The sequence below is a fragment of the Cotesia typhae genome, unplaced genomic scaffold (assembly GCF_013202065.1).
Source record: "Cotesia typhae breed Kobodo isofemale line unplaced genomic scaffold, CoteBio_Ctyphae contig_4, whole genome shotgun sequence".
Classification (NCBI taxonomy): Eukaryota; Metazoa; Arthropoda; class Insecta; order Hymenoptera; family Braconidae; genus Cotesia; species Cotesia typhae.
In genome coordinates this window covers 3,242,539-3,802,052 of record NW_027423748.1, presented here as the reverse complement: position 1 = coordinate 3,802,052, position 559,514 = coordinate 3,242,539, and the positions used below count along the sequence as shown (strand labels likewise).

General features: G+C 30.3%; 12 protein-coding genes and 5 long non-coding RNA genes across 27 annotated transcripts; 7 read left to right on the top strand and 10 right to left on the bottom strand.

The window, feature by feature from the left end:
• Nucleotides 1–14,293: 14,293 nt before the first annotated feature.
• Nucleotides 14,294–19,021, top strand: Alien (COP9 signalosome complex subunit 2 alien). The gene is made up of 8 exons (XM_074242195.1): nucleotides 14,294–14,452; nucleotides 14,655–14,849; nucleotides 15,875–16,000; nucleotides 16,084–16,426; nucleotides 16,517–16,655; nucleotides 18,300–18,516; nucleotides 18,608–18,748; nucleotides 18,830–19,021. The coding sequence occupies exons 1-8, from the start codon at nucleotides 14,399–14,401 to the stop codon at nucleotides 18,947–18,949; spliced, it is 1,335 nt and encodes a 444-aa protein (XP_074098296.1). The 5' UTR covers nucleotides 14,294–14,398; the 3' UTR covers nucleotides 18,950–19,021.
• A 17,147-nt stretch (nucleotides 19,022–36,168) lies between these two features.
• LOC141526991 (uncharacterized) lies at nucleotides 36,169–38,896 on the bottom strand. Its single transcript, XR_012479115.1, has 2 exons — nucleotides 38,785–38,896; nucleotides 36,169–38,069 (listed from the first exon to the last, which is right to left on the bottom strand). It is a non-coding gene; the product is annotated as an uncharacterized LOC141526991 (long non-coding RNA).
• A 40,956-nt stretch (nucleotides 38,897–79,852) lies between these two features.
• On the bottom strand, nucleotides 79,853–374,836 carry LOC141527017 (lachesin). 9 transcript variants are annotated; one of them, XM_074242235.1, is made up of 11 exons: nucleotides 374,806–374,836; nucleotides 374,360–374,676; nucleotides 353,441–353,544; nucleotides 150,300–150,406; nucleotides 140,747–140,954; nucleotides 139,301–139,462; nucleotides 127,666–127,794; nucleotides 123,363–123,647; nucleotides 122,369–122,431; nucleotides 107,459–107,611; nucleotides 79,853–81,003 (listed from the first exon to the last, which is right to left on the bottom strand). In XM_074242235.1, the coding sequence occupies exons 3-11, from the start codon at nucleotides 353,511–353,513 to the stop codon at nucleotides 80,894–80,896; spliced, it is 1,290 nt and encodes a 429-aa protein (XP_074098336.1). In that variant the 5' UTR covers nucleotides 353,514–353,544; nucleotides 374,360–374,676; nucleotides 374,806–374,836; the 3' UTR covers nucleotides 79,853–80,893. The 9 variants fall into 9 exon arrangements, 8 of the variants coding, with proteins under 8 accessions (XP_074098336.1, XP_074098335.1, XP_074098339.1 ...); XM_074242234.1 differs by having other exon boundaries at nucleotides 374,360–374,806; XM_074242238.1 differs by lacking the exons at nucleotides 353,441–353,544; nucleotides 374,360–374,676; nucleotides 374,806–374,836 and adding exons at nucleotides 281,551–281,704; nucleotides 281,843–281,869.
• Nucleotides 110,204–111,766, top strand: LOC141527162 (uncharacterized). The gene is made up of 3 exons (XM_074242486.1): nucleotides 110,204–110,216; nucleotides 110,313–111,276; nucleotides 111,648–111,766. The coding sequence occupies exon 2, from the start codon at nucleotides 110,529–110,531 to the stop codon at nucleotides 110,931–110,933; it is 405 nt and encodes a 134-aa protein (XP_074098587.1). The 5' UTR covers nucleotides 110,204–110,216; nucleotides 110,313–110,528; the 3' UTR covers nucleotides 110,934–111,276; nucleotides 111,648–111,766.
• Nucleotides 163,563–166,467, bottom strand: LOC141527332 (uncharacterized). Its single transcript, XM_074242753.1, has 3 exons — nucleotides 166,425–166,467; nucleotides 164,041–165,978; nucleotides 163,563–163,977 (listed from the first exon to the last, which is right to left on the bottom strand). Exons 1-3 carry the CDS (start codon nucleotides 166,465–166,467, stop codon nucleotides 163,595–163,597), a joined length of 2,364 nt encoding a protein of 787 aa, XP_074098854.1. The 3' UTR covers nucleotides 163,563–163,594.
• Nucleotides 166,522–169,417, top strand: LOC141527330 (uncharacterized). The gene is made up of 6 exons (XM_074242752.1): nucleotides 166,522–167,252; nucleotides 167,493–167,692; nucleotides 168,225–168,357; nucleotides 168,573–168,946; nucleotides 169,333–169,344; nucleotides 169,394–169,417. Exons 1-6 carry the CDS (start codon nucleotides 167,099–167,101, stop codon nucleotides 169,415–169,417), a joined length of 897 nt encoding a protein of 298 aa, XP_074098853.1. The 5' UTR covers nucleotides 166,522–167,098.
• Nucleotides 309,136–311,260, bottom strand: LOC141527299 (uncharacterized). Its single transcript, XM_074242707.1, has 3 exons — nucleotides 309,692–311,260; nucleotides 309,222–309,504; nucleotides 309,136–309,151 (listed from the first exon to the last, which is right to left on the bottom strand). Exons 1-2 carry the CDS (start codon nucleotides 310,326–310,328, stop codon nucleotides 309,239–309,241), a joined length of 903 nt encoding a protein of 300 aa, XP_074098808.1. The 5' UTR covers nucleotides 310,329–311,260; the 3' UTR covers nucleotides 309,136–309,151; nucleotides 309,222–309,238.
• A 23,079-nt stretch (nucleotides 374,837–397,915) lies between the features above and the next one.
• LOC141527786 (uncharacterized) lies at nucleotides 397,916–398,749 on the bottom strand. Its single transcript, XR_012479252.1, has 3 exons — nucleotides 398,455–398,749; nucleotides 398,170–398,292; nucleotides 397,916–398,046 (listed from the first exon to the last, which is right to left on the bottom strand). It is a non-coding gene; the product is annotated as an uncharacterized LOC141527786 (long non-coding RNA).
• An 11,802-nt stretch (nucleotides 398,750–410,551) lies between these two features.
• Nucleotides 410,552–410,989, bottom strand: LOC141527613 (uncharacterized). Its single transcript, XM_074243181.1, has one exon. It carries the CDS (start codon nucleotides 410,987–410,989, stop codon nucleotides 410,552–410,554), a length of 438 nt encoding a protein of 145 aa, XP_074099282.1.
• A 12,777-nt stretch (nucleotides 410,990–423,766) lies between these two features.
• On the bottom strand, nucleotides 423,767–425,629 carry LOC141527165 (uncharacterized). The gene is made up of 3 exons (XM_074242490.1): nucleotides 425,336–425,629; nucleotides 424,615–424,978; nucleotides 423,767–424,097 (listed from the first exon to the last, which is right to left on the bottom strand). Exons 1-3 carry the CDS (start codon nucleotides 425,542–425,544, stop codon nucleotides 423,933–423,935), a joined length of 738 nt encoding a protein of 245 aa, XP_074098591.1. The 5' UTR covers nucleotides 425,545–425,629; the 3' UTR covers nucleotides 423,767–423,932.
• A 27,827-nt stretch (nucleotides 425,630–453,456) lies between these two features.
• Nucleotides 453,457–455,293, top strand: LOC141527612 (uncharacterized). Its single transcript, XM_074243179.1, has 4 exons — nucleotides 453,457–453,541; nucleotides 453,615–453,860; nucleotides 454,036–454,847; nucleotides 455,237–455,293. The coding sequence occupies exons 1-4, from the start codon at nucleotides 453,457–453,459 to the stop codon at nucleotides 455,291–455,293; spliced, it is 1,200 nt and encodes a 399-aa protein (XP_074099280.1).
• A 9,220-nt stretch (nucleotides 455,294–464,513) lies between these two features.
• On the top strand, nucleotides 464,514–519,628 carry LOC141526995 (uncharacterized). Its single transcript, XM_074242208.1, has 12 exons — nucleotides 464,514–465,322; nucleotides 496,097–496,361; nucleotides 498,344–498,498; nucleotides 506,946–507,185; nucleotides 507,597–507,718; nucleotides 509,732–509,898; nucleotides 510,118–510,273; nucleotides 510,413–510,480; nucleotides 510,595–510,687; nucleotides 510,791–510,952; nucleotides 512,802–513,014; nucleotides 518,691–519,628. The coding sequence occupies exons 1-12, from the start codon at nucleotides 465,265–465,267 to the stop codon at nucleotides 518,915–518,917; spliced, it is 1,926 nt and encodes a 641-aa protein (XP_074098309.1). The 5' UTR covers nucleotides 464,514–465,264; the 3' UTR covers nucleotides 518,918–519,628.
• On the bottom strand, nucleotides 502,746–507,603 carry LOC141526998 (uncharacterized). The gene is made up of 3 exons (XR_012479119.1): nucleotides 507,349–507,603; nucleotides 503,711–503,834; nucleotides 502,746–503,376 (listed from the first exon to the last, which is right to left on the bottom strand). It is a non-coding gene; the product is annotated as an uncharacterized LOC141526998 (long non-coding RNA).
• On the bottom strand, nucleotides 507,706–510,106 carry LOC141526997 (uncharacterized). The gene is made up of 3 exons (XR_012479118.1): nucleotides 509,923–510,106; nucleotides 509,696–509,851; nucleotides 507,706–507,840 (listed from the first exon to the last, which is right to left on the bottom strand). It is a non-coding gene; the product is annotated as an uncharacterized LOC141526997 (long non-coding RNA).
• A 139-nt stretch (nucleotides 519,629–519,767) lies between the features above and the next one.
• Nucleotides 519,768–532,631, bottom strand: Setx (probable helicase senataxin). Of its 3 annotated transcripts, none has more exons than XM_074242323.1 (8): nucleotides 532,494–532,631; nucleotides 528,690–528,759; nucleotides 528,195–528,308; nucleotides 527,315–527,470; nucleotides 526,419–526,557; nucleotides 521,220–526,338; nucleotides 520,933–521,143; nucleotides 519,768–520,106 (listed from the first exon to the last, which is right to left on the bottom strand). In XM_074242323.1, the coding sequence occupies exons 2-8, from the start codon at nucleotides 528,753–528,755 to the stop codon at nucleotides 519,981–519,983; spliced, it is 5,931 nt and encodes a 1,976-aa protein (XP_074098424.1). In that variant the 5' UTR covers nucleotides 528,756–528,759; nucleotides 532,494–532,631; the 3' UTR covers nucleotides 519,768–519,980. The 3 variants fall into 3 exon arrangements, with proteins under 3 accessions (XP_074098424.1, XP_074098426.1, XP_074098425.1); XM_074242325.1 differs by having other exon boundaries at nucleotides 526,434–526,557; XM_074242324.1 differs by lacking the exon at nucleotides 532,494–532,631 and having other exon boundaries at nucleotides 528,690–528,847.
• Nucleotides 530,314–537,258, top strand: LOC141527067 (uncharacterized). The gene is made up of 5 exons (XR_012479132.1): nucleotides 530,314–530,888; nucleotides 532,525–532,882; nucleotides 532,952–533,243; nucleotides 533,352–533,438; nucleotides 537,095–537,258. It is a non-coding gene; the product is annotated as an uncharacterized LOC141527067 (long non-coding RNA).
• A 15,267-nt stretch (nucleotides 537,259–552,525) lies between these two features.
• On the top strand, nucleotides 552,526–553,563 carry LOC141527611 (uncharacterized). The gene has a single exon (XM_074243178.1). The coding sequence runs from the start codon at nucleotides 552,526–552,528 to the stop codon at nucleotides 553,561–553,563; it is 1,038 nt and encodes a 345-aa protein (XP_074099279.1).
• The last annotated feature ends 5,951 nt before the right edge of the window (nucleotides 553,564–559,514 follow it).

Here is a 559,514-nt window from a genome sequence, read left to right as displayed (position 1 = left end):
GTAAGAATCTGTTGTAGCCATTTTCCAAAGAGCTATCATCAATTGATGATGGGAAAAATCGTAGGGCATCCAGGAACGTGCCGAACTAAATCTTCTCGTATTAATTCATGTAGATAATTAAATGTATTTCTTGAAAGTCTAAAAAGTCTAAAAAACAACAAAGACTTACATAAGATAAATTTTCATAATCTACAATGTGATAGGTATGCGATAGAAAATCATTTACCTGAAATGACTTTTGAATTCATCATCTGAGTAACGATGAATTACGTTATCGTAATCAATAATACGTGGTCGAAGTTTTCTTTTTTCAACATCATATTTTTGTAAAATTGTAGACCATTCTTCATCTGAACTGGATGAACTACTACTTTCTGGAGCATTATCGCGACGGATCACCAAATATCCAACTGTTGCCGCCAAAGACATTTTAATAATATTTGAATTAAAGTTAATTAAATACACCACTAATTATCAATTTTTTCAATATAATTCAATGTAATCAATAATTATTTAAGTTTATTTTTAAGGCTCACAGATTAAAACTTAACCTCTTAAATCTTTTGCTTTCTTTTCTCTAACTCGCCATTTGTATTATTTACCTCCCCGCTCAAAACGCACCATAGTCCATTCCACTTGAGTTTACGACAGTAACGCTCGCAGGTAGGTGGAACGGGAAAAACTGTGGTCGTGAGCAGTGCAGCCAGATCGTGCGATTTTTTTACCCCCTCTTTAGCGTCGCGCGCGCCAGGCACACAAGTAAGTGATGCCTGTCTGTGAGTCGGAAAACCGAGCGGAGCCGAGGGAGTCCGAGAAAGGTGAACGAATCGAGGGGAATAAGCCTCCTGCCACACGAAACAGAGGAATAACTCACACAACAGTAGCTCCCTGTTGGTGTGAAATTCTCAGAATCCGATTTCAGCCGAACATACAGCGGGAAAAATTATACTTTAATTTTTATTAAAATAAATAAATAATGCTTTTTTGTTAAAAATATGTAGGTTTAATTTTTTTTCTATATAAAAAATAAATTTTTTTTATCAATAAAAATTAAAATACAGAATTTTTTTTCATAAAAAAATCATTGTTACTTTTTTACGCTGTTATTAATAATAATTTATTATTAAGTAATAATAATAATAATAATAATAATAATAATAATAATAATAATAAACTGTTATTATTTTTATAAATAATAATAACAATGGTTATTTATAATAATTATTACTAATAATTTTGGTTACTGGGAATTCCCAAACGCAGTTTTTATCTTAGTTTTCACTTTTCATCGGCAAGACCTGCGGTGGCTGCGTGGCGTAAGTGTAAGCTTACGTCAACAGAACTTTTGAGATCGAGTCCTCGCCCAACCAAATTTTTTTTTTTTTAATATTTTTTTTTATGTTGCTACAAACAATAATAATAATAATAATAATAATAATAATAATAATAATAATAATGATAATAACAATAGTTATTTATAATAATTATTGCTAATAATTTTGGTTACTGGGAATTCTCAAACGCAGTTTTGATAATAACCAAAATTATTAGTAATAATTATTATAAATAACCATTGTTATTATTATTTATAAAAATAATAACAGTTTATTATTATTATTATTATTATTATTATTATTATTATTATTACTTAATAATAAATTATTATTAATAACAGCGTAAAAAAGTAACAATGATTTTTTTATGAAAAAAAATTCTGTATTTTAATTTTTATTGATAAAAAAAATTTATTTTTTATATAGAAAAAAAATTAAACCTACATATTTTTAACAAAAAAGCATTATTTATTTATTTTAATAAAAATTAAAGTATAATTTTTCCCGCTGTATGTTCGGCTGAAATCGGATTCTGAGAATTTCACACCAACAGGGAGCTACTGTTGTGTGAGTTATTCCTCTGTTTCGTGTGGCAGGAGGCTTATTCCCCTCGATTCGTTCACCTTTCTCGGACTCCCTCGGCTCCGCTCGGTTTTCCGACTCACAGACAGGCATCACTTACTTGTGTGCCTGGCGCGCGCGACGCTAAAGAGGGGGTAAAAAAATCGCACGATCTGGCTGCACTGGTCGTGAGCGTGATCGTTGTGAGCGCTTAGTGGAACGCACCCTTAATTTTATGACCATATCACACCGGAAGGAAGTTAGCGTAGAATATTTTTTTTTTTAATTTTGTTATATGCCAATTAATTGCTCCTTGAATGCTCTTTCAGAATCCGTAATTGCTCCATGTATATTATTATTAGTTAATTAATAATTAATTTTTTAAAAAATTGCCGAGTCGAAAAATTAAAATCCTTATAAATCAAAAAATAAGCCACTTTTAATACATATATATATTTTTTTTAATTGCTCTCGATTTGCTCTATTGATTAGAGAAAAGAGTTATCTAATTTTTGCAATATTTATAATAATTAATTATAATAAACTATTTGTACGTGTTCATTGCTGTCCTATGACGTCATCAATTGTCGCCGGAACTTGCGGAGGGCATATTTACATGTATTAGCGCTGTCGCGAAATTACTCTCGCCTTAATGTTTACGTTTTGTTAATAACCTGAGGTTATTTTCACTCGAGTGAGGTTCAACTACAGTTTTAGTGCCTTTTAGTGCTAAAATTGGGATTATCGCCCTCAAGTAAAGATTGTAAAAAAGTTTGATCCAACGTCATTATACATCATCTATTTAGATATATTTAGTAGTGGACTTATACAGCTCACTCGTGGATCATCACTCAAGAAACAAGTGTCAAATTATGGATAGAAATTTTTCGTGAAATCATTACATTTTATGGCTGCTTGTACTGACCTTACTTAATAATCAATAAAGTAATTCTAATCATAGTAGTGAAAGTCAGCTATCATTAGTGATAGTTAATGTACTGCCTGATTTTGGTCATGGGATTGAAATTGTGTTGGGTATCAGAGAAAACCACGTCGAGTAGCATGAAGAGCAAAAGTAAATGCTTCTTCGCTGCTTCTCAGTATGATTTTACTGCTCAGATTTAGAGTATTATAAAATTTGGCAAGTCTCTGTCTAAAAGTATTTTGATTACTAATTAACTACTTTAAACTTTTTTTTATTTGCAGTTATTATCACCCGAATACTAGGGTTTAATTAAAACAAAACTTTTAATTTAGATTAATTGAAAATCAATAAATTCCAAGATGTCAGTAGCATAGTAAAATCGTTGGAAAATTTGTTTTCTATTAATTGTTAAGAACAAAGGTAAATAGTTAAAGTGATTGGTAAGACATTTATATTTTATCTATTAAAAAGACTCGAATATTTACTGCTATAGACATTTTTGTTTTTTATAATAAGCTTTTAGTATATTTTATTTACAACTCACTTTTATTATATCTGTTTTAGTTCATTGTGAAATTTGATTAAGTTTATTATAATCATCTGTTGTGCCTCATTCACCTGTATTGAATATCTGTGAACAGTAGCCGGTAGCTTCATTTGTTGACTTCGAGGAGCTGTAAATATATTGTGTGTTTATAATATAAATAATAAAAAAACATTTGAGAATATTGTCAAGTAACTCAGGAATATCTTTGAGCACGCTAATGAAAATCTAAAAAAATGATTGGGCTATCAGTGTGACATAGAAGATTGGTCTGTTGTCAGCACAGAAAAAGAAGCAATTGCCAGGAAACATGTAATCGGGTTTTTAAAACCTGTGAAGAAAACAATACTATCATCAATAATCAAAAGACTATTTTTGTTATCTACAATTCTCAAATTATTGTTTAGGTAAAAGTATTTTTATCTTAAATTTTATAAGAAAAATTGATACTCTTTATTTTGTTTCAGGATATCAGGGAGTAAAGATAAGGGTAAAAATCAAGAGATATGTAACTTTATATGTACTTTTATTGTTATCATAGAATTAAAATTTTATTTTTATAACAAAAATAGGTTTTACATATAAGAAGGAAGAAAGTGTAAATTTAATTTAGTACCGTTGTTGAGCAATAGTCGTTATTTAATTCACGTGTAAGTTTTTAGATTTTTACACTCGTACATAAAATAATAAAAAAGCTTTAACTTCTCGTTTTTTTGGTGCAAACTTTTTCGAGTTTTCCTCCAAGTCATTAATTTGTGTCCAAACATTATTGATAGATCGAATATATGCAATATAGTGAGCTGTACATTCTGGATCATCAGGTATAAGGTACTCGATGACACCGGCCAACAGAAATGACATTTCAAAAACCGTCAAACGAACTGGTATTTCCTCCAGATAATATCCTGTTCGTTGTTTGAGACCGTGTTCAGAAAAATATACTGACGGTTCATAAAAATGTTCAACGTTGAGACACAAATATGAAGTAACATTAATTATTTTCTTTGCAGATGCTATTTTACACGAGTCACAGGGATATAGATGTTTTTTTCTTACTTCTTGAGTGATACACTCTTCCAAGGATTGAAGACCGTTTTTCCAAACTAATGCAGCGCCTACATTTAACACTGGTGCTTTGACAAACTCGAAGTAATTACATTTTTTGTTGGTACAATATGTTTGTTCAGTGTTACAATCAGATTCACTCATAATCCATGAGAAAGTTCTTGATACATCGTCACAACAGTTTATTGAATAATTTTTTTCTGGATACTTCTTACTATGAAATAAATAACTGAGTCGTTTTATTAAATGATGCATCGGCACCAAATTCAGTATAATGTAGTAAACAAGAAAAGAAAGAATTGGGTTTAATTTGATTATCCACAAAAGTTTTAAAATGAATGAAATTTAAGTAAGTGAACGATAAAACCTCCATCAAGCTATCAAAAGGACACGTGTTAAGCAATCTTAATTTTCTCCCATTGATTGGGTATGCACGAATATACTGTCCGTTGCGAATAATTTTCTTTTTCCTCAATTTTTGTTTTTCCGTTTTTTATTTAGTACTTTAGCATGCAATACGTCTACTTCTGGGAAAGGTGTTACATATTTGCCGCGTTTAGACTTAGGACTTGATTGATTTTTACTATATTTTTCTTTTTTTTGTTATTTTACTACATTTCAATCGAAAACTGGGTGGTTTTGAATCTAATGTTATAGAATAATGCTCATCAGATTTTCTTTTTAAAGAAAAGATAGTGTCATTTAATGATTGAGTCAATGAATATTTAGGATCAGGAACGTCTGACATTTTTTCATCAACAATCTTACTTTCACTTTTTATTGGGGTTGAGACAAATATTGGTTCAGGTAATTCTTTGATCAAACTTGAATTAAGATCTGCGTCTGAGTCAATAATTGGGTAAAGCGTTTCGAAATTATCATTGTAAACTGAATTTAAGTCCTCGAATCTTTGAAGTGAGTCGGATAAATGATTATCAAAAATTAAACCATCATTTGAGTTTGTATTTATATCTTCTGCTACTTGAATTGGTTCATCAGGTAAAATATCATCACTGAAAGTTAAATTTAAATTGTTATCCTGTTTTGCAAGTGACGTGTCGCTTTCTTCAGAGCTTAAAGTAGTAGACTGTACTTGATTTTCCAATTTTCCTGTAATTTAAAAATTTTGTCAATAGTTATTTTAGTTTGTTTTTATCTTTATGCTTTTTAAGTTCTTTTTCTTCCATTTTTAACTGCTCAAGTTCTGCTCTCCTTCTTTAATTCTTGAAAAGATTGATCTTAAGTGTTTAACCAGAAATTTATCCAGTCGGACTAATTGATAATCTACTAATAGATTGCTTTTAGCGAAACTGAAGTAATTTTCAGATCGTGCTGATACAGGAACCTCATTCTCACAATTGTAAAGACATCTCAAAACGTTTGACCACGATGGAAATTTTCTAAATATTATTTTTAAACTTGGTAAAATCCCAGGACAATAGTAGCTGTTAATATCATTATAATTTATAGATGTATCGGAAGAATCATCTGGACAAGTTTCAGTAATTAAGAGCTCTAGGAAGTCATCAAGTTCATCCGTTTCATCTGAGCGGATTGCAATATCATCTTCTTTTATACCTTCTTCAAGACAAGATAAATGATGTTCACAAGACTTTTTTTCTTCACAAACACTGACTTTTTTCAAATTTTTGTAATCTATACTTTCATCAAATTCAAAAGTTTTTATTTTATCTAATAACCATTTAATCTCATTAGAACCCTTGTGGAAATAATTCTCTGAAAAAACTCTTGAAAAGTCTTTATAACTCTGAATAAGACTTTTCGAAAGTCTTCACATCCGTAACTAAGTAAAGGAAAGACTTAATAAGTCTTCAAAACTCTGCAATACTCTTCAAAAGTCAAATTTTCCCTGCAATTTCGGAATTTCTCAAAGAGTTATTAAGACTTGATAAGACTTGTTCAGTTTTACAGGAAAAGAAGAAAATATTTCTTTTCAAAAAAATTGCTTATCAGAATTAAATAAAACTATAAAAGAATTAATGCATGTTTTAAAAAAATTTTTTTTAAACAATATTTTCATCACGAAAATACTTTGATGGGCATCGAATCACTCATAGTTGAGCAAGTCAAAACATCAACAGCAAATGAAGTGCACTTGATGTTGGAAACAGATACTACTCAAAGAGTAAATCCAATCGGTATTTAATTTGGACTATCAAATATTAAAGTCAACTTTCTAGGTAGGAAAGAATTTTCTATCCACACGCTATCTGCTGGAATTAATTGATACCTAACATATTTTAGTTTACGAATTTACAGTTAGAATCTTTGAGTGTTCTTAGTTTCTAATAGGTGGCATGTGGTTAGAAAATTCTTTCCTACCTAGAAAGTTGACTTTAATATTTGATAGTCCAAATTAAATACCGATTGGATTTACTCTTTGAGTAATATCTGTTTCCAACAGCAAGTGCACTTCATTTGCTGTTGATGTTTTGACTTGCTCAACTATGAGTGATTCGATGCCCATCAAAGTATTTTCGTGATGAAAATATTATTTAAAAAAATTTTTTTAAAACATTCATTAATTCTTTTTATAGTTTTATTTAATTCTGATAAGTAATTTTTTTGAAAAGAAATATTTTCTTCTTTTCCTGTAAAACTGAACAAGTCTTATCAAGTCTTAATAACTCTTTGAGAAATTCCGAAATTGCAGGGAAAATTTGACTTTTGAAGAATATTGCAGAGTTTTGAAGACTTATTAAGTCTTTCCTTCACTTAGGGATGTGAAGAATTTCGAAAAGTCTTATTCAGAGTTATAAAGACTTGTCAAGAGTTTTTTCAGAGAATTATTTCCACAAGGGAACAGTTATGATTGTTTTGAGATACCTTTAAAACGGCTCTCATTAATTTTTCCAGTACACGAAAATTTTCGATAGTTGTCATCAGGCCAAAAACACGTAAGTAGAAATCTTTCACCGCAGCATTAACATTAACGAAGCAACATAAGCGTGAAATCCAGTGGATAAAATGGGAGATGTCAATCCGCAGGTAAGGTTGGACTAAATTTTTAGACTTATTAGTTAAGAAGCGATAGCACATCAATAAATATTGATTGTAAGTTAAATTATTCGAAGCCAAGCAAATAGCACTTTGAAGTGGTTTTGACATATCCGTTACGATCTCCAGTGGAATCTGAGCACCATTTGAAAACCAGTCTCGCAGCCAAAGACTGATGATTGAAGTATCATGACGTTCCGAGAGCATTTGACAGACCGGGACAATTAATTTCCCAATGTACGTCACGACTTGATATAAAAAAATTGGACCATTAGAATAATTATCTTTTCGAGGAATTCTTCGAACTATGCTTCCCGTAGCATCAATGGAAACACAAGGATTGAAGGTCAGTAAATCGTTATAAACTTCTATTTGTTCAGGTGTCCAATAAAATAAAAAAGAACTTGTCTTTTCCAGATTGATGAAGCGCTGGTTTGAAATCTACAGTTTCTCTTAACCTGTCCAGAGATTCCCATAATGTACCGTGAGTTCCGAGATCTTCATTGATTGCTTCTTGCCTGATTTTATTACAAACGACGAGACTTGGGATTATAGGTGGTATTTGTTGACCATACTCATGAAATTTTTCTATTAGCTTCGATCTAAAGTTTTCTGTTTTTGTACATTTTAATTGTTATTTATATTTTTCACGTAAAGGCCCAGAAATATATCTTTTTTTATTATGAGCTATTTCTTTTGCGTCCAAGGTTATTATATTTAGTGTAATATTATCATTTTTACCAAAATTAAATGTTCCTTCGCCGTAAATGGCAGCCCGACACTTTTTAACGGTACAAAATCCATCTATTTTAATAGTAAAATTATTATTATCAGTATTGTCCTGGTAGATATTATGAGTTGTTAAATTAAATGCGCATGGTAATTTTTGACTTACATATATTAACTCACAAACAATATGTGTCCAACCTTTTTGAAAAGACCAATATTTTTTTTTGTTTTTATCAGTTTTTTCACTGGGCTTTATTGATATCCATTGAGTTTCAGAAAACGTAATTTTAAAATTGAGAATTTTATCTTTGCACAAGTGATTATCATTCTGTGGATGGAGAGTGAAATCTTCGGATCGAAGCTCTGGCATTTCTTTGGAATCTCTTTCTTCATCAAGATTATCCTCTTCAATAGAGTTTTTATTTTTGCTATAAAGTTTCACCTCGATCCCGTTTATAACTTTCGAAAATACCATTTCTATCCTGACGAACATAGAAATATAAGTTGGTCGGGTTCATTCGATATGTCCCAGTATCATATACCCAATGAGAACAAATCTCCACACACATGATCTGTTTTTGACTTTAATTTATCTTGACTATTACATAATTCAAAATTTTTAATCACGTCAAAAATTTCAAAATGAGAGACAGCAGCTCGAGACGTCATTTTCATAAACTATATATTAATAATCAATTAATTATTAATTAATAATATCATGTTTAATAATCATTCATCAAATTGCACCAGTATAATTGTTTTTCTTTATAGATACTCCTTTATGTAATAACAGTTAATTTTTTAATGAACATTAAACAATCATTATTATTTAAAGAATTATTTGTTGATAATTAAAGAACTATTAACTAAGAATAATATAATTCACAGCAACACTTTAATACAGAGCAAATTCTTATTTTATTTATTTATTTTTTTTTTCAAATAAAGTTATTCTTGACTGTTAATTGTTTGATTATTATTATTTAAATAATTCTTTTTTAATAATTAATGCACTACTAAGTATTAATAAAATCATATTCAACAGTAACACATTAAAATTAAACAGCGGTGGTTTTTTTAAAGGTACGCTATGTTTGATTGTCAATTGTTTAATTATGATTATTTAAAGAAAACGAAAAACGGCACAGCGCGAATTTTAAAAAAATTAAAAATGTAGTCAATCCTTATTTATACTTTTTTTATCAGGTATTTTTAAATTTTATTAGAATTATAAATTACAAAAATACATATAATTATTATATAAATGTATAATGAAAACATCAAAATAAAAAATATTTACATCAACTAATAAAATAGCTTAATGGAGAAAATGTCTACTTTTAAGGTTTAATTTTTACCAAAAGTTATTCCTAACTTTTACAACACATTTATTATAAAAATTTGGAAACTTTATTTACAAATTTTTTATTATATATTGTTTAGTATAATTTATTATGCTTATCTGTCAACTGTAAAAAATAGTACAGGTTGCAGGTTATTCTATTATAATAAACTTTATTAAAAAATTAATGTACAAAAAGTACTAAATTCAATTTTAATATAAATACAACAAAAAATAGATTGTACAACTATTGATAGTACTTTAAACTTGGTTAGTTGATCATAATATTATTATTTTATTTTTGTTAATTCCATTTATTTTACTTATCCAAGCGCTTACATTCTAAAAGCTTTTAGAGCATCAGTTCTTAAATTAATATAAGAATTTTCACTGTTTATCTATTTGTCTTTTATTTTTATTCAATGTAACTTAGTCATTTAGAATAAAAAAACGCCCATTTAATTTATAACTAATAGTATGATAAAAACAAAAAAGGTACCATAGCTAACATCGATGCAAAAGAAAAGGATGCAACTCAAAGTGATACGAGATGCATTGAGCGTATGATCATAAACTTAAACTACAGCAAAAGTTTATATGAGGTAATAAATAAACCGAATAAACGATCAATTTTCTTATTTGCCTTGGCAGAGGTATCCAAAAAGCTGATCTCATAGTTCCTGACAATTACTTTTCTTTTTCCTGAGTTGACAACAGATCAGTCTTCTATATCACACCTACAGCCTAATATTATTTTTGATCTGACAGATGACTAACAAATACAAATAAATTTAATCCCGCACGCCTCTGAGGTAGAGATAGTTGCTTCAAGTTGATGTTATTTTAGACAAATATTTTCATCTACTGCTACCGGCTACTGTTCATAGATGTTCAATACAGGTAATTAAGGCACAACAGATGATGATAAACTTAATCAAATTTCACAATTAACTAAAACAAATATAATAAAAACAAATTGTAAAATAAATATACTAAATGCGTATTATAAATAATATAAGTATTAAAAAAAGTAAATACATATCCAAGTCTTTTTAAGAAAGAAAAAATATAAACTTTCTTACCAATTACTTTATCTTTTAGCCTTTGTTCCTAAAAATTGCTTTTTGGTATGTCATATTCGAAATATCAATGGGAATAAATTAATTGTTGAATACAATTAAGCGCTGTTGATTTTCAGTTATAATCTATTAATCTAAATTAAAAGTTTTGTTTTAATTAAACCCTAGTATTCGGGTGATAATAACTGCAAATAAAAAAAAAGTTTAAAGTAGTTAATTAGTAATCAAAATACTTTTAGACAGAGACTTGCCAAATTTTATAATACTCTAAATCTGAGCAGTAAAATCATACTGAGAAGCAGCGAAGAAGCATTTACTTTTGCTCTTCATGCTACTCGACGTGGTTTTCTCTGATACCCAACACAATTTCAATCCCATGACCAAAATCAGGCAGTACATTAACTATCACTAATGATAGCTGACTTTCACTACTATGATTAGAATTACTTTATTGATTATTAAGTAAGGTCAGTACAAGCAGCCATAAAATGTAATGATTTCACGAAAAATTTCTATCCATAATTTGACACTTGTTTCTTGAGTGATGATCCACGAGTGAGCTGTATAAGTCCACTACTAAATATATCTAAATAGATGATGTATAATGACGTTGGATCAAACTTTTTTACAATCTTTACTTGGAGGGCGATAATCCCAATTTTAGCACTAAAAGGCACTAAAACTGTAGTTGAACCTCACTCGAGTGAAAATAACCTCAGGTTATTAACAAAACGTAAACATTAAGGCGAGAGTAATTTCGCGACAGCGCTAATACATGTAAATATGCCCTCCGCAAGTTCCGGCGACAATTGATGACGTCATAGGACAGCAATGAACACGTACAAATAGTTTATTATAATTAATTATTATAAATATTGCAAAAATTAGATAACTCTTTTCTCTAATCAATAGAGCAAATCGAGAGCAATTAAAAAAAATATATATATGTATTAAAAGTGGCTTATTTTTTGATTTATAAGGATTTTAATTTTTCGACTCGGCAATTTTTTAAAAAATTAATTATTAATTAACTAATAATAATATACATGGAGCAATTACGGATTCTGAAAGAGCATTCAAGGAGCAATTAATTGGCATATAACAAAATTAAAAAAAAAAATATTCTACGCTTACTTCCTTCCGGTCCACATCACATACCTAACAATATTTATATATTATTTAGAAAAATTCAGTTATTTAAAATAATTGCAAGTTGTATATAATATCAAAAAATAATTTCTAAATAAGAATCTATAATTTAGGAATTAATTAAAGAAAAATTGTATTTAAGTAAATTAAAGAATTTATTAATTTTTTTTTCTTTTTTTAAGAATAGACTTAATGTAAGTAATACATGTGAATAAATTCAAATAGCAGGCATCAGAAAATTGTTTACATTATCTGTACTGGTCCATGCATGCTCATTATTAAATTTTTTAGTTATTTGACTAGCACACTGTAAAAAGTTATTAATATCTAATGTTCCATTGTCAAATAAATCCCACAAATATTCTATCATTTCATTTTTTTGAGTAATTTTGTTACTCTCGGGACGTCTTATTTCCAAGTTCTGCTCTAATGAAGTCTTCTCGATTTTTGCCAACTCCTGGAGTGTTGCAATACGTTCTGAAAATATGTTTAATAATTATTAATAAAATAATAATAATAATAAATAATAAATTAATAAAATAATATTGATTATAAATAATAATAATTATATCAATTATCAAATTATTGTATCAATTGTTGATTAACAGTGTATCAATAAGTCCTTTTTTTGTTAAAATAACTTTTTAATATTCAAGATTTTATAATTTTTAAATACAAAATAATAATAATTCAGTGATAATAATTCAATTCATTTTATAAAAGTTTGCAATTTTTTATTAATGTTTTTTTATGACGTCATCACGTAAATCTATTGTCCGCAAACTGACTTTACCGACAATCATTTTTTTTACAAAACAAAAATTTTAGTTTTTATGAGTTTTTATAAGTTTTCCAGTTATTGCGAGACGGAAAAAAGATTTTTCTATCAATGACGATTCGGATTTTGTCTTTTCAATTTAATAATTTTCTGATAAAAAGAATTTATTAAAGTTGTTAATATTATTTTCGGAAAGTGTCCAATCGAGAGTTAAGTTTTCTAGTTATTGCGAAACGGAAAAAAGATTTTTCTATCAATGACGATTCGGATTTTGTCTTTTCGGTTTAATAATTTTCTGATAAACAAAATTTATTATAATTGTCAATATTTTTTTCGGAATGTGTCCAATCGAATTTTGCTTCTTCGTATCATTTCCAGTCGAAAAATAATTTTTCGATAGATGAAAGCACGGTTTGTGTCTTTTCGGATATATTAATTTTCGGTAAGTTTCGCTTATAACAAACTAAGGGTAGCCGATACATTTTTTAATTGATAACTACTCACCAGATGTCGTATTTAGTTTTGAACGTTCCAATTCCGTCCAAGCTACACAAGCAACAATTGAATTTAAATTAAAAGTGTAAATATAAAAATTTTATTTTCTTTTTTATAAATTTTTAGAAGTTAATTATAATAATAAGTTTCTCTTGTTAAATTAGAACTAAGAAATATTTAAAAAAAAATTGCACTTAAAAAGTTTTTCAATTTTTTTACAAGTGAAATTTTCTTTTAATTTTTTTTTTTAATAATTTTTCAATAAAAAAAAATAAAAAAATTTTTAGATGCTAGCTAACTTAACTTTTATAGATCAATTAATTCATTCATTACAAGCTAAAATTTTTCTGTTATTTTAATCATACTGAAGCTAGCTAACAGCTGTCAATTTTTAAATTCTTATAACAAATCAATTACAATAATAACAATGCTTCTAGAAACTTTTACTAACAATTTTTTTTAATTTTCATATTTGGAATTTTTTTATTAAATTTTTTTCAATATTTTCATACTACATTTAATTATGATACTTAAGTTAGCCGACGTTTTTAATTATTTAATTTTTTTAATAATTAAATTAAAACAAAAAAATATTTTTAAAAAATTTCACTTGTTTTTGAAGTTTTTTACAAGTGACATATTAAAAAAATTTTTTTATAATAATTTTTCGATAAAAAAGAATTCTAAAAATTTTTAAATATCGGCTTACTTAATTTCCATCATTTAATTTAGCTGTCACTTGAAAATTTTTTAATTTTTTTTAAAAAAACAAATTTTTTGTAAAAATGATTTATAAAAAATTGCATTTTTAATTTATGAAAATTCTTACAAGTCCATTTTTTTTAATAATTTTTTTTTGCCATAATTTATTTATTAAAGAAAATTAAAAAAATTTTGAAGTGACAGTTAAATTTAATGAAAATCGATTTAGTAGATAATAATTCATTTAAAAAATTTTTTTAACAAATAAGATATGGCAAAAAAAAATAAGAACAAAAAATTTTTCAGAACAAATTTTTTCGATAAAGAAAATAAAAAAATTATCAAGTAATAGCTAACTTTAATGTTACATGAATTTAATGTCATTACTTTCATTGCTATAAAATTGTAAAAAAAAAATTTCTAATGTCTGTCAACTTCTGTGTTATTTACATTCAAATCTTTTCGCGCCAATGACAGCCATATTGGTGTCGACTGCGGTTGCGGGATTTGAAGAGGATTGGCGGAACGAAAATGAAACAACGGAATTCGATACAGATAAAGTAGCGTTGGGCTAAAAGTTTATTATTATATATACTGCTACCGCAAGTTTACATTGCTGTTATTTCGATAGTAAATATTAATTTTTTTTATTGATAATTATTATTTAGATAGGTAGAATGTCTGATGTTGAAGATGATTTTATGTGTGAGGAGGAAGAAGATTATGGTCTCGTAAGTATTTTACAATCTTTATTAAATTATTTTACCGGTAATTTTACGTTTTCCGTACTTTTAGGTTATCATCTGTATAAAAATAGACGTTTTATTTTTATAAAACAGCTAAAAATTTATTTGTATCAATTATTAATGAATTAATTCATTTTTATTTAAATACACTATGATTATTTTTCTCTAAAAATAATTTTTTTTGCAGGAATATTCTGAGGATTCAAATTCGGAACCCGATGTTGATTTAGAGAATCAATATTATAATAGTAAATCTCTAAAAGAAGATGATCCAAAAGCAGCATTACAAAGTTTTCAAAAAGTTCTGGACCTCGAAGCTGGTGATAAAGGGGAATGGGGTTTTAAAGCTCTTAAACAAATGATCAAAATTAATTTCAAACTCGTAAGCATTTTTTTTCTGTAATGACGCTGAAATCAGCAGACATCTAACAATTCTTTAAATTTTTATAACAAATCAAATATTATAAAAAAAATATTTAAAAAAATTTACACTTGTAATTTTTTTTTAATTTTAACATGTGGAATTTTTTTGCTAAATTCTTTACATGATGATTTAATTTTTATAAAAATCTTGTAGGAAGTTATGGATAGGATTAATAATAAATAAAGTCAAAAGACAAGATTATTATTCACATAGAGTGATTCAAATAGAATCTTTATTTCATAAAAGGAATCATATTGAGAGAAGTGTCGTTACTTGACAGAGTTTAGTCGCAAATTAACTATAATGTTAAAAACTATTTTATTGTGAGGTCTAAACCTCTGTATTGTCCTTAGATACACATGTTTTTCTTCTAAACTAAGACCGTAATATTTGGTTGTACTGTATAGCGTAAAATAAGGAGTCATTTGTACAGCTTAAGTACCTAAGGTCATAAAATCAAGCCTATACAGGCTTTCTTATTCTAGCTGCACAAATGTGCTTTAAATGTGTTTTTCACATTTAGAAACTAATAAAATAAAATACGTTATTTTTCTAAAATAAATATTTTTAAAAACAAAATATCTAAAATATAAAACTAAAAGTTTGTAACTTGGATTTATTTTTGTTCAGAGAATCCAACAAATTTAAAAAAAATTGTTGGATGTCTACTAAATTATAAAAATTAAGTTAGCAGACATCTAAAAATTTTTACAATTTTTTTTTTATTGAAAAAATTAAAAAAAATATTTTATTTTAAAAATTATGAGCGGAATTTTAATAACAATATTTTTAGCTCTAATTTAATAATTGAAAAAAAAAAAAAAAAAAAAAAAAATTAAAATTGACGGCTAACTTTATTATTATTACGAAATTCAGTTGTTACTAAAATCATTATTAGTAATCAATTGTTTAAATTAAAATTCGAAATCAATTTTTTTTCTCCTATGTTATCATAATCACTAACTAATTATTTAATTATTTAGAATAATTACAAGGAAATGATGACGAGGTACAAGCAGTTATTAACGTACATCAAGAGTGCAGTAACGCGAAATCACTCGGAAAAATCTATCAATTCAATCTTAGATTACATCAGCACATCTAAAAATGTAAGAAATCTATTGATTAAATAATCAATTAATTACATTCAAAATAATAAAAAAATTTGAATTAAAAATTTCTATTTCTTCAGATGGAACTGTTACAAGATTTTTATGAAACAACTCTTGATGCTCTAAAAGACGCCAAGAACGATCGACTGTGGTTTAAGACAAACACAAAATTAGGAAAACTCTACTTCGATCGTTCAGACTTCAATAAACTGGCTAAAATTTTGAAACAATTGCATCACAGCTGCCAAACCGACGACGGAGAGGATGATCTGAAAAAAGGGACTCAGCTCTTAGAAATTTATGCCCTGGAGATTCAAATGTACACTGCGCAAAAGAACAATAAAAAATTGAAGACTTTGTACGAACAGAGTCTGCATATCAAAAGTGCTATCCCTCATCCACTTATTATGGGAGTTATCAGAGGTAATTTTTAATATCCTGTCTAGCAGGTGATTGGTGTCTTAATTTAGTAATAAATGTCATGAATTTTACATTTATTTTTTTTATTTTTAGAATGTGGTGGTAAAATGCATCTCAGGGAAGGCGAATTCGAGAGAGCACACACTGATTTCTTTGAAGCTTTTAAAAATTACGATGAATCTGGATCTCCGAGACGTACAACGTGTCTTAAATATCTTGTTCTTGCTAATATGTAAGTTTTTTTTTAAATTGAGAATTTATCATTTTAAACTTTACGGTATCAAACTTAAGGTAGTTGTCATGGCACAATATTGTCAAAAAATTAAAGATTATACGCGCCGCAAAAGTATATGAGCTTGAAGCTGAGCAATCCATAATTTTGACGCAAGACTGTATCCGTAGAGAGGCAACCCATACAATTGTTTCTGTTTGACTCCGTAGATATATACTTTTTCATAAATTGTTGAACTTTAATCCGTTATTTATAAATAATTAGACGGTCAAAAATTTATTTTTTTTAAATTCACAGGAAATACATTGAAAGAATGTCAGTTTTACGAAAGTTTCTGACAGTTAGTTTTTAGTAGATTTCATAGAAAAGTAACTATTGCATTGGTCCTCATGACGGAACTTTCGAAAAATTTTGCTATATTTCGACTCGGGTCATTGAGCTGATTCAGAAAATATATATATATGGTTCAAAAGTTTACTTATGTATATCGCGACCCATATGCCAAAAGGGCACATATTAATTTATATGCCTTTTTGGCTTTGCAGTGTAAGAGATATAGAGAGTATAAGATGACTCTATATAAATCAAATTTTCTATACTTAAATGCTATAAACAATAAGGCTAATTAACAATTAGAAAGAGAAAGAGATGTGTAGTAAAAAAGAAAAAACAAAAGTATATATATTTTTAAAGCTATATAAATAAGGTGTTACACTTAAGTTTGCATTGCCACTAGACCCGAACTTTAAATTACGCAAATTAGACAATCTAGAATTACAGACAACACATAATTATTTCTAGTCGGTGACCAAATAACTGACGTAAACGATAAGCAATCATCAAAAATTACTCCAAGATCCTCACAAGATGAAACATAAATAAGAGATAAACTATTAAGATAGTGCCTACGGATATTTCAAGAAACTTATAGAATTTTTTTTATTGAAAGATAAATATATTATTAATTCACCCCTAAAATGTCAGATCAATTCACCGCACCGTTTTTGAGTAATTAATTTTCGAAATTGCATCTTTTCCACGTAGAAGTATAGAGAGATGGTAGGGTTAGCATAGAAGATACTGCCATTAAGCTAGGTTGTTTAAAAAGTTTTTTTTTTTTCTCGAATACAATCCTACTATTTTTTTTTAATTATTCATTATGAAATCTACTTCCATTTCGGTTGCCGAATGGCTTTTTTTTATTGCTAAGAAACTGGTATAGAACTGCAGAGAGCGTGATGCAATCAATGTTAAATATCCAATTTTTAATTGAATTAATCTCGAGTTGTAGGTGGTCAACCGACTTAAAATTTTAATGGTAATTGTATCATAACGTCCTTAATAAGTATACAAAAATTTAGAATTTTCTGACGGTATACCTTAATCATGACAACTACCTTAAGGAATGTTGATTATTTATTCCACTGGTTTGAGATATTTTTCTTTATTCATTGTTTTATAAACAGTTTTATTAATTTAGTAGTAGGATAAAAAAGTAAAGGTACTACTGTGGTTAAGAATTTAGAAATTAACTTTGAAAATATTTTTCTCAAATTTTTTTTGAAGATATTGATAAATTTTTTTTCAAAGTTTATTATTATTATTTTATTTAACAATTATTTATAAAAAATTTAACAATTACAGGTTAATGAAATCAGCAATAAACCCATTTGATTCACAAGAAGCCAAGCCCTACAAAAACGATCCTGAAATTTTAGCAATGACTAATTTAGTATCAAGTTATCAGAATAATGATATTGGTCAGTTTGAAGATATTCTCAAGCAAAATAGAAACAATATCATGGATGATCCATTTATTAGAGAACATATTGAAGATTTATTACGTAATATTAGAACTCAGGTAATTGTCAATAAATTTTCTCAACCATTAATTATTGTAATAACATCAATTTATCAACACAATAAATTTATGTATTTATGTTATTCAACAGGTCCTTATTAAACTAATCAAGCCTTACACAAGAATTCACATCCCGTTCATTAGCAAAGAATTGAATATTGATGCATCTGAAGTTGAAAGTTTGCTTGTTTCTTGTATTCTCGACAGCAGCATCCGAGGCCGTATCGATCAGGTATTTGAAACTATAATTAACTTATTATAACAATAGTAACACTGTGAATAGAATAATTGATTATAAAATATGTCTATTTAGGTGAACCAAGTGCTTGAATTGGACAAAAAGTCACTTTGTGCAGCTCGTTATAATGCTCTTGACAAGTGGACAAGTCAATTACACTCATTGCATCTCGCGATCGCTAACAAGATGTCATAAATAATTTTTCCATTATTAATAACTATTATTATTACTAATTATTAATTCTAAATAAATATTAATAAAAGCCACTGTTATTAGTATAATTTATAAAACTCGCGTTTTTTAAAGTGGAGTATGTTGATAAGAATAAATTCGAGTGTTATATTTTATACGTAAGAAAAAAAACTCATATACCTCGTTCTTGATTTAAAAAAAAAAGAAAAATATATAATAATAATAATAATAATAATAATAATAATGTTATTATTATTATGTCCAGTGCTGGCGAGAGGTGCATATATCCAGCGTCACAATGCTGCCCTGAGAGTACTGTACTACTATCTTCGTCATTGCTACGGTATTGACGTGACACCAGTGCTGCCTTATCTGCCAGGAGATATTTCCCAGGTTGCTGAGAATAACAGTTGCAAAATTTATTAGAACATGTCATTTGCAACAACCCGGCGGATAGATCACAACAAACCTGATATTGTGCTCTTCGACAAGGCTACTCGTGACATTTATGTCATTGAGTTCTCGGCCCCGGCTGAATATAACATCTCAGCCAAAGAAGAGCACAAAAGACAAATATATCAGGATCTCCTGTTTGAAATTGGCAAACTTTACCCAGGTCACCGTGTCAAGCTTGTCGTCCTGATTGTTGGCGTCCTTGGAGGGATGAAACAGTCTTTTGTATCCTCACTTGCCAAAGTTCCAGCTTGTTCATCAAAAGCTGAGTTCTTGGCAGTTAGGATGCAGAAGGCTGTTATACTTGGTTCTCTCCGTCTCTTAAGGGAAATGACTTTGGCCTGCTGTGATCACTAACCGCCTTGTTGTGCGGAGTGGTCCAGCAGTAACGGATGGCGCTCAGGCTGGGCCCTCGGAGAATCGGACTCCGGGGGTAACCCCCCTGAACATTTAATAACATAATAATAATAATAAGAACTTCGGTGGCGTCATAACACACTGAACAAGAGTACTCTTCTTGTCATCAAAGAAGAGTCTCTTAATAAATTGCGGGCTCTAGTGACTGCCAAAAAGTCACTAGAGAAAAGGCTGAAGCGGTTGGTCGACAACTCGTTTCGATCCAGCCCTTCACGGTTTCTGACACCAAAGACCGATGTTACCGGGAATTATCCAACACCTGAGCAGGTGGAAGCTTTTTGGACTGAGCTGTATGGAGATCAACCAAACGTGAACGTCAATACTCCAGCTCTGCACGACTTCAAAGCATTCTGTCGGGAACACCGTAGACAGAATGCTGATGAAGCAAGCCCTACAGTCAGTATGGATGAAGTTCGTTCAGCTCAATGGCAGCAAAAATTGGGCTGCCCCGGGACCAGATGGCATTAATGTCTTCTGGTGGAAGAAGTTTACTTCTACTCAACTTCATCTGGCCCGCATATTTACATCGTACATCAGAGCTTACGAACCGATTCCAGACTGGCTCGTGGAAGGGCGAACCGTACTGATACCTAAAAAAGGTGACTTGTCTGACCCAAAGAATTACAGGCCTATCACCTGCTTGAATGCGGTTTATAAAATTTTTACAAAAATTTTAAACAACCGTATCTTGCAGGAGATAGAACCTGTATGGCAACAGATATATGAACAGCGTGGCAGCAAAAGAGGCCTGTCAGGTTGCAAGGAGAACCTGATAGTGGATCGTTGCGTCTTACAAGATGCAATCTACTATCAACGCAATCTGTCAATGGCCTGGATTGACTATCGCAAGGCATTTGACTCAACTCCTCATGAGTTGATTTTATATCTCCTCAAGTGCCTGGGGGTCAATCCGGAAATAGTGGAATGCATTCGGCGTACAATGCAGCTCTGGCGAACGCGTTTTCACATTGGAAGTGGAAACGCATTACACGTAACCGAAGTTGTAGAGTATAAACGGGGGGTCTTCCAAGGCGATTCCTTGAGCCTTCTGCTGTTTTGCATTTCACTGCTGCCTATATCTGTTGCACTCCGTAAAACTCATGGGTACTCTGTGGGGCCTCCGGGTGATCGAAATTATTCGATCACCCATCTGCTTTACATGGATGATCTGAAGCTCTATAGTGCTGATAAAGATCATCTACAAGCGGCCCTCAACATCGTAGCAGAGTACACATGAGATGTCGGAATGTCTTTTGGGTTGGATAAAAGTGCGGTCGTACATCTGGCGAGGGATAAGTGCTCTGATACGGGGGATGATGTCGAGTTAGTCGATGGGAGCGTCTTAAGACAATTAGACGCCGGAGAGTTGTATAGATACCTAGGAATGGAAGAGCACCGTATGCATGCGGTCTCTGAAGTCCGAGCAACTCTCCAGAGCGAGTATGTTAGGAGACTCCGGAAAATTTGGTCCTCCGAACTTTCCGGCAAAAATAAAGTCTCAGCTACTAATATGCTCGCTGTCCCAGTCTTACTATACTCTTTCGGTGTCCTGAAATGGGCCCGAAAGGATTTACGAGATCTTGACATTAAAACCCGTAAGATCATTAATATGAATCGGAGCATGCACCCCAATTCATCTGTCGCCAGATTATACCTCTCTCGGTCCATCGGTGGGAGAGGTTTGCAGAGTTTGGAGCGGCTTCACGACCATTTGGTCCTGGGTTTAACACACGAAGTTGTCAATTTCACTGCAGACGAGGATGACTTTCTTATGCAAATTGTACATAAACATGAAAATGCGCATAAGGGGTCATTCTTGTATAAGGCAGCAATATATGCGGCAAGAACCCTTGGTCTTGGAGAAATAAACGCTCTTATGGAACTCCGAAAGGAGGAATTTAAGAGCGTCATCAGGAACGCCGAGGAAAAACTACTCCTTGGCGAACTGATGGACAAGTCCATGCACAGCGTGTTCTTTAAACACGTGCGTGATCATGGCTTATCCACTCCGGGGATAACTCCCCTGAGCATTTAATAACAAAATAATAATAATAATAATAATAATAATAATAATAATAAGGCCTAAAGATCAATAACACAAAGTCTTTGTAATTTTAATTACCGTCTCACCGAGTAATTATATTAAATTTAAGCGGGTTAAGGATATTTTATTAGCGGAAAAACAACTGTAGGTTTGGTAAAATGTGTTCCAATTAATTTTAATAATAATAATAATAATAATAATAATAATAATAATAATAATAATAACAATAAAATAACGGGATCTTTACACAAAAACCTTAAATTACAGCGGTTCTATTCATAAATATTTCTGTTGTTTAATTTAATCGATAATTAAAGTTGAAAAACATTTTATTAACTAACTGTATGCATTACGTGCACTTACTGCAACCATACATGTATGTATGTATGTATGTATATCTATATATTTATATTTGAGAATACATAGATATAGTCAATAGATTTGAATGCTGAGGTGTTTCCGGTTGTTCTAAGAACCACCACGGCGGATGAAGTTATTCTATGTGTCTCAGAGACTCTGGCATTGTTATTCTGATTGCGTATACGCCTATGTAAATGTTGGCTCACCTACAGCGAATAAGATAGCTCACGAGATTCACCTTCCAGGATCCACCATCTACCATCCACCAGCCAGCATCTTATTCAACCTCTTGCTCATAAACTACTACATCGCTCTACCCCTATTACACTTACACATATACTTTACAAATTTACTGCGAACAATCTCTGTTTCTGTAGATAAACTTATAAGAATAGGTGCGAATTAAATACATTTTATTTTATTTCAGTACTTTACATTTATTAAAATAACATTTACTATTTTATTTTATTTTTAAAATTCATAAGATTTTAGTTGATAATAAATAATAAAATTTTACCTCAATTATAATAAAGAAATTTGGGGATCGGGATTTTTTTGTTTTATAAAGTATACGTTAATTTAAGGATGACAATAAAGTTAGCCGACATCGAAAAATTTTTAGAATTTTTTTTGTTGAAAAAGTTATTTAAAAAAATTAATTGAAAAAATTTCACCTGTAGAAAGTTTTAAAAACTATATGTGCAATTTTTTAAAAATATTTTTTTATTGCTAATTCAATCAATAAAAAAAATATAAATTTTTCACTGTCGGCTTATTTGAGTTTAATTTATCTAAAACAAAAAAACCAAACTGCGTTGTAATCTGCATGTATGTGGTTATTGTTGCACGCAGAGGATTTGGAAAATTTAGATTTAAAAAAAATTGGCGACATTAAAAATTTTTTTGTTTTTTTTTTCTCATTTTTTTGGATTCAAACAGCTCTAAAAAATCTTAAAAATCAAAATTTTCAAAATCCCCTACGTGCAACTATAACTACTGAATAGATGAATACGGAAAAAAAAATTGCAAATCGATTCATCTTTATGCAAATTACAGATGAGACCAGTTCGAAGAAGTAGCTTCGAGAAAAATGATTATAACTCGAAAAATATTCGGAATTTTCATATAAAACTCTAGATACATCGCTTTACAGATGCCATAGGGGAGTATAATAAAAATTCTATTATTTTTTTTAAGTCCAAACAAAATTTTTAGTTTAAAGAAAAAAATTTTTTTACATTTCTGCACGTTTCATACAAAAATGCGTTGATTCCCGAAAAAAAAATTTTTTTTTTACACGGCCTTATGGCTCCCAGGACCCACCTCGGATGCCATAAGGGCGTAAAAAAAAATTTTTTTTTGAAAACCGACGTATTTTTTCATGAAATGTACAAAAATGGAAAAAAATTTTTTTTCCTATATAAAAATTTTTTTTGGACTTAAAAAAAAACAGAATTTTTATTATACCCCCTAATGGCATCCGAGGCGGGGTCCCGGGAGCCATAAAGGCGTGAAAAAATTTTTTTTATCATTTCTGCACGTTTTGGACGAAACTACGTCGATTCTCGAAAAAAAAAATTTTTATACGCCCTTATGGTTTTTCTCCAGGACCTTTTGACGGTATACACCCTTATGACATCTGGAACGCAACATATTTTTGAATGTATAAACTTTAAATAAAAAAAAAAAAAAAAAATTTTTTTTTTTTAAATTTCACAGTGGCTACTCCCCTTTAAGATTCTTATTTAATATTTTAGTTTAATTAATCATTTTACTAATTAGAGAATTTAATTTTATATTAAAAAACTAACAAAGATAGTGATTTGAATGACCTTTTTGTAGTTATTGAATGACATAACACTACGCGAAATTAAATCTTGTAAAAAGAGTTATTTATAAATTTTCTTTTGAAGTTTTATCAAAAAATCATGATATTTGATTAATAAAAATGAAATTTTCTTAATTACTAAGTCTTTGGTTCGTTTTGTTAAAATGTATGAAAGAGATACTTAAACGTAAAATGAAATTACTTTGCATTCATATCCGTATTCATGGGTATAAAATAAAACACGCATACAATAGTATATTTTTAGTGAATAGTATACAAAATAGCTTGTTGAGAAAAAGCTGTTCAAGGGGGCTAGTATATTTACGTAGTTGCTTTAATTTACAAATGGAGAACAATTGTTCTAAACATTTGTCTCAAGCTCAAAACTCGTGTATTACTCTCGCTCTTAAACTCATACCCCTACTAGCTCGAGTATATTCAACCTTCTCTGTCAGCCATACTTTCCGGTCTCGACTGCTCTTTCTATTCTCTTTCTCTTCTATATTGTGTTAGTCTACTACTGTGCTACTACAACTCATTCACAGACTCCCGGACTGAAATGGGCTATCAGACTAATTGCAAAATACGTAGCAATAGACATTTACACCTTAGGGTGAGTAATATATAACTCGTGACTTCTCATCACGTACCATCTTTATCCTCCGCCACTTCTCTTTTATCCCTTATATATATAATATATATATATATATATATATATATATATATATATATATATATATATATATATATATATATATATAGAAGGGAAGAAATATATTTGACGTAGGTACTTTTATTAAAATTTAATCATTTCTTTTTTCTTCTTTTCGATGTTGAAATAAAAAGTTTATTTATGAGCCATATTTATCACTTTAGCTCTGAAATGACTTTTAAATTTATCTCCAAATACTAAAAGCTTTTCAAATAAGAAATTTTTAAACTCAAAGTTTTAAAGATAAAAAAAAATGTTTGGTAAATCCAAAAGTGCGCAACTCATAATGCTCACTCGTTCGATAAATAAAAAAAAACAAATAGTTAATGTTCTGAAAAAAAAAAAAAAAAAATTTTTTTTTAAATTTTATTTTAAATATTACTTTACTTTTTTTTTTTTATTTTTCATTTAAATATTGCACAGTAAAAAATTTTTCGTCGATCAAAAAAATTCTCTAAGTTTCTTGAAATATGCTTTTCGCGGAGGTACTACCTTAATCTTAAATTCTCCTAGAGTGAAACCCCCTTCTCCTCATAGTATGGACTATATATTGAAACGGCAATTTTTACTGTTTGAAACTGTAATTTTTTAAGATTGAAGAGTCGTTATTTACTATAATGACAGCTACTAATTACTTATTTTCGATATTAAATTATAAATTGTGGCGTGTACACTTTCTACATTTAGTTCTGTAATATTTATATTTTTGCCGACCCGATGTCCGCTGTACTGTTTGAAACTATAAAAATTAACCAGAATCTGAGTGAATTTTACAGTTTACTTTTTTCCGTGTGTGTAATTTTTTTCATTATTTTAGTTTTTCATTAATAATGATTAAAAATAACTGAGTAAAATGACCATTTGCAATACCAATCTTCGCAATGGAATTTTCTTTCAACTATTTTGATATTTTATCTGGATTGATGAGCTCAAATTTATTTTTATCAGTGACAGAATTAATCTTCATTAAATTATCTATCAAATGGTGCACAAATTAATAAGACTACATGGATAATCAATCGTGCAATTAATTAAATAGTTACGAAACTGAGGCAAAACAAATTTTTCTATCGTCAAGCACTCTCTTATGCTTCGCATCATAAATCGTGCAATTTTTATAAAAATTTATAAATAAATCGAATTTAAAAAGATATTTTTTCTCAGATTAAGCAAACAAAAACAACTGTCCAATTTAATCAGCTAATTGATAGCGAGTGTCAGCAACTAAATTTCCGAAATGTAAACAATATTTCATCCATTGTTCCCTTGTTTCGTCAAGTAAAAGTACCTGGAATCCTTGTTGTGATCCATTAGCAGAGAATAGAAGTAAAACATGTCTGTCACTTTTTAACGGCAACATCATTCATCATAGATGCGAGTGAGCTGGATATGGAGTAAAACGTCAGCTGGACCATCTATCTTGCAGAGCTTAGTGCTGGACATAAAATGTACAGGGTGCAAAGAATCTCACTTGTCTTACAGCCGTTCAATTGACTTGAATTATCAGACTCACCTGTAAAAATAGTGGTATAATACAAACATTATAACGTACAATATAACTACATCTATGATATATATTATACTTCTTTCGGTTATTAATCGTATATTGTTTATTATTGATTGCTCCTAGCTCCTTGCTGCTGGACGGTTTGTTTTGCTGGTGTACATTTTTATGAGACTCTTTAGTATAACTTGCAAAGCTATTTCTTTATCAAGAGAGACTGGTAATCCTTGGCATTGCTGTTATATTCCCACACAAATATTCCAAGCGAGCAGTTGTCCAGACAGTTGTGTATTATCCCGGTTGATAAAGTATACGTTGTCAACGAGAAAAAAGATCTTTGAAAATTGTAATAACAGTATTTCTTACTTCACTCTTTATTTTTATTTATTATTAGATGGAGATTTTTGTATACTGCTTATGTTATAATCGTTTTCATTTTCACATACTTCGCTATTTTTATTTTTTATCAACTTAGTAGTTCTTATTTCTTACAATTCATTAATCATTATCATAATTTTTTTATAAAAGTGAAGTATATTTTTAAGATACTGAAGTTAACTGTCATAAAAACCTTTTTTTATAATTTTATAGTAAATAAATTATTATGAAAAAAAATTCATATGTAAAAATTTTATCGAAAAAAGTTAGAATTGAAGATCGCAGATGAGTGTATAAACTCCTATAATATGATTGTTTTTGTTATATAATAGACTTTTTGGATAATGAGAATCAGAAATTTCATCAGTAGATGTTTATGTAAGTGATTGTTGTTTTATATTTCTTTCAATGTTATTTTAAAAAGCAAGGTAATTGATTAGAGCCTACACAGAAAGAAAGTCTTGAGTCAAGCGTAAATTCTTTTAAATCAAGAAAATCTTAAGGAAGACTGAAAATTTCTTGAACGAAGTTAAATTTTTTTAAGCCAAGAAAATTTCTTCTTGCTCTAAAGTAACTTCGGTCTTTCTTATAATTTTCTTGGTTCAAGAAATTTTTTTTTTCTGTGTACTGCTTGCGATTAATAATGTTGAAGGTAGCTGACATATAATGATTTATAGGATTTTTTTCAACAAATAATTGTAAAAAATTCTACTCGTAGATGTGTCTAAAAGTTATTGTTGTAGTTTTTTCGAAGTATATAATCGGTCTGATCAATTTGTGTTTAACACTAAATCATAGGATTCGAAAAACTATATGGAAAAAATTGCTGCCAATCGCGTGAAAATCGGTTTATTCATTCAACAGTAATTGCAGTTTGAAAATTTTAAGAATATAAGCAGCATTGAGCGAGGTTATTAGCTGGATGGGTGACTGCAGGTGTTGTAGCCGTAAAATTATGTATAAAATTTTTTTTGTATTTTAATTGGTTACAGAGAATTGCGTACGACTATATCAAGTGCTACACCCATAAAAATAACCAAATCATTAATTAGAAGTAACAATATATAATTAAATATTGTTATATATAATTAAATATAGTTATATATAATTATATATGATTATATATAATTAGACCTGGCCAATTTTTTAATCCAATCATATATAGATGATTATGCATGATTAGATAAAAACTTTTTTCATCGAATAGTGTTTTATTAAACTTCTATTAGGCTTTTAAGCTCCAAGAGCAAAAACGTCATAAGTGCAATTTTAAGCGCTTAGGTATATAGAATTAGCGGGAAGTTGCCGGGATGACCTTTAAGGTCAACCGTTTTCCTAATTTTTTCTTCATATTAATTTCATTGCTAAAAAATTCTAAAAAAAATTCCTAATGTCTTTCAACTTTAGTGTCATCATAGAAAATCGAAAAATTTAGTTGCGGAGAATTTTTATTATGTTGTTCTCTACTGTAGATTTACAAATCATTTTTTTTTTTAATTATCTATTTTAATAAGTTTATTACGAAAGAAAAAATATTTACAAGAATAGATTAATAGTTTTTATTTTTTATTTTTGCGTGTAATTGACGTAATTTTATATTTATAATTTAAAAGTTCAAATCACTAGTAATCATATATTTCAGGTTAAAAAATTTTAAGCCTTACTTACCATGAGGTGTGCAATAAAACTTTCTCAAACAAATAAACACTGAAATAACGAAGTGGATTTAATTGAAATGAAAATTAAACATTGATTGTACGTTAAAAATTTATCTGATGGTATCTGTGGATACCAAGACAACTGTTTGTCATTGAGTTAGCTCGGGAATCGAGTTTCTCTTCTCTGTGTCAATATACAGGGTCCATGCTCCTCTTTGCTCTGATATAATCCACGAGTGATTAACATCAACGCGGATATACATTGCCGGGAATTAATCGGGAGCATCGGGAGTTTAATTCACAGTTCACAGTGCTACGAACAACAATATTACGCGCAGCGGGAACATACAGAGATTAATCAAAAATTTTAATTCAAACACGTACATAATATAACATAGCATAATATAATAATTTATGTATAAGTAAAATAATTATCCGGGAAATTCAAGTTAAATATTTGTCATTATTTAAAATTTACAAACAAAGTGTTTGAATTAGTAGAAGCGAAAGGCCGTATGAACCTGATGAAAACTGGTATGTCGATCTTAGTACAGTTGAGAAGTAGAGGAAGAGAATATATGTACTATGTAGCAACATACCAGTATAGTAGATGGAGTAAGACTCAATTACGGCAGCGTTAGCTTTTGAGTAAATATCAGTCTCAATCCCCTGGACACACGGGCTTTAGGATTTCAATCGACTCTCTCAGCAGCAGTAGATGCACGATATCTCAATCGAAGCAAAGCTCAAGCTCAAGCTCATTCTACGCCAATTCTCTTCTACGTAGTTATCCATTTCTATTTCTATATATATGTCTATCTCCACTTCCGGCAGCCTGTGGTACTAGTTTCCCTCGTGGTGAACGACTAGACTGACTTGGAACTTAAACTGTCGAAGAGAGACAGCCGAAGATACATTTGGGCGGTAGCTTATACTTTTGGCTAAGATATCTCTCAGGCTTTGCTCTTCCTCATGGGCTCCTCGATTCTCGATTCTCGATTCAATCCACCCGAATGCGAATGTGATTCTATTCCGTTTGCTCAATTTCACCTTGTATGGATTCCCAACGAATTATTATTATCAAATTACATGCTGGATTATCGCGCGATTGCAACCTCGTTTCAATTAGTCCACTTTGATTGCCCAGGATGTCTTACTCATCTGCTACTAATTATCCTTCTAATTCATCAGATCTCTTTTTGGAATTTGTAGATAATAATTAATCTCTTAAAAATCTGAAAAACGGTTGACCCTGTTGGCTATCTTTCAAACTTTCTGCTATTTTTTTCCAAAAATTCTCCAATTAGTTGATTTTTTTCTTTTTACACAAAAAATGTACGTAGGATTTTTAATTAGTTAAAAAACTTGAAAGCTATTTAAAAAAAAATGTTTTTCTTGGTTTTTGTTTATTTAATATTTTTGAAATGGCTCGACTAATTGATTTTTAAATTTTCATCAGATCTAAGTTTCAGAAAAACCCTTTTAATCGTAGTGTCACGTGTTTCAATCTGTTGATTTATTCTAAAGATAATTTATATTTTTGAAAATGATTAAATTTTACAGCAGAAAGTCAAAAATATCACATAAATTATATAGAAAATAAAACTTACTTGAATCAAGTAAATAATTTTTAAGAATTTCATCTTCTTGACTTGAGTAAAAAAATTCTTAAACTAAGAAATTTCTTTTGACTTAAATAAATTTTATTTGATTCAAAAAATTTCCATATTGATTCAAGTCAATGACACGAAAAAAAGTAAATTGTAATTAGTTATCGTCGATTTATAATAAGTAATGATCAACTGCTAAAAATTACCATTTCAAACAGTAAAATCGTGATTTTAATCACTATGTAATATTTATCGTTTAAATGCTACAATTGATTCTTTACATGGAAGAAAATACTATTTCAAACAGTAATATTCGCTATGTGAATGTCGAAAATGTTAAAGTATAATAATTAAGAATTTTGATTTTGATATTTATCATTTCGTACCTAAAAAATGATCTCATGATAAATAAAAAGTATAAAATAAAGTTGTTAAATTTCTAATACAACCAACGTCAATATTTACAAAGTAAAATGGTAAATTTTAAACGCAATGCTAAAAATGAAACTATAATTATTGACTTGCTTGAACTGGTAAAATGTATATTTTAAAAGTAGAATTTTTACTCCCTTCTTTAGACTCCCTTCTTCTCATAGTATGTGCTATATATTAAAATGGCAATTTTTACTGTTTGAAACTAAGATGTATAAATGTAAATACTTAGACCTATGGCATAACTATTGCTTATTTAGGTTTTTCAATAAAAATTTTTTACCTAAGAAAAATAAAACAATAACTTGTTATGTAAAATTATATAAATTTATAATAACAAACAATATTTGATACAATTAAGTAAAAATCGCGAGGAATTGTAAAAGTATTATACCTTTAATTACAATAGTACTTACAATCATGAAATTGCAAGAACTGATGTACAAATTTAAATATGTCAATATTAAATATTTTTAAATATAAAAAAATATATACTGTTTGAAACTGTAATTTTTTAAGATGAGAGAGTCGTTATTTACTTTAGTGACAGCTACTTATCACTTATTTTCGACATTGAATTATAAATTGTGGCTTTTACACTTTCTACATTAAGTTCTGTAATATTTATATTTTTGCCACCTCGATGTTCGCTGTACTGTTTGAAACTATTTTTCCGTGCACTCTTCAAAATTATTTTCTTGGTTCAAGAATTTTTGTTTTGATTGAAGTTAGAATTTTTTCTTCAGTGTATAAATAAAACATAAATTTTGATGGTTTTACCTTCTATTTAAAAATATTCCATTAAATGAAAATTAAGCTTTTCGAATAGTAAAATAGTTTAAAACTAAGTAGAGTAAAAAAAATGTTGAGATGTTTATGATAATTAATGAGAGAAAAAATATAATGATGTAAATGTGACTAAGCGGGCATTTACAGATGAGTTGATTATGTTAAGTGGCCAGTTAAGCCGTTGAATAAGTAGTTGCTGACCGGTTTATACAAAGTCCATGAGAGTTTGAGAGTTCGCACGCGGGCATTTAGCCAGGAGATGAGTCAGTTTCATTGGCATATATATATACCAAGGGATGGACTGTGATGCGATGCGATGTATAGCAGTAAAGAGAAGAGCAGTACATAACAGAGACCCACTGGAACAAGCGAGAGAAAAGTACCAAGTCCAGAGGGTAGAGACTAGAGATGGATCTAATGGTGTGGCTAGGAGTCACTAACATGATGCAACAACGGGGTCACTTGGCTGAGGGATAATAGTGTAGTTCATAGTAAAGCGGAGTTGCATCAAAGGGAATTTCCCATCTTGTGATACGATTGATAGCACACTACTGTGTACTCTCTGTATTCTGTAGCTACCGGAATGGCTAATAGTCTACTGTTGGCGCAATTAAAGTATCATTGCGTTACTAAGCACGGGTGAGTTGTCGCAAACCTGGCTTTTGATTATTCTCTAACGATCAAACCTCCCATTGTCTATCTATACGTGCTGGATAATAGGGTGAGATATTCTCGTTCGATACTTACAATCCTGACTAATAGTAATTTCGTTGAACTATTTTCATTGATAGACTGAAAAATTGTAATCCGATTGTCAATTGTTTGATGTAATTTCAATTTAAATATTCTTATAATTAGAGATGAGAGGGTGTAAGATCTTGATATAAACGCTAAAAAACTTTATTATTTACCTGAGTCGAAATCTCCATTATTATTCCAACGTCTCAAACGCGATTCCAACGTTTCCACACAGAAAAAAAGGTTCACTTGAGCCAAGAAAATATTTTTTTTCCTGATTATTTTCTTGAGCGAAAAAAAAATTTCACTTATTCCAACAAATTAATTCTTTTGCTTTAAGAAATACGTATCTTGATCCAAAAAAATTTATTTAAGTCAAAAAAATCTTCTTGTTTTGAGAAAATTCAGCCTCTTGCTTCAAAAAATTTTATTCTTGATAGAAGTAAATTTTCTTGCCTTGAGAAAATTTCTCTCTTGCTCTAAAAAATTAAATATCTTGATAGTAAATTTTGATTAATATTTTTATTGACTAACATGTCAAATGGGAAGATCAAATAATATTGAATCATTTTTTTTCATTTAATATGTATAATTGCACGCTAAAATAATATAAAATGGGTATCAAATATTCAAAAGAAAAATTTTCTCAAGGTGAGAAAATTTTTTTCTCAACTGAAGTAGGTGGCGCTGCTTACCTAAAGTGTCTAAAAATCTAGATCAAATATCAAAATTTATTGTATCAAATATTTATGATATTTGAATTAAGAAAAAATTTCAAGAAAAATTTTACTTTGACCAACACAACTTCGGTCTTCCTTCAGACACCCGAAAATTTTCTTGAGCCAGGAATTTTGTTCTCCAGTCCAGAAATTTTTCTTTCTGTCCAACGTCTCAAACGTGATTCCAACGTTTCAAACGTTAATTTAAAGTTTTGTACTTTACAAATAAATAAAAATATGTCTAGACATGAAAGACAAAAAATTTACATAATGTATTGTGATCATTTCACGCCAAATCGACCACCTTTGAACCCGATCTCTTCCAAGTTTTTTCAAAGTGGGATTCCTTCATTTAATATTTTTAACTTCCCGTAAAGAAAATTGAAAATTTCCAAAAATGGAAAAGTTATTGGTTCCACCCTGTTTTTCGAAAATTGAGTTATCTTCAAATCTTTACGTTTTGAGGTCCTAAGAAGCTAATTTGACTTTTCCAAAGTGTTGTATTTTATTTAAAATTGTTGATTGTATGAGTGTAATTTTTTAATAAAGAGATTAAATTATAAATTAATCCATGATACAGTTTCCAATAATTAATTATTATATGTGATTTCAAGTTCGTTTTATTTTTTTATAAAAAAAAAAAATAATATTGCGTCAAACAAGTGGAGATATACCGCGCCAATAACGTTAGCAGTCAGAATAGGTTCCTAGAACCTCAAATCGTATAGATATGATGATAACTCAATTTTCGAAAAATAGGGTGGAACCAATAACTTGTCGATTTTTGGAAATTTCCCATATTCTTAGCGGGAAGTTAAAAATATTAAATGAAGGAATCCCACTTTGAAAAAATTTGGTTTGGTGTGGAATGATAACTATTCATTATATAAATTTTTTGTCTTTCATGACTAGATATATTTTTATATTTTTTTATTTGCAAAGTTCAAAGCATTGAATTAACGCTTGTAACGTTGGAAACGCTGAAACCACGTTTGGGACGTTGGAATAACGTTGGAGATTTCGACTTGGGTAACGACGTTTCGTGCTCTTTATTTGCACTTCCTCAGGCTATCATATCACAAATCTTAGCATCGTCAACTTAATATTGCATCTCTTGTCATATCTCATACTGTGTCGATCACGATAATTGGTCAAACTTTAATTAATTAAAATTGGCAAAAAATCCGCTAACAACAGAAATAAATAATTATGTTGACAACTCAAACAGTCTGATGTCCGTCAATTTAGTCACTGCCCATCTTAGTCTGTTGTTAGCTGATTTTTTGCCAATTTTAATTAATTAAAGTTTTATCAATTATCGTGATCGACAGTATGAGATGTGACAAGAGATGTACTAGATTAAGTTAACGATGCTAAGATGTGTATTATTATAGCCTGAGGAAGTGTAAATAAAGTGCAGGAAATCTCGCTAAATAATAAAGTTTTTTAGCGTTTATATCAAGATTCTACATCCTCTCATCTCTAATTATATGATTACAAGGATCTAAAAGCATTGAGATGGTTAATTATTTTTATGAGATGAAAATTTTTGTGAGAATGATGAGGATAATTTGTTTTATTTGAATCAAATGATCTTTGATTTAATCAAACTTGTTTTTATTTTTAGTCAATCGGTATGAATTCGAAAATCGTTATTATGAAAAAAAAAAAAAAATTTATTTTATACCTAAAAAAATTTATTGATTGCAATTTTCAGTTTCATAACAATCGGTTGAGTATTTAAAAGGTATTTGGCTTTTATTAAAACAAAGAGACGGGCTAAGTGGTCTTATGAATATTTTATTCGTGAATCTCTAAAAATGCTACTCAAGGCGAAAAAAAATATCCTCAAATGAAATAACTTTTTTGAGCTAATAAATTATCTGTTTCTTCTTTAAATAAACTTTTTTATTGCTACATTTTAATAATGTTTCCTTACTCAGCAGTTATTTTTTGGTAAAATCATCCTAAATTTTTTTATTTGTACAACACATTTTTTTTTCTCAGTCGATTTTCACTTTACAATCACGAAAACTTTTATATTCATAAAAATATCCAGCTCAATCAAAAATTTTTTAACGCATAATCATTGTTTAAACACATTATTTTTAAAATATAATTATAAAGTGATAATTTTTATCATTAACAAATATAAAACTAATTATTTTATATTATATCCAAATTAAAATGATTATATTGATCTCAACAAAAAATGGATTCAGTATAGGATAGAAATACCGACTTTGGCCACCTTAGTGTCATTTTTGAGCACTTTGAATTTTAGTTTATGTGTAAAAAATTTAAACGTTAAAATAATGTTTCCATAAAATTTTAAAATTCTGATTTTCATACGAACTGAATTTATTATGCTACTACGTGTATAAATTATTGATAAAATAATTTGGGCATCGAATAGTCAAAATGTGAGTATGCTAAACCGATAGGCAGTGTAAATAGCCGTTTTTTGTTTACATTCAACAGAAAATATCTTTGAATCGTAATTAGTATTTGAATTTATTTATAGCTTTCTTTTAATTACAAATATTTCTTAACTAAGCTTTCTTACCTAAGAGCACCTTAGATATTTTCTAAGGTAATAAATTTTTTAACCATTTAAATGATTATTTTTTTTTATTTCTTTAAATACATATCATCTGATACATTTATTATCTAAGAAAATAATTGTCTTTCAGACAGTATATAACGAAGTATGCTGCGATAACTATCAGTTGTTTTGTATTGTCTTACTAATTACATCGGGGATTTTGAGACCATCCGTTCATTCGCTCACTAGACCCGAAATGAACAACTTAAATAAGAAAAAAACCAGGCACATAAATCGTAAAACCACTTTGACATATTTCAAATTTATAATTTAAGTCTCAATCAATATTCATTTCAGCATTAAAACTATTTTCGCTTCCAAACTACTAATTAAAATTTAATCGGATTAAATTGATTGGACAATAATAATAATAATATACATAAAATATAGATTATTATAGTTACGTGTACACGTGTTATTATTCCCGGACAAAATATTCTCCTAAAAAATATTCCTGTGAGAAAATATCTCATTGATAGAATATTTTTCAACATAATGTTGGATCATTATTGTTATCATGATAATAACGTTAAGGTTGATATCTTATTGAACTTTGCTGCTCTGTGTATAAAGAATAATTTGTGCCTCAGAACTCCTGCTAACGGGATTATTAAAGGGTGATATTACTTGTCCCAGATTCTTGCAACCAATTCCAATTTTTTCCTCAAGGTTACATAGGATGTGAACTTTTGACATTATGGGTCTCAATCAGAGTTACAGCTGCAGCACCACTGTACTCGCATCTTTAATAGTATCTTTTAGTGAATTCATGTTAGTATTGTAACAGTTTTACCTGCTCAGGTTGGCCCCTAATCAATTTTATAAATAAATAAACAAAACTAACAACGATAATATAATTATCAGGGCGCCACCAGGATTTTTAATCACGGTTCCTGGAACCGGTCCAGAGCTGAGAAATTTTAATCTTAGGGTAGAGAGAGTGGAGGAAGGTGCTGTTGAATAATAAATAATTAATTAACAAGATCGATCGATATTTATTAACAATAAAAGAAAACTTAACAGTGTTTGACTTAAAATTAGTTAACAAAATTCATTCACTCACACACTAACCACACTTAACAATATCCTTATTCTCGACGAGCCCCTCCCGGCGTCTACACGTGACGGGCCCCTCCCGGCGTCTATCCATTTAACTAAACCTATAATCACCCGCACAGAGACGAATCATATACCGGGGTCGTTGACTCGGCTCACAGGAGTAACAGCCCAGTGACGAAACGTAGACCTAGATACTCTGCAACTCACACATAACCCACACTTGTCTCACACTAACACTACTGGCTTGATTCTATTTGATACTTTACTTTATAAATTTTATTTTAATAAAATTGACTGTAATTAATTTTAATTAAATATTCTAAATTAATTATTCAATCATTAGTAATTTAATAAAACGATAATTTTCAATTAACAATCAATTTCTAACTAACTATGACAATTCTCAAATTCCAATTGTTAATTTTAATTCTATTAAAATATTAGATGGATTAAAATTCCTCAGTAACTCATAGTCATAGTCTTAACAATATAACAATAATTATTTAAAACAAAAGGTCTTAATACCCTAAATTAACTTTTGATAATTAAATCAATCACAATATAACTTTTACAATCACGTTCAAAATTATTAACATAAGTTAATTAGCTAATTCTGACTAAATTTTTACTGTGACAATTTTGACTCAATGACTGATTTCTTGGACTTGATGTCCACGTCGATAATTATCAAATTGGAATAAAAATTAATTTAATTAATTCACGGACTTAATCCCCAAAATTACTAAATTTATATTTATAAAATAATTTTACAATATAAAATAATTTCGATAATTTTCCAATATATATTATTTTCAATAATTAATTCTTCATAAAATATTATTAATAATTTTCTATTAGTTTTATCAATTATAAAAATAATCGACACAAGTCGAAATATTCAAATTTTATTTACTAGAACATTCGCTAGCTAAGTTTTGCTTGACCTTGGGTATTGGAATTTATTGCGACAGAAAAATGTATTGACGCTCGACCAAAATTCCACGAACAAAAATTTGTCGATTTTTTCCAATGACAAAAATTAAACAATTTTACTAAGTTAATTGTTATAAAAATTACAACAATAAATTTAACGAATTCTTCGGATGTTAATTAATTAATTGATAATTTTTAGTTGTTAAGATTTTCCCGCAAGGTCGATTGAGAGATTTTCGGGTATAAGCCCCCATGAAAATCACTAAATCCAAAACTAGCAAATGTTCAACTGTTAATTATTAATAAATTAATCGTCGATTAAACGATCCAATAGTAATTAATTAGGAGAAGTAACTGGGTATTAGGTAAACCGCGGTCCACTTCTTTCCCACAGAGTAATAATTGATACCTTGACGAACAAAATGATGATCTAACTCACTCGTTGAGGATGAAGTCCTAGTTGTAGTTGGCTTCCTTCGTCTCGTCACTACTCTCGGGAACGGTCCTTTTTGATTTCCGTGGCACTCAGTCTGGCGGTCACACTACTTCTCCCTTTTCCACTGCACGGCTCACCTATTTTAACCCAAACTCACCCCCTCCTATTCTCCCTTTAGGCCCGAAGATCGAGACGCGCCAGTGCTATGTCGAATAATTATCGATATCCGGTGACTCATCGATTTAGGGTAATTTTACCCTGTTACAGTATAATTTCATTTCATTTTAGTATAATCCATGAATTGTAATTGATATTATCCGCACTTATACCTATTGCATCTTGTGACTACTTTCACTAGCGTTATATCCCTCACATCAATAGTGTAATCTTATTTTTTAATATGCTCATTGTATAATCTTATTCAGAGACTCTATTACTGGCCATTTTGCTATTGGGTTACATAAAAGGATATAAATAAATAAATAAATGATCGGATGATTTCCTTTTTTTTTAAGGAAAGTAAGGTACCCGCGGGTAATAAGGCCTAAGTTATAGAAATACTATTAAAAAAAAACCGCTTCCGCTAAAGACTTCTCTAGTAGAAGCATCTAGCATAGAAATGTCGCTACAAGTTTATAGAGTTCCGATACAACGTTCCTTGTCTTCTATATTTCATCATCCGTCATATGCTAAAGTAGCGCAGAAGAATTCCTCAAAAACGATTTGAGTAAATGGTAAACATTTTTTATAATTTTATATTTAATAATTTAAAATCATTGTTCTAATTTTTATCAACACCTTAAAAAGTATTGTTGCTCAATTTAAGTGATGATTGATCTCTAATACCAATTTTATCAAGTATAGTATAACTATTTTCAGTATGTAAAACCTGCAGACTTTATTACCCTATTGTAGTAAAATAAGGCCTATTCGCAAAGATTTTGAAAAAATTTAATTTTGTGTTTGTTAATGGTGAAAATTACCATTACTCCATTATATTTTATGGCTAATGTATTAATTTAAAAATTAATGATACATTGCAATAATTAAATTCAATATTTTCGATTTTTTTCAAAATCTCCCTTAGGCCTTATTACCCACTGGTACCTTATATTACACAATAAATTAAATTAAATTAAATTATTAGTGATATTTTTTACTACCAAAAATTTTCAAAAATTTGTTATGCAGGAATTTTTTATTCAAGTTAAAAATGATTTATTAATTAAAAAATAATATTAAATTATTGTGATATTTTTTCACGAGGATATTAACGTACGTCACTAATTATTATGCAGAAGTGACTAAATTTATTATAAGCTTTCTATTGCAATATATAAATAACATTATAGATATTGATGTTTCACAGATATTTAAAGATCAAAGTCAAATATATATTTCTATGCCCTCTGATACTGTACTAGAGATTCGTTATTAAATGTTTATAAGCTCAAGCAACTGGAATTATGCAGAAGCTCAATTACCAGCTTATTGTCGGTCTGGCTGACGCTACAGTCGAGAGCGTGAGATATGCCAGATGCTACTCGAAATTACTCTTGGGAAAATAAATAATTTTTTTTTTTTATAAAGAAAAATTCTTCGCTTAGTTCATTAGAAATTTTTTTTTTTTTTCACAAGTACGGTAATTCGTAGTGATCAAAGTTTAGAAAATGTTTATTTAGTATAAACTAAAAATTCTGTAATTGAACATTTGAATAACAAAATTAATAATGATAAAATTAATTATAAAATCTATTTTAGTCAAATTTGAAATTAAATCTCAAGTGAATAAAATCAAGGACCCGAGCATGGAACCTCGAATCGCACAATCTCATATAAAACCTAGACTATAAACTATTCAAGATAAGAAAACTATGCATTGTCTTTCAGCAGCTCAATCATCCAGACTCCTTTCCGAGCGAGGCATTCCAAAATTTACATTGATAATGCATTTTCTCTCGCCCTCTATCTTCCAATCTATTGATTAGTTCCTCTTATCTCAGAGTCTGAAATCCTTGACTCTGACCTCACTCTAGTAATATCCTCCTTAAAATTGAACTATCAACGGTAATAAATGTAATTATTCAAATTTAATCACTAACTAAAAGCGTATATTCAAAAGTCTGTATTTATAAAATTAATATAAAATTTTATTGAGTAACCTTTGATCGAATAATTTACACAGTCGATTCACTTCTCGGTGTGCTCTATAAATAAATAAACTATAGTTTAAATAAAGAACACGGGTTAAGAAAAAATGAAATTAAATAGTAGATAGTAATTTTCAATAAATTAAAAAAAAGTTTGGAAAATTCAAAAGCGTAACGCTTCACACGTTCATTCTATAGAAAAATACAGAAATAGTATTTTACACATCTAGGGCAGTAAAATAAGAAATGTCTCAGATCACATGTAATTGTTGTCCGAGGTGAAGCCGAGGTCAATAAACATGTGATCTGAGGCTTTCTTATTTACTGCCCGTGGTGTGTATACTATTTTTCTCCTCGACGGAGGCGGAAAGCGGCATTTTCGTTTAGCGCAGCGGGAGCAAAATTGACGCTTTCCGCCCGGAGGTGAGAAAAATTAGCATATTACACCCCTTGGGAAGGAAAATAAGAAAAGCCTCAGATCACATGTAATTGTTGGCCGACGCGAAGCCGAGATCAACAAACATGTGATCTGAGGTTTTCTTTTTTACTTCTTAAGGGCTGTATACTATTTTTTTGTCCGACGAAGGCGGAAAGTGGCAACTTTGTTTAGCGTAGCGTAGCGGGACAGCCTCACAAACCTTAAGCTCATATCGAAATATCGTCGCTGTCAGAAAGCTGCTACTTCACGGCCTTATGACACAAATATTTATTTCTACTTTCTACAGTTATATCGACAGTCAATATCGAATGTGTTTCTCTACATAATTCCTATTGCTACTACAGCGCTGTTTAAATAAGTATTAAGATAGAAAAAGAAAATAGTATGAAATTTTATAAACTTTTGTTAATATCTTTCGTATATTTTTGGCGTATATTTTAATTTCTTGGAATATATTTTTCTAAAACATGACGACGAGAAGCACGAGGACTAACTGACAGCCGTACTAATATCTTTTCAACTACAATATTTGTTAATATACTAAACAAAAATAAATAAAAAAATACGCTGACGTTATAATTGAATATTTCTAGTTTTCAAAAAATACTTTTTTTTTGTTGATTTAGTATCTAAATTGGGAGATATCAACAATTTTATATTGCAAAATCGTGCCCTAGCGGCATGTCGAGAGTAAAGCACTTCCACACGTTCACACGTGAGGCGTGCAATTCAATTTTCCGTAAAATGTGTAAGGTGCTTGGGTATCGATTGTTGTAAATATTTTACTGGTAGATATTTGTTAAAGTAAAGTTATTAAGAAAATATCTTCAAAAGTTTCGTGCATTTTTCTTAAAGCCGACCCCCTCTTAGAGGTCTTTAAGAATAAAATTTTTGAGTACTTGTTTAACTTGGACGTCTGAAGTGTACTCTAAAATAGCGTAAAGTAGAGGGCATACCTTTTTTTTTTTCCTTTTCTTCTATTTATCTTTTCTTTTTTGTTACTATTGCAAACTTTTCAGTTTTCAATTTTACCTAAACAATGTTTTACCTGTAATTTATAAGTCAGTGTAGTATTATTGTTCACTCTTAATCTACCTTGTAAATAAGCTACTACATGTTTAACTCAATTAATTATGTATAAACATAAATATATATTTATTATGTAAAGACTGCCATTCAGCCAATAGGCCTTGGCATAAATAAAAATTATTCTAATCGAATCATGATTATAAAGCTATTGCAGTTTTACGTATTTCTTCTAAATATATAATTATGAAATGAAATATATAATTAAAAAATTTATTATGTAACAGAGTATTTTTTTCAAAATTCTTCTTCATTTAGGAGAATATTTGTATGGTTATCGATTCTTGATATGTGTGCAAGTTTTCAAATTAATAAGATTTCTTAGTCAGTAAGAATAATCGAAAGATTTCGTTACATAGATAGAAAGATACAGCCTAAGCTAATAAAAGCGTGTTAAAAAATGTAAAAAGCTCTTTATTATTGGAAAAAAAATACATTTAATGGTAATGTGTGAGAGCAAAGATAAATGAGTAAAAGCTAGTTATGAAGAAAGATATATCGGTGAGAAATAAAAAGTCCCGATGGAGTAGTAACGACAAACGTTTGAAGAATATCGAGATCTCACATCAAAATTTCTGGTATTATAACTCTGTATACATGTACTAGTATATGTAATAGTTACTGTTATAAGATATTATGTGCTTGAGTACATACATAGATATAGGTAGTGGTAGAGGTGTAGGTGTATATTTGTACTGCGAGTTAACAGGCCAGTGATAGGCAAAGATCTACGTAGTGGTGTTGAAGGTGCGTAACACACACAAGGACCATCAATAAATGTTGGCAAACCGTGGAATACGATGATTATAGACACGTATTGGCGCATTGGTCCCCCGGGTTTTACACGCCTGTGTAACCGGTATAGGAGTATAAATGTAATCCAGAGTGATACGTGAGTACCATTTTAACCACCATACACTTCCTTATTTTCCCCTTTATATATTATCCTGGCTTCTTATTCTGTCTGACACTAAAGATAAAATTCATCAATAAAATTCTTTTTTTAATTATACGTATTATTGCTTTTTTTTCGATTTGTTTTCAATACAGGCTTGAATGTATTCAAGAAATTTTCAATTGAAAAAATCGCTGAAATTCTTCACTGAAAAAAACTATTTGATTTGAAAGAAAAATTTTTGATACGAGAAAATTATTTTGAAAAGAAATTGTTATCTTGATTAAAAAAATTTTTGTATTGAAAATAATTTTTTTGAGTTGCGAAATTTTACGTCTTCGATCAAGAATCAAGAGTGCATTGAAAAAAAAAACCTGAAAAACGGTTGGCTGGAAGGCTATCTCTGGAACTTTCCGCTTTTTTCGATCTTGACACGTTTGAAAAACTCTTAAATCAAGTAGTATTTACTTCAGCCAAGAAAATTTTCCTAAAAACTTTAAAACGTATTTGAGAATTATTTTCGGTGATGTAAAAAATAAAAGGGATTTAAAGATTGTTGATATTATTGAATTAAATAAGTAATTTTTTTAATCAAAACCCCGACACAGAAAAAAAAAATTTCTTGAACCGAGAAAATTATAAGGAAGACCGAAATTATTTTGGAGCAAGAAAAAATTTTCTTGGCTTAAAAAAATTCAACTTCGTTCAAGAAATTTTAATTTCATTCAAGAAATTTTAATTTCATTCAAGAAATTTTCAATCTTCCTTAAGATTTTCTTGATTTAAGAAAATTCATGCTTGACTCAAGACTTCCTTTCTTTCTGTGTACTCAGAACATAATTCTGGAATAAAAAATTGTTTTTTGTTTTAATAAATTTCATAAAACTATATTACAAATAACTATCATAGAAAAAAGTAATTTAATTCGAATATGTAAGAGATCCGTTGAAAATTTCCGAGATAAAATGAATGATTTCATTCAAAATTGATCTTGAATGAAAGTTTAAAAAATCGCTCACTTGATTTCTGTTTCTGAATTCTAACGTCTTTTTAGTTTCAAAGTTCGAAAAAAGTTAGGTGAACTTCTAGAATCAGAAATACTTTTACAGTTGACGTACATCTGTCTTTATCGAAGAAAGCCTACAGCATTTAAACTATCAACTTGTGTAGTTAAAGTGTACGATAGTGTTAAAGCCGAGAAAAGACTTATTCTTTTTCATTTATTGACATTTTTTATTATAATTTAAATCAAACATCACTAAATATATCGCGTTACAGATGCCATAAGGGCGTATAAAAATTAAACGGGGACCCACCTTGAATACCATAAGGGCGTATAAAAAAAATTTTTTTGGGGAACCTACGTATTTTTATATAAAACGTGCAGAAATGCAAAAAAAATTTTTTCTTCAAACTAACAATTTTTTTGGACTTAGAAAAAAAAAACAGAATTTTTATTATACGCCCTTATGGCATCTGGAACGCGATATATTATACTTCTCGAACAGAAACATGCAGATTATGTGAATTATTTCATAATAAAAATTATATTTTACTATCCATGATTAATAGCTGATCCAATTAAAAAAAAAAAGAGAGCTCTGTATGGGGATGAACACAATCACCTGAAGTTTTTCGATATTGTAAAAATATGAGGTCATATTTGGCTTGATGGGCTAGTCAAATAGGATAAAAGTCAGAGGAAAGTACATGCCCAGCGTACACAAAAATTTAGTAAAATTAAAGCTCGTCTTCTTATTTTCTTGTAAAGTATAGTCCATTTAAAAAGTATCGCATGTGTTTAATTTTTAAACTCTTGAGTTGTAGCATTAACTTAGCAGCAGACTGCCGGCGAAGGTTTCTTTGCTACATGTTACATGTAACATGAAAACATACTTGTACGTTGCGCTGCTTAATATTGCATCGTACTTGGATAGAAGAAGTAAAGGCAGTATACACGCCACACGCTCGATGCAACAACATATTTACATGGTAGCTCTACCTAAAATCATGTACCACGAGCTTCACTCCGACTATTTCATTTGCTCCATAACTACCGCGATATTTTTGGCCTCTCAACTTCATGTTTGGCTCCAATGTACTAGTTTTTTTTATTTAGTATTGTGTTAAATAAATTTATTGAGAATAGTACTCTGATAGAAAACTTTGTCTACTGTTGATGAATTCATTTATTTAGAAACAATTTATTCATTTATTAAATATAAATTTTGTTTTTTAACTTTTAATTAATATTTTCTTGGGAAGAAAAGAAATTTATCAAGAGTTAATTGAACGTTAAAAAGTATTTCGCTTTACTGCTTTAAAAAAAGTGTATCGCTAATTATAAAGCCATTTTAGCTCTACAGAAACAAAACGGCGTATAAAAAAAAATTTTGTTTTTTAATGACTTTAAGATTGTAGGGAATTTAAAGAATTACTAAAATTAAAAATACACTTTTTTTTTTTATTTAGTTTATGCCCTTTTGACTTATAGAAAAAAAATTCTCAAAACCAAAATTATGTTTATTAACAAAACATTAATTTTTATTGTTTAACTTTTTGCTGACGAAAAACTTTGGAACTTCTAATAGCTGCAAAAATTGAAAATAAAAAAAAAGAAATCTACGATATTAAATACTAATCAAAATAAATTGACTATCGGTGAAAATGATATGAAACCATGAAAAGGCACAACTCCAGGTCAAGACTTTTCCAACGATACCAAATTTAACCATAAAAATGCATTTTATCACATAAATACACTGGCTACAAAATTTGTCTTATTAATAATATAGATTAGTTAGCTTATTTAATGTGAAGAAATCCTTGTAAAAAAAAAAAAAAAAAAACATAGTTATTTATTTAAAGTATATAATAAAATCGTTTTATTTTCATTTTCATTTGAACAAAAAGGTTTTTTTGTCTATGAGGTAATATAATATAATATAATATAATTTATTTTTAAAAAATAAAGCAGCAGTCTAGTACGTAGCTCGTAGTTGCGGGGTTGGAATTGAGATAGGATCTTTACGGTTTTTCGAGCAGGAAATATACGACGTTAAGTTAAAGAGGATGAGTAGCGGTAGCAATTCACTGTAGTGTGAGGAAGAACAAGTTGGAGTGATGTTGATGGTGGTGTAGGAAGGATTCCCGGTATAGAGATAGATAAATAAGAGAAAAAGAGATGGGAGGCATGAAAGAGAGGCCTCAGTGGCAACCCTGGATCTTGGGAGCCATACTTATTGAATATTAAACGGGGCACAGAACACCCTCGGGTACAAATCAAGTAGGGGTGAGAAGTATAGCGGCCATAGAGAGAAAGAGAAAGTTTCTGTTGCTCTTTCTGCCCGCTTTCGCACCAACTGCCGCGAGAAGAGGCTCTCAAATGACAAAGCCAACCGTATGAGGGTGATAATCAGTTCGAGGATATTTTCATCAAGGATTACTTCTCTAATTTATATTATATCCGTACGGCTATATTACATTTATTCTATTTTAGTTCTGCAATAAGTCTTGATGAAATTTAATCTCCTTTCTAAATTTAATTATTTAGTGCTTTTGGATAAATAAATTAGAATTATTCAACGATAAAAATTTTTTTTTTCATTTAAAAACAAAGTGTAGAGAAATCAGCCATTGACAAACCAAACATTGGCTGGGCAACATATAATAATTTGATTTAAAAGAATTTAATAATTTAATTTTATATTCAGTACGCAATTATCAATTTTTAATTAGACTTTTAATAATAAATTTGTGCATGCACATTAATGTAAACGATTTGTAAGTATACGATAATTATTTAATATAATTATAAAAAAAAAAAATGGGAAAAAAATAATATTAAAAACAATTTTATTTATATTTATATATGAAAAATATATCAAAAATGCATGTGGCTACTCAAATGAAAGCTTTTGATGAGTGTAACATCGGAATGAGGTTATATTTAAAAAAAATTCAATATTTAAGAAAGTAAAGTGCAATTTAACAAAAGTCATTATTTAATATAGCAAAATTTTATTTATTTATATTTCACAAGTCACATAGTGACTGAATGATCGCTAGTGTTTATTATGGATTTTATAAATAACAATATTATATAGTTTGTAAGTTAAAACTATGAAAGAGCAAAACACTCGTATTAGCTCATAAGCTCTTCCAAAAAATTTACAAATAATGTATTTATGTTCATTTTATCTAAACTGGTTAATATTTAGAGCCTTTAGCTTATACGTGTAGGATACACCTTTATTCAGAGTATTTATGTTTTCGCATGTTATCAAAGATCTGAAAGTTTTATGGAACCAAAAATTTTTTGCAAAAGAAAACTGCAATGACTCTTATTATTATTATTATTATTATTATTATTATTATTATTATTATTATTTGTTATTAATTGCTCAGGGGGGTTTTCCCCGGAGTCCGACTCTCCGAGGGCCCAGCCTGAGCGCCATCCATTACTGCTGCACCACTCCGCACAACAAGGCGGTTAGTGAGTGCAGCAGGCCAAATTCATTTGCCTAAGTAGACGCAGGGATCCCAAAATGACAGCCTTTTACATCCGCACTGCTAGAGACACGGCTGCTGAACTGCAAGCCGGTATCTTCGCAAGTGAAGACACAAAAGACTGTTTCATCCCTCCAAGGACGCCGACAACCAAAACGACGAGCTTGACACGGTAACCTGGGTAGAGTTTGCCAATTTCAAACAGAAGATCCTGATATATCTGGTGTTTGTGCTCTTCTTTGGCCGAGATATTGTATTCGGCTGGGGCCAAAAACTCAATGACATAAATGTCACGAGTAGCCTTGTCGAAGAGCACAATATCAGGTTTGTTGTGGTCAATCCGCCGGGTTGTTGCGAATGGTATGTTCCAATAAATTTTGCAACTGTCATTCTCAACAACCTGGGGAATATCTCCTGGCAAATAAGGCAGCACTGGTGTCACGTCAATACCGTAGCAATGAAGATAGTAGTACAGTACTCTCAGGGCGGCATTGTGACGCTGGATATATGCACCTCTCGCCAGCACAGGACATGCCGACAAAAGGTGCATAAGCGTCTCCGGATGTTGTCTACACCTCCTACAGGAAGTGTCCGGAAGCTGCACCTGGAGTACCTTGCTACGGTACTCAAGAGTGTTAATGACACCATCTTGGCAGGCCAATATGAACCCTTCAGTCTCGGACATCAGGCCAGCTGACTTTAAGAAGGAAAACGTTTATTATTATTATTATTATTATTATTATTATTATTATTATTATTATTATTATTATTATTATTATTATTATTATTATTATTATTATTATTATTATTATTATTATTATTATTATTATTATTATTATTATTATTATTATTATTATTATTATTATTATTATTATTTGTTATTAATTGCTCAGGGGGGTTTTCCCCGGAGTCCGATTCTCCGAGGGCCCAGCCTGAGCGCCATCCATTACTGCTGCACCACTCCACACAACAAGGCGGTTAGTGAGTGCAGCAGGCCAAATTCATTTGCCTAAGTAGACGCAGGGATCCCAAAATGACAGCCTTTTGCATCCGCACTGCTAGAGACACGGCTGCTGAACTGCAAGCCGGTATCTTCGCAAGTGAAGACACAAAAGACTGTTTCATCATTTATTATTATTATTATTATTATTATTATTATTATTATTATTATTATTATTATTATTATTATTATTATTATTATTATTATTATTATTATTATTATTATTATTATTATTATTATTATTATTATTATTATTATTATTATTATTATTATTCCTATTACTTAAATGACAATAGGAAATATTATTTTTATTCTAGTTTGATTATTAAATTCTTAGTTGATGTCAATCACGCAGTAGTGTGTGTCGGGTATGAGAAAACAATCTCGTAAACGAGATAGCGGTTGAATCACCAGCTTTATACATACTCAATACCAGTATATAGTGTTAACTGTGTAGGAGTGGGATAAATTCTCTTGTATGCTCGGATAGTAAATGGGACGATAGCGACACCCGATAAGCTTGTCGTGGAAGAGCGTCGCGTTTGCTTCTTCTCTTACATACTGATATCTATATCTATATCTATACATGTTCACTATCGTTATACACTGACAAAGCTCTCTAAACTGCTAGTCATAGTCCAGTATCGGCGTACTCTGTGAGTTAGGTAGCCAGAGACAGGAATAGAGAGTTAGACGAGCAGGGCAGGCTTACTATTCACAATGTGTGAACATCAGTTGAGGTCTATGTGCATCTATACATTCATCGTTATATACTAGACATGTGCTTTTCGATGAGGTTGCCCGATCACCGTCAATGCCGCTGTAGAAGTGTCACCAGGGAGATCAAACCAACGGGACAAGTCCTCGTCGTGTATTGCCGCCGATTTCCTCTCACAGATATCGCTCTCATCTATTTTAATGGACGTCAATTTTAATTAATTACTTTTTTATAAATATTGATCACTAGCAACCTGCAGTCATTTTGTGACTACCGAGAATTATGAATTATTTATAAAATAATGTTGGTTTGTTTTTAAAAATATTATGGCGGTGAAAAAATCAATCTATATATATTTAGGAGCTGTTCTATAGATAGATTGACATCACGATATCTCGGGAACCATCGGACCTAGAAACTTGAAATTTGGTAAGAATATTACTTTTGCCATGTAGAGATCAGCTAAGAACGGATTTTAAGAAATTCCACCCCCAAAGGGGTTCGCGGGGGCGTTAACAATGAAAAATTTTCATTTTAAAACTATAGCTACTATCGACTCCAAATTTAGTAGGATTCTTCTGCAAGAGATGTAGAAATAAGCTATGAACGAACTTTACGATATCTCACCCCACAGGGGTTGCGGGGGGGGGGGTATTAACAATGAAAATTTTTAGTTTTCAGGCTATCGACTTCAAATTTGGTAGGAATCTTCTTTAAGTGATGTAAAAATAATTTATGAACAAATTTTACTATAGCTCACGCCACAGGGAGTTGCAGGGGTGGGTGTTAACAATGAAAATTTGTAATTTCTGAGGTGTAGCTCTCATATGCTCCAAATTTGGTAAGAATCTGCTATATGTGAGGTAGAAATCATCTAAGAGCGGATTTTATGACGAACCACCCCAATGAGGATCGTGAGGGTGGGTTAACAATAAAAAATCATAATTTCTAAAATATAGCTTCTAAAAGCTGTAAATTTGGTAGGAATCTTTTATTTTTCACGAGGAGATCATCTCGAAACAGATTTCAAAAAATTCTACTTCCGATAGGCGTTGCGGGGGTAAGTGTGTTAAAATCTAAAATTTTAATTTCCAAACTGTAACTTTTAGAGTCTCGAAATTTAGTTGGAATCTTCGTGTCAAATTCAGCTGAGAATGGATTTTCTCAAATTTTAACCCCAAAAGAGATTGCGGGGGCGTTAACAATGAAAATCTCTCATTTTAAAATAATAGTTTCTATGGACTCGAAGTTTTGTTGGAAGCTTTTATTTATAATGTAGAAATCATCTCGAATAGGATCTTACGAAATTCTTCCCCAACATAGGAGTGCGGGAATGATAATTGTCAACAAATTCATATTCTTCAAATACAGTTCCTACAGCTATAAAATTTGATAGAATCTTAAGAGAAACGGGAAATTACAGGGATTGCTTTCGAGGTCAACTGATTTAAATATTTTTTTTTTTTATGTCAATTATTATTCATTTTTTGAAGATAGCCACGGGGATGTTATAGAGATTGCATATTGAAAGTTACGATAAATATTAGCTAGAATAATCACACGAATAAAAGGTACAGGCCAATCGGATGGAATTTAGAATCTGTGCAAGTCAAAACAATACTCCAATTAAATTTCAAGTCTAGATCTAAAAATACAATCTTATTCAATTCTAAATACAATTCTAATTGCCCAGCGGAGCGGGCGGGTAACAGCTAGTTATTTATAATTTTATGGAAGAAGTGATGAGACGAATTTATAGAACCAACACACTGTTTATGATCCACCAAAAACTAGACATAAAAAATTGACCATCACCATAAAATATATTAAATCTTAAAAAAGCTTAAATGCAAGTTAAGACCTTTCTGACAGTATCAGATTTAAATATAAAAATCTGCCCTTCACAAAATTTTCCTTATTTTCTTAAAATTATTTAGATGGTAAATTGACTATCGCCAAAAAATATTAAGCCATAAAAAAACATAAGTTCTGATTGGGATCTTTTTGGTGCAACCATAAATTTCACTTTTTACAGAAAGAAAAAATTCTTGACTCAAGAGTAAATTTTTTTGTCTCAAGCAAATATTAAGGTGGACTAAAAATTTCTTGAATAAAGTCAAATTTTCTTGAACCAAGAAAATTTTTTTTTCTTCCAAGATAACTTAGGTCTTCCTCAATATTTTCGTGGCGCCAGAAATTCTTTTTTTTTTTTTTTCTGTGTAGAAACCTAATTTCATATATAATAAAAATATGCTCGTTACAATAGTTATTTTCGATACGTATGCGCAAAGATAGATATTTTGGTAAGCTTGAAGTGACGTCATGAGGCTGAGATTATGGGCGCATTCCCAACAAAACCGAGTACGTCATCGGTCGAGCGGAGCGAGACCGGATATAACGTACGAGGTTTTGTTAAGAATGCATCGATCACCTCAGCCGAGTGTCATCACTTCAAGTTTATTACTAAAATATCTACCTTTGTGGATTTGTGTCGAACAAAATTTTTTGTAATATCAACCGCGAAACTTGGATTTGAGAGAATGCAAACAAAATTTACCAAAGTTTAAAGCAATATTTTTAAGCGGATATCAAAATTTTGTCAATAAAAATAAAACTGTCACACGTAAATAAATGATGAACTAAAATAAAAGTGAAAATTGTTTACAAGAATCGGCTTATCGCCAAGTTTTTTTTTTTTTTTTTTTATTTATACTGTCTCTGGCGGACGATTGTAGAAGTAAATGAAACTAAATATCCTATAGTAATTTTCAGCATCCGTCCGGGAATGTAGAGAGAGATGTCACTTATCGATCGTCTCTTGATGAAAATAGTACTAATAATTCGATTCTGTTAAGAGTTATTAATAAATATCAGGAAAATATTCAATTATTTATGTGCCTAAAATCATAGAATTATTGGCAGCGTCGGAGCGAACACAGAGGTACGAAATAGATAAGAACAATGAGTAAGGATTACGTGGTATATTGACCAATCTTAAGTAATTTATCTCAACATTAATATCCTATATACAAGGTTTAAGGTACCGGTATGCTGTAACTCGTAGTGGTCATTGATATTGGATCTATATCCATTAAAAATATTAATGGTATATTGAATAAAATAAATTGCCTGAGATATCGATAAGAATGTTTGTGAGTTAGTGGAAGTACGGGAGGTAAGTTTGGTTGATCGACGTAAGACCACAGAGTTACTAGTTGCATCGTGGCTTCGATTAATCAACGACGTTCGACCGCGCGGTTACTTTTTCCACTTGTTTCTGTACTGAGTATATACACTCAATGCCTTTCCGTACTCTTATACGACTACTGTGCAGCTATTCGCCGGTGAAGAATTCTCTATCGCTCTTAATATACGTACACTTCACTTTATGTTTTTCTCCGTAGTGGTTCTACGCTGCGGTAACCACTTTGGAAATCGATATCCCTACGATACACGTAAGAACCGCTACGAGTAATAAGGGATACCGGATAAATAAAAAATTTGTTATTTTTAAAAAGATACAATGAATTATGTCCTGTCAAGTATGTCTACTAAAATTCAACATACACTTTATCGAAGTTCATAATGATTTTAAAATATTTCTTCGGATTTTAGTATTGATATCATTTTATTAACTTTTATTTTTAATGAATACTGTACTGATTTTTTTTATGTAATCGGAGCTTAGAATAGTATTATGCAACGGATGATAAAACAAGTTATTCACACTGTCTTACAGTCCCCGTAAGCTATGGAAAAATCAGTGATCTTGCGTCATTAGTTTTGTATCTTCTCGAACCAGCATTCGAAGTATTGATTCAGCGAAATTCAATGTTTTGAATCAGTTTTCTCGTTTTTGTGATATTTTTAGCGACTGTTAATTATTTCTGTATTTAATATTTAAAATTTCAATGAAAACTGTCTTCTTCAGAGAAAGAACAACGACTTAATTAAAAAAAACTATTCTCTTTAAAATTTTACTGCTTTTATAAATATTCAGCTTGAGTTAATTTAAAAAATTCACTCGTAGAAGAAGAAATTGAAACAACGAGGCTAAAAAAAAGATTTTATTCAAGGATTTTTCAAATTTAACGAAGAACAACTATTTCAAACAAGATAACTAGAGGTGTGCGAATAGTTTTCGAATCGAATATTGCTTTAAAAATTAAAAGGACAAATAAATGAAATAAATTTTTCGATTTAATTTGAGAAATTGCAAAATTATTTAAAAATCGCGCCTTAAGAAATAAAATACACGGAGAAAAAAAATTCTTGACTGGACTGTAAATTTTCTCGGCTCAAGAAAATATTAAGGAAGATTGAAAATTTCTTGAATGAAGTCAAAGATTCTTGATGAGCCAAAAAAAGTTCTTCTTGCTCCAATAAATAATTTTTGTCATCCTTGAAATTTTCTTGGCGCAAGAAGTTTTGTTTTCTGTTTAGCAGTTAAATTTCTATCAAATCTTCCCAAAAGTTTTGATCATTATAATAAATAAGGTAAACAAAAGTTATTAATTTTTTAAACAGATAACTTAATATTAATTTAAGCCATCTTTATTTTAATTTAAAAATAAAAAAAAAAATCTGTATATTAATTTTTTCTTTGTCGAATTAGCACTTCAGAATTATGTACAACATCCGAGAAAGTGAGATACTTCCGGTTAAAATTCATTCAACTTTTATGAAGTATAAAGGCACCTTATTTCGTAGACAGATATATAATTCTCGTATTTATCTCGAGTAAGAATTTTATCGTTATTTTTCATACTTCAAATAATTGATATCGAACAGGAGATATCTGACCTGGAAATCAAATTCGCTTCAGGTTATTTTCTTATTCAACTTTACATTATCTTCATTTTTATTTCTTTCTATCCGCATCAACTATAAATTTCCATTCGATAATTCAATAGACGCCAGATGAACAGAAGATCTCCAATCGAGCGGCTCATTAGCTGTTGTTAAATTTCCACTTATAGTCTTTAAAGTTTTAATATTCTATTCATCACTATTAATCAATAATAAAAGTTACAAATATGAATGTTGAATATATTACATAAATATTGCGAAGCTTGATAACGTGTATTGTAACATTGTTTAAATATATTGCAAAACAATGTAGCGAATGAAACATCAGTATAATGTACAATATAATCTCTAGAATTCCACGTTAATTAATCATCCGAAATTTTTGACAGGTAGACAATATGATATCGGAAAATTCGAGAAAATTGGAGTGTATGAATATTTAATATTTTTTTTTTTTTATTTTCACAATAAAACAGTTTTTATTAAAATTTTTTTTATTTATTGCATAAGTCGGTCAGAGAAAAAATTTTTTACTCGAACATTTTTACATGCTAGGAAACTTATGGTTATGATTACTATCGTTTATTAACTTTGATGTTATTGACTATAATCGGAAATCTTACACGGAAGAATAACTGTTACCATTCCCGAATAATAATAATCATTATTATCTGGGATAGTAAGTTCTTAAATAAAAGATAATATTTTTGCTTTATTAAATAATGATTTTTGTAATATTCCATTGTACTTTCTTAACTTTTGACGTTTTTAAAAATATATTCCAACCCTAGCGGATTCGTGGTGACGGTCAAACTATGGTCAAACGACGGTGAATTCACGGTAAATTCACTTTACCGATGAAAGAAAGTCTATTGATGGTCGAACAACCGTCGTTCGACGGTGAAAAATAAGTCAAGTTGCGAATTATTCTAACGGTGATTGCATGGTTCATAAAGTAAACATTGTCCAAAATTTTCTTCATTTTTTTTTTATTCGATAGCCATGACTTCCCGATCCTTTGATTGTCTTCAGACATAAGTACAACAGTGAATGACGTAAAAATTCGGTGAATAAAGAGTATTTCGTCGGTGAATCCACGATAATCTGTGGGTGAATTTAAGGTCAAATGGCGGTAAAGAAGATAGTGACGGTAAAGTAGAAATTTTATAAACGGCTGAGTGAATATAAGTTTGATTTGTAATTATAAAAAAATTCCATAAAATAATATATAAGGCAAATAAAACACAAATAAATAGTTAAAAAAAATAATTTGAAAAAAGATTCAGTCACTACAATTTTTTACATTATCCAAAAAAACACTTTTTATAAATTTTTGTAAAATTTCAAAATTTTTTTTTTTCATGAAATCTTAAATTTAACATAAACTCATGAAATTAAAGAAAGATTTCTTTATAGTTAATAAAATTTAATGCATTCATTTTGGGTGACAAATTCGGAGAATGAGTTATTGTTTAGAGTTCGTGAAATAGAAATAATTATCAAAACAACATCAAGTATCCGTAAAATAGATCGTGATTCAAAGACATTTTTGATTCAAGTTTGGTATAGCATTACAGGAAAATCTCCTGACGTTCGATCAGATGATCCGAGTTCGATTCCCGGTCTGGGCGATGTGATTTTACACTGATTTTTTTTTTTTTTTCAATATTATCATATACGCGAACATTTTACGAGCTTAATACTGATTATTTTGGGTGAATTAACTTATTTAGTTACATCGGATTCCTATAATGAGACGGTGAATCGACCGTAATGAGCTAGTTTTATGCTAGTTCTATACGGGTGAATTAATGGTCAAATGTCGGTAAAATCACCGTGAGTTCACCCGTAGAAAAAGGTATTTCTCGGATCTTCAGTCGATAAGTCAACAGTCAAAATTATTCACAATGATACCTGATAAAGACCGTCAAATCACTTCATATAGACTAATGTTTGACTGCTGTTTAACCGTGAATTGGCCATATTATAACCGTGGCGTTGAAACCGCTAGGGAAGTGACTTAATTTTTGAGATTACGTAATAACCTAAGAGTTTACCACATAAATTACTGTCTAAACATAGATTACACAAATTTAAATGCTAACCGTTGAGAAATTGCTAATAGATTTTGAGTTTATCGCGTTGGAACCGAAAATCGACAATTTTCTGGGTAAAGGCACCGATCGTCAGGGATTCCAAGCGACTTAATTTTTTAGATTACATAATAACCTAAGAGTTACTCAAATGAAAGCTCTTGATGAGTGTAACGTCAGGGTGAGCTTATTTCTGGAAAAATGTCAATAGTTCACAAGATACAAGGTCATTTCTTAATTATGTATCTAGAGATAGAGCATTTTCGAATGCAGTCTAAGTACTTATCATAATGGATTGACTATCAGTGAGAATGATATGAAACCTTGAAAAGGCTCAAATTCAAGTCAATGCTTTTCCAGCAATACAAAATTTAATTATAAAAACCCATTTTATCATGTAAATATACTGACCACAAAATTCTGCTTATTCTCTTAATAATATAGATAACAAATTAATAAACATATTAAAAATTTGATAATTTAAAATTGGAAGTAATTAGTATGTAAATAATTACAAATATCTAAATATAATCGAGAGTTTATAATATTTCCAATCCAAGATGATAATAAATGTCATCTACTGATGTTAATTTTTATCACCTTCATTTTCTATCCGCAATGATAACTTTTACTACATTGTATTAGAACGATTGATACGGAAGACCATAACCATTAGAATTTTGATGATACTGGATCAATATTCTGGATTACACCTTCATTTAGTAATAATCACTACTTTAAATTTCTCAACGTGTAGGATTCAAATCACTTGAGAGTACATTTTTGTTAATCAATAATCAATACTAGGATATAAACGGGAGAAGGTATCTAAATTAATAAATTAATACACAGTTAAATTTGATTTTAGGTAGTAATATCGCGTTAAATATTCATAGGTAATGTTTCAGTGGCTATAATTAAATTCCAAACGATATCAATTCGGCATCAACCCCTGCGTGATCATTGGGTTTTTTTTTTAATTATTTGCCGTCGATGGATATGAGCGCATGGCAAATTAATTACGTGTAATACTTGTTATTGCTCTGAATCTCTATTTATGTCCTCGCCATTATTATTAAAATACTTCGATGTTAATTAGTATAAATTGTCTAAAAATGTCAAAATCAATTCAATATCTAGTACATGTATAATATTTTCATCTAGGTGACTCAAATTATATATGTACGAACTACTATTATCCGAATATTTCAAAGAATATTTTTTTAAAATCTATGGAGTTAGACAATTTGCTAATTAGGACGTCAATTTGTGATTTGAACTTTCTAAGACTTACTTATCGATTAATTGAGTTATTGTCATTAACGGTCTCAATATTATTAATATTTTTTAGTGATAGTTGGACATGAGTTTAAATCTATAATTTAAGATGTTACAAAACTACTGTCAATTATAACTTATAGTAATGCTTGACTTTGTAATTAAAATTAAAATTTTTGTTGATAAAAAGTAATTTCATTATTAGAGAATAGATTAAAAAAATTAAAGTTTTGGAAACCATTTATTTTTTAATTAAAGCTCATATATTGATCTCATTTATATTTTTAACTTACCGCTAACAAAATTGAGAAATTATTGGGCTTACCCCATTTTGCAAAAATTGAATTTTCATCTTTTGAACGACTAAATCGATTGGAACGTACCAAATGGCGTTCCAAGAAGTTCTCTCGAACTTTCCTGCGAATTTGAACCGATTCGAACCATTGCATTTCGAGAAATCTTAAAAAACTAAGAAAAAAAATTTTTGGATATGGTTTTTTTAGAATAACTTTTAAACGGCTTCAATGATAAATTTCAAAAACTCATCAGCTCTTAAACTTATAAAACTACGTCGATCGCTGTCAGCCCGGTCAAAATCGGTTTATTCGTTCGTGAGTTATCGTCGTCGAAAGAAAACCTAAAAAAGTGTTTTTTCGTAATTACTTCGAAATTTTTAGTTCGATTAATTCAACATTAAGGGTTTTTTATACGGCTTTAAAAACTGCGTCAAATGCCGCCAACCGCGTAAAAATCTGTTTATTCATTCTAATTATTACGGTTTGAATATTAAAAAAAATTGTGTTTTATTAAAGTTTTATCAGACTTTTGATCTCGGAGAGCTCAAAATGACACGGACATTATATGTTGAGTATATAATCAGCGGGAAGTTGCAGGGATGGCCTTTAGGGTCAACCATTTTCCTAATTTTTTTAAGTAGTATAGCGATGAAGTAACTACTAGTAATAGCTTAACTGCAATTGTGACTTCAATTAACCAAAATAACTTGTGCAGACGTATAAATGTAATTACAACATTAATGAAACATCGGTGTCTGTCAAAGTAAATTAATGGGGATAACTACTCAATCAAATGCATATCAATTGTCAGCAATCTCAGTAAATCTAGCTTACAGTCTAATCATTACGAGTATTATACATATGTTATCCATGCATATGCATATACTTATACATTTACTTGTCCGTGTTTAGCTGAACCCCAGGCTTACGAAGACTTAGCGACATGTGACATTACGATCTGATTAATTGTTTCACGATTAAATTCTGTTTACCCCGCAGAGATCCTTTCTCTTTCCACTGCACTCACTATATGCAATTACTACAGTTACTGTTACTGTATTATATTGCCGCAGCAGCAGCAGTGGCGACACTAAAATCTATTGGTAAATTGTCAACGCTTTCAAGTTTACTTCCTCTCATTGTTATGTGTTCTATTGTATTTGTATCATATTCAATTTAATATTCAATATATATATATATTCATACATTTATATATTAAATCGATAAATTAATTTAATTTCACCGTGAATTGATTAGCTTTTCAATTGAATAATCTCTTCAATATCTCTTCCACAGTGCAGTTACGTTCAACATTTATGTATGTTACGAATATAAATACAAATATATAAATTCCTCGTTAATAGAGCTGTTCACAATATTGAATATTGAATTGTCAAAAATTTAACATATTGATTGTTAAATAATTATCTCTGCAGATATATTTCATTTACATACAAAAAATTTCAACAAGTAAAATTCGTATAAATGTACATAATAATCAAAAGGGTATGTATATTTACGTCATATCGTATCCTAGTGTAAATATTGACCTTTGTTACGTGGATAATCCATCCTCAATGTTTACCCCTTCGAAATTGTATGATTGAATTAAACAAATAACTAACATGAAATTGCTTTGGCTCGATAGTTTTTTGTTATTATTACCTTTTTTTTTTTTTTTCTCATTGCTTGTATTAATTATTGTAAAAACTCTATATTATAAATTTCGAGTTTCAATTTGATACCATTTGACAAACAGTGGTATCAAATATCTGAAATGTTAATGTTTTGAGCACTGTAATGCCAATTAATTAAAATCCTTTCAATTTGCAGAACAAAATTACGTGTAAGAAAGTAGTAGAAATAGTTTATTGAAATTACATGATTTATTGACTAAATTAATGATTTATTCATTAAAAAATTTAATGTCAAGTTATTATTTATTTGTATCTACAGAGAAAGAACAATAAAATACTGGTTAATTGTATACTTTACTTTAAGATAAAAAAATTTGCAACTTGTTGCTAAAAAAATTGAACTGAAGAAATACTTAAATTATGTCTTCATGTCTTGAATAATTTCATTCATTGTGATGTTGGTTTAGAAATTTGAGTTGTAATTTTTTTATTGAAATTTTTATCCTAATATTTTTAAGTTCAAAGAGTCTATAGACTATAGAGTTCAGACACCAGAAAAAAAATGGTGGAGTTATCGGTGGGTATAATCCAAGATTCTACTGAATATAATTCAAATTATACAGGATATTATCTCGGATTATATACAGTGTAATCTTACGTAGTATAATCAGAGTTGATACTGGGTGTATTGGGAGATTACAATGAGTATAATCCAGATATCACTCAGTATAATCTGGATTATACTGTACTAACTAATATCTGAATTTTTTTCCCCACAGATATCACTGAGTATAATATGCGATGATATCCAGTGTCATATTGTTCTTTCCGTATATACAGTAAAAAATTTTCCGCCATCGCGTCAAAAAAACTCTGTGTAATACACAGTGTGTATGCACAAATATATGTAGTCGTTATGTTTTGTTACACATGTGTGGATACAGAATGACGCAAAATTTTTACTGTGTAATTAAGATATTAAGATCAGTACCCATATACGCTCATATTTCATATTTTCACAAATATGTTTATAAGATATATAAAAATTTCATGTGAGTACTTTAATGAAAGATCTTAATGAGTGTAAAATCGAAATGAGCTTATATCTTTAAAAATGTCAATAATTATAATTATTTAATTGTATCTCTTAAACTAATGATATTTCTAAAGATACACGGAAAGAAATTTTTTGTAAAACTTACCGTTATAATCACCGTAATCGTGGGACATTCGGCAATTCCTGATTTAATGACAATTCTTTCAATAATTATTCACAAATACAATGTAAAAAATACAGAAAAGTACCAATAATTTTTACTATAGAATACGGATAATAATTAATTAGATTAAAAATTATTTTTATTCATTTAATCTTAAAAATTACAGTAAAGTCACAAGATTTTACTGAAACTACTATAAATTTTACCGGAGTTTCCGATAAAAAAAATCTAAGTAACGGTACTATCCACTGAATTTGAGGCGGTGCTGCAATCGCTCTGGACTTCTCAGTTGTCTACAAAACTTCACATGTTAGTGATCAGTTGACGCTGAATCACAGTTAATTCTAACAAACTTTTATACTATTTTTACTGCAATAATATCTCATGCAATTAGTTAATTATTAATTGTAAAGACGTACTTTAATGATATTTGTAATTATTTATTAATATTTGCTATAATTTTCTATGCATATAGATTCTAAAGTGAAATAACCTAAAAAAATATATAAAATTGACAAATTCAGTTAAAAACATTTAATGTTGTTAAATTAAAATCCACTTTTCTTAAACGTAAATCGTATAAAATTTGGAATAATAATATTCCATTGATAACAATACGTCCAATAATAATTTTATTCCATCTGTGTGGCAAGCTGCATTGAAAATTAAAAAATTTTTTTCCCACCTCCGGGCGGAAAGCGTCAATTTTCCTCCCGCTGCGTTAAACGAAAATGCCGCTTTCCGCCTCCGTCGAGGAGAAAAATAGGATACACACCACGGGCAGTAAATAAGAAAGCCTCAGATCACATATTTATTGACCTCGGCTTCGCCTTGGACAACAATTTTATGTGATCTGAAACATTTCTTATTTTACTACCCTAGATGTGTAATATACTATTTTTTATAGGAGACTCCGGTAAATTTTACTCATACAACTGTAAAAAGTATGTCTGTTACTAGTAAATGGTAAAGCATCGCCTAAGCGTCTCACGATTACAATATGGTCCGGTAATTTTTCTCGTTAATTCACGAGTAACGTCGAAGTACCGTTTGTGGCCACTTTATTTTCAAATTATTGTATAGTTATTTTTATAAGCGCAAGACTTTATGAATTCAATTCGTATAAATGTACTAATTCATAAATTCTATAAAAATTCTTCTCGAATAGTTAAATTTTTTACAAATTCACTAAAATATCAAGTGGCCAAAAATGGTCTTAATATAGCCAAAACCAGGACTTTTACCCTAAATTTTAAAGAAAATTTCTTTCTGTGTATAAGCTCATTCCCACATTATACTCATCAAGACCTTTCATTTAAATTAAGTTTACCATACATTTCACAAATATCATACATATAAAATATATAAAAAATATATGTGAATACTCAAATGAAAGGTTCTGATGAGTTTAATATCGAGATGAGCTTATATCTTTAAAGATCTCGCCAGTTGACAAGATACAATGTAATTTCTTAAATAATCTCTTTGTGTAGTTTAAATCAGTTAGATAAGTTTTAAATTATAAACGACTTTTCAAAAATCTTATTATTATTTGAATGTTAAAATCTTAATGATTAAAGCGAATAAAAATTCTATCCACATCGAAAAGATGTATATAAAAATATGCATTGACATATACCCTCATATATATTTCAACTCTCAATGTACATATAACTTATACTATCTTATGAATTTTTATCACTTGATTCGAATTTTTACGATTTTATTTATTTTTTATTTTTTTTTTTATCTCAACCTCAATACTTTATGCCTTTATGTCTATATACATATAATATATTCTGAACATCTTGAGAGTTAATAGAAGTTCAATTTATTGTATATCTCAACATAAACATAAGCATATCTGAATGTTATAAGTTATAATTTTTAGTATAAATTTATTGGCGCATTACATTTTTTATTTACATCTTTTGATCTCGGTTGCTTTTACTACTAGTTGTTTATTTTTGAGAGAGTTTATTATTATATTTATTTATATACCCATACTTTTTTGTAACTTACCATAAAGCGGAGTAGGTTACCTTGGACATTAATAACGTATCATTTGATCCGCAAAGGTTCGTTTGCAAGCGGTGTGCGCTAGTGTAAGACCAACTACCGCATCAGTTTGTAGTATTAGTATAGTTGATAGTATACTACTTTGTTAGTATAGACCGACTGAAGAAGTAGTCGAGCAAGCATTATCTGTAGTTGTAGTATTTGCAAGTAGACGAAAGTCAAATAGATATAAATAACCTTATGGTCCTCCCGAGGGAAACATATGGAAGCTTTTCCAAGGGTTACCCGTGGATATGTTTGCGGGAGTGTCGTATAAAAAAAGCTCTTGGGAGATGAGTCGAACACGCAAGCTTATGAATATCTCATTGGTTTTTGATAGATAGATACAAGATGGATGAATGGACAAATACATAAATAGATCTGACCTCTGAACCCCGGTCCTTAAATTGATTTTTCTAAATCAATAATCAGGTCGCCTTTTAACTTAAACTCAAAAGATGAATATAAAACATACTAGACTTGATATATTTGACAAATTTATAATTCTGTTATGTACGTCTTCGTTTTATTTGTTTTATATAAAGTTGCTTTAAATATTTTATTTTTTGTTCCACGTGACGACGTAAATCTCTATCGCGTCAAATTACCAATTCCTTTGAACTGGTCCTCGAGAACTGCCGAGTGATATAGGAGCTACATTATCATTTATATGAAATCCTTCTCTATGAAACCCTATGCATAGTCATTATTCAATACTTTGTTATTTTTTGTTTCGGTTTCTATTTTAAAGATTTATTGCAAGAGTTTTTTTTTGGTTAAATTTTTATCATGGAATTTTTTAGGGTATTGAATTTTAAATAGGCGAGTTTGTTATTTATGGGTCAGTAGGTGAACTTTTGGGTTAATTATTCAGTTGAACGAAAAGGGCAATCAAAAATAAAAATAAAAAAAGTGATTGATTTATGCAGTGTGAGAGGTTGAGTTCGATTTTGAATTTTGAAAACAACTCGTCTGACCCGATGGTCAGTTTTAATTGATGGTAATACATGAATGTTTATGGTAAAGATAATTTCATGATGTTTAAATTGATTATAGATGCTTATATTGAAATTTGAAGGAAGTTGATCAATTTATAACTGACCTTATAGTTCAAGATACAGAAGCGAGACATCAAACACGAAATAAAGGTCAGTTGTCTTTTATTGTTATTTTTTTTTTTATAAATCGATGGATATAGTAGGTCATGTTGTCGAGACATTGGATAATATTTGATTTCTGGTTTTGTCAATTGATTTCTGAGTCGCGAATGGTTGTATTTTTAATACTTACAAGCTATTTCTGTTTGTATTCAATATTCGGATGTAAAAGTTGTCATTTTCTAAGAATTGAAGTTCTTTAAAGAAATTTATTCTTAAACAAAATTTAGAGGCTTTTGTAATATTTTACCCAGAAAAAAATTGTAGGAGAAATTTGTAAAAATTCGGATGTTAATTACTTTTATCGGCATTTTTACAATGTAACATTGTAGACCAATTTTAAAATGTAAAATTACAATTTTTCCCGTGTATATTAAATTTTTTCAATGGATATTTTGATATTTTAACAAAATTTAGCTTCAAGAAATTACAAGCACTAAAAAGGCTAAAAAAAAGCGATTGTTCAATAATTCTTTCTGAAGAGGCTTCTTAATTGATTGATGCACAAAAAAAAAATTAACTTAAATCAAGTAAATAATTTTAAAGAACTTCATCTTCTTGACTTGAGTAGAAAAATCCTTAAACTATGGAATTTTTCTTGGTCTAAGTAAATTTTACTTGATTCAAAAATTTTTTGTCTTGACTGAAGTTGATTTTTTTTTTCTTCAGTATATTAAGTACTGATTTTTGTAGCTTCTATAGACGATTTTTGGAAGGTCCTCTATAAAAATTTTCTTGCGATGAGCACAAATTCTTGGGTTTAAATAATCAGAATTCAAAAAACTCTGTTAAACATTATAGACATTGTTGTTTTGCAGAATTTGACTATTTGATGTATTTACAGCACTGACATATTAAATGGTTCATGAAAAAAATTATTTAATTTTTTGCATGAATATTCAAATATTATCAGAAAATTGCCATTATAATTTAATTAACCTACTATTGATCTCATTATGGAAATTTAATTGACTTTAACAGAATTTATGACAGAGTTAAAAAGCGAATTGATGTGAATCGATAAGAAAAAGAACACCAGCTAAATTTACGGATAATTAATAAAGAAGGCATTTAAAAATACCGTGTTTAAATTTTTATAGCTCATAATGACAACAAAATGTACATTTTAAGTAAAAATAATGAAATTCAAGAGAACGATATCGATATAGTAGTTATTATTTTTAACGGTCATAATTAGTCGGTTATTGAAGTTTTTATGAGAGGAAATATTAAAATTCTAGTTATGATTAAAAACTAGATAGTGGGAGACCCTTGTCTGTCATTAAAAACCACTTTTTTTTATTATTTTCATTATGTATTCTTTATGTTGTAGCGTGTTTCGTAATGTAGAAATGATCTTTAGTAACTTAAATTTATCACGAAACGCAGATTAATTTCTATACTCAGAAAAAAATGAATAAATAATAAAACGAGTAGAATAGTTTTTTATATTATTCTATAAAAATAGAGTTAAAATTATTCAAATGCTGATAGAGAGAAGTCCCGCGGGAACTTACTTATTTCATTCAACTACTGTCTAGTCAAAGAGTCAGACTCAAACGTAGTAGAGTTTCTCCGCTGAAGGGAAGCCCGTATATATTTTTATTTCCTGTAATTTTTTTTTTTATAAAAAAGTAAGTATTATTGCTCTGCGGTGCAGTTTAAATAACAATTTAATTGTTTGAAGCGCTACAACTCAGGAACGGCTGATTAAATGGGAAAGTTCTTTAATAGAAAAAATATTCAGAAATGAAAAAGACTTTAGAAAAGTCATCAGCGTTTTCTTAATAAAATAAATCTTTTCGAAGATATCGTGAGAAACGACTCACACTCACGTTAACTATGGACGGAGGAACAAAGGGGAGGTATAGAAATGGAATAAAATTTTAAACTCGGTGTTGATTGATAATTAATAACTAAACTTGATTCATGCGTTAAGAAAATACGTAAGTAAGTATGCAAAAAATTAATAAAAATCATTGCTGAATTTCAATATTTAAAAGTTCATTACTGCATAGAAAAAAAAAACATTTCTTGAACCAAGAAAATTGTAAAGAAGACCGAAATTATTTTGGAGCTAGAAAAAATTTTCTTGGCTTAAAAAAATTTAACTTCGTTCAAGAAATTTTAACTTTATTCAAGAAATTTTCAGTCTTCTTTAAGATTTTCTTTATTTAAGAAAATTTACGTTTGACTCAAGACTTTTTTTCTTTCTCTCTCTGTGTGTGTGTGTGTGTGTGTGTGTGTGTGTGTGTGTGTGTGTGTGTGTGTGTGTGTGTGTGTGTGTGTGTGTGTGTGTGTGTGTGTGTGTGTGTGTGTGTGTGTGTGTGTGTGTGTGTGTGTGTGTGTGTGTGTGTGTGTGTGTGTGTGTGTGTGTGTGTGTGTGTGTGTGTGTGTGTGTGTGTGTGTGTGTGTGTGTGTGTGTGTGTGTGTGTGTGTGTGTGTGTGTGTGTGTGTGTGTGTGTGTGTGTGTGTGTCTATTAAAGATTAAGAAAAAATACTCATAAATGTTTTCAAATACAGCTTAAAGAAGAAATTGAAATCGATAGACAACCTATTTGGCTCATGTGTATGAAAGAATAGCTTTTAGAAGTGAAATTTTCTTAAAAATATCCTACATTTCGATATTTTACGGGATCCGGTGGTCTAGTGGCCTAAAATTTAAGCTATTTTAAAAAATTTTATTTCTATATGAAGGTAATAACACTTATGACTAATGCTTTCAAATTTTTTTACACTTATTCTATTATATATCAACTACACAAAAATGAAAATTAAGACAAAAAAATTTTTTTTTAAATTAGAAAAATGGCGCTGAAGTTTCCCTCTCCAAAAAATGTGAGTGTGATTGACATCTCCCTCTGATCTGAAATAAAAAAAAATAACGAATTTTAAATTAGTGTCAGTATCGTTATCGCAGGAACTAGAATAAAAAAAAAAAAAAAAAAAAATATTTCATAAAATGGCGCGTAGTTAAAATGTTAAAAAGTATTGTCTGAAAACGAGTTTCAGATTCGCTTATTTTTTTTTGAAAGAGGAACTTCAGCGCCTTTTTTCTAGTTAAAAAAAATTTTTTTTTGTCTCAATTTTCATTTTTGTGTAGTTGATAACTAATAGAAATAAGTGTAATAAATAATAGAATAAGTGTAAAAAAATTTGAAAGCTTTAGTCATTACCTTCATATAATTTGGGATTTGAGAATATTCATGAGTTTTCCTTCTTAATGAATTTATGACTACAAGATATCCTCTTCTAAAAAGTTGATGGCCGGATGTCGTATCGTTTTACGTCACTTCTGTGACTATTTTATTCGGTTGTTGATTTGTCGACTGAGATAGTGGCGGGATTTTTAAAAGAATGAAGGCGAGCGAAGCGAGCGTGTTAAGTCTAGTAAAAGTAAATTTGTTCTTACAGCGTTCTTAGGACCGTAGCGTGTACAAAAACAAATTACAATAAATTCAATGATAAAAAATTGTTTTATAGAAATGTTTTTTTTTTTTTTTTTTTTTTTTTTTATAAATTAAATAAGTAACAGAATGATCACAAACTACAATAATTCCTAAAGTTTATATTTTCTTTAAAGAGTTTATCTTCTATAAATAAATAAATGTTGATTCCATTTTTAAATGTCTTGAATGTTAAAAAGACACATTCTGTTCTGAGTTTGTGTCAGAACTCTTGCTGTGATTATTGGTGACTAAAATAATTGTCATTTGCATTCAAAATGGAATGATGTTCTGTTAGAATTCAAAAGTTATTTTTGTACAACATTAATTAATTACGATTGAGACGAATATAATAGAAATCAAAATGTCATTATAAATGCAATAGTCTGGTGTATTCAAATCAAATCTATTCACGTAAATGTAGAGTATCCAAAAACGCTAATAATCGGATAGTAATCGAGTTTCATGCATACAATTAACCGCGAGTAAAATTGAACTATTTAATCATTGTTATGTCGGACTCAACGTCCGACATTTTTATTTTATAACAAATAGAATTTAATTATTCATAAATAATTTTATGTTCTTACAACTAATTACATACATTTATTTTATTTTTAAAATTTTGTTATCTTCAAATTTATCAATAGCATTTTCAAAAGAAACTTATTTGAAAAATTTAGTTTAGTTGGGCCTGACCATACTAAGGGATTTGAGCCTGAACAAATACCCTAATGGAATTTTAAACTTTGTCGAGATCCGAAATAGAAGTTTTCGATAACAAAATAAATGTATATACAAACAATAGTTTAAATAAAATAAAAGTAAATAATGATAAAAGAAAAAAATAAAAAGGAATGTTATGATAATTCTAGTATCAACAAAAAAAAAATATATGTTGATAATTTAAGGAACAAAATTTAATAACTATAATTTAAGTTTAAACAAAAAAAAATAAATAAATGTTTTCTTTTATTTTCGAATAAAATAACGACTTAAATAAAAAGAAAAATTTAGATCTAAGAAACTAATGATAATTTGTAATCTATGCACAAATTAATTTTTATCTAACTAATTTAATGTAAAATAGTACACATGTATGTCTTTGTCTATGCATAAATGCGCTTACGTATACACAAACACATAGATGTATAATAGAGCATAAGAGTAAAGGAGAAGCGATATTGTACTCTGACCCAAGTAGAGGGGACTCATGCAACATTATAGAAAAATCTAAGAGAGAGGGCAAGGGCTCAAGGAAATAGAAAAATAATTGGACATTATTTCTCCCATCTAGTAAAAATAAGTAACGCCCTAAAATTCGACACCTTTACGATTTTTCAACAAAAATATCTCTCGTTGTCCTGACGTCCTAGTGTTAACATCGAAAAAGTTTTTATAAGTTTCAATGAAACCACGCGTCAGATTAAAAAAAAAAAAAACAATTGTTAGTAAAGTAAATTTCAATTATGTAAAGAAACGGCAAGTTTCATTACATAAGTGTTCATTTAAGTAAGTTCTTAATTGAGATTTTTATGTTTGTTTTAATAATTCAAATCTTTGTATGATAATTTTATAATATATTTATTAAATTGAATTCATTTTCTTATATTATAAACATCAACCCCTTCCCATAAAGCTTCAGATCCTTATCTATTAGCCTAACGGCTAAGATAAAAATAATTAAATTTTAGTTGCGTTTTCGACGTAACACATTCATTCGAAGGAATAATAAAAGGTTGATTTCAGATATAATACCTTTGATTTAGTTACGTATCAAACTAATCAGTACCTCGATAAAACATTCATCTTTAGAATAATTGATCCTCAAAATTAGTTGAATCAGTGTAGAGCAGTAAGTAATTTAAATTATTTTTGAAGTTATGATTGGTTATTAAATATTACCACATTTTCACATAGTGAGAATAAGTTTATAATAATATCTTAATCAATATTTTATAATTTTATAATTATATAAACTAGCCGAGTCGACAGACGTTGTCTTGCACACACGTTTTAAGTTTCGAAATTTAAAGCTTATTTGAATAAGCTGTTACTATTTGGACCATTTTGATGAAAATTATTATTAAAACGTTATTACAATGGAATAGTTTAATTAGCACGCGATTGATTTCACTACATTAACAAAAAAATTTCTCGAATCTGATTGCAGTGCCTGTTATCGGGTCAGACCAAAATTAAAATAGAATACTTTAGAATATCCGATTTTGCGATTGCAGTGCTATCTGTCAGATCTAATGTAAAACATTCCAAAATCAACAACAATTTATAAGTAAAAAATGAGTTAAATAAACATTTTTCCTTGGACTTAGTTAAATGTGAATCTAAATCATTCTTAGATCCACCTAGACATACAAAAAATGTCATTAAAATTGGTCCAGTGGTTTAGAAGAAGTTCAGTGACAAACACACGCACAGAAGAAACATATATCAAGATAATGACACTTCTGCACTGAAATTGATATGAAAACGACATTAATTTTGAATTGATCCGGTCAACGCTTGCTCTCAATGACTACAGTTAGGCATATGAAGATTTTTCGTTATTAAGCTTAACTAAAATTTGAATTTTTTTAGATTTATGATTATCTTTTTTTAAATAAAAAGCTGTTCTTTCCAAAATCAAGTGCGCACATTTCAAAGTTATATAAACATCGAGCAGATTTTATGATGGATAGAGTTATCGAGCTACTTTAATAGTGTATTGGAAAAATATTAATTTTTTAGACTTTTAGGATGATCTTTAGAGTTCGACCACTATCTACTACGTTCAAAGAAATGTTTTTTATAAATTACCATTAAATTTACTGTAATCATGAGATGGAATGCACGGCTTCATCAATCTGCCGGTAATTGAAATAATTTTTAATTTGGTTTCAACAAATTTTTTCGTAGTCTATCGTAAATTTTATTAGGTTTTTCATAAATTTTATCTAGTCTATCATCAGATAAATGAATTTTTTTTATAATTTTTACATCAAAAATAGTACTAAATTAATGGCCGCATTATTTTCTACGATTACAGTGAATTTAAAGGTATAATTAAAAAAAAATTTTCTATTCGTGCAGTACTACGGCTACTTTTTCCTATTTATTTCCTAATGCAGTTTTGTCATTTGTTAATATAACTCCATCTATTTGTTAAAATTTAAGAGTTTGTATCATAAATCCGTATATGGATATCTAATAGTTACTATAATAATCGTCAATATACTATAATTCGATTCACTTATTTGAAGTTTTTCAAATAATTATGAATTATTATAGTAAAAAAAATAAGAAGCGGTATGACGGCCGAGTGGGCTAAGACTCTAGTCCGCTCGTACATCATATCGTAAGGCGTGGGTTCGAGCTCCGATGGTTGTTAGAATACCTTCAATAACATCCGCCAGGGGTCGCTCCGGTGGCCAAACTGTACTGGCATGGGTTTCCTCTGTGGTTTCCCCATGCCACTATTCCAAGAGCCTAGGAAGAGTTGAGGAATAGGGCGAATGCAGTACAGAAAGCACAGGTCGGTCGCACAGCCGCAAATTAAAAAAGGAAGTGTCGGGTAGGACTTGCTGAGGTCCAATATGATAAAGAACAAGTAAAGTATAAAAGCTAGGAGAAAGAGGGAGATCAACTTTGTAATATTAATTTCATTTCCAATTAATATAATACTAGAAATTTAAATAGCGCGTCTAACCATTTTAACCATTAAGGAAGTTCGAGTATAACTAATGAGTCAAAGTAATGTTAAAATTTTTTTTAAATTTTAGTCCTCCCAATATTCGTCAAAATTTTTTATTTTAATTTAAAATAATTTGAACAATTTAATAATTGATGATTTTTACTTATTTAAAAAAGTAAAGTAATAAAATGACTTTCGTATTTATTACTTGCCGGATTAAATAAACCGATTTGGCAATAGCGCGTTTGATTATACCTATTACAGAGATGTGCATGAGTGTGTAAGTTAAACATTTCTCTCTCTGTAACTATATTTCTATCTTTTTCTTTTTTCTCCTCTGTTAACGTGATGTTGTCAAATCTTTATTCAAATAAATAGCTGACGATACACAAGTTACAAACATAAAATTTAACTTTAATAAAGATTTCAAAAATCATATCGGTAATGTATTATTATTAAATTGTTTTTATATTTTGTAATAATACAAATTTCTTGTGTATAGTTTTTTATCCGTTAAAGTTGGGAGGTTAATATTGAAAAAAATAATTAAAGTCTCGACAAAAGTTTCTCCGCCATAAGATCTAGTGTATAAGGAGATAAAATATGTGATTTTTAAAATTTAATATCTAAGTAACTAAACCGTGAATCTTTGTAAAATTTTTGGATTATATAAATGACGTATTTATTTATACGTATACTTAATTTCAAAGCTCAAAGTTGGAATTTATTTTTTACATTAGATTCGCTTGAACCTCCTTAATGAATCGTGGCCCGTTTTTTGCGAGTTTCGATTCATGACTAACTTCAAGACTTTCATGTATTTTAATTTAGAGAATTGAATTATTCGTAAATTTAATAACCTACATTATAGATAAATTCCAAATTTTACAACCAGTAAAATATTAATTACTAGTATATGAATAACAGTGGTGAGCAGTATTTTTTTATAAATTATATTAAATTTAATTGCTTGTTTTTTAGAAAATTTACTAACAATTTTTATCTAATTATCAATTTTTCTAAATGATTAATAATATTTTTCTCTGCATAATTAAATAAAATAGTAATAATAGTATATTACACACCTAGGGAAGTAAAGTAAGATATGTCTCAGATCACATGTATTTGTTGGCCGAGACGAAGCCGAGTGTATACTATTTTTTTGTCCGACGAAGGCGGAAAGCGGCAACTTTGTTTAGCGCAGCGGGACGAATGTTGCCATTTTCCGCCCGGAGGGCAAAAAAAAATATTGTTAAAAAACCTACGATTGAATAATATTTTTCAGCTTGATATTAAACTATCCAGATATAATATTTGATATACTACAATATAGCGAAATAACAAACATTATAACATATATCAAGGTTAATAATTTGGTGAATATTACACATCTGATAAATGTTTACCGAGTAAACATAATATATGTTCCGTCGTACACTTATGTTTTAATATAACATTTTAAATTAATTTAAATAATTTATATTTTGTCATAGCCGAAAATTGCTGCGCTTTTTGAAAAATAATATATTTTAGTTTTTAAAATCTAGAATTTAATTCCGTAGTTGTTGTTAAATACTTTTACTTATGTTACCTAGAAAAAGGTTCATTTATTCGTTCAATTTTATTTATGAGTAAAATTTCCCAGCCTATGTACTGCAATAGCAATCTAGGTAATTTGTTACTTTTTTTATATTTCAGTTTTTTCTTAGCTCTAGAGTAGAAAATGAATTTTTAATAGTAATTTTTTGGGATATTTCTTAAATAGTTTTTTAAGCTGCTTATAGTCATAAACTTAATATTTGGGTTATATTACTCTGGGTTTATTTTACTTTTGGGAAATTTTCTATTTTTTAATCTTTTTATTGCTCACTAAGTTTAGAAATATTTTGTAAACCTATCGCCCATCCAGGTAAAATCTTAGTACCCGCATTCCCTGTCCTGCTTATTTTTCCAAACTGCATAGCTTGCAATTATCCCGCCTCCAAATTATTTCCTGGTCGACTATTTGTCACCAAATATTCCTATTCCTAATTTTTCCTGCTTGTAATTGTAACGCCTAGTTCTTACTCTACTCTTAACAATTTTTGTATTTTCTCTAAGTTAGTTATTCTCAAATACTTGTAGCACACAGTCGCATTTTTTGTTTGTACTTTAAATAAATTAAAGTTAAATTTAAACCTCATTGGTTTTTACTTAATGCAACATCTATCATTAGTCTAGAATTTTATAAATTGTGAACTAAACGTTTTATTCACAATTTATTTGAGTAACTCATTTATTTGGTATAAAATATAAATTTTAATTTTATACGTAACTCTTTATGTACTTGCGGTAAACCAATCGCGAGTCAAAACAATATAAAGTAATTTCGAATCAAAATTCCCAATATCATAGATAAAAAATATTAACAACAACTAAAATTATTTTCAAAGTTCAATATTAACAACAATAACTTACCTGCCGTAGAAACAACAAAATAAACATCTCGACACAGATATGGATGCAACAAATCAAGAGTTTAATAGCGTAGCCCATTAAAATATCTCCTCGGCAATTGATTAGTTCAATAAATTACGCAATAGCACGTGCACTAACAAAATGAATTCGCGGTATAATTAATTACTCATAACTCCCGTTTCATTCACCGAGGCTTGACAATTATCGTACTTCTAAAAACTTTAACAACATAGCTATCGGCAACATTCGGAAATATAATTGTTTCACAATAAATATTCGTTTAAAAGTCAATAAATTAATCAAGTCTTTTTTTTTTAATCAGTACTTTATTCAAGTGGAAATCAATGCTTCATTTTTAAAATTTTTAAAATTCTTTTTTTACAAACTCAATCAATAAAATTTATTTATATAATATACTTATATTTAAATATTAATATTATTATTATTATTATTATTATTATTATTATTATTATTATTATTATTATTCATATTAATGATTAGAATCACAATCATAATGACATAATAATAAAAATGCGATATAAAGCTTGTCTACTGGGTCATGGCAAACATTAAAAGCTTTTTGTTTTAATTGCCTCACAGTGAATAAATAGACATCGAATTAAAAAAGCTTTTTCATTATGATTTATGATGCGATATCATTTTTTTTTTATTTTTTACTGCTGTTGTTCTTACGCTTTATAGTATTTTAGCAGTTTCGTACGGATAGTTACAATACACAATTGTAAAGTCTGCTGAGTTTACTATAATTTTTCGTACGAGATAGTTACAATCGTTTTAATAACATCTGTTCACTGAAAAATTTCGTAATGAGTCGGTAAAAAGCGTCTTAAGTACATCTTTATACAAGTTAATATTTAAACTCAATCCAATGCACAGCAAAAAAATTTTCGTCATTTTATAAAGTCTAAAAATTATAGTGTGAAATATTTAACATTTTAGTGTGTTGATTTAACACGTAAAAATCGTTTTTGTTGTTCGATCGATTTGTTTTTTAACACACAAAAATGTTATTCGATACTTAAGTAACACTTTTTCATTGTTACATTAACACAAAGCTAAGTTTTGTAAAAATTCTTTAACACAAATTTTTGCGTTGAATTTGACGAAAAATTTTTTACTGTGTGGTTCAAACATTCCAATAAAAATTGATGAATTTTCTTGGTTTTTTCCGTGAAAAATTTTCAATATGTTTTCGCTTTTTTTTAATTTTTAATTTATAAAAGAAAAATTTAAAAAAATAAAATATCTTCTAAAGCTTGAAAAAAAATGTATAATAGCTTATCTAAATCATAATATTAAAATGCGCTTTCTGCCGACATATTATGACATATTTTTTGAACACATGTTACAAAAAATACTTATAATATTATAAATAATAACAAAATGAAAACAACAATGTACATCGAGTCTTTTCATATATATATATATAATATATTTATCTGATGCTTTTTGAGAGAATACTTATTATTAAAGATACTATCAATATGTCTATATTTATGATGAAATTAAATGGTATTATTAATATTTGATTGCACATTTGTATTTTTCCATACAAGGAATCAGCGTATTCATGATGTTATTTTTCATATTGATTTGGCACTTGTCTCATCAATAGTCATTTTTATTTAAATATTTCCTATTAATTATTTACAGTATAACTAACGTCACTTAAATATTGATTTCCATCTTTCACAACGATTTAATTCATTCTAACCACTGGCTCGTTATATCAATAGCAAGCTAATTTTAACAGTTATATTCAATAACGTATAGTTCTTTTTTTTTTATGATAATTTTTTACACGTAAATCAAACAAAGTTTATACATTGAGCTATTTACATTTTTTTTATATCAATATCAATTAGTTAATTATCGTTTTATTCGAATGTTCACGCACAAAGTATAAAATTCGCGTGTATATATGTTTTATTTTTTATCACTGTTCGGACAATTATTTTCAACGTTAATTAATTTGTTAATAAACTTTTCAAGCGTCGATAAATTTATAATTGTCCGATGAAAATAAAATTTTTTTATTTGGTGAGCAATCGATTCCCAATTTCATTATATTTTAATTTTTTATTGAGTCATTTTTGACGTTTGATTGCGTTTTAAGCACCAAAGGAAAATTTTATTGTTATTTAATTTTTAAATCTTGTGATTTTTTTTAACTCTTATAGTAACATTTGATATAATGATTAATTACATTAAAAGTAAGCAATAATACTTTCAACATTTTTTATCTTATTCAATTATGGTACTGATAATTATCTAATGTAATAATAAATTTACCTTTATGTAAATAATAGAAAATCAAAATTCCGAGGCAATTATAATAGTCCCATGAAAATTAAACTGGGACATGACGGCTTTTATCAAATTATGGCTTGCCGACTAGGTGTTATTTTTTTAGATTTTATTTTTATTAACAAATTTTACCATTACATTTCTTCGTTACAATATTTTCATTTCTTAGTGCGGTTAAAATTTAAATAAATTGAACTATTAACAATAATTAAGAAATTTAAGTAATTTGAAAATTTTTATAACGATCCCAATTTTAAAATGGGAAATTTAAAAATTTCTGTTTATCTTTTATCTCTTGAAAATTTCAAAAATTTTTTATCACTCGAAAATTTTACATTGCCTAAAATTTTAAACAATGTAGAAAAATAAAAAAAAAAAAAAATTGTTAAAGTAGACTAAAAGTGTGAAAAAATACAAATTTTCTAAAGCAGTAAAGCATTTGAAAAAAAAAAGAAAAAAAAAAATTTAGTTCTTTTTTGTAATTTTCTTAAATAAAAAATAATTATTCTAGATCCAAAAATAAATTAATTATACAAAAACAAAACAATAATTTATTTCTAATCTTATTACTGACCGTCATCCCGATCTTAAAAGTTAAACGCGTTCCGATCGATATGTAAAAGGATACCGTTTGTAGTCGGAATTTTCAATAATGACCATGATACTTGTTTTTACTTCCCACTCATGCACTGTTACAAATAGATAACAACGAAAGTTTATTTGAGTTAGTATAGCCTCTAACTTGGGGATTTTTTTTTTATAAAAAGCAATTGAGTGTGTCCCTTTGTTTTTCACCTCCATTCATCTCGTTATTGATTTACTTATATTTCCTATGCGGATTGTAGGCCACGTGATGTTCCGTTTTGTTATTCACATTCATAACTCGCGTGATACATTATTTACATATGCGTTATGTGTATGTATACCCATATTTTTATTTTTATTCCGTAACCCTCTATTTTATTCGTTTTTTGGCTTTGTTTGTCTTCCTTCGTCCTAGTTTATTGTATTATATAAATATTGAATAAAATTAAAATGAAAATGACAATGAAAACGAGAATCTGAATCAGAATGAGAATTGAAATGACAATAATAATCGTCGCTGATGTATTTAATGCTAGATGATACAAACAGAGGATTCAAACAATCAACTTTCATTTTATATTATATAAATATTACAATACAATACAATTAATTCAATTTTTATTCGTTATCAATTTAGGTCTTTCATTTTCACTTAGGCTTTAATGTATCGTTTTAATTACGTTTTTTTCATTTCATTTTTCGTTACACCATATTTATACATTTATATTACGATAAATTATTTTTCAGTTTATGAAATTACCGTAACTAATTAATTGATTGTACAACGTGATATCATATTCGTTTAAACATAATTAAATTATGTTATTTAATTTACTTATTGAAGTAACTTTAAACTTTATTACATTGCACTAATTAAAAATATAATTCAATTATTTTGATTAAAGTTTAATAAATTTTTTACTAGTACATTTATAATAATTAATTACAGTGAAAAGTATGTGAAAATTTTTTGAGCAAAAAAGTAAATACAAAAGGGATTTTTTATTAATTTATTCCCGTTGGCGAGATCTTTACGATTTGATAACTCATATAATTATAATTGTGCATTGCATATTTATATGCTTTTGAATATTTCTGTTAATTAAAATTCTGCCCTCGGTATACGAAGTATTTTTTGTTTAATCGTTAAAGAGAATTAAATCAGTGATTTTGCTGTGTAAAGAATACTTGGATAAAATAGAGAGTAATGGGAAAATATATGGTTTTAATTTAAATACGGAAAATTTTCACCTTAAACAGATTTAAATTAATCTTCTTTATGGAATTTAATGCTTTTAAAATAATTATAATTTAGTTTGTTAATTTTTAATGTAATTAAAAATTTACTTGCCAAAAATAATTTTGTAATTTTTATTGAGAAATTAAAAATATTTAATATTCCAAGAAATTTAAAAATATAAAAAAAGGATTGATCAAATTTTTATTTTTTTTTCTTATTGTTTAAAAAATGTTCCTAAATAATTCGCATAAGAATTTATCTATAATTTTTTTCTTATTAAAAATAGACCTTAAAACTTGCGAGTAATTTTTTATAAATAGACTGTATAATAATAATCTAAAAAAAACATTCCCACAATTACTAAACGAAGATATTTTTCGCAGTTCTCTATTTTACCAGATGCTATAAGAATAAATTTCACTAGAACAAAAACGAATTAATTCGAAAACACGAATTAAAAAAAAAATAAAACAATTACAATCCGATTTGTATAGAAGGCAATAACCTGAAAAAAATCGTAATAATAATAATAATAATAATAATAATAATACACTGACAATAAAAAATATCAGACATAGTAAAATTGAAATGGCTTGTGATCGCATAAACACATCGGGTAAATTAGTGAAATTCACATACCGTGGTTGTTCCACCGTGCGAAGTTTAGCTGCTACCCGATTTTATGCTTATTAATCGTAATGCGTGTCATGAGTGTAGGGTACGATATATACATGTATATTGTATGTCTATATTCATACTAATATAGTATAGTTGTGTAGCTCGATACGCTTTAAATGCGCGTTTTCGTCGTCGTTGGTGGCGTTAGCCACGATATATAACAGCGTCACTGAGCAGTATCTCTGTTACGCTTGGCTAAACATGGACTGTGGTCGCTCACGCATCGCTTAACATAATCCCCCATCCGAGTATACCAGTGCTACATAGATTACGCAATGATACCTCCAAACGTCAAGTTATTAGTACAATGTACATCATTTAATCTCACTTCATTTTGTCTCTTATTGCCCAATAAACAAAGTCAATAAACTCATTTATCATACGCAACATATACCATTCAAACGCACGCTGAGCAAAATTAAGATAAAAATTTTACTGTTTATTCTTTTGAAGCTGTCCATCGAAATTTAACTACCCAGTTGAGCTTCCAATGCAGTGTTTGCTAGCGTTTAGACTTTTTGCACTTAAATCCTCTTCCAGTCAGTTTTTAAAACTTAATAGTCTCGGCTTCGACTTATCCGCTTTAACTTCAAGTTGAGTAGTGATTTGTTCAGATTTTAGCTTGTAGAATTAAAACAAATTCACTAAGCTTCAGCTTAATAAATGTAACTTAAATCAAGATTAGTTTGTTATAAATTTCTATTTTTTTTTTTTTTTTCAAAATCTCAATTGTTTTATTTAATCTAAACGTTAAGGTGTATACCATAAATAATTCGAGGATTTATAATCCATTAAGTTAATCGATGAATAATATAGCCACATCAAAGTAGACTAAAGATTTCCATTTTTAAAAATTATATTAAAAATAGTTCTGACAAACCTGTCTCAAAAAAACACTATATTTTGTTGAAAAAAATATTCTAAAAATAATGTTTAGGATATCAAAAGAATAACCCTGTTGAATTAGTAGCTCTTAATTTTAATATTAATGGATACCTTATTGCGATTTTCTACTTTTCTATTTTCTATTTGTTAAGGAAGTATGAGTACCAAGGCAACTTTTGATAAAAGACTTGATTTTTTTTTTAATATGAAGTTTAAATATATCTAAACAAATTCTGAAAATTTGAAGGAGATTGCCCGATCATTGAAATAAGTAATTAACTTTAAAGTTGAGCAATTTAACATTGGTCTTATGGGGTAACCTCCAAACATTGATACATTTCTGTATTTTTCTCGTAAAATTGTCAGTGAATATTTTTAAAAAACTTATGGATGAAAGTAAATATATTAGTGATAAATTTAATTCAAAAAAATTTACACTTGCCCGACTAATTGAAGTGTATTAATTAAAAGAAAAATAAATGTCGCCATTAGCCAATGTTAAATGTATATCTATATCCGAACAAAAACAGTTTCACTGTAAAAAAATCGTGCCAAGTCCACGTTCATAAGACTATTAAGAAAAAAAAATTTTATTTCTTTACAAAAAGATATAAAATAAAAAATTAAAAAATCCAAGTAACCGATATGGTTGTATATGATTTTCGAAAATTAAAAAAAAATTTTTGTAAATTTAAAAATTAAAAGAAACAATTTTGGAACGTATTTAGTGTGCGTAGTTACGAAATATTTCACTTTTTATGAAATTCCTAAATTGTATCTACTAGGACACTTAAAAAAAAATTGAAGTACACAATAACGCACACCAAGTGCATCGTTATATTATTTAGTCTCTGGCCGTCCGCTTTTTACATAAGAAAAAAGTTAAAATCTAAAAATCTGGGTCGCTATAGTTTGTGCTGATTATTTTTAATAATTTTAAATAGAAATTATAAAGATAATTGATAATAATCAAGTAATACGCGTAATAAAAAGCATGAACTACTATTATAAAATATCATATAAAAAAAAAATCAAATTAAATTTGAAAAAAAACTTGTAACCTCAAAAAACGATTCTGCTTACGGTATATACACACTCGGTAGTCTGGCTTGAGAACGGAACTTGGCGCCAGATTCTACCGAATCTGTTGATATTGAGAAAAATCATATGGTTACTGCTCTCTCCTTACCGCGCTAGAGTCGATTCGATACTTATCTCCACCCCGCCTAGCACTCGTACTTCCTAATATTTGACTAAAATGTCATTTATATGTTAGTTGAATAGAATTTGGAATGCAGTACTTACAGGTATTTCTTAATATTAAAATTAACAGTTGTTATTTATACAAAATTTTATTTGGATATCCTAAATAATATTTCAAGGGTAATTTTTGCAAAAGTTGCTGATTTTTTTGATACAGTTAACTTTATATTAAAAAAATTATCTTGAGAAGAGGAAAATTTTTGATCTAAGAAAATTACTTTTCTGAAAACTGATTAAGAGTATCTTATTATATCCATTGTTATAAGAAATGCACAATAATTTTCTTTTCCTTTTATATTATTGGTTCAAAAACAACTTTATTTAACATATTAAAAAGAATTTTTTATTTTTTACTTGAACTCATTTTACACAGACTTGAGCCTTATTTTCAACAAGAATGGAATTTTGAACAGAATATTTTACTTAACAAGGAGGGTTTACACTTTTTTCTCTCTCACGCTCTATTGGTCAAACGAAAGTATCTCTGTCATACTTATACAACAAATGGAATCTTAAAAATCATTTTATACATAAATAAATGAAAATTTTCAAAAAAAGCGCTTCGCTCTTCTATAGATAATTTAATTATCTATCGAAGAGCGAAGCGTTTTTTTTTTTTAAATTATATCTTATACATGAACAAAGCATGTTTGAAAATTAACTATCAACCGTTATTGAAGTTATTTTTCTCTTCCAGTTTACTTAGTAAAAATAATTTTTTAAAATTTAATCACAAATCAGTTCAATGTGTATACAATTTATTGGAACCTCAACTGTCTTTTTAAACTCCGATTGACAGCACAAAAAAAAGGATTTTTCTTTTTCATATTTTTCGATTCACCAGTCGCACATTTAATTCCTTACAACCATAATTAATGATTATAAAAAGCGTCATCGTGACTTTAATTCAACCACTTATCGTCGGACATATTAAACTTGATTAAATATCTAGAGTAATGGAAGTAGTGAGTGATTCAGTGTCACATGTCATGATCATGAAATAAATTCTGTCAGTCGAGATCAAGGGTGTGTCGGTGGATTTCTCGTATGTAGAGTTGCTTAAATTTACGAATACGTGACACGAGATGAATATTTACCGGCTTTAAATTTACAATTAATAATTACAATTTAACTCTGATTAGATCCACGTAATAATTAGTTGATAAAAATAAGTATAAAAAATAGCGGATGAAGGAGTCGAGGAAGAGTAAGTCCACTTGTTACCATGTAAAATTTCTCCGTGTTAACGGATTAAGATAAAAATTGTGTTGAAGAGAAGCGGACTCAGTTAAGTTGGAATCACAGAGGCTACGGAGTAGACAGAGATGAGGCTTAGACAGATGATTAATGAGGCTTAATTAACATTTTGGGGCACATAAGGCGGCATGTACGGTCCGGTCAGGATGTACTGGACTGCTACGACCATCAGCTGGGGTGCGCTCCATCGGATGATGTAAGCACTTCCTGTAACAAATATACATCAGTGTGTTACTTTATGTCTTTTTGCTATCACAGATAATTCTGGCTTATTTTTATCTCATATTGTGTAGTGTGTTTTATTTTTTGTTAATCGATGGGTGGATCGGGAAGCAGCAAGAAAATAAAACCCCGAAGTGAAAAAGCGAGGATATTATCGGCTGTCGGGTTTTTCTGGCGAGCAGGGAAGTTACGTGCACTGAGTCCCATGAGTGCCGGGGAAGTATATCTGAAGCATCTTGAAACGAGAGTAGTTTTAACCCCTAGAGTCGATGATCGTGGCTATCGCTTTTATACTGTATCTAGTCTTAATGGCATCGTCAAGGGCGTAGTCTTTAATGTTCCTTATTTTAGTGTGGATTAGATTAGATAGTTCATTTTACTTCAATTATCAACACTAATTTTTTTGCTTTATTAACATCTATTAGTGGCGATAAACTTGTTAATTATTACTGAAAATTGATCTTATATTTTTTGTGTTGTTGCTTGTCCTATTTTTGTGATGGAAATGAATTGGTTTTTTTTAGAAATTAACTGAGCATTTGAGAAAAAAAGTTATAATTGAAACAAAATTATTATTTAATAATATTTTCTAATTCTAGACGTTTCTAGAAAGTTTTATAATGAAATTTTAATGAAATAATTTTATGATTCTATCTATATATGTGAATTATTTATATCAAATTAATTTTTTAAGCAAACAATTTTTTCGTTTTTCGGTCAAATTTATTAAAATTGAGTTAGAAAATTTTCTGACTAAAAAACAATACTGAGGAATGAATGTTTTAAAAGTAAAAATTGGAAACTTTTTCAAAATTAAAATCTAAAAACTGGAGTTGTTAATATTAAGTAAAAAGAATTAGTTGATTAAAAAAATTGATTCAAGTGTTACGTTCACGGAAATTTTAAATTTATTTTTAATTTATTAAATTATTATTTTAATCAATTAATTATTATCCGAGGTATTTCGTAACGGAAATACCTCGAGATAAGAGATTTCTGGAACGTCAACGCAGCCCAGTAGACTAAACAGTCTACGTTGTGGGATTTGGACTACGTTGATGTTCACATAGGGTAACCTGAGATGCAACGTTGCTAAAATATCATTATAAAAACCCATTGTAAAAATCATTACATTCATTCTGTCTTCAGACTTCTTCTGGAACAGTCAGTCCGAAGACTTAGCAGAGGAGCAATCTCTGCTGGTCCGAGGCTGAGCCTGCTAATTCCTTACTAATAAATATTTGTTAATTGTTAATCAATTACAATGGATATTTATTAAAACCTCAACCCAGGGTTGAGAGCGCTTATCAGCGTTCCACCCTAGTTCCTTTACCTAGAGCGCTAGCCAGCGTTCAGGCACTCTACCCATAATTTACCTGTAGGCAGGTAAATTAAAAAGTAAATATTAAACAATATTTTATAAATTAAAAATTTATTATAAAAAGTTCTTCGTGGATAAATCAATGACATGACCCACCTGGAGTCTATCGACTTCCTGATGAGGTAAAAATCTGGACTTAAATTATTTAAATAAATTTTAATTAATTACCCAAAATTTGGGAACGTAACACAAGAGAAAATATTTTGATCCAAGAAAATTATTTTTCAGAATTTTATTTATTTTATTTATTTTAAAAGTCGTTCTTACAAATTGTAACAATAATGATTGTTACGAGTGCACTCGAAAAAAATATTTTTAAATAGTTTTATGTAACCAATTTTCTTAAATTTGTTTCAAACCGGTACTTAAATCAAATATAACATAAATTTAGTTAGATTTTTGTAAGTTTTTTTACTGTTAGATAGTATTATCAATCTATATTACGAATTTAAAGTTATTTATTACCTTAAGAGGTCAAAAGTTACAAGTATAAAAATTTAAGCCAATTATAAAAAAAAATTACAGTTAGAAAAATAGTATATTAATAAAAAAATTGAAATTATATCAAGAAAATCCCTTCATTTAAAAATTTTTTGTTCGATTCAAGACAGTAAAATTCTTCAAAATGATTTTCTTCCATCAATACATTTTTTTTATCATCATTGTATAAATTTACCAAGTGCAAGAAACCGATAGTTGAAATTTCAATCACCACAAAAAAAAAACTAGTTTAAAATAAAAATCCCGATTGTTAATTAAAACCAGTGATAGAATATTTTTAATAAATGATATAATATACATAAAATAAAAACTAGATGTCATGCATAATATATGATAGAAAGTGAGGCGTTGATAAGAGGTCGGGAACGATCTTCTTCCGCGTTGCCAGCAGAAAATTATTCAACTATGGTAAAATGTAAATTGGCTAAAGTGCAAAGGACGAGAAGGAAAGAGAGAGAGAAAGGGAAAAAAGACGAAGGTGAATGAAGAGAAAGAGCGGTAGACGTGAGAGATGCTAAGTCAAGCTTGCTTGTCAACGTCATACTATCATCGCGAATACTTTCAAGTGCTAAGGAAAGTAAAAGGAGTAAAAGAGCCGAGAGGGATACTCGTCAAATAATTCCGCCGTGAAGTTTAAAAAAACGATGAAAAGAAATTCGTATTTATATATTTATATCACAAGGTATAAATATAAATAAAGATACATTTTCTTTTTTATGTTTTATTTTATGACGAGCTCAAGATTAAAAAGTGAAGCAAACGTAAAAATAAGTAACCACTTAAATCGGCTGGCTGATTTCGAATAGATTTTGTAAATTTTTTACGAGTGGCTTCCACCTTCCACATCACGTGCATAATATGTGTGCGACAATTTTTGTAATAATTCACGGTTGAGTCTCATCATTTTACCGATATTAATCCACGACATATTAGATCAGCATCGCCGACTTGCGAAACTGCCGCTGCAACTCCTCTATTTTAGTTGTCATATCATATTTATCTCTCCCTCCCTTCCTCTCTCCCTTTTTAACCCTCTTGCTGAGAAGGGTGAGCTTGAGTGTAACATCAGCCCTTCTACAGTCAACCTACCGGAAATATCTCCGATGCTCTTCGTACTATACCGGCTCGCTGCTCAACTGGTGAAATCTCTACTACGCTGCCGCGATGATTAACGACACGTGTACCTTGTTGAGAGAGAGTAGAGTTGTATACGTATGAATATAAGTATAGATATAGGTAACTATATCTATAATATAACTAAACGGAGAATTTTTATTTTTGTGGTTCCCGACTAAACCGCGAACAAATAGAGAGAAAGGGAGCCGGTTAGACTGAGAAAGAAAATCCGCGAACGCGGGTATAGTTGAGAAAACATATCTACATAAATATACACGTGGAAATAAATTTTAGCGGCGTGTCATCCGCATGTTCTCCTGGATTAAATGGAAACCATTGTAGCATATGCGCAGTCACGATACCAAATGCAACATATGCTAGCTCATATTTTTAATTATTTTTTAGTTATATAACTTTATGTACAGTTTTAGTTTTGGAGGTTTTTAAATATTTTTTCTCAACGATAATGATATTGATCTGGGAGTTTAGAAATATTTATCAGCATAGCCAAGCTAGCACTAGCAAAATCCATTTTGAAAGGATATTAATGATTGCTCGGAATATAAACAAGAAACAAAATTCTAATCAGAACAACTAATAAACAACAAATTTAGTATCATAAAATAATTTTGTTGTTTGAATAATGAGTCAATGTATGACGGACGAGTCCGCGCTATTTTGATAGATCTATATTTATCTGTTTATTATAAAAGTTTGAAATCGGTAATAATTCAAATTTCTATAAAGTTGGCATTGACGCATCCACCGTTGATAATCAGTATCTTGATAATTATTTAAGTAACAAAATTTATTCGTGGTGTTAAATTTGTTGCTCTACACAGTAAAAAATTTTACGTCATTGCGTCAAAAAATTTAGTGTTAAAAATGTTTGTGTTAAATATTTTACACTTCTTTGTGTAAATTTAACATTTATTATGTTAAATTAACATAAAAAAGTGTTAAATATTTAACATAAAAATTTTCAATACAAAATTTTTTGACGCATTGACGCAAAATTTTTTACTATATAATTAGAATTTTGTTACTGGATTAAATTCTAAGCAATCATTATTAACATCGATTAATAATTTTGGATTGTGTCAATGCTAACCCTACAGACGTAAAATTAAGAGGTGTAGTCAGATATTATATTGAGATTTTCACTAGCCAGCGCAGTAAGTAGTATAACAGTTTGTTACATCATTGGAATAATAGTCGTTGCTACATATTGTATATTTTATATTGATATCTAATAGTCAGATATATCTTCTATTTGGAAAATTCTTTACGTTTAGTAAAATGAAAATCGAAATGCTGTAATATTTATTATCTAACTTTTTGTTGGTACTATTCGCTGGGTGCGTAAGGCATAGTGGGAGACACAAAACGGATGTCAGCGCCCGCTGCGGACAATACAGAACTAAGGGTGGCTTTTTATTACTAAAGGCTATGAAAATAACACGTGTATCAGTTTAATTAAATGAATAAAATAAAATTGGTCATCAAAGTTGTTGTGTAGTTGATTGCAAAAATACTAGTAGAAATAGCAATTGTAAATTTTATAAGTTTCCGGTTGCCAATTGGAAATTAAATCAGCGAAAAAAATGGATAGCTGCTGCTCAACATTTCTCACATGTTCAGCCAGGACTAAATTTTTATCCTTTCTTTAAGTTTCTGGTTAAAAAATAATATTATGGGTAATAAATTAAAAAAAAAATTTTTTAATACGTTCGTCAACATATAATTATGTTAAATAGAGCTATTCGTTATTCTTTATCTAATTTCGGATTATTATATATTTAATATTAATACTGCACTGAAAAAAAAAATTCTTGACTGGAGTGTAAATTTTCTTGGCTCAAGAAAATCTTAAGGAAGATTGAAAATTTCTTGAATGAAGTCTCTTGAAACAAGATAAATTTCTTGAGCCAAGAAAATTTTTTCTTGCTCCAAAATAACTTTTGTTTTGCTTAAAATTTTCTTGGCGCAAGAAATTTGTTTTTTGTGTGTGATTTTTCATTCAATATTAATTTAACAATAAACATCTTGACAGATTTTAACACTGTTTAACCTAATTCACTTGAGACTTGTTTTAGTTATTGTGTTTATTTTCCTTACTGTTTTCAGCTGACCCGAGAAAAAATTTTTAATTTAATCTACACTCTGTGTAATATGCCACATTTTCCATGAAAAAAAATTTTTTTTCAAGTTTATTTAATTTTTTAAATAACTATTCGGCATCGAATGCATGTAAATTTTCTTAAAAGAGCCACCGTAAGTTGTATCGTTAGGTGGCGCTGGGGTCACGCACCCAGCGAATATACAAGATACCCCGTCAGTAACAAGACCTAGTTAAGAAATATTTGTAATGATAAGAAACTGTTCATAAGTTTTGATATTATTCATTATTTAAAGACATTTTCTATGGAATATTAACAGAAAATGGTAATTTTCAGGATAAACAAAACTACAATAAATTAAGAGATGAACGTCAACAATATTTCAACTTAATCAACCATCACAATACGGGAAAAAAATTATAGGAAAAATTAAAATGGTCTCATCATAACCCCGGACCAGACATTCACTACGGTTACTTCGATAATTTTATATTTCAAAATTTAAGATGTTACAGTTTAAACTTCCAAATATAAAGAGAAATTCAATCAAGTGATTTAAAATTTCACAGATAACCTCCAGTTGAACCGTTGCTTAGAAATATATCAAACGTTAATTAACATTTTATCTAGTTTCCATAAATAATAGCGATATTATCTCGTGATGCACGAAAGGTTACCCATGAATACGCACATCTGCGCGAACTTTTGCCAAAAGGTCTTTGTGTTGTATAAGTACCAAACATTAACTGGTGTGGTACTTGCCTTATTGCAATTTACTGTGCTAAAACGTAACTAGCGTAGATACACAGATATACAATGTATGTATAAATAGAATGGAGGGTGTTAGTCGGGTTCAGATAGAATAGGCAAAATGAAAATGAGCAGCCACTGGTAAGTATTACTGTGCTGTGGAGCAAAGTTCAGAGCTTTCCGCACAGCTACAAGTCGGAAGCTTTAATATAATATCCCCGTCGTCGTTCTCATGCATTTTGTTCAACCACTCTCCTCGGCCATTAGACTACGGAAATTGATCCTGGGATCTTGTTTTTAATTTTTGACCATTTTATTCTAACAAGTTTCGTTCTTTGCGCACAACTTTTAAGAAATAAAAATACAACCCGTAAAAAAATTTTTGTTGTGACCATTCATGGTCTGATCTGGTCATATATATATATATATATATATATATATATATATATATATATATATATATACATATTAAACTATGAGAATAAAAGAATAATTTTTTGTGACGTTTCAATTGCACATCTCAGAAGCGAAGCGTTGAGGTGGTGTTTCACTCTCGACATGTCAAAAAAAAGCAGTTTTTCCTAAACTGAAATTGATTTTTTTCACTCAAATCGCACTTATAGGATAATATAAGGTGAATAATAATATTAAAAATAATCTTTCCTAGCCGTTCGTGTGTCTGTGTTTTTGGATCCGTGTATGTGGCAAGAAAATTGGTCGAAAAAATTATCGTACTGGAATAATTTTTTTTTTTTTTTCATCTAAAGTAATACACTGCAGACTTTCTCAATTAATATGAGCGTTCAATTCAGTGTCATTTAATTATTATTTATGAAAAACTAAGATACGACTGTGTATTTGTATATTTACTAGAATTTAATTTGCGCGCGACTGAATATAAAGTTTACACATACTTTTATGCTTATGATGTATTCAACCAATCACATCACGAATAAATTGGTTTCACATATATTTCATCTCTATTGTAATATTAGGATACATACACTTTATTATTGTATTTTTTTTCCTCACTTTAGATTTATGGTGCCACTAAACCATAGCAGAGTTTTCTGTTTTTCATTATTTTATTTTAATCAATTTTATTGTGGAAAATGAGATTATGAAGGGTTCACTTTTGGATTTCTCAAACTTTTTTATTGTGAAAATAATATTAATTGGTACACGCTGGAATCGAACCCGGTCCTTCCCCTCTAGTAAGCGAGTACCGAGCCGACAAGTTATTGCCCGCCTTTTCGGGAACTTATAAATATAAATATACGTAAAATAAAAAAGCAAAAACAGTGTGACGTGTATAAATCATTAAATAGAAAATAGAGAATTTATCTCTACTCGGTATACAGAGAATTTGAAAGTGAAGATTAGACTTTGGATACTTGAGAGAGTTTCTTGACTGGAACCATAATATACGTTGAAGATACTTGGTATCTCAAGTATCTCTCGTATTTTCCTACGGTACTTAATGTCGATGTCTCTGTATGTGTGATCTAGGACAGTTTTCTACAAGTTAGAATACCACGTGATCACTGGACAGCCACGATGAATTGCTTTACTCTAGAGTTTGGACAGCGCTCCATTGAATTCAACGTAGAGTCGTCGAGGTATGTCAAATATGTCTAATAAAACGATCTATTATTCTAAATTGAAAACCTTGTTACTTTCCATTGAATAAATATATTTCATGCTGTTTATTGATGTTTTGTCTTCACTTCTAGAACTTTCTTCAACTACTCGACAAATCAATTGTACGCCAACGTAAATATTATTTCATCTATTAAAGGGGAATAACAAGTTTACTTAATCACAATGAAACAAAATTAATTAAACTATTGTAACTTTAGTAACTGATTAATATTTCTGTGACGTTAGTTTCATCTTTACTATTGTTGGACTTTGTACCAAAGGTTATTTTCTTTTATGACTAATGATACTTGAAATTTCTAGATTTTTTAACTATCAATAAATTTTACAATTAGTAGAATAAGTATTACTATTGATTGAATAAATATTACAATAAAATGTTATTGTTTCAGTAAACTTTTTGATTCAAATAAAAATTTTTTTTCCAAATTTTATTTTTAATTTTTTATTCTTAAAAAATTTTCTAAAATCAAAAAGTTAACTTAGATTTTTGTAATTTATAAGAAATCGAAAAAATAATTTGAAAAAATTTTTTTTTTACATTGTTCAATTTTTATTAAACTAAAAATGTTTGTGATTACAAAAAAAAACTTCTTGAAGTTTATAAATAAAATTTTGGTGAGTTTATGAATTTGTATAATTTTAAATACATCCACAAAGACTACAAAACAAATGTAAATATTCAGTAAAAAATTAATTTTTCTTCTCATGAAAATTGATTGACGATAAAAACGAAATCTAAAAAATAAATTAAAATTACGGACAAAACAAACTGTTGAGCAATCTTACAAGTTTTTTATTTTTATTTCAGTCTCACTAAAAATATAATCCACTTATACATACATGTTAATTCACGAGTTTGTCCATTTATCATGATTATAATATATCTATTTTAATTTAATACAATATAATGTAGTATGTAATTTGTTCAACTGTTGTTCAGTAGTATGGTTGGCGAACATAGAATCAAGAAAGGAAGAATTTTAATTTTAAAACTCAAGGTAATTGCATACGCAACGAAGCACTAGCCATTTGGCGAAAGTGCTTATACATTTACTAACCTTTTCACCTAGTATTTTTTTACTCACAATGAAAAAGACACCGTTAATTTTATAAATTCAAGATACAACATTATTTCTTGATAATTTTAAAAACATTTTCCTCATTATGACCTCCTATTTTACATTACTTTTTTTCAATTACTTTTTCACAACGCCTCATATTTATTTAGCTCCACGCCATTATCTGCAGTTTCGTCGTAAATTTATTTGCTAAAACAATTATAATCATAAAAAATTCGGCTCTTAATATTTAAAGTGAAATGAAAAAACACAATAGAGCCCGGGGTAATTTTGAATTTCCAGAGAGCTCGTCACGCACTCGCGATGACAGGATTTGAGGTCAAAGCTTGAAAGCACGAAAAGAGATTGGTAAAGGAATGACAGGTCAAGTAGCCAAAGCCGGTCCATTGCCGGTGTATGGAGAAAAAAGTAGATTTGAGAAAATAAAGAAAAAGAGAGAAATAAAAAAAATGAAATGGCATAAAAAGTTTAAAGAAGTTGGGAGAAGAGAAAAGAAAGTTGAGGCAGGTATTGCCAGAAGCCAGGATGCAGAAAAGAAGATTGGAGGCCAGGTTAAAAGTTTTCTTTAAGAAAAAAGGGTAAGGATGTATACAGTTATAGAGTTACATATCCTTCAGCTACATCGGATACGTGCTGGTATATTTCCTCCAAGCTATCTTCTATCCCTTTACTTTGGCTCCCTCTATCTATCAGAAGATATAGTTAGTTTTCTAGATCTAGCTCCCACTATTCAAGCTATCGGGTTTATCTTATCCGAGCTAACGTAGGGTGGACCTTCGGCTTATCGTTCAGAGAGCTAACTTTAAGTTAAAGGATGGTGTACTGTTCGGCGAAGATCATTGCATACTTTATTCAAATGCTTTTAATTTTTTGTTTTTCATTTTTTTTTTTTTTTTTTTTTTTTTTATTGTACATGTAACGCAGAATAAACTGTTTAATCAATGTGTATTTAAAGAGCAATCACGTAATTTATGGAGCAAAAAATTAAAAGTTTTTTACTTGGGAATAATGGATTTTATCACGTATGATTTACATACATTAATCAAAAATTACGGGTGCTTTTTCTGTCGAGTCAAGTGATTGGAAAAAAAGGATGACCGATAAATCTTTGAAATGTTTCCGATAAATAATTTTTATTTTTTTTTTTGCCTGGGAAATTTGTTTCAGTCATGGAGGTAGAGTATTTAAACGTAGAAAATTCAATAATTTATTATTAAAATTTTGAGTCAAAATAACTTTATAAAATAAATGAAAGTTTGATGTAAATTTTTGTGAAATTTATAAGAACTATGGTTAATATACTATTGTTAAAGTTAGATTTTAATGGAAAAAATTTGGTCTCTAAAATGATGAACTGAATCATTTTTTGTTAATATTCAAAAGGAAAATGTTCTTAAAAATGTTGAATACATGGATGTAGTTTCCTTCCAATTATAAATATTTCTCAACTAACCCTTATACTAAATCATAATTTGCAGTTTATTAACCTCCTGATAAAGGATTCATCCATTTTAATGGAAAATTTTTCTCCAACATACACCAGGACCAGGAAATTACAATTAAATTAAATAAATATTAAAATTTTGATCTATTTTTTTTTGTTTAACGGCCAAAAATAAGAATCACGCGAGGTCGACATGTACATTTTAATGAATATTAAATTTCCACATATAAAATAAATTTTTAACCCAAATTATTTTATAAAAAAAGAAAAATCTCTTGGAGCGTGTAAAAATTTAATTAATTAAAGAGAGTAAATAAAAAAATAATTTAATTAAATAAAGAAAAGTATATATTGATACTCCAGTAGTAAAAAAAGAGTTAGTACTAACAAGTAGATACGGCTGCAATGTTTGGAAATAATTAGTAAATATGGTCGGTGAGACTGCTAGATGAGAGTCGGTAGCTCCAAGTGGAAAGGGTTTATAATAGTACCTACAACCGTGTTACTGCAGCCTGAGTACTATTCTATATCTCAACTCTACTTCCTGTATAATAGTACGAAATACCAAGTAGTTACGTACACACAACACCGCTATATATCGTAATATAAGCGGTTATACATGTATGTGTTGGGTGTTGGGTTATAGTTACACGGAACTGGTCAGTTGTTAATAGTAAAAGTTTCCGTCTGGGCCAGACAGACTTGTAACAAGCTACTCGATGGGTTATGGTTAACGAGCTTATAGAAAATAATGGGATTTACACACAAGTTACTTTAAATAGAGATCAATATTAAATTTAACAAGAAATATTTAGTAGGCAAAAACCATATATATTTATGAATATTGCATTAACTTGTAATATATCATACTGCTCTTTAGGCGCGTTGCGCGACGATTAAATATTTATACTGATTAATATCGTTATTAATACAATTAGTTCATGCAATAGAAATGCAACACAGATACTATCCTCGAAATTAATAATTATCGATTCGAATGATTTTTATTTTTTAGTACAGAGTGAATTATTATTAATGTATTTATTGATTTTTAATTACTATAATCTATTTGATATTGAATTATTCCAATTTGTGATAGAATTAAAGGAATTTATATTTTCACATTTGTTGAGTATTAAATTAATAAGTTGGAATAAAATGAAGCTGACTTAGAAGAAAAATCCTTGATTTATGAAAATTTTTTTTGTTTAAAAAATTTATAAAATTTTAATTGAATAGAATTTATAATTTGCAATATTGAAAAAAAAAATTTTATTCAATCATTAAAACTTGAAAATTTTGCATGATTTTATAAAATTTTAAAAAGCTTTTAAACTAATTTTTTTCCTCGGTTCATTTTATCGAAAAAAAGTAATAATTTTTTTTTTTTAACTATTCGTTAATTTAATATTCTCATGATATATCTCTTATAATATTAAAATCTAATTTTACAAAACGCAAACTTTTATGAAGAAAGAAAAATCTTCATTGTTTCATAAATTATGTTATTAATTATTAAGTAATCTAAGTTTTAATTCTTGATCGTTCTTCAAGTTAATCTCTTATATTACGATAAAAAATTTCCATTACAAATAATTAATCGCTCTACGACTTAACTGAAGGATCAACCAATTTTTTTTAATATCACAGATATCTCTAACAAATTTATTTCACGAATTTTTATTTATTTATTAATTTTTGATACAAAATAAATTTATAAGACAACTCTTCATAAAATATTTATTGCTCTTTAGTAGATAACAAATTTATTAAATTGTAAATTTAATAATAAAAAAATTCCCTTGGTAAAAGTAATTTTAAAAAATATTGTTAGGATGCGATGAAAGAACATTCATCATATATTTTTTTTATTAATCGCAATAAAGTTTAAGGGAACATTCATCATATATTTTTTTTATTAATCGCAATAAAGTTTAAGGGAGTATAACTGAAATGGAAAGAAATAATAAAAAGAAGTGAAATAATGTTTCATAGCATAAATATGTCAATCATTTTTCATGTAAAAAAAGTAATATGTTTTGCCGGCGGGAATAGCAATCGCAAAGTTCAAATACACTAGTCGATTTTAGTTGAATTTTCACCTCAAAGAACAATGTTTTGTATTCAGTCATGTTGTTAGTCTGCTCTACACGGTCTATTACAAGCAACGGTTACCTATTGAGCGTAAAAAAAAAGAGCAGAGCCAGTAAGGTAAGTGGCTGAGTTCGAGCTCGAGTCGGGTGAAAAGGGAACCAAGTAAGTGTGCAGACCAACGCGACTTACAACGATGCAAGCCACCTAACTCAGTCTCCTTAACCACACTATACTGTTATTTCTTTTTCTTCTAGAGAAAAAAAGAGGTGTGTGTATGTGTGTGTGTGTGTGTGTGTGTGTGTGTGTGTGTGTGTGTGTGTGTGTGTGTGTGTGTGTGATTCGTGAGCCGAGCTTGTCGGTTGAGTAGAACGCGTGAATAAATAAAAGTTCGGCAACGCCTATATTCCTATCCTACAGAAAAGAGCTTTAGCGAGCACACTCGCTAGATTATCCGGTTTAGCTCTTTTCGATCTGCACCATCCAAACTTTACCATTTAAGTATATATCTATGCTTAAATATCACATGTATTTTTAGAAATATCAACTAATCTACACGGCGTTACACATTATTTTTTTATTTGGTGGATATAAGGCTAAATCTTAGCTAAAAAATAATAAATCGGAAAAAATGTCGTTTTGTTGAATTTATTCAAATTTCTGCTCAGTAGTTGATTTTAATGGTAAGAATACTTAAAATTTGATGGGGCGCATTTTCATATTTTTTTAACTTTGATAAAAAAATTCAGAAAAAAAAGAAAAACAAAAAGATGAATAAAAAAAATAATCGCTTTTGAACTTGCGTTATACTTCAAAATAATTTTTTCATTTTTTCTGAATCTAGTTTGAAAACTTTTCTACTTGATTCAAGACAAATTTTTTCAACTTTTTTGGTTACATTTTTTTTGTCTTAAGATGTTGATTTTTATGTCAATATGCGCAGAATAGATTTTTTATAACAATAGTTTTGGTATAGAATTTTATAGATGAAAAAAAATCTTTAAATTTCATGAATTACGTTTTTTAACTGCCTCACAAATAAAAATATTCTATCAAATATACATAAAAATAAAAAAAAATTTTTAAAAACAGCTCATAAATTGCAGTACAAAGTAAAATTTATAGTAACTATTTGCCACTAGCAAAAAATTGGTAAAATTACGTTTTTTAAATTAAATTTTTCTAAACTCTAAGAAATTAATTTAAAAACTGTAAAAATCAGTACTTAGGATTTTATTTCATAAAAATGTTATTTTTTGCTTGAACTTTCTTTTATTACAACAGAAACTGTAATTTTTTTGATGGCTTTTTTGTTGACACGTAGCAGAATTTTCGAAAAAAGCTGATACAATATTTGAATTTATCCCAATTCAGTCAGTAATGTAACACAAAATCCATCAATTTCTGTCTCTACGTCCTAAATTAAGACCTCTCTGTCTTTATTCCTCGGTCGTCATTACCGTCATGAAAACGGTCTGAAAAAAAAAAAAAAAAAACTCATAACATGATAGCAATATCGAAAGATTCAATCAACTCGTATCACGACTTTCGACCCCCATGTAAAAGCAAATTCATTGTCTCTAGCAACTCGCCTTGTTAAATTGATCAGATACCGTTTCGCGTGAGTTAACTTGACACCTTTGTCCCTTTTCTATTTACCTTTTTTGGTGATTATTTACGATGTGATTCCGATGATAGTAGTCACTTCCAGGACAAAGAAAGGTGAATAAACTACAGGTGATTGGGGATGATAGCCTGAATTGGATTGATGAGCTCACAGGTGTCAAGCTTGATATAGACACGTCGTTTAGAGTACGTGGTCTGGAAGTTGGATTTGCAGACACGCTTTGGGTGATATCCAAAGCATGAGAAGGAGGTTAGAGATAGTTATAACCGTAGATAGCTAAGGAATACAGAAAGGGATCGTAATGTGCAGCAGTATATGTTGCAGAGTGGGCTGTAAGAGGTGGAGGTAAGAGGTAAGAGCACCGTGGGTTCGAGTTAATATTAACATCAGTATCTAACGTATAGACTGCAGAATAAAGGGTACATGCAGACTACCTGGTTAGGAGAGTGAATGCGCGAGCGTGTTGTTCCTTCGTAATTTCCTACTAAACGTACGACGGGATGAGCATACATATTTCAGCTACCAAGGAGATGCCTTAACATATGAGAAGTTGTAGTAGTTGTTATTGTGTTAGGAGTTAAGGTATAAAGGTTACGAGTAATGTACGTAATTTAGTGTATGGACGAGGTGCCTTGAGCGTTATGATTATATGTATAATTATCGAAACATTTACAAAATTTACTGAGATGCTTTATGTTCTAGTCTTTTGAACTTTAAAAGTCATATAGCAATTTGTTAATTATTAGTATGATTATTTGGGTAATTATGCGAAAGATTCCAAGGTTAAACAACCTCTTTGAACAATTTAATACACGGAAAAAAAATTTACATCTATCAAGAAAATTATTTTGAAGAGCTTCATTGTTTTGATTTCAAAAGAGAATTCTTAAGTTACGAAATTAAGTCAAATTTTCTTGATTTAAGAATTTTTCATCTTGACTCAATAGTCCACTGACTTTACTCTTAACTGTTGTGGGGACTAATTTGTTAGTGGAATTTTATTGTTCCATTTTATGCAAAAAAATTCGTAGATTACGAAAATAATAATTAGAAAGCTGAACTCCCCCGGGTTTTTTAAATAAATAAAAAAATAACATTCGGGTCGCTGAGACAGGGTATATTTTCTTCAAATATCTTATTTATATTAATGTAAAGCCCTATTAATATTATAACCGAATTAAAGGGCGAAAAATTTTGAAGATGGATTTTAATTGATAGCTGTTGTAACTTTGGTAGTCGATAAAAAATTAGGGGTAGTTTCCAGAGTGGATGATTTTTCCTTAATTTGATTTCTCCAAACTGAAATTCACGACGAGAATTTTTTTCATGTTATTAATTAAAAAAAACTCCACTAAAAAATTTCTAAATTTTTTTTTTAAATAAAAAAAATTTTTTTTCTTTCAGTTACAAAATTTATATTTAAAAATAAAAAAAAAATTAATATTTCCTTTTTCCTCAGTTTGATACAAAAAATTAATTTTAATAATTAGAAAAAATTACATAGATATTTTTTTTTTCAATTTTAGTAAGTAGAGTTTTTAGATAAATTCTCTTTTTTTGTTTGAATATTAACATTTTGTTCTCTCGGTGAATGGTTTTTATAATTAATCATTCATAAATTAAATTTATGTTTGAATGGAATATTAACAATTATTATTCCTACTTTCGTCATAATTATTAAATTCATTGGGTAGAATTTACATTAATATATTTTTTATACCTTTTGCATTTGAGTGCAAGTAATAATGAATGTTAACCTGAATTTCAATTCTTAATATTCCTAAATTCGAATTTTTAATTGTGGTTAATTTTTCTCATACATTACTAAAATAATTTAATGAATGATGTTCTTTAAAAATGTATTCATCCGTTGAATGGGGCTTAAATGAATAAAATACCACTTGAAAAGATGAATAATCTTACAATAAATTATTGATATTTTTAAGTAAAATTGCGCTCACAAAGTACGCATTAGAATATTCGATTGAGCTAAATTATTAAAAAATTTGTATTTTTTAATTTTTTTTTTTTTTTGCAAAAAACTGAAAAAAGTATTTTTACCCAACATTTCTTTATTAAAAATTTTTTTGTCTTAAATGGTCTTTTTTTTTAATTTTATGTCAGCGCGGATTCATTTATTAATCAAAGCATTGTAATTAAAGCATTGTATCTAAAAAAATTAAAAAAAATATCTCTTTTTCCAGCAAGTGGAGTAGAAACTTGCCTCAAGCTTGTTTGACAACATTATGATTAGAAAATCAAATTGATTTATAGTTTAAAAATAATAATTATAATGTAATATTATTATTATTATTAATAATATACTTGTTTTAGTTTGAACAGTAACCAAGACATGATATCATGTTTAAAACTTTTATAATACAACTTTTCTTCGATCAAGAATCTGGTACGCATTCTCCTATAAATTTCCCTGGTGAATTTCGCCTCTCAGCTAATAGATTTTTATCTGCTTATGAATAAGAAATTCTTCTACCGCAATATCTATTTTATTAAAAAATAAAGATGCAAAAATATCTTATCCTCATGGTTATGATAATCATCATTATTATTTTTATTCATTTTTCCACAAAAAACCTCAACTCATTGGACAACGAATAGCAGTATTAAAGTAACAGTGATAGTGAAAAGTGAGTCCGGTCTGAGCCTTACCTTTTTATTTATTTTCATTTCCTTTTTATATATATATATATATATATATATATATATATATATATATATATATATATATATATATATATATATATTGAGACATAAATTTTTCTTTTTAATGATAAATTCATTTATCAACCCACTAAAACCTCGCGGGTAAGAATTTTAATCGGTTGAACCTCTAAATCAGCTAAAGTCACGTAAGTACTACATACACGTCTAATTTTGCCGCTCCGATTCGGAACACATCTCTGCTTTTATCTGCCCTCGGGCGTTTTTTGTTCCAGTTATATTTGCAAGCGCATTTTGCAATCTTCCAGGATTGCAAAAAATTTCTGGAATTCATCTTACAAAAGCGATCATATAAAATTTTTTAATCTACGCTGTATGCATTTGAAGGTTATACTTCGGGACGGCTATCCAGTCCATTGTGTTGAGTGACTTCAGCAAAGTGACACAAATTGAAACTGCTACCTCATCGTCATTTTTAGCCAACAGTCTACAGCATAAATCAACAGGTGTCGCCTCTTGTGAAAACATACTTTTGTTTACATTTGTATCGCTTGACGTTTATGGAAAAGATATGGAATATTTATTCTCCGTTAGGGTGATATTGCTTATTTGTTATGGATTGTTTTAGATGTAAAAAACCAGTTGCCAAGTTTATTAAGTGCAAAACCTGCAAGCAACCGTATCACCCTAGCTGTGCTAGATTAGTAGTGGTGTCAAAATCAGCAAATTGTTGTGCTACATCGTTTGCTGCTCCTCTGTCTGCTGGTTATTCTGTACTGACCACTCAGAATCAGTTTTCCTTCAGACCATCTAGTCTTTCCAACCTAAAGCACAAGGACTCTTTTCATTCTACTCACTCTAGCTACAAATCTGCTAATTCATCGCCAAAAACACCGCCTGTTATTTTAGGTGACGATTCTGTATTCTTATCACCAACCGCAACAAATTCTGCCAAGATGTCTGATCTATCTAATGAAGCTGGTGGAAGTTCAACGGAAGGAAATTTAAGTGACAAAAAACCTGATGAAGCTAAATCGAACTGGGCAAATTTCAGTGTAGATGAAAAATTGAATCTCCTCCTTGATATGTCGTTCAAAAATAGTACAAGTATTCAAAATGTCGCAAACAGTCTCGATAATCACAGTCGCGAAATCAAAAGTTTAGCTGCTAAGATGGAGCTGAATACCAACAAAATTAAATCTTTATCCGATAATCTCGATATTGCCAATAAATCACTTGCTGACATATCCAAAATCCAGGTATCAACACAACAAGATATAAGTGAGATAAATAATAAATTAAGGGCTAATTCGATTAAATGCAATGAAAATTCAGTGTCTATTGGCTTATTAAAGGCTAAGGTTGATAGCATGGCTGGTGTCTCATCTCACAACCAGATAGTAAATCAGCATATATCTTCGGAGTTATTGTTATCTGGTGTTCCTGATAGTATTGTTGTCGAGAAGTCACCAGAGCAGATAGTTCATCAAGTCTTTGATAAACATGGAGTCGCAAATCTTACCTCAGACATTTTGAACATTCGTGAGTTTAATACCAAAAAGAAACAAGGTGTCTCTAATCAAAAGCAAACCTCGCGTTCATTCGTTTTGCATTTAAAGTCATCGGATATTTGTCAGCATATTATTAACAGAAAACGTCGCTCACCGAAGCTTGAAATTGAAAACATTTTCGAGTCTAGTTGCAATGCTGCTTCAGGGAAACAAATCTATATCAATGAATTTCTTGATGGTCATGTTTATCGACTATTACAAACTGCAAAAGCAAAAGCCAAGGAATGCAAGTACAAATATGTTTGGGTATATAAGGGAAAAATTTTTGCAAAAAGGACGATGATTCATCTAAGTTTTTAATTTGCTCTGAAGCAGATTTAGACAAATTTGAATAGCAATTACCATGTCAAAGTAATGTCACTATGTCATCAATAAATATTCTGAGCTTAAATATAAATAGTTTCTCTGCCCATACAGCCCAATTTGAAGCTCTAGTTACCGAGCTAAAGCCACACATAATTACAGTTGTTGAAACCTGGCTTACTCCTGATAGTCATATTGCTCTAAAGGATTATGTAATTTTGCGTCGTGACCGTGGATTGATAAACTTAAATGGGCATTACATCAGAGGTGGAGGCGTTGCATGCCTAATACATAATTCTCTAAAATCGAAATTATTATTATCATCTGAAACTGATGACATCAATCATCCTGAATACATGTTAATTGATGTTCTATCATCATCTGGATGTCGCATACTTCTTTCAGCTATTTACAGAAGACCACAGGGTTTATTATTAGATAGCTTCATTACACATTTTGCCAAATTTTATCCATCATATAAAAATATTATCATCATGGGTGACTTGAATTGCAATCTTATGAAAACTGATCGTTCATCAAATCACCTCAAATCTTTCATTGCAGACTCGGGACTTTATTGCATACCATATGGATCTACATTTCATTCTTCTGGAGTTGACTCGTGGCTGGATGTCATTATGTTGATAGTAGTGATAAATTAGAAAGCTATTCTAAGTCTCAAATGCCTTTCATAGGTGGTCATAATTATTTATGCTGCAAATATAAATTTGAAGTGGCACCAAAATATGATAAAACAGTCAAGTTCAGAGATTTCAAACACTGTGATCATGAAGCTCTTACGAATGATTTAAATCGAAATTTGAATTTTGCTAATGCTAACCTCGATGGTTTGGATCCAAACTGCTTAGTTGGACATTTCATCAACGCAATTACATCAGTCTTAGATAGCTTTGCTCCTTTTGTCGTCAGGAAATTGAGTCGTCCAAGCAGTCCGTGGTTAACTAATGAGTTAAGGCACAAATTTAGGCAACGTGATAATCTATATAAAAAAGCACGACGAACTGGAGATCGAATCCTTCTTGCTCAGTACAAGATAAAACGTAAGGAATTGAAATTCGAACTGGCCTCTGCTCGAGATGCTTATTTCAAACAAGTTCTCGATGTCACCAGCAGTAATACAAACTTATGGCCAACCCTTAAGCGTTTGGGTATTGTTAAATCTAAAAGCTCTTCACCTTTGGACAGCTTTAATGCTGACTCTTTAAATAATTTCTATGCCAATATCTTAAAGAAACATCCTTCCTGTTCTCGTGAGTTCGTAATGGACTTATCATCAGTTACCGAGAGAAAAGTAAATAGCATATTTAATTGGTCCAAAATTGATATTGTAGATGTCACAAAGAATTTACAAATTACTGTTCAGAAGTCCAAAGGCAAAAGCCCTGATGGATTGGATCTCAAATGGCTGAAAGATCATCTACCACAGATCTCGATTTTTCTCATGAACATCTACAATAGGTCTATTGACACGTGCGTCTTTCCTGATGCCTGGAAGCTGGTCTATATTGTTCCTCTAAATAAAATAAGTGCACCAAAGTCTATGTCAGACACTAGACCTATAGCCAATGTATCCCATCTTGCCAAAGTATTTGAACGTATATTGGCAAATCAGCTTACGAATTATCTTGAATCGAATAATATCATTGATGAACATCAATCTGGTTTTCGGAAGCATCATAGTACTCAAGCAGCCCTGCTCCGCTTGACTGATGATGTTCGCAAAGCTATTGACAGAGACGAATTAACCTACTTCATTTTATTTGATTTCTCAAAAGCTTTTGACTATGTTAAACCAGAAGTGCTATTTGTGACAATGTATCAAATAGGTTTCTCGACTGAGGTTATTCTTTGGTTCCTATCGTATCTTACTGGCCGATCACAAGCAGTTCTAAACTATGATTGTTCTATATCTGATGTCATAAATACTACTTCAGGTGTTCCTCAAGGATCTATTTTGGGCCCCATTCTCTTCCTCATCATGATTAATGGAGTGACGAAACGGCTGAAATTTTGTCAATATGGCCTCTTTGCTGACGACAAATCTGCATACTATCATTTTGATTTTTCCCAACTAAACGATGCAGCACATAAAATCAATACTGATGCTCAAGCAGTGGCCGATTGGGCAAAGGAAGTGGGTCTAGAACTCAACCTTGGGAAAACTAAAGTGATGATTCTAGGACGTAGTAGGAAATTGAAGCTACTTAAGGGTTGTGATCTTCCTGAAATAATTGTAGATGGAAACGTTATCCCATATGTTAGTTCAACTAAACATTTGGGTGTTTATTTATCAGCAGATCTTTCCTGGGATCTTCATGTTTCACAAATCTCTCGAAAGGTCTATGGTACTCTAAATAACCTAAAATATAGGAAGAATATATTATCTACCTCAACCCGGAAATTGCTGGTCGCTGCAATGGTTATTCCAATTATTGACTACTGCTCTTTGGTCTTGATCGATACATCCAAAAGGTTAGATTACAAGTTACAACGCTTGATAAATAACGGCATAAGATTTATTTTCAACCTGAAACGTGATGAGCATATAACACCTCACAGACGCTCGTTACAGTGGCTCACAGTCAAATCGAAGCGTTACTACTTCTTGGCTTGTTTTCTGTACAAACTTTTTAACTCTGGTGAACCTAAATTCCTCAGAAGCATGTTTGTCGAAGAGTCACCAGATATTAGACGTTCCGAGAGAGTGGCTGCCAGACAGAACAATATCACTTTTAAAATTCCTAATTTCTCAACTACCTCCTACGAACATTCATTCTTGGTCTCATCGATACGCCTCTGGAGAGAATTGCCACCTGACGTCATCAATGCACTTAGCATAGACACTTTCAAGACAAAAGCATATAAATTCTTCCATGATCTTGAGCTTAAGGAGAACTTGATTCCCGGCTTCATCGGAGATGATTCAAATCGTTAAAATTTGGAGTGCTTTAGCTTTAGATTTAAATCGAAACCTAGTCTGTAAACGATTTTCAAACTTCTTGCCTACTCTTCAGCTAAACTGGAATTTCAGAAAATTTTTCTGCTTATTTGATGATATTTCCTAAATTTTTTCTTAAATTTTCTCTTTTTTTTTTTGACTGTTTTCATTTCTCATCATTTTTCATTATCCTGTTAGCGAAATCTAAATACTGTTGTAATATTTATTCAGATATGTTTGTATTCTTACATGTACTTTATATTCTTATATTTTTGTATTTTTGTCATTCGGCTATTGCCTTGGCATTCAAATTAAATAAATAAATAAATAAATAAATAAATATTAATTTTGGACCACCAGCTCTCGGAAATCCGCTTCCTTACAGACAACGTAAATCGTGTTTTTAGTAAATAGAGAGTGTAGAAATTGATTAGGAAGATACGAAGTCTCACGTGTTGCCAGTAATAATTCTTTCTTTACTTACAATACGCAGCGATGATTAGAATATTTGGGATGATTGTCACAGCAATCCTTGAACAATAAATCTCTGAAGGTTTCCGTCCTTCAAAGGCCTCAAGGTGATTATGATTGATGTACGATGAACAACTTATTAACTTATTTACACACAACTTAATTTTACCAATTAAACACGTGTATTCGGTGACGATAAATTATAACTTTATTATCATCTATTTTATCAACAATAATGAATAAATGATATGATTAAACAATATAAACTTAGTATTAATACAATAGAATTATAAAATAGGATGTATGAATGTAATAGATTGATAGGATGATTTGGTAGCGTGTAGCTAGTTGGGGGTTGGATCGAAGTCTGATCTATAATTTTCGGACTGGACGCGTCGTGGGCGTTCATCCCCACTATTTCCCGGGCCTCCTATCGTCAGGAAAAATCAATTAAAATTAACCCAGTGTCGGTAACGAAGGTTTTCGGGCGGCTAATTGAAGGCTGATAAGAACTGGACAATTTGTAGTGTCTCAATATATATATATATATATATATATATATATATATATATATATATATATATATATATATATATATATATAAGGGTGTGCCAAAATGTAACTTTCTTGATGGACCTTTTAAAATTGGAATTTTCAGTTCCGCTTTTGAAATCAGCTGTGTTTAGGCCTTTCCTAAGATATTTTGGGGTAAGACGATAAATTTGATTTTCATAGAATTTTTAACTGGAGCTTAGTTAGGGCACTTCCGCTAAAAATTCAAATTTTCGCCGGAAGTGCCCAATTAAACCTCCTGCTAAAAAATTTCTATGAAAATAAAATATATCGTCTTACCCCAAAATATCTTAGGAAAGGCCTAAACACAGCTGATTTCGAAAGCGGAACTGAAAATTCCAATTTTAAAAGGTCCATCAAGGAAGTTACATTTTGGCACACCCTAATATATATATATATATATATATATATTTTTTTTTTTTTTGTCTGTAGACGAACATGAATAAAGTATGACTAAAGTACGTTAGAGCACGTATCGCTTTTCCTAGGTAGACATACACTCACAAAAGAATACACTACTCCCTCACCGGTAGCTTTTTGTTAAAATTCTTTTTTTTTTCTATTTTCGCTCGTTTTATTTTAGAACGTCCATACGACTTTTCAGAGCCATCCTATCACTATTTTATTGGATAATATATTCTGAGAGAAAGCACTGGAGAAACTACTACTACTACTACTACTACTACTACTACTACTACTACTTCTACCGCTACCTCTGACGGAGCCGTAGTTGTAGTACTGCTACTGCTACTTACACTGCCGGGTAGAAGCTTTACGGACAAGTAAAAATGAAAAAATAAAAAGTAATGTAGTATGTAATAGTAGTGGATACAAAAGTATATTGTGTTCTCGTTGACATTTAGATGGTGCACTTTTAATGTATGAAATATATGTGCGTGTTCTAGCGCTGGAAAATTGGATAACTTGTGTATTAATGTATTTTAAACCTATACCGGAGGATCTGGAAAATCTATTCCATTTAGGAACAAATGTCTATGTGGTTAGGTCCGTCACGCTATCGCCGGTTTGCTCATCGTCTCCATCATTTACCATGCAAACCGTTTCAAATCAACGGTGGCCATTCTCTAGAATATGGAAATTCAAATCCTGTGTCATGTGCGTTAGAATACGTTTTGTCTGCTCATCTGTGCTACATGTATCTGCATAATACATTTGTTAAAATGGTTTATTTTAAACGGGCGCAATCGTTTTCAGTAACTCGATTGCAGAACTAACTTTGTCGAATGTTTCATCTTTGACGAGAATTGGTACTCAGCTTAATTTTCAAGGACTTTTACAGAATTGAATTTTTTTTTTCGTCATACTACTCGCTCAATAAGTTCACTTTTCGAACACTGGGTTGCGCCCACAAAGGTACTTATTTCTAGAAACTCTACTTCACCGAATTTTTTTTCCATCCTAAGCCACAAAGTTTACTTACCCGTGTAAAAAAAAATTGTCCCAAAAATGTCCCAAGCTTGGGACATCCAAACGTGACACAATTTGGGACATTTTTGGGACATCTTAGAAATAAACAGAAATTTTAAAATAGTGCATTTAAGTAATTTTTCGTCAATTTTACGTATTTTTTTGAAAATTTTCAGAATGATTCTTCAATTGTACTACAATTTTAAACGTTTATTAAATGATTTAATAAAAAAAATTTATTTTTGCACAGCTGTAAATTTGTCTAGGAATTGATGGATAAAACATTTATTGACTATTTTTGGGACAATTTAAGGACAATTTTGGGACAATTTTGGGACATTTCAAAAATATTTTTAGAACTTTTTAAAAATATTTTTAAGACAATTTTGAACGTTTTTTAAATGATTTTAAAAAAGACAATTTATTTTTGCACGGTTATAGATTTATCGTAAGATAAATTCAAAATTGAATTTATTCATTTCATTGGAACATTGATCCATTCAATAACGTTAAAAATTGTTCTCAAAATATTTCTAAAATGTCCAAAAATCGTCCCAAAATTGTCCTAAAAATTTTGATCCATTAATCTTACGATAAATCTATAACCGTGCAAAAATAAATTGTCTTTTTTAAAATCATTTAAAAAACGTTCAAAATTGTCTTAAAAATATTTTTAAAAAGTTCTAAAAATATTTTTGAAATGTCCCAAAATTGTCCTTAAATTGTCCCAAAAATAGTCAATAAATGTTTTATCCATCAATTCCTAGACAAATTTACAGCTGTGCAAAAATAAATTTTTTTTATTAAATCATTTAATAAACGTTTAAAATTGTAGTACAATTGAAGAATCATTCTGAAAATTTTCAAAAAAATACGTAAAATTGACGAAAAATTACTTAAATGCACTATTTTAAAATTTCTGTTTATTTCTAAGATGTCCCAAAAATGTCCCAAATTGTGTCACGTTTGGATGTCCCAAGCTTGGGACATTTTTGGGACAATTTTTTTTTTACACGGGTAATAAGTAAAATTTCCCTTCGTTTTCTGTAATTTTCTGGATAAAACCGGACGGAATTGAAAAGGACTGTGAAGAAAACAATTATATTCTAGCTTACTGACCGAAGATTTTGAGTCGATAATCAATTTCGATACTATATGTAAACACATAATTAATAGGTTTGTATCACTCTAAAATTGAACATTCTAAGCTATAATGAGAAAAACTATTGTCGTCATTCAGTCGCTCAATGGCGATTTCGAAAATGTCCATTTTACGATATTTGATGTAAAATATGTGACTCGAATTAACGAAAACACGTGTAAATTCGTGCCATAAATCTTAAGCTTATTTAGCGACATCGATGTTTTTGGAAAATCGTCTATTTGCAGCCTAAGACGTAAATAACTGTTACTAATGATTATGAAATAAAACTAATTAAAAATTTTTTCTAACAAAAAATTGTATGATTATTTTCGTAAATCCATCGTAAGATCGAATAATTAAAAAAAAATTTTTTTTTTTTAAATTTATATTTAGATTTTTCATGTTAGGAAACAGTAACTGTATAATTAAATAATTATGAAAAACTTTGATTTAAGTCATGTTTTTGCTATTAATTGCTTAAAATTTTTTATTTTTATTAACGAAAACAAATTTTGAAAAAAAATTGTAAACCATTCATCATCTGTAGAAATTTTTGCACAAAAAAATACGTTCACAATCGGTTTCTTGTTCTACTTCCTTCGGCATAATAAGAGAATTACTGTTTGTCTAAAAAAATTTCTCCTAAAAATGAATGTAATTTCATTCCCGGTCTCTCTAAAAAAATGAAAATCACTAGCATCATAAAATACTCTCAAAAACACACACAAAAAACCAGCCGCCGAGTAATGAAAAGCAAATAATAAAGCTCCCTAATTAAAAACCTGTTTTTTCTTACAAGTCCACCGCGTAAATAAACTCATTTTCATAAAATTACATTACTAATTAATATTTTCATTACCACAGCAGTAACAGTTGAAAAAATAAATTCCTCAATTTCAAGGAACATATATTTGTGCGCGTCATAAAAAATGAAATTCAATTTTCTACGCCTTGGAAAAACTAGTATTAAATAAATGACGTCATTATCAAACCGCAATCTCGGGCTTTGATTTCCTCGATACTTGCTATACGCTAAGAATATTACAGCTTAGTAATAGTAATAATAGAAACAAAAAAAAGTGATAATAACAATAAGAGCAGTATATAGATACTATTTACATGTGCCGATGAGGTTAAAATGTATATAAATGCCTTGATAAGTAACACAAAGGACGCGTGAAACGATGTGACTATAGGAATCAAGTCTCTTCCTACAAAAGAAGACAATAAAAGTGAGACTTGCCTATGTGTGACACATACACATTACAAAAATTTTATACTTATATACTTATATACAAAGTTGGGTACATAAATGTCGTAGTGAGCTTGTGCTTTTGCGAAATAATATAACGGAAATGCGACAGTGCATGGTGCAGAATAGTGTATCGCAATCACCTTTTGTTGCCCTTTTCATTTAAAAAGCTTGTGAAGGATCGTGGAGGTGCAAAGAGGACCGGGTTTATTCAATTTATAAAATAAATTAACAATTTAATAAAATATTGAAGCAGATGAGGATAAGGCATGTGATGATTCCTCACCTTTGCTGGCTCCATGAAGCTTCCTTTCCCTTGTTTCGGCCTCCTTTTGGCTCGTAGGTGGTCGCTCCGTCCTTTTCGGATTGTAAGGATTGTACACGGCTGGCCATATTGTTGTAAGTCTTCTAGGTGGCGTTGGTGTGCTCTGTTGCTTGCCTGAAAATAAACATCAGGACACCTCATCTACCACGTTCCAGCGTACCAAGTTGCGTCCTTGCGTGCATTTTTTATTTATTTGTTTATTATTATTGTATATTTTCTAATTATAAATTTGTATATATGAGTATTTATATATTACGTTTGTAATTGAATTAAACTATTGTGCTTGTGGATTTTCATGCACTGTTGCTATTCCACACCATACAAAGTCGTTAACATTTAATTATTTTAATTTTTACAGTTATCAATTATTGTTATCTCAATTTACAATATTATAAATTGATAATGATAATGGTTATAGTAATAATAATTATTAATTTAATTAATTACCAATGATTATTTGTTATTATCATTATTGTGTAAATATGTAAACATTGATCATGCAAAAAAAAATTTAGTAATAATATTAATGCACTGTTTTGTAAATAGTGATAATAACACCAATTGCGAATTACTCATTAAATATACGGAGGTGAAATGATTTTGTGGTCAGTGAATGGAAATTGGGTATTGTGAATTGGGTTGTATATTGTTAATTTTGTCATACATAGCATCGATTTATGTTGCAGTTACAAATACACAAAAGACTATTGAGTGCCGTAGGTAGGAAATTTTTTACAAACTTATAATACAGTAGAAAATATTTATAAATTCATTTTGGCTGTTGGTCGTTCAGTAAAAGATCTTTTATTAAATTTCCGTTTAATTTATTATCTACTCGCTCTTTTTTTATGATCACAGAAAAATTATATTGATTCAAGAAAATTATTTTAAAGAGAACGTAATCTTATTTCAAGAATTTCTGATCTTGAAATTCGTTTTTTTTTTAATTCAATAAATTCTATTTAAAAATTTTTGATCAAAATGAAAAAATTACGAAAACTGACAATAATTTATTTTTCTTTTAAGAATTTTATACTTCTAGTTTAAAAACAAGATTCCTCATTCAAAATACGAAAAAAATCTTTAAAAAACAATTGTTTTACTTAAACCCATTCTAAACTGTATTTGAGACTTATTTTTCACGATATAGAAAATAAAAATCCAAAAATGGGAATTAACCTTATTAACTCAAGAAAATATTCAGAAGAATAAAAATTCCCTGGGTTGAAATAAAATTTAATTGAGGCAAGAATATTTTTTGTGCGCGTATCTTTAATCCTCTCAAAAAATTGTTAGGTAAAGTATCGGTTATCTTGTTTGAAAATACTGAAGTATTTTATTGAATTTATAAAATTAATTTAATCAAGAACTTTTTCGCTTTATCCTAAAGCTATATTCTCCTGATTCTCTTCGCAAATTTCTTAAATTATTTTAAACTGAATATCTCGAAACTAGATTGAAATTTTGAACAGAAAATTTTTCTCAAATCAAGTAATTTTTTTTCGGTGTATCAGAACGGCCATACGAGCGAAAAATCAAAAATAAAATTTTCATCAAGAATTAAGGGGGATAGCCACTGTAAAATTTCGGAAAAAAAATTTTTTTTTTTTTTTCATTAAACTGAAGTTTATATATTCAAAATTATGTATTTCAAATTTTATAGAAAAATTCCGAATAGTTTTCGAGTTATAGTCATTTTTATAAGAGCGCGTCGATTGACCGTTTTACGCGCGGCGCTTCGACGAAAACGTCGCCTGCTCGCTCCGTCTTTGATTCGTACGGGTTGGCGATTGTTTTCCCTCACGATTGTCAACCGTTACAATTATTTGACTTTTAACGTATATTTTTTCTTATTGTTGAGATACTGTACCTCATAGTTTAGTTGTTTTGTATGAATACACACTCGTTCTTTAATTTATTGAGTTTCTTAGTGTACTCGTTATTGTTTACTTACTTATTTTTTTTAAATCTTCTGATCTTTTTTTTTGTTTATTTAACAAAAAAATTTGTTAAATAATGGATCGTAAACAAAGTAAAGTTATTAAAAACGAAAGAAAACTGCCAAACGACAGGAAAAAATTTAATCGACCGCTCAACAGATATGAAACTGAAAAAAATACTGGCTCTCAACGACGTGATAGTGCTTCCAAGAGGAAATTATCACAAAAATCTGATTGTACAATTGATTCGAGTATTAGCTACAAAATTATAAATTTTTTTTCGATATTTAATTTACTAAGTGGCTGTGTATCGTGTAAAAAGTGTGGTGGTGATGTAAACTTTACTGAGACAAGTATTCGAGGATTAGGTTTTAAACTAGTTGTGAATTGCAAAAATGTGATCCAGTTTTGATAAATTCATGTCCACTCATCAAGAATGCGTATGAAATTAATCGCCGTTTCATCTTTGCAATGCGGATAATTGGTATTGGGTTATCTGGACCTGAAAGATTTTGTGCTTCATGGATTTACCACGACCAATGTTCCATAGCTTTTACGATCGTCTGGTCACACAAATCAGAAATGCAGCTAGAAACTGTTGTGATTTAGTGTTGAAAAAAGCTGCTAAAGAAGAAATCCAAGAAACCTGCAAGCATTTAAAATCCAATGACATTCCTGGAATTTCTGTCTCCGGTGACGGTAGTTGGAAGAAAAGAGGGTTTAAATCTTCATTTGGTATATCTTCTCTAATTGGTTACTTCACTGGCAAAATCGTAGATGTAAGTATGAAATCCAGTTATTGTAAGATGTGTGCGCTAATGAGCTCAAAAAAGGAACAGCTGAATACGATCAATTTATGCAAGACCATGCTCTAGACTGTCCAATAAACCATGAAAATTCTTCTGGACAAATGGAGGTAGATGGAATAAAAGAGATGTTTATGCGATCAGAGTTATTACATAACGTTAAGTATGTAAACTATATAGGTGATGGTGACACTAAAACGTATAAAAATATTTGTGATGCTAAACCGTATGGGGACATGGTGAAGATAAAAAAAAAAGGAATGTATTAATCACGTGCAAAAACGAATGGGCAGTCGACTAAGGGCTTTGAAGAAGCAACGAACTAACAAGAAGACAAAAACAGGAAAAGAAGAAAATACACAGAAAAGTTTAGGTGGGAAAGGTCGATTAACGGACAAAGCAATTAATGAATTTACAAAGTATTATGGTTTAGCAATCAGACGTCATTCTAATGATGTTGATGAGATGTATAATGCTATTTGGCAAACATTTTATCACAAGTTTTCATCACCCGAAGATCCGCAGCATTTTCTTTGTCCTGAAGGTGCAAATTCGTGGTGTCAATTTCAAAAAGCTGTGGCAACAAATACTTTGGACTCATTAGTTGAAAAACCACCACTTCCTGCAGATATTGCGGAAGCTTTAATACCGATTTATGAAGATCTATCGAATCCAGAGTTATTGGAATGATGTGTCGGTGGGTTTACACAAAATAATAATGAAAGCTTCAATGCATTAGTGTGGCAGCTCGCCCCAAAAACAAATTCTTCTTGTTCCCTTATTGTTGAAATAGCTTTATATATTTCAACAATTACATTCAATGATGGGGCTCTAGCAACTCTGAAGATATTAGAGAATCTCGATGTTAAAGTAGGACCAACACTCTACTCATACTGCGCTGAGCGCGACGCTACTCGGGTTAAAGCTGCTGAAAGCCGCATGGAAACGGCCAGTAAAAAAATAAAAAAGTCAAGGTCAATACTAAAGATAAGGAGGAAGAACCCTCATATGGCCCAGGACTTGATAGTTTGATGTGAGTATGAATATTTTGTGAAAGACTAGATTTTAAAGTTGCGAGAATCTTCTTAAAACTTTACTCGCGTTTTTCTCAAAACGACTTTTTCAAACTTTCCGGTACTGTAACTTTCGTAAATATGAACCGATTCTCAATTTTTTTTTTTCCCGTATTCGTCTACTTAGTGGCTATCGTCGCACGTAGGGGATTTTGAAAATTTTAATTTTTAAGATTTTTAAGGCTGTTTGAGTCCAAAAAATGAGGAAAAAAGACGAAAAAATTTTCAATATGGCGCCATTTTTTCTCAAATCAAAATTTTCAAAATCCCCTACGTGCGACGATAGCGACATTCCTATAGATTAAAATGCCGTTTGGTTTTTTTGTTTCAGATAATCCGTTTTTGAGTTACAGTACCGGCAATGGAGGGGGAAATTTTTTTGGTGCTCTACAAAAATGTTTATAACTTTGTGATAACAAAATATTTTTGAATAAAAATTTAGGAGAATTATCCTCAACATATACTTTATAAAACAAAAAAAACCCGATCCCCAAATTCCTTTATTATCCTAGTAAAAAAAATTCCCGAAAATTGCCTATTTTTTCCAGCGTCACAGTGGCTATCCCCCTTAAAACCATAAAAATGATTCTTCCTTTTTCTTGAACATTCAGCAGTATGAAAACACGTAATCGGGAAAGCGTTTGAATTTAAAATGCATACTTTGTGCATAATGCCCGAGTAAAAATATTATAAAAGAGGGGCTCGGGGTGGAAGTCCCGAGGGACGCATGGCCTGTTTACACGCTAGATTGAAAGTTTCAAAGGCGATAATTCTGTATTCACAACCGGGCTATACAGTGTAGTTTCGCGTCATGTTCAGCACTACATTTACGTCTATTACGTTCATGTTTATTAGGGTGGGTCAAAAAAATCGAATAATTTATTTTTGACTTTATACTCTGAAAAATAGGTTCGTAGACACCTAAAAAGAATTCTCTCCAAGTATAAGCTCTTAATTATAACGGGAAGGTCCTCCGCTTTGCGGGTTTCTATTTTTTTCGAATAATCAGATAAAAAAATTTATATCTCGCTTCCAACTGCTTGGAAAAATATTCCGTGGCATAGATTTTGTGAGAAATTGAATGCTTTACAAAAAGGTCTCTTATGACTTTTCAAAAACTCAACCGATTAAAAGATATTCATAGTTGAAGTTTGGCTATTTTAAGGAAAATATTCGTTTTTATTATGAATTTTATAAGTCGATGAAAAAAATTATTTCGGATTGCGGAACTCATGATTTTGTAGGAAATTTACTGCTCTACAAAAATGGTCTCTTATGATTTTTTGATTAAGTGAAGCCGTTACGAGATATTCATCGTCAAACATTAACGAATATCAATATTTCCAGTTTTTGATCAATAATTCGATAAATTTTAATTTAAACTATGAGTTTCAGGAAAATTTACATAAATTTGAGTTTCGATCGATAAAGAAATGTTATAAACAATTTTTTTAATATTGTTTTCAGTCTTGAGCTTGTTTGATTGCATTAAAACAAGAAATTAGAGCATTTTTTCGACATATAGCCAATGATTAGTTTAATTTGAAGTGAATGACATATTTCTTTGTCAAATTTAATATGAAAAGTATTGAATCAAGTGAGAAACAACCAGTATTTAACTTTTTTATAGATAAATTTTTTATTGAATTATCAATTGCAATATAATTGTCTATATTTTTAACATAACAGTACGCTATTACTATAAATAATTTCTTTTATTACAATTTGGGAATGTTTTTGATGTTCTTTGACAACTTGCAATAAGTACTGGAATTGTTCTTCATTTTTGTCAAGCATTGATTATATTCACTGACTAATGCAACAGCTCGCTCTGCTGAATCATTGACAACTTTTAGTTGTTGAAAGTATTCTTTATTTTCGAGATAACTCTCATTAGTAGGCCATAATTCAACATCGACATCAAGAAAGTCATACGGTAGATCGAAGATTTTGAAAAGATTTAATGACTTTTTAGACACAAAGTCACTCAGAGTTCTCTGCGCCAATGAATTCAAATCTTTTTAGCAATTACAAATCTTTTAGCTTTAGAATCTGTACCTTCACGAGTATTAACAGCTTCAACAATACTTTTTTACTTCTAATGGAACGCCATCGTCAAACAGTGATAAAATGGCAAGTTCATCGCTCAAATACCATAAGTGCGAAATCATTTTTTCACACGTAGCTGAAGAAATCAAAGGATTGATATGTTTGTACTCCAATAAATTTTTCATAAACTGCAAGTCATGATAAGCAGCAGTTGTTGCAGAAGTTGATGAAAACCAAGCTTTTAAATACAATGTGACTATAAAAATACAGAAATGACGAAGACCATGCAATTCTTTCTGAGAGAGTTTGAATTCATCTCTGAATAGATACATTTTCAAACTATAAATGGCCTTAGCCATCCATCTAGCATGATGAACAGCACCAGGACGTTTGAAAGAAATCTTTTCTTGAGGCATTTCTCCAAGGAAAATCAATGATAATTCCAATAATTCTTTATCTAACTTATTATAACATTTCTTTATCGATCGAAACTCAAATTTATGTAAATTTTCCTGAAACTCATAGTTTAAATTAAAATTTATCGAATTATTGATCAAAAACTGGAAATATTGATATTCGTTAATGTTTGACGATGAATATCTCGTAACGGCTTCACTTAATCAAAAAATCATAAGAGACCATTTTTGTAGAGCAGTAAATTTCCTACAAAATCATGAGTTCCGCAATCCGAAATAATTTTTTTTCATCGACTTATAAAATTCATTATAAAAACGAATATTTTCCTTAAAATAGCCAAAGTTCAACTATGAATATCTTTTAATCGGTTGAGTTTTTGAAAAAGTCATAAGAGACCTTTTTTGTAAAGCATTCAATTTCTCACAAAATCTATGCCACGGAATATTTTTCCAAGCAGTTGGAAGCGAGATATAAATTTTTTTATCTGATTATTCGAAAAAAATAGAAACCCGCAAAGCGGAGGACCTTCCCGTTATAATTAAGAGCTTATACTTGGAGAGAATTCTTTTTAGGTGTCTACGAACCTATTTTTCAGAGTATAAAATCAAAAATAAATTATTCGATTTTTTTGACCCACCCTAATGTTTATATCTATCTCTCTCTCTCCCTCTTTTGTTTGTTTTTGTTTGTGCACAATAACATTATTATTATTATTTTTTTCCCCGACTACTCTCGATGTGTGTCGCGATGTGAAAACTCTGACATTAACAGCGCATCCCGTTCTAAATAATTTTCTTTAATACTACAATTCCCTTTCATTCTTTCTGTTTCTGTTATTTATTTTTAAACTTTTCAAACATTAATGTTAGAGTTAGTGCGTGCCCGTAGGCACCTACTCAACTTGTTTCAACGCCAGCAAAAAATATTAGCCCTTGACTAAAATTTTATCCCATCATTCTCCGTTCTGTTCCTTTTATTATTTTTTAACAATGCGATTAATGCTTTTAAAAGTTTTTAGTTTAATCAACTTATTTCGTCCTTTCTCTAAAGGATTCAAAAAAGAAACTTAATTAATAAATTTATGATAATGGAAAAAGTTTCTCGAATTAAGAAGACTATAGAACTTCGGGCTAGTTTGTATAAATATTTTTTTTTCTTTCAATTGAGATTGTGTTTATGGTTTCCGCTGTCATTTTTCTTTTTAGTCTAAATTTTTTAAACTGAAAATTTATGTTTTTTCTTATATTTAAGTCTCTAAAATTTTTTATATATGTTATATTGTAATATATAACTAATTAACTAGACTTCTAATAAAGATGAAATTTTTTATAATGTATAAAGAATACTCCAATTAAAATTCTAGGCAATTTTAAGAAATTTTAAATTACAATATTTAAATACTGACAAAATATCAATGAATAATTTTAAAAAGATTTTTAAGATTAAATAAAGCAACATTATTGACATTGTTTTTTTTTCTTCAAGAATTTAATCTTTAAAAATTTTTAGGAAGGTCGTAGAATTACTATTCAGAATTTAATTTGATATATATTCTATAAATTGGAGTTTTTATTTTATTTTACAAAAAATATCGTTCAGATTTCAATAGTAATTAAAAAAAAAAAAAATGACGGAAAATAACGTATTAAATGTGTTCAATAATTTAAAAAATTTGATTTTTATAAATAGTGAAAAATTATGAAACATAATTTCTATGTAAATCTATTACATAAATTAAACGAGACTTTTTAATCCGCATTTGACACTTGCAGTATTGACAATTCCACCGTTATAATCTTCGTGACTATCTAAACTTGTTATTTATCGTTAATGTAATTAGCCAAATGATTTATCGAAAAAATGAATTTAAATTGTGTCTAACTATATAAAGTATTTAGGCTTTGTAAAATTTTGTTTCCAGTTTAAAAAATAAATTCTACAAAGTAAGCATAATTTCAAGAAACTAAAATAAAATTCTTTTGATTTAATATTAATTAATCTTAAAAATTTCTTTTAACATTCCTGGCAAAAAAATTTATATTAAAAAAAAAATCCCGGTTTTTTTAATCACCAATAAATAAAGTAATAGAAACAATTTGCACTTAAAATTTGAACAATTATCTTATATTTTAAAAAGAAGTAATATTTATAAATTGTTGACAAATTAAGCTAGTTTAAAAAAAATTAAACACCACATGGTAATATCGAATTCCTCTCTCTGGGTGATAAAGAATCACAAAATAGATCAAGTAAACTTGTATCAAAGCTTTTAGAAAAGAATGTGTGTACGGGCAGTGGTCTGATTGATGTAAAGTCTGTCGACGATCCTTTAAATAAAACGAGGCGTAAAAATAGCGTCGTCGATAATCGAGAGTTGGAGGTCCAGTCTCGTCTCCGGGAAAATAACGAGCGGGACTTTTAAAAATAGAGAAAGCACGAAGCAGGACAGTTATCTAGGGGAAGAGTAATGGTCCGTAACCAACGCGACAATTACCTTCCCTCTGCTCTACTCCGGGCTATCACGATAGCGGAGGCGTTCGACGATTGGTCGTTGTCTATCTGTTATCTATCTATAGTATTCACTCTAACGACAGTTAACATCAGCTTCAATATATCTATATGTCTATATGTCTATACATATACACGGCAGAGATCAGAGAGCAGGTATAATTCCCAGTAGAGAAATGGCCTCGACCTCGCTGAAATTTACAAGCCAGGGTTTTAAATATCCTAGTGCAGCTACAACCAGCCGCCGGTATACGGTCTCCGTTCCTTTAGTAGACAATAAGAGTGGCGTGTCTTTTAAAACCCGGGTTCGAGCCTGGCTGGCTGTTTGCTGGTGGCTGCTGGAAACTTACTAAAAAGTTTTCGAATAAAAGTTTAAATACACCCGCAAACTTTGTTTCAGTTGCAGTAGCAGCAGCACCTCCACCAACAGAATCGCTATCGCTATTGCTATCACTATCTGCGCCCGAGCCGGCATCTCTGAGGAGTCGGCTGATAGGTACACAGCGACTGGTACCACTCCAAACAATATGGCCGTCGGGAGAGCTGTCTCTATGCTAAGAGTATGTGAATATATTACGTGCCTCGGTACTCGCCCCATGTGCAATCACACTTAGCCCGTATTTCAAGTTGCCCTTCCTTACTCTGCCTCTACTTTAGTTGCCTCTCCTTCCTGCGCTTCCCTTATAGCCAACGCGGTTCTTTGTCTTTGTCCGCATCCAGGTCCACGTCTCTGTCTCCCAAGTCTGGCTTTTGTCTCCATGGGATTTGTTTACAGGTTACTGTGTCTTCTTTTTTCTTTCCAAGCCCTTCAGGAGTTCAGCGTTAAGCTTGGAAACACTTGCAAGGATAAGTCACACCGGTCTAGTGTGTGGCTTGATAACTTGTTTTTGTTCTTTTGGCTTAACGCCGCCTTTGATTTATTGCTCGCTTTTCTTTATTTTAGTTTTAAGGTGGACTTGTTTGGTTGAAACAATTTTTTTTTATCATTTTTAAATTAGAAATTGTTGGGTTGTAATTTTTATTCACCCTCCTGCGCTTACTTGGGTGGTTGGTTTTCTGGAGAACGAGCCATAATCTCAAACGTGTCGCTTAAATTGGAGGCGATTCAAGGAAAATAATTTTGGTTGTCTTTAAAATGAATTTCTTGAATCAGAGCAATTTTTTTTTTATTACCAAAGAAAAAACTACTTGATTAAAAAAAATACTATACGTTTCGTTTAACATTTTTAATTTTAATTGAAGCACTTTCAGATTTTCAAACTAGATAACCTATATTTCACCCAAAAATTTCCTTCGAAAAATCTATATTAACCGAAAATTAATATAGGTGATAACATTGATTCAAGATACGACCAACTTCTTTCAAAAATGCTAAAAATTCTCTAATTTTAAATATTTTATAACATTAAAAATACGACTGAAACACATTTCAAATTTGATTTTGGAAAAATGTTTTATTTATAAAAATCTTTTCATCAATGTTATTGAATATAAAGTAAACTAATTTCTAAATGTGCACACAAAAATTAGTAAACTTTATAAATCGATTTTAAACTTACGAGGAAATATCGTAATATTACTATGCATATATTATAAATTTGTTTTGTAGACTCGATATTAAATTTTAACAAATATTTGTAAACTAAAATCTTGCTGAATTTTCATTATGATGTAATATTCAACTTCTGGAGAACAAATTAAAAACAATCTAATTTTAAACAAACACGAACCAAAAATGAACTTGACTCAAGTTAAAAAAAATTTCTTGATCTGACGAATTTTTCTTGATTTAAGTAAATTGTACTTTATTCAAGACAATAAAACTCTTAAAAATGATTTTTTTAATTCAAAAATGTTTTTCTTTAATTAAGACTTTTCTTCCGTACACTTTTGTTTATTTTCGTGAGTATACAAATTATCCATATTATTGCAATAAAATCCGTTTTAATTAATTTGAAACTCAGTTAGACAGGCGACAAGTTATTATATATATCGTTATTTTGGCCGCGCACCCCAACCATTTGCGTAACTATTTCTCTGGCCGGGATGTCGGCTATCATTTCCCTGATAATTAATTAAAGCCGTAGGATCGATGAATAATCCGCGGGGAGAGCCACTCATTATGAAACACTGTATTCCCATCGGGATAATTCGACCCTGGATCATATGCTACAGATCCAACGTCTACATTTGGATTTATTTCGCAGCCCTACCTTCTATATTTTGTGTAACAAATTTCCAACTGGGAATGGAAATCTAAAATCTAAAATCCAACGCAAAAACACTCGATCATCGTTCTCTATTTTTTATTTTCCAACTTTTAAATATTTAATGGACGTAGCTAAAATAACTCGACCAACTATCTCGTTATTTAAACGACGCGTGCAATCGAAATTGCCCGAACCACTCAATCGGCACTTACTCGATTTGAATTTTTTGTGTAGATATCTTTTTTTTTTGTTACCTTGTATCAGTTTATTTTTTTTTCGTCAGTTATGTATCACGTTAATTTTTTCCAGCACGAACTAATAGTATATTATGATGAAATTTTATCGCAATGGACGTAACGCGTGCGGCTGTAAATTTATTGGCAAAGTATATGCGAAATGTCAGAGGGAAGGCAGAATGGAAAATGTGAGCGGAGGAACAAAGAACGAAAAAGAGGAAGAGAAATAAACTAAACTAAATAAAACAAAACGAAAGCAAATGAATGGAGAAAATAAAGAATAAGAGCATTTATTACAGTCTTCTCTTACTCGTTGTGGCAAACGTTATCGCTAGTTCGTTCTCTCGTTCGTTTATTTCTTTCAGTTATACGGCCTGCTTTTTTTTCTTGCTCTTATTCTTATTACTGTAACTATTGTTATTACTATTATCATTATCATCTAGTGATTATTATTATTATTATTAGCGTAGTTATTCTTATTATTATCATCAAAGTCTTCACATTCGCGAATTCAACTCGCGTCTTACCAGGCTGGATTTTTCTTTTGGCAGAAGAGCAGTAGGTGAATGAAGAAGAGAGCTAACAGGTCTACTGTTCTATACGACTTCACTCTCATTGGTCTTGCCCGGGTAAATTGGACTTTCTGCGATTCGTTTGTAAGATAACAATAATGGAGCACCGCGAACTCATTCTGCTGGGGTGCCCTTTTTTTTTTTACTATTTCTAAGGCTCTTTTTCTTTTCACACTCATTGCTGAACTCTAGAGTATCTTGCGGAACCAGCAACAGCACACACTTCCCTTACCCCTAGCCCATAGTAATTCAATTTTAAAATCCTGTTAATTAGGTCACCATTGTAATGAGATCTGTGCAGAAGGTGGTGATGAATTGAGGAAAATAACTGTATTTATTAGCATAGTTGTTGAATTAAAATAACATTTTTCGTAGTTTATCTTTTCATTTATTTTTTTTTGTCACACTTTTTTTACTCATTAACAGTAACTGCCCTGTTAAATAGTCACGTTTTGTTTGTATTTTGTATTTGTTTCATTTTTTATGCAGTTTATATAAAAGTCTCGTGACACCTTGACTTGTGTGTTTTTAAAATTTTTTTTTATTTGTGGTACTTTGTTTAATAATTGTTATCGAAATAAAAAATCACATTCCGGAATTTTTGTAAAAATTCATGAATGTATTTTTATGAATACTTATTGAAAGTTAATGAATTTTTATTTTTAGCTGACCGATTTTTTGTGCATTGACAAAAAATTTAAGTTGATTATCGGAGAAACTTTAGAACCAAAAAAATCATTTTGAAGAGTCTTCAATCATGATAAAAAATTTTTGAATCAATTAAAATTTACTTAGATCGAGAATTATATTTTAGTTAAAGAATTTTTTTATTTGATTCAGAAAAATGAAATTCTTCCAACAAATTTTATGTTATTTAAAATTTTTTTTTCTTGAATCGAGTTTATTTTTTTTTTACATCGTATTTTGTTAATTGAATTTAAACTATTATAAATTATTTTTATGTATGTAGTTGATTCGTGTGAATGTTGAAAATCAAAATGTTCTTAATAAATTTTTTTTTGAATTTCTAATGATTATTCGATGGAATGATTTTTAATTTTAAATAAATTCCAATAATTTAAGCATAAAAATAATTATTACTGGAGTATAAAGTATAAGTTATGATTTTTCTCAAGTATATATTGAGAAAGCGAACGATAAAGGATACTCAATTGATATATATTTAATAATACGAGACGGTGATTTTAAAGGAGTTGAATACAGAAATAAAGTTGAATCTATCTTGGTGTATACGCAAGTGAATTGATTTTTCCGTATACGTAAATACTGGGTAAAATATTTCTGGGTAAATATCTTTCTTCTATACTTTATATAAAACCGTGTCGCAAAGGAATGCTCTAATATTATGGAAGGAATTTAACTTAATGTGAAAATACATTTTTATGAAAAAAAATAAAAAAATCATAATAACAATCGGTTAAATTCCAATGAATTTATGTAAATATTTTATTAAACTTTATTTTTGTTAAAATTCGGAACCCGAGGCAGTTCTTGTTGTCATAAAACCCGATTGAGTTTTCATGAGTTTTGTTTGATTCTTTTGAATTTAAAGCTCTGACGATCGAGAGCGAGTGAGGAAGAGGATGAACAAAAAGATAGGCTGAGAAAGAGAGTGAGAATCGGATTTATTGGCCTTGCGAATCGAGACTTTAATATAAACCTCCATTTGTGCTATTGAATTTCTCATTATAGCACTCGATTTACCATCGACTTTTTTCGGTTGAATTAAAATTTTTACTGTTGCTTTTGGTACGCTATATAATTTCGATCCAACTATTATGTATATCAGTGTATTATTTTAAATATATTATTGAAATTGTAATAATTACTATAATTTTTTTTATACTAAAGTGATAACAAAATAGTATTTTTTTTCTCATGAGATAAATTGTTGTAATCGATAAAAAGTTTTTCAAAAAATGAATAACTTGATTTTAATTCTGAAAAGTCACACTCTAAAAGATATTGATTGATTAGTGATTAAGATGTACTTCATTTTTCATTCAATAGTTTATTTATTTAATTAATTATTTCAAGTGTAAATTACGTTGAAGAAAGGTTTTTTAACTTTTTGGTTTATAGAAAATTGTAGATTTTTGTTTTAAGTTTTAGCAAAATTTTGAACTATTACAAGACGACTTTTGATAAAAAAAAACCTAAACTTCATTTCTTTTCAATTTTTTTTTATATTTTACTATTTTAAATTTTAAAATGAATGATTTCTTTTTATACAAAAATATTTGCTTTTTAGCAATCAATTATAATTAAAAATTTTAATTTTTGTCATTTTACGAAAGCAAAGATTTGTTAAAAGTTTAGAACTCAACTAATTTTTGTTATAGAAGCTGTTAAATTACTTTAATTTCATGAGTTTGTTAAAATTCAACTTACAAATTTTAATACTAAATTTTAAACTAAACGAAAAAAAAAATACTTTTAAAAATGAACTGAAATTCTTGAAATTTTTATTTTAATTCAAAATTTTTGCTCCGTATTAATTTTTCGATAAAAAAAAAATGGTCTACTATCTTAGAATCACTCTAGTATATACATGTGACTGTGTATGTGTAGAAGTGAAATTGTTAAAACAGTGGCTTAGTATAGGCGTTAATAATTGAGCATATTAAGATTGGTTTCGGTTGTAGAAGCGTAGTTCTCAGCGGAGACCAGAAGAACCAGAGGTAAGCTACCGTTGGGTGGATATACACAAGATGAAGGAGCTAAAGGAGTGGCAAGGAGCAAGGAGGAGATGGCAAAACCACGGGGACCTGACCCAACTATCCTCTCTCAAGTTATTCTAGCTCTTCAATAATGAAACCGTGTTTATACTGGACTCCACAAATATATAAGGATTACTCCCTCGCTGATAAAACTTGTCTCCACGAAACACTTGTTAACTTTATTTTAAAACCATTTTTTATTAATAACTCTCTACTAAGTTCTGCCATTAATTTCATGATTATGATAATAATAATCATGAATTTTTTCGTTTTATGTTATTAGTCATTAATTTATTTATCAGTTTTTTTCTACACTCACCCTCTTTGTTTGCGCTACTTTTAATCTCCGTAGCTGTCGGCGGTGCCGATGGTTGGACCATTTCTATAATACAAAAAATTTACTTATTTAGTTACAAATTTATTAATATAATAATTAGTAATAATACAAAAGTTTCGTAAGTTCAAATGTGCATGCCTTAAAAGGATAGAGTAGAATAATTATCTACAGTACACTACAAAAATAAATTAAAAAAATAATTTCAATGATAAATTAACTACAAAAAATTAATTTCAATCTCAAATTAGTTTTAAAGTTCGTTTAAATTTTACCGCGTATAATATATATATATTTTTTTTTTCATATAAATTGAACGCCCTCTTCAGTTTCAATAGGTGAACGATAAAAAAAGAACCGGTTAAAGACTGTATTACCGACGGTAACCTAGCTACACAATTGAGTATAGTATCAGTTGTCTTCAAACTATATTTCCAAATAAATTTTTTTATATGGCTTATTATATACGACAGAAAATTTTTTCTATCAGTAAAAAAAAAAAATTAATTACAATCAAACAAGTCAATATTAAGATGCAGTTTACATTCCACATTTTATCATAAGACTGACGAAAATATTGAAAAATAAATTAAGTTAAAAAATTTATTTTTTCAAAAGTTATTGATTTTATCTTTCCATTATTAAGCTTTGAAAAATTTACTCTATAAGCCATTAAAACTACTTTTTTAATGAAAAAATAGAAATTAGCCGATTTAAATAAAATTGGTAAATTCAGCGATGATTTATCTTTCCAACAGTGTGATTTTTGTATGATTTATAAGTCCGTTATTATTGTCAGGTACGTTTTAATGTGAAAAAACGTTGAGATCTTGAGATTTTTGGGCAACTGTAAAACATACCTTCGCGTTTGCGCTTAAGACATGCAGAATTGAATGTAGGGTTTGAATTTGTTCTTTGTTAGAAATTGAAATCACCAAAGCTTAAGATTAGTGAAATAGAAATAAAGAAGCAATTATACCGTATAGTCTAATAGATCCTTCAGTCTCGCCAAGTGAATTTTTGCTGATACATCTGTAGTTACCAAAATCACTGAGCTGTAGATTTCGTATGGTCAGCTGCATATTAGTTCTGTAGCTACTCTCCAGTATCGTGCTGGTATACTTTTCATTGCTTAATACCATAGAGTTGTTGAAGTTCCAGTAGCTTATCGCTCGTGGATGTGCTTCAATGTTGCACTCAAGGGTTACGTTCTTTCCAGCTGGTGCTCCCATCAGCTGATTTGGCACGAATATCGTCGGTGAAACTGCAGTAAATACATACATACATTTCCCTTTACGTACAGGGATGATACAGATAAACCCCCCCGAGTTTGTACATTCAAATGAGACCAACAACATTTTATAAAGTACTTTTCAACTTCCGTTAAAACTTGCTCAATTTAGTTACTTTGTCTACTTTCATTTTTTACTAATACTAATATTAAATAATATCAAGTTTTTAGTTGATATTTTTCCGATATTGATTCTTTAGTTTTATCTAATAAACATTAAATTACCATTTTATTATATTAATTTCGCTTTCTACTCTCTTAAAACAAATCAGTGAAATTCTACTTTACTTTTTCATTATTTTATGAGAGTATGATACTTTTATTTACTTATCTTGAATTAAGGAAAGTGACCACCTTGTAAATTAAAAAAAACTAATTGTTTTAGTTGCGTTTTCTCGACCCTTGAATTTTTAAAAATCACCCCCAATAATTTTTCAAAAAATTCAACTTCTAACATACTGAAATTTTTTATAAAAATTAAAATTTTCAAACAAAAATTTTCTTTCATCAACAATAATGAAAATAATTTATTTTTTTTTAATAAAAATTTTTTAAAATTGTAATAAAAAAAAATTATCAATCATTTCTCCTAAGCATTTAAAATAAGTGAAGTGAATTAAAATGAAAATTTTATTTGTGTATAAATGTAGTTAACCGATTGGCTAGGATACTCACAAATATATATACTATACATGGAAGGGGTGAATAGAAGCAGTATTGCTTTGAGTAAACTTTCTCTCTCATGTGTCTAACGACACAGGGGACTGTGAATCCTTAGTAATTTAAACGACAGATAAGCTGAGTCTTGCTAGATTAGATGATACGCATGTACTCTGGTGGGTATCAGTGTATACGAAGGATATACCTGTATAAATGTATGATGTATGATGCAAAGTCCCGCTTTGCTACTCTTTGAAATGACAAGCTGATGTTGTTATGCATAACTAACTACGAAAATTTCTCAAGCTACTACTCCTATCCTTTAATGTCAACTATTTAATTTACCGAGGCTCTGAATTTTCCCGGGACAATCTTCATTTTTACTTCCCATGTAAAATGAAAAATTCCGGCAATTATTTTCTTTTACTAGTATAAAAACCGAATGATCTCTATTGCTTTTAGATAAACAGTCGCTATTTTTCTGCCCCCGTAGTTTTTATTACAAATTTATATAACGGGGTATTATTTTAAATAATATTATTTTAGCTGCTTTTGTGTTAAAAAAGTAAAAAAAAAAAAACCAATATCGTTTTCGTAGATTCTGTTATTTTTACACAAAAATTGAAGTCCAAGGTTTTGGTTAGGTAATTTTTGCAAAAATTTGAATCTTTGTTGTGAAATTAGTGACATAGTTAGGTGGTCAAGTTAACACGTGTGTGTGGCGGGCTTTATACTAAGCGAAAAATCAAGCTGCGGGAATGATGTAGAGTGAATTCACTGGATACGTCAGTAGTATAGTGGAGAAGTATGCGTTAATTAGGGGTCAGTATGGGAATCCGTGGATTTGCGGAAAGCGCTCGGGGTTGGAGGACATGCCATCGGTTCCGGTATACATAGAAGCTGAGTGAAATAGCCACGGTGAGCATGCCTCGCATAATCCTCGAGTGCCACACCGTTAAGCTTTTACTGACGTTTTTGACTCTTAAACAATTGATGGGTGATTGTTCATCATCCTTGACTCATACTCATGCTCCTAGTCATTGTTTGAATCATGACCGCGATAATAACAAACGCTCTTCAATTAATTATTTTCTAATAAAAATGATTTCATTTTAACTTTCGTTTCTAGTTATAAAAAAATTAGTTAGTTAGTTTTGTTTTTCGTTAAGAATTTTTGGTTAAAAAAAAGTTTCTTCATTCAAAACACAAAAAAGAAAAAAATAACAAAAAAAAGATTTTTTTACAAATTCTAAATATTTATAATGACAGTGATATTTTGATAATTGATAAGTTTTGATGATTATAGCGGCCTACCTATTAGATAAATTTTATTTAAATAACTTCACAGAAAAAAATAAATTGTAAAATATGTTCTCATTCTGGTTACTTTTTATTGTTTCAAATAGTACACCAGACTCCAGGGTTGCATTTGAACTTTTTTGACATTTACATAGTGGTTATTACTAATGTCATTTTTTTTACATAATTGTAGAATAGTAGCATCCAAACAATGCATTTTATGTTTGAAATAGTATTTATTATATTTTTATATTTTAATACAATATAAATTATCTTGTTTAAAAATAAATAGTACTTGTTTGACTTTGTAAAATTCTTGAATGAAAAACTTTTACTCTTCATCCTCTTTGTTTTATTTTATTTATTGCGAGTAAATTTTTTGAATAAATTTTGAATAAATAGTTTTTTTTTTTTTTTCCAGTGTAAAAAAATAAAATTACATGCATCTTTCTCCCAAATTTTAAAAAATTTCTAGACATATTAATGCTTAAAATTTTTAACTATCCCCATTATTACTCCACATAAACGCTCCGAGATATCGATCTGAATTTTTCATGCGCATTTTCCTGTTTCCACTGATACCTATCTAAAAAAATCGGCCCTAGGGTATCATTACCGCACTCATCTAGCTGTACACTTTCTATTATCAAATATAATTTCTAGTATAGTAAACTATAGATTTCGTGCAAAAGTTTGACAGAAATTGTTCATTAAAAATGTGAAAAAAGTTAAAATAAAAGTGAGGTTCAGCGAAGTGGTCGCGGATGTACCGTTATATAGTGGAGAATATATTTTTAATATCAGAAAATTGAGCGATAAAACACATGGTATTTAAAATTTAAAAAAGAAATTAACCTAGATAATGCAACAACACAAGGGTATAAAAGTGTAATTTTGAGGACGGAAATGGAGGACACCGGATAATTTTAAAAAGTTTTAAGAGCATTTTTTAATGCAGATAGTGTGGGAGATTAGGGTATTATCTGTGTGTGTTTACTGGATATACTAGAGGCGGAATGTGTACTCTAGTGTGGACAAATAGAGTAATCGGAAAGTAGCAAACATATAGATAGGTGCATACGTGCATACATGTAAATTTGCCGAGGGATGTCTGGTACTGTTACCTCATTGTCTAGCACATACTGTACATATACAATAAACATATGAGAATATACCTGCCGGTACCCTAGCTATTTTGACCGCGTCGTCGTGAGAACTGCAGTGTTTTCCCACTCGTCTGAATAAAATATGTAGTTGGGACTTGTAAATATTCAAGAGACACTGTCGTGCCTATCTACGAGTTGTACTACTCGTATCGTTGTGCTGCTCGCGGTGGACTATTTATAGGAAAGAATGAAAAAGGGTGGACGTGTAAGGATGTGTTGGGGTGAGGGTGAGGGCATGTGTTATATCCCGTAGTGATGTGGTAAACGAAATAAAATAAACGAGGAAGATAACAAAAGAATGTTGTAAGTGAGACACGTACCGTTGTGGGGTATAGGTATGCAGGACCGGTCTGACACGAACGAATGAAACGCATAAAATGGAAAAATGACCAAGACCATTCGGCTCCTCTTTCTTGTCTTTGTATTTCCCGAGGGACGAGTCCTGGCTGATTCCTGGGATACGAAAATGGCGACGCAGGACCTCAGGAAACCGAATTAAATTTAAACAACGCATATTACAGTTCTTTGGTCTGAGGGCTTAGTTTTTTTAGTCACAGCTTGAAATTAATATTATATGTTGTTTACAAAAGCTTATTAAGGTTTTCATTACTTCTAATAAATTTTTAGTTTAAAAACGAAAACAAAATTTGTTCAAAGTTTTGGTTAATAATTCGATGATTTAAAACAATTTTTTAACATTTCGCTCTTTCTTTGAGAGTTAAAATTTGTTGATGTTTAAAAAGCAAATTTAAGATGATTTGCTTGAAAACAAAAAACAATAAATAAATAAATGCTCAAAGAGTTGTTGAATTTATTTGATTAGCCATAAATATTATCTTTATTGTAAATTGTTTAAAAATACTTACATTCAACATCAACGATTATTCTTTTACTGACTGTCGGTGGGACGCCATTTGTTGCAATGCAATAATATGCTCCCATTTCTGTTCGAGTTATTTTAGTTAAATTTAATTGATCTCCTGCATATTTTTCGACTGAAACAAAAATACATTGATTATTTAATTTATTGAAAATTCAAGTATTTTTAAGAAAAAAAATCAACGTCAGACTTTCGACCAGTAAAAGCATTTACGGTAAGATTGTAAATAATAAAATGATACTAAAATCAGCCGACATCTGACACTTATCTTACTTTTTTTCTTGGATTAGCCAGGAAATATCTTTGAACATTGTATTTTTTTTTCTTACTCTTTTTTTTTTACAATTTCCACCTTTTAAATAAAAAAAAAATTTTCTCAAAATCTGTCGGTCCAAATCGATTCAAATTCACAGGAAATCCAAGTTTGAGGGCACTTTTTAGAACGCAGTTTATAACATACAAACACAGATAAATAGTGACAACATTGCGGAGGTCATCTAGGAAGCTTCTTGTGGCCTTAAAATGTCGAGATCTGATGAAAATTCAATTTTTGCATAACGGAGTGAAAGAATTAACTTCCCGATTTCGGAAAATATTCGATTTTCTTAGCGGTAAGTTAAAAATTTACTATAATTTTTTTATTTTTTCTAGCAATTTGTAAATCAATTATCATATTGTATTAAACTCAAACTAGTTCAGTAGGTGATAAAATTAAAAATCAATGTGAGATAAGCTTCTTACGGGAGTTAAAAAAAGGATTTTTATTTTAGAACTTAAGGTAGAACTGTCGATATTGCAAGAGTCAAATGTCAAATTTTCGTTTAATTTATGATGTAGATTTACCTAAGCAACGTTGCACTGGAGAAAGAGTGACAAAGATAATTTTAGAAAGTTTCGTTATTAATTATTATTACATGCTCTAAATCTGTACGTTCAATTATGCAAGTACTTCAATATGTTGTTTTCTTTCAGTGTTTAAGGTTTTATTGAAATTTGAAGAGTACTTTTCGTTAAATAAAACAAAAGCTGTGATTTTCTATGGTTTAATGGTCAACGTGAAAACTTTAATGATCAATATCTTTTTACTGGTTTTCTATAAAAATTCAATGTGATTATTATGTTTTAAACTAAAGTCTCTTGTAATGAGATGATTGAGCGACCGTGCGCCTCCTGTTGGTGATTTTGAACACCAAATTTAGTCGAAAAATTATATATCGACCTATACGATCATAGTAAGTCACATGAAGTGAGATTCGTATTGAATCATCCACATAAAAAATTACATAACGTCATAACAGAAAATTTTTTCACAGCAGTGAATTTTTTAAAATATTTCACAAGTGAACCTCCATACATTTTGAATTATTTTTTAAGCTGTTATAATTGTAGGGGAATTAAAAAACACTAATAAAAAATAATCAGCTCCGTCATGAAAGTATATATATTTGATTAAACAAAAATAAAGAGGAAAACGACATTGTATAACGGTTATTATCATGAAAATGATAACAATTAAAGTACTTCAATAAAGTTAGCAGTAAAGTTTTATTGTTATTCAGTGATAGTACAGTTATATAACCGTAGGTAAGTCCCGAGATGTAGATGTAGAAGTGGAGAAGTAGGTCTAAATGATAACCCCAGGCTATTTCTCTTGACTTTTGTCTTTCTCATGATCACAACGCGATCGTCCCTTTGGGTACTGAACATTAAGAGCTCAAGTTTCGGCGAATAAATCCCACTCGTGCCTCGTTTCATCAACTTCACTTAACAATTTACGGGATAACTTCTGTAGCCGCGAGAAACTGGCGACTCTATAAAGTGATTTACGCTTTAAAAAGACAAAGGAAGTCACGAACAAGAAAAATAAAGTCGCGGGACCCGGAATCCCGATCTAAGTGTCTACTCAAGTCAAAACCCGTGAGAGATATTGTCATAATTGAAAACTTTTGCACTTACAACTTATTAACGCTGTTTCATGATACTCTGACAGTTCGTTGCGTTGTTATTTACGAAGTAATTGTGGAGAATTTTTATTTTCAATTATTACGCTGAAATATTAATTTCATTGGTCATTGAACTTTATTATTAATTTAAAAACTCAGTCAACAATAATTAATCGAAATTTTGATTAAAACTCTTATCATCAAATTTTTATTTTAATTTACCCGACAGTAAACAATCAAAAGAAATATTTGAGTGCTAAAAATTGAAATTTGTTATTCAGTCATTGAATGCCCGGTAAATAAATAAAGTATCTATTATACACTGAAATTGACATTAAAAAATTTTTTAGCAAGTGAATTTTGCTACGATCAAAATAAACTTTTTTTTTTTTATTGATTATAAAAAATGTCATTAATTATATAGATGTTCAAAATTTATTCTGCTACAGAATTCATTTTTTTAAATATTTAAAACGTGCAAACATAAAATATTTACAGAACTATAAAGTAAAAAAATTGATTTTTGATAATTTCAGTATCATATTTTATAACACTTCATTTGAAATAGTATCGCTTCAAATACACTAAAAAATAACTGTATCAATTCTGTAAGTTATGTATTACATTCTGTAATTTAATATAATCTACTCGAAGTTTACATTTTTTGGACTCACTTTCCAATATTATTACAAAGAACATTTTCTATTTGATTATTTTCAAGTATTTTATTGTTCAAGTAAATCGTTTTTCCTGCATAGTGATTGGCATTTTATTTTTTTTTTTATTTAAAATATAATAACAATCGCTATAAGTATTTTTTCATTAATTTGAAAGGTTCAAGCACTAGAATCCATGTATATGGGGACCCTTGATATCATGTGTATCGTGTGTGTTTATTCACAAAATTGATACGTATTGTAACGGTCGGACTATTCTGCGCTTGAACTACTTCAAACGTTCCGCATTTTTATAATTGTATACTGATCGTCATCTAGTTTTCCAACCTTGATCAAGTCAAAGTGAGTTCACAAACATCAAAAACAAAATAAAAAAAATTATATATCAAAAATGTTACTTATTTTTTTACTAAATAGTAAGATTGAATTTTTGAAAAATTGAACAACCTATTAAAAGAAAAAATTAAGTGGCATTTAGAAAAATATATAAAATAGACTCATAAAAATTTTTTTGTTATATCCTGATAGTAGCAATATCGTATCGTGCAGAGCAGAAAACTTTTTTTTCAGTGTAGCAAATATTTTGGAATAACTAATCGATTACTTAGAAAAAGTAAAATTGTTTGTTACTACAAGTTCTGTGATCTCATATTTTGTTATTTCAATAAAATCATATTTATAAATGATTTTGTTGCTTCAACAAATCGATTTGTTAATTCAACTGAACTGTTTTATTGATATAATATATACATTATTTATTATAACCTATGTGTTGTTATTATAACAGATAAATTCCATTTGGAATTATTATAACACTAGGAATAGTAATCTAATTAACGCACTAAATACTCGAACAAAATCTGCTGAAAAAACTATAACTTATTTAGGATATAATTAGGACAATGATTTACCAAAAGAAATACAGAGTCAGATAACAATACTGGCTTTTAAAAGACGAATGTTGATATTTGACATAAAATTTTCCCAGTGATAAGAGCGTTAATTAAAAACAATCGAATTAATAACTCAAAAACAGAATAAAGAATAAATTACCTTTATTAATACACCGATAATACGGTGTATAAACATAATTATATAGTAATTATTTTGTACAGGATGTTATCGTGCTTCAATAATGATTTTCAATGACGTAAGGATCAGGTTGACTATAAGCGGATAACAAGTAATTGCAAACTACGATCGGCAGCTCCATTCCGCTTCCGTTATCGAATTATCGTCCATTAGAGTTTCGCGCCATTGCTAATTGGTGGAGTTTCTCTTGCGTGGCTAGATGCCGATGGTCACATGTACCATTATATACATACACGCCTATAAATATACAGTGATAGATATACTGATACATTCAACATACAAACAAACGAATTCCGTTGACAGGTGGCTCTAATTTGAGATTCAGCAATCGCTCTGATGTTTTCCCTTCCTCTACTCGCGTCATTCCGACATTCGTTTTCGCTCCCGTTGCTCACCCATGCGAGTCAATTAACGCCTAATTTTTTAATCGAACCTCCATAACTAATATAAATCCCAGCAGCCGTTTTTTTTTCGAATAAATAAAACAATTATTTTGTTTTTAATTTAATAAAAAAAATCTCCTCACTAAATCAGTTAATTAAAAGAATTTAATAATTATAAAATCCCTTGAACTCTGAACTTTACCGACGTACGCATATTTTTCTTTGTTAACTTGCCGGCTTCTGTGATCGAATTGCCAATTATTAACTAGTGTGTACTCGTACTTATATGAGCATGAGTAAATTGAGTGAGCAAATTTTATGTGAAGTACATCAAGTTCCGTGCTTCGCGGAAATTCTCTTCTATCACAAGGTTGCCTTAGAGTATCAAACTATTATTAATTCTAGAGGTATATTGATATAGCATGTATCGATGAGGATTCCCGACATCTCCGAAGGTACATGCCAAAATTGTAGTGCTTAACTTTTAACAAGCACTGTTTGTCAAGTTTTGGTTTGCCATAACTATACGATACGGCGCTGAAACCCTTCATACACCTTATCCATTCTCTGAAGACAGGAGTGTTACCCAAGTAGAGCTTGTTAGAAGACATCACATCCTTGATATCATTACAGCAGTCTTCTTACGCTCAAACGCATCATGTTAATGTTCAATGTTGACGTATGACACTACAGTTAAGTATTAATATCGCCGTTATAACCTTGAGACAGATTGATCTCATAGTTTTCGAACCACTTAAATTGGCTTAATAATTTCTTCAGCACCTTTTTGGTTGTCAATTTTTTTTTGTCAATAACATGAAGATTTTTTTTTCAATATTTAATAACATATCTCGATATATAGTACAAATTATAGCAATTGAATTGATAGATTAAAATTTTCAGATGAAATAATTAATAACCTAGATGTTACTTTCTCAAAAGTCAATTATCTTGCAAACAGAACAGCTTTTGAAAATTCCCATTTTTTAATCCAATTAATTTTTCTATCTTTGTACATGATTATTGTGGAGAACCCTTTTAAAAATCTCGGCTCAATATTGTTTTTGTTCAATTGTAATTAGAATATTTGAGCTCGCAATTTCAGCGAATTTTTTGCTAGTTTATAAGACAGATTGTTTATTTTTTCTAAATATCAATTTAATTAACAAGTAACCTTTCAACAATGTAAATGAAAAGTGTAGTATTGATTGTGTGCTAAGATATCTCAAAATTTATGTTGATATTACATTTGTAAATTTGATTTTATTTCATGATAATTTATTTTAATTTTTTAATATTTATATGAATTTTCTATATTTTTGTTTAAGGTAAATCAGCTTAAAATTTCCATAAGTTCTGCACAAAAAATTTTTTTATACATAAATTTGTAGAATGTATTTATTAGAGAAACAATTATAAAATTTGATGCTTTGTTATTTATGAAATTTTTCTCTTCGCTGTATTGAACTGTAAGGTCTAATTTAGCGTAATTTTTTTTTTAAATTGACCTTAAGCAACTTTTGTCACAATCAAAAATAATATAGAGGTTTTTAATAAAATATCATTATATATAAACCTTTCATTTGGAAAAATAAACGCATGCAAAAACATTCATATTTCTTAGAAGTTTTATGAAAAAAAATTTTTTACGATTATAATTTTATAAAATAACTTTCAACGAGGTCTATAACTTACAAATTTTAATCACTGATAAATAATCAAGTATAATCCAATAAGCATCAATTAAATAAGAAAGTACTGCAAAAGGAATTATCTTTTATCTTTAAGAGAATATCATTAATTAGTAAAAAGAGAGAATGATGAGAATTTAATTTTTGTAAAGAGCTTAAAATGATTGTAATATTCATAAAAGAATTATACTAAATACCAAAAGTAAGGCAAGCTAAAATAAAATAAACGAGCAAATTTTAAAATTCTGCATTCCCGTGCTTATTCTCTTTTAATTAAATGAGATAATTTTCTCATTGGGAAGAAAAATAAAAAAAATGTTGACTTCTAAATAAGGAATAGCAAGCGAAATGAGTTGTTGGTTGATTTTGAGTTTTAGTAGCTTTCTTTAAAAGTTAACATTCACAGTCGCAGTTCAGTGCTCTGTCTCTTTACACCTTTAATCTGTAAGATGCCGAGAATAAGGAAGCCTTGAGAGAGCTGGGGCTGGAACAGAGTACAGAGTAAAGGAAAATGAACATCCAAAGAGGATGTACTGAAATAAAGTGAACTACAGAGCACTCATCCGTGGTATTTGGATAAATTTTTTTTTTTACGCATGAGTTATGAGTGATGTTCCCTTTGCTTTCGAAAATTCAATTATTTTTTAAAAATTAATCTAACGAAAAATATATACATTTTATTTAGTTATTTTATATTCGATTAGAGGCAGTAAATTTTTTTTTTTTAAAAGAGATATTATCTTTCATACATTATGTGACGAGGTTATACAATTTAAAGTAATAAAAGTGGTAAAAAAAATGAACTTTTTACTTTACTCGTTGACGAGTTTGTTAGAGGAAGATTAATTAATTAACTAGTAAGAATCACCTATTATTTTTAACTGAAAAGCTAATTATTTATTTAACTTCAAAGCAGACATTCAAACGAAGATAATGAGGCACGCTATGATTATTTAATGGCCATCACTATGAGTAATGAATTTGTGAAAATTTAATTGCCTAATTTAATGAATAAAGTTCATTTCAGAATGTTGCTCTGCAGAGCGACGTTCTGTTTCTTCTATTTTTTTTTGCTAATTATTTAAATAGTTTGTTATTTATTTACGCTGAGGATTCGGGGCGAAAAAATCATAAAGATACTTTTCGTGTAGAGAATTAAATTTTAGGTTTATTACTTTATTTAAATCCTGTGGAAGTACTTGTTTTCATTTAAAAGGATTCATCTTCTATATTATATTGCGTACATAAAATCAAAAGGAATACAATTTTCTCAACAGAGCTATTTTCAATTTATTTAATTATCACAAATCGGACTTCGTACTATGATTGATTCGTGTACAGTGATCATAGTTTAAAAACATTTAGTATGAATCGACAGTATTAGAAAATAGTATATTATATACCTAGGGCAGTAAAGTGAGAAATGTCTCAGATCACATGTAATTGTTAGCTGAAGCGAAACCGAGGTCAATAAACATGCGATCGGGAGCTTTCTTATTTACTGCACGGAAAAAAGAAAACTCGAAAACTTACAGTATAAAATGTAAAATCGGTCCCGTCGTAATCAAAACTAGAAAAATTACAGTTTTAAATAACGTTTTTCTGAATTCAATTTTATAATCTAATATTCAGAGCTTTTAATGTAAATATTACATTCTACAATGTAATTCTTCGAAAATCTGTAATAATTCCATTTGCAATTGTAATTTTTCCAGTTTTCACCACGAAGCGCCAGGTTGCATCATATACTTTAATTTTTCGAGATTTTCTTTTTTCCGTGTGCCCAAGGTGTGTAAATAAATATATAAATATACTATATAGCACATTCTGTTACGTATTTTATATTAATTAAATTTTTATATTCCTAAAAAACTTGAGCTTATTATTAAAAAAATTAACCAACACACAGAAGATTATTTTAATGTAATTTACGATTTTTAAGTAATTTTATTGTGTTTATAACGAAAGATACAACGTAATGACAAAAATAAAAAAATTTGACAAATATTTTATAATTTAAAAAAAAATTTGAAAGTTGATAAATTTTAAATAGAAAAATAGTTTTCTTTGATAGATGGGAAAAAATATATGTTTTTTCGCTCTTAAACGTTATTTGACCTCGATAACAATGGGAACACTACCGCAGGAGGTTTATTGCAATAGCGATTGAGCTTAAGCAATTAAATTTTCATTTCGGAATTTGAAATAGAAGTTTGAAACACTTTATTTTTAGTTTTATTACATAATTTTTTTTTATTTTCGAGTATGTACTGCATTTTTTGCAGATTATTCACATCGGAGATGTCCTTACTAAGAAATAAGGTCAATGACTGGAGCATTTTCATAAAAAAAACACTTTTTTCTGTATCTCGTATCATGAAGTAGAGCTTTTTGTAAAATATAATTAATTTATGTAATGTCATGCAACGCAATTGAATTAAAATGAATAATATTAAATTGTAATAAACACAATGAGACATATTAGACGTTGGTGGTCATACAAGTTCGATAACGTCATTTGCACCTGGATTAAGGCAAATGACATGTTGCCATGCATGCACGAGAGTGTGATGTCCTGTTCATCCGGTTCAGTGGCACGCGGTTCGGGATGACGAAGCCTAAGCGTTTCCGCTGGTAGCACATGTAACCACGAGTATAATTCATATGGATGTATAATACCGTAGATTATGTCGCGTTGTACGACCTGAGTAGTTTAAGTTTTAATCCGCTGTTAGCCAGCTAGTATATAATATATAATACGCAGCGTTTCTATGTACTGCTGCTCTGCGTTCTCGCTACTTTCCACAGCCTCCATCCTTCTTCTTGACATACATATGCATATATACTTACATACATATATCACTATCACCACCCTCACCCTCTAACCCTCTTTGAGTAGTAGCAAGCACCAGTACGTAAACCACCATCCCGACTCACTGGTTTCTCCATGTGCCATGTGAGAAATGTCACAAGAGCGTATAATGTACGCTTTCATTCCAAATGGAGTGGCTCCAGCCTCAAGTAGTCATGCCACGTACGCCTAACTCTATCTTTTTTTTATTCGCCTTTTTTGTGCAAACGTTCGCGAGACTGCTCTCCAGACTAATTACATATTTAAAATCATCTAGAAATAATTTTTTAACTTATAATTTCAAGATTTTTATGTTTTAACCTAATTTATGTTATTTATTTTGTTATTTTTTTTTCTTTACTAACTAAGCCTCTTTTTTTCCTTTTACTTCAACTCAAAGTTAAGTTAATTAATATTTTTTTTAATCTATACGTTCTTATTGAATAATAATTACATCTTATACCTTGTCAATAAGTTTGTCATTGTTATGTCCGAAATAATAATAAGTAAATTTTATATAGCGTAGTTCCGAGAGATAAAGAGGCTCGAACACAACACGTTGATTTTTCCTCACAGAAATCTGCAAGGACTTTATATTTTTGTGAATTCGCGAACACAACCCGAATGGGCTCTTGTGTTGTCGACAGAAAAAATGATGTAAATTTGAAGGGAATTGGGCACTTACACTAATAAAATTAAAACAATCAATAATTCGGGTTTTCACTGTTATATTGTACTTAATAAACAATTTTACTTAGTTCTAGTTTAACAAAATAAAGAGTTCGGAACCGAAGTAGCGACTCCGGCAAACAATCACTATGTTCACCGTTAAAATATAAACTATGAATTTTGATAAGGAACCGTATCACTCAATAAAACGGGGCTTTTGATGCAAACTCAAAATGCACTCTGACGTGTAAGGAGAAAATACAATTTAGAAAATCAAAAAGGGGTAATTAGGAGAAAAATTATGCTTAAAGCCGATACGTGTAGAGGTATCGGACCCACTCGGGTTCAACAAGAATAACTGCTTCTTGCTTCAATAATAATTTGAACTAAACGCCGGTCCGCTGTTTCTCAGGGTTTTTAAAGACTTGGTAAATCGCGACTCCGGAAGGGAGTCTGATTTTCTGATTGGTCAGAAAAGTAAATTTTAGTAAGACGTGGCGGCGTCTAAACCGCGTAGCGTCTATAATGAGTGAAGCGGTTCCAAATTTTGCAAGCACTGCACTTTGCAGCGCGAAAAAGGAGACCCTAGCTTATATCATGCAACGCTAGATATAACATCATCCAGAAAAAAAAAATTCTTGCCTCGAAAATGAATTTTTTTAGCTCAAGAAAATATCAATTTAAGGTAAGCGGCATGGCGACCGAGTGGGTTGAGACATTAGTCCGTTCGTATATCATATCGTGAGGCGAAGGTGCGAACCCCGATAGTTGTTAGAATAGTTCCAACACCAACCGCCGGGGTCGCTTTAGTAGCCGAACTGTACTGGCATAGGTTTTCTCTGTGGTTTTCCCATGTCACTATTCCAATAGCCTATAGGTAGAAGTGAGGAATAGGGCGAATGCAGTGCAGAAAGCACCAGTTGGCCCACGGTCTCAGTGATAATAAAGTTTAAAGAATATATTGGAAAGTTGAAGCAAGAATATGTTGAAAAGTTGAAAGAATATGTTGAATGAACGATTGATAAATAAAAAGTGGAGATAGAAGAAGAGCGGGGATATGCTGAGACAATCAGCCTTGTAAAAACCAAAAACTATATACAAGTAAAACTCATAATAATAATAATAATAATAATAATAATAATATCAATATAAGGAAGACTCAAAATTTTTTTAACAAAGTCAAATTTTCTTGAGCCAAGTAAATTTCTTCTTCCTCTAAAATAACTTTGGTTTTCTTTAAAATTTTCTTGGTACAAGAAATTCTTTTTTTTTTATACATGTTTCTATTCAATAAATGAAAAAGTGAATTTTTCCATAAAACAATTTAGAAAATTGTATCATTATCAAAAATAACATGAAAAAATTTTTCAGTTTCTTTATGTTTAAAATAAAACAGTCATATAAATTATGCTCCTTATAAAATGTTCATTTGATGATAAAATATTTATTAATAAAAAAGAAAAATTAACTAATTTAATAAAGTAAAAAATGTAAAAAGTGAGTTTTAATAAATATTAAATTTTCAGAGTCAAACTACAAAATAAAGAGTAATTAAAGTTAGTACTCAAGAGCAACGTTGTATCGTGCATATTTCATCGCTGACTCGACGTGTAAGCGCATAATTTTCCGTCCGTCTCATTGGCGAAAATTCTTACCGTGAATATATAGTTATATAATCTCAATAGTGATAATACCAAAAATAAATATAAACAAATAAATAATAATAGTTATAAAATGTACAGCGAGAACTAAAGGATTAATTTGTACAATATTTAATAGCTCCCGAACGAAGAAGAATACGGAAGAAGCGAAGAATAATGAGGGTAAAATAATTTAAGTAGATGTCTAGTTGTGAGTTTGTGTATGTTTGATTCATAAATGTGCTCAAAGTTAACTCTTTTTGGTGTAGAACATAGGATAGTGGACAATCCGAGTGAGTTGGGTTTCATAATGGATATGATAGCTTTGCAAATCCTAGCGTAATCCGTTCTTTACGCTTCGCTACCTCTCGGTAATATGTACACTCGAAAATTCTAATTATACTATTACTGTATTTACCGCATGCAGGTAACACATCCACTCATATATATTCTCAAAAATATACACACATATATTTATACGCTCGTAAACAATCCACTTTATAATAATAATAATATAGTAATTACAATTTATAATTAATAGTAATAATTGATGAAACTAATGATAAATATTAAACACTCATTATCGTGATCAAAAATTTATAAAGCAACGCAAAGGTTTGAATAATTGATCTACATTTCATTATGTTGTAATTATTACAGAACATAATTACTGACCTTTCGATCGCCGATCGATGAGAATAGATTGACCGTCCTCACGTCGCCACATCATTGTTGGTTCTGGATAGCCCTCGGCTTTGCATGTCAGTGTTATATTTTGATGCTCTTTCACTGCTACTGTACTTTCCGATGACATTGAGTCGACGATATTCGGTGGCACTAGATATTGAATAAATTATTATTGACATAAACTTCAATTCATAATAATTGATTTATCACTTTTATTTTTTTCAATAAATCATCGATTTCAATGGAATTTGATAATAACGTTTTAATGTATCAAATTATGCTTCAATTTAATTCCTCTTAATCAAATATTTAAAATGAAATACATTCACTTTCAATACCATATTTACTCATCAATTTTTTAATTAATATTTATCAGAATTGAGTATAGCATTCTATAAACAAAAGTTACTATTCATTAAATTTCCGACGAAATCAATAAAAGTTTATTTGTTTATTTATTAGCTCAGAATTTTAGTTGTAATTAGTTTTATTATTTCATTAAAGTTGAATAAATCAGTAAAATAAATTTTGTCATCGAGTTCTAAACTTCTAAAATTTGAATTTTCGGGTTTATTGAACCGTAATTTAATTTTCCACTAAATTTTGTCATGTAACAGTTATTGTGTCGCGGTTATTTTGTTCACGGATGACGAAACATAACACCGTGCATAATGACCATGTTATTTGGTGACCACCGTTATATACTATGTGAACTTTTGAAAATTAATTTTTATAATTTTAACTTTTAAATTATCCTTTTTAAAGTACTCTAAATGTTTTGAAATTTTAATCCAAATATAAAGCGGTCTTTACGCTTTTTGATATAAAATATGCAAGAGAGCTCACTATGTGTAATTTACTATAATAGTTTATTAATATAGTTTACTATGAATAGTGTGTTATGATTATTATAGTGAATTGAATGATTATGTAAGCCCAAATCATCAGATTTTATTTTTTTGGTTATAAAATATAAAAAAGTTATTTTATTCCATGGATTTAGTAGTACTAACCACAATTATGTGAAAATTTTAATTTTGTATGCAGTGACCAAAAAAAAATGTTTATTAGAGCTTTGAATTTGTCAGGGTAAAAAAATTCAGCTTTCAAAAAAGCTATTCGGCAACCGAAGTAGAAGTAGATTTCATAATGAATAAAAAAAAATAATAGGATTGTATACAAGAAAAAATTTTTTTTTCATAATTGGAAGAGCGGAATAGGACTTTACTTTAAGACTACACGTATGATATGGTACTCAGATTGAAGCTTATTTAGAGATTTCAGATGCAATTTACAGAAATTCAATTCAAAAAAGCAAGCAGAATCAACAAAAAAAAAGTTGAAAATGTTTATTTTTTACCTAGTTATGGCCCAAAATGGGGTTGACCCTACTTGTAAATAATTACCATGGTTATAATTTACGTATAAACTTACCAACGACTTGAAGGTACCCAACTTGACTGATCATCGGGACAGTATTAACTTGACACATGTAATAGCCCCGGTCATTTTGCTGAACATTTTGTATGCGCAAAAACCACGTTTTCTGTTTGTCATAAGAGACCGAAAATCTCGGAATCTTGACAACGACGTGGGTGTGAATAGTAAGAAGCATTTGTCGACCTACGTGCAGCCACGCCACCTTAAACAATGCAATCATAATTATAAGTTATAAGTTTATAACTGATAACAGAATTATAAAGTCGGACATTGGGTACAAAGTTTTCTGTGGCTGTAGCTTGGAAGTAGAAAGTCTAATGAAGCTAATAAGAATTGTAAATTAGTGGAGTAATTGTAAAAAATGATATATTAATGATGCATAATATCAAATCGATATTTTTTATCAGACTCGGCAGACAAGTTTTTGGGTGATTAATTAATGTTTTAAAGTTAGTGAACTTCTAGCCGAGGTGTCGCGTAATTTACCCTTGAGTCGAATGCTATTATATGTATGCCGGTATTTTACTCTATGCTAGTTTAAACTTTGTTTAGCAAGTTATAATCGAGCTTATTCAACGACAAAGCTCATCCTTGAAAATTTATACAATATATGTGGCTTATTCGCTTGAGACATCTATCATAAGGGATATATTCACTTATGATTTAATTATATTACCTGTCATTTAAATTTAGTAACATTCTATTTAGTAGCATTCTATATGATGAATATAATATATTATTAATTATTTACAATTTCTATAGCTTACTAGTTTTCAAGTTTGGATGAGATTACATTGATCTAATATAATAAAATAAATCGTTTTGACTGATGGTGATAATGAAAATTTTTTATTTACAGTACTTGACCGACATATTACTTGATAGAATTAATTGGTATGAAAACCAATTTACTACATAAAGGTTATTGTTGTATTATTTAAAGAGACGTACAATACCTTACAAACTATTTAATTGAATATATATTTGTTATTAAATTACTTTATAATGATCATTTGGGTCAGAAAATACTATTTGAACGAAACAGACGTTAGCCACCAAAAAAATTTTTTTTTGTCATTTTTTTCATTCAAATTTACTGACGAGTCGATGCAAAATTGAGAAAATTAATTTTTCATTTTTGTGAAGATGATGCTACGATAATGGATAAAAATCGTATTCCTTTAGTTTTTTCAAAATTTTGAATGCTCGGGGCGAAAAAACTACTGAATGGATCGATCTGAAATTTTACAGGGTTTTCAGGGATACATTGAGGTGTAAAAATTCCTGAAATGTCTAGCTTTCCCGTCGATATTTATTGAGATACAGTCGATTAACCAAAATAAGGGAAAAAGGCACTTTTTCCAACCGGTATCATACATCGATAAATTTTTTTTTTGAATTTTTTCATACGATTTTATTGGAAATTTCTTCCAGTTTCCAAAACTGTCCTTTTTTTATCGTTCGATTTTTGGTTGCAGAGATATTGATGGTTAAAGACAAGCGTCTTTTCTTGTTCGATCTCGGATATCTCTGCAACAAATGGTCGTATCAAGTTAAATAAAAAATGAAATTGAAGCTGAATAAACAGGCTATCTATTCCATAAGGTCGCTTTGTCTGAAAAAAATTTTTCCGAGCCCGTAGAGCAAAAAAAAAATAAAAAATTTGGAAAATTTTTTTTTTGCTCTATTTTTTCGGATCATATTAAAACCGTAATTACTAAAAAATGTTGACCTCTAGATCTGGAAACTAGAGACTTGGAGTTTCAAAATACATTTTTTTCGGCGATACGATCATTTTTCGCTGAAATACAGCCCGTCGAAAATTGAAGACCTGAAGAAAATTGATCGTTAAAAATAACATTTTAGTTTGTAATCATTATAACAATTTAAAAAAAAAATAAACTTATACATTTTTCGTCCGGTTTTCAAAATTCAATAAATATTTTTCAAAAGTACATGATTTAAAATTCAACATTCTTGAGCCCCGCGTTGTTAATTAAATTCAAATTTAATTTCAATTAAAAAAAAATCACCATGTAATTTCCATCAAAATGTTAATTTCTATCAGAAAGTTAGTGAATTAATAAACAACATTATAAAATAATTTTTAAAACACGAAGTGACCGCATCAATTGATGCTTACTGATCTATAAAAAAGTTCATACAGCCAGAGAAAGTTGACACATCGATTTAAAACGAATGAAAAGTTGATTGCCAAAAATTCCTCGCATATAAAAAAATAGTTGAAATAAAGTGGATGTGAAGCATGATTGACTCATGCGTTTCCACAAAATTCGGAAGTTGTTCTAGTGAGAATATTCCTTGCTCGATTGAAATATTTGGCAGCTATTCAAAGGCCAAATTCTCTATACTTTACCTCCAAGCTTGTTTGCCATTGTGTAAAAGAGATTGTTACATATAGCTTTTATTCCTGGTTTTATCATCGTCGTCATTGTTATTTTTATTGCACAAAATGAACTAGAAAAATTTTATATTGTTACATCAAGAGGAAATAAATTAATTTTTATTTAATAGAGAATTCCATTTACAATTATATAACATCACACAGTAATTCAAATTCATCCGCATGAAATATTCGATTCCACTGTTCTAACAGCATCAATTACTCAGTTTCATTTACTAATTAAGTAATTAACGAGGTACCGGAGCATAACAATAAAATTTTCCTTTAAGCTACTCGTTGTGCAAACATAACCATTAAATTTAGCAAACACTCGATAGAATAATTTTCACATTTGAAAACTTTTTCCTTGCGTACTATTATTATTGTCATTGTTATTATGATTTTTTTCACAAACTTGTTCATTTATCTACTACAATATTTTACTTTTAAATTGCATGATGTAATCTCAAATTTTTTATTAATTTTAACAGGAACAGTTCAATCAATTTGGTTTTTTTTTTATAATAAAAATAAAAAACAATAATTATCTACATAATTGAGGGAACAATAAAAATGTTGTTTTTGGTGTATTTATATGATGAAATGGACTTTTTTTCAGTAAACCTTCAGAGTAAATACCTCTGAACAGAACTTTAGAGTACTCACGGGGTCAAACTGACCCCACTTGACTTGCGAAGAATTATACACAGAAAGAAAAATTTTTTGACTGGAGAGCAAAATTCTTGGCTCAAAAAATTTTCGGATGCCTAAAGGAAGACCGAAGTTGTGTTGGCAGAAGTAAAAATTTTTCTCGAAATTCTATTCTTGGTGGATGTAATTTTTTCTTAATTCAAATAATTTTAAATACTTGATACAATAAATTTTTATATTTGATCAAGATTTTTAGATACTTTAGAAAAGCAGTGGTACCTATTTCAGCTGAGAAAAAAATTTTCTCACTTTGAGAAAATTTTTCTCTTAAATATCTGATACTCAATATATATTATTTTAGCGGGCAATTATACACATTAAATGAAAAAAAAAAAAAAAATGATTCAATATTATTTGATCTCCCCACTAGACATGTTAATCAATAAAAATATTAATAAAAATTTATTTCTATCGAGATATTTAATTTTTTGGAGCAAGAGAGAAATTTTCTCAAGACAAGAAAATTTATTTCTATCAAGAACTAAATTTTTTTAAGCAAGAAGCTGAATTTTCTCAAAATAAGAAGATTTTCTTGGCTTAAATAAATTTTCTTGGATCAAGATACGTATTTTTTTAAGCAAGAGAATTAATTTTGATTGAATAAGTGAAATTTCTTGTTTCAAAAAAAAATTTTCTTTTCGCTCAAGAAAATAATTATGAAGAGAAATATTCCCTTGAATCGTGAACCTTTTTTTCTGTGTATGCATTTTATCGAAATTCAGCTTATTACATTTTTGGTCGGTAAAACAATGCTCTTTTGAATACAATTATTGATATTCTGAATTAAATAGTTTGTAATGTTGAAAAAATTAATTAAAAACCAACCTATTTTCGAGAAATTTTTAGGATAAAAAAAATTCGGGGGTCAAAATGATTCCAAGTGTATTCCAAGGGTTATCATTTGAAAAGTTTTAATTCTAATATGTACCTTTCTAAAATTTTAGATATATAGTTAATTTATTATGATCAGTTTTCGAACCAGTTATAAATAGATTCAACTTTGGAGCTAAATAAAATTTCATCATTTATGTATTTTGTTTTGTACTTGTGAATATCGTTTCGTTAAATATCCTAAAAATAAAAATTCATGAGAATTTAAAGTAAGTCAATAATTGAAACTCGAAAAAAACTGTGTATTGTGATTAAAAATACCGAAAACCCAGTAAGCCAACTATTTATTATTAATGATTGAAAACTTTTATAGTTGCAGCATACGTTAAGAACAAAATATAAATTAAAGCATAAATTATTCATGATTCAGGATTAATTTCAAATTCAATGTATCAATATTTATACGATGTCAGTGTAGCGATCATAATCATGATTAGGAAGACCTTAATCTGCAAAGCACATCCAGACTTACTTAATTTTCGTTTGATAGAAAAGAGAGGATACATATAAAGCTAACTTTCCATTAGATTTCCCAGCTAATTGAGTTCTGTACAGAGTTAGTTTAAATTAGTATGGTTTCTTTAGAATGCCTCAACCCCGTTTTTGACGTATGATAGAGTATGGGTTTCTTTGTGTCGTAATTGAAACCCCAAACTGCTCACGAAATCCTTGACAAAATTTTATTTAATTGCAAACAATTAATTGACTTCATTTTTTAAATTAAATTTTTATGGTTTTACTTTAATAATATCCACATAATTGAATTACTCGCTCTGGAAGGAAATTCACTTCGAAGTGAAGTTAATTTTTATTATTAATAGAATCCATTTTGCCAAGTGATCGATTTTTTTTGTTGAATAAAAATAAAAAAATAGTCGTTACTCGTTTAGAAATGATGAAATGCGTTCTTAGAGATTTTTAAAATTAATTTAACTTTTTTGAATTGCAATCAACATTTGAATTTTTCTTAAGTTGATCGCAAAAAATATTTTTGGAAATTTGAATTGAAATTTTTTTGCATACCGAAAAAAAAAATTTGTCACATCAAACTTGTTTCAGCTAAATGAAAATATATCTTGTACGCGGAAAAAAGTAAACTGTAATGGTAAATTTTAAACGCAGCGCTAAAAATGAAACTAAGATTATTGACTCGATTGGACTGCTAAAATACATATTTTTAAACTAGAATTTTTACTGTTTCAAATGTTAAATTCTCCCAAAATGAGACCCTCTTCTCCTCACCTGAGTTACTCTTCTCCTCATAGTATGGACTATATATTGAAACGGCAATTTTTACTGTTTGAAACTGTAATTTTTTAAGATGAGAACGTAGTTATTTACTGTAGTGACACCTACTTGTCACTTATTTTCGACATTAAATTAAATTTTCTATATTAAGTTCTGTAACATTTATATTTTTGCCACCCCGATGTCCGCTTTACTGTTTGAAACTATAAAAATTAATCGAAATCCGAGTGAATATTACAGTTTACTTTTTTCAGTATATTTATCAGAGTCACGAAATTTAAAATAAATAATTTATTAAATTTTTCAAAACTTCACAACGATAATAATTTGTTATTAAATTTGCATTTTACTGACATTATGTAAATGCTAAATAAATAAAAAATTTATTGACAATGTGGTAATGAGTTAGTCGATATTATAAAAAAGTGACGATAATTTAAGCGTCTTAGAGTATATATCCAAGTTGAGCAACTTTTTATATGAATAATGGATAGATGTGACTCTTGTGTCCTATAATGATGGTAAACTTTTAAGTTAAACGTCTATTTAGTATTTTATAAAAGTGCATACTGCATAAATAGAAAAAAAATATGTGTAAAATAAAAACCACTAATTTTAATACTTAGTCGAAGAACATTTCGCAATTTCTGATCTAATTACAATTATTTTAATAATTATTTCCAATACAATGTAAAGAACATAAAAGAGTACCATTAATTTTTACTGAATAGTTAACCTGTAAAAAATAAGAAACGTGAAAAATCACTAAGATGAATAATAATTTTTCACTACTTTAATATTAAAAACTAATATTAGTACCAGTATTATCTACCGAATTTCAAACAGCGCTTTCATCGCTCTAAACTTATCTGCTGTGTAAAAAATTACACATGTCAGAGATCAGATTTTGCTGAATTACAGTTAATTATATTACATTTTTATGCAATCATAATTCTAATAAAATTTAGAATAATAGCTTAATATTAAGATAATAGCTTAACTGGAAGAGTTTTTGGCTCTTATCTAAAAAGTTTTGGGTTTGATTCCTGATCCAGGTTGCCCAAATTATTTTCTCGATTATTAAAAATTCTCACTGTGTAGGACTTTCTTTCCTTTCTATTCCTTTACTCATATTTTCCCGAAAATTGCCATTAAAAATGGCTATTGAAAAATAATAACAACAATACTTAATTACGTCACTTTATGTAATTGGTGTTTGCTGAAAAATAATTGAATTGCTTTAAAATTTTAATTGCTTTTTTCTAACATGAAAATAAAAATTTTATTCCTTATTAGAAATTTAAAACTCAGAAATTCGATTGTTTAAAATCAAAAATGTGTTTTAACTTCGAAGGCCGATATTTTGATGTCTAATTATGTTATTAAACTGTACTAAGACTTGAAAATCGGAACTGAATCGCCAACAGATTGTAAATTTTGACAAAATGAATTTTTTATTATCATCGAAAGAGAATGGTGAGTCTTAATCCTAATAGTCAAATTTTCACAGTGTTTAATAAAATTTGATGCAATTAGTTAAATATTATTTGAAAAAATGTGCTATAATGATGTTTTCTAATTTAAAGGAAATTTTTTTGTGTGTATTTAATAGTTAAATATTAGTATGGACGTCATTTTTTAAATCGTGAACAACAAAAATGAAGAGACAAAGCAGAGAATGATATAATAGACACTAGGGATTTTTTTACAGTCGGAATTCCACTGAATTGTTCTCATGTCGTTGGTTTGCACTATTGAACAAAACTGGTACGCATTATCCATTCGATACGTCTGTGTCGCCTTCATCCAATATCAACATATAGGTATATACATACATTCATATGTATATAGATGCTACGGAATAGGATAGAAACGATAGGAACGAACAACATCAGCGTGGGTGATGCCGGTGATGCGTTTCCAATAGTCCATTGCACAATGCCGAGCAAGGGATTCTCTCCACGAGTAGAGTAGAGGTAACGACCTCCGCGATCGACATAACTCGACCATGTGGAAGAACGGATTATATTATTCTTTTCTCAAGGGTGGCTGAGGTAAAAAGATAAAGAAAATTCGCTTTCACCTTAAAATTATCTCAAGTTTTTTAATGATACCTTTACCTAATATTCTATATCAGCGTTTTTATATCATTCCAACCTCAGAATCTTTTTTCTTTATCTTTGATTTTGTTAAAAGCCAATGAAGGTATTAATTGAAGGTAAGCATTTCGCGTTTTATTTTCATTCTTTTTTTAACTGTTAGTTATGGCAATCAATGATTATCAAGAATTAGGAGTTTTACTGAGAGACGAATTATCTTGAAATAAGAAGAAATTTTCTTGGCTTAAAAAAATTTAACTTCGTTCAAGAAATTTTAATTTAATTCACGAAATTTTCAATCTTTTTTAAGATTTTCTTCATTTAAGAAAATTTATGCTTGACTCAAGACTTTCTTTCTTTCTAAGTGTAATAATATACCCACGATAAGTTCGTCATTATAAATGGTATTGCTTAAAAATGAAAATAAAAAAATGAAATATTAGCAATATACAACTCAAGCGTGACTATGAACAGGTTAGACCTTGTCTTATAATTACTTACCTAGTAATTGAAATAATTATATGGGATTTTTTTTTCGGATTATATCCAGTGTAATCTTACGCAGTATAACCAGAAATTATAGGGTAAAATCGGAGATTACACTGAGTATAATCCAAAAATCATTTAGTATAATCTAGATTATGTTAGCTATTATCTGAAATTTTTTTCCACCACAAATAGCACTGAGTATAATACAGAAGGATATCCAGTGTCATTTTGTTCTTTTCGTGTACTCGAATAAAATGTTTCTAGGTTTATCGATTAAAAAGCTGAAATAAACGCAATACTATAAAGTTTGGAAAATCCAATAGTGTACCTCTCATAGTAATGCTCATTTAACCCTCAGAGTACATACCTCCGAATAAAACTTTAGAGTACATACGAGGTCAAACTGACCCCACTTGACTTTCGAAGAATTGTATCTTAGAAACTATGCATTTTATTGGAATTCAGGTCATTACATTTTTGGTAGATAAAACAATGCTCTTTTGAATACAATCATGATTATTCTGAATTAAATATTTTTTAATGTTGAAAAAATTAATTAAAAACAAATCTATTTTTGAGAAATGTTTTAGGATAAAAATAATTCTGGGGCCAAAATGATCCCGAGTGTACTCCGAGGGTTAATTTGTAAGAAAAAGAATAAATTGGTTTATTTTTTATTAAAATTAAGCAGAGAAAAGAAAAAAAACTGGCCCATAATAAACATCACTTACGTCTCATTGTCTAATAAGTGAAATATGAATACAATGAAGACATTTAAAGTTCAGAAAATTTTTCGACTTTGACTAATTGAAAATACAGCTTCGCGTTATGAGGTTGTTAAAAAATTAAAAATTTGTTGTTTTCTCCCAGATTTTCATTAATTTTAAATTTTCATATACTGATGAGCATATTAAGAACAAAAATGTATACAACAATTTGTAGCTTGGAGAAAACAATTGTTTGTAAATTTATTTATATTCAATTTTTTTCTAGCTCGACATAGCGGAAAATTGCTGGGACTACCTACAGAGCTAAGCATTTTCCAGTTTTTTTATTAAAAAAAAAAACTGATTAATTAAAAAGCTAAATGTAACATTTAATGAATAGACATGAATAATTTTATTTATCGTCTACCTTTTGCTAAATTTTGCATCAAATATATGTATCAGTTTCCAAAGCGGTGGATCATCTCGACTTTAATAGAAAAATTTTCAATTTACATCTGGATTTATTTTAAAATGAAACCGAGAGTTATTATACAAAGTTACATATTGATTCAGAGCTTATCTTCATGATCCGCCGGTTTTTGTGATATTTTCATGGACACCTTTGACATTCACAACCAGAAAAATTATTTTTATGAATACTTTTTTGCTTTAAAAATGATCAGCCGATTTTTGTGACTCAAATCAGCAGACATTAAAAAATTTTTAGATTTATTTAAAAAATAAATTATTACTGAAAAAATGTCTCATCGAAATAGCATCAAAAATTTTTTAAATTTTATTTACAATAATTCTTTTGTTAAATAATATTCTAAAAAGAGTCACATTTATCTGCTAATTTCAGTAGCATTAATTTGAGCATTTAACTCCGTTAAATCCGTAATTGTGATTATAACAACAAACAAACAACCATCGACTTATGATCACTCTTAATAATATAATCCTTGTGATAGATGCTAATGTTAATTGTATGTACTAACCTTGAAAGTCCCGAGATTGTTGATAACACAAGGTAAACTGGCGTCCCTCCCGACAGCAACAGTCACATTTGGAATGGGCTCAGCAAACATGGGACCCTCTGACAGTGCTGGAAAATAAAGAGAGAAACAGAGGGTGTAAGTAAATACACACACAGGACATGTACACAGTAAATTGTATATCGTACATCGTACATCGTATATTGTATATTGTTATGTATACAGTGTATGGTATATTGTTGTCTCTGATGCGTCGTTAGTAGAAACACCCAGGATATACACACAAACTCAGCTAGGATATCGCGGTACATCCATTTCCCTGTCAATTTCACCAGAGAATAAAGAGCCCGGCTCTATACTCTTGTTCTCCCCGTAAGCTTTACCTACCCGGCTGAGCCATCACTACACACCATCGCCGTACTATCTTATAACCGAAATTGGCTACATAACACACCTACACATACTTCTTACACATGTCTGACTATATAATATAAACACACATATATTATACCTACTCGTATATCCATGCATGTATTGCTAGAGTAACAGAGTAACGTTGTCTGGCTAAGATTGAAGCAAGTCTTTGGAGACTTTACCTAAATACAATATGAAATTTCTTTCCCCGTTATTTTCAAATTTATTTTGTTTTTTTACATAAACTCTCGTCTACTCAAACTTTACTTTGTTTTTCTTCTCAAAGAATAAATTGCCTGAGATATAAATTTAAACAAAATGTATAACTGCGTCTTTATGGGAAAAAGAGTTAAATAAACCGAGAAAATTTTAAGCATGTCAGCCATTTATTAAATAGTGGATAATAAACTATATATTATATTCAATTTAATTGTTTTTATTAATTTTAATTAATAAAGATTAAACAATGTTAAAAATTGATAATAAACTACTTTTCAAAACTTTGAAGATATGTCTGCTAAAAAGTTTACTGGAAAAAAATTACTTAATTCAAAGAAAAAATCATTTTCAAAATTTCACGCTTGCTTTGAGCTATTTAGTTGGAGTTAATTCAAGAAATTGAACTATTGAATCGAAAAAAAAATAAAGAAAAAAAGTTATTTGTTCTACATTATTTTCAAACAATAGTCCACAGAAATTAGACAATTTTCATCGATGAACTTGTCTATCTAACAGGTGGTAAAAAAAAAATTCTAGAGATATTTTTGAGTGTAGAGTAGGATATGAGGCTGTAAATAGAACCGAAAATCACTATAGAATTGTTTATAATGTATAGGCTGTAACAGGGAAAACTGAACTTCCCATGGTCGTTATCGACCACTTTATTGACGCCACGATAAATGAGGGTTTTCCCTTACCGTTCGATTTTTGACAAGTAGTTCAGACTTGTCACCGGGCGTGCAAATCGAAAGTCCCCACTGCTGTCCCCAAAAAACGAAGCGGGGTTGACAATAGGAAAGTTCGAGAACTCGGAGTCGAGGGTTATAAAAGAGCCGATAAAAGAAACGTCGAGGCTTTTTTGAGCCAGCCCTTGGAACAAGTAACACCTTTTGAGCCAGGCTTTTGAGCCAGTGACGCTTTGAGACAGTGAGGCTTTTGGCAAAACAGTGAGTCAGTGTAGTGCTGTGTAATAAATTCTGTCATCAAGATTTGGGACCATCAAGAAGGAAGGCAATGTACGATCCGGAATTGGGAACCCTTTACTTGGAGTCAGATAGTTCATTGAAGACGAGAGAGAGACCAATCAGCCGCTGATTTCGCCAGTTTCCACCAGGACATCACTCAACGTTGGAGAGTTGTAAAAGTTAAGTCAGGTATCATTATTACAATTATTTCAGGCCAAGCTTGAATTTGTAAATTGAGAGGCCAAATTAACTGTAATAAAATTTTGTCAATTAATGATCGCTATTGTCTCAGATGTCACTTTTAATTTAGTAGATTCTTTTATAAGTAAATTATTCATCAACGTCATTTATTAGTTATTACAAGTCCTTTAGTTATGGGAAATTGTTTAAGTAAAATTATCTTGGTAAAAATTGAAATAGTAGAAGCATTTGTGTAATTTAGATAGTCAAGGTCATTTTGGAATATATGTAAGTTGAATATTTAATGAGGCTTGTTAAAATTGTAGAATTTGAAATTTGAAATGTTGTAAAATTAATTCTAGGCCGTTGGGCTGAATTTGATTAATTTAGTAAATCTATGAATTTAGAAAATTAGTAATTCGGAGAAAATTCAGTAATTAGAGAAAGTGTATTGAGTTAGCGTCCGGTGGACGATTTTTGTATGGAATTCAGTGAGTTATTTAGAAACGTTGTATAGACGCCCGAGTCGGGGGCGCAGTCGGGAATAGGTTTTAACTGGTATTCCGTCAGGTTGACGAGGAAATTGAGATAGTAAGGTATTCCGTCGGAGTGACGAGGTTAAGAAAATTAGTTATTTAGTGATAAGGATAATTGGCAAGGGCCAGCGTAGGTGAGAGGTTCTCACAATTAAGTTAGTTTATAAGAAAATTGTTAAGTTTGTAATTTGATTGAATAAATCAATTTAATTTGTTATAAAATTTTTTCAGTTTTATTTACAGCCTTTCTCGGACTTCTCACGACCCTGTCTTTCCCCTCTCATGCTTCCCCGGTTTCTGGGACACCGTGTCTAAAATCCCAGTGGCGCCCTTTCTAAAGAGGAAAGGGGTGGCTAACTGGACCTGGGCAAAACCCCCTGGTTACAAGGCAATATTAAAAATAATAACCGAAATGACACTAAACTCAGTAGACACCTGACAATTTTAATAACAAATCTATTATTACGAAAAAAATATTCCAAAATATACATACTTATAACTTTTAATCACTTTTGCATATAGAATTATTTTGATAAATTTTTTTGTTTTATTTAATAATTATAAAAATTTTTAAAATTGTTTGATGTCTGTCAAATTCAGTATCATAAACAAAACAATTTTTTTTCTGAGAAACTGATGGTTTGACGTTTTCAGTATCAGCGGGTTAAATGTAGAGCTTCAAAAAGCTATAATTCTTTATTTTTATCCCCATCTGACCAATAGTTTATAAATTATTGTAAACTGGGATAATAGCTTAACTGGAAGAATTTTTGATTCTTGTCTAGAAAGTTTTGGGTTCGATTCCTGATCCAGGCTGCCCGAATTATTTTCTCAATTATTAAAAATTCTCACTGTGTAGGACTTCCCTTCCTTTTTATTTCTTTGCCCATATTTTCCCGGAAATTGCCATTAAAAATGGCTATTGAAACATAATAACAACAATACTTAATTACGTCATTTTACGTATTTGGTGTTAGCTGAAAAATAATTGAATTGCTTTAAAATTTTTACTGCTTTTTTCTAACATGAAAATAAAAATTTTGTTCCTTAGTAGAAATTTAAAACTCAAAAATTCGATTGTTTAAAATAAAAAATGTGTTTTAAGTCCGAAGGCCGATATTTTGATGTCTAATTATGTTATTAAACTGTATTAAGGCTTGAAAATCGGAACTGAATCGCCAACAGATTGTAAATTTTGACAAAATGAATTTTTTATTATCATCGAAAGAGAATGGTGAGTCTTAATCCTAATAGTCAAATTTTCACAGTGTAACCGATGTTCGATGATCACAAATGTCCAATCATAAAAGGTTAAATTTAATGGAAATCAAAAACCAATCAACTGTGTCTGAACGGTGCGCTATCGATAACTAAATTTGATGTACAGATATACGGAAGAGTGAAGAGTGAAGAGTGAGTTTCACGTTGGAGTCAGTACTTGTCATGAAACTACTCCCAGTACTTGGCCGAGTTGAGTATAAGTTTCTAAAAGGCATTCGAGAGTGAAAGAGAAGGGCAGTTGGCTGGTTATTCAATCGGAAGAATCTCTGAGAACTTACTGATTCCAGTTGAAGTAATTTCAGCTGTTATCCTTTATCTTTTATTGATCTTTCCACTTGTTTATATTTTATAGCTATTTTATTTCATTTTTCGCTCCTATATTTTATTTATTTTTCACTCAAATTACCTTATAATAACAATATAAATGGTGAAACAAGATTACTGGAATTCGAAAGAGAACAAAAACAACTTGGATCAAGTCATTCGTAAAAAAAATATTGCTGGTTTCGTTTTATTCAATGGACTTTTGTGTACTTTCGATTCAATATTTCACTTTGTTTGAAAGTAACCGTATACTCTTTATTTCCGGATGTCCTTAGAGACATTCGTAGGATGCATTTTGCCACAATCGAGATTTATTGGCCAGTGGAAATGATTCGAGAAAAATAGCATAAGGATTCTTTTACTGTCTATGAGATTTTTTTTTTTTTTTTGGTTTCTTTGTAAAGCATGTCTCTCTATTACTCTTCAATTTGCTTTATGAAGTTTCGTTTCTCGAATTCAAAGAAGATTTTATTACAAGAACTTCGAGGGAAGTTAATTGTAAAGCTGATCATAGATGCCCTATCACATGTGTTATTTTTCAAAGGTATTTTTGTGTGTTGTGGCTCGATCTCTTGAAATTCTTTACCAAACTTAGAAATTTAAATACCATGTTAAAGTTTATTTTTTTCTTTATTTACGAAAAATATATAATATATATGGATATAATAAGCTCGAAATTTTTGCATCATTTTTTTAAAGAAGTTACGAACTTATTGTTCACATTCTTGATATCATTTCAAAGATAACTGATTATAATTTCTGTCAATATGATTAGTTAATTTATTATTGGTTTTATTTTTACTAAACAATTAATTAAAAAAATTTTATATATAAATATTAATCGTCGATGTATTTTAATCTGAACACAAAATACTCATCATGTGGCAATACTTTGAATTTATAAAAAAAAAAAGTGTGGATCTATGTACATTATTGTTATTATTAGACTAATTCACATGGATCCTGCTAGTATGCAAGAAATTGAAAAAGTTTTGTCAAAAATTACTAAAAAAATTTTATTTCTAATAAAACTGTAGCACTGCCTGTTGACAATACATTAAAAAACGTTGAAAGGCTTTAGAAGGTGCCATCTATGTGTGGTATAAATTATTTTTCATATAACTTGCATTGAAAATGCGAGTTTCATGCCTGTTGAGCCAACCGAAACTAGACAATCCGAACAAAAACAGTTCCACTGTAAAAAATTACGCCAAGTACACGTTCACAACTCTTGATTTACAAAAATGCCAAGGAGAAATTATCATTTTACAAAAAAATGTAAAATAAAAAAAAACAGACCAAGTAGCCGTTATGATCTTTCATAATTGAAAAAATTTTGTGATAAATTTAACAAATAAAAACAATTTTTTAGACGTACTTGGCGTGCGTCATTGAGTACCCAAAATTTTTTCAGATGAATCGTGATAATGTGATAATACCCCTCAGGTAACTCATTGATGTCAAATATCAGTAGTTCAATAATCACCTTATCTCCTGTTCTTTCCCTCTTCACAGCATTACTGCATGTCTGATAGAAGTTTGATTAAACATCGTTTTTAATGTACAACTTTTAATAACTTTCCAATGAATGAACTGATTTTCAAGTGGCTGGCAGCATTCAATGCCGTTTTTTAAGCCCCGTAAAGAATTTTTAAGTTCGCATTGATCGAACGTTAAAATTTAGGAGTACTTCCGAAAAAACACTTTTTCGGTTTTCTTTCGTTCACGATATCTTTTGAACGAATTAACCGATTTTGACTGGTCAAGCGGCAATTGACGTGATTTTTCAAGATCAAGAGCTGATTAGTTTTTGGAGATAATCGACTGAGCCGTTTAAAAGTTATTCCAAAAAAGCAACTTGAAAACAAAAATTTTTCTCAAATTTTTTCACGGTTTTTTTGAGATATCTTGAAATCCATCTATCGGAATCGGTCAAAATTGTATTCAAAATCCAAGTTCGTTCATGTTTTTTCAAATGGGCCAACCACGATGAAATCGGTAAAGTCGTTCATAAGTCATGAGAGGTTTACACACACACACACACACACACACACACACACACACACACACACACACACACACACACACACACACACACACACACACACACACACACACACACACACACACACACACACACACACACACACACACACACACACACACACACACACACACACACACACACACACACACACACACACACACACACACACACACACACACACACACACACACACACACACACAGACACCCTCGTGGGGATACTCATGTAAGTTTTTGTGACCTTCAAAAAATTTTCAATTTTCTTAGCGAGAAGTTAAAAATATACTGGTGGCAAGAAAAATGATTACTGAATTAATTATAAAAACTGCTTAATAAATTAATGATCAAATTTCGTGATAAAATCCTGTTTTTTTTTAAATTTATAGTAGAAATAAATCTTACTTTAAAATAGGGCTCCGGTGTTACTTGAACATTTATTAATGCTATATTTTCTAATGAAGTCAATTTAATTAACAGTTCATTCAATTAATAAACTTATTCATTTTTTCTCGATCTGAACGAAATGCTCGGAAGCTATTTAGTTGTACAAATATCAATCTTATCCGTGAAATAATGAAAGCATGAATTTCAATTGTTATCGATTCATATGGTTGCATCAAAATGATCATCAGTAGGGTTAATGACTTGGTGAGGAAGGGCTGAAAGAATTGTCCGTAAAATCGCTTTTCATATCAGTTCTCTGGCTCAGTTGTCATAAATGAAGAAATTTTGGGTACTCAATGACGCACGCCAAGTACGTCTAAAAAATTGTTTTTATTTGTTAAATTTATCACAAAATTTTTTCAATTATGAAAGATCATAACGGCTACTTGGTCTGTTTTTTTATTTTACATCTTTTTGTAAAATGATAATTTCTCCTTGGCATTTTTGTAAATCAAGAGTTGTGAACGTGTACTTGGCGTAATTTTTTACAGTGGAACTGTTTTTGTTCGGATTTTACATCTTTTTGTGAAAATTTCTCCTTTTGACGTGATGAGCACTCGATTTTCGAAACACGAAGTAAAACCAATGACTTCACGATTTTTGAAAATCTTCGATTTTCTTAACGGATAGTTAAAAAAATCATCAAAGTAAATTTAAGATTTTTGTAGAAATTATATTTACATTGAAATTTTTTCTTAATTACAATTTCCGCCATTTAGAAATACAGAAATTACATATTTCATAAAAAAACGTTGCATTTGTTCTTTCGTTTTTTACATTCTCATAGAGTATTTAAAATTTGTCCCTTGTAGAGACTGAAAAAAATGGATTTATCAACCATATACATAGGCAGGCTTAGTAGAGGGTTCTATTCATAATTTACTAACAAATAGTTGTTACATACATAATATCTCGCATTTTTTGTTACAATCACATCTTTTACGCTCTTATTCTCGTTGTACTTCACGGTAAAGAGAGAATGATAATAATTACATCAAAGGAAAAAAAACAGAAGTCGAGAAAAAAATTACTTACTGATCATCATATTATTCACCATGTAATAAGTCACCGTACAATATTTTGTAAGCTTTTCGTGCTTGGTATATATAATCTATACTCGATATCATTAATGGTAGCCAGTAATTGTTGCGCATGATAATTTCCATCGTTTGTTAACTGCGGCAATTTTTCATAATTCATTGTCTTAATCATATTATTATTCAAATTAACACTCGAGGAATCAATAGCCTTATCAGCAAACGAAACAAAATAATGTGATTTAAAATTGATAGTAAATTTTGATTTGTACCTGGAAACACTTAAATGATTTACTGTACGTAATTTTAGTCGACTTATAACGATACAAGTCATACAAATAGTGTATGTACATCGGTATTAACAAATAATAATTATTATTTTAGTATAGCATCCTTCCCCTTCAAGGAATAAGGTTATAAATATAATAATAAAATTTTGATTGAAATTTTGAAAATTGAATTTTCGCGCGCTATTTGGAATAAAAATGAATAATTTTCTTAATAACTAATAATTTAGCATCCTTTCCTAAACAGGAAGAATTATAATTGCTATTATTATTATTGCAATGATAATAATAAAATTTCATATGAATTTTTAACTTTAAAATTTCCCGCGTTTTTTGAAATTATAACTACAATAATTTATATTAGTCGTCGCGATGTGTTAACTCAAAATTCCTTCGACTGAGGACCGGATGTTAGATTAATTAAATAAATAATAATCTTCATAACAATAATAATAATAATAATAATAATATCTCTATAACAATAATTATGATAAAGACAGAAATATACAAGTTATGAAAAAAATAAAATAATAAAAAGTTTCCTAAAATAAAGTTGTGTTAATTATTTTATAATTACCTGAAAAGAAATAGTCAATGAATTTAAATTCAAATTAACCGCTTAATTTTTCAGACATGCCAGGTGCATCTAGAAGCAATACAGTTTACAGCCGGGCATGTATTAGGATTATGTATGAGTACAAAAAATTTGAATTAATTTTAATGTAATATTTAAGATGAATTCAAATTCGCGCCTTACTGGCACATAGTGACACCTGCTGGATACATTTAGGAGTATCCCAGTCCACAGCTGAAAAAGTAATGAAAACAATTCACACTATATATTTACATCAAATGTCTACAACAAATATTCATTATTATAATTAAGTTAAACAATGATAACAATAATATTGATTATAATAATTAAAATCAAACGTTAAAATAGAATAAAATTACAATTTTAAATAGACTAGATTTGAATTAACCGCCTATTTTATCAAACTTTCAATGGAAATGGAACAACTCTGATACTATACAGTAGTATACTATTCTCACAAAATGTAATGTACCAACTTAAAAATAAAAAATCTGGAGCAGAGTAACTATCCGGAGAGGATCTCAGGCGTTAAATGGAAACGGACTAACTCTAATACTCGGTGGTATACTATACGCAGAAAATTGAAAAGTACCAACGTCGAAATAAAAAATTCAACCGAAATTAGTAAAATCTTTCGTAGTATCGAAAAACGGGGGAGCGAAAATTTTATAAATTAAGATAACGCTAAAAAATGAAAAAAATTATATAATTATTGCTGTTTTATAAAAAGAACTAATAATTAAACTATTTAAAGCGCGTGACAAGTGTTGACATGTATATAGTAATAAAATAAATCAAGTTGAAAATAAAGTGAGGTTATGTTGACATCTGACTCGAGAATAAAGGCACTGTAGCCTCGAGCCTACACGTTCACACACATTTCATGTGTGTTGTTGAACGTGTACTTGGCTTGAGGCACGACAGTGCCTCCGGATTTCAGACCAATGCGACTGTTGTCGGGCGAGAACCAATCATTTCTTTCCGGCGGGCAGAAAATGATGATTTTCTGCCTGCGAGATGAAGTTGCAGCTTTATTTTCAATCCTATCAAAGTATTTTTTGTTTATTTGATACCTTTATAGCTGTCATTCTAACCGTTAAGGGGGATAGCCACTGTGACGCTGGAAAAAATAGGCAATTTTCGGGAATTTTTTTTACTAGGATAATAAAGGAATTTGGGGATCGGGTTTTTTTTGTTTTATAAAGTATATGTTGAGGATAATTCTCCTAAATTTTTATTCAAAAATATTTTGTTATCACAAAGTTATAAACATTTTTGTAGAGCACCAAAAAAATTTCCCCCTCCATTGCCGGTACTGTAACTCAAAAACGGATTATCTGAAACAAAAAAACCAAACGGCATTTTAATCTATAGGAATGTCGCTATCGTCGCACGTAGGGGATTTTGAAAATTTTGATTTGAGAAAAAATGGCGCCATATTGAAAATTTTTTCGTCTTTTTTCCTCATTTTTTGGACTCAAACAGCCTTAAAAATCTTAAAAATTAAAATTTTCAAAATCTCCTACGTGCGACGATAGCCACTAAGTAGACGAATACGGGGAAACAAAAAAATTGAGAATCGGTTCATATTTACGAAAGTTACAGTACCGGAAAGTTTGAAAAAAGTCGTTTTGAGAAAAACGCGAGTAAAGTTTTAAGAAGATTCTCGCAACTTTAAAATCTAGTCTTTCACAAAATATTCATACTCACATCAAACTATCAAGTCCTGGGCCATATGAGGGTTCTTCCTCCTTATCTTTAGTATTGACCTTGACTTTTTTATTTTTTTACTGGCCGTTTCCATGCGGCTTTCAGCAGCTTTAACCCGAGTAGCGTCACGCTCAGCGCAGTATGAGTAGAGTGTTGGTCCTACTTTAACATCGAGATTCTCTAATATCTTCAGAGTTGCTAGAGCCCCATCATTGAATGTAATTGTTGAAATATATAAAGCTATTTCAACAATAAGGGAACAAGAAGAATTTGTTTTTGGGGCGAGCTGCCACACTAATGCATTGAAGCTTTCATTATTATTTTGTGTAAACCCACCGACACATCGTTCCAATAACTCTGGATTCGATAGATCTTCATAAATCGGTATTAAAGCTTCCGCAATATCTGCAGGAAGTGGTGGTTTTTCAACTAATGAGTCCAAAGTATTTGTTGCCACAGCTTTTTGAAATTGACACCACGAATTTGCACCTTCAGGACAAAGAAAATGCTGCGGATCTTCGGGTGATGAAAACTTGTGATAAAATGTTTGCCAAATAGCATTATACATCTCATCAACATCATTAGAATGACGTCTGATTGCTAAACCATAATACTTTGTAAATTCATTAATTGCTTTGTCCGTTAATCGACCTTTCCCACCTAAACTTTTCTGTGTATTTTCTTCTTTTCCTGTTTTTGTCTTCTTGTTAGTTCGTTGCTTCTTCAAAGCCCTTAGTCGACTGCCCATTCGTTTTTGCACGTGATTAATACATTCCTTTTTTTTATCTTCACCATGTCCCCATACGGTTTAGCATCACAAATATTTTTATACGTTTTAGTGTCACCATCACCTATATAGTTTACATACTTAACGTTATGTAATAACTCTGATCGCATAAACATCTCTTTTATTCCATCTACCTCCATTTGTCCAGAAGAATTTTCATGGTTTATTGGACAGTCTAGAGCATGGTCTTGCATAAATTGATCGTATTCAGCTGTTCCTTTTTTGAGCTCATTAGCGCACACATCTTACAATAACTGGATTTCATACTTACATCTACGATTTTGCCAGTGAAGTAACCAATTAGAGAAGATATACCAAATGAAGATTTAAACCCTCTTTTCTTCCAACTACCGTCACCGGAGACAGAAATTCCAGGAATGTCATTGGATTTTAAATGCTTGCAGGTTTCTTGGATTTCTTCTTTAGCAGCTTTTTTCAACACTAAATCACAACAGTTTCTAGCTGCATTTCTGATTTGTGTGACCAGACGATCGTAAAAGCTATGGAACATTGGTCGTGGTAAATCCATGAAGCACAAAATCTTTCAGGTCCAGATAACCCAATACCAATTATCCGCATTGCAAAGATGAAACGGCGATTAATTTCATACGCATTCTTGATGAGTGGACATGAATTTATCAAAACTGGATCACATTTTTTGCAATTCACAACTAGTTTAAAACCTAATCCTCGAATACTTGTCTCAGTAAAGTTTACATCACCACCACACTTTTTACACGATACACAGCCACTTAGTAAATTAAATATCGAAAAAAAATTTATAATTTTGTAGCTAATACTCGAATCAATTGTACAATCAGATTTTTGTGATAATTTCCTCTTGGAAGCACTATCACGTCGTTGAGAGCCAGTATTTTTTCAGTTTCATATCTGTTGAGCGGTCGATTAAATTTTTTTCTGTCGTTTGGCAGTTTTCTTTCGTTTTTAATAACTTTACTTTGTTTACGATCCATTATTTAACAAATTTTTTTGTTAAATAAACAAAAAAAAAAGATCAGAAGATTTAAAAAAATAAGTAAGTAAGTAAACAATAACGAGTACACTAAGAAACTCAATAAATTAAAGAACGAGTGTGTATTCATACAAAACAACTAAACTATGAGGTACAGTATCTCAACAATAAGAAAAAATATACGTTAAAAGTCAAATAATTGTAACGGTTGACAATCGTGAGGGAAAACAATCGCCAACCCGTACGAATCAAAGACGGAGCGAGCAGGCGACGTTTTCGTCGAAGCGCCGCGCGTAAAACGGTCAATCGACGCGCTCTTATAAAAATGACTATAACTCGAAAACTATTCGGAATTTTTCTATAAAATTTGAAATACATAATTTTGAATATATAAACTTCAGTTTAATGAAAAAAAAAAAAAAATTTTTTTTCCGAAATTTTACAGTGGCTATCCCCCTTAACTGTACTGACATATTATAATTCTGTTACTAAGTATAAATAAGAATGACAAAAGAAAACTATTCGTTTTACGAATAATCCCGATGAAAAACGTTTGGATCCAATCATATATGAGTGGATCTCGATATATCTGTTTATATCTAAATACATCCAAATTTTTGATCTCGCTAGATATAAGCATATATTATCATATCTACTGAGATCCAACTATAAATGGGCAGATATGAAGATTTATATCCAAGCAGATATAATCAGATCTAAACCTATATAAGTATATCTACTCAGATCTAACTATACATGAGCACATATAAAGATTTATATCCAAACAGATATAATCAGATCTAAACATATATAAGTATATCTACTCAGATCCAGCTATACATAAGCACATATGAAGATTTATATCCAAGCAGATATAATCAGATCTAAACATATATAAGTATATCTACTCAGATCTACCTATACGTGAGCTCATATAAAGATTTATATTTAAGCAGATATAATGAGATCTAAGCATATATAAGTATATCTACTGAGATCCAACTATAAATAGGCAGATATAAAGATTTATATCCAAGCAGATATACTCAGATTTAAACATATATAAGTATCCTGAATCGTTGAACTGCCGACGTTTTCTTGGGAATAAGACGTAAAATAGAGGGTTTTTGTATAAATATACGTGAATATCCAATTAACGTTAGAAATGGACAATAACCATGCAAGAAAATGCAAATTATAATATATTATCTAAAATATATACTATCACATATTTAATAAATTTATTTTCAGGTAGTGGATCGAAGTTTACGACTATTATTTTTTTGTGGTACGCAACTTTTTGGGAAAAGTTGTTGTCTTAAAATATTGAGATTAACAATTATATGTAACTAATCGAGTTTAACTAATTTAACATGCAGGTGAAAAGGTAAAATAATAAATACACAATTATGTATCACGTAAATGTTTTTGCATTAAATGAAATATTTTATTATTTGGATATAAATTATTGATTCATCTATTAAAAACAAAAATGATGAGTCACCAAACTTGTTTCCACAAATTTGGTCTTTTGCAAATATAGTCACCTACTTTAATAACCTGAGAGATTGATTCTAAATCTGATAATTTGATAAGTTGATAATCGTTTATTTGTTTAACAGGAATTATATGTTTTACTTTGGCCTTTGTTTTAAAATGGAAGAAAATTTTTTCATGTTCAACTTTCAAAGTTTGTAAAATTATATAAAATTCATTTTGTATTTCAAAAAAATATCTTATTAGCCCATATAATATACAGTTATTCATCTTTATTTTTACATTGGAGTTATTTATTTTAGTTTCCTTGTAAAAATTAGACGTATAAATGTCACAGTTAATTTTAGCACGCGTATAAAAATTTGTAGATTTTAGATCTATCCCATCTGAAATCAATAATGATTTTTCTAATTCATTTAATTGAAGTAATTGTGTTTTCACACATTTACCTAGAAGCTCATAGTTTGTTGATGAATTTGTTTCAAGTATGTCGTTGTTTTGCGACGCTACACGATTTTTTAGAATACAAATACCTTGTGCAATGGTTACATTGTTAACTATTTCCTGGCTCATATTTTTATTGCCATGTACACTGCTGGCTATGTAGCCATTATAATTCTCAAAACAAAAAGCTGATGTAGATTGCAAAGGTCCCCAACGTCTAACACATAAAACGAGATGTTTCAGTTGATGCATATTATACGTAAGTTCTCGGTCACTGAAAAGAATCGGTACCTCGTTGATAAATATTTCGAGTAAACTCTCTCCTTCTTGAAGATCATCTTCTGTAATTTCATTTTGCAGTAAATTAAATAGAGCAATAATAAGAGTTAGTAGATGTTGTAGATAACGTTGTGGTAGATAATCTCTAAGAGCTGGAAGCGCATAAAATAATATCAAATTATAATATTCAGATGCTTTGAAGTATGTAATTTGCGCTAGTGATCTAGGCAATCGATTGAAGTATGCCGGTGGACGAATATTTGTTATGAAATCATTTATTTCTGACATTGAGTTCTTGATGCTCCAAGGGCCCGATTTATTTGTATAAATATTAAAAAGCTGTTTTACAACTCCAAGTAAAACCGAGTGCATATACTCTGGTACCAGACATGTACCTAAGTTAAGTAGAGGTAAAGTACAGAGTATAGATTCCCCAACTACCCCTCGTACATGGGTCTTTCGTAAGTGTGGAACTTGCTGTTGAAATGCTCTTAACTGTTCAACTTGTTTTATCATTCTTTCACCATCTCGTAATCTGGCATTGCTATCAGCTGGGTATATGCGAACACGTTTTTTTTTCGTTGCTAATCGTTTAGACTTGACTGTTCGCACTTCGCAAATATTACAACCATAATGACCGTTGAAGTTTAGAACTTTTTGAAGACTTGCTCTCGCTGGAGCATCAGCAATAAATAATGGAGCAACGATTTTCGAAGTCATACGTTCCTTAGTTTCTGGATCGATCCAATCAATACCACTCTCAAATGCATTTTGAATCTTCAAGCTCAGAGGTTTTAAAAAAATATTCATAGGTGGCTTCAAGTCCTTATCAAGCCAAAGACCTAAATTTATAATGTGCGATTCTCTTAAATAGTAAGGAAGCTCTACGATAGTGCATAATAGTGGCCAGCAATGACTTTTTGAACTCTTAACCAACGAAAGCCCATCAGTATTTAAAACTAATGTCAAGTCATATTCACCTCTATTCAGTCGAGAGTTTACTCTGATGTACTCAGAACCATCAACAATGTCACTAATTACACTATTTGTTCGTAAAGTTGGCTTATTTAATTTTTTTCTCAATTGACGATATTCAAATAAATATTGAATTTGACTAATAATGTCAAATTCAAAAAAAAAAGCATTTCTATCTACATTAGCATTACATGATAAACATTTCAATATTCTAGAATCACTTCCAATATAGCTTATACATATTTTACAATAGTAATGCTTGAAAGTTCTACATGGAGTTGCAATCTTATGTACATATTGAAACAATTTATAAACTGATTTAGGCATTTTGTTATCTTGTGGCAGAATATTAAGCTGCATTTTTAAAGTTTCGGCCAAAGCTGATTTGCTAATATTATGTTTAATATAATAATCGAGCAAATCAAAAACACATTGGTCTACAGAGATTGAGCTATTTTCATGTAGCATCAATAAACTTGCTCTCTCAGTGTTGAGATTTGAAATTTCGTTGTCATTAATTTGTGAGATAGTTTCATGATCATTATCACTGTAAATATTATCATCATCGTCGTGGTCAGATAAATAATTATCTAGCTCAGTGTCGCTAGCAGACTGATTATTATTGGAATTGCTACTCGAATTTTCGTGGTCTTCAGAAGAACTTCCGCTATCACTTGAAATATCATTTTCTGAAAAATATCCGCTCCAAGACAGTTTTCATAATTATCATAAATATTTAAATTTTGTGAAACAGCTGAATTATTTGAGTGAATAAGGAGCTACTTTTCATCTGTTCTAGCTTTCTTCTCGTTAATCCTATACAAAGTCCGTAGAGGTATCTAAAAACAAAACGATAAGAATAAATTTATTTTGTGTAAAAAATAAAATAATATACATCAAGATTCAAGATGTATTCATCATTTTAATTTGAGTAAAAATTTTATCTAGTCGATAAAAATATCGTGTTGAAAACGTAAATACTCCAAAGGTTAATTTAAAGTTATTACAAAAATAAATATCAAGGATACTTAGAAATAGTGTCTATTATGTTTCTGTTACATTAAATAAAATAAATTAGTTAAATCTTGTATATATACATACCGGATGTGATGCATTTAAATTATAAAGTTTATACTTTTTCTTGGAGGTGACGATCTATTATCATCTGAGGACGACATAGTTTGCTACTATACAATTATTGTATTTTATTATTTTCCGTTAAATTGGAAAAATAATTGAATTTTCACTTGAAATCAAAATTATCTTATGTATAATTCTCAACTTAAGATTCAAACTTAACACGAGGTCAATCACGACCTGTATTTACACTCAAATATCTATCAGTGCAGTTTATCACAAAATTCAATTATTTCATCTATTTGATTATTATAGCATTTTTACTATTATAAATCACAATAATGACTTTTTAATAAATTTTGAGTTGTTAAAAGAAAATGAAAAATTTACTCCAACATCATGAACTTACAATCCAGTACGGAAAAGATGGCGTCTGTGTTATTGAATAATAGACTATACATACAGTATATTCGCGTGTTACGAAAATACCCGATCTCCACAAACCGAACCTTTCTGAAACTCATACTTGCGTGTATAGTGTATTGCCTATTTTGCATAAGCACTATAGTTCATTTCTAAAATGGCGTTTAATTAAATCAGTTATTGTTTAATATTGCGTTTTATTGTTCATTGAATTTCCAAGTTGATTACATTTTTGGTTTGAAATAAATAATTGCAGTTATTAAAAATTCAAAATTTAGAACATTGGTGGTTATAAATTAAACCTCTAAAATGTTTATTATTTCGTGCGATGATGACAATTCGTATTGTCTAGTGCATGATAAAGATGTCATTCAAGACGATGAAGTATCAGCCGGAGAGGATGATACTATTATGTTTTACTACAAAAAAAAAGTTTGCTATGGTAAAATCGTTTTTTATTCAGGTAAGAATTTTTTTTATTAGGATTTTATCAAAAAAATATTACAAATGTACAATGTACAATGTACTTGAAGATCCAAACGTTGCGACAACTATTTTTTTCAAACCTGCATTATTTTAAAAATTTTCTGCGACAACATCCGGATCTTCAGGTTTATCTTTGTTCACGTCTGTATCAAGTAACCTTATAAAATTTAGTTTAAATTTATGACTAATATACTTTTGTTGTTTTTTATAACTGTAGGAAATGACGATGAGATAGATGCTAAATGGGTAGAACTCACAAAGCCTAGAAATAGAAAACTTGACAAACTCAAATTTGATAAAAAAGCAGAACTGTCCGATGAAAAATGTCGTCAAGGTCGAAAAAGAAATTCATCAAAAGTGTCAGCTAAGGAAGATGATAAACGCTCTCATAAGTTGGAAACCCCAGTAAAAAAAGTAGTAAGCATGCAAATATTTTACAATTTGTTTAATATGTTGAGAATTTAAATTATAAAAGCAAAAATAGGCTTCAGATAAATTTTTTATTTGTGTTCAAAAAATAGTTGTTAAAGACTTGAAAATTTTGTCAATATTTTTGGATATATGTCAAATCTATAATCTGTTATACGCTTAAATTTATTTTATAAACATATATGACTGAATTTAGAAAATATTTATGAGCTTTCAGACTAAAAAGACCAAGTCATTAAAATGTAATGAGTTAAAAATAAGAAAATGCACACATAAAAGATTAAAAAATTTGCATGAACTTTTTTTTTTTAATATTTCTCCTTAATTATTTATTCTTTTATAATTCTGTATTATTACATGTTTTTCTCATTCACTCTCATGAATATATGTTTATATTTTCCTCTTTATTAAAATCAAAAATCGTCAGACTTTCTCTTTTTTATGTCACATCATTAGCATTTATTTTTTTTTTGCATGCTACTATGTAATGATTAATTATATTATTTATTTCTCTTATTAGAAGGAGCCACGTAAAAAAACCGAGCCCAAAAATCTGGAAGCTAACCAAAGTTCTTCACAAGAAAACAGTCTTACTCAAGACGACTATAAGAGAATGTATTTAGATCTGCAAAAAAAAATGGATGATGAAAGAAGTAAGTCGCAATAAAAATTTATGTACTTTGGACATCACATTTTTTTTCTAGTTTATTTTTTCGGCTACTTTTTTTTTTGAATGTAGTTTAAAAATTGCTCGACTGTTATATACAAAATCTATTCATAATCTTTTAAAAATGATTGTCAAATTTATGATTAACTTCAAATAGTTATAATGAATTGTTATTATTACATAAATTTTTATTTTTATTAGAATCTTCTAATGTGAAAAATAAAAGTCCTGGGTTAGCGATAACTTCCAAAAGAAAAAATAAATCTTCATCTTCGGAGACCGAGTCTTTTAATTCATCTACTGAAGATCCATTCATGGACACTTCTAAATCTGATGATACCGGCGGTGAGAGTACTTTAGGCGAGAATGACAAAACTGAAACTGAAGCTGAAAATAATTCTTTAGCTGATGAACTTGGAGAAAAAGAAAAGTCAGCTGGTGAAAAAGAAATTGGTGCTTCAGCTATTGAAGATAATTTGGGCAATAAGAGTAAAAATAAAACTGATATTGAAGCAACGCAACCAGAATATTATGATGAGAATATTCAACTTTTAGGCCCTAATCATGGAGAAAAAGTATGTTAAACGTTAATATAAATTTTTGAAACTTATTCTTTCCAGACATTTATTGAGTTTGTTATACTTTTTGAGAAATTCAATTACTTCAATTATTCTTGTATTTACGATTTTCAAAAATTTAGCCATGCATGGTATATATTTTTTTGATCAAACTCCAAAATTTTCTAAATTTGATTTATTACTTCAATATTAAAATTCAAAATAATTTCTCTTTGCGCTAATAGTTTTCTGACTGAAATGATATTACGTATTAGATTAATTAACTCATAAAATTTAATTTCAATTTAACTTTTATTGTTGATTTCTTATTTGGCGTTCGATTGACATATTAAGATTTAGTATAGTCTCTACTTTGCATTATCATTGATATATTTTTGTTGTAGATGATTGAATTTGTGCCAAATATCTTTTGCATAAAAAAAAAAAAATTAGATATTGGTCAAGACAGTGGGGAAGCGACGGTCTTAGCACGTTGTTTGATGGAAGGGATTTTTAAACAAGAAGAGCTATTACGTTGTACATTCAGTGGTCAAGCTGCTCGCGCACAAGGCCCTGAGAAAAACAAGAAAAAGTAGAACCGCTTCACCATGCAGCTAAAACGGCTATAATAAGTAAGCTCTAATAAGTGCAATGAAACTTTGATTTAATTCCGCAGGTTGATGAATTGTTTAATTAAATAAATAGTAATAGTGATTAAGGTAGTTGTCGTGGTACAATATTGTCAAAAATTTAGAGATTATACGCGCCGCAAAAGTATATGAATTTGTAAGCTAAGTAATCCATGATTTTTACACAAGACTGTACCCGCGGAGACGTAAACTATACAGTATTCATATATAGAGATATACTCTATGTATACTTTTTCATAAATTTTTGAACTTTAATCCGTTGTATATAAATAATTAGACGGTCAAAAATTAAAAAAATTTTTTTAACTCACAACAAATACATTAAAAGACTGTCAGTTTTTTGAAAGTTTCTGACAATTAGTTTTTTTTTTTTATAACTAAAAACTGGTACAGAACTGCAGAGAGCGTATGCAGTCAATGTTAAATATCCAATTTTTAATTGAATTTATCTCGGGTTATAAGCGGTCAATCGACTTCAAATTTTAAGGGTAATTGTATCACCATGTCCTTAATAAGTATACAAAAATTTAGAATTTTCTGACGCTATGCCTTAACCACGACAACTACCTTAATCAAGTTTATTCTATTCTAGAGTATGCATTAAACTATTCAAAGGAGCATGGCTGGAAAAAAAAAATTAAAAATGGCGAGTCAACACCTTATAATGAAAGTGAAATCAAGAGATCAATGACCCAGCGCATTGGCGAAATTAAACGAGAACATGCGAAAAATCTTCAGATAAAACCACCCACTGCACCGTAAATTATGATTTACCCTTTCTGACACACGTTAATTTGATAACTAAAATATTAATGTTTTATCGATTATTTAGTTTTTTAAACGTTTTCTTTTTTTCTTACTGCTAATTTTGACTTACGTTATTCAAACCATATAAGCTGAATATTTCAATAAAGATAAGCGGAATATCATAATAAAGAAATAAAATAAATAAGTGTCATCAATGGTTTTAAAATATTCATTTATCTTTTATACGTAAATATCAATTACTTAATAAGAGTTATATATGTTCGTTAAAAGTATTTAGAGTTGATAACAATAAAATGTGAGTAAATATCAATTACTTAATAAGAATTATATATGTTCGTTAAAAGTATTTAGAGTTGATAACAATAAAATGTGAGTAGATTTATAATTAAAATGGTTTAAAGTTTAATATACTTATTATACTTGTATTCATTTTCATGTTGTGAAATTTTTTAAAATGTAATTTGAGGTAAATTATTTTGAAGATCGACGTTCACAAAGATCTGCTTGGATATGCTTGGATATTTTAGGATATAGTGAGATCTACTTGAATCTATCTCGATATTTTAAGATCAGTTTAGATATACCTAGACACTCTTGGATATAGTAAGATCTATTTGGATCTCTTTGTATATTGTCAGATCTGTTTGGATCCGTTTGGATCGCGCCAAAATTTGGATCCGAGCATATCTGACTGTTTAGATCCAATTATATATGCTTGGATCCAAACGTTTTTTATCGGGATGTTTAATAAAAAATAAACCAGTACATTTTTGAATTGCAGTTTTTAATTTTCTTAATAAGTTTTATAATAAAATAGAATTTTCGCTATTCGTCTGATGTCAGGTTGGCTCCTGACATTGAAACTAGCATTTTTAATACAACTTATATGAAAAATATAAAGTGTGTCGCGGGATGAAACACGATTTCAGACCGAGTGATTCCAGCCTTCGCTTCGTTCGGGTAGGCAACTTCATTCTGGTCTGAAATCGTTTTGTTTCATCCCTAGTCATACAATACAATACACTGTACTATCTAACGTACTCGTAAATCATGTAATTGGGGATTTCGGCTTTGAGAAGGTTGGTGCAATAAGCAAAGCGTGTGTGTACACACACGAGTGCCGCAAACTTAATTCACTTAATTTATAAGTAAATGTTATTAACATAATATTACACCTAATATTGTAATGAAAAACGAATGATTACATTGTAATATAGAAATGAGTAAATGTTAATATTTATTAATAGAAAACATTTTATTTTCAACAGTAGTAGGAATATCAGCCTTATTTTCACATTACAATATGAGATTAATTTTAACGTTTGAATTGCCCAAAAAGTTCTCAATTATATCCCAATTGGGTAAACCCAACCAAAATTTTTTCATCTTCATGTTAGATTTACACGACAGGTACCCGATCATATCCCAATAGGAATAACCCAATAGAACTTGCTATGACTCATGAATGCCCAGTTGGGTCCCGACATAAACATGGGGACAATTTCTAGTCGGTTTATTAATAAAATAAATTGATTAAATAATGTAGTTATGTCAAACCTCAGAAAATAAAACATTTTTGTAGAGAATCGACATTATCTTTTTTCCTAGACTACGATAATTTAAATCTCATAGTAATTATCTCAACGACTGTTCTGAGGGTGTTTGTGTATTATATCTTCGCATGCAAAAGCAACCAATATATTACGAAACGATTCCACCTGGAATAACAGAACATGCATGTTTCCGCACACCAAACGGAGATACACTGGCTACAATATAGTCAACAGCACCAGAACCCAGCGTGTTATTGTGTTAGATAACTCCCAGTTGGACCAGATTACGGTTATTAATCTACACGTGAAAACAAATTGTCATAAATGAAGAAACTTTGTAAATATATTTCATAGCCAAACTTTGACAAGCTAAATAACCATCTAACCATCAGTTATTTCTCAACATTAATACCCTTCACTCTTTACTTCTTTTATGGCTTTCTATCAATATCAATAACCTACCTCCGTCAAAAATAATATATTCAACTATTTTTCAAGTATTTAATGCAGGAAGCAATGAAATATAAATTTCAAATTTAATTTAATTATCTACTTTCTAATTTTACCAAACGAAATGCCAAGAATTGGGTTATTATAAATGCCAATAAAAAAATTAATTAAAACTATTTTATATTCTATGAAAATTAGAATAATCAAAAAAAAAATGTCAATACTAATTTGATAGTCTAAAGGAATTTAATAATTGAATCTCAAATATCTCAATACTATCATCGAATGTTGTAATTTAATTGTTAATTAAAGTGACTCGAAGTAGATTAGATGCATAAGTAATAGACAGACAACTGGCTTTATCAATTTATAAGTGTTTCCGTTTCTGTCACTTCAAATCAAGCCGTCCCAGTTATTGATAGATACCACTTAATAATATATTGTTATAAATGCCAGTGACACTTTCCATTTGTCGGAAATATCTGAATCAAATTTAACATCTTAATTAGACGGTAATTGAACATTTTGAGTTTATTTTGTTTCCAATTAAGCTAAATGAAAATTCAGTAACGTAAGTTAACCGAGAGAATGACAAAAAAGAACGTTAACCTTTTCTTCGGTAAGATAGCACGTAATCAGGAATTTATGTAACTATAAAACTATATAACACGTAGGAAAATTATCTGGATATTATCCCTACTTGGAAGTAAAGGAGATATCCAATGCAACAGGTAAGACTCTTGCTTCGAATAGATTTCAATTACGCGGGATTTCTCTGTTTTATTTTGTTAATTAAATTTTTAATTAATTAACAAAATAATAATAATTATTTTTATCTTATTAAAAGTATTAGTAAGTGAACTTAATTGGTTACTTTTGGCTACGCGCCCAAAACTTGTTAGACTTAGGTGATAAATTCGAGCGAAAAACATGCATAGAGACAAGAGACATATATAAAAGACTTAGGCATATGTTCTGTGTTGGAACTTGGCGGTTCTTCAAAAGATTATTTTCTAGCCAAAAATTAAATTATTTCCGGCGAATTCAATACCATAGAACGTTCGAGAAATTTATTGCACACTTTAATTTCAATTAGGTTGTATATAAATTTGGTAAGCATATTCATGGTTATATCAACACAGAATGTGAAGGATTTTTTTGGAAATCACTGAGTTTAATTTATTGATAATCATTTAAAAAATTATTTAGTTTACAAAAGTAAAACCCATTTATCTTTTTATCTATTAATTTTATTATTTTATTAATATAGTAAATAATTACTAAGAAAAATTTGTGATAGTTTGCCGTAAGATGATTTTGACCATTAGACTTTTTATCAATTAAAGTTTTGATAGAAATACTTGAACTTTAAAAGACGACAGTTGGTCAAATACTTGAAGAAGTTGATCGAGCTACTCGAGGAACTATGTCAAATATTTAAAAAGTGCTGTATCAAGTTATTAAATTCAGTAAATCTTGACAAAGTTTTTTTTTTAAATGTAAATTAAAGTTTTATCGATAAAAAAAACACTAACAATTTATCTTTTCCAGCTATAAAAAAAAAAAAAAAAAAAAAAAAACACACATTTTTACTGTCACTATAAAAACGATGAGCGAGACATATTTATTTTAGAAAAAATCAATCAGCTGTAGGTTGGGCGAGTTGTGAGTAAAATATGAACTTGATGGATGTGATGCATATGAGAGATGGAAAAAAAATAATCGGTTATAAATTTTTCAATCACGTCGGGTTTTTTCATAATATTTCATGTATAAATTTTTTTCGAAACATTGAAAAATATAAAACACATCAAATCCTCTTATAATTTTTGAATGAATCGTTGCTAGAGAAAATCAGTGTGTAATATATTAAACTAGTCAAAATAATCAAGCTTAAAATCAATTGCCACTGTACAGAAAAAAAAATTGTTTTGAATCAAGTGAAAAATTCTTGAACCAAGAAAATAATTTTGAAAAGTTTTATTGTCTTGAACTAAGACGAAAAATTTAATAAAACCAAGAAAATTTTCTTAGTTTAAGAATTTTTCTACTCAAACCAAGAAGATGAAGTTTTTCAAAATTACTTAATTCAAGTAAATTTTTTTTTCTGTTTCATTAATTATTAATTATTGCTTAATTTTACTCGTAAAAATTTTTAGCGAACACGTAGCACATTACATTTCAATGTTCTAGACTAGATGTAGAGTCACAAACGTGAAACATCTGTCAATCGATCGAATGTATGAACGACTCTTGGTAAATTTTTTGTCTCGACAGACCAGCGCGCTCTAGGGAGAGACAAACTGAACGATATGATTTCATTATATATGTTTTATGGCGCTATCGAGTCACTATAAATGTGTTTATTCTGTCACACCGTACAAACACATTTATTATGATAATGGTACTGTTCATGGAATATTACGACAATAAAATAATGTTCTTTGCTAATATGTTACTTTTATTACTTTGAGTATTACTGAGTTCTCGTTGTATTATATTAATATTTTTATCGGTGACAAAAATAACTTTTCCAAGAAAAATGTTCATGTTGTTTCGAAGAATAAAGTAATAATTGGATTTATATTTGTTGAATTATCCATGAAACGATCAGAAGCTTTCTTTACAATATCATAAAAAATACAAACATCAATTTTGTTACACAGTTTTTATTGCACTTTTATCAATAGATACTTGAAAATTTTTTTATTTTAGTCACATTAACAAATAAAATGATTGGAAAAAATTATTTTTAAAAAATTGTATTCATAGTTTTTATGCGATTTCCACATGTTGAATTTTTTTGTGAATAATTTTGTGTTAAATAACTATCAAATGTCTTAATTTTATTATCATCAATTTTTTTCATGAGAATGTTACATGTTCCGTTATCATTTATGCAAACTCTGGTTTCTTAAAAAAAAATTTGGAGCTTTGAAATAAAACCGAATATTGATTGGAAAATTAAAATATTCCACGGTGACCTGACTTTTTTAATATTGAATTTATGAAACGACCTTATAATCGAGTTACAAATCTTATTCACGTCAGAAAAGAGAATTTCTAAATTGTTATGGTGATATACATATCTAATTCCGACGACAATGACAAACGACTTGAAGGTCGAGAAGTTTAGAATTGATTTTATTTTTCTATTGTCTACTCATAGTATACTATCAAATTTTGAACTGGGGTTTATAGACTTGATTTATCTCCGAAGTTGAAAATTACTTCAGGAGAAAGTTTTAACTTCAGAACAATATTCGTTGTTTGTAAATTCTAATTTTTATCAAGATATAAACTTTTATGTGGTTGAAAAATCCGATCATCTTATGAATGTATTATTGGAATTAAAAAAAATAAACATTAGCTGACCCGGGTGAATAGTGTGCACAATATCGTGATCAAATAACGAATGTTCATAGGTTATTGTGGAAGATACACTGAACTTTTTACTATTTCTAAAAAAAAAAAAAAAAAAAAAAAAGTTTTTTCCGAATTACTTCGAAATTACTCGTTCGATCAATGTAAACTTGAATGTTTGTTATGAGGCTTTAAAAACTGCGTCGAATGCCTCCAACCGCGTGAAAATCAGTTCATTCATTCAAAAGTTATTGAGGTTTAAAAATTCAAAAAATAGTGTTTTATTGAACTTCTACCAAACTTTTGAGCTTGTAGAGCTCAAAAACGTAGTAAGTGCAATTTTTAGCGCTTAATAGTTTTTAGAGTCAACCGATTTTCTAATTTTTTTTAAATAATTCTTTGAACAAACTAAAAAGGTTTTTTTTGCATATTTTTTCAAAGCTTGTATCAAACAAACACAAAAATAAAACCATCAAACGAAATTCATTCTTCAACATCAACGATTTGATTCACAGCAAATGTTGACCAACTCCAAAAAAGCTATTCATTCATTTTCAATGGATAAAATTTCTGTAAATATTGATTTATTTTGTTTAAGCTAAATATCACATCCGAAGGAATAAAATCATAATTTTAATATTGAAATAAAATTCAACGAAACAGAAGTTAAACAATGTATGACAAAAAAATTCATTGAGTTTATCAGTAGATAAAAAAAGCCCGAGTTTTTTCCATACCATGCCAATAATTTTTCGGGGAGCGCAAGCAGATAGTCATAGATATACTAAATATATTTACATGCATATACATTTAAAAAAAACTGTGGGTTGAGTATTTTCTATTGCCGTATGGTTTGAGAGGCGAACGATGAGAAAGAGAAAGTATTATATAGCCACGGAGAAATATATCCGACAGATAAAAATGTCTCTTAAAGAGTTTATACAGGAGAGGCAGGAAAAGATTTCAATAAAACCTACCCAGGAGCTTTTTTATTTTTTTCCTCTCCTTTTAAACTTTCCTTACTCACTCACTTACTTACTCACTCAGTGAGTTTTTCCTTCGAGTCCTTTTTCACCACAATCCAATTGTGGATTGTAAAAGCCTGGAGTATTAAACGGGTCAGTGAATTCCAATGTCTGAAACGTTTACGTGCGTAACGATTGTCATTTTAAATATTTAACAAACATTTATTGTTTACTCATCGCCTGTTTTACATATAGTTTATCGCTTACGATTCAAAGCAAACATAGTTATGTGTAAATAACGTAACATCAGTAAAAGTTTAAATGAAACCCTGGGACAAGTTTATAAACCGATTAGTGTTTTATTTGGATAGGTATATGTGCGTAAAGTATATATTATGTTTGCTAAGTAGATAGTCATATATTCTCATTCAATTACTATACAAACTCAATGTGTGCTTAATAAAACAAATACCCAACATGGTATTGACTCAATGGATGTTATTAGAAGCTCTTGTGTTTTAAAAAACAAACTATAATAAATGTCGAAGTTTTATCTTTAGATGCAAAATTATGTAATACAATAACGCAATACGCAATGTAAATATTAACGTAACCAGTGAAAAAATTTTCTTATCTGATTAATGGAATATTAAAGAAGTTCGAGCATAACTAATGAATCAATGTTCGTCAAAATTCTTTATTTTAATTTAAAATAATTTGAACAATTTAATAATTGATGATTTTTACTTATTTAACAAAGTAAAGTAATAAAATGACTTTCTTATTTATTACTTACCGAATTCAATAAACAGATTTAGCAATAGCGCGTTTGATTATACCTATTACAGTGATGTGCATGAGTGTGTGAGTTAAATATTTCTCTCCTTGTAACTATATTTCTATCCTTTTCTTTTTTCTCAGCTGTTGACGCGACGTTGTCGAATCTTTATTCGAATAAATAGCTGACGATAAACAAGTTACAAACATAAAATTTAACTTTAAATATTTCAAAAATTATATCGGTAATGTATTATTATTAAATTGTTTTTATATTTTGCAATAATCCAAGTTTCTTGTGTATAGTTTTTTATCCGTTAAAGTTGGGAGGTTAATATTGAAAAAAATAATTAAAGTCTGAACAAAAGTTTGTCCGCCACAAAAGCCCGTGTAAAAGGAGATAAAATGTGTGATTTTTAAAATTTAATATCTAAGTAACTAAACGGTGAATCTTTTTAAAATTTTAGGATTAGATAAATGCTGTATTTATTTATACGTATACTTAATTTCGAAGCTCAAAGTTGGAATTTATTTTTTATATTAGATTCGCTCGAACCTCCTTAATTAAGGCAATTTAAACATGAAAATCTAACTTTTTTATAAGTTGTGAATCGAGAAATATTATATAGAAAATAAATTTTTTCAATTTGAAATTGCATAAATTATTCAAAAAAAAAAAAATTTAGTTCTGACCGGATATAATTTTACACGGAAAATATTTTTTGTCACTTAGGGTAATTTTTCAATGTGACCAGTTTTTCTCATTTGTCGGTAACTAAAATAATTTTTTAAGTTATTTTACCAAATTTTTTCGTAGTACATAAATTAAAAATTTATTAAAATCAATACTCAAAAATAAATTCAAATGAATTAGTTGATTTATTTTTACGAATGTATGATGACAATTAAATAATTATCAAGATAATTCTATAAATAAAAATCCCGCATTGTAGAGATCTCAATCACATCCTTCACCAGTAATATAAATGGCTAAATAATTAAATTAAATGCAAATTTAATTGTCTAGAAATGACAAGGGAAATAATTTAGAGGATAAACCAAATATGGAACTTATATAAAGACAGTAGGTAACGATTATTAGAGATAATTATCCACAAATTAATACGGTATTCATATACAATAATAAGCTACATGATGTCTACCAATCATATATCCTTCATGTATCCATGATATAATCGATCGCACGAAAATGAGCCATAATTTATATATACTCGCTTACACGATTAAATATTAATAACGTTCACTTGAGAGACTAATATAATCATATACCTAATATACTAAGTATGTAGAAGCTCGTCAAGTGCCTCATAAGCCAATATCCTCTTGTTCTAGTTTAACTCATTATTAAAACACATACTTAGACATCTATACCACATATACTATAATACACATATAAATAAATACTCAAAATAATGTTCAATACCATTCGTCATCAAATGTTGATTGATGCAAGAGTAGAATGAGAGTTGAAGTAGCAATTTGATTAATTCTTGAAAAATCACATTCATTATCATGATCAGATCGTTAAATAAAGCTGAAGTTATTTAAGCAGCTGGTAAAACTAATAACTTGATACAGTTCTTTGTCTGATGTCTGGTGTTACGCGACTTTCGAAAAACGGGGTAAAACCAATAACTTCCCAATTTTTGAAAATTTTCAATTTTCTTAGCGGGAAGTTAAAAATCCTTTTACCATTAGCTAGGCTGCACTTTCGGTGGGTACTTTGTTGATGCGTCAATAAATATAACAATAATAAGGTCCGTATGTAGATACAGAGCTGGGTTAGCACTTTGGCCTGGGATTTATAGGGCGTTAAACTAACGCGCAGCTGAATAACCTCTTCGGCTATCGGTCGTTCCAGACTGCCAGTTACTCTCTGTGGTCATAGTGTATGGTTCAATGTAAACCCAACGATCCAAGCCAATTTGATTCCCTTTCCAATGGGATATAGTTTACAACACGTCCAGTCAACGGTACATACCAGTCAATATCGATATCATTTGCTGAATGACTTTCATTAGCTTAATAATTCATTTTGATAATTTATTAGCTATGTGGCTGAAGAACCTGGTGCTGATGCTGGTGTTACTGCTGATATTGGTGATGGTGAGCCCGAGAAATTGGTATTAGTATTAGTATTTAGCACGGGAATAGACGTGCCCCGAATAATGATGAGATGAATAGCCCAGCTACATCCAAAACTAGAGCCAAAACTACACCCAGTTGACCGGGTTCGCTGAGTATTTATGTCTCTAATGTTGTAGCTGGACAAGTAACAGGCCCGATCTGCTCTAGTCTGCCCTGGTGTAGTGTTGCGGTGCTCACCAGGATGATCCACGTCTACGTAGGGACGATATACACCCTGGAGATCCTTCCGAGAGGAATGTTTCAGACTCCATTACTTGAATTGGATTGGGAATATCAACAACTCCCATGGCATAACCCGGCACCCTCGTATTTTCAAAAAACATCATCATCATCTTTATTACTTTGCCCAAGATTATCTTTGCATTCAGATGCTCACTTGCTCTTGAGTTTATGCTTTCGTACGTTCTTTAGATTAATTTTGCACACCCCAAAGTAAGGCGTCGAGTGTAGTGTCATACTATTGTTTTAGCAAAATGGCCAGAGGAGAAAATGATAATAGAATATTTATAAGATTTATTTTTTTATCTTGAATCTTTATATTAGAAAAACAATTCATTTATTTTTTTATCAGCAGTGTGTACTTTAAAATGTCTTATCCCATAATAAAATTGAGATGAAATGTATGTGAAAAAATCTATTCGTGATGTGATTGGTTGACAATAAATATTCTCATTCTGATTGATTAAAAGTGAATATAATATACATAAACGACATATAAATATATCATGATAATAATTATGAGGCGCGCGCTTGCGCGCGCAAATTAAATTCTAGTCTTAATATAAAATTGAGATGAAATGTATATGGCATAAATTTATTCGTGATGTGATTGGTTGAATATATCATAAGCATGAAAATATATGCAAACTCTATATTCAGGCGCGCGTTTGCGCGCGCAAATTTAAATTCTCGTTAACTAAAAATTGAGTTAGTTGTTAATTAAAATAAATGTCAGACATTAACACTTCAAATTGTATACTCGAAAAAGGACTCAATTTAGCGATCATGCGTTCTCTTTCGGATAATTTTAATACTATATTTGATCAAAAAAATTATGTATGAATTTTTTAAATTATCTTTGAGATTTTCCTGCTTTTCAGTATTACCCAATAAAATATTTGTTCTAATCATTAATGCCATAGTGAATAGACAAGAGTGTTACCAAAATATTTAAGGAATAGAATAGATTGGAGAGAAAATGTTGGTTTAGCTTAGGGTTTAGTAAAGTGGGTTTACTTTCTGTTAAAGCATCACTGTAGACTTTGGATATAAGAGTGAGTATGAAACGTGTAGCTGGAATAATGGTTGAATTGAATCAGTGATACCGCAAGCAAGGTGCTGGGTAGAGAGTTATGGGAGCAGCCAGTAGTGTAACTGGTCTTTCTGGAGTTGTTCGAGCAGGTATAGAATCGATTGCGGAAGCATCTGCTGCCGATAGACTCCTACGAGTTTCTGTCCACTCGATGCTCCAGTGGGCATACGTCATCCTCGTTTCTCGAATCGCCAAGACTTAGAGTGGAGTCTATTCACGGTAACTTCCGACAGCTGCATCCAATGCTCCGGCATCGACGACCTAGACAGCAAGGATGAAAACGACGTCCACACTAGATGATGCTCCATGGATATTTTGAACTGGACTCGACTGGACTGGACGATGGACGGTAGCTGGTGATAGCGGACACTCGGTTATATCTGTACACTCAACTCAACTGAGAGCACTGATTCTGCGGATACAAACCCGCTGGCGTATAACACCTCAGTGCACTTCACTTAACCTTATCCTATTAATCCTTTTAGACTTTTAGATTCACGTCTCTCGATCAAGTGCAGGATCATCCGACTGTACTGCGGATCTCCCAGATTCAACGTTTCTAGGCTTAAAGCGTGCCAGGTGTCTTGAATCCCCAATTTTTCACCGAGATCCCATACTTTTTATTTTATCCTTTTTTGCACACCTTTTTATAACACCAGTGCTTTTAATAGTGTTTACTTACGATACTCTAATTGCTTGAATTATTTATACGAATTCAAATAAACCTATTACCTTTAAATATAGTCATTTAAATTTTAAATAATCTTTTTCAACACCTCTGAATATTTTTTAACTCACTTCGGTTTTTAAGGATATTATATCAATAAAAAACTTTATCCACTTGCATTGAAAAAAAACAACTTGATTCACGAAACTTTTTTTCAAGTAGCGTTGCTAATATTGTCGTTAGTTAATCATTTTTCAGAAAATTTAGTAATAGTTTTTCTCTGATTAACAATTTTTCAAAAAAACAAAAAAGAATAATTTTTTTTAATTTCTTTATTTTAAAAAAGCAATTTATTGGTTCAATTTACCTCATTTTCTGATAGATACGTAGTATCTTATCCTAATAATTTTATGCTAGGACAAAATATGATAAATTGTTATAAAAAATGATTGTTAGCATAAAAATAAGAAATCTTATGTTAAGATAATGAAACATACGTTATAATAAGTAATTTATAGGCTATATCGACAAAATAATCCATACACAGTAAAAAATTTTGCAATAAATGTTAAATTTACACACAAAAGTGTTAAATATTTAACACAAAAATTTTTAACACCGTTTTTTGACCCAAAATTTTTTACTTTGTATTTATTATAGCAGAAGACAAGTTGTTTTAGAAGAACAGCTTAGTTCAATTAACCGATCGTTTTGTTAAAGCAACTAAATTGTTTTATCGGGATGATAAATATTTTAGTTTAACGATAAATATTTTGTTGCAGTAACATAAATTAGTTAGTTGGTATAACAAATGTTATTGAAATCGCTAAATTAGCTTGCTCAAATTACTAATAGTAATAACAAAAAATAAATTTTTACAATCGCATGTTTTATTATTTCAACAAAATTATTTTTGAGTGCAAGCCAATTCTTGGAATTGATTCTAACTGAAAATATCTAATCACGAATAAAAAATTTGAACAGAATAGTTTATTTCTTATTTTGTTTTCTCAGTGTAGCATAAAGCTTCATACAAAAATAAGTAACACATTTTTAACACATTTACTGTCCCAGATTCTTGCAACAAATTCCAATATCTTTTCCACAAGTTCATACAAGGTCTGCTCTACCGTTTTACCTTCCGAACGCAAAAAATAATATTATGCTATCTTCACCATTACATAGGATCTTAAAATATATGTAGTTACATTTCTGTTAATTTAGAGACTCTTGACTTCATGAGTTTCAATCGGAGTCATAACTGCAGCACCAATGAAATCGCAGCTCTTTTAATATCTCTTAGATAACAATCTGTCAATCTGTCAAGTCAAATTAATAAATTAATAATCAAGTTAATATTTGAGCATATTAATGTAAATCTTACTTGTATATTATCTCTCACATCTTTAGTTAAACTTTTTTAGTTGTACATCTTCAGATATATATCTTCAGTCAATTCTTATTATAATTATAATTAATTTAACATGTTGTTAGATTCTTTGTAATATTTGTAAATACTCGAATATTTTCTTAATATCTTATTATGTTTGTTTCATAACTTCTTTTATATAAGCTACCAGTACAGCGCACTTAGTTTTAAGTTATACTATGTAATTATATGTATCAACTTATTTAGAGACCTTGTTATTGACCTTGGCTGTTGGGTTTTATTAATGGAAATAAATAAACACATATATTTTAGAAACAAAAATTCTGAATCTACTAATTAAAATTGATCATATCTATAAAATTGTAGTCGTTCTCAAATTGAAAAAAAAAAATTTTTTTTGTATTAAAAAATCATCGAAAACATAAATAAATTTTTTTTTCATCAATCCGAATATTTATGAAACAAAAATAATACCATATTTTATTTACCTTCTGCACTTTTCCTCCGAAAAAGCAGAATCACAAATTTACTCATTAAAATCGAACAAATCAAACAAAATAACATGAAAAGTCTTCAGCTAATATTGACAATTACTGATCAATAAAATGTTTTATTAACCGTATTCGTACTCAAATTTTATTTAAACCTTTCCAGTAATTTTTCCAGTAAAATCCACTCACATTTTCCGCAAAAAAACATATAAATCAAACAGATCATAGATACAGTGGCGTTATTTTCACGTAGATTAAATAACCCGAGATTAATTTTCATTGATTTAATTTAAAATAAAGTAAATGCGATGCATAATAGGAATGTGATGCGAGAGAAAATAAATTGAAATACGAGTGATGGTGATAAATATAATATGTTATATATTATATACAGTAAATATATGTACAAAGCAAAATGAAATAAAGACGATTCATTTGAGTATAAATGTTCATTAAAAGTTATCTGTTGATTCGTGCAAATTTATTGAATTCACCAGTACAGGGAGCCGATAATAGCGAGCAAAATCTACAACGGTCTAAACTCTCCCCGATCAAGAGAAAGAGAAAGAGAGATAAAGATAGAGATAGAGTCAATCGGATGCGAATGGTGAAAATAGTGGACCTCTCTGTTGTATGGAACACGATGATCGAGGATTCCTAAACTGTTTCTTTATAAAGCGAACAAGTAATTTGTTGATTAAATAATACTTTATCCGAACGCTACTGTGGATAACTCGCAACTTTTGTATATTAATCAATTCTTGATTGAATTGAACCAATTTCCGAGTTATTTTTATATTTTATAAGTTATTTTTTATTTTATTATTTCTGTTCCTATTTAATTCAATATATTTCTGACTAAATTAAAACTTTCTTTTGCTATCGTTGGTAAAAACTTTTAGTACTTGATAAAGTGTATCGAATAATATTATTCACACGTAAGGAAAGATGAAAGTTATTTATATTAGTTATTTTTTTCCGTGGGATGCTGCAGTGCATGTTTGTCATTTTGTCGCTTTACAACTTAGTGACGAGCTGAATCGCAAAGAAAAAAATAATACGGGAATAAAATAAAGTAAATAACAAATAAAACAAAAAGTTTATGTGTCCTATACACAGTAAAAGTAGGTACGTGTGAATGGATAAATAAATAAAAGAAGGAGTCGATAAGCAACCGAAGAACTCGAAGAGACACGTCAGCTGGCTCACAATATATCTTCTTTTCTTTTGACACATTTTTTCCCATTTCACTAGACATTCTTTCAACGAATGTCAGCCTTGAAGAATGATATTTATTTATATTTTATTTATGCATAGAACAGACGAGCTTTGATCTTTCAATGAATTCATTTAAACAATTGTCAGGATGTAAATAAAGAGAATTGTTTAGATGGACTGACGTTAAATGGATGCGAACGTTTTGACATTTATAAAGGCTCTGATGCTCACTACTCCTTTGTACCTTTTAGACAGGCATGATTTTTTTTATTTAAACTAATAATTTATTGAAAATTCAAGTCTGTATGTTGTTAATGTACAATTTTTTCTCAACAATAGTATATTATATTGAAAAAAAAAGTTTCAGTCCTATTGGTGTACACTTTTTTAAAGAATTGATATTACGAATATGATAAAAAAAAGTTTAAGTATTATCGCAATACACTGTTTAAGTGTGTGACATATATTTTCCGTATGATACTATTGCAAGTTCAGTGAGTATAGTAAAAAAAGTTCCCGCGTAAGACCCAGCGCGTATTTCGGTTCTTCTTTCCCCGTGTATATATTATACTTTTAACCTATACATACTTTCTTAAAGTGTTAAAAAGATTATTTGCATAATCCCGGCCACATTGTATGATCAAAAATTCTGATAAATCATTTATAATTGTACATCAATATTAATAATTGTATATCAATATTAATGGGTGTGTTTGGCCGAAGTAAGTTCTTACTAAACTTAGTAAGCCAGTAAGCATAAAAAAATTAAAATCTTACAAGCTGACTATAGCGCTTTTCGGCCAAGACAGACTTACTGGCTTAACATAACACAAAACACCGGTTTGCGTTATATTCCGTACATAACCTCATATACTGAATATAATTGACAGTACAAAATTTAGCAATATAATTTAATTCAAGTAAATATTTACAAATGGATAATTTTATGAGAAATATTTTATTGGAAGAAATGTTAAACGACCTAGTGGATAATATCGATAATTTAGTGAATCAAGGTCTGTTCTTGTCCGTTTTGTTTACATCAACAATAAGCAATATGGCGTCGTATATTAAGCTATGCTTACTGCGTTAGCACTTATTTTGTGTCCCGGCCGAAAATTTTGTAAGTATAGTTTGTGACTTACTACATTTAGTAAGTACTTACTTCCGCCAAACACGCCCAATATATTTGATTCAATATTGATTCAAAAAATTCAAATATACCTTGTAGGGCGTGCCAAAATTCAATTTTCATGAAGAACCTTTTAAAATTAGAATTTTAAGTTCGGCAAGAGCTGTGTTTGGGCATTTCCTAATATATTTTGGGGTGAGACGATTTATTTGACTTTCTTAGAATTTTTTAACAGGAGTTTAGTTTGGGCATTTCCGCTGAAATTTAAAATTTTGGCCGGAAGTCCCTAACTAAATCTCTTGTTAAAAATTTGTTTTTGTTACTAAAGTGATTTGAAAAAAATAATTGAGCTATTTCAGTAACAACATTTGTTACGCCAGTTAACTCGTTAACGATACTGCAACAAAACATTTTTTGTTCAACCAACAAAAATATTTGCTATTCTAACTAAACAATTGTGACTTAAACAAACGGACCTGTTAATTCAGTTAAACTATTGTGTTGAACAATGTAAAGGGCTCTGTTGCAATGAAAAACTGTTTTGTTAATATTATATTTAAATTATTTTTCAATATATTTGTTTTGTTATCATAACATATGATTTGTTGTCCCTATGCTAACATAAAAATTTGTGGCCGAAACTTATCATATATTGTCCTAAAAATTTTTTTTAGTCCCCTACAAAATTATAGAGGTAAATATTAATCCACTCAAGTTATTGAGTTTATTTAAAGCTTCAAATAAATTGATAAGTAAAGAACAGAAAGAAAATAAACAAAATACACTAGCAGAATAAAAATGAGCTTCAGGATTTTTTCAAGGGTTATTTTATTCAAGTATAAAGAAGTAGAATGAAGTAGAGAGACAAGCTTTTTTCTGATGAATTTGAAGTAAAAAGTATTTATGGCAAAGACATATATAACATACTGGGAGATCCGAAATCAAAACTGTAGCTATCGCTAGTATATTTTTTTCATGTGTTCATTTGTGTTCGTCAATACAAGTGGGACTGTGTATGTGCATGCGCGTGTATGGATAAATATATATAGGTAACAGCGTGAATTCAACGCCGTAGAGCGCCAAATTGAATTCCACTCTGGTCTGCGTCTGGAAAACTAATGTTGACGCGATCGAAGCTTTGTGTTGCGATTTCCGAAGCTTTCTACTCACGCTTGAGTTATAGGCCGTTATAACAACACACCCCCACACTGAGATCACGTCAATCCGTCATATTATTTCAACCAAACCAAATATTTATTTATTTTTTTCCTTTTTCTGTCATTCTGGTATATAAACACCGTTAAAGTTGGTATTCCGTTGTTAATGCCAATAAAAATAACAATATGCGCGGTTGAAAATGTTAAAATTTTTTTCTATTTCAGAAAATTTTTCAATTATTATTGAAGGTTTGATATGCTTTTAAATCTTTCCTTACAAATATTGATTATTATAATTAATAATAATAATAATTATAAAGATGATAATAATAATAAGAAAAAAATCTATAATGATTGACTTGAGATCCTTTTTAAGGCTATTAAATTTCAAATACGTTCAATTGAGGAACTGAGGTATTATATATTTATGTCTTCTTTCATTTATTGTAAGATACCCTACTAAATATATTACCCTGATGAAGCACATGAAAATTTGTAAGTTAAATTTTTCGTTAAGTTCATTTAAATTAATTTTTTCAATTCAGAGTCTATGTTAACATTATATAAAGTTTGTCTTAAAATAACAAGAAGGGTGTTACTTTGTAATTGAATTTTAACACAGATTATGTGTGGATCTGGACATTATACTGTGATCGCGATAGTGTTTCCTTATTACATGGCACATTCGTTCGAATTGTACATATCGTTATTTCACGATAAATTAATTTCATATTGCACGCCTTATAAGCGAAGCGGATCAGGTTGAGCTCTATACTCGCCTTACAAAAATCAAGCGATTTTTTTAATTAAAATTGTCTCTATTTATTTTCTATCGCAGTTGTAGAACAATATTTACACATAAATGTCATGGAAAAACTCTAGTTTCAACATTTATGACATTTTTAAAAGACATATTGCTTTTTAAATAAATAAAAATAAATGTTTAAAAAAATTATTCCGTGGACGTCCGGCTGTCAAATGTATGTATGAAAACTGGCGTGATCACGATAACTGCCGAAAAACTTATCTGGACTGATCAAATCCATTTTATTTTTTATACGCTTCAGTATGATTTAAATCTAAGCCCTTTTGAAAATCACGGTTGAATTCAATGTAGTTTATTTATAATTAGCAATAAATTAAAAATCCACTAATATAATTTGTAGATCTATATCTATGTAAGGTTCGTTAACAATACATGCATGTGCAGTACCTTTCTCTACTGGGTGGACAATAGCACGGACGATATAAAAGTATTTGTACTTTATTTTAAATAATTTGATTATGAAAAATGAGATTATGAGGCGTGTACTTTTGGTTTTTTTGAACTTTTTGTAAATATTCTGTCTTATGAATTGTCACTATTAATATTGTTATGTTGTTAATACAATTTGAAATAATCAATAAATATTTTTTTATCAATTTTGTCAGATAAACATTCACGAGTAACTTAACAACTTGGTTATTCAGGATTCGAAGTTTCATAAAAATAATGAAATCGTTTTGTATTCATCATGATATTACGTATACATGATCCTCTGGATAGCTACTATCACAATATCTCTTTTTCCATATATTATAAATGACTCATTGAATATCAGAGCATTTTTTTTTTAAATTCTTATTTGCTTAGAAAATATTTATGAAACTGCAATACCAGAGATTATGGATGATGATATGGGTTGATCTGATCAAAATGGCTATAAAAAGCTATACATTCTATTTCATCCTATATACACATTCTTAAATCAAGTAGAATTTATTTAAATTGATCGAAGAATTTTTTTACTTAGATCAAAATTACGAAGCTCTTCAAATAATTTTCTTGATTCAAGAATTTTTTTCTTTCATCAAGTTAATTTTTTTTAACTTCCCGCTAAGAAAAATAGAAAACATTTTTTTTTTTTTTTTTCAATATAGTTCACGTAATGAATGACACTAACACATACATTTATATCATTATAATCAACTTCTCAAAAGGGTTTCAATAAATTTCGTTTTTTTTTTGCTTGTAAAAAAATCTTTTCATTAGTGCGTTAAAATTTACCAGTACTTAAAGAAGAACGACCCTAAAGTATATCATGTTAGAGTCTGTCTAAAAGTGTGTGAAATTTTTTATTGAAGCTGACAAAAAAATTCAATAACAATAATAACAACAATAGCACCGAAGATACAAACTAAACGAAAGTGAAAATCGTGGGGACCGCAAATGGTGGAAAAAAACGGATGGTTATTGGAGATATATTCGGTTAGATAGGTTTACCCAAGAGAAAGCAGAAAAAGCATGGGACAATCAGAAGAGTAATCTGTGATGATAAAAAGCAAAAAATAAAAAGAAAAAAAAATTTAAGGTGTCGAAGACGTAAAAGGCTTGAATCTGGGTGGCGAAAGATAATAGCGCGTAATAGGATATTTCAAGTGGCTCGATGGTTTCTTTTATCGGGCCGGGCATTTAAATGCAAAGTATTATTCAAATAGCACTCTGATGTTCACTTTCTTGGTTTATTTTATTTTTCTCTAGCACTGGATCTAGCGCAGCAGCATCGCGGCTCTCAGTTCTAGTATGCCTTCGTCTCGAGGGACAAGAGGCTTCATTTCCTGATATTCAAATGCGCTGAAACATCATCTCGCTTCGACGCTCGCTGTCTTTGTCTCTGCAATAGCTAGTAACAGATATCTGCGGTTTAATCCTAGATATCGGTAACACATACTCTCCTCTCTGCAACACCACAATCCTCATTGTCGTAGTTGTCTTTATAAAATGCAAATTGACCTAACGTGTCAGTTATGACGACTCTATAGGATGAGCGACTTTTATTACGATGAATAATATTAATATTGATACCTTTTATTTATTGGGTGGATGGAAAAACCGAGAGATATTGAATTTTTTATTAGTTATTGATTATCTTGTTTTGAATTCAAGTCTCTTATTTCAGATAAAATCTATTCACAGCATTCAGAGTTTATGCTTTAAGTTTTTTGTGTCTACAATTGATTTTTCAAATTCAAAATCAAGTAAAATATTTTATAATTAATTTGAAAATTAATAATTAAAAAAATTGAAAATTATTAATTTTGGACAGATTTTTTTAAAGTTCAAAAATCAACTAATTGGTAAATTTTTGGGCGTTTTGAGGTCGAAAATAGTAAACAGTTGAAAGAATGGTCTGCAGCGTCAACCACTTTTCAAATTTTATCTTGTATAAATTTTGAACATGATATGTTATTATGTATATGACGTAGTACATAATAATAAAAAATTACATATGAATATTAATGTAAATACTTTCATACGAGTAGACACGTTTCTTTTAAAAAAACTTCATACGAACATATGTGCCCTGTGGTTATACATAATTCCTTCTTCACGGATGCTTCACTTCACTAATGGCTCTAGAAATTACATCAGACCGAATAAATATTCCACCATTTAGTAAATTAAAATTTTGAGTGTTATGAATGTCATTTCTTGTTAATTCTTGCTTGAAGAAATTTTTGTTTAAAATTTAATTCAATGTTTTTTGTTTTACATATACTATTACGTTTAATTTTATTATGTTTTATTTTATTATGTTTTATTTTATAATTTTTTAAAAAAATATTTAATTGTTAATTTTTTAGGTGAGACCGTATTAAAAAACCTTTGATATTCACATAAAAATTTGTTTTTTTGAAAAAGTTAATATTTTGAATCAAATACTCAATAAAGATTCCATCAAATAATTTTTAAAATTTTACTTTCATTTATATATTTTCTAATTTTATTGTAAAAAGTTTAACGTATAAAAAATTTTAAAAATATCGATAAAATATTGAGCGAATTTTATCAGAGACTGCACTAAATTTTTATACCTGATTCTACTTAAAAATTCATAAAGCGAGTTAATAATTTATCAATTTACGGGGTCATATTGAGCAAGTAAACTAAAAAATTTATAAACTCTAAAAAAGAATATAAAGAGGAAAATGATGCCGCGTTTCAAACCTTTAATGATTCATAAGTTCTGAATAATAGCGATAAATAATAACAGCGATAAAAAATAAATTTTTATCTCAACCTGATAATATTAAAGCTGCTTCAATTTCAATAAATACTACATAAATTTTATCGAAATTTTTCAATAGAATTATTGATTCGACGCTCGTTATTTAATAACGTGTCACTATTTGCAATGAATATCGTCAAAAATATATGAGAGAATTCGTTGAATTTATTTAACGAGTTGGTTGTAATGTCATTATAACTTATGAACGCTGTTCGTTATATTACTGCTCAAAAACAAAAATACCACTCGAATTAGTGAAAATGGCATTAAGCATGGCTAGTTTATTTAAAGTTTTTAAGGATCAAGAGAAAAAGAGCATCAACTTGTCGACACGCGCGACTGAAACTCGTCAATGCGCGAAGCACGTCTCTTGATAAAAAGCTTTAGTTTCAATAGTAACACTAAATCATCACTTTTTGCATAAAAAAACTTTTAACTCTCAGGGTATTTGTACACATACGCACATACAATCACGAGTACGGGGATTTTATTGTGTTTTAGAAAAGAGATAAGTAAAGAAACGCATTATTGAAACATAAAAACTCTTTTTGATCGTTTGGAAAAATTGTAATTCTCTCTTTTATAAAATACGTGAAAATAAAAAACTGATAACATTTTATGTTAATTATGAGTTATGATACTTAAGGATCACAAATACTTGAAGAAAAATTTTGACTTTTTGGAAAGCGAATTAATAATTTTTTAGACACAAACTTTTCATAAATGTGTAAAATATTATTATGTAAGCATACACGGAGAGAACAAGATGACACTGGATATCATCCCAGATTATACTGGGGAAAAAAAAATTTCAAATAGTAACTAGTATATTCCAGATTACAATGAGTACAGTCCAGATTACAATGAATATAATCCAGATTACAATGAGTATAATCCAGATATCACCCACTATAATCTGGATTATACTAGCTACTATCTGAAAATTTTTTCACCACAGATGTCATTGAGTATAATTTGGGATTATATCTAGTGTCATCTTGTTCTTTCCGTGTAGAGATAACAAATTAATCTCATTATATTATAAATTCATTCCGTCTTTAACTATCTTAATAAAATCATTTTTCTTGGTGGAGTATCCTTGAAATTGTAAGTATTTATTTGAGTGTTAACTGAATAGTTGGTACTTTAAAAATTTATCGAAAGCAAAGAATAACTTGAAAAAAATATGGGTATAGAACCTCCTTGATTACATGTAAGAAACTCTACCTCTCAAGCTACCGGATTCCTGTACTACATACATACGTCTCGTTTTTACATTCTTAAAAAAATCTACGGCCGTATAAAATAAATAATTGAAAAAAATACGAATTGTTAACTTTTAAAACCAAATTTAAGTTTTTCTTGGTTAAAAGTATCCCGTTAAACTGAAACGAAAAAATTTGTAATAAAATTTTATCAAATATGAAAAATAATCGATAATTCTTGTTGGAAGAATTTATTCTTTTGAAATTACTTTGAGTTACATATACGAATATACAATAATTTTTTAACAGTAAATTTTATAATTAAAAGCTTTTTTTTTTTTTTTGATGAAGTAGATATTATGTAAACGAGATACTAGACAATATGTGAGTACTTGGAAACTGAAATATAAAACCTGAGATATACTCGAAAATATAATCGTAATTGTGTTAAAAACCTGGATGAAAGTTTATAATTATTGAATGTGAGTATTCAGTCCAAAGCATGTAAAAAGCTCGAAACATGGATCATTAAAACAAGTTACATGAATACTTACGGCTACTAGTCCTTAATTAATTCCATTGAAAAATATACAGAATGGAAACAATATTTATAATATCATTATATTCATTTCCATATTTGAGTTACAATTTTCAATCTTCTTTTTGATAATTGATTAAATTTTTTGAGTTATAATATGTTACATACTTGAGAAGTTTACTGTGATAAAATTTTCAAATTAACAGTGACTATGCTTGGGACAGCCTTACCTAAAACAGAAAAAAATATTCCATGTTCATACAACAACAATTAATAATTATGACAGTAATGAAGTTGAGTATTTTAAGTGATAGAAATTTCATTGAAAAAGAAGAAAGATCTCAGTAATTTGAGAAGTACTTCATTACTTTCACGACTAAAAAGTGTTTAATAATTTTAAAAACTATAAATGGATAAGAAAAATTAGCAGCGATAAATCGAGAAGAGTAAGTGAGTAGTGACAGGTCTGCGTCGACTAAGTAGAAGCATAGTGTCGTCATGCCGTGAAAAAATGTCAGCAAAAAATAAAAAAGGTCTTGAATGAGAGTGAAGAGGATAAAAATAATACGGGAGATAAAAAGGGCGAAAAGAGCGCAATGAAAAAGCACCAAGGATGGCAAGGTTGGATTAAAAATGGGGAGTCTGTTTAAAAATGCAAATTAAGACGTTTTATTCCGCTGATATCTGCTGCGTGAGACGGTTTATATTGCCTCGTCCCGTGGCGCCTCTAATAAAAACATGAATATTTGAGAAAGTAACTTTCGCAAAAGATCGCCAGAAAAAGTTTCACGGCTCAGACCAAAAATTTTTTCCCTACTTCTACTTTCTTTCCTTATACTGAAGATTTGTTACCAATGCCGACTTTTTTGTCCTCTACTTCATCATTTTTTTTTCTTTGCTGATCAATTAACAGAATTGACAATTTTCACAAGTAATGAAACAAAGTGGAGGACTATTTGCGAGAAACACGTCGGTAAGAGGAATTTTCTTTTATTTTAAATACTTGCTGTCGATTTATAAACAATGTGAAAAATTGTAGGGATTTAAAAATAGGAAAAAAGCACGATCACTGTGCTTTCAAATTACTCGTAAACAAAAGAGGAATTTTCAGAATTTGAAAGTACTGCAATATGGAAAAATTGCACAAATTTTTTCCCACTTTTGGGAGTAAAAACCAATCTTTGAAACCTTTCATAAAAATGAGACAAAATTGAAAGTGAAATAGTTAAAAATAAAAAGCTACTTTTTTTTTTCATATTATATCAATGATATAATATCATACAAAACAATAAGTGTTTTTTTTTGTCAGAATACCAAGTATTGGGATAATCAAAATACTGGTATATTATTCATAGCGATTGATGACTAACTAGCAACCATGCAGTCACTATGTGACTACCGTGACTTGTGAACTATAAATAAATAAAATTTTGCTTTGTTAAATAATGACTTTTGTTAAATTGCACTGTACTTTTTTTTAACTATTTACGTTTTTAAAGATACGTAAGTTCATCCCGATGCTAAACTCATCAACAGCTTTCATTTGAGTACCCACATGCATTTTGATATATTTTTCATATATTCATTTATATAAATATATAAAATATATGAAAAATTGATGTGGGGACTCAAATGAAAGGTCTCGATGAGTGTAACTTCGGGATGAGCTTATATCTTTAAAAATGCCAATAGCTCATAACATACAAGGTCTTTTTTTAATTATGTATCTAAAGGTAGAGTATTTTCGATTGCAGCCTAAATATATAAATACTTATCATTATAAATTGACTAATGGTGAGAATGATATGAAACCATAAAAAGACACAACTCCAGGCCAAGACTTTTCCAACGACACCAAATTTAACCATAAAAATCCATTTTATCATATAAATACACTGGTCAAAAAATTTTGCTTATTCTCTTAATACTGTAGATTATGTTATTTTTTTTTTATCAATTTTAACCCGATTAAAAAATGATAATAATGTCAAAAAGTAAAGGTATGCCTATGTCATTTCAAGTTTGTTACGGTGATTGTACTAAATCTTGATATTGTTATAATCAGTATACATAAATTTCTGAGCAGGGTACCATGTATTATCTATAGAGAAATACCACCTTTATAAAAAATATGTATATGATAACATATAAGCAAAAAAATATGAATTATTATTATCGAAAATGGACTAGGACTGACAAGTTAACAACTTGAACTAGTTATTTACTTCCAGAAGTTTTTTTGGAAAATTTCAAAGTTTTTTTCACATTTGAACGGATTTATTCAATTTATAGGCTAAAACATTTAGAAAAAATATAAAATATATATAAGTGGCGTGTAAATTTTTTATATATTTTTTTCATGGAGGCAAGTTTTTTTTTATCAGAACAGAGAAATATTGTCAGTGAAAAAATTCTGTTTTTTCAGTGCAGTTGTTATCAAATGAGGCTTGTATATTAATAATTTGATAGGTACTATTTTCCAGTTTACATGAAATTCGTAACTGACACATAAATATGAGCGGAGGTAAATTTTATTTTTTGCCATAATTAATAACTTGGATACCGCCTAATTATGTTTTAATTAACACGTATATCTATGCATATAAATTTTCTATGAATTTGATAAAGCACTGTAATTTCGGTCGTCTCAAGTTGCACTCTCGAGATATCAGTCCAGCCAACTGGCAAAGTGCTACTATACTCTTACATTACTATACAGCTGGTTGGCGTACTGGTAAAGGTAGTATACCCACTTCTGCTTCTACCACTAGTCCACTACTACTAGTACACCTTCCACTTATACCTATATATATGCTTGTACTTTTCATTCCCCATGTTGGTAGTGGTATTGCCGCTGAAAGTGGAGGTGGAGGTGGAAGTGGAGGATAAGGGAACCGAGGAAAGCGTGAATGAGTTTGAGATGATAAATCGGGTGTACGAACTACCGCCAACGAGTACCATGAATAAAAGAACAAAGCGGAAGAATTTATTTATATCTGTATCTAGGTACACTGAAAATATAAAACATTAAGTATAATCATAATAATGATAAGGATAATAGTAGAAAAAAAAAGTTTGAAAGAAAAATTAAAAAAGTATCTGAGAAACAAAAAGTAACAAAACTATTGGATTAAAAATATTTAAAAATGCAAATTGAAACTCTTTTATAATTCTGAGATTTACTGAGACGGAGAATTATCTTTTATTTTGTGATGCCTTCAGTTTTCATTGGCACGTTGCATTGAGACGAAAAATAATAGAATGCATATTCATTTTTTCCTAGCTCAAATGTATACAGTGTTTTTAAAAAGTTTTTGGTAATTAAAACTTTAGATAATCAACAAGGAAAAAATTCAATGTCTTGGATATTTAATTTGCATAAATTTTTTTAATTAATCTGTCAATTTGTCGTGGTCTTAATAATAAATAAAATGATTCAAAGTTTTGTAAAAATTAATCTAAATTAATCTTAAACTTTTTTATAATGTTAATTATAGTGCTTAAGAAATGTTTTTAAAAAAGGAAAAAAGAAAGTGGACCCTTCGATTGAACTTTTCACTTACTGAATTTGAACTATAGTTTATTGGTTATCTAATAAATGACTAATCAATGACAATAATAATAAAAAGTTATTGCCATAAAATTCTTGAAAACATTTATAAACCTCAAATATTGTTTTAATTATACAATCTCTCTGATAGACTTTATAAGTTTGGTAACTCGTTACTATTTCACCAGCAATTTCAAAAGTTTATTTTCAGCCTAATAAAGTTCAAACTTTTTAATGGATTTAGTAATTCATATTTTAAACATTTTATTATTTAAAAATAATTCGATAGAGGTCATTCGGTATAATTCGGGCTTTGTAGTAGTTACCTCTTAAATTTATGCACCGACGGAGAATTTAATATTCTTAGGGAGTTCCGAGCGCGTGCCGCAGTCGAGTTTTATTTTACCGAAAAAAAGTCACCCGTGGGAGCCCTTTTTGAGGTATCACAAAAAAGAATTCTTAACGAGAGATGTAAGTCGAAATTAAATTAACTAGAAATCGGGTTACTTTGAAAAAGATAGGACAGAAAAAAAATTTAGATCTCATCATATATAGTAACACTAACATTAATATTTTTTTTTTCTATCATTTGCAAAAATTTTAATTGGGTTGGACTTTTCTAATATTATCGGTATAGCTGTAAAATTTTTTAACATAATTAGATCTAAAATTTTTCCTAAGTTAGACCATATAAATCACTTATTTGATATGACAACATATTTTTCTATAATAAAGGGGATATGGTAATATATGCCCATATATAATTTTTCGACAAAATTTAGTTTTGAAAGTCTCCGATAGATGGTGCGTGATCGTTGAGTTGTCTTGTTACAAGAGAGTTAATTTTGACCTATAAACTTCAAAATTCAAGAAATTGTTTTTGTTTTCTTTAGTAGCTTCTTTAACATTGGTTTTTAATTTAATCACCTACTAAACCAATTTTTGTTTGATAAAAAGTGTTAATTTATAAATATTTAGATCATAAAAAATTATAGTAAATTATTTTTCTATCCCTCTATATAGTCTGATATGGCCACATTGTCTAATATGATCAGTCTGTATCAGAAAATTTTTCTCTCGAGCAGATTAAATTTTTTCTACCCCTAGTACAAAGAAAGAATCAATTTAATAGTCTACGTAAAATGAGACATTAATTTTTCACAGTTTTCTCATTTAAATTCAGCCTCGCCGAAATAATCGTCCATTAAATCTTAAATGGCTTCCTTCATATTTTCGTAACTTTGAATAACTATTGCAATAGTTATTATCCTATTAGCCAATAAAAATATTACCTAAAAAAAAATTAGGAAAATGGTTGACACTAAAGGCCATCCCTGCAACTTCCCGCTAATTTCATACCTAAGCGCTTGAAATTGCACTTATGACGTTTTTGAGCTCTTCAAACTTCGGAATTGGATGAAAACTCTTCTCAAAAAACGGAATAAAGCGAATAACTTCTCGATTTTTGAAAATTTTCAATTTCCTTAGCGGGAAGATGAAAAAGTGATGACAATAATAGCAATGATAAGATATATGAAGGTAAATCTGGAAAACAATAATAAGCCGAGTGATTAAGCTTCGGTGATGCAATTGAAGCACGGTAATTTTTCGCAGCCTGTGCCAGAATTATTCTCAGCTGAATATGTTTTCAGATAGTAGACTATTACATATAATACGGTGAGGAGATATATAGAGATACTTTCGGCATCTTGACTCCGATTTCGATATCAAGTAAAGATCGCACTCTTTTTTTTTTTTTTTTTCTAGATATGAATTCGGAAGAGTGGATCGGAAGATGTGATCGGTAAGAAGATCACGCGCGGAACATAATCGTACCGAGGATGATTTTTTGTCTTCTCTTTGGAGAAAGAAGAGTTCTATCCCTTGTTGGGAATGGGTCACGAGGCATCTCTTATCTGTAATTTATACTTTCAATTTAGTCGCCGGCCGAGCTGTTTCCCAAACTATCGACTGTATAAGAGGCACAAGCAATTGCTACTTGAACTTCTTATTCTTATACTTAAATCTATATATTTTTCATTTCCTTTTCTCTTCTCTCACCCTTATCCTTGCTCTTCTTACTGATATTTTTTGTTACTTTCAAACGAGCCAGCCTGCTTTCATTTCAAATTCCAAATGTCCATTCTTCGACTGACCATTTCCATTTTATATATTTTATTTTTCATTGAATCAATATTCAAACGCAGTAAAATGAAAGACATAAAAATGATAAAAAATATTACGACCCTCATTTTTCACTGATTTGTATGTTAAATATATAAATTTTATCAATTCACTTCTCTTTTATTCGCTACATAAATTTTGACGCTCTTTTTATAAAATATCAAATTTTATTCCATTATTTTCCATACTTTGAACGGTAAATTTATATGCATTACTCTCATTTTAAAAATATCTCGTTCACGTGGAGCTATCACTTTAAAAAGACTAAATATACTCTGTACTAAAGTAAGCCCTGGAATGCGGAATAAAAAGTTAATAGAGTTTAAAATCGATTTACTTTTATAACTAACCGGGTATAATGAAACGGGCCTCGGTTTCACTGATGCTGATTCAACTGCTCGTGATTGTGAATGTATGTAAATATAATAATCCGATTCGATACAATCGATCGAGTCAATTTTTTCAAAATTAACTTCATTTTATTACTGAGTTGAATCTTTTTGAGCTGTGATGAGTCAATTTAACGAAATAATTTAAAAATCAATAAAAAGAATTTTTTTTTCATTATTGCATATTTGAAAAGTTACATTAAATTTTGGAATTTTTCTATTGAAGAATTTATCTTGACAGATATTTCAGAAGCATTATTCATCAAAAAAATATTTATAAAAAGTTACTGTCAAATTTACAGGTATGAATATGTAGTATCGACGTTCTCATTAGCGAATAGTTTGATTTGTATTTCTATTACAGGGATGGCCTTTAGGGTCAACTGTTTTCCTAATTTTTTAATAGAAAATTTTTATCTTCAAATTGATAGATTTTTGTAATGTAAAAATTATATTAAAAAAAATTAACTTGTTTCAAAAAATCGATTTTTTTAAAAATGTTTTATTAAATTCTACAACATCTCTAGAATATTGTCCTAAAGTTTCATATCGATCCGAATAATAGTTTCAGGGAGACAGTTTTAAAAAGTTGCTCGCTCAAGGCGCTGTTGTATTGAAACTCAAAACTTTAAACGCGTTTTTCTCAAAACTATGTTTTCAAAAGTGGTACCCACGATTCCCCCAGAACTACTCAACCGATCTTGATGAAATTTTAGACCGGTCATCGAGATATATTTTACAAGGTCTTGAACGGAAGATTTTTTTTTTCAATTACTATTTAAAAAAAAAAATTCCGCGAAATTTTAGCCAAATTTTCAATTTCTTTTTGTAAAAACCTCTGCCGAAAATCGAATTATCATTTTTTTCTTGCGTTCAAGACCTAGTTTGAAGTCTTAACTAGAGCACATATTTTTTTTTTTTTCACTTCAAATGATCCTGCTAGGAGTTCTACTGATCACGGGGACGCATCTTTTTTCCGAGGGCTCACCGGAAATGACATCACATTAGCAGAGTTTTTAACATTTTTTTTTTTCAAGATTTCAGTAATTCTTTATTAAATATGTATCTTCAAGATAGTAATAAGCTTAAATAAAATATTTCATTTTTTTTATTAAAAAAAAATTGTTGAAAATAGACCATTTTTTCCCGGAGGAAACCCATGCAACCCCTTAAGTAAAATTTGCTAGATTCAAGAATTTTTCTCTGAAATAATGTCAATTTTTTTTTTCAAGTGCACATTTTAAAAATTTAAAGTTGACATCTATCTTTTGACAGGAATAAAACTGTAAGATTTCTCTGTCACTTTGATAGGGATTTGTTCCGCTCGGAAAACAGCTAGTTTGATTATATACCCATTTTTTATGTCAAAAACTACTAACTCTAAAACATTTTTATTTAGAATTCTATCTAAAATTAATCGAAATCATGCCGTGAACGATAAACAAAACGCTATAATTGAATCGATGATAACTTTGTCTAATTACTTACCAATGAAAGTAGACTAATAATAATTGGACAATTATCGAAATGACATAGAACATGACGATGTTTAATTAATTGACACACACACACACACACACACACACACACACACACACACACACACACACACACATATATATATATATATATATATATATATATATATATATATATATATATATGTGTGTATCTATAGATATTTGTATCGATGTATTTTAGTAACAGTTGATATTAATATTATGAGCATAGTTTTGGTAAAGATCGTTAGTGCGAATGCCCGTTGAGAGTCAGTAATAATAGTTTGCAGTTAATTACTTTGATAGTTATACGTGGAGCACATGCTTTGGGTTTCATTGGAATTTAATGAAAATTGCCAAAGGTACCCACCGAGAGCACCTAACTTTGCTGCTGTTGACAAAGTCAAACACATTGTTACATCATTATATTCTCATTAGCGCGCCTTAATTACTTATAACACCCTTAATCCTTATGATTAAACAAATTTGCGTGTACTTTCATAAATAAATAAATTAATGCGAATAAGTAATGCTCAGCTTTAATTAGTATCGAGTAATTACAATATTAATTACAATTAATAAATCAAATACGGGACTTGAATATTTCGAATGACAAAGAGAATTGGATTATAAAATATAAAAGCAGATGAAAGCAGAGATTAATATTAAATGGGATTGAGATAACGGGTGAGATTATTCTACCGAAAGAAAATCCATGAGTGAATCGAATAGAATGACTTTTAGGAGATTAAAGTTTTGTAATAGATTTATGTTCAACTATAATCATCATCTTATCTCGGTGATGGTCGTACAGAGAACGAGGCTTTTCTCACCCGTCATTTCCTACCATTCAATCTCATCAAAGTTACGCTGAAGTACACTCTAATTATAAAATAAATTAATTAGTACGATAATTAATTTATAGGGTAAACTTTTGGTGTTTGATTGTTATTTTTTTATCTCAAAGTTTTTCTATAGATTTTTTTTTCCGCTAATTTTTCAAATTTAAAAGTTTAATTAATATTTAAGTGATTAATGTTCTCAGCGGAGTGACAGTAATTGGTTGTGAGTATTAAGTGTAACGAGAATAATATTTAACAAAAAAATAATTGAAAAAAAAAAAAAAAAAACGAGGTAAAAAAAGTTTTAGCTCGATAGCTAACGAGAGCCAACGTATTATTGAGTTAAACTTGGCTATAACTATTAGATCGATAAATTGACTGAGTATAATTGAAGCATGCCATTTTACAACGTTTTTGTGAAAATATTTTTTTAACCTTATTTATTTTGCGATTAAAATTTTATTTCTGACACGGTCATCGGTGTTTTCTCTTAATTATGCTTTTTTTGCTGCGTAAAGTTTATATTTTTTTGGGCTTAAATATTTGTGAAAGTTTGTTTATGTTTGAAGTTGAGTTTTAATTTTAATGTTAGCGTTCGACCCTTAATTTACTAAAGTTAATAAATTTTTTTATTATAACTTTTAATTAACGATGAAATAACAGAGAAAGAAATTTTTAGCATGGAATTTCGTGGCAAATTAAATTTTCATAATTTTCATTACGCAGACATTTGAATGAACCTTGATTGATGTAAAAAGTTGATGATTTTTTCAATTTCTCTACAACTTTATTAAGAATATTTTTTTAAACTTAAAAAATAAAAAAAAAAAAAAATACGATAAAAATAGTCAGATTTAGTAATAAAAATTTTTTTCGAATTGTAAATTTTTCAGTGAATATTTCAGAAAATAATTTTTTCAAAAATATTTATTACTGTACTGTATATTTTAATCTAATATATATAACGTTAAATTTTAATATTTACCGAAAAAATAAAATTTTCATCAAACAAGGCCCTTATTTATGATTGTCAAAAAATCTCTAAACATGATACTCAACTATTAGTATTATAAATAATAAAATGGTTAGTCACAAAACTAAAAAATTTCATGAAAGCTAATATCAAAAGCTCTTGAAAAATTTCAGGTGAACTAAAAATATGAAATTAAAAAATAATAAAACAGAAAAAAGTTTCACGACTTAGAAGAAGAAAAATAAATAAGATAAATAGTCGGAAGAAAATGTAGGTAATTTATTTATTCACTAAAAATATTAAACGATGCAGAAAGATTTTACAATACAATTTATCTCAGATCTTATTCAAGAGCGCGTTATCTAACATTTCAAGCATTGGATTTAGTGGCTTTATTCTCACTACATAAATTTTCATTTGAATGACAGACAGTGGCATGTGAAAACTTCTATCTGTCAGTGAATATATCAAGCTTATACACTAAATAAATACGGGGCGTATATTAAATTTATACAACAGAAAACCTAGCAAAGTTGAAGGTAAAAATTTAGCATTAAACAAAAACTGAACTCAACCCATCTCACTCGGTATCAGCTCGGTATCAATAGAAACATTGATTTCGACCCAGAAATTATGCTCGAGAACAATAACAGAGTGCATTGTTAAAACGTGTAACATTGATTGTGATGTCTGATGTCAATCGATTATTAATGCTTTAGAAATGCATTGAAAGCGCCAGTGTCTCTTTATTTTATCTTGGTTGATAATTTTACGAGGTACGAGGAGCATAGATACTATCCCGTCCCATTTCCTATCTCAGCCCACCGGCTAACGTATACTGTCTCGGGCTTAAAGAGGCGTCTCGTACTCGGAAGTTCACCGTCGGGGTAACGATGTTGCGGCGTTTCCGGTTAGAACGAAGCTTTGTTCGACGCGCCGGAAACGGATACCGCTCATCAGGGACCATCAGCTTCTCTAACAATGCATTCCCATCTTCAACTTTTTCCTTTTCACTCTTTGTACCGTCGTCCACTCACTTCGTTCGCAGACAACAAAACACTATAATAAAAAATAGAAAAGAAAATGTAACAACTGCACGTTCGTAATAATCGGTATCGTCATTCTCAAGCTATTAATTACAGTCTAGCACTTAATTATTTCGTTCTTTGTCCTCTTTAGTCATCGGGAATCCAGAGCTTTGACAAATTTTTACTTTTGTTTGTGCGTAGACAACACTGAGATTAAAACATTTTATTAAAAATAAAAAATGTACATGTAATACTAGTATTTTTTTTAACTTATAAAGTTTTATTCTTTTTTTTATTGAATGGAAGACATTCCTTAATGAGACTGATATTAGATAAAAATTTTTATTTTGAGATATTGAGTTAAACTACATATTTATCAAAAATTTAAACCCATCGATCGTTCAGAAAGTTACCAAATATCAAAAATAAAATTTTTAACATTAAATGAAAAAGCAGTATATTTTTTGTTAATAAAATTGTGTGACAATAAAGTATCGATTAGTTATTAATTATTTTGTTAAATATAATTGAAACATAGTGATTAATTTTTTAACATTATAAAAACACAACATACAGAAGAAGACTGTCATTTTAACCGAAAAAATAATTCCGATAGCCTCTGGACCGAACCTAGATATTTTACTTACGTACCAAGTATTGTCTCAGTTAAGCTACTCGAGACATAACCCGTAATAATTATTTATTTATCCAAGCGTTACGTGCCATTTTACAAAGATAGATTGATAGAATAAAATGTAGATGATGAGAAAAAAAATTTTTGCCAAATTAATTAATCAATTTTAAAGTGAATTTAAATTAACTACTAATTTGTATTTATTGAAATAATACAATAAATTTTTTTATAAATATTTGAATCAGAAAAAAAAAATTGTAAAATTATTTCGGATAAATTTTTTCATAAGCTATTCCTCAAGAAAAGATTTAATAAAATAACATCAATTTTTGGAATTAGATTGAAATCGTTTTATTTTTGAAATTGAGCCGTCGGAATGCCTTACTCTGGTAACTTTTAGCCTCGTTCTTCTCAATAATCACGTCACTATTAAATTGGATCTTTCACGGTGAATTTATTCATGCAGATGGAGTGTGAGAACGCGAAAGAAAAAAATATAAGAGAAATAAAACACCTTAGGGAAAATTGCAACTAAATTTTTTGTCAAGTGAGAACACGCTGAGTAACGAAAGCGAGCACAGATTGTCTATTACCGGGTCCTGTTCAGAGTTCGGAGTTTTGAGGATGCGGGATGCTAGGATAGAGCCTAAGGTTTTGGATTGGATGCGAACAATGGCAGTAGAGACCAGATAGGAGCAAATTTGAGCATGCAATCCTCAAGAAAATAAGTTTTTAAGCTCCCAGGCTGGCAGATTGTTTTCGGTGTTAGTACAGAGGTCTGGAATCTAGAGGGTAAAATTTAATTAAAATTTAATTCGTGGAGGCTTCGACTCTAATCCGTCGGCGGGAGTATAGTCAAGCATTCGTGTGTGATCATCCTTCATTCTCGACTTTCATTTGCTCAGTGGAATAGTAGACTAGTCGGTCAGACGAATTCAAACTCTAACTCGGATTTAGATAGAATGAGGTGATAGAGACGGAGGAGGAGAATAAGAGTAAAGATGCTGATTCTGATGCTGATGGCAAAGAGTCCGTCGATCGAGTCGGGATTACTGCTAAAAGCGTACAAATCCTCGTTGGAACGTCATCAGTCGGTGCTCTTAGCTCCTGGCTCCTGGTCTAAGGATTCTGCAGGAAGAAGGAAATAGAGTTTCGAGGTAGACTGCCCATACAAACCGTTAACGTTCACCCTAAAGGCAGGATCCGGGTATTGGGTCTACTGAGATGTATACTGAAGGAATTCCCGGATGGTTTTTTACTTCTTTTGCTACTCGTCATATGCAGTTTAGATGATGTTTTAGTTTTACTTTGTTGTTGCGGAATATAGAACGCTGCAGGTAATCGAGATTATTTATTGGATATAATAAAGAATGTTCATTAGACTATAGATTAATAAAAAAAATTAATAAAGAAAATCAAAGATTTTAAAAAATCGGGAAGTTATTAAATTTGGACCGATTCAAACCGGTAGATTTTAAGAAATCTCAAAATTCCTAGTTTGATCAATTCAAACTTAAAGATTCTTAATGAGGCTTTAAAAACTGCGTCGAATGCCGCCAATCGAGGGAAAATCGGTTGATTCATTCAAAAATTATTGCGGTTCGAAAATTAAAAAAATTGTGTTTTATCAAACTTTTATCAGACTTTTGAGCTCGAAGAACTGAAAAGCACAGAAAAGCTATCTCTTTGAGCTTGAAGAGTTCAAAATAACACACAAATTGTATTTTTGAGCTCGAAGATGTTATAAGTGCAATTTTAAGCGTCCAGGTAAGTAATTAGTGGGAAGTTGCAGGGATGGCCTTCAGGGTCAATTATTTTACTAATTTTTTTTCAATGTCACAGAGTCTTTTAGTTAGTTCGAAAAATTAATTTAGCTAAATTAAAAAAGTGGTTTGTTGAAAGAAAAAAAATTTTTTTATTATAACAACAAAATCAGCTGGTAATGGTCAAAATCAGCTACAAAAAAATTTAGTTTCAACAACAAACAGATGTTGCTATAAAAACCAAATTATTATTATTTAGACAGAAGATTGATTTAGCGGTGTCACAAGCTGGTTTGTTATTTCAACTTGGCTCACTTTGCTGAAGTAACTGATCAATGTATTGTAACCGTGGGGTTTTCCCAGGTCCAGTTAGCTACCCCTTTCCTCTTTAGAAAGGGCGCCACTGGGATTTTAGACACGGTGTCCCAGAAACCGGAGGAGCATGAGAAGGAAAGGACAGGGTCGTGAGAAGTCCGAGAAAGGCTGTAAATAAGACTGAGAAAATTATTAGAAAATATAAATGATTTATTCAATCAATCTACAAACTTAACAATTTCCTTAAAACTAACTTAATTGTGAGAACCTCTCACCTACGTTAAATGGCCCTTGCCAATTTTTCCTATAACTAATTAACCAATTTCTTCAACCTCGTCACTCCGACGGAATATCCCAATATCTTAATTTCCTCCTCAACCTGACGGAATACCATACAATACCAACTAATTACCTCGTCAACCTGACGGAATACCAATTAACATAATTTACCTCGTCAACCTGACGGAATACCAGTTAAAACTTATTCCCGACTGCGCCCCCGACTCGGGCGTCTACGCAGCGGTTTCCTAACTTAATCCGTTGTACCCCCGACTCGGGCGTCTATACAACGTTTCTAAATACTCACTAAATTCCATACAAAAATCGTCCACCGGACGCTAACTTAATACACACTTTCTCTAATTACTCAAATTTCTTCGAATTACTAATTAACTAAATTCCTTGAGTTTTACGCTTAACATTTCTTTAATACAAAATACCAAATTCACTAATTTAATTCATTACCAAAATTTCTCAACTAAATTCTTTAACAATTTTCTCAAAAATTAATTCACTAAATTTACTAAATTAATTAAATTCAGCCCAACGGCCTAGAATTAATTTTACAAAATTTCAAATTTCAAATTCTACAAGTTTAACAAGCCTCATTAAATATTCAAACTGCATATATTCCAAAGTGACCTTGACTATCTAAATTACACAATTGCTTCTACTATTTCAACTTAATCAAATAATTTTAACTAAATAATTTCCCATAACTAAAAGGCTTGTAACAACTAATTAATTGACATTTATGAATAATTTACTTATAAAAGAATCTACTAAATTAAAAGTGACATCTGAGACAATAGCGATCATTAATTGACAAATTTTATTACAGTTAATTCGGCCTCTCAATTTTCAAATTCAAGCTTGGCCTGAAATAATTGTAATAATAATACCTGACTTAACTTTTACAACTCTCCAAACGTTGAGTGATGTCCTGGTGGAAACTGGCGAAATCAGCGGCTGGTTGGTCTCTCTCTCGTCTTCAATGAACTATCTGACTCCAAGTAAAGGGTTCCCAATTCCGGATCGTACATTGACTTCCTTCTTGATGGTCCTAAATCTTGATTACAGAATTTACTACACAGCACTACACTGACTCACTGTTTTGCCAAAAGCCTCACTGTCTCAAAGCATCACTGGCTCAAAAGCCTGGCTCAAAAGATGTTACTTGTTCCAAGGGCTGGCTCAAAAAAGCGTTACTTGTTCCAGGGCCTGGCTCAAAAAGCCTTGATGTTTCTTTTGTCGGATCTTTTATAACCCTTGACTCCGAGTTCTCGAACTTTCCTATTGTCAACCCCGCTTCGTTTTTTGGGGACAGCAGTGGGGACTTTCGATTTGCACGCCCGGTGACAAGTCTGAACTACTTGTCAAAATCGAACGGTAAGGGAAAACCCTCATTTATCGAGGCGTCAATAAAGTGGTCGATAACGACCATGAGAAGTTCAGTTTTCCCTGTCACAGTATATTGACCATTAGTAAACTCATTTCTTACTACAACACAGTTTTCTTTAATCCTGTCTTTTGTTATTTTTATGAATCTAATATTTAAAAAAAAAAAAAAAAAAAAACTTTGTTCTAAAAATTCAAACTTCAATTGATTCAAAAATTTTACTATTATGTAACACTACGTTTTGCATTCCAGCATTTAACTATAAATAGTAATTATTGGTGTTATTGACATGACTTAAAAATTTGTATTGAATACTAACTTAAAAAAAAACTGCGACAAATAAAATCAACTTCGATCGAAACGGGTGAGAAGTAATACGCGTACAAAGAATGTCAGTAAAATAGAATTTCTCTAGATAAATAAACGTGATTTTTTTGAAGATGTGGCATCAGAAAAATTGACATAGCTGCTTTGAATAAGATTGTTTTTCATTCAAGTTCTTTTCGTCTGTAGATGTAAAAGCAAAATAAAAAATTTGTTTGAGACACGCGAAGAAAATGGAAAAGAAGTTGGTGACACCAAGGTGTACCTTATCTGCTCGCTTCCTTCTTTCTCATTAAATTTTTTTTCTCACCTTTCTTCCATAAGGACGCACGTCCACATAAAAGTACACCTTTTCCGTGACTCACTCATTCGCCGAAGCACTTCAGCCGATCTAGAGAACGCTCGTTCACTCATACCATAACTGTAGTTATAGTTATAGTGTACCTCCATCTTAAATTTTTTTTCTCCCCATCGCTATATTCATTTTCCGCGTTCTCCATTTTACGCGACGCTCTCTTTTTACTTGGCTTGGCTTCTTTCGCATTTCGCAACCCACGATAGGGAAAATGGAAAATATTTCCAAGCTCCGCCGAGAATGCTTTATGGAACTTAATCAATATGGGATGAATCTTCTCGCACACCGAGCGACCTGTACCAAGGGTACCAGTCGAGTCCAAGTGCCCGAGTAACAGATAAATATCAAATGTATAAAAGACCGAAAATGGTTTTTTTAATTTCGTGAATGTCGGAAAAAAATCCAGTGAAAATTTTCGAAAAAATTAATATTTTTTTTTTTTTTAATTTTTAAAACCTTCATTGAAAGAACAAGATGACACTGTATATCATCCTAGATTATACTGAATGAAAAAAAAATTTAGATAGTAGCTGGTATTATCCAGATTATAATGAGTATAATCCAGATATCACGCAGTATAATCTGAATTTTTCTACTTACTATCTGAAATTTTTTTCACCACAGATATCACTGAGTATAATCTAGGATGATATCCAGTGTCATCTTGTTCTTTCCGTGTACTAAACCAATTTTTGATTGATGAAACATGTTAATTGACGAACAAATTTCTAGAAAAAATTATAATTTTTCTTCTAATTCCAGACACAGCCATATGTTATCAGATAAACCCATATCAGAAAATGTTTTCACGGGCAATGAGAATAAATGTTTTGTTATTAAAAATGGCCGTCTTGGATCCGATGGATAAAAATAGTTAGATACGTAAACAACTCGAACGGTAGGTATCTATAATATAAAAAAATATGTGAAGGTAAAAATTTTACGATTGTATGATACTTTTATTTTTTTATTTTTCTGGAATAGGAGTCTTTATGTCGCATGGAGCTATCCTCGAATAATATTCGGACGGCAGAATGACACATCACGGATTCGATCAAATTTCACGGCCCGGATATTACTGGATGCGAATGGACTCATCCTTGGAAATATGTTATAAATGAATTTTCTTCAATAGAAATATGAGATTGTAAAACTGTTTTTATTCTGAATTCTTTTTTCTCATTTCTATCCTTTCAACAAAGCTAAATTACGTCATTTTCGGGTTTTAATTTAGATAACTGATTGGTGTACTCCAGTGAAATATATATCTGGTTACTTTGAATGAATTTCTGTAATACTACTCCTCGTCTTTAGTAATACTAGGGGTAAAAATCATGTGAACGTTTTAAATTAATTGGGAAAAAAAAAAAAAAAAAAAAAACAATTATTCCGTAAAATGAATATTTTTGCTATTAAACTTCGCCCGCCTTCGGTGTTAAAAATAAGAAAATTTTCTTTTCTATTTAATGTTGTTTGATAATCGACCAAATTCATTTTTTTCTGTTTAAAAAAATATTAATGACTTCAGATTTATATTTTATCAAAAAACAATAAATTTGGGTTTTATCACAGACAATATTGTATAAAAAAAATTTGATTTGTACGGAGCTGTCAAAATATTTTTAGTGAGACAGTATGGACGGATGAAAATATGAAAAAACCATGTGTATGAATTTATAAATTACTATTTCGTCTAATGCATTGAAAACTGAAATATTGGTGTTAAATATCGTTTGGTTTTTTACTTTTCGTTATTTATTTTTTCTTAAGGAAGCTATAAATATTTATTGCTGTAATAACTGTGATAATGTCTAATGGAAGGAAAAAAGTAATGATTATTATCTCGTAGAAACAATCTACAAAGAGAGATTTTTATTTCCCGTACTTTAAAATGAGATTAAGGAATAATGATAGAGGAATTTTTAAAAGGTTCCAACTCGTGACTAGCACGATAACTAAAAAACTCTTTTTCAACTTCACAAGCCGAGATTTAAATCTCGTTATTTTAACTATTAATTTAATAAATTTGTTTATTTTTTCTTCTTTGTATTTAAATTCTTAGTGAGTAAAGTATCGGAATCTTGATTAAATAAAATATGTTGCGCATTTAAATAGTAATTTTTCAGTGAAAACAATTCCTTAGAGTTATAAGAATAAGAAATAATGTTATATTATTTAATTAACAGAAAAATTCATGGTTTAAAATCAGAGCTAAATAAATAATATATAGATAAGATTTATGTTTTAACAATGAGTGAGTTCCCTATTCCGGATGTTATCCTTCAGTTGTTTTTCTTTGGAGCTTCCTCCCTCTTAAATAATATCCGGAAAGTTATTTATCTTTTTCTCTACATCGTCTATACATAGCCGTATAAATTCTAATAAAAAAATATCTATCACGAACATGAACACGTAACTCCTATAAAATAAAACTGCATGTTGGTTTTTGCTAAAATTTTTAATTCTTAAGTCATTTTTTTAAATGAAATTTTTTTTCTACCTAATCAAAAAATAAGTTTTTTTGTTCAAGATACCCACGGGTTATTAAGTTTAGTAAAGATAACTATGTAATCTGGTGTGGGATGGGAAAAAAAACAGCTTAATTTTGTAGTTGTCTCACACGGAAAAAAGTAAACTGTAAAATTCATTCGGATTCCGGTTAATTTTTATAGTTTCAAACAGTAAAGCGGGCATCGGGGTGGTACTCTATATATAAACAGTCCTTTGACTTATTTTTTTGAATTTTATTAATTGCAAATTAACGACTCTAAGTTATCTAGCCATTCGCATTTGGTGACCTACAATTGTTTCAAAGAATTAAAAAAAAAAATTTGACTCAATCAATGGTTTTTTTTTGCAAGTTACCATGTTTTCAGGGCTTCATACATGACGAGCAGGAAAATTTTTTTCAACTATTTTTTTCGTTTTGTTGCACTTAATAAATTTTTAAAAAATATGGAATTAATTTCCATTAACTTATCTTGACAATAGTGTGCAAAATATCTTAATTCCGTAAATTAATAAGTATATAATAATGAAAATAGTTGCCAAAATGAGGCAAAAAAAATTTTTCGATCGTAAAGCACTCTCTGATGCTTCGCATCATGAGTCGTGCAATAACTCGAAATTTATTAAAATCACAGAAAATTTCATTCATTTAAAATTGTAGAACTCGTAAGAATCGTTTTTACGGAAAAGTATTTCTACAAGAACTAATGAAGATCTATCAAATTGGGATAAGAGATTTTTAAGTATTAAATTTGGAAGTATCACAACCATCTAAAGTTCTAGAAAATGATATATTACTTGTTGAAAAAAACTCGTTAATTAATATCGACTGTTTTTAAAGAAATTACAATGAAAATGTTATACATCGATATTACGATCGTAACTACTGACATTGTAGAAAATACTGAAGTTTGTTTAGTTAACATTGTTACCCTTACATCGGACTACTTACTAAAGTGCAACAACCACTTTCAATAGCAAACTAATCTGATTAACTTCCTTCTAAGTAATGAACTCAAAGTCGCAAATATTTCGTGTTTACAATAGACTCCGAAGAAATTTTATCAATAGCTTGTTGTAATTGCCTTGCATTTGTGTACTTTCTGTTGTGTGTACTCATATACTATAACGATACTGCCACTCTAATACGTCGTATTCCACATTTAGAAAATTTTACAGTAGTCGGTAAAAAAAATTTATTTTTAACATTGATTAAATGGGACTCAATGAATGAAAATATTTATTTAAATATAGTTATTAAACTATTTGATTTTAAAATTTTTAATATGACTTGCATAATATTAATGTGATTCTATTCTTAGTTGTCTTCTAATTTTTAAACTAAAATTATGGCGAGTAGAATAAAGTTTCGGTTTTTTGATAGAAAATTTTATCGAAAAATCAAAATATTTATTTATTAAATTAGTTTTAATAAACAATTTTTACATATAACAATTCAAGAGAAAAATAATTGTCGTCAAAATTAATCAAAAAATTAATAAATCAAATTAATTTAAAAATATTTTAACAGACGAAAAATGAATTAGATGAGTATGAAGAAATATTTTTTTTTTTTTAATACATAGATAAATCATAAGCTTCAAAAAATCCCGTTACGACGCACATTTTGACCGAGTCTAGATGCTAAAAGCTTACATTATAGTCTATGGGCCTGTTGGCTAACAATATAATTAGCTTATTGAATATAACAACAGATGAAATAAAATAAAATAAAAAGAGGAAAAAAATATCAAAAGTTGAGAACCATTAGAGCTTGACGGCAGTTTATTACAACAGAGAGACGATACAGGAGGAAGGTAAAAGCGCCGCCTGGCACAGGCCACTTGGACGGCAAACAGTTGGGGTTGGCACGACAACTTCCCCTCGACACACAGTCGTCCCTCTTTCCTCGTCTTTTATTTTTCCCTTACAACTATTTTTTACAAAATGCCTCATCCCCGTTTCCTTTACTCTTTGCTCGTTTATTACTACACGAAATACCGTCGAGTTTCCCGTCCGATCATTCCCGGCAACATATTTTTATCACTCTCTTATTCTCACTATATTCTTATTTGTCGATGGTTCATGAATTTTTCATCAATCTAATCCACTACATCATCTGATAAATAAATGAATAAATATCTTATAACTATTTTATATGCTATGATACATTACTATACCATGTGCTTTCATCCACAATCTCAAAGAAATTATGACCCGTGAAGAATTTTATGATGTGCTTAGATAAGACGAATTTTCATATCTGCTCTTGTATGGCCTGATATGACCACGTATAGCCATATATATGAGAAAAAAAATAGTTCATTATAATTTTTTATCTTTCTTAAAAATTTATAAGTCAATTAACATATTTTATTTATAAAAAATTGGCTTAGTAATTGATAAAACCAAAAACCAAGGTTAGATATACTCGCCTGAAGAAACTTAAAAAATTATTTTTATCTTACAATTGAAGACTTCAAATTTAACTCTCTGGTAAGGGGACGATTTGGCGATCATAGGCTATTTGTAAGAGATTTGTAAAACTATCTTTGGTCGAAAAATTTTATATGGCCATATCGGGCCTAATATGGTCAGGTATGGGCATAAAAAATTTGATATGTCAGTGTAGTATGACCCTACATAACGTTACTAATGAAATAATGGAAAATAAAATTTGTTTTGGTCTCTTTTAGCTTAAAAATTTTGTTTTTTTTTTTTTTTTTTTCAGAATAAACATACAATTATATCAAAACAATTTTACATTTATTTGTCAACTTTTTGCTTTAGAAATTAAATAATTTATACTTATAGGTATAAAATTGAAAGATTTTCGAAATTATTGATTTCAGTCGAACTTGTAAAATAAGAAGCTTTCATCAAAGCTCGAAATTTTGACATCATCAAATTTTATTTCAGAAATTTTGCAGTTTCCTAAGCCAGAAAGTTCAAAGCTTTCAATGTCGTAAGCGGGAAGTTAGAATAAGTTTTTTGTAAGCTGAGTCTCAAAAATATTTTGGATTTTACGTTTCATTGTCGTCAAGGTATCATCAGTATTAAACTGGTCGGCAAAGGCAACAAATTTTTGAAAAACTGTTATAGCGTTAAGAGCCGCGCATATTGTTGTTGGTTAAAACTGCTCTTGATGGTCTTGCTGGTCTTCGCTTTCTTCGTCAGTGTTACGATTGTGACTTTCAGCTTCTGCAAGAATCTCTTCCTCAGTAGCTAAGGAATTTTGATAAAATTTCGTCATTTTAAGCGACATGTCGCTGTATCCGATGTCGTCATAAGCGGTATGTGTACTTATTAGTTTATATAGATTCGGCCGGGACCTTGCTATTTGGTTGTTATAACCGATCTGTCGTTATATTCGGTTTTAATTGTACATACTTTTGGTTTTAAAAATTATTTTTTGAAACTAAAAGGGCGTATCTACATGGAAAAAAGAAAAATGGAAAAATTACATACATAATGTAAACGTGGCCCGTTGTAAATAAAACTGGAAAAATTACAGTTTCAGATTGTAATTATTACAGATTTTATAAGAATTCCATTGTAGAATGTAACATTTACATTTTAATGTAATAATCACAATCTGAAACTATAATTTTTCCAGTTTTCTTTACGACGGGCCACGTTTGCATTATATAATGTAATTTTTCCATTTTTCTTTTTTCCGTGATAAAAAACAATTATATTTTTCATTGTTACAATAAATTTTTATATTCCTCAAGTCGGATTTTACAAAGTCTGTATATGAATCTATCAGAAAATGTTTTTACGAGAAGTTACAAGTAAAAATTACATAAGAGTAATTTAAAAAAAAAAAATAATAAATATTGTATGGCTGCCAAAACATTTCTCGGAGAATTTCCAGTGAAATTAAGCCTTGTTACCGTGTGGCACTACAATAGGGTCGCATATTCGTCGTTTGCCCTTTTAGCATCAGCATCAGAATCAGCATCAGCTTGGAATCCTAGGCTTCGCTCTGCTAAATACACTATTTTGCCACAGCTCCCTTCACGTTATAGTATTTTATCCTACGTGAATTAGATACAGTCTCACGGGCTTGCATCCAAGCTAAGTGCTAGACACAGCATACAGTACCTTAGCTAGCATATAGCTTATATCAGAACGAGTAGGAGTACGAGTCGTAGTATTAGTACTAGTAGAACAAAATGGGAAACTTCTGTGGGGAATTAGCGTAAGTTCACAATCGTATTCCCTCGGGGACTTGACGGAGAGCCAAGCCGAAGCATATTGCGCTATATCTATGTACAGTTATTCATATAAATATATATGAACAAGTATGTTTGTGTATGTGTATGTAGAGGATAATAGTAATGGTGAGGAATACCGAGAAGGATGGGAAGATTCTCGAGACTTGTAGCTATTACGTCTAGTCACGTGGCATTACAAGCTGCTCGGTTTCCTGGGAATATTTCACTAATGCTTTGATATCGCTTTCTACCTATCATTTGTATTAGATTACATTTAATTATTGCAATCATCAATTTCAATGAATACCACGTAACTTTATTTTATTAATCATATCCGCATGAGTGATGAAAATATAAGTCTTACATTGATATTGAAACTTTTATTATTTCGATTCAGCATAAACTAAAAATATGTTATATAGAATAAGCCTTTAACCAGACCTACAGGTGAAATTTCACTTCTAAAGTACACACATTTTATATTATTTATCTATGTATTATATATAAGGTACCGGCAGGTAATAAAAGGCCTAGCTAAGGGAAATTTTGAAAAAAATCGAAAATGTTGCATTCAATCATTGCAATGCATTATTAATTTTTAAATTAATACATCAGCCATAAAATATCATGGAGTAATAGTCATCTTCACCATAAACAATCACAAAATTTAATTTTTTTAAAAACCTTGCGAATAGGCTTTATTTTATTACGGTAGGGTAATAAGGCCTGTGGGTTATACATACTGGAAATAGTTATACAGTGGAATCTCGAAAACTCTAACCTCGATAAGTCGAAATCCCAAGTAACTCGAAAAAAACTTGCATTCTCTTGCGGTGAATTCTTAAATACGCGATATCTCGAATTATTTAGATTCTGTAACTCGAACTAAGTCTCGTTTCCCTTCCAGTATTGATGCAAGATAATTGCACTCTATAACTCGAATTTCAATGTAAGACTCTATAAGTCGAAGTGAGTGAAATATAAAGACGTTTTTCCCGGAACTGTCCAGACCTACGACAATTAAATCCAAATTCCTACAGGAATGTTCGATGTTTCTAATCTATTGTTAGTAATGTATATTTTCTTTCTAAGTTGTTGACGATTGATCAGTTCGTATCTAGCTTTTGACATCATGAGTACTAAACGCAAATTAACAACTTCAAGTCTACAAGAGAAGTTTGATGTTATTACCGCCGTAAAAACTGGCATGAAGAAAAAAGACGTAGCAGTTCAATTCGGAATACCTGCCAGCACATTATCAACTATAATAAGAAATGAAGCTGAAATTTTGTTAAGGTACGAGACAAGCGGAAATTTATCATACAAAAGGAGGCGATTAGCTGAATCATATATTGAAAGATGTAGTGACATTGAGGAACATGTCTTCGATGCACTATTTAAGCTTGAAAAAATTATTGATAAAAACTCAGCTAATTCTTTGAGTCAGAAAAAAATAACAGATTTCATTTAATATTATTAATCTTACTAACTTATATTTTTTTTTTAATAAACATGCTTTTTATAATAAGAATTAAATCTTTTCTTAATTTTTATTCTACTTGCTAATTATATCTCTTTAAGACGAAATTTTAACGAGTAAATTCTTCTTAACTCGAATATCTTGTTAGGTCGAAAACTCAATACTTCGAAGTTTTTATCACTTCCCTTGAAGTTCGGTTATCGAGATTCTACTGTACTATACTTGATAAAATTGGTACTAGAGATCAATCATCACTTAAATTGAGCAGCAATACTTTTAAGATGTTGATAAGAATTAGAACAATGATTTTAAATTATTAAATATAAAATTATAAAAAATGTTTACCATTTACTCAAATCGTTTTTTAGGAATTCTTCTGCGCTACTTCAGCATATGACGTATGATGAAATATAGAAGACAGGGAACGTTGTATTGAGACTCTATAAACTTGTTGTGACATTCGGTTATTTTAAATAGCATTTCTATCATTTAGGCCTTATTATTCTCGGGTACCTTATGTGTGTATTGCATGCCTCATAAGCGAAGCATTGAGGTAGTGCTCTACTCTCAACATTTCAAAAAAAAAACAGTTTTCTCGAAACTGAAATTGATTTTTTTTTATTTATATCGAACTTACAGGTTAATACAAGTATACTAACATCAAGACCAATAATTTTTCAGGCACATATAATATATTTCAATAACAATTATTTTGTTTAACATAGTAAATTATAACATTAAAAATAATCTTTTCTGGACGTCCGTGTGTCTGTGTTTATAGATTAGTGTAAGTGGCAGGGAAATTGGTCGAAAAAATTATCGTACCGGGATAATTTTTTATTTATTATCTAAAGTAACACACGAAGGACTTTCTCAATTAATCTAAGCGTTGAATTCACCGTCATTAAATTATTATTTATAAAAAACTAATATATGATTATGGATTTTTTTTGTATATCTATCTAGTATTTTTTTTCCTCACCCGAGAGTTATGGCGCCACTAAACCATTGCAGAAAAAAAGATTATGAGGCGTGCATTTTTGGATTTTCAAAACTTTACTTTTGTATACTCTCGTAATAATAAATAAATAAATAAAATTTTTTAAATTTTCGTTATAATCTGTATCAAACTTGTTATCGATGACTTTATTCATTGCATTTTTTTGATTGTATAAGAAATATTGAAATATCTTTCTTTTCGATTATATAAAAAAAAGTACAAGAAATTCGATTGATTTTTTAAAATAAATTTTTGTTTGAAAATTAAAAAATTTTTATGAGAAATTTATTAGAAAATCACATTTATTTCAAAATATGAATTTGAGGATAAAATTTATCATGAGACAAAATATTTTTTGCACGAATAATGAACAAAATATTTAAATCAACGCAAAAAAAATGTTAAATATTCAACATAAAAATTTTTTAACACAATAACAGAATATTTATCTCTGTGCAGTACCGTTAAACTTCCACCAGTCAGGTAATCGAGTACAAAAACTCACTTTTAAAAATTTCCAACCAATTTTCTCCCTAATTTTCCCTCAAATTAACTGTTTAAAAAGTCGTTCTCCCTTTTCTCTGAATCCCTTTGTGACTGCTGATTTAATTTTACCATAAATTTGGTGTTCATTAACTGTTATTCAATAAAAAAAAAAAAAAAAAAAAACTAATTTTTTCGTTCCACCAGAGGAATTTAATCGTGCAAGCACTTTCACCACAAAATAATCGATACTAAAATTAAAACACCAAATAACCACAAGATTCTTCTTCGTGAAATGACTAACTCATCCGGCGTTGAATATTCAATTTCAACTCCATAAAAAATCAGTCATCGCCACAATATGTTTAATCAAATATATATAATTAATACCGTTTGCCAATAAGCTTAATAAATTTCATATTTCTGGTTAATATTCATTAACATTAACTTTTACATTTTTATTTTTATTTCAGTTAACGTTTTACTTCTTTACCCAAGACGCTTCAACGTTTAATTGTTTCCATCCAAGAAACGGACATCAAAACAAAGTTGTAATGAAATCGTAAATAAATTTACGATCGTCAAGAGAAAAACGTATCATAAAAAAGAAAGTAAATTTTATATCTTAATCCCATAACAAAAATATAAAAATCCCGCAGCGTTATTTTTTTTTTTTTATTTACGTGTTAGATATTTATGTCCGCCTTCAACTCACCTCATACGCACCTCTTTTTAGTACAACACGTCTCTAACATATTTAATAAGTTAATGACATTAGCTTCTTTTTACGATCTTGGTATCACGCGGGCGCCATCAAGTTAAAAATTTAGTTAGTTAGGAAGCAACTATTAATTAATACCTCCTTGCAATATTTTTTTATTAGCTCATAAACGTAATAGAGCGACTTTTATAATGTTGAGTTAAGTGATTGCACTTGGGAGCTGCTTCCGTCGAAAGTTTAAATTGTAAAAAACTTTTTTTTTTTTGTTATATTTTATTATTTTCAACAAGTTTATGTTCATTTTTAAATCAATAAATAATGCTTAAAATGAAGTTTTTTTCGTAAAATTGCTGTTATAATGTGATGGAAGTTACCTCAGTACCTTGGTAAAACTTCACGAAAGATTAGAGTAAAAGTTTGGAATATCGTAAACAGATTCAACAAAAAAGTTTAAAAATTTGAAAATTTCTTACAAGTTGAACTTTGACCTTAAATAATTTTTAAAGGTAAAATTTGTTAATTATTATGTATGATAATATTGCTGGGGGTACAAATTAAAAGTTTAGATTAAATCTTGACCCTAATATTTTGTTGTTTACGTTAAATTAATCAAGAGTTACGAATTTTTTTAATGTACCGTTTCGATGCATTTCCGAAAGAATTAATTAAAAAATTATAACTCATAAAATTTTAATGATTCATAGCTAAAAATTTACAGGTTCTTTCAGTGTAAAATATAAAAAGAAAAAATAAAAAAATATAAAAAAAATATGATTTTTAACTTTAGATAATTTTATGTCGATTGCGACCCACATATCTGGTGGTTCAGCTGCAATATACTGGATGGCGCAAAAATCGTGGGTCTTTCACAAATTTCCTTTTTTCATCCCTCTTTCAATCGTTTTTGTCACTCGTACAATGTTTCCCAGCATAGCTAGGTAGACTAAGAACCGTACAATTGTTTTAATTAACCATTTATAGTCATAACTCTACATATTTATACCTCAAGACTGCTAGATGATTTCATGGACATAAACTTGTTGAAAATAACAACATATATATAGAGCATTTAGTCTTCAATGTAGTCAACTTCCGTTCCGTACAGTGTTTTCAATTCAATCTCATCTCTTACGTCTTCTTCCGTTAAACGAGCTCGTGCCTCACCATGTTTTCATCCAGATAGCAGTTGATTCTAAAAACGAAACTTTTAATCAAATTAAGTGTTATGTTCAATAGAAACTTTCCTTCGTAAACTGTTGACGTTGTGTAATGCACGTTAACGTTAATTCACGTATACTTGGATACAAAGTCACTCCGGAACTTTTCCGTCTGAGTGTGTATATGTGTGTGTGTATTTAAACATAAAAAGTACACTGTAATATGAGTGCTGCGCATTTCTATATATTTATATGTATGTAATACATACAGCACAGTAGCACAGTAATAAAAAAAAAAAGAGCATGTTATTTTTATTTTCTTCTTTTTCGGTCAATTCTTCTGTTCTAACAATGTCTTCAAAGGTTTTATTATTTTTTATGTGTAATGAATTTTTTTGTTGAGCTTTTTGTATCAGACTAAAAGTCTTTGAAATGAAATATATTTCAGTAATGAAATATTTTTTAATATTTTATGACATAATCTGGAGAGACATTACAACTTCCAGGACTACGTTTTTTTTATTTTATTTAATGGAATGAGTATATTTATGATCGATAATTTCCTCGGATGCTGGGGTTTGTGGAAAAAATTTTAGGTTGAGTAGGAAGAGTTCGTTGAATTGTGGAAAACTGAGCGGAAATTTAAACATCATTTAAAACTTATTCTTATTTTCCTTTATTTCATTTCCAGAGTTAAGAAGAACAGAAGACTTTTTACGGCTGTGTGCTATTCTTTTTCTCATTTTTGTGAAGTCAAAGAAGTTACTGATGTAGTTTAGCTTTTGTTCTATTGATTTTTTGACAGGTAATGTTGAAACTAAAAACAATTAGAGGTTTTCAATGTAAAGTTTTCGTGAAAAATGTTTCATGATCTACATATCAGAATAAAACAATAATTTCCCGTAAAACAGTTTACAACATGGCATGATATGCGCATATATAATTTTTTTATAAGACTATATATGTTTTGATATGTCCTAAAAAAGCCTAATATGAAAATTATTTAGATCAAGACAAATCTTACTATACAGTTGGTAAATATTTTAATTGAGATTGTTCATTTAAGAACTGCTCCAATTTGATTTTCTATTTGCACTTATCAAGAGAAACTGTACTATCTTCTTTGCGCTTGCACGGTAAATGAAAACTTACAAATCTAATTGCTGATTATCAAATGAAAATTAACAAAAGTGCCATTCGACAGCCGAAATGAAAGTAGATTTCCTACTTAAATAAAAATCACAACACTAACAATACAAAATACTTTAATAACATTTATGAAATCCCTTCTCCCTAAGTTAAAACGAATGCAATAGTAAAATTTCATTAAATATCTTCAGATGAATAGGTTATTTTCAGTTTAAGGGAATAAAATGATATGAATATTAAAGCTCGTTTAATGGGCTTTAAAATGAAATTTACAAAAATTTAATAAGTTATTTCATTGAAAAGTTATCCACGAAAGAAACTGCCAACATTTGAATTTTTACGATTTTTTTTTTTTAATTGTTTAAAGTCGCATAAACTACTAAGGTCGTGAACGACTACGGTAGGGGGTAAACTTTTGAGGTTGGAACTCGTTTTATTTTTTGGGCTGAGCAGAATAATACACTTAAATATTGAAAATATTCATTGGTGTACGCCGGACTCGAACCCGATCCAATGCTTTGGTAAGCAACGGCCAGATCTGATAGGCTACTGCACGCCTTTTTACGATTTTAAAAATTTTGAAACCCTGTAAGTTCTGAACTACTTGGCCGAATAAGCTCATCTTTGAACTTAACCTTGTTATTCGCTTAAAAATTAAGTATGTTGAGTTTGGAGATCTATTATGAATTAGAGACGATATCGTCGTAACAAGCCGCGTTATATCGTATATATAAATATTTTTATTTCTATAGAAGAAATTTATGAAACAACAATGTCAGGGAACGTCTATTAATGACCTAAGAAGTATTCGTTTCTATCGAGATGAAATGTAACATAAAAACTTAATTTTCTTGTAGAAGACTATTCAGTGGCTATGCGTCCTTTGTTGGAGGTTTTTAAAACTACCTTTGGTCAAAAAATTATATATGGATATATATGACCATATCATAAAATTTTTTCAGGAGTTTTTAAAAAATGAACTTTTAACTTGAGTCATTTGAGTATGAAATGAGTGCTCCAGGCACATTTGGATTAATATTATCAACCATTTAAATCTTATACGTATTAAATGAAATTCTTTCATGCATTAAAAAATTGGATATGATATAATAAGTCATTGTATTTAAATACATAAATAAAAATATAATAAACAAAAAATTGTTCACTTTTGTCGTTAATATTTACGTCTGTGTACATAGAGATAAACGCAGTAGCTTTGTATTGGTGAGCATTCATGCATTTCTGATGAATGCATCGGACTGAACTGAACTGACGATTTGCGTATAATACGTAAGCCGACTGGCCCTTTTAATAACACAATCCTTTGAATTTATATTGGACAATACGGCAAAGCTTTCTATGCTCATTAATTACAGTATTTTTATTTTGCTTTTGAGCTCTGATTATTTTCAATGCCCGGTTATTATTATTTAATTATTAATAAACTGAGATGCTGATCATTGTGAAATTAAAATTAATTAATTCTAGCTCGCGTAGCTCTGTAATAGATTTAAGAACTTTTAAATGGATTTTAAGTTCTCTGCGGGCTGAATAAAACCCGTAGTTTTGTTCTATTCGGCATGCAGTGAACAGAGAAGCAAGTGAACATCGTAGTTGCAAGGCATTTTCAATTTATGGCTTGATACTTTAGTAAATTTATAGAGCTTCGAGATTCCCCACGATGTGGGAGACATTTCACCCACTGAATACAGAGATTCATTTTGATGAGTCTCGCTTTAAACTCGCTGTGCTGTACTTACACTACTACTCTTACAAAATTCATGTAATCAAGTAGGTATATAATCTTTTAAGATTTTAATTCCTCGACAGATTTACTCAGACACTCCAATTTCAAATATTTAATTATAATTTAAACTTTTGGTTTTACCACCAAGATTCGTTTATTTTAGAAAAATTTTTGTAATTGAAAGAAAAAAAAAAACATTTTTTCTTAAAATTTCATTTTTTGGAGGAAAGTTAAAAAATTACTCTAAAGAACAAAATTCATAAGGTACACTGAAAAAAATTTTTTTTCAAAAAGTACCATAAAAATCACAGTAGTCGTGGGACATTCTGCAACTTATGATGTAATTATAAATCTTTTGATAATTATTCTCAAATATAATGTAAAAAAATTTAGAAAAGTACCATTCATCATTACCTTGGTATGCTCTTAATTTAAAAATAAACGTGAAAAATAAATCTATATATATATCTATATATATATATATATATAGGAGACTTTCTATAGATATAGTCACTCATCACGATATCTCTGGAACTATAAGACCTAGAGACTTGAAATTTGGCAGGAATATTCCTTTCGCCGAGTAGAGGTTAGCTAAGAACGGATTTTACGAAATTCCACCCATAAGGGGGTTGCGGGGGCGTTAACAATGAAAAATTACCATTCTTATAAAATAGTATGCAATTAGTGAGATATTATTTGTAAGAAGGTACTTTAATGACAATCGTATCTTTTTGTTACTATTAATTATTATTCAATATGTGTTTTAAATTAAATGAATCTAATTATTTGAATTTAATTAAAACAAATTAATTAAACATTTTATCTAATAAAAATAAAATCTAATTTTTTTAAAATATAAACCCTATGAAATTTATTATATTAACTAGAAATTTAAACAGCGCGCCACGCGCACGCCTTAATTTCGACTAATAAGGAATCAGGTCCCATTTTTTGCGAGTTTCGACTATTGACTAACTTCACACTCTCATGTAATTTTATTGTAAGGATATTCGATTAATAACAATATTTTTAATAATAATACTTATTTCATATGTGCGGTAAGCTGCATTCAAATTTTTTTTTACTTTACTGAAGACTCAGCTAAATTTGACTTGCATAAACTTTACAAAAAGTATACTAATCGAAGCTTAGTCAGTGCAGACGAATCACTTTGTTAATTAGTTTTAATATATGAATTCCAAGTTTTAAGCTTATCATAATCATTATTTTGTAGTGTAAAATAAATTGACCGATCATTAATAAAAAACTTTTTAAAGACAATTCTATTGCTCTCTAATAAATAAATTTTTTTTTTTTAAATTTCATTGATTAAATAAATTTGTTCTGTGAATATTTCATTTTATTTTATTGAAAAAGAAAAAAAATTCTAGTGATATTCCATTGAAGAAAAATTAAAAGTCAATTAGCTGAAATAAATCATGAATAATTGTTATTGATAGGAGAAAATAAAAATAAATAGAGGTAAAAAGAAATAAATGCAAATTCAGACTGTTGATCAGTGGGAAGTAAGCGAGACATATTTCCGCTCCATCCAACGTAGAGAAAGAGTTGAGGGAGTACTCGTGGCTCGACTCGGGAAATTTGGTTCAATGGCCGTTTGTTTCTCTACAACAATTTTTCTCTATCATGTAGTTTCTCGCCGCCCCCAGGGAATAATTCAACTGTGACTTTTACGCGTCCCGTTGTTGCTTCATGTCACGGACGATACCGTCCGGTTATAAACTACCACTCAACGAACGTACAATAGAACTATAACCCAAGTAATAAAATAAAAATAAGACCGATTTCTACTCAAGAAAGAGAAAGATATAGAAAGTGAGTAGCGTTTGAGTGCCCATATTTTTTTAATCGCTCTTTTATTCCGATAGGTAGCTATTAGTTTTTAATTTTTCATCTTAATTTCTATAACCGTGAAAATAATTGCTTGCAATACAGGCTAATTATTTCTTTTGGTATTTTTTCACTTTATAATTAAATACTTTCAAATGCAACTGCCTAATTAATACATCTTTCTGTTATTAAGTGAAGAATAAGAGAATTTCAGATATACCTATCTGGCTTGATATATCCTGATATGATTTGAAATGCCCATATATAATCTAATATGGTCTATTGTGTTCATAAGTTTTTGATATTCTGATATGAAAATTGGCCATACATAGACAAATCAGGTCATATCAGCACTTATATAGCTTAATATGTCTTGATATGACTATATATCTAATTTTTCGATCCAAAATAGCTTCGAAAATCTCTGATAAATGGCACATGGTGGGCTTAGTCAGCTCCTTATAGAAGAGTTAAGTTTTTCAAATAAAAATCATTTTTTTCAATCTCCTAAGGAGCTTCTTTAAGATTTGTTTTTAGTTTAATCAACTACTAAAAGAATTTTTGTTTAATGTGACAAATTATTGATGGACAAATTTTTATAAAAAATAGAAAATTATGATAAATAACTTTTTTATTCTCATGTATAGCCTACATGGCTACATCAGAAAATTGTTTCACCGATTATCTATAATTGGACTATCATAATTTTTTTCCATGGCAAAATGAATTTATATATTATTTATCTTAATGTAAATATAAAATTTCAAAGAATAAAGATTGAGATTTCTTTATATCAATTTGAAAAATGCAATAAAATGTGACGTGGCACTTTGTAAGTGTAAAGACAAGAGTTTAAGCCAAACTAGTTGGTTCCAACACCTCCAAGACGCTGACTCGACTTTATCTTCTCTTTAGCAGTATATATACGCCTGCTGCCGCGGCATTTGATGGTTTTACCCCTTAAACCGCTAGGGAACTAAGTAGAGAAGATTGTCATAGTTCTGGATAAAATTGCGTATCCCACAGCTGCTTGAGGTATAGAAATAAAGGATAATAAAAATAATAATAATGATAACATGATATTATGCTTAATCAAAAAGTTAATGGCGTTCTACCTAAATATTTTAGCCGAAAGAATTTAGCAAATATCGAAATACAAAGTTCAAATATTTGTGTTGAGAGTTATGTCGAGTGATTCAAAATTATTCTCCGTGAAATTCAATCCGGTGAAAATGATAAACAACAGTAAAAAAAAAAGAACAAAGTGGGATAAAATACAATGAATTAAACTTTCGAGGTATGGCGAGTGCTCAACATTCTCTCGCATACTCACAGAGATTGTTGTATTGTTTCGGTAGTGTGTACACAATTGTTTGTGACAATCATGTAAACATGTATTTCAATCAAGTAGTTTTAGTAAGTAGAGAAGAATTGCATTTGATTTCCGACAAACGATTGTATTGAGCAGATAAAAAGTTTTGATAATAGTAAAAAAAAAAAATCTATAAATAAAGAACTACGTATTGAATGTAAGTCACTGAAAAATACGGGCTTTGGTGGAGATTTTCACGCCAATTCTTGTCCTCTATGCAATCTACTTCATGCAGACAAAGCGAATGCAATCAGACACAAAATTTAATTTCTATTGTCATTTATTTCTTGAAAGATTTTTAAATCTTCAAGCTAAAAGGAAAATTTGTCTCCTTACTTTAAATTATTATTATTATTTGGTGACTTAATATCACAAGAATTTATCTTTTATGTTTTTATCGTAATTGTTAAATTTTTTATTCCACTTTAAAAGAATGTAAAACAGCAGAGTAATATAATTTTGTCTACGTACCACTGTCCTCGCTGCAGAATTAATTTTGAAATTTCTTAAAAGTAATGAAAAACTTCAACTACGAGGGAGTTATAAAAACTAAACTCATCCTAGTTTAGAATTGCTGGATTCAACTTGCACCAAAAAACTCAATCAAGCAAAAAAGTTTATACTAATAATATTAAGAAATCGCTTCCCAAATTTCAAAAAGGCGAATTACGCTGAGAGAAAAAAGTTCTCTTATAACAAATGGGTACTATTGTGACAAGAAATTAATGTGTTGAAAATTTTCAACAATATTATCTCTAAGCTGCAAGAATCAAAATTTTTCTCACATGCAGTAACTTTCTTTTTTTATCATACGAATATATTAATACGAGTGTGAATATTGTAAACATGGAATATTATTAAAATTAAAAAGTAAATGATTGTGTCAAAAAAATTAAATTTAACAAGCAAAATTCTAAAATTTTTTTGTTTAATTTTTTAGATTTTTCTCAAAGATTATAAACTTTTTCATTCATTTAAAATATATTTAATAATTATTTGTCTAAAATTACACACTTATCATCGATGACACAGTTTTTACATATTTTTATATTTATAATACATTGAATGAATATTTCACGGATATCAATTCAATTTAATTAAAATAATATATAAACACAAAATATGTTCTGAAATAAAAACATTGAAACCTTTGAAAGAATCATATTTAAGGTTATATGTATACACAAAAGTGACAGCATCGAGTAACCATAGTGCATAATAGTATATTACACGATTAGGGCAGAAAGTTTGAGATTTCTGCACTGCGAGCCATTATGCCCGAGGCGTAGCAGAAAGAAATATAGCCAAGTTGTACTATAGCATCAATCGTAAATGATCAGCGTAAACAAAACATAGTTAGTAACAAATGACTGATGTCAGTCGCGTTAACGAAAGCATTTTTTGCTCCCGGCGTTATAGAGGGCGAATGTGCAGCTTTATCAATGCACGAATCTTTAACTTTCTACCTTGAAATAGGTGCAAAAGATGCGTACTTTCGACCGAGGTATAAAGAAAAAACTCTTTCGTCGCGCTACTATTTTCTTTCAGCCCGCTGTTATAGATGGCGCACGAGTAATCCCAGCGCGGCAAAAAGTTGGACTTTCTGGCGTGAAATAGCAGCCCAAACTACGTACTTTCCCTGTGAAAATTAATTTGACACCTAAAACTTGTTTTAGTTAAATAAAAATTTATTATAGTATAAGAACTCCGTACTTTGATATTTTCCGGATTAAAATCCAAATTCACTCCGAACGCAGAGGGGTGAATTACTTCACTCCGGTACTCCGAGTGATGGAAGTAAATGCAAAGTACAATTCACTTCCAATTTTTTACAGTATTCATTTTTGATAGATCAACTTTTTGAATATCTAAAAATATTTTTCCTAACTATAGCGACTGTACAATATTTTTGGGTTGGATCATAGCGTGTGGTACGCGGAGATAAGCCTGGTGAGTAATCTACAAAATTCAAAAATATTCGGTCAATACGTATGCATTAAAACATGTATGACGACCGGCGAAAAATAGATAACGAGCATGTCGAGCGTTAAAGCCCGCATTCACCGGAAAATCTGATAAAATTGAGTCTGTTTCAATTTTATTAAATTAAATTCATTTATCTGAAATTGTAATTAAAAATAACTCTCCTGTTAATATGGGGTTGTGTTAAATCAATATTTTCAGGAATTAAAAAATTCCAAGTTTTCATTATCGTTTTTTTTTTTTTTTTTTTTTAAATAACTTGACAGGAATCTTCTGGAATTTTTTTCATTTAATTAAGATCAATATTATTTTATTAAATTTTAAACAATTAATGATCAACAGCAAATTTTTTCACCATTATTTAAAATAAATTCGGGTGATTTTGTTAAAAAAAAAAAGTATAATGTACAAAAAAATATTTAGCCTGAAGTAATAAATATTTTTGACATAAACTTTGATATCGGCGCCTCAGGGAAAATAACAAATATCGATGATCGTAAAAAAATTTAATTTCAAGCGAAACTATTGTTCTCATAGAATGAAATAACTGAAGGCTGTTATTATTATTAAAAAAAAAAAAACAATCAATCAATAATATATAAAAGGAAGTAAAAATAATTTTATTCTTCAGAAAACAATTTTCATTTAGCATTTTCTTCTAGCAAAAAAAAAAAAAAAAAAAAAAATAGGAAATTAATGTAAGAAGTAAAATTTATATTATTCATAAAAACTAACTTGAGTGTCTGCGTTTTCATTTTGACATTTCCTTCTCTTAAAGAGAAGAAAAAATATATATAAGTAGAAAAATAAGCGGAAACAAGTCTCAGCAAAGTAAACGAGAACATTTTATTGTATTACTAATTCTCTATTTTTATTTGTGTTTTTTTAAACTTATTTTGGTGCCGGACAACCCTACGGAATTATAATAACTAATATATAATACATAACGTGAATCTTCGATACTCACAGAAGTTATTTTATTCTGTGGAACGTGTACGTCAAGAAATAACTTTTTCACGAATTGTTGTACTTTTATGCAAGAAGATATTACTGCTTCAGTGCAGTAATATATAAATAAAAATGCACCAACTGAATTTTAAATAGAAATTATAATATGTTTTATAAAGTAAACATAAAAAATTTCAAAGCGAATGATTTTATTACTTTTGTTCAGGTCTGTTTTCATAAACATAAATCTTTTGAATTACGTAAGAAGGCTATTAAGGGTCAGTTCTTCAATTAATTATAAAAATTAAATTATCATTGTGAATATATCTACATACTTTATATATAAAATCCATTAATTTAATCCAAAATCATTAATTAAAGTGGCTGAGATATTTTTACTTAACAATTATTGATGATATGCAGTTTCTGATATGCTATGATGTGGCCTAATATGGTCGACTTTCATACTAGGCCAAATATTGACATACGACAAATCAAAAATTACGTATGGACATATCAGACCACATCAAAACATTTCTTGACAGTTGTTAAAAAAATGGGTTATTGTAGTTAAATTTAGCGCCATAACAAAAATCTTGACCTGAATTATGGAGTTTTTATTGTTTCATACACATTTTTGGTGATAGTCAATTTTTTGTGTCAAGTTTTCAGAAAAGTTTTGAATAGTTTTTTGGTTACATCAAATTATTGATGATCTTATCATAGAGATAACATTTTAAAAATGTATTTTGACAGTTTTTTAATTATTTATATTTTAAATAAAAATATTAAGAAAAAATTTTTTTTATTATAACTCGTGATTCTTGGTAGCTATTCAATTTAGATTTCTATTGCAGTAAAAATTAATACCTAGAACAATTTATATACAGTTCACCTAAAAACAACCACATACTTTTCACTGACGATATTTCAGTTTAACAAAAAGGTGAACGATTTTTGTTAATTTTAGGGTAATTCTCAACTATACATCGTACTTATGAGTGCCAAAATGTTAATACTTTGAGTCCTGCACAACTTTTGTACATAATCCTCTAATTTTTTTTGGCAATCATCTGACGGCCAGAAACCATCTGGCAACACTATCGATTTCTAAAGTTTAGAAAACTACTAAGCAAAATAAATAACAAGCTAAATTGTACGGTATCTTGCAAAGTTCATGGAATTGGCGTCCAACACGTTTCTCGTGTTGAAGATATCAAAATAGTTTTATTTCATAAATTGCTTTGCTTCTTGTTCAAATAGTGGAATAAAAATTTCTAATCATATTTTTTTCTAAAGTTGATCGATTTTGCACTAGAATTTTTTTTAACTTCCCCTTTTCGTTCAATCGATTCAAGCTTAAAGATTCTTTATGAAGCTTGAAAAACTTCATCGAATGCCGACAACTACGTAAAAATCGGTTAATTCATTTAAAAGTTATTGCAGTTTGAAAATTCAAAAAATATTGTATTATCAAACTCCCATCAAGCTTTATAGAACAACTATTTCTGTGAGCTCGGAGTGCTCAAAATACCTCAGAAAATCTATTTTTGAGCTTGAAAAACATGAAAAGTGCTATTTTAAGCTCCTACGTATGGAATTAGTGGGAGCTTGAATGGATGGCTTTCAGAGTCAACCGTTTTCCTAATTTTTTTTTTTAACTGAAGTTATTACTTTTCAATAGTAAAAAAAATTGAGTAACAAAATACCAGCAAAATTTTCAAGTGTGATAAAAAAAACAGTTAGGTATTCACTTTTAGTTTATTTTGTTTTTTAATTAAAAAATGACGGTACAATAGCAGTATATTTTGGAGTACTTTGAAATAACTGGGTTTCATTCTTGCCAGCAAGTTAATTCTAGTTTCTATTTCCCTTGGGCAATAGCGCGCCAATTTGCACAATTATTGACAAGCGAGTTGTGGTCGTATAAGTAAAAAGAGTAATTGAATTATAAATTTACTATTCAATACTAACTTAAAACAAAAAAAATTAGGAAAACGGTTGACCCTAAAGGTCATCCCTGCAATTCCCTGCTAATTCTATACTTAAGCGCTCAAAATTACACTTATTACGATTTTGAGCTCTTCGAGCTCAAAAATATAATTATCGTGTCAATATGAACTCTCCGAATTCGAATAATTTCCCAATTTTTAAAAATTTGCAATTTTCTTAGCGGGAAGTTAAAAAAAAAAATAAATTTTATTTTACCCTTTTATTCGTCGTTTTTTTCTTTTTGTCTGTTATTCCGCGCAATTTAACAATTTTGTCTAGTTTTAATATTTAATCATTCAGAAAAAGTTTTTATCAAGAATGAAGAAAAAACAATAAAAAGTCAATTACCTGTGAACAAATAAAATATATGTTAAGATAAAGCCAAGAATAAAATGTTGCAGGTTGTACGCAATTCACTTGAGGATTTTCACATCGGGCTCAAGAGCATTCGACGATAACGGAGGCTAAAATTGGTTGAGTCGAAGAACAAAATCCATGCCCCAGCACGCTTCGATAATACTGAATTGATTAAACTTCCTGGAGTTTCAAATAGTTAACTGACGTCATCTTTTCAATCATAAACTTATCGAATTACTTTAATAGTGAGTAAACAACTAACATTTCATTGTAATCTTTATTTTTTTTTATTTTTGTTCAGATATACTCAATTGAAATCCATTTTAATTTAAATTTTTATTAAAGGTATCTTATACCTGTAGGTGTTTTATTACAGAGTTATTCTATTTGTGAATTAGATAAACGGGTGTAGGGACGTGTAGAGAGGGCTGATTGGAAGGAAAATTAAATCGTCGGAATGAAGGTGTCACTTGGAAACGAGAATAGAGATTCGTTGATTGCATTCTGAATTCACTGGACTTCCACATCTAGTTTAGTACCTACCTCTCTCTTTCTCTCTCACACTCGCTCTCTCACTTTTTTTCTATATTTTATATCTATAAGTAACACATTCATTTAATTACGACTGGTAATGTTGAGTGACTTATTTAACCACCAAAATTTCTCAAATTTTTTTTTCTGACTACTAAATTTTTGATTAGTGAAAATATTTTCGATTGTAAACAAAAAATTGTGCGTAGTTAAGTTTTTTGGATTAGTTGTAAATTTTATTCTTCAATTAAATTTAGATAATATGCGTACATGCACAATTTAGATTAAGTTTTAAATAAATAAATATTAAATAAGTTTTGATTGAGAAAAAAATTTTTTAATAACAAACATTTTTTCTTTATCTTCGAACTGAATATCTCGAAGCAAGAATAAATTTTTTTACTTCCAATTTTGAATCGTTTGAATCTAAAACATTGATACAAAATATATATCTTCGTATGAGTAAATAAACAAATTTACATAAGCCAGTCATTGTGCAAAAACGCGTGCAAGAAATAAAATTTTTTTAAAAAAATGTGTGCTTCCTGAGTAACATACTTTGAAATATTATTAAATAAATATTAATGTTTGTTATTTTAACTAAGTGCAACTTATCTTGTAAAACTATTATTTTTAGTGGATGTCAAGATGTAATCCCCTTCGATAAGTTTAGAGCGAACAAATTAATAAAAATGAATAAAATATTTTACAAAAATATTTTTTTAAGGTCCAAATCTATTGACGATTCATATAAAATATTCATCCGAATTTGTAGATTTTCCATTGATTAAATATAGTAATAATATTATTGAATGTAAATGACCTTTTTTAGAGAACAATGAAAGTGAAGTTTTATTCAATTTGTATATGAAATTGCATAGAACTGAGTCCATTAGGAATAAAAAAATTTAATTAAAAACTAGGAAAAATAAAAAAATTGTTAGTCTGAAATTTCCGGAAGGTCTGTATTTTTGTCTCAATAGAAAAAAAAACTATAAGAGTAATGTTTTTGCAACTTTAGTTTAAATTGAAAGTTATAGTTAAGCGAAGCTTTTCAATCAGTCACCGCGTAGAATACGAGTGGAACCAAACGGTAACACATATCCGATTGAATTAACATTGAATGTAACCGAACTCAATTTAGGTGGTAGTTACGTTAGCTAGTTGGATGGACCGTTAAATAAACTGGAAGTTTACTTTATGGTCTTTTCATTTTCAGCATAAACTTTGCTCCCGGTTTAATACATATAAATTTATGTCTCACAAATGTATAAACCGTTGGAACTAGTAAATAAAAACATAAATAAATTTATGAATTGAAAGTTACCTAAAACTAAATTTTTATTATTTTTCATTCTCAGTAATTACCAATTACTTTAACTGTCAATAAAATAGTGTTAATAGATATTCTGAATTGAGTATCTTAGTTCTGAAATTGTTGTTTTAACATTGTTTGGTTGTGAAATTGGAATTAAAAAAAGTTTGAAAAATCCAAAAGTGCACGCCTCATAATCTAATTTTCCATAATAAAATTGATTAGAATAAAATACAAAAAATACTTTTAAATTTTTCGCGCCACTGTCCTCCGGGAAAAGGAAGGTACTGCGCATGTGTTGTAAACGAACCTTACTTACATAAATATAGATACACAACTGATTAGTGGATTTTTAGCTTATTGCTAATTATAAATAAACTACATTGAATAAGATCGTGACTTTCGAAAGGACTTAGTTTTAGATACTACTGAAGCGTATAAAAAAAAAATAGATTTGGTCATTTAAGTTTTTCGGCAGTTATCGTGGCCACGCTAGTTTCCATACATACATCAGACACACGGACGTCCACGAAATAATTTTTTTTTATTTATTTAAAAAGCAAAATGTCATAATTGTTGCAACTAGTGTTTTTCCATGACATTTATGTGTACATATTGTTCTACAAGTGCGATAGAAAATAGAGACAATTTTAGTTCAAGAAATCGCTTGATTTTTGTAAGGCGAGTGTAGAGCACAACCTCACCCGCTTCGCTTATAAGGCGTGCAATATTGAAATAAATAATAAATTCAACATAATAGCAAATTACTTATCAAAGTGCACAAATATGATCTAGTAAAAATGATATTGTAATATGCTCCTATAAATTTTGTAAGAAACCTAATTAATGTAAACTAATTTTGTGTTTTACAGTATATTTTATAAAATTAATTCGGAGTTTGATAATTAAAAAAATTACCCACATGATTATTTTTTCTCAATACTTCTGGATTTCTGGTCTAGTGGTAGCGATACCAGAGCCAAAATGAATTAAACCTTTTAGGTTCAGTTTGGACGTACTGAATAATCAAATGTTTACTTTTTTTTTTTAAGTGAAACTTCTTTATAGACGTATGGGAGAAATTTTATAGCAATGTAAAAAAAAATCGTCACGTTTTTCGGTTACGCGCCATATTGCTTTCTTTATTAAAGTTTAGTATAGTGACATACAGAATATAATATAATATATGATAATAATAACAACAATATATTAGTTTTGAAGTTTGGTTTAAAATAAGAATAACAATATATTAATTTGAAAGTTATAAAATAAAAAGACTTATTCAAATTTAAGTGAATTTACAAGAAAAGTGAGAGTGATGACATATTTCGTTTTATAAATTCAACACGTAAGTATGATTTTAATATTTATTTGAGGTTAACCTTACTTTTTGATTGTAAGTATCAGTAAATGTATATAAATCGTAAATGTTAGCCATGTATTTCATATTTTAGCTACCATAAGACATTAATTACAAAAATATTTAATAATGACAACAATAGTAATAATGATGCGATCATAATTGATGAACTGCAACAAGAGCAATGATATTATAACAAGAAAAATGATAAAATAAATTGCTCATTAATTGTATGCATGTTCATAATAATCCGAACAAAAACAGTTTCACTATTAAAAATTGCGCCAAGTCCACGTTCATAAAACTCATCTTAATAACATCGGCACTTTGCAAAAAAAATAAGACTCGTTACAATAATTATCATTCTATACAAAAAAAAAGTTAAATACAAAAAAATACCAAGAAACCGTCATAATGTTGAAAAAATTGAAAAAAATTTGTTGAAAATTTAAAAATGAAGAAAAAATATTTTTATCGTACTTGGCGCGCGTCATTGAGTACCCCAAATTTTTTCAGGATACATGAACATCCTTTTAATGTTTCAACATTTATAAGTAAGTCAACCTATAAAATGCATAAATGTAATTAATGAAATATTATTTTATGATACGTTTAACAAAAGTTAGGTAAAATCAACATGGCATAGGTATTTGAAATTTTTAAATTTTCTGTACATCGTTTATGATTTCAATAAAACGCCCTCTCCTGTTCGGTTATGCAATTTGTTTACAAGTGAATACGCCTGCATACGTTGACTCTGTAGTGGAATCACTGTGAAAATTGAGTTGACTAAAAAATAAAACATATGGCCGACTAAATTGAGAAAATGCGGTGTGATTGCCAATCAAAATGTGTTAATTACAATTAAACGAAGCACGATCAAGTTTCTTAATGAAAGCTTAATGACGGAACTGAAAAAAATTGAATTAAAAAATTTTGTGTTATTTCAGATATCTTCACCAGACTACCATATTGACTGTTATTTTCACTAAAAATCTGAAAAAAATTTTCGAAACGGATTTTTCACTGAAACTGATATTAATCCACAGTAAGCAGTGTCTTTCATTCGTTGAGTATACTTCACTGATGTGAATCTATAAACATAACAATGTATGAAATCATATATTATATAATTAGAGCTGATAAGATATAATATATATATATATATATAATTATACATATTTACATCACATAAATTCAAGCGAAATCGTTTTTCTCGGGTTGAAATTCGTTCGAAAAAATTTGGGGTACTCAATGACGCGCGCCAAGTACGATAAAAAAATTTTTTCTTAATTTTTAAATTTTCAACAAATTTTTTTCAATTTTTTCAACATTATGACGGTTTCTTGGTATTTTTTTGTATTTAACTTTTTTTTTGTATAGAATGACAATTATTGTAACGAGTCTTATTTTTTTTGCAAAGTGCAGATGTTATTAAGATGAGTTTTATGAACGTGGACTTGGCGCAATTTTTAACAGTGAAGCTGTTTTTGTTCGGATTTCATATCTTTTTGTTAAGTGTAATTTTTTGCTCGCCTCTTTATACATTCTTAATTTTAAAATTGAACTTTTCCCGCACAAAATTAGAAATATGTAAATAAAGTAATTAATGCAGGTAAAGCTATTATCATATAAAAGGTTATTTGTTCGTTAATTTTGAAAATCAAATCCTAACAAAAAAATTAAAATTCTGTTTCTCTCATAGTAGCTAGTAGCATTAAAAAACTTAACGTGACTGACCCGTGTAAACTCTTCGGTTTCAATCAATTAACTAGCTTATCAATGGGGATTTAAAATTTTTTATGTATATAGAGTTAAAGTTTAACATTTTTTTGAATTAACAAAGTTCTTAATCTAGATTTAATGCTCTATTACACATTAATTTAAGAATAACAATAATTATTTTGGTAATGATAAACAATGATAATGATACTTTTAACATCAATTTATCATTACCGATATAATAAATTTCATTTTTATAATGATTATCATTGTTATTGTTACAATGACATTATTGTTAATAAAGGGGACAATGCATCATACGCATAATTGTAATACCTATGGCTTAAAAATTACAATTATTTGAAATCCGCTCGATTGAATAACAATGCCTCCTACAGGCAACGACTACAAAGTCATAGAATGTGTACACTATCCAATGAGAATTGCCTAAATCTTGAACTGCTGGCCTGAAGGAAGAAAGTAAAACTCAAACAATCTTTAGCCTGTTGTGTATTTAGTCTAGTTAATAAATGAAATTCAATAGAAAGAATAGGTTTGAAAAACATCCACATATGAAGTTGTTTGATAGTTTGTTCTAGAAATTTTGTATTTATAAAGTATTTTAACATTCTTAATTTCAAAATTAAATGTTTCCCGCGCAAAATTGAAAATTCATAAATGAATAAATTAATGCAGGCAAAGCTATTCTAATATGATAGGTTGTTTATTCGTTAATTTTGATAATCAAATCCTAATAAAAAAATTGAAATTCTGTTTCTCTCATAGTAGCTAGTAGCATTAAAAAACTTAACGTGACTGATCCGCGTAAACTCCGTGGTTAAAAGCGATTAACTATCTTATTAATAGGGATTTTACATTTTTATTTATATACAGTAAAAATTTTAACATTTTTTTAATTAAAAAGTTGTTGATTTGGATTTAATACTCTAATACACATTAATTTAATAATAACAATAATTCATTCAGTAATAATAATGATAATGATATTTTTAACCTCAATTTGGTATTACCGATATAATTAATTTCAGTCTCATAATTTTTATTATTAGTGTTATTGTTATTATGACATTGTTGTAAGTAAATGACACAATACACCATGCGCATAATTGTAAGACTTTTCACCTAAAGATTGCAATTATTTGAAATCCACTTGATTGGATAACAATGCAACCTATCGGCAACGACCACAAAATCATAGAATGGTACACTATCCAATGGGAATAACCTCTGATTATGATTGTTCATGTACAAAAAACCTTTGTTCCAACTTCAAATTGTTTATTTCTTGTTTAATTAACATTTTTAATAAGCTGAATATTAGGGTGATTCAAAAAAAAAGAATATTTTTTTTTTCGTTTGGTACTCTGAAAAATAGGTTCCTAGACACCTCTAAGAAAGCCTCTCCAAGCATGAGTTCTTAATTGTAAGGGGAAGGTCCTCCTTCTTACAGTTTTCTATTTTTTCTTATTATCAGATAGAAAAATTTATATCTCGCTTCCAACTACTTGAAAAAATATCTTGTTCCTTAGATTTTGTAGGAAATTGAATGCTCTACAAAAAGGTCTCTTACGATTTTTTCGTAAACCCAACCGTTTAAAAGATATTAACGGTTAAAGTTTGATTATTTTTGGGAAAATTTTTTATTTCTTATGAATTTTATAACTCAATGAAAAAAATCATTATGAATGATGAAACTCATAGTTTTGTAGGAAATTTACTGCTCTATAAAAATGGTCTCTTATGATTTTTCGATCAAGTTGAGCGTTTACGAGATATTCATCGTCAAACATCAATGCATATCAATTTTTCTAGTTTTTGATCAATAATTCGAAAAATTTCAATTTATTCTGTGAGTTTCAAGGAAATTTAGACAAATTTGAGTTTTTATTATAAAAGCAACTCCTATAGATGTTTTCTGTTCAAAAATTCATTTGAAAGTTTTTATTCTAATAATATTTTTTTTAATTTTATCTTTAATAATTTAAAATCTTAATCGCGTTGTCATTTATTATTATGAAATTTGTTCAGTGCGTATTTTTAAATTGTTTTTCACAAAATATACATAAAATTTTCGTTCGAGGGGATTTTTGTTTTGAATTCCATTTCTTCTTCTGTTTGTCTTCTGAAACTAACGCCATCTATGTTTTTACTCTCAACTATCTTCAGTATCTACCCATTTAATACCGTATTTTCAGTGTTCCTAAAACTGATCATCTTGAATACGTAATAAAATAATTCATTTTAAATAAGTCTTATAATCATCACATAAATTTATTTATCATCAATTAACCTACAATGAATAAAGAAATACGTTTTATCGGAATACCTCTACAAAGAATTTCGGAACGTAAGTTACCAAAAGTGAAAGAGGTTATGCGTGTGTTTTTCTACCAACTTAAAATTTTAAAGTATTCAATCAAACAAAGTGCTAAAAATTCAGTTGACCAAGTTATTGAACTGTGGAGAAAAAATCAGATTCCAACTAGTGGAGCTCCTAATGCAGTCAAAAATTTCTTCGCTATCACAGTCAATGGTTAAAATTACAAAAAAATTTCGATAAAAAGAATTCAGCGCAAAACCAAAAGGAAATGAAATTTCAAACTGATCTTGAACAATTATTCGACATTGTGAGCGAAAAATCCTTAAAAGTGCTTGATGATAATATTAGAAAGTTGTATTTGGATCAAAAATTCGATACCCATAAAGAGATTCTTTCTAATGATGTACCTGTATCAAACTTAACCACAACTATAATGGGAATAGATGAGAGTAGTAAGTATCTGAGATATTTAATTATTATAAAGTCAGGTAGTAGTGTAACTTTTCATAGATGACTAGATGACATTTGACTAGACAATTTTTGAGTCCTTTCTTAATTATTTGTCATCAAAATGAATAAATTCTATACATTTTCTTCGTTTAATTTATAAAACAGATCTTATTCCAGACTTAGATCAACCGTCTACCAGTCATGCGATTGTTCCAAGTGAAAAATCAGAGTCGTTCTCTACGTATACATTAAGTGGAGTTAAAAATTTTGGATCTGATTCAGAGTATGAACCTCCAATTCCGACAAAACGAGCAAAACTTGATGTCTTAACTCCTGAAGTCATTTTTGGACTCGACCGAGCTAATGTCAGCAGTAGAAATGCGATGTTTATTATTGCTCCGGTTTTACTAGCAGTAGGTATTAAAATTGAAGATACAACGCTCAGTTATAGTTCAATTCAACGAGCTCGTATGCTTCAAAGAGAAGACATTGCTAAAGGACTTAATGACAACTTTAAGACACACGATAAATACGTTGTGCATTGGGACGGAAAAATGCTGAATGACCTTGTTGGATCAAAATCTGTGGAACGGCTACCAGTTATTTTAACTGCATTTGGTACCGAACAATTACTTGGGGTTCCAAAATGAATTCTGGGACGGCAGACAATCAAACATCAGCCATTTTATCGACATTGAGTGAATGGGGTATTACTAATTATGTTAAGGCGATGTGTTTTGACACGACGGCAGTTAATACAGGTAACTTATCAATGATAATTTAATCTAAAAAATATTTAATTATTAACGTTCTAGTTTAATTTTTATTGCTTACTGAATTTCACTTTTGAAATTATTGAGAATTATTTACTCATTTGGATTTTAAATATAATCTACAATTTGTTGAAAATATTAAATTTAACGATAGTTATCTATTTTCTTTATACAGGAATTCATAACGGTACATGTAAGGCAATTGAAAAGACTTTGGGAAGAGAGTTAATCTGGTTACCATGTCGTCACCACATTTTTGAGATCATATTGAGAAGTGCATTTGAAGTATATTGGCCTGTGTCATCTGGGCCAAACGTACCAATGTTCGGAAGATTTAAAAAATCATGGGATGAAATAAATAAAACTAATTATAAATCTGGAATTGAAGATACTGTTGTTGCTGATATCATTTTGGATAAAAAAATGAAATATCTAGTTTAATTGCACAATCCTTACAGGTATGATTTAACTGCGATTTTAAGAAAAAAATTTTCTTGTTTCTGACAAATTTTTAATTGTTTTTGATAGTTACTACAACCCCGAGATGACTATAAAGAATTGTTGGAATTGTCGTTGATTTTCCTTGGAGAAATGCCTCAAGAAGAAATTTTTTCAAACGTCCTGGTGCAATTCATCATGCTAGGTGGATGGCGAAGGCAATTTACAGTTTAAAAATGTTTCTATTCAGAAATGAATTTAAACTTTCTAATAAAGAATTGGACGGTCTTCGGCAAATTTGTATATTTATAGTTACACTGTATTTAAAAGCTTGGTTTTCATCAACTTCTGCAACAACTGCTGCTAATCATGACTTGCAGTTTTTGAAAAATTTATTCGAGTACAAAAATATCAATTCATTGATTTCTTCAGCAACTTGTGAAAAAATGATTTTGCATTTATGGTATTTAAGTGATGAACTTGCCATTTTATCATTATTTGACGATACCGTTTCATTGGAAGTAAAAAAATATTGTTGGAGCTGTTAATACTCGTAACGGTACAGATTCTAAAGCTAAAAATTTATAATTGATAAAAACGATTTGAATTCATTAACGCAAAAAGTCTGAGTGACTTTGTTTCTAAAAAGTCTTTAAATCTCTTTAAAATCTTTGATTTACCATATGACTTCCTTGATAAAGATATTGAATCGTGGCCTACTAATGACAGTTACATTGAAAATAAAGAATACTTTAACCAATTGAAAGTTGTTAATGATTCAGCAGAACGAGATGTTGCATTAGTTAGTGAGTATAATCAATGCTTGACAAAAATGAAGAGCAATTCCAATACTTATTGCAAATTATCAAAGAACATCGAAAAAACTACCCAAACTGCAATAGAGGAAATTATTTACAGTAAAAGTGTACCGTTATGTTGAAAATATTGAAAATTATATGGCAGTTGATAATTAAATAAATAAATTCTTCGATAAAAAAGTGAAACACATGTGAAACACACTAAATTGAATTATATATTTAAAAAATGCACTAATTTTTTGTTTTAATGTAATCAAACATGTCCAAGACTAAAAAAACTAATTAAAAAAATAGTTCATAACATATTTCTATTCATAGAAACTCAAATTTGTCTAAATTTCCTTGAAACTCACAGAATAAATTGAAATTTTTCGAATTATTGATCAAAAACTAGAAAAATTGATATGCATTGATGTTTGACGATGAATATCTCGTAAACGCTCAACTTGATCGAAATTATAAGAGACCATTTTTATAGAGCAGTAAATTTCCTACAAAACTATGAGTTTCATCATTCATAATGATTTTTTTCATTGAGTTATAAAATTCATAAGAAATAAAAAATTTTCCCAAAAATAATCAAACTTTAACCGTTAATATCTTTTAAACGGTTGGGTTTACGAAAAAATCGTAAGAGACCTTTTTGTAGAGCATTCAATTTCCTACAAAATCTAAGGAACAAGATATTTTTTCAAGTAGTTGGAAGCGAGATATAAATTTTTCTATCTGATAATAAGAAAAAATAGAAAACTGTAAGAAGGAGGACCTTCCCGTTACAATTAAGAACTCATGCTTGGAGAGGCTTTCTTAGAGGTGTCTAGGAACCTATTTTTCAGAGTACCAAACGAAAAAAAAAATATTCTTTTTTTTTGAATCACCCTACTGAATATTTGTATTCTAAATATTTGCACTGCGCATGCGTCAACTTTACATTTAGACTTTCAGCGCGGACTTTTGAAAATTATATTGACCAGCACAGTGATTAGAGTAAGTGTATTTTTCTTGTAATTTCAATTATAGAGGTCACAGGACAAAAGGGCAACGTGTAGTTTTTAATAATTTTATAATAAGTTTTATTTTAATAAAGTAATGAAATTTTTTGTTAATTGTTATGGATTTCTTTTTTTTTTTTTTTTTTAATAGTTCGTAGTATTCATGAAAATAGAATTGATGAAAATAAAAAAAAAAAAAAAAAATGTACATGCATTGATTAACAATTCTCTCGATATTTTTAAAAATTTAGAATGAAATGAATATTTATTAGTTATTTATTTATTTACTTAATGACATTGATATTGGCTGACGTCTAACAATTTTTTTAATTATTTGAATTAATTAAATAGTAATTCCTAAAAAATTACACTCGTAAATTTTTTAATTTTTACACATGAGATGTGCTTGTCACTATAATTTTCAAAAGACCGCGCTAAAAGTCTATATACGTAAAGTTGACGCATGCGCAGTGCAAATATTTAGAATGCATACATACAGCTAATTAAAAATGATAATTAAACAACAAATAAAAAATGTGAATTAGGAACAAATGTTAAATATACATGAACAATCAAAAATAGAGGCTTGATGACCCAAATTGCTACCAAAATATTAAAAAATGCGACAGGGGGGCTAACTTAAAGGTACATTATTAATAAATGCTTTTTAAAATAAATAAATGGAGAACGATCAAATGTTGAGAGTGAATAATAAAGAACAAACAAAAAGCTGAAAACGTGATAGAAAAAAAAATCAAAAATTAAAAGAAAAAAATTTGGGGTTCTAACTTCAGTGAGCTATCCCGTTGAATCTACAGTTTATGTAGAAATAATTCCAGTGCACTCTGGTGATTGTAGATGCAAGCTGTGAATTAACTTTTTCAGTGTAGTTGCGTATCTATAGTAAGATTACTACACATTTTTATTTTATCTAGTCTGTGGCGGTGACTTTTCTCCATGAAAAAAAGTTAGGATCGAAATTTCTGGGCTTACTATAGTTTGTGCTGATAAAATTTAATAATTTTAAGTGAATTAAATGTTATAATTGATTATAATTAATTAATATCAGTAAAATAGAGTATGACTTACTTTTATGATATATCATTTTGGAAAAAGGAGTACCATATAATTAAATAAAATTTTGCAACCTCGAAATACCATTCTGCTTACAGTAAACTCAGTCGGTAGTCTGGCGCTCCGTTTACAACGGAATTTTTGAACGGAACTTGGCGCCAGATTCTACCGAATCTGTGGATAAAATAGCTTTAATTTAATACAGAAAAAATTTTTTTTCTTAAAGCTTAAGCCTTATCTAGAGTCAAACTATTTGAGGACTTATTTCTGTTGTACAAAAATTTACTGCAAAGGCTTGTTGTACCATCTCGTCTAAAGAAATTAATGGATTCGGAACTGCTAGAGTTTAACTTCAAGGACCATCTGATGCATACAGCTTCAATTTATTTTGGGTTTGATTTTCAGAACATTTCTCAACAACTAGCGCCCAGGGACTTATTGGATGTTAAAGAAAGGTGTAAAAATTTCCTTTGTTGTTTGGCTGAGCAAATCCAAAAATAGCTTCCGGAAAATTTGTCAATTTTAAAAATAATTGCTGATTTACATCCGAAAGTCGCTACATCTCAGGTTAAACCTGATATCAAACCGATATTGAATTATGTACAGCGAATTCATCTTTACGGTATAAAAAATGATGTCGAGTCTGAGTGGCACCAATTAAGTAATAAGCAGTGGGTAAATACTTCTAATTCGGCAGATTTTTATTATGAAGTATATAATGATTTAGATGCAGCTGGCTGTAAACGTTTTGAAAATGTCTCGAAATTCGGACTAGCATTCGTTACAGTACCGATTTCAAATGCAAGTGTTGAACGTGCCTTCTTGATCTATAATATTATAAAGAATAAGTTGCGTAATAAACTTTCTATTGAGATGTTACAAAGCATGCTAATGGTTCGATTCACGCTGCAACGGAATGGAGGGTCTTGCACAACTTTTCAACCATCTACGAAAATGTTAAAGTTATTCAATGTAAACATGTATGACTTTAAAAATACAGAAACTGATGATAATGAAATAATTGAATTATTAGATAATTTATGAATAAAAAATATTAAAAAATATTTCTGAATGATATTTATTATTTTTAATTTAATTATTTAAATGATTTAATTTGGTATTCGATTATTAATTTATTATTTATAAATGATTATATAATTAATTTCATAATATTTAATTAATAACATTTATTTATAATAATGTATTTTTTAGGGGTATTTCGCCGTAATTGTAGGGAATTTAATGGGTTTTTGGTTGGAGCTTTAGGGAGAAAACATTTTGAGAGTTGGGAACACTGCAGCTGACTATTACATAGAAACTAAACTCAAACAACGTGAGCTCTTGTAGATATTGACTCTAGTTAATAAATAATACTTAATTTAAAAAAATTCATATGTAAAGTTGATAGATAGTAAATTCTAGAGATTTTATTTTAAAAAAAAAATTTCAACATTTTATGTGATTGAAAAAATTTTCAATTCAAATTATGTACTTTTGCCGCAGAAAATTAGTGCACAAACAACTGTAACAATAAAATCACGTTAAACTTTTATTTCTCGTAGAGTAACTAATAAGCATTAATAAAATTCCATCAAGTATATCTTTTGGTTTAGATTGATAGACAAATTATCAATCATAATATTTATATTTTATAAAATCGTAAAATAAATTTCCATGGTTTTTGTAATATTGATGATTGTTACTATTTCTTTTATTTTCGATTTCGAACTTTCTAACTACAGTTTGTGTTAGAGTAACATTGACGAGCCCTAGTGAGCATCGACGCAAGCTCATAACTTTTTTTTTTAACTGTAGTCTCCCATCTAGTAGAGAGTTACCATATATTCTCGAATTATTTAGTCTGTGGCATGTCACTTTCTCCATAAGAAAAAAGTCAAAATCTAACAATCTGGGTCGCTATAGTTTGTGCTAGAGAATTTAATTAATTTTAAATAGAATTTATTATTTTCAATGACCATTATCAATTAATATTGATAATATAACATATAATGTATAATTATAGAATAATATTGGAGAAAAAAAAGTTCTGTAGAATTAATAAAATTTTACAACCTAAAAATATCGTTCTGCTTACGGTAAACACATTCGGTAGTTTGGCGCTCCGTTTTCAACGGAATTTTTGAACGGAACTTGGCGCCAGATTCTACCGAATCTGTAGATAAAATAGCTTTAATTTAATACAGAAAAAATTTTTTTTCTTAAAGCTTAAGCCTTATCTACTCCATTTTCGTGAAGTAACAAATAGTAGAAGAATGACATGTCGTAAAGAAGTTTCATTTCTTATCTGTGTAAAATAATTATTATTGAATATTTAAAGTTGCTTTTAGTAATTTGATACTACAACTTACTTAGCAGAGGTCCGGAACTTTGAAATGATATTTGTCGATTATTAACAATGTTATTAGTGAAGTATCACTTCAATGTCGGTCATTACTGATTTTTTTAATCTTATCACTTATCGGAATTAATATTTGTAAAATTTCAGAAATTAAGACCTTAGTATTTAAATAATTTTAAAAATTAATTGGAATAATAGAAATAATAATTTGCAAAGAAGAAACAAATAAGCCGAATTTATGTCGTCATCACATAAGAAATCAATTTATATATATATTCAAGACTGAGGATAAAGAATGACAAAATAAAGTCTACAATGTCGTATGAGGCAACAGGTTAAACTCCAATAGAATTACCAATGAAAGTTTGTTGCAGCCACGCAATTGCTTTGTGAATCGCCTCGATAATTCTCAAGACAGATCAGATCGGATTCTCGCGTGTTGTATATTGACATTGTTATACAAACTAACTCTCGTGTATATATGCAATATAGATGCAATTTATATATATACTATATAGATTCCAAAGAAAGTTGAGTCAAGTGTGCTGTGCAATTGGCTGAGAAACAATCTTGAATACAAAATTGAGGAAACCAAGGAAAAGCTCACGGAAGTATTGTATAAAGTTGCTTCATCGCTGCCAGGCTCATTGCCTGCAAAAAGACTCCTGCTATTATATTTACATATGTATATAGATATACGGATCATTCCACTAGAATCGCTTAACTTTGCCCAACTTTACATGTTCCTGCTACCACCAGACATTTTTGATTCTTATGATTGTAAACGTTTTAGTTTTTTGTTTAATAATTAATACATACTTGTGAATTTTTTTTTTGGAGCTAAACTTTTTATGTGAAAATTTTTGCAATTTTGAGCAGTCTTACCTGAAACAAAAATATAAAAGGCTTGTATAAATATTGATGAATTAAAATTAAATGTATAAATGTACACAGTAAAAAATTTTACGTCATTGCGTCAAAAAATTTTGTGTTTAAAATTTTTGTGCTAAATATTTAACATTGGCTGTGTTAAATTAACATAAAAAAAGTGTTAAATATTTAACATAAAAATTTTTAACACAAAATTTTTTACTGTGTAATCTGAGAATTAAAGTATCTAAGTATACGATAAATATTATATTTTTTTTAATTTATATTTTTAAAGTTTATTTTTGAACAGTCCGCCGTATATAAAAATCACTGATGCTTGTGAATATATGTCTAAAATCCTTGTCTTGACTTTGAAAACCTTTAATCTTTTTTTAGTATCAGGATTCTTGATCCCCCTACAAAATTTCCCCAAAATAAATATTTTGTCCGGGGAAATTTATTTTGGGGATATTTTGTCTGGGGATCAAGAATCATGGAACCTTTTTTTTTATATTAACTTTCTTATACTGTACATAGAAATCGTTGTTCCAAATTTAACTCACATTTTTTAAATCGAATTAGTAGATTTCCACTATTTAGTAGTGAATACTAGATAGATATTTTTGAAAATATTCCACATTGAAATGCAAATAACTCATGGAAATTAAATGATAAAAAAAAAAATCCAGTAACATTTTTTTGATAAAGTTGGTAGTTTTTCTGAAAAATTAAAAAAATCTTAAAATTTATTAGGAATTTTTTTAATTTATTAGAAACTTTAATCTTAAATAACCTTTGAAGAAGTGGATTTATCAAAAACTTGTAAGATCCTTTTTTGTAGAACCATAAATTTCCTCCAAAAACATTCTCACGCTATTCAAAACTCTAAAATAGAAACAAGAAAAAAATTTTTGAATAAAAAAAATTTTTTTGTGTCGTTTAAATGGACAAGGAAAAATTTCGATTTAAGACCTCTAAATATCAATGTTAAGAGCTCAAATTTTGATAAAATTTTTATTTTTCCATCCTTTATCAAAATTTCAAGACCTTTTGAAAAAAAAATGTCAATTTTTGTGGCGCACTCTACTATTTATTATTTCGATGTGCAATGTATATCACTGACAAATCTCAGTATTTTGCGAATCAAATAATTTGTATAGAGATATATTTATAGTGTGGTGAAAGTGCAGAGACCGTCACATATGTAACGTATGCGGTGAGTTCCTTGGTGTTAGGATACTCACGAATTAATCTCTGTAAGAGTTAATACTAGCCGAGGGTATTTATATCTGTAAGTGTAATTTGTAATTGTAGTGGTGTATGTTGAATAGCTGCTTTTGTATTTAACTGAACAGTAAAACAAACTTTTGGTCGGCATAGCGCTATAACATTGAGGGTAACATCGTGCACTGTAGGGAGTGGAGGGAGGTAAGTTGAAGCTGAGTTGGAATCGGAGTTGGAGTGATAGTAAAGGTGAGGGTTAGGAGTAAGTAAGAGAAGGAACCCGGTTAGCTAGTGCAGGGAGCAGCAAGTTGGTGAAACGTTTCGCGGATTAGCGAACGACTGTACCGCAGTTTCAGTGAAGGAGGTCAACGTCGGGCTCGGCCAACCGCAGCGATAGTCTCACCAAAAGCTTCTCACATAATGCTCATCCACCCGCTGTAACTTGTACCGAGTTATAAGTATTAAAACCTACAGCACAAGTATACTCCCGCTTTTTAACTTACTACAAAAGTTGGATGTTTTTATCTTTTGAGGAAATTTAAATTATATACCGGCTTAAATGTATTTCGGGGTAAATGTTGAGTTAGAATTCCATAGAGTTGCACTGGAATAACGTTATTTCGAGTTTAAGTTTTTGTTTACTCGAGTTATTTTTTACGTATATTGTACAAGTTTTTATTTGAATTTTTAAATTAACATGCGTTAAAAATTCAAATTTGTTATTTATTTGAGTGTTTATTATCAGACACATTTATTTTTATCAAGAATAACATTATTTTCATTCACAACTATACAATTTTGATGATCACCGTTTATTTATTCTCTCTTCTGAATAATAAAACACTTTATTCATCATCAATTATAAGCTTATTATAATTACAAATAAATTACTTCTACTAATTACTCTGACTAATAAAATTATTTACAATTTCAATTCAATTTAATTCTTATCTACCATAAATTTTAGCTGTAATTTTATTATGAATCTTTTTCGCGTAAAATTAAAACTGTTTGATAATATGATGGCAAAGATTAATGTCGATAATTATGATGATAATAATATACAAAAAAAAAAAAAATTATTGTATTTCTGGAAATTTGAAGTCTTTGTAGACTAATAATACTTTATTTTTATCAATTTTTTTCTTTTCTATTTTTAAATTACAGTAGAATTTAAGCTCATAACTAAATTACTTGTACTCAGTTGCGATGTATGATCACAGGCGATGTAATCCCATGGTCTTATAAATTAATAAATAAATGAATAAATAAGTAAATAAATAAAATTAAGGGACAATAATCAATTATAAAAAAACCAACTCGATTATTACACCACACAATTTTTTAGGGAATTATTTTTAATTGTAATGTAGCTCTAATCGAAAGTTTATATGCCCATATATATTCATACATAATTTGAAATCTGTCCTGGTATGGCTTGATAAGAAAATTCTCAATTTAAAATCGTTTCACTTAAATTTCAAAACATACTTCTAAAATTTTTTTAGTCAAAAGTTTTTCTTATTATTGTAGTTCATATGAATTCCGCATTCAAAAATTTTCATACTGCGCTGCATTATAAAAAGTAAAAAATTTTAATTATTCTCTTCAAATAATTAATACGATAAAAGTTTTCACTTTTATTTTTTAACAAGCTAAAAAAATTCTCACAAATGATATTTATACCATAATGATATCCTTCACCGGGACACTCGGACCAGGTCTTCGTCAGCGCTCACCAAGTTGTCTTCCGGTCGAGTCCACACATTTAACCGCATTCTCAAACTCGGAAACTTCTGGACGGGTGAGTTGGCTAGAAGCCATTGCTCTTATTTTTTTTCTCTTTCGGCTTTTTCACCCATTCTTGTGTTACTTTTTGCCTTTATTTCATCCCCATCCGCGTTTTCGCGTTATTGAAACGACTGGCTATCACGTCGTATAAGACACTTCCGGTGAAGAAGTTCCAAGTAGAGTCGAGTTGGGTGTCCCGGGCCGAAAGTTTATCGTTTTTACTTAAATTCTTTCGGTGAATTCCCAACAAAGCCACTGTGTATGCTCTTTGAGGAATTATTTAATAGATAACAAACAAAAAGACGCACTTTACTCTAAATATTTAAGATCTCGAAATAATATTGCACAGTATCATGTATAACAAAGTTTACTTGTACACCACACACCGAAGTTATATAAAGTCAAAAGTTATCCATATATTCCAGAGTTTAGTCTCTCAATTTCTTTTTCTTTTTTTTTTCCAACGAACAAGACGTCAGGGTGGCAAAATGTGAGATGAAGTTTCAACTTATAAATTATTTCCGTACAAGAGCCCGATAAATTTTCCGGTCTTAACTATGAGAAGTTTTAACTAAAAAGGGATTAAAAATAATAAAAAAATACAAGAATGTAGTTGGCACTCTGTTATAAAAAATAAAAATAAGCACCTGTTTTCCTAGTAGATACGTGCCTGGTGCTGGTGGCATTAAGGGGCACACCTAGTGTAACGGCCTAAAAAAAACGTGATTTTTGGGAATTTTTATTAAAAAAAATACTTTATCAATTATTTTAAAATTTTAAGAATATATTTATACATGTTTTAAGAATACATAATGAAATTTTTGTAGAAAAAAATTAAATATTTTTTAAGTTATCGTCAATCTCTAACGGCGCGAAAAAAAAGGTCCTTCACTGCTGCAGTGATTCCGGCCTTCTCCGTGGATGAAATCTAAAAAAATATCTCGTTAAACTAGATAATATTGTCTGTACAATGACCTACGATAAAAAAAAAAATCAAAAATTGACAATATGGCGGCGTTTTAAAAAAATAGTCGAATTTTACCTAAAATTTTGGTCGTTTGTGGCCTGCGAAAATTCGATTTTTGATCAGATCAAAAAATCGATAGGTCATTGTACGGAGAACTATATATAGAACATGTAAAAAAATTCGATAGTGATCGGATCATTTGTTTTTGAGTAATCACTGCAGCAAATTCGGAAAATGCTGTTTCGAGAAAAACGCGTTTAAAGATAAAATGATCGTTTCCACTGTTATAAGTGGTTTAAAATCATATTTACAGCTAATCTGCTATTCCAGGGCCATATAATACACCTTCCTCTTCTTCGAAAAGGGCTTGTTCAGCTGAAGAAGCTTTTCTTCGAGATGATCGACCTTCTTTTGAAGAAGCCCTTTGGCGATAATCAGCGATTCGTATTCTCGTGTCGTCCTTAAGAGCCGCAAAATCTCTTGCTGCAGGTCCAACTATCACTCCCATTACATTGAATATCTTCAAAATTGACGAATAACCGTCATTAAATATTGCAGTTGCAAAATTATTTGACAATTCAATAGTTTTGAAGCCATTATGAAGATGCTTGGGTGAAAAGTGCCAAAGTAAACCGTTGTAGCTTTCATTGTTGTTTTGAGTATTGTTACCTTTACATCTATCAAGCAATTCATATCGAGATAAGTCTTCATAAATAGGTTTTATAGCTTCTTGTACTTCTGGATCCAGTGGGAGGTAATCGTGTTTAAATGTACTAGTGATTCCTTCAGCTTCCGCGCGGCGATAAGCGCACCAACTTTCAGCGCCTTCTGGACAATTTTTATGATTTGGGTTTTTGTCAGTTGAACAGAAATGATAAAATGTTGCCCAGATTGCTTTATACATTTCATCTACATTATCTTGATTCCTCATAATTGCTAAACCATAATATTTTTGGAGTTTATTTATAAAATTTACAGTTAACTTTTGTGATGTTTTACTTTTTCCTCCTAATTTCTTATTAATGTTCTTTACACTTCGGCAACGTGTTCCCATTATTTTTTCACATGTAGATAGCATTCCAATTTAGCAACAGGAATATCATAAGGATTCAAATCTATAAGTCCTTTGTGGGTAGCGCTATCACCATCACCAATATAGCGGGTATATTTTACACCATATTTACTAATGGAACGACCAAACATGTCTTTTACACTATCCACTTCCATTTTTGAGGCAGATCCTTTATGATTGGCATCACATTCTTCATCGTGTAATGATAGCCATTCCTCATAATCTTCAGGTTCGCTATCTTTTTTTTTCTTCCAAAAACACAACTCTGACAATATGTAGATTTTACGCATGAATCAAGAATTTTCTTGCTGTATTTTCCTGCCAGCGTAACTACTCCAAAACGGGAAGTATGGCCACGTTTTTTCCAGGTACCATCGCCGCTAACAGTCAAATTTGTCTCCGAATTTTCTTTCTTTAATGTAAGCTCTTTTTCTTCATTTATAGCTTGCTGCATACTGAGCTTACAAACAGTTTCAGCTGCAATCTGTAAATTCGTAAAACATCCCGCAAAAGTTTGGTCGTAAAATTTGCATGCTAAATCCATTAATCCACAGAAAAGATTTATCCCATTTATTCCGATGCCCAATAGACGCATCACAGCAACAATACGCTTATTTATTTCAAATGCGTTATTAATCATTGGTCCAGAATTAATATACGAATTGCCACATTCACAAATAATAGCAATTTTGAACCCTAGGCCTCTTGAACTTGCTTGATTGAAAGTAACTTTTTTTTGACAGGTTTTACACACCACTAAATTACTAATTGCACTAAAAACTGATAAAAATTGCAAAATACAATATCCATGAGATGGGTCAATCACAACATTATTGTCATTATTTTGTAATAACTTTTCTGCGGACGTACTGGTATTCGCAGTAGATTGCTCAAATGTAAATCTATTTCCGGTAAACTTGCGTTTTTTCGCAATTGATCGATGCTTAGGAACATTGTGAGTTCCTTTTTATTTGAATATGAAGATTGATCACTCATTTTCAAGAAAATAGCACGTGTAAAATTATGATGCGCTCGATACAACGATCACAATGAGACTAAATGTGTCTGGCTCCGAAAATAATTTACGTGGCAGTAAACGAAAAATTTCTAGAAATTTGTAGAAATTATTATAATGATATATTTTTGTATACCTGAGAGCCAACAATAGAAACTGGAATCGTGTTATAGGGGCTGGAAGAGACAGTAGACTCTGAACAATACTTCAGGTACGTCTCGCAGCTAATGACACTCTAGCTGCCGAGCGACTGCTCTTTAAAATGTTATAACTCAAAAACTATTTGATATATCGATTTGAAATTTTAATATGTTATTTTTAAAGGTGTAATCTACCGAAATATGAAAAAAAAAAATCGACTTTTTCGAAATTTCACACTAGGTGTGCCCCTTAAAAAGTTACTTTAAAATGCCATGCATAGAGAAGCCGATTCTCATAGAAAATTCGTTGTACATATATATTAAATATATATTGTAAAGAGCACCAGGCCGTTTTCGCATGTATCTCGCGCCTTTTCCGGACGACGACGGATAACAACGATGTCGTTTTCAACCTCACGTGCGACCCGATATTACGAGGCGGTCTCATACGTGAGATCCTCACCATATATGCATGGATGCATGGGTGCATGTATGTATGTATGTATGGAGATGGGATGCTGGACCGTGAACGAGAAATACCGTTATATCAAACTATAGGTTATATCACAACTTCTCATCATTCGTTTTCCGTCTATTCTACTACTACTACTACTACTACTACTACTACTACTACTACTACTACTACTACTACTACTACTACTACTACTACTACTACTACTATATTGTCATACAATTTTTTCGAAAAACACCCAGACACGTAAGGTCATAGTCGTCTGATCTATAGTTCCTTTTTTTGGTGATATGTTCAATTCACATCGACAAACTTGACATGTTACCGGAAAATCCGCTGGCAATTGTTCGATTTATATATAATAATATTTTAGAATCGTTGAGAATGTTTTTGAGTTGAGATGTTAAATTTTGAGACATTTATTTTTACCCATATTTTTAATGAAAATTAATTGAGCCAATATTTGATAATTTTAAGAATTTTTGTCACAAATAAATTTTGGAAAAAAGTATGAAAAAAAAATTGACACGTAGAAATTTTTAAAAATTACAAATGCAATTTTTTAAAAATGATTTTTTTGTTAAAAAAAAATGTTTTTAAATGGCGTGACTGCTAACTTTAATGTCATATGTTTTGATCTTGGAAGAATTACAGTTTGGATATTGTAGTATTTACAACATGAAATGATTAATTATTTTCTACGAGGTTGAATAAAATTAGAGAATGAAAAAGCATTTCTTGTCAAAACCTTTACATTTTTTTTTAAATCCGTGAAAAAAATTTCTAATTTAGTTTTAATAAATGATTTTTAATTTAATTGTCAATTCTGTAAAGCTGAAATGTAAAGTAAATCTCCCTAAAATTTTCTTATCGACGATTAATTCTTTATCAACATTTAATTCTCGACATACTATGTCTTTAACATATTTAACAGAAAATATAACGTGAATCTCTAAAATTTGACTCTACTATGAACATCGATAATTTCATAAAACTTATTTCAGATAATTCACTAGTAAAACTACTGTTGATGTAGTCAGCCTGAGAAAAGCTTTTTAAATGTAAACAGAGGAGAAATGTTCCAATAAATATTTAATTTCTTCAGAACTTTAAAAAAATTAACCATAAATAATTGTTGTTAAGCTGACAGTTGTTTAGAAAATATAAGCTGATAATTATATTACATTAAAAAAAATTTTACTTAAGAATTTATTGAAACAAAATATGAAAGCACGAGTTTCTATTTTACTATTTGAGATTTCATGTCTGGCATTAATCCATTATTTACAGAATAAGATAAACGTAAATAGAATTGATAATATAAAAAACGTATCAATTATTAAGAAAATCGATGGATCAATGAGCAAAAGTTCGCCATTTGCTGATTTTCCAATGTCCCGAGCACGTACATCGTACTTGAATTGTGTACAGTGTATAAGTATCTGTATGGGAGGGGATTGAAGGATTGGGAAGAGCGGGGACAGAGGAAAAGAGAAAAGATAATAATATATATATATATATATATATATATATATATATATATATATATATATATATATATATATATATATATATATATATATATATATATATATATATATATATATATATAGAAGGATGAGGGACAGAGAAGGTGGGTGCCAGTTCATTTCGACGGGATACACTAGTAGCGTGTGCGGCAAAGCACGAGTCGCCGGAAACTAGCTCACCGAGCACCGCAAACACTAGGATCAATTTAAACCCGGATCTTTGTAATCAAGGCGCCCAGACGTACTTTGAAACGTTTCAAAGCCCACGAATAAAACGAGGAAAATGTTCCTGTTGAAACGTGCACGTAAAAGAGTGCGCATGACTATAATATTTCCGATAGACTAACTAATTACATAATGTTATTTAAATAGCTTTTTATTTAATTATAATAATCACTTTTACTATAATGTGTTTTAATATGTATTGAATATTTCATTTTTGCATGAAATAATTCAAGCAAATTAAGTAAGATTTATAGAAAAATTTTTCATTTCATTTCAGTAATGTTATTTAAATTTTTCTATTCAGCTTTGATGAATTTTTAATCTTTAATTTGCATTCATTTTACTTCCATCCAAAACGTTTTATTAATTTTCGTTTAATGGAATTAGCTTTTTAATATCTGTGTACATTAAATGAGATACTTTTTCTGCTGAAACTGATAACTTTAATACTTCCGTGAGAAAAAAAATTTTAGTAAATTATCTGCAAAGAATATGTCATATTAATATTTTATAATAAGAAACATTATTAAATTAATATTTTGAAATATATAAGAAATAAATTAATATCTTAAGTTCATTAGGTTGCTCCGTTACAATATTATAGCGAACTGGCTTTATTGATAAAATTTAAAAATAAAATTTATTATTAAAAGACCTTTGGCAAATTAAATTTCATTTAAAAAGTGTCTTATAAGTTCTTCATGCTTGTAATATTTAATTCAAAATTTAAGCTCAAAAATTTTACAAGTAATATTTGTATTAACTTTTCGTTAAAAATCGGGAGTATATAAATTTTTTTTATGGAGAATTTTTTTTTTTAGAAAATTTTTTTGAAAAAAAAATTTTTTTTTTATTGAAAACATAAATAAAAATCGAAAAATTGCTCATAATGATCTTTTTTGCAAAAAGAATTTGAAGCTTCGGGACACTATGAAAAAAAATCGCGCTTTGAATTTTTCAGGGATTTTAGGGGACACTTGGAAATTGAAAAATTACAGACGACATCCTTCGTTCATCCATTTTATCCGAAGTTATACCAAGTTATCCTAATATCCTTAATTATGCGAATTTTTGGCGTTTTTTCAGGAATTATAAGATAACTCAATTTGATTGCGATTAATTAAATCTTTTACAATTTATGAAAATTATAAAATCATGAAAACTATCAATACACAGTTTTAAAAGCTTGAAAAAAATTTTGAATTATTTTAGTAATCTTTAAATGATTCAAAAATATTTCAATGAATAAATCATAATTGCATATTATTACCTTATTTCATCCCGCGATTGCTTATGAGCAGGACCAAAGAGTTGGTTTTTTAAGGTTAGCGGTAAATTTTAAGATTGATAATATTACCACAGAAATATGTTCAGATCGTACACAATTTCAGATATGACTTGGTATACTAGACTGAAGTTGCTGACTGAAAGCGGAACACGGAATCGGACTGTAAATATTTGAAATTGAGTTCTCAAAAGTATGAGATTAAGTGCGCCAGTGACAAAATAAAATATTTGTGTAATATTAAATTACCGTTGCTGTCAACAAGCGTGTTTTGCTCAACTAATTATCCCATCGGCAAAAAATGTTCAATAAAAATTTAAAGACAAAATTCGATACAATATTGAAGACAAAATTCAAGACAAATTCAAAGACCAAATTCAATATAAATTTTAAGACAAAATTCAATACAAAATAAAAGACAAAACTCAATAAAAATTTTAAGACAAATTTCAAGACAAAATTCAATAAAAATTTTAAGACAAAATTAAGAAAAATTTTAAGACAAATTTCGAAACAAATTTAAAACAAAATTAAAAACAACTTTCAAGACAAAGTTCCGCATTCAGTCAGCAACTTCTGTCTAGTATACCCAGTCATCTGAAATTGTATACGATCTGAACATATTTCTGTGGTAATATTATCAATCTTAAAATTTACCGCTAACCTTAAAACACCAACTCTTTGGCCTTGCTTATGAGTAAGTTATTGCTCAGCAAACTAAAAAATAACAAATAATAATGCCAAGAAACATTTTTAATGAGATCAAGTTATAATGAAGTAAAAAAGTTTTAGGAAAGTAAAAAGGTAAAAAATAAAGGTACAATAGTGTTGAGTGGAGGGCTTGAACTAAAACAGTTAGAAGGTGAAACTCTCATGTACTTGAATGCTTGTAAACTTTTCAACGACGTACTTTTACTACTTACTAACGGGCTGAGAGTGTTACCAGGTGGGCAACGGCCACACTGATAAATCCTCAAAGTATTTCAGTGTACTTTTCTGGGTATAATCGTGTCCAATTTCAACTCTTATTACTCTCAATACTACTTACAAGTATGTCCGTACGAACTTTCCTTATTATACAATCCGCCATTGAAAAAATCCATACAATTTTATGATTCAATTTATTTAAAAAAAAATAAAAAAAAAACAAATTATTCCAATTCCGGTAAAGTATTGTTTCGATCAAGAATTGACTTAAAACTAAACTTTTCAAAATACATTATAACGAGACTAGTTATTATACGTTTGAATGAATGTATCCAGATTTACTAGTGACTCGCGCTTTACGATTGAGTGTTCAACTGGAATAAAGTAAGAGCAGAAAGAAAAAAGAATAATAAGAGTGGAAAATCCTGGAACAGATTCACCAGTAAAACGAGCTAATTGAACAGATGACACAAGGCATCGAGTGCTGAAAATTTATGTTCAATATGTCCTTACGAAGATTTAAGAGCAAAAAGGCAGAATAAGAAGAATTGAATGTATGGAGGATAGAGAGAAAGATATTTCAATTCCCGAAGGAGTAAGTGAGTAGAAAAGTTATTGGATTAAAGCCATCGAACATAGGCATCCTTCCAATCATGTATACACACTAACTCATCCGGTTCCTGTTAGTTATATCTCAAACAATAAAATCGTATAACGGATTCTTATTACTTATGATTTATGATATTGATAAATGTTTTGCTTAATAAATGAGATGGTTTGGTATTAATAGATACTTGAAATTTTCTTATATGTTTGTAATGGTCCATAAAATTAATTTTTATTTTTTTAATAATTGAAATAATATGGGAAATTAAGATATGATATTTTGAGTTTTATTAATAATTCATGTCCAAATAAATTTCCTTTAAAAGATAAATTTTTGGAAAATTTTCCATATAGTGTATCTAGCAAAATTAAAAAATTATTTTTTTGAAAATTTTCTAATTATTTGATAAAAAATCTGGTAATGTCTGCAGAATAGAATAACCTTTTTTTAGAATTTTTAAACTGTTGTTTAAAATCTAAGATCTCTGATTCGTTATAAAAGTATCGTATGATAGAATTTGTACATACATTCATACTTAATAAAAATTCGATTTTCAAAAATCAAGCTGAAATTAATTCTTTTCTATTTTTTAACCCTAGACTTGAAAGTATTTAGGATAAATTTTATCTATAAAATATTCTTAAGTATTTATTAAAATTCTAAAGCAGGATCAAAATTTCTACAGGCGTGCTAATTTCTATTTACAAATCAATTTCAAATTTGGATTGATCTCAAAACTAATTCATATTTGTGTCAAAATATGAATTTCAATCTTAAATTCATTTTGAATTAGAATTTTTTTTTGCACGGGTCGCTATAGTGCGAGCAAGAAACTAAAAAAGAAGTGACCAGTCTAGGGTTAAAATGATTAATTTTTAAAACGAGAAGTTAAAAATGAAACCATTTAAGTAGTTCGATCTGATTAAAAAAAAATATTTATAAATTCTCACTATACTTTTAAAAATAAAATTATTTTCCTCATAAAAAGTCTCAATCTAATTTCGATTGTATTAATTTTCATAGAGATTTAAATAAACTATACCAAAAAGTTTCCAGACATTCTCTAAATATTTGAGTAAAACATCGTCTATTCAAAACTTTAAAATTTAATCAACCTATTCATTACTTTAAGAAAGTTTGATTGTTTATTAAACTCAGTCAATAAATACTTTCTTATTGTTAGCAAAAAGTAAGAATTTGAAAAGTAAAAAGGTAATTTGTCTCAGTCTCAAGTATACAATATATTGTATATATTTATGGGTGGGAGTGTATATAGACGTATGAATATACAACAGTCGATGGTTGTCAATAGAAAGCACATTTCCTACGACAAACGAGCGGTAAGTTTTGTTGAAGTTCGCGCGAGCAATCACGATAAGCAATCGCCCGGTATGCCAGACGTTATCGTTCCTCTATGGCTTCTTTCTCTCACATCATCCACCAACACTACACCGGTACAGTATACATTCTCATAGCCGAACTTGCACTCTTAACCTCTTTCCTCGTATTTCTTTTTCCACTCCACCCCCCCGATTTTTTCCTTCATTTTTTCTCTCGTGTCTTTTTTTATTCTTAAAGTTGAGCTGATGGAAAAGCAAGAAATTCTTTCATGGCTTCTCGATCCTTATTTATGCTCGGCGTGAAATGCTGGGAATGAATATTGGCTGTAGGTTTCCCTTCTCGCTCTCGTATTTGCGAAAGCTAGGCTTGCGATAAATCTATCTCACTATTCTCCTTCACTCGCTCATTGTATTAGTCGCGTTGCGTTACCTTTCTTCCTCTCTTTCTCTCTTACTCAGCTACTCTTTTCCGGGGCTGGTTCACCTCCTCTCAGCTTATCTCTCTCTCTGGAATACCTACTCGCGGCTTTTGCTCAGCAGCATCGAATCTCGTGATTTATCGCCGACATGTTTATAATGCTACTCTTCGTGGTAGATACGCCATTCGAATAAAGTGTTTCCATGTGAATCCAACAATCGATTCTGAGAATAGACCCTTTGCAAACGTCTTATCTTATTAGTTCCTTCATACATTTCACTTAATTCCTTCAATAATATCTCATTATTTTTAATCACTCTATTTTATAGAGTATCAATTTTAGAGGAGCTATAAATGATAAGGAATTAAATTTCGAATATATTTTTAAGATTTAAATTTAAATTTATATTTTAGATTTGAATTTAAATAAAATTTTGATTAGTTATGAACTTCATCTAAAATCAAACTTTAAAATTAATATAACTTTATAATATATTGTACGCCTCATAAACGAAGCGAATAAGGTAGTGCTCTACTCTCGCCTTACTAAAATCAAGTGATTTTTTTAATTAAAATTGTTTCTATTTATTTTCTACCGCACTTATAGAATAATATTTACACACATATGTCACGGAAGAACACTAGTTTCAAGACTTATGACATTTTGCTTTTTAAATAAACAAAAAGAATGTTTAAAAAAATTATTCCGTGGACGTCCGGCTGTCAAATGTACGTATGGAAACCGGCGTGGTCACGATAACTGCCGAAAAACTTAACTGATCAAGTCCATTTTTTTCTATACTCTTCAGTATGATCCAAAACTAAGTCCGTTCGAAGATCACGGTCTAATTCAATGTAAATTAATTATAATTAGCAATAAACTGAAATTCACTTATCGTAGGTGTATCTATATCTATGTAAATAAAGTTCGTTTTGTAACGCGCCTCGATAATATAGATAAATATATTATTAGTTATTGAAAATAGAATAAAAAGGATTTAGAAAATAATACGAGAAAGAGAGAGAGAGAGAGAGAGAGAGAGAGAGAGAGAGAGAGAGAGAGAGAGAGATTTGATTTGATTTGATTGATGATTTATTCATGCCAAGGCACAAGCCAAATGGCAATTTTAAATACAATATGATTTACAAATACAATAATAATAGCAAAATTATATAAGTACATAAACTAGAATAAAAATCTAGTATAAAAATTTATATTAATTTTATCTGATTCAACTAACAAACTCAATAAATTATTCAAATAATAACAGCTGATAAAAGTACAAAGTTGGAGAATTTAACACTTCGAATCTAACAGTAATTTTCAGAGAACTTATCACTTTATAATAACATAATTAATAATCCAAATTCAACAAATGGTTAAAAATTTTATTTTTGAACACTTCAAGACTAGATGAGTTGACAATCTCTTCAGGTAGTTCTTCCCACAATCGTATTACACTCACTTGGAATGACCGCTCCATGAAGGTCGTAGCAAAATGCGGAAATGCGTAAAGAGAGTGTTCTTTGGCTGCTAACCTATCTAAACGTCTGACTTCGATCTCCTCAACAAAAGAATCTCGCAGGTACTTGGGTTTACCAACTTGAAGTAGCTTAAAGAAGTAACAACTCATGAAGTACATTCTACGATATTTCACAGTGAGCCATCCCAATTCTCGTTGATAAGGTGTTATATGCTCATCTTTTCTAAGATTAAAAATGAATCTAATTGAGCAATTTATTGCACATTGAAGTTTCAAGTCATTTTCAGATGTTGAGTCTACTAATACGATGGAACAATAATCAACAAGTGGTAAGATGGTTGATGATACTAACAATTTCCTGATGTCAGTTGAGAAAATGTTCTTCCGAACCTTGAGAGAATGCAAGGCTGAATTAATTTTGCTAATCACTAGCTTGACATGATGATTCCAACTTAGGTTCCTACTGATGTGTAATCCCAAGCACTTGGTAGTATCAACATATGGAATTATGACACCATCTATAATAATAGGTGGCAGATCAAAATTACTCAGTTGTTTCAGCTTGCTATTTGAACCCAAGATCATTGCTTTGGTCTTGGACAAGTTTATCTCCAAGCCATGCTTCCTTGCCCAATCCGCAACTGATTGTGCATCAATGTTGACCTGTCTGACTGCCTCTTGTAGTTGATACATAAAGAAGTGTAGATAAATATATTTGTCATCAGCAAACAGACCATGGTTACAATACACTAGCCATCTGACAACAGAATTCATGACAATTAAAAACAGGATTGGACCAAGCACAGAACCTTGAGGAACACCAGATGAAGTTCTAAGGAGCTGAATTGGAGTCCCAAGATTATTCAGTATTGACTGAGAGCGATTTGATAAGTAGGAGAAAAACCAGATAATTGTTTTCATTGAAAAACCAAGCTCAAATAACGCAATCAGTATGATCTTGGGGTCAACATAGTCAAAAGCCTTACTCAAATCAAATAAGACTATTATGGTAAGTTTATTCTTGTCCATCGCCTGCCTAATATCATCAGTGAGCCTCAGTAATGCTGATTGTGTGCTGTGATGTTTCCTAAATCCAGATTGAAAGGGTCGAGTAACTCATTATCCTCCAGATAGGTTATCACTTGATTTGCAATGATTCTTTCAAACACTTTGGCCAGATGGGATAAATTTGCAACAGGTCGGGTATCTGATGGGGATCTAGGCGGTGAAGTTTTATTCAAAGGTATAATAAAAATAACTTTCCAAATGTCAGGGAATATTCCAGTATCAAGAGATCTATTAAATAATGCAGTAAGAAACAGTGAAATTTGTGGAAGGTGATCCCGTAACCATCTTAAATCTAATCCATCAGGACTTTTTCCTTTAGACTTTGAAAGAGTAATATGCAGTGCCTTAGTAACATCTACAATGTCAATCATGGTCCACTTGAATAAACACTATAGAGAGAGAGAGAGAGAGAGAGAGAGAGAGAGAGAGAGAGAGAGAGAGAGAGAGAGAGAGAGAGAGAGGTGTCGCCTAGACCGTTCGCCTGAAGAGTATTGTTTCTAAATTGATATAAGCGATTTTCTGAGCAGTTTTTGCCAGATTAGCTTGGGCTTCCGAGCGAGTGGTACACTCGCAGAGAAGTTGCGAGTGCTGTGTTTTAATACAGAAGGGGGGTAAACCTAGTATTTTGTACAACACAGCACTCGCAAGAGATGTACAAAATACTAGGTTTACCCCCCTTCTGTATTAAATCTGTCCTCACAGTGGATCTTTTTGCGCCAGGTTGATCTGAGGTACTTAGGTCACTGAATAACCTCTGTTGCACGGCAAGAGGTGAGGCTGTGGTACACGGTCTGTCGTTTTCGAACGAATAGTGGGATATTAGCTAGGAGGTTGGCGACACCTGGACTTGGAGGTACTCCTCGTCGGAACACCTAGGGGAAGGTATGGCTGGGCATCGAGGTACTCGACACAATCCCGGTAACTTTATATTTGGATAACCGAGCCTCTCTTAGTTGATAGAGGGAATTGGGAAGAGATTAGTTAGATCCGCGGACGCGACGTGAAGTCCCCAGTAGGCTGCAAGTAGGTTACGGCTTGTCAAGAGTAATTGTATATGTGTAAAGTAGATTTTGGGGTAAAAGTGAAGATAATCTGTATGTATATTGATTATTGTTTATTGTATAGTTATATCTTAGTTTGCAATAGCGAATTTGAGTTGAATATTATCTTTTATGTTTTTACGTGATTTGATGAATAAATTAACCTTATATGTGGAATTTGTGTTATTATTTGGTTAATATTAGTTAGTTGTAAGTTTATCTGTGTTGCGTGATCCCCATCCAGACCCTGGACACGACTAGCTAGAGCACGGGAAAGTCGTGTTCATCACGACGAGGCATTAAAACCTTCCGCAACGTCACAGTTTAAAAGTATTTGTATTTTATATTAATCAATTTTTTTATGGAAAATCAGATTATGAGACATGCACGTTTGGATTTTTGAAACTTTTTGACATTGAATCATCATAATTTTTTTTTAAATTAAAGCAAAAAAATTAAGTCAAAATTCATGAATTTATTTTATACGTCAAAAGTCTATTTCAGATTGTGTAAAAAATTTTTATCACTATTTTTAATGCTTTAATAGTCAAACTAAACTTGTTATTAGCATTTTTCTGTGTTCGTTTAATATTTCACTTACGTACATTCAATATCTCAGTTAGATTCTAATACAAAATCATCTATTTTTACCTTTTTTCTTTTACATTATTATAAGAAAATTATACCAATTTGACGACAAATTTATCAAAAAGTTACATTTGTTAAGATTTTAATTTCATACAAAATTCATAATTAAGTCAAAAAAATTTAATTCTCTAAAACTGTTTATACAAAATATCCTTCTAAACACTAATAAAAAAAAATTCTTGTTTCCTAATCAAAAATTTTATTTTCAATCCATGATACTTTTCTGAAATGAGGGTAACTTTGTATTTTCTAGTTGAAATGAATAATCAAGCCTGCCAAACCTCAAAAATAAAAATTTTTACCCAGATAAATGCTCTAACATATTGCGTTCTTTTAATAAAATTCTTCATATTCTATAAAAAAAATTTACAATCATATATTTTTTTGTTACATATAAAAAGATAGGCTATTAATTAAATCGAAACTAAAAAAAACCCTTGAACAAATAAAATGTAAGAAATAGAATCGTATTATTTATTTTTAATTCACTATTGGATATGAGTAATAAGAATTTGATTTACGGTAACAGATGAAACCGAGCTCACAACGGATGATGGAAATGTGGGAATTGTACCGTGGTGTATTCCCAGAATCTAAAATGTATATATCTACATCTGTATCTGTATCTGTATCTATGTATACATCTATAGGGATACAAACCAGGTGAGCCATGGTTCACATGGGAAATGAATGTTCCGTCGCGGTCGGAACATGCCCAAAACACAGCTATACGCGGGTGAACTAAACTGTCGAGCTTGGAGAAAGATACGTGGGCAATTCAACATTTGGTACTCTCTGAAATTCTCTCCAACTCATAACATAACCTATCCACTTTCATTCTATTCTATTCACTCGGCCAATAAATTTAATTCTCTGTTTTTACAACGCGTCCACCACTGCAGACTATGATTGATATATATCTACACCGACAATCGTAATAACAATAACAATAACAATGACGTATTACTTTACCGCAGATAAAGTATTTCTGTGTAACGGTTAAGGAATAAAAATAATAAAATGAACAAAAAAAAAATACAAAACATTTGGAGATCCGGAGATCAGAGACTGAATCTCTGAGGGATTATAAACTCTTGATACTGAGCGTGCAGACTGGACTCCTTTATAACTGGGATTTACTTTTACCAGAGAGCAGAGGAGAGAGGAGAGAAAAATCCACTAGCAAAGAAAAACTACGAGATAAAGGTCTCTCTGCAACGTACTACAACCACTAGCGTCATTTCTCCCCACTTAAAAACCCACTCTATCCCCTGGACTCCTGGTTAAACAACCAGTCTATTGGACAAGAGAAAAATAACTCAATGAACGGCAAGTAGTCGCTCCGAACTCTAGTCAGACACTCTTTATCCACTTACTCTATAATCTTAGTGCTAACGATATTGTAAGTGATTAAGCATATCATTTCTTGCTTCTGCTGGTTATTTTTTTTACCGTCTAAGCACTTGCGAAGTGTCGTTATAGCAAAGTATCTCGTCATTTTTATTCAAATTTATCTTTAGATTTGTTGCGAAAAAAAAAAATTTCTTCTGGTAATGCGCTCAAATTTAAAGCCTGTAAGCTCTGGGTTGTTGTAAAATATTTTGTACAAGCCAGCGGGGGTTAATATCACAAAGTGGATTTAGCGGGGTCTTCTTGAACCACCTGCGATTTCTACACTGTATTTTTTAAACTAGTCTTGTGTTACGAGGACTTTCTTGTGGATTTAGAACACAAAGTAGTGTAAATGTTGCTATAAACGTTGAGACATCTATTATAGTGACTAGAAAATGATAAATATTTACGACTTGATACTTGATTTAACGCAGTAAACATGTTTGGTTAAATTAAAATTTACGAAAATTTTTATAAACATTATTTTTATTACAAAACTTAAAAATTGAAAATTGTGCTGTATTTAATACTGTTTTTATGAGAAATTCATGCTTTTAAATACCTAAATCTCGGATATTTTACGAACACCGACAATTTGTATTTACAAAAAAAAAAAAAAAAACCCTTCACATCACTAAATCAGTTTATTTGCAGCATGTTTTCCGACTATTTTAAATAATTCCGTAGATTAATACTATGAATAAAACTGTGAGCGCATGGGTATTAATAATGAATTTCCTCTGTCCCTAGTCCCCACAGAGCAAAATGAAAGCATAGTAGAATAACATTGACGAGCAGATCTCTGTAAAGCTCCAAGTAAACTTCTCCCGCGGGCAAAACGTGTCCCAGGAGCTGTCACACCAGTCGTATGTGCCCCTGTGTACCAATAATTACATTAAATATACAACGTACAGAAACCTATGAGTATGTGTATGTGATTGTGCGTGTGGTGGAAGGTCATCCGATGAGGACGCCGAGAAATCGCTCGAGAGAAGAGTGTCACTAAAACGGTCAGAGTGTTGTCGGCGATGTAACACCGATGTGACAGATCAGAGATATTGATTCTGCTTTTCGGGCCTGACAGCCTGAAATTTTCCAACTTTCGACGAGAATAAACTGGTAGAAGGATTTGTTAGTATTTAATGAGCTTTATTAACTTTTGATGAACAATATTTTAACGTTAAATGATTCAATAAATGTGTATGAACAGTTAATGAATCATTAAATGCGATTTATTAACAGTTAATAAATATTTCATCGTACAAAATGTGATTTTTATGTGTGGTCTTATCAGAAAATTTGATATGTTCATATATGTCTTAATATTCTCATACATGTCCTTATGTGGTCATATATGCTCACCTGTAATTTTTGATCATAGAGTTAAAAATCTCTGGTAGAGAGAGCATTAAAAAATATTTATTTTTAATTTTTTTATAACCCTATAGCTTTAACAGATAATTAAATTTTATCAGATCATGTACATAAGGTACCGGCGGGTAATAAGGCCTAGCTAAGAGAGATTTTGAAACAAATGGAAAATATTGCATTTAATTATTGCAATGTATCATAATTTTTTAGTTAATACATTAGCCATAAAATATAATAGAGTAATGGTAATTTTCACCATAAACAAACACAAAATTAAATTTTTTCAAAAACTTTGCGAAAAGGCCATATTTTACTACGGTAGGGTAATAAGGCCTGTGGGTTATACAATAAATTACAAAACTGTTTTGTCGTAAAAATTATTAGTGTATGGTATCTTTATTATGAAAGTTTAAACAAGACATATTCATACGAAAATAATTCAAAGTTAAAAAATAATTATTTACATTTAATAAATGAATGAATTTTTTCAAACCATTGAATTTGTTAATAGTTCAGTCAATAAATATTTTGATCAGACTACTACTGCTTCATTATATTTTTAGAACTGAAGCCTTAACATACATTTATAAATTGGAACATTTTTTTTTTTTTTAGTAGAAAAATATTTTATTATTTTTAGATTCAGCGAAGTTTGCAACGAAATTAATTACAAGTTTTTATACTGAGACCGTGAGCATTTCAATATGTTACTCGTATCCATGCATACATATCCATTACATAACTTTCAAATAATTTGAGCATCGAATTATTTTTTCATATTTCCGACAACTTTATAAAATATAATTAATTTTTCGAACTCTTTTTCATTGTGCAGATAAAAAAATCACATTGATTAAAAAATGGTTCCCATAATTTTCTTTAATACGAAAACACTCAATGTTGTCTCATTTCGCTTGAGGTTTTATATCCCACCGGGACGATATATCCTCAAACATGCATGCATAAAATTTTCTAGCAGTGAAATTTAAAAGCTATATTGCAGTTTATTAAAATTTTTTTTGTAACTCCAGTCTGAGAGGCAAAATAAGACCGGATAAAGAAGTGATATGAAACTTTTTTCATGTATATACAAGACGAATGCTTTCTTGTCTTAAGAATAATACAGCTATTCGAGATTACATAACAGCAAAAGCTTGCATCTTTGATAAAGGAGCAGATATATATACCGCGTCTGTTGTAAAAAAAAAAAAAAAAAAACAAGGAATCCTTCATGTCATTTTCATGACTATAAGGATGTACTTGTTTCTGAGGAGTGCACTTAGAAATAAAGAAAGCATTTTGAATTTTTCTTTTCGAGATAAAATATCAATCCAATTATACTTTATAAGCCATTCATTCATTTATTATTCATACAAGACGCTATATTGTTTATGTTCACGTAAGAATGTCTTTTACGGAAATCAACAACTTTTCGAAATTTCGCGAATATGTGCTTTATATATCACTAAATACTTCTTGGAATAATTTTACATACTACACTGTTAAAAATATTTGTAAAATTACAATCATTTTACAAAACAAAGGTTGAGTAAAATTACAAATTGATGTTTACTAAACAAATTGCCGATTGATGTTTAGTATATAACAAAAACTGTTTCGTAATTTTTTGAAATTCAGTTGAAATAAATAGTGGAGTAAATTTACAAAACTGTCTATTATAATTACTATATTGTGGTGCGTAAAAACTTCTAACACATTTTTAGTAAAAATACTATAGAAATTTTTAACACACGGAAAAAAAACTTGTTACTGAAGCCATCTATCAGATACCTACTCCTAGATTCTTACTGTAGCAATGTGTATTTTTACAAGAGCACTACTGTAGGGTTACTGGAGCGATCTGTCAGTTGGCTAGAATCGCTAACCAACATTTTTCTTACAGCGTCCTCTTACCAGACGATTTAAATATTTAATATTTTATATTTAATAACAAAAAATTTTATTATTCTTTCGATTCAATCATTTATTAATTATTATTGAAAAATTATACGAATAAATAAAAAAGAATAAGTAATTAAAAATTATAAAATAGATTACATATTAAGTTAACAAGTTTTCGATAATGCTTATTTATTTTTCATGGACCATTTAAAAAAAAATTGTCACAAGGATTTAAGAATTTTTAAAGTTTTATATATTTTTTGGTGATGGTTAATTTTTTAAGGAATTTCTTGGAGGAGTTTTAAATAATTGTTTGGATCTATAAATTTGCTCCACCACAATTTTTCATTAAATTATTCGGATTTGATCCTATCATTGCACTAATTATTTTCAACTTTGATAGGTACTAGATGGTAGATATCTACCATAAGTAGAATATAAGAAAATCTACAAAAAAGCTCAGACTTATATCAGAGTAGCCGACATGTCATCGGAAGGTTCTGGGTTCGAATCCCAGTCCGAGCTACTTGAAATTTTTTTCTCGCATATTCTATACACTCACATTAAGAAAGTTCCTCTCCTTAATCCTTTCTCAAACCTTTTCCACCAAAATATCCTGTTACGTGAATGTTGGAACGCTTCACGTAATAATTATCCGTAACTCCTATTCTTTCCCGCTTCACAGCATTATTTTCGAATTTGAAAGAAGTCTTTTTATTAGAGTCTAAGAAAATTTTATTAATATTCAATAAATTTTCATTTGGAATTAGCCCAATAAACGTTTTATTAAATAGTAATAAAATTTCATTACTATTAAGTAAAATTGTTTCTCAGTGACCCACCTCTAAAATTTAACTTCTTTGAAATTTCAAAGACTTTGTTCATGTTAAATATTATTTTAATATTAATAAATGATTTTGAAATTATAATCTCTCTTACGCAGAATTATTCGAGCTTTAATTTGAAAACAAAAAAAATGTTCTTGGCCTTTATTGGATACTTGAAATTAAATTGTACTCGTTTTTTTTTTACCCTCATTGTTGTTAAAAGAATACGGTTTAAATGTTGGCTTATCTGGGCTTTAATGACAATAATTAAAGGATATTAAAAAAAATTCCTAATTTTTGGGCAATTTTTAATAAACTCTGCAACTTGGAGGAAAATAGTCGAACAAAAAATTGTAATTTTAAGTGTGTCGTTTTCAGACTTGGACTTAAAAATTTCTATGCCTGACCAGTAATCAGTTATTACAAATGTTCAATAATAGTGTAAAACTTATGCATAATATACAAGTTTATATACGAATAAGAAATTTACGAAAAATAGAGAAAATTTCGTAGCAAAAAAACAAAATTAATTCTTGTACATCGACAACTAGTATCTCATAAAAAATTTAATTTTCTAAACATAAACTTTGTTTAGTGAGAACTCTGAACTCTGTAAACGTTTTGTATTGTAACTACATATATTAATAAAACTTTAATCATTATTACCGACCTAAAACAAAGTACACGACACAGACGTATTTTAACGAAGCATAACTGTACCATAATGTCCATAAATCGGTTATTAAATTAGGGATGTAAATTAATGTAAATTCTCGGATATTAAAGCTACTACGATGAAGGTCTTCGACACAAAGCTTCATTGTTTTCATTAAAACTCGGTACTATTTAATAACCCTATGCCAAGATAAATAGCCAAGACACCATTGTTCTTTATCTGTTTTTTCTTTTCCCCCTCCTTGTCTCTTCTCGCCGAAAGAGACAGTATTAAAGTGCATTATCTTGTTAACAGGAAATTCATTTTTTAAATAATGACGAAAAAAAAGTTTGAGAACACAAAAGAATTTTAGCTTATAGAAAAAAAGTAACATCTGGGTAGTTTTATGAATTTAGTTGAACGTCATTAACTTATTTTAAAGATTTTATTTATGGGGAACGATTAGTGTCCTGTCATTAAAGATAACTTATTTTTTAACGTGATATTAAATTGCTTTGGGTTAATTAGAGTATTCCCGGGCTGTTGTGTCAGCAGCTCAGAGTTACCAAGTCACGTTCGATGTACCATCCTGGTTGTTATATTTATGCTAATCCGCATGATAAAGTCCTGTATACCTAAGGTAATATTTAAATACGCTGTTTTATATGAGATTTATGTGAGTTTAGTTACTGCACGCATACTCTCATTTTAAATGGACAACTCATATTCTTCTCATTCTGACGAACTTGTGATGAGCACGAACGTTCACCCTCAATTAAAAGTGTCATAAACTTTTTGTTCAATCGTTCATTTGCAACTTCTTTTTTAAAATACTTTATCTTTGTATTATACTTTCTTTGTCCTCTTCGTAAAACTATGGAACGGCAAGATCTTTTTCTGTTACTATTCTGATATAGAGATCTTTGTCAGAGGAAATTTGATTTTTTCCATTTTGTTCTAAAGTGTACAGAGTTTACATCCAATTCTATATAGTTTGATTTTCACAGCTAAATATGGAAATTTCAGCCACATAATTCACATGTTGCTGGATGAGAAGAATTTTGCCGAGTTTTGACTACTACATATTCGTGGATTTTTGTTTTTTTTTTGGAATATATTAAAATTAATATTGAAAAACTTTTTTTTTTTCTTTTATAAATTTGAGTTTCATAATTTGTTAATTTTTTTCTCTCGTTTTGAATATTTTTCGGACCATTATTGTGATATAAAGCCAATTTCTTTATTGCCAAATCAAACAAAAAATCGATTTGAAGATGTCTTGGTTTAAAAACATTTTTTTTTTAATCTAAAAAAATAAATAGAAATTGAGAGAGTACCACCACACTGGTGATAAAAAATGCCAGTTTTTTATAGAGAAAAAAAAATTCAAAGTTCAACGTCAATTTTTTAAAAAATTATAGTTTAGTAAGAACAAAAGCCATTTTTTTTTTAATTGGAAATTTTTTTTTAGTTGAATGCTTCATATTTGAAAAAAAATTTTTCATTAAAATACAAATTTTTGGAAAAAAAAAAAAAAAAATTAAAAAATTATTATGACTTACTTTTCTTATTCTCATGCATAACTTTATCAGTCTTCACATATTTATATATTACCAGATCGAACCATATCAATCTCATGTAAAAATTGGCTGTATCAAGAAAATTTTATTATGAAAAATCGAAGAAGCGAATACCAAAAAATTGGGAATGATAGAAGTATATGTTGGATTTTACCCAACGAATTGGACAAAACGTATTGCTCGGGTTCGATCCCTCGACTCGGCCTTTATCCAAGTAGAGCCGCCGAGGATGATATATTCCGGGAAAATATATAAAAAAATTGGTGGTCCAGTCATATCGGTCTCACTTTAAGTCTATAGCAGTTTACTATTTTGATCGTAAACGTTTGGGACAGTTGGGTAGTTGCAGATATTATATAGTATATGTAGTGAGAAGCATAATGGGGGTAAAAACGAAGAGAAGCAAGAGCAACAAACGAAACGAGAGATAAAGAAAAACTCACTCTAACGTCACAATAAAATATCGGATTCCAAGAGTGCTTGACACTTTTAGGATCTGTACGGACTTGGAATTTTATCGCCGATAAAAAGGTCCGTCGGTGGAGACTTTATCATTTTTATACCTTAATCTCACGGTGATAGAGGGAGAGAGGCCACGTGCAGTGTGCGGTGTACAGTCGGAAAAAGAGAACTAACTGAGAGACGCGATAGTGGACAGGAGCAGGGAGCAGGGGATAGGGGTTTTTAAAAGAGCAAGTCCGATAACGCTGACCAGTCCGGATATACTGCTATTGGGAATCTTCGATAAACTCCACGGTGAAAAGTATTCAATTTATTTTTTTGCGGGCGGATATTTTCTTTTTCTATACGTGGAGCAACTTTTAAAATTTATGATACACAATAAAAATATTTGGCTGTCTGTAATTATTTATTATTTTTTTTTGTTGGCAAATATTTATTTAATGGTAGTGGATTGATTTGAAATAGTCTCCTGTATTATATTATAAAATAAATTCATTTGAGTAACTATTAATGACAGGGATAAATATCAAAAACAGTTAATAATTGAAATCATTTTTAAAAAGAAGTAATAAATGACAGGGAGTTGCATAAAGAGTAAAAAGTTATCGATTCATGGGGGAATAAAAATTGACTCAATATGTCGAGACATTACAAATGACCCATTGCAAGATATTTTACGATTTGCTTTTAAAATGTACATCCATCACAAATAAAATGGCATCTACAAATGGCACTCGTAAAACTAGGTGTGATAACTGTTTGATGTAAGATAAAAAAAAAAAACTAACTCCCGCCATCGACCATAAGATAAATAGATAACTCGCCGGATAATATTTAACTCCCTCGTTTCTTTTCCTTCAATATATAGATCCATCCCTTACTTTTGCTTTATGCATGTACATAATATACCTTTAATGCTCTTTATTTGATGTAATGTGTTATTTCGATCGCTGTTGTCGATATTATTATTGTAATTGTTATTAATTAGGTTCATATTCACATACACTCTGAAAGAAACCTGCCTTTATGAATAATTTTCATTAGAAATGAATTTTAAAATATAAACACATTAAAAAAAATGCATGAACAACAAATAAAATAACCAACTATTGAACGACTTTTGTCTATATTTAATATATCTTAATTTTAAATTGAACTATTTTGAAAATATGTGATAAATACATGCATTCATTATACAATATAAAATCGCGATCACCTTTGTAATAAAAACGTTTAATCATTTAGAAATTTTTTATGAGTTGAGTTTTTTATTATCGATAGAATCATTAACTTATTTATAATCATAACTTATTTATAATAAAAAACTGAAACGATTTTTTAAAATTATATATTCATTTATTATTCATGAATACTTATTATGATAAATAATAACAAAATTTTTATCTACTTTTTATTTTGCATTCTTGGAATATACTTTAAAAATTTTATTAACTTGTTCCTAAAAATTTTCCTGTCAGTAAATTAAGTATTATCCGTGAAAATTTATTATTTCTCAAAATTTAAATTATATAAAACAATTTTTATCAAAATTATTCGACGTTTTTGTTTATGGTACAATTCATAATTATTTGATAACTATAAATGATATTTCATAAAAATCATATTTTCATATTAAAAAAAAAAAGAATATTTTAAGATTACACGTAAAATTTTAGTTCAAAAAGTGATTCGAAAAACTCTGGTTCAGCTTAATCTTCAAATGCTCTTTTATTATAATTTCAGCCTGTACCTGATGATTCTTTTCGCTTCTGTGAATGCAATAAAACTCGAGTATGTGTAGGTATGGGAATAAAAACACGGAAAAGTAAAAAAAAAAAAAAAAAGAGAGAAGAATTTCTATTGAGACAATGAAAATCGATAAATTCCTTCATTAAAATCTTCTCACTAAGTCCTTCAACATTCATACATCCTGTAGGACTACTTCTATAAATTGGAGGATTAATCAGCAGTAAGATAAAAATTCACAAGAGAGAAAAAAATTAAAAAATTCATTCTCATACTCTTAGTCACTTATACTTCCTTCCAAGTATTTTAAATAAGCCATTAAAAAAACATTTTGATTCTATCTTCAGTGTTCACATTTTCAAATGATTACCGATTAATTCAATAGTTTCAGTTATATTAATAAAACATTCAAAATTTTCTTGTAAATTCGGAACTTATTGTACGCCTCATAAGCGAAGAGGATTACTACTCTCATGTTATAAAAATCAAGTGATTTTTTTAACTAAAATTGTCTCTATTTATTTTTTATCGCGCTTGTAGAATAATATTTACACATAAATGTCATGGAAAAACACTAGTTTCAACACTTATGACATTTTGCTTTTTAAATAAATAAAAAAATGTTTAAAAAAATTATTCCGTTGACGTCCGTGTGTCCGATGTACGTATGGAAACTGGCGGGGTCAGGACAACTGCTGATAAACTTAACTGACCAAGTCCATTTTTTTATACGCTTCAGTATTATCCAAAACTAAGTCCTCTCGAAGATCACGGTCTAATTCAATGCAGTTTAATTACAATTAGCAATAAACTAAAATTCACTAATCGTTTGTGTATCTACATCTATAAATAAGGTTAATTCACAACACATGCGTAGTACCTTTCTTTTTTGGGAGAACAATAGCGCGAAAGGTTTAAAAGTATTTGTATTTTACATCAATTAATTTTATTATAGAAAATGAGATTATGGGGCGTGCACTTTTGGATTTTCCAAACTTTTTTTTCGTCTTTATTCGAATTTTTTTTTTATTGAATTCAAGTATGCATTAAGGTGAAACATATTGAAACGGAATGCGACTCTTGAAAAAGCCCACTCGTTCTCTTTGGTCACCCCTAAATTTATTTAGGGCGCCACTGGATTTTTAGACACAGTATCCAGAAACTGGACCAGAGCATGGAGTAAGTTCTACAGGGTCGTGAGAGATTGCTGGGAAGAAAACAGAAATCATCAAAGAAATTCATTTTTCAAGAAATTTTATTTAACCCACCCATTACAATGATATTCCCCTTACAATTAATTAACACTTAATCTGTAACCGGGAGGTTTTGCCCAGGTCCAGTTAGCTACCCCTTTCCTCTTTAGAAAGGGCGCCACTGGGATTTTAGACACGGTGTCCCAGAAACCGGGGAAGCATGAGAGGCAAAAGACAGGGTTGTGAGAAGTCCGAGAAAGGCTGTAAATAAAACTGAGAAAAAATTATTTATAACAATTAAAGTGATTTATTCAATCAATCTACAAACTTAACAATTTCCTTATAACTAACTTAATTGTGAGAACCTCTCACCTACGTTGGCCCTTGCCAATTATTCTTACAACTTAAACTTAATCGTGAGAACCTCTCACCTACGTTGGCCCTTGCCAATTTATTCAAACCTCGTCACTCCGACGGAATACCTTAAAATCTAAATTTTCCCTCGTCAACCTGACGGAATACCATAAAATACCAATTAATTACCGCGTCAACCTGACGGAATACCATAAAATACCTATTAATTACCGCGTCAACCTGACGGAATACCAATTAACATTATTTACCTCGTCAACCTGACGGAATACCGATTAAAACCTATTCCCGACTGCGCCCCCGACTCGGGCGTCTACGCAGCGGTTTCCTAACTTAATCCGTTGTACCCCCGACTCGGGCGTCTATACGTTTCTAAATACTCACTAAATTCCATACAGAAATCGTCCATCGGACGCTAACTTAATACCCACTTTATCCGAATTACTAATTCTCTAAATTCCTGAAATTTTACGCTTAACATTTCTTTAATACAAAATACCAAATTCACTAATTTAATTCATTACCAAAATTTCTCAGCTAAATTCATTAACAATTTTCTCAATAGATTAATTCATTAAATTTACTAAATTAATTAAATTCAGCCCAACGGCCTAGAATAAATTTTACAAAATTTCAAATTTCAAATTCTACAAATTTAACAAGCCTCATTAAATATTCAAACTGCATATATTCCAAAGTGACCTTTGACTATCTAAATTACACAAATGCTTCTACTATTTCAACTTAATCAAATAATTTTAACTAAATAATTTCCCATAACTAAAAGGCTTGTAACAAACTAATTAATTTACGTTTATGAATAATTTACTTATAAAAGAATCTACTAAATTAAAAGTGACATCTGAGACAATAGCGATCATTAATTGACAAATTTTATTACAGTTAATTCGGCCTCTTAATTTTCAAATTCAAGCTTGGTCTGAAATAATTGTAATAATAATACCTGACTTAACTTTTACAACTCTCCAAACGTTGAGTGAAGTCCTGGTGGAAACGGGCGAAATCAGCGGCTGGTTGGTCTCTCTCTCTCGTCTCGAATAAACTTTCCGGCTCCAAGTAATGGGTTCCCAATTCCGGATCGTAGATTGACTTCTTTCTTAATGGTCCTGAATCTCGATGACACAATTTATTACACAGCACTACACTGACTCACTGTTTTGCCAAAAGCCTCACTGTCTCAAAGCGTCACTGGCTCAAAAGGTGTTACTTGTTCCAAGGGCTGGCTCAAAAAGCGTTACTTGTTCCAGGGCCTGGCTCAAAAAGCCTCGATGTTTCTTTTGTCGGCTCTTTTATAACCCTTGACTCCGAGTTCTCGAACTTTCCTATTGTCAACCCCGCTTCGTTGTTGGGGACAGCAGTGGGGACTTTCGATTTGCACACCCGGTGACAAGTCTGAACTACTTGTCAAAAATCGAACGGTAAGGGAAAACCCTCATTTATCGTGGCGTCAATAAAGTGGTCGATAACGACCATGGGAAGTTCAGTTTTCCCTGTCACAAACCCTAAGTCCTATTCCCGTTTATATGACGGTTTCCTATCAAAGCTCCTAGTCCCGATGATACCCTCTTATGGAGCGACCATACTGCGGTTTCTATCATAGTTACTTATTCCCGACGGTTCCCTCTTATGGAGCGACCATACCGCGGTTTCTAATCATTTTCCATATTTCCATAATTCCATAGTTCCCAATTTTCCATATTTCCAAAATTCTAATAGTTTCATAATTCCATTATTCTACACACGCACCCACAATGTAATTATTATCATTCAAACACACTAATTAAAATTTCCATACTTTATTAATTATTTTCTAAGATTATTATTTACTTTTATTTTCAAGTTAAATCTGATTAGTAAATTTTCTAAATCCAAATTAGATTTCAACTATTAAATTTTCTCTTGAAAAAATTTTCCATTCATTCCCAATCCAAATGCCTATAGCGATTAATTTTCTTTTTAAAATTCTTAACTAATTTACTGCCGTGGTCTTAATAATACAACAATAGATATTTAATACTAAGAGGTCTTCGTATCTCGTATTAATAGATTAAAATCTGACGACAGAGGTCTTAATAATCTGCCGATAAAATATTCGCTACGTCGTAGTATCTTACGAATTTATTTTACTTTTGTCGATTTTATTTTGCCATATTTTATTATATTACACTAGTCACAAAAATTAAGGGATATAAAAAAAATTCCAAATTTTTTGGTGATTTTCAGCGAGCTGTAACTCCGAGGAAAATGATCGCACAGAAAAAAAAAAAAGCAAATTGTAGCTCCAAGTGTCTAGTTTTTAGATATGACCATGAAAATTTTTTGTCATCGTCAGGTCTGGAGAAATCCTAAGAAAACTACTGAAAAAAATTTTTCGAAATTTTTTTTCGTCTTAAAAAGGTCTACGGGCTTCAAAAAAATTTTTTCGATTGTTTCGTTTAAAAGCTCTTTTAGTAAATTTAATACCCTTTAATTTGATGTAATCAAAAAGCCTGTACGATAATTTGCCGCGGAGTTATCGTCAATCAAAGCAAAAAAGTTTTTTTTGACTTTGGAAATCAATAACTCTGGAAATAATGACCGTATAGGAAATCGAAGGAGGGTTTTGAAAACTACACAATATTCTCTATAAGAAAACGTAAACCGCTTTTGAAGAAAAAATTTTTTTGAATTGAAAACTCGGACTGAAAAAAGACAAAAATTCGCATAATTAAGGATATTTGGATAACTTGGTATAACTTTGGATAAAATGGATGAACGAAGGATATCGTTGGTAATTTTTAACTTCAAAGTGTCCCCTAAAATCCCTAAGAAATTCAAAGCGCTGCGATTTTTTGTTCATAGTGCCCAGAAGCTTCAAATTCTGTGTTTTCGCAAAAATCACCATTATGAGCAATTTTGTGATTTTTATTCATTTTTCCATTGAAAAAAATTTTTTTTTTCAAAATTCTTTATTTTTTCGATCAAAGAGATTGATTTTTCAAGAAATTTGAAAAAAAAAAAAAAAAATTTTCAATTTTTTCGAAAATTTTTTTATCAAAAATTTTTTTTTAATTTTTTTTTATCGTCTTCAGAATGCTTCACTATTGTCAAAAAAATTAACTCAATTTTTTCTGTCCGCTACAACTGCCTTAGTTTTAAATCTCATTTTAAAAATTCAATAAAAACAAATTGATATACCCCCGCGGAGTTCGGCTTTTCCTCACACAAAACTTGAATTTTACGTTTTCTTTTTAGCCTAAATTCCTTACGTGAATTTTATGTAAGCTTTTCTTTGATAAGCACCTTTTGATATGCCTCGTCGACATTTAGCTGCCACAGATGTGGCTCGCATTGTTACCCTCCTTCAAGAGGGCTACAGTCAGGTGGAAGTAGCAGCTTCTATGGGAGTGAGCCAGTCCGTTATCAGTCGGGCCTATGCCCGATTTAACGCGACTCAAAGTTACGATCGTCGTCCGGGTCAAGGTAGACTACGAATCACTACCGAGCGTGATGATCGAGCTATCATTCGAGAAGCTCGTCGAAACCCTACTGCGCATGCCCACACGATCGCTCATCAATTTCGCAATCGTCGACAACGTCCTCCCCAACAACACATATCGGCATCGACGGTTCGAAATCGCTTTCGAGAGCAAGGACTACGCGCTAGACGCGCAAATCGCGTGCCTATGCTCACTCCACGACATCGCCGAGCCCGATTGGCCTATGCTCATGATCATCACCATTGGGGTCGTAGACAGTGGACCAGTGTATTATGGACTGACGAATCTCGATTTTGTCTTCATGGCAGCGATAGACGATCTCGTTTGGCGCCGTCGTGGAGAACGAGATCGGGATGGTTTTACGAGACCAGTTACAGCTTTCAATGGTGGATCAGTCATGGTGTGGGCAGGCGTGTCCTTCAATACCAGAACCCCGTTGGTCATCGTTCGTGGGACGTTGACTGCCGATAGGTACGTCGACGAAATTCTGGAGCCACACGTCCTGCCTATGCGCACACGCATGGGGGCAAGACGGTTCATTTTGATGCAGGATAATGCTCGTCCTCACACTGCAGTTCGTACGCGAACTTTTCTCCGCGCCAACAACGTAACAACGCTTAATCATCCAGCGATGAGTCCTGATTTGAACCCAATTGAGCATGTTTGGGACATGCTTGGGCGTCGATTGCGGCGAGACTATCCGCAACTGCACAATCTTCATCAGTTGACTCAAGCGTTGTTACGTTGTTGGAAAGGAATTTCGCAACGTGATATTCGACGATGCATCAACATGCAAGAGCGTTTACGAGCTGTGATTCGGAACAGAGGTGGCAATACACGGTACTGAGCAGTTACTGCCGTGCGTACAGAGGTCATTCGGCAGCTGCAAACAGACAAACACGCAGACAAAGACACACACACACACACACACGCGCGCGCGCGCGTGTGTGTGTGAGAAGCGTAAATCCGACCGAGCAACCTCCACGTGGTACGCTTTGGGTAACGCTAATGCCGGCGGTAAAACAACAGTCGAAAAAAATTGAGAAAATTTCGAAAAAATTTTCGAAAAAATTGAAATTTTTTTTTTTCAAATTTCTTGAAAAATCAATCTCTTTGATCGAAAAATAAAGAATTTTGAAAAAAATTTTTTCAATGGACAAATGAATAAAAATCACAAAATTGCTCATAATGGTGATTTTTGCGAAAACACAGAATTTGAAGCTTCTGGGCACTATGAACAAAAAATCGCAGCGCTTTGAATTTCTTAGGGATTTTAGGGGACACTTTGAAGTTAAAAATTACCAACGATATCCTGCGTTCATCCATTTTATCCAAAGTTATACCAAGTTATCCAAATATCCTTAATTATGCGAATTTTTGTCTTTTTTCAGTCCGAGTTTTCAATTCAAAAAAATTTTTTCTTCAAAAGCGGTTTACGTTTTCTTATAGAGAATATTGTGTAGTTTTCAAAACCCTCCTTCGATTTCCTATACGGTCATTATTTCCAGAGTTATTGATTTCCAAAGTCAAAAAAACTTTTTGCTTTGATTGACGATAACTCCGCGGCAAATTATCGTACAGGCTTTTGATTACATCAAATTAAAGGGTATTAAATTTACTAAAAGAGCTTTTAAACGAAACAATCGAAAAAATTTTTTGAAGCCCGTAGACCTTTTTAAGACGAAAAAAATTTCGAAAAATTTTTTTCAGTAGTTTTCTTAGGATTTCTCCAGACCTGACGATGACAAAAATTTTCATGGTCATATCTAAAAACTAGACACTTGGAGCTACATTGCTTTTTTTTTTTTTCTGTGCGATCATTTTCCTCGGAGTTACAGCTCGCTGAAAATCACCAAAAAATTTGGAATTTTTTTTATATCCCTTAATTTTTGTGACTAGTGTATATCACTTAATTATTTTCCTTAAAATTAATTTAGTTCCATTTTATTAATTGTTTTCATTTTGCCGAATTTTGTACTTTTATTTTATTTACTTTAATTGTCTTAAATTTTGTCCAACCTATTTGTCAGAGTTAATTAATTAATTTATTCAATTTTAATCTCCGAATTAAGAAATTGACAATTGATTTTATTTTATTTAATTTTAACTAAATTATTTTATTTGTCTCTGAACAACTGAGTTTATTTTATTTTTGCTAAATTACTTTCTTTACTTTCTTTGTGTTGTTTGAAACTTGAAATTTATTTTATTTTAATTTTGGAGATTATATTTCACTTTATAACGCCTTGAGATTTTTAGTCTCGACCTTGTATGTCCTTTACTCAGCGTTTTGGCTCGAGACAAGATGGCGGACCCTCTCCCAACTTTTGTTGAATTTTTCTTCAAGTAAAATTTACAACTGATTTATTTTCTACTTTTATCTAAATGATTTTAACAATTATTCTAACGATTTTTTACGATTCTAATTTTACTTTTGTTTTATTTCACACAACCTAAAATTGTTCCAAATTATTTATGTTGATTTTAATTAATTTTAACTTCTGATGATTTTACTAAAATATTTTACTGAAATTATTTTAATGATTTTAATTGACACAAAAATTAACTGATTTTACTTAAACTCAATTTCCAGAGATCAAATTTTCACGTGACACCAAAATCATGAATCAACAAACTGAAATAATTCCTAGTAAGATTAATCCAGACTCTGCCTACGTGTTTAATTAATAACCCGAAATAATTCCTGATATTATTAATTAAATATTTAGTTATTTTATTTCTGACTTGTTCTTAAATTTATTGTTAATTTTATTCAGACTTTAATTCACGTAACGAGTGCTTAATTATTGACTAAACCAATTGCTTAAATTTTGGCAAGATTAATTAATTAAATTTTTATTAAAAACTAATGATTGTGATCGATCGCGAAATGGCGATAACCTTCAGCCGACTTAAGGCCTGGCTGATGCCGCTTCACCGAGAATCTATTTAGACGTATTTATTGTACCTGGAGTTTCCTTGGGTTTTTCTTTTCTCAAATCCCTCGATGCTTTTACTCCCAGATTTCTCGTCTTTCCTTGATGTTCTCCTCGATGAGGTCTTATTGGCGGCACGGTCCTGAATCGCCACTTCGTAATTTAATTCTCAGGGAATATTTTATTCTGGAACACGAAATTGGTATTAGAATATTTCTTAGATTAATTAAACTTAAGCGAGCTGGCATTGGGCCTAGCACGCATTAAATTTAACTAAAATTTATCGCCTCGTTCCACAAGAAACAATAGAATAAAAATAATTACCTGAGTGAGATGTTTGCGATATCGATTCTTCGATCGTTCGAATACAATAAAACTTACCAAAATTTGTTGGTTCGTTTCTTCTTGGCTCTGTCTTCCCCTCTCTCTCTCTCTCTCTCAGCGCCGGCGCTACCCTCTCGGGGACTTACTCACTAGTTTAAGGCTATTGGCGCGAGTACTTCGGAGCATAGCGCCCTGGGGAATTGGTCGATAATTCTAGTTCGGATCGAAGACCTTCACCGGATAAAGAAGGTCCCGTGTACTCCGATACAATATTATCGATCTTTACTACTGAATTATTCAATTTCTGCTCTGTAAATATTCCATGTTAACGTTTGTCATATCTGTGCTAATTAAAAATTAGTATATATTATTAATTCAGAATATAAGTTTCTTCGATTTGATTGACTTAATAATTCAATGAATTAACTAAATAATTATAGATATATTTTATTATTAATGGTCTTCACTCGAATTCTATGCAGCTGTTACGTCGAAAACGCAACTAAAATTTAATTATTTTTATCCTAGCCGTTAGGCTAATAGATAAGGATCTGAAGCTTTATGGGAAGGGGTTGATGTTTATAATATAAGAAAATGAATTCAATTTAATAAATATATTATAAAATTATCATACAAAGATTTGAATTATTAAAACAAACATAAAAATCTCAATTAAGAACTTACTTAAATGAACACTTATGTAAAGAAACTTACCGTTTCTTTACATAATTGAAATTTACTTTACTAACAATTGTTTTTTTTTTTTTTTAATCTGACGCGTGGTTTCATTGAAACTTATAAAAACTTTTTCGATGTTAACACTAGGACGTCAGGACAACGAGAGATATTTTTGTTGAAAAATCATAAAGATGTCGAATTTTAGGGCGTTACTTACTTTTACTAGATGGGAGAAATAATGTCCAATTATTTTTCTATTTCCTTGAGCCCTTGCCCTCTCTCTTAGATTTTTCTATAATGTTGCATGAGTCCCCTCTACTTGGGTCAGAGTACAATATCGCTTCTCCTTTACTCTTATGCTCTATTATACATCTATGTGTTTGTGTATACGTAAGCGCATTTATGCATAGACAAAGGCATACATGTGTACTATTTTACATTAAATTATTTACTGTGACCAAATTTTTATATTAAATTAGTTAGATAAAAATTAATTTGTGCATAGATTACAAATTATCATTAGTTTTTTAGATCTAAATTTTTCTTTTTATTTAAGTTGTTATCTTATTCGAAAATAAAAGAAAACATTTATTTATTTTTTTTTGTTTAAACTTAAATTATAGTTATTAAATTTTGTTCCTTAAATTATCAACATATATTTTTTTTTTGTTGATACTAGAATTATCATAACATTCCTTTTTATTTTTTTCTTTTATCATTATTTACTTTTATTTTATTTTAACTATTGTTTATATATACATTTATTTTGTTATCGAAAACTTCTATTTCAGATCTCGACAAAGTTTAAAATTCCATTAGGGTATTTGTTCAGGCTCAAATTCCTTAGTATGGTCAGGCCCAACTAAACTAAATTTTTCAAATAAGTTTCTTTTGAAAATGCTATTGATAAATTTGAAGATAACAAAATTTTACAAATAAAATAAATGTATGTAATTAGTTGTAAGAACATAAAATTATTTATGAATAATTAAATTCTATTTGTTATAAAATAAAAATGTCCGAAGTTGAGTCCGACATAACACAGTCTTAATAATTTTACAAGCAATTCTATTAATAGTCAATTTACTTATGAAATATGTCAAATCCCGTGAAAAACTTTCTGATCAGAACATGTTTCAGAACATATATGGCCAAATCAAGATATATCAAGCCTGATAAAAATATAATTTTACAATTAACATTCATTAGAGATCCCAATATATTACTCAAGAAATTTCGCTCGAAAAAGTCATAAGATATTATCGTTCCTGTAACCCAATAAATTTTTTTTTAAACTTTCAATTAATAATTTTTATGCTTCAAGTCGATTTATATAAAAAAATTATATAAAAGATTTATATAAAAAAATTAACGCGGGAAAAAAATGATCGAATAAAATTATACAAAAAAAATTACTTAAAAATATTGTTCCAAAAATGAAGTTATTAAATTAAAAATAATTAATTGAATTATCATTTACTGTCAACAAATCTGTTATTTTAAATACACAAAATAAAAAAATTATAATTTGTACGACAAAAATAAATTTAAAAAAACGAAAATAAATAATTACCAAAATCAAAAAATTGTCAAGCCTTCGAAACAAAATAAATTCTCAACACCTGCGTCATAAGCAGCGCTGATGCTGACATTAACTAAACCGCAGAAGAACGTCATAATATTCTGTGACAATGACATGAAAATATTGTGGTTATAAATTATACTGTCTATCTATATTTGGGGGATTATGACGAGCGGCATTAAAATCATGGCTGTGGTTCACCGAGTTTATTACGCGGACACTCGTTGGTGTTATCGAGGCGACGAAATAACGAGAAAAGAAAAGCGATCAAGTCAAAAACGACACTGTGGTCCGGAATAAAAAGCCCAACTGCGATATAAAAATAATAAAAATAAAAATAAAGTGTACGGGGTGGCAGTAGGTAGGTGTATTATAGCTGTAACACATTGAAGACCATCTTGGACATTTTCTCTCGTCGGAGCGAGTGGTATCACCACACCTAGACATTACTACTCGGAAAATACACTGGCAGTAATGGTCCAGTAAATCACATTATATTGTTTCTCTTCGAAACAGTAGGGTAGGGACAGTGTCAGAGGGTAGTCAAGGGTGTGCCGTTTACTTGGCTGTTGATTCTGCTGTGTCCTCGACATAATATACCTTCTACCTTATACCTTATGAAACTATACTGTCTTGCCTGACTCTGGTCGTAGTATATACATAACATATAACACTACTGCACAGTGTCTGTATATACATTTTGATACCGGTAAATGTGTAACGTAAGGCGATGCGAGGCGCCGTAAGTTAAACGTGTAAAGGTGGATAGGAGGCGTAAGAGACACCGAGATCACCGAGCTGTTTTAGTGCCAAACGAAGAGAGAAGAGAAAAGAGGCGGAACTTGAACAAGGAAGCTAACATCGAGGAACCAAAGCTTTAACTTTGTCTTCCTTGGGCGATTATAGTCTCCTGCCGATACTCGGGACAAAAGAAGGGGCAAAAGACTCTACCTCTAAATGTTTCACTTTTTTATAAAACTTTTTTTACAACTTAACTTTTATTTATTTTCATTTTTTATAGATCGTACTCTGTCGTTAAACACTTGAATCTAGACGCTCGACGCTTCCAGCTGTTGACGATGCGGCATTAGCCAACTTTTTATATAAATATCCTAGAGTTTAAATCTATCGAAAGTATTTGTTCCTCGGATTCCAATTTAATATATTGATTTGTAATAAATTTGATGTGCTAGAAATTTCATTTCAGAACTAGCTTTTTTTTTGTTACGCTTCGGTGGGCATTGATTGAATTTTTTTAATACTTTTAAGCTGGAGTTTACGGATGAGATGCACGCGAAGAAAAAAGTCCTAAAAATTTGGTTATAATTAGAATGTATATTAAAAATGAGATATTATTATACTAATAGATAAATCAGTTTTTTATACTAATGGGCAAGGTTCGTTTATACATGACCTTGGGGTTGTTAAATTTATTGTTAGCAAAAAATTTTATTACAATTATCAATACAACAATTTATGATGTTATTACTATGATTTTAATAATGTTAAAGGTGAAATTAAGAGTGCCAGTGCGTTCGAGTTTTTTTTTATCAAAAGATCAAAGTTAAACTTGAATATTTCTTAAAGTTTTAGAAAAAAATCTGAGCTTTATTTTTTTTAATTTTCCGCTTTGAAAATAAATAATTTTTACAAGTAGGAAGTTGTAAAGAGAATTAAAAAAAAATTGATTTCAAACAAATCTTAGATTTTTAACTCACTAATTCGTGAATTTTTGTTTTTTTTTCTTCTTATAAATATAACTTTCAGTGTATATTGGAAAAATCTTATTGTAGAGCAAGAATAAATTCAAAATCATTCGAAAATTTTGTACTACAATAACATAATTAACCGTGTAAAACTTTTTGCAACCGATATAGTATGGATTACTCAAAAGCCAATGCTGCGTATTCATTAATTTTCAATCCATGATTCTAGATTGATTTTAGGCAATTATTAAATTCTCGTTGACTAAACATATATACTGAAAATAATTTTTCTATAATTTCAGATATTTATTCATGCATTGAATAACTATTTTATTACCAAAGTGCCATAAATTTATTTTTTTCATAAAAGTAGTAGAAAAAAAAAATTTCAATCAATAGAACGCTAGGTTGACCCAATAAATTTTCCTGCTTTTTTTTTATTCCATAAATTTATCAAAAAGTCTAATTAAATTTTTTTTTCATAAAAAAAAAAATCAAGTTTTTTAATCTATACATATAAAAAAATGAATTCCTATTTCCCTTGGTTTATGCCATCACGCGTGAACAGCTGAAATATATATTTCATCAGAAAGCTTCAAATTGATTGTGTAGAACTGTGTTGCATTAAATGTAAATCAAAATTTTGTATTAAGTTTTGGTAATACTTTTTACAAAGGTATGTAGGTGATACGGAGTTCACCAGGTCGTCTAATTAAAAATAATTATAAAAAAAAATTAGAATTTATAAGAAAGTAGGTAAAAGAAAATAATAAAATAGAGATTAATAAAAAAACAAATAAACAGATAATTATAAAGAAAAATAATAATAACGGTATAACAGTGGGTATTCATAATGAACGATTGCCTTGATGAGAAAGGCATTGTATGGCTTTGTCCACAGCATGGTTAGTTCCTGCCTCAGAAGAGTCGTAAACAGATTACAAGGGTAGTGGTGTACAGACCAAAAGAGTGCGGCAAAAGTAAGTGGAGATTGAGGGATAGCAGTGAGGGTTTGAGGAGGGGTTAAAGGTGGACTAAAAAGAAATATGAGAGGGTGAGGATAGAGATGAGAATGAGGATGAGGGGCAAAAGATGTATAAAGAAAGCTGAGGGTGAGGGTGAGTGTGGGTAGATGCAGCGAGGAAGTGAAGTCGGCAACCAAGTGGTTGTGCCGGCACTTGAGGAAAGAGATAAAAGAATGCTGAGGATACACGAGAGGCTAAGGCAAGTTTGCTGAAGAACGACCGTTCGAGTTTAAGGTACAAGAGCAAACGAGTGAAAGAGGATGATGATGGGAGAAAGAGGAGGAGAAATAAAGCTGAGGGAGGATTCTATCTAAAAAACCGGGCAGAGGTGAAACTAAAAGAGCTGAGAAAGGAGTTTTATAAATGAAATAACGTATCCTAAAGAGAAATAATAAATATAACAAAACATTTTCTGGATTCAAATTCCCTTCTTTGATAACTTTAATATTGATTAAAGATTAGCTTAAAATTATTTGTTTACGAGATATTGTGTTTCATTTTTAATCGGGCGAAAACTTTCATTTAGTTTTGTTTTGATTATAGAATTTGTTATAGAACTATGCGTATTCATTGAAAAAAAGTTTGGAAAATCCAAAAATGCACGCCTCATAATCTCATTTTCCATGAGATAATTGATTAAAATAACATACAAAAAATACTTTTAAATCTTTGTCCACCCAGAAAAGAAAAGTCACTGTGCTTGTATTGTAAACGAACCTTATTTACATATATATAGATATACAAACGATTAGTGGATTTTAGTTTATTGCTAACTATAAATAAACTACCTTGAATTCGACCGTGATCTTCGAAAGGACTTAGTTGTAAATCATACTGAAGTGTATAAAGAAATGAACTTGATCAGTTAAGTGACCACGCCGGTTTCCATTCATACATTTGACAGTCGGACGTCCACGGAATAATTTTTTTAAACATTTTTTTTCAGTTATGTAAAAAGCAAAAGATCTTTTAAAAATGTCATAGGTGTTCAAACTAGTATTTTTCCGTTAAATTTATATGTAAATATTGTTCTACAAGTTCAATAGAAAATAAATAGACAATTTTAGTTTAAGAAATCGCTTGATTTTTATAAAGCGAGTGTAGAGCACAACCTCATCTGCTTCGCTTATAAGACGTGCAATAATCGGATAACATTGGATAATACTGGAAATTTATTTGTTTAAATGATACCTTGAGTTGTAATTTACATTACAGTTACATTTTTGTGCAACGTTTTGGTGTCACTTTTTACCGTTTTGATTTTCGTAAGTATAAAATTTGTATTGTCTCAGAGGAAACTAGTTGATTCCCGCCTATTTTGCTCAATGTATTATAAAATCGAATTTTATATAGGCTTTAAATCTGACTGATTTTTTAAAAATTTTTTTTTACTAAACTGATTTTTCTAAAAGCCCATAATAATTGAATAAAAATGCTTTGATCTTTCTAAAAAATATTTAAAAAAAAGGTCAGAAATCCTGAATAAAAATTCCTTGAGCCGCAGATAATAATATTCAGAAAGATGGCCATGAACTTTGAACATGGAAAATTTTTTAATCTGTAGATAGAAATATTAAAGAAAAAGTCCATGTATAACATTTAAAAAAATCACGTGTCATAAAAATAGACACAAAGTCAAATTTTTTCATCTACAGAAAAGAATATTTAAGGTAGAAGAAGCAACGTGTTCAAAAATTTCTTCATCTGGAAATGTAAGAATTTGTTCTGTAAGAATTACAGTTCAATTCTATAAAAGCTTCTCTTAAAAGTCGAATTTCATGATACCCGTTATCAGCTGATTTCAAGTTCTTACTTACGATTCCAACGATTTCATGATGAGTGATTAAATCGCTGAAAATTTTATATACATCAATTTAGATAAGGATTTTATTTTTGTATTTAAAATTATAGTATGCAAAATATTTATTAATCATATTTATAAATTATTAAAAAATTCAAATCTAATAATTAATTAAATGACTCAAAAATAGAAAAAAAAAGTAACACCTCCTAACTCGAATTTTTCATGGGTTCTTTTTCTCCAGGCAGTCACGTATCGCCGATTCTGAACGAGAACTGAACTCACCTACCGATGCGCATAACACGTGAGAGACGAAATTGTGCGTGTCGAGACACTGGACCGAGCATTACATGTTTAGTACAGAGCCATGTAGACGCTAGGATTGGTATTCAGAGCGTTCTCCTCCTCGCTTGTTCTCTCGCGGATTCCTATGCTCTGTTATCATTATCATTATTATCCTGATTATTATATAATACTTGGGAGCTCTGGAGTGGAGCTCTCCAGATCGCACCCTCTGTGACGACGGTCTCGGAATTTCTCAGTACACTAATACCTGGGATCAAATTACGGCAAGGGGTGTAGTTAGCAGCAGCCAATATTGCTATTAACCTGCAACCGGACGTGCATCTCATCGATCAAATCCACATGCCGTACACACTTTATATCTCCATATATGCATATACATATATCTATGTGCCTATTAGTCGAATTCTCATTTTCACTGCCAGTATACGGTGGGCATTACTTGTGCCCCTTAGTCTAATGTACCTCTCAATGTTTAATAGATATTAAGCACATCATCAGACTCTAAACCGCAATATCCTTCGATACAGAGACATTCATTCAATACTCTTGACTTGGTACTAAGTCTAATGGCAATGACGAATACCGCCTTTGACTTTGAGCCACCAACATCAATGTCTTTACGGCATATTACAATTTCATAACTGTATCGAAGATAAGTCACTGCATCACAAGTCTTTGTCCTGGAAATGTGATAGAGTAGATACAGAAGGACTTAGTTGAGAGTGATGTATCAATAGTAGATTTAATAACCCGGGAAAAGTGAGTGATCCATGTATACATAGCCGTATATGATCATACGTTGACAGTCAACATGTTGATCCCAGATTTAGTATTCTTGAATCAATAAAGTATTTCAAATTGTTTAGGGAGTTATTTTTTTTTTTTAATTATAAAATTATGAAACCAATCAATTTAAAAACTGGAAATTTTTACTTCTTTAATTAATATAATTTAAATAAATAATATTATTCATTTATTTAAATTAAATTATATGAATAATTAATATTTATAATTTAATTATATTTATTAATATAATTTAATTTTCTTCACATAGTTATAAGAATGATAAAAATAATAGCATTGATACGACAATGCTATTTTTTAATTTTTTGATTTATTGATACGACAATTCTAATTTTCAAGCCACACCTTTTGATTTATTGGCAACAACACCAAAAATATCTATCTTAGATGCAAACTTGTTGATTGACTTTGATGGTCTGCACGACAGAACTTGTATGGAGTAGCGCGTTTTAACTTGAGGGACATCGAGTACTTCTAATTGATATTTGGCATCACGAACTTAAGCAGCCCAATTAGTTCACGGACATCTAAGTGGTAATTGATAATAGATCATGTATTGGTTTTTAAAAAGAAGAAATTTGTAATTTACTGTTATTCCACAAAAATCAAGGAAAAGCTACGTCAAAATGAAACATTAAAAGATACGTATAGCAACTTGTAACCAGGGGGTTTAGCCCAGGTCCAGTTAGCTACCCCTTTCCTCTTTAGAAAGGGCGCCACTGGGATTTTAGACACGGTGTCCCAGAAACCGAGGAAACATGAGAGGGGAAAAGACAGGGTCGTAAGAAGTCCGAGAAAGGCTGTAAATAAAACTGAGAAAATTTTATAACAAATTAAATTGATTTATTCAATCAAATTACAAACTTAAGAATTTTCTTATAAACTAACTTAATTGTGAGAACCTCTCACCTGCGCTGGCCCCTGCCAATTATTCTTATCACTAAATAACTAATTTTCTTAACCTCGTCACTCCGACGGAATACCTTACTATCTCAATTTCCTCGTCAACCTGACGGAATACCAATTAAAACCTATTCCCGACTGCGCCCCCGACTCGGGCGTCTACGCAGCGGTTTCCTAACTTAATCCGTTGTACCCCCGACTCGGGCGTCTATACAACGTTTCTAAATACTCACTAAATTCCATACAGAAATCGTCCACCGGACGCTAACTTAATACACACTTTCTCTAATTACTCAAATTTCTCCGAATTACTAATTATCTAAATTCCTTGAATTTTACGCTTAACATTTCTTTAATACTAATTACCAAATTCACTAATTTAATTCATTACCAAATTTTATCAATCAAAATTATTCAATTAAATTCATTAACTATTTTTTTCAATAAACTAATTTAATGGATTTACTAAATTAATTAAATTCAGCCCAATGGCCTAGAATTAATTTTACAAAATTTCAAATTTCAAATTCTACAAATTTAACAAACCTCATTAAATATTCAAACTGCATATATTCCAAAGTGACCTTGGCTATCTAAATTACACAAATGCTTCTACTATTTCAACTTAATCAAATAATTTTAACTAAATAATTTCCCATAACTAAAAGGCTTGTAACAAACTAATTAATTGACATTTATGAATAATTTACTTATAAAAGAATCTACTAAATTAAAAGTGACATCTGAGACAATAGCGATTATTAATTGACAAATTTTATTACAGTTAATTCGGCCTCTCAATTTTCAAATTCAAGCTTGGCCTGAAATAATTGTAATAATAATACCTGACTTAACTTTTACAACTCTCCAAACGTTAAGTGATGTCCTGGTGGAAACTGGCGAAATCATTGGCTGGTTGGTCTCTCTCTCGTCTTCAATGAACTATCTGACTCCAAGTAAAGGGTTCCCAATTCCGGATCGTACATTGACTTCCTTCTTGATGGTCCTAAATCTTGATGACAGAATTTACTACACAGCACTACACTGACTCACTGTTTAGCCGAAAGCCTCACTGTCTCAAAGCGTCACTGGCTCAAAAGCCTGGCTCAAAAGGTGTTACTTGTTCCAAGGGCTTGCTCAAAAAAGCCTCGACGTTTCTTTTGTCGGCTCTTTTATAACCCTCGACTCCGAGTTCTCGAATTTTCCTATTGTCAACCCCGCTTCGTTTTTGGGGACAGCAGTGGGGACTTTCGATTTGCACGCCCGGTGACAAGTCTGAACTACTTGTCAAAAATCGAACGGTGAGGGAAAACCCTCATTTATCGTGGCGTCAATAAAGTGGTCGATAACGACCATGGGAAGTTCAGTTTTCCCTGTTACAAACTTATAAATTTATTAGACGATAAGTTGCCTAGCGTGTCACCGACCATAACAAAGACGATCTACAAGAGCCCTACAGCGTGCTGTTAGCTCTTTACTTCACCTTACCGTACTACACTTACTACACTTTATACCCTTCATGAACTCTATGCACTCCACACAGTCCATACTCCATACACAAGGTATATATCTCGGTAACTTTGCGGTGTCTTTACTTTCGTCATGAGAAATCCCGCTGGCGTCTTGTCTTGAGTGCTTTCATACACTTGAGAACCACCTCGTCTCGATTCTCACGGTCCTTTCGGTCCGACATCAATAACTCCTATACACGCGGGTTCATTACAAAGTAACAGACAACTCAAGCGTCAGGGCATCAAGATGCTCCCCTGGTGACCTAATCGAATAAGGTTTATGGTGCGATCCTTAGATCCTAGTAAAAGCTTCTAAGTCCACTAATAAGAAGCGGGAATCAAAACCAACACAAGGACAAGGGGAAGAAAATTTTCCTCCTTATCCCCACCACAGCTATGCGATTGTAATGGTGGAATGACATTGATGCTTTCAGCTCTAAGTCAAAGGCAATATTGGTCACTGCTGCACTGATGGGTGGGTTTATTTGATTGAATGACTTAGTGATGTCAAAGACATAGATTGTTCATTGAAATTTTAGGATATTATTTAAGTTAATATTCAGTAGAAAAAAATAATGAAAAAATTTTAATTTTGATATAAATTCATCTGAATAATAAATAAAGGTTGCTACTTTTCAAGATATAAAGCGATTTTCAAATTTTAGGAGCGCACAAGCTGTACTAGTTACGTTTAATTAACTACACAGTAGTTAAGGGGCCGTGAAAGAAGATTTGATAACATTTTTATGAGATGATTTTTGGTGCATTGTTTTGAGATAAATTTTGGACAGTTTTTAATAAAATTTAAACCACACATAAAAATATAATAATAAAAGCAGGGAACTAATTTTTTTTTTTTTTTTTTTTTTTAATTGGTTATTATTTAGAGTCGGTTTTTAACTGCTGTGGTCATATCGCCGACTTTAACTGTTGGGAGTGGTACGTTGGGGTCTTTTTGGGTTGTGAAAATCTTAAATCTAAGCGGCGAGGGTCGAATATCAACCAAGATGGTTTCTAAGACCAGCTTGGGATTCGAACCCACGCCTGGCCGGTGAGCCAGTCCCGAGTGCTCTATAGGCCTTGCGCCTTAGACCACTCGGCTAACATCACAGGTTGGAACTAATTTATATATGAAATTTTTACAAAAAAAAAATTAATTCAAAAGAAAAATTGCAACTTTATACAGCCTACAGAAATCTACGTCAAAATAATGAATTTTTGTTTATTTTATATGGAAACAACAATGATTTTGAAAAAAAGTTCCCTGCATTCTTTCTCATTACTAAGTTATAAAAAATTTATAAAACCGATTATTTATAATCACAATTATTGATAATAATGCACCGAATGTAATTATCAGTAAACAAGTGAATATTAGGTTAGAATTTCTATCAATTTACTTTCTGTTGACAAGCGGTAGATGGCATTTCCAGTAAGACGTAAGATTATAGTATAGATTGTAATAGTAAAGGTAGCAATAAAGGTACACAGTAGAACTACACAGTAAATAAATTTTCGTAAAATTCAACACAAAAATTTTTGTTGATGACATTTTTGACATAGACTTGGACATAATTCAATACAATTCGTGTGTACAACGATAAAATAACACAGCTCTGAGTTAAAACTAATCCAATTTTGTGTTAACTTACATTTAAAAAAAATTTTTAAATGTACTATTATGATGCTTCTGCAATAGCTAGAATAACATTGTTATGTGTTGATAGATAGATCGAAATGATTTTATTGCTTCAACAAACCGACTCGTTAATTCAACTAAATTGTTTTGTTGAACTATTGTCTGAAATGTTTTTCTACAATAATAAAACATTTTTGTTAACATAACGCATAAGTTACTTATTACAACCCATATTTTACTATCATAATATATGATTTGTTATTCTCATACTAACATAATAATTTACAATCACAACTTCTCTCATATAGTTCTAACAAAATTTTCTTTCAGTGCACAGAAAGAAGTAATCTGTAATAAATAATAGTCGATTTGTGATAAGTAATGATCAACTACTAAAAATTACCATTTCAAACAGTAAAATCGTAATCTTAATAATCACTATGTAATATTCATCATTTAAATGCTACAATTTATTTTTTACATGGAAGAAAATACTATTTCAAACAGTAATATTTGCCATGTGAATGTCGAAAATGTTAAAGTATAATAATTAAGAATTTTGACTTTGATATTTATCATTTCGTACCTAAAAAATAATCGCATGAGATGTAAAAAATACAAAATACAGTTAGTAAATTTTAGACGCAACGCTAAAAATGAAACTATAATTATTGACTTGCTTGGACTGGTAAAATACAAATTTTAAGAGTTGAATTTTTACTGTTTCAAATGTTAAATTCTCCCAGTGTAAGACCCCCTTCTCCTCATAGTATGTGCTACATATTGAAATGGCAATTTTTACTGTTTGAAACTAAGATGTATAAATGTAAATACTTAGACTTAAAGCATAACTTATATTTATTTAGGTTTTTTAATAAAAATTTCTTACCTAAGAAAAATAAAACAATAACTAAACATGTAAAATTATATAAATTTATAATAACAAACAATATTTGATACAATTAAGCACAAATCGCAAGGAATTGTAAACATAATGTACTTTTAATTACAATAGCACTTACAATCATGAAATTGCAAGAACTTATGTACAAATTTAATACTGTTTAAAATTGTAATTTTTTAAGATGAGAGAGTCGTTATTTACTATAGTGACAGCTACTAATCACTTATTTTCGATATTAAATTATAAATTGTGGCTTTTACACTTTCTACATTAAGTTCTGTAATATGTATATTTTTGCTGCCCTGATGTGCGCTTTACTGTTTAAAACTATAAAAATTAACCGTGTAATAATTTGGCAATATTTATTTAAACTATTTAATTTTATAAAATTATGATTTATTACCATACTATTATAAAATATGCTCCGATAATTATTACGCTTTTTTTTTTAATTTTTAATTTAAAGTTGTCATTCATTATTAAGGTCTGTAAAAAATTTACTTGAATAAGGATTAACTTGTAAATTTGTAGATTAAATTCTATATATTTAATGTCATCACAAATATCTTTTAGCCTAGCCGTAATCACGCACCAATACCAGATTTGATGAAAATGAAAGTAAATAGATTAAAATAATAAGTTATAATAACAATAGTCTTTATTTCGGAGGAATGAGCACAATGGAATGTCGAGGGTTGTCTAAAGTAGAGTTGAAATGTTTGAAAATGGTAAAACGTGACGATCACGGGGTCAAGGATTGTAAAGTGCCGGGGCAGGGGTGCAGCAGACGGGGGTGAGTGGCCCTAGATAAAGAGAAAGAGCAGAGCAAGTGCCGTCAGCGACACTCCAGGGAATCTCCTACTTATGCATTGTTTCGTCGTTAAGTAACAAAAACAATGACGATCGACGAATAAACGTCGAGTGCCGGCAGTTTAGTTTCCAAACTCGACTCCATCTCCTTCCCGGCCTGCACTCAGCCCCCAGAGCTTTTCGACGCTAAAGCTCCAAATCTGACTTTTCATTCTTATTCGTTCCTCTCGTCTGTCCCTCCACCTTTCCCCTATCCCCACCAAACTTGTAGTAGACTCCCTGCTCGACCTGACTCTATAGATCGTATAGTAGCCACCCCTAGCACTTGTTATCGCGACACGTGAATTGCATTTACTAATGACGCGGAGATAAACTCTTCTTTTTCATCAACCACCTGACCTCGTAAATATTATATTATATTCATTAATGTTTTTTCTCCTCTTCAGTGTACGTGATGACACCTTTGGGCAGGTATGATTAATTATTATTGAATTTATTGATTAAGATTTTTAATGTAATTAATATCAAACGTACTTCTCAGTGCTTCCGACTGGGCTGTTGTTATAAACGAAAAAATAAATGATTTTTGGGAATTTTTTTTAACGAGAAAATAAAAAAATTTCAAGATCAGTTTTTTTTTTTTTTTTTTTACTAAAAGTACGTTAGGGTGAGCCAAAATGTAACTTCCGTGAGAAACCTTTTAAAATTGAAATTTTGAGTTCCACTTTTCACAGCAGTTGTGTTTAGGTATTTTCTGAGATATTTCGGGGTGAGAGGATTTATTTAATTTTCATAGGATTTTTGACAAGAGATTCAATTGGGCACTTCCGACCAAATTTTGAATTTTCAGCGGAAGTGCCCAAACTAAGCTTCTGTTAAAAAATTCTATGAAAATCAAATTTATCGTCTCAGTCCCTGTTAAAAGCGGAATTAAAAATTTTAATTGTAAAAGGTTTCTCACGGAAGTTACATTTTGGCACACCCTAATGTACATTGAAGATAAATATTCTAAATTTTCATGAGGAATAGCGAATCGTTACAAAGTAATTAACATTGTTGTCCACACTGATAAAAAATTAACTTGACTCAAGAGCCAAAATCTTGAACCAAGAGTACCATTTTTAAGAAAATGATTTTTTTGAGTCAAGAGCATAAATTCTTGAATCAAGAATATTTTCCTAGATCAAGAATAATTTCTTAACTCAAAAATTTATTCTCTTGACTCAAGAAAATCATTTTCTTCAAAATGGTATTCTTGGTTCAAGAGTTTGGTTCTCGAGTCAAGTTAATTTTTTTATCAGTGCAGCCTCAACAAAAAAATGGAAATCGGTTGACTCTGCAGGTTATCCCTGGAACTTCCCGCTATGTACGAGTTAAAAATACTCGAGAAATTATATATTCTGAAGTCTTGAGCTCTTTGGAAAAAAAACACAACTGTTATACTTTTTTGAGTTCTTCAAACACGAAAATCTATTGGTTGTTAAAAACATATTTAATTATTTTGAGAATTTTTAATTGTGATATCTTCCAATCGAATTAATCGTTTTTGATGAGGCTTAAAGCATTCATTGATTTTCACAGCGGGAACTCAGAAATTTCCATTCTATGGTCGCATAACTAGCTAGAAAACGGGTCGTCCGAAAAAAAAAAATTCAACTACTTTATAATCTGTATGAATGTGGTTATCATAGCACGTAGCCGATTTTTTTTATTTTTATTTGAAAAAAATGGCGACCCATTAATGATTTTTTCATATTTTTGGCTTTTTTTTTTTTTTTTTTGAGTCAAACAGCTTTAAAAAATCTTAGAAATCAAAAATTTCAAAATCGGCCATGGGCAACCTTAGCTAGTGCAAAGAAGAACAAGACAAAAAAAAGTTTTGAAAATTGGTTGATATTTGTTTGAGTTATCGATGCAACCAGTTTGAAAAAGGTCGATTTGAAAAAAACCCGGTCAAAGTTTTAAATCTATTTTACTATATGTTACGTTAAAATCATGTATCTCATGAAATATTTATATTAATATACATTTAAATTTAAATATATATGTAAATCTAAATTAAACTATCGCGTCCTGAGCCTTATAAGGATTCTTCCTCCTTATATCTAGTATATTATAGTATCCATGACTTTTTTAATGATTTTATTGACTGTTTCAATTAGTTTTTCAGCAAATTCAACATTTTCCTCGAATTAAATTTACTTGGACAAAGTTCTTTCAAGATGTAAAATAGAACCGCGAGAAAAATATTTCATGCATGATTACATACTCTGAATACAACTCATTAAACATTATAAGTGCCCATACATGAACAAATATGAAAAATAACAAATCTTGAATACTAAAAATGAAAGGAAGGTTTAAATTTTTATAATTAAGTTAATTCAGATAAAAATGTAATCTCAAGTATTATTTCTATATTTAATGTAATAATTTATTTTTAAGACTGTTAATATGATCGTATATGCTCAGGCATGACCAGCATACATATAAATCATTGATCGTATGTGCATAATGTATGTCTCATTTTTTGCGGGAATACAATATTTTATCGAACATTTCCTAAAAAAAAATAGACGGAAAAGTTATTGAAAAGATACTTGGAGAGTATCAATGAAACATTTCCAACTTTTTATCCGAAGGATTATAAAATGATTCGTTGCCTTTTCGATAATATTCAAAATTTTTTTCGTATTGCTCGAGGGAATTCAATAGTCCAGTCTCGTCGAGTTCTTTGTCAGAGTCGTCTAAGTAGTAATCGTCAGACGTCGCCGGGTCTCGATGGAAAAGAGGTCACGTCAACATGCTTTAAAGGGACAAAGTTCGTATCCAATAACGAGACAGCTTCTTCTATGGGGGTCTGCATGCGACTAACCCCTCACATTCACATTTTATCTCTATTTCTTTTCATACATATTACATATAAAATACACTTATTTATTTTTGGTACCGATGCTTCCGACTCCTGATTCGATAATTCTAGGAGCACTTCCGAGCACTTGTCTGCACGACATATTTTCGTAATTACACAATAAATAATAAATATGTGCCACACATGTGCTTCCTTGCGAATGTGAAGAAAAACTTGGAAGCAAAAAAAAGGGATAGGATAGTAGGATAGAGATAAATTTTTTCGTTATATACACACTGAAAAAAAGTATCACTTAAACCAAGAACATCTTGGTTTTTAAAAATATTTTTTTAAACTACAAAAGCTTTTTTTTGAATTTAAGAAATTTTCTTTTTAACTAATAATTTCAGAAAAACTTGAATGAAGAAAATAACTTTTTGATTTGGAAGTAATTTATTTTTATAGTGAATATAAAAAGATTTTTAATCAAAAGTACATGACTTCTTAATCAATGAAATCTTTTTTTGAGCTCAATAAATAAGTAGTCACAGCAAGAAAATCAACATTTCTGGCTTCACAGTATACATTTTTTACGAAAAAAGAAAAATTTATTAAAGCTCGCACTTAAGCCCTAACCGAACCAAGCTCTTAAGAAAAATCTGTGAAAGAATTTTTTGATGTGGCCATATATGGTTTAATATGGTCACTAGGGTGTGCCAAAATGTAACATCCGTGATGGACCTCTTAAAATTGGAATTTTGAGTTCCGCTTTTAACAGGAGTTGTGTTTAGACATATCCTGACATATTTTGAGCGTAACAGATTTATTTTATTTTCAGAGAATTTTTTAACAGGAGCTTTGTTTGGGCGAATCCACTGAAATTTCAAAAATTGGCCGGAAGTATCCAAACAAAGCTCCTGTAAAAAATTCTATGAGAATCAATTAAATTTCCTGCGCTCAAAATATGTCAGAAAATGCCCAAACACAACTCCTGTTAAAAGCGTAACTTAAAATTCCAGTTTTAAGAGCTCTATCATGGAAGTTACATTTTGGCACACCCTAATGGTCACATATGCTTATGTATAATTTTTCAACCAAACATAATATTGGCAATCTCCGAGAGAGGACAAATGATCGCTAATAAATCTTTTCCGTAAAAGAAAGATGAGTCTTGCTGGAATTTTGACTTGTAGATTAAATATACCATTTTTACACGAAGTGATACGGTTCACCCACTATACTCAAACACTATCATGATTTTGATTTGAATCATTTCCTTTCAGAATAAGTAAAATACATATTTTGCGTAAAGAGACGTAATTTGTTGGTCCAAAATATCTTTTGCTTCATTGGAAAAAAAGAAAAAATTAATTTAAAAAATTATTTTATGTCATTCAATTCTTTGAAACTTTCGAACCAAAATATTCAATAGTAAGAAAATATATTGCTTGAATAAAAAAAACGCGGCATGATGGGCGAGCGGACTAAGGCATTATCGCGTTAGTTCGGTCGCACATCGTGCCGTGAGGCGAGGGTTCGAGCCCCGAAGGTTGTTCGAATAGTTCCAACACCAACCGTCCGGGGGTCACTTTGGTAGCCGAACTCTACTGTCATGGGTTTTCTCTGTGGTTTCCCCATCGCCACTATTCCAACAACCGATCGAAAGGGGTGAGGAATAGGGTAAATGCAGTACAGAAAGCATATGTCGGTCCACAGCCACATGGAGAATAATAAAGATATGTGCCAGAATTCGAAAGTGTGATGAACAGATATGTGATTATAAAGAAAAAGACGTTGATAATATGTGTGTAATAATCTGAATGCAGGAAAAAAAAAAAAACTCCTGAACGCAGGCAAAAGAAAATTTGAATAATGAAGCGAGATGGATGCGCTGGGGTCCAATGAGTACAGTGTACCCATAAAAGACGGCAGTACAGTCGCTGAGCGACGGCTGCCATCTACTCAGCCTTGTAAAAGTATGCCCAATATATACAAGTAAAAAGTGAATTATTATTATTACATTACTTGAATCAAGGTATCCTGAAAAATATTCTTCAACCAACAATATTTTCCTTGAGCTAAGATGTTCTTTTTTTTTTTTTTTTTTTTTTTTATTGTGAAGAAGATATACATCTAGAGATTAAAATAATCTTGACCATTAAACCCTTAAGAGGTTCGTGCACTTGAGTAAGTGAAAAACGTACGGTTGAAGATGGAGCAAAAGTGAAAATCTAGACTTAAGTCTTTGGCTCAATTCTCGAGGCACGTAGTGTCGCAGTCTAGTCTCTTGCGACCTACATGTGGTCGATGTCGTTGTCGTTGTCGGTCTGCACTGTCCGATTCTGCTAGCAAAACTGGAGCTGGAACTAAATCCACTACTACGATCTATCCAACAAACTCAAGAGCCAGCCGACTGGAAGTAAGATCTAAGCACCGAGTACTAGGTACTAGTCACTGCAAAGTCGTGTAAGTAAAGATTGAGATGGAAGCGAGATGAGGATAAGCATACATCCAGCATGCCGTGAATATTTTACACGTATTTTTAATGCCGCTTTGACCTGTTGGAACTCTAATCCTCCTTCACTGCTGCTCTGTTCTTCTGTCTCGCTTTGTTTTTGTGAACGTAAATCTTTGTTTTTTACAGTACAACAATACATTCACAGCATAAAAATAAAATAAAGCAGAAATGTCTTTTATAATCCTGTCACTTTTCTTTAATCTCCCCTTCTCTTCTCCGGTCATACGTAAATATATATTATACATACAGATATAGATGTATCTACAGATCGTATTTCTCATCTTCCATTATTTATTCTACACTCATCGTTACAGACATCATTTTCATTTCTCTTTTATTTTTTATCTTTCAAATAAAAGCTCCTTTGTGATTTTATTTTTTTAGATTCTCGATATTGTCTCTCGATCAATCATTTGTCCGTCGGAAAAATTTTTTAACATTAAATTTAGCACTATAATAATGATAATGATGGATAACAATGATCAGGTCACATTAACCCAAAAAAGGGTCATAAATGAATTTTTAACCTCGTATGGGTATATTAATTTTATAATCATTTTGACATTAAAAAATTTTTATAAACTTTTAATTAATAAATAAATTATTTATTTCAATAGTTGAATTTATATCACGGATAGTGAAATTTTTTTATCGATGTACATAGAAAACTTCCATTAATGTCCATATTTGAGACCAAAAATGTACATGTGTGAAGTATATATAAACATTAAAAATTGTATCAATACTTAATAATGATTTACATTAGTTTAATAATATCCAACTTTCCAAAATGTTGAAAAAAATTATTTATAAGGTCATAAATGGCCAATTTTTTAATATGTTTGTATATACTTTGATACGGCCATATATAACCTGTTCTGGTCGTAAATGGCCTTAGCAGGTTATGTGTGGAAACGAAAACTTACACAATAAAAAATTTTGTGTCAATGCGTCAAAAATTTTTATGTTAAATATTTAACATTTTTTTGTGTTAGTTTAATACAATAAATCTTAAATTTACACATAAAAGTGTTAAATATTTAACACAAAATTTTTTGACGCAATAATGCAAAATTTGTTACTGTGTAATTTATTGTAACTAAAGAAATTTCTTTAGTAGATAAAATAATAACTAATGTAATAAACGCTCTTAAGAAAGTCATAAAATGACTGTTATTTTAAAACTATTAAAATTAACTCTTTGATAAAGAGACAACTCAGATACCATGCGCCACCTGTTGGCGATTTTCAAGACTACTTTTGGTCAAAAAAATTATACATGCTAGACAACGTTTTCATGAATGTAGTCATTCATTGCCATCAAAAAATTTGATGGTTATAACAAAAACAATAATAATAAAATATTTGTCAGTCATTTAATTCATGAACTAACTTAATAAATGAGTATAATTTGTAGGACATTAACAAAAGAATGTATAACGCGAATCGCTGTCCAATGTACGCAACTTTTTTTTTTCTTTTAATTTTCTCATCGTTCTCTTTTTTTCTCTTAATCTTTCTTTTCTCACCCCTTGGGTTGATATTTTTTGGATTTGTTCACTCTTGATCCGACGCCTCGTGGGGTCGTGGGCTGGCGCTTGGTCCGTATAAAATCGAGTGTGCCGAGGAAGCTCGAGTGCTCCCAAGTGACCGAACCGAGAGAAGGAGTGAATCGATGATGGAAAAAGTTTCGCAGATTCTGGTAATGTATCACTGCCCAACCCACTACGATCTTTTTCTCCTTATATCTTCCTCTCTCTCTCTCTCTCTCTCTCTCTCTCTCTCTCTCTCTCTTTCCCTCTTCCTCTCTTTCATTTTCTCCCTGCTCTTATTTTACTTTTTTCAACACAATTTTTTGTCTCCCGTTGCTCACCTGATTTTCTTACACCCCTTATATCTTTCTTTATAAACCACTTTTTATACTTTTCCATCTTGACTCACAAATGCCTGTATATATTCTTCAGGTACGTGCTTCTGACTCAGACACATACCACCCAACATATCATACTTATATTTATATACATTCCTATATATTACATTACATACACTCTTGACTTGTTCTCTCTCAGTGCAGATATAAATTCTCAGCACTGATATCGCGCATCACATAGAAGATGAGAACTCTCGCATCTCGCACCGCACGCGAATTAAGGGATGAGAGCCCATGAATATTCCCAACTGGTTACGCTCACGTGGATCCTTACTACCGAAACACCGAAGAGTATCCGACCATCTGAATATTCACAAGTCAATGGATACGTTAATTTCGTTACACTATACTCTTATTATTCTATGTACTCTTTATTGTATTTTTATTAACTTTTTTTGTATTTTGTCTACCAATATATAAAATATACAGATTTTAATTTTAATAAATTCGCCCGAGCCTCTATTACTTTTATTATTCATACAATACCCCATAAATATTCATTATTATTTAAATATATTAAAAAGAAATATCTTCTTGTCCACCATTGATTTTTCTTTTTACGATAATAAAATAAAATTTATTCATCATAGCGTCATACTAATAATTTTATTAAATAATAAGATTTAGAAGGAAGTTTATCTAATGATAAAAATTACAGAGAACTATTTTGCCTTCCAAGCCCGGGAAAAAAATTTTTGATAAGTCCTTGTGTAGCTTAATTTGAAAATTAGCGATATCAATACGAATGTGAGCATACGCTGTAAAAAATCGGATTCACTTTGCAAATTTTCTTATAAAACACACATTTTCGAGAAAATATATAAAAATTTTAAGTTAAGAACTCTATTGAAAATTTATTTTACATTTTCATATGTAACCTAATATGTTTTATTTATGGCGTTAATTGATGTCTATAATTACTCAAATTTTCTTTTTACAAATTTGTTACCTTATTCCTTCAGTATTTTTATTTTTATGTTTACTTACTCGAGTAGTTATGAAGCGATTGATGCAATCTGAATTTGTTACTTTATTTTTTTGGTTATCTTGTCATCGAAGAAATAATTTAAGAATAATTACTTTATAAAAATTATTAATCCTGTTAATAGCTACGGCTGCTGGGTTTGGTTGTTTGTAAATAAATAAATCTAAAAATTGGATTTTAGGCTATATCAGAAATTTTTTTGAGTTTGATTAATAATCACTAATGAACTTTAACGATTTAATAAAATTGTCATGAGAATCAGTTTTTTTTTTTTTACGCTTACAATTTTTTAAATCAGCGAATTATTTTTAATGCAATCTAACTTATCTTATGTTAATATCTATAAATGCCTGAATAAATGATTTTTATGATCTTTATTTAAAACGATTGAATGTTACAATGACAATATCAATATTTGTCTTACACTCATTTCAAAACACTAAGTACTTTTTTTCAATGAAAATAACAATAATAATTTCTTCAATCTAAAAATAATTTGATCTACATGGGAAAGAACAAAATGACACTGCATATCCTCGCATATTATACTGAGTGATATCTGTGATGAAAAAAAATTTCAGATAACATCAAATATGCTCCAGATTATACAAAATTATTTTCTACAGATTTTTACAGATTTTTATACAAATATCACTGAGTATATGCAGTGTCATATCAGAGTATATCAGTGAGTATAATATGCGAGGATATGCAGTGTCATTTTGTTCTTTCCGTGTAGTTTGGAATGAATAAAATTTCAAAAGTTCTATTCTGGACAGAGTTCTTGTAGGTTTTGTATCACCGAAAAGTCAATGTGAAGTTCGCTAATTTTAGTTTCACTTCTATTGAATCTGAATTTAGCTTCAAAATCAGACATTTATGTATTAAACTAGACCAGAGGGTTCAAAAATAGCTTTTTATTTAAACTGAGATTCATCTACATGTGACAATTATTTAAAGAATTTTAATCATCATAATAACATCACAAGCTTTCGTCAAAAAATTATCTCGGACAGAAAAAAATTAATCTAAATATGTTTTCATTCTATTCAATAAAAGTAAAAGATAAAATTTTCTTAATTAATCCTCGTTAATTCCTGCAAAAAAAATCCCCGTAATTTTTTCCACCATCTTATGGTCCAAAATTTATTCCACTTATCAACCACGAAACCATTAAGTCAGCAAACCTCAATTTATCTCTTTCCCTCTTAGTCAATTAGACAGTGAATTGCACAGAAAAAACTAAATAGTAAAATTTACTCAAATTCTGATTACGTTTCAATGTTTCAAATGGTTTATTGGATTTCGGGGTGGCATAATTAACTATTTTACCTTGTAAATGTTAATATTAATTATCAACGTTGTCAGTAAGTATGTAGCGTAAAATTATGTAACATAAATGAATTAAGTAAATAAAATCGTATTCTTACTTTCCTACACCTTCAAAAACTAAAATCTATAAACAACCAGCTTTGTCACTTACTAGTTAAAATTCAACAAAGTTTTCCCATAAATAAATTTAAATTGCCCCAATAAACTACAACTATAACTTCCTTTATAATTTTATCTAGTTGCAACTTGCAAAAAAAAAATCTCTAATCATTTTTACAGGCACCCCGAGTATTGGCACGGTGCTATACTACCTGCACTTCTTGTCTTCTTCGTCTGGGAGTCTTCTGTAAACTTTTGAGGAAAATCTCTTCATTCGCCTGGAGCAACCAATGATAAGGTAATTTTCACAAACTGTCGTAACCTTCCACACTCATATATGCTCAACAACTTTGACAATTACATTTAATACGACTGTTTGCCTCCATGTTATATAGTCTATTATGTACACACTCTTCAAGTGTGTGTGTGTGTGTGTGTGTGTAAACTATTGATATACCAAGAAAGCTCTGATATATAACATCACTATAGATATATTTCTGTATATTTCTCTATTTTCATCATCATCATAGTAGCTTGCCTTGATCTGAAGGTATATAGCAAACAGACTGACTGCTACTGCTGTTCTACTGCAGTCTAATCAAATTTAATAACTTTTGTGCTAGCCGCACTTCATCTTCTCTGTCTCTCTTCAGCTACTCCAGTAACCGTCCTCCGTTAACTCGTTTCCTACTCACTTCCTTTTCTTCATCCTTTTCTCTCACATCTTCCTCTTTCTCTTTCTCTATTTCCCAGAAGAGGGCCGTTCCTCTTTCTCATGGCCTCCCTTACGTGCGTCACGTCATAAACTTAGGGGTCGGCCTGGTATGCCGACTGGAAGAGTGGAAGACTATAAGACAATCGTGCCACAGAGTACCACTGATTTATGACGGAGACATGCTTGTACGTTTAAACTCGACTTCATTTTGGGACTCACTCTCTGTTAACTTAACTCTCCGCACTCAACACTCAACTAAAACTCTCCTTTTGCCGTTAGTCCAAAGGACAAGTTATATACGGAAAACTTTTCTAAAAAAAAAGGCGAGTTTTCATTAGTTTTGAAAAAAAAACTCCGCTCTACTGTCTGGATAGATAGATAGATAGTTACATATAGATATAGATATAGGTATATATTTATGTATAAGTGTCGGGCCATTTATAAAGACACAAATGACGGGCAAATTTTCCCGAGAGATCCTCGACACTTTTGTTCTTCAGCATTTGATATTTTTTTGCTTGTAACAAATGTTGAGATCTTGAGAGATTTAGAAAATTGCTGCTCTAGCAAGTAATACTTTTTTTGCACCTTCTGTCGAGTTTTTTATTTATTACTTCGGAAATTAAAAAATTCTCTTGAGTGTATCTTTGCAATTTAACAATTATTTTAATATTTAACTGTACACTTGTATAAAATTAATTTATTATTTAATTTTTAAATAAATATGTATATCAGCTATTCTAGTCTATTTTACTAAAAATTCCGTCATCCTACTATATCTTATTGTCTGTAAAACTGGATTCTAATACTTTTAACTATAATTATGTCTATAATTATAGAGACCCTGTTGTTGGCCTATGGGCTGTTGGGTTGTTTTAATAAGGAAAATAAATAAATAAATAAAATTTTTATTTTCAGTAAAATTTTCTGGGTTAAAGACACTTTTAAAAAACAAAATTTGAAAGTCGTAGAAAAATTATTAATGCTAATTACATAAATTTTTATATGAAACTAAAAATTGTCAAAATTGTAGGAATTGAAAAAAAATGAAATTTTATAAAGTTGAAAAAAACACTCTGGCTTTAATAACTACAAATTTGATTAATAAAAAACAAAAATAGCCAAAAACATCGATGAAAGTTTTTGTCAAAAGAAAAATATAAATCACAGAAGAATTTTATTACGACAGAAAAATCGTTAATTATAAAATATTTTTATCAAAAAGTAATAACAGTAATTAATGGTTAACTCTTAACAAAAAATATTAACCGGGTATTATTTCAACTCACTTTCGTTCATCAATTTTTTTTCTCAACTCTTTGCTTTTTTTTGTTTTACTCTCATTTTTTTTGCTATATCTCATTCTTTTTAACCAGCACTCACGCTATCTTTTTTTTCCCACTTCGGTTGAGGGATAAACGAAACCACGATGGTCGATTGAGACGAAGAAAAAAGTTTAAAAAAATAAAGGTAAATAAAAAAGGTGAGAAGAAAGAGTAAGTCATTGCTCCAGATCGGGTAGTTCATTTCTCGGCACAACTTTATATAAAATAAATAATATATAAATGTATATATTTATTTTGAGAGGGTAAACACTAGGGTGATTCAAAAAAAAAGAATATTTTTTTTTTCGTTTGGTACTCTGAAAAATAGGTTCCTAGACACCTCTAAGAAAGCCTCTCCAAGCATGAGTTCTTAATTGTAACGGGAAGGTCCTCCTTCTTACAGTTTTCTATTTTTTCTTATTATCAGATAGAAAAATTTATATCTCGCTTCCAACTACTTGAAAAAATATCTTGTTCCTTAGATTTTGTAGGAAATTGAATGCTCTACAAAAAAGGTCTCTTACGATTTTTTCGTAAACCCAACCGTTTAAAAGATATTAACGGTTAAAGTTTGATTATTTTTGGGAAAATTTTTTATTTCTTATGAATTTTATAACTCAATGAAAAAAATCATTATGAATGATGAAACTCATAGTTTTGTAGGAAATTTACTGCTCTATAAAAATGGTCTCTTATGATTTTTGATCAAGTTGAGCGTTTACGAGATATTCATCGTCAAACATCAATGCATATCAATTTTTCTAGTTTTTGATCAATAATTCGAAAAATTTCAATTTATTCTGTGAGTTTCAAGGAAATTTAGACAAATTTGAGTTTCTATGAATAGAAATATGTTATGAACTATTTTTTTAATTAGTTTTTTTAGTCTTGGACATGTTTGATTACATTAAAACAAAAAATTAGTGCATTTTTTTAAATATATAATTCAATTTAGTGTGTTTCACATGTGTTTCACTTTTTTATCGAAGAATTTATTTATTTAATTATCAACTGCCATATAATTTTCAATATTTTCAACATAACGGTACACTTTTACTGTAAATAATTTCCTCTATTGCAGTTTGGGTAGTTTTTTCGATGTTCTTTGATAATTTGCAATAAGTATTGGAATTGCTCTTCATTTTTGTCAAGCATTGATTATACTCACTAACTAATGCAACAGCTCGTTCTGCTGAATCATTAACAACTTTCAATTGGTTAAAGTATTCTTTATTTTCAATGTAACTGTCATTAGTAGGCCACGATTCAATATCTTTATCAAGGAAGTCATATGGTAAATCAAAGATTTTAAAGAGATTTAAAGACTTTTTAGAAACAAAGTCACTCAGACTTTTTGCGTTAATGAATTTAAATCGTTTTTATCAATTATAAATTTTTTAGCTTTAGAATCTGTACCGTTACGAGTATTAACAGCTCCAACAATATTTTTTTACTTCCAATGAAACGGTATCGTCAAATAATGATAAAATGGCAAGTTCATCACTTAAATACCATAAATGCAAAATCATTTTTTCACAAGTTGCTGAAGAAATCAATGAATTGATATTTTTGTACTCGAATAAATTTTTCAAAAACTGCAAGTCATGATTAGCAGCAGTTGTTGCAGAAGTTGATGAAAACCAAGCTTTTAAATACAGTGTAACTATAAATATACAAATTTGCCGAAGACCGTCCAATTCTTTATTAGAAAGTTTAAATTCATTTCTGAATAGAAACATTTTTAAACTGTAAATTGCCTTCGCCATCCACCTAGCATGATGAATTGCACCAGGACGTTTGAAAAAATTTCTTCTTGAGGCATTTCTCCAAGGAAAATCAACGACAATTCCAACAATTCTTTATAGTCATCTCGGGGTTGTAGAAACTATCAAAAACAATTAAAAATTTGTCAGAAACAAGAAAATTTTTTTCTTAAAATCGCAGTTAAATCATACCTGTAAGGATTGTGCAATTAAACTAGATATTTCATTTTTTTATCCAAAATGATATCAGCAACAACAGTATCTTCAATTCCAGATTTATAATTAGTTTTATTTATTTCATCCCATGATTTTTTAAATCTTCCGAACATTGGTACGTTTGGCCCAGATGACACAGGCCAATATACTTCAAATGCACTTCTCAATATGATCTCAAAAATGTGGTGACGACATGGTAACCAGATTAACTCTCTTCCCAAAGTCTTTTCAATTGCCTTACATGTACCGTTATGAATTCCTGTATAAAGAAAATAGATAACTATCGTTAAATTTAATATTTTCAACAAATTGTAGATTATATTTAAAATCCAAATGAGTAAATAATTCTCAATAATTTCAAAAGTGAAATTCAGTAAGCAATAAAAATTAAACTAGAACGTTAATAATTAAATATTTTTTAGATTAAATTATCATTGATAAGTTACCTGTATTAACTGCCGTCGTGTCAAAACACATCGCCTTAACATAATTAGTAATACCCCATTCACTCAATGTCGATAAAATGGCTGATGTTTGATTGTCTGCCGTCCCAGAATTCATTTTTGGAACCCCAAGTAATTGTTCGGTACCAAATGCAGTTAAAATAACTGGTAGCCGTTCCACAGATTTTGATCCAACAAGGTCATTCAGCATTTTTCCGTCCCAATGCACAACGTATTTATCGTGTGTCTTAAAGTTGTCATTAAGTCCTTTAGCAATGTCTTCTCTTTGAAGCATACGAGCTCGTTGAATTGAACTATAACTGAGCGTTGTATCTTCAATTTTAATACCTACTGCTAGTAAAACCGGAGCAATAATAAACATCGCATTTCTACTGCTGACATTAGCTCGGTCGAGTCCAAAAATGACTTCAGGAGTTAAGACATCAAGTTTTGCTCGTTTTGTCGGAATTGGAGGTTCATACTCTGAATCAGATCCAAAATTTGTAACTCCACTTAATGTATACGTAGAGAACGACTCTGATTTTTCACTTGGAACAATCGCATGACTGGTAGACGGTTGATCTAAGTCTGGAATAAGATCTGTTTTATAAATTAAACGAAGAAAATGTATAGAATTCATTCATTTTGATGACAAATAATTAAGAAAGGACTCCAAAAATTGTCTAGTCAAATGTCATCTAGTCATCTATGAAAAGTTACACTACTACCTGACTTTATAATAATTAAATATCTCAGATACTTACTACTCTCATCTATTCCCATCATAGTTGTGGTTAAGTTTGATACAGGTACATTATTAGAAAGAATCTCTTTATGGGTACCGAATTTTTGATCCAAATACAACTTTCTAATATTATCATCAAGCACTTTTAAGGATTTTTCGCTCACAATGTCGAATAATTGTTCAAGATCAGTCTGAAATTTCATTTCCTTTTGGTTTTTGCGCTGAATTCTTTTTATCGAAATTTTTTTGTAATTTTAACCATTGACTGTGATAGCGAAGAAATTTTTTGACTGCATTAGGAGCTCCACTAGTTGGAATCTGATTTTTTCTCCACAGTTCAATAACTTGGTCAACTGAATTTTTAGCACTTTGTTTGATTGAATACTTTAAAATTTTAAGTTGGTAGAAAAACACACGCATAACCTCTTTCACTTTTGGTAACTTACGTTCCGAAATTCTTTGTAGAGGTATTCCGATAAAACGTATTTCTTTATTCATTGTAGGTTAATTGATGATAAATAAATTTATGTGATGATTATAAGACTTATTTAAAATGAATTATTTTATTACGTATTCAAGATGATCAGTTTTAGGAACACTGAAAATACGGTATTAAATGGGTAGATACTGAAGATAGTTGAGAGTAAAAAACATAGATGGCGTTAGTTTCAGAAGACAAACAGAAGAAGAAATGGAATTCAAAACAAAAATCCCCTCGAACGAAAATTTTATGTATATTTTGTGAAAAACAATTTAAAAATACGCACTGAACAAATTTCATAATAATAAATGACAACGCGATTAAGATTTTAAATTATTAAAGATAAAATTAAAAAAATATTATTAGAATAAAAACTTTCAAATGAATTTTTGAACAGAAAACATCTATAGGAGTTGCTTTTATAATAAAAACTCAAATTTGTCTAAATTTCCTTGAAACTCACAGAATAAAGTGAAATTTTTCGAATTATTGATCAAAAACTAGAAAAATTGATATGCATTTATGTTTGACGATGAATATCTCGTAAACGCTCAACTTGATCGAAAAATCATAAGAGACCATTTTTATAGAGCAGTAAATTTTCTACAAAACTATGAGTTTCATCATTCATAATGATTTTTTTTCATTGAGTTATAAAATTCATAAGAAATAAAAAATTTTCCCAAAAATAATCAAACTTTAACCGTTAATATCTTTTAAACGGTTGGGTTTACGAAAAAATCGTAAGAGACCTTTTTTGTAGAGCATTCAATTTCCTACAAAATCTAAGGAACAAGATATTTTTTCAAGTAGTTGGAAGCGAGATATAAATTTTTCTATCTGATAATAAGAAAAAATAGAAAACTGTAAGAAGGAGGACCTTCCCGTTACAATTAAGAACTCATGCTTGGAGAGGCTTTCTTAGAGGTGTCTAGGAACCTATTTTTCAGAGTACCAAACGAAAAAAAAAATATTCTTTTTTTTTGAATCACCCTAGTAAACACATATATTTATATACTTTACACACGGTGCAATTTATAATGTCGAAAATTCCGGGTGGTTAAAAATGGGGAAATAATAACGGTACAATGAGAGTTGAATTTATTACACTGAATACTAATAATGAAAAAATTAATTTGTAATTTTGTATTGTCGCGGATTTTCGAGTTTTTTCCGGTTGTTGAATTAATTATGTTGTTTATTGAAGTAATTTATCACGGTTTGAAAAAAATTATAATTTTATATATAAAAATACATGAATAAATAAAATATACAATGAACTTCAAGTATATTTATCCTACGCTTTTAAAAATATTTTGATATTGTGTAAGAAAAATCGAAATACTGCGTATTAAAAATGTCTACAATGTTTAGCGAATATGATGTGTGTCTAAAGTCGACTCTCTCAAAATGACCACTCTTAAAGTGTCTGTTCCCCTATTTTAACATTTAGTTTTTTCCCCCACCAATAAGCAACAATTAATTTTTTTGCTATTATTAAAACTATTAATTAAAATAGAGAAATTTTTTACATATTAAGTTTGTGATGAAAAAAATATCAAAATTCGTTTCTTTTATATATAATAATGAGCAAAAAAATAGAATAGCTTCACTTGGATTGAATGAAAATCATTTCCATCAATTCTGCAGACAAGATAGTTCATTCTCGACAATTTTTAAAAACATATATGTTCTGTTATTTTTCCTTTCTGAGTATACTTAAAGAAAAATTTTTCTTAAATTAAGACTATTTTGAGCTTGCTCATTAATTTTCTTTGTTCAAGTTAACCTTATTTTCGAGTATGAATAAGCCAGCGCTAAAAATGTAAGATCATTTTTTATTGTTAAAAATGTCAACTAACATAAAATTGCGTCGAAGAAAAGAAGTTTTCAAACCCACAAATTTAAATAAAAAATTTAGAACTGTGACACTTTGAGTGTGTAGTCGTGGATATTTATTGTTTTTATCACTTTATTTATATGTTTAGATTAAACGAGAAAAAGCGAGCGAATAGAAGTGAAGCGAAATAATTAATTGGGTAAATTTGATAACGATCGTAAATAAAGTCAGTAAAACAAGGACTGATGGATGGAAAAGAGTTAAAAGAGCGGGAAGGAAAGAGGGACGGAAAAAAATATATTGGACAAGCGTGTCGCGGTATTAGCTTGAAATAGAATCGAGCCAGAATCTGGGGTTTTGGAAACTCAACCACACACGTATTTTGCAGCAGTTAGGACAGTGGTTAGTGTAGCTGAAACAACCGCACACACAGCGGGACCATTTCGGTGGATTCTCTTGATACAACCTGACCCTTTCACACTCTAACACTCCACCACTCGGCAGCTATTCCCGGGGCTCTCTCTCCCACATGAACCGATCTGTTCGACGCCTTCGCGGATTTCCCGATAATGTTGCCCCGCGTAACTATATATCCGAGAATATACGAGCGCGAAGGGCCGACAGGATATCGAACGACGCCAATAACTACAGATTAGTGTTATCGGAGCGTAACAAACCCAAATGCCGGTTTACCTTGACATTGTTTAAACACACGCGATCCAAAATCTCAAGATCAATGATCATTATCGGGTCGTTATTCAGCAATTTATTGTTATTATGTATTATCTATTATACTTTTTGAATATATTGCTTTTCACAATTTTTTAATATGTTAATAATTTTTTATCTTTATTATTTTTAACATACCCGTGAAAAAAATGTTATGATATGGCCTGATATAAATTTATCCGATTGTATATGGCCATATCACGCCACACATAAAAATAAAAAATTAATTTCTTGTTATATTCGCTCCAAAAGTTCAACTTTTGAGCGCTGGATGGCGTCCGTAAAAGGACTCTTTTCTAGAGACTCTACCATACCGTCTTTTTTTCACGTCGTAGGCCGTGAAGTTTTACCCCCTCCTTTTTTTTACAAACTTTTCGAATACACCCAGACGAAATTGAGAGAGATTGTAAAAAAAAAAGTCACATTCTAGTGTACCGATCAATGATTTTCAGTAAATTTTAAACAATTACTATTGAGTGGCGGTAATTATTTCTCTGCTGGTAGTTTATCACGAAGCGGACTTAATATTAATAAAATAACAACCACGCCATAAATAAATATTAATAAAAAGATAATTAATATAAAATTAAGTTTTTTTTGCCCTTGTGAAACTTCATAAAATTTAAATATGTCATTGTTTGCCTCCTATCCCCTTTTGTATCCCTCAAAAGTTAAACTTATGGGCGATAATAACAAAAAATATTGTATGTCATTCGGCCGTTTAGTGGCGATTTTCACCACGACTTTTTTTCGATATTCGCTTTAATGTTTGTGACGCGAATGTTTGAAAACGAGCGTAAATTTCCGTTAAAGTTACGCCCGTTTCGAACCTTCCCTCCACAAACATTAAGCTCATATCGAAATATCGTCGCTGTCAGAAAACCGCTACTTCACGGCCTTATGACATAAATATCTATTAAGTATAATTTTTTATATATTTTGTAGAAAGTTATTATCAATTATTAGAAAAAAAATCAATTAGATTTTAATGAAACTAAAAAAATTAATGACAAATGGCCTTTAAAAGAGTGAAACAAAATTTTCTTTTTAGATTATCTTATTCGATGACTACGAAGAAATAATATTTTTATTATTAAAAATTCACAATATTTAGTGATTTCTAATTCAATAGTTAAAAATTTCTAAAAAGTTAAATTAAGGTTGAACGAAAATATTTATTTTATTGATGTAATGTAACATATTGAATTAAGATGCAATATTTGCTTTTAATATTTAATTTCATGATTCCGTCCCATATCGGGCACATTCAATATAAGTTGAGTAACTTTATTTGATATCAATATTAAATATCCCTTTAAAAAATAGCATGTATAACTTTTAGGAGAAAAAATTTGATAAAAGTCATTAGTACTATTAATAACAGTGATAAAAATGATTTTTACTTTAAATCTTAACACCTCGTTTAGCTTTTTGTAAGACAATTCAGCGGCCACCCACCTTATGTTAGACATTTTTATAAATCTTTAGTCAAAAAATATGATTGTATCGGACCATACGTTGGCATATCTAGTTATAGCAATACATATTTGGCCAAATACAAACACATTAAAATATTTGATGTGATCATATACACAGTAAAAAATTTTGCGTCATTGCGTTAAAAAATTTTGAGTTAAATATTTAACACTTTTATGTGTAAATTTAAAATTTATTGTGTTAAATTTTAACATAAAAATTTTTTGACGCAATGTCGCAAAATTTTTAACTGTGAGTACGGAGACATCAAGCTATTCTAGAAATACTTATCCCGAATATTTATCTGAGTGGATATTTTATCATTTAAAAAATGACTAATAAACTATCGTAGATAAATAAAATAGCCGCTAACGTATAATTGATGATCAAGAATATTTCTTCACGTAAAAATTATTATAATTATTGTAAATTTTATTTTTTATCGCTATCAAAAATAATCAAATTTATTTAAGCCCGAGTAAAAACGAGATGAAAGGGAATGAAATGTTCAATAATTAGTGACACGCAACAAAGCTTTCGGTTGATCTCAAAAGAGTTTAAAAAAAAATAATAATAAAGCGAGAAAAAAGTAAAAAGTAAAACAGGGGTTTAGGGTAAAGTCTGTGGTGAATGGTAGGTAGAAGCCCTCAAGCGATTTGTCGAGAGATTGAAGGTAGCCGGCGAGAGCCTTGTCGGACTGGAGGCGATTCTCTGAGAGAGATAATAATAAGATGGGAAGATCGATTGTTCTAAAAGCTCGAAAGCTACTCGAAAGCAGTAGCTCGCGTGCTCTCTGCTCCTATCTTCGAGGGCTCTCGCTCCAGTCGATAAATTCTATAACCAAGATCAACTTGTGATTATCATTTTGTTGTCGAGGACTTACTCCAGCTGAAAGGAGATGAAGGTGAGTGACTCCCATCAACGGCAAGTTAGGCCAAGCTTAATCAACTTAACTCTCCAATTATAGTTGTATGTATATGTATATGCTGGTATATAGTTGTTCACAGTACAGCGGTTCTCATTCAACTTACAGGCTAGCTGTGAGATATTTTCGTATTCACACTCCCTCTTTTTTTTTTACTTTATTTCCTTACTTTTCCCATCCTCTGCTTTCACTTGGGCGACCCTCAGTTTAGCGGTAAAGCGGTTTTTTTACTCGCGATTTAAGTACCGATTGTTCTACTGGCAGTGACTAATCACCTCCGTACAATGCCGACAATTAATCGAGCTCATAAAATGAATTAATCAGACTTTGAGAAGAGAAAGTTTTGATATTTAGATTTAGGAAAATTTTTTTATTTACTTTACTTTAATTAATTTTTATTTTCTTGTAAAGAAAAAAAGAAAAATTCTTAGGGTAATTAAAATACTTGGCCTGAGATTTAGCTGTCATAATTAAGTTTTATGCTACAAGTGAAAGATAAAAAAAAATTAATTTTTTATGTAATTGTAAGATACATCTTTAGTTAAAATAATTTGTTGTTTAGAGGTCAGTAAATAAATACTTATATTTTTCTAAAATTACAAATGAGTTGTCATATAATTGGGTTTTATAATCCTATTTTTTGGTTATTATGACTAGATCAATCCATATTAGGCCAGAATAAGCAATATTATCCTGATGTGGTCTAATTTAAAAATTGACATTCGATTTTTTACTTTTAATCGTTGATAAATATTTTAAATATTCGATTAAATTTAATTGTTCAGAAAAAATGAATATTTGCTTGTACTTGTCAAAAGTATAAATTTTTTCTATTTTAGTCTTAAAAATAAACTTTATGTTAAGAGAATCAATGAAAAAATATATTGTATTTTTTATAAAATAAAAAAAAAGCAATAATGAATAACTTAAAAATTTTTTCTACGGATAAAAAAAATTTTTGTATATTTTAAAGTCAGAAAGTAAATTTAAAAATTTTCTATATATTTGAATAACAACCTTTGAAAGAACCAGATGAAAGACTATGACTGTCGTTTGCATAATTCTTTTTTTTTATTAACAAATCTAAAAAATTCCGATAAATTTCCATTTAGTAGAGCTGATATAGTCACGGCTTATGAATAGAGATTGTTTCATTAATTAAATAAACAAATTTGCGAGGGAAAATTTCACTCTTTGCCTGAGATAAAGATGAATATATTTTTTTTACAAGCTCTAGGTTTTTTTTTTAATAATAATGCTCCAAAAATTTACATGATTATTTTTGAAAAAATTTTTCCAAATTTACAATAATAAATGTACAATGCTGAATGATATATGATCGATGATTAATATTAATAATAATCGTAACAATAATTGTACAATAGATAGATGAGTGTATGTAAATACAGCAATGTAATTAGTAAGAATAACTAGGAGTGGTTTTGATGGAGCTTTTGTAGAGTAAATTCCAGGATGATTGTCGTGGTCACGAGTGAATTGAACGGACGTGGATTAGTTCGATTTAATGCAAACTCCTCGCATCCCGTGCATTGACGATATTAATTAACTAACCGATTATCCCGAGTGGATGGTGCCATAGATTTGCCGACAAAGATTCAATTTGCTGGCGATAAATTGGACGGATTCATGTGTGTCTGTACGCGTAACAACCAATCGTGATGTCCGCCGTTCCACCGGGGATTATATACCTATTTTCAGACATTCATCTGTACATATAAACTATATATACACATATTATATATTACCTCAAAACCTATATTACAATCGAGAGTTTCAAATAACTCTGCTAAAGCACCTGAGAATCTTATCAAATAGATTTCTAACTGAGTAAATTCAATAATCGAATTTATAATTGCTTTCTATTTCAAAAATGTATATTTTAATTCAATTTACAGTTTTTTTTTTTTAATTAAAACTTACTTGCTGAAAAAAAATGATTAAAAAGAGGAAAAGTTAAAGGAAAATAATTGGCTTTTTTTATTCGCGGTACTTTGATTGCATTTTAATAAATTTTAACAATTTTTTTCATGCTCGAGCAAAAGAATGTTAAAAAAATGGTTTGTAAAGGCCTTGAAGCTTTTTCGACTTTGTAACTTTAAATGTTGTTTAAAAAAAAAAAAAAAAAAAAAAAAAAAAAAAGTAATCAAAAATTGTAGTAACAAATAAGTAAACCCTAAGTAGTTATCGCACTTCATCTTGCGGCAATTAATTAAAATTTTTTTTCTCCCCAAAAATGACTGCGTTTATTAATGAAATCAAATCAAAAAGTTTTAATTAAAAACATATAAATTGCAAATTAAACTGTAATTAAATTTAAAAATGTAAACGATAGCTAGCAACAGAGGACTAAAATGAATTTCTTAAGATATCACGCATTTGTCCTTTGATTCGGCAGTGGCAGGACTTCTGTCGGGTGTGCCGGCGAAAAGCACTGCCAAGTTTAGCTTTCGCATCCGCGCTAATTTAATAAGTTAATTTGGAGTTGTTCCAACATTCTGAGGTTTCCAGCTGTGCAGTTGTCGCAAGGATCCTAGCCAAATTATATTCCTTTTACTTGTCTCAGTCTTTTCTATCAATGAATAATAAATTATAGGGAATTACCCGTCGTTCAAGGATCCTTATAAACTTCCACTTAATTCATGTAAAATTACTATTATTATGATAATTCCTCTTCATTTTTAAAATTATTTCAATACGCTGGTTACATCTATGTTATTTTTTTAACTGTACAATTTTTAGTTCCTTATTTCTATAAATAATACAATTAAAAAATCAATTATGACCTACAATGAACTAATTCTTAATTGGTAACATTGTTAATAATAACATTGAAAAATTTTATTTTAAAGTTCTAGATCTCAGCTAAATTTATTTATTTATTTATTTATTTATTTATGCATACAAATTACAAATTACAAATAGAAACCATGTATGCACCTATAGAGGTGTGACAATAACACCTGTACATAGGCCTGGTAAAATTAGTTTATTATAATTACATACTTATCTATAATTAATAATTAATAATATCATTTAATATGAAAATCTTATAAAGAAAATATTTTAAATATCAGTGTCAGCAATCCACTCAGTTATTTTCTTTTTGTTTGATTTATTTTCAATATTTAATAATTTTAGACTCAGTGGTAACATGTTGTAGTACTTAGTTGCTATATATTTCGAATCTTTATAAGATATATTTTTATTAATCTTTGGTAACTGTAACATTTTATTTCTAGTCCTACTTTTGTATTCTTTAAATAGCTCTCTACATTCATGATAATGATAACATAATGACTCAGAGATAAATTTCTTTTTAATACACAGTACGGGTGCTCCCTCTTTTTATCACATAAATAATTAATTTATTTATCTTGTATTTTTATTAAGGATTTTGTAACATTCTTATAACTACCTCCCCAAGCAATAATTTCATAGTTGACTATACTATCGAATAATCCATAATAAATTGTTTTTAGAGCTTTCTTGTTCATTATATTTTTAAATTTTGAGAATATAAATAAAAAATATCTAGTTTTTTTTATAACTTCTTTGATATGTGTATCCCATCTCAAGTGGCTATCAAAATATATACCTAAGTATTTACAATTATCAGTTCTGTTAATAGTTTTGTCATAGATTTTTAATTCAAAACTTTCTGGGATACTATCTTTATAAGAGCCAAAAATTATATAATTTGTTTTTTCAACATTTAGGGTTAAAAAATTTTTACACAGCCAGTTCCCTATCATAGTTAATTGTACATTCATTTGTGATTGAGCTTCTGCCCAAGATTTACCTACACTAAATGAGTTGTAACATTTAATTACTAAGAGCAGCTTTCAAATTAATAATAAATATTTCTTTTAAATTAATTAAAAAAAAAAACACTACCAAAAACAAACAACGACAAATAAAATTTCTAATTTAATAAATTAATTTGTATGTTTTCATTAGCTCGGTGACGAAATCCCATTAGAGGATCCTGAGCGTATATTTTGCGACATCAAGCTCAACTTTTTTTTTCGCAGGAAGAAACTTAGGAAAGAGAAAAAAAAGGGGTAGTATGTATACGTACAAAGAAGAGAGCATATAGATATAGATATATAGGAAGATAGCTTCGTTAGAAGTTACTTTGGTCGGGCTGGAAGGGATTCTTGGTTCTTTAATTCGTTTACCGGCCATTACTGGCAACTGAGTGAGCAAGTAAGAAGGCGAAAGATGTGAAGAAGTAGATACAAGCATACCGACAGAGAATAGAGAATGGGTTGAGTCTGGAGTATAGTGTAGAGTGTAAGCTCGAGAGTCCGAAACTTTTCCATTTCATTAAGCTGTCTCCCTTTTTTCTTCTTTCACCATCAACTTTATTACTTTGTCCTCTTTTGGCATTGCATCAGTACCCACCTGCTACTCCACTGACTTTATCTACATCCTCATTCTCTCCCTTTCCCGTCTCATCCTTACCTCTTTCTTTTTTAGCCCCGTTTTTCCATTCTTCAGCTATCTCATCCAACGACGGCTCTTTACCCTAGCGAACACACCAAAATAGAGAGAAAGAATGCTCTCGGCAAGTTTCCTCGTTGCTTATCTTTTTTTTTATTTTTATTTTATTTTTTATTTATTCTGCTTCCCGCTCCACCCCGAGCCAGGTGCTTCGCCAGCTTAATAATAAATAACTAGACCCCCGTGAATTCACTTCTTTAAATAACTTTGTTTTTTATAACCAACTTACAGCAGTCAATCACCTCATTAAACTCATAACCACATTTTACCAACACAATCTCATTTATTTAATCCTCATACAGATGAGTTTCAAAAAGCTTATCATAATTGCTATTACAAGGATGCTATAAATGAAAATAATTAATTCTGAAAAATGGAAAAAATCTTAACTCTAAAAAATTTTATTACTTTAATTTTTTTATAGCTGTAAAAATTCTGTAAAATAAATTAATAAATTAAAAAAAAAATATTTTTTTTTTAATTCTATTCTTAATGAATCTAAGATTACTAAAAAAAAATTAATTATAGATTTTTTATCGCATGAAAATAAGCAGACCGGAAATTCCACATAACTATTGTAAGTTAACTAGTTTAAAAATAATATAGCGAAAAAATATTGATCAAATTTGTAAGCTCTTATAATTATTAGTTGAAAAATTGTAAAAATACCGACGCTAAAAAATTTATTCAAATCCCCGAGGATTAGCGCTCACAAGAATAAAAACGTAGGACAATTTATTCAGATAAAGTTACGCTTACATTATTTCGAGCAATTAGATATTTTTTGTGACCACCCAAACTCCATAATCGTAACCGTTAGAATCTGTTATGCCTTCATCGAGTACCACAGGACGTCTCTATTCGCTTCCTCTTTTTACGCGAAAAAGAACTTTATTTTTATAAATTTTTTTTTCTCCCCGGGGCTTAAAACCGGAAGGCCTTAATTCGGATAAAATTCCACATTACTAGCCAGGGTAGTGCCAACTACGTGAGCTCTCACTATTAACCACCGGAGCCGCAACTTTAATCGACGGGTGATTTTTATTTTACACATGGATTTTTTAATACACGGTTGTTCTTATCCTCGATAGTTTCGTTTCGACAAAATGAATGCCGGAAATAGTGCACCATTTTCGCAATGAAATTTCCGGTTCGTAACCCTTGAACTAAAGTCTTCGAATACAATAACTTTTTATTCTCTCAATTGAGTGTTCTTATATCGTTTCTGATTTTTTTTCTTTCTTTCTTTCTTTCTTTTTCTTTTCTTTTTTTTTTTTTTTTTTTTTTCATTATATCTTTCTCCCTATCTACTGCTACTTTATTTATTTTTCTCGCGCTTTTTTACAATGCGGCAGGTGAATTGCAAGTTTGCTCTAATCGATAAGAATTTTTACTGCTCTGGGATTTACAATGTTTGATAAAGGATTTTCCGACGAGCTTACAGCCATATATACACATATATACATCTAGAAACGTAAATATATGTATAGGAACAAAACAACACAATATGAGTATTATAAAATCTCACCGTCGTCTCTTTACATTTTCTATTTAATTCTACTTCCTTTTTTCGTTAGTAACCGTTACTGTAAGCTCTCATTATAGTTGTATTAACGCCATCATGAATTCTTTTTGCAACTCGTTACACTGCTGAAAATTTTATTTCAACATTTGTATCCGGTTACATGGCAAATATTAAAATTGCAAAAAATTTTCCGGAATAAGAGTACGGTAATGGAGCTTCAATTTTAAAAACGTATTTCTTGGTCTTAAAAAAACAGTGAAAAATTAAAATGTTAAATTTTATATGGATTTACATTTTTAAATTAAAGTTTTTTAAATCGATACTTTGTATATACTGAACAAATTTTTTGCTAAGACAACATAAGATAAATTGAGGTGGCAAATTATCATTTTAAGATGGGAATAACAAATTAAATATTATGATAGCAAAACAGGGGTTATCATTATCATCAGTAATTTATATGTTAAATCAACAAAATTATTTTTTTATTGTGGCAGAATCTTTTAGTTATCTCAAAAATACAGTTTAGTTGAATTAATAATTCGGTTGATTAAACAAAAGAATTGTTTCGTCCGGATAACTAATATTTTTGATGGTACATCAAAAAATATTTTGTCACAGTAGCCTATTATAAACATTCAGAACCACATGTTAAGATATTTCGAAGGTCATGGTGTTCTACATCTACCCTTTGACATTAAGAAAACTTTTATTGTAAAAGCCCTGATGTGTTATTATCAAGAGTTTAAAGACCAATACAATGCTGAACAAACTAGAACTAGATTTAAGTCGATATTTCTACCTAAAATTTAAAAAAAAGGATTAGCGTAAAGAATAGGGTGGGTCAAAAAAATCGAATAATTTATTTTTGACTTTATACTCTGAAAAATAGGTTCGTAGACACCTAAAAAGAATTCTCTCCAAGTATAAGCTCTTAATTATAACGGGAAGGTCCTCCGCTTTGCGGGTTTCTAATTTTTTCGAATAATCAGATAAAAAAATTTATATCTCGCTTCCAACTGCTTGGAAAAATATTCCGTGGCATAGATTTTGTGAGAAATTGAATGCTTTACAAAAAGGTCTCTTATGACTTTTTCAAAAACTCAACCGATTAAAAGATATTCATAGTTGAAGTTTGGCTATTTTAAGGAAAATATTCGTTTTTATTATGAATTTTATAAGTCGATGAAAAAAATTATTTCGGATTGCGGAACTCATGATTTTGTAGGAAATTTACTGCTCTACAAAAATGGTCTCTTATGATTTTTTGATTAAGTGAAGCCGTTACGAGATATTCATCGTCAAACATTAACGAATATCAATATTTCCAGTTTTTGATCAATAATTCGATAAATTTTAATTTAAACTATGAGTTTCAGGAAAATTTACATAAATTTGAGTTTCGATCGATAAAGAAATGTTATAAACAATTTTTTTAATATTGTTTTCAGTCTTGAGCTTGTTTGATTGCATTAAAACAAGAAATTAGAGCATTTTTTCGACATATAGCCAATGATTAGTTTAATTTGAAGTGAATGACATATTTCTTTGTCAAATTTATTATGAAAAGTATTGAATCAAGTAAGAAACAACCAGTATTTAACTTTTTTATAGATAAATTTTTTATTGAATTATCAATTGCAATATAATTGTCTATATTTTTAACATAATAGTACGCTATTACTATAAATAATTTCTTTTATTACAATTTGGGAATGTTTTTGATGTTCTTTGACAACTTGCAATAAGTACTGGAATTGTTCTTCATTTTTTGTCAAGCATTGATTATATTCACTGACTAATGCAACAGCTCGCTCTGCTGAATCATTGACAACTTTTAGTTGTTGAAAGTATTCTTTATTTTCGAGATAACTCTCATTAGTAGGCCATAATTCAACATCGACATCAAGAAAGTCATACGGTAGATCGAAGATTTTGAAAAGATTTAATGACTTTTTAGACACAAAGTCACTCAGAGTTCTCTGCGCCAATGAATTCAAATCTTTTTAGCAATTACAAATCTTTTAGCTTTAGAATCTGTACCTTCACGAGTATTAACAGCTTCAACAATACTTTTTTACTTCTAATGGAACGCCATCGTCAAACAGTGATAAAATGGCAAGTTCATCGCTCAAATACCATAAGTGCGAAATCATTTTTTCACACACGTAGCTGAAGAAATCAAAGGATTGATATGTTTGTACTCCAATAAATTTTTCATAAACTGCAAGTCATGATAAGCAGCAGTTGTTGCAGAAGTTGATGAAAACCAAGCTTTTAAATACAATGTGACTATAAAAATACAGAAATGACGAAGACCATGCAATTCTTTCTGAGAGAGTTTGAATTCATCTCTGAATAGATACATTTTCAAACTATAAATGGCCTTAGCCATCCATCTAGCATGATGAACAGTACCAGGACGTTTGAAAGAAATCTTTTCTTGAGGCATTTCTCCAAGGAAAATCAATGATAATTCCAATAATTCTTTATCTAACTTATTATAACATTTCTTTATCGATCGAAACTCAAATTTATGTAAATTTTCCTGAAACTCATAGTTTAAATTAAAATTTATCGAATTATTGATCAAAAACTGGAAATATTGATATTCGTTAATGTTTGACGATGAATATCTCGTAACGGCTTCACTTAATCAAAAAATCATAAGAGACCATTTTTGTAGAGCAGTAAATTTCCTACAAAATCATGAGTTCCGCAATCCGAAATAATTTTTTTCATCGACTTATAAAATTCATAATAAAAACGAATATTTTCCTTAAAATAGCCAAACTTCAACTATGAATATCTTTTAATCGGTTGAGTTTTTGAAAAAGTCATAAGAGACCTTTTTTGTAAAGCATTCAATTTCTCACAAAATCTATGCCACGGAATATTTTTCCAAGCAGTTGGAAGCGAGATATAAATTTTTTTATCTGATTATTCGAAAAAAATAGAAACCCGCAAAGCGGAGGACCTTCCCGTTATAATTAAGAGCTTATACTTGGAGAGAATTCTTTTTAGGTGTCTACGAACCTATTTTTCAGAGTATAAAATCAAAAATAAATTATTCGATTTTTTTGACCCACCCTAGTAAAGAATGCTTACTATGTTGCAATGAAATATTTTAACCTTCTACCTAATAATCTTAAGATATTAGACGCTAAACTATAAGATAAAAGATTAGATCAAGAATCTGTCATTGTAATAGTACAAGAAATTTGTGCAGTATTAGTATTTTCTTAAACTATTTATGCATTTTGTATTTTTTATATATATTCTTAAATATTCTGTATAATATAGGATGATTTATCTAATATCTAGCTCTATGTACAGATGCTCTTGCATCTCTATAGACCAGTATATTAGAAAATAAATAAATAAAAAAAAAAAAATATAAACTAGTTATCTGATGTTATCAAAGTAGCTAAATAATTTTGTTAAAATAACTAATAGAAACGGCAACGATTTAATTTTGTTTAGGTAAAAAATTAGTTTTGTTATGACAACAAAATCAACTAAGTAATGGTAACGAAATAATTTTGTTGTACCAACAAACAGATATTGTTATAACAATAAGATGATCATGTTAAGATAACCGATTAATTTTAATATTACAAGATTTGTTATTACGACTTCGCTTTATCGTTAGAACTATTCATTTTATCATAAAAAATTGAGTTAAAAAATTTAGACTTTTTAAAAATTATAGTGTTTAAAAAAATTAACGTCATCAGTGACTGCAAACAGTTTTTATATACAAAATCTCGTATTATTAGATTCAAGAGTATTTTTAATTTTTTAACTGACAATTTTTCTTAAAAATAAATTATTACAACAGTATAATGGACAGTTTAATTTTACATACATTTTAATACCAGAAAAGAGATTGAAACGTTTTACAATCTTGTAAAAAATTAAATTCTTTATCGTGCACCAGATATATTTATATTTATATTAACGATGACCCAAATTTCGTACTGACTTGTTACAATGAAACAACTTATTTTGAAATTCATGTCAACTAATTTATCAATATATAATTATCAACTAATTTATCAACAAATAATTTATCAATACCATAAGGTAAGAAAATAATTAGGTTAATCAAGCAAACATCCGTCTGTTACTCCGTTTCAAGAATAATCATCTATTTCCCGGATGAGCTTTAAAAGAATAATAAAAATAAAAACTCCAATAAATAATAGAAATATTGATAATAACAATGATAAAAAATCTTTGAAAAGAGAGAAGATAGAAATTTAGTAGCAGGATAAAGTTGTTTTTCAGCTAACGAGTCTCGTTGGAGTTATATCGAGTGAACAGAGGAGGAAAGGCGACGTGAGTTCGGAGATTTATAAAAGTTTCAGAATGTTCGGCAGGTACTGGCTGGGATCGTTCAAATTGCAATCAAAAAGTATGGAACACGGGACGGATGGGATAGAAAACGCATAACGGATGGAAAACATTTCCCGGTAAATGTTACGCTGGCGTGCTACTGCAAGAGGATTCGCGAACGTGGTGATGACAGTAACGAACGATTTATTTTCATTTTCAATTTTTTATCGGTTTTTCATCTCATCTATTTAACGGATTATCCCGCTGATACTTTATATATTTTTCAATATTATTATTTTTGCATCACGTATTTCCCTACTTTAGATTTGTTTGTAAAATTTGAAAATTTTATTTTTTTAATAAAAATTCAGTAGAAAAATATTATAATTTTTTAATTCCTTAACAATTAATTTTTAATTTTTTTGAGTTAGATAATTCCATCAATTTAATTTCTCATTTATGAGGAGTTTAATTCGCTTTACAAATTGATGAATTCCATTATTCAAATATTTATCATAGGTGGAATTAATAATTAAAGTGAAGTGCTAAAATATTTTTTATTATTATCCACAGGATATATATGATTGAGGAAGAATTAATGGGAATGGTTCAAGATTCGCAATTTATATAATTGTTCCACTTGTAGAAATAGTCTAAGTGAGGCATTCAATGTTTTATTGATGAGTCTATTCTTGGCATACTTCAAGTTTACGGATGTGATTCGATAATTGTTCTATTTTAATGGTCAAATGTCTTGTTCACTTGAGGATTCAATTAACAGCTACTATTTCAATTAGGATTAATGCATGAGGCATTCACGATCACTTACATTAATTTAATTAAACATAGAATCACTGAAAATAAAAATTTTCTATTGATTAGAATCCATGTGAACGGAATTTATAAATGCAAGGATAAAAAAGCCATTCAGTAGCCGAAATGAAAGTAGATTTTTCAAAGCAATGAAAACAGACAAAATAGTTAGAATAAATTCAATTGTAAATTTTATCAAATGGATAAAAGGGTGAGTTATTTTCTGCCTTAAAAAACAATGAGGTATAGACATTTAAGTTTATTACATAAGTCTTTAAATACATTTTACTGTAATCCGATAAGTTATTGCATTTCGAAGTTATATTAAAACAACCGATGATGGTATTAATTTTAATTTATTAGCATTTTTGAACTTTCAGGTTAATTTAGTTTGATGAAATTAACTGACAGAATAAAAGTAGATTAAGAAAAACGGAAATGGAAAACTAAGAATAGAAAAAGTAAAAATTATTCACTCGTAGGAAACAAGGCTTAATTTGTTTTTTTTTTGCAAAATTGAAAAATATTGCTTAATTGCAAAAGCAATTGCAATATTCTTTATTTTTCAATGTTTTATTATTTTATTTCCGTTTTTGCACTGATAGAAGGATTTATGTATATTTAATAAGCTTTATTAACTGAAAATAAATGATTTTTTAACATCATAGGATTTAATAAATATTTTAGTATTTTACAATAAACGTTATTACAATGTAATATAATTAACGCAAATAATTTATAAACAAATAATAATTTAACTGTTAATAAATATTTATTAACTATTAATAAATACTTATTAACTATCAATAAATTTCCTTTTCTCCTGAATACGAATTTGTTGAAAATTAAAAAATATCTATTAAAATTTAATAAATTAAATAATTGTCTTCAAATAAATTAAATTATTTATAGCTACTAAATCCTTCTATCAGTGTGCTAAACGTTACCATTCTTGTTAATATTTAAAAAAAATGTAATTGACAAATGATGATGGTAAAAATCTGTTGATTAAATTATTCTACACAACTTTAAAGTACTAACAACTTTTTCCTGTTATGATAAAAATGTCTCTACATGGAAATTTCCAAAAAATTTACTGTAATTTCTCAAGTATAAGTTTCCAATTTTTGTCCTCACTTGTACTCACGACTTATTGCTAATCGCATTAATACTAGGTAGCCAATTTTATTTTCTTTCTTCTATTGTTCTTTTGCTACCTGTGTTTACAACGTATCTGGCACCTATAGCCTGTCCCTTTGAAACGAGTCAATAAACACAGCCATTTACTGAAGAAAATGATAATTATCGGGTAATTACATATAGAGGAGTTTATGGTAATAATTGCTCTACTATTATACTAAAATACCTGTGATGTTTCTTTTGAAAGCTTTTATTTTTATTTGTACAAACAATAATTTTTATTTATAAAAATATCCCATTTATTTTTAATATAGAATTTAAAAATGAATATATGGGAATAGAATAAAAATCATCTCGTGTAAATATGGAGTTGTAAAAATTTTCACTTATGTAATAATAATAATAATAATTAATTGTTTAGCAGTAGCTACTTTACAAGTTTTTTCGCAATAGCTTATATCAATTAATGTACATTAACATTTTATTTAAAACTTAAAATTTTTCCTTTACAAATTCTTTTAATATTTTTCCAAAAGTAAACATTCTATCCTCTTCTTTTATTTCGTCTGGAAGCTAAATTATACATAGAAAGAAAGAAAGTCTTGAGCCAAACGTAAATTTTCTTAAATCAAGAAAACCTTAAGGAAGATTGAAAATTTCTTGAACGAAGTTAAATTTTTTTAAGCCAAGAAAATTTCTTCTTGCTCCAAAATAACTTCGTTCTATCTTTCTTACAATTTTCTTGGTTTAAGAAATTTTTTTTTTTTCTGTGTAGTATCGAAAACCTTTGTATGTTAGACAATTCTCAGTCGCATGTATTCTTGTTGGAATAGCAATGATATCGGCATCCACCCCCACAGTAACAGTCACAGATCATACTGTACTTAGCATTGTGGAAGGGATTTATGACCCTATGGGACCCAAGCCAGAGGACCACTGTTAATTTGCTAATACAGTTAGTTTGAAGGATCCCTTCCTTGTAATAACATTGTGACCCATATTTTACATTACGTATTCTTAATCATTTATATCATTCATATTATTGCAACAACAGTTAATAAACTTTCACTCATTATTAAATTTGATCGCTGTGTCTTCCATTATAAAGACAATATTTCTTGTATGTGAAATGTCAGTTGAAAGCCCATTTTTAGTGCTGTAATTATGTTTGTCATTGCTTCTTCTGATATGATTAAATAAGTATTTAGATTTATTAAACACTTATTAGATAAGTGTTTAATACATAAAATAACAGTTTGATTTCATGTAATAAAATATAAAAGATTAAAAATTTTAATGATATTTTTCGAAAATTTTTTTTTGCCATAATTTGTAAAAAAAAAAAAAATAAAAAAAAAGTCATTGCACAACATTGTATATTAATTCAAAAATCTTTAAAATCTGATAATTGTCGGAGATTTTTCGTGGGGATATTTGGTCCGGGGATATTTTGTCCGGGATATTAATGAATAAAAAACAGAGTAGTAGAACGATTTCATAAATATAAATGAAAATATGAGTAGCATATTTGTAATTTAAACTAGCCTTAGACTGGTCACTTTGAAAATTGACATTCATTTATATTCATTTGCCCAATATAACGCGAGTATACTCAAAAAACCGAGCCAAAGTTTCAGCATTAGCTACACATAGCTAGGTCTAGATAGTGGATTCTCTGCTAGCGCGAATCAGTAGAGAGGTACGTGAGAATATCAGACAGAATGAAGGCGTGAAAAGGGGACGTTGAGGAACAAGTACATAGAGACCGTCCGATAGCCGACGAAGAGTGTTACATCGCTGAATAGACACCCAAAGAGGAAGAGAGTAAGTACGAGGGAGAAAGTAAGCTAAAGCTCAGGCTAAAGCTAAAGTTAAAGCACCAGAGCAGACTCTCCAGCTAACCTTTGAGAGGAAAACTTTGCAATCCCTGGCGTCCAGATTAATCTAAGGTACCCAACGCGTCGACTGCTTGACTCTCGGAGCTCGTGCTCGAGAGCCACCAGCAGCAGCAGACCCGCCGCCCACTATAGCTAGGGGTGCCAAATTAATATTTGTTGCGCAGTTATTCAAATTAGAGGACACCCACTGGCACCCTCTCCCGCTTCTCGTCTCTTTCTTCCTTCTGTGAGCTAATACCACCAGCATCACCATACAACTTCTGCAGGCACTTCTCTTAAATCTACTCGACCTTTACTCTATCTCGCCGATCTACAACACATTGTCTGGGACCCGCCGATGTCCAAGCTTTCTCATACTAATTCAACCAACTTACTAAAGCTAACAATCTCTTGTTCTGACATAATTTACATTTTATTCCATTGTTTAACATTCAACAATACCTTTTGTTATATCGCCGCTTATTCATTTCATTTGTATCTGAAAGCTCGCTAAAGTCTAGAAGCATGTGTCAATGTTTTTACACGAATTTATTATCGATATTTCGATGGTGTTAATTAAAATATCCGTCGAAATTAATAAAACATTCGTGCGACTGTAGAAGAGAAAAAAGGTTTGGAAAATCCAAAAGTGCACGACTCATAATATTCATTGAATTATGAAATAATAATAAAATAAAAAAAAATGTGAAAAAATAAATAAATATAAACCAGCTGTACCAAGCAACCACCATTCGTGGGATAAATGTATGGTATCAGATGTCTTGATCCCCCGACAAAATATCCCAAAAAAAAAATATCGCCGGACAAAACATCCCTATGACAAAAAAAAACTCCGGCAAGTTATCCTTCGAATTCGTTATAGTTTTCGAAAATTTCAATTAAAAAAAAAAATTATTACGGGTAACAAGCGAATAAACACACACAAAAACCATATTAAAAGGGCGCAACACGATTACCCGCGTTTGAGTTGGCCTATTACTGAGTAAACACACACAAAAACCATGTGAAAAGGGCGCAACACGATTACTCGCGTTTGTGTTGGTCTAATATAGAATGAACAAACATAGAAACCATGATTGAAACTTGATTAAAAATCTTAATGAAATTTTTCGAAAAATTTATTTTGCCATAATTTGTAAAACAAAAATAAAAGAGTCATTGCACAACATTGTATATTAATTCAAAAATCTTTAAAATCTGATAATTGTCGGGAATTTTTCGTCATGAGGATATTTTGTCCAGGGATATTTTGTCGGAGGATCAAATACCATGGAACCAAATGTATACAATTGTCACGAACGGAGTTTGTGATGGGGGCGTAAAGATATGAAATAACCCCAATTCCCAACCACAAGTTTCCATAAGAGTATATTTATTTAGGTTTTTTAGCGGCATGATAGCCGAGCGGACTGTCATTATCCCGGTAGTTCGATCGCACATCATGCCATGAGGCGAGGGTTCGAGCCCCGACGGTTGTTAGAATAGTACCAACACCAACCGTCGGGGGTCGATCCGGTAGCCGAACTGTACAGGCATGAGTTTTCTCTGTGGTTTCCTCATCGCCACTATTCCAACAACCGATCGAAAGGGGTTGAGGAATAGGGTAAATGCAGTACAGAAAGCACAAGTCGGTCCACAGCCGCATGGAGAATAAAAGAAAGATATGTGCAAGAATTTGAAAGTGAGAACAGATATGTGATTATAACAATTTGAATGCAGAAAAAAGAAAGAATTATGGAAGTTTCAATAGATATGTGATTATAAAGAAAAAAGACGTTGATAATATGTGTGTCATAATTTGAATGCAGGGAAGAAAACTCGAACGCAGGAAAGAATTTGAATGATGTAGTGAGATGGATGCGCTGGGGTCCAATGAGTACAAGTGTACTCATAACAGACGGTAGCACAGTCGCCGAGCGACGACTGCCATCAACTCGGCCTTGTAAAAATATGCCTAATATATACAAGTAAAAAGTGGATTATTATTATTTATTTTGGTTTTTTTTTTTAATAAAAATTTTTTACCTAAGAAAATAAAACAATAACTAAAACCAGTGTGGCCAGATCGTGCGATTTTTTTACCCCCACTTTGTACCGCTTTCAATATAGTCAGATGAGAGTGTCCTACAAAGTGGGGGTAAAAAAAGAGCACGATCTGGCCACCCTGACTAAAACATGTAAAAATTATATAAATTCATAATAACAAACAATATTTAATACAATTAAGCAAAACTTGCGAGGAATTGTAAACGTATTATAATATATTTAATTACGATAGCACTCACAATCATGCAATTGCAAGAACTGATGCACAAATTTAAATATGTCAATAAATATCCTTAATAATCTAAAAAAAAGTTTCCGTAAGATAACTAAATTAATTTTTATATTTTTAATACGAGTATAGAGCGATTAATACAATGTATTATTTTCGAATCTGACTATAATTACTGATAGTGATTCAGAAATTTGAAAGGATGTTAGGTTCTCGCTGACTTCGGCCTCGAGAAGCCTATTTTATTTGAAGACAAACTTGTACACTCGAGAAAAACTGAATATAAATCATGCAGTGAATACTAATATGGATTTTTTTTTTCGTTTCTTTGCCCTAAATCAATTTTTGAGAAGTATGGAATTAATCTCCATTAATTCCATACTACTCGACAATGTACAAAACATCTTGATTCCATTAATTAACTAGGTTATAATGATAAAAATTAAATTTTTTAGAAACGTATTTTTTTAGAAAGTAACTAACGATTAAAATTCAAATTTTCAACAAAGAACTTTGTGATAAAATACCAATTTCTGGTGGTAATTGAATGATTACGCCAGTAAAAAAATAAAAAATATAACGAGCTGGAATTCAGTGGAATAAAAAGCGAACAATTGTTGGCAGTTAAATTGGACACATCTTTCATACAATTATGTTTTTTGCAGCAGGAAAAAGAGTCACCAGCTAGCGACCACCAGACAATGGTCTAGCGTGAAATGGTGAGCTGAGAAATGTATAAAAGAAAAGTACTGATAGTTTACATGGGGATCCCTGCTGCGGCATTGCGGTGCGCTCTTATGCCCGAGGGCTTCAAAAACCACCAGTGGGGATAATAGCTCTAGATAGAATTGTCCTCCCAACAAAAAACCAATCCATCCCTTCTGATTGTTAGATAGCGTCGCCTCAAACTCGATCCCTCCGGTAGCATTACAATCCTTTTAATTTTATTTATGTTTCTCCTTATTACAGTTTCCAGTTTACTTATATTAAAGAACTATTTATGATATAATTTAATAATAATAAACAGAGTTTCAAAATATGTTCGAATTTAACAGTTGATTTTTTTTTGTCACTCTAAAAAAATCGTTAAATATATTTACAGCAAATTTTTATAATGTGATTGCAATAAAAATGTATTGTTACATGTATCCAAATGCTAAACTTAAGTCAATTTTTTTTTTTGAAATAATAAATTGCTATTTTTTCATCAAAGAAAATGATTTAAATGTCTAACGGCGTGGAATTTTAAAGTTGTTGTGAAGGAATAAACATGATAACTTTTGAAAAAATCAAGTTTTCAACTGATTTTTCTTTTTAAGCTCGTCATTATTCTTATGGAAAGTTGTGCAACGGAAATTATAGCTTAATATTGTTTTGTTAAACTGCAATTCATTATTTTCGAGAGTCAGTTAAGAGCAATTATCTGTCTTTTGAGTGTTTTGACTATGTAGAAAATTTTATTTACAATTACAGTTTGAAGACAGCTGATACTATACTCGATAGTGCAGATGACTGACAGCCGGTAATACAATCTTTAATCGGTTCTTTTTTTATGATTCACACATAGGAACGAAAGAGGGCGTTCCATTCGTATGAAAAAAAATTAGGTAAACAGTTGACCCGAAAGGCCATCCCTGCAACTTCCCGCTAATTCCGTACTTAAGCACTTAAAATTGCACTTATGACATTTCTGAGCTCCCACTTTTTCCCGCTTCACAAAACTATGTAATTTGTTAAAAAAAACAATGAAAATATAAACTGTACTAATACTTATCAGAAAAATTTTTTTATCCATATATTGCCCGATATAAAATTAATGGAATTAATAATAATAATAATAATAATAATAACAATAATAATAAGAATGATAATAAATAATAAACTCGATCGTTCAGCGAATTATTTTCACAAATATACTCGGAGCGGTACATCGACAAGTGATAGAAATAAATATAAAGATAAAAGCATTGAAAATGAAATCAAAATATGACTGGATAATCAATCTGATGATAAAGTCGACGTTTGAATTACATAGTATCAAACTAGTATAGATTGATTGAATTTTCATTGAAATGCACTCGGCGTGACGGAAAAAAGGTAGTTATGAACGGTACGAAAATTTCAAAAATAGATTGCTAAAATAAATAAAATAAAAAAGAGATAACAGGGTACGTAAAAAAACGGTATACCAATTAAATCTACATTTTTTTTTGACTGTTGTACATATGTATGTGAATAGAATGTATACTGTATACTGTAGACGGTAGACGGTAGATTGTGGTTGTACCTGGTTTGGTTGCGTCGAGTTACAAGACTCGACCCAGTTCTCGAATAATAACACTTTTCAACCCAAGACCCGAGACTACCCACTCGTAATTATCCCAAGCAATTTGTCCTTACTATTGCACTTCCGCAACGCGCTATACCGTGGAATGCGCCACGATGACGAATGCTATAAAATCTCTTCCTCAATCTACAACACAATACCTATCTGCTGTCTACTGAAAACCATTACATCATTGTCTTTCATTGTTTTTTACTTAAGCTATTTTATTTACTAAACGGGTAAATCTTTTGTTTTTTGTTTATTTATGGATAATTACTTTTTGTGAATTAATGCTGGACTATTCTGAATTAATTTGAATAGTTAATTGTTCTGTTTAAATGCAATAGAAGGTGAAATTTAATTGAGAAAAATGAGGGGAGGAAATTAATTATTGCTTTATGAAAAATACGGAAAAGATACTCATGTTAAATGTTTACTAAAAAAATTTTTTTAATTATTCAATTTTTTTTTTAATTATAATTTTTATTATGATTCATTACTGATAATTTATGAAGAAAAGATTAGTTGCATAATTATCGAATAAAAAAATTTTTTTTTTTTTTTTTTTCAAAAGTTTTATGTTTTTGATTCAACAGATTATTCTGTTATTATACACGACTTATTTTTTTTTTCAGTGTGCTTTGTGAAAGAATTTAATTATAATTTCAATTCGGATCACAAAACTGAATTAGAAAATACAACAAACCAAAACAATAAAATTGTGCAGATAAAAGCTGTAACTACAGCGCCATCTTTTATAAATCCAAAGGGAAATTTCATGACTACGATTCATGATAAGATACAATAATTTTTGGATTTATTTATCCTAATACCAGCTTAACCTAAATCTATTATACCGCATATTGAATTATAATCATTAATCTGTAATAAATTTAGGTTATTTTTGACCCGGAAAAGTGAAATTAATAATTAAAGCTGCCAATATAATCAATGATTTTCATTAAGCCCTATTATTGTACGACAAAGAAACATTAGCTGTCAATAAATTAAAATAATATGCAAACTTGTAATCAAAATTTGAAAATTTTTGGTCCTACTTTCTTTTAATTCAGAAAAATTTCCTCAACTATAATTTCAAATTATTTATTTCACTCTAACCATCTACGAACAACAATTAATTAATTGCTTAAATTTTTTTTACATTAAAAATAGAAAAAAAAATATTAATATTGTCCGGAGTTTACAGCTTTTAAAATTCTGAAATACAAATTTAAAACTACATGCAAAACTAAGAATTCAAAGGAATATTTTAATCCGTTGAATGGCTGCTACAGCTTGCGGTAATAGCAACATCTGCATTTGACATATGTCACACCCCTTAAAATCAGGAAATCGTCTGAGATATATGAAGTAAACGAACAATGAGAGTTATGACAACTTTTCAATACCCACTCTTATCCATTCCGCCGCCCCTTCCTACCTCATATATACCTTCGCCGCTTTTATGCGTCTCAAAGAAGCGGCAGATAAGTCCGCGTAATGTAATACCCATACTCGTGCTTTGTGCTTGCGGGTATTTACCTATGAGAGAAGAGAAAAAGTTAAAAAAAAAAAAAATAACAATAAAGGGATGTTTAGAACAAAACACGGGAGCATTGACGCGTACAAGCTGCGTGGATTTCATAATATCTTGTTCTGGAGCCGCGAGCTACAGCTTAAAACAAAGAGTAAAAGGGAAAGAGGAGAAAAGCTACTGTACCCTCGAATAGTTTACAAAACAGTGAAAATGCATCTGACTCCACTGGTAGAGAGTTATAAGACGATGATATTGCCTGCTATATACCTCTTCAAGATTTTCCTTCCTATATACAAATTCAAGGGTCCTTAAGTGTATTGGTACTCTTTCTTGAGTGCACACACTTACATATACTTATATACACTTATATGGAATAACTATCCAGCTTTACTTAGTAATTCATCTCTTCTGTAGACAGTCGGAATACATATATATGTATACACTCATGGATTTAATAAAAAATAAGAGATGATCAGTCAGCTCCTGTACGACGAGTAATGTTTCTTGCCATACCATTTGAAGATACATCAAAGAACTCGCCTAATTACTTCATAATTGCGCATTATCTATACTATTGCGGGTATGAACTGCATGATTCGTGTATTACAAAGTAATTATAATTATAATCATCATAGTAGGAAAGTTGAATGTTTAATGAGTCTTTGAATTTTTGTTAATGATCTTGAGATATAACCGTGAAAAAATTTTTATACATGGCCTGATGTGAAAAATATATTTTTACTTATTTACAGCACAATAGAAACGTCTATGAGCAATATTCATTTGTAGTAACAATGATATATTTCAAGTGAAATTGGAATTCAATAACACAAGAGAAATATAGATAATGGTGATATTGCACACGAATTAGTTCATTAATATCGTATTTTTTATCCTAGCTATAAAAGCAGATAATGAATCCCCAAGCATGTAAAAATATAAAAAATATATCGTGTTCTTGAAGCCAAACGAGTGTATTAAAAAAAATGTCTTGTTCCAATCAACTCATGGATATGATGAGACATGTGGAAATTTCCTGAAAAAATTTTGTTTTCATTTCCTAACTTTCCAGTTCAGAAACTGAAAATTTTGAACTTCTTAGTATGAAAATGGAAAATTTTTCATTAAACACATGAAAAACAAAATTAACTTGAATCAAGAAAAAAATTCTTAAACTAAGAAAATAATTCTGAAGAATTCCATTATTTGCAATCAAGACCAAAAATTCTTGAATCAAGTAAAATTAACTTAAACCAAGAAAAATTTCTTAGTTTAAGAATTTTATTACTCAAATCAAGAAAACAAAATTCTTTAAAATTATTTACTTGATTCAAGTTGATTTTTTTTTTCTGTGTAGCAATTCAAAATTTTTAATTTCTGCAGCGGAAATTTAGAAACAAAAAAATAATATTGTTGTAGTAAATTTCCCGATTCATAATACTTCTGAGTTAAATGGAACAAAAAAAAATTTTTTTCATACACCTTTTTGGCTTTAGGAACGCTATGTACAATATGTACAAAAAATATATTTTTACAACTAATTTTTGAACTGAAACAACTTTCAGATTTTTCAGTTCAACAATCAACTAATTGGTAAATTTTTGACCTTTTTTAAATCAAAAATACCAATAAGTTTCAGGAATGACCTGCAGAGTTACCCAATTTCCAAATTTTATTCGACTGGACCACATTAACAATAATATTGCATTTGTCAGCTACATAACATCGAAGAAAGATAATGAAAAAATGACACTGATACCAAACGAAGTTAATTTCTTGTCAGCTTTTTTCGTTCAGCTAATTTACCAGCAAATATTACTAATGAAAAAAAATCACGTAGGGAGGATTATAGTGTCATTTTTATTTATTTTAGTAGGTTTAGTTTTTATTTATTTTTAGGTGGGGTGTAATATTCTGAAAACGTTTATCTTTATGTGAAAATGAACGTTGAGGTCAAAAGAAAAGGTCGACAGGGCAAACGATATTTCATTATTTTGTAGAAAAGCCGATCGTGGCCAGTAAACGAGAGCAAGCACGGAGTAGAAAGAGGGTGGGCCGAGTGGTGTTTCGCGTTAACGCAATATAACCAGAGTGAAGATACAGAATAGTAGTAGCATTACTATTATATAGTAAATAAGAGAGAGGAGAAAGGATAGTATGAACCAGAAGTAAAGACAAGAGAGAAGCTATATAGTTCACACGCGTGCAACCAGACGGCACGCTATAAATCAATCCCTTCTGCTCGTGCTTCATACTTTGAGATACACGAATAAAATGCAATTATCTTGAATGTACTGTCCTCTAGGTGTGTAGGTGGAGGTATAGGTGTATTATAAAGGCGCAGATGACGTAAACCGAAAAGACATAGTCTTGTGTCACTAACTCATCATCTAATTAGATTAAATATTTGAATTAACTTTATTTATTGTCTCACCAAAATTTAACTTTTCGTTGTTTTATTCATCACCCAAGGTATCTTGATATAATTGTTCAAATATTTAAGTCACACCGACTTTTGGTTTGTTTCGAGGGATAATAGTTTAAATAACTAAGCTGGTCAAAATTGAAGCTCACTTTTATTTTTGTTCTGTTCTTAAGTTTTGCGGTTTTACAATTTTTCTTTTTTTTTAATATTATAATTAGTTGGGGATGAAAAGTTTCGTTAACGACCTTAGGGATTGATCCGTAGTTGAAGAAAGACGTATTATTTTTACGGTACTATAGTTTTTAAAAAATTGGTTTGAGTTTGATGATGAATTTATAAAGTTTTAAATTATGCACTAAAATATCGGACTCATTAAATGAAAAAAGTAGGTTCAACTTTAAAATATATTTATCTTTTTTGCCGCTGTACAAAAGAATGTATTATAATTTTTTAGAAATGTGTTCATCAATGAACATGGATTAAACAAAAATTTGTTTCATAATTTATTAAACTTTTTCAAACTCACATACTTCAAAGATGAGCTTAATGGGTCAAGTAATTCAGAAATTACAAGGGTTAAAAATTTTCAAAATCATAGAAATCAACATTTTAGCATTTCTTTTTGTGGATAACTTTTGAATGAAAGAACCGAATTTTTGTAAATTGCATTTTAAAGCTCATTAAACGAGTTTTAATTTTCATGTCATTTTATTCTCTTAGACTGAAAATAACCTGTTCGGCTGAAAAGGCATTTGTTAAAATTTTACTATTAAGTACATTCGTTTTTCGTAACTTAAGGAAAAGGAATTCTATCAATGTGATTAAAGTATTTGTATTATCAGTGTTGAGATTTTATTTAAGTAGGCAATCTACTTCCATTTCGGCTGCCGAATGGCACTTTTTTCAATTTAACTCGATAGAAATAAACACTTTTTAGGTTATTAAATAAATAATATAAATAAAAATACCCACTAACCGTATAGTTCAATTTACAATTCTTAATTAAAAATGAAGAATTACATTAATTAATTAATATTGTTAACAATAATAACAGCTGTAAAATTTTATTTTCTTTAATATTTATAAATATAAAAAATTATATGTAGACGTATCATGTTATATCTACACGGCAAAAAAAAAAATAGGGATTTTTCCTATTTTTGCTTGGAAAAAATTCCAATGGTAACATAGGAATTTCTCCAATGTTAACATAGGAATTTTATCTTTATTAACATGATAGAAATATCCATGTTACATAGGAAAAATTCATTAATGACATGAAAAAAAAATTTTTTTTTTAATTGAAAAAAAAAAAGAAATCGAAAAAACACCATTCTGAAATTTTTAGGTTATTGTAGAAAATGTCAAAGTTTCATATGAAAGAAAAAAAAGAAATTAAAAATGTTTATCATTGAGAAATTCGGAGTTTTTTTTGGAAAATCTAAAAAATAATGATGAAGATAGGTTTGAATAATTTTTTTCTATTTTTTCCGAAAAAAAACATTTAAAAAAAAAATTTTGAAAAAAAAAACGTCTCGATAAGTCAATTTTTGAAAAAGTTATGGCAATTTAAGCGACACCGTCCATAACCTGTTGGATTTTTAATTTTTTCGAAATGTAAAGCAAAATTTGAAAAAAATTTCCTCGAATTTTTTTCATCATAAACCGACTGTATATCACTGTTTTACTTTTAAATTATCTGAAATTGCTCGAATGAAAAAATTGTTATGTAAATATATAATTATTAAATTAAGTTACATAAATTTCAGTGATAGATGAATTTTTCGTATGTCACATGGATATTTCTATCATGTTAATAAAGAAAAAATTCCCATGTTAACATTGGAAAAATTTCTATGTCAATATAGGAATTCTTTTTCTCTGCAAAAATAGAAAAAAATCCCTATGTTTTTTTCGCCGTATAGCCAGATATATCCTAATATGGCCTAATATGCCTGTATCAAAATGATATGGCCAATTTTCATGAACATTTTTAATAAAAACTTCCACTAACATTTGATGAATAAACAATTAGATAAATTATGCTAATTACACCGAGCCGACGTCAGTCTTCTGAGTAAGACATGCTCACTACAGCAACCAGAGTCTGAACCCATTCACTGACAAGCGGTCACTAATATTTGCGGTTTGATGCTGTTTCGCTGTAACTCTATATAATCTAGATCTACATGTTCAATTAATACCTTGCAATCAACTCTGCCTTTCCAAACAAAAGCTTTTATTTACACAAGTATAAATAGCTTTGATTTTACATAAAATAATTTCATTGCGGTTATTTATGAAATAATATATAAAATACTAAATTTATTCAGCCGTATACAAAAACTTAATTCATTCGTAATAATCATATTTGCATTAATATTTTACATTTATACATATATAAGAATTTTATGCTAATTTTATAATTTTTATATGTTAGTTTCAAAATTGAAAAGAAAAATTGTTTAAAAATAACAATTAAAAAAAAACAATAACAAACTAAAAAATGAAATTGAACTAATTTCCTTCTATATTAGTCCGGCAAGGTGGGCGAAAAGGGCCAGTAATAATATAATTCTACCAACTTACTTTTATTTAAATTTAAAACAAAATAATATTTTAATCTAACGAATAAACAAAATTAATTAAACACGAAATAATATTTTTTATAAAACTTTTAGAAATTTATTTTTATTATTTATTATTAGTAATAAGTTTTCAAAAAAATGAAAAAGTGATAAAAGTTGTGAAAAATGTGATAAAATTTGCGTGCCTTTTCTACTTAAATAAAGCATAATATTTATTGTAATCAAGATATATATGTATATCTTTTTTCGTGGTAAAACTTTCTCATTATGTGAAATGAGCTTGAGGTGAGTTGTGTTCTGTTTTGTTGTATTGTATTGGCCAGTGTGTACATGTAGTATCGTACAGAAGAAAAGGTTGTGTAGCTATTCCGGAGTCTACGGTACCGAGGAAGAAGAAGAAGAAGAAGAAGAAAAATAAGAGGAAGTAGAAGTTATAGGAGAGAATGGAAAGTAGAAAAGAGCTCGAGCTTGCGGAGTAACGGGCACTAATGTACATTTAATGTCTTAACTTTGAATACACCCCAACCTTCTGAGAGATAAGATCTTAAATATGTTTTTGCATTTACGCCGGTACGCGAGTACATTCGCGATGCGCCCTTTACTCTGACGGATAAAAAATATGTGATGAACGAAAGAAAAAGCTAAAGGTGGGAGAGATCGGGGGTGCGTATATAATACCGCAACATCATGAGAGAAGTTTGTTAGCTTGAATCATATCAGTCATGTCTCTTTTAATTTTAACGGAAAACTTTTACAAGATTTCCGTTAAAATAATTTTTTACTATAAGCTCATAAGTAACTTCTTGTTGTAATAATAAATTAACATATTATCAGGGATTATGTTACCCGGTAAGCTTTTGCTAATCTCTTAATATTTAACGGAAAAAAGGAGCTGAACGGATTTAAAATTTTTTTAAAAAATATAAACTTAATAAATTTATTTTATTTTTATTTAAATTTAGTGGGTGAAAAGGGTCAGAAAGGTTTGGAAATTTTTTAAGCAGCGATATGTTTAAGTGAGATTACTCCCCTTTCTTATATTCATTGTAATGATGTTAAATTTTAAATGATAGAGTTTATTTTTCGGAATTATGTTAGTTTTTATGTGAATTTAAATAAGTAGTAAACGATGAAAAAAGTTTTTAGGTATTAGAATAGCTACCAACTTAAAAATTTCTTTATTAGTGGATTAATGTCTGTTTAGCAATTTAGTTCATTTCCAAGAAAATTAATAATTATTAATAGATCTGAGGATCGGAACCTATCCATGGTTGCAGGAATCAAACCCAAATCTTATTCGACTTAAGATACTATTATATACTATCATTTAATACTATTGTTACTTTTAAACAATTAATAAAAATATAATACATATAATAATTGATATTTAATCGAAAAATTTCAATATTATTTTTATTGTTCGAATCAAAAGTATTAAAATGATTTAAAATTCTCTAAACTACTAATTTCGAAAAAAATTTCAAGTCTATGACTTGACAATTTTGGTGTTTGCAAAAAGTTAGTTAAAATTCTTTAAAGAACAAAATTATACAAATCAATTTTTTGATGTGCATTTTTAGAAGTTTTTGTTTCGACGAAAAGAAAATTTGTTTGCTTAAAAATTAATTTGTTTTAAATAAATGTCTACCACTTTCACTGTCGTCTGAATATTCACATTTCACTGAAATTATTTATGACAAAGAAAAATGAAAAGTTCTTTAATTTAATATTTATACGATATCAAACTTACAACACACATCAATATCTAAAATTTTCTATTCTATGTATGTTGTTAAAAAAAAAAGCTATCGTCCAAAGTTTGCATGATTTAAACCACAAAACTTTTTTCCCTCCAAAACTTTCGATCCCGACCCATTAATTCTTAAAATTTTTTCCCCAATACTTTTATGTTTCGAGCATCGATTATAAATAGTACGGCTATAAAAGATAAAAATTAAAAAAAATACAGCGTAAAATAATAGCTTTTAATGCAATTAAACTTTACAGAATTATGACTAAAAAACTAATTGGTAAGTTTAATTAATTCCCAATAAGAATAAATTGATTAAAATGTTGTATAAAGTGACGCGAGTAATGAAATTAAAAATGATTGTATTTTTATTGGATTTAAATAAAATCATAACATCAGCCGGTAGGAATAATAATTTTTTAATTAAAATTTTATCATGAAAAAATAATTGCTAATAAATCATCAGAATTACTCAAAAAATTGAAAAAAAAAAAAAAAAAAAGAGTGTGTGTACTCATGTACACGCGTTAGAAGTTATACTTCTTTGGCGTATAGAAAAAAAATAACTAAAATTCAGTGGTGATTAACGATAAATATTATACTAAAATTAATTAAAAAGATTACATTTAAATGAAAAACGTTTTATTTACGTGAAAATATGACTACATAGTAAAAATATACAATCATTATGACTATGAATTAAATATATTTATAAATATTTTAAATAAACTATTTTATACTTGTAGATTCTTCTCGTAGTGACTGAATAGGGACGTGAGTAACAAGAGGTTTGTGGTAGCTAAAATATGATATAAATAGTCTTGTTGAAACTGTAGATAAGTACCTTGTAAATACACCATCAATAGTGGTGCCATGCCGTGTTGTTGAAACTGAAGTGTCATTATTAATTGATAGATTTAAATCGTCATTAAAAAATTTTATCAGTGGCTCAGAAGTCTTTGAATTAAAGTTTATATTAAAGTCTCCACTCGAAATCATAGGTAACTTATCCTCATTTTTACCCATATAAGATGCTCCAATTGTTGTGAATGGAAATAATGTTCTTTTCAAAAAATAAATAATGTCTTCAATTTTTTGATTTGGAGAAATATAAATTGCAACTAAAACAATTTTATGACCATCTTCCATTACACACTCCGCTACACAAAATTCACCTACGGTCGACTTTGATGAACTTACAAATTCGGACTGTCTGACTGTCATATCAATGCAAGGAGTAATAATATTTGTAGTATCGTTTGCATTGTGATAAATAGCAACTAAATAGATAAATAAATGTTAAGCTGAGTGCTCGTAATTTTTAGAGTTACTTAATAAAATTTGTTTGTTAATAATAAGAATATAAAAAAAATAATTAAAATATCAATAAATCAAATTTAACAAATAGTTAAGATCAAAAACAGTATGAACACTCAGTATTTAGGGTTTATATAAACATGTATAGAAAATAAATTAATTTTTTTTATTTATACTTAAAACTTATTAATGTATCAGAAATAAAACAAAACATAAAAAAATTATTTTTTAAATAATAATAACGTAATAATTTTTGATTAATGATATAAATAAATTATACATACCGACAATCAACCTTAAATCTATAAATGTACTCAAAATAGTTTATTTAAATCAGTTTTATCACTAATATTCAATTTATATATATATATATATATATATATATATATATATATATATATATATATATATATACATGTATACTAATAAATTATTAGTATATACTATCACCGTCGTGTATAAAATTGATTTAATAAAAACACCAAAATAACGTTTATTTATTCGGGTAGAACTCTATAGCCATGAAAGTGATGACTTAAACAACTGATAACATAGGTTCCGATGACTTGAATTCCTATAGCCCAGATTCCGATTACCAAGATTCCGATAGCCAAGATTTTCGATTGGATATAATTCCGATAACCAAGAATCCCGATGAAATAGAAACCGTTAGCCTAAATTCCGATTACCAAGATTTCGATAGCCAAGATTTTTGATAGGGTATAATCCCATTAACCCAGGATCCCGATGGAGTAAAATTCCCAATGCATCTGCGAAAAAATTTTTATTCAGATAGGTGGCGCTATTTGATTGCAGCTCATATTTTCCATAATACTTTAAGATTGTTTACATCAAACGACAGCATATTATAAGGAGTAATTTAAAAAATTTTTAAAGTTTTAAAATTTTGATTCTAATTCCGTATAGAACTAATTATATTTGTAATTAATTAATTAATTAATTTTAAATAATTAAATTGAAAGGTATAACACCAAATTAATAATGAATTTTTTTTCATTTTAAGATTTTTTAATTATTTTAATATAAAAACTAATCACTCAAAATTTATAAAATTTTATTTTTCAAATATACCATAGCTACTATTAACATTTTAATTTTTTAAATTAGTTCATAAAATAACTAATAATAAAATATTATTTTTTTAATTTCATCCAAAAGCACTTTGACCGATGACAGAAATGTAGATTTAACAAGTTGAGTCCGGCAGGCTGGAGATCGAGTTAGCTGATGAAGAAGATGAAGAGGAAGCTTCCGATTCCCCAGAGAATATTGATGAAGAATGGAAGAAGCTATTGTTTTTGTTTTATTGACATGACCGTGCTCGAAGAATTTGGATCTGTCATGCGGGCTGATAAATGCGTGCCTCAGGGAGAATTTAACATTCTTTGATCTACTATTTTCAAAATAAGGAAACTAGAAAATAGAATACTAGAAAATCGAGCTTGCTTTCACCAACATATTTATTATCGACATTTGAATTTATCTATATTATTACAAATTGCACTGTAAATCCAAGTGTTTTAAAAGTGACTACAATGCTTCTAGATAGAAACAAAACACTTGGATTTACAGTGTGTATTTCTTAATTATTGACATTTTTAAAAATATAAGGTCATCTTGAAGTTAAGCTCATCGGAACTGTTCATTTGAGTACACACACGATTTTTTTCATATATTTTATATATATGATATTTCTCATATTTGTGAAATTTGTAAAATACATTTAAGGTTCGTGTGTGTATTTAAACGAAAGATTTCGATAAGTGTAACTCTATGATGAGCTTTTATCGTTAAAAATATCATCAATGCACAAAATACAACTTCATTACTTAATTATTGATATTTATGAAGATATAAGATCATCTTGATGTTTCGCTCATCGAGACCTATCATTTTAATACCCACACGAATTTTTTCAAATATTTTATAAACATTTTCCATATTTGTGAAATATATAAAATACATAAAAAATTTCTGTGGGTATCCAAATGAAAGCTGAATAAAAAGTTTTTCGCAGATGCATTGGGAATTTTACTCCATCGGGATCCTGGGTTAATGGGATTATACCCTATCGAAAATCTTGGCTATCGAAATCTTGGTAATCGGAATTTAGGCTAACGGTTTCTATTTCATCGGGATTCTTGATTATCGGAATTATATCCAATCGAAAATCTTGGCTATCGGAATCTTGGTAATCGGAATCTGGGCTATAGGAATTCAAGTCATCGGAACCTATGTTATCGGTTGTTTAAGTCATCACTTTCATGGCTATAGAGTTCTACCCATTTATTCACACTGTTTGATTAATAATAATCAATGATTATACTGTAACGAAACACGTGTTCTAACTTAGGGATGCACGATTCAAAATCGATTCTTACTAGAATCGATCTTTTCCTGTTGTCGATTCGATTATTTAGATCGATTCTTCAGAGCAAGTTAAATCGACATATCGATTCTTCAGAGTCGGAATCGATCGTCTAAAAATAAAATGGCGACGATGACCGGGAATTTTGAAAGAAAGTATTTTTTAAGTAATTTAAAAACTTGATTCTAAAATTGAGATAAAATTTTTTTTAAATACTATAACAAATTAATTGTAGCAGTTAAAATGAGAAAAAATCCCACTTATAGAAATTATTCAAATCAACAAGTGTAATTTTTAACTCATTTACTATATAAATAAAATACAAATATGGTGAAATATCTAATAAATTCTGTGTCATTGAAAATTTTTATAATCGTATTAGAAAAAAAAATTTATCGATAGTCCTTCTCAAGAAGATGAAAACGCAATTGAATTTTGAACCGAGAAAAAAAAATCTGCACCAGTTTTATCATCGATAGCCTTAGAACACCTCACGATTCTTGCAACTTCTGTCCCGTGTGAAAGACTTTTTTCTATTGCTAGTCATATTGGAAATGCTATGAGAAATCGATTAAGTGCTGACCATTTACAGCAAATATTGTTCCTTAAATCCCTACCAACAGCGGAATGGTATTTCTAATAAGAAAAACTTAATTTTACTTTCTTTTAATAATTTTATTATTCTTTTTGAAACTAGAAAAAAATATTTATTTTTTTATTAAAATATACATTTAACTAATAATACTTTTTATTTGATTAATATTTAATAGCAGTATTAATATTTAATTAAATCAATTTAATTAATAATTAATTAACTCATTTAAATGTTAGAAAGCATTTAGTAAAAAAATTATAATTCACTGTTATTAAATGCAATAAAATATTATTTTCAATCTAGAAGAAATGTCTATTTTAATAATTGAAAATGCATTAGTATAAGCCATATTAATTTTTAAATTAGTTCATTATAATGATATGGAATTCTTTAAACTTGAAAATTACGCCTTCATTCAAACGATCGATTATCAGTGGATCGATTCTTTCACACTCGATTTTATCAAGGATCAATTCTTTCGATAAAATTTATCGCGATTCTCGAGATCGATTTTTCTTTTGGAATCGTGCATCCCTATTCTAACTTAGAACTTCTAAGTACAAAAATACTAGAATATACAACTTGAACATAGCTATCGACTTTCATGCCACCTAGAACTAATTTCATACTGTTAAATTTGGGAGTCGGTGTGCGCGCGCATCGTAAAAATTCACCCTCATCAATTTTCTCCAACGCGCCAAAAGAAGTATAACTTCAAAAATTTTTAATCAAAGTATTTTATACATTAAAAATTATTTAATTCAAAACCGAGTTACGACCATAGTTACTGAATGTTTAATAAATCATCAGACCAATGAATTTCATAACTTTGCATTGTTTAAAATAATATCGAGGTAAACCCGACAGAATTAAAATTCATTTCACATCACGGAAACGAGAAAGTAAAACAACTCAATTTTTAACAAACTTGCTTCGATTCACAACACACATATATGATCATATATATAGATATTTATATGCACATTCTATGGAGCGACAAGCGTTGATTGGTTAGTTGATAGCTGACGTCAACAAACTCAATGCTGCGCACCAACGATTAATATGTATTTAAATTAAAACTTGAAAGCTCTGAGTATGCGAAATAGTCCACCTGTCATCCACGACGTTCGCTCTCACGGTTTCGTTATAGTTATAACTTGTATATATTATTTACACGAGATAAATAGTGAACATCGATACTCCCCAAAAATGAAAACTAAATAAATAAATAAATAGATAGATATAAGAATAAATAAAAAATGAAAATTTTTGTAGACGGATGATAGCAGATAAAAGATAGTATCACCTGTACTAACGGATTGAGAAATGTTATACTCATATAGGTTTTCTCGAGTCGCAAAATCGTTTGAAGCAGTTCTTTATCCCGTAGTAGCAGCCGCCGATATATAGCGACCCACTCGTTTGGGTGAGAAGCTTTTGCTGCAGCTGACACCTGTGATAGCATGTCACTGAGAACTGCTGCTGCTACTCCTGGATTTTCATACTGTAACCTTTAGATTGAGGTAAGATTTTGCCTTTCTTCCACTCAGACGATACTATATCCTACTCAAGTTGACGTTATATCATATGCATTTCGATGAGCAAGATAAATATTTTATGTTGTATATCTATACTGACTCTTTTTACTCTTTTTTATCTTTTTTTAATATCAATTTGCAAACACTTCCAGGCTTAAGTGAATTTTTAGCATACGGATTCTAAAATTCCACGGAAAAAATCTTTGATAAAAAATAATTTTTATTGTAACTAATTATTAATAGTTAGTAAATCATTTATTAAATAAAATTTATTACACGTTAGAAAAAAAAATTAGTCATGGATAATAAACCTTTTATTAAAGACAATATATTAATAGCTACTATATATATTAAGGTACCGGCGGGTAATAAGGCCCAGCTAAGGGAGATTTTGAAAAAAATCGAAAGTATTGCATTCAATTATTGCAATGTATCATTCATTTTTAAATTAATACATTATCCATAAAATATAATGGAGTAATGGTAATTTTCATCATAAACTACACACAAAATTGAACTTTTTCAAAAATCTTGCGAATAGGTCTTATTTTAATACGGTAATAGGGCCTGCGGGTTATACATACTGGAAATAGTTATACCATACTTGATAAAATTGGTATTAGAGATTAATCATCACTTAAATTGAGCAACAATACTTTTTAAGATGTTGATAAAAATTAGAACAATGATTTTAAATTATTAAATATAAAATTATAAAAAATGTTTACCATTTACTCAAATAGTTTTTAAGGAATTCTTCTGCGCTACTTTAGCATATGACGGATGATGAAATATAGAAGATAAGGAACGTTGTATCGAAACTCTATAAACTTGTAGCGACATTTCTATGATAGACGCTTCTACTAGAGAAGTCTTTAGCGGAAACGGTTATTTTAAATAGCATTTCTATCATTTAGGCCTTATTACCCGCGGGTACCTTAAATATCTATTTTCTGAGAGAAAATATTAAGTAATTGTTGACAAATATTTTTTAACTGTTCGCAAATGTTTACACAGAAAAAAAAATTTCTTGAACCAAGAAAATTGTAAGGAAGACCGAAGTTATTTTGGAGCAAGAGGAAATTTTCTTGCCTTAAAAAAATTTAATTTCGTTCAAGAAATTTTAACTTTATTCAAGAAATTTTCAGTCTTCTTTAAAATTCTCTTGATTTAAGAAAATTTACGCTTGACTCAAGACTTTCTTTCTTTCTGTGTACTTAGACCCTTTATATTGATGAAAATTTTTTGAATGTTAATGAATGTAATTTTTGTCCCGTGAAATATATTTATTAAAATTTAAATAATAATTGTTTTTACTTAATAAATTAAAAAATTATTTCTGAATAAATTAATTTATCAACAATTAATTAATTCTTCTATCTGCATGTATTAAAGTACTAGACAACTAAATAAATGATTGTTCCAATAATAATAATTAAACATGTTCTGTTGAATAATATTGAGGAATTTAATCGTTCAGACAAAATTTCATCCATCCCGAGTCGAAATTTTAATTCCGTTTTAATCGTAATTTTTTCCCATCCCAATTTTACGGTCAAAACAGACATGGCGCTGTATTGATAGTTCATTTAAACTAAGGTCTGGTTTCACCGTAACTAGTGGAGTTTTGTCCCATTTTACCACGATTACGGTCAAACCAGACTTGAAATAATAATAATATTAGATGATAATAATAATAATAAATAATAAATTAAATTTTGAAATTCTTAGGGATCCGGGTTCAAATCCAACCGAAATCCCATTTATTTATTTATTTTTTGTTTTAATCACTGCAATAATAATTATTATTGTTTTATAAAATAAGTAGTAATAATTAATAATAATTGTCATTAATATAAAAATTTATCATTAACAATTATTACTACTATAAATTTCGTTTATGAACAGAAAAAAATATATAAATTAATTTTTTAACAAAATAAAAAAAAATGAATCATCTCCCAAATTCGAGAGAGTAATTATTTTCCTCGAACAGGGATTATTTACTGTTCAGTTTTTACGGATTAAGGAGTAGAGAGATAGGAGGAAAGGATTATTATGTCTAATTACCCTAATACGCTTCATAAAGAAAGAAATAAATAAGAATCGCTTTGCCCTAACCAAGAACCGCACTCGGAACCTATCGCTCGCCAGACTTACGCGCTACCCGCATCGCTACACGGCCGACTGGTAAACGGTGAATCTCAGTAGCATTATAAACTTTTTAAATGACGCATCTTCAAATAACTACTTTCTAAGTGAAATCTGAAAAAGAACTTCACGAAGAAATTAAATGAATAATAATAATTATATCTATAGACATTCAAAATTTCCATTATCCCTAATAATACACTGATAGAAAATTTATGTTGACTCAAGAGATATTTTCTTGATCTAAAAATTTATTTTGGAAGACAAATAATTATTTTGCGTTAAAAATTTTTTGTCTTGATTTAGATTTTCTTGGCTTAAGAGCTACATTATCTTCAATCGATACATTTAGTTTTTCAATCAAAATAACATTATCGTTTAAAAAATTTAAAATAGTTCACTAAAGTATATTTCAAAAACTAAATAGTCTTTAATTGTTGTACCGAAAAAAAATTATTTCTTGGAAATAAGTAAATTAATGACTCAAAAAAAAGCCATTCTTAACACAAGTCGGTAACATTTTGAATCAATGTTATCGCCTATCTTGAATCAAGAGACAAAAATTCTTGAAAGAAATATATCTATATCTAGTTTCAAGAGTTCAAATTTGGAAGAAAAAAGGTTTTTTGAGTCAAGATTGTTTTTCTATCAGTGTTTATAAAATTTTGAATTCGGGATAAAAAATATTTTAACTTATTTTACATATTATCACTCTAAAAATGTTTAAGATCTACATATACAGAATCTCGAAATTGAAAAAAAAAAAAATAAATAAATAAATTATCAAGAAAAAAGCCGTGGATTAAAAAAAAATATGTTACGTAATCCAGTTGTAAATTCAAATATTTATAAATGTTCAAAAGCTTATAGTTTGGTCACAAGTGGACCAAATGACACCTTTTTGTCTTCAATTTCTTTTCTCTTTCTACTTTTTCTTATGCCTTTTATTAATAAAAATTGAAATTTAATTTCTTATTCTCAATTATTCATCTTATACTTCTATTTTCAATTTTAAGATTTGGTGATTGTTTATTTCGACGGTCACTATAGATCGGGGTGTGAAATCAACGTTAGATTATTTTCTACTTAGTGGATATTTTTTTTTTTTTTAGAGTAAATCAAAGTAGAAAAAATTTTTTTTTTAAAAATGTTAATATTTGGATAAAAAAAGTTATGAAAGATGTAAAATTTAGGGTTTAAAAAAAAGTTTTAACAAAATATTAAAAAATTTTTTTCTACTTATAAAATATTTTTTTTTTTTTTTTTATTAGAGTAAATCTAAAATAGAAAATTTTGAGAAATTTTAATTTCTGAATAACCAACAATTGCGAAAAATTTCAATTTTAGAAAAAAAAAATATGAAAAACGTCAAGTGTTGGATAAAAAAAAAAAAATATTAAAAAATTAATATTTTCGAAAAATTTTTTTTTAATTATTTATTTTTATCCATAGAATACGAAACAAATTACCAAATATTGATAGGCTAAGTGGATGAATTTTATTACCGATTTTCTATCAGAGTAAAATTCAAGTTAACATTTAAATTGCGACGCCTAGTTTACTTTTAAAAACGTAAAACTAAACAATTACCTACGATTCTTATATATTTTAAAACTTTGTGCAGTGAAAATATGTAAAGTAAGCTGAATTTAGAATAGAGTAATTTTTTTTTTCAAAATCCAAATTTTTGAAAAAAAAAAACCATTTTTCTAAGGTTAATATTATTATTATTTATTTTTAATTTTTAAATGTCAACTTTTCATAAAAATTTGTTTTTTCTTAATTTGAATTTTCGCGCCTAAGAACTACAAGATGGCAAAAAAATCAATAATAATCAACGAGATGACAAGTATAATAATAATATTAATAATGATAATATTATACTTTTGGAAATTTTTACGGTTAAAACAGACCTGCGTACGTCTGGTTTAACCGTACTTATTGTCCGATACCGTCTTGTACGGTCAAAACAGACTTGATTTTTAGCGGCATATTAGACTTCAAAGAGTTTGGACATTTTTACGGTTAAAACGGAACTTTAACTCGAATTTTAACTCGGGATGTGCTATAGGTAAAATTATTTTTGTAGTGGTCTACAGTTATTTAATTGAGGTATATAAATCAATGAAATCCTCTTTCTCCAGCTGAACAAAAGCTTCCCAGTCAATTAATATCTGCATAATTAACGATTTATTCTATGAATACTTCATCTTTACACCGTCATGAAAAATATGACTGCAATGGTGATATTTTGGTGACATCGAACTGGCTGAATATTTTATTTTTCAGTTGTGTGGGGTCCGAGTAAATGCTTCTTTAATTTTTCATTTCATTCAATAATATATCTATTTTGGTAAGTTAAAAATTAGCAATTATTTTTCCGAAGGAAATACTTGGATTCTTAATTATAAAAAAAAAAATTCTAACCTTGGCACATCATTGTGATGACATGAAGTATACTGATGCTGAGGTACCGATTTCTTCGCGGTCGATCTGCCATTTTTGTCCGAGTCGCTTAGTGACTAGGAATTCTGAAAAAAATTTTTTTTAACATTACATAAAAAATTTATAGACGCAATCTTTTTTAATATTGTCTTAGCTCTATTTTATTTTTTTAGTTATTATTTTTCATTTTCAAGGACAAATTCTGTCAATATAATTATCAACTGCTTCATCAGTTGATTTTGAAAAATAAAAATGATTTTTAGTTTTGTATATTTATATCTCTACAAACGTAATTAAGATTCTACGAAACTTGACAGATATCAAATTTAATAAATCATTAAAAATTCAAATTTAACATGTAGCCTATAAAGACTATTGGCGGATTGCACATATATCGATTTATGTATCTACCTCATAGGAAGATTAAAAAACAAAAAACTTCTATTTTAGTCAATCAACTTTCGTAGAATACGTTAAAAATAAAATGAAAATTTTCTGACGAAGGCTTTTAAAAATATTTTAATGCAAAAGGTGAGAAATTTATGAAAATTTCAGTCCGATATATTTAAAAATAACTAAATCATGTGATTCAACGCAGTGTGGAAACGTTGCACAAAATAGAACGCGCCAATTTTGAATTTTAATAATTTTTAAGGATTATGTTTTTCAACTCAACACTACACAGCGAGATAAATATAAACAGGTATTAAGCGTGGTGTTGCCAGGTCCACGTTCTGTGAAAAAATACTTGAGTTAAACGTTAACTATTTATTGTTTTTGTTAATTAAATTATTTAATTATTTGAATTAACAATAATGCTAGGTAATAGTTAAATTATAGTAATGAATTTTCGTATTCAAACTTTCAATTTTAATAAAAAAAAAATTTAGATGTTATTATGAATTACGGGATACTGTCCGGCAACCTTAAGTAAGGTTACTTTAACTTAATTTTGGTATTCTACTAACCGTGAAACCAATTGTTGCAATAGTCAAAATACGTATTACTGTGAAAGTTAAACTTTGGTATAATCCCCATACAAATACCAGTTTTTTACCGGAGGAAAAAATTTCTTATCTTGGTAGAAATAAACTTTTTTTTCAGTGCATATTAAATTAAATATCATTGAATAAACAATAATTGCTAAAAATCATAACTAAATTATTACATTTTAATCTTAATTTTAATTTTAAATAAATGATGATCAAAAAGAACGAATTTTTCTTTTATACAATTATTCAATTTGATTGATAAACATAATCCAAGTTATTGCGAATCCGGTCAAATATAGCAAATATTATAAATCAAAGATTATAATTATTTACAGAGGTATGGATAGTAAATAATAATTTTGAAATCTAATTATCTTGGTTTATGTAACTATACTAGAGCGGTGAAATCGTATAATACCTGTTAGAGCAAAATTAATCAGATTTACCGAACTGTAACTGGTAAATATATTCATATTACTTGGTGCATAAATATTTATACACATATATGTACCAGAACTGGGAGTAGAGAGTACGTAACCCAAAGATAAATAGTAGTTATATACACAAGGAAATGTTGACGTATGTAAATGAAAAAAACTTGTACTAGAGTCGTAATTGACATTAATATGTACACGGATATTGAATCATTACCCTTTTAAAAGTTCTATGCTCTGCCTAGCAATGATGTTTTTAATTATAGTTAAAATAAAAATAACATTTTATAGATATTCACAAATTTTATTTCTATGCTTATATAGAAAATACATATATAAATAAAATATTACTTCTTTTTCATTTCAAAGTACACTACTGGAAAAAATTAAGGGATCAAAAAAAAATTCCAAATTTTTCGGTAGTTTTCAACAGGCCGTAACTTTGAGAGAAATGGTCGTACAGGAAATAAAAAAAAAGGAAATTGTAGCTCCAAGTGTCTAGTTTTTGGATTAGAACTTCAAAATTTTGTAGCCTCCGCGGTTTCTGAGTAATCGTAGTAAAACCAGCAACAAAAAAATTCTCAAAATTTTTTTAGTTTTTTTTTTGTCTGTCCATTGTTTTTTCGAAAAAAAATTTTTTCTTTCCGTCACATGAATTTGAAAATGCAACAAAAAAAGGGCTTTTAGTGGTTTTTTGGAAAATCAAGCGCTGGATCGAAAATATTGAGGAAACCACTAATGTTACGTGTGCCTTTTACAGTTCAATATGTCCACAAAAACCCTACAAAGAATCAAATTAATCCAGCCAGTCGTTTTTTTGTTTCACTTGATCGAATTTTTGAAAAAATTAAAGGATCACGTTTTTTGCTCTGAAAAGCTCATAATTTTTAAAAATGAGAAAAAAAATTGTTTTTTCAAGCGTTTTCCACATTTTTGTTCCAGAAAGTGCTTAAATTGAAAAAAAAAAAAAAATTTTTTTTGAAATTTTTTCTCTTGAAAAGTTTAAGAAAACAATTACCGCCGGCATTAGCGTTATCCAAAGCGTACCACGTGGAGGTCGCGCGGTCGGATTTACGCTTCTGTGTGTGTGTGTGTGTGTGTGTGTGTGTGTGTGTGTGTGTGTGTGTGTGTGTGTGTGTGTGTGTGTGTGTGTGTGTGTGTGTGTGTGTGTGTGTGTGTGTGTGTGTGTGTGTGTGTGTGTGTGTGTGTGTGTGTGTGTGTGTGTGTGTGTGTGTGTGTGTGTGTGTGTGTGTGTGTGTGTGTGTGTGTGTGTGTGTGTGTGTGTGTGTGTGTGTGTGTGTGTGTGTGTGTGTGTGTGTGTGTGTGTGTGTGTGTGTGTGTGTGTGTGTGTGTGTGTGTCGTGTAAGGTATTTCAGGAGAATTGAGACCCGGTGGCTCGTCAGTTCCACCGTATTTAATGACTCCAAACTGATTCTCTGAAGGTTTTTGTTGGTTCAATACCGGGTATTACCACCTCTGTTTTCAATAACGGCTCTCAAACGTTCAGCCATGTTTATGCAGACGGTAATTTGAGGCTGCGGAATGGTATTCCAAATGTGCTGAAGCGCGCGCTCCAAAGCAGCTAAGTTCTGCAAATTTGGATACTCTCTGCGCAACCGACGGCCCATTATGTCCCAAACGTGCTCTATGGGGTTGAGATCTGGACTCATTGCTGGGTGTCGCAACAATGTGATGTCATGCCGCTCAAAGAAGCGCCGGGTAATGTTGGCTGTGTGTGGACGTGCATTATCTTGCATCAATATGAACGACCTCAGGTCTAAAATGGGCCTTAAAATTTGGTCGATGTAACGTCTACCTGTCAAATTTTCGCGTACAATTACCAAAGGTGTTCTCCAATTTCGTGAAACGCCGCCCCACACCATAACTGATCCACCGCCGTAGGCAACGACTGGACGGACAAAGTTCTGGCGAAAACGTTCTCCACGACGGCGCCAAACGAGAGGACGTCGATCGTTGCCATACAGATTAAAACGAGACTCATCAGTGAATAAAACATTTGTCCATTCCCTCAAGTTCCAATTTCGATGATCGTAAGCATACGCTAAACGAGCTCGACGATGTCTTGCTGTCAACAGGGGTACACGATTAGGATGTCGTGCGTGTAACCCAGTTTCACGAAGACGGTTGATGATTGTTCGAGAGCAAATGTTTCGCACTTGATGCCGTCGTCGCTATTGCTGTTGTTATTGCTGTTGTCTGCGATTGGGGAAGTTTCGAGCGACAATATTCGCATTGACGAAAGGTTGTCGTCGAACTTCTCTAACAATTGTTCGATCATCGCGGGCATTAGTGACTCGATGGGGACCTTGTCCGGGGTGACGATGATATTGATTCGTCTCTTGGTATCTGGTATAAGCTCGAGATACGACAGATTGACTTACACCCATCCGGATAGCAACTGCATGTTGAGTGTAACCTTCGTCGATAAGAGTCACTAACCGAGCGACTTCCACCTCCGATAAATGTCGTCTAACCATGATTAAGAATCAAAAGTCAGAAATTTTCAATTTTGACCAAAAAATTAAAAAAATTTTTTTAGCGCAGAGGGATTAGTTTTGAAAAAACTGTTGAATGAAGCGATTTGCTAAGGATTCACAAAAAGAAAAAAAAAAAAAACTCCGAAAAGCGTATGAAAAAATCGAAATTCGATTGGGGGTATTAACTTTTTTATTAATTTAATTAAAAGGAGATCAGTAGAATCAAGGAATGCAGCGGTGGAAAGGTGATAAAAATCATTGGGCGATGGTTTTTTGAGTTTCCTTAACTTGTTAAAAAAAAATTTTCCAAAAAAATTTTTTTTTTTAATTTTTTTCGAAAAAATTTTTTTTTCAATTTTTTTTTCAATTTTTTTTTTTCAATTTAAGCACTTTCTGGAACAAAATGTGGAAAACGCTTGAAAAAACAATTTTTTTCTCATTTTTAAAAATTATGAGCTTTTCAGAGCAAAAACGTGATCCTTTAATTTTTTCAAAAATTCGATCAAGTGAAACAAAAAAACGACTGGCTGGATTAATTTGATTCTTTGTAGGGTTTTTGTGGACATATTGAACTGTAAAAGGCACACTTAACATTAGTGGTTTCCTCAATATTTTCGATCCAGCGCTTGATTTTCCAAAAACCACTAAAAGCCCTTTTTTGTTTGCATTTTCAAATTCATGTGACGGAAAGAAAAAAATTTTTTCGAAAAACAAAGGACAGTCGTTAAGGGAATTCATTCAAGTTCTTGAAACCCACCTTTAACTTTCTGTGCGATCATTGGTTGCTGAGATATCGATAATCAAAGACAAAAAGATCCTTTTCCATTTGAAGACCGATATCTCAGCGAGGAGTGGACGTATTAGGGTGTTTAAAAACGAAATTAAAGCTAAATAAACAAAGTATCAGATCCTTATGGTGGTTAAGCTAAAAAAATTTTTCCACGCCCGTAGACCAAAAAAAAAAACTAAAAAAATTTTGAGAATTTTTTTGTTGCTGGTTTTTCTACGATTACTCAGAAACCGCGGAGGCTACAAAATTTTGAAGTTCTAATCCAAAAACTAGACACTTGGAGCTACAATTTCCTTTTTTTTTATTTCCTGTACGACCATTTCTCTCAAAGTTACGGCCTGTTGAAAACTACTGAAAAATTTGGAATTTTTTTTTGATCCCTTAATTTTTTCCAGTAGTGTATAATATTTGACTCGATTGTTGTTGTTAATCCTCTATTTTTTTTGTTTGCTGCACCGATAAATACACATAAATTATTACGGCTCGATGTTTGCAAGAGCTAATGTTTTTTTTTTTCTAAGTTTTTTATTTTGTAATTCTGAAAAATAAAAACAAAAATATAATATTTTTATAAACAAGTAATTATACAAATAAACGCGTTCAAAATAAATTTAATGGGTTTTTATCACAATCGTATACAAATCTTCCATAAATTTCTATACACTGAAAAATAATTTAACTTGAATCATGATGAAAATTCTTGAACCAAGAAAATAATTTTATCAAGACAAAAAATTCTTGAATCAAGTAAAATTGACTTAAACAAAGAAAAATTTCTTAGTTTAAGAATTTTTCTATTCATGTCAAGAAGATAAAGTTCTTCAAAAATATTTACTTGATACAAGCAAATTTTTTTTTCTGTGTAAGTGTGATTAATTTATAATGATCATACTCGTTAGTAAACAATTCATTCACTCGTTTCAAAGGGACAGGCTATAAACGTCAGATATATTGTAAGCACAGGTAGAAAAAGAACATTAGAAGGAAGGAAACTAAATTGTCTACCTAAAATTAGTGCGATTAGCAATTAGTCATGGGCATAAAGGGATATTTCTAACAGGAAATAACTTCTTAGTACTTCAAAGTTTTGTGGAATAAGACCCGACGGATAATGTTTCCTAACTAAGGAATATTTGTGATGAAATGCAAAATATCTAACTTAATCAATACGTCGTTGTGTTTATTATCATTCAAGAACATTTTTTCTAAAATATTGATAAAAATAGTAGCTTTTAACAGAAATCAAAATGAAACATTTAAAAAAAGTTACAACTAGGCCCTACTTTAATTGCTACAGATAAATCACACAGGTTTTTTCTCCATTAACAACCGCTTCACTGATAGAAAAATTTATCAATATTCAATTATATAAATAAATGAACACTCCATATGAAGTAATCAAAATTTGTTACTTGCTTGATTCATGTTCACTGATTATTAATACATATTTATTTTAGCCCCTTGAGAGTAAAAAATGATTACAAACATTCTGCTTTTAATAGTCGTGTCTCTTGAGTGCAGAGAGTTCAAATAAAAAAAAAATGTTTTTTTCATTCATTCAAATACAAATTTACCATAATGTATATTATATTCTTTTCATTTATCTAAGTAAATATCAATTTTAAGTAACAAATAATGAAATAGAAAATTTTCAGTGTCTATTGATTTCAATTACCTGAATACTTACAATTGTGTTTAAATCTCATCTCGTTTAGGGGTAATTAGTCATGAGAGGAGGGCATGACCAGGAAAAGCTTCATTGGGCCTTTGAGTAGGAGAGGGGATACAATAGTTTGTAGATGAGTATGCATAATTTTGGCTATAGTGTACTTAAGTCATCACAACGAAAGTCAGAATCATTTTTCACAATCTCTCACTCTGTACGGATGTGTGCTAGGAAAAGTATAATTTACACGTGTGCTACTATTGCAATTGTTTACGATTTTTTTATTTAGTGTGTAAACCGTGTATCTTGATCAGTGCAAACGTTGAGTTATCAACTATTAGATAAGTTTTACAAATCTGGTAGAGTTCGAACTATTGTAGAAGCTGACAACCATTGTGTTTTTTTTTTCAGTTTCTTTTGAAACATGAAGGAAAAAAAACAACAAAAAATGGCAGCCGTGTGCAAATTTAAGAACTTCGAAAAAATTTATAATATTTATTTTGACGAGACATCAATTTCAACAGCGAACGTAAAGGAAGATATTTGTTGCCAAATGCGTGTGAGGGAAAATCGAGAAGGGGACATCATAGCGCTGGACCCAAAAACGAAAAACCAATATCATGATACGAATACAGTGAGCTGTGGGACAAGATTATTTTTACTACAGCAGCTTGTGTTGGAGGAAGATCTCGAACAGGAATGGAAACTCCAACAGGAATGGAAACACCGGGATGCCGAACTTCAGGAGGAGATAGAATAATTGAAGCGGGAATGGAAACGCCTGGAAGCTGAACTTCAGAAAAGAATAGAACAATTGAAGTCTACTGTCCTTTCCCAGAAACGAATCAACCTTACCAAGATGAAGAAAATGGATTATTCTCCCTCAAAATGGTTGAAGGTTCCTTTGAGGCAAAGTGAACCGGTGTCTGCCTTGCCTGTATGTCGTCGGTGCCACAAACCTGGGCATTGGGTCCACCAGTGCACTTTTACGATCAACAGGAAGCCAGCTTCGATCAAAAAAGCTTACAGGATCCCCCGGACAATGATGAAGATCGTCGATCGCCCGGTAGTTCCAGGAGCTATGCTTACCACCACGGGGACATTCGACATCTATACATCATTATCGTTATCGTCATCGCAGGATATAAGGAAGCAGAGATCTGTATCAGCCATGTTTTGGCCAGCGATACTGCTTTTGTTAATTTTTATTCAAGAAATTTTACTACTTTATATTTTAAATATATCTAATAAATAGAATTGCTATAATTAATCAACTAACTATTTTTAATTTTTTCCTAAGCTTCTACTAGTTCCATGATTGATGTAGGAATTTTTCAGTAACCGAAAAAATAATTCGGACAGCCCGGACCGGGACACGAATCCGGATGGTTCGGTTACGCACCAAAGGCTCGACCAGTTAAGCTATCCGAGACGGTGTCCGTAACTACTATTCAGTCACCGAATAAGACCTATCGAGTAATAAACACCACCGCCCATCTTACGATAAAAAGCCATAATCTACAAGTACAGCATTAAAATTTCTAAGTGATCGGACCACTGTAACTATATAATATTATGAGGCTTATATAGATTTTCGAATGAAAGAAAATCGAATTTTCAAGCATCATCAGCTGCAGTTGAGAGATTATTTCGCTAAGCAATTATGTTCGATTTAGCTATGCTTAATAGGTTCAATGACAAAAATTTTTAAATTAGAGTCATAGTGAAATGCAATACCAGTGCAGCTAAAACAAAGTGGCACGAATATAATTTTGGAAGATTTCGTAAAGTTTTGTTCAATGACATATCGTTCTCAATAAAATTTTTTTTTTAAAAAACATTTCTATTATTAACTAGCGACCCGGCCACGCATTGCTCTGGCTGAGTGATTTAGAAAACGTGCACAACACTGAGAAAATTTGAATTAAAACGTACCGCCATCTATGATACATTTATGTCAGGCAGTACTACAGTTAACTGTAAGGCGCCATCTGTTTCAGACTTATGAAACTTACAATTAATAACAATAATCAACATAAGTAATCATTTTATTGTTAATTAATAAATATTGCGACCATGAATTGAAATGAAAACTATCCTATCTCTCAAGTTGGAACAAAATACACATTTAAAAGAAAAAATAACTAAAATCGGTTAAGTAGTTTAGGAGTCCATCGCGGACAAACATCGTGACAGGAGATTTATATATATTAAGATTATTTATTATTTCTCTAGTAAAGAATATTTTTTTTTGTTTATTAATTAATTAAATTCTAGGTAAATATATTTTCAACAATAAATATTTTATTCCAACGTTTTTATTTATTTGTAGGTAATTATAAAATTTTAATTTTTCACTTCATTTTGTAAATAAACAGTCGTAATTTGGTCATAATTAATAAGTATATTAATATAATAATGAAAATACTTCCCCCAACATCAACCCATCAAACAACCAAAATATAAATGATAACGCATGATTAATCTTCCAAACTCAATCAATCAGCTTAAATTCGTTTTAATTATTATCAAAATTAAATTATTTACGTGACCAATTTAAACGTATGATCCCTTTATACCACCGAGTCGCAATAAAAATCGATAACAATCACCGAAATTTTGCAAATTTAAAATAAAAACAATTACTCTCCCAATGCGGCAATTCGGACGAGTGCCAAAGCCAAACCGTGTCATAAATACTTACCCACCCACTCACCCATAAAACTCATAGGTCCCGCGCATTACGACTCGCGGAAGCCAATTAATAAGCATCTACTGTTACAGTAACTTTCAGATGATACTAACCATCCGAATCTCGTAGCAGCCGCCACCCTCTACCCCACCCTCCCTTGCAAAACTTTTAAAACAGAGCTGGTTGGATCCGCGTCCGCGTAATAGCAACTATCAACTCGTTTCACGACTCGTTACGTGCTTAATAACAATTATGTCGTGACCATCTACATTCCGGTGGAAGTTCTACTGCTGCTCCAACATAGTCCCGGTACTTGTTTGGTTGTCGTACACTACGTTTACTTGTACTACTCGACTTGTAATTGTAGACCATCAGCGGAATAGAACGTCCCAAATAGTTTAGTTAGCAATCTACAGCCCGCAGTTTACAGTTTGCAGTCCACACACCGTATTAACGCCCGAAAATTTAAATACATATACGCAAACACAAGCATTAGCATACATAGCTCTTGTTGCCCTTCTACCGGGAGCACCCCAGCTAGGACAGAAGGCCAATCTCGCGAGTGTCGTTCACGTTTGCGTACCAACCACTTTGTTTTTCCGAGTACGCTCGTTAATAGCCTCGGATTGTTTAATCCAATTGGACAAATTGCTCACCACGCGGCGGCAAACGTTTTACTGACGAACACTGACGGTGGTGGTGATGCCAGGGGATACGACAATTCACTACGCTCTATTCCATTGTTGTATATATCTACTGCACGGACAAGAGGATTGAGAGAGACAAGAGCGCAATATGCTCTGAAAAACTCTCGCGAGTACTCAGCTCTTGTGACGGTTTTGTCCATAGTTTGGCAACAAAAAGCCAAAAAAGCGTCACTGCTAGGCCATTTCGAAGAAAAAAAAAAAAAAAAAAAAAGGAAAAAGACGAAAAGGTTCTGTTAGCGAAATAGAGAGGAACAAAACGGGCGAACGAAATAACTTTTAACGTATAGTGTCAGGCAGAGATTTACGAGGCGATTTACAAATTGGCGGTTATTGTACCACTCGGAAATCAAACTGTCCTCTAAATCAAAACGTCCGGCAGCGTTCATTAAACGTCAGCTATCGTACTAACCTCTGATGCTACTAATACAATTCTAACTGATGCTACTAGCGGTTCTGTAGTTCTATTCTATATACATATGTGTATATACATTTATATATGTGTGTAACGACATCGTATGTCATTTGTGCAAAACAACAGTAACAACGATAATAATGATAACAACTGGATTAGCAACAACAACAACAACAACAATAACAATAGTTATAACGGTCACTATGAAAATCGGGCAGTTGATACGCAGAGACGCCGCTGGTATGGTGGCAACTCGACGCCGTTGTAATTCTATGATCAGCTTTCTATCCGCCTATCCTTCTGGTTGCTGTTGTGCCGTAAATACTCAATTAGTTTCAAATACACTATCACGCGGGAAACAACGGGTAATTGTTTATTGTTTCTGCAATCGATCTTGGGCTTTATTGTGTTGGGATCGTTTTCTCACTTAGTAAGTTATACCTTCAATTCGATCCATATGATCTTTAGTGTGACTGCTCTCTTAGAATATTATAGTGGATTTTCACTAATTTGCAGTGCATATCCACTAATTGTCACAGCTATAAATATACCATTCAAAAATAGTAAATACTCACTATTTGACTTAGTGAATAATAAAGTTCGCTATTAGAATTAGTGAAAATGATCACTAACTAAAGCAGTGAAAATTATCGCTGGTTAAATAATTAAAATCAATTAATATTTGAATTTCTTGAACTTAAATTAATATTTAAACCTTCGTAAGGAAAATTCCACAAATACTATTAAATATACTGTAAGGTACCGGAGGGATATTAAATCTAGGTACGGAATATTTTTGATCAAACTGATAATATCTAATTTGACTGAGAAATTTTTATTTTTATTATTATTCAAGTACAACTTCTGCAAGTAATGCAAAAACAAAGTAAGTTGTTTTTTCTGCTTGGGCTAAGATTGATTAATCACTGATTATTTTTAGTGTAAAAATAATTAAATACTTACTAAACACGGTAAAATTTTGTCATATCTTCAATAATTAATAAAAAAAATTTTTTAAAACATGAGTTTAGTAAATTTGATTGGAAAGTTAGATTAAATTAAACTCTTAATATTATAAAAATACATTTAATCATATTGCACATACAAAAATTATAACACAAACAAATCGATATATAAACAAAGCCTCGTTGTTTTCTACTACTCTCTGATAGTTATGTAGTATCGGAATTTATAGGATAGGATACTAAATGTTTAATAAGTTGTTATCATTAAGGAATCACGGGGCAGTTAATTTAAAGTGAGTAATTATTAAAAAAAATTGACAGAGTTAAAGGACAGAGGTCTGTCGTACATCGAAGTTAAGTATGAACTGCCTACTTGAGTCCCATACAATTAGATCTTACTTACTACCTGGGTTTTAACTCCCGCATCAGTCATACTTCTTTCTTACACTTTCGGTATTTATAATGTACATTTTTGCCACGAGACAAATTTATACTTACGTTCCCACCCATACAAATATTTTCTAAAATATCTTAACTACACATCTGTTAATTGGAAATTTCTCTTAATCCTTTTATTTACAACCTTTTCGAAAAAATACTTACTGCTAAGTACAAAAGTGCAATAAAACAATAAAATCGAAATACTGAAATCTAAAAACGACCATTCCACAGTTATTAGTAATAACTTATTACAATCAATTCCGTCTTATCCAATAAATTAACCGAAATCTTCATACACTTCAAATTTAAAAAATTTTCAATCTTCTCAATAATCAGTCATGAGATGAAACTAGTCATAGCAATAAGGATTTTAATTAAAACGTTCTGATCTAGATACGGGTAAAAAGAGATAAGAGGTAATAATGGAATTAATTAAGTCTGATAAGCAGAGATGAATTTAAAACAAGTGAGATTATGCGATAAAATAGGTGCGTGCAAAATAAAGTCTGCATTAATCAGCGTATCTGGTATGTGTTACTATCACCTAACATCTATCAGGCGCATCATCATCGACTCGTGAGTGACTAGTAACTTGCACTCGTAGTTGTGTCAAATAAAAACTAGCTGAGCTTCCTCGAGAGAAAGATAAAAAATGTATAATAAAAAGTGTGTGTAATAAGTTCACGTTGGCTGTTCAATTTTGTGGAAGTGGCTTTTCGAAATGAGATTTGAATAATGCATACATGCAGATCCATATGGTTACGGGCCAACGGCTCGTAATTTCGCAATTGCACCCTTTTCTGTCATCTTTCCTTTTATTTATATTTTATTTTATTTCCTAGTACGGCATTAACTCTTTTATATTCTTAAATTTTTTTACTACCACTCGAGCCGTTCTGACGGCTGTCAATCAAATCGCGACTAAGGGATCAGTTGTTTTTACAAGAAGAAAATGTAGAATTTAAAGTTTTTACAAAACTTTGAAATGAAGAATATTTGATGAAAATGCGTAAAAGTAAATAATGGACTCAAAAGTCATAAAGAATCATAAATTTTGAAAATACATACACAATATACATACAAAAGTTATATTTATACATATGAAATAATAAAATCGTGGTTACGGACATTTTTTATAACTTTTTTTTATAATCTTACATTTATTATTCTTTTCATATAGCTGAGTTATATTTCCGAGGAGTTCATTTCTGTCATAGTTTGATATATTATTCAACGATTCAAAACTCCATCTGCTATATGCTAAATTTTCTTTATCTTATTCTCTTATTCTTACCCATATTTTTTTTTTCACTTCCGACTCCTATCTCATTTAGTCAAACTTATAATTCAAGTATAGAAATTTTTTAAATGGTTCACTAAACGGAAATACAAGGAATAGAGAGTACATGGTAGATGATATACGATGGGTAGGACTTACGAAGTCTATGTAAATTACTATAGAATGTTTAATAAAGAAAGATATTTTTTTTTCATCTACAAATAAACTTTCATTATTATTTTTATTCTATTTTATTTTTTGTTTGGTATTGTTATTCAACACGACATTTTTCTCGCACAATGAGCTGCTAAGAAAACTTTTAATTAACTCGAAAGTTGAGCGGAAAAAATTGTTATTATGGAAATGATTGAAGTAAACGGAAGATTATGAATAATGCCTGAAAAAGATAATAGAGAATGAAAAGTTGAGGCTTTTGCTTCAGAAAAATTGTGATAATGATAATGACAATGATAATGGTAAATTGTGGACATGAGTTTCTATTCAAAGAATGTCTTAATGACCGAATTCATTTTTAGCTTCTACTAGAAAAATTTTCGAGAGAAAATGAGAAAATTCTTTTGTAAAAAAATAAAAAAATTCTGAAGAAAAAAATTTCTTAATCACTAATTTTCTTGGTTTAAGTAAACATTTTTCTGTGTATTATATAAAATCATGTATCAGACACTTTTATCTATTGGTTGAAATAAAAAAAGCGCGTACCTGCATTATGAGATGTGTAATGTTTGATTATGAAAAATGTTCATTTTTTAACCCGTCGATGAAATAAATGTAAGTGAGATTCTACATGATTTCAATTAACAATAATGGAAAAAAATAATAAGTTAAATTTCAAAAAATGAAACTAGTGTTTACTCGCCAGTTTACAATATTACTAGTTTCGTTATCTTGGCATCTACTAGACAGCTAACAGCCGGAGTTAAACAAAGTCACGCAATAAATACTCCGCTATCTTTAAAATTTAATGTTTTGCAATCGTCATGTCTCGTGTCATAACCATTACCTCTTTCTATTATCGGAAATGAAAATTTTCCAAATGAAATATCAAACCGGAAGGTTTGCATTTTTTTTAATTTAATCTTTTTGTTGTCTAATTTCTTTTGTCTAATGTCTAATTTTAAGACAAAAAAATAAGATAAAAAAACTAAGGTATCAAATAGCTGAATTGTATTGATTGTACTTGAGCTTAAATCGATCAGCAGGAAAAAATTAAAATGTAAAACCTAATTTTTTAGTAATTTTCAAGTTTTTAACCGAAATTATTGTGTAATATTTTTTGAGCTTGTCTGAGCCAAAAATATTTCGAGATTATTTTGTAGAGAATATGTTTTTCTATATCTACCAGCAAAAAGTTAAGCCTAATAGAAAAAAGTGTAAAAATATAAAAATTATATTTTTTATAAATTTCAAGTATTTGACCAGAATTATTTTAAGTCAACTATTTTTTTTTTTATCTACTGTTGTCTACCACACAAGTATTAAAATCCGCTTCTAAAACTTTGCTCCTCTTTCGTCTAGCCTAAATCTGTACGCGGAGACTTTTGCTAAAAATTATCTGAAATTTCATGAAACATTTGTAAATATTTCACATTACCCTGTACTTGTGATTTTTATTCTATAATTTTGTCGTTGATATCAGATTGTATTGTTTAAGCCCACGTGTTTTGATGCCAACCTCACTTTTATTTTGACATTTTATGCTTAAAATATAGTATAGTATTTAAGCGCTTGAACTTGCTCGCGATCGTCATTTCGCTTGTGATTATTAATTTAAATTTGCTCTATTTTTAAGTTTAATTGTTGGCCCCAACTTCCAGGCCCTGGTTATTACAATATTTGTATTGGTATTTTCAATTCATATAATCGTAAAAAGTAGCAAAATATTTTCATGACAGTGATAAATAAAACGAAGTGAAATTGATATTAAAAATATATTATATTTACTGCAGGGTAGGTAAATTAATTGATAATCATTCGTATAAAAGCTTTCACCAAGCATTGATCCGTATTGATCAGAATTAAATTATTTACAGAACTAAATCAATTAATTCTTGTGAAAAAAATTTTTCTTCCCACAAGTATTTATAAAAAAAAGGCCAATTTATATTTTAAACATCATACACTTTTGTAAAATTTTGAATAAATATATTTCACATCAAAATGATTCAAAAATTAATCTATTTGTTTTCATTTACCGTCTAGTAGTCCTAAAATTTTTAACTGTTCAAAAAATCTAACTTAGGAAGAATTTTGTAATAAGGTCTGATATGTCCATTAATAATTTTTTTTATATGCTCTGGTACAGCTCGATAAGAAAATTGTCTTTAGCAGGCAACATTAGACCGCATCGTATAACATTTTAGATGTCCTAATATGACTAGATATCGTCACATAGGCCCATATCAAAGAAAAAATTTAGGAATTTAATTAGTTCTATACGGAAAAAAAAAAAAAATTATGTAGACTCAACAAAAAAATTCTTGAACTTAGCAAATAATTTTGAAAAGCTTCATTGTCTTGATTTAAGTAGAAAAATTTATCTTGATTTAGATAACCTTAACTTGATTCAAGACAATAAAACGTTTTAAAATAGTATTTTTTTATTCAAAAATTTTTCTCTTGAATGAAGTTTTTTTTTTTTTTCCGGTGTAAGTTTGAATAATTTATTAGGAATTTAAATTATTTGGACGTACAATGATTAACACACTGTAAATCCAAGTGTTTTAATAAAACACACATAAAGTGTTTCGTTCATATCTTGAAGCATTGTAGTCACTTTTAAAACACTTCCACGTATTTTAATTTCCTATGTTAAATGCCCATTTGTAGTCACTTTTAAAACACTTGGATTTACAGTGCAAGGAATTTAATAATTGGTATTTTGTTTATCGATCTTTTGTACCAAGATTTTACAAATTGTTGCGATTTGTATTGTGGTTTTATGTACAGCTTTCATACACTTCTATATAATATATCGCCGGAATTAAAGTAAAAAACTTACATTGAAAAAATTTGGCTCACGATTTTAAGTATTTATGTCTCACGCTGTGATTTATCGAGCTCTTTTTTCAAAAAATCATCTAATTAATTATAACCTCATCAGTATAAAAAGGCTCACACGGAATGAATGTGTAACACATAAGCCGAGTGATAATTATTTTTAGCAGTATTGATTCATAGAAGATGCGCAAGGGGACTCTTACTTATTATACGTATAAATCCTCTTAGTAATAATGACGGCTGTAAATGAAGCTAAAAATAAAACTAATAAGAGGATAGGCCGGGATGGAATGAGACAGATGGATCAAAAAGGAAAAAATGTAAATAAAGAATTTGTATAGAGTCTAGAGGCGTAGGCATACATGTAAATATGAATCTACAAAGGAATAAGTATATAAGCCGGTAAAAATTATAACGTGTATCTAGCATGTACTTGACGCTGTCATCAAACATACAGCGTGATGAGTCTCGGGAGAGTAGCGCATGCTAAAATGATAGAATTCAATGTATTACTCTACGACCTACATATTCTATTTTCGACGATATTCATTTTAAAAGCCATAAAAACACCGGAGAGCATCGATATTGAATAGAATGGAAAAATATATAGATAAAAAAGAAACAAAAAAAATAAAGGTAATAAAAAAAAACACAAGAATAACATCAGTAAAAAAACGTTACGTTAGAATGAAAAAATTCATACCAGAAAATATTGATAAAAATAAATAATTGCTAGTTGAAAAATCGTTGCAATATCCGTTTTGAGCAGGAGCTCAAAGTTTTTTAATTATAAAAAATATTTTTACAAAAAATTACACGGGTGGAAAAAATAGTAACTATTTGTCAAGTTAATTGTTTTTGTCTTTTAATTCGTTTTTGAAAGTTAGATTATGAAAGAATTGTCTACAGTTAAAAAATTTCATTACGTTAACATAAAATTGCTGATGAAATGAAATTTTTATGTTTTTAATTGAAGTAAAACGTTGGAGCAAAAAAGTCATTAAAAATTCGGTATTATTTTAATAAATTCTGATAAATTTGTATGAAAGAAAATTTTTACTTTGTAAAAAATTTTTAAAACATTTAACAGTGAAGTTTTGTAGTGAGAAATTATTGAAAAACTAATTTGCTTTACGTCAATTTTAATTACGGTTTACACACTATTCCCATTTATAGTTTTCAAAGTATCTTGCACATCATTTTGAAACTTTGACACTACGTCAAATTAATAATAACTTTGAAGAAATTCATTTTGTAGAGTATGAGTTTTTTTTCTATATTACATTGATAACTTTCAGCTTATGATCAATTTTAATTATTCTATACGGAAAAATGATTTATGTTTCAATGATAATTCATTGTCATTTAAAACCAAAAACCTACTATAATTAAAAAAAAAAATTTTTTTTTAATTTTGTATTGCAATTGTAATTATTAAGATAAAATACTTTAAATGTCCTGAAAAGTTGCAATTAAATAATTTAACTCTAAGTACAAAAAAAAAAAATAAAAACGTTCTATAATGAAAAAATTAAAAATTACTTGTTAAGTGTTAGCTATTTTTTTTTTAATCACAAAATTACCAAATTATATTTTACATCGATTATCGAAGTATCAATTTCATTTTTTATATATTTTAACTTCTAAGTGGGCTTTTCACACTAGAAATCATAATTTGATCTTTAATAATTTAAAGTGATTCATTTTTTTTTTTTTTTGATAATTTAATCATTTTTATAAAAATTTTATTTTAGTAAAATTAATTGATCAGTATTTTTATAAAATTATAAATTAATACTAATTTAATTACTATAAAAATCCACAATTTCTATTAAAATTTAATATCAAAAATTTTGTTGATAATTAACTGTTTAAGTATACGTTGAATTAATGATAAGAAATTCATTGTAATACAAGTATACATTTATTGTTATTTTATCTTTAATTTTTTTCTCAACCCATAACTGCATCTAAATTATTTTATCTCAATAGAGATAATACTCTGAGCTTGAAAGCTTTTGTATATTTTTATAGAAGTTAATAAATAAATAAATAATAGAACAAAAATTTGCAAAGATTGCAATTCAACGAATTTTTATGAATTTTTAACGAAAATATTTTTTAATTTTTAAACCATTGTAGTATTATTTTTACAAATTATTAAGCGTATTTTTTAAATAAAAATTTCCTGAAATTTTACACATGGAATTATAATTTTCAAAACGGTCATTGAAAATAAAATTTATCTTTCACACAATTCAAAAGAATAAACTTTAACTGTGTAAATAAACAGGACTATCCTCGAATTGTTCATTTCGCCATATAACAAATAAACTCGGTACTTTTTACGCAACAATAAAATTTATAGATGACAGTAGATTGAAGCCATTATACGTCTAGATACATAAAACTCGACCTGAGTAAAAGCACTTTTGTTTATATTTATTTATCCTTTTTTTTTTATCACCTCCGAGATTTCCAGTGTGCGGCAATAATAAAACAGGCTAAATTGGAGGAAAACCGATTCGTTAAATTTTATCTCCACTCATTCACACCCATCCCTCATATATTTATATTTATATCTTTACGAAGTGATTCCACGGCATGAAAAACCCACTAAATAATAGACATAGAGATTGTTGGATAACTAGGAACAATCAAGGATGACACTTTTTTCCCACAGGTCACTGTAGCGTATCAAATCTCACATACGCACTTAACTTCCCCGACAGATAACCCATAAAGCCTGACTAAGACTGAATGCTTTGTTCCTGGTAAAGTTAAGGGCTTTTTGTATGGAGTAAAAAAGAGACATCGCCGGCCCTTTCCCTTGCTTGTATTACTGTATTACCGTTAATATTAATTACTAAAACTGAACGGAAAAATCGATACACTGTTATTAGAAGTTAGCCAGCCAAATAAATTGAGTTGAAGTTAGAAACAATATAGAAAAAAAAAATAGGTAATACTCTGGACAGGTAATTCACGAAATCTTATTATCTGTCATTATAAAATAAAATCGATAGTAAATAATACAAGGGTTGTATTAAATATTTAAAGCTTGCCGTGGATGAAGAATACAAATATAAATTGAATTAATAATCGAGGAAAAACTATCGTCTACCAATTGCTTTAGAGAAAAAACTTTGCGGAGATAAATTTGATTTTAAGTATGCGAATTAATGATAAGAGGTGATTCTGAGTGTCTGGTATGTAATTGTAACTATTTGAAAATTAAATATTTAATTATCCAATAAGTATATGATTCACATAATTTTATTAAAGTTAGCGCTGGAATTTTTGAATCCGATAATAAATTAATTTATAAAAGACAACTAAATGTATACGGAAAAAAGTAAACTATAAAATTCACTCGGATTCCGGTTAATTTTTATAGTTTCAAACAGTAAAGCGGACATCCGAACAGTAAAGGGGTAGCAAAAATATAAATATTAGAGAACTTAATGTAGAAAGTGTAAAATCCACAATTTATAATTTAATATCGCAAATAAGTGATTAGTAGCTGTCACTATAGTAAATGACCACTCTCTCATCTTGAAAAATTACAGTTTCAAATAGTAAAGATTTTCTTTCATGTAAAGAATAAGTTGTAGCATTTAAATAATGAATATTACATATTGATTATTAAAATCACGATTTTACTGTTTGAAATGGTAATTTTTATCAGTTGATCATTACTTATCACAAATCGACTATTATTTATTACAATTTACTGTTTTCCGTGTATATACTGAAATAATAAAAAATGATCTTTATTTTCTTTTGTGTAAATAAAAAATTAAATTCTTGTATTTCGCTGAGAAATAAGGGATTATTGTGAAATTTTAAAATCGTTTAATATAAAGATATTTATATTTAATTATTATATAATAGTTTTTAATACACGTATTTATGAATACTAAATTTAACTACATTCGATACTATTGCAAAATTCTCTCTATGTGGTGATGTAAAGTTAATAAATTGTTTCACTAAAAAAAAAAAATAAATAAATTCCAACTCAACCCAAGTAAAGCGGGCGATTGACGGCTAATCCTCGACAATCACTTTAATTTCTTCTCTATCTCATACAATCAATAACAATTTGTCAATCTATTAAACTATAACCATGAATTGAAAAAAAAATTTTAATCAATCTTAATGTGCTGATAATAACTCATTTATCTAAAATTGCCCATAATAAAATTGATTCTCCGAAATATAAATTTGTTACTCTGCCTAAAATCTAAATTTGGACACTTTTATCCGATTAAAACTTATTTCAATGCAAGCTCTAGAATAATCATCTATCATCATAAATTCTCAGAATTCAGGACCATGAAAAAAACTGTTATTTGTGGAACATTCCGTTAAATTATTGTACAACATTTCATCAATAGTGTCGACTTTATCAAGTATCAGAACAGAAATACAAATAAATTGTCATTGAATCATTAATCTGTAAAAACAAACAACTTTAATTTCGGGCATTGAATTTCAAAAATGTCTATAAAATCCACTAAATAATTGTGTATGAATAATCCTTCAAAATCACATGTTATAAATTTTTTTTAGAACTATTTTCGTCAGTACTTCAATAAAATATACGTTTTTCTGCAAAAAAATGATTGATAACATGTGTTAATACTTGAACTTTGACTTTTAACTATTATGATGTTATGACACTTGATATTATTCGAACCACCACATTTTTTCATTTTTATAAATATGTCAAAACAATAATTTTTTTTTCGTTACTTTTTTCTGATCTAATTTTTTTCAAAGCCGATACTATCGTCTATTGTACAATGATTTTACGAAACGTCAAACAAACAAGCAGTTATTATTATTATTATTAAAATTTATATTCACTCTTAAATCACTTCGCTGAAAAAACTCCACATTTTTTTTTTTCATTTTCCTAGTAAATTTAAACAGGAAATAAATGTATAATATTTCTCAGCAGTTATCAAATAATTATTGTGATTAGTCGTTTGAATTACTTACTCGTAAAATACAATTCGAGCAATAAGAGCTCATCGATTTACTGAAGAATAATAAGTTAATTTAGATAGTTCTATTAATTCACAGAGACTCGATTTAATCACTTATACAATATCCACGTGGACCTCAGTCAACTCTCGTGAGTCAATAACATCTTACTAATTATTTGCATTTGCTATACCCTACCAGATCACTCCACATTACATAAATTAAACAAACTTTCTGCCGTCGTCGTCGTTCACTGTCAATACTCCATAATATATTAACTGAGTGATGGTAAAAGAAACAGAATTTAAAAATTTTTTCCAATCAAACAAACACTAAAACATTCAACAGAAAATAAACAAATAAACAAAAGATTAAAATAAATATTTTCAATTAAAAAAATTTCAAACAAATTTTTTTTTTTAAGTAACAAAAAGCACATTGATATTTATAATTATAATTACAACAAACACGAGGGTGAAATAAACGATTATGCCGAGAGACAACGAGGGTTAACGCGGAGATTCGTTGCGGGAGACTAGCGGTTGGAAGCGATACGGATTTGCCCAAAGTCCCGACGCGAGACACGCGCTCACTCTACTGACTATCGCTTTCTTTCTCGGGACTACGCCGACACAAGTAGCGTACGGTATCGTGCGAATCTGGACACGCGCGTGGATGCCAGCGCTGGCGCAATAAAGTGCCGCTGTAGTAATAGGTATATATTACTATTAATATATGTATGTGTGTATATATGATAGTATAACTGTAATAGAAGGACTATAGTCATTATATATATATATTGTAGGACCGGTACTGGGGGTCCTGGAAAGGAGCTTAGTGGGAGGAAATGGAAAGGGAGAGATGAAAAAGGATAAATGAAAAAGGACGAGAGTTTCGCGCGAGGACAAGAACTCCCGGGCGTGGAAGGGGATGAAGGGTGCTCTGGTACCTCCGGAAAAGTGCTCTGGCGGCATCCACACCCCCATAACCCCACACCCGCCCAGAACCAGAATATATTCTTGATTCTCAACGATCCTCACTCGGTTCTCTTTCCGCCCTACGGTTATTCGGCTTCTCCACCCTCTCCTTTAACTCTCATTTCCCACTATTATTTACACATATATTATGTTATATTCAATTTAATAATATTATCACTTATCGCTCATAAATATTTTATACTCGAACATTTTCTTACTTCTTGATGGGATTATTAAACAGTCATTTTTTGATAAAAGTCAATAAATAGGTCCAAATTTTAGGGATCAGACAAAATTATACTGAAAAATAGAACTACTTGATTTAAAAAAAAATTTACTCTTGTTTTGAACTATTCAGGTTGAATTAATTCAAGACGTTTATCAATTTTATTGAGAAACATAAAACTTAAGGCTGAAGAAAAAAAAATTTTTTATTTAAAAATTTTAGTCATAAACAAAACACTTTACTGATTTCAAACAAAATAACCTCGGAGTTATTTTTTTTTTAATAACTCAAATTTATTCGAGACAAAAAAATTTTTTTTGCTATTGTGAATGAATAAAGTTTTTTTTAAACTAAGAATATAAATTTTATATAGGTATTATTCTTAGTTGAAAGGAATTGTGTTTTTTACTCAAGAATTTGACTGTATTGATTGAAGATAATTTCCTTTTGATTAATCATGTTTAATTTCCTGAATTAAGAAAGTAACTTTTAACACAAAAAATTCTTAATTTAAGACGAACGTTTTTCTTGAAAATAATTTTGTTCTTGAATTAAAAATATTTCACTTGAATCAGTTTTTTTTTCAGTGTACTTCGTCAAAATTTTTTTGATTTTCTAAAGTTGGTATGAAAGACATTTTTTTTTTTAAGATGGTACTGTCAATCGTAGAATTATTTTTCATAATGTGATGAAATTAGAGGTATATGTATATTATGGTAAAATAACCTCGTCATTTAATTTTTAAATACCTACAGTGAATCACTAAAGAAATACATTAGTTCTTGCAGTTAACATTGAGTCGTAAGAAATCGCAATTTTCATTTTGTCTTACCAAAAGTACCGTTTATATTTTTATGAAAATTTAGACAACAAAGGAAAAAATAAATTCTTAAGTAAAGGAGAGAATTTTTTTAACTTATTGAGAAAATATTTATAAAGAGGATAATTATTTTGGGCTAAGAAAATTATAGTTGGGTTTTAAGGAAATTTAATTTGAACCAAGACTGTTTTTATATTCGTCAATAATTTTATTGGCGCAGATAAAAAAAAATATCTATGTAAATTCAATGCATGTAATAGTAATAATTTATAACAAACTTGCCAAAAATTGTCTGTCTTTTTCATCAACATTACGTTGCATAGTGTCAAGCTTATAGTGTTTGACTTTTAACTCTGATGGTATCAACAGAGTATATTATTCAAAACTCAAAAAATGGTTAAAAAGTTTATTTCCTATTGCATAATTGATAACGGGCTCATTAAATTTTGGATATAAATATATTTTATAACTGTTTTACTTAAAAAATTATGGAGAATATTTATTCATATCAATTGCATCTATTTATAAAAAAAAGGTCTCCAGCAATCGGTTTATTCCCGAATGAAATGAAAATTCATTGTAAAAGTGAATAACGGACATTTAATAAGTATAGAATTATGACCAAGTCAAAAATGACTTATTAAAAAAATATTCAATGAATCATACATCCATCGTCTGAAATCATTAAAATTTGATGCAACTATGAATAATTGACAACATTCATAATATGACTGTAATTTATCTCAATCTAGATTTGTAGCTATATTTATCTTACCGTAGAAAAATTACATTGTTGACTGTCTACAACCCAAAACTATATTCGTCGTCAGTATGAAAATATATAGTAATACAACAACCATATTGTCATACACAACAACAACAATGATATAAACTAATAAATTAAACAATAAAACGTTTTGCGATAAATGAAATAATGTATCAGCTTTCCGATTTATCATTCTAACAATTGGAAAATATTTTATTATTTACCGACTAACTAAGTTTTAAATTCACGTAAGCTTCAAATTAGTCAGCTGACCAAAAATAACCATAAATATTTTATATAATCGAGCTGAGAACACTGATGTAAGAATTTGTTAAGAAGTATTTCTTAAAATTTTTAACGTCCCGCTAAGAAAATTGAAAATTTTCAAAAATCGGGAAGTTATTGGTTTCACCCCGTTTTTCGAAAATCGAGTTCTCATCAGATCTTGACGTTTTGAGGTCCTAGAAAGCTTCCCTGACTATTCCCGCGATGATGTCCGTATGTCTGTGTGCGCGCGTGCGTGCGTGCGCGCGCGCGTGTGTGTGTGTGTGTGTGTGTGTGTTTAGGGTATGTAACCCTTTTATAACTTTTGAACGGCTTGACCGATTTCATCGCGGTTGGTGCCATTCGAAAGGGCTTAACCAAACTTAGATTTCCTGAAAATTTGAACCGATTCGGACCAGTAGATTTTGAAAAATTGTAAAAAAACTACAAAAAAAAATTTTTTTAAACGTGGTTTTTTTGGAATAACTTTTAAACGGCTCTACCGATAAATTCCAAAAACTAATCAGCTCTTAACATCAAAAAACCACGTCGATTGCCGTCAGTCCAGTCAAAATCGGTTGATTCGTTCGTGAGTTATCGTGAACGAAAGAAAACCGAAAAAAGTGTTTTTTCGGGGTTACTCTGAAATTTTCGGTTCGATCAATTGAAACCTGAAAATAACTTATGAGGATGATGAAACTGCGTCGAATGCTGCCAACCGCGTGGAAATCGGTTGATCCATTCAAAAGTTATCACGATTTGAAAATTCCAAAAATATTGATTTAATAAACTCCTATCAAACTTTTGAGCTCGGAGAGCTCAAAACTACACGAAAATTAGATTTTTGAGCTGGAAGAGCTCAAAAACATAAGTGCAATATCGAGCGCTTAATTACGAAAGTAGCGGGAAGTTGCAGGGATGGCCGTCAGGGTCAACCGTTTTCCTAATTTTTTTGAGTAATTTTTTTAAGAATAAAAAATATTTTTAATGCTAACAAGGCCTTGTTATTTAATTAATCGGTAAATCGCTGCACAGTTCATTGATAAAAGGATTTCTTAGCATTTAAGAAGATTTATTTGTATTTAAAAAATGATTTCTTAACATTTAATAACTAATTTTTTTCTAGTCAATAATCAATTTTTAATATTAAACAGTCATTTTTGGAAAGTTAATATTTACACATACATATATATTGTTAAGTTACACCTTACCATACGTTAACCAGTTAATTCATTAAATATTAATGAATGAATATTAAATATCAAATAAAATTTGTTTAATATTAAAAAAAAAATATATCAATAATATCAAATAGAAATTTCGTTCAAAAAAATTAAAATTAAAATCGTGACCCCACTTGAAAATATTTACCAAAAATTTTTCAACCCCAAATTATCGGAAAAATCATTCTTAAATGCTCTTTAAATATTTTCTATCCATGCATTGCATTGCATTTTTGAAAAATACATAAAAAAATGAAGAATTAAAAAAAAAAATTAATTATCACAACTAACAAATTTTACGAATTTTCAGAAAAATTTATAAATTAAGAAAGAAAAACATTGAACATCACAATTTTCGAAAAGTTATATAATCCAAGATTCTACTGAGTATAATTCAAAAAATTATACGGGATATTTTTTCGGATTATATCCAGTGTAATCTTACGCGGTATAACCAGAAAAATTACTTAGTCAAATCGGAAATTATACTGAGTATACTGTAAAAATAATTTAATATAGTTTGGATTATACTTGATATTATCTGAAATTTTTTTTACCACAGATTACACTGAGTACAATATGGGAGGATATGCAATGTAATTTTCTTCTTTCCGTGTAGTAAGAAATATTTGTTTAAATTGAACAAGGCTTTGTTAGGATTAATAGTATTTCTTTAATGTTAAGAAGTAAGTTTTTTTGTATTAATAAACATTTTTAATCATTAAGAAATATTTTTTTCCTGAAAAATCACTTAAAAAACTTTTCAGAATTCAATTTCTTAAATCAAGAAAATCTTAAGGAAGGTTGAAAATTTCTTGAACGAAGTTAAATTTTTTTAAGCCAAGAAAATTTTTTCTTACTCCAAAATAACTTCGGTCTTCTTTACAATTTTCTTAGTTCAAGAAATTTTTTTTTTCTGTGTAGTCATCGTTATCGCCATCATCATTATCAACACAATCATCGGCATTGCCGTCACCAATATCAACATCACTATCGCCATCGCCAATGTCATTATCACATTCATAATCGTCAAACTATTTTTTTTTTTTTCAAATTCTTTGTTGTAGTTTTACATAAAATTCGATTAATTAAAGTTTATGTCGTAAACTTGAAACAAAAATTAATTTTGAAGAAATTAAAAAAACGCAGATTTGAAACTAAACTCCCGAATTCAACCCAGACCCTATTAGTTTTGGATGTTATTATATGGTAATTATAATTATAATTTATAACAAATAAAGTTTAAGAAACAAGGGTTAGACTTACAGAAGACCTCATGAGCATGAGCTTCGTCTTACATTGACCCAGGTCGTAGTCATGATAGTTAGTAAAGCTAATAACGCGAATTAGGATTCAAAGTGAGTGTATACCTAAGCCAAGTAGTATAGCTCCGCATGTAGGTACACAGAAGTATAGAGAGGTAGTAGGAGCAAGTACCAGCAGAGAAGCGGTAGTAGTTATGCTTCCAGTGGCTGTACCGGGAAGTTATATACACTCGTGCGCTTTCTGGGGTGATATAATACAAGGTAGAGAGTAAAGAGTAGAGTCGAGTTGAGTATAAGGTATGGGATATAGAGGAGAGTTAAGTACAGAAGAGAATTGAGCAGTGGCTCTACACTCCTGTCTGAGAAACCTGACATGCCTACCAAACCCACCACCCTACACCGCATCTTATGTACCGGTGGACTCGAGCCAACATTTCAAATACACCATACACCCTTTGAGTCACGTGCTACGACCTTTAAACTCGACAAATCTCTCCAACTTTTATCCTCAATAATTACTATACAACAACTTTTGGATCTCTCAATAAATATCTTTTCAATTTAAACTTTGAATTCACTCCTTTCATTTATTTGATTCTTCTCGATTTCATAAAAGTTCAAAAAATTTATATTAATTATCACGTAAATTATCTTACCATGCTAATTTTTTTTGTATTTAATTTATTTTTTAAAATGAGTAAACACTAAGTTTTCACAAAATTTATTTCAAACTTAAGAAAAATTTTTAAATCCATCAATAATCTTTTATTTGTCCTAAATAGTTTTTAAGGAGTTTATTTTAAATTGTCAGTAAATTTGAATTCGTTTTAATGGCTTACTAAATTTGGCAACACTCTCTTTTTCAACTATATGACCAAATGTACCTCAATAGAATTTTTTAAACCGTTTAAATGATTAATATTATATCTTGATTTTATCAGTGTGGTTGTGTATATTATCTGTTTTTAATATGCAAAAAAATCAACCAAATCTTTTCCAATGATACTCAATAAAATAAGTAACAATTATAATGTATACACGTTCGCCAAAGTTATTTTTTTCATACCGTTATAGAAACTGCATATTTTAACGAATATTTTTTAATATTATTTTTTATATTATGATCGATGGTTCTGAAGTTTATGAGAAAAATATATGTTTAGTTAATCTTGCTGAATCTTAAAAAAATTGTATTTAAAATTTCTACATGTCAATTTTTTGTTTGCTATAATTTATTTGGTACAAAAAGTATTAAAATGAAAGTTTTCATCAATTATAAAGCTTCAATAACGAACGCGCTTAATACAAAAAATAATTGGATTACAAAAATTGATCAGTCAAAAAATTAAAAATAATTAAAATTGAGTTATTTTCTAGCAAAATATTTTTTATTTAATACGAAAAATGATTCATAATTAAATAACAAAATAATGATTCAAAAATAGAAAATTCATTATTCTTAATAAAATGTCAGTGAATATTGAATAAACCTTCATAGAATATTCAACACAAAATGAAATTATAAATTTTTGAGTAGCACATCATTATAAACCGTGAGATATTTTTTATAGCGAAATTAATAAGTGTGTAAGTATGATATGGAGTTAATGTTTGGTTAAAACGTTATCGCGTTAATATTGCATACAGGCGTGAAGTATAATGTCGTCGCGCATGCGACAGCGTGTAAAAACCGAGGGAGACCGAGAGAGAAGAGGCGATAAGTGTAGGCAGTGTGTTGCAGTAGGGCGACGATAAACGCGTGAATAATTCGCGATCGCCGGGGTCATTATTGGTCGGATGTGCGGCGCTGGTGGTTATCGGCGCTACTGTACAGATGAGCTAAAATATCCCTGTGTTCTCACGCGGATACATGAATTAATTACTGAGCTATATGACGACAAAAGCAACCTACCAGATACTCTCTATATTTCAACCTGTCGGGAGTTTACGTAATTAATTTTTAATTCCTTATAAATTTTATCACGTCACATTTTTATTAAAATCCTCGATTGAATGATAACAAATTTGTTTGTAACTTCCCGCTATGAAAATCAATGATTTTCAAAAAGTCGGAAAGTTATTGGTTTCACTCGGGAAGCTATTTTGATTATTTCAAGAGGCCCAACAGAATTCAATAATCGATTATATTTATTTGACTCCGTTGAAAAATCTTCATGTATAATTATTTTGTTTTAAGATCCAATACTTCCAATTAAAATAAATATAAGAGGATAAAAGGATCAAATAAACATCAATACATCAACAGCATTGGCAAACGCAACATTTCGCTTGATTTCATAGCTTCTTCAGACTCTGTACAACATAAAAAATAAAATATACAATTATTACAAAGCTTACATCACGACATACAATTCTAGATAAAAAACCATACCTCCAATACACGCTTTCGTATCATATCAAAAACCACTTCAGCCTTGAATACATACATATCTAGTCATGTTGTACATGTTACGCTATACGACATACTTTTACTTATTTTAAATTACTCGACTCAATTAATTGTCTTATAAAGAAGTATCGAAAAATAATCAAAAAAATTTTTTTATAGAATAACAGAATCTTCATGTATCAAAGGAAAATGTATTAAAAAATACTACGTGGACGAAGAAGAACTGAGCTCTGAAGCACAAAATTGGCAAAACCCGTTCAATACCGGTGGAAACAGGATTAATCAACTATTACAATGAAATGAGAAGAAACCAAAAATGAAAAAAAAATAAAGAAGATGAAGAAAATAACAGAAGCTGAAAAAAGTTGGAGTGACGATAGTTGATAGATCGATTAAGAGTAAAACCACGAATTATTTTTTCCCCGGGTCGAATTGTTCTGTCAAACAGCCGTGAGTGATCCAAATAAAAGAAAAATCAATCATTAAATTAGTAAATGAGATTTATTAAACTTAACTACTGATTATTATATTTGATCTGAGAGTAATTTCGTATTTGCCGTGTAATTTTCTATTTTTTAATAACCACTAGGATAATTTTCAATTTGAATTTTGGTATTAAAACGTTTAATTAAAAACTTTTGAAATAAAAATATAATTAATGTGCTGTATTGATGAAATTAATTTACTTAGAGTTTTCAAGATTTAATGGGTTAAGAGTGTAAAAATCTCAATATTTAAATTTTAAATTACATGTAAGCTACTTGGTGGTATTAAAAAAGTTGATTACAAAATATTCTAACATAATACAATTATTTAAAAAATTTTTTTCTAGCTTCACATTTTTTTTAACTTGATAATTTGTTTCTAAAATTCAAACAGAAGATATATCCATATCCATGTTTTAAGATATCGTAACCTACAAAATTTGACTTAATTTTTTTGAAAAATGGATTCATGACAATATTATGCAACTCATATTAAAAATGTAGAGGTCAAAGTGTTAAAATAGTTATCTTAATCAAAATTAACCATTTCTGTTGTCAAATTTTCTATGCATCGGTAAAGATATCTTAAAATGCGGATGTCGGTATACTTTATTGAAAAAACATTCTAATCACCATAATAACGAAAATCCGATCAGTTAGAAAAAGCTTCCAATATTTTTTAGGTTTAAGGAGTTCTTATTTTAATTTTAGTAAATAAATTAATTTAATAATAATGTACCCGCGGATAGTGAAGCCTATGCAGCAATAAGGTTTGATTAAAAAACTTTTAAGTTAATAAACATTCTGATAATAATTATTTTTTACAAAGTAGAAATAAAAAATTAATAACTTTTATCATAGAAAAAAAAACTAATCTTTGAAGAGTCATGAGTAATAAGTATTTTCAATGTAACAGACCATCCCTGCAACTTGTCGCAAATTTTAAATCCAAAGTACTCCAAATTTTACCTATTACGACGTTTTTAAATTTTTCGAACAAACGTTATTGAATGACAATGTTGTGCAAAATATTCGCAGGGGTCAGCTAGTTATTCATTTAATCCTCAAACAGATAATTACAATACTTCCAGATCATTGCAATTCAAGTATGGACGGATTGGATAAAGTTATGTAAAAAAACAACCCATGCAGGAAACCCCCAGAGTTGACAAAGGGGCCAGGCTTGGGCCAGTACTGGGAAACCTAGCTTCGGCGTACCTGTATTGGCCCATGCCTGGGCCAGGCTGCTTAACCCAGCCTCGGCCATGCCAATGATCGCCCAACCTTAGGCCAAGACTGGCTCACCCAGCCTCGGCCATGCCAATGATTATCCAAGCTTGGGCCAAGACTGGTTAACCTAGTCTTGGCCATTCATTGGCGACCCAAGCTTGGGCCAAGCCTGGCTTACAAGCTTGGCTCAGAGTTCTACATAGTTGGGCCAAGCTTGGCCCCGTGGTACCTTCCTCTGTGGGAAATTGTTTTAATCATTAGTTCTATGAAAATTTCTATTTTCATTCACTCGAATGATATATCAATGGACAGATTAAATAGTTATGGGAATCTAACTTGATTGCTACTATTTAAAACATTACAGCCATTAAAAAAATATTTGATATTAATATTAATATATATTATTTATAGCATAATTATTGTTATATTCTAATCATTATTACTTGAGCAAACTACTTTTTAAATAATCTCGAGTTCTACTCTAGATTTTGATTAAATGTGCTTCGAAATTCGTTAACTCAGTGTAATAGTTTGTCTGGAAACTCATGAGCATTTCAACATGAACCCAAACTAGTGCAAAAAGTTACTTTTAATTGTCCTAATTGGTCTCAAACTTTCACAAAAACTCTACTTGTAATCATGAATAAAAAATTATATTAAACAATGTGTTTAATTTTTTACTAAAATGCTTCAATTATCTAGAACCAAAAGACTAAAATATTTCAATGACTCATTTGTTTTATTGTTCATACCACGGTCAAGTTTAATTTTACCCGCAGACAATTCTGGTTAACAACTAAAATTATTCCTGTCTATGAATACAAATATTTGAATATTATTTATATCAAACCATATAGTATAGCAGCGTTTTTTGCAATGTGTATAATGTTCTTTTGACGAAATCATTTTATCAGTATGGGACTTAAATAAGAAACTAAATTTTTTGTAATAAAAATTACATTACGGGCCTTTTAATTTTTGTTCCAAGTCCATCGAGCATTTAGTTAGGTTCCCGCGGGTAATAAGGCCGAAGTGATAGAAATATTTAAAATTTCCTAGTGATAGCTATTTAAAATAACCGCTTCCGCTAAATACTTCTCTAGTAGAAGCATCTAGCATAGAAATGTCGCTACAAGTTTATAGAGTCCTGATACAACGTTCCTTGTCTTCTATATTTCATCATCCCTCATATGCTAAAGTAGCGCAGAAGAATTCCTAAAAAACGTATTGAATAAATGGTAAACATTTTTTATAATTTTATATTTAATAATTTAAAATCATTGTTCTAATTTTTATCAACATCTTAAAAAGTATTGTTGCTCAATTTAAGTGATGATTGATCTCTAATACTAATTTTATCAAGTATAATATAACTATTTCCAGTATGTATAACCCGCAGGCCTTATTACCCTACCGTAGTAAAATAAGGCCTATTTGCAAGGCTTTTGAAAACATTTAATTTTGAGTTTGTTTATTGTGAAAATTACCATTACTTCATTGTATTTCATGGCTAATGTATTAATTTAAAAATTAATGATACATTGCAATGATTAAATGCAATATTTTTGATTTTTTTAAAAATCTCCCTTAGCTAGGCCTTATTACCCGCCGATACCTTATATTAAACACAATGAATCTAATAATATTGAAAGGTTAATGTTAAAAAGTATCAGTATAGTTTTATTACATCTAATACTCGAAAGCATAAGTGAACATGAAAGAAAATAAGCGTAAGAACATAAGAGCAATGATGGAGGATGGGAAGGAGGAGAAGGAGGATAAAGTAGAAGCAAGGGAAGACATGAGATGCCATGGCGTTAATAGACTTTTCAAAACTAAAAGGCCACGACAGTTGCTGACGGAGGTGTATGTAATAGATAGCTTGGATAATTGCTTCACTTAAAAGAGAAACACGTTCGACCTCTACGCTCTACGCTCACCCGAATCCTATGGGCAACGATACATGCACTACACTGGTAGCTGGTATTAACAGTCAGTCCTTAACACTAAAATATTTACTTTTATTGTTTTTAATATAAAGAAATGTACATTTTATGACTGCGCATATGAATTTATGCATTTGCATATTTTTCACATTAAGGGATGTATGTATGTATATATTAATGGATAAATATAAAAATGTAATAGTAGACAATGTGGGATTTAAACTCTCGTTACTCGTTTATTTAAGCACATTTTCTCGCGCTCACACTTGTGAAACGCGTTATTATCAGATTCGCAATCTACCACGTACTGTCTGCGATAATTTCAGTACCTGGTGATTTCGCATGCTTGCAAACTAACTGACTTATTCACCTTCGTTCTCCTTACGGTTTTGTTGCACGTACTTGGGTGGTCTACTCTACAAACCGATTTCTCAAGTGTTATCGAACTTTAAGATTCCGAGTGAAGTAATATTAGTTTAAGAAAAATCATTTCAGAGATCTGATTTTCTTCAATTTTAATTTATAATTTTAACCACTTTCATCTAAATTCTCAAAAATTCATTTGTTAGATTCAGTTTTGGAAATTACTTTCGAATCAAAACGATCGGTTGTAAAAAGCAGTAGTTACTGGGTGAAATAAAATTTTTGAAAATTTACGATTTCTTACAGCGAAAAATACCAATTGTTTCAAATTTTAACCCCTAATCTTCGCAACGTTGAAACTCAAAAAAGGTTTTAATAAATTTAGATAATAAAAAGTAATTTTTGGAAGAGTTTTGAATAGTTACTTGGTTTTATAAGTATTTTTTATCACATTTTCTATTAAATTATTGGAAATTTATTCTATCATCACAATATTATTTTTTAGATATATTCCAAAAGTACCCAAATTATGAATATTGTGATTGAAAATATCTAAAAATCATTTAACCAAAATTTTTTTTTATTAATAACTCGTAACTCTTCACAGCCACATTCCTATAATAAAATTGAAATGAAATGATATATTCCAAAAGTACCCAAATTATGAATATTATGATTGAAAATATCTAAAAATCATTTAACCAAAATTTTTTTTTATTAATAACTTGTAACTTTTCACAGTCACATTCCTATTATAAAATTGAAATGAAATGTATGTGACATCAATTTATTCGTGATGTGATTGGTCGAATATATCATAAGCATGAAAATATATTCAAACTCCATATTCAGGCGTGCGCTTGCGCACGCATAATAATTTCTAGTAGCATAAAAAATCAAAAAATTAATTTGATTCAAGAGAAATAAAATTGAATAGTGAAAAGTTTTTTCTTACAGTTTCATCACATGAATCTAGCAGAAAAATTTATTAACTATGGACATATTTTTTTGTTCAAGCAAATTCAAAAATTCTTCTTCGTGATTCAAGATGATTAAACTTTTCAAAATGACTTTCTTGGTTCAAAAGGTTTTCTCTTGAAAGAAGACAATTTTTTTATCAGTGTAACAAAATCTTACATTACTTCGATCATCATATAAATTTTATCAATTTCTTTATTTTTTATTAAAAACCTCAATCCAATAATTTCATATATTAGCGTTATATACATATCTCTTTCTCTTACGATTACGAAGATACTATGAAACTATTTTTAATAATTCAATCAAGCAAAGAAAACAAATTCGAATTCTAGCAAATATCGATGTAAATTCCATTATCATTGTGTAGCAAAATTAAAAAATAGAAAGAGCAATAAAAAAAGAATCTGTTAAGCTTGAAAGGAAACGTTGATTTGAAGCAATGTCTAGACTACTACTCTAATCCGAATGGTAGTGGTATCTACAAGGGCATGCTATAGCATGGTGGAGTATGAATATCGGACCGATGAGACTCACGAGTCTAGTATCAGGAGATTCGAAATGGAGAATCGATTCAGTGAAGCCACTCGCGGATCCGATGCAATTTTGAATCTTGTGTGTCGAGGGTCCAATTCAAGGAAAGAAGCGAATTTCAATCTGGGCAAACCGTCAGCCATTCCAACACACCGCCGACTACGGCAACCATGAATTGAGATCCGGAGAAGAGAATATAGAATACATAAAAGATTAAAGGAAAAAGAGCTCCTCTGTACTCTGTGCTGGCGACCATAGAGATGCGTCTAAAGGACAGCGAGATCCTAGAACCTGAATTTCGATTATTCGTTGGTGGGTTCTGTCAGTCGATGAGCTTCTCTGGTCCTCATCACTAGTGTACTACATCGCGCAAAGTCTACAGGATGTTCAATTACATTTGATACTGTTTTCTCTTCTCCTACTTTTGTCTTCTTCTCCTCTGGATATATAAATCCTACAAGCATGTATCGATTGCCAATGAGAATTTTGCTAACGTCATGAACGTTCTCTGCTCAATCTCCCGTACTGACTCCTCGTTACTGTGTATTCGATATTCCATTTATAGCTGTATAAATCTTCACAAGCTGTTGTGCAGGTGGACATATACTTCTCGGATTACCTTATCTTCGAAGAACTCCTCTTCACATATTCTGTGTTCTCGGTGTTATCATTTGTCATCTACCTTCGACACTGTTATTATATCGATCGTTTATTGCTGAATTATTTTTTTCTTATTGTCTGAATTTTGAATACTAAAATAAGCTTACAGTTTTTACTATCAGAGTTCAAAACTCAGATATGATTTTTATAATATTCAAACCAAAAAGTTCGCACTGCTAAAGGTTAGTAGGGATCCATGCTAAAAAGGTACATAAAAAATTTTTTTGTCATTTCTCTTGAAATCACTCAAAATACAAGGATCTGTAAAAAAATAATTCGAACACCCTAAAGCTAAAAGGGCGCATAATTAGAGACAACAAAAGGGCGCCCTTTTTGTTTTAGGAAATAAATGTGTCATTTTGAGACGAAGAATTGACACACTGAAAAAAAAATTAACAAGAATCACTAAAAAAATTCTTCAACCAAGAAAATAATAGAAAATAATTTGAATAATTTGATTGTCTTGAATCGAGACGAAAAATTCATGCCAAGAAAATTTTTTAGTTTAAGAATTTTTCTAATTAAATTTAACAACATGAAGTTATTTAAAATTATTAACTTGATGCAATAAAATTTTTTTTCTGTGCACTGTGATGATTCAAAAAAATGAGGAATTTTTGGGAATTTTTTTGGCTGAGAAAATAAAAGAATATCAGGATTGTTTATTATTTATTTCATCAAGTGTACATCCAACAATATTTACATAAATTTTCATTAAGAAATATTAAATAGTCAACGATATGAGCGTTGCCGTGAATCCGAAAAAAAATTACCCCTTGATTTCTCAAATTTTTTCGGTTTTTCGACCATTTAAATAAATTTTTAATAGTCCCCATTTTTTGAGCAATCAAAATAAAAAACAATTAGCTACATTCATACAGATTACAATAAACTTGGATTTTTTTTTTCAGATAACCCTTTTTGAGAAATCGATGCAACCATATCTAATTAGACAACACAGCTTATAACCTTTAGACAGCTATAGACTAAGTCAGCTGTAATAGCCGTAAGTACCGGTGTAAGGGATCCAATCCTTGCTGACCAGGTGCTATAGTAGTACAAGTGCTTAAACCAACAAGATGTAAATTCATCGACTGGTAGTCGTAGCTCTATCACCTACGATAAAGGAAGGAAGTAATTAGATGCGTTGTTGCGCGGCTTCACCTTTGAACTCCCCGGACCTTGTATCAAGATTCTCGTGTTATGGGCGGTTGCATACATATACATATATATTCCTATCAACATACTCAATACAGTGTTGAGTATCCACCTTCTCTACACTATTATGCACAGTACAATACGTGTACGTGTATATGTATATTTAGCGGTAAGAGGCGACTCTCTGGGTGCATCAAAACACACGCATCACACGTGATGCATTCTGTCACATATGAGTTGTGATAAACAAACACGTAACACACAACAAAAGCACCTGTGTTAGCTCCTCCCCCTTCCCCCTTCTCTCTCACCCTCTTACTCACACACCCTGATCGTCATCATCAACTCAGTCACTAGGTAGTATAAACTGTTTGACAACAACAACAAGTCGACAATAAACAAAATCACGCGGGCGTCATATATATGGTGTCTATTGGTATCCTCGAGTTAATTAACTCTTCGCTTGACTGGTGCTGGCAGCACCCACACCCACCCTACACCGCTCTTCGGGAACTCGCTTATTGTAATATTTTCGAAACAATTTCAATTTTAAAACCAGGAAACTTTAAGCCACTTACTTTTTATATACATATCGTTTACATGTAATTAAGCTTTCAAACTTCTACCGCCCGCTGCTTTGAATCTAATTAACTTCTTTGATTAAAAATTTTTTGCTAATTTTGTGCTTAACTTTTTATTTTATTCGGTCTACTTTCAAAGTAATAAGCTGAGTTAAAATTTTATTTGTTATGTCCTTCTTTATTCTATTTTAAATATTATGAAGAAGACGAAACCGCTTAATGGCACTTTGTAGTTTCATAGTGATATTGTCGATATCAACGTGTACCTAATAATTGCTCAATTAATTATTGGTGAAACTTTATAAAATTTACTTATTTTTTAACTTCTCGCTTTGACAATTTTTTAAGAACACATCAACATTGAGCCACGCTACACGACGTTTAAGAGATTTATAACTGAAAAGATTTAGAATTCAATCAATTAAACAGTTTCAAAGATATTGAGAGAATAAAAAAAATTTTCTATTTATTTTTAGATAATTTTTTAATTCTTTGACCCATCGATTCAAGACCTTGTATACAGTTTTTATGCTCGAAAAATTCCATCGAATGCTGGAAAGAAAATCAAAATTAAAAGGCCCGTTCGAAAAATATTGCAGTTTAAAAATTAACTTATTCGTAAAAAAAAAAAAAAAAAAAAAAAAAAATTTTTTCTTTGCATAACGTCAAAAATGAAGGATCCAAAAAATTTTTCTTGAAAATAATATTTTTATGTGAGTTAAAAAAATATCTATCGAACAAAAAAAAATTCAAATCAGTTAGTAAATCTACAGTTTTACATTATTGGATAAAATAAAAATAAAAAACCGTACTCAAACTAAAAAATTATAACTTCAAATAAAGTAAACTCAGTTTACAAAAATAAAAGAGTATATGAATTATTTATTTTGAAATTCAAATAAAGGATAATTCATGTTATTTTTTTCGACGTGACATATATGTTTATCTAAAAGCAGCGTATAGCCGTATACTCAAACAATATTTGTTGATTTTTGTTTTTATTATGTTAGTCACACACATTAAATAAAAACCCATTCAGAGATAGCATCGCGCACTGATCCTCTTTTCACACCCTATGTTTTCTTTACAGCCTCCTGGGATTAAAAGGAGAAAGAATAAGAGAAGAACTGGTGAAAAATGAGAGAGCTGGATAGTAGAGCTCTAGTGATGCAGGGTGACCGTTTCATTACTCATCTCGCACGCGTCGCCGTATACAGTCACAGATATACTTCAACCCTCAACCCGGAGTATATGTAATGCCTTCAATCTCTCTGTGCTCGCCGGCAGCCACTATCTCTATCTCTACGAGACTACACTGCTGTACATTTACACACTGCAATGGTGATACCGTCTCACATTTTTAACGCCTCAGGATATTGTAATGTTACAAACAACAATATGCGTCTACTACATAATACTTTGTAATAGTAATGCACCTCCTATGTCTCAGTCACCCGAACATAAACAACATGTACCAAAAAGGAAATAAGCATTAACTGTAAAAATACTTCATAATTGTTGGATTCTCTGAGCAAAAATAAATCCCAGTTATAAATTTTTAGTTTCATATTTTGGATATTTTGTTCTTAGAAATATTTATTTTAGAAAAATAACGTATTTTCTTTTATTAGTTTTTAAATGTGAAAAACATCCGAGTCAAAAAATTTAATCTGTTTTATGATAAATGAAAATTTTTAATATTTTTCATTCAATTTAATTAATTTATTTATTTATTATCGTTTTATTCGTGTCCTCGAAGATCCTCTACAGGGCACGGCTTTTCATTCTTTGAAACTGAAATAGTGACTATTCACTATTTCGTGGTGCAATGTCTACCAAACGGTATACTTGACACTACCAAATAGTGAATACCGCTCATTAAATGATGCGTGAAAGTATAAAGTTTAATATTAATCTTGTCGATGTATTCACATTGTGTTTAATATCGATGATTAGAAAACTATAGATTTAGATCCAATGAAACGATGAGAACTATTTTACGTATGTTATTATAAATTTATTAGTTATCACTGTAACTAATATTCGCAGATACAAAACTTCTATAGCCCATGAAATGTTAAGCTATGACAAATAAATATGACAGATGTAAGGTTATGAATCATAACCTATAATCAACGATCAGTTCATAAAACAAGAGAGCGCATGAATATATCATAAATTAATTTATTTTTTCAAATAAATGCGACTTATAATCATTTTTAATAAGATACTTAAGACTCAACAAAATTATAAGTCGTCATCTTAGTCGATTTTTGGCCTTTGAACATTTAGAATTAAAATTGTAGATCAAAAACAGTATAAGATTTCATATTGAATTTGAAAATAATATATAAAGTCCAAGTACAAATTAACTAGACTAAAAACCGATCAAACTTTTTAGTCTCATTAGATTAGAAACAGCATAAAATATTTATAGCTGCTCAATTATTTTACTAAAAGGTTGTTTAGACTTAAAACAGATAAAAAATAATTTGAATTGTAGATCAAATACAGATAAAAATGTTTTTAAAAGTTCAAATACAGATCAATAAGTTCAAATGCAGATAATTTTGCTCAAAATCAGTTTAAATTTTTCGACCCGGGCACATTTAAAGCACATTTGTGCAGCTAGAATAAAAAAGCCTGTATAGGCTTGATTTTATGACCTTAGATACTTGAGTTGTACAAAGGACTCGTTATTTTACATTGTACAGTACCACCAAATATTAGGGTCTTAGTTAAGAAGAAAAATATGTGTTTCACTAAGGACAATACAGAGGGTTAGACTTCAGAATAAAATAGTTTTTACATTATAGTTAGTCTGCGATTAAACTCTGTCAAGTAACGACACATCTCTCGATATGATTCCTTTTTAACTTAAAATAAAGATTCTATTTGAATCACTCTATGTGGATAATAATCTTGTCTTTTCTCTTTATTTATTATTAATCTTATCCATAACTTCCTACAATAATCCCTAAAAATATTATTACTAATATTACAATTTTTTTTTTTTTCAATTTAACTTATATGAAGTTCAATGCTACAATAACTTTTCTGATGCTTGTACTTATAGATTAGAATAACGAATGCAAAATCATCGTCCATCATGCAATTATTCCACATTGTTTTCTCTAGTTTTAATTCCGAGTTTCAAGCAAAAAAAAACTATCGCAAGTAGTTATGCCATTATGGGTACGTATAGTTATTATTATTATATGAATACTCCACTCTTTGAATGCAAAATGATGAACAAATCGATTAAACAAACTTTAATAAGATTTCCCACTTGTATCATAGTATAATATATACATCCGGGTTACATAGAACTTATTCCGGTTGTCACTTACACTTTTACAATATAATACTGTAATTTAAATGTAGAATATTCTTAATGTTCATTGATATTTCAGTTGAATAATAAACCAATACATAAACCAATCGAAGGATATTAATTATGAGTGACGGATGTATTTTAGTTTAGCGATGACAGGGATTGTCAGGAATCAAGACGTTCAATTTGCTAATCATCATATCCTGATTGATTGGAATAATATTATTGAAAGTACAAGGCAATATTGGAATATTTTTAGTCATTTTAATATTTCAAATAATTGTGAATCTTTCATTTTAATCCGTCGAAATACTGAAGGAAATCAAGTCAAAGAGATAATTTGACAAAGTTATAATCTGTCGCTTGTAGATATTTAACTAAAATATTGATGCAATTTTTTCTACGAATTAAAATTTATTTGTTATACTGAATTTTATCAATTTTTTAAATCTTTAAATATGTATTTTATAACTGTTCAACGAATAATAATTAAAATCCTTCTCGAATTAAATCAATTACAAAATGATCTATTCTGCAAATTTTTTAATCCCTCCGATTTTCTTCTTCAAATGTTTAACTTTTTCACACAATTTTAAGGTAAAATTTTTTCAATTCCAATATTAAATACGTTCGCATAAATGATAATAAAATTTATAACAAATATAACATCAAGATTTCCGAGATTTTTTATCCGGGCGTAAAACAATGAGAGTAACTTGAGCATATTTGAGTGTAAAATGTTTAAAATAAACGTCTAGTTAAGGAAACTGGAGTTGATGTAAATATGTAAATGAGTGGATCGGAATGTTCTCCAGAATCCAGAAACTCGTATGAAACATTGCGGAGATATGAAAGCAACAGTGTATACATAAATATATTCTCAGTGGAGAGGATGTTGGGTAAACAGAAAGAGATTCTGCAGCGAGAGTGTCCAGCGACAAAAACAATGGAAATAACTCGGAGAATTCATCCTCCAGTGGGATATATGAATTCACGGTGGAGGCAAAACACTCGCGGCTGATTCTGACACATCTACTGGTGGGTGGTATGGAGGATCTCCACCTGGGGGGTGATGAGCGAAAACGATGCGACAAGGGAGAGAGTGCACGAGAAAAGCATATGCCAGAGGATGGCAAATCTAGACGCTTACTTAGCAGAGCGCGATACATTGCCAACATAGACACAGACATAGACATAATATAACGCGTACAGTAAAGTATACAATATACAACCAAGAGCAAGAGTAAGAGATACCGGGAATAAACAGCATATAGCATTATATAATATAATAACATACATTGAACAACGAAACCGGGCATTTTACAGCCCCAAGTCTCAGCCTTTCTCCCTTCTTCTTTCCTTCCATATTCTAGTACTCTCGTATCAAGTCATAAGCCTCCTGCGGTTCGTTGCGGTTGACAGAACCAGATACTACTCGACTAATGCATGTACATCTGTATGTATTTGTTTCGTTACACTTACACACACCTACAAGCACAAGCATTTCTTCAAGCGATTCATAGGTAAACTTTAACGCTGTCAATTCCATTCGTTTTAAAACTTTTATAGATATATATATATATTTTTTTTTAATTTTATTCTGTGACAAACTTTAATGCATTTTGTAACATGCTATTTAATTAGTTTTAAACTGAGTTAAATGTTATTTTTTTTATCTATATTTTTTTTTATTAGATTCCGTGTAATATAACACAACACTCAACGGAGGTTCAATAAAAATCAGAGGTTCGATGTAAAGAGAAGTGGAATTTGTTTTAGAAAAAAAATTTTTTGTTTTTTCATTTTTACTTGTTTTGAACTTTATAAAATGTGACAATGTGATTTTTTATTTAGTACTAGAGAAAATGTTCGAGTTATTTAATAGTATATTACATACCTAGGGAAGTAAAGTAAGAAATGTCTCAGATCACATGTAATTGTCGGCCGAGGCGAAGCCGAATTTAGTCATTGAATAAAATGATTAAAAATTTTTTTTTTGTTTTTTTGGTTGAAAAATTTCATCTCTTACGAAAAAAATTTGAAGAATCTGTCTCTTATGAAGAATTTATTTATGAATAAAAGTAATTTCAAAAGCGAGATTACATTTTTTTGAACAAGATAAAAATTTAAACATTTATATCGACAATAAAATCCTTTTTTTAAGAGAAATTTTTCTTTTCAACTTCGAGTTATTCTGAAATGCTATACATTGAAGTACATTGCCAAAAATTTGTCTTTTTAAACATAAACTAATTACTGATGAGTTATAAATTAAAAAAATTTCATGCTTTTCCTTAATGTAATCATTTTTTAAATTCAAATTTTTTTCTAAAATTTAGATTATTTTACATTATAAATTATAAATTCTTTAGCATAAAAAAACCAAAAAAAATTCAACCAATTAAATGAGGTAAACACAAGCGTCTGAATTGTGTGCGCCTACAATGAATCAATAAAAAAAAATTCCTGTGTACTATAATTCAATTATTATTTAAAAAAAACAGGAAACTTTTGTTAAAAAAATAATAAATGCCAGCAATTTACTATGAATTTATGAATCGTAAATTGAGTGACGTTTTGTCGCACGCGACATACAACTATAATCACTTGTCCCCCTTGGTCTCCACTTCCACTACCACTACCCTTGCATGTACTTTTTTCATTATACGGACTCAGACATAACTACACGCGATATAACGTTGGCACATTTTACCCCCGACAATTCAACTGCATAGTTATAATACCTATTTCCTTTCTATCCATACAAATAAATATATAAATACATTCACATTGTGTTGAAGAACATAGTGTCTCCTCCCCCTATCATCCAGTTTCCTGCGCTATCGAGTAAGCAAAAGGGAGACGGGATAAAGGATAAGATAAAGCACGTGAATTACTCGCTTCGTTAGTCAAGGGAAAAGAGATCCCCGCGGTAGTGCCAGAGCTAGGCAACGTGTAAAATGCTTGGGGATTTGACAACCCAGAGAATAAGGAAAAAATATATAAAACAAAAGGACGATCCTGTGTAATGCTTTACTGCTAACTCTATTCTATCTATATTTATATACATGGATAGGGGAAGAAATCAAGAAATACATGCTTACGAGGAAAAATGTCGAGACTCTCTGATATTTTTGCTTCCACATACCACAATCATTACCTTGATTTACTTCTCGACATCATGAGATTATTTCTTTCTCTTTTTTTTACATTTCTGAATACTTCAAGTCATGTTCTATTCCTAAAATAATTAATTAATTTTTAAGTAATTTAAATATCATACAACCAGTCACCTAATTTTGATTTCTTCAAATAAATTCTGTAAACAAGTTGAAATGATGTAAATCAATGAGAAAATTTGAAGAGCAAAAATGTGTTTGCATATCGCATTGAAAATGATTAACGCCAAAATTATAGTAAGAATGAATTAATAATATACAAAATATGTATGAAAAATAAATTATCTAAGATAACTTTAAAATTGTTTCCTTATTATTGCACGCCTCATAAGCGAAGCAGATGAAGTTGTGTTCTACACTCGCCTTGCAAAAATCAAGCGATTTTTTTAACTAAAATTGTCTCTATTTATTTTCTATCGCACTTGTAAAACAATATTTACACATAAATGTCATAGAAAAACACTAGTTTCAACACTTATGACATTTTTAGAAGACATTTTGCTTTTTAAATAAATAAAAAAAATTACTCCGTGGACGTCCGTGTCTCAAATGGATGTATGAAAACTGGCATGGTCATAAGAGCTGCCGAAAAACTTCTGATCAAGTCAATTTTTTTTAAACGCTTCAGTATTATCTAAAATTAAGTATTTCCGAAGATCACGTTCTAATTTATTGTATTTTAATTATAATTAGCAACAAACTAAAATCCACTTATCATTTGTATATCTATATATATGTAAATAAGGTTCGTTTATTCGTTTATTTCATGATGGAAAATGATATGCGCGCAATTTGAACTCCTAGTTTTACTTAATTTAAAACTTTTTGGTTTTGATTCAAGATGTTTTTCTAGTTTAAAATTTTTTCTCTTGGATCAAATTAATTGTTTTGTGAGGTTAGTTCTTCAATGAAAAAATGAGTGAAGTAAAGTCATAAAGTCATCATATTTTTAAGAGGTAGTATTTTATTTATTTTCAAGCCAGTGATATGTTTGTGAAATACAAATTTGATCCATTGTAACTTTTATTACAAATCCAAATTTTCATAACAATTTTTTACACATTTTCAAATTTTAAATCGTATAAATAATAATACATTAAATTCATTAAATGCTAATTTGATTACAAGTCCATAATTTTTTATTTACCATTTTGAACTTAATAATTTAAATTTAATAATTTAATATTTTAAATTTAATAATTTAAAGCCAGTAAGTTTGGTAAATTGTGTCACATAATCCAATGAAAAAGAAATGAGGGTTACATTTCAAATCACCACAGCAACTGCTACCTCCAAGTATACACTTTAAATAAAAAAAAATTAAAATTACTACCGGCTTAAAAAAATAATTTTATTTTTTTTATTACTATAAATTTATTTTATTACTATAGTAATAAATCACAATTATATTTCTTTATATACATACGGGAGATCCTTCAGCTGAGCAGCTCTGTTTGATCACACTTGCTGTGCTTAAGACCGCAAACACTCCAACAATTACCAAAATTATCAATAGTTTTGACATGTTTGAATTTTTAAATAAATCACTCTGTAATTAAATAATTTTTTTTTTTTAAATGTGCAATTATAAAATCAAAATAAAAAAGTAAGAAATTTAAAGAAGTTTTTATTAAAAATTTGTTTGCTGTAAATTTTTTTCACTTGAAATTTAATTAAAAAAAAAAAAAAAAAAAAAAAACTTGGTACTTACAGAATCAAGAAACGTGATAATTAATTCTGACGGTCGTTCCTTTGTTTACTGCTCTAATAATTTTTCTGATTCCGACTATTAAATACTTGTAATATTCACCTCCTTTTTCCCTAAATCACAATCTTCAGTGTTATAAATAGATAAAAAAAATCTACTTGACTATATTGAGCAAACTATTTTGTTACGCATACACATTTTTGATCACCTTCAAGGTAATATAATAATTGGTTTTTTATTACCTAAGTAATCTCGTAATATTTTACAATTTTTAAATTTTAAAAATTAAATGATACGCTTCTAAATACTCTAAGTATTTCCTGATTTATTTATTTGCCAAACAAATTTTATTTCTTTTAATTAACATTGACCTTAAAATGTTCGCTGAATAAAAAAATTTTATCCTCGCTAAAAAATTGATCGTTATTTAGCATTTCATTTTTATTAGTTGAAGATATCAATTATGTATCATTAATAATAATTCGTAATTAATTTAGTGATACTTGCAGTGATAGGAAGTCTAAAATTGATTAATACATTAAAACCACGATAAATCTAAAAACTTTTCCTATAAATCGCCCTGCAGGCAAAGCGAATTTATTGCCCTGAGTCAATGAAATAAAAAATTAATTTTTTTTTAATTACTCGATGATTAGATTTTTAAAAATAATTTGTAATTGTACTTTAGACAAATTAACCAAGACAGAATTATCTCGCATGTTTCTATCACGTGATTTGATTAATGACCTAGGAAATCAAATTGTTTATAGCGAAAATAATACCACAACGTTTTGAAAATTTAATTAAAAAAATTGACGATAATTGATTTTGTTTTTATGTTTTGATTAACTTACTCAACCGATTGGCTCCAAAATCTGATTAGATTCAAGTCTTAATAAGCTTTTTCAAACGCAGTAACACGCATCTTAATCAGTCGATTCGCTCTACGATAAAATTTTGTTTATGCTGTAGGAAAATTTAATTGATATAATTTCACAAATATCATGTGTATAAAAGATTAAGAAATTTATAAAAGGGGTGGATGATGTCCTTGTATATACTCTGAGCACGCCTTACCCTCACATCAATTTCATTTTCTGTTATTTTACAAAATAAATAACTACACCCAGAAAAAAAATTTTTTTGAATCAACTATATAATTTTAAAGAACTTAATCTTCTTGATTTGAGTAGAAAAATTCTTGAACTAATAAATTTTTCTTGATTTAAGGAAACTTACCTTGATTCAAGAAAATTAGCCTTTTCAAAGTTATTTTCTTGGTTCAAAAATTTTTTTTCTCGAATCAAGTTAATTTTTTTTCAGTACAGTATATCATGTCACGTTAGCAGCATTCTAAACTTATGTTAGAAACATTTAATTCCATTTCAATTTATTTTTGTTTACTTTTAAGTATTATATATTTAATATCTCTACATTTTATTATTATTAGTATTATTATTTTGCTATTATATGCTCAGGGGGGTTATCCCCGGGGTCCGATTCTCCGAGGGCCCAGCCTGAGCTCCATCCGTTACTGCTGGACCACTCCGCACAACAAGGCGGTTAGTGATCACAGCAGGCCAAAGTCATTTCCCTTAAGAGACGGAGAGAACCAAGTAAAACAGTCTTCTGCATCCTAACTGCCAAGAACTCAGCTTTTGATGAACAAGCTGGAACTTTGGCAAGTGAGGATACAAAAGACTGTTTGATCCCTCCCAGGACGCCAACAATCAGGACGACAAGCTTGATACGGTAACCTGGGTAAAGTTTGCCAATTTCAAACAGGAGGTCCTGATATATTTGTCTTTTGTGCTCTTCTTTGGCTGAGATGTTATATTCAGCCGGGGCCGAGAACTCAATGACATAAATGTCACGAGTGGCCTTGTCGAAGAGCACAATATCAGGTTTGTTGTGATCTATCCGCCGGGTTGTTGCAAATGGCATGTTCCAATAAATTTTGCAACTGTCATTCTCAACAACCTGGGGAATATCTCCTGGCAGATAAGGCAGCAACTTCGTGTGTTAAACCCAGGACCAAACGGTCGTGAAGCCGCTCCAAACTCTGCAAACCTCTCCCACCGATGGATCGGGGGAGGTATAATCTGGCGACTGATGAATTGGGGTGCATGCTCCGATTCATATTAATGATCTTACGGGTTTTGATGTCGAGATCTCGTAAATCCTTTCGGGTCCATTTCAGGACACCGAAAGAGTATAGTAAGACTGGGACAGCGAGCATGTTAGTAGCTGAGACTTTGTTTTTGCCGGAAAGTTCGGAGGACCAAATTTTCCGGAGTCTCCTAACATACTCGCTCTGGAGAGTTGTTCGGACTTCAGAGACCGCATGCATGCGGTGCTCTTCCATTCCTAGATATCTATACAACTCCCCGGCGTCTAATTGGCTTAAGACGCTCCCATCCACTAATTCGACATCATCACCAGTATCAGAGCACTTACCCCTCGCCAGATGTACGACCGCACACTTGTCCAACCCAAAAGACATTCCGACATCTCGTGTGTACTCTGCTACGATGTTGAGGGCTGCTTGTAGATGATCTTCATCAGCACTATATAACTTCAGATCATCCATGTAAAGCAGATGGGTGATCGAATATTTTCGATCACCCGGAGGCCCCACAGAGTACCCACGAGTTTTACGGAGAGCAACAGATATAGGCAGCAGTGAAATGCAAAACAGCAGAGGGCTCAAGGAATCGCCTTGGAAGACCCCTCGTTTGTACTCTACAACTCCGGTTACGTGCAATGCGTTTCCACTTCCAATGTGAAATCGCGTTCGCCAGAGCTGCATTGTACGCCGAATACATTCCACTATTTCGGGATTGACTCCCAGGCATTTGAGTAGATATAAAATTAACTCATGTGGAGTTGAGTCAAATGCCTTGCGATAGTCAATCCAAGCCATTGACAGGTTGCGTTGATAGTAGATCGCATCTTGTAAGACGCATCGATCCACTATCAGGTTCTCCTTGCAACCTGACAGGCCTCTTTACTGCCACGTTGTTCATATATCTGTTGCCATACAGGCTCTATCTGCTGCAAGATACGGTTATTTAAAATTTTTGTAAAAATTTTATAAACCGCATTCAAGCAGGTGATAGGCCTGAAATTCTTAGGGTCAGACAAGTCACCTTTTTTAGGTATCAGTACGGTTCGCCCTTCTACAAGCCAGTCCGGAATCGGATCGTCAGCTCTAATGTATGATGTAAATATGCGGGCCAGATGGAGGTGGGTAGAAGTAAACTTCTTCCACCAAAAGACATTAATGCCGTCTGGTCCCGGGGCAGCCCAATTTTTGCTGCCATTTAGAGCTGAACGAACTTCATCCACACTGACTGCAGAGCTCTCTTCATCAGCATTCTGTCGACGGTGTTCCCGACAGAATACTTTGAAGTCGTGCAGAGCTGGAGTGTTGGCGTTCACGTTTGGTTGATCTCCATACAACTCAGTCCAAAAGCTTCCACCCGCTCAGGTGTTGGATAATTCCCGGTAACATCGGTCTTTGGTGTCAGAAACCGTGAAGGGCTGGATCGAAACAACGAGTTGTCGACCAACCGCTTCAGCCTTTTCTCTAATGACTTTTTAGCAGCCACTAGAGCCCGCAATTTATTAAGAGACTCTTCCTTGATGACATGAAAGTACTCTTGTTCAGTGTGTGATGACGCCACCGAAGTTCAGCAGCAATGCGCCGAATTCGGGGCGTGTATGGTGTTTGAGTTGTGTCGTACTCAATCACACACTGAATGCGGGAGACCTGTTTCCGGGACATGTCAATTTTCAAGCCAAGTTGTGAGATGCGCTGTTTCAACCTTGCCTCGATCGAGAGACATTGTCTCTCTCTCGGAAAAGCCGAAACTGCTGCACCATACATAACCTGGCTCACAGTGAGCAGGGTGGAATCCTCCAGGATGTTTGCACGGAGATCTTCGTTTACCGCGTCAAGCTGTTGTTGGGAGTAAGTTATCTTTTTAGATATACTTACTTGCCGTCCTACAAAGGGATTGTTGTTGTCCAAGGAGGAACGGCGTCGCTCTTGGTGTAGTTGCGCCGGAAAGGAAAGTCTATTAGACTGCCTTCTGTCCGGCACAAGCGATCTTCTATTTCGCCGAAGATGAGCGGCATAATTACGCAGGTGTTTGGGCGTAAATGCGCTAGCTCCGGATGCATATCACTCCAAAGAGTGTGCATCCGGGCCATATAGCCGCTCACCCCCGGCTCGCTACGTTGGTAGCACACCAAGAGATCGACTCTCAGTTCCTCCGTCCACTTAAAGTAAGTCCTTAAGGCGCCAGGGTCGTCATCATTCATCGGGTCCGGCGTGCTCCTCCCACCTGATGAATGGTCCTCATCCGAAAAGGACCGGTTGTGGGGAGCACTTCTGAGTTGATATCTTGTGGTAACTCAGTTATTTCCATGCAGTGGGTAGTTGGCCCACTGCACGGGCTACGTCGTTCGCCTACAGACCTGATGTTATGGTCTGCGTTTCCCGCGATGCGCCGCTTGGAGGCCACGTAGCAAGCATCGCTTATTATTATTATTATTATTATTATTATTATTATTATTATTATTATTATTATTATTATTATTATTATTATTATTATTATTATTATTATTATTATTATTGCTCTTTATTGTATTTTTATATTTAATATTTTATGATAACACGAGCTCTAGAGTCGAGCTATTTTGGATTTTTCAACTATTGTTTTTTTTATTACTTATGGTCTTTTTATTATAGTATCAGATTTTGTATCACTAGAACTATATACAATTTTTTTACGTATTGATGTCTTTTATCGTATTTCTTTGCTATTTATACCTTTGAAATTTAATATTATACACAGAAAGAAAAAAAGTCTTGAGTCAAGCGTAAATTTTCTTAAATCAAGATAATCTTAAGAAAGATTGAAAATTTCTTCTTGCTCCAAAATAACTTTGGTCTTCCTTACAATTTTCTTGATTCAAGAAATTTTTTTTTTCTGTGAGTAAGTTGAAAGACCCAGTTATTGACACTGATCTAGTTGTTTGACACTTGCAATTTTATGCTAATTAAAAAAATTAGATGTTTTCAAAAAACCAATTTTCTTAAAATTTATAATTCAAAAATTATATTTATTAATTTATTAGAGTTGATTTGTTTTTTTATAATTAAAATAAAACTGCAAGTGTCAATAATTGCGTCTTTTACCTTAACATTAAAAAAAAAATCTTTTATTTATTTGGAATCGACATATTCTGATATAAAACTATGCTATGATTTAGAACCATTTTGTACGGGAATAAAACTTCGTATCTTGGTATTAAATTAACGCAAAAATTGTTAAAAAATGAAGTCTGGGCCAAACAAAAGAAAAATAGTTCAGAAGAAAATAAAAATAAGAAGTCGTGAAGTTTCCACAAAGATAGTCAATGATTACTAGATAAAAGTTTTTGACCGTGTGAACTTGGACATATATTTTACGAATAAGAAAAAGTAAAGGGGATGTTGTTAAGCAGCGTTGCACAACATTGGCTGCGGAAATGTGTATATTGTTTCCCCATCAAGATCAGGCGAATCGATTGCAGTCAATTCATCTAAAAGTTTTACGACTGTAACAGTTACACAGAGGAGAAACAGTAAAGCTCGTTAAATAATTCAATAATATTCTAGAACGGGATAGAACAGGAAACTTTTAGTTAGAAAGTATTTTTGAAATATATGTCCAACGTCTTTATCATCAGCGTGCTTTATTTTTATTTATTTAGCTCGACTTTATTTTACTTTAGTTTTCAGTTGAGTTTATATTTTTTTTGGCTGTCGAATGCTGCTATTTTTCCTCTCTGTCGACAACCGAACGAGATACTCTCGGTGTTCGAGTGATGTCTTATGTCTTTTTGTCTCTTCACCCCTAAACTCTAGTCGAGAGTTACGCAAACTTCTTCCAACTTCAATTTACTCTTACTAACATTTCACATTGCTAACAGACTGCCGCCCCTGTCTTCCGTCTTTCTACTATTATATCTACTATCTGCTGCTCATTCTACTGCTCGAGTATGGTATTGTACAGATGATGACTAACCGCAATGATATCAACAATAATATTATACCGACTTCTCTTATGAGTCGATTCAATATTTTTTTTTACTCTCTGTTTCATGAATATACATTATTCCTCTATTCCTTTGATGCTTAATTTATTGAATGAATAACCAATTGTTTTTGTAATTGATTTTCAAGGAAATTTTTTTACGGCTTGTAATGATACATGCACAGTCAAAAATTTTGCATCAATGCGTTAAAAAATTTTGTGATAAAAATTTTTTAGTTAAATATTTAACACTTTTTTGTGTTAATTTAACACAGTAAGTGTTAAATATTTAACACAAAAATATTTTGACGCTATGACGCAAAATTTTTTACTGTGTGCTAAGCTAATGAAATAAGTAAGTTGATTCATGAAAAAATTTTGAATCTTCGATATCATTTTGAAAAATTTCTTTATAATTGATAAAATAGAAAAATTGATAGATCCAATAAAACTTACTTGAGCCAGAAATTCTTTAGTTCAAGAATTTTTCTGCCTGATTAAGAGCAAAAACTTTTTCAAAATGACGTAATTGGTCCAAGATTTTTTTCTTCAATCAAGTTGATTTTTTGTCGGTGTACTTAAAAATTGAAGATTTCAGTTTATTCACTGGTATTTTATGAAAAAGAAATAATTTTTTATTTTTTAATAATTTTATTCTTTATTTATAAATTATTTTTTGTATTAAATGACAAATCTTAGAATCTGAAATTTCTAGTTTATATTTACTTAAATTTTACAATAAACATTTGAAATAAAAAAAGGTTATGAATTAATCCTTGGAGAACACTGGGGGTCATTTTAACCCCAGAATTTTTTTTATCTTAAAATATTTTTCGAAAATAGGTTCGTTTTTAATTAATTTTTTCAAAATTAAAAACTTGTTAATTTAGAATTATAATGATTGTATTCAAAAGAGTATTGTTTTACCTACCAAAAATTTAATAACTGGGGTCAATTTGACCCCGTGTGTACTCTAAAGTTTTGTTTGGAGGTGTGTACCCCGAGGGTTAATATAAAATTAATTAATATATTTCAAAAATTCTTCAAGTTTTAGATGATACCACTAGATGAATTTTTTAAATATTTAATAATCTTTAAAACGAGAAAAAAACAAATGCAAATTTTCTCTAGTTTCGTATTTTTCAATTAGTATCGAAAATAATACAAAAAGAATAAAAAATTAACTGATTTTCATTGAAAGAATCATTAAATTCTTCCAACTCAATTTACAATTAAAAATTATAATTTTCTGATGATCTTATAAAACTTTTATTTAAATACATAAAAAAAAAAACAAAGTTATTTCTTCATAAAAATTTAAGCTTTCCTTTACTTTGATTTAAGTTCATCATAAACATACATAAACTTTTTATAAAATATGTTTTTAATTAAAAAAAAAGAAAAAAATAAAACTCAGCAGTCTCCTTTGTAGATTTTGTCAAAACTAACAGAAGTAACTATCAACTATAAATGAACAAATTTTTCCTCAGAACTATGAATAATAAAAATAGAAGAAAACTAACTTTTTTGTTTAAAGAAAATTTTATCTAGTAAAATCACAAACTGGAATAAATAATAAAACAGAAAATTTATATGAAATGATTTAACTAAAGTTAGTTGTTAAATTTGAATTACGTATGTATATTTAAGGCTGCTAGTTACTTTACAACGGTGAAATGAAGTTTCTTACTGATGTTAACAAAAGAAAGCTTTATAATAATGTATAATGCATACAAAATTTTGTTTACAGTACAACCTTCAACTAAATTGACAATTGGGAGTTTGTTACTCTACACCTCCATAATATAAACCTAACCAGCAAACAGGAGCAACTGGGCTGTTTATTACTTCGCATCTCGTTCACCAAGCAGAGGAAACATCGTTACGACGTGGAACGTGCAAGGAAACTGACATAAACTGTTGGCAAAGTATAAAGTGTTGGTAATTGACTTTTTAACTTGTCCGTTTTATACAAGTATATATTATATATTCTAGCTGTGTTTATGAGTTATTATTTTTTTTTAATAATAAAATCTAAAAACATGAGATGACGCAAGATGTAAAATAAAAGTGATGATAGATAAACTAAAAAATGAACTTTTCATACATGTATATATATGTTCTATATCTTCATATATATCGTTCATACCCTCGCTCGCGTTAGCTCTAAATCCGTTAAAGAGTAAAAGAATTTATGTTTCGACTGTAAGTTGTAAAAATAAAATCCAAGAGGGGAAAATATATCTATAGATGGTGGAAGTTGGAAGATATAAAAATAATGCATTCAGTGTTGTGCATTAATATTTTTGTCGAGTGTTGAGGCTAGATATTTTCGTAGTATAAAGCAGTTGTCGATCATAGAGTGCTTGAGAATCTTGGTGTAAGCGATCGAGGTCACAATTTTGTAATTTAAAGCACGTACTAAAGTTTTCTTCACTCAAGACACCTGAGGTACACCGAAAGACGTGTCCAGAGTTTACGAATCATATTTTTATAGTCATTTTCGCCGAACGATATTTTCATATTTTTGTATCGGGACATAAATAGCGTAATATAATCAAATGCGTTCTTTTTATTTTTCGGCATGAACTATTTAATTTCTTCTCGGCAATATTATGTTTTTCATGACTATATCGTATACATAATGTGATGATAAATTGTCAAGTGGGAAAAGTCATGGGTTTAGGTTCGGCTATCGGCTAGAGCGAAATTGAAGCTACTAATGAAAATTAAAAATTTTGAATTAAACAATCAATATTTTAATAATTTTGACTTAATGGTAAAAATATTTTATTTAATGTTGTAAGTTATATTTTACAAGCGAATGCTCATAAAAAATTTCATAAATTTATATTATTATAATGAATTGCAGTTCAGTGACTGTCGGTATTAAGGATTGTCTCACGCCATATGTTGGACGTGTACTTGGCGCGAGATACTATCGTGTCTCCGGATTGATATGACCAGCTGTGGGAATGATAGATGAGCGTTGATCTGTTGATATGATATTAGGTGATGATATCAAAATACTAAACTTAAGTTTTTTGGTAAGCACCCTGATAGCCGATTTAACTGAAACTTGTCGTCAATCTACTACCGTAATTTGAAGCCAATTTGACAGAAAGAGTTGGAAAAAAGCAAGTTAAGTTGCCTATGAGTTATTCTGCAATTTGACGTCAAGACTTGCTGGGCAAGTATTTTAGTTAAGTTGTATTAGTAAAGTTGAAAGGAAATTTAACTCCAAGTTTGATTGTTAACTTGTATTTAAATTGCGACCGTAGATAGATAGTTAACTCTATAACTGTCGATAACCAACGAATACTTTCTAAAAAAGCGTTTACTGGCTATCGGCAGAATTAATTTAACGGAATATACTTGAGTTCACGTAAACCTATGGCCGGAATTTGACATAAGTTCACGCTAACAGTAAGGCAACAGTTATACTTATAACTTTTCGTCAACTTTGATGCGAACCTTTCGGTTAATTTTGACAGTAGGTTTACGGTAACTTGATGCGTAAGTTAAAGTCAAGTTCTGTGAAACTGTTGCAAATGCAAAAGTTGACGTGAAGTTATTGTAAAGTTGACGCAAGCTATTGAACCTCAACTAGTTGATTGCCAACTCGTGCTAACTGGATATCATCGGAAGAAAGTCTGATTTGAACCAAAGAAAATGTTTAAGAAGATAAAATTGTCTCAAAGATTAAAATAAATTGAATACTGTTGTTATTTCTGTCCATCTTCTATTGGATTAATTTTAAGGGAAATATGAACAACTATTTCTGTGTAAAAACAACGAAATGTTGACAACACAGTAAAAAAATTATTTTGCAAAAAAATAGTTGTCCATATTTCCCTTCAAATTAATTAGAATGATTATCAAAAAGTTGTGATGTGTCTGACACGATAATTTGCGAAGGTCTAGTTTTTTTTTTTTTTTTAATTGATGCGCTTTCACTAGTTAATATGGTTTCTCAACTAAATTCTATTGTGAAAGGTTATACAAATAAATTAATTTTATAATTTGTCCTATAATTTATCGAATAGAAAAGTAAAAAGATAAAAATTTTACATCTATAAAATGAAACGGAATGCGACTCTTTTGGAAAAGCCCACTCGTTCTCTTTGGTCACCCCTAAATTTTTTTAGGGCACCACTGGATTTTTAGACACAGTATCCAGAAACTGGACCAGAGCATGGAGTAAGTTCTACAGGGTCGTGAGAGATTGCTGGGAAGAAAACAGAAATCATCTGTAACAGGGTAAAATTACCCTTAATCGATGTCACCGGATATCGATAATTATTCGACATAGCACTGGCGCGTCTCGATCTTCAGGCCTAAAGGGAGAATAGGAGGGGGTGAGTTGGGTTAAAATAGGTGAGCCGTGCAGTGAAAAAGGGAGAAGTAGTGTGACCGCCAGACTGAGTGCCACGGGAATCAAAAAGGACCGTTCCCGAGAGTAGTGACGAGACGAAGGAAGCCAACTACAACTAGGACTTCATCCTCAACGAGTGAGTTAGATCATCGTTTTGTTCGTCAAGGTATCAATTATTACTCTGTGGGAAAGAAGTGGACCGCGGTTTACCGAATACCCAGTTACTTCTCCTATTTAATTATTATGGATCGTTTAATCGACGATTATTAATAAATTAATAGTGAAACATTTGCTAGTTTTGGATTTATTGATTTTCATGGGGATTTATACCCGAAGATCACTCAATCGACCTTGCGGGAAATTTTAATAACTAGAAATAATCAATTAATAAATTAACATCCGAAAATTTCGTTAATTTTATTGTTGTAATTTTTATAACAATTAACTTAGTAAAATTGATTAATTTTTGTCATTGGAAAAGATCGGCAAATTGTTATTCGTGGAATTTTGGTCAAGCGTCAATTTTTGTGTCGCAGTAAATTCCAATACCCAAGGTCAAGCAAAACAGCTAGCGAATGTTCTAGCAATTAAAATTTGAATATTTCGAATTGTGTCGAATTTTTTATAATGGATAAAACTAATAGAAAATTAGTGATAATATTTTATATTAAGAATTTAACTAGTAAGAATATTTTATATTAGGAAAATTATTAATTGAGAATATTATAGATTAGAAAATTATTAAGAATTTTATATTAAGAATTAATTACTAAGAATATTTTATATTAAGAAAATTATTAAGAGTTAATTATTGAAAATAATATAGATTGGAAAATTATTAAGAATATTATATTAGGAATTATTTAATGAAAATATTTTATTGTAAAACTAATTATTTTGTATCACGTGGAAATTTAGTAATTTTTGGGGATTGAGTCCGTGAAGTAGTCAAATTAAAATTACTGAACTTGATAATTATCGGCGTGGACATCAAGTCCAAGAAATCAGTCATTGAGTCAAAAATTGTCACAGTAAAAACTTAGTCAGAATTAATTAATGTAGGAGTTTGGCAGGGTTTGGAAATAATTAATGTGAAATGTATTAAATTAATTGAGTGAAATGTATTTTGCTATGAATTACAACGTGCTATTAGTTATGTGTGCAAAAACGGAGTAAGTGAGTATATGTATATATGTGTGAGGCAACAGCTAGTCATGCGCGGCGAGTATGCGCGAGTACAATGCATGTGTGTGTGTGTATTACTAGATCTCCAACACTCTCCCTTAATGCAGCCACATACATGTCATATATATATGCAAGCCTATTGAACGTTTTGGAGTCCTAAGGCCCGGGTTAACCCCACGTGGGTTGCATTTGGTAATGATTTAGTCAGGATATCGGCGATCATCCTCTCAGTCGGCGTATGTACTACGTGGATTAACTGGTTTTTCACGGCTTCTCTGACGAAATTGAACTGAATTCTGACGTGCTTCGTCCTATCGTGGAATTTCGTTGCTGTCGTCAATTGTACTGCACCCTGGTTATCGCAGTAAATTAACCCATCTGACACTTGTGGGATTTTTAATTCTTGCACAAGTCCTCGCAGATACATGGACTCCTTGGTGGCCTCGGTGAGCGCCTAGAATTCAGCTTCCGTCGTCGATAAGGCAACAGTCCTTTGCTTTCTTGACTTCCAGCTGATAGCTGCTCCTGCCAACAAGAATACATATCCTGTGTACGATTTGGAGTCTGCTGGGTCGTTTCCCCAGTCGGCGTCGGCGTATCCTGTGATTTTGTCCACAGGTCGGTTGTACACTAGTGACAAGTTCGTCGTACCTTTTAGGTATCTTAGTACCCTCTTGGCGGCACCCCAGTGTTCTTCGTTGGGCCTCTCGTTAAATTGGCTCAATACACTGACGGTGTGTGCAATGTCTGGCCGGGTAGCAACTGACAAGTACATCAAAGATCCAACAAGTTCTCGATATTCTGGATTTTTGACTTGTTTCTCGGGATCTTTTCCTGGTCTCAGTTTCGTCGTTGGGCTAGCTGGAATGTTCTGTGGGTTGCAGTCACTCATGTTGAACTTGTTCAACAATTCCTGGACGTACCTCCGCTGGTTCAAGATGATTCTGCCTTCTTCTTGTTTTATCTCGATGGGCAGTAATTGGCTTCTCCTAGGTCCTTGATCTTGAATGCCTTCTTTAACCCGTTCTTCAATTTTCCCATTGAATCTTCGTCGTTTGAGGCCATCAGCAAATCGTCGACGTAGACTGCCACCATGACAATCTTGGTACCCTCTCTCGCTTGGAATAAACATGGATCCGATATCGTCGGTTCCAATCCCAATTTCTTCAGCGTCGCGCTCAGTCTCTCGTACCATTTCCTCCCGGATTGTTTCAATCCGTAAATTGCCTTCTTTAATAGGCAAACTTGGCTCCCGGAATTGATGCTTTGCAGCATTCTGGTCGCTCTCATGTGTATATGCGAATCCCGTCGTTCGGTGCGTATAATGAATTCTAACGCTTCTTTTAATACGTCTGGAGTCTCCATGTATAGATTTTCGTCGATTTCACCGTTCAGATATGCTGTCTCGACGTCCATTTGTTGTATTTTTACTCCCATCTCCGTCGCTGCCAGTAGCCTGATGGATTCCAGTCTGGCTACTGGTGCAAACGTCTCATCAAAATCGAATCCTGGCCTCTGTGTAAAACCTCTGGCCACTATTCGCGCCTTCCTGCGCTCGATTTCACCGCTTGCTGACATTTTATTTTTCAGGATTACCCGGGAGCCTATTACTCTCCCTCGCTCTGAGCGTTTCACGAGTTCCCACGTTCCGTATTCTAGATGAGACATCACTTCGCTGGCAATTGCACGCTTCCACTCTGGTGCGTCGATTCCATGAACAGCTTCTTCCAGATTTATGTCGGCTGTTAGGGCGAAATTTTCTACGAGGTTTGACTCCATGATCTCCTCGTCGATGTCTTCTTTAGTGTCCCGGCGATTCTGCGGAGTTGGATGTGTCCCTTTCACTTCGCACGCGTTTGTCCACTGGTACCAATGAAGTGTCGAGTGGTCTCTTTTCACCTCGGCCTTCATTATTTTCTGGTTCAAACACGTCGTCGTTATTGTCTTCGAGCTCCTCGTTCTCTTCTGCTAAATCTTCGTCTTGAGATAGATTCCCTCTGCTCGATGCACGGCTCGAAACACTTACGTATCGATACACCTTCTTCGGTCGTCCTCGATTCCCGGTTTTTGCCTTTCGTGGTCTTCCTCGCGCTCTCGTTGCCTTCGGACTTTCTTCACGATGTCGCTGGACTCTCTCGTTTATGCTCGGTCCTACTGGGTCGGCATTATCTTCCTTGAAGTTGAAATAGTCGATATCGATTCTCGTCTTCTCCAGTTCTCTTGTCTCATATTCTTCTATAATGCGAACATCTCGCGTCGTTTCGACTTTTCCAGTATCATTTCGTCGAACTCGATATGCCTTCGCAGTCTCTGAGTATCCCACAAATCTGCCTTCTACAGATTTCTCGTCGAGCTTGTTATGGCCTGGTCCTTTCTTCAGGATAAATGCTTTGGCTCCAAATACTCGTAGGTGGCTTAGGTTTGGTATTTTATTATGCCATAACTCATACGGCGTTTTTCCACCATGGTTTTTGCTGGGGCAACGGTTCCTCAGATAATTAGCAGTGTTGATAGCCTCTCCCCAATACATTGTTGGTAATCCTGATTGTATTAGTAGGCATCTGGCCATGTCGACGATCGTCCTATTGAATCTCTCTGCAACACCATTTTGTTGCGGCGTGTAGGGTACGGTTAAGCGCCTTTTAATGCCTTCTTGATTTAGATAGTCGTCGAATTGCCTATTGCGGTATTCTCGGCCATTGTCTGTTTGCAATGCCTTAATTTTTGCTCCAGTCTGCTTCTCAACGTAGGTTTTGTATGATTTGAACGTTTCAAAGACTTGGTCTTTGCTTTTCAGCATGTATATCATACACCAACCGCTGAAATCGTCTATGAAGGATACAAAATACTTGTTTCCACCTTCTGATCTAGTTTTGGAAGGTTGGCACAAGTCCGAGTGTACTATCTCCAATATACCTTGGATTTTTGTTTCTGTACGCACGGCGAATGGTTTTGCTGTCATTTTCCCCAGGTGGCACACGTCACACGATGTCGCACATCCTGACAGTCGCTTCATTCCTGCAGCCTGTCCTCGTGACAGGTCTACCACGGCGTTCATATGCAGATGTCCTAGTCTTGTATGCCAGATCCTTGCTTCTTTGACTGGAGAATTTTCGTTCGTCGAATCCGCAAGTGTTCTCTCTTTTGTCGTCATCTTCACTTGTTCCCCATCTTCACGTAGATAGTATAGGTCTCCAACTCTGTCTGCGATCAACGTGACATTTCCATCCTTGTCCTGAATGACCGCTTCATTTTTCCTGAATATAACCTCCCGATCACAGTCGGTGATTTTGGAGACGGAAATCAATTTAGTACGCAGGTCTTTAACGAGTAAAGTATTATGTAAATTTGCCTGTCTTTTTACTTTGTCGTCCGTCGATGCCATTAGTTGTACGCTGCCCTTTGACCTCGATATCGTCGATGTCGAGTTCGCCATGTTGAGCGTTGATGAACACTCTTTTACATCTGTCATCAGCTCCTCGCTTGCACACATGTGCGCGGTACAACCGCTATCAAGACACCATCTTGACGTCGACGATGCAGTATTCACCTCTTCCGTACTGATGATTTCTACGTAGTAATTCTCCGGATTCCTTTGGACATTTTTTGCTGAGTCATATTGCTTCCTTGGACATTTGGCCGCAAGGTGGTCTGTTTTACCGCATGTAAAACATTTGAGTTTTCCCTTTTTCTTTGGCCTGTTTTGCTGTCGGTCCTTGTTGTACCGGCGATTGGCATACAGTGCGTCGTTGCCACCGTCGCTATCAGTGACACGTCGACTTCGACTTTCATCCGAGATTTTGCCTATGAGTGTGTCTATATCCGGTAAATCGTCCTTGGATCGGATAGCACAACGAAAGTTTTCATAACTTGGCGGCAGGCCCTTCAGAATGAGAACAACTAACATATCACTGGGAACTTTTATGTCCATACCTTCTAGTTGTTCAACGGCGTTGGCAAATTTGTCCAATTTTTCTCTGAAGTCATCATCTTCTTCGATTTTGAACAATGTAATGTCCGTGAGCAGCTCAATTTTTCGTACTGGTCCTCTTGGCGCGTGTATTGACTCTATTTTCAGCCAAACTTCCCTCGCCGTCTCGCACTTTGATATGCTTTTTAATTCGGCGCGTCCCATCGACAGTACAATGTCTGCTTTGGCCTTGGCGTCGTTTGACTTCCACTTGGATAGTTCTCGTACGGTCGACTCATTTCCAGGTACAACAATTGGAGCTTCAATTTCTCCACTGACATATCCCCATCGATCGTGTTTCACCAGGAGTGATTGCATCCACACCTGCCAGACGTCGTAATTTGTCTTATTTAACACCTCGAAGCGTGATGATACGTCAGAGTACATTTTTGTGGGTTATGTTTCGCCACGTGCTCACAATTAAATTTTTGCTTTCGCTAATTCAAAATTTCAACTTTTATTTTATTTCACTTTTAACTCACTACTGGGCCCATAACCTGTAGGAGTTTGGCAGGGTTTGGAAATAATTAATGTGAAATGTATTAAATTAATTGAGTGAAATGTATTTTGCTATGAATTACAGCGTGCTATTAGTTATGTGTGCAAAAATGGAGTAAGTGAGTATATGTATACAGGGTGTCTCTGAAGTGGCGGGAGTAATTGTTGGGGTCGATAGAGAAAAAAATACTGAATCGAAAGTTCCTGAGCCAAAAATTTTTTTGGGCCATAGAATTTGAGTTATGAATTAAAAACGATAGCCAATCAGAAGCGCGCTATTCGAGAAATGAAAATGAGCGGGGAAGTAGAGGAGACGCGAGAGTGAGATGCTGCAATAGCAGCTTACTCGCTCACACAAAGCCGAGCATGAGAGGGGATTGTGACGCTATGAGCCGAGTACGTAAGTGTGAATGAGTGGATGTATGAGGTCGCAAGCGGACGGCTTAATGTATGAGTGTGTGTCCGTGTATCGCAGCATTATTGGAGGCGTTGTAACGCTGAATTAAAGCTAACCGGGTACTCTAAGACAGAGGAAAAAATTTTAATTTTTATTTTTATTCGAAAAAATTTAATAAAAAAAAATAAAAAGGCCCAAGATTTAACCAGACCCACAGAAACGGAGAGTAAATTTTTAATTCTCATTTATTTTGCTGGGGATTATTTTCAAATACAAAAAAAAAAAAAAGCTAAGATTCAACTGGAATCCAAAAAGAGATGGATGAAAAAATTTTATTTTTTATTTTTAATCAGCAAAATTATTTTTCTTTAAAAAAGAGCCCAATCTCGACTGGAGCAAGAAAAAATGATTGAAAAATTTTATTATTAATTTTCAATCAACAAAATTATTATAAAAAAATAAATGGGCCCAAGTCTCAACCGGACCCAAACAAACGGATAAAAATTTTTATTACTTACTTAATTTGCTGGAAATTATCTTTAAAAACGAAAAAATGCCCAAGACTCGATCGGATCCAAAAAAATAACAGTACAAAAATTTTTTCTTATTTTCAATCAGCAAAATTGTTTCTTTTAAAAAAAGGCCCAATCTCGACTGGAGCAAAAAAAAATGATTAAAAAATTTTATTATTAATTTTCAATCAACAAAATTATTTAAAAAAAAAATAGTCCGCAGACTCAACCGGACCCAAACAAACAGATAGATAGTTTTAATTACTTATTTATTTTGATGGGAATTATTTTAAAAAACGAAGAAAATCGCCCAAGACTCGACCGGACCCAAAAAAAAAAATAAATTGAAAAATTTTGTTTTCATTTTCAATCAGCCAAATTAATTTCTTTTCGAAACAAGGCCCAATCTCAAACAGACTAAGAGAAACTAATTAAAAAATTTTATTTTTATTATTAATCAAATATTATTTAAAAAAGAAAATAAGCCACAGACTTAACCGGACTTAAACAAACGGATAGAAAATTTTTATTACTTACTTAATTTGCTGGAAATTATCTTTAAAAACGAAAAAAATGCCCAAGACTCCATCAGACCGAAAGGGAGATGAATAAAAAAATTTTACTATTCATTTTTAATCATCATAATTAACTTTTTTATAATAAAAGGCTCAATTTCGACCGGACCCAGAAAAAATGATCCAAAAATTTTATTTTTATTGTTGATCATCAAAACTAATTAAAAAAACAAATGAGGCCCTAGACTCAACTGGACCCAAACAAACGGATAAATAATTTTTATTACTTATTTATTTTGCAGGAAATTATTTTTGAAAACGATAAAAATGCCCTAGACTCGACCAGACCCGAAATAAAATAAATTGAAAATCTTTGTTTTTCTATTTTTAATCAGCAAAATTATTTTCCTTTGAAAAAGGGCCTGATCTCGACTGGAGCAAGAAAAATAATTGAAAAGTTTTATAATGAATTTTTAATCAACAAAATTTTTTAAAAAAGAAAATAGGCCCCAGACTTAACTGGACCCAAACAAACGGAAAGAAAACTTTTATTCCTGTTTTTTTTTTGTTGGGAATTATTTTTCGAAACAAAAAAATTGCCCAAGACTCGACCGGACCCGAAAAAGATAAATCGAAAAATTTTATTTCTAAATATTAATTAACTAAATTATTAAGAAAAAAAAATAGACCCAAGACGCAGCAGGACCCAAATAAACGGATAGAAATTTTTTATTACTTGATCACCAAGATTAATTTTCCTTGAAAAGAAAGGCCCAATCTCAAACAGACTTCGAATAACTGATTGAAAAATTTTATTATCAATTATTAATTAACAACATTATTCTTAAAAAAATTAATAGGCCCCAGACTCAATCGGACCCAAACAAACGGATCGAAAACTTTTATTTCCCATTCATTTTGCTAGGAATTATTTTTAAAAACGAAAAAATGCCCAAGACTCGACCAGAGCCAAGAATAGAAGAATGCAAAAAAATTTATTTTCTCTTTTCAATAACAAACAAAAATTTATTGAACAAAAATCAGCCTAATCTTGACAAGACGATAAAAACTGATTGAAAAAATTTATTATCAATTATTAATTGACAAAATTATTTCAAAAAGAAAATAGGCCCCAGACTCAACCGGACCAAAACGAACAGATAGAAAATTTTTATTACTTATTTCTTATGCTCGGAATAATTTTTGAAAACAGAAGGAATTGCCCAAGACTCAACCGGACCCAACCAAACGGATGGAAAACTTTCATTTCTCATTTATTTTGCTGGGAATTATTCTGTAAAATAATTTTTCAATTAATCGTCAGGTAAAATGTCAAAAATAAATTAAAACAAACATTGAACTCAAGTCCCAATAATTTTGATATTTTAATTAAAATTATTTTTTAATTAATTGACAGGTAAAATGTCAAATAAGGAATTGAAAAAAAAATCGCTCTCGAGTCCTGATAATTTTGATATTTTTATTAAAATTATTTATCAGTTAATTAACAGGTAAAATGTCAACTAATAAATTAAAAAAAAATTGAACTCAAGTCCGAATAATTTTGATATTTTAATTGAAATTATTTATCAGTTAATTGACAGGTAAAATGTAAAAAAATATACTAAAAAAAAATCGCTCTCGAGTCCTGATAATTTTGATATTATTATTAAAATTATTAATCACTTAATCAACAAGCGAAATGTCAAATGATAAATTAAAAAAAAATTGAACTCAAGTCCGAATAATTTTGATATTTTTAATAGAATTATCTATCAGTGAATTAACAGGTAGAATGTCAAATTATAAATTAAGAAAAAAATTGAACTCAAGTCCGAATAATTTTGATATTTTTATTAGAATTATCTATCAGTGAATTAACAGGTAGAGTGTCAAATTATAAATTAAGAAAAAAATTGAACTCAAGTCCGAATAATTTTGATATTTTTATTAGAATTATCTATCGGTGAATTAACAGGTAGAATGTCAAATTATAAATTAAGAAAAAAATTGAACTCAAGTCCGAACAATTTTGATATTTTTATAAAAATTATTTTTTAATTAATTGACAGGTAAATAAATAATAAATTAAAAAAAAAAAATTGAACTCAGGTCCTGATAATTTTGATATTTTAATTAAAGTTGTTTATCAATCAATTGACTGTTAAAATCCTGAATAATAAATTAAAAATAAATCGCACTCATGTTCTCATAATTTTGATCTTATAATTGAAATAAATTTCTAATGAATTGACGGGTAAAATCCCAAGTATCAAATTAAGTAGTAATCGCACCCAAGCCCTGATAATTTTGATATTTTAATTTAAATTATTTATCACTTAATTGATAGGTAAAATGTCAAATGATAAATTAACAAAACATTGAATTCAAGTCCTTATAATTTTGATATTTCAATTTAAATATTCTTTTTATTCACTGACAGGTAAAATGTCGAAGAAAATATGAAAAAGAAATGGCATTCACGTTTTAGTAATTTTGATATTTTAGTTTCCCTTTTTCTTAGCAAAGAAATCATTTCAAAAAAATCTACAGGTGTTTCGGCAGTTCAAGGATAACTTTACTTTAATGTTATTAGTTTGCATTCACATCATTACACTTTACTCCTTTTATTAAGCAATTAAGATTCCAGTTGAATCTTAGCCTTTTTTTTTTTTGTATTTGAAAATAATCCCCAGCAAAATAAATGAGAATTAAAAATTTACTCTCCGTTTCTGTGGGTCTGGTTAAATCTTGGGCCTTTTTATTTTTTTTTATTAAATTTTTTCGAATAAAAATAAAAATTAAAATTTTTTCCTCTGTCTTAGAGTACCCGGTTAGCTTTAATTCAGCGTTACAACGCCTCCAATAATGCTGCGATACACGGACACACACTCATACATTAAGCCGTCCGCTTGCGACCTCATACATCCACTCATTCACACTTACGTACTCGGCTCATAGCGTCACAATCCCCTCTCATGCTCGGCTTTGTGTGAGCGAGTAAGCTGCTATTGCAGCATCTCACTCTCGCGTCTCCTCTACTTCCCCGCTCATTTTCATTTCTCGAATAGCGCGCTTCTGATTGGCTATCGTTTTTAATTCATAACTCAAATTCTATGGCCCAAAAAAATTTTTGGCTCAGGAACTTTCGATTCAGTATTTTTTTCTCTATCGACCCCAACAATTACTCCCGCCACTTCAGAGACACCCTGTATATGTGTGAGGCAACAGCTAGTCATGCGCGGCGAGTATGCGCGAGTACAATGCATGTGTGTGTGTGTATTACTAGATCTCCGACAATTAATAAAACTTGTGTTAATAATTTTGAAGTGATTGTAAAGATTTATATTGTGATTAATTTATTTAACAAAAGCTAATTCAAGGTATTAAGCCTCTCGTTCGAAATAATAACTTAGGAATTTTAAGCTGTTTAATATTTTAAACCAAGGAAGATTAACAATTGGAATTTGAGAATTGTAATAGCTATTTGGAAATTGATTGTTAATTGAAAATTATCGTTTTATTAATTACTAATGATTAAATAATTTATTTTAATAATATTGTAATTAAATTAAAATCATTTTTTAACTTAAAATAAGAATCAATTAAGCGAAGTGTGGGTTATGTGTGTGAAGAATTGTACGAGTTATGCGTGATAGAGAGTGTTAATAGTGTTAAGTTTGGTAGTCCGGTGGACTTAATTTTAAGTTATAAAGTGTGTAAAGTGAGTTCGTTTTGGTAGTTCGGTGGACTTGTAATTTTAAGCTTAGTTTTAGGACAGGTGTGGGAGACCGTTTGTTCGAAAAAGCCCGTCTAGTCATCGTATCGTCGTTGGAAGGTTCGTATGTAAATATCGTTTATTTCGCAGTTATTTTCCGCTTCGTTAGATAATAAGTTAATTATAGTGTGTGAGTGAGCGCTTAAATTGTTAAGTTTGTTAATTTTTTGTTGTTAATAAATATCGATCGATCTTGTTAATTAATTGTTTATTATTCAACAGCACCTTCCTCCACTCTCTCCACCCTAAGATTAAGTTTTCTCAGCTCTAGACCGGTTCCAGGAACCCTGATTAAAAATCCTGGCGGCGCCCTAATAATTGTATTGTTGTTTAGTTTTGTTTATTTATTTATAAAATTGATTAGGGGCCAACCTGAGCAGGTAAAACTGTTACACATCAAAGAAATTCTTTTTTCAAGAAATTTTATTTAACCCACCCATTACAATGATGTTCCCCTTACAATTAATTAACACTTAATCCTAAGTCCTATTCCCGTTTATAAGGCGGTTTCCTATCAAAGCTCCTAATCCCGACGATACCCTCTTATGGAGCGACCATACCGCGGTTTCTAATCATTTTCCATATTTCCATAATTCCATATTTCCCAATTTTCCATATTTCCAAAATTCTAATAGTTTCATAATTCCATAATCCTACACACGCACCCACAATGTAATTATTATCATTCAAACACACTAATTAAAATTTCCATACTTTATTAATTATTTTCTAAGACTATTATTTACTTTTATTTTCCAAATTAAATCTGATTATTAAATTTTCTAAATCCAAATTAAATTTCATTTCCCCACTCTCTCTCTCTCTCTCTCTCTCTCTCTCTCTCTCTCTCTCTCTCTCTCTCTTAAGAGTAAGTACATAAATACGTCAAATTTTTCGCTCTGTCGTTGATACATTTTCTGCTGTAAATTGCCCCCGGGCATTTTCTGTTCCAGATACATTGCAAGCAACAAATTGCGATCTACAAACTGACATATAAATTGTATTATTTTGCTCTTTGTGGATTGCATAATGATTTAATATTCATCTTTCAATATTGAAGAAGTTAACTTGATAGTGGCTTTTGTGTACTGTGTACAGTGAGTTGTAAGCTAAGTTAACATCAGTTGATGTCAACTTTCATCTAAAGTTTAAATTTAGAATAACTTAAACATTTGCAAATTGAAATATAAAATTCATTTTTAATTGAACCTGTGAATTGTTAAAGAACTGACGTCATAACTCCTTGTATTGAAAGGGTTAGATTCTTTAGTGTTTTGTGGTTTTATGGTCTGTTAGGCCTAGATAGCATACATTGATGTCAACATCAACTTGTTGTTTACTAATGGAACATCATTATGATGATTACTGAGTTGTAAATTGTCCGGTAAATTGCTAATTGCAATTTCCTAGATTGTTAATTACCTTGTAAGTTGCTACATTATACTACTCCAATGGTAAATTGTCTGGTAAATTGTGACTTACAATTTTCATGACTGGAAATTTACCTGTTAAGTTGCAAGTTTTGATAACATATTCAAATATATACTGTTTTTATCAAAGTCTTGTGGATCCCGGAATAAGTTATCTAAAAACTGTCAGCATTGAAGAGGTTAAGCTTTGTGCTTTGTATACAGAACAGCATATACTATTTGGCTAAGTTACCATCAATTGATGTTAATAATGCTGCGCTGGCAAATATCTTGAGTAACTGCCTTGTAATTATTTGAAAATTGTTTCTTTTCTGTTATGCCGCTGGTCTCTGATATTTGTACTAAATGCAAAAACCTGTAAAAGCGCCAAGTGCTTGTGATAAGTGTGGACAACTTTTCCATCCAGCTTGTGCGCGGGAATTTATAAAGAATAAACCTACTTCAAATTGTTGTAGGAAAAATTCAACTCTTTGTTAGAAAGTATAGACGGAAGATCTGACGGACTTCGATTGGCAACTTATAACAGATCAACTTCTGTGAAATCAACTAACTCGAGTACATCTTCGGTTTCAAGCTTCAGGTCGGTAAATTCCTCTCCAGTTGATCGTAGGTCTGTGGCTCGTAGCTCAACTTCGTCTTTCAAGTCTCCAACTACGCCGACTAAATTACTATCGCCCAGTGCTGATACAGTTTTCTCATTTCCTATTGCATCTACATCAATGGAGCAATTACCGGCTAACTGGGTGGATAAATCACTTGATGAAAAGATGACAAGCTTGATGGAGCAATTCTTGTTATCAAATTTAAACGTTAACAAGAAATTTGAGGATCTTGGCTCCCAGATTAATGACCTTAAAAATCACAAGAAGCTACTGCAGTAAGCTTGGGTGAAATGTCCAGACAGGTCAAAACAAATGCTGCTTCGATTACTACTCTGAGCTCGGATTTGGGAAAATTGAAAATAGATCGAGAAGCTGAGATGAGTATTGTGAAAGAAAAACTTTCAAATCTTAGTGATTTAATGTCTACAGAAAATAAATCTGTCCAACCTACGTTGAAAGATACCTCTGAACTGGTGATCTCCGGAATTCCTGATTCAGTTCAAAATCATCTGGTGTTCCGCAGGGATCTGTTCTGGGTCCAATCCTATTTCTAATAGTCATGAATTCTGTGGCTCAGCGACTGGTATATTGCAAACATGGATTGTTTGCTGATGACAAATATATATACTCTCACTTCTTTTTCTATCAGCTACATGATGCTATCTGGAGGGTCAACTTGGATGCACAATCAGTCGCTGATTGGGCAAGAGACCATGGATTGGAAATCAACCTAGCTAAAACAACGGCTATGATCTTGGGTTCAAATAGTAAGTTGAAAAAGCTTGAGGACTTGGATCTACCACCAATAGTAATAAATGGTGTCATAATACCCTACGTTAATTGTACCAAGTGCTTAGGCATTCAGCTAAGCAGAAATTTGTCATGGAACTACCACGTCACTCAAATAGTTAGTAAAATGAACTCGGCTCTGCATTGCCTCAAAGTTAGGAAAATATCTTTTCAACTCCTATAAGGAAATTACTAGTATCGGCAACCATTCTACCACTCGTTGACTATTGTTCCGTTGTATTGGTCGACTCAACTTCTGATAACAATTTAAAACTACAACGTGCAATCAACTGCTCTATCAGATTTATTTTTAATCTCAAAAAAGATGAGCACATTTCACCTTTCAGACGCGAATTGGGATGGTTGTCTGTGAAGTATCGCCGAATATACTACATAAGCTGTTATTTCTACAAGTTACTCCAAGTTGAAAAACCCAAGTATTTACGAGATCAATTCACAGAAGACACTGATGTTAGACGCTCTAATAGGCTTGCAGCCAAAAAACATTCTACCTTCAAGCTACCTCATTTTGCTACCACCTATATGGAACATTCCTTTCTAGTCTCTGCGATTCGTCTGTGGGAAGAATTGCCTGATGAAATTATAAATTCGAGTAGCAATGAATTATTCAAAAACAAAGTTTTTGACTATTTACTGAACTTAGACAATTAATATAGTGCAATTACACTTTTGGTGGCTGTCTTTATTTAATAATTAAATAGACTATTATATTGTGAAGTGTGGTAAATTATCTTCTTGAATATTAAAATTTTTATGAGTTGAATTTTTAGTTTAGAATTAGTTTAAAATTAGTTTGAAATTATGAATTAGCTTAAATTTATAAAATAAGTATGAAATTCTTACATTATGTACTTGCTCTAATAACTCTTTGATTATGTAAAAATGTATATTTTACTATTGTACTTGAAATTTTGCCATCTGGCATCTGCCTTGGCATAATAAAACGAAATCAATCAATCAATCAATCAATCTCTCTCTCTCTCTCTCTCTCTCTCTCTCAGCGCCGGCGCTACCCTCTCGGGGACTTACTCACTAGTTTAAGACTATTGGCGCGAGTACTTCGGAGCACAGCGCCCTGGGGAATTGGTCGATAATTCTAGCTCGGATCGAAGACCTTCTCCGGATAAAGAAGGTCCCGTGTACTCCGTTACAAAAACTTTTAGTAAACATTGATATTTATTTCTTTACATTGAAGTGATTAGAATACAAATAAACATAAAAACATTTTCTTACACTTTCAGAGAAGTATCAATAATATAACTCATCAAATTTCATGATAAACAAACAGTTCTTACATTGAGTAATGATAATTGATGATTGCTATTATAGGTTCATTACTTTAATATTTAATCCAGATAGATTGATAACAGTTTCATGAGATCGGAAGTTGCTTAAGAAACTGAGAAATTCATTTCCAATGTATCCTGCTAATACATTGGCCCCAGGATTCTTCTTCAATTGACAGAACAGCCCACTACCGTACCACATCTATAAAATTAATTGCATTGACAATATTAATTTCAAAAACCGAATATTAAGCTAAAGACTCTAGTAACATTGAACTTGGACAAGTTTTCTTGACCAGAGCACTTGATAAAGTTTTTTGTATAGAATTAGACAATTTTGAACCAGATAATTAATCAAGATTCAGTAGGCAGTAAAAAATTTTGCGTCGTTGTGTCAAAAATATTTTGTGTTAAATATGTAACACTTTTTGTGTTGATGTAAGAGAATTTACATGTGAAAGTTTTAAATAGTTAACACAAAAAATTTTGATATAAAATTTTCTGTTGCAAAATGTTTTACTGTGTATCCAGACTTGCGTTAGACTTGAGCAAGATGTTAGATTTGGAAGCAGAATTTCGATGAATACTTCGTCAAGTCTACAGTAAGAATTTTACAAGACTCTTCGTTAAAAATCTTGACCTAGACTAAAAGCTTGACATAAACGATCACTAGAAGAAAAGCTACTTCGTTGAAATTAATTTATTTCTGATATACTTACCCCCTGAAGGTCATGAGTGCACGTAAATTCTGTGACAGATTCTTCGATTAAGCCATCTTCGCTCAGTTGGCATGAACGTTTTACAATGATTGGCGGAGTTGATACGTCTGGCATGAAGCAAGTTGAGAAATCAACGTCATTGATGTCTTCAGGCAATTTAACGAAACTATTTGCAGTGATTTCATCCAAAGGAATGACTGGTTCATCTGTTATCAGCAACGCAACTTTTCGATCAAAAACGGTAGTTCCTTTTTTTATGTTATTTCCAGTATATACATTTCGGTGCTTGACTGATAATTGTGTCTTCATCATTTCAGAATTGTATACAGTATTGACGATCTGAATAGAAGAGGACATTCCACTTCTGTAGAAAATGAAAAATTAAATAGACTGTAACAATTGAGGAGCTGATTTTCAAAAGGGTACCTTTTCACATTTTAAAAGAACAGTTTTTTTATCTTTTAAATATTAAGTACTTCGAGAATTATAAAGATTTCTAAATGAAAATCGAATTGTAGCTTCATAACCGATAGCACTTTATAGCTAAATTAAAAAAATTCAATAAAAATATTTATAATTGAAGATAACAGTTTTTTGTCTCGATTAATAAAAAATGAAAAGATACCCTTTTGAAACACAACTCCTCAATTTAGAAGTTTATTAATTTGATTTTTATGGAGGTCCGGCTGTAAACATTCAAATTATTAAAGGAATATCTTACTCTTTAATACACTCAGAATGAGTGAGGAATACCCGTGGCCCAATAAAAATGCCATAACAAGAGGTGCTAGCTGAAAAATTTGAAGCTATGTTAACTTCCCATCCGTATATCGTACGTTCATCCAGACCAGAACTGTCAACGAATTTTTGATCCGCACATGAAACAACTATTACTACGGCGCTAATTAATGGCACTAGTAACTTAAACATCTTTATTCATTAACTACTAACTAAAAATGGATCTATTGAGAACTAGCTTTTAAACGTTCAACGCACAAATCCAGAATGAGATCCTCTATCTTGAGCTGGTTCACGTCTTATTTTTAGTATCTAGAAAATTGTAAACAAGGGTTACTGTATTACGGCGTCTAAGCTCATAAATACCATTCCTAACTACGCAATAACTGATTTAGAAAAAATTTATAAATATTTATAATCTAAATTTAAGTAGTCTTACTTATGTAGAAACGTTTGTTTTGATAAAGCTTGACTTGGCTAGTAAAGAATTTTTACTTCGTCCAAAACAATTTCAGTCTTTATAGTAATAATTTAAATGGATAATTTTCTTTCATTATCTTTTATAATAATTGCTGATTGATCATTGCAATTGGCTTAGATCATTTTTCGCTAGATTATTTTTTTTCCTTTAGTTACTCATGAAAATATTGTTCAAAGTGACAATTAAAATTTCTGTTAAAGTTTGAACTCTTACACTGATGAAAAAGTTAACTTGATTCAAAAGAAGAGATTCTGAATCAAGAAGAAAATAATTATCTTGAGTCATGAGAAAAAATTTTTGAGTCAAGAAACATTTACTTAACTCAAGAATAATTTCTTGACTCAATCATTTTTTTTTTCTTGTCCTAAAAAATCATTTTCTCCAAAATGGTATCCGTAGGTTAAGATTTTTTTCTCTTGAATCACGTTAACTTTTTATCAGTGAAGTATTAATGATAATAAATGCCTATTTGCGATTTTAAATTTCTCATTTAAATAACATAATAAAAATTATTTTTTTTTATTTAGAATTCTATTACTTAATAACGAACAAACAAATCGTAAAAATCAATCCATAGTCTTGTAGGGAATTGATGGATATACGAAAAAAAACGTGAATCGAATTTTCACTAAGCCAACAAATTCAAAAGTTATTTGAGGTTGAATAAAACGGGTTGTTTAATGATAAATTTCGAAAAATCATAGATTTTGGGCTTTTATCATTATCAGTTGCGATTTATTTCCTAGGAGGGATCCTCAACTTCAAAGTAAAAAATGAGTATTTCGTTATTTTATTCGTAATAATTAACTGTTTATTAGGGTGTTCCAAAATATAACTTCAATGATGGACCTCTCAAAATTGGAATTTTGGGTTTCACTTTTAATAGGAGTTGTATTTGGACATTTCCTGACATATTTTGAGCGTAAAGAATTTATTTGATATGCAGAGAATTTTTTACAGGAGCTTTTTTGGATACTTCCAGCCAAATTTTGAAATTTTAGCGGCAATGCCCAAACAAAGCTCTTGTTAAAAAAATTCTCTGAATATCAAAATAATTCTTTACGCTTAATATAATAATATAATATAATATATATAATATTAATATAATAATTCTTCAAAACTGTTATTAGGGCACTAATACATCTCACTGTTTGCATTCATACAAATTAATAGTTTTTTCATTGATTCTTTTGCGGTGCGGTGACTTTCAGCAAAAAAAAAAAATGTCGATGTATTACATCGAATTACGAGTAATTTAACTTTTATGACATTCTATAATATTAATTATAGAATAGTGAGTTCTTCATTCATGTCAAATCAATTACTTTTGAATGTGACTTCTTTCGATTTCGCTAAAATTTTTTCGACTTTTTCTTACTCACAAATTACTGTTCTTATAATTAGAAAAAATTTTTTTATCTAGCTAAAAAAAAAAAGATACAAATTTCTTAAAATATTAATTTTTTAACAGCCAGATCTAACTTAGATTAGAAATTTGATTAGTTTAATTTTAGTTTAGTTTATTAATAATTATGCCAAAGCTGATGCCAAATGGCAAAGACAAAATATAGAAAAGAATATTTACATTATTTACATTATTGTGCATTTTAAACTAAATGTAATACATTGGTTTCAAGAAAGATTTGAATTTATAAAGAACTAACTAACAATTTTAAGAGTTTGTAAAGAATTAACTAACAAATTTAAGAATCATAGAGATAAAAGTAAACATAGATAATAGGGTTAAAATTATAAAAAAAAAAACAAGAGAATTGACTATTAGTTTAGGATCATACATCAAGATTAAATAAATAATTAAACATCTTGTTTTTGAAAATTTCCAAGCTAGATGATTTTATAATATCCTCTGGTAATTCTTCCCATAATCGTATCACTGTGACAACGAAGGAGGATTCATATTGAGTTTTACTGAAGTTCGGTAGTTTAAAGAGGGTATTATTTTTCTTCGCTGCTAGTCGTTCAGAGCGTCTTACATTAAGATCTTCTTGGAATAACTCACACAAATAACAGGGTTTACCAATTTTTAATCGCTTATAAAAATAGTAAGAAGCACAATACATACAACGACTCTTTATTAACATCCATCCCAATTTACGTTTATAAAGCGAAACATCTTCATCACGCTTTAAATTAAACATGAAACGAATTGCTGAATTTAAGGAACATTGGAGTTTACAGTCATTATCATAAGATGAATGTAATGATACAATGGAACAGTAATCAATTAATTGTAGAATAGTTGCCGAAACAAGTAATTTTTTAATTGAGGAGGTGTAAATGTTTCTACGTAATTTCAAACTGTATAATGCCGAATTGATTTTACTTATTATTTTTGAGATGTGTAAGTTCCAAGATAAATTATACATTAGGTGAAGTCCAAGGCACTTGGATGATTCTACATAAGGGAGAGCTACACCATCAATTACAAGCTGCAGAATACCATCACGTAGAAGAGATTTTATCTTATTATTTGAACCTAATACCGTTGCTTTGATTTTTAGTAAATTTACTTTTAACCCATTATCTCTAGCCCAATTTACTACTGCTTGAGCATCAAGGTTCAATTGCCTAGATTATTAGCTATGAAAAAAGTTTATAGAAATCATTGACATGAAATTTTAAAGGTGTTTCCAGGATACTATTAAAAATTATATTGTTTATTTATATGTAGATAAAAGTAATATAATAAAGAGTAATAATTTTTATCTATTGGAAAGCAGCTTCCAAAAACTTGTATGAATTTTATTACAGGAGAATTCGCTGGCCAAACTAATACCATATACATCAAAGCCAAAATATGATGTTAAATCAATGGAATTATCGTCTTTTATCTATTAAGTTACATATTATTACGGTAATGTTACATATTATTACAAATTAAACGGATCTTGTTATTAAAAATTATAATAAAGAGCTTACTGCTCCTATAGATTGATAAAGACATGTTTGGTTGTGATAATATTCTTCTCTTATTTCTGTTGTCATATTATTAAGGACAAAATTTTTTCCATTTGTGATCTGATCAAGCAATAATTCCTTTAAATCTGGACAATTTTTTTCCAAAACTTGAGTATATTTTCCATTATTTGATACCGGTGACTAAAAAAATCAACATTAATTGCGTTATCATACACTACTGGAAAAAATTAAGGGATCAAAAAAAAATTCCAAATTTTTCGGTAGTTTTCAACAGGCCGTAACTTTGAGAGAAATGGTCGTACAGGAAATAAAAAAAAAGGAAATTGTAGCTCCAAGTGTCTAGTTTTTGGATTAGAACTTCAAAATTTTGTAGCCTCCGCGGTTTCTGAGTAATCGTAGAAAAACCAGCAACAAAAAAATTCTCAAAATTTTTTTAGTTTTTTTTTTGGTCTACGGGCGTGGAAAACATTTTTTTAGCTTAACCACCATAAGGATCGGATACTTTGTTCATTTAGCTTTAATTTCTTCTTTTAAACACCCTGATACGTCCACTCCTCGCTGAGATATCGGTCTTCAAATGGAAAAGGATCTTTTTGTCTTTGATTATCGATATCTCAGCAACCAATGATCGCACAGAAAGTTAAAGGTGGGTTTCAAGAACTTGAATGAATTCCCCTTAACGACTGTCCATTGTTTTTTCGAAAAAAACTTTTTCTTTCCGTCACATGAATTTGAAAATGCAACAAAAAAGGGCTTTTAGTGGTTTTTTGGAAAATCAAGCGCTGGATCGAAAATATTGAGGAAACCACTAATGTTAAGTGTGCCTTTTACAGTTCAATATGTCCACAAAAACCCTACAAAGTATCAAATTAATCCAGCCAGTCGTTTTTTTGTTTCACTTGATCGAATTTTTGAAAAAATTAAAGGATCACGTTTTTGCTCTGAAAAGCTCATAATTTTTAAAAATGAGAAAAAAATTGTTTTTTCGAGCTTTTTCCACATTTTTGTTCCAGAAAGTGCTTAAATTGAAAAAAAAAAATTTTTTTGAAATTTTTCTCTTGAAAAGTTTAAGAAAACAATTACCGCCGGCATTAGCGTTATCCAAAGCGTACCACGTGGAGGTCGCGCGGTCGGATTTACGCCTCTCTCTCTCTCTCTCTCTCTCTCTCTCTCTCTCTCTCTCTCTCTCTCTCTCTCTCTCTCTCTCTCTCTCTCTCTCTGTGTGTGTGTGTGTGTGTGTGTGTGTGTGTGTGTGTGTGTGTGTGTGTGTGTGTGTGTGTGTGTGTGTGTGTGTGTGTGTGTGTGTGTGTGTGTGTGTGTGTGTGTGTGTGTGTGTGTGTGTGTGTGTGTGTGTGTGTGTGTGTGTGTGTGTGTGTGTGTGTGTGTGTGTGTGTGTGTGTGTGTGTGTGTGTGTGTGTGTGTGTGTGTGTGTGTGTGTGTGTGTGTGTGTGTGTGTGTGTGTGTGTGTGTGTGTGTGTGTGTGTGTGTGTGTGTGTGTGTGTGTGTGTGTGTGTGTGTGTGTGTGTGTGTGTGTGTGTGTGTGTGAGGTATTTCAGGAGAATTGAGACCCGGTGGCTCGTCAGTTTCACCGTATTTAATGACTCCAAACTCATTCTCTGAAGGTTTTTGTTGGTTCAATACCGGGTATTACCACCCCTGTTTTCAATAACGGCTCTCAAACGTTCAGCCATGTTTATGCAGACGGTAATTTGAGGCTGCGGAATGGTATTCCAAATGTGCTGAAGCGCGCGCTCCAAAGCAGCTAAGTTCTGCAAATTTGGATACTCTCTGCGCAACCGACGGCCCATTATGTCCCAAACGTGCTCTATGGGGTTGAGATCTGGACTCATTGCTGGGTGTCGCAACAATGTGATGTCATGCCGCTCAAAGAAGCGCCGGGTAATGTTGGCTGTGTGTGGACGTGCATTATCTTGCATTAATATGAACGACCTCAGATGTTGTCGTCTGCGCAGAACAATGGGCCTTAAAATTTGGTCGATGTAGAAATATTTAATAAGTTTAAGTTTAATAAGTTTTATTTAAATAAACCTGACTATTAATACACGCGTGTAACTTAAGATACGAGGTGAAGCTCATGGGTTTCCAGGACTAACTAACTTTCTCCAAGTGTCCATCTAGGCCTCTGATCTCTCCAGAGGTAGGGGGTACTCGATGGAAGTATAGAGGAAGTAAGTTAAGGGTAGGAGTACTTACTTGTACGAAAGTATGGGTCTAGGTACAAGTAGGTATACGTATAGATGTATATTCTGAAGGTATGGAAAATTACAGAAGTAGAAGTATAGTTGAGGAATATCGGTAGAAGTATATGTAAAAGCAATCAGTGGACTCAAGGACCCGGTTGCTGGCCATGCGACATAAGTTTCTAATCCTTAAATTGCTTTTTAGAAAACGAAAGGTTATTGGAATTATATGGGAAGGTTTGGGAAAAACCCTTAAACTTCTTACAAACAACCTTATACCTATTTTTAATCCTAATACAATACTTTTATTAGGGTCTCACCAGCTGCGGATGTGAATTTTATTACTTGCAATGCAATTACAATAAAATAAAATTTCTCAAAATGTCCTTGTAGCGGACGAGACTCTATTAGCTGCTTGGCATCACCAAGTAAATTATAATCCGGTATAATTTATGGTGATGCGATACAACTCACGTTTTTCTAACTTAATAGCGCTGTAGACAAACTTTAACTTAAATAATAAAATATTAACTATATTATTTAATGCACTATAACTAACGAATAGTGATGATTAAACAATTATAAATGATAATAACTAAATAATATAATGATAATAATAATTATTAACTAAATAATTATACGTTAATAATAATAATCAAATAATGTTACTAAATATAAATAATAATTAAATAATATTAATAATCATAAATGATAATGAATTAATATTAATAATTATAAATAATAATAATTGAGTTAAATTACAAAAGAGTGGTGGAAAATATGACCCCCACAATTATTTTGCAGATAGAGTTTTTTGTTTTCATTTTCTCCTCAAAGCTAATTTTTTTTTTTATCAATTTCATAAATCTTAATTTTTGAAACTTCATATAACGTTACAAGGAAATTGATATATAATTATTATTTTATGTATGAACAAAAAATGTAACAATATTCTTAATATTTAATTTTTAACGATAAAAATATACAGAATAGAAAAGAATTTTATTTGCATGACTAATGTCTTTTAAAAAGTTTTTTCATGACTGTAATATATATTAATTATATCTTTCATGATTCTCTTTAGTTGTATCAAAAAATATATAATTATTGTTATACAAAAATTTTCATATGTGACTATGCTTAATTTTTCAATCTGTACTTGATATAAAATAAATATTTTATGACTAAATTTACGCGTTGCTATTATTCATTTAATTTTTTTTTTCAGAGACAATAGTTTTTAGTTTAATTTTTAAAATTACAGGTCTGTACTTTTAATACAATTGTTACTATGAACAGTGACATTATCAATACAATTGATTTTGATTTGAAAACAGCAGTACCGCTGAGTTAGTAAGCAGTACACTAAAGTGCATTTTATTTTAATTAAACAGTATCTAGTGTATCTGGTTATAAAGAAAAGAGTTTCCAGTATATAAAATTGAAGTCAGATTTTACAGTGGTCACAGTGTATATCGGAACATACCCAATATATATGTTGCAAACATCCTCTGATGTAACAAAACAAACTTTCATGGCCATTTCTATCCCACTCAATGTTTATCCCCACTTTTTTATCATTACTTTATTCTTTTTTTCATTCAGCTCATATCATTCATTTCAGTTGACTCAATTCTTTATCTCTGATACAACTTATATACAAAATAATATAAGATTTTTTAGTTACACTCAGAATGATTCATTGAAATTAAAATTTACACAAAATGTATTTTTTATCAAAATTTAGAGGCAGATTTTCTTAATTATAATGTTTGAGTGTGCAGTTGATTTTTTAAAATTGATGAATTAATATACAGGTAGACTCTATCCGAACAAAAACAGTTTCACTGTGTAACCGGGGGATTTAGCCCAGGTCCAGTTAGCTACCCCTTTCCTCTTTAGAAAGGGCACCACTGGGATTTTAGACACGGTGTCCCAGAAACCGGAGAAGCATGAGAGGGAAAAGACAGGGTCGTGAGAAGTCCGAGAAAGGCTGTAAATAAAACTGAGAAAAAAATTATTTATAACAATTAAAGTGATTTATTCAATCAATTTACAAACTTAACAATTTTCTTATAACTAACTTAATTGTGAGAACCTCTCACCTACGTTGGCCCTTGCCAATTTATTCAAACCTCGTCACTCCGACGGAATACCTTAAAACCTAAATTTTCCCTCGTCAACCTGACGGAATACCATAAAATACCAATTAATTACCTCGTCAACCTGACGGAATACCAATTAACATAAGTTACCTCGTCAACCTGACGGAATACCAGTTAAAACCTATTCCCGACTGCGCCCCCGACTCGGGCGTCTACGCAGCGGTTTCCTAACTTAATCCGTTGTACCCCCGACTCGGGCGTCTATACAACGTTTCTAAATACTCACTAAATTCCATACAAAAATCGTCCACCAGACGCTAACTTAATACACACTTTCTCTAATTACTCAAATTTCTTCGAATTACTAATTATCTAAATTCCTGAAATTTTACGCTTAACATTTCTTTAATACAAAATACCAAATTCACTAATTTAATTCATTACCAAATTTTATCAATCAAAATTATTCAATTAAATTCATAAACTATTTTCTCAATAACTAATTTACTAGATTTACTAAATTAATTAAATTTAGCCCAACGGCCTAGAATTAATTTTACAAAATTTCAAATTTCAAATTCTACAAATTTAACAAGCCTCATTTAATATTCAAACTACATATATTCCAAAATGACCTTGACTATCTAAATTACACAAATGTTTCTACTATTTCAATTTTTACCAAGATAATTCTACTTAAATAATTTCCCATAACTAAAGGACTTGTAATAACTAATAAATGACGTTGATGAATAATTTACTTATAAAAGAATCTACTAAATTAAAAGTGACATCTGAGACAATAGCGATCATTAATTGACAAAATTTTATTACAGTTAATTCGGCCTCTCAATTTTCAAATTCAAGCTTGGCCTGAAATAATTGTAATAATAATACCTGACTTAACTTTTACAACTCTCCAAACGTTGAGTGATGTCCTGGTGGAAACTGGCGAAATCAGCGGCTGGTTGGTCTCTCTCTCGTCTTCAATGAACTATCTGACTCCAAGTAAAGGGTTCCCAATTCCGGATCGTACATTGACTTCCTTCTTGATGGTCCTAAATCTTGATTACAGAATTTACTACACAGCACTACACTGACTCACTGTTTTGCCAAAAGCCTCACTGTCTCAAAGCATCACTGGCTCAAAAGCCTGGCTCAAAAGATGTTACTTGTTCCAAGGGCTGGCTCAAAAAAGCGTTACTTGTTCCAGGGCCTGGCTCAAAAAGCCTCGATGTTTCTTTTGTCGGATCTTTTATAACCCTTGACTCCGAGTTCTCGAACTTTCCTATTGTCAACCCCGCTTCGTTTTTGGGGACAGCAGTGGGGACTTTCGATTTGCACGCCCGGTGACAAGTCTGAACTACTTGTCAAAAATCGTACGGTAAGGGAAAACCCTCATTTATCGCGGCGTCAATAAAGTGGTCGATAACGACCATGGGAAGTTCAGTTTTCCCTGTCACAACTGTAAAAAAATCGTGCCAAGTCCACGTTCATAAGACTATTAAGAAAAAAAAATTTTATTTCTTTACAAAAAGATATAAAATAAAAAATTAAAAAATCCAAGTAACCGATATGGTTGTATATGATTTTCGAAAATTAAAAAAAAATTTTTGTAAATTTAAAAATTAAAAGAAACAATTTTAGAACATATTTAGTGTGCGTAGTTACGAAATATTTCACTTTTTATGAAATTCCTAAATTGTATCTACTAGGACATTTAAAAAAAATTGAAGTACACAATAACGCACACCAAGTGCGTTATAATATCATCAATCACATCATTAGCTACAGTAGTGTCATTATTAACTTCGTCAGGGATAACAGTATCTCCATCAGATATGTCCTTATTTATAATGAATGCGTGATCAGAATCATTTTTAGTATTATCACTAATAACAGATGTTGTATTTTGTCTTGGCGGAACCGAAAATGAGGAAACTTATTGAAGTGGTACATCGTAAGCTACTTGTTTCAGCCGCCTATTTTTTTGGCTTTTCGATAATTCCTTAAAGAACTTTCTTAGCATCATTGGTTCCTAATAAATAAACAATATCATTAATATCATAGATGAAAATTAAATTAGCCGACATCTGGAAATTTTTGTAATTTATTCTATTGAAAAACTGTCTTTAAAAAATTAAAAGAAAAAATTTCACATGTAGAACATTTTAAAAACTATACGTGCAATTTTATAACACTGAAGTTAACACACATTAGAAATTTTTTTAGAATTTTTTAACAATTAAATTGTTATGAAAAAAAATTTATAAAAACATTCCACATATTAAATTAAAGAAATAAATTATAAGTGAAAATTTTTAGAAGCACTTTTAGTGTTGTAATTGATGTCATAAAAATTTTTAAAATTGACAGCTGTCAGCTAACTTCAGTATCGTGCAATTTTTTTTAGTTATAATTTAATTAATAAAAAAAGGGACAAAATTGCTGAACGTCGGCTAATTTTTGTAACATAAATCATATACGTGTTAAAATTAATAATATATTTATTCACGATACCAGTGTATTATAAAATTATGTTTACTTACTTTTACATCCAGTTGTAAGATAATGTAAAACCACCAAATAAATAATAACTGATTTAAGTAACCAAGTTTAACACGATTACTTTTTTTAGTAAGAATAAAATTTTAATTATCATTATCATAAATATTTAAGATATTTATTACCGAACCAAAAGGTTAGAATTCATAAATAAAAAATATAAATATTATATAGACATAAAAACTTTTGCGCATGCGCCAAACAACGCGTGAAAATGAAATCATTGAGAACCCATAAATATGAGGTCTTATTTATAATGTCTATAAATGCTCATAAGGCGCAATTCAAAAAGAGCTCCGAAAAAGTTATTCATTCGGATGTCAATAAATTGACTTCCCATTTACGAGTTCATAATAAGCTCCAAATTCTAAGTTCTTAAAAATGAACTGTTTAAGAGTTCATATTAAGACTTCTAAGGGAAGTTTTTTATAAGACTTCATATAGAAACCTTTCTGATTTGGATGCTGACTGGGATATCATATACATCTGTGTCAAATGAGGTTAATTCGGCCATATTTTTATAGTGGTATTTTCCTGAGGAAGAAACCGAGTTTTTAAAATTCACTATACTTTTTAGTGTGGGAAGAAAATTTTGGTATTCTTCTCATAGATATACCAGTTTCTTTACAGGAGGGAAAAATTTCCAAGGATCAAAAATTTTTCTTTCTTTATTTGAAGTAGCAGGCTGTAAGGATATCCTGATTAGGAATCTTTTTGATTTTTCGTTTTTGTTGACCAGAAGGACTATATTCATGTTGATCAGGACGCACGAATTTTTTTAGACTCCACTTTACTTGTCTATAACTTTTTAATTATTTGATTTTAAAAATTTTTCTCATGATCCAAATTTTATTAAAAAACTTCTCAAATTCATGCTTCTAATCTAGAATACCTCCTCAAATCTTTCAAAAATGTTAACAAATTTGAACGATAAATAAATTTTCTATCTTTAGTTAAAACTTTTTTTTCATTTATAGGATAAAGATTGATACTGCGGTTGCACATAAGGATACACACACTCCATACACTCAAGATGGATGAAGAATCAACGACTACAAATGATCAATTTAACTACCAAGGCTCATTGGAAATTCAATTAAAAACGATTGGATTTATTCTGATTACTTCAATGTCAATCAGTGTCCGGATATTTAGTTTAATATTTCCGTGACGCGAATTGATAATAAAAAAATGACCGTTAGAGTCAGTAAATTTTTTACTAAATTAGCAACTGCAGTTATCAAATTAGTAATAGATGATACGGTACCCATCATTAAATCCATAACTAATTGGACAGATCACGTTATTTTTAATGAATTAGTGATTCCGACTAATTGTGATGCGTGTCCTAAGCTAAATAGTCATTCAGATGTTTGTCGAAACTTAAATGATCATCATCAGTATAATATACTGATTACTTGCTCAATAGTTTGGCATGGTTTTACCGGTGAATTATCGAATGCAACGTTTAATAAAAATATAGAAACTTATTTCAAAAATTCAGAATTTAGCGACGTTAAAATAATTGTAAAAAACAACGAAGAATTTCCAGCTCATAAAATTATTCTAGTTTCTAATAGCCCTGTATTCAAAAAAATGTTAACAACGGATATGAAAGAATCGAGAGAAAGTTGTATCCGAACAAAAACAGTTTCACTGTAAAAAATTGCGCCAAGTCCACGTTCATAAAACTCATCTCAATAACATTTGCACTTTACAAAAGAAAATAAGACTCGTTTCAATAATTTTCATTCTCTACAAAAAACAGTGAAATACAAAAAAATACCAAGAAACCGTCATAATGTTGGAAAAATTGAAAAAAAAATTTGTTGAAAATTTAAAAATTAAAAAAAAAATTTTTTATCGTACTTGGCGCGCGTCATTGAGTACCCCAAATTTTTTCGGAAGAATTTTAATACTAATTCAAAACACTGCTTATTAGATTAATTATCAGTTTCAGTGAAAAAATCCGTTTTTAAAATTTTTTTTAGATTTTTAGTGGAATTAACTATCAATATAGTGGTGTGGTGAAGATATCTGAAATTGTACAAAATTTTTAGATTCATTTTTTTTCAGCTCTGTCATTAAGCTTCTATGAAGAAACTTGATATGGCTTCGTTTAATTGTAATTAACACATTTTGATTGGCAATCACACCGCATTTTTTCAATTTAGTCGGCCATATGTTTTATTTTTTAGTGAACTCAATTCTCACAGTGATTCTACTGCCGAGTCAACGTATGCATGCGTATCGACTGGTAAGTAGTTTGCGTAACCGAACACAAGAGGGCGTTTTATTCAAATCAAAAATGATGTGCGGAAAATTAAAAAATTTCAAATAATATACGTATGACATGTCGATTTCACCTAACTTTTGTAAAACTTATTATTAAATAATAGTTCATTAATTACATTTATTCATTTTATAGGTTGACTTAATTATAAATTTTTAATCATTCAAAGGATGTTCATTTATTCTGAAAAAATTTCGGGTACTCAATGACGCGCGCCAAGTACGATAAAAAATTTTTTTTTTAATTTTTAAATTTTCAACAAATTTTTTTTCAATTTTTCCAACATTATGACGGTTTCTTGGTATTTTTTTGTGTTTCACTGTTTTTTGTAGAGAATGAAAATTATTGAAACGAGTCTTATTTTCTTTTGTAAAGTGCAAATGTTATTGAGATGAGTTTTATGAACGTGGACTTGGTGCAATTTTTTACAGTGAAACTGTTTTTGTTCGGATTGCATATCTTTTTGTTAAGTGTAATTTTTTGCTCGCCTCTTAATACATTCCACTTGTAGCTTCAAGACATAATTGTGCTATGTTATCTAGTAAGCTTTCTATTCTATCTACAATGTATGTAAAAAAAATGCCGCGCACTCTGGTGTTTAGACGCGCAAGCTTTACTTTATTTTTTTTCAACTGAAATATTCCGTCTGTTGTAGGATTTCGTAAATTCCTGAATTATTCCTAATTCTGGTTTTATTTTCAATACTATACAATTGTCGATAAACTATTACGTTTCTTCGTCGAGTGAAAATACTAGTTCTCTGCTCTCCATATTTACTTTAATTTTTTTACTAGGCTAATGAATGATCAAGAAGTTTCTTAAATTATTTCCTCTAACCTAAAACACGTTTCCAAAAATTTAAGAATTTTTGAAGTTATACATCTTTAGGCGCGTTATGAAGAAATGATGAGAATTAAATTTTAAGATGCGCGCGCATAACTGTGATACAAAAGTTGCATGTTGAAGTTGGCCACAGAATAGAATTAATAGTATATATTTTTTTAAATGAGTAAATCAACTCATATACAGGCTAGTTGCAAAGTATCCAACGAAACGTTATTATTTTAAAATGCGATAGAAATACCATTTAATACGAAATATACACTAGTCACAAAAATTAAGGGATATAAAAAAAATTCCAAATTTTTTGGTGATTTTCAGCGAGCTGTAACTCCGAGGAAAATGATCGCACAGAAAAAAAAAAAAAGCAAATTGTAGCTCCAAGTGTCTAGTTTTTAGATATGACCATGAAAATTTTTTGTCATCGTCAGGTCTGGAGAAATCCTAAGAAAACTACTGAAAAAAAATTTTTCGAAATTTTTTTCGTCTTAAAAAGGTCTACGGGCTTCAAAAAAATTTTTCGATTGTTTCGTTTAAAAGCTCTTTTAGTAAATTTAATACCCTTTAATTTGACGTAATCAAAAAGCCTGTACGATAATTTGCCGCGGAGTTATCGTCAATCAAAGCAAAAAGTTTTTTTGACTTTGGAAATCAATAACTCTGGAAATAATGACCGTATAGGAAATCGAAGGAGGGTTTTGAAAACTACATAATATTCTCTATAAGAAAACGTAAACCGCTTTTGAAGAAAAAATTTTTTTTGAACTGAAAACTCGGACTGAAAAAAAGACAAAAATTCGCATAATTAAGGATATTTGGATAACTTGGTATAACTTTGGATAAAATGGATGAACGAAGGATATCGTTGGTAATTTTTTAACTTCAAAGTGTCCCCTAAAATCCCTAAGAAATTTAAGCGTTGTTACGTTGTTGGCGCGGAGAAAAGTTCGCGTACGAACTGCAGTGTGAGGACGAGCATTATCCTGCATCAAAATGAACCGTCTTGCCCCCATGCGTGTGCGCATAGGCAGGACGTGTGGCTCCAGAATTTCGTCGACGTACCTATCGGTAGTCAACGTCCCACGAACGATAACTAACGGGGTTCTGGTATTGAAGGACACGCCTGCCCACACCATGACTGATCCACCATTGAAAGCTGTAACTGGTCTCGTAAAACCATCCCGATCTCGTTCTCCACGACGGCGCCAAACGAGAGATCGTCTATCGCTGCCATGAAGACAAAATCGAGATTCGTCAGTCCATAATACACTGGTCCACTGTCTACGACCCCAATGGTGATGATCATGAGCATAGGCCAATCGGGCTCGGCGATGTCGTGGAGTGAGCATAGGCACGCGATTTGCGCGTCTAGCGCGTAGTCCTTGCTCTCGAAAGCGATTTCGAACCGTCGATGCCGATATGTGTTGTTGGGGAGGACGTTGTCGACGATTGCGAAATTGATGAGCGATCGTGTGGGCATGCGCAGTAGGGTTTCGACGAGCTTCTCGAATGATAGCTCGATCATCACGCTCGGTAGTGATTCGTAGTCTACCTTGACCCGGACGACGATCGTAACTTTGAGTCGCGTTAAATCGGGCATAGGCCCGACTGATAACGGACTGGCTCACTCCCATAGAAGCTGCTACTTCCACCTGACTGTAGCCCTCTTGAAGGAGGGTAACAATGCGAGCCACATCTGTGGCAGCTAAATGTCGACGAGGCATATCAAAAGGTGCTTATCTAAGAAAAGCTTACATAAAATTCACGTAAGGAATTTAGGCTAAAAAGAAAACGTAAAATTCAAGTTTTGTGTGAGGAAAAGCCGAACTCCGCGGGGGTATATCAATTTGTTTTTATTGAATTTTTAAAATGAGATTTAAAACTAAGGCAGTTGTAGCGGACAGAAAAAATTGAGTTAATTTTTTTGACAATAGTGAAGCATTCTGAAGACGATAAAAAAAAAAATTAAAAAAAAATTTTTGATAAAAAAATTTCGAAAAAAATTTTCGAAAAAATTGAAATTTTTTTTTTTTCAAATTTCTTGAAAAATCAATCTCTTTGATCGAAAAAATAAAGAATTTTGAAAAAAAAAATTTTTTTCAATGGAAAAATGAATAAAAATCACAAAGTTGCTCATAATGGTGATTTTTGCGAAAACACAGAATTTGAAGCTTCTGGGCACTATGAACAAAAAATCGCAGCGCTTTGAATTTCTTAGGGATTTTAGGGGACACTTTGAAGTTAAAAAATTACCAACGATATCCTTCGTTCAACCATTTTATCCAAAGTTATACCAAGTTATCCAAATATCCTTAATTATGCGAATTTTTGTCTTTTTTTCAGTCCGAGTTTTCAATTCAAAAAAAATTTTTTCTTCAAAAGCGGTTTACGTTTTCTTATAGAGAATATTGTGTAGTTTTCAAAACCCTCCTTCGATTTCCTATACGGTCATTATTTCCAGAGTTATTGATTTCCAAAGTCAAAAAAACTTTTTGCTTTGATTGACGATAACTCCGCGGCAAATTATCGTACAGGCTTTTTGATTACGTCAAATTAAAGGGTATTAAATTTACTAAAAGAGCTTTTAAACGAAACAATCGAAAAAATTTTTTTGAAGCCCGTAGACCTTTTTTAAGACGAAAAAAAATTTCGAAAAATTTTTTTTCAGTAGTTTTCTTAGGATTTCTTCAGACCTGACGATGACAAAAAATTTTCATGGTCATATCTAAAAACTAGACACTTGGAGCTACAATTTGCTTATTTTTTTTTTCTGTGCGATCATTTTCCTCGGAGTTACAGCTCGCTGAAAATCACCAAAAAATTTGGAATTTTTTTTATATCCCTTAATTTTTGTGACTAGTGTATTATTCATATTAATATTAATAATCAATTCTAAAAAATGGTCAATTAAATATTTTAGTTTTTATTTATCGTGATAGTAATTTTTTTTTAATTAATATTTTTTAAAAAATAATAGTTATTTCATGGAATAAAATATTTGAACTAAAGTATCAATATTGTAGTACCTAATATATTTAGGTATCTTTTTATTGAGTTCATAATTTTTTAATCCAACCTTAATTATTTTGTTTATCGAATATAGTAATTCTATCTATATCTTTTTAAATTTATATTATAGACCATTTTAATAACTTCCCGAATTTTAAAAAATTTTTAATTCCCAATAATTTAATAATAAAAATATTTATTATAGTAATAATAATGATAATGATAAATATTATTATTATTACTATGATTTTTATTATCAATTTATTATTACCGATATAATTACTTTCAGTATGATAATTATTATTATTTTTAGTTTTGTCGTAATCATTATTATCGTTATTAATATTATAATTACCATTATCATTCATTTTTATTATGATATTGTTGTTAGTAAATGACACAATGCATCATACGCATAATAGATATAATACCTATCACTTAAAATTTATCATTATTTGAAACCCACTCGATTGAATAACAATGCCACCTATAGGCAACGACTACAAAGTCATAGAATGTGTACACTATCCGATGAGAATTGCCTAGATCTTGAACTGCTGGCTTGCAGGAAGAAAGTAAAACTCAAACAATCTTTAGCCTGTTATGTATTTAGTCAAGTTAATAAATTAACTTTAATAAGATAAATATGTTCAAAACCATACTCATGTAAAGTTATTTAATGGTTTTCTCTAGAAATTTTGTATTTATAAAATATTTCTACATTCTTAATTTTAAAATTGAACTTTTCCCGCGCAAAATTAAAAACTCATAAATAAATAAATTAATACAGGCAAAGCTATTGTCATATAAAAGGTTGTTTGTTCGTTAATTTTGAAAATCAAACAAATTCCTATTAAAAACTGAAATTCTGTTTCTCTCATAGTAGCTAGTAGCATTAAAAAACTTAACGTATCTGACCCGTGTAAACTCCTCGGTTTAAATCGATCAACTAACTTATCAATGAGGATTTCAAATTTTTAATGTATATATAGTCAAAATTTCAAAATTTATGTAAATTAAAAGAATTATTAATTTAGATTTAATATTCCAATGCACATCAATTTAATAATAACAATAATTAGTTTAGTAATAATAATGATAAATATTAGAATTACTATTATTTTCAACATCAATTTGTTATTACCGGTATAATTAATTTCAGTCTTATAATTATTATTATTGTTATTGTTATTATGATATCATAGCTAGTAAATGACCATAACAATGTAAATGATGATTAACAATGTAAATGACCATAACCATGCACCATGCGCATAGTTATAAGTCTTTTCACCAAAAGATTACAATTATTTGAAACTTACTCGATTGACTAACAATGCCACCTATTGGCAACGACCACAAAATGATAGAATATGTACACTATCCAATGGGAATAGCCTAGATCTTGAACTGCTGGCTTGCCCGAAGATAGTAAAACTCAAACAATGTTTATTGTTTAATATTTTTTCTGAAGAAGCATAAGTTAGATCTAAATCTAATGAAAATAAGAGTTTTGAAAATTTGAAATTAATTTTAAAAATTGGTGTCTTTAAAAAAAACACTAAATGAATGTCATTATTCATGATGACATTCATACTTCAACATGTAATGACACATACTTCAACATTTTTTTTTATAAAATAATTATAAATTTTTGTAATATTAATATTGAAACATTCAATGCTATCTTATATTTTTCATACAATGATAAGTTATTAAATCATCTCAAATACGAACTAAAAACCATACGCCACCTATTAGAAACTAAGAACACTTAAACATTCTAACTGTAAATTCGTAAACTAAAATGTGGTTAGTATCAATTAATTCCAGCAGATGGCGTGTGGATAGAAAATTCTCTTCTACCTAGAAAGTTGACTTAAATATTTGATAGTCCAAATTAAATACCGATTGGATTTACTCTTTGAGTAGTATCTCTTTCCAACAGCAAGTGCACTTCATTTGCTGTTGATGTTTTGACCTGCTCAACTATGAGTGATTCGATGCCCATCAGAGTATCTTCGTGATGAAAATATTGTTTTAAAAAAATTTTTACAAAACATGCATTAATTCTTTTTTATACCCTGATAGCCAGCGCTTTCTCAGTAAGTGTTGACTCCCAGCAGTTACGGTTAAGTTATACATCAAGTTGGCGGTAATTCTTCACTCAACAACAGTTGTAAGCAAATTGACAGAAATCTACGGCCGCAACTTGAATACAAGTTAACAATCAAACTTGTAGTTAAATTTCCTTTCAACTTTACTACAATTTGAAGGAAATACTTGTACAGCAAGTTTTGACGTCTATTTGCAGAGTAAGTTATAGGTAACTAATAGGTAATCGCTCGCTTTGCCAACTCTTTCCGTCAAGTTTGCTTCAAATTGCGGACGTAGATTGACAATAAGTTATAGGTAAGGTGGCTATCAGGGTAGTTTTATTTTCAATTTTCTTTAATTCTGATAAGTAGGTAAACAGGGGGGGCTAATACTCAATCGGTAAAACAGCTTCATGGGTTCGCATCCATGCTAGGGGACCTGCATTACCGAGTGTGGGTTCGTATACTGTGGTGAATGTCATCTGTAGATATGGGTGACCTGTTTTACCGACAATGGATGTTGCCGGTGGTAGATATGTATGACATTTTGAGGTTATGGATGAGGTTTTTATCGGTTGTTTTCATAGGTGGTGCTGGTGCTGAATTCTGTAATTTAAATCTATCCGCCATTTTTAAAATTTATCCGCTATTTTCCTACCATTTTGAATCCGCCATCTGGTGGCTGCTATCCGCCATTTTGAGTCTGCTATCTGAAATCTGCCATTTTGAATCTGACTTCAGCCATTTTATGTTATGAATCCGCCATTTTGAATCTGATTTCCACCATTTTTATATCGAGCCGTCATTTTAAGTATAATATCCGCCATTTTGAGTCTGATTTCCGCCATTTCAAATTTTGATTCTGATTTCAGTATCAATAATAGTTGCTTAGATCACAGGTGCATTTCATTGTTTATATTCTGAAAAGATTAATATATTCAAACTGTACGTATGAGGAGTACATGCGAGAAGATCCGCCATCTGTCGAGGTTTCTGTTCACTTCTAAACAGGTCTGAACCTGTTCAAGGTCACGGTAACTGCGTAGTTCTCTTTGCTTTATTCCTAACTGCGTAGTAGATGACTCATTCTGTTCTAGAATTTTCTAACTGCGTAGTAGATGACGTCATCATACAGGTCTGAGCCTGTTCAAGGTTGCGTAACTGCGCAGTTTTCTTTGTTCTATTTCTAACAGCGTAGTAGATGACTCATTCTGTTCTAGAATTTTCTTACTGCGCAGTAGGTGACGTCATCAAACCGGTTTTTAGGTAGAGGAGTGGGGGTAACTGCACAGTATTTTCTGTCTATATAAGCGGCTTGCCGAGAGCGTACTTCACAAAAACGAAGTACACGTCTCCAGTAAAGTGCGAGCTCGTGGTGATTACAAGTTGAAGTACGAGTTCTTGGTGATATACATCTTCTACCTATCAGTATTACTAATTGTAAGTATTCATTTACTGTCTAATCAAAATATGAATTAAATGAAGAATCATTTAATTAACCATTACAATTAATAATATATAATATATAACCAATACAATTAATTAAAAAATTTTTACAGCAATCAATCATGGATCTTACCAAGATAAATGAGGTTAATTGTCTTACTGGGATTCTTTCTGTTAAGAAAATGAACGAGTTGGAGTTTAATCGAGAATATAAGATTAACGGTATCAAAGCTATTACAACTCAGTATGGAACTAGGATTGTTGCTAATATAAACGATGAATTTAACATTTATCTACCATCAAGAACTATATTCAACATCTAAAAGATGATAACTTCATGAAGAGTTTGAATGAATTAATAGATTCAAACTATGTGTTTTTGCGTGATCATGGTGGAAAATATAATAAATTTGAATTTATTAATTCTAGTCTTGATGTAAAAATGACCAGTGGAATTATTTAATCAATAAAATATTGGATTTCAATATAAATAATTCATTGTTTTTATTTATAATTCCTCACATTTTTAATTTAAGATTAATATTTATAATTCAAATTCAATAAGTTAGACTTAATCATAATTTTTTAAGTTACTTATCATAATGATAGTTTGAATTTCACGCTTCTTGTACTAGAGCCATCTACTATCAGTTTATTCTTAGAGCGTGAAAGCTGTCAATTCAAAAATATTAAAAAAATTTTCTAGTTATATACACATATATAGAATAATACATGACTTTTAATTTAAATAAAAGATAAATAATTATTATTAGTTTATAATATTTTGTTATTAATATTATTAATATTTATTTAAATTAAAAGTTATGTATTATTTGATAAACTAATGTGGGTTTGATGAGCTCTCTATCGTCAAATCCAAAAATCTTCTAGCGATATATTTTGAAAATCAATACACACTTTTTATTTTCAAATTACTTTATAAAATAGCATACAACGTTTAATTTAAACAAAGTTAATAATATTAATAACAAAATATTAGAAAATAATTATTATTTATCTTTATTTCAAAAATTATTATTATTATTATTTGATAAACTAATATGGGGTTGATGTGCTCTCTATCGTCAAATCCAAAAATCTTCTAGCGATATATTTTGAAAATCAATACTCAGTTTTTATTTTTAAATGGTTATATAAAATAATGCATGACTTTTAATTTAAACAAATATTAATTATAAAATTTTAGAAAAACAAAAACTGATTATTGATTATCATAATTAAAAAATCAAAAACCATTACGCCATCTACAGGTGTTGATAAGTATTAATATCAGTAGTAGTGTTGGAAAATTATTTGAATTTAATAACTAACAATAATTAATTCTATTCTTAATTAAATGTGTTAGGATGAAATAATAATAACAATTATAATTCATTTATTTTAGATTTATTGAGTGCTTACAAACCAATCTTTTAAATTTTTTACATTTTCCAAGGCACATAAATCAGATAAACGATCATGATAATTACAAAAATGATTGTTACAAATTTTCATACTTTTTAGAGAGGGACATTTGAAATTATCGAGATCGATTACAATTTTATTATTACAATCAATTAAATTTTGAATCCATAACTTTTTCTCGATACCTTTGACATAAATAATTTTTTTATTACAAGTTAAATAATTGAGAACTTCTTTGAGCTTGTAATATGAAGTTGTTCCAGCATTTCAACCGATTCCATGATAATTTCGGATCAGCCAGGTATTCAGACGTTGATAGTTGACTGGTAACACCTTCCAGTGATATGGCGATTGAAATAGTGTGCATGATAACTCTTCAATATTATCAATATCATGTTGAATTGTTATTGAGGCCAACTCCTTAACAATGAAGCGATTATCAGCTCCTCTGAATCCTTGAATGACTAGAATGATCTCCATTTTTACTGCTCTTGACAACGAAGAGTGACTGAATGATGACTCTTACAATCAATTCAACCTTTTTATAACCCAATCTCTGGATTTTACCCCCACCACTCGATAATCTTATTGGTTAATTATTTTTCTTGATTAATTAATAATAATTTGATTGGTTATTCAAACTATACGGTAGAGTTTTGAACTGCGTAGTAGATGACATCATCAGACAGGTTTGAGTCTGTTCAAGGTTATGTAGTTCTTTTTGTTCTATTTCTGCTGCGTAGAAGATGACGTCATCGGACAGGTTTGAACCTGTTCAAGGTCGCGTAACTGCGCAGTTTTCTTTGTTTTACTTCTAACTGCGCAGTAGATGATGTCATCAAACCGTTTTTGAGGTAGAAGAGTGAGGGGTAACTGCGCAGTATCCTCTGGCTATAAAAGCAGCTCGCTGAGAGCGTACTTCACAACAGTGAAGTACAAGTTTACAGTGTGAAGTACGAGTTTACAGTGAAATATTGTGAAGTACCATAGTAAAATACTGTAGTGACTCTGCTACCCTGGAAGCTGCTACCTGCTACTGAAATCTGCTGTTGGAATCTACTATCTGGTCCTGGAATCTGCTGCTGGAATCTGCTATCATCACCAGGATGTATGGGTGCCGTCTACCATTTAGGCGAATGCATGAATTGGAAACTGGGCATAATTATGAGATCACAAACATCAGAATAGTTAGAACACAATTTGGATTCAACGTTGATATATGCTTGGACAACACTTGTTCAACGTTTCTCCCTGCTGCATGCAACCAGAAGTTTTGAATAAGCCGCATCTACTTGCAAAGATGAAGAATATTACCAATAATGGTGAAAAGATTTATTTATATTACATCGGTACATTATACAATAAATTTAAATTCATTTACACACCATCTATACCAACTGTGCAATTAATGAAAAAGTTTAAATCTATGTAATGTTACTAATATATTTCGTATTTATTATAGTAAGGTTTATAATTAAAAACCCAAAATTATAAAAAAGTTTTTCTTTATTTACTATTTTTAATTACATCATGTTTATTTACTATTTTTAATTACATTAAGTTTATTGTTTAGTACAGGATCAATAATTTTATTTATTTGTTGTATTCGTCGGTGAAATCGTTCTCTGTCTCTTGCTGCTTGTTCCCATGATCCTTTCTTCGCTTGTCTGGATGCAAAGTCCCATACATACATGTAATGTATGGTGGGTTTGGGATCAAACTGCACCATTAAGTAAGTTTTCTCACAGTGCTGCTGATGGGATTGTACTCAATTATTCGATCGTGAATTATCAAGCAGTAAGCAGCAGTTTGATTTGGAAACTGTGCTGATGATTCAAATTCCAGGCGTATATCCACAGGTCCAGACTTGATTGACTCGTTCTGCTTGGAACAGTCAATTATATACAGAGGTGCTTTATTCAGAAAAATTTTTTTAGCCAATAGCGGTTCAGCTTCTTTTCCATAGTAAGCACTTTGAAAATTTGTGTACATATCATACATCAAGGCATACTGATTATGCACAATGTTGAGGTTCAAATTTCCATATGGATAACTCTGAGAGTTCAAGAACAGCTTAATGTCTCTTATGCTGCAGTGATCAAACTCGCTTGCGTTTTGATTCGATTGATTCTTTCTTGCTGTTTGGAATCCAAGGATAACAAAACGAGGTTTCTCAAGCTGATTTGTTGTTTTGATTACCCAAATATGCTTGTTGGTAGCTGGTAGCAGTGGATATTCATACAATTCCCAAGTCCGGAAACTGGTTGGGATAGCTGGATCGGAGGTTATGTAATTCAACACCTCGATTTTTTGCTTGTCAGACATTGTTATATACGGTACAATCCACTCAATTTTTTGAATCGTAATTGAAACATTTTCATTCTCAACGGTAACAACATAAGCATTTTGATCAGTATTTGATCTGATCAGTATCAATTCATGCTTGGCATTCACGATAATTCGTTGATAATCTTCAGCAAATCCAAGAATGAAACTCAGCGGTACTGAGACATCAAAGTAACCGCTATTATCAGTCAGCTTGTTGTCATCTTCATTAACAATCCAACCAGCATTTTCCAGAATATTTTGTTGTCCCGGACTCAGAGAAGCGTATCCTTTCATAACACTGGTGATACCAACATTCTTACATCTATCGATTTCTACGCCATTGAGCTCATAACGTATCTCTTCAAACATATGACAAACAGCCATGTTGACTATCTTCGTAGTAGCACTTACAGCAGTACCATCAGCTTTCCTCATTCTTCCATAAAAATGTAATGTGCTCTTGCTTGGGAGCAAGCACAGATCTTGATGTTGAACAGCAATCCTGATTTCATCACTGTTGTTGAATGTTGATGATGCATATGGCAAGTGTGAATGAGCTTCACAGTGTGCAATAGATTCATCGAAAATAATTGATTTTTTTATATCTAAGATTTCCGCCATGGTATCACACAAGCTAGACAACAAAAATTTATTTTTATCTTGTGAATTTTCCACGTAATTTTAGTCCTAGACTTTTTAGGAACTCTGCGTTTTGACGTGTCAACACTTTCAGAGCTCGATGATGACTGATGATCTTTGGGCATCCTGCAATCCTTTTATACCCGTTACCAGTCTTTGTCTCATATACGATACCCATCACAGGCTTTTTATATGCAGTCTTATAGTGATAGTCTCGCTACGGAAATTTGCTATTCCCCCGTCCTGATCAACAATGCGGAGCCTCAAGTTGTGTATTGCTCGTACGGCGACTGGTCGGTAAATGATGTTTGTTGGCACTTCCACTATCTTATATCCTGCTGGAACCCTCGGGAAAAATTCATGGATTGTGTGATTCTTCTCACCATTGATGTACGATCCAGTAGTTATATTGCACTCGACTCTCAGAGCATTGATTTTCAATATTTTGACTGGTAAATCAGATTTATGTGCTGTGTTAGGTTCAAGCACGCGGTTGGTAAATCCAAGTAATGATCCAATGGAATCTTCAGGTTCAAAATTTATATATTGATCATATTTTATTTCACTTCTCAACTCATTGTTGTTTGCTTTTAAAGTGAAACTTAGTTCAGGTAATGTCTTGTTTATATAAGTTTCAATATCTTTGATTTCATAACTCTCTGTTGGTATAGTTATTTCTTGAAATCTCTTGATTGTACTTCTTTTGGATCTTTTTGATGACACATAAAATTTATTAGCACCAACATCAATATTTGGTATTGAATTAAATATTAGGAGCTTAACAAGCCCAAGAACATAATTTTTTGTTGGTGATAGCTCAATTGGTGGAAAATAATTTGCCTCCAGTGTGGAGGAGTTTCCGGATAGTGTCAAGGTGAATGACTCTGCCATGACTGACGCTTGTTGTCTCGACTCACTTCAATTTATAGTTGTCCAGCCAGAAATTTTAAGCACAAATGTCCACATATAATTGTATCAAAGTCTTGATATCTTTTATGATTGTACTTTACGCTACCTACGTCGAGATATTTCATCAAGTCTTGTGGGGGTTGTAGATTACCAAAACTGTCAAAGTAAATTACTTGATTATGATTCTTCTTGTATGCAACCCAGTGAGTTCCAGGCCCAAGTTTATCATCTAAATTTATTATTGCTGATTCGTTTGTCTTTGGTCCAGATTTTGGTAAATCATTTCTCATGAAAACTCCACGAAAATTTGGAATTTTAAGCAGCTTGACATATTTTAATAAGTCGATGTTAGTCAGTGCTCGATGTCGTAGCTCTACTGGTTTTTTGACTTCTTGCAGCCAGCTCCTTCTGGGTACGGTTTCAGATAAAGTCCCATACCACTGCGGTTAGGTTTGAGGTATAATCCTCTACCTACAGCTATTTCCTCCATCTTCAAGTTGTGACGTTTCTTTTCAGCTAATTGATTTTTGGCTGCGCTGGCATCGTTCACAGCTTTTGCAACACCTGCAGCTCCACCTGTTAGAGCACCAACCGCTAATAACCCTGCAAACAGGGGAATCAAGAATGGAAGTACTCCACCAATCTTTGATGGAACTGGTAGAATACGAGGCAATCGAACGTTTTTCTTCCCACCAACTTTCTTGACAGCTTTGCGGGCACCTCCAAGAGCTGTTTTAACTGGATCTCCACCAGGCTGCATGGACTTTTTAGCTTCATCAACAATCTGTCTCAGAGCAACATCCTTCTTCTTGGAAGTCTTTCTTTTGACTATCTTACGCTTCATTGTTTTTCTTTTAATTGTCTTACGCTTGATAATAGGTTTTTCTTTTTTAAGACCCATACCGAAACGTCTTTTCAACTTCATGATTTTATTCACACTCCAAGCAGCAGCTTTTTCACCAATAGCAGCGTCTCTTGCTTGAAATCGTTGCCACGCTTTCTCAGCAAGGATTTTATCAGCCTCGTGACGGGCTTCTAAATTTTCACGATTTTTCGAGTAAGCTATATCGTGTTCCTTACACGCAGCGTCCAGAGGATTTATACCTGGATCACCTCGAGCTAACCTCTTAGCTAACTTTGTACCTGGACCGCAGTACTGGTACCCAGGGATATGGAGTTCAAGTGGGAGCTTATTGATTATGTTGTTGAACCAAACCTTTACCACGTCTGCTCTCAGACATGTCACATCGAAGACTGACTCGCTTATCTATATAAGCCGGTATATATACCTCTTGAGCTCAGAATACAATCAGCAGTCATGGACAACAAACCAAGAGCTCAGTTGCCAGTTATCAATTTTGATCAAATTGTTCAAGGAACCAGTGTGAAACTCAAACGACACGGTGCTTTACTTCCCAACAGTATCCGTGCAGTGTTTTGCGGACCATCAAACTGTGGAAAGACCAACGCTCTACTGTCTCTTATTGTACATCCAAACGGTTTGAGGTTTGAAAATATATATCTTTACTCAAAGTCTCTTAACCAACCAAAGTATCAGTTCCTGGAGACGCTGCTTAAACAGATTGATGGTATTGGATTCTTCACATTCAGTGAACATGAAGCTGTAATCAAGCCTGAAGATGCTAAACCTAACTCCCTGATGATATTTGATGATGTGGCTTGTGAAAAACAGGATCACAGCAAGGCTTTCTTCTGCATGGGTCGACACAAGGATGTAGACAGCTTCTATCTCTGTCAAACTTATACACGAATACCTAAGCATCTGATTAGAGATAACGCAAACTTTCTCGTGCTATTCCGTCAAGATGAAATGAATCTGAAGCATATTTATAATTATCATGTCAATACAGACATGTCATACAACTCATTCAGAGATTTATGCTCGGCATGTTGGAATAAATATGGGTTTGTGGTAATAGATAAAGACAGTGAATTGAACAGTGGTAGGTATCGTAAAGGATTCGACTGCTTCATTAGTATAAATTGAGGTACTTTAGAGTGTGATAGTCATACATGCTGTAGACGTTAACCTGTCAACATGAAGCCTGAAGAAATATCAAAGCAGAAAGATATTCTGCATCAGATATCTCAAGCCAGTGATGCCATCCGACGGAAACACAAGATGTTGAAGTTGGGTAAAGATACAGCTGAGAAAGCTATGGAGGAAATGTTCAAGCCTATTGTGACACCACTCCAGAGTATAGTTGAATCTTCAAAGTTGAAAGGGGAAAATATTAAAAAAGAAGAAAAACCACAGGTTGAAAAACAAGAGGTTGAAAAATCTTTATATGATGATCCAGAAGTATACAACAGTTTAATAACAGATGATGAAAGTTCATTTGATAATACAGCACTTGCTATTACTCAGCCACCACCATCAACAAGTACTCCAGCTCGTAGAAATCCTCTTCTCACTAATTATCTACAACGTTTAAGTAAAAAACATAAAGATAATGATATGAGATATGGTGTACGCAGAAAACGTGGTGAAATGCATATGGGTGATTCACCTATTTCATTTGCAAATGATACAATAACTATCAAAGAAAAAAATTATCCAATAACTCCTGGGTTGTTGGAATTATTATTTAGAAAATCACCAGAGGATGCACTCATCACCCCAGATGATAAGAAAAAGTACTTGGACATAATTCAACATACCAACGCTCATAGGAAAAGTTATGATCCAAATCGTACCATTTATGAAGATACAACAATCAAGTTCAATAAATACATTGCTGATTTTATCACCAAGTTCGGTAAAGGGTTACCAAAATATATGATTGCAAAAAAACAGAGATTACCAATGGACTCTGTTTACTGGGATGATCCAAATGAACTAGTTGATCGTTTGCGACTGTTGATGGCGTCTCAAGCTGCTGGAAATCCAAGTCACACAAATGAAATCATGTCAATTATTGAAGAACTTAGAGAGGTTGGGGTTATATATTAAAAAGCTTTTAGAAAATTATATCATTCAAACGTTGACTGTCAAAGTGTTCACAACTATGAGCATCGATATATTTGGACGTCCATTGGACAGTGACAAGTCAGCTCAACGAGGTCCAGCTGAAAGAGGTTTCAATTTAACTTCTGATGGAAACTATAATATTGAGAATAAAAGATTATGCAATCTCGGTAATCCATCAAATAAACATGATGCAGCGACAGTGCAGTTTGTACTGAGACAGATGTCTGAACTGAATAAAAGTATAGACAGTGAACAGAAAGAGATTATTTCACATTTACACTCTGAAATAGTAATACTGAAAGCTGCTGTGGGAAATTTGCAGACGACTATTGAGGAAGTTAAAGCAGTACTTTCCTATCACCAAAATAATATCAAATATCTCACTGAGAAACTCAATGAACGATAAAAACACAGTGATAGCTGAAGAGCTTCACAAACCAGCTCGCAGGAACTATAAACGTCGTCATGTTGACATCCGAGGTCTCGATGAGACTTGGCAAGCTGACTTGGTTGAAATGATTCCATATGCAACAGTCAATAACGGATACAAGTATCTGCTTACAATCATAGATATATTTTCAAAGTATGCCTGGGCAGTTCCAATTAAGTCTAAAAGTGGTGTGGATGTTACTAGAGCTATGAAGTCTGTACTCCAGCAAGGTCGTGTACCTAAGAATCTCCATATTGATCAGGGTAAAGAGTTTTACAACAAAGAATTCAAAGATCTGATGAAGCAGCACAAGATAAATCTTTACTCAACATTCAGCAATCTCAAAGCATCCATATGTGAACGTTTCAATAGAACACTCAAGACTAAAATGTGGCGAGAGTTTACAGCTCATGGCAGCTACAAGTGGACCGATATACTTGATGACTTGGTGAATACTTACAACAACACCAAACACAGTACCATCAAAATGAAACCTGTCGATGTTACCGCTACTCAGGAGAAACAACTGTTGAAAAATATATATCAACCACTGAAAACCAAATCGAAGCAGAAGTTCAAAGTTGGAGACAAAGTCCGAATCAGCAAGTACAAGCATGTTTTTGACAAAGGATACACACCAAACTGGACAACAGAAATCTTCACGATCAAGTCGGTGCAGAATACGAATCCAACAACGTACAAGCTCGTGGACTATCAGGATCAACCAATTGAAGGAGGATTTTACAATAAAGAACTCAGCAAAGTGAAATATCCAGATGTATATCTTGTTGAAAAAGTAATTAGAAAACGTGGAAATAAATATTATGTTAAATGGTTAGGTTTTGATACTAAACATAATAGTTGGATCAATAAATCTGATATGTAAAACACAAATTATATTTACATTGTTTTTACTTACAAAACCTTAATACATAAATCCTTAAAAATATATTTACATTATTTTTACTATTACAAAACTTTTTGTCTCTTATTATTATTTTCATCATCTACAAGTTTTCGTTTCTTAAAATCTAAGGAGCCTTTATAACCCCAAGGCACAGTATCAGTGCTTGCCTCAATGAGTTGACGTTTGTTATTAGTCCAACTGAGAGCAAGTTTCTCCTGTTTTATTGTGTGCACTTGATGTTTTTTGCTTTTGATCATGTACTGTTCTTTCTTTAACAGCACATTTTCAAAAAGGCATCTTTTGAAGTCATCAAACGTGATAGTCTTCAAGGTTGATCCTCCGATACCCTTTGCCCGTTTCTTAATCCTATCCCCGGTGAAAATTTTTCGGACTTTTCTCTCATAAACTCTGAAGAAGTCTTTAGAAGTCTTTTGGAAGTTAAGATAAGTCTTTTTTAGAGTTTTTCAGAAAAAAGTCTGAAAAATTTTCACAAGGGATCCTTTTCCTTCTCAGGATCATGGATTTCGAAGACATACAATTTGGCTCTGAGACCCACGAACTCGGACATGATTTTTCCATTGTTCTCGTCCTTCATGAGTCTCAGAACCTTTTTGTTAGCAAGGGGCATGTTGAAGATATTGTTAGGTGGGTAATCGGAAGTATCAAACCTTGAAATATCACGTTTGATGTCTTTATAGATGTTGGGTACATTGAATTGGTAATATAAACTGTCTGTATCGGTGTACAATAATTTAGAGGTTTTTGCATAATTTTTAAGCACATAATTATAGTGAAAGTCGTAGATATAAATTTTAGATAGATCTAATATACTAAACCCTACGTAGATTGGCTTGTTGAAGCAAACTCTAGCTTTTTTAAGTTCAACTATAACCATATCCTCATCAAAAATTGTAAGGCTGTGGAAGTTTGGCCTACATACTAAATCGGATACATTGTATCGACCTTGCTACTTAGTTCTTAAATATACATCTTTGTACTTCCTTACATTCTCCATCGTCTTTCCAAAAACCGCATTATTCATTAATTTATAAAAATTTTTTTCAAACTCATTTTTCGCTAATTTTCGGCAATCAATATTTTTATCAATGTATGACTTGAGCCAGTCTGACTGTTCAAATTTCAAGACTCGATGTATTTTCTTAAGTTCTAAGCCTAAATCTAAACATTGTTTTAAATTCTTATAATGTATTACATAATTAGACTTATCATACAGAGTTGTTGTTAATTTTTGTTGTTTGCTGCCAGGTGGTACAAAATGTTCTGGGCATAAAGGTAGATCTTTGTGTAGATCATGTAATTTCTCAGGATAGTGTAGGTCCACTTCAAGGATGTAGCCTACACTCTCATCATCATTGAAAAACTGATCTACATTGTCTACATTTTCAACCCATTCAAATTTACCCTTGGATAAAGACATACTCATCGCTGCGCCATACAAATTATTTACATCGTAGTACATCAGGTATGTTTCGGGGTTGTTTGAATCAAAATCTTTGCCTATATACCGGTTGTTAGCTTCAGCATGTCTATTAGCACACATCGATACCCCACCGCGAACACCCTTTTCAATGAAAAGAAGCATCTCAGGATCAGTTAACAGTTCAAGATCTACTTCAGTATGCTTTAACATTGCCGAGTTCGAAAGACCTGGTGCTGTATAAAAGTGTAGAGCATCTAGATTGTATGTCTTAAAGCAACTGAGTCTAAAATTCTCAAAAAGAGAAGGACATCTGTTTTTAGGTATAGATCTGAGTACTCTCCAAGCGTGTTGATTTTAGACTCGTTCCAAACTACTTGAGCAAAAGCATAATCATCATTGGAAATAGTTGAGTTTGTTAATTTTGAATAAAATGATTCCTGGTCAGGTAATTGTCTCTCGTCTAGTCTGTCAATGCTGTCAATGTACTCATACGGGAATACACCCTTACGTATTGCTAATTTAAATTTGTTAGGGTCAGGGTAGTGTAGTCGCGTAATCTGTTTGTCTTTGTCATCAAGGTATGAAGCTAATTTCTCTAAACTGGAGGCCATGAATCTAAAAGAGTCAATAAATCTTAGAGAGACTAAAGTATTTTTAACTGATTTTGTGAAAGAAATGTAACGCTCTTTATTGATTGATAATAATGAAATTTCACCCTCAAATACTGTAGCTAAGGATTTAATTATAAAGTGTGAGTCATAGCCGGATAAATTATGAAAGACAACTGGGATAATGGTAGATTTCTGATAATTAACGTTACATGATTTATGAGCTGCGTTTCTATAGTTACCCGTGAAGTGACAATGATCATAGACTTTATCTGTTGTAGAAGTGATTGGTTTTTCACAGATGTGACACTCAGTTGCCTGATTGTGTCTATCTTGTTAAGCTATACAAGTCCAGAGCTAATGACTCTAATTGTTTAACAAACCAGTTTATGCAATCAGGAGAACGGTTTAATTCAAATTTGGAGAGTGTGTTATCATAGCTGCAATGTACATAGTAAGCAATACTGTATGGAACATGTTTATTAATTGTCTTTTCATCATCTCCTGGGGGTTCGAGTGTGCATTCTAGATCCGCGTAAACTACAAACGGCACAGTATCTTTAGACTTAAAATCTTTGAATTTCAAAATTTTATTTTTTTCACTGGGAAATTCCATGCGGACTTTGTTAGATTTAAAACAATCTACTCGGTGCTCTAAATAACATTTTTCTAATTTGAAATGATTCAAACAACGATCACAAAAGTATAATCTATGTCTACCCAGAGATATTTGACTTGTAATTAATCCAGAAAGATTATGTATCCATGCAAAGTGATAGACAGACTCAATATTATCTAAATTATCAGTATAATTTACACTTTTTTTAATCATTAATAAATGTATTGTTGGTATTTCTGACTCGAAGTTACTTAAATATAATGGGATAATAGTACTTTTTTCAGACTTTTTACCCGTGAATTCTGACTCTATACCATATACATTAATGCTAAGGTCATTCATTTTTTCAAATTTTGGTATATCATTAAGTTTGATTGGAAATTGAATACCTTCATAGTTTAATCTGACGCTGAAGTGTCGATAACTTGTAGGATCACCCGGAACCAATACTGGTGGATGCAAGGCAGCGTTGACACACCACAGGAAGCAGAACTCATCATTGTTCTGGATGTTCGTAACCGCATTCTTCTTCTTGACAATATCCTTTGGCAATCTGACGAAGGTGGAATTTCCAACTTGGGTTGGTGTGAATCGTAACATGGTTACCATCAAGCTGTTCGGTCCAAGCAGACTCCATCCGGAACCCTCATGCTTAAAATCTTCAATTCTTTGAACTAATTTGTCGTAGACATGTTGACTAAACCAATCCTGAAGAGATGTGGCAGGGAGAATCTCACGGCTTTTGGTGATGAAAGACTTTCGCTCTTCTACATTTTCTTGTTTCCGGAATGTGCAAAAGAGTTCAACATTCATTTTCAACCCTGCCAGATCTCTCAAGACACTATGTACCTTGTTGATGATGATATCCCGTGAGGCTTGGAGAAATGATGCTGGATCTTTGTGACGTTGGTTGATAACACATCCGGTCTGGATGTTACCAGCAAAAGCATTCTCCAAGTCCTTCCATTTGACTCCTTGGTTAAGATCTCCACCAACAACTTGGTTACCGAGTCTGGAGAACTGATCGGTAAACCAGTTGAGTTGGTTGATGTGCGCTTGAATACTTCGTCTCACTTGAATTGTTGTTCCAGGATCCAGTAATATTGTGTTGAAGTATTCAATGGTCTCCTCACACACTCGTAAACACCTTTAACGATGGTCATCAGTGAGCTGCTCTCCCAACAGATCAGCATATGAGACTGCAATAGTGTCCACCAAGTTCGTGAGAGCCTCGATGAGGTTATGTTGTGCCATTTTGGAACGAGAATCACTACTGTCTTCAACACAATATTATAGGTTATGTACACTGTTTATAGGTTATATACACTGTTTATAGGTTATGTACACTGTTTATAGGTTATTTACCCTTTTAAAGGTTATGTCACTGTTTATAGATGATGTACACTACACAATAGTTTTTGCACACTGGACTATACTCGCGTACTTCACAACACTGAACTTCACTATATTTTATAACACTGAATACTGTTTAATCACGAGAGATGTACTTCGTTTTTGTGAAGTACGACTTGAGCGCGCTGCTTTTATAGCCAAAGGATACTACGCAGTTACCCCCGACTCCTCTACCTCAAAAACGGTTTGATGACGTCATCTACTACGCAGTTAGAAATAGAACAAAGAAAACTGCGCAGTTACGCAACCTTGAACAGGCTCAGACCTGTATGATGACGTCATCTACTACGCAGTTAGAAAATTCTAGACCAGAATGAGTCATCTACTACGCAGTTAGGAATAAAGCAAAGAGAACTACGCAGTTACCGTGACCTTGAACAGGTTCAGACCTGTTTAGAAGTAGACAGAAACCTCGACAGATGGCGTATCTTCTCGCATGTACTCCTCATACGTACAGTTTGAATATATTACTCTTTTCAGAATATAAACAATGAAATGCACCTGTGATCTAAGCAACTATTATTGATGCTGAGATCACAGGTGCATTTTTTAACAAAAATGCAGGAAACCAGAATCAAAATTTGAAATGGCGGAAATCAGACTCAAAATGGCGGATATTATACTTAAAATGACGGCTCGATATAAAAATGGTGGAAATCAGATTCAAAATGGCGGATTCATAACATAAAATGGCTGAAATCAGATTCAAAATGACAGATTTCAGATAGCAGACTCAAAATAGCGGATAGCAGCCACCAGATGGCGGATTCAAAATGGTACGAAAATAGCGGATAAATTTTAAAAATGGCGGGAAAATGGCGGATAGATTTAAATTACAGAATTCAGCATAACCTCAAAATGTCATACATATCTACCACCAGCAACATCCATTGTCGGTAAAACAGGTCACCCATATCTACAGATGACATTCACCACAGTACACGAACACACGGTCGGTAATGTGGGTCCCCTAGCATGGACGCGCCATGAATCTGTTTTACCGATTGAATATCACCCCCCTGTTTACCTACTCTGATAAATAATTTTTTTGAAAAGAAATATTCTCTTCTTTTCCTGTCAAACTGAATAAGTCTTATCAAGTCTTAATAACTCTTTGAGAAAGTCCGAAATTACAGGGAAAATTTGACTTTTGAAGAGTTTTGACGACTTATTAAGTCTTTCCTTTACTTAGTTAGGGATGTGAACACTTTCGAAAAATCTTATTCAGAGTTATAAAGACTTTTCAAGAGTTTTTTCTGAGAATTATTTCCACAAGGGTCCTAAAGAACATGGTTACTTGGATATTTATTGGAAACGATCGTTAGAAACATTTCATAAATACAGAATATCGGTAATAGGCCACATCATTTGGTATTGTTTTTTACGATGACTTATTGAGTGCCAAAATAAATAAAAATATGAAAATTTATTTGAAAAATGTCGAATTTAGTGACTTAAAAATTCGAGTGAAAAACAATCAAGAATTTCCAGCTCATAAAGTTGTTTTAGCTTCGAACAATATCGTATTTAAGAGAATGTTAACAACAGACATGAAAGAATCGAAAGAAAATTGTATCAATCTTCCAGAATTAGATTTTGATACTGTTAACGAATTGCTTCACTTCTTATATCATGGTAAATTGGATAAAGCTTGTGATAACAGTGCTATTTTGTTGGAATTAATAAAAGTGGCTGATATGTATTTGATATCTGACTTAAAACGTGTATGTGATGCTTTGTTGAGTAGACTTTTATCATGTGATAATGTTTTGTCACTATTGGAAATATCAGGGACTCATAATTTACTGATTGTACGCCAACAATCTTCGATTTTTATCGCCAAAAATATAGGATTATTATTCCTAGAAGAAATGTAGATTATTTTGATCTATCTATGATCATTCAAAATTTATATTCATATAAATATCTTTTTATATTCATATTCAAAACAATCTAATTTTCTTTTTTTACTTTCATCGCTTTTATTTTTAAAACTTTATAAATTTTTTATAATAATAAATCATTTTTGCTCGTTATATAATAATAAGTATAATATAAGTACTTTTGTTCATAATCAAGATTAATTATTCAACTATGTATGTTAAAAAAATGTATAATAAAAGTGAAAATTAATAACTCACGGTTCAATTAATTTATGAGTCGTATTTATTTTTATTATAAATCTTTTAAAGAAAATTTAATTTCATTGGCCATAAATTTCCAAATTCTGTCTATTTATTACAGTTTGAAATCAATGTTCACGTCATCTGTTAGTTTCCTTGAGAACTTTCTAACTATAATGCAGAGAGCTTCCCTTTCAGTGATGGTAACGATTCCACCTAAAGATTCAGAACATTAAAACTCAGAATTTTCTTTCTGATCAATCTATGTAAAAGTCATTTACTATATCGAAATTTAATCATCTATAAATATAGATATATTGTTATTAATTATTATATAGATATAAATATATTTATAATTTCATCACTTTTTATTTTTGTTTACAGCAATATTCTTAGACATAATTATCAAAAACTAAATTTTTATTAACTGATTAAAACATTATTGGGTTAAAAATTAATGACATGACCAATCAATTACACATAATATCATTTTATGACAAAAATAATTCAGGACACTATTAAATAACTATTGAATTGTTTTTTTTTTTATTTTGAAATATATTGTTATTGGATTTTATTTATCTTCATCCGTGAATTCATTTCATACAAAAATTTATTTTATTTGTCTTTTACATAGATTTATACATATTATTTTAATTTATAGAATTTGTTCCATAGATTTGCTCAAAAGTTTGTGTATTTATTTTATGGTGATTATTAATTATGTGAATTAGTATTCCCATGAATTACAAAATGGAAATATTTTTATGGTCATCAACAAATTTAATAAAATGTTAAAATTATTTTTAACTGATTAGTTAGAGGATTTTATTATGCCAAGTTTGTGATTTCATAGAATATTTTTCATCAATTAATTCAAAAACTTTACAGTAATCATATTGTAATTTTTCTATAAGCTCATAAATTCTGGTGAACCAAAGTTTTTAAGAGACCTTTTTATAGATGAATCCCCTGACATCAGACGGTTTGATAGACTGGCTGCAAAGTACAATAATGTAAATTTCAAAATCCCGAATTTTTCAACAAACTCATTTGAGTACTCTTTCACTGTAAGTGCGATTCGTCTTTGGCGTGACCTACCAGTTGATATCATAAATTCACTGAGTCATGAGACTTTCAAAATTAAAGCTTTTTAATTCTTTCAACATCTGTAGTTAGAAATTTCAACGTGCTAATAAATTATTGATCTATAAACGATGATTTTCACTGATACTAAAATTAATTTCATTACCAAACTGATTTGAAAACTGATTTAAAATTAAAATTATCTGTAAACAAAATTTTTTATACAAATTTCTATTATATGAACAATATTTCAGGATCTTTTAATTTTCAAAAATTTTTTCTCTTATATTTCTTTGTCTCTGTATTTTACTTATATATACTAGGGTGTGCCAAAATGTAACTTCCTTGATGGACCTTTTAAAATTGGAATTTTCAGTTCCGCTTTTGAAATCAGCTGTGTTTAGGCCTTTCCTAAGATATTTTGGGGTAAGACGATAGATTTTATTTTGATAGAATTTTTTAGCAGGAGGTTTAATTGGGCACTTCCGGCGAAAATTTGAATTTTCAACGGAAGTGCCCTAACTAAGCTCCAGTTAAAAAATTCTATGAAAATCAAATTTATCGTCTTAATGTCCATCAAGAAAGTTACATTTTGGCACACCCTAATATATACACTATATTTTTCACGATTATACAAAGATGTAAAACCGTTTTATAATGTTACTTAGGTGTATCATTACCATTATGTAATTTCTACCATTTGCTATTCGACTTTTAGCCTTGGCAATTAAATAAATATAAATAAAAAAAAAAATAATTGTACAAAATACTTCTTATCAATTAGTTAAAAAATTTTAGAAATCGTGATACAGTCATTTTATAAATTATTTTTTATCTGCAAATGTAATAATTTTATCAAAGCGATTTAGCAATATTACAAAAACTTTTTCGATCAAATAATTCAAAATAATTCAAAAACTTCACAAATATTAGTAATTTTATTTTACAAAATACTTTTCATCAATTCAATAATTTTACAAATTTGTAAATTTGTTACAATTAGTTAAAAACTTTACAAAAATGATGTAGTTATTAAAACAAAAAAATATTTTTCTTAAGTTAGTTTAAAAATTTTACAAAAATAATAATTAAAATATGAAGTTAGAAGATATCTGACAAATTTTAGGATTTTTTCTATTGAAAAATTTGCTACAAAAAAAAAAAATAAATTCCACATGTAGAAAATTTAAGAAACAATGCAGTCGAATCTCGTTATGAGTTCTATTTGTTTTTTTTTTTTTTTTCTAACGAGACTTGCGTTAATATGAGAGAGACACTAATAAGAGTCACAACGAGACTCGACTGCACGTGCAATTTTTTGAAATTATTAAATAAAAATAAAAATTATTTATTAAAAAATTATATAAAAAAATTATTAAAATAAAATTATTTATTAAAAAATTTTAAAAAAATTTTTAATATTGTAAATTATCTGCTAATTCTAGTATTACAAAATAATAAGACACTGAAGTTAACTGACATAAGAAACTTTTTTATAATTTTTTAACAGTTAAACTATTATGAAAAAAATTTCACATGTAAAAATTTAAAAAAATTGTTAATGAAAAATTTTTTCATTGTAATTAATTTGCCATAAAAATTTAAGAAATCGACAGTTGTCAGCTCAATTCAATATCATAAAACAATATCGTAATTTTGCAAAAAACATTTAATCTATTATTTCAAAAGCTCCAGAGCATTAACATAATAATTTTACAAAAGATGTTCAACCAATTAATGGAAAAACACTTCCCTAATATTTTCTCGAAAAATACTCGTACGCAAAGTAACACATGGCAAAAAAATCAAAACGAATTCGTAAATCCATGCTCAATTGACGCTAGACACCCACAATCCTCTTTTCGAAATAACAAAGCGCACGCTTCAAAGAGATGAAGGCGGTCCGCTGTTCTCATACTGTCACACTGTCATCCAATCTATCTACTACCCTGTCTAGTACATTTCTCTCCCAATATACCCGTAGTTCCAAGTCTTCCATTCTATAAACTAAAAATCCACCCTCCGGTGCATAGTAGTGTACAGTGTTCCAGATACAATGAACCTTTACTCATACATACTTAGATTACGTTTACCTAGCACGTGTTGGTGGGGACCACCGCGAAACTACCATGTACACACTCTAGAGCATCCCTACCCCCAATGCTAGCTTCTTTCCTCTTACACCTACCACACGCCGCTGCCGGCTGCCGGCTGCCGGCTGGCAACTTCATTCACGTTTTCGTCGATCGGCATTCACTCGCGAGCCTCAACACCGTGAGGTCTATCTTTCACCGCAGGTGGATTGTGCATCAGTGTAACATCAACACCAATAGGTAGATAGCTATCTTATCTTATCTGCCTATTAACATAATTATTTAATTAATTATTTTTACACAATCCATGTGTGTTGTTAAAAAATTAAAATTATAAAAATAACAGAATAATTCGACTGTCAACGGAGTTATTTTCCAAGACACCGGCAATTACCCAGTGAAAGACAGTAGAATAATTAAGTGACTTATAAAAACGGTACTTATTTACCCAACTATCGTCTTCTCATAATATAATTCAGAAGATATATTAACCACACAACGTTGTACTGTGGAAAGTTATACACGCTCCGTTTCACGTCGTAGACTTATAGTTACGCCCGTGTCCTCTTCCTTACAATTAATTCTTTGAATATTTTTTTTTTTTACATTTTATAAAAAATTAAATTATTTATTATTCAACATTTACTCATATCACACATATCAATTTTAATGCAGCCAAGGAATAGAAATAACTCGCGATTTTTCCGCGACGTCTAGACGTTTGCCGGCTACTTAAACTTGTTAGACGGGCTGTTATAGTTAATAAAATAAATCCTCATTTTACAGTACTGTGGGTTAATAAGGAATGCTGTTACATTATTTATCCGACTAGTGGCTTTAACATTTAACATAATTGTGTTTTTGCCGTTAAATTTAAGTGCCGAGTGTTATTAGAATTGTTAGATTGTTATTGTTGTAAGACAATGGAAGTCAACATGCTACTTGTTTTACTACTCTTCAACTTTGTCTTCTCTGCGCAGAGTAAGTAATTTTTTTTTTTTTTTTTTAGTTTTATGTTAGATTAGTTTATTGATTTTTGGGGGACTGAATGGAAGTGTTTGTCTTATTGGTCATACAATGAAAAGTGGAGTGAGATTTACAACATATTGCGTAAAAAAATTCTTGAATTTGAATATTTGTTTCGTTATTTTGAGAGAATATTTCACTTAATTGTAAAATCATCACATTAAGCTCTTAATTTTTTTAAATGAATATTGTACAAATTTAAAATTATGATTTTGAGGTAAAAATTAAAAATAAGAAAAAATTAGACAAGAGAATTTTTTTAGAAAAATTCATTCTCTATAAAATTATTTTTTTAAGGATTTTTTAAATCTTTAATATCTTAGATAAAATTTTAATTCAAAGTTATAAAAACAAAGTATTTTAAAATGATCATTGAAGGTAAAAGATCCAGTTATTGACACTGGCCTAGTTGTTTGACATTGCAATTTTATTCCAATAAAAAAATAAAATGTTCTCAAAAAATCAATTATCTTAACATTTATAATTAAAAAATTATGTTTATTAATTTATTAGAGTTAATTTCTTTTTTTTTTTTTTTTTTTTTGTAATTAATTAAAACAAATTTGCAAGTATCAATAACTAGGCCAGCGTCAAAAACTGGGTCTTTTACCTTAGTTTGAAATGTCATTTTTAAGTTTGAAATCAAAATTTCGAATGAGATATTAAAAATATAAAAAAAAAACAATTGCTCAGGTTTTTTGTAGTAAATTCAATTCTCTTTCATAATAATCACTTACAATTTTATCGTATCTTTTATATTTAGAACAGAATATAAATTCAAAATCAAAAAAAAACAATATTTGAAAATAATTCTCATTTTAAAACATTTGTTTACAAAAACTTGAAACAAATGTTATTCGCCAAAAAAAAAATATGGTTACAATTCACACACATACTTCTTAAGTCATTGATCAAACATTCGTATTTATAGTCTTCCTCAGAATTCTTTCTGTCACGTTCTTTTCTTCACGTTTCATTCATTTTTTATCAAAAAAAAAAAATCTTCTTTTTCAAGAAATAAGTCTAATTATTCTACTAAAAAGTAGCACAATAAACAAATTTAATCACATTAATAAATGACTTTACTCCCCAAATCCCATTGGTATAGAGGGTAGCCTCCCTCACGGTCAATTTATTCGATCCCCGCGAATTAAACCAACACAACTTGAAACAGATGAAACTCGAGGGATTTCTACACTCACACATCTACCAAACATCAATACCGTCATAGTCAGGTAGACTCTGAAATTTGAAAAGAATTTCGACGGAAGCAATTTTAAAAGCTACTCTAGGATTCCAAATGGTCCGAGGATAATAACAATAATAACATGATGCCCACTCACATATTTTCTACCTTACTACCTGTTCATTGACCAAAGATGTCATTAAAAATACCGACAAATTTTTGTCCCTAAATACAGGGTCCATTTTTAAAAATACCCTACATTATATGGGTCTGTCCTGCCTTACTCGTAAGTTATAACACTGTTGCGAGCTAAAAGAAATAACATAAAATATAATGTACAAAAGAAGACTATAATAGAAAATACTTTAGTTCGCTCAAAGTAAATAAAACCCAGATGGGAATACACCAGACGTTTTCGGACAGATCGCTCGGAAAAACCTTTTATCGCTCCAGGTATCCTGCCGGGCACCTGGAAAACCCTCAAACCTGTATAATATATACCCATATACTGCACAGAACAGGACCAGAGAGCACATTATGTGAGAGTTGCATTGTGATTCGCGACAAAGAAAAAAATACTATGGACCAAGTTAGTGTAGAAAATACAAAATAGCTTGTGCGTAGCCATAGGATTCAAAAGTACGATATATACTTTTTATATTACTTGGGCTTGGATTTATATATGTATAGGTATGAGTAATCCCTCGTATTTTTTCCAGGTACCGACATGCTTAACGAATATATTTCATTCAAGAATATTCCTCGGCTCTTCGTTTAGCTTTCAGCTCTACATACACTCAATGAGTTTCTTTTTTCTTTTGCTATTTTTTACAAATAACTCTTGGTCATCTTCTCTGATAGACATTTAAAAACTTTGAGAATCTTGTTATAAATCACTTTTTTACTGCGAATTGTTATTTTTTGGTCTTCAAAGGTATTTCTGTCTGGAGTATTTTTTTTTTAATTTTTTGGGTGTTTGGAATTTTTGTAATGCATACAAGTCAGACTTTAAAAAAGCAAAATTATTTGGCTTTAGTTTGCTAAGAAATTCTAAGATTTTTTTATTTATTTCTGACTCTTATTGTTATTTTAAAAAGTTATTGGAGATGAAGTGTGAAAATTTTTAAATTTAATTCAATTATTTTAATACGGACATGTTAAAAATTTACTATTGGGAGTCTGATGATGGCAAGCGTGGACAAAAAAGTTTTCAAGTAAATTTAAGTCGTTTTAAGAATTTTTTTTTATTCCTAAAAAATTAGAAAATTAATTAAATAAATTCTTTCAACTTTATAATTAAAATTTTTTAATCGTTGTATTTCTTTTTTTTTTATTTTATAATTAAAAAATAAGAAGCTGGATTCATCAAATTCTTTATTATTTTTCAATTCTATGTAAAAAATAAATTATTTTTAAAATATTGAATTCATAGTTCTTTTGAGTTTCTACACAAGGAATTTTTTCTTAAAATTTTTTTGTGTTAAAATTTATTCAAAATTAACAAACTTCTTTTAATTAGATTATAATAAAAAAAATTTATAATCATGAGCAGTTTTCTGTATAAAATATCACTAATTGTTGAATCTTTTTAAAAATTTTAAACATTCTGAAATTTAAAATCTACATACAATAAGTCTTAAAAAAAATAATTACCCAAATATGAGCACAAAAAAGATCTATCATGCAACGAAATAAAAAAGTAACTTCCAACGAAAATATTTAAGTAGAATTAAAAGAATCGTAAAGTAATTTAAAGCAACATACGAATAAACCCGAGTCCATTAACCCTTAGATCTTATTATGCAGGCAAGAATGTACCAACACGTATTAAGAAAATAAACATTTATATAATACACCTGTAAGCATGTAGCTCTCGGTTCGTCTGAGTTTAACACATGTATACATATGATTCATTCACACATGCATACACATGCACAGTACCTCTACGCTGATAACAGTCAAACGGAAATGAAAAGATAGTCGGCAAAGGTAAGGGGCTCACTTGTTACAGAACATGAATAGAAATATAAAATATTTCATAATTTAGCAAATGTATTTTCTTTTCGCGTCCTTGATTGCTGTACTCATTATTATCTTTATCAGATCATCATTATCATTATCACTATTGTTCTGTTTACTGCTCGTTAGTCTTACATTCGTAAAAAATTTATAAGTAAACGTGTATAGATATTACAAATAATAATAATTTTATTTGAGGTACCGGCGGGTAATAAGGCCTAGCTAAGGGAGATTTTGAAAAAAATCGAAAATATTGCATTTAATTATTGCAATGTATCATTAATTATTAAATTAATACATTAGCCATAAAATATAATGGAGTAATGGTAATTTTCACCATAAACAAACTCAAAATTAAATTTTTTCAAAAGCCTTGCGAATAAGCCTTATTTTACTACGGTAGGGTAATAAGGCCTGCGGGTTATACATGCTGGAAATAGTTATACTATACTTGATAAAATTAGTATTAGAGATAAATCGTCACTTAAATTGAGCAACAATACTTTTTAAGATGTTGATAAAAATTAGAACAATGATTTTAAATTATTAAATATAAAATTATAAAAAATGTTTACCATTTACTCAAATCGTTTTTTAGGAATTCTTCTGCGCTACTTTAGCATATGAGGGATGATGAAATATAGAAGACAAGGAACGTTGTATCGTGACTCTTTAAACTTTTAGCGACATTTCTATGCTAGAGAAGTCTTTAGCGGAAGCGGTTATTTTAAATAGCATTTCTATTACATAGGCCTTATTACCCGCGGGTACCTTAATATTTTCTCAGAAAAATTTACTTAAAAAAAAAATCAACAAGGGTCGGAGTAATAATTTTTTAAACGGTTTTTTTTTACACGAATCTGAGTAATTACACTGAAAAAAAAATTTAACTTGAATAAAGATGAAAATTCTTGAACCAAGAAAATAATTTTGAAGAGTTTTACTATCTTGAATCAAGACGAAAAATTCTTGAATCAAGTAAAATTTACCTAAGCCAAGAAAAATTTCTTAGATTAAAAATTTTTCCATTCAAATCAAGAAGATAAGGTTCTTCAAGAATATTTACTTGATTCAAGTAAATTTTTTTTTCTGTGTATAAAAAATAATCTGGTCGATTGATGAATTGTTCTTGAATATATCATGTTTATAACCGCTCGTCCGTATCTGAAGCGACAGATTAACGGCTTTCGGGTTCTAAGAAGACTTTGAAGTTTAAAATAAAGACAATTAAGTTTAAAATAAACAAGCCTCTATTATGAATTGTTATGATTGCATTTTAACTGTTGGAATAATTAAGTTAAAAGTAGAGTAAAATAAGCAGAAGCATTAAATTAAGCAGGTAAAGAAGAGAATAATTGTGACGAGAAAAATAGCCTCCCGGTACTTTATTCCTTGGGCTTTATCGTTAAAAATTAAAAAAGTCTCACAGACTAAGTACTAATACAGCGTGAGTACAGCTGCAGCTTCTCTTATATTATTCCATAGGCTTGCCGGCTAGCGGCTACAGAATCACCAGCTGATTGTGAGAGTATATGAAGTTGGTTTGCGGTTTTAAAGACGTTTATGCCCTAACCGCCGAGGCCACTGGAGTAAAGATTACGATTCTCGCCAAGAGAATAGGACAGGAAGAGACATAAAAAATAAAATATTAAAAAAAGGATAATAAATAAACACTTAAGTTCCGACTTTGCGTACCGTGAGAAAAGTTTTCAGTTATGTTATTATCGCTTGTACTTGTGTCGATAAAATTTAGCCATATTTTGTGGGCTATTGTTTTTAAATATTAGAATGTTGTCTAATTCTTTGTTCGTCGATTTATTTAAGCTATAACAATACTCTTTACAATATTTTAATGAATTTAATTAATCTCATAATAATCAATGAAATCTGTACACTGAGAGAAAAATTTCTTTTGAAAGAAATTGACTAGAAATTGATTTATTTAAAATTTTTAACAATTTTATTTCTTAGCTGAAGAAATAAAAATTTTTCTCACAGTAACTTTCTTAGTGAAAAAAAAGTTTATTTGGATTGAAAAAAAGAAACAATTGTAGACAGACAACTTGTGAATTTTCATCCAAAATTTTTATTTCCTATATCTAAAAAACTTTTTTTTAACAAGAAAGTTGCAGTGAGTAAAATTCTGATTTCTTCAACTAAGAAATAAAATTTTTGAAAATTTTAAACAAATTAATTTCTCATTATAACGTCGTTCATTTTTTTTATTAATTTTTTCTCTCAGTGTAAAATAAAAAATTTTGGAAAATCTAAAAGTGCACGCCTCATAATCTCATGTTTCACAATAAAATTGATTAAAATAAAATACAAAAATCGAAATAATAAAAAATAAAAATATATTTTATGTGCCTTATAGATTATTTGATTTGATACAAGTGTACTCATATTATCCTATGAGTGCGATATAATTAAAATAAAATCAATATCAGTTTCAATAAAACTGCTTTTTTTGAGATGTCGAGAGTAGAGCACTACCTCAACGCTTCGCTTATGAGGCGTGCAATTACATCAACCAATAAAATTTAAGTATCAGGACAATTTATGACCAAGAGAGCACAGTGGTTGATGGAACATATTTGAACAGTGGAAAAGTAAGGCACAATATAATATAACAAATTCATTAGATTGTATTTAAATTATTAAATTAAGGTAGTAATTATGAAATAAGGTTGATGAATATTGATATAAATATTAAAATATTGGTAGTGGCAATAGAAGTATAAGCGTGCTGATAAATAAATTGTAGTCTGCTGACTAATAAACCAGACACGCGTGTCTACTTGATCGAGTGACTAACTCGATAACGAGCAGCTAAAGTTAATATGAGAGTTATATTAGCTTGGAATGGTATGGGTGTAAGTGTGGAGAGAAAGTTTTATTTATTCTGAGAAATTTTCAGGTGTAGTACAGATTCATCACGCCTTTACAGTTCGCTGCTCGGTGTGTAATAGACGATTCATAACACTTATTTCTTTTTTATGTATTTAGTTGAGAAATATTTATGATAAAATTAAAAATATTCAGTTGAATTAACAAGGTTTAATATTAATTTATTAATTAAGTAGATCTTTTTTTTAATATAAAAAAGTTCATGAATTTTTTAATTACTGTATGAAATTTTCTTATTGAAGCGATCATAAAAATTTAGAAATTGATTGTTTCTTTTTAGTAGATTTTTCACTTAGAATTTTTTAATTTAACTAAAAATTCTAAAATTTACAAATATTTATCAGAATTTTGCTCTTTAACTATATAGTGATGAAAGTTAAAAAGAAAATGAAATAATTCTAAAATTTAGTTTTCTGCATTTTCAACCAAAATGATTAGTTTACATACTTTATTCTATTTGAAATTTGAAATATATTTTTTTCAAAATTCGATAAGGTGTTTTGAATTTGAAGACATATCAAGTTATGAAATTTGACAACTAAGAGATTCTTGAAATTATAATAACAATCAATGCAAAAATAATGTCACAATTTTTCCAATGAATTTCGATAAATTTTTCTTAACAGTGTATCTATAAAATGACGCATAAATCGATATTTTATTCCTAAATTGATTTTTTCTATCAAAACAAAATTACCATTTTTTGTTTATTATATTTTATCAAAAATTTTAAACATTAAAATTTTTGATAATTTTATTTTCAGTATAAATATCTCTTAGACCCTATTTCAAGATTAAATCTGCAAATTAAACCAATAAATTATTTTTTAATTGACGAAATATACGAAAAACCATAAATTTTGAGTCCGAATGATATTTGGAGTTTTAATAATAACTCACCTTAATTGTATGAACTTAAAATATAACGAGCAATCTTGCTAACTGATGCTTGATTGTGTGTATATATTTAAACAAAAAGATAACAGTTGTAAAAATATAAATATTTGATGATGGAAAATAAATAATTGTGTGTTTTTGAAATCTTTGACGTGATTATCGCTCAGCATGTTAACTTCCGCTCGAAATCTTCACACGAAAGATAAAAAAGTAAAGAGCTGAGATAAAAAAAAAGGTGGAATAAAAAATATGAATGAAAGAACGCGGAGATCAAAGAAATCCGACGACGACTAACGCCTCAAGGTGTTTTCTTCACTCTCATTCTCTTTAACACTTGTCTCCATCATAATAATCCATTGTATCAACTTTGCACATTCTCGTTTACTCATACCTTAATGCATTACATACTGTTTTTTATATTTTTCATTCACATATAAATATTATTTCTTCTTCTTTCGTACTCTGAACACATTAAAAATAATACATTTTACATTTACATTTTAAACTTTAAACTTTAAATATAAATAAACAAACTGAGCTAGCTAAAAATAAACTCGTAAAACATTGTTATCCGTGTTATTAAGCTACGCGATGAGATGCATTTCTTCATGACATGAGTGGCAAATTGAAGGTAAAAGCCTTCTGGCTTACATGCCACTTGACTGTCTGATTAATCTCAAATTAAAGCTGCACTCTCTCCTTCATCTCTTTTTATTTTTAAATATAAATGTATAAAAACAACTGTATTATTAGTATATACGCGCTTCATAAAATATTGCAGATTTTTTTTTTCTTTATAAATTGTGGCCTAAAAAGTCTACTATAAGTTCTGAGTAATAGCCTTGAATTTACATCGAAATTACAATGACTGAATAACTTTATACACTTTATTAGCATTATAAGATTATTCTGGTCATTCGGAAGAAAATTTGTCGAAAAACTGAAATAGTCATCTAGTGATTTTATTCTCACTGGTATTTTCATTTTAATTTGCATAAGTTGTTATTTTCATAAAATTACGCATACAAAGCTTGAAGAGCGACAAATTTCCACGAAATCAGATTTTACTTAGCAAAACATCGCTTCATTTTCAACCAACGTGTAACTCTTTAGCAACATGTAAATTACAATTATATTTACATTAGAAAATTTTATAAAATTGTGATACTTGAAATATTAGTTTTTAGCTTTCCAAACTTAAAATTCAACGAAAATCATTCAGAAACAATAAAAAATTTTTTTTCTAAAAATTTTCAATAGAATCTCTTCAATTCAAGAATATTATGATTATCATCAACATGATCTAAAGCCCAGAGAAACGGTAGTGTCTAGCGCCAAGTACTCTTCAAACAGATGTCACTATTAGTGTGACGACCATGTTATTAAATAAAATTAATTAAAAGCTGTTCAATTAAAGCAAAAAGAAGTTCAAAATTCTAGATCACGACGAAAAGTATTTCGAAAAAACTGCTAAGCAAAAGTTCAATGTCAAAACAATTAATAGTATCCAGATTGGCGTGATTGCTTCTCTGGTTTCCAAAAAAAGCATTCTTTGTTATATAAGTATAGCTCACCAAAAAAATTAAATGTTTTAGTATTTGTGTCTAAAATTAGTCAGTCGGCGCATCCAAGATTTCTTTCCAAGTAAATTAACGTGGATTTGTTACTTTATTTAAACGTTTATTCCATTATATTTTTTTATCGCGACTTTAAAGTAATTTTGACAACGCAGACACTGGCAATCCCCCGAAATTCTCTATACAACTGTACAGTTACTGTTGCGTGTTATTTATATTTTCAACTGGCTACAACTCGTACAAACTTTCTTTCAACATTAACATCTCATCATATTCTATTCTATCCTTCATAGCAACAGCTGCGATCCTTCTCAAAGATATTAACAGTCAATAATATTATCAAAAAAAAAAAAAAAAGTATTGTAAATAATAAATTTTATTTAATAACATCGTTGTAACTTTTAGTGTGTATACAAACATTTTTCTCATCGCAACTCAATAATTTAAAAGCGTTAAAGTAAACAACATTTACAATGTTTCGGGTTAAATTTTGCATGGTAAATAAAAAAACCGGAACCGGCTGTGCGACTGATGATTTTTTTACCAAAGAGATGAAATAATGAATATATATGATATGTGATGTGATGAAGGAAAAAAAAGGCGAGGCTTCCTGTAATTCGAGTTACAGCTGTCATATTAATAATTATATTTTTATTTGAGAAAAAAATTATCCAAGTATATAATCTTTTTATAGTATTATTTGGGATGGTATTGACTTGATGTTGAATTTAAACATCGACACGTGTCAATAGGCGTATAAAGGTCCATCGATGCTCACACATCGCATTTATACCCATCAACTCAACCAGAAGTGCCGTAGAAGCATTTTAGTGTCGTTAGGTCAGGTATACATGTATATAATAAACCTATGGGTATTCATATATGTATGGTATGAGGTAAGGTAAGAGGTTTTTATTTATCGGGATCACGTTCAACGGGTATTAAGTGGAAAAAGAAGCCTTTTTACATTAAGATCCATGTGGCTCGTGACACATCTGTCTTTTTATTCACTCCTCCATCAACTATCAATCCGGTTCAATGACTGTCTTATTGGTATATGAGGACATTTTTGTGCCACCCACGATAATTCATTACGAGTTATAGTTAAAAGATTAATAAATTTGATTTGAGTGTTGGCATTTATATATGATCTTATATACTCATTTTAAAACATATATGACAAAGCATAAAAGTATACTCATCACGTCATTTCTTTATATCCAATAATCCATATAGGATCTTATATATGAATATTATATAATTCTATATGATTCATGTGTGATCACATATGATTATATGTTACCATACATGACAATGTACCAAATGATTTTTGATCATATGGAAATATATGGTAAAGTATAAAATTATATTTCATTACATTTGAAAATCCATATGAGATCTTTTATACACTGAAAAAAAAGTTAACTTGAATCAAGATAAAAATTTCTTAGTTTGAGAATGTTTTGACTCAAACCAAGAAGATGAAATTCTTCAAAATTATTTACTTGATTCAGATGATCAGATCTGATAGTATGAATTTTTTTTCCTGATTCCTAAAGAAATATTTCATACATCAATATAATTGGTGTAATTTATCATCGTCCTAAAATAAATATGCAATTGATATTACATATGAAAAAAAAAGTTTAAAATCGTGGGTAATAAGCGTCCTTGTTCAGAATCACCAACCTGTCCCTTATTACCACGTAATAAGAAAATTTAAAAGCATAAAAATGTTAAACAGCCGTATTTTGTCAGCAAAAACATTCCGCCTGAAAGAGAAGATGTATATTTTTTTGGAAAAAAGAAATAAATGACTCGGAGCTTCGTTTGTATTTTTTTTTTTAGCCGAAAAGACTAAATGAATGGTTATAGGCGTCTTTATATATTTATATAAATGGGTTAAAGTATTACGTGGGTTTAGGTATGCATTCGTATTTGGGTAAAACATTGATTTGTCGACACCAGGGCAGACTGGGTCTGTTTTTGTTGATGTTAAAATTAATGTTAATGTTAATATATATCAGTGGACTAGTATGTATTATGTATTATTTATATATGGTCCTGCTATGCGTAGTCACTGGACAAGCTGATCCTGAGGAACAAAACGAGTTGAGTTTAAAGCAGATATTTTTGCTATACTTAAATATATACGTGTATATAATATAAGTCCGTGTATACTTGCTCGGCATTTGCATAGGAATTCCGAACAACCCACACGTGACTTGTTACTATATATATCATGGTCATGGTGCAACAAAAATTATAACTTACATTTTATATTTCATTATTTTTATTCATTTTTTTCTGAGCATGGGATTGATGCAAAAAAATCGATATTAATTTACCGATTTATTTTTTATCAAGCATGGGAAAATTTCTGCGAAATATTTATACGTATGTGTGTGTTTAAGGTGGCGGGACATAGTATATAAAAGCATTTAAATGTATAACGACTTGAAAGTAAATGTGAAAAGAATAAAACGACTAGGGAGCATTAAAGTCACTCTAATCGGTTTACACGCACGAGACACCAATAAAAAACACTATTCAATATTAAGTAAACATAATTATACTGTTACTATACAGACATATTACTTGTATCGAGGATCGAGGGTGAAAGTTTATTCAAGTTCAAGTTTATTTAACTTATGACTTGTGACCTACGACACTACCTTATTGTGTAATAACGAGCGACATGTACGTTCAAGCCGAAATTTTAAACTAATGTCAACTTTGTAGAGTTTAAATTCTAATTTTTTTTGTTTTTTGCGTAAAAAAATGGTAATTAATGAGTTACTATTTTTTACTTTCAGAAAGTTGAATTAAAAATAAATTTTTAATTTATTCTTTTGCGTTTAGAAGTAAAAAATAGAAATCAAAATTCTTCATCCCATTTAAAATTAGCAATTAATTTTTTCATTTTTATCCAAATACTTAAAATAAAAATAGGATTTATTTATTTTTTATCTCGTCACTTCAATTAAAAATTTATTTCTCAATTTAATATCCACATTTTTGAAGTAATTGAAGTAATAATTGAATTTTATTAATTTTTTATCCCAATATTTGAATTAAAAATTAAATCTTGAATTTTATTTATTTATTTATTTGATTTGAATGCCAAGGCAACAGCCAAATGGCAAAAATACAAAAAAGAGTAACATAAAGTACATGTAAGAGTATAAATAGGTCCACAATATTTTAAATTAAACAAATTTGAAGTACATAAAAATTGAATTACTAATTTTTAACTCGGAATTTTGTTAAATTTGCCAGATTTTTATAGAAAGAAAAATGACTGATGCATATTTTGTCGATAAAAAAAAATAACTATATGTTTTTTAAAAGTAAATAGAAAAAATTATTTCGAAACCTGTATCACTAGACATCCTGCAGCACTTGCCAAGTTTAATGCCACTATCGATTTTATCCCAACAAAATAACAGGACACAGTACGAGGGGAGTGAACAAGCAATATCGAGGTATTAAAGTTTCATGTGGAGTCCAAATATATATCAAAGAGGGTGCTGAGGATTGCTCGTAAAAGTTATTGGGGTAAATTCTAATCCGAGGGGAAGATGAAGTGAAGTCTTTTTGCTTTCGAAATAACAGCTATAAAAAAAAAGCGTGTAAAAAGAACCCCCGATAATGTGCTCGCACAATTCATACGGAAATGAACATTTTAATGTATTATCATGCTTAAGTATTGTTTATTATTCGCCGTTTCGCAAAAATAACTGTTTTTGTTTTTTGTTTCTTATTTGCCTTGTACATTTTGTATATATTGTTCTATATCCTATATCCTATCTCATTGGATTGATTTCAAAGGAAATAGAACTCATGGGAACTTTTGAGTTCTCAATTCGATTAATCACTTCCTGAATAAAGTAAAAAATAAATACAAAAATAAAAAGGGAATATTTCACAAGGGAACGTGAGAATGCGGCATACCTGGACTGGCTTCCGAGGGCGGAATCGCGAAGCCTTTGAATTTCGTCGACAAAAGCCCTCTACTCAGCCTACACTGGAGCACGAGGACCGTAATTAAAGGAAAAGATATGACATTTCATATCTCATTAGTTTAGGTACCACATGTCTCATGTTTATTATTTATTTAAATTAGATTAAAGATTTATTACGCCTGTTATATATAAATATATCAATATATATCGATCGATAATACTTAAATAAGAAAGAATAAATAAACAAAACATTTTTTACTGCTCGTTAATTATAAAACGAGTTAACATTTAGTGTCTGATGTATATATTTTATATTCATATGTAAACGCAACTTCATCTTGCGAGTAATCGCAAATCAAAACGTGTTTGAACACGCATATTCCGTTGAGTGATGTAAAACGTCATCGTTCTGAGTCACACCAAGTATGTGTGTCGTTGAGCCTTCATTTAACAAGCAAATAGAATATTGTTTTTAAATGGTTAAAATTTTTACGGTATACATTTAAAAAAAAATTGCTGTAGAATTTTTATTGCAAATAGCTTTTACTAAAATTGATTTTTTTATAAAAGTTAAATAAATTACGAGTAAGAAAAATTTTTCAATGCAAATTGGAGAGATTTTTTTTATTATGAACAAATAAACAAAGAATTATTAATAAAGAATTTACTGATGAAACTTTATTTATTTGTAATAAATAATTTGAACTCAAAGTTGAAAAAGCTCAATGTAAACTCAAAATGGAAATCAAATTTAAAAACTTTTTTTATAATTTTGTAAAAATTAATTAATTTAAGAGAAAAAAATATTGAATTAACAAAATGATTTTAAAGAATTTGTTAATTTTGAATCAAGTCGAACATTTTTTGAATAAATTAAAACTTATTATAGTTTAATCAAGAAAAATTTTATTCAAAATTTTCATTCAAATTAAATTCATTTTTCCAGCAGTATAAATTTTGATGTTTGAAATTTTTGAGAATAATAAGCTTCTTGCATCAAAGGAAAATATTGATTGACATCAACGTAAACTATAAACTAAAACTCACTCAAGCAGTTGCCTAAGAAATGACTATTAACATTATTACACTGTAACGTAAATTACGTAAGGTGTCTATCACTCCTGCAATAGATATTAGTATACCATAAAGATGACAGCCAACGACAGATGGATATTTAAAATTGATACCTATAATAACTATTTAAAAAAAAAAATATAATGACAACGTCTTGGAAATCCACTGAAATTTAACACGCGAGCGTGGCAAATTTCCGTACGTCTACCTGATGATTCCAATTCTTTCATCTGTTTTTTTATTTTTACGTCCAACATCTGACCTTGCAATAAAATATTATATTATGAAGGAAAAGCGCCTCATTTTTATTATTTTAAACCTTTAACTCTTAAACAATTGTAGTGTCTCAAGATAAAAGATAAAAAAGTGCATCAATGACTTGATTCTGCAGTGCATCTTAAATGCAAAGAAATATACATTTTAATGCTACAATAAGTAAGAAATAAAAACTATGAATCAGCCCCCTGCTCTCAGCTTTTGCGATACCAGGTGCTCCTGATGTCGTGCTACCAGACTCTCATCGTTAATTTTGTTTTTTATTACTCTTATTTTCTGAAAAGAACAGAGACGTTGGATATACATATATTCCTATAGCAGGCCGGGCGCGTACACCAGACCTGCTTACTAACACACTAGAAAGAAATGATACCAATGAGAAAATTTTTTATCGGAAGTATGAGCACTTCGACAGATGTTTAACCGCGTATTTTTTGTTGAAGAAATGCTTGAATATTTTTTCTGAACTGAGCGAGTGATTTTATTTTTTATTTCATGGTCTCATTTGATTGCAAATCGTTTGACAAAAAATTTTTTTCAGTTCTTAATTTTCTATACAATGCCCTTCAGACAGTAAAAAATTTTGTGTGAAATTAAAACAATTTCTGTGTTAAATACAGTCCACACAAAATTAGTGTTAAAATACAAAAAAAAAAAATTGTAATTTTGGCATGCCAAAAATCGTCACATTTGTAGTGAAATTTCGAGCTTTTTTTTTCAAATTTTCAGCTTTTCTTGATCATTGTAAAAAAAATATTTTCTAGTTAAAGATTTTTTTTTTATTTCGGGCACTGTGAAAGCTGCAATCACTCCGGCAGTAGGTCAACTACGAAAATATTGAAGATTTTTAACTGAAAAAATTCGTATCTTTACTTGAAATTTGTATAAGCATTGGATGAAAATTAAAAAAAAAATTTTTTTTGCAATAATTAACAAAAAAAGAATTATTATTATTATTTCTAAACAAACCTTCGTGCCACTAAAATTTTTATTTTACAAACCAAGGAATCTTGAAGAATTTTACTACTGACAATTTCCGAACAATTAAATTATTCTGCTTCGTCAATCTGCAATAAAACTAAACAACAAAAAATAATTTTCAATGCTCACGAACTCCTCCGTATTTCATGTTCTCGGAAAAATTACAAGGGATAAAATAATAAAAAAAAAGAAAAAAACAAATAGTACATAACTCGTGAAGCGAGTCGATCGCGTGCCACTGTCTTATTCTCTTATTTACTTGCGAAAAAATCCTATATTGCGAGACGTCAAATCGAGTACATGGCACGAGCTACTTAATTTATACACATACCAGTAACATGTAAATAAAAATACTTTTATGCTTCCTGATCGTGGACAATTACTGGACGCATTCTTTTGCTCTAGACCGGCAACGCCAATTTGCTGAAGGCAAGGACTTCCTATATAAAATATAAATACTCTTCAGGAATAGACCCATACCGATTCTTTTAAATTTGTCTTTAGTATTTTGTCTCTGAATACATTGAGAGTCGCAGAGCTAAGTCCGTACAATGAATGCGAGGCAAGAACTTAAAGCGGTGACAAAAAATCTAAAATAGAACGAGACAATAAAAATTCGTCACCCTTTATGTCAGTCTGTATGGGCTTGAGCCTGGAACGATAAATTGTTCTTTTTTCTGAATTTTTCGGAGAATCATCGAACCCATTCACCTTAAAAGAGTTTAATAAAAGTTGCGTTGAGAGTTATACTCAAAAGTAATTCCAAGTTGAATAGCCTATGGACACGAATGAGTTTCCGGTCTGGATCAGTACACATATAGCATTAAAATATGCTGCCCAGATTTATCCTTGACTCAGCCAATTTGAATTAAACGTCTCGTGCTACTGCTACGCCTTGCAGCTACTCAAAAGGTCTCAAATAGCAGCTGAATATGCTATTTACTCATGTGCACTAACATATATTATAAATGGTAATATATATTAATATATTGCCGTACGCATACGCATATGTGCAAAAGTACTTACGCGTAATTTAACTCTCCCTTCATTCATTATATTTATTTCACAATTATAAATAATTTAGAAATAATTTTTATAATTAAAAGAAAATATTTATTTCAATTATCAGATTTTTTCAAGAGAAATTTTCTGGTGTATTTACTTTCACTTTAACAGTTTGTCTACAAAAATATTTTACATCTGGAGATTCCAGGTGTTAACGCCCAGGCCACCCGGAAAATACACCTTTTGTTAGTCCTCGAAAATACCCCAATGACCATCAGTTTGCTCAGGTATTGTTGAAAGAAGAATAGAAAGTAAATAATTAAAGGATGAATTTACTTACGAATGAGATAAGCAGGGTTCAGAAGAACAATCATGAAAATAAATAACAAATAATTGTTTTCCGTGTTTTTGAAATAATGAATTTTTCAATCAATGAAAGAGGATCTACTTGAGAAGCTGAAGGATGATCAAGATGGTGGAGTTTTGCTGAATGATTTCTCTGTTTTGTAGTGTATTGTTTGCAATCGTGATAAGTGAGGAACGATATCTTGATTGAAATTAATGGACAATAGGGTTGTTGTAAGTAGTTGAAGAAGTTGAGGGAATAATAAATAATTGTTAAAAATGTTAATAAAGCTCTGAAAGACTTTGTAAGAATTTTGATTTTTGTTAATGCTTATTATTTAATGTTTAAAAGTTAAAAAAATTTCTTGGATGAAGTTGACAGAAACTGATAAAAGAATTAGCTTGATTCAAAAGAAAAAATCTTATACAGAGAACAATTTTGGAGTTCAATATAATCTCAATGATATTATTTTATTAGAAATAATTTTTAACTTGAAATTTGATAAAAAATATCTTTCGGTATTTTTTTTTATAGATGAGAACTAAATCAGGCTCAAACTTAAATTTATAAAAAAAATTTTTTTTTCTCATTAATAAGAATTGAATAATGTTTAAAATCAAAGTTAGAAAAAATTTAATTTTATTTTTTAAGCACAATTATTAAACTTATACAAATTGTTAAAACTGTCAGTTACAAAAAAAACCATATAAATTTTTTAATCGTAATGATTTGTAAATGATATAAATCTAAAGATAAATTAAAAAATTAAATTTCTAATTGTAAAGATAAAAAATCCAATTAATTTAATTTTTTTAAACTTTCGAAATTATTATACAATATTTTTTCCTTTATTTATAAATTATTAATAAAAATTGGATTAATTCTAACTCAAAATTTAATTTCGTTCTTTCAACATAATTTTTGAACTTTCATTAATTCCTAAAAACATTTTTTTTATACAAAATTATAATTTGCATTAAAGATAATAAATAAATCACTTAAATACTTGAATATTAAGTTTTTATGCAAATATTTTTTTCTTCCGAAGAGTAAAAAAATTACTATTAACTCCATTTTACACATCAATAACATGATAACCCGACTTTTGTTCAAAGTATGCCATAATCTTAGACTCATGATGTCATTTGCCCGTCAGCAGCTTTAGCTAAAACATTGAAAAACAATATTTTTTACAACTTCCCGACATCTCGTGACTAAGTTACTAAAATATTTCATTTTAAAAAGATTTATGATCGAAGATATAAGAAGTATCGATTTGAAGAAAAACGTGAGCAAGTAAGAAATAAGAATAGTCATTTCATTCTACTCGACTGTGCATTAAATTTCCTCTTGCCTTCCAGAGTCTTTATGTATGATACTTATACTCTCATTTCCCGGTTGAGATGTGTATGATACAGAACCGAGCCCTTGTACTTGGATTCACCGGCACGAATGGAACGGGAAACTACTGACTGTACTAGGATGAAAAATAAAATATAATACATGATATGTGTAGTTGTATAGAAAAGTTGAGATAGTTCAAGATGGCGAATGTAATGGAATGGAAGCGACCACTAGGTATTCGCGGATTATAACAAACTTCCGGTCGAACCCTCTACTTAGAATAGAACTATATATATATATATATATATATATATATATATATATATATATATATATATATATATATATATATATATATGTATAGATGTAGATGAATGTAAAAAGTCTTTATGGCTGTCTTGTATATTGCTCATTCCGGTGAATCGCTCTTACTTCTTATTCGCATCTATATACTATGTACCGACTACAGAGTTTAGTATTGTTGGACTGCTATCGAGTGTGACGACCCAATAACCTCGATACATGCTAATACGGCTCATTTACCATCACTTTTACAATTCAATAAACAATTAGCTAATACGGGTACAAATTTATGAATTATCCTATCCCATCGGAAGATAATTTCACTCGGTCATTTCACAACACTGCTTTCAAGTACACATATACGTATTTTTTTTGTTGTACAACAATCATCTGTTGTTGCGATTTACGGACTGAAATTTTTTAATTTATTTTTGATTATACATTATTGGAGAGAAAAAATTCTTTAGGATTCAATTACAAAAAAATTTGATAATTATGTCGTGATTTTGAAATTTATGATTGTTTTTTATTGAAAAAAAATTTATCTAATTTTTTTTTATTTTTTGGAATGGTGAAAAAAATTTTGACGATTTTAAAGTTATAGAAATCATTAATTTAAACTTAAAAAATTAATTAATTATAGAACTGATGATGAAAGCTGAATTGAATTTTTTTATTTTTAAATATTTTCCGTGAAATTCGTTTTTAAAATTTTTGATCGTTCTTTAGTGAAAAGAAATTATTTGATTTTTTTTTTTTTTTGAGTCTTTTAGAATACAAAAAAGTTTTTGCTACTTGAAAATAATAAAAGAACGAATTTGATTTTTGGAACTTACTAGTTCCAAGATTGTAGATAAAAAAATAAATCCAATTTTTTTTTTAATTTTAATTAAAATTAAAATTTTTTTTGTTCAAAAATATTTTTAAAGCTTCTAATTGTTCTTTGAGAATTTTTTAAAACTTTTATTGAAGTTTTTTATAATAAAATAAAAAAACATTAACAAGTTTCTACGAACTTTAGTAATATATGAAAAGAATGGACGCAATGAAAGATTATGAACATCAAAAATTTTACAAATAAATCATTGAAAGAAATTAGAGGTTTTCATAAGCATATTCCAAAGTTTTAATTATTCTTTAATAGTAAGGAAAAATTATTAAAAATAATAATAAAAATTAATATCATCCTTGAAACTGATCAAAATGAATTTGTATAATCTTCCTCTTCAATGACGTTACCTTAAAATAGTTTAATTAATTAAAATTTATTTTTTGGACAAACAAGTTGATTATATAAAAAAAAAAAAATAAAAAAATAAAAAAAGTTGAACCCATATAAACCTGCACTGCAATAAAAGAGCACTAAAAATACTCAATTCAATAATTAAAAAATCATTTAAAGACATTAAAATTTTCTTAAATAAATAATTTAAAAAAAAATAATTGTTTTGGACTCAAATAAATTTTCTGCCGTGAAAAGCGAATAGAAACTTGGCATTCACGCTAGAGGCGTGCAATAGAGATGTCCATAAAACTAAAACCCATGTATTTCAACAAAATAACCCCGTGAAGAAGATTGCCATGTCGAGCTGATCCAAGATTATAACTTATGAGTTATAAAGTAAAAGGAGATATTGTTTATTGCATACTGCATATAACATCTTGCAAATATAATAAACCGGGTTTAAATTTCGTTTAAAAATGAAAAAAAAAATTACACAGCACAATGTAAATGGACGCGTCCTTACTATCTGGCATAGTAAAAGCAGGAAGGTACGATTTACCATCTATAGATATATATTTAGGACTTTCCCTGTATTTTCCGTTCCTATAACTAAGCCGCATCCATGTCTTGTTCTTACCAGGGCTATCTTTATCTAGCACCAACATATGTGGGACGGCGTTCCAGGCCACGCTCCTCAGGCATCTACATACAGGGATCCTCATGCACTTATTCAACAATTATTCTTTGAAATGACGACATTATACATATTATTAATATTATTAACACATAAATATTAACTTTTGCAGTGCATATATTATTACTATTGCATACAGTGTTGCTCCTTTAATTATAATTATAATCACATATTTGCTGTGCTGAGTTTATAAACTCTTTTGTAAAAAGAAAAAAAAAAACTCCTGTTACTAATATTTAAAAATCTCGAGCACGCACATAGTCGAGCTCCAGCTCACGCAAGTTAGCTCCTGCAGGTTTTTAAAATCGAAACTGTTGATGCTTTGGAGGTGTATTAAGTCGATCGCGAGTCGCAGATACGACGTCGTTATTCAGGAGCGAACTTTTTCTTCCACGGTATAATTCATATGTGATACTACGTATGTGTATATGTATAAGGTATATGGATGAATATCGTGAGTTTAAACAACCGGTACAGATATAGAATAGAGAGTAGAGGAGGAACCATCAACCACCAGTCAGTTATATTTCTTCCAAGTCTTTCATTTTCTCGGTTGCGCACTTGGCGAAACGACACATCAGACTTTAACAGTCCACCAATTATTTCTCAATCTCCCAGACATTTTTTCTCAATCCTAAAATTAAAATAATAAACAGTCCAAGTCGGGCTTTATTATATCGATATGTGTGTATTTATTTAAAACTTCAAACTTGTTCAAAGTATATGAAAAATCAAATCATTTAATCTGAATAGAATTTTGCGGAATTATTTCTTCTGAAGATTTTTTTTATGAAGGTATATCTTAATTGTGAGAACAGTTTAGTTAAATGGAATAAGACACGCTTATACAAAATAAGCCTCTTATTTAAATACCACCAACTAATATACAGAAAAAAAAATTTACTTGAATCAAGTAAATAATTTTAAAAAACATCTTCTGGATTTGTGTACAAAGATTCTTACACTAAGAAAATTTTCTTGTTTTAAGTAAATTTTACTTGATTCAAGTTATCATTTTTTTTCAGTGTACTTATTTGATGAAAATAAATGAATTTATTTGAAACAAAGATATGGTATATTAAAAGAATGAAATATTGATTTGTTTACAATTAACAAATCTGCGGCTGCCCAATTTTAAAACACAATAACTGCAAAATTTTTACACCTGACTTTTTTTAGTATTGCTACATTTCTTATAACTTTGAGACCTTAATTTCAAGTAATTTTTCTTAAAAATACTTATATTCAAGTATTTTCTATTCATAAATCAAATTTTTTATTAATTTGGTGCGCAAACTTTTTTTTTAATAAGAAAAATCTTAAAATTGTCAGTTACTGAAGACTTCAATAAAATAAACCAAAATAAAAGAGCATTTGTTTCAAAGTAATCCATATTTGAATTAAATAAAACAAGTTGTCTCAGTATAACTTTTTCTAAATAAATTTTTCCCCTCTTGGTCCTGTCATAAAAATATTTTAACTTTCTCAATAATTAATTGGAACTAAAAAAAAAAAAAATAAAAAAAAAATAAAATAAATAAACAGAATGTCGGTGCTCCGATTTAAACGAAAAGCTTATTACTACGAGATCTACTCTGGAATGTTAATTTATCTTAACCCCTCCATGAACCTCGGACGCGGGCGGTTCTATAGCTTTTATGCATACATATATGTTTATGTATATGTATATGTATGTTAACTCGCCTACAGTCATGGTATAACTCAGCGATATAATATAAGAACGCGCATTTGACTCATATATATAATAATATATGTATATATAACACGTATGTGGGTATGATACGTGCCGACCGTTCATCTTGCGAAACGAATGCGCAAAGATACCGAGACACTACTATATTATTCTTATTTAATTTTTCCACACGCAATGTGTCTATTACTTTTAATATATTTTATTCCACATTTTTTTATATACATCGCTATTCAATTGTGTTTTAATTGTTATAATTATGATTTATTCCGTCAATTATATTTACGTATTAATAATTAATAGGAATTCATATTGTAATTAAGGATAAATATTTTCCGACGGTGCTGGGACTCGAACCCTTGCCTTTCGTGCGGTATAAGTAGCGCGCGACTTAAGCGTGACTTCATCAAGCTTTGCAAAATATTTTTTTATCCCTTGAAAGAATTTTCATTCAATGAAAAATATATAAATAAATAATTTACAGAAAATATTTCGAGGATAAAAATAATTTCAGAATTTTTTAACGTTTCCAGAATTCGAACCCTGGCGAAATATTCGGTGAATTTAATGAGCTAATTATTGCGAAGTTGTTAATGGAAAGAAAGTGTTTTTGTAATAAATAATATACAGTGATTTTATAATTAAATAGAAGCGTTTTAGATAAAAAAATAATGAATGAAATATTACAAAACTCGTTTGCGTTAAAAATAGTAAACAATGCCTTTTGAAATGTATATTTAACATAGTATTCATGCAGCATATAGTCTGAAGCGTACAGTGCAAAGTATATATACATATACATTATGCAAAGTTTATCTCAAAGAGTGTATCTTTAAGGCAAAAGTACTTTAACCTCTTATTATATTATTTTTATTCAGAGGATCTGTATTTTTCGTTTTTTAATGGATGTATACATTGTGCATATAAAATTACTGATCCAACATGAGACATGAGAATGCAGGATAGGACGTCACATGTGGATTTAACTGGGTATATATCGGCAAGGATTATACTCGCGCATATTCGTAAGAAAGAGAAATCGTTAGTATGTACTAATAAAGTATGTAACATGATCGACAAATAAACTCGTCTATAACTAGGTAGTTCATTTTCCCATGCCACTCCTCACTTCTCCTAGTTGCTAGTATAGTTAGCTACACATATATTTGCACTTAATAATGCCAGTGGCGTCTGACGAGTTATAGCTTTACTCATAAGTTATAACATTAAAAGTCCTCTTTATCTACCTGGTTTTCACTTTTGCAATTTAGCGGCTCTCTTTTTATCGCTTTTTTGATGTACTGATATTTCATGCTGTACTTGATATAACTTTTAATTAAAATTCACATTTTAAGTATGTTTTTTTTTTATTTCGTTGCATATTATAAATATTTTAATTTAGTTTTTTTGCAATTCATAAAATTCAGGTTTCCATTAATATTTAAATTATTTTTTTACTAATTAGAAGAGTAATGAAATTTATAAATTGTTATAAGTAATCGTATGCAGTGAATAAAATTTAATTATTAATACGTTGCAATAAAAAGACAAAAAAAAATAACTGAAAAATTTTTTTAACTTTTTTTGATAAATTTTTAATAAAAAATTTACAAAAAAAAATTGTGTATAATTTTATATTTAAACTTAAATAATTTTTTACTCAACTAAATAAATCACTTTTCCCAATAAATTTGTTTCCTGAAAAACTTTCAATACCAAACTCCCCACAGATTTATCTCCAATCTTTCCATAAAAAAGTAATAACAAATCGTTAAATTATTCAATCGATTTAAAAATCAAAGGATGCGCAGAAAATTGGCAAGGTTCGATCTCAAGCAGGATATCCTGCAATCAAGATAAAATTTAAATATTTAATAACAATAAATAAAAAATTAAATAAAGTTATAAACATAAATATAAATAATAAGTAAAATAATATGTATTATCATGCAAGTGCATGCGCTCTAGTTACACGTTTCGCGTGTAAACTCATTAGCCCGGGGCCTACCTAATGAAAAGCACCGAGCGCATCATTTGTACTCGTTAATGAGTAAAAAACCCTATGTATACATACTTCCATTGAAAAATCCTCCACCGGAAGAAGTCGATCCCATTATACATTATATCAATTTTTTTCGCTACTATATATGTATAATATTTAGTGTAAAAATTAATTACCTCGTTTATTTCTTCTTTGATTTTATACTCAGCGGAAGCGATAAATTTCTTTTAAATTTTTTCGGTCGATTAGTAAAATCGATTAGTAAAAAAAAAAGAAAAAAAAAATTACTTGTACTTGTACATAAGTCGATAAGTATATAATATAAGGACTTGTATTTTAGTAATCCGGCAGGTCTTTGACGGTAACATAAAAAGCATTATGATTTATGAGAATAGTACAGTGAACTTAACTTGTGCGGGCCCACCGACGTGTTCGTCATCATATAACGCGAGAAATTTCATATCAACTACCATACCAGTGTATTGTATATTGTATAGTAAGACGAGTAGACGAGCTGAGTTTTAGCTGTATAGCTGAGCATCTTGGATCAGCTTTAACATCATATTATATTATCACATATGTATATCATATGTGTATATGTGATGTTAAGGGGTGTGCAGGTACGAGTAATGTGAAAGAGAATGAAAACGTCGTGGTGGGTAAGTCGAGAAGAGTTGCGTTGAGTATAATAAAGAAGAAGAAGAAAAGGAATAAAAATAAAAATATAAGTATAAGTATAAGTATAAGAACAAGGCTAAAAAGTATAAGATGAGAGTTTTATATATGTGTATATATGTATATAAAGAGGCGTACGAACGGCGATGGGAGCGAAAAGTGGCGGTAACAGGTGCAGCCGCACAACCTAATTGACTCTGCCAGATCAGATCCTTTACTTTCCCGTTCTCGTCCCTGTACGTCCATATCCATAATGCATCGACATTCTTGTCTTCTAAACACTCTTTAATAGCTACACTACTTTTCCTTTTCAAATTAATAATAATAACGAGTTTTAGTAATGAAATTAAATTCGTATGAAGATTTAAGATAGCACTTGGTATAAACGACAGACTGAAAAATTTAACTTAAGGTTTATTTTTTACACGAATTTATTTTAACGGATTATCGAATTGGGTTCATTTATCACAATTAGTTATTTTTAAAGAGGACATTTTTATGGGAAGGGAATTTGTTCGAAGGAAATGAGGGTCGTTTGGTTGAAGAACTTGGTGAAAAATAACAACAATAATGATAATAATAATAATTAGCAGCCTACAGTTATTATGTGACAGTCGAGAATCACGAATTATCAATAAAAAAACTTTAGATTAAGGATCTATAGGTATTTTTAGGAGTCGGGATACTTCTGAAATTAATTAAAAAAAAATTGTACTGAATCTTTATTTAATAGAAAATTAGACGGAATAAACTTATAGAATAACAAACTATTCAGAACTACTCCAAAAATTTGTTATATAAATTGACTATTGCTAAAAAAAATGTAAAATCGTGAAAAAGAAAAAATTCAGGTAAAAAACTTTTTGATGATAGAAAATTGAATTATAAATTTCTTTTAAAATAAAAGTAAACCCGTCATAAAATTTTCCTTACTCTCTTAATTATATTGATTAATAATTGATATAACTGCATTCAAATGTACAAAAAAAAATTAATTAATTTTATCATAAAAAACAGTTTAAGATTTTTTATTTTTTTAAATTTGTTTATTTTTAAGTTAATTTAAAATCTTCAAGCACGAGTTATGAACATTTGTTTGATATATTTTGATATAAGTTTGATATAAAGAGTAAGCTCTAAATTTTTCTACAAATACATATTTAATTTTTTCAACAGACTTTATACTCATTAATTGTATATAAAGCTAAAGCTTGTTAAAAATCATAAAATTTAATGAAACAACAGATAAATTAAAAATGATTATTTAAATTTTTTATGCCACCCTCCTAGTAACTAAGCCTCCAAGTACAACCACATAAAATAAAGCGGATGCCGTTCATTATATCCTCAAAATAAAATCCGAGCAAGTTTAAACCGACATAAAGATCCTTTAAAGGCTCATCTTATTCACATTGTAATTATTAAGTTCAAAACGGATATTGCAGGCTCAGACGAGTTTGTTATTTTCTCGAGATACCTTTTTTGTAACTACTATAACGAATACACACAAAACAAGAAAAGGCGCCGTACCCAGGACCGGAAGCCTCTATAAGAGGATAAAAAATAAGCTTACGGATATTTGTCTGCCGTGCAAAGTAAGCGAAACTTTGTCGGTTTTTGAGAAACCACAACAATTATTTACCAAAAAGTACTAAAAGTAATGGTGATTATGACTACGGTGCACCAAAAACTAAAACGAAAACAAAAATGAGCCAAGATCCACGCCGATAAAGAAGGAAAGGTTTTAAGTTTTAATACACAATGGACCAGCCGACCGGATGATGCTGTGGGTTCGTTACCAGGCGCCTCTGCTTCTTTTATTATTCCTTTCTTCTTCTTTTTTATTATTATTATCATCGTCATTATTTTTTTCAAATTTTTTTTTCGTTAAGCAGGACCTAAATTACCGATCTAATCGAAACAGAATTGAGCCGTGGGCTTCCGGCGCGTGCTTTTTCATCGTGTATTAAAAAAAATTATGAATTTATTTTTTTTTATCCATCAATTTGTATATCAATTATTTGATAAAAAATTTTATATTAAAAAAAAATGTAAAATTTCGAGATAAAATTTTCTATAAAAAAATTTGTCTGGTCGTTTGATAAAAAAATAATGGAACAAAATTAATTGATATGTAATATATTTTAATTAAAAAAATTCAAAAGTCCAATTAGCCCCTCCCAGACTTTATTACCTCAAATATATCTTCCTTGGTCATATATAACTCGGTATTAAATATAAATATAAATATAAATAAAATACGAGGATAATGATAATGAGAAGGAAGATGATGGTGAAAGTACAAAAAGAAATAAGAAACAAATCTGGCATCTGTTGGTCCTTGAGTCATTAATAAGGACCTGTACAACCATATGGTGTCCTGCAACAAAGTAATATACACGTGTACCCGAACATTTTTATGAATAAAAATAAATAAAGACTAAAAATAAGTAAATAATAATGGCCACCGTACAGTAAGGAATCAGGACGAGGTCACTTTTTGCAAACTCACTCATCACTGAGCCGATCCCAAACAAACAAAAAACCCACGAGACTGGTTATTATGACGTGAGAGGATCCTCGGATATGTCTTATGCCTTCTCTAGCTTCATTAAACTGAAATGATAAATACATGAGCGGCGTTATATATTTAAAGGTATATATTTAAGCCTATCCAACTACGAGCCGCGTGTAGTTTTCATTTTTAAGAATATTAATTAATACTTAGTAGTAATAAGTGATTTTAATCTCACTTCTGACAGTCCATATTTTATATTTTATACTTGATGTTTACATAGAAAAAATTTTCGTCATGATTAAAAGAAATCAAAAATAAAAAGAGTTTTCAGTTTTTTCAAGTCAAGTTATCTTTTGAATTTGTATTAATTTTTTGGAGTTTCAATTTTAATTAAAACCTAAAATCTTTTTGATTATAAAAATTTTTTACAATTTTACTTGTAATTTGTGATGTTTATTCAAAAAATAAACGATTCAAAATAAAAAATCTTTAGTCTAAAAAATTTTTTAAAGGATTTGATTGTAGTAAATTGAACAGAAAAATTTCTTGATTTAAGAATTTGTCTGCTTGACTTAAGAAAATCAAATATTTAGGGGGGTCATGAAGAAAGAAAATCAAATATAACTGGGGTAAAACCAATAACTTCCTGATTTTCGAAAATTTTCAATCTTCTTAGCGGAAAGTTAAAAAACAAATTTAAAAATTTTTTAGTTGCATACTATGTTTCGAAATAAGACAACCGTGTAAATCCAGTGACAATTGTCTCGAAGTAACATAAAAAGATAACCATTAATTATCGCGTCAATTTTTTAAATAATTTTCTACTGAGAAGAAATTGTTTCTAGTCATTTCCAAAGCCGTCATTGTTTATAGTTCCTTCGTATGTTATATTAGCGTATGTATATGATAATGGTGATGATACTCAGGAGTGGGACTTACGCCACTAGACGTATTTCCGTCAACGAAATGCTAGAATGGAGAATAGTGAGTACGGCAGAGTTCGTAAGACTTATGGAAGTTTTTGATTACACCAATTACGCGTAGCTGTAAAGTAACACGAGACATATTATAATATGTGTATATCATGTGCATTATTTCGAGGCCAATGTACTTACTTTTGTCTAAGCAGAGTTTTAATATAAATATTACGTTATCTTCCGGTCATAAAACATTAACCAGCAAATAGAATAAAAATATCTCTTATTACTTATAAAATTTATTTTATTGTTATGCTTTATGTGTTGAAAGATTTTCTTTAAAAAATTTGTTAGAGCACGTGGTTTTCCTTATACGCGTTGGCAATTAGAGGGGTTTAGTTGTAGCAAGAGTAAGAACTCGAAGAATGGGTTTAAAGAGCTAAGCCAAAAGACTTAAAAGGAAAGTAATTAAACGCATCAAGATTCCAGTTTAAGATCGAGGTGATAGTACATTTCCGGTGAAGAAATATCAAGCAAAAACAAGAGTATGGCTTGTATGTAATTATTAGTATACGTGTAAAAAAAATTGTTAACGCTTTCGATGAGTCGAGGCTTAGAAAAAAAATAAAAGAAGATAAAAAAAAATGTTAAAAGAGATTCATGCTGAAAGATCGATAAGGTTAACGATCGCGAGATTTTAACGAGGAAATAATTCTGATTTTGAAGTATTGTAAGGGTCGTAAGAAGGAGATAAAAGTACAGCCAACACTTACTCTCTCGTTCTCTCATTATTTTTATATATATGTATAGTACTCTAATAACTCCGGTTACCGCGAGTATTTTACTTTGCGGTTGCTCAATCTCAGCACTGACACGACATGATAGTATTATATGTACCGGGGGGCAAGTGAAACCGCACGAGTTGCTGACATGTACGCTATGAGTTAGCGTAAGGTTCAATTGTAAGGTGCTTATGGGATATCAGTTCATTCATATTTTTTATTAAATATTTTATTATTACATACTTTCATTGAAATTCAATCGAAACAGATAGCTAACAATTTCTTTTTTTAGTTTTATGACAGTTTAATTAGCATGATAAAAAAATTAGTAAAAAAGTTTGGAAAATCCAAAAGTGCACGCCTCATAATCTCATTTTCGATAATAAAATTGATTTAAAAAAATACAAATACTTTTAAATCTTTTGCGCCATTGTCCACCCAAAAAAGAAAAGGTACTGCGTATGTATTGTAAACGAACCTTATTCACATAGATTGCCAATTATAAATAAACTACATTGAATTAGATCGTGATCTTCGAAAGAATTTAGTTTTAAATCATACTGAAGTGTATAAAAAATAAATGAACTTGATCAGTTAAGTTTTTCAGCAGTTATCGTGACCACGCCAGTTTTTATACATACATTTGACAGCCGGACGTCCACGGAAAAACTTTTTTAAACATTTTTTCATATATTTAAAATGCAAAATGTCTTTTAAAAATTTCATAAGTGTTGAAACTATTGTTTTTCCATTACATTTATTTGGAAATATTATTCTACAAGTGCGATAGAAAATAAATAGAGACAATTTTAGTTAAAGAAAATCCGCTTCGCTTGTGAGGCGTGCAAAATTCCACGAAAATATTTTTGGGGACATTATTCCTTAAAAACACCCTTTTATAACAAATTAATTTGTTAAAAAAGTTCTAAAAATGATTAAGTATTTTGATAAAAGATCAAAAAATTATTTTTTTATTAGAAAATAAATTTTTTTTTTTTAAGTTTTTAATGATTTTTAAAATCAAAAAATTCGAAAAAATCACAGGAGACACGCTGAATATTAGTACAAGGTTTAAACCCTGACGCGGTTAAAATTTTGATTGCGTTTTTAACTTTACTGAAATTATTTGAAATTACCATCTAAATTATTAGAATGTCAAAATATTTATTTAATTAAAAAAAATTTGATTTAAAATAAATGACGATTAATTTTATTTTTCGTAAAATTTTTTCCAGATATTTCAATTTAATTTTTCCAAATAGGATGTACATATAAAATTCTTATTATATATAAAAATTTTTTAGTTAACCCATCCGGCCGAAATTTATTAACTTTCTACCACATTACATCCCACAAAAAAGACACAATTTAATTCAATAATTTCGTCTGGCAAGTAACTCCTAACGTGATGTTTAATGAAAATCTGGATCGTAATCGACAGAACTGGCGCAGCAGCTTTTTTCGGTCCTGATGCCGCACTGGAATAAATTGAATGTGTGTGTGGAACAAAGACAGCGTTATACTTATAGTTACTCTACCTGTGTGATCGCTCGTTTAACCCTACACTTTAAGTGTCTTGTATTTATTTATTGCTTCCTGTTGACGACAATTGAATTTAATTCGCAGCTCTTCTTTTTGCGGTCCTCTTTTTACTTTCTTAATGACATCAACAATCGCTATCATAATCACAATCACTATCCTTTATCTAAATAAAAAATCGTAATTATAATCATGATAAATTACGCAAACGGAAACTAATGACTTTGAACACGTTAACTCAAAATATAATTCATATCAAAACCACTCCCAAAAATTGTCATTATTCCCACGGATTAAATTTATTAGATTGAAAAAAAAAGTTACAGTTGAGTCGAAGAAAATTCCACAAAAATCTTGAGACTATAATTTTCAAATCAGAAATAAGAAATAATACCTAAAAAAAATTTTAATAAAAAATATACTTGAGTTGTGTTCCGCTCGAAAGATTACAAAGTTTTAGTTGCCACAAAAAACCACTTTACCTTTTATTTAACATTGATATTACTCGACAAAAAATTCTATCTTAATTTAATTTTTTGTTCTTCTCGGCTTACCGAATAAAATTCCATCTATATGATGTACGACTGGCATTGTAAAAATAAAAATAAATTACGACTGGGACTTCCGTTTTATTTCTACATAATGCGAAATTAATTGGCCCATTGTGACCCCAATACCTTGTCCTTTCGCACGACCTCTATACTTATATCTAATGTGTAATATAAATATATTTTATTATTTGGATATCAAGCCTAATTAATTCGTATTATTTTTATTAATTTTCAGGTTCAGTAATAGTTTCTGATGTCTCAGAAAATCCATCAGCCGTCGTTACACTGCCGAGTTACGACCCGCAATTTATGGCGCACTGTTACTTCCCCGCGGAATTTCAAGGAGATTTTCTGATGCAAGTAAATGGGCCAGGTGGCAAAGGATCCGCGAATTCCGTCGAACCGATCCAGTACTCGGCTCTGAATATTACTTTCGACTCCATCCCTGTCTGGGGGTACTGTCACAAACGAGTCGGAGAAAATGTTTTGCTGGTTGACACGTGAGTAGTTAATTTAAATCTTATGTAAATAAAATACCATAAAATAAAAATAACACTATAAATTATATCGATTCTTATTCATCGTGATTACATTTTATTTCTTCACCATTCTGTTCAGTTGTTTATTTATTTACCTTTTTAATCTTATCTAAACAAGCGACCCTCGTCTATCTCAATTAATTATTTTTGATAGCGCTATTTTATTCCATCAAATATAATAAAACGTTATATGTTGCGCATAATAATTATGATAAAATAGAAAAAGCTTTTATACGAAAACAGATTGATTGATGGGTCGGAGTATTTAATATTTTAGAAATTGCGAGGAAGCATTTAAAAAATTTTTTTATTAGCTAACAACACTAAAAGCTTGATGATTTACGCAATCAATAAATAACCTCCGATTATTGCTTACACATTTTTTATCTTTTACATTTATGTAGCTATCTATAACTCTCATATATACCTATAATAATATTTTTCTCTGTAACGTGCCATCAGTATATATTATATATAAGCTGCTTTGCTGCCCATTTTTTGCCGACTTCCAAATGCTTCAATTTATTTTTTTTTTTAATCCTCATCTTTTTTTATTCGGAAGGTACTTAAAATTTTTTCATCAAAATATCTCATTTATAGTTTCGATCAACACTTTTTTATATTATTTTATCGGCACATTCCGACCGATTTTAAATTCTCGTGCCGGAATTCCTTACACCCGAGTCGATAGGCGAGATTAGAAGACATTTCAAATTTATATTTAGTAAATTTTTTACTTGATTGGTGAAAATAACTTTTTTTCTTCTGTAATATTGAAAAAAAAATTTATAGAATTATTATGATAAATTTTTTTAAAGTTCACAGTATGAAAATTCGGTATGAAAAATTTTGAGTGAAACATAATTTAATTTTCTATGTAATAAAAGTCGTATTTTGAGATTGTTAAATTTATGATAAAAAAAAAAAAAACAAAAGATAATAATTCATTGTAATGAATTTTATAAAATTTTTAATAGTATTGAATAAGGTACCGACTTGTTCTTGTTAAACAAAGAATGATTACTTTTACCAAAAACTTAAAATAACATTAAATATTTGAAAAAAAAATCTTATAATTGAGTCTTATTTTATTTTAATCGAATCATTTCAGCCTACTTGAAATAATTAAATAGTTGTAATATATTTAGTATTTAAAATCAATATAAAAGTATCAATTCGAAACTAAAAGTTTTCATTAATATTTTCTATGCAATATTCTTAAATAATAATTAACATTAGGCGCGCAGTAGCCTATCGGTTCCGGCCCTTGCTTTTCAAAATGCATTGGACCGGGTTCGAGTCCGGCGTATACCAATGAATATTTTCAATATTTAAGTGTATTATTCTGCTGAGCCTAAAAAAGTTTAAAACGAGTTCCAATCTCAAATGTTCCACTCATGTTAATAGTAAGTCGCTCATGACCTTAGTAGTTTATGCGACTTTAAATAAAATAAAAAAAAAAAAAAAAAAAAAATTAACATTAAAACTAGTCTTACAATTTTTCACAAAATTTACACTTTTCAATTATTACAATAAAATTTTTTAACATTTAAACAATAATTTTATTATTTTTTAAGCTATACAGAATGAAAAAAAATTTTTTAATTTTCTTAGCTTGAAAAAATATCAAAAAAGATTAAAAATTTCCTGAATGAAGTCAATTTTTCTTGATCCAAAAAATTCTTTTTCCAAAATAACTTTGACTTTTCTTAAAATTTTTTTGGTGCAAGAAATTTTTTTTTCTGTGTACAGAATAAAAGACGAACTAGACATTTATTTAAAATCACAAGATGACATTTCAAACATTTGATTACCGGCACTTAATTTCCTATCAAGACATAAAACGTTAGATTAAAGCAAATGAGGAAGTAAAGTAGATAATAATTGACATTGATGTGACAAGCAGCAACCATTGATAAAATAAAAATAATATAATCCAACAGGACTGCAGAAGGGCAATGCATCAGGTGTTTCCGGTTGAAGCGAAGATCCCGCAATATCATTGAAGTCTTCTCAGAAGACCTCAACAGGTGCTACACATACGAAGACATCGCAATAGCTTCTTGCGACAAACTCACCTCCAGATCTATCCTCTACCGTAAGTAAAAAAACTGTAGCCTAGACATAAAAAAAATTACAATCAAAGATTATTTATATTTTTTCATTAATGACCACGATTCATATTTTGAATGACTTTTCATTGCATCCGACAAAAAATAATATAAAACGTAAAGATATGATGTGAGGAAGCATAGGCATCCTCATACCCGTGACCTCACGCACGCGCGTCAGCATATGAGCATGGGTTCCTTTTTCTCACGAGTCCATCAATTAAAATACCTGCGTGCGCGATTCCATCCATCCACCATTTGCATAATCACGGCTCGATTATAACCCGATGTGAAGCATCCAGTTCAACATACAACATACAACATACATGGTTAAGTTCTTTTACCTCAAGGTTATAGTACACTAATAGTACATACAGTCGTACGTTCAGACATTTCTCTAGTGCATGATCAGATGTGATGACTTTTATTCGAATCGCACGTCTAGTAATTTCTTCTTTCAAGTCTCAGCTCACAATTATAATCTTTTTTTTTTAATTCCCCGTTAGCTTGTGTGTAATGCAAATAATTATTTTAATTTATTACATTCGTAAGCCCCCGATACGTTAATCCGGCTGAAGTTTACTTGGGAAGCTTAAATTATTGTTCAGTTTCTCAAAATTTTTTCAGATTGTGATTCGTGTCTTGAAAACAATTAAAATTTCTAAAGAATATAATTATTTCTCACAATATTTGTTATATAATAAAAAGAAAAAAATTGAAAGTACAATTCTCAGGATTTGAACTTTTGAAATTCAAATTGATAAAACGCTCAAATTTTGTAATTTCTAGATTAAAATTCTTAATTTTATGCCTTTTTTTTAGAAACAAGGTAAAACGTTTCGGAAATCAAAATCTGTTAAAAAGTAGAAAAATTCTTGAGACCTTTTTTTAAATTTGTAAACTTTTAACTGGTTTGAATTTCAGATAAATTATTCTTTTGAAAATTTTTTGTTTACGTCGCCGGAAAAAATTACGTAATTCTTATGTACTGTAACGAATCGACCCAGTCAAAATACGATGAAAAATTTTCAACAGGTCTAAAACTTTTGCTGAGAGTATTTTCCGGTTGTATTTTATAATAATTAAGTTTTGTCACGATTTTTTTACTGTTTGGAATTTAAAACTTTTTTACACCAAACATTTTAGTTCTTATCTCTGAAATAGTTATACAATAGAATATTTGTTTTTGTATATAAAATATTTATAGTAAAATTGACTCTGATAAAAAAATTAACTAAATTTACGGTAAAATTTTTGAACGAAGAAAATCATTTTTTCTTTGTTTGCAAAAATTGATAATAAAATTCTAAATTGTTAATTCAAAATTTACAAAACTTCAGAAAAAGTAAAATACACCGAAAAATTAAGTATAAAAATTTTTAAATGCACGATTTATTTTTTGTAGACTAAGTCGCAGGATTTTAGTTTAAAACTCCTACTCAATACTTTATTGCCATTTAAATACACGGTAGTCACTGTGTAAATATTTAACAACGTATTAAAATCTCAGTAAACACAGTAGGTGTTTTAAATTAATACATTAGATTTTATAGTAATAATTTGCGGTAATTCGTCAAAATAAATAAATAAATAATAATAATAATAACAGAATTTTGCAAAAATATGAAATAAACAAGATAGTTATCGTTAAGATAGTTTGGTACCGAGCATATAGCAGCAAAATATAGGAACTATTATCATTGGCATACTAAGGAAGGCAGAGATCAGTACAACGAGATCTTGAGAATCTCTTGGAGTTGGATCCAACGAGTTAGTTGTGTTGTTAAAGTATAAGGCACTCCCACGCCTCCAAAGAGAATGCAGAGGCAAGTTAGGGTGCGGCAGGATAAAAAACACGGACGCGAAACTGATGGTATATAAAATAAATGTAGGTAGAAAAGAGTCGACGTGTATAATATAACATTTTATTTCTCTCTATCACTCTGCTCTTGGTCCTCCTCATCCCGGTCGCAGTCATTATTTAACCGACTCTGTGTAGCTTAGAAAAGAAACAGTCATAGCGTTGGTGGTCCTCGAGGGTATTTTGTTGACGCCTTTGAATACTTAAACATTGAACCTCTGGCCAATTGACCATCCAACCGATTCAAACTATTTTTTTTTTTTTTTTTTTTTTTTAACATCCTCAGTCCTCATCCTCCGACTGTTGCTTTTTCCCTTTATTTCTCTTCCCTCTTATTCCTTTTAGTAAACTTTTTGTTTCACGGAATTAAATAAAAGATCATTGACGGGGAACGCTGATCGTGTTCGTCATGCCCATGGGAATTAAAACAAAGAAAATAAGTAAATATTTATTGCTACGTTGCGCTTTATTGGTCATTATCATTATCAATACTTTAGTATACTTGTTCACCTGGCTGGTCTTGATGCTTTCGAAGATCCCCGGTATTACTCCGGCAATTCAAACTTCCGCTTCGATAATTATTTCACTTAATAGTCGTACTTACATTTATACTTATACTTCTGTATCTATCGCATTATATGAAGTGTATGAAGAAGCTTACTTCCAGTTCGACTTACATTATTTATTTTTTTAACTGACACTAATTATAATCCACCGTTCGAGGTATATATTTAATTATACGTAGTTTAAAAATTTTAAATGTTGAATAATGTGTTTGTCCAACGCGATGTACTGCAAGCTTAACGGAATTATTATGTGAGATTAAATCGTGTGATTTTTAAGACTGATAATCTTTGTGTTCGTTAACAACCTTCAGCTTAAGTTCCGGAGTTCGAAATTTTTGATGAAATTATTTTTAATTTTTGCAATATTATCCACGTATAGATAAAAGTATCGTCTATAATTAATGCATAATTAATATTTAAATAATATATATATTATTTCGTAAAAAGTTTGAGAAGTAGATAACTTTTAAATGGTTTAATCCTTCTGGAGTGAAGTTCATTTGATATTATCAAAATAAAAAATTCTTTATAGTTTTTATTTAATAATAAAAAAGAAACAGTTGTTATTCGTTTAAAAATTACAAAATGCGTATTTAGAGATTTTAAGAATTAATATAGCCATTGTCAGTTTGTTATAACAAATAAATTTAAGTATTTAAAAAAAAAAATGCATGAGTTTTTTTATTTATCAGATTTATTTATTCTATTATAATGCCTTTATTAAATTATGACTCAAAAGGAATATCTTTACAAGGAGCGCTCCTGTAACCAACTGACTAAAACTCAACTTATAAGACATAACTAGCTTAGTACTATATACTTATTTCTGTAAACATATATAAAATATCCTATATCATATAAACATCTATCACTATATAAACATTCATTCCTCGAAATAGTATTCGATATCATGGATTAATTTTGAACTCTGGCAAGAAAATAATGACGCATATTCCAACATTATTCAAAATTTGAAGTAGCATTTTTCGATAAACTCTCTCTGCAATAATTTATTTGTTAAGAAATCTTCAAAAATTCCATGTTTCAGTTAACTTTAATAGTAATTTTGACAATTTATTATTTCCTACTTTTTATGTTAAGATTTATTAACAAGACTTAAAAACAAAATTATCTTTATGAAAATTTAATTTAATCTTTCAATAACGTCAAATTTAAAAAAATATGTATTTTCATTTATTTATTTATAATTTAATGCTAAGGCAATGGCAAAGTATACGTTTTTATTGTATTAAAGTACACGTATTTAAGTAAAAGATGATTTTAGATTATTTTGCAATTTCGTTTAGAATATTTTTCTGAAAGTGGATTGATATTAAAGTAATTTAAAAGTAAACAAACAAAGTCAGTGTGTATGATAATCAACAAAAACTCTACAAGAGTAGGTTTATATAGATAGACAACGTAGTATTAGAGATAATTCAATTTATATGGAAGATTAATTAGCTGTTTTAGGTTGATAACAGGTAGATTCCTTGATAGTAAAAACAAGAGAAGGTAGTTTTAGTAATTAAGTTGATCCATAAAGTAAACTAGGCTAGGTAAATTTGAGAGACGTTCATAGTTTACTTTATAGTTGATTTTTACAAACTTAAATTTTACATAAATGACATATTTCGCATGCAGAGTATTTTATTTGTTTAAAATTTACTCCCGATTTTTCGCAGTGTATTATTATTATTATTATTAGTTTTTATTTTTTATTTACAGTATTATTTTATTATTATTATTATTATGGGTGTGTATTTGAAAAAGTATTTAATCACTTATAAATACACTCCCATATTATTACAATGCATATATAAATATTAACTACAAAGAATATACAATTTGATACAAAGTTATCTCAATCTCAATCTCTGGATTTATTCATTGATGCATTGTTAAGTAATTTATATTACAAAAACTTGTCTTTGCCAATGGCCTGTAACTTTTTAAAATGCACCGACTGATCTCTTATAGAGTCTCGCGTCTTGCGTCTCGCATCTTGCGTCTTGCGTCTGGATCTTGAATCTCGAGATGAAATACAAATGCTCGATCCGGAGGTCAATGAAGCCAACTTGTACTGAAAAAAAAATTCATGAAAGAGAACAGGTAGTGAGAAAGATGAATGAGAATTGTCTGGTTCAATGCTCAATGCTTTCCGTTGATCGTTCATGGTTCAATTTTGCTGGTAGTCACTCTGCTGCTGCTACTACTGCTCCTGCTGCTGCTGTATAATACTTAACAGCTATGACTAGTAGTCTACCTGTCGAGAAAATGACCTTGTCCGTGACCAAATGAAATTGCTTTACGTCCGGTCTTTTCACTAACTCGCAATGACAGACACTATATTTTTTATTCCTTTTTTTATTCCTTTATTTATCATAAAAAATTTAACCAATTGCATTCTTGTCACCGCTTAAGTTATGTTTCAATCACTGATGGTGAGAAAAAATTTATTATCATTAAATTTGTATATAGAAGGTACTTACATCTAATCGAATTAAAAAAAAAACTTTTTTATTCAATTTTTGTAATTGATATAATAATTTGAGTATATAGGACATCGAAAAATTAATGTCAGTTTCAAATTTTTAGAAAATTTTCTTGATTTTATTTTTAGCAATTTATTAAAAAATAAATCATTCCGAAGAATATTCGATGTTTTTATAAATAATTTAAGGATCAAATTTTAATGGAAAATTCAAAAAAAATTTTTTTTTTAAAATAGATATTTTAATAGTTTCTTTGATTAAGTACTAAATAATATACATTAACAAAATTTTTTGGTTTTTAAATTTCAATCATTCAAACTGGAGATATCGTGTTCATCAAAAGACACCTTTTTTTACAGGACCTCCTGGAGATTGCCTACAGAAGCTAGAAAAATCATTATCTGTAAAAAAAAAAATACAACTTATTAATAAAGTTTACATTCATTTTCATATGTTCATTTTTATATTATTCAAAAAGCCTTTTGTGTTAATTTTTGTGCTAAGAAATTTTTCTTCGTAAATGCAGATTTCATTTAAATTCAAGAATTTTCCACTTTTTAAGAAAAAATTTTTTTTCTCAACATTGAAAAAATTTTTTCTTTCAAATTCTACATTTTAACAATAATAAAAACTAATAACTTGCAATCACTATGTGACTGCGGTGGCTTGTGAACAATAAATAAATGAAATTTTGTTTTATAAAAAAATGACATTTGTTAAATTGCACTGTACTTTCTTAAATATTGACGTTTTTAAAGATATAAGCTCATCTCGATATTGCACTCATCGAGACCTTTCATTTAAGTACCCACATGCATTTTGATATATTTTTCATATATACATATATATAAATATATAAAATATATGAAAAATTGATGTGGATACTCAAATGAAAGGTCTCGATGAGTGTAATTTCGGGGTGAACTTATATCTTTAAAAATGTCAATAGTTCACAAGATACAAGCTCACTTCTTAATTATAATTAGATACATATATGTATCTAGAGATAGAGTATTTTCGAATGTAGCCTAAATATTTATCATGATAAAATGACTATCGGTGAGAATGACATGAAACCTTGAAAAGGCACAAATTCAAGTCAAGACCTTTGCAATAACACTAAATTTCACTAAAAAAAACCAATTTTATCATATGACTATCCTGGACACAAAATTTTTCTTATTCTCTTAATAATATAGATAATAATTTTATTGTTATTATTATTATTATTATTATTATTATTATTATTATTATTATTATTATTATTATTATTATTATTATTATTATTTATAAGTTTTCTGGTTATAAATCCAAAAAGCAAAAAATTGGTCACGCGCGTGCGAGATTCATAGTCTAGTGTCTTGAATTTCTTGGAGAGGTTTATATATTATATATACACAGATATTACAGAAAGCCCACGTGAGAACAGGAAATCCCACAAAAATTTACCCCACGCGCATATCTCTGCTCGTGTATTTGGTGTAGCTCAAAGAAGAAACCGAGTAAAGAGAATTATGTGCATACACATATGCATTAAAAAGCAAGACTAAGACCAAGACGGAGACCAAGACCACGAAGTATGTAAGTAAGATCCAAGAATAAATAGAAGAACTTATATTAAGACGTGGGAGAGTAACGAAGACCCTTTCACGAACGGTGTGTAGTTTCATCTACTTCCTGTCCATTAGAAAAAAGAACAAACTAGATATACCCGTAGACCTGTACTGACTCAATCCAAAGTTTCACAAAAAATTTTCTGAATGATCTCTGGAATTTTTCATTTATTACATATCGCTCTATTCAAAACGTTATTATTATGTATTATGTATAAAGTATTCTGTGGACTAAAACCGCCGGCTTCCTGTTTCGGATATCGACAAAACACTAAATCCCAGCCAAACAATCTCCGGTCACGTATTAAGTTTGTATTTATGTTTAATTCCGAAGAATATTTCAGTTTTTTTTTTTCCTCGTCTTTGAACTCTAGAATTTTATAAAGGAAATGATGCCTCGTTTTTGTGTGTAGTAATTATTAGTTTGGTACATAAATTGTGATCAATAGGAAAACTCGAGGAAATTGTGCTATGAAATGAATTCTGAAAATTTTGTATTGAAAAATTTGAATTTAAATCCTGGGATTTGTAGGGATATAAATATTATTCATTTTCATTTTTAAAATTCGGCTATTAAATGTTTTATTATCAATTTTTTTTCTTCAATGAAAATGTTGAATTTCAAGGAAATGAAAATTTTTTTCTTAAATTCTTATGAACAAATAAAATTTTCAGAAAAAATATATACTAGTTAAATTCTCATAATACTAAAGCTAGCCGATGTTTTTAATTTTTTCTCATTTATTAAATAAGAACAAAAAAATATTTTTTTTAAATTGCATTAAAGTTATTCAAGATTTTTACAAATGAAATTTTTTTTTCTTTTGTAATAATTTTTTCAAGAAAAAAAGTTATAAACATTTTTAGATGTCGACTAACTTAACTGTCATTAAATTCTCACACTGTTAAAAAAAAATTAAGTTTACTTAAGAAAAAAAAAGTTTGAAATAAGAAAATTTCTTTAAGGAATTTGTTTTTTATTTATTTTATTTGGTTCAAAAATCTTCCGCCTGATTTAAATGAATTTTTTAAAAATAATAGTCTTGGTTCAAATTTCACGACAGTGAAATTTAACACATCTCTAAAAATATTCAATTTTTCAGGATCTCACCCATACAAATTAGAACTTTTCAAAAAATAACAGTCTCTAAAATAAACTTTTCCAACATTGTTAAAAAAAATTTTACAAAATTTTATTTCTTCTTCTCTGACAACAATGTTGCGTATTCGGCGTCGTGAGCATATTTCGCAGTATCGATAAAGGCTACAATAGCTCATACCTCGTAATCGAAGACTATTTTTAATAGCATCAGAATTTTATAAAGCGTTGTGTCTTATGCGGCCGGGTCTATTTGGTAGCCAGCTCGAGCTTAAGCCGAATGTACTCCTTCATCGTGATCTGACAAGAACAGACACTCTTAAAGTTCCAAAAGGAAGAGCAAAAGCTCGAACTACTTCATATCAGCGTTCATTTATTGTAACGGGTTGTAATTTCTGGAACTCATTATCTTTTACGATAACGTCTTCGAGTACAATCAATGAGTTTCGAAATAAATGTACTTTGTACTTGTTCAGCTTAGAACGAGTGAATGAGGATTAAGGCCATTAAAAGTCATAAATTGTTTACAACTGTTTGATAGTATGATGGCAATGATTAATGTCGATAATTATGATGATAATAATATACAAAAAATTATTATTGTATTTCTCAAAATTTTAAGTCTTTATAGACTAATATTACTTTATGTTTATTAATGTTTTTCTTTTCTATTTTTAAAATTACAGTAGAATTTAAGCTAATAACTAAGTTACTAAGAAAACTTGAGTAATTACCGAAAATAAAAAAAATTACTATTAATTGTATTATAAATAAAAATATTATTGAACTTGCTGTTCCAGGTACAAAAGAAATCGGAGGACTACCAATTCGAAACGAATTTTGCCCAATAGCGGGAAAATATTTCTTTAAATACAACGTTAACGATGGGACGGAAGATGCCACCGAATGCAACACATTCTCATCGACGCTGGACAACTGCCCAGACGGCTCGGTATTCCGGCTGCAATTTAAAAAATGTGCCTTCGAAAATCACGGGACTAATTTAATCGTCGAAAATCGTACAACTGAAGTCGATAGAAGTAAGCTACACAGTATAAAATAGAAAAATTATCCTGAAACATACATCTATACAAACATACACCGTTAATTAAATACATAAATATATTTTTATCGTGATCTTTTTTTAATTATCACATTTTAATAGCAATTATCAGGTTACTGAGCTGTTAAATATGCATGTACCTTGTTCATCGCGGATCCCATCAGCAGTTTATTATCCAACTCCGTTACATATTTTTTATTTTTATTTATCATATTAATTACTGACTACATTCCAGTGTCCTCTCGTTACAATTACTCTTCACCCTTTATTTTGTTTTTGAAATCAACCATCACCGGCTGATACCACTCATATTTATTATTTGCATCCAAAGATTGTCATTATCATTATATCATATGGTATTAAATTATACTTAATGTATGTTCCACAGATATTACATTCAATTGCTTGGGAAGTTGGCCAGCTGGACCTGATTATAGTAATAACACACGATTTATTGCACTTCTTGACACCCGTGACGGCGATGATTTTAGGCCCCGATATCGTTGTGGGGTACGTTTTTGTTTTAATTCGAATAATACACTTTATTCGATTCATTTCATTCTCAGAATTTAATAACAATAAAAGTTTATTGTTTTTCTTCTCAGGGTATATATATTCGTGTACATCTGTATCTGTAAAAAGAATCTCTGTCATAAAATTGATTTTAATATTGGATTTATTGCCAATAAAGTTATAGCGTTATAACAGTTCTACTACTAGAAAGCAAAACTGTTGGAAAATTTTATTTTTTTATTTGAAAAAAAATTCAACTTCAGTTTTTTCTATTTAGAATGTAAAAATAAAAATACATTTTTTTTACGCAGTTTAATTAAATTGAACTTAAAATTATTTCTTCTTTAAAATTTTTAATAGAAAATTTTCTTATCATTTTTGTATAAGTAGTCTAATTTAATTATTTTTTCTTCTTCAGTTTATTTTTCAGTATATGAATTATTAAAAATGGAATTATAATTTATTTAACTTAATGAAATACCAGATGGCAATTTTTACAAAATACATCAAGTAATTACATAAATTTTTGATGTATATAAATAAAAATATAATTAAATTCATGAGATTCATAATAAATAATAATATAATTACTAATATAGTAAAATTGTGAATTAACTATTTTTACCCCGATTCTATTATTTTAGAATTTAAAAATAATGATACATTTTTTTACGCAGTTTGATCAAGTTTAACTAAGAGTTATTTTTTTTTTTTTTATAACTTTTAATAAAAAACAGTTTACCTTTTGAAAATGATATATATTGGACTACAAAAATTTTTGTTCATCATTTTTATAAATAGTAGTATAATTTAATCGTTATTTCTTTTTCAGTGATTGCTTTTTTTATTCATGTAAATAAAATATTTTTCTACATTAAAGTCATAAAAAATGATTTTTAAACAGTTTTGATTTCAAATAACATTATTAAGTTTAATTTTAAAATTTTTATCAGAAGTAATTATAAATACTAAAACAATTCTGAATTGCCATACTTCTTCTTACTTATTTAAGAAGAATATATGCTGATATAAAGAATGAAAAACAAATAATCAATTGAAATTGAAAATGAATTACTTATATACTCTAAAAAGTCAACTAACTGAATAATTTTCAATCAATCCTGTAGATAAAAAAAAACAATGAAACATTGAATAAATTAAGAGAAGAAATTCATCGACTATTCTAAACATACACGGAAAAAAGTAAACTGTAATAAATAACAGTCGATTTATAATAAGTAATGATCAACTGCTAAAAATTACCACTTCAAACAGTAAAATCATTATTTTACTATTCACATTGTAATATTTACCATTTAAACCTTACAATTTACTCTTTACATGGAAGAAAATACTATTTCAAACAGTAATATTCGCCATGTAAATGTCTAAAATGTTAAAGTATAATAATTAAGAATTCAGACTTTAATATTTATCATTTCGTACCTAAAAAATGATGTTATGATATGTAAAAAGTATAGAATAAAGTTAGTAAATTTCTAATACAAGCAACGTCAATATTTCCAAAGTAAAATGGTAAATTTTAAACGCAACGCTAAAAATCAAACTGTAATTATTGACTTGCTTAGACTGGTAAAATGTATATTTTAAAAGTATAATTTTTACTGTTTGAAATATTAAATTCTCCCAGAGTGAGACCCCCTTCTCTTTCATCTGAGTTCCCCTTCTCTTCATAATATAGACTATATATTGAAACGGCAAATTTTACTGTTTGAAACTGTAATTTTTAAAGATAAAAGAGTCGTTATTTACTATAGGGACAACTACTAATTACTTATTTTGGATATTAAATTATAAATTGTGGCTTTTATACTTTCTACATTAAGTTCTGTAATATTTACATTTTTGCCACCCCGATGTCCGCTTTACTGTTTGAAACTATAAAAACTAACCGGAATCCGAGTGAATATTACAGTTTACTTTTTTCCGTGTAAAAAAAATCATAAAACTCACCAATTAATTAATTACTAAATGAATAAAATATTTCAGCTGTATCATTCGGACTCATCAACCAGCAGAATATACATGGCATTCAGTAGTGACTCTAGCTGTACCCAAAATCTTCATAATTCAACAAGCGGCTACGAAACTTTAATCCTCACACGAGCTCTTAATTTACAAAAAATGCCAGATTATGTCTCATCTCATTTAGCATCGTTAGTATCTCATATACAATTTACCGTTTTTCTTCTTCTTATTTTTCTTCTTTTATTTTTAATTCTTGCCTTAATGAACACTATATTGCTTTTTCTTATTTTCTGAGTATAAATCTAAAACAAAATAATGAGCAGTTAATAAATTAAACGATGATATAAAAATTTAAATATCAAAGATACTAAATGCTTTTTTTTTTTTTTTTATTTGTCTCGAAACAGGTATCCGAAGTGGGTACACGGCGACTGGGAAGAGTCGGTTATCTCCAAAAGCACGATGTCCTTCAACGATTTGAATGGTTACCGTAGCTATACATTCGTCACTGTTGACTCCGATGACGACACTGATCGCTACATAGTCTACTCGAAAGATCACTGGTGAGCAATCATGATCAGATAAAGTCTTTTTAGATAAAATTACACTTAAACGGCGATGTTTCTTCGTTGATTTATTGCCATCGATAACACAACAAAATAAAACTGTTATTTATTTTTTATTTTTGTTTCTTCTTTTCAGTGAAAATCAGGCTTACGTTTGTATGATGATGAGACAGAGAAGTGAAAATGTTATGGAATTCAAGATCGGTAAGTCTCTATGACACTAATCGTACATATAAATAGTTTCTTCTTTCATAGTGTCTAAGCTCTTTTTCATTATTATTAACGACAGGAAATAAAAGTTATATTTCTTCTTTCTAGGAACTATTTCAAGTCCCGTGTACGCAAAATCTTTGTGTGAAGATCCTACTTTAGATAGGTATGATAGTACTAGTCCATGGATGACCCAAGCTCGTAAGTATTTTATTAATTCAATTGTTAAATATTCATCTTTATTTTTATGTATTTTTAATTTTAAAAAACTAATGAATTTATTATTTTTATTCATATCATGCAGGATTGGAGCGAATTGTTGAATCTCCGTGCCCTATCACGGGTCATTATATAGGCAGAATACCAGATTTACCTGGCACGTGCGCCGAATTGAGTAGTAACTGCAATACTAAAGAAATTATGTACTACAAAGTTACCGACTGTGAATCTGGAGAGTTATATGAAGGTATATTCTTCTTTTTATATCTTTATTCATTTTTTAAGACAGTACAAACAGAATTTTAATTTATGAAAAAGATATTCTTAGTTTTAAGGGCATTTTTAGAATTTTTCTTATTCTCTATTTCTTAATTTTAATTACAGTGAAAGAATGAAAAATTATTTTCTGGATTAGATTTTTTTGGTTCAAGAATTTTTTAAATTTATTAAATTTTTTGATAAAAAATATAAAAAAGCTATATTTGAATTAAGAAAAATTTTTTGATCAATGGACCTGCACGCAGGCCCGGTAATGACTTGTTTAATTTAATAAAATAAACAATTTTTATAACATTATACTTATATCAATTTTTTGATATTTATTTTTTCTAAAGTCTGGTTTTTAGAAATGTATAAAGTTTATAACAATATAAAGTATTATAAAACCAGTCTTTAGAAAAAATAAATATTAAAAAGTATACCATCGGCTTCAAAAATATATTAACAGGAGATCAAGGAATTAAAAAATTAATATTATACTACATTAGAACTATAATTCACGATTGAGTTTGCCATTAATAGGTGACTGAATAGTAATTGACTGAATATTAATCAAAAGATCCAGGATCGAACCCTGGTCTGGACCATCTGAATTATTTTTTCAGTCAAATTTATTTGAATGACAAATTTAGATATGAATTGACAATATATTGTTTATGTCTGAAGGGAAATACAAGCTAACAATATTACGAAAAAATAGAGAAAAAATTGTTGTATTAGACTGACAGCCAATAAAAACTAAAAATATAAAAATTATATATCAATCTTTTTGGGTTATTTTAAGAGCCGGTCCCTATGATAGCAGCTTTTCATTTCTTTTCTAAACAAAAAAGATTTTTGAAAAAAAAATGCTCTGCCACGTAAAAGATTTTTTAATTATCTACTTTATATCAGAGCTTTTTTTTTATCGAAATTCTCATTTGTTTAGAAGAAAAACATAAAACCGCTGTGAGTGCGACGCGAAAAAAAGATGGGATCGGCTGTTAAGCAAACTTATATACTATGGATAATTATAAAGATATTAGCGGTTCTTAGAAGATTAGTACATATCATTTGTATTAAATTTCGGCGTAAATTATAAATGTTTATTTGACAATAACCAATATTTTAATTTTATTCGTATCGTTTTGTTTTCATGTATAAGTTTCTAAAAAATTAGGTAATTTATTAGAATTTAATGACAACAAAATAAGATTTTTTACATGCTATCTCTTTTTTTACTTTAGATATATTGATACTTTTGTAGTACTAAAGTATTTAGTATATTATAAAGTATTTTTAAAAATAAAATTAAGTGTTTAAAAACTTCAACAATTATAATAAATTCTTTTTACATCAGAGCGTAGAAAAATTTTCACGGAATAATTCAAAACTTTTAATTTTATCTTATTTTTCAATTTAATTTTTTTCCTACCGTAAAAAGTAGTTTTCATGGTTCAAAAAATCAAGCAAGGATCAAAACGGACCGAATGATTCATTTTATCTAATCTTAGTAATTTTAACCAATTGATTTGTTCCACTGGCGTGAAAAAAAATCTTGATGATACAAATTACATCCGATGACATGACTACATACATATTTACTTTATTTCTGGTTCATTGATGATCAATTTTTTACACTAAATATTTTTTGCCGTTGCGAAATTAGATATCTCAATCCGAAGATTTAATTAAAAGTTTTTTAAATATTTATAAAAGAAGTGTTCTATAATTCTATACAATAACTTAATGATAAAAAAAATTTTTTTCAATTTAAGACTAAAAAACCTTTGAATTAGAATCAACTTATTAATACTTACTTCCATATTATATTACAGAGCGCACATATTTATGCCTTGGACAATGGGAAGAAAGAGGAGTAATGTATACATACACAAAACGTAATGATACAACGAACGACGCTTATGCTCCTACTGAATGTTTCGTCGGTTTAATCGTTAACGACGACGAGATTTATATCAAAGAAGCCGGCGATCATTGTCTTCGTAATATAGATCCCCGAACAGAAGGAATGCGACTCTACAGAAAAGGTATTCTTCTTTATATTATATCACTAACTGATTACTGATTAACTGTTTACTTGAAAAAAAAAAAAAAAAAAAAAAAAAAAAAAAATATATATATATATATATATATATATATATATATATATATATATATATATATATACTAAGTTAAAAGCCCCCATTATTGACACTAACAGTGATCATGAATATTTTAATTTTTTTTTTGTGGTATTTCAAATCAATATTGTCAACTTTTTATATAGAACACTTTAATCATTGTTTTTACTTATATAATTTAACTAGCTGTTACCTACCCGCTCCCCTGGGCACTTTATAGAATTGTAGCTTTAGATCTAGACTTGAAATTCGATCGGAGTATTATTTTGACTTGCACATTCCATCGAATCGGAAGTAGAATTCATTGAAATCCGTATTGAGATGATCTCTACGTGACAGATGAAAAAATCCTTACCAAATTTGCAGCTTTTTGAAGCTATATTTTAAAGATTAAGATTTTTTATTGTTTATTTATTTGATTTTCATAGAATTTTTTAACAAGAGCTTAGTTTGGGCATTTCCGCTGAAAATTCAAAATTTGGCCGGAAGTGCCCAATTGAATCTCCTGTTAAAAATTCTGTGAAAATCAAATAAATCCTCTTACCCCGAAATATTTCAGGAAATGCTTAAACACAGCGGCTGTTAAAAGCGGAATTCACAATTCCAATTTTAAAAGGTTCTTCACGGAAATTACATTTTGGCACACCCTACACTGTAAAAAATCCGGAGTGAATCGGGAGTGAATTTCACTCCCATTTCACTCCCATCACTCGGAGTTCCGGAGTGAAGTAATTAATCACTCCGCGTAGATAGTAAATCCGGAGTTTTTGTTTCCGGAGTGATTCCGGATTTCACTCCGAAAAACATCCGCCTTCGGAGTTTTTAAAAAAAATAAAATAAGGATGAATTTTCGTTTTACAAAAAAATCTCAAAATTAATTTACTATAAATGATTTATTATAAATCAACAAATAATAATAATAATAATAATAATAATAATAATAATTCCTCCTTGGACAACAACAATCCCTTTGTAGGACGGCAAGTATATCTAAAAAGATAACTTACTCCCAACAACAGCTTGACGCGGTAAACGAAGATCTCCGTGCAACCATCCTGGAGGACTCCACCCTGCTCACTGTGAGCCAGGTTGTGTATGGTGCAGCAGTTTCGGCTTTTCCGAGAGAGAGACATTGTCTCTCGATCGAGGCAAGGTTGAGACAGCGCATCTTACAACTTGGCTCCAAAATTGACAGATCCCGGAAACATGTCTCCCGCATTCAGTGTGTGATTGAGTTCGAAACAACTCAAAAAGCATACACGCCCCGAATTCGATGCATTGTTGCTGAACTTCGGTGGCGTCATCACACACTGAACAAGAGTACTCTTCTTGTCATCAAAGAAGAGTCTCTTAATAAATTGCGGGCTCTAGTGACTGCCAAAAAGTCACTAGAGAAAAGGCTGAAGCGGTTGGTCGACAACTCGTTGTTTCGATCCATCCCTTCACGGTTTCTGACAGCAAAGACCGATGTTACTGGGACTTATCCAATACCTGAGCGGGTGGAAGCTTTTTGGACTGAGTTGTATGGAGATCAACCAAACGTGAACGCCAATACTCCAGCTCTGCACGACTTCAAAGCATTCTGTCGGGAACACCGTCGGCAGAATGCTGATGAAGAGAGCCCTACAGTCAGTGTGGATGAAGTTCGTTCAGCTCTAAATGGCAGCAAAAATTGGGCTGCTCCGGGACCAGATGGCATTAATGTCTTCTGGTGGAAGAAGTTTACTTCTACCCACCTCCATCTGGCCTGCATATTTACATCGTACATTAGAGCTGACGATCCGATTCCGAACTGGCTTGTAGAAGGGCGAACCGTACTGATACCTAAAAAAGATGACTTGTCTGACCCTAAGAATTTCAGGCCTATCACCTGCTTGAATGCGGTTTATAAAATTTTTACAAAAATTTTAAATAACCGTATCTTGCAGCAGATAGAGCCTGTATGGCAACAGATATATGAACAACGTGGCAGTAAAAGAGGCCTGTCAGGTTGCAAGGAGAACCTGATAGTGGATCGATGCGTCTTACAAGATGCTATCTACTATCAACGCAACCTGTCAATGGCTTGGATTGACTATCGCAAGGCATTTGACTCAACTCCACATGAGTTGATTTTATATCTACTCAAATGCCTGGGAGTCAATCCCGAAATAGTGGAATGCATTCGGCGTACAATGCAGCTCTGGCGAACGCGTTTTCACATTGGAAGTGGAAACGCATTGCACGTAACCGGAGTTGTAGAGTACAAACGAGGGGTCTTCAAGGCGATTCCTTGAGCCCTCTGCTGTTTTGCATTTCACTGCTGCCTATATCTGTTGCTCTCCGTAAAACTCGTGGGTACTCTGTGGGGCCTCCGGGTGATCGAAAATATTCGATCACCCATCTGCTTTACATGGATGATCTGAAGCTATATAGTGCTGATGAAGATCATCTACAAGCAGCCCTCAACATCGTAACAGAGTACACACGAGATGTCGGAATGTCTTTTGGGTTGGACAAGTGTGCGGTCGTACATCTGGCGAGGGGTAAGTGCTCTGATACTGGTGATGATGTCGAGTTAGTAGATGGGAGTGTCTTAAGACAATTAGACGCCGGGGAGTTGTATAGATATCTAGGAATGGAAGAGCACCGCATGCATGCGGTCTCTGAAGTCCGAACAACTCTCCAGAGTGAGTATGTTAGGAGACTCCGGAAAATTTGGTCCTCCGAACTTTCCGGCAAAAACAAAGTCTCAGCTACTAACATGCTCGCTGTCCCAGTCTTACTATACTCCTTCGGTGTCCTGAAATGGGCCCGAAAGGATTTACGAGATCTCGACATCAAAACCCGTAAGATCATTAATATGAATTGAAGCATGCACCCCAATTCATCAGTCGCCAGATTATACCTCTCCCGGTCCATCGGTGGGAGAGGTTTGCAGAGTTTGGAGCGGCTTCACGACCGTTTGGTCCTGGGTTTAACACACGAAGTTGTCAATTTCACTGCAGACGAGGATGACTTTCTTATGCAAATTGTACATAAACATGAAAATGCGCATAAGGGGTCATTCTTGTATAAGGCAGCAATATATGCGGCAAGAACCCTTGGTCTGGGAGAAATAAACGCTCTTATGGAACTCCGAAAGGAGGAATTTAAGAGCGTCATCAGGAACGCCGAGGAAAAACTACTCCTTGGCGAACTGATGGACAAGTCCATGCACAGCGTGTTCTTTAAACACGTGCGTGATCATGGCTTGTCCATCCAGCTGACGTTTTCCTTCTTAAAGTCAGCGGGCCTGATGTCCGAGACTGAAGGGTTCATATTTGCCTGCCAAGATGGTGTCATTAACACTCTTGAGTACCGTAGCAAGGTGCTCCAGGTGCAGCTTCCGGACACGTCCTGTAGGAGGTGTAGACAACATCCGGAGACGCTTATGCACCTTTTGTCGGCATGTCCAGTGCTGGCGAGAGGTGCATATATCCAGCGTCACAATGCTGCCCTGAGAGTACTGTACTACTATCTTCGTCATTGCTACGGTATTGACGTGACACCAGTGCTGCCTTATTTGCCAGGAGATATTCCCCAGGTTGTTGAGAATGACAGTTGCAAAATTTATTGGAACATGCCATTTGCAACAACCCGGCGGATAGATCACAACAAACCTGATATTGTGCTCTTCGACAAGGCCACTCATGACATTTATGTCATTGAGTTCTCGCCCCGGCTGAATACAACATCTCAGCCAAAGAAGAGCACAAAAGACAAATATATCAGGATCTCCTGTTTGAAATTGGTAAACTTTACCCAGGTTACCGTGTCAAGCTTGTCGTCCTGATTGTTGGCGTCCTAGGAGGGATGAAGCAGTCTTTTGTATCCTCACTTGCCAAAGTTCCAGCTTGCTCATCAAAAGCTGAGTTCTTGGAAGTTAGGATGCAGAAGGCTGTTTTACTTGGTTCTCTCCGTCTCTTAAGGGAAATGACTTTGGCCTGCTGTGATCACTAACCGCCTTGTTGTGCGGAGTGGTCCAGCAGTAACGGATGGAGCTCAGGCTGGGCCCTCGGAGAATCGGACTCCGGGGATAACCCCCCCTGAGCATTTAATAATAATAATAATAATAATAATCAATTTTTAATATATTTATATATATCATATATATGTATATATGAAAAATATATCAAAATGCATGTTGGTACTGAAATGAAAGCGCTTAATGAGTGTAACAGCGGGATGAGCGTATATCTTTAACAACGTCAATAGTTAAAAAAGTACAGTGCAATTCTAACAAAAGTCATTATTTAATAAAACAAAATTTTATCTAATTATAATTAATTTATGAAAAAAAAAATAAAAACATTATAATAATAATTAAAATTAAATATTATTAAAAATAATAAATTAAATTTTTAATAATTAAATATAAAAAGGGTTTATAAAAATATTTTCTTTACAAAAATTTATTTATTTCTAAATTCATTTATTTTGGGAGTGAATGCGGAGTGAATTTTATTATTAATAAAAATTAACTCCTTCTCGGAGTAAAGATCACTCCCGCTGGGAGTGAATCAATTAAAAATCATTCACTCCGCGTTTACTCCGCGTTCACTCCGCAAATTTTTTACAGTGTAATATATATAGGAGACTTTCTATAGATATAGCCACTCATCACGATATCTCTGGAACTATAAGATCTAGAGATTTGACATTTGGCAGGAATATTCCTTTTGCCGAGTCAAAGTCAGCTGAGAACGGATTTTACAAAATTCCACCCACAAGGGGGGTTGCGGGGGCGTTAACAATGAAAAATTCCCGTTTTTAAACTATAGCTCCTATCGACTTCAAATTTGGCTGGAATCTTCTGTAAGAGATGTAGAAATAATCTATAAACGAATTTTACGATATCTTACCTCACAGAGGGTTGCGGGGGTAGGTATTAACAATTAAAATTTTTAATTCATAAGCTATAACTCCTACAGACTCCAAATTTTGTAGGAATTTTCTGTAAATGATGGAAAAATAATTTATGAACGAATTTTACGATATTCTACCCCAAAGAGGATTGCGGGGGCGTTAATAATGAAAAATTCCCGTTTTTAAACTATAACTCCTATCAACTCAATATTTGGTAGGAATCTTCTGTAAGAAATGTAGAAAAAGTCTATGGGCAAATTAAACGATAGCTCATCTCACAGGGGCTTGCGAAGGTGGGTGTTAACGTTAAAAATTTTTAATTTCCAAGCTATAGCTCCTATAGACTCCAAATTCTAATCTCAAATTTTTTTTCTTCGTGTAAATTATTATTCATTTTTTAAAAAAAGCCACGCAAACGTTATAATGATTACACATTGAAAGTTACAATGAATATTAGCTGGAATAATTACATAGATAAAAGGTATATGCTAATTCGATAAAATTTGGAATTTGTGAAAATCAAAATAATACTCTAATTAAATTTAAAATTTACATCTACAAATACAATTCTATAAAATACCTAGCGAAGCGGGCGGGTAATAGCTAGTTATATAAATATGCCGAAGACAAAATGACCCTTATTTCCTTAATTATATGTATAATAAATAATTAATTAATAATTAAATTATTTCACAGGACAATGCTACGGTAACTCGCCTAGCCCCGCGCCAACGCCATTGAAGCCAAATCCGCATGACCCAATAATGCGAATAACGACACATTCTATGCCGGGTAATGCTTTGACACCCACCAAGAAAACACCAAAACTTATTTCAGCTTCGGCGTCATTGATTCAACACTCTTTAAACATTTTTATTTATATTACAATTTACATTTTTTATTTTGAGTTTACGCACAACTAACAGATTTATTATATTTTTTAGATTCATATAAATATAATGAATAAGTCTGTAAATTATACGTGATGTAGAAATGCAAAGAAATATTATATATTTTGATATATTTATAAGATTTGTAGTATAAAAAATTGTAGAAAACTTATTTGCTTACGTCTATTTTGATGTAAACGATAATTATATTATTTAATTTAAAAATAATTATAATTTAAGTATTTAATTTAATTAATTAATTTTTTTAACTATGTACAATGTATAAAATAATTGATTTCATGGAAATCATGAGTCATTAATATTTATTTTTTATCTAACGGCAGTTTTATATACAAATATCTATTTTATAAATGCTCATTGCTTTTGTACTATAAGACTATTTAAAATAATAATTTTGAAATTAATAATTATATATAAATATACAAATAGTTTTTCACAAAGAATGATTGTTGAAGCAATAAATATTTTATAAGAGACAGACTAAAAAATAATGAATATAAAAATAACTGCCTTGTTACGATATTTAATGTTAAGAGCTTGTAAATATATTTAATCGTAAATTTGTTATTGTATTTTAGTTTTATATAAAAAAAATATATTGTGATTGTGTGAATATTTTTTAATGAGTGTGTGAATAGAGTGAAAATTATATGAGAGTACTAAACTGGCTTGCCAGGTGCATTTTGTAATTAAAATTAAAATACACATAGGTTGTAATATGAAGTATACATTTTTTTCCTTTTGATTGTTTTTTTTTTATTCACTAATATGGTAAACAAATATATATATATATATATATATATATATATATATATATATATATATATATATATATATATATATATATAAATAATAAATAAAAAATAGATATAAAAATAACAAAATTACGGAAAAATTAAAACTAACATTATAATACATTACATAGTAATTGATATTTTAACATATTTTAAAGAATTTAATTCAACTTTTTAGTTTAACCTATCACAACTATTAAACGGCTTAACAGTAGTAGCTTCTTTTGACTTATGATAACTTATGATAAAATTTCTTATATAAATATATTTCATATATTTGTTCATTTCATAAAGGCTAGTTTAATAATATTTTGTTTGATCCGTTCTTGATCAGTTCTATGGTCAGTATTAATATAAAAGTTCCGTGATCGAGCATCTTTTATCAGCGCACCCCATGTGTCATCTCTCTGTAAAATAAAAAATTTTCAATAAGCAATTTATAAACAATTATTTCAAAAAATAATTGATGCATTTTTTTCAATTAAATTCTACTGTAAATTGAATTCTTAAAAATAAAAATTACTCTAAAATATACTGAGAGAAAAAATTTCTTTTGAAAAAAAAAATGAACAATGTTGTACTAAGGAATTAAGGAGTTAGGGGTAGTAAAAATTTATAAGTTTTTTTTCAAAATTTGTTAAAATTGTGATAATCAACTTTTTTTTTTTTTTTTTAATTATTATTTTATGTATTTTTTTTTGTTTGTTTTAAAGTCGCATAAACTACTAAGGTCATGAGCGACTACGGTAGGGGGTAAACTTTTTTGAGACTGGAACTTGTTTCATCTTTTTGGGCTCAGCAGAATAATACACTTAAATATTGAAAATATTTATTGAGATACGCCGGACTCGAACCCGGTCCAATGCATTTTGGAAAGCAAGGGCCGGATCCGATAGGCTACTACGCGCCTTTTTATGTATTTGAAAAAAAAAATATATCAAAATTTTCAAAAAAAAATTTCGTTCAAAAAAATGAAAATTAAAATGGTAGAACCCACTTGTAAAAAATTAACAAAAATTTTTTTTATTTAGGAGAAAAAAAAATACGATATAATTGAGAATTTTCACCCAAAATTTTTTTTTTCAAATTCAGAAAACTTTTTTTGCAACAAGAAGGTGACTAAATAATAAAATTTTTGAAAATTTTCGACAGTATAATTTCTTAATACAACACTTGTTATTTTTTCAAGTATATTGTAGATAATAAATAACAAAAAAAAAATTTGAAACTTACTTCAAATGTTTTGAAATTTCCACAAAGAAACAGTGAATATTTAGCACGCGTCAATGCAACACAAAGTCGCTGCCTGTCAGTCAAAAATCCAATTCCGTTGCTCCTGACACATGACATGATAATAATTTCCCTTTCTTGCCCTTGGAAGCCATCAACAGTGCTTACTTGTCTTGTAAATCTATTTTTAATTCTATCAGGTACTGTGGCAAATCTGCAGCAAATAAAAAATATATTAATAAAAAAAAAACAATTAATAAAATTCTTAACATTAAAAAGTAAATACTAACTTTTCCTCCATTTTTCGTTGAATTATTTTCCTTTGGTCCTGGTATGGCGTAATAACTCCAATTCGAATAATTCCTTCCACATTGTCCAAGTTGGCACCAATGACTATAGCGTGGATCATATTAACTACGTAAGTGGCCTCGTCCGAATTCGAGAATTGATTATTGTCCTGAACAGACGTCAGGTTGAAAATTTTGTACGGTGAATAAGGCCACACTATTGACTTAATAGATGAATGCAGCTGATGGCTATAGAAGAATCTATTCGGCCAGTAAACAATCGGATGGGCCATTCGATACTGAGTGTTCAGCGATATAATGGGGTTCTCCAATTCACTCATAAATTTGTCATGAATTCTCGAAAACAAAGATTTGTCATAATTAAGCTCCTTAGCTCTAGAAGACAAAACAGTTGCCGGCAACTGCTGGGGATCTCCAACAAGGATCAACTTGATAACACCAAGCATCAGCGGAATCAAAGTCTCCGGCTCGGTACTCTGCGTCGCTTCATCAACAATACAGACACTTATCTTCTTGGAACTTCTGTTTCCAAACGCTAACTCCATCGGTTGAGTGTAACAAGACGACAATGTGCAAGTAATAATATCCGCTGTAGATAAAAGTTTGTTCTCCAAGCTTGCCCACTTTCCGCTGTTATGATATCTCACCTGCTTGGAGGATTGCAGTAGTGCAAGTTGAGTAGTCCAATCTTCCAATCTCTTCTTGAACTTAAGTGAATCACCCTCCGGAATTGGCTCCCTCGAATTTTCCATAGAAGCTTTTAATCCTAAAATATTTAGCCGAAGTCGATTTATCTCGTTGTCAGCACTGACGTCACCGGGTTCTTTGGCTGCCCAAGCACGTTCAACGAGGTTAGTCAGCGAGACCTCTTTGACCCGAGGATGCATCATTTTAGCGTTGCCGACTCTCACCAGCCTGAACGAATCATGAGAGTTTTCTCTTTGGAATTTAGCTCTAATCTCCAAAAGTCTCATGGTTATTTCATCAACAGCCGCGTTGGATGGCGCGCAGACAAGAATCCTTCGTCTGTCATTATTTGCGTACCGATTTTGTCCGTACATAATTTCAGTGATGAGATTGACAATAACTCTGGACTTTCCGGTTCCTGGTGGGCCTTCAACCAAACAGATCTTGGGTTTTTTTTCAAGAACAGCATTAGTTATAGACAAAACTGCAACCATCTGTCTTTCATTTAACGCATCACCTGTAACGAACTTGTAATTTTTGAAATTGGTATCTTTCGTTAACTCGTAGCATTCTTTTTTGACATCTGGCTGAATAATATGATGAAGAAGCGGATTCGAAGGAAGATGTAAAATAGCTTGGACCATTCTCAGATGTGGACGCATGTAGTATCTGGTTTTCATCCTAAGAACTCGGTTGAACTTTATGTTCAGAGGTAAAGACTTGGTCGTGCAAGTCAAAGTTACAACTGCATAAGGGTTCGGCACTGTGTTTTGCAGGTACTTGTTGTAGGGGGTACTAGATGGTGTTATCACAGTTTTATGGCTATCTTTTACGTAAGCGAAAATAGGTCGAAAGTGAATCTCTTTCTCGACGACGATCGGCAGTTCCAGCATAACCAGTTCTCCAGGTGTCGCATGCTGCCGCAAATCAATTTGTGATTTACTACACAAAATGTCGGCTGTGAATACTGTAAGCGTGTGATTGGTCGAGCGGATAGGAGTTTGAGTAATCGAGTTTTGTCCGATCACCGCTTGCATATTCCGACGTGCTTTCATGAATTCCCGGTCGTTAGCTTCCTTGACAATACCAGCCCACATCTCCAGCAACATCAGGTCGGCCATAATGCTATAATAATCGCTGTAATTAGCGTAAGAAGACAAGTGAGGAATTTGTCCTTCGGGGACAATCGGTAAGTTTTTCTGGGACTTTTGATCGTAGGCTTTGGGGTCCAGCCATTGCGGGTTCCAGTCAAAGATCCTTAGAAGAAATTCGTCGAGTTGCGGACCTGAAATTCGTCTTGGTTCGTTGAATGTATTTGTAACAATATGCTTCAAAGTTGATGCGTTCTGGTTCTGATGAACAGGCGCTGAAGCAGAAGGCGGTGCTGGTAGCGCTTTCGGAGTCGTGATAGTTGACAAATTCGGTAAGTACATTGATGGATCACCCGGCAGCGTGTTTTGGACTACCACGGTCTTTGGCATAGCAGCGTCTTTTTGAATACATTTTCGTATCAATTTATTTCCTGGTAAAATGTCGATTAAGTGAACTACTGGAGGCGTTGTTGCGAATCTTATTCTCTTTTTCGGTTTACCGATTTGTGGAAGATTATTACTAGAAATACCATTTGGTACGTAATTGGCTTCTCCTCTTTCTGGTGTTTTCTTCAAAATACCACGAATTATCCGGCTTGATTGATGGAAAGACGAATTCGATGGACGAGAAGCTGCTGATGGTCTAGAGAAGACTTGGTTAATTTGTGGAATACAAGGCTCTGGAGAAACCTTTCTAATTTGTCGAGAATAATTTATCTTTGGTGGTGAGTAGTCATTAGGGCTTGAACTAGCAGATCTTCCATTGCTAGTTGTTGGAGTGTCAATATAAACCTTTAAAGTATCTTCCATGTCGATGTCATTGCTGAAACCTGGATCCGCAATAGCATTCATATCGTGACTGCTATCTGAGTCAGTGTCTTTGTCTTCCTGCGGCGGAGGCTCGGGGTATCCAGGACAAGAATTTGTGGAAATAACATCGGAAAGATCGTCAACAGCCGTTGAATTAGCATTTACTTGATTATTTTTAATACCTTCTGCATGCAAATCGAAAACCGAGACATTGTTAATCTTCACTGGTTCTTTTTTAGCAGCATCATCGTCTTTTGAATCATCGAGATTTACCCCCTCTGGGACGAGGAACATTCCGCGATTTCTAGAAACCTTAGCTACAGCTTTACTGACTCTTTTGGTAGCAGTGTTGTCGCCATTACCCTTCGGCTTCTCTGTTAATTGTTTCAATTTTTCCTTACGATCTTGTAATAATTCTTTATTATGTCGCTTATTGATTGCTTTATGGATAGATCCAGCATTATCACGAATTTCCTTCTCACGAAGCGATTTTCTCAGACGATCTTTCTGTTTCTCGATTGGGTTGTCGGACTTGGAAGAATTAGCCAACTTTGTGGGTTTCGAGAAGAGATCTGAGTTGTAATCTTCTTCTTGATTGTCAGTACCAGTTGGTGGACTCGAACCAGCTTCGTCAGAAGCTTTTGGAGTGTTTAAAGCGACATCAGAAGCACTAAGAGTAGCACTAACTCCATGCCGTCCTCCCCGAGTAAATATCGGCGGCTCAATAGTCTTGATTTTCTTCTCAACTTTTTTTGAAATAGAAACTCTTCTTCCGTCAATCACCAAAATCTTAGTTTCGGTTTCAGCTTTGACAGGCTCTTTCGAAAGTGTTTCTGCGGCAGCAGAAGTCGAAGCTACAGGTTTATCACTCTTTCGTTCTTCAGAAGACTCTTGAGAAGTCTTTCTCTTCTTAATTTTCTTCTTGTCGTCAATAATATTCTTATCACTCTCCAACAGAGCTTCTTCAAACGGAATATGTGCCGCTTTTTCTTCCTTCTTCTTATTTTCTTTTTTTTGATATTTATTTTTCTTTTTATTTTTCGGTTTGTCTTTTTCCGCTCGTTTAATTTTCTCTTCAACTCTTACTTGATCTTTCGACTCTTCTTGAACAACCTTATGTTTTTTAATCGCACCCTTGTTTTTAGGTTCTTCTTTTTCATCTTTCTCAACTGGTTTTTCATTTTTATCAACCTTAGACTCTTTAGACGGCCTAGACATTTCGTCAGCGATAATAGACTTGACAATCGGAGTTGTGAATTCGACGTTGCTTCTGATAATAATTTTTTTAATCTTTTTAGTCTCATCGACTTTTTTCGTGCTCTGATACGGCGCAAGTTTAGGTTCTTCGAATGAAGTTCTGAATTCATAAGCATCGATTAGTTGTTTCGACAGATCTTTAGAGCTACTATCTCTCTCCGATTTCCGACTTTTTGATTTATCTTTAGGCTTACTGTGACTTTCCTTGCGGCGATCCTCTGGAATTTTATTTTTTTTATCCTTTTTCCCTTTCTTGACATCTTTTTCCTTAACAGATTCAGGGATTGCAACAGCAGCTACAGCTTCAGTTAGTTTCACCGGTTCTTTAACATCCTCAATTTCGTCAGTAATCATATCCTCGGAAGCAATTACTCCGTCTGACATCTCAGTGTCTTCTGTTTCTATCAGAAATTCTTCTTTTTCCAACGAATCGAGCAATCCATTGACGATTTCATCTTCTTTGTCATCATTTTGATCGATAGGCTCTTCCTTAATTTTCAGTGACTCAATTTCACTGCTACTGCGGCTTTCCAACTGACTACCCGACAGTTTCATCAGCCACGGGTCTCTGGTAGAGTCATACTCATCATCGTCATCAGATAGAACGATGACAGGATACTCAGACTCTTCAACTTCTTCGGTCGACGAACCATTGTAGCAGTCGATGTTGTCTGTTCCAAGATCGCATTCTTCTTTAATTATTGAAGAAACTGGTGCGGCATCGGCAGTGGCATTATTATCATCATTGGCGGCCTCCTCATCATCAAAAAGTTGAGAAGCTGGAAATATGACCACGTCGTCATTATCAGTTTGATTCACATCGACGGGCTCATCCGTATCTTTTTCAACTTTCAGCTCTTTTTTCACGACAACCGATTCATCTATATTTTTGGCAGCAATTTTGGGGCTCGATACAGGTGAATCGCTGAATATATCATTGGAATTAGCTTCATCGTTAAGCAACGACGATGACCTCGAAGCAAGACTCAATTGTTCATTATGAGACGTTGAGCCGTTGACTATAGGATTCGTAGAAGGATTCGAAGTTTGAGCTGAATTTTGTGGATCCGGTCTATTATTAATTACTGAATTTTCCTCTACTTCTTCTTCTTCTTCTTCTGGTATATCCAGCTCGTATTTTATTAGACTATTTTCTTGGCCAACTTGTGCAGCTGAAGTAGACGGGTGTACGATAGGCAACCTTAGTTCTGGTTGTACGTTTGGAATAGGGTCGTCTTCAATCATAATACAGTCATCTAAAATTGAAGATTATTTTTGAATTATAGCTTTGTTATTCAATGAAATTATGATTACGTTTTTTTAAAAAGAATTATACCATCTGATACATAACCATCTTCAACATTTTCTAATCGGGGAACTTTACATGGCACAGGAGATACTCCGTTTGATTTTCTTTTTTCTCCCACTTCTTCCTTCAAATTTCCGTGATCATTTTGTTTTGAATAATCTACAGGCTGAAAAAATTAAAATTTATGTTTGAATTTATTTTTTAAATCTTAGGAATATTTACATTCTTTATAAAAAAAAATTTTTTTGAAAAAATTTCGGTAATTATTTGCAAGTGGGATCAACCTCATTTTGGGACATAACTAGATGAAAAATTAACATTTTTTAATTTTATTTTGTTCTACTTGTTTTTATGGCGCATTTATGATAAAAAATTTAAACAATTAAAAAAATTTTTTTTAATTTTATTAATTTAAATAAAATTTAATAAATTAATAATTTAATAGATTTAAATAATTTAAACAATTAAAAAAAAAATAATATCACAATTTTCTAAAAAAATGCATAAATTTTTTTTTTTATTTGTAAAATTTGTTAAAATTTTACAACTTTTTGTTTTAATTGTTCATTTTTTTTGTATTTAAAAAAAATATATCAATAAAATCAAATAGAAATTTTGTTCAAAAAAATATAAATTAAAATGGTTGACCCCACTTGCAAATATTTACCAAATTTTAAATCATTATCAAAAAGAGTGTATTATTCATAAAAATTTTTCTTGATTAATTTCTAAATATTTATAATATTAAATCTTTTATATATTTTACATAAATAACTTTAATTCCTTTATCAATAAGTTGATGCAAATTGAAAGAACAACATTTTTTTTACAGTAGAAATTATATTTTAACGCTTCTCACTCCAACTAAAAATTGAAATGTAAAATTATTTTAAATTATAATGTACGTATAAAAAAAAATTTACTAGTCTCCTTAGTCGATAGACAAAGCGTGTTTCGTTTTCTTCGAACTCATTATCTTCCGTTTTGTGACAAGAAATCCCAAGAACATTTCCGATGCGGACAGTATGGAACACTTTAGGTTGAACTCTTTGTCCATTGATGTACGTACCATTAGCACTCTGAAAAATAAACAAATTAATCAATAAAAATTACTTTTGATCTTTAACAGTATTCATTGCTCTTAAAAATATATTATTAAAAATGAAATATTTTCGAAGAGATTAAAAGAAGGATTCGATTATACGACTTATTCCGAATTTTTATAATTAAATATTACAATCAGATTACACAAATTTTATACTTTATGAGATTACTCCAATTTTATAAAAGTTTGAAACTTTTAAAAAATATAAAAACACTTAAAAAATTTCGGTTTTTATATAATTATTATTGTAAATAATATTTAATTTAATTAGTAATTTATAAATATTTTTTGCTAATTCTTTTCAAATCAAAAAAATTTTTTTTTCGAATATCTGTTACTTAAAGAATAATTTTAAAAAATTATTTTATTTGCTCATTTAAAATTAAAGAACTTTAAATTATTAAAAATTGATTATTATATACATGCTTGTAAATTAAATATATATAATAATAATAATAATAATAATAATAATAATAATAATAATAATAATAATAATAATAATAATAATAATAATAATAATAATAATAATAATAATAATATATATATATATATATATATATATATATATATATATATATATATATATATATAATATAAATAAAAATAATTTTTTTTTAAAAGCCATTAAAAAAAAGGAAAAAAAAACAATTAATTAAATTTGAATTATTTTAAAAAAATAAACAATAAATAAAATTTACCTGAAGGTCGTAAACTTGAAAATGGTTTTGTGAAACCGTGAAAGTGCAGTGCTCCCTCGAAACTGTAACACTGTTCATCATGATATCGTTTGTTCGCTGTCGTCCACACGTATACTAGAAAAAATTTCGAATAATTAGTGAATTTAATTGACAATAATTAAACATGCAATTATTAGTTTAAAAAGGGAACAATTTAAATTTAATGATATGAAGAAAAAAATGTAACACTGAAGTTGACGGATATTGAAAATCTTTTTAGAATTTTATAGCAATTAAATTATTAAAAAAAAATCAATTAAAAGTTTCACATGTGAAAATTAATAAAAATTACAAGTGAAAAATTTTAGAAGCATTTTTTTACTGTAATCAATTTGTTAAAAAAATTTTTTAAATTAACAGCTGACCGCTAACTTCAGTTTTATAAAAAAAATTCATGTCAACAAAGTACAAAACAACACAATTAAAAACTCGTTGACAGGGTCTTGTATGACTTACCCCTCTGAAATCGGGTAAGGGGATACCGTTGTGAGAACCGACTGGCTCGAGATAAAAGCCGTTCATTTTTCTGCAACATAAAATTTACGGTAAATTAAAATATAAACAATGAAACTCCGAAACGTTATTTTGCGGTCTCGTCTACATCTTTATTACACGAAACTCAGTTTGTACGGTTCAGTGATAGAAAATTGAACTTCGTATAGAAAATAATCATGTAACCTACATTACCAGCAGTCGATAAGTTTGATCTCTGTAATTCGGCACTTTTGACGCTATCAAAAAAATTAAAGAGCGCTACGAGTGTTGAGAAGATAGTGCGGCAGCGCGGCCGGACTGTGGGAGAAGTTAATGTGAGTGGTAGAAGTAAAGCATGCGCGGGCAGCAATCGTAGAAACGCGTGTTGTGTTTTGTAGTAAACAAATGAACGCGCAGCGTTCCTGACAGTGGTATGCTGCCGTAGTGTGGCCAGAACGTGCTTTTTTCTTACCCCCTCTTTGTAGGACACTCTCATCTGACTACATTGAAAGCGGTACAAAGTGGGGGTAAAAAAATCGCACGATCTGGCCACACTGTGCTGTCGTGAGCGAGGAATGTTAAGAGACTGTAACGAGTGAGTACGGACTACGTTTTATGAGGCGACTTAAAATGGGGTAGACCTCTATAGCCATGAAAGTGATGACTTAAATAACCGATAACATAGGTTCCGATGACTTGAATTCCTATAGCCCAGATTCCGATTACCAAGATTCCGATAGCCAAGATTTTTAATTACCAAGATTCCGATAGCCAAGATTTTTAATTACCAAGATTCCGATAGCCAAGATTTTTGATTGGATATAATCCCATTAACCCAGAATCCCGATGGAGTAAAATTCCAAATGCATCTGTGAAAAAATTTTTATTCAGATAGGTGGCGCTATTTTATTGCAGCTCATATTTTCCATAATACTTTAAGACTGTTTACATCAAACGACAGCACATTATAAGGAGTAATTTAAAAAATTTTTAAAGTTTTAAAATTTTGATTCTAATTCCGTATAGAACTAATTATATTTGTAATTAATTAATTAATTAATTTTAAATAATTAAATAGAAAGGTATAACACCAAATTAATAATGAATTTTTTTATTTTAAGATTTTTTAATTATTTTAATATAAAAACTAATCACTCAAAATTTATAAAATTTTATTTTTCAAATATACCATAGCTACTATTAACATTTTTATTTTTTAATTAGTTCATAAAATAACTAATAATAAAATATTATTTTTTTAATTTCATCCAAAAACACCTGATGATAAAAAAATATCAATCTAAAATTTTATCTTAATAATTAAACTGGAGGTCACTAGAATTCATTATTAAAATATAATAAAAATAAAAATAATTAATAAAAACTATTCTAAACAGGCCATTTACGACCAATGATTCGTCGAGGGCCTCCCAGGTATATTGTACGAGCAATTCTTCGTAATTTGGCTCATCGTCGAGCTCCAACGACCCAATCGGCAGTTTTATGGTATATTTGAAAAATAAAATTTTATAAATTTTGAGTGATTAGTTTTTATATTAAAATAATTAAAAATCTTAAAATAAAAAAATTCATTATTAATTTGGTGTTATACCTTTCTATTTAATTATTTAAAATTAATTAATTAATTAATTACAAATATAATTAGTTCTATACGGAATTAGAATCAAAATTTTAAAACTTTAAAAATTTTTTAAATTACTCCTTATAATGTGCTGTCGTTTGATGTAAACAGTCTTAAAGTATTATGGAAAATATGAGCTGCAATAAAATAGCGCCACCTATCTGAATAAAAATTTTTTCACAGATGCATTTGGAATTTTACTCCATCGGGATTCTGGGTTAATGAGATTATATCCAATCAAAAATCTTGGCTATCGGAATCTTGGTAATTAAAAATCTTGGCTATCGGAATCTTGGTAATCGGAATCTGGGCTATAGGAATTCAAGTCATCGGAACCTATGTTATCGGTTATTTAAGTCATCACTTTCATGGCTATAGAGGTCTACCCTTAAAATGTTTAACTGCGTCTATTCTGAGAACTGTGAATGTAAGTTATACAAAAGTAGTTTTCGTATTTATTGTTGGGATAATTTTAAGTGTTGAAATTCTTAAGAAGATTTTGAAGATATAATCAACGAAAACAATTGTGGATGAAGAAGGTTAGTAAAAAACTTCTTAAACTAAGCTGCTAGAGATTAAGAGTTTTAAAGTTCGAATGATATCAAATTTAGCTGTTACTTGAAAATTATGTAATTTTTTTTAACAAATAAATTTGTTCCAAAAAATTATTTTTAAGAAATTGCATTTTTAGTTTTTCAAAATTTCCAAATTTTGGATGTCAATTTTTCCATCATTTTTGCTGTCACAATTTATTTGTTACAAAAATTTTTAAAATTATCAACTATCTGCTTAATTAATTTTCATGAACATTAATTAGTCTTTTAATTAATTTGAACATTAATGAGTTTTTAATATTCTTTTGCGTTAATAAATTTGCAATCAGTGTGTGAAAATTCGTAATTTGAATTTTTTTTTTTTTTTTTGATTTTTTGATCGGAGTGAAATTTATAAATCTGGATTTTTAAAATTAGATAAATTTTTTAAAATATATAAAATCACGGCTTGAAGAAAAATTTAAGAATTCATTTTTTTTTTTTTTTTAAAGAAAAAATATTCAGTTATTTCAATATTGATTATTTTGGGTGTTTTTTGACAAAAGTTTTGGTGATCAAGTTTTTCGAAAAAAAAAAAAAAAATGGATTACTTGGGATTCTTAGAATTTATAAATTTTTCTCATTTTTTTAATTTATAATTATTACTATGTGAAAATTGTAAAGTTGATTTTTATACAATTTTTTGGAAAAAAAGTGTATGAGCGTAAATTTCTTTGTAATAATTAAAACTTTTGTTGGCGTCGAAAAATTCAAAATTACGAACTTTAAATAATGATACAAATGTTAATTTCGCAGACATCAAACAAATTTTATATTTTTTAATGGTTAAATTCATGAAAAAAAAAATTTCAATTTTCTTAGCGGGAAGTTAAAAAAAAATTTTAATTATGAGACGTAGTAATTTTTATAATTTTTTAAACGAAGTAATTATGGCAAGAGAATTGAATTTAAACAATTTCATCTTTAAAACTCTTCAAAAATTATAAACGCAATTTTTTATAAACAATTTTCTCGACCAAATTTGTTTTCCAGAAAAAATAAAAAAAATTGTCAAGCACCGGCTAATTTTAGTATTTTAAGAATAGAAAGAAGAAAGCGTGGAAAATTTTTTGATGAAATCTAAATATATAATTTTTTAGAAAAACGATAAATTGTCACGATATAATTTTTTTTGTGTCAGTTGAAAGTTTATACTTTAAATCGTATTGTTTTGGTAAATTTTTTTGTAAGCAAATTATCTACCACTAGAGAAATAAATTATAAATCCCTTTAAAATACTTAACACAAAGTAAAATATCAAATTAATTTTTCTGAAAAGAATTGCGCAAAACCCGTAAAAATAATTACAACGCGAGAATCAATTTTTAAATTTCGTTTAGAAAGAAAAAACCCGTCAAAATATTTCAAAAAATCGACAAAAAATATAAATATATAATTATAGAATGATCATATAAAATAACTAATCCATGTAATAATTAAAAAAACGACACTGAAGAATAATTTCTCTATGAAATAAAAAAAAAATGTTTAAAAAATCATAAAAAGTCGGTTTGATTGTTCTACAAGTAAATATAAAGACTAAAAACTTACCAAAGATATTAACTTCTTGATGGTTTTTCAGAAACACGCGCGAACACGATACAAGAGCACGTACTTACAGTATGAAAGAGCTTTTCAACTGCGTAGTACAGCGCCCAGAGCCGTGTTGTAAGTATCAAAATCGAAGAAATGGTGAACACTTCCTTTGTCTCGCTATCAGTCGCACAGTCGTAGCAAAACTACAACGCGCAACGTCAAGAGTTTCAATAGAAGTGTGATAGCGGGTCTCATTTCACGGAGTTTATATACCCGAGACCAAGATCCACAGGAAGCTTTTTGGGTGGGAGAACAACCTCATTGGCTGATTAACAACCAATAAGCTATCGTCTGCATGACGAAGTTTCAACATTCCTCAGCTATGTATCATCCCAAAACCTATGGTAGGCTTAACACACTTCACCCGAAAAATATAAATAATATTTAATTATAGACACATAAAATATTTCTAGGGACCGATGCTCAAATATTAACACATTTTGGGAAGAAACAAAAGGCTGTTTCTTACGTGTTTTTCCGAAGACAACCCCATTTCAAGGAATTTCTAGGTGGTTGATTTTAAAAAAAAATTCTGAGAAGTATTTTGTTCAAACATCCGGTCGCAAAGATAAAACATGTTTAAACCTTGGTTTCAAAATTCATTTGAACGGTTGCCTACTCTTGAAATTAAATATTTTTAGAGTGATGATAATTTTGAAGGACACTAGAAATACGTAGTTTCTCTAATACGTCGTAGGGAATAGCGTAAGTATTTAAGTAGTCGTAACATTTCATGGTTCTCATGCTTTTCATAAAAAAAACCTTCTAGTTTACTGTTAAATATTTTTGTATAAAATTGTTTCTTATTTTCAGGTACTTTCTATTAGGCCCTAGATGATTTTGAAGAGTATCGATTATTTATATCAAATTGCTGTGTAGTTTCTTCATTATGCGTCATAGGTAAAATGATTTGTATTTGAAAAATTCTTATTAGTTTTTCATTATCATTGATAATTTGTAACCAGGGGGTTTTGCCCAGGTTCAGTTAGCTACCCCTTTCCTCTTTAGAAAAGGCGCCACTGGGATTTTAGACACGGTGTCCCAGAAACCGGGGAACATGAAAGGGAAAAGACAGGGTCGTGAGAAGTCCGAGAAGGGCTGTAAATAAAACTGAGAAAAATTTATTTATAACAATTAAAATGATTTATTCAATCAATCTACAAACTTAACAAATTCCTTATAACTAACTTAATTGTGAGAACCTCTCACCTACGTTGGCCCTTGCCAATTATTCTTACAACTTAAACTAACTTAATCGTGAGAACCTCTCACCTACGCTGGCCCTTGCCAATTATTCTTATCTCGTCACTCCGACGGAATACCTTAAAATCTAAATTTTCCCTCGTCAACCTGACGGAATACTGATTAAAACCTATTCCCGACTGCGCCCCCGACTCGGGCGTCTATACAACGTTTCTAAATACTCACTAAATTCCATACAAGAATCGTCCACCGGACGCTAACTCAATACACACTTTATCCGAATTACTAATTCTCTAAATTCCTGAAATTTTACGCTTAACATTTCTTTAATACAAAATACCAAATTCACTAATTTAATTCATTATCAAAATTTCTCAACTAAATTCATTAACAGTTTTCTCAATAAATTAATTCACTAAATTTACTAAATTAATTGAATTTAGCCCAACGGCCTAGAATTAATTTTACAAAATTACAAATTTCAAATTCTAAAAATTTAACAAGCCTCATTAAATATTCAAACTACATATTCCAAAAGTGACCTTGACTATCTAAATTTCACAAATGCTTCTATTATTTCAACTTAATCAATTAATTTTAACTAAATAATTTCCCATAACTAAAAGGCTTGTAACAAACTAATTAATTGACGTTTATGAATAATTTACTTATAAAAGAATCTACTAAATTAAAAGTTACATCTGAGACAATAGCGATCATTAATTGACAAAATTTTATTACAGTTAATTCGGCCTCTCAATTTACAAATTCAAGCTTGGCCTGAAATAATTGTAATAATAATACCTGACTTAACTTTTACAACTCTCCAAACGTTGAGTGAAGTCCTGGTGGAAACGGGCGAAATCAGCGGCTAGTTGGTCTCTCTCTCTCGTCTCGAATAAACTTTCCGGCTCCAAGTAATGGATTCCCAATTCCGGATCGTAGATTGACTTCCTTCTTGATGGTCCTGAATCTCGATGACAGAATTTATTACACAGCACTACACTGACTCACTGTCTCAAAGCGTCACTGGCTCAAAAGGTGTTACTTGTTTCAGGGGCTGGCTCAAAAAGCGTTACTTGTTCCAGGGCCTGGCTCAAAAAGCCTCGATGTTTCTTTTGTCGGCTCTTTTATAACTCTTGACTCCGAGTTCTCGAACTTTCCTATTGTCAACCCCGCTTCGTTTTTGGGGACAGCAGTGGGGACTTTCGATTTGCACGCCCGGTGACAAGTCTGAACTACAGTGAAAACCGCTTATAACAACATTGAAGGGACCTCCTGTTAATGGTCGTTTTTGAAAATAATCAGTTACTTTCATTTGTTTCTTGCACTTAAACTGTACATATCTATTTTGTAATTCTCGGTTCATGTTACTCAATGTTTTATCGTAATTATACGAAATATTTTCATCGTTTCCGAGAAAATACTTTTTCAACACCGTAATTGCACTCAGAGCTTCATTAATCGAAGGTAATATAAAAGCCTCCTCCTGTTCTTGTTCTTCTTCTTCTTTGCTTTCATCGGGTTGGTCATTTTGAACTTGGCGTAAAATTTCTTCATCCGTCATTAGCGAACAAACAGCAACATTATCGTCTACTTCAATGAACTCTTGTACATCTTCCTCAGATAAAGATGGTACGAGAGCTTGTCCCAATTGTTGAAGTAAAACGTCATTCGTTTCAATAAAATCATCCCTTTCATCAGGATACTGCACAAAACCAGCATGTTTGAAACAGTTAGCAATAGTCCTTTGGGTAATATTTTTCCAAGCTTCTGATACCATCAAAATAGTATCAAGCAATGTGAGAGCTTTTTGCTCATTTTTTTCGAAACTTTGGAGTAAATGCACAACGAGCAATTTCCTGTAATGTGTCTTAAGAGATTTAATAACTCCTTGGACCATCGGCTGTAAGACGGAAGTTACGTTTGGTGGTAAAAATACGAGTTTTATAAATTTTAAATTATCAACTTTGCAGTGTGCGGGACAGTTGTCGACTATCAAAACAATTTTTCTTTGGTTGGCTTTTAGTTCAGCGTCCCAAGAGCGTAGCCACTTTTCAAAAATTTCAGACGTCATCCAAGATTTAGTATTATTCTTGTAGACTACAGGTAAAGAATTAACGTTTTTAAAACATCTCGGCTTTGTTGATTTTCCAATTACCAATAACTTTTTTTTGCTCGAGCCTGTCATGTTCGCAGCCACCATCACTGTTATTCTTGTCTTTGCCAATTTCCCACCAGTACATTTTTCACCTTTAAACTTTAGTGTTCTATCCGGAGTCATACTATAAAACAATCCTAACTCGTCTGCGTTGAAGATATCTTCCGGTTTGTAACCTTCACATAAAACAGGCCACTTTTGTGATAACCACTCTTCTTTTGTTCCACTTGGCACACCAGCCTCTTCACCACTAATTTTACCACTGATAATGTTATGACGATGCCTAAATCGTTGTATCCACGATGAAGAACCATTAAAAGTTTGTTTTCCTAGCTATCGTGCGAAATCATTGGCTTTCTCCTGCAAAATAGGACCACTAATTGGCATGTTATTTGATCGCTGGTGCTTAAACCACGTTAATAATGCTTGGTCTATGTCTTCATGTCCAGTTGTCCTAGCGCGTTTAATCTTGACGTTGTTTTTTTCAAACAGAGATTTGATTTTGTTTCTATTTTTCCAAATTGTAGAGATTGTTGAATGTGAAACATTGCATTCTTTTGCAATATTACTATTTGTTTCACCGTTTTCTAGTCGCCAAATTATGTGAGATTTTTCATTTATGTCGAAGACTTTCCGCTTTCTTTTTGACATTGTCAAAGAATTATTTTGCCAACGAACGAAAGTGTTTTCTACAACTTGTAAGACCATTAACTAAAATGAAAATTGTGATCCTCATTAATTTAAAGCTGCAAAATGAATGAAAGTATTTGTCAGACGCTATAACCGATGCATTTTGCTATGAGTTTACTACTATGAGTACTGTGAATTCAGTTGCTATAAACGATTTGTCGCTATAAGCAATGTTGTTATAAGCAGTTTTCAGCTTGAGTGTTTTATATGTAATAGAGACGGGACTTGAAAATTTCGTCGTAATAACCGGCAGGTCGCTTTAAGCGAAGTCGCTGTAAACGGTTTTGACTGTACTTGTCTAAAATCGAACGGTAAGGGAAAACCCTCATTTATCGTGGTGTCAATAAAGTGGTCGATAACGACCATGGAAAGTTCAGTTTTCCCTGTCACAAATTAATCCAATGGATAATGATTTTTTAATTATATAATTCTTATAAGTTTTTCACTATCATTGATGATTACCTTAATGGATAGTGATTTTTTAATTATATAATTGTTCTAGGTTCCTATGGCTATTGATAAAAATGTTCAGGTTTAAAAATGGAAAACTTCATTTTTTAATGAAAACAATCAATACTGTTTAATCTATTGTAGGTTTTTTGATAATTTGATAAAAAAAATAGTAAAATGTTGAAAATACGAGCGTAAAATTTTTTGAATATAAAGTTAATTTACTTACTATAATATAAAATTTTGTGTTAAAAAATATTAAACCAAATGAAAATAAAATAATTAAATCAATTATTAAACTATTCCATCAATTTTTAATTAACAATGTATTAATAAGTACTTTTTATTTGTTGAAATAATTTTTCAACATTTAAAATTCTTAAATTTTCAAATACAAAACAATGACAATTTAGTGACAATGATTCAATTCAATTTATAAAAGTATGCAATTTTTCCTCAACGTTTCTTTATAGCGTCTCACGTAAAACTATCGTCCGTAAACCGACTTTACAAACAACCAATTTTTTTCTTTTTAAAGTACTTTAAACCGTGTGTTTCTCGAAGCAACGTTTTCACAAACGGTCATCACAGTTTCTCCGAAACCTGCACGGAAAAAAGAAAACTCGAAAAATTACTTTATAAATAGTAATGTGTCCTGTCGTTTTCAAAACTAGAAAAATTGCAATTCGAAATAACATTTTTCCAAATTCAAACTTTGAATGTTAATTTTCAGAGCTTTCAATGTAGTATTTACATTTGAATATGTAATTCTTACAAAATCTGTGATAATTACAATCTGAAACTAATTTTTAAAGTTTTCATCATGGAGCGTCACGTTACATTATATAACGTAATTTTTCTACTTTTACTTTTTTCCGTGTGTGCGGTCCGATCCTTCTGGAATTTTAGTCACATATTCTTCACATAAATAATCACAAAATAGTCAACTATCATGTGAAAATATTAATTTATTTTTTTTTTTCTTACAATTGGCAAAAAAAAATCAAATGTTTCGATTTTTTTAGTTTCTGTTACTTAAAATTGACAATAATTTTTTCAAATTAATGTCAATAGTCTATTATATAGCCATTGTCATACCGAATTTAAAACATTTCGGTTTTTTTGTTACACATACGCCGTTGCCGAGATATCGTGTAATTTTAATACTCAATGTTTGTAACATTTAATAAAGAAATTCGATATGCACTCATTCAAATAAATAGAAGAAGCATAACAATGATTGGCTTCTACAAATTAACTCTTCGTAGAATTTTTATATCTGATCGAAAATATAAATAACGTAAAAATAGATTAAATCACAAATGTTACTAATGAGTTGATGACTAATGATGTAATTTTATCGATGGTTATTGTACGGTTCTCATTTGAGAAAATGTTTGTAGATAGTTGAATTGCATGAAAATCATGTAAACTAAAACTTATACACTTGATAAAAATTAGATTAGATCAGTGGTTAAAATAAAAAAAAAAAAAAAAATGAAAACTTAAGAATTCCATAAAATAATTTTATAAATTTTTAATACTTGTATTCTATGCAAGTAAGTTTTTTTAAATCCTAACTTTTTTTTTTCCAATAATCTGGCAACGTTGCACCGCATCTAAAGTTGCTGCTTCATCTGCGCCAGCTTTTGTTATTTGACCCGCACATGTTTTTTCTACCTACTATGCATTCTTTTTCCTTATATGTACACACCACAGTGATTATTACATTTCGATATTTTTAAAATTCCCACACACATGTGTTGTGTGAAATTATTCATTTAAAATTGTACTTGATTTTCTATACGTATATGAAAGCATTATAAAAAGTAATTTATAAGAAAGTAGTCTATTGATTTCATTAACTCAAGTTAAGTAAATTATAAAATTAAAATAAAAACCAGTTAAGTAACGATAAAACACACTTTAATAGAAAATCTAACTAAAAAGTAAAAAATAATTTTTAACAACTTAAAAATAAAAAAAAAAGGCTGGTGACAAATTGTTAGACAATATTTTAATTTTTAAATTAATTAATAAAGTTTGAATTGTAGTAGTTGTATATATACTTGTCACAAACGTATGGTTTGAGACGATGGATTTTTAATTAAATAATTAATTAGTTTCACTTAGATGAAGAGTATTTTTTTGACGAATATACCCGGAAAATATTCCAGCATCGGTAAGTGAGGAAATTGTTGAGGAGGGGATAGACTAAGCATCCATTTTGATTAAGTCTAACCGCTTGAATATTAAAGCAATATTGTGGAGACGATGCCTTTTTCGAAAAATATTATTTTAATACGTCTTTTAGATCATCTATTGTTACAATCTCCCTGAGGTAACCTGAGCTAGGAGTTCAGTTTGTACATTAACTAATGCAGAATGAAAAATATACAAGTAACTTTTGTCGTATCTGTTATATCTCTGATTAAAATTATTGATTGAAAACAATTGAAAAAAGTTTGAGTTGATTTTAATTTTTTACATAAAATAGAAAAATATTGACTGAAATTAAAACATTCGAGAATTGAATTTTTTTCAGTAATTATAAGCCAAATAAGAAACTATTCAAAAAAATTCAGACTTCTTTAATTTCAATTGCTTTGAATTCCGAGAATCGAATTGAAAAATATTCAAAACAATTCAAACAAAAAAAAAATTGAATCTTTCTCAACATTTACTAGTAAAATTGAAAATTACTGAAAAATGATTTTTTGCAGATTACTAGTCACGTAAATATAGTAAAAGATGGTTTTATATAGTTATTAATGTATGTTGTTAAGAAAAAGTGTACAGGGCAGTTTTCACTGCTATACATTGAAATAAATATCTATCTACTGAAAAATGATTAAAATTTTATTGTTCTAATTACTTTGATTAATGAGAGAATATGAATTTTCAGTTCCACGATTTTATGAATAATTCAAACAAATTTAAACATACTTGAAAAATTGAATTGTTTTCTATTTCTTCCAACAAATTAATAAATTATTTAATTTACGATTTTATGGACTACTCAATCGAATTTAACGAAATTACATTAATTGTATTGTTGATCTAACCGTCGTGGAGTCGAAAATTCTATTAATATTTCTATCACGTGATTTTAAGATTATTATTTCTATCGTGCTCGCGAATTTAATTTTATTACTACTACTGTCCGAACTGGCCCTCACGAATTTTATTCTAATACTGCTCACTTCTATTGTCCGGGCTAGGGTTTTTATACGCACTCCAGTCCGTTGTCTTCGATGACTGCTCCCATTTGGTATGGGTTTCTAGGAATCCGGGAATATTAAAGTTTGCTATTCGCAATGTCATTTGAAGGACTCGTGAGGTATGAGAAGCTAAACGCTACATATTCATTTTTGCTGTATTAAATGATTTTTTTGTGTTTTCAATATGCTAATGCTGCTGGAACAAGTTTAAACTGGCATACCCCCCTCTCTTGACCTATTTACTTTTAGTCGAACAGGCTTCGCGTATTCGACTTGGGATCGCCTCTTTGCTCAAAGTTATACTTTTATTCTATCTCGATGACTGCAGTGTTACCCGTGGTGAGAATCGTGCATTTTAATTTCCCCTTGTTTCATCGTATTTCAACTGTTTGACATTTATAGTCTCTGGCCGGCTCGAAGACACTTAGTTGATTTGTATAATATCACAGTTAAATAGATGTATATATATAGTGTAAATAATTTGTAAATAAATAAATAGATATGTATATAGTGTATTATAAGTGTAAATAAGTAAAATTGTATTAGTGATACATAGTATCACAGTCAGTTTTTGCGCAATTACGCATCAGTCTTAATCTCTTTCAGGCTGACGAAGTCATTATTTTCAAATATTATAGTAATTAAGATTTATGTCGTTGTTTAATTTATGTTTTGGAATAGGGGAGCAGTAGTTTTATTTTTAATTTGTTATTTCATTTTTGTTATAGTATGTAGGACTCGGTGTCTGTACCCGCAATTGGCAGACGGGTGACGCGTATCCGCGACTTCAATCCGCGCCCGAGCGGCCGCCCGCCTTTCGGGTGGGCCCGCCATTCGGGTCACCATTTTTGTTCCCTGAAAAGGGCCCATCCAGTGAACCCGAAAGGAACTCTGCAATTTCTTGCGTCGTAGGACAGTGAACAGTTTTTCTCTGGACCACTTGCTCTAGTGAGGACTTCGCAATCTCAGCCACATCAGCATCCTTGCAGGAAAGCATCCTGAAGGCCTGAGCGATGACTAAGATGTCTACTAGGTCCGCAAGTGGGATGATACCACATCCACCTCTCCACGGCTGTGCATATACCATCTCGGCACTTGCACGCTGTGGGAGGTGTAACCAGCTCTTCATTATCCTCCTCTTTCCCTTATCTATCGTGGTCAAGGGTGTTTTTTCGACTTGTCCTCCCCGCAGGATATAATCCATCCGTGGCATAATGAAAGTACGCAGCGCGTCTATCTTCTGCCACGGTGCCAGGAGGGACTCGTCGATGGCTTCAGCATCCGCCATCATGCTGGTGAGAGTGTCAATGGGATTTTGGTCGATCTTGAACCCCATTGGAACACCCAGATATTCGCAGGTCTCTCCCTCTCCCAGCGACTTCATTTCCTCACCGCTGATGGTAAACTTAGTATTTTTTACACAGCGCTTGCTGCCCTTGCCACTGATATGCAGTGTGACGCATTTGGACGGGTTGAATCTGATTCCAACCCGTTGGGCAGCAACGCTCGCGGTGAGGAGTAGCTGCTCCATATCCTCCTCTGAAGAGGCAGTGAAACAATAGTCATCCGCATACGCACATGACGCAATCCTCTTGCCATTCAGCCTGTAGCCCCGGTTCCGATCCTCGACTGATCTCAGAACCGAATCGGTGCCAATGTTGAAGGCAATGGGACTTGCCGGACAACCTTGTTTCGTGCCTTTCATTAGAGGTATGGAGGCTGTGAAGCCTTCACTGGTGCGAACTTTCGTCGTGCACCCAGTATAGAAGCTCTTTATGAGGTTTTGTATTGGCTCTGGAGCGCCAATACCCTCAAACGCGAGGTCTCTCTAGAAATTAAACTGAAAATTGTGAAGAAATTTGAAAAATTCATTTTTTATGTCGTAAATTGGGTTTGATATTTTTTAGCGGTAGTTATTTATGATTTAAATAATTGAGAGAGAAAGGAAAATTTTGAGGCGAGCTCATTATTATTTTTAAAGAAATTTTTATAGTTTAATTTGATATCACCAGAAAGGTCTTGATAAGAATTATTGCTTTTTGATTTTATATATTTTTAAGTAGTCAATTTTTTATGTCAAGTTTTCGGAGGAGTTTTTAATAGTTTTTTGATTCTACAAATTTGTTCGGTCACATTTGTCCATTCAATTATTTGTAATTCATCCTGTTGTAACGAATTTTTCCGTGGTAATACCTTTTATTGATACTGAATTATATCTATTTATAACAGTGCGGGGTGCAAGGGCATCTTGTCTTATGAGATTTATTTCAGCTCCAGTATCGACTAAAAATCGATCTCTACCGTATTTTAACTCTCTGGCCTTTAAAGTTACTACTGGTCCTTTCCCTTGGATTTTGTTGCACATGATGAATTGTCGATTGTTAGGAATTTGATCGTTGCTGGACGCGTTTCGGGGTTGTCTCCGGTGCTCAGTGTCACATCGTTCTGCTGAGCCACGTTGGAGTTTAAAGATGGTGAGTTTGGTCGTAGTGAATTATGTTGGTTATTATTTTGTGAATAACCGCCACGATTGTAGTTATTCCCTGAATAATTTTGATTTATTGGTTGTTGATTAGGATTATAATTATTTTGATTTCCAGGGTGATAAGAATTAGGATATGACATTTGATGTGAATATGGAAGTGGAGGGGAGAATTGATATGGCATATAATGCATAGGAGGTAAATATCCTGGGGGTGGTAGATAGGGGTAGTAATTTGGAGGAGATCGGTAGGGTGACATACTTCGATCTCAATTTCTTTGATGTTCTCCCGAATTATCCCTGTTTGTTTGCCTATATGCAGGACTCGGAGATCGTGAGTTTCGATTTAAGCGAAAAGGAATTTGTCCTCAGCGCTCTTCGTCTTGGAAACTAATAGTCCTAGTTCTTCTAGCAGGATCTACATCTTGGTCAAGTTGAGTATATGCCAAGTAATTAGAATTCCGTGTTGAATTACTTTTTAAATCTTCCTCTAATCTTAACGCGATTTTGTATGCGTCATCGAGATTTGTTGGATTTTGGATACTTACACTATAAACTAAGTCATCGGGTAGGCCGCGTTTGAAAGATTCTAATGCAAGTCCGTCAAGTAATTTTGTCATTGTGGTTACTTCTCCGTCTTCTACAAAATATTCTCGCAATGATGCTATAGCATTTGCTCTAATCGTTTTGATTCTGTGATAGTAGCTCAGTACAGATTCTTTATCACGAAATCGAATAGATTGTATGTCAGCACAATACTGAGGGTATGATTTTTTTAAAGCAAAATATTCACTTAAAGCACTTTTAAGTGTTTCCATTGAGTTCACTACTTAATCAGTTATAGCATCACGAGCTATTTCGCGAAGTTTAGAACGCCATTAAAGTAGGCGGCATTAAGTCCTTCGGGAATTAAATTATGTCTGTTTTCGACTTCCTGTAAGAAGGTCTTTAGGGGCATATTTTTACCGTCAAAAATGGGTACCTGAAGTAGAGCTTGTTGTAAGGCCATACTTTCACCAAGAGAAGTAATCATTCTATCAGTGATTTCGGCATGTCGTGTCATGTTCTGAAACTGTCTTTCTACCTCGGCATCCATTTTATTAAGATGTTAAGTCGGTAAACAAGGTGATAATTTATTTTGTCTAGTTAGTATTATTTAGATGAATTTCAGAAGGTTTTTCTATATTTTGTAATAGATTTATATTATTTGTATTGGAAGAGATGTTTTGAGAAAAATTAAGTAAATGGTTGTTTATTAATTCTCTTAGAAACTTTATCTGTTGAATTTTTCTACCTGCACGTTTACCACGTTTCATTCGAAACTCCCTCTTACTCAAGAAACTGCAAATCGATCAAAAATGCGACCAAATTTAAGGCGCTATTACCGAATATAATTTACAATTCCTTGATCAAAAATGCAGCCAAATTTAAGGCGCAATTTCCCAACAGGAAAGAGTTCTGATAAAAGTGCAGTAGTTAGTAACCTGGTTTTTTCAAGAGCAGAGCTCGTAGTGCAAAAGTGCGATTTAGAGTGACGATCACCAGTGTATCCCACCGCTGTCACCAAATTTTGGGTTAACTGTCACGATCGACAGTTAATCTTTATTATGTAATTGTTGTTTTAAAGATAACAAAAGAAGTGTTTACCTTCTTTTATTACCGTGTACCTGAATATCTCGAGCGATAAAGATATAGATACTTTATTGCTGTCCCTTTTACTATACGAATGTAATAGTGAGTTAGAAGCGTGGCAATAGATATTGACTCGGGGACTTAAATTATGAAAGTAAGCAGCAGGCGGTAATCACCTCTCGAGAGAAGTTTGTCTAATCTAAAATGCACTTGACCTTCTCTAATTTTAATACAACCAGGTTTAGTTTGAAAAATAATTAATAATGATTCTCTTTTAACCCAATATATTAAAAAAGAAGATAATTGTTTCATACAAAATGTTTACAGTGGTAGTTTTGTTGATTACTTAATTCCTATATTATGAGTAAATATATAAATGTTCTTACTTACTACCCTTGTGGAAATAATTCTCTGAAAAAACTCTTGACAAGTCTTTATAACTCTGAATAAGACTTTTCGAAATTCTTCACATCCCTAACTAAGTGAAGGAAAGACTTAATAAGTCTTCAAAACTCTGCAATACTCTTCAAAAGTCAAATTTTCCCTGCAATTTCGGAATTTCTCAAAGAGTTATTAAGACTTGATAAGACTTGTTCAGTTTTACAGGAAAAGAAGAAAATATTTCTTTTCAAAAAAATTACTTATCAGAATTAAATAAAACTATAAAAAAGAATTAATGCATGTTTTAAAAAAATTTTTTTTAAATAATATTTTCATCACGAAAATACTTTGATGGGCATCGAATCACTCATAGTTGAGCAAGTCAAAACATCAACAGCAAATGAAGTGCACTTGCTGTTGGAAACAGATATTACTCAAAGAGTAAATCCAATCGGTATTTAATTTGGACTATCAAATATTAAAGTCAACTTTCTAGGTAGGAAAGAATTTTCTAACCACATGCCACCTATTAGAAACTAAGAACACTCAAAGATTCTAACTGTAAATTCGTAAACTAAAATATGTTAGGTATCAATTAATTCCAGCAGATAGCGTGTGGATTCAAAATTACGAGTAAATTTTAATAAATTTTTATTCACAGTATGATCGGATGTAAGATTGCATTTATGCATAGAAAACAATTCAAAAACATTCAAAAATCCAAATAAATTCCAATAATCAACAGATTCGGTAGAATCTGGCGCCAAGTTCCGTTCTCAAGTCAGACTACCGAGTGTGTATATACCGTAAGCAGAATCGTTTTTTGAGGTTACAAGTTTTTTTTCAAATTTAATTTGATTTTTTTTTATATGATATTTTATAATAGTAGTTCATGCTTTTTATTACGCGTATTACTTGATTATTATCAATTATCTTTATAATTTCTATTTAAAATTATTAAAAATAATCAGCACAAACTATAGCGACCCAGATTTTTAGATTTTAACTTTTTTCTTATGTAAAAAGCGGACGGCCAGAGACTAAATAATATAACGATGCATGCTAATCTTATAATAGATGGGAAACTACAGTGAAAAAAAGATATTTGACAGCTTGCAATTACACACGCCAGGCGGCGCAAGAATAACTTTTACATGAACTATAGCTTAAAGGGGATAGTTTGCCACCGGAAATGTATTAAATTAAAATTGTCAATTTTTATTATAATTACAAAAAAAACTGAAATCCGAACAAAAACAGTTTCACTGTAAAAAAATCGTGCCAAGTCCACGTTCATAAGACTATTAAGAAAAAAAAATTTTATTTCTTTACAAAAAGATATAAAATAAAAAATTAAAAAATCCAAGTAACCGATATGGTTGTATATGATTTTCGAAAATTAAAAAAAAATTTTTGTAAATTTAAAAATTAAAAGAAACAATTTTGGAACGTACTTGGTGTGCGTTATTGTGTACTTCAATTTTTTTTTAAGTGTCCTAGTAGATACAATTTAGGAATTTCATAAAAAGTGAAATATTTCGTAACTACGCACACTAAATACGTTCCAAAATTGTTTCTTTTAATTTTTAAATTTACAAAAAATTTTTTTTAATTTTCGAAAATCATATACAACCATATCGGTTACTTGGATTTTTTAATTTTTTATTTTATATCTTTTTGTAAAGAAATAAAATTTTTTTTTCTTAATAGTCTTATGAACGTGGACTTGGCACGATTTTTTTACAGTGAAACTGTTTTTGTTCGGATTTTATATTTACAGTACAACTGGATATCAAGGCTCATTTATTCATTGATAACAATTTAAACCATTTATTTTTTCCTACTTTTTTTAATTCCGCATTATATTCAGATTTATGAACTATTTATCTATTCAAATCCATTGAACACAATCAAATATTTGAATTTTTCTTAATTTTTTTTTTAAACTTAAAAAAGTTTAAAATCTTTAAATTATTTATCTATTCAGAAAAATTCATTTTTGCCTGAGCTGAATCAATCGTGAAGTAGGACTTGTTGAAAATAATTGAAGTCATATCCAATTCAATTTTATTCAATCAATAATTTTAATCAGAGATAGTTAATGATATATTTCGAATTTAGAAGCAAAAAAAAATTTTTTTCCTTTAATTTTTTCAAATAACTTCAAAAAAATTGTATAAATAATTAAGTTAGAGCTTTAGTTTGGTTATAAATTTGTTGAGTAGTTTAGACGAAAAAAAAAAGCCTTACGCGAAAGGTAAGTTTGTATATACGAGAGTACTTGAAATTAAGTAAAGAATCGAAAAATCAATTTTTTTCCAAAAACTGATACTGGGCCGTTTTTATTGTATTTTTTAGAGCAAAATAATATGAATAGCAAATTTTATTGCTTATAGTAAATTGTTTATTACATCAACAATTAAAATTTGAATAAATATAAAAAAATTTTTTCAGACATCGAAGAGCAAGATGAATAATGATTAAAAAAAAATGATTCCTTAATTTTGATAACAAGTGGTAAAAAAAATTGTTAATTAACAAATGCGTTTTTAAGCAATAAAAAAAATTTTTTAATGAAACGGTTTTTTTTTAAATTATAATTTTTATCAAAGATTATAGTATTAAAAAAATTTTTTTGATTATCTTATAAACAACGTATTTGTTTATAACAATTTTTTAACAATATGGGATCAAAATGATTAAAAATCATTTTTAAGTAGCTTATAACCATAAGAAAATGGACCAACGGCAATGGTACGTCCGGGTGTTAATAACGCAACTTAATGACAGTTCTTTAAATTTGAGACTAATCACTGAAGATTATATGTCTCAAAAGGCGAGAACCGCGCCTGGAGGTAATCGAATATCGATGGTACGCGAATTTGAACGAATGGTAAATAATTAGATTTTATAGGAGAAAGAAAAATAAATGGAAAATTAGGCTTTTACTTGAGTTAGATCAGGCACGAACGAACAATGATACACTGTATGGATGATAAAAAAAGATAGGAAAAAGATATATGAATTCTTTATTCGAGGACAATGATCGAGAAATTAAATTATCAACTTAAGTCTGGATTTATTAAAATGAAAATAACTTTATCAATTGTTACCTTTTTATTGATTTGGTATTTTATTAACTTATATAAACATATTCAATTACACTGATAAATAATTGACTGGTTACGATAGATTTTTGATTATAGCAACTTTTATTAAACGTAATGTAACTCGTTTAATTTTTATTTAAATGTTGAGAATAAGGTAAAGAAAAGTTTATAGGATGTGCAAACGTTCGCGAATTTTTGTCAACTGAAAACCGTACGTCTGACTAACTTGTCCGTTTATAATTTCAGTTATCCCTCCCAAACCGGGAATTAACTTAAAAGATTTATTATTTTATTTCTCTGTTTATGTTCGTTGATAATATCATGAATAGCTTATTATGCTTCGGCCCATCAACGTTATGAGTATTCTATGCTTAATTATTATATTTTCATCGCTTATTTAATTAACAGGCAATGGGTTCCAGAACCCATCTTAAAGGGCACACTCACTGATAACGGATGCTATAACATCGGCTCCGTCACTATTTGTCCAACAACATCAGAGATTAACACTACGACTGGGCTGTCTTACGTGAAAGAATGTCAAACATTTGGCGGTCTTATGATATGCCAAAACGTACGTTCAACGACGATTAGATCTGTCACGCCATGTTATGAATCGATTTATATCGATAATTTTCTAAACATGACGTGCTTGTCTGGCACTTTTGATGAAGGAAGGTTCGTAGGAGTGGTGAAGTGCTTGTGCCATCAATGCACTCATAAGTGGACGCGCTTAGAAGGAAGTTCTTGTACCATTGAAAAGAAACCCAAACGCCACATAATAGCTTGTGTATTTGGTGGTCCCAGATATGGAGATAACTGCTGGTATAATACTCCTGAACAAGAGGCGTGGTGGACTGATAGAGAAAACGATGTGACTAGAGCTCTAGCATCTGGAAAGGTCAAAGTGGATATAGATACTAACTCACTTAAGTATTGCATAAATGAGGATTGTATGTACTACAATTCCATACCTGTAGTGAGTTGGAGTGTCGTTTCCATTGCGTCTTTCGGTTTTGGTGTTTTGGCTTGCGTTTGTTTTGTTGTATACGTAGTCATTAAATGTTGCTGCTGTTGAAGCTGCTGTGAAATTAGGTTAGGTTAGTTTTTAAGGGTATAAAATTTAATTATGACTGGTGAAAACAAGTTGACTAGCAAATTGCCTGTAGCAAAAAGTGATTATTTTGACACTAAAAGAGAATACGACTCCGACGCTACGACTTCTTCTTTAGATAGCAATAAGGTATTTAAGAGTCCGGGAGTCAATCGTGAAATAATGGCGGGTAGATACTATCCATACCCAGCTTACATGGGGATGATGTCGAGACACAGATTTGCTCGTTACGATGAATTCTGGAGGCTGGTTTCGAGTAGGATTCAGTTCTTCGTGAAGGCATCTAGAGACGACTACAGATGTGATTTCGACAGCATCATATTGTGCGCTCCATTCTCGATGACTTCTAGATTTCCAAACGACGGATTATATATTGATTTAGATAATCCTATACTTATTGTTAAATTGGATAAGATATTTGCCGCCATAGATATGCCTGATAGGTTTAACGAAAAGGAAGGCGTTTTGCCTGCGAACATCAACGACTCCAAAAGAAGTTTTGATGTTACCACTAGTTGGTTACGTCTCACTTTGGCCGGGGTTAGAGAGTGCGATATGCTTACGTATGGCATTTACTCTAGAGAGTCTTTCGAGGCTAAATATGGTTTGAACTGGGCATGACGTCGGTGTAATTGTCGGAAATCTTACGGGTGTCGTTAGCTTGTTGATCTTAGTCGCCACGTTTCCAAACACGTGGCTTTAGTTTTAAGTTGTTTTATAAGAGTGACGCCAGTTAAACCCAGAGTACGGTTGCTCTTATTATATATACCACGAGATGTTACATACATGAATACTTAGATTATTTGATTAATTAGAGTGACTAGTATGGCTAGGCTAGCGGTATATTATATAACGTTTCCAAACACGTTTTGTATATATGTTTGTAATTACATATATGTTTATGTTTGTCTGTTTATTATGTCTTAAGAGTAACGTCAGTTGAACCTAGAGTATGGTTACTCTTAATTGTATCACGAGATGTTACATACATGTCTAATCTTCTGAGGTAACTAGTATGGCTAGGCTAGTGATACATATGACATATTTGTTTCTTTGTTTAAGTTGTCAATGATACCATGGGTGTCACCTAATTTATCTTTTTGATTTGACAACTAATTTAATATATTTTATTTTAAGGTTTTGCGTTTGATTTAGTTTAAGTTATTTGAGATGAACGTATACTTGTTCATATTGGACGATGGGGGAATATAAATTGTCTGTCTAGTGAACTAGTGTACATTCTAATCAATAGGTTTAAGGCAGAGGAAAAGGAGAGTTATGGCAATGGGTTCTCTGTTTACCTAGTACGTATGATTATTAATAAATAAATCTTTTTATTCATTGACCGGGTGGATAAAAAAGTGAATTTTGGCAATCGAATTAATTACTGTATTTAATCAATATTCTCTATTGTCCAAATAGGAAAAGAGAACCCTCTTAATAACTTTTAACAACCGAAGAAACCTTCTTGAAGTTGAACATTTTACTGGCACTCTCATTGTCTGTGATGGGGTTTTTATATGCATTGTCGATCCCTATCGGCACGAACTATTCACATAAATTATCGTTTAATTATGTGTATAGTTGAACTAAAAATGCAATTACTGATAATATTTTCCTTTTTCCGTGTTTTACTGAAAAACATGTGATCTGAGGTTTTCTTTTTTACTTCCTAAGAGCTGTATACTATTTTTTTGTCCGACGAAGGCGGAAAGCGGCAACTTTTTTTAGTGCAGTGGGACGAAAGTTGTCACTTTCCGCCCGGAGGGCAAAGAAAGATAATAGGTGCGCGAACTGGGTAATAGTTTTAAATTCAATATTCGAATTGAGATTTCAAATTAATAAATTTTATGACGCGAATATCTGAATAACCCTTTGGGATTAATAATTTTTATGCGCAAATAATCAGACTAACCTTCCCGAATTAATAATTTTGTGCGCTACTGTCCGACCAAACCCTCCCAGATTTTTTAATGAAAATGAAGTTAGCCGACATTTCGAAATTTTTAGACATTTTTTATTGAAAAAATTTCTATTAAATAAGTAAAAAAAAAAATTAGGAAAACGGTTGACCCTGACGGCTATCCCTGCAACTTCCCGCTACTTTCGTAATTAAGCGCTCGATATTACACTTATTATGTTTTTGAGCTCTTCCAGCTCAAAAATCTAATTTTCGTGTAGTTTTGAGCTCTCCGAGCTCAAAAGTTTGATAGGAGTTTATTAAATCAATATTTTTGGAATTTTCAAATCGTGATAACTTTTGAATGGATCAACCGATTTCCACGCGGTTGGCGGCAATCGACGTAGTTTTTTTATGTTAAGAGCTGATTAGTTTTTGGAATTTATCGGTAAAGCCGTTTAAAAGTTATTCCAAAAAAACTACGTTTAAAAAATTTTTTTTTGTAGTTTTTTTACAATTTCTCAAAATCTACTGGTCCGAATCGGTTCAAATTTTCAGAAAATCTAAGTTTGGTCAAGCCCTTTCGAATGGCACCAACCGCGATGAAATCGGTCAAGCCGTTCAAAAGTAATAAAAGGGTTACATCCATACATACATACACACACACACACACACACGCGCGCGGACATCATCGCGAGAATAGTCAGGGAAGCTTTCTAGGACCTCAAAACGTCAAGATCTGATGCGAACTCGATTTTCGAAAAACGGGGTGAAACCAATAACTTCCCGATTTTTGAAAATTTTCAATTTTCTTAGCGGGAAGTTAAAAATGTTTACCTTTAAAGAACTTGAAAAGTATAATTTTTTAGAAATATCTTTTTAGTTGTAATTTATTTAATAAAAAAATTAAAAAATTTTTAGATGTCTGCTAACTTCAGTGTCATATTTTTTAACCCTCTCTCATATTTTTACTATTTACTTTTATAAACATTTTTCTCGTTAATAGACGTAAAGGGAATAATACTGAAGTTGACAGATATTAAAATTTTTTTTGGAATTTTATAGCAATTGAATTATTAAAAAAAAATTTAATCAAAAAGTTTCACATATGAAAATTAATAAAAATTACAAGTGAAAATTTTTAGAAGCATTGTGGCGGTCCGACCGGCTCGGCCACGCCACTACCGACCAGAAGTGCAATCAAAGTGCCATAAGCGCCAACTCACGGAGCAAGCAAGCATCACACTAAAACCAACACAAACACACACTGACACACAGATGCATAAAACAACTCCCGCCTTCCGCGGTACGACAGCTGTGGCAGCAATCTTAAGTATTATTATAGTTATTATGATTATTATTACCAGCTACTGTGCCTAACTTGTTGGTTAATGGAATCTAATTCTTAAACTACGCAACCTGTACTCTAAGTGAATAAATATACTTAATTATTTAATTGCCGAGATCAACCTTTATTTATAGTGTAGTACCTTTCAACAGCTACATAAATGGTGACCCCGACGTGATCTCGGAATTAAACAGCAAAACAGCTATCACGCCGCAGCCATAACCAAGCACAATTAGCGCGAAAACTAACTGGGAAGTTTTAACCCATGTTTCGAACTCCCGCGAAAAAAGACACGATGTTCAGCGATACCGATAAATCAGTCGACCTCAATAGGTCTCTCCTTGAATTTGATCCAACACCGGATGACCAAAGAATGACTCCACTCAACCCGGGCTTGGTGACACAAACTCGTGCCAACAATGGCAACGACGCCAGAAATAACGATGGGAACACCAGGAGCACCCAACAACAGCCAACATTACCAGTTGTACCAGATGACACCTCACATATACTTGCTGTCAACCTCAACCTGCCACAATTCACTTCGGACAGACCTGAAATGTGGTTTGCCATCGCCGAAGCAGACTTCCTAGCAAACCGCATCACCAGTGACAACCAGAGATACAGCCAAACACTGAAGGCTCTTCAACCCAACATCCAAAATCAGCTCTGGGACATTATCAGCAAACCACCGTCTCAAGATAAGTATCTTAGAATTAAGACAGCTATACTTAGTCGTTTCTCTGATTCTAGACAGACACAGCTTCTTAAGCTCTTGAGAGACATGACACTTGGTGACAAAAAACCTTCACAGCTTCTCCGAGAAATGCGTGAACTGGCAAGAGGTTCAATCAACGACGACGCATTACACCAGCTCTGGAAAGAGCGTCTTCCAGCTTGGATTCGTCCATATCTCCTGGTCTCACCTCACATCAATGACCTCAATGGCCTGGCGGACCTGGCAGATCGCCTCGTACTCAGCATGGGCAACAACGCGGTATACGCCGTCCACAACAGAGATCATGCTATCTCTACAGGACAGTCTCAGCTCGAACAACAAATGACAGAGCTTAAACTTACAATGAAAAGCCTTCAACAGGACATCAGCAACATGCAACTTCAGCTACAGCAGCAGCTCCTGCTGATCAATAACCTCAGCCAACGAAAATCCAGAGCAGACCAGGGCTACGGCAGATCGCAGTCCAGGGGAAGGGCTTTGACACCCAACCCCAATGGGTACTGTTATTATCACAATCGCTGGGAGAACGACTCAAGAAAATGCGTGCAGCCATGCAAGTTCGTCCCAACTACCCTCCAAAACGCGGGAAACTAAAACTGCTGTCGAACGTTGGGGCAGTCGGCGACAGCGACAATAAACTACCGCCCCAGGAACTTCATCTCCATATCCACGACAAAAAAACCAACCAAAAATTTTTAGTTGACTCCGGTTCAATAGTCTCCATCATTCCGGCAAGCTCCATAAGCTCCAGACTTGACAAAAGTCCACTCACATTGTTCGCTGCAAACTCCTCAGCCATAAGCACCTATGGAACCAAAACTGTCGAGCTAGATCTAAACCTACGCAGACCTTTCAAATGGTCTTTCATCATCGCTGACGTTCAAACAGCCATCATCGGAGCCGACCTGCTTACATATCATAACCTGTTGATTGACTTGAAGAACCAGCGTCTTATCGACCCGCACACGTCCTTGTCAACAAAAGGCAAAACACTAGCCGCAGAAACCTACAACGTCTCAACAATAGATTCAAGACTTCCAGGTATTTATGCGAATCTGCTACAAAAATACATAGAGATTACGAAGCCGATCAGCAAACCTAACATCACAAACACTTCTCATGCACATCGTATCGCTATAAAGGATCGCCAACCACAGCACGCGCGCGAAAGCTTGGTGGCGAGAAAGCTGAAGCAGCAAAAGCTCAAATCGCAGACATGCTGGACAATGGCACAATCCGACCATCAAACAGTCCATATGCAAGCCCAATTCATTTGGCAAAGAAAAAAAATGACACGTGGAGATTGTGTGGTGACTATCGAAACCTAAACGCAAGCACGGAGAAAGACATGTATCCACCACCGTTTATACAAGACCTGTTCCAACGTCTTCACGGGAAAAAGATCTACTCAAAAATCGACCTTGACGGAGCATACCTCCAACTACCTATGCATCCTGATGACATACAAAAAACGGCAATAATCACCCCGTGGGGGCTCTTTGAATATGTCGTCATGCCTTTCGGCCTAAAAAATGCCACTCAATCCTTTCAACGATTCATGGATTCAATTTTCCGCGACCTCGACTTCTCCTTTGTCTATATAGATGACATTCTCATCATGTCAGAGAATGAAGAAGAGCATCTCAACCATCTGGAGACTGTTTTTCAGCGACTTGAAAACCACTCACTCCGCATAAACAACGACAAATGCGTATTTGGTCAGTCGGAAATCAACTTCCTCGGTTTCACCATAAACTCACATAGCTACTCTCCAATCAATGAACTACAAAAAACCTGAGACCGTCGAGGAACTCAGACGTTTTCTCGGCATGATTAATTACTACAGACGTTTCATACCACAAGCTGCAAAAATCCAGTTACCTCTGAACAGCTTCCTCAAACAATCAATAAAAAAAGACAAGTCTAAAATACCGTGGACACCTGAAGCCGAAAAGGCATTCGAAGACTGCAAGAAAAAATTAGCCGATGCCACGCTACTCTCGTATCCATCACCTGGTGCTCATCTCACGCTTACAACGGACGCTTCATCAACAGCCATTGGTGCTAAATTAGAGCAATGCGTCAACAACAACTGGGAACCTTTAGGATTTTTCTCACGGAAGCTGACTCCGACTGAACAGCGTTATAGTACATATGACCGCGAGTTACTCGCTATTTTTGCATCAATGAAATTCTTTCAGCAATTACTTGATTGCAACCACGTAACCGTCATCACTGACCACAAACCGCTCACCTTTGCTCTGAAACTGAAACACGAAAAGGCCTCGGAACGCCAGCTAAGACAACTGGACTACATCTCTCAGTACGCCAGTGAAATTAAATACCTAAAAGGTGAAGACAACATAGTCGCCGATGCTTTATCACGCATCCATTCGATCAACATGCCAACGGTGCTCAACCCTGAACAAATACGTAATGAACAGCTCAACGATGAAGAATTGAGAGACATAGTCGACCATTCCACATCGTTACTGCTCCAGGAACTCGAGGTCGAAAACGGAATCAAGATCTTCTGCAACATCTCTAACGATCGCGTAAAGCCTTACATTCCAGCCTCGCTACGCAAGACAGCATTTGACATCATCCACGGACCAGCTCACCCAAGTGGCAGAACAACCTCACGACTACTGAGAGAAAAATTTGTATGGCCTGGTATTCGCAAAGACGCCACACAATGGTCACGCGAATGTCCAGCCTGCCAACAGTCAAAAATTCACCGGCACACTCGTATCAAACCAAACCACATCGCCGTACCTGATTCGAGGTTCAACCACGTGCACATCGACATCATCACGCTACCCAACGTAAAAGGACATCAGTATTGCCTCACCATGATCGATAGATTCTCCAGATGGCCGGAAGCAGTGCCTATGATGGACATGACGGCTGACACGGTAGCAACTGAGTTTTTCAATCACTGGATCGCTCGTTTTGGTTCTCCTACCACCATTACCTCGGATCAAGGGACCCAATTCGAATCGGCGCTTTTCCAAGCACTCGTCAAACTCATCGGGGCAACAAAAACTCGGACAACCGCATATCACCCGCAATCCAACGGCATCGTTGAACGAATGCATCGCACTCTAAAAGCAGCGTTAATGTGCTCTCCTAAACCATGGCTCGAGATTCTGCCCACTGTGCTCCTGGGACTCCGAACCTCCTTCAAAGAAGACATACAGGCTACACCGGCAGAGATGCTATATGGCACATGCCTCAGAATACCCGGGGAATTTTTCATCACCGCCGATTTACCACCTGATCCACAAATATTCGTGGAAAAACACAGGGAGTTCATGCGAGGTATTCGTCCTACACAAACAGCCCACCACACAAAAGCAAGAATCTTCGTACTGAAAGACCTAGACACCTGCTCCCACGTCTGGCTACGAAGTGACCACGTAAAGGCTCCTCTTGAACCGCCCTACCAAGGCCCGTACAAAGTCACCAAACGACTCACCGACAGACTATACACTATAGTCATCGACGGTCAAGAAAAAAACGTGTCAATCGATAGATTAAAGCCTCATTACTACAGCAAGACTGATGATGATCTCAACGAGGAAGATGACACATCGTCAACGCCCAACCTAGTCCAGCCACACCACTGGGGTACGACGATGGATCCTCCTAAACGGACATACTCTCGTGTCGTGACTTTCAAAAATCCCGCTCAAAGTCACTCAGGGGGGAGTGATTGTGGCGGTCCGACCGGCTCGGCCACGCCACTACCGACCAGAAGTGCAATCAAAGTGCCATAAGCACCAACTCACGGAGCAAGCAAGCATCACACTAAAACCAACACAAACACACACTGACACACAGATACATAAAACAACTCCCGCCTTCCGCGGTACGACAGCTGTGGCAGCAATCTTAAGTATTATTATAGTTATTATGATTATTATTACCAGCTACTGTGCCTAACTTGTTGGTTAATGGAATCTAATTCTTAAACTACGCAACCTGTACTCTAAGTGAATAAATATACTTAATTATTTAATTGCCGAGATCAACCTTTATTTATAGTGTAGTACCTTTCAACAGCTACAGCATTAAACTGACAGCTGACCTCTAACTTCAATATTATTAACCCAGATAGCCACAGTTTCTGCGCAACATAGTTGCTCAGAAAGAGTTTCCTTCAATATGCCGCTAGGTCGCTAGCAACTGTTGTATAGCCCCCAAATTGGCTATAGTAAATTTATGGAATTCTTTTAATTCGCCCGTTGGAACGCGGTAGGGCGTTCAACTCGCAGTAAATAGATTAAGGCGGGAGAATAGATTTAAATTTGAATAATTAAATATAAATTATATATATAAAATGAATTTAAAACACTCAGATTATTTTAGTTTAATTTAGATTTGCATTACGCGCAAATCTATCGTTTATTATTTAATGGTTTACAAACTACCAGTACCGACAATAATTTCAGGAAAAATAACATTTCGCGTGACGGACTACAGTCTTGCTTCTTGATAAGTTGAGTGTCCTCCAGTTCCTTGGTTTTCGACTCCCCCCGGTTGAGAATTCATGCCCTGGGGGGTGGGAGAGTCCTAGAGGGTAGTGAGGGCAGTTGCGCGCGCCTCTGCAACTCCTGTCTTCAATTAGCATCCCTCCTCGAGTTGGCAAAATGGGTCCACGTTGAAATGACGTCACGATGGCTCATGACGTTCCCAAGGTTGATTGCAGCCAGTATGGGTGTCTGGTTTTTATTGTCTAGTCTTAGGTATTCGAGTATTCCCTTTTTAGCGAACGTTTTGGAAAATAAGCCGCTTAAGGATTATGACAATAAAATAAATGGAAATTACTGGGTTTTCCCAGTCTGTAAAGAATATTCCAAAACGTTCGGTATTTTATTCTAAGTGACCATTACATTTAACGTAAACTTATTTTAACAAAGTAATTTTTTTTTTGTATGTTTAAATTACAGAACCGCAATAAAGTTTTGCAAGTTTTTTTTCTTGGGAATTTTCGTTGATTATAAATTGGTCTATACCCTAAAATTTATGATAGAAAAATTCCCATACTAAACAATAGAATTTAAAATAGAAAAGTTTAAAATATTTAAAGATTTTTATATTTTTTTTTCTTTTACCGATATTATTACAATTGAAAATACATATATTTTAAATCTTACAGGGTTTTTCCCGCTACTATTTATTGCAGTCATCTGTTTATATGTAATTCTATATTAATATATAGAGAGCGTTGTGATCAATCCTTTCGGATTCACAACACAACATTAGATTTTACAGATGTTGGCTGCAAGTTGATGACTTCTTATTCAGAAAGATGGCGTGAATGTGCGGCCGTAACGTAAAAGCAACTTGACAGAAACAGTTCCTCAATCATAAATTGTCAGTAAGTTGTTGTCAAAATTCTACATCAACTTGCGGTACACTTGACAACAATAATTGGTTAGTAAACTTGTTGACGACAACTTGCATGCAAATTCATCTGTGACTTGATTTCACGTTGCTTGTAGAAGAAATATACAACTTGTGGGTAAGAATTAATCTGAAAATAGTTTCCTGAAAGAAGTGGAAATTTCGACTGCAATTTTTTAATGACAAATTAATTGTAAAATAAGATATCACGTTGAAATATTAAGTGTGAATTGAAATACAAATTTATTTTTCAAGAATAAATAAAGAAGTGAACGATTAAAACTTTATAACTCAAAAAATGTGCTTGCATATTTTTTTTTTTTTATTCAAATTTTTGATATTATGTTTGAGTTAAAAATATTTCATTGACTGCTTTTTCAATTAGAAACGTTAATGAATACTATCTTAACAGTCATGTTGAATTTTTATAATAAAAAACTTTATTAGCATGACAATGTTTGAATTCTATTTACGCTAGTGAAAATTTTTCGGAGTATTTCTTTGAAAAAGTCTTTAGAAGATAATTTTTTTTTTATAGTTTTTCGGAAAGAAGCCCGAAAAATTTCCACCGGGATAATATAAAAAATATAAAATCAATCTATATCGTACATGGATTTGAATTTTCGATTGGTATATTTCAAAAGTGGAGTAAAGTGTAAAGGATAGATTACGTTATCGTTCAGTAAAACCGTACAATAAAATGAATATGGCAATTATAGCCCATTTTAACAATTTGTATTGAATCTATTACATCTTTATTATCAATTACATAAAATGCTATGATGTATCCTAATGAATATAAATAATATGAACGCACATGTATAATAAATTTTATAAATCTTTTTTGAACCAAAATTATATTAAATTTTAAAATGATTATTGCTATAACAGCACATCGTTTCCCAAAATTTTATGTATAGTTTGATTGTGAAACAATATCTTATTATAATGCTCAATGTCATCAATACTTATAAATTATAAAACATAGGTAAATTACATTTTATTATTAATATAATCTATTTTAATGACTACAAAACAACCGCGACATAAGCATTGTTTAACATCTCATCGTTCATCTCAGTACTTAGGATTCGTTTTTTAACCCACATTGGCATTTTATAACATTTACTCTTGAT

Excerpts from the sequence above, each read along its gene's own strand:
- Alien (XM_074242195.1), top strand. The coding sequence starts at position 14,399 with ATGTCTGATGTTGAAGATGATTTTATGTGTGAGGAGGAAGAAGATTAT. Across the intron at positions 14,453-14,654 it reads AGGAAGAAGATTATGGTCTC|GAATATTCTGAGGATTCAAA; the intron begins GTAAGTATTTTA and ends TTTTTTTTGCAG. Across the intron at positions 18,517-18,607 it reads TACGTAATATTAGAACTCAG|GTCCTTATTAAACTAATCAA; the intron begins GTAATTGTCAAT and ends GTTATTCAACAG.
- LOC141527162 (XM_074242486.1), top strand. The coding sequence starts at position 110,529 with ATGGGCAGTCGACTAAGGGCTTTGAAGAAGCAACGAACTAACAAGAAG.
- LOC141527332 (XM_074242753.1), bottom strand. The coding sequence starts at position 166,467 with ATGTCGTCCTCAGATGATAATAGATCGTCACCTCCAAGAAAAA. Across the intron at positions 165,979-166,424 it reads ATCGTCACCTCCAAGAAAAA|AAAATGATATTTCAAGTGAT; the intron begins GTATAAACTTTA and ends GATATTTTTCAG. Across the intron at positions 163,978-164,040 it reads AACAAACTATGAGCTTCTAG|ATGGGATAGATCTAAAATCT; the intron begins GTAAATGTGTGA and ends TATTGATTTCAG.
- LOC141527330 (XM_074242752.1), top strand. The coding sequence starts at position 167,099 with ATGTTTATTATTTCGTGCGATGATGACAATTCGTATTGTCTAGTGCAT. Across the intron at positions 167,253-167,492 it reads TAAAATCGTTTTTTATTCAG|GAAATGACGATGAGATAGAT; the intron begins GTAAGAATTTTT and ends TTATAACTGTAG. Across the intron at positions 168,358-168,572 it reads AAAAATGGATGATGAAAGAA|AATCTTCTAATGTGAAAAAT; the intron begins GTAAGTCGCAAT and ends TATTTTTATTAG.
- LOC141527299 (XM_074242707.1), bottom strand. The coding sequence starts at position 310,328 with ATGAATTCTATACATTTTCTTCGTTTAATTTATAAAACAGATCTTATT. Across the intron at positions 309,505-309,691 it reads CACGACGGCAGTTAATACAG|GAATTCATAACGGTACATGT; the intron begins GTAACTTATCAA and ends TTCTTTATACAG.
- LOC141527017 (XM_074242235.1), bottom strand. The coding sequence starts at position 353,513 with ATGGCAGATCGACCGCGAAGAAATCGGTACCTCAGCATCAGTATACTT. Across the intron at positions 127,795-139,300 it reads CATCGATCGGCGATCGAAAG|TCGAAAAATATGCAGGAGAT; the intron begins GTCAGTAATTAT and ends TTTTTGTTTCAG. Across the intron at positions 81,004-107,458 it reads GCTTCATGGAGCCAGCAAAG|GAAGTGCTTACATCATCCGA; the intron begins GTGAGGAATCAT and ends TATTTGTTACAG.
- LOC141527613 (XM_074243181.1), bottom strand. The coding sequence starts at position 410,989 with ATGAGTGACTGCAACCCACAGAACATTCCAGCTAGCCCAACGACGAAA.
- LOC141527165 (XM_074242490.1), bottom strand. The coding sequence starts at position 425,544 with ATGTTTAAGTTACTAGTGCCATTAATTAGCGCCGTAGTAATAGTTGTT. Across the intron at positions 424,979-425,335 it reads CATTCTGAGTGTATTAAAGA|AAGTGGAATGTCCTCTTCTA; the intron begins GTAAGATATTCC and ends CATTTTCTACAG. Across the intron at positions 424,098-424,614 it reads GCACTCATGACCTTCAGGGG|ATGTGGTACGGTAGTGGGCT; the intron begins GTAAGTATATCA and ends TTAATTTTATAG.
- LOC141527612 (XM_074243179.1), top strand. The coding sequence starts at position 453,457 with ATGGACTCTGTTTACTGGGATGATCCAAATGAACTAGTTGATCGTTTG. Across the intron at positions 453,542-453,614 it reads TCAAGCTGCTGGAAATCCAA|AAAATTATATCATTCAAACG; the intron begins GTCACACAAATG and ends AAAAGCTTTTAG. Across the intron at positions 453,861-454,035 it reads GATGTCTGAACTGAATAAAA|TGATAGCTGAAGAGCTTCAC; the intron begins GTATAGACAGTG and ends ATAAAAACACAG.
- LOC141526995 (XM_074242208.1), top strand. The coding sequence starts at position 465,265 with ATGGAAGTCAACATGCTACTTGTTTTACTACTCTTCAACTTTGTCTTC. Across the intron at positions 510,481-510,594 it reads TGTTATGGAATTCAAGATCG|GAACTATTTCAAGTCCCGTG; the intron begins GTAAGTCTCTAT and ends TCTTCTTTCTAG. Across the intron at positions 513,015-518,690 it reads AATGCGACTCTACAGAAAAG|GACAATGCTACGGTAACTCG; the intron begins GTATTCTTCTTT and ends ATTATTTCACAG.
- Setx (XM_074242323.1), bottom strand. The coding sequence starts at position 528,755 with ATGAACGGCTTTTATCTCGAGCCAGTCGGTTCTCACAACGGTATCCCC. Across the intron at positions 527,471-528,194 it reads TTCAAGTTTACGACCTTCAG|AGTGCTAATGGTACGTACAT; the intron begins GTAAATTTTATT and ends TTTATTTTTCAG. Across the intron at positions 526,339-526,418 it reads AGATGGTTATGTATCAGATG|ATGACTGTATTATGATTGAA; the intron begins GTATAATTCTTT and ends CTTCAATTTTAG.
- LOC141527611 (XM_074243178.1), top strand. The coding sequence starts at position 552,526 with ATGTTCAGCGATACCGATAAATCAGTCGACCTCAATAGGTCTCTCCTT.